Source organism: Chiloscyllium punctatum, chromosome 1 (assembly GCF_047496795.1).
Source record: "Chiloscyllium punctatum isolate Juve2018m chromosome 1, sChiPun1.3, whole genome shotgun sequence".
Classification (NCBI taxonomy): Eukaryota; Metazoa; Chordata; class Chondrichthyes; order Orectolobiformes; family Hemiscylliidae; genus Chiloscyllium; species Chiloscyllium punctatum.
Window position 1 is genome coordinate 69,955,053 of NC_092739.1, and position 576,716 is coordinate 70,531,768.

At 40.2% G+C, this 576,716-nt stretch overlaps 2 protein-coding genes across 4 annotated transcripts; one reads left to right on the top strand and one right to left on the bottom strand.

Moving 5' to 3' along the window:
• Positions 1 to 73,894: 73,894 nt before the first annotated feature.
• Positions 73,895 to 80,345, top strand: shisa3 (shisa family member 3). Its single transcript, XM_072568265.1, has 2 exons — positions 73,895 to 74,834; positions 78,898 to 80,345. The coding sequence occupies exons 1-2, from the start codon at positions 74,564 to 74,566 to the stop codon at positions 79,455 to 79,457; spliced, it is 831 nt and encodes a 276-aa protein (XP_072424366.1). The 5' UTR covers positions 73,895 to 74,563; the 3' UTR covers positions 79,458 to 80,345.
• An 11,105-nt stretch (positions 80,346 to 91,450) lies between these two features.
• On the bottom strand, positions 91,451 to 446,548 carry atp8a1 (ATPase phospholipid transporting 8A1). Of its 3 annotated transcripts, none has more exons than XM_072568277.1 (36): positions 446,353 to 446,548; positions 388,517 to 388,631; positions 384,316 to 384,415; positions 381,131 to 381,229; positions 359,573 to 359,618; positions 352,267 to 352,307; positions 344,607 to 344,680; positions 339,919 to 339,988; positions 332,668 to 332,795; positions 322,738 to 322,849; positions 319,938 to 320,103; positions 298,355 to 298,482; positions 297,445 to 297,522; positions 296,250 to 296,338; positions 289,053 to 289,125; positions 276,002 to 276,107; positions 266,831 to 266,913; positions 261,739 to 261,788; positions 240,763 to 240,832; positions 235,753 to 235,837; positions 231,580 to 231,719; positions 218,012 to 218,150; positions 212,236 to 212,300; positions 195,085 to 195,257; positions 193,033 to 193,216; positions 190,025 to 190,135; positions 173,894 to 173,968; positions 172,500 to 172,622; positions 146,937 to 147,015; positions 145,331 to 145,392; positions 136,467 to 136,523; positions 128,737 to 128,844; positions 107,384 to 107,472; positions 106,639 to 106,731; positions 95,245 to 95,336; positions 91,451 to 94,699 (listed from the first exon to the last, which is right to left on the bottom strand). In XM_072568277.1, exons 1-36 carry the CDS (start codon positions 446,399 to 446,401, stop codon positions 94,602 to 94,604), a joined length of 3,450 nt encoding a protein of 1,149 aa, XP_072424378.1. In that variant the 5' UTR covers positions 446,402 to 446,548; the 3' UTR covers positions 91,451 to 94,601. The 3 variants fall into 3 exon arrangements, with proteins under 3 accessions (XP_072424378.1, XP_072424387.1, XP_072424396.1); XM_072568286.1 differs by lacking the exon at positions 344,607 to 344,680 and adding an exon at positions 347,523 to 347,596; XM_072568295.1 differs by lacking the exons at positions 344,607 to 344,680; positions 381,131 to 381,229; positions 384,316 to 384,415; positions 388,517 to 388,631; positions 446,353 to 446,548.
• Positions 446,549 to 576,716: the final 130,168 nt, after the last annotated feature.

The following is a 576,716-nucleotide window of genomic DNA, read 5'->3' on the forward strand; positions in this document are numbered from 1 at the left end:
ATCAGTGCTTTAGATCTAGTGCAATCAAACCCAGGGTAGTGATAATCAGTTGAAGGCTGCACCAATATCAGTCAGTGGTCTGGTCAATCATCTGTCAGGGCTGTTCTTTCAAGATATATCGCTGGGTATTAGGGAAAAGTAGTAGTGTTGGCTCGCATGTACAATGCTGCCTTTCCTGGTGGATGTGAAGGGTGGAGGAGACAACATAGCAGTAATCGATGCTTCAGAGAAAACAGCCCTAGCCTATTCAGCCTCTCCTTGTAGCTCAAATCCTCCAACCCTGACAACATCCTTATAAATCTTTTCTGAACCCTTTCAACTTTCACAACATCCTTCCGATAGGAATGAGACCAGAATTGCATGCAGTATTCCAAAAGTGGCCTAACCAATGTCTTGTATAGTTCAGCATGATTTAAAGGTATAGATGAGAAAATGCATTGATTAATAGAGACAGTCCATCTGTCTGAAAATTAAAGTGTGCATGCTGATACCAAATCCAAAATCTACATGGACATTTATTTTTGTTGACAAGCTGTATTATGACTGAAAAAGTAGGTTAATTAAAGAAATACTGGGCACTACAGTTGTACCTTTGTTCTCCAATGAATACTGATCTAATAAGCAACTGAAATAATTTATATGCATTCAAAACTAGAGCAATTTGTTTAGGAAATATTTCTGATTATGCAATGAATCACAAAAAAATTGAAGATTATATATTTTAAGGCTAATTTATTCGATGCTTCAAGTGAAGTATCACAATGTGGTATTACCTGTGGGCAAGGAGAATATAGGAAGCAATATATTTAGTAAATCATTGAGTTTGTGCAAACACACAAATCAAACAACAGATCATTATTATTTCAAAACAATTCATTTTTCAACTTTGTTGATATACTGAAAAGATTAAAATCTTGGTCATTTAGAAAAATGTGAGGCTACTTTGCCCAACTTGAAGCAGACATTAACAATGCCAGCAATAGCCTGGTCCTTATGAGTAAAATCAGCAACTAGAACTATTTCATTTCCTAAATGCAGTTCAACCAATCATACTGATCCATAAAGGTGGCCTCCTTCAACTCCACCCCATTCTTCTCCCACCAGTCAAAAATATACACATGAGGTGGTAAGTGACTGTTAAATAGCCACTTAAGAGCTTCAATTGTGACAAGGATGGGCAAGCCATCCACAGCCTCCAAAGTATCAACAAAATAACAGTGAGTTCAATGGCAGAAGGGAAGGTGACAGAAAAGTCTTGTGCAGAATTTAGAAGGTGACCCCTGTCCCTGCAGGAGCACTGTTAACATCTGTCCCTAAGTAATCTGTGTGACCAAGGAATCTCAATATTATCAGATTTAAAGCACCGAATTAAGCTTTGAGGGAATGGTGAAAAAAAAGTAACAAAAATCAATTTATCAAGGCACTGAGAGAAATGTACATGACTGACAGCGAAATACACTTTCCTCCCCCATGCACGAAGGCACAGTAATTACAAAGATTATTTCTGCACTTGTCAGTGTTTTCTCAGACACTTTCTATTGATAATTGTCAAAATAAAGTGATTATATCTGTTGTAAGTTGACATTTTCTGAACACATCACTGACTCTCATTATTTACATTACAACAACAACTAACAACCACTACAATCATATCTATTCACAAAAACTTACCCAGCTCCCATTATTTTAACAACAATGACAAATACTGTCTGAAACAATGATAAAAATAGGAATACATTTGTCAACTGCAATATATCTACAAGATTTCAAGTTCTAACCAATACTGCAAACAGGCATCAAAAAAATTGCAAAACTGTTGTCCTCAATTTCCATGTGGTAGATAGATTTTCCAAGTCTTGAAAAGAATCAGGACGTTGAAAATTTGCAGCAAATGTCGAACAAATGGTATGACATTTAAATAAAATGTAAGATTTTTACCTGAACTGCTCCATTTCACATAATTAGCACAGAGACCCAAATGATATCATATGATCGGTACTCAAATTAACAACAAGATAAATTTTCCAAATTAGTGAACATTTTCACACACTTGCCCCTTATCTTGGTCTCTAAAATCTGAAAACTGAAGGTCTGAAATATTTAGCAACAAATAAATCCTTTTTCAAATGAAAGCAAAAAGCTGCAGATGCTGGAAATCTGAGATAAAAACTAAAAGTACTGTAGAAAATTATTCTCATGCCCTGTTATTATTGATTTGCTGCCATTATCTGGATATTTTGGAGCAATCTCTGTCTTTACTGCATTGCACATCTCAGAACATGATACTCAAGTGGGAGCCATTCCAACAATACTATTGATACCATATAAAATGCACCTCTTTTTCTGATCCTGTACTGCTATTTAATATAATAATTAACTTTGTTTTGCTCCAACATGATACTGTTTTTCAATGGATAATTTCCAACAATAAGAAAGAATAGGAGATTCAAAAATGTTCCATTTTGTACAGTCTACATGAAAGTTTGTTGATCTGAAATCAAAGATCAAATCAAAGCGTAAAGTGAAAATTATTTTCAATTGCTAACATACAGGAAAAGATTCTCATTTGTTTCTGTTACAGCTGTAAATGATTTAGTTTCCTTACATATATTTTTTTCCCGGTTAGATAAAATTGAGTTGGGCCAATGATGATTGCTAAGTGTCCCTTTAAGCGAACTGTTCTGCTAACTGTTACTGTACAAAATCCCTTTTTTGTTAAAAACTGATTTGCATAAGATTGTATCTGCTAGTTTTGAAAGTCCTCTCTGTATCCACCCTGTCAAACCTCCTCAGAATAATCTATAAAATAATCTTGCATTCTTCTAAAGTCATATAAATATAGGACTACCTGCTCAGTCTTTTCTCATATATCGACTTCTACATCCTGTAACTACTGGACATACATAGTTTTTTTTGTTTTGGTAGTAAACAAGCTGAATCTTAATAAGTCTGCTTTGACAGTTGTACAAAACAGCACCATATAATTTGGATTAAACCATTTCTCATGGGATTTGATAGACAGGGATAAAAATAACTGCAGAGTTAGAACAGCAGCAAAGGCATTCAATCCATAGAAATGTAATATAATGCATGTGGAAGTCACACAAGACAAGAGAGTATATGATAAATGGCTGGGTCCAGAAAAGATAAACTTGGAATTTTTGACACAGAACTTTGAAAGTGGTAGGACAGGTAGATGAGGTGACTAAGAAGGCATACGGGACATTTTTCTTTAATAGCTGAAGCTTAGATTGTAAGAGCAGTGATGTTATGCTAGAGCTATATCGAACACTAATTAGACCACAGTTCTAATTACTGTGTCCAATTCAGGGTGCCACATCACAGGAAGGATATGATCATAATAGTGCAGAAAGGAGTCAAAAGGAGGCTGCCAGAAATGAAGGGCTTTAGCTATGTTAAAGGATTGTACAGGTTGTAATTGTTCTCTTTGGAACTGAAGAGGCTGAGGTTATAAAATATTCAGGTTTTTCAGCCAAGATAGGGTGAGTTGGAAGGGCCTATTTCAATTAACAGTTCAGCAATTTTAGATTATTTATGCTTGCTTGTTTGTTTTATTCCCGTGTTTCTTTCTTAATTCCTTTAGATTAGGAGCAGAAGTAGAACATTTGCAACTTCAAATATGCTTCCCTAATCTGTCAAGAAGAAAGGAATCCTGATGAAGAGCTTATGCTTGAAACGTTGACTCTGCTGCTCCTCAGATACTTCCTGGCTGGCTGTCCTTTTCCAGCACCACACTCTTCGACTCTGGTCTCCAGCATCTGCAGTACTCACTTTCTATACAGGGATACATGAGTACCATAAAAATTGTACAAATGCACCATAAGAGTGGTACAGTGGCTCAATGGTTAGCACTGTTGTCTCTCAGTGCCAGGGACCTGGGTTCAGTTCTACTCTTGGGCCATTGTCTGTGTGGAGTTTGTAAGTTCTTCCTCCATCTGTGTAGGTTTTGTCTGGGTATTCCGGTTTCCTCCCATGGTCTGAAGATGTGTAGGTTAGGTGAATGGGCCATGCTAAGTTGCCCATTGTGTCATGGATATGCAGGCCAGGTGGGTTAGCCATGGGGAATTCAGGGATGGGGTGGGTCAAGGTGGGAAATTCTCTGGAGAGTTGGCATGGACTCAATGAACCAAATGGCCTGCTTCCACATTGTAGGGATTCTAGGATTTTTGGCGCCATGTTAGGTGCAAAGGTACCTAGGTACAAAATCTTAGGTATAAGTTAGAAAAATAAAGAAAGAAAATTAAAAGTTCAGCCTAATTGTCCTTCTAAAGCAGAGAAAGAGAGACAAAATATAAAAGCAGAGCAGATCGGTCTGTGCTGGACTTCACCTCAAGACTGGGAGTCCACAGTGGGCTTCACCTCCATATTGGCTCATCTGACCTCCACCGATGCCATCCAAGGATGGGCAGTAAGTGGAAAGGAAAAAAAAACATGAAAACAAAAAAAAACAAGAAAAGAAATGAATTGAGGGGAGGAGCACCGGCTACTATCTTGGATAATTTGCATGGATACTTTACAATGTTCTCTGCAATGTGTAATTTAATCTAATCATTGTCAGATAAGAGCTCATGGGAATTCTGTTCAAGAATGCTACAACTGTGGAAGGTTTAAATCATGTGAGAATGTTGTTGAGGTGGAATGACCAAATGATTCACTCGACACCCAGGGGCTCACTTCCAGCATCAAAGAGTGTCACAAAGCAGGTCCTTTTACAAGGTTACTATGCCCTTGGGTTTTTTTCAAGAGGGGATAATTGGCTGCACTCCAACTAGGCTGCATTTGAAAGTTTTATTGGGGACATTTTGTGTACCCCTAATAGATAATGCCTCCGGCCTAAGGCTTTCATATCTTAAAAAAAAGTATAATCAAAGGGGCATGACCAACTCTCTGTCTGGGCAGGTCAGTTCAGTTCAGGGGTTAGTTGAGTCTGGGTCACAGTTGAAACTGGAAGCTCTCTCCCTTCTTCTTCCATTATAATTTCGTAACCTGTAAGCTTTTAGTGTTATTTTTACTCTTTGTGCTAAGGGATCTGTTTATTGGACTATTGTAAGTATTTTGGAACAGCGTCATTAAGTTGGGATCACCTGTTGGATTCGGATAGGATAAATTATTCGGCTATTCTATTTATGGTTCGTTGTGTTTCATTCCGTAATTTTGTAAATAAATTCTGTTTGTTTAAAACTTGGCAGTCGGACCAACTAATTCACTCCGGGAATATCCACTGTAGACTTACCTGAAACAAATAGCAAAGTTACAGTCTGGGCTACCTGCTTAAAAATGTTTTGAGAAGTTGGGCCTGGTCCACAACAAGAGTTTATTGAAATTACACCAGTGGGAAGAAACCCTCTGAAAATCCAGAAACCAAAGAAAGGAAAACATATATTTTATACATTAATTTCATTACGCCATTAACATTTGCAAACCAATCATATTATTAATTAGTTACATCCATTTCCAATTAAGATAATCGTATGACTGAATGAGATCCTCCATGGTCCCATGATATTTCTCAGACTTTCTTTTCTTCCTTTTTGAGGCTCCTCACAAATGGATACTGTACGTTCCTGCCCCAGACATGGGCCAGCTGCATCATGTTAACTGCCAATTAATTGGATACTTGCCTGTAACTTAAAGACCTTTTCAATCCCTTATTAACCTCATGTCAGGAAATATGAAAGAATATTGAGTTTTACTAATTGTTATAATATTGGTTCAAACAAATTATATGATTATCCTTAATGCTAGAATTCTTTTGCTGAAAATGTATTGCTGGGAAACGCAGCAGGCCAGGCAGCATCCAAGGAGCAGGAGAATCGACGTTTCGGGCATGAGCCCTTCTTCTTTAGCTAACAAGTTGTGAGCAGTTTCTTTCTTACCATATTTACTAGACATCTCTATCTTTATTCTTGAGTGCCTTAGAATATGTTAATTCAACCTAAATTCCAACGTCAGCTTGTTTCTATACCTATCATTCATTTCTCCCTGTAATAATATGGGGCTAATTTTACTGTCTGAGACTAGTTTACTGACATAATTTTATTTGAATAATTTCCCCTCATGTATCTTTTGATTTCTTTTTGAATATAGGTGAATCTATAACTGCTTCAGAAACTATATCTATGATTATTTAAAGGATAGTAACTAAAATCTAATATTAGCATTGTAAGAGATTGATTAAATAATTTGAGAGATGCACTCATTAAATGTAGTGTGATATGTTCTCATTTGTGTCTTATGCATAAACAACTGCAGCAGAATACTTTATCCCAGTTTTGTTACCTTGAGTCTACAGAGCTACTATTGTTCTTTTTGTGAAGACTACATTAATCAAATATTTTCACAAGGTCTCTAACTACTATCAGTCATGTTCTGCTGCATTAACCATGGGCAGCCGATGGCCATTTTGTGCTGCTCTGTCATGGCTGTCATGAGCATCCCTATCAATGGTGATATGGCAGATTGCATAAAGAGGTGCTGTGGTTAGATGTGTAGAAATTTTCCCTTATTCAGTGCCATACGGTCTTAATGGCAACAGCCCATGGGCCATAAAATAAAAATTTAACGAGGCAGTGTTGTCTCAAATACGGCTTCAGAGACCGACCACTGCTTCCCAGGGGGCAACATAGTGCCAGCTACCTTGTATCCACATAATGTTGCAGCAGAAAACACAGGCAGGCCCTTGGAATGGCACAGTGGCTCAGTGTTTAGCACTGTTGCCTCATAGCACCAGGGGCCCAGGTTCAATTCTCTCTGTGTCTGTGTGGGTTTCCTCCCACAATCCAAATAGATGCAGGTCAGGTGAATTGGCTGTGAGAGAAAAATGTCAGGTGTTTGTTGATTTTAACGAATATAGAGGGTCTTTTAAGAAATAAGTTTTAAGCTAAGAAATTACTTTGAGTGTTGTAGCTGACCACAAAAGAAAAAGGAAGCAGGAGGGGCATTTTGAAATAAGCTCGTAGTTTGTAGGTCCACTTTTTGAACTATCAAGATAATAAAGGATGATCTCAGAAGTCAGAAGGTTAAATAAGATAAGAGAAACTGGACAAAATAACAGGAAGGCTGTAACGAACAAGGACAGGAAATAAGGCAGATTTAAAGAAAAATGAGTGAGGTAATTAATAAGTATGATAGGCTTAGGCTTGGTGCAGGGAATTACCAAATGAAGGAATAATGGGCGCAAGTAATAATCATATAAAGGGATAGAATGAAATAGACACTTATGGTTGGTTTATTGCTCAGTGTAGGGGTGCCGAGAGACCCCTCAGAAAAGTATAAAAAAGCTCTGTATTTTACTGTCGGGTGTGTCTCTCCTCTTGGAGCCACCCATCTTTAAAGATGTTCGAATAAATGTGCTGCTTCGGAACTCTTTGATTCGGATTGAAAATTATTGATTAAGTGGGGTTCGTTTCTCACAATTAGATTAGATTACTTACAGTAGGGAAACAGGCCCTTCGGCCCAACAAGTTCACACTGACCCGCCGAAGCACAACCCACCCAGACCCCATTCTCCTACATTTACCCCTTCACCTAACACTACGGACAATTTAGCTCAGCCAATTCACCTAACCTGCACATTTTTGGACTATGGGAGGAAACCAGAGCACCCAGAGGAAACACACGCAGACACGGGGAGAATGTGCAAACTCCACACAGTCAGTTGCCTGAGGTAGGAATTGACCCTGGGTGTCTAGTGCTGTAAGGCAGCAGTGCTAGCCACCGTGCCGCCCACAACTGGGGGCTCGGCAGGGATGAACTTCAGCTCCTGAAAAGGCTCCTGTCATCGATAACTGAGAAGGCGCGCCCTGTTCCTTTAGAACGGTCTCGTGTTTTTCAGCGGTGGGTGGCCTGAATCGAATCCTTTAAGAGTCGTTCCGAACCAGTTGGTAGTGAGTGTGTGTACCTCGAGTTGGACTCAAGGGGACCTTGGGTGGGACCCAAGGGGCAAGGCACAACCGGAAGACGTCTAATAGCCAGGTAACTCTGTACACAGACCAAGGTAAGAAAACTGACTTTTAAGCACTACCTTGGTGGCTGGGGCTTGGGATTTAGTAGTTATGAGAGACTAACAAAAGTAACCTGGGGGTTCGGGAGTACCAAACTCCTACCTCAAGTTGGACTCGAGGTTTCTGGTTCATAGGGGTGGGACCCCTAACTCGATTGCCTTTTGCAATTTACAAGGACACCAGAATCACCTGACAGGGCTCAGGCTAACCCCTAAAAAGTGCCCTACCTTGACTTGGACTCAAGGATTTTCTGGGGGAAAGAATCCCCAGATTCTGTAGGGATTGGATCCCTACTGGGAGAGGTGATTGAGGCCACTGGGTAGTGAACCAGGGTGAAATGGGTTGTGCAACAAGTAGTAAAGGAAAATCCTCCATTGAGAAGGGAGGCGTCCCTGGCAACATTCCTGCAGAATGTCCGTTGAGTAGGATGTTGGGAAATTGGAAACAAAATGAACACACATGACAAAAAGATAGAAAGACGATGATTAAGTATTGTTGTTTTGTATGGACTAAGGAACCTATTCTTCGTCCTGCCATCTTCTGGCCAAAGTATAGGTCGGACGAAGACTGGGTTTGTCGATATTTAAATTTATATGTTAATGAAAAAGAACCCTTCAGTCAGGAGGAGTCTGATTATGCTTCCTGTTGGAAGGGTGAATCTAAAATACGGATGTGCACTGTAAAAATAGATGAAAAGAAAATCCCTTGTGCACCACCTCTATCCCGATGGGAGGTATTACATAATTTACCCCCGCCATGTGGAAGAATCCAACAGCCCGTGGCGGTTTCTGGTACAAGTCAGGGGTAGGCAGTGGGACTGGGGCAGGGGAATGAAGGTCCCACCGCGTCTGAGACAGAACAGGAAATAGATAAAAGTCAGGTCCCGATTGCAAAGTGCACCAGAAACCAAATGGAAAGATTAGAAGAAAGTGAAGGGGAGGCGGAAGAAATGTTGGTCCAAAACATGCTTCCATTAAGAGAGGTCCTGATCGGGGAAAGAGAAATTGGATCAGTTAATGCCCCTTTAACTAGTGGAGAAGTAAGGTCCCTTAAAAAAGAAATGAAAATACTTATAGAAGACCCAGTAGGTTTGTCAGAACAGATTGATCAATTCCTGGGTCCGCATGTATATATTTGGACAGAATTGATGTTCATACTAAATATTTTATTTAGTGGAGAAGAAAGAGGGTTGATAAGGAAAGCAGCATTTGGGGTCTGGGACAGGGAACACCCCATGGGAACTGAAGAAGCAGGTCAGGAAGAGGATAAGTTCCCCTTAAGAGACTCAAATTGGGATCATCAAAAACAAGAAGATAGGGAAAAGATGAAAATTATGAAAAATTTATTAATAAGGGCAATTGGAGAAGCCTCCCCGAAGTCGCAGAATTTAACGAAGGCATTTGAGGTATGTCAAGGAAAGGAAGAAAGTCCTTCGGAGTTTTTACAAAGACTGAAGGACTCTATGCGCAAATATTCTGGGATGGATTTAGAGGGGCCAGTAGGGGAAGGATTGTTGAAAATATACTTTGTGACTAAGTCTTGGCCAGCTATTAGAAGAAAATACAGAAAATAGAGGGATGGAGTGAGAAACCATTAGATGAATTGCTGAGGGAGGCTCAGAGAGTATTTGTAAGGAGAGAGGACAAAAAGCAGAAGCAAAAGGCAAAATTGATGGTAGCTACGGTTGATGAGGTACTTAAGAAAAGAACTGAAATAAAGGAAATAGATAACCGAAGGAATATGTAGCAGAGTGAGAAAAACCAAGGGTATAGTAGAGGAAAGGGGATACCCTAGAAGTAAGGGGAAATAGATTGGAGGATGAGGCAGCTTGGGAGGCGACCATGAGTCCATCAGAAGCAGTAATATGTCCCCTGATACCTTCGCTCCCTGATCCTCTGAGTACTCCGTTATTTAATACTAAGGAGGAGGAGGAACTGAAAGACATAGGTTCAGTTAAAACAGAAGAGGGGAGTTGGGTGCTACCTGATGGAAGGAATATGCTTAATAAAATGATGATGTGAGAAATTATGACCATTTTGCATCAGGGAAGTCATTGGGGGGTGCAGGCAATGTGCGATTTAGTCCTGCGAAGATATGGATGTAAAGGAGTATATACCATTGCCAAACAGATATGTGAAGGATGTATAACATGTAAGAAGATAAACAAAAAGGTTTTAGGAGACAGAGGTGGGAGGGAACTATTCAGCTTTAAAGATACCCGATTTGTGGTGGTACTGTGGCGGAAAGATTCTAAGACCTGCTGTGCCCTCTGACTGGCGAGGCGAGGTGAGATTCCTGAAATGAAGAAAAGGAGGAGGGCACAGTCAGTCTTTGCTACCTCCTTTGATGATGATATTTATTCGGACTTGATAGGGGTTCCCAGAGGGGTGCCTGACAAATTTAAGGCTTGTAACCAGATAGCAGCTGGATTTGAGTCTCTCTTCTGGTGGGTTACAATTAATAAAAATGTCAATTGGATTAATTACGTCTCTTACAACCAACAAAGATTTATAAATTACACCAGAAACGCTGTTAAAGGAATAGCTGAACAGTTAGATGCCACAAGCAGGATGGCCTGGAATGGCCTTAGATATGATGTTGGCAGAAAAAGGGGGAGTTTGTGCTATGTTAGGGGGAAGTTGCTGTACCTTTATTCCGAATAACATGACCCCAGACAGTTCGATTACTCGAGCCTTACAAGGATTGACGACCCTCTCACGTGCATTGGCTGAAAATTCTGAGGTGAAAATGTGTTGCTGGAAAAGCACAGCAGGTCAGGCAGCATCCAAGGAACAGGAGAATCGATGTTTCGGGCATGAGCCCTTCTTCAGGAATGGAAGGGCTCATGCCCGAAACGTCGATTCTCCTGCTCCTTGGATGCTGCCTGACCTGCTGTGCTTTTCCAGCAACACATTTTCAGCTCTGATCTCCAGCATCTGCAGTCCTCACTTTCCCTTTGAAAATTCTGGGGTGGACACTTCAATAACGGGTTGGTTGGAGTCTTGGTTCGGCAAATGGAAAGGAGTTGTGGTTTCTATTCTAACCTCCTTGTCAGTGGTCATTGGGATTCTGGCAGCACTGGGCTGTTGTATTATTCCTTGTATTCGGGGTCTCATTCAGAGAATGATCGAGACAGCCTTGACCAAACAGATGCCCCTGAAGGGTATGCAGGGGGATGGCCTTTACTTGTTAACAACTTCTGATGTTGAAAATATCCCCGAAGGCATTTTCAGAGTAGATGAACTTTCAGGTATGATGCTCTCTAACCTGGAGGCCTCATTGTCCCGGAATCAATACGATCAACATACACTGACGAAAAGAAAAGGAAGGATTGAGAGAGAAAAATTTCAGGTTGTCAGGTGTATGTTGATTTTAGCGAATATAGAGGGTCTTTTAAGAAATAGTTTTAAGCTAAAAAATTACTTTGAGTGTTGTAGCTGACCACAAAAGAAAAAAGAAGCAGGAGGGGCATTTCGAAATAAGCTCGTAGTTTGGAGGTCCGTTTTTTGGACTACCAAGATAATAAAGGATGATCTCAGAAGTCAGAAGGTTAAATAAGATAAGAGAAACTGGACAAAATAACAGGAAGGCTGTAACGAACAAGGACAGGAAATAAGGCAGATTTAAAGAAAAGCGAGTGAGGTAATTAATAAGTATGATAGGCTTAGGCTTGGTGTAGGGAATTACCAAATGAAGGAATAAGGGGCGCAAGTAATAATCATATAAGGGGATAGAATGAAATAGACACTTATGATCGGTTTATTGCTTAGTGTAGGGTGTCGAGAGACCCCTCAGAAAAGTATAAAAAAGCTCTGTATTTTACCTTCGGGTGTGTCTTTCCTCATAGAGCCACCCATCTTTAAAGATGTTCGAATAAATGTGCTGCTTCGGAACTCTTTGACTTGGACTGAAAATTATTGATTAAGTGGGGTTCGTTTCTCACACTGGCCATGCTAAATTGCCCATAGTGTTAGATGCATTACTTAGGGTTAAGTCTAGGGTAGGGCAATAGGTCTGGGTGGTTTACTCTTCGGAGGGTGAGTGTGGACTTTTTGGGCCAGAGGGCATGTTTCCGTACTGTAGGGAATCTAATCTAAAGTTTATGTGCTGAAATACACTGAATTCACACAATTGTGATCCAAAGAGCCAACCAGTGATGCGAGGATAGGATTCAAAATTTTAACCGCTGAGTTCTGTCTTTATATTCACTAATCACTCATTCATAAGGATGCACGTTGGACTCTAGAGGACACAGGACAATTTTGCAGATTCCAGACAAACTGTAACATTTATCAGATATTTACATTACCATTCTTAAAGGATAACACTGAAAAGTATTGCATAGGTCTAGAAGAAAAAGACTGTGGGTATACAGCCCTTTGGGGTGGCACAGTGGCTCAGTGGTTAGCACTGCTGCCTTACAACACCAGGGTCCCAGGTTTGATTCCAGCCTCAGGTGACCATCTGCGTGGAGTTTGCATATTCTCCCTGTGTCTATGTAAGTTTCCTCTGGGTACTCCATTTTCCTCCCACAGTCCAAAGATGTGCAGATCAGGTAAATTGACCATGTTAAATTACCCCATAGTGCTGGGTCAGGTAGTTAGAGGAGAATGGGTCTGGGTGGCATACTCTTTGAAGGGTCGGTGTGGACTAGTTGGGCCGAAGGGCCTGTTTCCAAACTGTAGGGAATCTAATCTAACCTTATACGGGAAGACCATCACCTACAAGTTCCCCTCCAAGCTACTCACTCTCCCGAATTGGAAATATATTGTTGTTCCTTCACTGTCACTGGGTCAAACTCCTGACATTATTGTGAGTCTACTTACAGCATATGGACTGCAGTGGTCCAAGAAGGCAGCTCATCACCAACTTCTCAAGGGTAATAGTGATGGGCAATACACAGAGGCCCAGTAAATGCCCACCCCCCCAAGAGTGAATAAAATAAAATCCAAGGTATTGGGTGCATTTGTTGACCAGACAGACATCCTCATTTCATCATTAAGGAGTGTGGAAGAAGTTGGCATAAAATTAAGCTTTAAAGCGACTTAATAAACAGAGATGGTGCTTTTTCTAGTTTACCTATTGAAGGGATAGACTTTATACTGGGTAAAGACTTAGCAATGAGTTTCGGGAGGGCTGGTTGTGGTGTGAGAAGCTGAGATGTTGTGGCTAAAACATTGCGTATTGTTCCCACATTGTGTGATAATGAGGATTCAGGTTCATAAAGCTCAACAGGATAAAGCAGAATCAATTGAGTAGGAGGATAATTTAGATGTTTAATTAGATTGGAGTTTATTTGGGAATTCAAGTGAGGTTAAAGTGAAATTAGTGCAGCTGAATTATTTAATTGGACTGTCTTATGTAAAGCCTGCAGGCAGTGTGTTTATGGAATAAAAACAGAAATTGCTAAAGAAGCTCAGCAAGCCTGGCAGCCTCTGTGGAGAGAAAGCAGAGCTAACATTTTGGGTCCAGTGGCCCTTCTTCAGAGCTGTGTTTATGGATTCTATCTCAGGCAACATATCAGAAAGAGTCGCTGAATGTTATTATTTAAAAACTGACCTGGAAGAAGTGGCGATCTCAGAGGTCAGCAAATGACAAATGGACAGTATCATGAGCACAGGTCATAACCATGGTTCACCTATGGATATACTGAACTTTTAATTATATCACGTGTGTTTTGTTTAAGGAAAATGATTGTGGATGTAAATTCAGTGGTTGACTGAAGTGATATACCCTAAAATGTCACACCTGAAGAATTGTCAAGGAAGCTTCAAAGGGATGGACTTGAATGGGGAGAACTGACCCACAAACTGAACCATAATCTTCTGGGAATTATCTAAGATTGTGAACATGATGAGAGAAAGACAGAAGTTTGGGCAAAAGACATGTCATACTCATTATGCTTTCAATAATACGTAAGAACAGGAGTTCAATCCTGGTCTGTAAATGCTGGTAGAAGACTTTGTGTTAGTGAGTTGAGACATTCATGTGTCCAAGCCTTGTTCAAGGGTTAGTGTGTTGTGAAGGTCACAGTTGAACAAACACCCACTAGTCATTCTGTGTGGCAGGTAAAGGATGTTATTGCTAACCAACAAACCAGCCAAAAAGAAAAGGACAAAATCATTTCAAACCACCTGCAAAGCAAAGAATTGTGACATTGACCATTCGACTATTCACAGCACATCTGCTCTTCAAACAACCCTGAAACAGAATCATATATCTTATCATTTTCTTTGGACTCACTGCTCAGTTTTAATCAGTGTGCCTTTAGTAACTAATGATCTTACTCTTTCACAAACTCAAAAAAGCCTGATTAAATTGGCTCCTTTTAAAATGTAAGTTCATCTTATCTCAACAAAAAGTTATGCAAAAGCAAGGGGGTTCTTTGTAAATCAACCTTGTTGACTTAACTGCGTGATGTATGAATAAAGAAGGGAGCCATTTCATCCCTCCTCACACTGGAGATTGTGGTATCCCAACTAAAACTGCAATAAATTGTCTGGATAACAATAGCTCAATAAATTGTTTTCCGTCTTAGTTGCCACAGAAGTATTTTAAGAATTTCTCATGATAGTCTTTTGGCCGGTCATTTAGGAAATATGAAAAACTCAGCTGGATGGGCTGCGCTTCGGCGGGTCGGTGTGGACTTGTTGGGCCAAATGGCCTGTTTCCACTCTGTAAGTAATCTAATCTAAGCACTTTTCTTATCCAGGATTACATGAAGGTGTATCTCTCCAAAATATGTCATTCATCTCAAATGGTTTGTGAGTCCCAGCCATTGATCAAACTGCTCCATTATCTCAGTACCCAGTACCTTTGCAATGAACCATTTAATAAAGTTCTATTAGATTGTGTGGGACTTCTGGCTAATACCAAGAAGGTGTACCAATACATTTTTACTATGGTGGATTTGTTTATCTGAGATATGGGGATGGTGATTGATGGGTAAATTCAATTTTCCACCAGATATCAGATTATCCAGAACAGTTCTGACTGATAAGGAATTTCTGAAACATTTCCCACTTAGAAATAGTCTCAGGAATAGAAACAAGCCTCTTTCTTCTTACCAATGTGCATAACCTCCCACTTTCCTACATTGTGTTCCATTGTGTTCCAGAGAGTGGTAGGGGCATGGAATGCGCTGCCCGTGGGAATGGTAGAGTCAGAATCATTGGCGACCTTTAAGCGGCATTTGGATAGGTACATGGATGGGTGCTTAATCTAGGTTAGAAGTTCGGCACAACATCGTGGGCCGAAGGGCCTGTTCTGTGCTGTATTGTTCTATGTTCTATGTTCTGTGGTAGGCAAAGTAATGGAAAGGGTACTGAGGGATAGGATTTACGAGTATCTGGAAAGACACTGCTTGATTAGGGACAGCCAGCACAGATTTGTGAAGGGTAGGTCTTGCCTTACAAGTCTTATTGAATTCTTCGAGGAGGTGACCAAGCATGTGGATGAGGGTAGAGCAGTGGATGTAGTGTACATGGATTTTAGTAAGGCATTTGATAAGGTTCCCCATGGTAGGCTTATGCAGAAAGTCAGGAGGCATGGGATAGAGGGAAATTTGGCCAATTGGATAGAAAACTGGCTAACCGGTCGAAGGCAGAGAGTGGTGGTAGATGGTAAATATTCAGCCTGGAGCCCAGTTACAAGTGGAGTTCCGCAGGGATCAGTTCTGGGTCCTCTGCTGTTTGTAATTTTTATTAATGACTTAGATGAGGGAGTCGAAGGGTGGGTCAGTAAATTTGCAGATGATATGAAGATAGGTGGAGTTGTGGACAGTGAGGAGGGCTGTTGTCGGCTGCAGAGGGACTTAGATATGATGCAGAGCTGGACTGAGGAGTGGCAGATGGAGTTCAACCCTGCCAAGTGTGAGGTTGTCCATTTTGGAAGAACAAATAAGAATGCGGAATGCAGGGTTAATGGTAGGGTTCTTAGTCAGGTGGAGGAACAGAGGGATCTTGGGGTCTATGTACATAGATCTTTGAAGGTTGCCACTCAGGTGGATAGAGTTTGTAAGAAGGCCTATGGAGTATTATCGTTCATTAGCAGAGGGATTGAATTCAAGAGTCGTGAAGTGATGTTGCAGCTGTACAGGACTTTGGTTAGGCCACAGTTGGAGTACTGTGTGCAGTTCTGGTCGCCTCACTTTAGGAAAGATGTGGAAGCTTTGGAGAGGGTGCAGAGAAGATTTACCAGGATGTTGCCTGGAATGGAGAGTAGGTCGTACGAGGATAGGTTGAGAGTTCTCGGCCTTTTCTCGTTGGAACGGCGAAGGATGAGGGGTGACTTGATAGAGGTTTATAAGATGATCAGAGGAATAGATAGAGTAGACAGTCAGAGACTTTTCCCCCGGGTACAACAGAGTGTTACAAGGGGACATAAATTTAAGGTGAAGGGTGGAAGGTATAGGGGAGATGTCAGGGGTGGGTTCTTTACCCAGAGAGTGGTAGGGGCATGGAATGCGCTGCCCGTGGGAGTGGTAGAGTCAGAATCATTGGCGACCTTTAAGCGGCATTTGGATAGGTACATGGATGGGTGCTTAATCTAGGTTAGAAGTTCAGCACAACATCGTGGGCCGAAGGGCCTGTTCTGTGCTGTATTGTTCTATGTTCTATGTTCTGTGTTCTATACTACTTCTTTGCCCACTCTCCTAGCCAGTCCAAATGTTTCTGCAACCTCCCTGCTTCCTCAGCACTACTTGTCCCTCCAACTATTCTTGTGTCGTCTGCAGACTTAACAAAATGCCCTCAGTTCCTTCGTCCAGATTGCTAGTGGATAACATGAATAATTGTGCTCCTAACACTGACTCCAGTGGAAGTCCATTTGTCACCAGATGTCCTCCTGAAAAAGACTCCTTTATCTCTATTGTCTGCCTTCTGCCATCAGCCAATCCTCTATCCACGCCAGTACCTTGGCCCTAACACTATGAACTTTTATCTTATTTAGCAGCCTCCTGTGCAGCAAAACCTTGTCAAAAGCTTTCTAGAAATCCAAAAAGATCATGTCCACTCACTCTCCTTTGTTTAACTTGCTCAATACCTCCTCAAAGAATTCTATCAGATTTGTCATGCATGACCCTGTGTAACCATACAATTCCAAGCATTCCGCAATCTCATCCTTAAGAATGGTCTCTAAAATCTTACCTGACAAATCTTACCAGATTCCTGATGAAGGACTTTTTTCAAAGTATCGATTTTCCTGCTCCTCGGATGCTGCTTGATCTGCTGTGCTTTTCCAACACCACTCTAATCTTGACTCTAATCTCCAGCATCTGCAGTACCCACTTCTGCCTAGTCTAAAATCTTACCAATGACCGAGATCAAACTAACTGGACTATAATTTCCCATCTTCTGCCTCCCTCCCTTCTTAAACAGGGGTGTTACATTAACCATTTTCCAGTCCTCTGGGATCTCAAGAATCAGTGATTCCTGAAAGCTTACAGCGATGCCCTCACAAATTCTTCAGCTATCCCCTTCAGAGATCTGGGATGCAGTCCATCTGAGCTGGGTGATTTATTTACCTTCAGTCCTTTCAACTTCCCCAAAACCCTCTCCTTAGTGATGGCCACTACATTGACTTCTGTCACTGACTCTCTTGAAGTTCTGGTATGCTGCTGGTATCTTCCAGTGTGAAGACGGATGCAAAAAAAAACTATTTGAGTAAGCGATCCAACTGGTTTGAGTAGAATTGACTTCTTCCTTTCTTGACCACACTGGGTTTTTGTCAGAGGGGTTTTTTTTTCAAAGGGAAGTAACTGGCCTTTCTCCCCTTGCTGAGAATAGTGTGCTGATATTTGGCATTTGAGAGCAAAGGCTGTGCAGTACTTATCTGCCTTCGCTTTGAGATATTTTGCTAATTACCAGATCGAGGATGATAGTACACAACTCTTGAGCAGGTGGGACTTGAACCTGGGTCAGAGGTAGGGACACTACCACTGAACCACAACAGCTCTGAAGATTCAAATCTACAATCTTCTGATAGCACCCTGATTAACACTGAAGCCAGATGTCATATACATTATGATATACAACCACCACAAAGGCCAGGATGTGGGGTTTGAGGTCACATTCAGGTAATTATGATCTTATTCAGTGGCCGTGCAGACTAAAGGAACCAAATGGATACACCTGCTTTTAATTTGTATGCATATATAATTGCCTTAAATAAAGACATGGATAATAATATACAGTCTTAAGGAAAGATACAAGCTGTTGGGATTTTTCACCAGGACAGAAATAAGAATGTCAAGATTCGACACAAGCAATGATTCATATCGCATGGGAATATCATAGAATCCCTACAGTGCGGAAGGAGGCCATTAAGCCCACTGAGCCGGCACTGACCCTCCAAAGAGCGTCCTACCCAGATCCAGCCTCCCCACACCCCACTGTATTCTGTAACCCTTGGCTAATCCACCTCATCTACACATTCCTGCACATGATGGAGAATTTCACCATAGCCAACCCTAACCTGCACATCTTTAGATTGTGGGAGAAAACCAGAGCACTTGGAGGAAACCCATGCAGACATGGGGAGAATATATAAACTCCTCACAGACCTGAGGCTAGAATCGAACCTCGATCCCTGGCACAGTGAGGAAACAACACTAATTACTGAGGCCACAGTACTGTTCAAAAAGGGATTTCTTAGCTGACATGTCGACTCTGATTCCTGATGAAGGGCATTTGCCCGAAACGTTGATTTCGCTGCTCGTTGGATGCTGCCTGAACTGCTGTGCTCTTCCAGCACCACTAATCCAGTATTTGGTTTTCAGCATCTGCTGTCATTGTTTTTATCTTTATCAAAGCATTGCCAAGGGGAATATACCAGGGAATTATTTTCTTCCATGCATTTTTCTAGTTCAAAAAAAAACATAATGCCAGGAAATAATTTATTTTCTGAGAGGACAGGGCTTTCCTAGGCAACATCTGGCAAATGTGTGTAAGTCGCATTGATTGATATGATTGATAATCGTAAGTTGATTGTTACGGCAAATCTTAGCACACTTTGAATTATTGAGCAAGTGATGTTCCATGATGGAATCACACCTAACATTAGATGCTATGTTCTATGTTTTGCGAGCACAGGCTCTGGTTGATTACAGCCAGTATTCTTCCTGTTATGGATAGCCAAAGGGACATACTGTTTACTGGAATCTACCAGTCGTAAGGTTGTTCTTTCTCCAAACCTAGCACGACAGCCAACTAAAATTCATATACTACATTGTTCATTTATGCAGACTGATCTTTTGGGCTGACCCTGCATTAATGGAAAGTATCACTTGCGTTGCTGCTGTACAGTCGTAGTGTGGAATGGCTAATTTGGCCTGTTGCTTTAATTTTTGGTGTATTTACCATTCATGAGTGTGCACAATCCATGACAAGTAATAATCTGATCAGTGTAGTCACTAGTCCACAGGTTGGTTTTGATGTGTCCTATTTCAGAGACAACAGAGTCAAGTTTGCACAGTGAGCAAATGGTTTGAGCCCTGTTGTCAATCAAACCAGTGGACAGTGCATGAAGCTGTCGGAATTCCAATGCCTACATTGATCAGTGAATGTAGACTTATAGATGACAGTAGTGGAGAACTTATTAATGGATTTTCCAACTTGCTCATCGAGAAAATGAAGCTCATGACACTGCTCCACCTCAAATGCCAATTTGAGTGTGGGATGGAGCCAATTAAAGTGCATAAGACAATTCTTACATGCAGCTGCATATTCTAGTGGAGCAAAGTTTGCAGATAAAGAGGTGGCTGGAAAATGGGAAGCCTTCAAAAATGAGATAACGAGAGTCCAGAGACAGTATATTCCTGATGGGATGAAAGGAAAGGCTGGTAAGTGTGGGCAATACTGGATGACTAGAGAAATGGAGGGTTTGGTTAGGAAAACGAAGCATGGATAAATCAGGTATAAACAGCAGAGGTTGAGTGAATCCTTAGAAGAGTATAAAGGCAGCAGGAGTATACTTAAGAGGGAAATTAAGAGGACAGAAAGGGGACATGAGATAGATTTGGCAAATAGAATTAATGAGAATCCAAAGAGTTTTTTACAAATACATTAAGGACAAAAGGGTAACTAGGGAGAGAATAGGGCCCCTCAAAGATCAGCAAGGTGGCCTTTATGTGGAACCGCAGAAAATGGGGGAGATACTAAATTAGTATTTTTGCATCAGTATTTACTGTGGAAAAGGATATGGAAGATATAGACTGTAGGGAAATAAATGGTGACATCTTGCAAAATCTCCATATTACAGAGGAGGAAATACTGGATGTCTTGAAACGGGTAAAGGTGGATAAATCCCCAGGACCTGATCAGGTGTACCGAAGAACTCTGTGGGAAGCTAAAGAAGTGATTGCTGGGCCTCTTGCTGAGATATTTGTATCATCGATAGTCACAGGTGAGGTGTCAGAAGACTGGAGGTTGGCGAACATGGTGCCACTGTTTAAGAAGGCCGGTAAAGACAAGCCAGGAAACTATAGACCAGTGAGCCTGACATTGGTGGTAGGCAAGTTGTTGGAGGGAATCCTGAGAGACAGGATGTACATGCATTTGGAAAGGCAAGGACTGATTAGGGATAGTCAACATGGCTTTGTGCGTGGGAGATCATGTCTCACAAACTTGATTGAGTTTTTTGAGGAAGTAACAAAGATGATTGATGAGGGCAGTGCAGTAGATGTGATCTATATGGACTTCAGTAAGGCATTCGACAAGGTTCCCCAGGGAAGACTGATTAGCAAGGTTAGATCTCACGGAATAAAGGGAGAACTAGCCATTTGGATATAGGACTGGCTCAAAGGTAGAAGACAGAGGGTGGTGGTGGAGGATTGTTTTTCAGACCGGAGGCCTGTGACCAGTGGAGTGCCACAAGGATAGGTGCTGGGTCCTCTATGTTTTGTCATTTACATAAATGATTTGGATGTGAGCATAAGAGGTACAGTTAGTAAGTTTGCAGATGACACCAAAATTGGAGGTGTAGTGGACAGCGAAGAGGGTTACCTCAGATTACAACAGGATCTTGACCAGATGGGCCAATGGGCTGAGAATTGGCAGATGGAATTTAATTCAGACAAATGCAAGGTGCTGCATTTTGTGAAAGCAAATCTTAGCAGGACTTATACACTTAATGGTAAGGTCCGAGGGTGTGTTGCTGAAGTAAGACACCTTGGAGTACAGGTTCATAGCTCCTTGAAAGTGGAGTTGCAGGTAGGTAGGATAGTGAAGAAGGTGTTTGGTATGCTTTCCTTTATTGGTCAGAGTACTGAGTACAGGAGTTGGATGGTCATGTTGCGGCTGTACAGGACATTGGTTAAGCCACTATTGGAATATTGCGTGCAATACTGGTCCCTTTCCTATTGGAAAGACGTTGTGAAATTTGAAAGGCTTCAGAAAAGATTTACAAGTTGCCAGGGTTGGAGGATTTGAGCTATAGGGAGAGGCTGAGGCTGTTTTCCCTGGAGTGTCGGAGGCTGAGGGGTGACCTTATAGAGGTTTACAAAATTATGAGGGGCATGGACAGGGTAAATAGGCAAAGTCTTTTCCCTGGGGTTGGGGAGTCCAGAACTAGAGGGCATAGGTTTAGGGTGAGAGGGGAAAGATATAAAAGAGACCTAAGGGGCAACTTTTTCACGCAGAGGGTGATACATGTATGGAATGAGCTGCCAGAGAAAGTGGTGGAGGCTGGTACAATTGCAACATTTAAGAGGCATTTAGATGGGTATATGAATCGGAAGGGTTTGGAGGGATATGGGCCGGGTGCTGGCAAGTGTGACTAGATTGGGTTGGGATATCTGGTCAGCTTGGATGGGTTGGACTGAAGAGTCTGTTTCCATGCTGTACATCTGTATGTCTCTATGACTCTATAAACGTATCACACAAATCTTGGAGACAAATAAGTGTAAGAGATTTGGAGTTATTCCATCAGAAGTGTGACTAAGTGTCACTTGATAGCCTGTCAATGAGATTTTCCATCACTTTGCTGATGACTGAGAGTTGTAGGATTGTGTTCAAATAACAGCTGAAATCGGTGAGCGACAACAATATCCTCTTTATTCATCAACTGCAGTAGCACAAGTTCGAGGCGATAGAATCGCTAAATACATTTCCTGCACTGTCCCATTTGTAGACAGTTCAAACATATATTGAAAATTCTATCACTCTGATGTTATACTGTATTATCTATTGTATACAAAGATTTGTGTACAAAGTTGAAAATAGTCAAACAGATTTATCTGGAATCATTAGCTTTTGGAGCGCTGCTCCTTCAACAGGTGTTTGTCGAGTATAAGATCGTAGGACACAGAATTTCATAACGCCCTTATCTGGGCCAACCAGGCACCTATTGTTAAAGCTCACTTGAGAATGTAACTTTAAGAAAGTTCTGGGATTTGCATATGAAAGAACTGAAACCAGCATGCCCATTCTAAAAGATGAGAGACTTAACAAACAGTCCAGGTCTTTTTCAATATATAATTTCAGTTATATCACACTGTGAGCTTTTGCTGTAAATTCTGTGTCCTATGATCTTATACTCGACAACCACCTGATGAAAGCTAGTGCTCCGAAAGCTAGTGTTTCCAAATAAACCTGTTGGGCTATAATCTGCTGTTGTGTGATTTTTAACTTTGTACACCCCAGTCCAATACCAGTGTCTCCAAATCAAAGATTTGTGGGACTTCTGTCCTGGGGAAACAGGAGATAGTTTAAACACTTGCTGAATGCTAGCTGCTACTATTGATAGGATTAAGAGTGTCTGTCTGGTCTGCTTGCCTAATCAAGAGGTGTCAGTTCTATTATCTTTTAAGTTACTTTCTCCTAGAAGATTTTAACCTCCTGCGAATCCTCTTGCAAGGATGCCTTCCTTGAAAAAGCTCTCTTCCTCCCTCTACAAGGATTTCAGTGAGTCCCTCTCTCACTGCACATCCCAGGTCATCTGCTCTGCCCAGAAGCTCTTCAGCCACGTCCTCAAACAGACTCGCTACCACAGCCACATCTCCTTCCTCAGCACCTGTCAATGGAACCGACTGACCCCACATGGACTCCGGACTACGTTCCGACCAACAAAATTTGGACCCAACCAGGACAACCAGTACCTACAACAAATCCGAAGCCTCCAGCAACAGACCTCCCTCTGGATCCTCCAGTCCACGCTTGCAGCCATGCGCCGCTACCTCCATTCCCTGCAATTAGCCCTACCCCAGCTCAGGACAACACTCTCACAGACTTGCAAAAGACCTCTACTGTTTTTCATCCACAGAAGAATCCATAAACTAAACAAACAGTTCTTCCTAGCCATATCGGAAATTAAAGACAGTAAGTATCTTTTAAGTTAGTAAATTTTAGTAAAGGTATTAAGCCTATATACTCTAATTAAGTTAGATATTATGCATGTACTTAATGAAAGAATAAAGGATATTAAACTGCTTACCACAGCTGTATCATGAGATTGGTTTACTATTGGCCGGTGTGAGTTGTGTTCATTCATTTATTCAGTACAGGGGATAGTGGCCCTGTTAAAAGGTATTCAACAAGTGCATACTAATTGGTCATGATTTGGACTAATTGGTGAAACTGTCTGGTGTTCTGTAATCTATTCAGGTCCAGGGGACAGTTGGAGAGGGCCAATTAATATTATAATCTTTTGTGGAGACTCAATAGTGGGGAGTCATTCTTCTGAATATGTTACTATGTTGAGACTTATTCAGAGGCAGCTTTTGATGTAGAATAGGTCTAATGAGGGTTGAAGGTGTGAGGCAGCACACAGTGATGGTTTGGAAGAAATGCTTTAATTTGTAATATGTAAAATGTATTCCAGAATCGCAGTTTTATGAATGAATGGAGGAAGGACATTAGTAAAGAGTTACAAATGAAAAGGAACACAGTACTCAATAAATATAGAGCACTTGTGAATGGGTTAGGAAGAGAGATATGAATGAATGAATGAATAGAAACACCATATTTAGCAAATATAGCGAATTAGTGAGTGAGTTAGTAAAGATACCTGTAACACAATATCTCACAGAGTGATGATGGGTCGGTGATTGGCTCGGTTGAACTTTTCTCCTGGGTTATATGGATAGGACATACAGGAGTAATTTTTCACATTGTTGGTGGTTGCCAGTGTTGTAGCTTAACTGGTTATCTTGATTAGGTATGTGCCTAGTTATGGAACACCAGTCTTCAGTCCTAATGTCAGAACATATTCAGAGTTCATAGCCTTTGCAGTATTTGGTATCTTCAGCCATTTTTGATATTATGTGGAATGAACTAAACTGACTGAAAGCTGGTACCTGTGTTGCTGGGGACCTCCAGAAGAGGCTAAGAGGAATCACCCGCTGGGCCATGCTGGCTCAAGATTGTCGAAAATGCTTCAGCCTACCACAATGCCACTGTCTCATTCCCCCAAGGTTATTAATCTTCACATGAATTTAATCTGGACAGTATTAGTATGTTATAAATATTCACTGCAAATAGATTTGCCTGAGTCTGGATGAGCAGAGGAGAAGAAACAAGTGAAAAATTTCAAATACTCATGAGAACATGGCCCGGACCTTTCTGACAGACTGCAATTAAGAATAACATACAATTCCATGTTAAAGATCACACAACACCAGGTTATAGTCCAACAGGTTTAATTGGAAGCACAATAGCTTTCAGAGCAACGCTCCTTCATCATGTGATTGTGGAGGGCTCGATCATAACACAGATCGTCATACAATTCCATGGACTGTTAAAAATCCCAAGTGTGCTATTTCGACCGTCTGTCCACAGCGTGCTGTATTCACAAAGACAACACTTCATCCTTTTCATCTGGCTTGAGTAATGTTCAATACTTTGATGTTCATCTCCCTGAATTAAACCCTTGAATATGACACAGTTGAAACAGCCAAGATTGATTTGATTGCTGTGTGCATCAAAAGCATTAACTGAAGTTCAAACTGAGCTACAACTTACACTCAACTAGCTGTAGAGATTGTGGACAACACACATCAGAACTGAAATAAGCATACAAAAAATTAAATAATTGGTACATACAAAATATATGAACTGATTAAAATAATTCAGGATATTATGAAACTAAATTAGGTTCAAATGTTACCTTATATGTAAGAAATATCAACCACGGTTCTGTCAATTTAGCTTAGAATTTCCTTTATGTAGGGTAGCAATGCACAAATCAAGCTTTTTAAAAGATACAAATGAAAATAATGGACATAAAATGCCAAAAGCTACAGCAAATCTACAAAAATAATTAGTGTTTGGTAATTATTTGATTGCTATAAGAATTTTCTTTCAGTGTCGCTGGATTCTTATGGTCAGTCCTCTAAACTTGTTTAGATGAAAAAGAGATTATCATTTTTGGATTATACGTCACATCAGATTATGTTTCACATCTGAATAAATCATTTTAGGAAAAATGAAAATATTTTTCCCTAAATTGATACAAACAGTTCAATTAGAACAATTGTTCCTGACAGCTTCTGTGGTCGAGCACAGCTAAGTGTTATTAAAATTTCCAGGATTGGGTAGCATTCAGTTTATGTTATCTGACTTGCTCTAAATGGCTAGTAATCATAGAAAATTTAATTGGAATGTTCAATAGTATTTTTAGAATAGACATCTCTGACATGATAGTTAGAAATGAAAAGTTAATATGGCATATTTTTGATATATCTTTGCTGTTTTGTTGCTTTTATTCGACTTTCATATGGGGTCATTTGATATCCTTTAATGCAATTTATTCACTTTGTGTCTATACATTCCAAGTAATGGTAACAACGCAAGGCAAACTGTTCCACTCTGCATCTATTAACAGGTACAGGACCATATGAACAGGAAAAGGCTGTTGGAGAGGGATTTTAAAGAGGTGTCTTTAGTGCTGTGTTCAACAGCACAAATCAATCTTTATTTGGAGCTCTTTACCAATGCAGCCAGGAAGAGGCCATTGCCTCAGGCTGCATTGGTGAGAAGCTCTGAATCAAGCTCAATTTGTTCTTGAACATAGGCCTCAAGACTCCTCTTTAAAATTCCTCTCCAACAACTGGTGCAGCAAGCAGTGCACTATATTGACTCATGATCCACGAGGTGGGCCCTAACTGGGTTAGTATGTTTAACATAACCACCTTTCAAAAAACCCTGTAGTCGATCCAGCTGTAAGCTGTGGTACTAAAAAAAGCTAAGGGAGGGAAGGGAGTTGTGCCATGTGCAATGGACAATCAGTGGACTAAATATGCACCGGGGATAGTAAAGGGCTGCACAGTAGGACAGGGACCCGAGTGGATGGTGAAGAGCCCCACTGTTAAACAAGGGAAGTAAAATCAGCCCCAGGACCAGGGAGGATCGCTCCCAATAGCAGAACACTTCGGCCGAAAGCCATGAAAGGGATTGCAAGACAGAATGTAGGAGTGCACACAGGGAGCTATGAAGGGTAAGAAGGGAAGAAATCTTACACCACACTAAAGCTGTTAATGAGTCAGGAGCAGGATCTAAGCAAAATATTCAAGAGGAGGAAGTTAAAAATCACACAACACCAGGTTATTGTGCAACAGGTTTATTTGGAAGTACAAACTTTCAGAGCGCTGCTCCTTCATCAGGTAGCTAGTGGGGCAGGATCATAGGACACAGAATTTATAGTAAAAGATCACATTGTCATGCAACTGATGCGATGTATTGAACAAACCTAGATTTCTGTTAAATCTTTAATCTCTTAGAATGGGGTTGTAGGTTTCAAGTGATTAACATGTGAATCCCAGAACTTTTTTCAAGGCAGTCCTGAGATCACTTAAGGTTTTATTTTTTAAAAAGGTGACGTCACAACTCAGACAATGCATAAAAGGTGTGAGGTTAGAGTCTGTCTGTGTTCCAACATTGAGTCAGACCGGTTCCATTTCCACAGTAGGAATTTATCAAATGTCACATGGACTGACTACCTACAGATTGTGTGCTTTGTGAACAAAATTGAATGTATCTGCAAAGACTGAGGGATGCATTCCCTAACACCTTGGCTGCAGAGCAGGATGCGATGCTCACCACTTTGCTGAGACTGAAACACTCCGTGCCAACAGCGTGTTTATCCTCTAGCTTCACTGAACCAATCCTCATTGTCACGGCTGTATATTTTCTTTATCTACTTGACGAGTGTATCAGAGTTGTAACGGTTTAATTGGCGTTACATTTGGGAAAGTGGGAGAAGCAGCAGTCTTTAATTGAGATTATCATGTCATTGGCATATTAGATAATGCGACTTATAGATAGTTTAATTGAAAATTTAGGATCATCGGTGGCAGGAGCTGTCCTGGAAATTGTAGAAATATGCAACAGTAATTATGTGTGTGTCCTTGATAGACTTTTGAAAGAGATTATGAAAGGAACAACTGAGTCAGAAATAGTCATAATATTTAACCTATAGTGCCCATTTTTGTCCTTTATACAGCAGAGAAAATAGAAAGCTGTGGGAATTGGTAAAAGAGCTGCATGCATAAAAATGATTCCCAACATGAAAGCACTGTATTCAATACAAGGAAAAGGCTTGTTGTGACTGGAAAAATTGGATATTGACATTGAAATGGATGGTGAAATGAAGCATTCCTCTAATATAGAAAAATATCAAAATGTGCCTGACAGAAATCTGTGTACAGACAGCAACTGGGGCTGTGATGTTGCAAGACCTTGAAAATATTGATAGCATTTCTCCCATTGTTTCAACTTGGCAGAGTGAGACAATGCCTGTATGTAATATCACTCATGAGCTAGGAGGAGTGGACAAACGAGTAAGACTTCTACAGTAAGAGATCAGCAAGTCCCTTTCCCCCAATGAAGTTAAAGAATATTGGATTGTATTCACAGTTACCCCATGACAGTTACAAGGAGAGCATTTGTTACATTCAATTGAAATCAATACTAACGCAAGGAGTAGTCTGAAAGCGTCTCCTTGCATTGAAAAATTTTTTAAAAGTCTTTTTAAACTGCTTTAGAAAAGATGTTGTGGAAAAAATAGCTTTAGCTTGTTCCCAAAATATAGATAAGTCTTTTGGGAAGACATTCAATTTGAACTCTGAACTTGGAATGAGAAATGTGTTGTCCATATTTCTTCTTAGAAGTTTTTTTTAAGGCAATAGGAATTTAAAATGCCAGTTTGAGATTACTAAAAGATAGTCTGACAGTTTTTAAAATGAATACAAAAAAGCATGGCAAGATTTTAGGGACATTTAAGCGACTGCTGGGCAAGCACATCGACAGCAGTAAATTGAGGGGTGTGTAGGTTAGATCGATCTTGGATTAAGATCAATGCTCGGCACAACATCATAGGCTGAAGGAGCTGTACTGTGCTGTACTGTTCTATGTTCTATGTCACCTGGTGACTTGGTCTCTGAGACCAGCAGAGTTAACGCTTTCTACTGACAAGTTTAGATCTTCGCACAAACCTTCTGTGGGATGAGATTTGTAATTCCGAGTATTACCACCCCACTCGGCTTCTTCCTGAGCCAGTGGATTTTGCTTTTTTTGTTTCTGAACAGGTTTCAAGAACCTAGCAAGGAGGCTGGAAGTCATGTGGAGGCAGAGTCTTTGAAATCAAGAGAACCCTAAACTGTCTGCAGTCACTGGAACCCCAGTGTAAGAGCGCAGTTTGAAACCATTAATTGTTTCTGAAACTGGGATTGATAAAATAACTTGACACAAGCAGCTAGTACAAACATGCAATGGGAAATTCAATTGAATGTTAAAAGGTAAATAAATTAAAATCTTTAATGTTCAATTTAAAACAATACCTAGATGGCTTTAATTAGTATCAGAAAATATTGGGATAGATTGATTTGGAAGAAATGAATTGAAACTGTTAGCCCAACAACACTGCAGTGGATGTACACAAAAGAACCTCAGTCAGTTGTTGTCAGTTTTGAATTTGAAATAATTTTGAAAGGAGAAAGTCAAGTATAATCTAACAAGGTTACATTTGAGAAAATTGCATATAATTTTTTATAAGAAAGACCAAACGAGTGAAATTTGGTAATGCTTGAAACTAGACAGTAATAATATTTGTTTGTCTCTTTTAAAATATGCTTCCTATTGTTTTATATTCCAGACGGTAAGGTTTTCCCAGACTTCCTCAATCTATGCCAGCCAATCCTCAATCTATGCCAGTAGCTCACCTCGAACACGATGGGCCCTCACCTTACTCAGCAGCCTCCTGTGTGGCACCTTATCAAGGGTTTTTTGTGAGTCTAGATAGATAACATCCACTGGGTTTCCCCAGTCTAACCTACTTGTTACCTCTTCAAAGAACTCTAACAGGTTTGTCAGGCATGACCTCCCCTTACTAAATCCATGCTGACTTGTTCTAATCTGACCCTGCACTTTCAAGAATTTAGAAATCTCATCCTTATCGATGGATTCTAGAAATTTACCAACAACCGAGGTTAGGCTAGTTGGCCTATAATTTGCCATTTTTTGTCTTGATCCTTTCTTGAACAAGAGGGTTACAACAGTGATTTTCCAATCATCTGGGACTTTCCCTGACTCCAGTGATATTTGAAAGATTACAACCAACGCCTCCACTATTTCCTCAGCCACCTCCCTCAGAACTCTAGGATGTAGTCCATCGGGTTCAGGAGATTTATCATATTTTAGATCTTTTGGCTTTTCTAGCACTTTCTTTTTCTCATGGCTACCATATTCAACTCTGCTCCCTGACTCTCCTTAATTGTTGAGATATTACTCATGTCTTCCACTGTGAAGACTGACACAAAGTACTTGTTAAGTTCTTCAGCTATTTCCTTATCTCCCATCACTAGTCTTCCAGCATCAATTTGGAACGGCTAAATTTCTACTTTTGCCTCTTGTTTGTTTCTGATGTATTGAATGAAATGTTTACTATCATTTCTAATAATACTAGCTAGCTTACCTTCATATTTAATCCTCTTCTTCCTTATTTCTCTCTTTGTTATCCTCTGTTTGTTTTTGTAGTCTTCCCAATCTTCTGATTTCCCAGTGCTCTTGGCCACTTTATAGGCTCTCTCTTTTCTTCTGATACATTTCCTGACTTCTTTTGTCAGCTATGGCTGTCTAATTTCCACCTCCCCTCCCCTATATTCCACCCTCCCCCCCGCTCCGGATAATCTTTCATTTCTTTGGGATGTACCTCTGTACTGTGTCCTCAATTACACCCAGAAACTCCTGCCATTGTTGCTCTTCTGTCTTCCCCACTAGGCTCTGCTTCCAGTTGATATAAGCTATTGGTGGAGGCTGAATAGGCTGGGGTTGTTTTCCCTGGAGCATCGGACGCTGAGGGGTGAATTTATAGAGGTTTATTCAATTATGAGGGGCATGGATAGGTTAAATAATCAACGTCTTTTCCCTGGGATGAGGGAGTCCAGAACGAGAGGGCATAGGTTTAAGGTGAGAAGGGAAAGATTTAAAAGGGACCTAACAGGCAACTTATTCACACAGAGGATGATGTGTGTATGGAATGAGTAACCAGAAGAAGTAGTTGAGGCTGGTACAATTATATTTAAAAGGCATCTGGATGGCTATATAAATGGGAAGGGTTGAGAAGGATTATTGGCTAAATATTGGCAAATGGGATTAGATTAGGTTAGGATATCCGGTTGGCATGGACAAGTTGGACCGAGAGGTCTGTTTCTATTCTGTACAACTCTATGACTCTATGACCTGCTTTTGTTCCATATGACTTAATACCTTAAGTCAACAAATATCTATCAGTCTTAGATTTAAAATGGACAATTTAGCTTCCAACAACTGTCCTGGATTTATGGATATGTTAAATGTGTGGGATGGATTTATGGATATGTTGAATATTTCTAAGTCACTCAGAACAATACACTAGCAAAGTGCATTATCTCAAAACTCAGCGAACTCATGATATCTTCATTTCTCATTCTAGACTCCTTTTGTAATTTTGGATTAAATGGATAAATACTATGAAATTATACTGAAGTAAAACTACCTGATTCATGTTACAGAGTTTAATATACAGAGTCAATTTTAGGATTTGGTCCACTCTGGTTTTTGGGCATGGAGTTTCAATTTTTGTCCTGCTAACACCCATTGCTCACACCCTGCTAAATTGCCCATAGTGTTAGGTGCATTGGTCACGGGTAAATGTAGGGAAATGGGTCTGGATGGGTTCCTCTTCGGAGGGTTAGTGTAGAACTTGTTGGGCCAAATGGCCTGCTTCCACACTGCTTTAGTGCCTGGCACAGGATGGCCACAAAGTCTCTGTTGACAAGAGGCAGCTCTATCAGCCTAAAGTACATTACTTGGGTTTTGCACTCTCACAAGGGACAAGAACCCTGGCCCCTGACTGTCTCATTGCCATTAACAGTCTCCCTCCCCCTGTGACACACACTGAACCAATGTCTTTCCTGGGGATGGCGAATGACTGGAGGCACTGGATTCCTGACCTTTGTGAGATCAATGGACCTCTCAGGGAGACGTCTTCCCTGGCAACCGACAGAAGTACAGTGGACAGCTGAATTGACACATACTTTTGAAGAGTTAAAGACAAGACTGAGATCTGTGCCTGCCATGGGCCTTCCAGATTACTCGCAGCCGTTCCAGCTTTATGTTACTGAGAAGGAGGGATATGCTTCTGACATTCTGACACAAGTGCATAGGGATCTCCAGTGCCCTGTTGTCTTTTATTCTGCACAGTTAGCACCTGTTGGGAGGGGAATGCCGGCATGGTTGTAAGCCTCTGTGATGGTTGAAAAGTCTACTCCTCTTGTGGTGGATCATCCATGCACAGTATTTGTTCCACATTCGGTTTCCCTGCTGCTAAATTCCGCAGCAACCCAACATTTTACTGCATCCAGGCATACGGGCTATGAGGTCATCCTACTTTTCCGTTCTAATCTTGCACTGAACTGCGCCCCAGCCTTGAACCCAGCTACCTTACTGCCTGTCACTGACCACTCTCTGACAGCTGATCATGACTGCATGTTGTCCATAAGGTCATCACCCCTCACTCTGATCTTTTTGAGACCCATTTAGATAACCCTGATCTGGTCCTTTTCACCAATGGGTCTTCCTTTTGACCTTCTGATCATCAAACATTAGCTGGAGATGCGATATACACACCCTCTGAAGTCCGTGAGTCTGCTGTGTTTCCCTAATGGTAATTCCCCACAGGCAGCTGAATCCTACCTACTGACAAATCTGTCGATATTTATACAGACATCTGCTAAGCTTTTGGAGTGGTTCACGATATCGGCACCCTCTGGAAGCATACAGGCTTCATCACTCCTTTGGGGAAACCCTTACAACATGGCCAGCTTATTAACAATCCTTTGGAAGCCATCCTTCTCCCATCCGCTATAGTGGTCATCAAATGTACGGCCCATACGGCTGCTGGGGATCCTGTCATCTGTGCTAATGCTTTTGCTGACAGTGCGGACTGCATGGCTACTACAAATCCTACCAAGCAGGCTTTGCATAGCCCTAAGATACATCAATTTCCCATCACTCTTCACGGATTGAGGGCATCTGTGTTGCTCAGCAATCAGCCCCCCCAATCTGAGAAGGATTGGTTGGCCTGTTTGGGCGCCACTGAATCCCGCTCACCGCGTCATTTCACACATCCTGATGGCCGCATCATTTGCCCTAAATGTCCTTGTCCTAGTTTCCCATGGGGTTGGGCATGTTGGGAAGCAGGGCATGCGGCATGCAGTTGCACCTTCCTGGTATGCCCCTGGTTTTACAACGGCTGCTTACACTTTGTTATCATGTTGCCTCATTTGCCTGTGGAACAACCACCTCCCAGCCCCTGCAGGCCCATTTGTTCAATTGCAGGTAGATTTTGCACTCATGCCATCAAGGCAGGGGTTCTACTACCTGCTGGTGATTGTTGACATGTTTTCAAAATGGGTTGAGGCTTTTGCCACCAAGAAAGATGATGCTTGAAAGGTGTTTAAATGCTTCTTAAGAGATGTCATCCCCAGATTTGGTGTCACAGGCTCCATTGTGATAGGGGCACTCATTTCACTGCAGGCATTGTCACAGTGATTAGGAGGGCTCTGGGGATAACCTGGAAACATCATATCCCTTATCAACCACTGTCCTCGGGCATGGTGGAAAGGATGAATGGCACTCTCAAAAATATCCTTACTAAAATCACGGAGGACATAGCCTTGACCTGGCCTGATGCGTTGCCCCGGCTCTAAACACAATCTGTAATCAGGTTAACCAGACTACAGGCCTCACCCTTTTTGAGGTCTTGATGGACAGGCCTATGCCTACTGCAACTAGACCCCTCCCCCACTCCCTGCTGATGTAGCCTTGCACCTGATATTGGAGTCTCTCCTTGATTATACCAAGGCTCTGCCTCAGCTCATCACGCACAACCATGACCGCGTTAAAGCAGCCATTCCTGTCCCTAAGGGTGAACCCATGCATCCTTTCCAACCTGGAGACGATGTTATGATCAAGTCATTGGAAAAGAATTCTCTTCCTCCTGGATGGAAAGGCCCATTTTTAGTCCTTCTGGTGACCCGCACAGCACTCAAGGTCGAGGGGAATCCCAAATGGACGCACATCACATAGTGCAAGAGAGTGCCACCCCCAGAGGAACACCAGAAGAACGTTGCTGAAACACTTGAACAGCCACCGACCGCTAATGACTCAGCAGGATTGCGACGCCCCTCATTATTCTGCTTCTGCTTATTTCTCTGATGTTAACTATGTTTGACTGGGGCCCTGTGGACAGCCTAATGGTCTCTACCAAACGGGAATTACACTTCAACACTTTTCTTTACATGACTTACCCTTATGCACAGAAGGTCAACCAGTCTAGCTGCTGGGTTTGTGCCCACATTCCCATCCACTCCAAGGAGAGGATCCCCTTTAGGCCCAATCCATTTAATGAGTCAGACACTGCTGAATGGTGGCAGGATCAAGGTGATTCTGCTGCAGTTACAACATTTTACATCCTTCCTGGTTTCATTGAGTGGGTGGGCGCCCCAAACTCTTACAGGGATAATACCAGGCAATCAGTGGGATATACAATGGATACATTTAGAGGTTGGTTCCAGTCTCACTACAAACTCTCATGCACATCCACCTCCCCATTCCTCACCAATCTCACGGCCACGACTACACCTCTAGGAAGTATTTGCATCAAGAGCAAGCATCCCTCTGGATGGCATGCTGGCCTAAGTAAGTGCATCCACTCCATACTCCTTATATTGACTGCTTTCCGGTCCACTGCGGACGGGAGCATATTTAACCTCAGAGTTCCCAACAAGACTGCCATCAATTCCATGTTTACTACCTTTTGGACTGGCACCCAATGCAATCATCTGAGGCACTTACTTCATTTGTGACCAAAAGGCCTACCCTTGGCTGCCTGCTTCCTGGACTGGGAGCTGTTATTTAGGTCATGTTGTCCCTTTCCTTTACCACTCCCACTCTTCACCTTTTGAGGCTTCCAAGCCTCTCAGCAAGAGGGCACTCATGACTTTTCAGTGCCTTTTAATTATTTTCTCCCCTCCCTATGCCACTCTCCAACTTGAGGTTGAGGTTAGACAAATTTCTGCCACTCCGGAAGAGATTGCCAGTGCCACGTCTTCAGCTTTCAACCAGCTCAATGTGGAGATGGTTGCTATCCGCACTGTCTCCCTCCAAAATTGCACGGCTCTCGATTACCTATTTGTTGAGAAAGGAGGCGTTGTGCCGTTATCGGTTCTGATTGTTGTACCTACATCCCGGACTCCAGTGAGGACATCACTAACATTGTCGCACACATCCCGTAAGGCAGCCTGCTCCCTCTGTGACACTACTTCCTGATGGCAACTTTGGACTTGGATGGGTGGGTGGTTTGGCTCTTGGGCTAACGCCCTCCACCAGGGTCTTGTGGTTGTCGTAGCTGGTTTTGTTGTGCGGGCACGTATTATCATTTTTCTCAAACAGTGTTGTGCACGTTTTGGATTCCTGCTGCTACCAAATGTCTCAACCTCATCCCAACTTGTTTGGATCCCCATTCCTGACATTCCCCCACTAGTGGATGATTTTCCTGATTATCATTCACTCGAGCCTGATGACCCTGACTCTGACAGTTACCTGGATGACTCTAAGCCATCACCACCTGATAATCCCCCTGGGTCCGGCTATGTACCTCCTGTAGCCGAGTCTTCTGAACTGCCCTCCTGATTTCATGAAAAGAAAAAAAGGAAGGACTTGTGGGAGAATTGTTTGATTCATGGCAGCCATTTTATCACATATTAAAAGACTGGAAACCATTTTGAATCTCATCTTAGTGCCTGCTTGCTAAAAGCCTGTGTTTCCCATGCCCAGCTAAGAAAGTTGGCTTTGCAGCTGTACTGATACCTGATAAATGAACTCTTCCCTGGCATGGGGCTATTCTTCTCTTTGCAAGGACCTATTGTATACTAACACCTGCTTATCAGTTACTAACCGACACTGTCCAGACATTACGTGACCGAAGCTGATGACTGGGCAAGGTGCCTAGTTTGCTCATTATCCTGCAATTAACAGTTTGCTAATTGTTAAATGATTGTAACCTATATAATCACTCAACTCTTCATGTCTTGTGGGAGTGACTTGTGACCATTCGGTCAACTTGTCTCTCCCCCATGAGCTCATGAATAAACCAGTCAATACTCAAGGCTTGTGTGTGGTGCTTCACTTCTAAATTGGACTGCTATGAGTGAGTCACCAACTTAATTCCATCCCCAACAGAAACCAAAGTGGGTTCTTGGAGGATCCAAACCAGTGCTTTCTCCCTGACTAAACCATATACCCAATATTATCACGTAAGACCTTTAACCGCTTGGGAACGGACCAGGGGTGTTGCATGTTCCTGTTTATGGAAGGAAAGTGTTGCTATCAGATAGCTTTCAACTACTCAGGTCGTATCAGCTCTGACTCAATGTTTGAGGAATCCATGGATCTAATACACAGAGACCTGTCAGAATCACCATCAAGAAAAAAACTCATTGTTGCAAGAGAATGAAGCCCTGGTGATGACTGTTACTACCATTAAGGAACAAATGCTGCAGAAGATTCATAAAAGGTCCCTAAATTAGTAAAGTGTCACTGGAGCTAATGATGCCTTGGGGGTTGACGTTGTATGAATTTATACTTTGCTTCTTGTCAGTTACTACAGAGTGAATTAGAATTAGAATTAGAATTAGCTTTATTGTCATGAGTACAGTGGAAAGTTTACAAGTGTCCGGAACCATCTTAGGTACAAAGGTACCAAGATACAGATTCTTAAGTACAAGTTCTTAGGGGAAAAAATAGAAAAATAAGGAAATAAGAAGTCCAGCATTACAGTTTGTAGGAATAAATTAGAAAAGAAATAATATGTTCAGAATACCAATCCTTCCAACCCTGCCCATGATCCATTGATCCTTGCCAGCCCTTGACTCCAGACCATGCTGGGCTTCACTTTGAAGCTCTCGAGACCAGGAGACCGCTCTGGAATCAACTTAAGGCCAGAGGTCCACACTGAGGCCACGACAGGCTGAGAGAGCACCACGCCAGGCTAAGAGACCACCACACCAGGCTAAGAGACTGCCACACCAGGCCAAGAGACTGCCACACCAGGCCAAGAGACTGCCACACAAGACTGGGAGCCTGCCACACCAGGCCGAGAGACTGCCACACCAGGCTGAGAGACCACCACGCTGGGCCAAGAGACTGCCATACCAGACTGGGAGCCTGCCACACCAGGCCAAGATGCTGCCAGGCCAAGTTCAGAGACTGCCACACCGGGCCGAGAGACTGCCACAACGGGCCGAGAGATTGCCACGCCAGGCTGAGAGACCACTACTCTAGGCCGAGAGCCTACCATGCCATGCTGAGAGACCGCTACGCAAGACCAAGGGACTGCCATATCGGGCTGAGAGATTGCCATGCCAGGCCGAGAGTCCGGGCAACCTGTCTGTCGAGAGGTCACCACACCGGGTCTGCGCAGAGGCCTGGAGTCCAAGTCTGCGCTAAGGCAAGGAGTTCAGGACATTCAGGAAGAAAGAAGGAAAGAAAAAACACAAGAGAGAAAAAAACGAAACGGATTGACTGGATGATCTGTGGTTGAGGAGTCTACTCTGCTGCCAGCTTGGAAGAGTTATGGGATGCTCATCCTGAGTGTCCTTAACATGGTGAAACACTGATCATTAACTCACAATGTTTCTAACTTTGTGTGTAATGTAAGAACTGGTCTGGGACTGGGAAATAAAGTAACACTGTAACTGCTGATCAGTGACTTGGTGATGAAAGATGGACTGAATACGCTTACCTTTATGAATCTACAGTAAATAAGTCAAACTGAGTCCACAGTGAAAACACGCAGCCACTGCCTACCCCTTGAAATACTTCCACAAAATAGGGAAATGTGCACCCTCACTTGAGCAGACGCACAGCAGGCACTCCCGGGAAGCAGTGGGATATGGAGCAAGAGGGAGGAAACTGGATCAGAAAATAATTCTCATATCCACACAGGCAGGGGTATGGGAGGTACAGTGAAGGGAAGCCCAGCAATGATGCTACTAGCAATAGGATAACAGATATGCTCCATATTCACACTATTTCTTTTTCTATCTTGCATGATGTAATGAATAGAAAGGATTATGAACTTAACATGTAAAATATTCCCTCATATGTGAAATAATATAATCTTTTATTTATACTCAAATAACATGAAGGTTTGTCTGCTAAAGTTGGAGACGTTCATAGCTCCTTAAAAGTGGAGTTGCAGGTAGACAGGCTAGTGAGGAAGGCATTTGGTATGCTTGCCTTTATTGGTCACTGCATGGAGTATAGGAGTTGGGAGGGCATGTTGCTGCTATACAGTATATTGGATATCACTTTTAGAATACTATGTGCAATTCTGGTCCCCTTGCTATAGGAAGGATGTTGTGAAACGTTTTAGGTTTCAGAAAAGATTTACAAGGATATTGCCAGGTTTGTAGAGTTTGAGCTATAGGGAGAGGCTGAATAGGTTGGGGCTATTTTCCATCAAATGTTGGAGACTGAGGGGTAACCTTATAGGGATTTATGAAGGGTATAGGTAGGGTGAATAGCTAAGGGTAGTGGAGTCCAAAAGTAGAGGGCATAGGTTTAATGTGAGAGGGGAAAGATTTAAAAGGGATCTAAGGAGCAACTTTTTCACAAAAAGGGTGGTGTGTATGTGTGGAATGAGATGCCAGAGGAAGTGGTGGAGCCTGGTAGAAATACAATATTTAAAAGCCATTTGGATAGGTATATGAATAGGAAGAGTTTAGAGAGGTATAAGTCAAATGCTGGCAAATGAGACTAGACTAATTTAGGATATCTGGTCGGCTTGAACGGGTTGGGCATGCTGTGTATCTCTATGACTCCATGTCTCTAAAAGTCAGCCTGAGTGTAAATTAATGGAAATATTCATATTTCACCCCTGAATTAGAGTCACTGCTAACCTCTACTATCAGCCAAAATATGAAGAGTTTGTGCTGCTTGTGTTTGAATAAATCTGATGATAATGTGTTATTAAATGAATCTGTGGTTACAAACTACACTTTTTTTTCTTGCACTATAAATTAAACAGCAAATTTTAATCAGTTCAAGCTAAGCTTCTATCAAGTTTTCCAGAATCTTGCAAAAATTAATTGGAGCCAAGAAAGTGTCAAGTTATGCATCACTTAGCTGAGGAATGTGGGGTAGACTTTCTATATTGATCTTGTCCATCTGGGCTTTCATGGACCTTTGGACACATTTACGGTGAAAAGTTTCAAGAGCCCCACAAAACCTAACAGTGTATGTGTCCTATTTACCATGGAGCAATCTGATTGATTATCAACTTTACTCAGAAAATGTAGCTTCTTTCATTATGTAAATTTATCTCTTGTTGCGATGTTTGAAGCTTGAGGATTCAAATGTCAGTCCACAATTTTAGCACTAAATCTAGTTTGAAGCATCACTCCAGCAATTACGGATACAAGCTTCAAAATGGAAGTTATCATTCCACATATTATTACACTTGGGTTATCACATTCTGTTTCTTTTTAACTGTTAGAATAAATTGTAACTTGATTTCATTGAATTGAAACATCTTGTAGCAAGGTGAAGATCAAATTGTCAGGAAAACTATGAGATGTCTATATTAAGTATCTCAATCTTGTTATTTTGATGTTGATATTTTATTGTTTTGATATAGTGAAATAAGAAGATAATGAAATTAAATGTGTTTTTTGGCTCACCACAGCATTTCCTGCACAGTTAAAATAACTTTGTCCAGCATGAGTTTCACTCAACCCATGTAATTTGCTGAGAGATCAGGGATAAACTAACAACAGATAAACGTTTAGGATGATGAAGCTCAGTGCTTCACTGAGCAATCAAGCATTAGCTCATGTATACTCTGCATGTTTATCTAAGCCTCAATAACAATGTATCATTATTATATAATGCTTTATTCTAATAAAAAGTCCTGAGACATGTTACTCCAGTATATCTGTTAAAAGCCCTCATGTAGAACATCTTTTATGCATGAATTAGTAAATATACAGTACACACAAATATGTGAAGTACAGGCAGTCTTATGAGGATATTAATCACTGTGTAGAACTAAGACCTGTAAGAATGACTTTGTGTTGTATAAGGTAATGTTTCTGAAAGGGCTAATGTTGGAAACTGGATTAAGCTCAACATAATCTATTAATGTAATACAGTCATGGGTGGGGAGGTGAGGAGCCTCACAACTTTCCAATCAATACCTGATGCCATTATTGCCTTATGATTTTGCTTATTATTTCTAATGAACAAATGTAACAGTACATATTGCTATAGCTATATCTTTTTGAGCTAAGTGCCTCTTCTTAAGACCATAAGACATAGGAGTGGAAGTAAGGCCTTTCGGCCCATTGAGTCCACTCCGCCATTCAATCATGGCTGACGGGCATTTCAACTCCACTTACCCGCATTCTCCCCGTAGCCCTTAATTCCTTGTGACATCAAGAATTTATTGATCTCTGCCTTGAAGTCATTTAGCGTCCCGGCCTCCACTGCACTCCGCGGCAATGAATTCCACAGGCCCACCACTCTCTGGCTGAAGAAATGTCTCCGCATTTCTGTTCTGAATTTACCCCCTCTAATTCTAAGGCTGTGTCCACGGGTTCTAGTCTCCTCACCTAACGGAAACAATTTCCTAGCATTCACCCTCTCCAAGCCATGTATTATCTTGTAAGTTTCTATTAGATCTCCCCTTAATCTTCTAAGCTCCAATGAATACAATCCCAGGATCCTCAGCTGTTCCTCGTATGTTAGACCTACCATTCCAGGGATCATCCGTGTGAATCTCCGCTGGACAGTGCCAGTATGTCCCCCCTGAGGTGTGGGGACCAAAACTGGACACAGTACTCCAAATGGGGCCTAACCAGAGCTTTATAAATTTTGGATTAGTGGTGCTGGAAGAGCACAGCAGTTCAGGCAGCATCAGAGAAGAAGCAAAATTTTTACCAGAGCTTTCTAAAGTCTCAGTAGCACAATGGTGCTTTTATATTCCAACCTTCTTGAGATAAATGACAACATTGCATTCGCTTTCTTAATCACGGACTCAACTTGCATGTTTACCTTTAAAGAATCCTCGACTAGCACTCCCAGATCCCTTTTACATTGGCTTTACGAATTTTCTCACCGTTTAGAAAGTAGTCCATGCTGTATTCTTTTTTCCAAAGTGCAAGACCTCGCATTTGCTCACATTGAATTCCATCAGCCACATCCTGCACCACTCTCCCAAACTGTCTAGATCCTTCTGCAGCCTCCCCACTTCCTCAGTACTACCTGCCTGTCCACCTAAGATTGTTAAGACTTTGTTAAAATTGTTAAGACTTACCAGTGCTTCATCCTTTACCACTGTTAACCATAAGGCTTTACACTAAATATAGGATGGAGGATTGGTGACAGAACTATACCCTAACCATTAGCTGGTAATCATTGGTTCTGCAGCACTTAGAGATCAATAAAGTCACCCTCAGATCACTAACTTCAAACAGCAACTATATTCTGCTTTGTACGAGAATCATTATTACAAAAACCGCAACATGACTGTTTCATGAAATTACATTCTATGCTGCCTATTGCTTCATAGAGAGACTTGTTAGTCCCACCCAATGGTAACACAATCATAGGGCGGCACGGTGGCTCAGTTGTTAGCACTGCTGCCTCATGGCACCAGGGATCCGGATTCAATTCCTGCCTTGGGCAACTGTCTGTGTGGAGTTTGCACATTCTCCCTGTGTCTGAGTGAGTTTTCTCCGGGTGCTCTGGTTTCCTCCCACAGTCCAAGGATGTGCAGGTCAGGTGAATTGGCCATGCTAAATTGCCTGTAGTGTTAGGTGGATTAGTCAGAGGTAAATGTAGGGGAATGGGTCTGGGTGTGTTGCTCTATGGAGGGTCGGTGTGGACTTGTTGGGCTGAAGGGCCTGTTTCCACACTGTAAGTAATCTAATTATTCAGATTGAATTGGTTGGTTTTCTCAGTTGCGCCACCTGGTGGTATCTTTGACTATCTAACTCAATCAGAACAGCTGGAGCACTAAGTTAATCCAAAAGCAGACGTGAAAGTATTGCAGGAAACTTTGAGAAAATTAAACTTAAAGTAAGACAAGTATACGTTCATTATATTTATTATACTTATAAGGTAGCACAAATTGAGCAGGCAGTAGATTCCTTCATTGCACTTAATGGCTCCAATAGTAACTTTGAAGTGGGAAGAAAGCTTGAGATGAACTTGAGTATCAGAACCACAGAGGTAGGGATTTTGCACATTGAAATTAATAGTTTTTCCCCATGCATTATCACTGGAAATTTAGAAGCAATCAAGCAACCCATGAATCTTTATTCTGTGTAAGGTTATCTCAAAATTCATCTAAACTAAATTAGCAACCAACAGCAATAATTTCAAACAATATTACCATTAGTACAGAGTAAAATGCACTCCTGACTCTTAAGGGTCTCAGGATGTAGCTGGGTGCTTGTGTTCTGAGAGATGTGAATGAACATCCAAATGTTAACTCCAAGTCATTGCACATGGGTTTCGTTTGCAACCATGACCTCTGCATGAAACTGTATCATGACCTGAAATGTGTCAGATACTGCTGCATTTTCTTTGTTTAAAACAAGCTTCTGCTGGGCCCCCATAATAAATATGTAAATCTCTCCTTTAGTCAGACAAAGCACTGCCTTCTTCTAGGATACATCATGAAAAGGTACCGTGTTGCAAAGGTATGTGAATCAATCATTACACTTCATCCATGAACTCCTCATATATTCATGCACCTCATATGAGCTTTGAATGTGCCTGCAGTCAGGGTATTAGCATCAAGCTTTTAAATTGGTCAAAATGAAGACAGGAGCGACAAATTTACGAGGCCAGAACTGAGAGTCACACACACAAAAGAATGACAGTCAATGGTATCTGTTTCCCACATTCGATCCCTGCATCACCATTACACGGTATTTCCTGAATTTCTGGACAATTTGTAAGGTCCAAGAATTTGTATAAAATATTGCTAAAAATTATGTAAAATATTTTTCTGTGCAAATCACTACTTCTCCAGAATTTTTAAAACTAAAGACTCCGAGAATGGTAATATCCTACAAACACTTGTTTGATGAAGTTTAGCACCACCCTATGGTCAAAGTGTTCAATAACAATTGTGTCCATTGCGATTTTGGAACTTGGTTTCTTTCTGCTGGTTGAATTATTGGTCATTTCATATAAATCTTAAAACCTTTTTTATCTTCTAATTATGAAACAGATATTGTTTAATTAAATTATTGGTTATTAATAAATTGAAGGAAATCTGAGATACTGTGATAAGGCCCCATGGACTTACCAGACCAAAGGGAGGCTAAGGGGTGACTGGTCCATGGACGAATTGGAACGAAGGGTCTGTTTCTGTACTGTACGTCTCTGTGACTCTATGACTGCTCTGCCATTAGTCAGACTGCTGGTGGTTTAACCTAAGGGTCATCATATGTTACCACTGTGTGATTACATTATTATATATTTATAAAGAAGACAAATCTGAACTTTTAAAATAGATATCACATCTAAAATATTAGGTTCTGGAAGCCATATGACTGTTCTTGTAGCCTCATTTCAACAAGAAAGTCAGACAGGCTGACGTGTTATCTTAGTGCCAACCACACAGGGAGACACTTAGAATTTGGTTGACCACAGATATTCTAAAGAAAGGAAAATTCAAAGCATCTGTCAGAGAAAAAAAGTCAGGCAATGAGAAGACTTTTGATATAACTTCAGAGAGACCAGTATCCCACCACCAACTCACCCTTTATTTATACATGAACGGTCCTTGACTCGAGTACCACATCTTCGGAGTGCCAGAATGTCTGACATTCCTCCATTTTATCTGTCAGCCAGGGCTCCCTGTTTTGAGCCAGATTAACAGCCCCAATTGGGGAATTCATTCTCTATTAGGTCCACCTGGCTGACCTCATTATAATCACTCCAATTCCCTGCAGATAGTTCCAACAAAATTTATTTTACTTTGTGGAACAACCCAGAGAAATGTGAGGTAATGTATTTGAGGAGGTCAAACAAAGCAAATGGACACATAATAAACGAGAATGCTGAGAGGTGTGGAAGGAGTTAGGGATCTTGGAATACATGTCCTTAGATCTCTAAAGGTATCAGGGTAGTTAAATGAAATGGCTCAGAAGGCATGCAGAATCCCTTCTTAGCCAAAGTACAGAAAATGAAGAGCAGTTATACTGAAACTTTATAAATCATTATAAAATGTGTGCATCTCCTTTCAGAAAGGTAGCAATGTCAAGAGAGAGGATACAGAAGAGATTTTTGAGGATTTTGCCAAGGCAAGAATTTAGAAAGTTAAAGGGTGATCTGATCAAAGTCTTCAAGATAATAACAGCAAAGACAAGCTAGATAAGGATGTGAATTTGCTCACTGAGCTGGAAGGTTTGGTTTCAAACACTTCGTCACCATACTAGTTAACATCATCAGTGAGCGTCCGGTGAAGCACTAGTGTTATGTCCCACTTTCTATTTATGTGTTTAGGTTTCTTTGGGTTTTTGATGTCATTTCCTGTGTTGGCAATGTCATTTCATGTGGTGATGTCATTTCCAGTTCTTTTTCTCAAAGGATGGTAGATGGGGTCCAAATCAATGTGTTTGTTATTGAGTTCTGGTTGGAATGTCATGCTTCTAGGAATTCTCATGCATGTCTCTGTTTAGGTTGTCGTAGGATGGATGCATTATCCCAGTCAAAGAGGTGTCCTTCCTCATCTGTATGTAAGGATATTAGTGAGAGTGGGTCATGTCTTTTTGTGGCTAATTGATTTTCATGTATCCTGATGGCCAGTTTTCTGCCTGTTTGTCCAATGTAGTGTTTGTTACAGTCCTTGCAAGGTATTTTGTAGATGATGCTTGTTTTGCATGTTATCTGTATAGGGTTGTTTAAGTTCATTAGCTGCTGTTTTAGTGTGTTGGTGGGTTTGTGGGCTACCATGATGCCAAGAGGTCTGAGTAGTCTGGCAGTCATTTCTGAGATGTCTTTGATGTAGGGGAGAGTGGTTAGGGTTTCTGGGCATGTTTTGTCTGCTTGTTTGGGCTTGTTGCTGAGAAATTAGCAGACAATGTTTATTGGGTACCTGTTCTTCCTGAATATGCTGGACAGGCGGTTTTCTTCTGCTCTTCGTAGTTCCTTGGTGCTGCAGTATGTGGTGGCTCATTGAAATAATGCCCTAATGCAGCTTCATTTATGGGTGTTAGGATGGTTGCTTATGTAGTTCAGTATTTGGTCAGTATGTGTTGAAGCTTGCATAAAAATGTATCAGACCAACCCCTAACAGACACTGACAGTGAATGTATCTCTGAAATGGAAATATAAAATTAGGTATTTACATTTATTCAGATCTCAATGTATATGTTTACATTTGAAACTTTCAGAAATGATTCAAAAAACAAGGCTTGATTATAATATCAAGTCAAAATTATATGTCAAGTATAATATATGTACCGCTCATTTAGATTGGGTAGTTACATTTTGAATTTAAAAACAAATAGCACTGATAATGCATAAGAATGCAGCATAATTTATTGAATAAATTAATTATACAAAGATACAATTGTAATCAAAATGTTTTAGAACTGTCAAATTCATTGTCTTCAGCATCTGTTGCAGAATTCATTGAATTCATTCAGTCACATTGGTTACAGCATCATTGATGCATCTCACTTTGGGATTCACTTTCAGTTTCCTCCCTCCACATCCTCTTCCTCTCCATTCCTTGTATTGGATATTCTGCACTTTATGAACAAACTGGTGAAATGGATGAACTAATAGCATCCCAAATTTGATAATAAAGCCACACAAATCATCAGGCATACATATTCCACTCTTTGTGAATGTGCTTTCCTCCGGGAGCTATTTCATTCAACGTGAACATGAATAAATAGCAACAAAATGTGCTAGAAAATTTCAGCTGGTCTGGCAGGATCTATGGAGAGAGAGAAACAGTCAATGTTTCAAGTTGAATATAACTACTCTTCGAAACTAATCCTTGGATGGCTTGTTGAAGTATGCATCTAAAGATTGAATTATGAACATTAAACCTTGTGGTATAACTATAATGCAGCACTTATTTTCTTGCAGACATTCCTTGATCTCATTCGATTACATGGCATCTGAAAATGTCCTTCACTAATAAGCTGCAATCTTTAGTGAGATACTTGTTCCATAGTTCAATAACTTCACTCTATCCTATCCATCCGAATGTTGTTATGGAACATACACAAAACGTCGACAGCGAACTTGATGTTCAACATGGTTTTGCATTTGCACATAACCATTGGCTGTAACTTAATTCTGGTACCATCTTGACTTGTCCCTTATTTTCACTGGAACTGTTTTTGAACATTTTCACTCCATAGTTTGGCTGCTGGACATATCAACATCCGTGTTGCCAATGTGGTGGTGTTGGCTTTTGTGAAAATATGTCAAATTCATTGGTTGGAACTTGAATTAAACTTTTACACGCAAGGATTTTTTTGAACAAAGAGATTGAAGCTGACTTGCGCTCACAGCCAAAACTGGCTGTCCTGATGTGCATTACAGTACATTACACATTCCGATCTATTAGATTACAGACACCATGACTGCAAAACCTATCAAAGAGAATTACTTCAGGGGAATGTGAAGGATCCAAATCTGTCCCATTTTCAAGGCATCAGTATGATCACCTGAAGTATCCAACTATTTTTGATGACCCATTAAAACCTAATGAGATGAGCAATGGTGTTCAGGCAAAAAGAGCTTCCCAGTGATGATCCAATCAAATTACCCTCGGAATACAATGGGAATGGACTTATTTAGATTTCCTTGGACAGTTGGAGAGAGATGTTCTTGTGACGTGCCAACTCCTTGTATGTTTAAACAACCATTTTCTTTGCAGAAATGAGGACAAGCAGCTGAGATGCTGAAGGACAAGGTCTGACAGGGCTCCCTTCCTCCTCCCACTCTGTCCAATACACCTTGCAAGCTTTGAATGCTGTCTGATGACAGTGACCTTTCAGGGTCAGCCCTGCTTCAGACAAAGACTTCTTACAAGAATTCAACACAGAATTACTGTCTCCAGAAGAACAACCCAATCAGTCATCCATCTGGTTAAAATGGGAGCATCAAGAGTACTGAAGGAAAGTCACAAGACCACCATGTTCAGCATGAAGCCAGCCAAATCAATCCGCAAATAAATATTCCTTCTGTTTTTATTGAATACAATTAGATTAACCTATCCTTCACCACTCTGTAATCTATTTATGTGAACATGTGAGCTAAGGGTGTGTAGATGTGGATGTGTGAACATCAGGGGGCATTTTACTTAGATCAGTTTAAGTAAAATAAATCTACACTTTGTCATGTTACATACAAGAAAGCCTGTCCGATTCTCATTAAAATTGGTGAATGTGTCATTTTCAAAATAAATGACTGTTTGCAAACGAATGAGGAAAGTGGGGGGGGGGGGGGGGGGGGGGGGCACGGGGAGGAATGGGGCAGTTTGGTCCACCTTTCCTGATCCGAGCAGGATATTTATGTATTTACTGCTCTCAGATGGTAAAAAGCTGTAAATTTGTAACTTTGCCACTGATGCCTTTTGGTATTCTCTGAATAAACTTGGTCTTCTGCCACAACTGTTCAATGAAACAGTTACATCAAATAGGCGTGGGTGCAAAATCTGAAGCTGGCCTCAGGGTTTGATGTGGTTAACTTAAGTGTGTATATACATATTGTAATTAGAGTCAGAGAGCCCTAGAGCACGGAAACAAACCCTTCGGTCCAAGTCATCTGCACCAACCAGACACCCCAATCTAATCTCGTCCCACCTGCGAGCACCCGGCCCATATCCCTCCAAACCCTTCTTATTCATATACCCAAACAGATGCCTTTTAAATGTTGTAATTGTACCAGCCTCCACCACTTGCTCTGGCAGCTCATTCCATACAAGAAACAACCTAGGTGCGAACATGTTACCCCTTAGGGCTCTTTTATATATTGCACCCCCCCCCCCCCCCACCTCACCTTAAACCTTAAGTTTTGTACTACCCCACCCAAAGAAAAAGATCTTAGCTTTTAACCTTATACCCATGCCCCTCATGATTTTATAACCTCTATAAGGTCACCCCTCAACCTGCAGGGAAAAAAGCCCCAGCCTATTCAGCCTCGACCTAGACTTCAAAGCCTCCAGTCCCAGCATCCTTGTAAATCTTTTCTGCAGGTTTAACAAAATTTCTGGTGACCATGTAACCATTCCACACTTTTCAGCAGTCCCTTCCAGTCCAAGCATCTAAAGATTAGGGAAAGGGCTGATCTTTGCTCTCTTGCCACATTTGTGGTTGGGTATCTTCTGCTGGGCAGCTTCTTTCTTTTTCCATTCCCATGCCAATTTTGTTCACGATAACATGTTGGGAACTGGGGATGCCTTTGAAACTGAACTCTTGTAGTCTTCCATATTCAGTATTTCCATATTTTAGTATTTTGTTATATGAGCCCTTCTTTAATTATGTTGCAGTAGTAATTAGCCTTCTACATACTCAATCAAAATAATTACTGGCTGCCACATTACCTACGATGAATGCAGTGTCTGGGAAAATAAGAAGCTTTTGTTTTTAGAAGGAATGAAAACTTACCTTCAAATGGAGGTGGGCAAGGGGACAATAATCCTTTTGGCATCACGAGAAGCTGCTCGTGCTCAATGACCAGGACAGTTTGGACACATGATTGACATCCTGATGAAGGGCTTATGCCCAAAACATTGACTCTTCTGCTCCTCGGATGCTGCCTGACCTTCTGCGCTTTTCCAGTACCACACTTTTTGACTCTGACTCTCCAGCATCTGCAGTCCTTACTTTCTCACAGCAGAGATTACAAAACCCCATAATAAAGAACACCAAGAAGGCTATGTGGGCAGAAAGACTGAATAAAAGCATCCATGAGAACATGCTATCATCTTCTGGGGATGACCAGGAGTTTCTCTAAATCAGCACGAGGGAAGAACAAAGACTGTTTCTACCAAAGGTTAGCCACCAAAGATTGCAACTCACCAAGGACAAACATGCCACCACTCCAAAAGTGCTATGCTTGTTCCTCCATTCTGCAGAGTGGCCTCATAATCTGTCATGGTTGTGTAGATACATGTCTCATGGTCTGCGGATCTGCATACTCATGAGGTTAACCCCAGACTCCACCTTTTCTTTCCTGACATTGTGTCATCCAGTCTGCCTTAGTAAACCAATTGTGCAATCCTTTACAGTATATAGGAATGGGAGCCACATTTTTGTTATCCGCAGGAAGTCTGTGTCCCAAACCATTGTGTACACCAAGGACCAAGCGCACTTTCGTTGTTGAATTAATTAAAGCATCATATGTAAGCTGTTGCTTCTTGACAATTGCAATGAACAATCAGAAAATTGCTGCAAAATGACCAACCCCAAAAGCAACACACCAAATTCCCTCATGGCCGCAAAAGTTATCTGACAAATTAACAAATGTTATGGCTTTCAGTTTCAAAGAAGCTTTGTGCTTCATTTATTTGGCTGGAGAATGCATTTATGTTCATAACTTTACTGTGCCTTGCGTGGACATATCTTAAACTCCTGAGCATCCAGTAAATGGTTAGTGAAACATACATGGATGAAAAGTTAAAGTCATCTTCAAATGCAAGTAAATAATGCTATTACTGGCAAGATGAATAGACTTCTCTGCCAGTTACAATGAAAGGCAAAAATTTTGACTTAAAAACTGTGGTGGTCTCTTATGCCAGCCCAACTTATATGTTGCAATTCTATGGTATTACGATACTAATGTAAAGTATATTGCTATAGATTATAAGGAAATATGAATTAAATAGTGTATATACTCATCATGTGACACATAATTACAATATGAAATATTTTGCAGTGGAGAAAAAATTAATAAGAGGTCAAAAGGGCAAAGAAAATTTCTTTGAAGCTTAAATAGAACCAGGGCTCAGGGCCAAACCATGGAATAGAAATCTATAAAAAGTGACAAGGAAACTTCAAAAAAATCAGTTTCAGAGCAGCAAGGAAGACCTCAACACAAATTACTGATTGGCTGGGTGGTCAAATGGCCAGGCAAAGCACTGTAGATGGTCAAGGTTTGGAGGTGCCTAAGACTTGTGTCAGGATGAGAGACTGGGTTCCAGGAGAGAAGTGTGTGTGTGTCTGTGTCTGTGTGTGTCCGTATGTAACAAACATCCAAAATACAAACAGGAAGGTGACTGAAATGTTGTCTCTTTTTTTCTGTTACAACACAGGGTAAACCCCTTTGCTAATTTAAACCAGCTAGGAGAATTAAAAGATTCATCTCATGCTGTAATCTGTTAAAATTCAACAGGTTACTATTTAAAGTAAAAATTAACAACTTTATTCTTTAAGTCCAACAGAGGATATTAAAACCAACAACTATTTACATCTCTTTTCTCTTAAACCTATCTTTTACCTCCTACGCTGTAACACTAGTCCGATAAAAAGTCTCAATTAAGATTTACAAAAAAAATTCAACTTTCGAAACCAGTCTGCTGACAAATCTTCTCTTTGTATCTTCCTCTGCAGATTTTCCTGTTATCTTTTTCATGTTGTGCTGCGCAAACCTCTTATGGACAGGTACCTTTCAGAGAGCTGTTCTGCTGGCAGTCTGTACTTGTTGGCGGCTTGGCAATTCTCCCTCTAACTATTCAAAATGTCCGGTTTTATGCTTCAAAACATTGGATCATTTCATTGGTTTTAATTTTATCAAAATACCAAACTCAAATTTGATTGGATTCTGGTATCTTGGGGCATAATTTAAACTGATTGGTTGAATTTGAATTTGTTTTTGTTCCACAGCAACACAGCTGCACTACTGGTTTCAACCAAGGGTTACATTGTTACCTTGTTCAGAATATTTTGTGCTGTGTCAGGCAGTTCTTGCTAGCTTTTCAACTCTCTTAAAGGTACAGTTCCTCTACATCTTCATAACTTTTCAAGTGGCGGGGGGGGGGATGAGGTTGAGGAGTGGTGAAGTCTTATTACAACTGTCCAAAGTGCTGGTGAGACCATATCAAGAGTCCTTTTTAAGGAAGTATATCATTTCACTTGAAGCAGTTCAGAGAAGGTTCACTAGTTTGACCCCTGGTATGGAGGAATTGTCTTGTAAGCAAAGAATACACAGATTGGGACTCTACTGACTGGATTTTAGAGGAATGTGAGGTGATCTCATTGAATATAGAATGCATTAGGGGCAGGGTAAATGCTGATAGAATGTTTCCTGTCATGGGACAATCTAGGACCAGAGGGCATTGTCTCAGAATAAAGGAATATCAGTTTAAAACTGTGATGTGGAGGAATGTCTTTTCTCAGAGGATTATGAGTCTTTGGTACTCCTTGCCACAGAGAGCTGTGGGGGCTGATTCCTTGTATATATTTAAGGCTGAGATAGATAGGTTCTAGGCCAGGAGGAGAATCAAGGGTTTTGCATAAATTGCAGGAAAGTGGACGTGAGGAATGTTGGATTAGCCACAATCCTATTGAATGCTGGAGCAGGCCTGAGGATCCAAACAGCTTACTCCTGTTCCTATTTTTAATGGAACACTCGTATTTATGAAGGAGATCAATACAGGGGCATATAAATATTAATTTCAAAGATCTGACATGGAAACATTTCCTTACGAATGATCTGACTTACGAACGGGACATATTTTATATTGTTTGTACTATGTTCTGATTTGCATACAAATTCACTTACAAATTTACTCAAGAACAGAACCAGATTGCAATGTGAGGACTGCTTCTATAGATTTTAAAAACTATAATTACTATTTGATAAATTATATTTTGTTTTAAAACAGTGTAGTCAGGGAAAGTGTAACATTGTTTTGGTTTCTGGTTGGGAGGCTCTTAAGCAACCTCGATTATGGGTAGGAGACTTTGAGGGTTTCAAGCTCCCTCTAGTGGGAAATACTTACTATTTAACATAAGGCTGGATTGTGAGAATATAGAGTCATAGAGATATACAGCATGGAAACAGACTCTTTGATCCAACTCATCCATGCTGACCACATGTCTTAAAAATCTAGCTCCATTTACCAGCATTTGGTCCATACCCCTCTCAACCCTTTCTATTCATGTACCCATTCAGATGACTTTTAAATGCTGTCATTGTACCAACCTCCACCTCTTCTTCTGGCAGCTCATTCCAGACACACATTGCTCTCTGCCCCTTAGCTCCCTTTTAACTCTTTCCTCTCTCACCTATGCCCTCTATTTTTGGGCTCCCCCACCCCAGGGAAAATTACTTGTTTATTTATCCTATACATGCTCCTCATGATTTTATAAACCTCTATAAGGTCACCCCTCAGCCTCCGATGCTCCAAGGAAGATAGCTCCAGCCTATTCAGCCTCTAACCCTCTAAACCTAGCAACATACTTGTAAATCTTTTCTGAACCCTTCCAAGTTTCACAACATCCTTCCTACAATAGGAAGATCAAAATTGCACGCAGTATTCCAAAAGTGGCCTAACCAATGTCCTGTAAAGCTGCAACATGACCTCCCAAATCCTATATTCAATGCACTGACCAATAAAGGAAAGCATACCAAATGCCTTGTTCCCTACCCTATCTCCCTGCAACTCCACTTTCAAGAAACTATGAACCTGCACTCCAACGTCTCTTTGTTCAGCAACACTCCCAGGACCTTAGCATTAAGTGTATAAGTCCTGCCCTTATTTGCCTTTTCAAAATGTGACACCTCACATTTATTTAAATTAAACTCCTTGGCCCATTGGCCTACCTGATCGAGACCCCATTGTACTCTGAGGTAACCTTCTTCACTGTCCACTACAACTCCAATTTTGGTGTCACCTGCAAACTTACTGACTATACCTCCAATGTTCACATCCAAATCATTTATAGAAATTACTAAAAGCAGTGGACCAGCACCAATCCTTGTGGCACACCACTGGGCACAGGCCTCCAGTCTGAAAAGCTATATTGTGCTGCTTTAGTGTGGAATTGACATTAATACTTATCAGGAAAGACTGAACAAGCTTTTGAGAAGGACAAGAAGAGACCTGAAGAGATAAATAAGATTATCATAGGATAGACCTAGAGAGCAATGGCCAGATTTTCCAAAGAGTGGTAGTCACACTTAGATTGTCTATTCATTCCTTCTGTTTTATGTCATGAAAGACATTCACATTTCTGTCAGGAGATTGCAATCAGGAGTCCTTCAGAAATGCATAACATACTTTAAATCTAATAGATCTGTCATAGTGTATGATAGGGGATGGGAAGGGATGAAGTGTCAGGTAAGTAGGGAATAAGGTGCTAATTGTTGGATGCCAAGGAAGTAGGAAGCAAGGTCGGTACGTTTCCAGAAGAAGGTGTTATGGGGGCCAGGTAAGTGATGCAGTATTTAGTGTAGTGTGCAATTAACAGCTATCCTACATTAAAACCACCCAAACATAGGCCTTTTGCATCCCCTGGAAAGGAAGTGTGCCACCTGGAATATTACTGCCTTAATGGCCATCCCTAGATATGATAGATCGAATATTGCACCATGATCCGAGGTTGAGAACCCTAGCCGCATAAGATTGACATTGCTGCCCTGAGAGAGAGAGAGAGAGACACTGTGGTCAAGTGAAGGCCAGCTCAATGTACAAAAGCAATGGTTACATTTTCTTCTGGAAGATAAATCTAAGCAAGAATGACAACTCTATGGAGTTGGTTTCATAGAAACAAAGAAACCAGCAGCAGAAGTGGGCCAGTCAGTCCTTTGTGCCTGCTCAACCATTCACAATGATCATGGCAGATCATCCAACTCAAAACCTGAGCAGCATAGATAGGATAGATTCCGAAGGAAGTTTCCTCCTGAGTAGAGGGGCTAGTAACCCAGGGCCTGGTTTTAAAGTAAGGACTAGGAGATTTTGAGGGGTTTTCACCTAGAGGGTTGTGGATATCTAGGTCTCACAGCCAGAAAGCGTGGTTGAGGCAGGAATACTCGAGACATTTAAAAACTATTTTGATGAGCCCTTGAAATGTAATAGCATATAAGTATTGTAAAATGGGATTAGAACAGATGGATGTTTGGTGACCATCATGGATACAATGGGCCTTCTGGGATGTAAATCTCTGACATTCTATGAAATTCAGCAACTTGTTGATGACCATGACATGCTGATGGTCAAGACCATCTACAGTATAACGAGCCAAGACTTTATCTCATTGAGAGCTAAGAGCTGAGTAGTGCTCACCAAGTACCAAAATGCAGTCAGCATTTGTTGGAAGGAATAATTCAAGGATCCCCTCAACCCAAACTCAATTCTCAATGTGCATGCCCTTGACTACAGCCCACAGCATGCTCCCACTTTCCTGTCAGCAAAACCCCAGCCCAACATGAACTTGAAAATGCCATCCCAACAGCTGAGAACCAACAAGGCCACCAAGGAAGCACTCTTGGCACAAATAAATGGCCTTCATCTGGAAGGAGAAGAACATGCCAACAGATCTGTGAAATACCAGAATGGAGACCATCTGCAAGGAAGGGTATAAGACTAATTGCAGTAACTACAGATGTGTCTCTACTGTCTGCCACATAGAAGATCATTGCAAAGCTCTTCTCAATCAGTTTCTCCCAGTGGTTGAAGCAATACAACCAGCGTCACAAGGAGATATAAGTGGGCATGATCTCCACAGCAGGACCTTTCCAAGATAAGTGCAGGGAACAACAATAACCTGACCTTCTTCAATCTCCCAAAAATCTTCAACTCTGTCATCTGGGAGGGATTGTGAAGAGTGCTTCTAAAGTTAGGCTGACCATAAGAATTCATCACTGTCCTCACCAATGGATAAACTGCAAACCAACACAAACTGTGATCAAGCAAGGTCATGTCATTACTTCACCTCTCTACTCTAACTTCCACACTACAATATGATGAATATACTTATGTCGATGAAGATTCCTGCTGAGTGCAGATTCTCCAAGAATAAGCAGGAAACTTTTCAACCTGCATCACCTCAAGTCCAGAACCAAGACCACCAAACCTCTGTCATCAAGCTACACTGGATTAGTGGTGCTGGAAGAGCACAGCAGTTCAGGCAACATCCAACGAGCAGCGAAATCGACGTTTCGGGCAAAAGCCTTTCAGATGAAAGGCTTTTGCCTGAAACGTCGATTTCACTGCTCGTTGGATGCTGCCTGAACTGCTGTGTTCTTCCAGCACCACTAATCCAGTATTTGCTTTCCAGCATTTGCAGTTATTGTTTTTACCTCATCAAGCTACACTCCCCAGACACAATTACATGTACACATACACAAAGCTTCACACCGTCATTGATACACTTAGAGAGGTAAAGGAAAGAATGGACCTTCAGTAAATATTCAGAGGACAACAGTCCTCCACCAGTCTACTCCTGCCACACAACACCATCCTTTGACAATCAAAATCAATAGCAAGTCACTGGACAACGTGGATCAATTCTCGTAACTCAGGAAACTCCTTTGAATGAGGCCAGACATGGACAATAAAACTCAACATCACATCCAGCCCATCAGTGCAATTTTTGATTTTCTGAAAAACAGTCTTTGATAACAAAGACCCCAAAACTTTCAGCGTAGCGGGTTATGATGTTAGGCCAGTTGCATGTTCCTCCTGCAGAATGTGGCAGGTGAGAGACACTGCACATGTCTCTGCCAAAGGTTCCCCATGGGAGATTGGTTAGCAAGGCTAGATCTCATGGAATACAGGGAGAACTCACCATTCGGATACAGAACTGGCTCAAAGGTAGAAGACAGAGGGTGGTGGTGGAGGGTGGTTTTTCAGACTGGAGGCCTGGGACCAGTGGAGTGCCACAGGGAATGGTGCAAGCATAAGAGGTATAGTTATTAAGTTTGTAGATGACACCAAAATTGGAGGTGTAGTGGACAGCAAAGAGGGTTACCTCAGGTTACAACAGGATCTTGATCAGATGGGCCAATGGGCTGAGAAGTGGCAGATGGAGTTTAATTCAGATAAATGCGAGGCGCTGCAATTTGGGAAAGCAAATCTTAGCAGGACTTATACACTTAATGGTAAGGTCCTAGGGAGTGTTGCTGAACAAAGAGACCTTGGAGTGCAAGTTCGTAGCTCCTTGAAAGTGGAGTCGCAGGTAGATAGGATAGTGAAGAAGGCATTTGGTATGCTTTCTTTTATTGGTCAGAGTATTGAGTACAGGAGTTGGGAGGTCATGTTGCGACTGTACAGGACATTGTTGGAGTATGGCATGCAATTCTGGTCTCCTTCCTATCAGAAAGATGTTGTGAAACTTGAAAGGGTTCAGAAAAGATATACAAGGATGTTGCCAGGGTTAGAGGATTTGATCTATAGGGAGAGGCTGAACAGGCTGGGGCTGTTTTCACTGGAGTGTTGGAGGCTGAGGGGTGACCTTATAGAGGTTTACAAAATTATGAGGGGCATGGATAGGATAAATAGACTAAGTCTTTTCCCTGGGTTTGGGGAGTCCAGAACTAGAGGGCATAGGTTTAGGGTGAGAGGGGAAAGATATAAAAGGGGCATAAGTGGCAACTTTTTCATGCAGAGGGTGGTACATGTATGGAATGAGCTGCCAGAGGAAGTGGTGGAGGCTGGTACAATTGCAACATTTAAAAGGCATCTGGATGTTATATGAATAGGAAGGGTTTGGAGGGATATGGGCCAGGTGCTGGCAGGTGGGACTAGATTGGGTTGGGATATCTGGTCGGCATGGACGAGTTGGACTGAAGGGTCTGTTTCTGTGCTGTACATCTCTGTGACTCTATGACTCCTCGGAAACCGAGTTAGGGAACTGGAGCTGGAACTGGATGAACTACAGATCATTCGAGACACTGAGGGGGAAATTGAGAAGATGTACAGGGAAGTGGTCACTCTCCTGACACAGGATAAGGATAGCTGGGTTACTGTCAGGGCGAGGAAAGGGAACCGATGCTCAGAGCAGGGATTCACTGTGGCCATTCCCCTCAGAAATAAGTATACTGTTTTGGATACTGCTGGTAGAGAAAGCCTATCAGGGGAAAGCCATAGTTGTCAGATCTCTAGCACTGAGCCTGGCACTGTGGCTCAGAAGGGAAGTGGGGAAAATAGAAAAGGGCTAGTGGTAGGGGACTCAATAGTTAGATGGATTGACAGGAGATTTTGTGGTCAGGAACGGGACTCCCGGAGGTATGTTGCCTCCCCAGTGCCAGAGTCCGGGATGTCGCCGATCGGGTTTACAGGATTCTGAAGGGGGAGGGAGAGCAGCCAGAAATTGTGGTACATATTGGCACAAATGATATAGCCAGGAAAGGGATTGAGGATCTGAAAAGTGACTACAGAGAGTTAGGTTGGAAGCTGAAGAGCAGGACGACTAGAGTAGTGATCTCAGGTTTGCTATCGGTGCCACAAGATAGTGAGATAAGGAACAGTCAGCGAATGCAGCTTAACACATGTCTGCGAGGCTGGTGCAGGAGGGAGGGCTTCAGATACCTAGACCATTGGGATACCTTGATACCTTCTGGGGAAGGTGGGACTTGTACATGAAGGACGGGTTGCACCTGAACTGGAGGGGCACAAATATCCTGGATGGGAGATTTGCTCGTGTGATTCGGGAGGGTTTAAACTAGTTTGGCAGGGGAGTGGGAATCAGAGCCACATATCAGAGAGGAAGACAGTTGCAGATGGGGCAGTGACAGGATATATTGAATCTATCAGGAAGGTTTCTCATGTGATGAAACAAAGGGATCGGTGAAAATGTGTCTGCTTTAATGCAAGGAGTGTCTGAAATAAGAGTGATGAACTTAGAGCGTGGATCAGTACTTGGGGCTATGATGTTGTGGCCATAACGGAGACGTGAGTTTCACAGGGACAGGAATGGTTGCTTGATGTTCCAGGGTTTAAAATGTTTAAAAAGAACAAGGAGGGTGGAAAAAGAGGAGGGGGTGTAGCATTGCTAATCAGAGAGTGCATCACAGCTACAGAAACAAAGGTTGTTGAGGAAGGTCTGTCTACTGAGTCAGTATGGGTGGAAGTTAGGAACAGCAAGGGAATAGCCACCACATTGGGGGTTTTCTACAGACCCCCTAATAGCAGTAGAGAGATTGAAGATCTCATAGGCAGTAGATTCTGGAAAAATGCAGAAGTAGCAGGGTTGTTGTTATGGGTGATTTCAACTTTCCCAATATCGACTGGAACCTCCTAAGTGCAGATGGTTTGGATGGAGCCGTTTTTGTCAGGTGTGTTCAGGAGGGTTTCCTTACTCAGTATGTAGACAGACCGACAAGGGGAGAGGCCATTTTAGATTTGGTGCTCAGCAACGAGCCAGGCACAGGTGTCAGATCTCGTGATGGGAGAACACTTTGGTGACAATGATCACAACTGCCTCACATTTACCATAGCCTTGGAAAGGGAAAGGAGCAGTTACCGAGAGAAGATATTTATTTGGGGAAAAGGAATTATGATGCTATCAAACAGGAGTTGGGAAGTACAGACTGGGAGCAATTGTTCCACAGAAAGGGCACAGCAGACATGTGGAGACTATTTAAGGAGCATTGTTGCGAGTGATGTACGAATTTGTTCCTCTGAGACAGGTAAGAAGGGGTAAGATTAAGGAACCTTGGATGACAAGAACAGAGGAACTTCTCGTCAAAAGGAAGAAGGCAGCTTACGTAAGGTGGAGGGAGCAAGGATCTAGCACATCTTTAGAGGATTACGGCTTGCTAGAAAGGAGCTCAGAACTGGACTGAGGAGAGCCAGGAGGGAGCACAAAAAAGGCTTGGCAAGAAGGATTAGGGAGAACCCAAAGGCGTTTTACTTATATGTGAGGAATAAGAGAATGATCAGGGAGAAGGTAGGGCCAATCAGAGATAGCTGACGGAACTTGTGCGTGGAGTCTGAGCAGATAGGGGAAGCCCTAAATGATTTTTATGCTTCGGTTTTCACCAAGGAAAGGGAACTTGTTGTAAATGAAAACTTTGAGGAACTGGGATACAGGCTTGACCAGATCAAGATTGATGAAGTTGATGTGCTGGAAATTTTGGAAAACATTAAGATTTGTAAGTCTCCAGGGCCAGACCAGATTTATCCTAGGCTGCTCCGGAAGCGAGAAAGAAGGTTGCTAAGCCGCTGGTGAGAATATTTGCCTCCTCACTCTCCACGGGAGTCGTACCGGAGGATTGGAAGGAGGCAAATGTTGTTCCTCTTTTCAAGAAGGGAAATCCCTGGCAATTACATACTAGTCACTCTTACGTCTGTAGTCAGCCAAGTCTTGGAAAGAATTCTGAGGGATAGGATTTATGACTATTTAGCAAAGCATAGTGTGATTAAAGGCAGTTAGCATGGCTTTGTGAGGGGCAGGTCATGCCTCACAAACCTTATTTAGTTCTATGAGGAGGTGTCAAGACAGGTCGATGAAGGTTGAGCAGTGGATGTGGTAATTTGGACTTCAGCAAGGCATTTGGTAAGGTTCCCCATGGTAGGCGCATTCATAAAGTCAGGAAGTATGGGATACAGAGAGATTTGGCTATCTGGATTGAATTGGCTGGCTGACAGAAGGCAGAGAGTGGTTGTAGATGGAAGTATTCTGCCTGGAGGTCAGTGTTGAGTAGGGTCCCACAGAGCTCTGTTCTTGGGCCTCTGCTCTTTGTAGTTTTTATAAATGACTTGGATGAGGAGGTTGAGGGCTGAGTTAGTAAATTTGCAGATGACACAAAGGTCGGAGGTGTTGTCGATAGTATTAAGGGCTATTGCAGGCTGCAGCGTGACATAGACAGGATGCAGAGCTGCGCTGAGAAATGGCAGATGGAGTTCAACTTGGATAAGTGTGATGTGATGCATTTTGGAAGGTCAAACTCGAATGCTGAATATAGGATTAAAGACAGGATTCTTGGCAGTGTGGAGGAATAGAGAAATCTGGGTGTTTAAGTATTAGATTAGATTCCTTACAGTGTGGAAACAGGCCCTTTGGCCCAACAAGTCCACATCAACCCTCCGAAGAGGAGCAACCCACCCAGACACCTTCCCCTACATTTACCCCTGACTAATGCACATAACACTACGGGCAATTTAGGATGGCCAATTCACCTAACCTTCACATCTTTGGACTGTGGGAGGAAACCAGAGCACCCGGAGGAAACCCACGCAGACACGGGGAGAATGTGCAAACTCCACACAGACAGTTGCTCGAGGCAGGAATTGAACCTGGGTCCCTGGCGCTGTGAGGCAGCAGTGCTAACTACTGAGCCACTGTGCCGCCCACAAAGTACATAGATCCCTCAAAGTTGCCACCCAAATGGATAGGGTTGTTAAGAAAGTATATGGTGTTTTGGCTTTCATTAACAGGGGGATCGGGTTTAAGAGTTGTGAGGTTTTGCTTCAGCTCTACAAGTCCCTGGTGAGACCACCCTTGGAATATTGTGTCCAGTTCTTGTCGCCCTACTATAGGAAAGATACAGAGGCTTTGGAGAGGGTGCAAAGAAGGTTTACCAAGATGCTGCCTGGACTGGAGGGCTTGCCTTATGAAGAAAGGTTGAATAAGCTTGGACTTGTCTCTGTGGAGAGAAGGAGGAAGAGAGGAGACCTGATCGAGGTATACAAGATAATCAGAGGAATAGATGGAGTCAATAGCCAGAGACCTTTCCCCAGAGCAGGATTGACTGGTACAAGAAGCCATAATTTGAAGATATTAGGGAAAAGGTATAGAGGAGACTTCAGAGGTAGGTTCTTTACACAGAGAGTTGTGAAAGCATGGAATGAGTTGCCAGCTGTGGTGGTGGAAGCAGAGTCATTAGGGACATTTAAGCGACTGCTGGACATGCACATGGATAGCAGTGAATTGAGGGGTGCGTAGGTTAAGTTACTATATTTTATATTAGGATTAAACCTCGGCACAACATCGTGGGCCAAAGGGCCTGTTCTGTGCTGTACTTTTCTATGTTCCATGTTCTAAAATCAGCACCAAGCTCATAATCTACAAAGCAATGCTGCTACCTGTCCTTTGTATGTGTCAGAGCACGAGCCTCTCAAATTCTGAGAGAAACATCACCAGCAATGACTCTGTAAATCCTGTAAATCCAATGGCAGGAGAAGTTCTCCAATATCAACACCCCTGAGCCTGGAGGCACTGGTCACTGATTTCCACAGCATTATACAGGTCATTTTATCCACATGCCTGATAGAAGACACTCAGAACAAGCTCCCAACCCAACCTTTTACCAGGAGAACAGAGAAAACGCTACAAGAATCTTCTCAATGCAGCCCAAATAAAATGCAACATCCTCACCGATTCATGGGAATTTCTTGGTTTGGACTTCTCAAACCAGAGAAGAATAAATCGCAAAAGTGCCAACCATCTTAGGCATTGCCAAATGGATCAGATGGAGGTCCAGCACAAACAGTGTGAGGAAACAGAGTCTCTCACCAACTGGCCTTTGCAAGCACCCATGGCTGTCTAGCATAATTCTTCAAGGAAGACAGTCATCCTCAGCCCAGAGGGGCTGTATATAAAGAGAGGAAACATTGTTTTTATGTCCTGTGAGCCAGACTCCTTGATGCTCACCAATATTCTACATAGTTTATTTGGCTGGCATGCGATGGTGCAGTTATCAGTTTTCAGGCTGGCCTTATAAAATGAGGCACTAGGTTATGAGTACACTAACTGGCATGTTGTCCTTGCTCGTATACACATGTACTTGGTAACTTTCCAAGGCCAGATCCTTATAGCTGGCTTTGAAATATGTGGCACATTGGTTTTTGTGCTAATCTACACAAGAACAGGATTAAATTACAGTGTGTGCTCAATATTCCCACGCTCATATTCAACCACTGTACCTGATGGACCAAGAAATAGATGAGAGAGGCCTAAGGGCAAGGATTTGCAGATGCAGCTGGGCAAAATATTTGAGGGAGGTATTAGAATATGTGAGGGAAGTATTAGAATTTATGAGGCAAGTATTAGAATATGTGAGGGAGGTGTTAGAATATGTGAGGGAGGTATTAGAATATGTGAGGCAAGTATCAGAATATGTGAGGGAGGTATTCGAATATGTGAGGGAAGTATTAGAATATGTGAGGGAGGTAATAGAATATGTGAGGCAAGTATTAGAATTTGTGAGGGAGGTGTTAGAATATGTAAGGGAGGTATTAGAACTTGTGAGGGAGGTATTAGAATATGTGAGGGAAGTATGAGAACTTGTGAGGGAGGTATTAGAATATGTGAGGGAAGTATTAGAATTTGTGAGGGAGGTATTAGAATATGTGAGGGAGGTATTAGAATTTGTGAGGCAAGTATTAGAATATGTGAGGGAGCTATTAGAATATGTGAGGGTGGTATTAGAATTTGTGAGGGAGGGATTAGAATATGTGAGGCAAGTATTAGAATATGTGAGGCAAGTATTAGAATATGTGAGGGAGCTATTAGAATATAGAACATAGAACATAGAACAGTACAGCACAGAACAGGCCCTTCAGCCCACGATGTTGTGCCGACCACTGATCCTCATGTATGCACCCTCAAATTGCTGTGACCATATGCATGTCCAGGAGTCTCTTAAATGTCCCCAATGACCCTGCCTCCACAACTGCTGCTGGCAACGCATTCCATGCTCTCACAACTCTCTGTGTAAAGAACCCACCTCTGACATCCCCTCTATACTTTCCTCCAACCAGCTTAAAACTATGACCCCTCATGTTAGTCATTTCTGCCCTGGGAAATAGGCTCTGGCTATCGACTCTATCTATGCTTCTCATTATCTTGTATACCTCAATTAGGTCCCCTCTTCTCTTCCTTTTCTCCAATGAAAAAGGTCCGAGCTCAGTCAACCTCTCCTCATAAGATAAGCCCTCCAGTCCAGGCAGCATCCTGGTAAACCTCCTCTGAACCCGTTCCAAAGCATCCGCATCTTTCTTATAAAAGGGCGACCAGAACCGGACGCAGGATTCCAAGTGCGGTCTAACCAAAGTTTTATAGAGCTGCAACAAGATCTCACGACTCTTAAACTCAATCCCCCTGTTAATGAAAGCCAAAACACCATATGCTTTCTTAGCAACCCTGTCCACTTGGGTGGCCATTTTAAGGGATTTATGTACCTGCACCCCAAGATACCTCTGTTCCTCCACACTGCCAAGAATCCTATCCTTAATCCTGTACTCAGCTTTCAAATTCGACCTTCCAAAATGCATCACCTCGCATTTATCCAGGTTGAACTCCATCTGCCACCTCTCAGCCCATCTCTGCATCCTGTCAATGTCCCGCTGCAGCCTACAACAGCCCTCTATACTGTCAACGACACCTCCAACCTTTGTGTCATCTGCAAACTTGCTGACCCATCCTTCAATCCCCTCATCTAAGTCATTAATAAAAATTACAAACAATAGAAGCCCAAGGACAAGAGCCCTGTGGAACACCACTCACCACAGACTTCCAGGCAGAATGTTTTCCTTCTACCACCACTCGCTGTCTTCTGTTGGCCAGCCAATTCTGTATCCAGACAGCTATGTTCCCCTGTATCCCATTCTTCCTGACCTTCTGAATGAGCCTACCATGGGGAACCTTATCAAATGCCTTGCTGAAGTCATATACACCACATCCACAGCTCGACCCTCATCAACCTTTCTAGTCACATCCTCAAAGAACTCGATAAGGTTTGTGAGGCATGACCTGCCCCTCACAAAGCCGTGTTGACTGCATTTAATCAAGCTATGCTCTTCCAGATGGTCATAAATCCTATCCCTCAGAATCCTTTCTAACACTTTGCAAGCGACAGAAGTGAGACTTACTGGTCTGTAATTGCTGGGGATTTCCCTATTTCCTTTCTTGAAGAGAGCAATTACATTTGCCTCTCTCCAGTCCTCAGGTACGACTCCAGTGGAGAGCGAGGATGAAAAGATCTTTGCAAGTGGCGAAGCAATTACATTTCTCCTTTCCCAAAGCAGCCAAGGACAGATCTGGTCCGGGCCTGGCGACTTGTCAATCTTAATGTTTGACAAAATTTTCAGCACATCAGCTTCCTCTATCTCTATCCATTCCAGCACGCACACTTGCTCTTCAAAGGTTTCATTCACTACAAAGTTCATTTCTTTCATAAAGACAGAAGCAAAAAACCCATTTAGGGCTTCCCCTACCTCCTCAGACTCCACACACAAATTCCTTATGCTATCCCTGATCGGCCCTACTCTTTCTTTGACCATTCTCTTACTCCTCACATGGTGTAAAATGCCTTTGTGTTCTCCCTAATCCGTTCTGCCAAGCCTTTCTCGTGCCCCCTCCTGGCTCTCCTCAGACCATTTTTGAGCTCCTTCCTCGCCTGCCTGTAATCCTCTAGAGCTGAGCTAGACCCTAGCTTCCTCCACCTTATGTAAGCTACCTTTTTCCTCTTGATGAGAAGCTCCACCGCTCTCATCATCCAAGGTTCCTTTATCTTACCCCTTCTTGCCAGTCTCACAGGGACATATTTATTCATCACTGGCAACAACTGTCCCTTAAACAGTCTCCACATGTCTATAGTGCCTTTACCATGCAACAATTGCTCCCAGTCCAAGCTTCCTAACTCATGTCTAATCGCATCATAGTTTCCTCTTCCACAATTAAGTATCCTCCCATTATGCCTAATTCTCTCCTTCTCCATAACTATGTAGAATGTGAGGCAGTTGTGGTCACTATCACCAAAATGCTCTCCCACCACAAGATCTGATACCTGCCCTGGCTCGTTTCCGAGCACCAAGTCTAGAATAGCCTCTCCCCTCGTTGGCCTGTCAACGTACTGAGTTAGGAAACCCTCCTGAACACACCTTACAAAAACAGCTCCATTCAAATCTTCTGCTTGAAGGAGGTTCTAATCAATATTGGGAAAGTTAAAGTCCCCCATTACAACAACCCTACTACGTCCACACTTTTCCAAAATCTGCCAACCTATGCTTTCTTCCATCTCCCTGCTGCTATTGGGGGGCCTGTAGTAAACCCCTAAAGAGGTGACTGCTCCCTTGCTGTTCCTAATTTCCACCTATACTGACTCGGTAGGCAGATCTTCCTCGACAATGGAAGCTTCTGGAGCTGTGATACCCTCTTTGATTAGTAGTGGTAGACCCCCTCCTCCTTTCCCCCCCCCTCCCTATTCTTTTTAAATGCTCTAAACCCTGGAACATTCAGCAACCATTCCTGCCCCTGAGAAACCCATGTCTCTGTTATGGCCACAACATCATCGCACCAGGTACTGATCCATGCTCTAAGTTCATCACTATTATTCCTGATACTCCTTGCGTTAAAACAAACACACTTTAACTGATCCCTTGGTTCCTTCCCAGGAAATTCCTTCCCACTAGCTGGTCTACCTCTTGCTACTGCCTCATCTGCATCAACTCTCCCCTCCGATATACAGCTCAGGTTCCCACTCCCCTGCCATACTAGTTTAAACCCTCTCGAACTACTCGTGCAAACCTTCCACCCAGGACATTGGTCCCCTTCCAGTTCAGATGCAACAAGTCCTACTTGTACAGATCCCACCTTCCCCAGAAGGCATCCCAATTATCTACATATCTGAAGCCCTCCCTCCTACACCAGCTGCGCAGCCACGTATTAAGCTGCGCCCGCTCCCTGTTCCTCACCTCGCTATCTCGTGGCACTGGTAGTAAACTAGAGAACACTATTCTGTTCGTCCTGCTTTGCAGCTTCCATCCTAACTCCCTGAAATCACTTTTTATATCCTCGATCCTTTTTCTGGCTATATCATTAGTGCCAATATGTAACAAGATTTCTGGCTGTTCGCCCTCCCCTTTTAGAACCTTATACACCTGATCTGAAGACATCCCGGACCCTGGCACCAGGGAGGCAGCATAGCTTCTGGGAATCCCGATTCTGACCAAAAAATCTCCTGTTGATTCCCCTAACTATCGAGTCCCCTACCACGAGTACTTTTCTATTCTGCCCCCTTCCCTTCTTTGCCACAGTGTCAGGCTCAGTGCCAGAGAACTGACTACTATGGCTTTCCTCTGGTAGGTCATCCCCCCCAGCAGTATCCAAAACGGTATACTTATTGCTGAGGGGAATGTCCATAGGGGATCTCTGCACTGTCTGACTGACCCCTTTCCTCCCCCTAACTGTAACCCATTTATCCTTGTCCTGAGCCTTAGGAATGACCAACTCCCAGTAACTCCTCTCAATTATCCCCTCAGCCTCCTGAATGATCCGTAGTTCATCCAGCTCCAGCTCCAATTCCCGAACACGGTTTCCAAGGAGCTGGAGTTGGGTGCACTTCCCACAGATGTAGCCAGCGGAGACGTGTGCCATGTCTCCCACCTGCCACATTCTGCAGGAGGAGCAAGCAACTGCCCTAGCATCCATACCCGGCTTATCCGAACACCCACTCAGTACTAAAGTAGAAAGCTTAGTTCAAGTTGCTATAAAAATTAATAACAAACTTATGTGAGGGAGGTATTAGAATTTGTGAGGGAGGTATTAGAATATGTGAGGGAGGTATTAGAATATGTGAGGGAAGTATTAGAATATGTGAGGGAGGTATTAGAATATGTGAGGCAAGTATTAGAATATGTGAGGGAAGTATTAGAATATGTGAGGGAAGTATTAGAATATGTGAGGGAGGTATTAGAATATGTGAGGCAAGTATTAGAATTTGTGAGGCAAATATTAGAATATGTGAGGGAGGTATTAGAATTTGTGAGGCAAATATTAGAATATGTGAGGGAGGTATTAGAATTTGTGAGGGAGGTATTAGAATATGAGGAAAGTATTAGAATATGTGAGGGAGGTATTAGAATATGTGAGGGAAGTATTAGAATTTGTGAGGGAGGTATTAGAATATGAGGAAAGTATTAGAATATGTGAGGGAGGTATTAGAATATGTGAGGGAAGTATTAGAATATGTGAGGCAAGTATTAGAATATGTGAGGGAGGTATTAGAATATGTGAGGGAAGTATTAGAATATGTGAGGCAAGTATTAGAATTTGTGAGGCAAATATTAGAATATGTGAGGGAGGTATTAGAATTTATGAGGGAGGTATTAGAATATGAGGAAAGTATTAGAATATGTGGGGGAGGTATTAGAATATGTGAGGGAAGTATTAGAATATGTGAGGGAGGTATTAGAATATGTGAGGGAAGTATTAGAATATGTGAGGCAAGTATTAATATGTGAGGGAGGTATTAGAATATGTGAGGGAGGTATTAGAATTTGTGAGGGAGATGTTAGAATATGTGAGGCAAGTATTAGAATTTGTGAGGGAGGTATTAGAATATGTGAGGCAAGTATTAGAATATGTGAGGGAGGTATTAGAATATGTGAGGGAAGTATTAGAATATGTGAGGCAAGTATTAATATGTGAGGGAGGTATTAGAATATGTGAGGGAGGTATTAGAATTTGTGAGGGAGATGTTAGAATATGTGAGGCAAGTATTAGAATTTGTGAGGGAGGTATTAGAATATGTGAGGCAAGTATTAGAATATGTGAGGGAGGTATTAGAATTTGTGAGGGAGGTATTAGAATATGAGGAAAGTATTAGAATATGTGAGGGAGGTATTAGAATATGTGAGGGAAGTATTAGAATATGTGAGGCAAGTATTAGAATATGTGAGGGAGGTATTAGAATATGTGAGGGAAGTATTAGAATATGTGAGGCAAGTATTAATATGTGAGGGAGGTATTAGAATATGTGAGGGAGATGTTAGAATATGTGAGGCAAGTATTAGAATTTGTGAGGGAGGTATTAGAATATGTCAGGGAGGTATTAGAATATGTGAGGGAAGTATTAGAATATGTGAGGCAAGTATTAGAATATGTGAGGGAGGTATTAGAATATGTGAGGGAGGTATTAGAATATGTGAGGGAGGTATTAGAATTTGTGAGGGAGATGTTAGAATATGTGAGGGAGGTATTAGAATATGTGAGGCAAGTATTAGAATTTGTGAGGGAGGAATTAGAATATGTGAGGCAAGTATTAGAATTTGTGAGGGAGGTAGTAGAATATGTGAGGGAGGTATTAGAATATGTGAGGGAGGTATTAGAATATGTGAGGGAGGTATTAGGCAAGATTATTGGTAGAGGAATTGAGTTCCGGAGTCCTGAGGTTATGCTGCAGTTGTATAAGACTCTGGTGCGGCCGCATCTGGAATATTGTGTGCAGTTTTGGTCGCCATACTATAGGAAGGATGTGGAGGCACTGGAACGGGTGCAGAGGAAGTTTACCAGGATGTTGCCTGGTATGGTAGGAAAATCCTATGAGGAAAGGCTGAGGCACTTGGGGTTGTTTTCATTGGAGAAAAGAAGGTTTAGGGGTGATTTGATAGAGGTGTACAAGATGATTAGGGGGTTAGATCGGGTTGACAGTGAGAACCTTTTTCCACGTATGGAGTCAGCTATTACAAGGGGGCATAGCTTTAAATTAAGGGGGGGTCGATATAGGACTGATGTTAGGGGTAGGTTCTTCACTCAGCGAGTCGTAAGTTCATGGAATGCCCTGCCAGTAGCAGTAGTGGACTCTCCCTCTTTATGGGTATTTAAGCGGGCATTGGATAGGTATATGGAGGATAGTGGGTTAGTGTAGGTTAGGTGGGCTTTGATCGGCGCAACATCGAGGGCTGAAGGGCCTGTACTGCGCTGTATTCTTCTATGTTCTATGTTCTATTACATGTCTATTTCCCAAGGCATTCCTTCCAAACTTGTTATCCAAATTGAACTTGCTCAAATCTCTGGTCTTGGTGGATTGTTCTGTCACTAAATGTGAGCACCCAAACTTTCAAGTCTTTTTGCAACAGTAGAAATAAATCTTTGCCCTACTGCCAGTTTGGGGACAATCAAAACACACTCAGGAGAGGTCATTTGGTTTGACTGTTGGGTTCTATCAAACTGCTGAATTGGTCTGCACTTCAAGGTCATGTGCAAGTGTTACCTTTAGCTTTTAGCACTGCAATCCACTTGTAATGCAATACCAGAAATGATTGGAATATTCTTCTCTCCATCCACAAACTGCTGTTTTGCTATTGTATTCAGGATTTCTACAGAAGCATCAAGTTTGGCTCTGGATTCATAAGATATGCTAATACCATTGTTGTTCACAACCCTACCTGTCCAGTCAAAGAGGTTAAGATGGCAAACATCCTGCAGAATGCATCCTTCAGTTTCACCAGGTGCAACACTCCTGCCTTTGGCTATATTTTTGTTGCCACTTCTAAGTGATAGGATGATTCTCTTTTCTGTGGCAGGTCTGCTTCTGGGTGGATAGTACACCATTGTTCAAAATGAAGAAGGGACAGTGAGGACTGTGTGTTAAAGTGGACTGGTGTGGTGGTGCCTAACAGATGGCACATATGTGAAGAGGTGAAGCAACAAAATATGAGGGCCTTAGCAGGTGCACACAATAGAAAGAGCAGCAGATGGTGGTCTGCTATAGAATGCTGCTGTGATCACAAAGAGTACACGGAAACAGGAGAAGGAAACAGGAGAATAAGGTTCGGAGTACTCCAGAAATTTAAGAGATTCATGTTGGGAGGTCTGATTCAGAGGGTTTTCAGAACCTCCTCTACTTGCCAGTTTCAATGTACTACACTTAATTAAATAAATGGCAATGACATTTCATTTTTAAGATGTGCAAAATGGCACCCTTTATGTCTGGTTTCTCACCTCTCCCCAATAAATAGCAGGACCAGTGGTGGCACATTACCAGTCTTTCTTGAAAATGTTAGCACAATCATTTGACATGTGTCGCTTCTTAATCTGGTTGGGCCCATTATCTTATTGCATCATACATCTTACACAAGCTTCTAGCTGTGCTTATCTCAATTTATTTCCAGATCTGGATTTGTAAAATACATTAATGTGTGTGGTTTTATTCAGAATCTCTTGATGCCAGGGGCACTGATTTCAAACTGAATACCTCATAGTGCTTTAGCAACATTGGTTCTTTTTGACTAGCTTTCATAATGTGACCAATGAATTTTTTTATAAATCTCAAAATTATGTGTGCCTTTCCTGAATCTGGAGCTGTGAAATTGCTCCTGCTGTATATATTTCATGTTTAATATGAAACTCTGTGCAATAAATAAATGGTGGTGGCAGAAAAGGAGCACATTGGCAGGACCACAGGTATGATGTCAGACTAATTAGATTAGATTGATACTAGTTAGATTACTTACCGTGTGGAAACAGGCCCTTCGGCCCAACAAGTCCACACCGACCCGCAACCCACCCAGACCCATTCCCCTACACCTAACACTACAGGCAATTTAGCATGGCCAATTCACCTAATCTGCACATTTTTGGACTGTAGGAGGAAACTGGAGCAAACCCACGCAGACACGGGGAGAATGTGCAAACTCCACACAGAGAGTCGCCTGAGGCAGGAATTGAGGCAAGTCTCTGGCGCTGTGAGGCAGCAGTGCTAACCACCGTGCTGCCCATAAACTGCAGAGACTGGGGGAGCAGAGGGGGTGAAGTTTTACGGAGAGGAAAAGATGAACTTTTTGAAGCTGTTTGAGTTTCAGTAACATCAATTTAATATCAATGTATTCAGTGTTTTAAAATTTATATGATTTATTCAGTAATTTATTCTGTAACCCAAGATGGCACCAGAGCATGGTGACATTGTACACTTTTCACTGTACCCAAGTACAAGTAACAATATTAAACATTTAAATTAAATTGTTTAAATTAAATTGTGTGGAATCTCCTTCTTGAGTTTACTTTTTTTCTAATTAGATTCCTTACAGTATGGAAAAAGGCCATTTAGCCCAACAAGCCCACACCAACCCTCCAAAGAGTAACCCACCCAGACCCATTCTCCTTTCCTATATTTACCCCTGATTAATGCACCTAACACTATGAGCAATTCACCTGACCTGCACATTTTGGATTGTGCGAGGAAACCAGAGCACCTGGAGGGAGCCCATGCAGACACAGAGAGAATGTGCAAACTCCACACAGACAGTCAGCTGAGGCAGGAATTGAACCCAGACGCCTGGAGCTGTGAGCCACCGTGCCACCCTGAGTTTAGATCTACCTTATTAATGACTTCTCCAAAAAGGTTGAGAGTCTGTGGAATTTGTTACCCCAAACTGCGGTGGATGCTGGGTCAGTGAGTAAATTTAAGAAGGAGTTAGATAGATTTTTAATTGGTTGAAGGGATATGGGTTGAAGGCATATGGAGAAAAGGCTGGAAAATGGGGTTGAGGAGCATATCAGCCATGACTGAATGGTGAGGCAGACTCAATGGGCTGAATGGCCTAATTTCTGCTCCCATGTTTTATGGGAGAAAGTGAGGACTGCAGATGCTGGTGATCAGAGTCAAGAATGTGGTGCTGGAAAAACACAGCAGGTAAGGCAGCTTCCAAGGAATGGGAGAATCGACGTTTTGGGCATAAGCCCTTCATCAGGAATGCGGCTTGTGAGAAAATGAAAATGAACTCAGCTTCGACCACCCTGGCCGACCCATTGTCTCAGCCTGCTCCTGCCCCACTGAACTCATCTCTATCTACCTCAACACTGTCCGATCCCCCCTAGTCCAGGAACTCCCCACATACGTTCGAGACACCACCCACACCCTCCACCTCCTCCAAGATTTCCGTTCCCCTGGCCCCCAACACCTCATCTTCACCATGGATATCCAATCCCACTATACCTCCATCCGCCATGACCAGGGCCTCCAAGCCCTCCGTTTTTCCTCTCCAGATGTCCCCAACAGTACCCTTCCACTGACACTCTCATTCGTTTGGCCGAACCGGTCCTCACCCTTAACAATTTCTCCTTTGAATCCTCCCACTTCCCCCAGACCAAAGGGGTAGCCATGGGCACACGTATGGGCCCCAGCTATGCCTGTCTCTTTGTTGGCTAGGTAGAGCAGTTGATCTTCCGTAATTCCACCGGCCCACTCCCCACTTCTTCCTCTGCTACATTGATGACTGCATTGGCGCCACCTCGTGCTCCCGAGAGGAGGTTGAGCAATTCATCAACTTCACCAACACATTCCACCCTGACCTTAAATTTACCTGGACCATCTCTGACACCTCCCTCCCGTTCCTGGACCTCTCCATCTCCATTAATGACGACCGACTTGACACTGACATTTTTTACAAACTCACCGACTCCCACAGCTACCTGGATTACACCTCTTCCTGCCCTACCTCTTGCAAAAATGCCATCCAGTATTCCCAATTCCTCCGCCTCCGCTGGATCTGCTCCCAGGAGGACCAGTTCCACCACAGAACACACCAGATGACCTCCTTCTTTAGAGACCGCAATTTCCCTTCCCACATGGTTAAAGATGCCCTCCAACGCATCTCGTCTACATCCCGCACCTCCGCCCTCAGACCCCACCCCTCCAACCGTAACAAGGACAGAACGCCCCTGGTGCTCACCTTCCACCCTACCAACCTTTGCATAAACCAAATCATCCGCCGACATTTCCGCCACCTCCAAACAGACTCCACTACCAGGGATATATTTCCCTCCCCACTCCTTTCCATCTTCCGCAAAGACCGTTCCCTCCGCGACTATCTGGTCAGGTGCACGCCCCCAAACAACCCACCCTCCCATCCTGGCACTTTCCCCTGCCACTGCAGGAACTGTAAAACCTGCGCCCACACCTCCTCCCTCACCTCTATCCAATGCCCTAAAGGAGCCTTTCACATCCATCAAAGTTTTACTTGCACATCCACTAATATCATTTATTGTATCCGTTGCTCCCGATGCGGTCTCCTCTACAATGGGGAGACTGGGCGCCTCCTATCAGAGCGCTTTAGTGAACATCTCCGGGACACCCGCACCAATCAACCACACCCCCCCGTGGCCCAACATTTCAACTCCCCCTCCCAATCTGCCGAGGACATGGAGGTCCTGGGCCTCCTTCACCACCAGACGCCTGGAGGAAGAACGCCTCATCTTCCGCCTCGGAACACTTCAACCCCAGGGCGTCAATGTGGACTTCAACAGTTTCCCCATTTCCCCTTCCCCCACCTCACCCTAGTTCTAAACTTCCAGCTCAGTAACTGTCCCCATGACTTGTCCGGACTTGTCCTACCTGCCTATCTCCTTTTCCATGTATCCACACCACCCTCTCCTCCTTGACCTATCACCTTCATCCCCTCCCCCACTCACCCATTGTACTCTATGCTACTTTCTCCCCAGCCCCACCCTCCTCCAGCTTATCTCTCCACGCTTCAGGCTCACTGCCTTTACTCCTGATGAAGGGCTTTTGCCCGAAACGTCGATTTTGAAGCTACTTAGAGGCTGCCTGAACTGCTGTGCTCTTCCAGCACCACTAATCCAGATTCATTCCACAAACCTCATTCCTGAAATATCAATTCTCCTGCTCCTTGGATGCTGCCTGACCTGCTGCACTTTTCCAGCACTACACTCTAGTGGTCTTAAATGCTGTAGATCATCATTTACCATATTCTTTGGGACTGGTAAGTTCCAACAAAGTTACAGCAAAACACTGGAAATTCTGCGCAGGCATTGCTTGCTGCAGAGGGCTATAGGGCTGAGTCATTAAGTGCACTCAAAGCTGAGAAGATTATTAATCAGTAATGATTTGGAGGTGCTGGTATTGGACTGGGGTGGGGTAAAATGTTAAAAATCACACACCAGGTTGTAGTCCAACAGGTTTATTTGGAAGCACTAACTTTCCCAGCGCTGCTCCTTCATCCATAAGACCATAAGACCATCCAGTGACAATTGCCTGATGCAGAAGCAGTGCCCCGAAAACTAGTGCTTCCAAATAAACCTGTTGGACTATAACCTGGTGTTGTGTGATTTTTAACGTTAATCAGTAAGAGAATCAAGAGTTCTAGGCAAGAATGGAGTTGAGGATTATCTGATCAGCCATGATCTCATTGAATATGGAGAAGAATTAACCAAACAAACCAGCTACAATTCTACTACATCTTTAGGTCCTATTGCTCTTTGTTTCTGGAGTACATTTACCATATGGACTACAGCGGTTCAAGGAAAAGGCTCCATACCATCTTCTCAACGGCAGCTAGAATTGGAAGGTAGCAGCCAATACCCAATGTATTAAAAAATAATGCAAGCAACCGTCTCTGAGGGACACGGGGAAATCTCCACAAGGTTTTACCATTTGACTGAATCTGACTCAAATATCCCAAATTTGAATTTAAATTACTGCTACAAATTGAAATAGCTCCCAACTGTGCTTCCGCGCGTTTACTGCGCGCACTCAAACTCAAGGAAGCGCACAAACGGGTGCGCGCTCATCAGGGTGTCGGCGCGGGCACGTGCGTCGGAGGCGCGCTCTCCACGGCTGCTCTCGGCTGGGCGGGGCTGGAGCCCCAGAGAGGGAGGTGTCAGAGAGTGTGGAATCCTGGCCAGAGCCTGGGTCCGTCAGCCCCGGGAAGCTCCAGCGTTACTCTGAAGGAACTGCGAAGAATATTTGGATGGGGGAGGGGAGTTTTTTGCAACTGGTTGTCAGCGGTTAATGGTTCAAGGAAAGGTTTTGTCTGTAAAGGGCAGTTCTATGTGCCAAACACCATTAGGCGCTAGGGGAGGAACAGATCAGATTCACAAATGATTTTAACCTCAGCTGAACATTTTTTTTTGCCTTCCATTTGCTAATGCAAACAGGACAAATGCTGAGTCCTCGGGTCGATCTGCATTGACCTGAATCAAGGCACCTGAGGTTTGCTGGGGATCTCTTCCTGATGTTGTGCTGCTAACAATGAGACTTTCAGGATATTCCTGCAGGCTACAATTTTAAAAGAGCTCGCTCATTGTTTAGGAAATGGAAAGCATTGCTTAGAAAAACTTGTCCCGGCAACGGACTACAAAACTTTTATTTGCAAACCTTCTTAAAAAAAGGGGGGGGGTCATCTTGGCCTTGTGATGGCCCTATTATGAAGTTCTACACCCGTGCCGTGAGGACAACTTTCCAAAATAGGATGAGTGTGAACCAGACGGTGCTGAGTGAAACAGTTGCGCTGCAGTGAAGCCGGGCCGAGCGGATCGTCCAGCGGACTCAGGCAGGATGCTGGTTCTGTTACCTTGCCTGGTGCTCGGCCTCTTCGCCTGGAGTGTTGGCATCTGCGGTGCTCAGGGGGAGTTCTGCCACGGCTGGATTGACAATGCGGGCAAATGGCACGAAGGTTTCCAGTGTCCTGAGGATTATGACACAGTGGACGCCACGACCTGTTGCGGCTCTTGTTCTCTGCGTTACTGTTGCGCGGCCCCTGAGGCCAGGCTGGACCAGGGGCTTTGTACCAACGACAGGGAGCAGCAGAACCCCGATTACTCAGCACGTAAGTGTCAGCCCCCCCCACCCACTGCGCCCACCCCCGGGGAGAGCCAGAGCCGAGGTTGCTAGACACTGCACACGGTCTTTCTGAATAACCGATGCTCGGGTGGAATGCAGTGCCGCGAAACGCGATTGAAATACCAACTTGTGTAAGGGGAAACTCGCGGTGATGAGAGCTATTGAAAACATTGAGTTCCCTAAAGTTTATCTTTACGGTTTCCCAGCGGAGATTATACTGCAGACGGGGAACACGCCGGCTTCCCGGGACAGACCGGGGGACACGGCATTTCTGACTCTTGGACAGTGGATCCGTTCACTCTGAATACCAGGAACAGGAAAAAGTAAATCTAATCCTAACAGTGCGATTTTAGTCTAGGTTTGGCATTTATTCTCTCTGAAATATACAGTTTCTTTTCCCCATTAATTATTGCTCTTTAATAAACCCCTGAAATCACATTCCTAGGATGGTCACATTTTGTATTTTTTTCCCACATGCGCAATTTTTTTAACCCCAGCTTTGGGTTTTTTTTTGCAAATCGTTCCGGCAGAAATTTTCCGGCACGATTCTAATAATTTGAATCAAGAATCAAATTATTCTTGGTTAATTTGCGAATGTTATAGTCGTGTGTGACTCTAGACATCGCTGGGAGCATCGCCCGAACACAGCCTGTGTTACTGCAATCATTTGTGTGTTGAATGTGAAGTCTCAGTTTAAAATCTGTTGATTTGAGGAAGGTTACTCGCAAAATCTGGCCAGCGGGTGGTCAGTCTTCAGAATCCTTGATGCAAGATGTTCGCTCTTGGATTCTCCTATGGAGTTAGATTCCCAGAAACGGGGAGAAATGAAATGGTTTTTAATCAACTTGCTGCACTAACTGAGCTCGGAACTCACCATTCTATGGGCAAGAACCTGCAAGGGCGAGGGGTTATCTCTCCAGGGACATTTGGAAGTAGTTTTAGGACTTAAAAATAAATTAAAACAATTAATTGAATTGTTGCCGCCTCCCATTCTTTACAATGTGCACTTTACAGAAAGTTAACAACATATTTGATTCCAAACAGGTATTGAGATTCAAACATCCGTTGCAGACTGTGAAGCGATGTGCGCAAGAGTTGGGGTGTCAAGTTAAATTAGTTTAATTTATGGTGGATCCTATTACAGCAGGAGATGGATGGGTACACGGGAAGGGATAGTGTCTCTTTAAGTGGTGTGCTTATACTGGGATGTGAATTTGTAGTGAATCGGATGAGCATGAAATTGCATTAGCCCCATGTATAAAGGGACAGAAAGCTGAGCCAGTCTAAACCAGTGTCTGTGACAGCTTCTGTATTGATAACCCTGAGAGAGCCAATCTCATTTTACATTCCTTCCTGCTATCAAATACAACCGCATTACCCCAGGACGTGACGCTGATGGATCTCCTGGGATGGATCTCAAACTTTTTCCACTCGCTATTAAATTTGCAGAGTTCCGCTCCCGGTTTACTGCAGGTAGAAATCTAATATCCGACGCTGAGGGGTGGGATTAGCGCCAAGGAATCCACTCTCGCTGGAAAACGTTTTTCAAAATTCACGGCGAATTCTTGGCTTTGGAGCTGCCTGGGTGGCGGTGTCGGGAACATTCACATGTCCCACTCTCAGGCGGCAGGTCCACTGGGGGGGGGGGGGCGGGGGTCAGGCAACTGCAACAAGTAGGGACATCGAGCGAAATCAAAACGCCGCAATTGGCTTAATTCCATTAGGATTACTGTCAGAACTGGTTGGATTTCCACAGAATAATTTCTGGAATGAAATTGTGAACCAACTAGTGCTGGGGCCACGGCCAAATTCCAGGGGGCAGACAGAATGAACCCTAAATGCTGCTGTTTCCCTTAGTTGTGCGACAGGGCCACCATCGATTTCAAATCATTTGCAGGCACAGACACTTGTAAAATTAATTTGAAACAGCATCAGGTCAAACGCATCCTTAAAAAGATGGTATGATAGAAATCACTGCTGACCGACGAATGTACAAACTGGGAAGACCCTGGGACGGGTTTAAAATTGGGATTGAATTTTTTTGTTCGTGTTGCTTCTAAATTGTTATGAGAATATTTCGGGATTATAACGCAAAATATCATTTTGTAACAATCACTTTGACTTCGTTCAAATCCTTCTTGTCTATTGAAAATAATGCATCCTAAACCTGGCATATTGGAGTCGGAGTTACAGACTCGTTTGAAAAGCGTCAGTTTGTTCTGATTTTTTTTTTCTGATTTAGTTATTTCAAGGATTTATATAGCAGGATCGATTAACGTCAGTATCTCGGCATTTTCTGGTTCTTGGGTGAAACAGTTGCAAACAACGGGCGAATCAAACTATCCACACAATTATTGGTGTAAGAGAAAAAACATGAAGAAGGCTGTCCCAATGTCTGCAACAAACTATTTTAATACTAGTGTCCGGCAAAGGTAAACAGTACCTGTCACACAGACATGAATGAATCTGACAATAACACCGATTTCCTGGTTCTTTGGGGATTTCGCTGGAACGACAGGAATTGAGTAATTCCTATCTTGAGTGAACAGTGGGAACCTTTTTAACGGAATTTCTATTTCACTTCGTGCGAAAATGACACACACGTCGCTGCCTGGAAGGTTATTTCTCTCTCTCTCTCCCCCCCCCCCCCCCCCAGTGTATGGCACTGTCTCACATCCCACCCCATCCCCTCACTCAGCGGTATCAGTTTCCAGATCAGTAGAGAACGGCCGTTTTCTAACCCGACATTTAGATGCGAAGATGGTTTGTTTGAAGTTGGTAGAGGGACGAGAGTTGTGCTCACCGGTGATACGTTTCGGCTTTCCATGTTCATTGCCTGGATTGGGGTGAGCAAAGGAGCATCTGGGCCACCCACAAAGTGTGTGTTCGCTCGGTAAGCCGTTCACGCTGTACTGTGTCCTGGCTGATACTGGCCTCTGCACATCACTCAGTCCATACACTGGCACTTAACGTGCTCTGTTTAAAGACAAACTGCCCGTACTGTTGTTTCACTGTGTCTTGTGATCCACAAACTTGATGACACTATAATGTCCAGAACGTCAAGAAAAAATGGGAAAGGTGTAATACCCGAAGCGTTGACTTCTCCACCTCCTGATGGTGCCGGGCTTGCAGTGTTCTCCCAGTTTCCTGCCTGGCTACTTTGGATTCCAGCATTTGCAGTGTTTTTTTGGCTCAAACTTGGGAAAAAGTTGCTTTTCATGTTCTTAGCCAATAGAGAAGAATGTTGGATACGTTTTGAATATTATTTAGAAAATAACTCAGATCATATTTCACAAAAAGCCTTTTATTGATGATAACTTGTTTTTCTAAAGTTATCCATGGTATGTAGGCGTCACATATATTACCCAGCTCTAAATGCCCATAGGGCAGTTCAGAGTCAGCCACATGTTGTGATCTGGAGTCATGTGTAGACGAGACCAGCTAAGGACAACAGTTTTATTAGTCAGACGAAAGTGGGTACTGCAGATGCTGGAGATCAGAGTCAAGATTAGAGTGGTGCTGGAAAAGCACAGCAGGTCACGCAGTAGCCTCGAATGCTGCCTGAACTGCTGTGCTTTTCCAGCACCACTCTAATCTTGACTCTGACTTTTATGAGCGAACCAATCAACAATAGCTTCATGATCATCATTCGGCTCTTACTTCCAGATTTTTAAAAAATTGAATCCAAAAATTCCCTTATCTGCTACATCAGGGTTTGGACCAGGGATCCCGGAACATTAGCTGGGTCACTGGATTAATAGTTTAGCGATAATACCATTGAACCACCACTTCCCCCCGAAATTGTTGACGCCTGCATGAATATATTCTCATGCAATGAGTCAATACATTCTTACTCCATGAGGTGATGTTCACTTTGCTGAGCTCTGGGGGTTAGGGATGTTCTTTTAGAATCTGTCAACGTGTACCAGCACTTTGCAATCTCTCGAAATATAATTTGTATTTGGTTATGAGGATAGTTACCCCTGAGTTTCTATATCTTACTCCCTGAGCTGGTTACTAATTCAATACTCTTCTCTATTTCTCTGCAGAGCCTGTCTATATGCCGTTTCTTATTGTCGGCTCCATATTCATTGCTTTCATCATTCTGGGTTCGCTGGTTGCTGTGTACTGTTGTACTTGCCTCAGACCTAAGCAACCAAATCCTCAGCCAATACGTTTCTCAATGAGGAGCCACCAAACAGAGACCATTCCCATGATCCCAACGTTTACACATTTGAGGACCCCATCCAGACAGTCGAGCACCGCCACTAGCTCCAGCTCAACCGGGGGCTCCATTCACAGATTCTCCAGAACCGAGTCAGGGCTCCCGCCGCCGCCGCCGCCGCCGCCCGGTTACAGCTCCCCCGGGTGCCTGCAGAATGCCCAGCCCTTACACCTCAGCCAGGCCCAGGGCTTTCTGATGCCCCAGCAGTATTTCACCTACACCCTCCAGCCAGAGCCGTTCGCAACAGGAAAAACCTTCACCGACTTCACTCAGAACCGGCTGAAGACTCCCAGCATATCCGCGCAGCCCGCCGAGCAAGTTCTATACAGTAACGCCGGGTTTCTAGGGAGGGAGAGCTTTCCGGAAATCCACCACGCTGTGTGACACCAAGAAGGAACCTCGCCGCCCTTTTGGGAGCACTTGTTCCTCCTTTGCAGATGGAAGATCGCACTTCCCATTTACTCACCTGGGAACAGGACCTAGTGGTAAAAGTGCCTCCGCGCTAAACAGCGGGGTGGATTTTAATTCACCATTCCCAAAACTCCGGATTAACGGGATAAATGGTAAACACGGATGGAACTCCTCATCTGAACCCCGAGCTAATGGCTATTCCCAGCTGGACCTTGAGGAGGATCATTTGGCCCAACTTTTCACATTTTACTTTTCCATATTTGTTGACATGCGTTCCGAGCTAACGAACTTACTTATTTACGGTGCACACAGAAAAGAAAACTTTCTTGAAGCAAACGGATGTCTCGATTCCCATCTGCTACCGCCGAAGTCACCTGGAATATCCCTCCGTGGAAACTGTTATGTTCCCCCGTTCTGGCATCTTGCAGGTGGAATGTCCCGTCCTCAGGCAAACGGAAACCAACAGAGTCCCCGCCACTAGTTTGGCAGTGAGGTTTATCAATCTAATCCCAGTCCCGAAAATCAAACATTTTAAATGCACAAATATAGTTTATATAAGATGAAGAAAACAGGTCTTTAACTTCCGTATAACTGAAGTACCAGAGCTATCTGAGAATATTTGACTAGGAACAAATAATAGAATTTCAAACATACTGAGCACTGGCAATTTAAGAGAAAACAGATATTTTATTTGCTTCCATACTGACATCTTGCCCCTATTGAATGCCTTATCTAAATATTCAATTTTAAAAATAATAATTTATAGACAAAGCCTGTGCTGTTAACTTTTCTTAATTCTGACTCATCCCTTCATATTTACAGTACACCCAAATTACTAATTGTTATAGTCATTATTTTTGCTATTTTAAATGACTAAATGTATAGTGAAAAAATATTGCATAGGAATATTTTATGAAATGTTTATTCCAGAATTATGATTGTTAACTTAAAACAATTTTAATTTCAGATTTTTAATAAATCATATTGTGCAAAATAGAATTGTGAAGCAAGGTGCCTTCTTTTTGCTGTTCTAGTTTAATTTTCTGCATGAAATTAGTGCTGGAGGTACTTCAGATTTTGTTTGGGTAAACTCAGACCTTCTCTGATCTTCAACTTCACATTTACTAAAGAGAAAAAAAAGTCTACTTTCACCCAGTAGAATTGGGGTCATCCACTTGTACAGGAATGAAGAGCTCAGATTACAATAATTCCAAAGCCTGTCTTCTCACTTAAAGGCTTAAGAACTATCTTCTCACTTATGGTAAATTTTATTGAAATGACCTCAGCCTCTTCAAGCTTCCTGTGTCTGAAGTACACTTGTGCCTGATTTACTGGTTCTTCCAGACCGTACCAAGTTACAGATACACAAGCTGATCCATCACTGCTTGGGCCTTGTTAGCACAAAAGACACCTGTTTAAAAAGCAACATTAATAGCAAGGAGGATACCAAAAATGCTGTGGAAACACCTACAGTCTAATGGTTGATCATTCACATACACACTCTTTAAAACCAAAAGTCTTATATTTCTTTATGAAAATGTGCCAGTTCCAAAGAAGTTTAGCTCAGGAGTGTTTCTGAGAAGTATGCTTAAAAGATCAGACAAGTAGTTACAGCTATTTATGCTCTTGTGGTGTCAGACTAAATTGCATCCCATCAGATAACTGTGCAATATTGCCCCTTCACTTGGTGTGATTCTCAGATACCCTATTTGGATTTAAAGAAACAGCACAAATCCAAAATGTGAGAACTTTGGGACATCTGAGATTCATGCTTTTAGTAGTCAAAGCCTTGAATACAAGGGTAGGGAGGTTATAATGGAGCTATGTAAAATATTAGTTAGGCCACAGTTGGAATATTGTGTGCAGTTCTGGACACTCACAGTGGGAATGGTGTAATTGCACTTGAGAGGGTGCATAAGAGACTCACCATATTGTTTTATGGGTTTAAGGTTTGAAGAGAGATGATATAGATTCATGTTATTTTCCTTAGAATGGAGAAGGCTGAGGGAGGACCTGACTGAGGTGCACAAAATGATGTCGGGCATAGAGAGTGTAGATAGAAAATGTTTCCCATTAGCAAACCATTATCCAGGGGAATTGATTTAAGATATAGGGTAGAAGGTTTGGGAGGTAGTATGATTTCTCCCTGAGGAAGGTGAACATTTGGAACTCACTGCCTGAAAGGGTGGTTGAAGCAGGAATCCATCCTACATATTTGGATGTCACAGTATACAAGGCTCAAAGCAAATACTGCAAAATTGGTTTAGGGCAGACAGGAACTGATGCCCAGCATGGTCACAATGGCATTAAAGGCCTCTTTCCATACCCTAAAACCCCTACGGCTCTATTAAGCATGAAGCTTATTAGGACAGCAGCATAAAAGAGTTACCAAAATGGGCTCAAATGTGTCTGCATATTTTAGATTTGATTAAAAATGAATTCAAATCAGTCGCCAAGGAGTTTGAATGGGGTTACATGGTTTTGTTGTCTTTTTTGGAGGCAGGCTGGGGTATGCTAACAAAAATTAATAAATATTTAGTCAGAGGAAAATACCACTCATTCTGTACTGGATATCAAATAAGCAGTTTGACAACTGTGGACAAACAGAGACTGAGTGAAGCAGCAGATAATTAAAACTGGGTATTCTCACTAAAGTATATAAATGAAGTTAGGCATGTTTTCATATGACTTTGCTGAGGGAAACAAGTAGATGAGAAAAAAAGGAAGGGTTAAAGGATAGATCTTTCATTGTGACGGATGCACCACCATTGAATACATTTCAAATGAAGTTAGAAAAATCCTTTTTGTCTCTCTCAGGAACAAGGGATAGGAGGAGCCTGCAGGAAAGTGGAGTTCATAGCCAAGACTAGCCCAGATCACAATAAATGGTGGGACAGGCTTGGTGCATGTTTAAGATCCTTTTTTGCTTCCATGTTCTTAATAGTCATATGTAATGTGCAAAAGATACAAAAGAGGCAGATACAATAAAATGCATAAAATCATAGAACTGCAATTCAGGATGCCCTGCTCCTGCAGAAGCTGCATAATTACAGCATTTTGCAGAGGTATTTGCTACTGAAATTCATGAAGAGTGTGACATTAATGTGCTTACCTGATAGGCACATAGTAAATAGGTGAGAAAATGTTGGTGTTTGTCCATTCAGTGGAAGTACTCTTTTAACAGCTTGGTCAGTCTTAGTTACAGCCAAACAACCACAATGAAATAACTTTAAAAATTAACTGTAATACATTTGGACTCATTTTAAAAATTTTAGTAATTGCTGGAGATTTTAAAAATGCAAATTTAAAAAAAAATGTTCTCATCTCTTTCATTTGTCTCTTAATCAAACTGTGTTACTGATTTTATTTTACTTTCTGTTTCCAGTTGCGATATTTAATTGAAATATCCTAAGATTTCCTGGTCAGACTGTGCTTTGCTAATTAACAATATTTAGTTAGATTGGTGAAGGAAGTACTCAATTGTCTCATTCCTGTAGAGTCCACATGGGTTGTTTGTTCAATTGTTGGTGGATTGAAACTTCCAGTGAAAAATGCTACAAATGGAAAAGCAACAATCAGTTGTCATTTGCTTGCTGGTCACAGAAAACTTCAGTCTTTTATAATCAACAGACAAAGTGGCATTTCAAAACAGGCAGCAGCCCACACTTATGCTTCCATGAGCAAATTGGTAAAGGATGAGTCAGGTTAAAGAGATTAACAAATGACTCAAAGATTAGTATGGAAAAAGTTGGGCACTGGCACTAATATTGAGGAAAGTGGGATCTATACCAATGGGTTAGTCTTCAAAACTTCTCTTGAAGGCAAATATCATAGAGATCTATAAAATCCTAAAAGGACTAGACAGGGTAAATGCAGGAAGGATGTTCCTTGACAGGGGAGTACAAAAACAGGCATCACAGTCTAAGGACATGGGGTAGGCCATCTATGACTGAGCTGAGGAGAAATCCAGGCAGTGGTGAGCCTGTGGAATTCTCCACCACGGCAAGTGTTTGAGGCCATGATTTCAGGGAGGAGTTAAATATAGTTCTTAGGGCCAAAGGTATCAAAGGATATGGGGAGAAAGCAGGAACAGAGTCCTGAATTGGATGATCAGTCATGATCATATTGGATGATGGAGCAGGTTCAAAGGCTGAATGACCTTCTACCGCTCCTGCTTTCTATGGTTGTATGTTTCACCTGGTATTAGACCATAAGGTTTCGGAGCAGAATTAGGTTATTTGGTCCATCCCTCAGAGCAAGACTTAAGTGCTTAATGGTAAGGTCCTTGAGAGTGTTGCTGAACAAAGACACCTTGGAGTGCAGGTTCAAAGTTCCTTGAAAGTGGAGTTGCAGGTAGATAGGATAGTGAAGGAGGTGTTTGGTATGCTTGACTTTATTGCTCAGAGCATCGAATATAGGAGTTGGGAGACCATGTTGCAGCTATACAGAACATTGGTTAGGCCACTTTTGGAATCTTTCTCCTATCGGAAGGATGTTGTGTAACTTGAAAGGGTTCAGAAAAGATTTACAAGGATGTTGCTTGGGTTGGAGGATGAGCTACAGGGAGAGGCTGAATAGGATTGGGCTCTTTTCCCTGGATGCTGAGGGGTGACCTTATAGATGTTTATAAGGGGCATGAATAGGATAAATAGACAAGGTCTTTTTCTGGGTTGGGGGAGTCCAGATCTAGAGGGCATAGGTTTAGAGTGAGAGAGGAGAGATTTAAAAGGATCTAAGGGGCATTTTCTTCACTCAGAGGGTGGAATGAGCTGGCAGAGGAAGTGGTGGAGGCTAGTACAAGTGTAACATTTAAAAGGCATCTGGATGGGTATATGAATAGGAAGGGTTTGGAAGGATATGGGCCGGGTGCTGGCAGGTAGAACGAGATTGGGTTGGGATATATGGTTGGCATGGACGGGTTGGACTGAAGGGTCTGTTTCTATGCTGTACATCTCTATGACTCTATGAGATCAATCATTAATCTTACCTCATTGCATATTACTCTCTGGTTGGGTCCAGAGTGTGTTGTTATAAGAAACTATTCTGTAATCCCTATCCTTCCACCTTCTCCTCACTTCCTGTACTTCCGAAGTGTCCTGTACTCCCCAATTGTCCTGTACTCCTCAGAATTCAGATCCCAATCAATGTCATTCCTGTAGCAATGTCTCTGTAATGGCTGTCTGATATAGTTATAAAACAAAAGGTTTATAATTTATAAGTACTAATATAATTTTTAGAATTTGGATCTCAAAATAGAGGCAGATGGGTGTTGGCTACTTCTGTGAAAGGTTTTCCTTTTTAAAAACAAAGTCAGTGTCCTTTGGGAGGGGTGACCTAAATTCAGTCTTTGTCAGATAGCAAATGACTGAAGACTTGTGGTGTTGATGGAAAGATGTTGCATATACGACAGGTAGATTATTATTTAAGGTCATTAGCTTTGTTTTCAGTTCAGAGTACTTGAAGATTGAACATGTTTTACTTTAATTTAGTTCAGGAAACAGCAGAGTTGTTTAGTTTAGTTTCCCTCCTAAGAAGGGATTACCACCTATCTCAGCAGAAGGCTTTTGTTTGTAATCCTTCCACACCAGGAAAGTTTAGTTAGAAATCTGCAGTTTATTAGATCCCACAAGGATTAAAACTTCTAAGTTGATTAGAGATCTTGTCAAGGACTCATCAAATTATATCCACGGTCCATGACAAAGAAACTGCAGGGTAGAAATGGAAAAAAAATGCAAATGCTATAAATCAGAAGCAAAAACAGAAATTGTTGGAAAAGCTCAGCAGGTCTGGCACATCTGTGGAGAGAAAACAGAGTCAATGTTTCGGGTTGAATTACGCTTCTTCAGAACTGCAGGGTGTCAGTTAAGTAGAAGCTTAAGTAGTTGAGATTGGGATGTGATTTTCTGTACTTGAGTCTCTGTGGCAGATAGATTCAGGGAAAAGTTTGAAACTTCATTTTACTGTCATTTCATAATTTAACCGTTTTCTATATTTAGCTTGTTTAGTTGTTTTTTATTTTGTGCAATAATAATTTGTTCTGTTGTTATAGAAATCTGCAGTTTTGTGAGGATATGTTTCAGTGACAAATCACAATGTTAATTAATTAAACCAAAAAAAATGAAGTCCTATCAGGATATGTTTTATTCTAGAATCTCACTTGTGCAGTAACAGCATCAACTGGAACCAAAATACATACTTTATTTGAGTCCTCAATTTATCTGTTTTGTTTTGAATGCTATGTGCATGGTGGCTCATTGGTTAGCACTGCTGCCTCATAGCACCAGGTAGCCAGGTTCAATTCCAGGCTCAGGCAACTGTTGGCACATTCTCCCAGTGTTTGAGTGTGTTTACTTCAGGTGCTCTGGTTTCCTCCAACAGTCCAAAGGTTTGCAAGCTAGGTGGACTGGCTATGCTAAATTGCCCCTTAGTGTGCAGGCTAGGTGGATTAGCTCTGGGAAATGTGGGGTTACAGGGATGGGGTGGGACACTCTTCAGGGTCACTGTGGACTTGGGGTTAAATGGCCTACTTCAACACTGTAGGGATTCTATGTGCACTAAGATAGGGAGTTATCAGTCTTATTATTTAATTCTTTGTAGAACTTATAATCCTATTTGTTGATTTACTCTTAGAATTGTACTCTCTATCCCTTCCTACCAACGTGCGTTTACCATTTCCTGTAGCAATAACTTTCTCTTTGTCCGTGAGTTTACTTTTTGATCTGCCACATCTTCCCAAGTTTGATCTCTTGCCCCCACTATTTAGTCTAAAGTTCTTTCTACTTCCCTAGTGACAAGACCTGCAAAAACAACACAGACCTAAGTAGATTGTAAGTAAATGGATCAAGGTGACAGTGAGAAAGCAGGAGAATGGGGTTGAGAAATGTATCAGCCATGAAGAAATAGCCGAGCAGACTTAGAATCACAGAGATGTACAGCAAGGAAACAGACCCTTCGGTCAAACTTGTCTATGCCCACCAAATATCCTAACCTAATCTAGTCCCATTCTACATCTTCTACACTGATGCAGCAACCTTCAGGGTACAACGGACCTGCACTCCCAGATCTCTCTGCTCATCAACTTTTCCCAAGGCTCTTCTGTTCACTGTGTAATTTTCTCTGGAATTAAACTTGTCAAAATGCATCGCCTCACATTTGCCTGGATTGAAATCCATCTGCCACTTCTCTGCCCAACTCTTCAGTCTATTTATATCCTCCTGTATTCTTTGACAGTCCCTTATGCTTTCTGCTACTCCACCAATCTTGGTGTCATCTGCAAACTTGATCATACCAACAGTGCCCTCTTCCAGATCTTTTATGTATCACAAGCAACAGTGGCCCCTGTGGAACACCACTGGTTACCTTTCTCCATTTTGAGAAACTCTCTTCAACTACTACACTCTGTCTCCTGTTGCTCAACCAGTTCTTTATCCACCGAGCTAGAACACCCTGCACACTATGTGACTTCACTTTCTCCATCAGTTTACCATGGGGAACCTTATCAAGTGCCTTATTAAATGACTAAAGTCAGTGTATATGACAGCAACAGCCCTTCCTTCGTCTATCAACTTGGTCACTTCCTTAAAGAACTTTATTAAGTTGGTAAGGCATGATCTCCCCCACACAAAACCTTATTGCCTATCACTGATAAGCTCATTCTTTCCTAAATATAAAGAGATCTATCCCTCAGTACCTTCTCCAGCAACTTTCCCATCATTGACGTCATGCTCACTGGTCTGTAGTTACCCAGAATATCCCTACTACCCTTCTTGTACAGGGGGACAACATGAGCAACCCTCCAGTCCTCCAGCACCTCAACTGTATTTAAGGATGTCACAAAGATATCTGTCAGGGCCCCAGCTATTTCCTCTCTCACGTCCCTCAGCAACCTGGGATAGATCCCATCCGGTCCTGGGGATTTGTCCACCTTAATAACCTCCAGCCTACCCAACACATGTTCCCTACTTATATCAACGTGATCCAGACCAATGGAACTTCTATCTCTAATCTTAACATTCATCATGACCCTCTCCTCAGTGAACACTGATGCAGAATCTCACCCATTCTCTCAGGTTCGACACACAGCCTTCCTTCATTATCCTTTAGTGACCTAGTTACTCGCTTCTTATATATGAATAAAAGGTTTTGGGATTCTCCTTAATTCTGCTTGCTAAAGCTATTTCATGACCCCTTTTAGCCTGCTTGATTCCTTGTTTAAGACTCATCCTAATCTTCTGATATTCTTCCAGGGCCCATTCTGTTCTTAGCTGCCTAGACCTTACGTTCACTTCCTTTTTTCTCTTGGCTAGTTGAATGATTTCTCCTGTCATCCACAGTTTGCAAATCTTGCCTTTCCTATCCTTTCCTGTCCTTTGTCTTCAATGAGACATGCCTATCGTGCACTAGCTTTAACCTCTCTTTGAAAGCCTCCCACATATCAAATGTGGACTTCTCTTCAAATAGCTGTGTCCAATCCACAGCTCCTGCCTAATTTTGATATAATTGACCTTGGCCCAGTTTAGCACTCTTCCCTAAGACAAAGATGAGAGTGAACCTATGAGTTTTCATAAAACTTAGAATTGTGCTCACTGTTCTCAAAGAAATCCCCCACTGCAACTTCTCCACTTGGCCTGGCTCATTCCCCAACACCAGGTCCAATATGGCCCCGTCCCTCGTCGGACTATTGACATACTCCTCTAGAAAACTCTCCTGAACGCTTCTTACAAATTTTACCCCATCCAGATCTTGATACTAAGTGCATCTCAGTCAATGTTGGGAAAATTAAAATCTCCCATCACCATCACCCTGTTGCCTCTACATCTTTTCATAATCTGTTCACTTATTTGTTCTTTTTCCTCACACGCACTGTTGGGAGGCCTATAATACAGCCCCAACAATGTAACTGCACCCTTCTTATTTCTCAGCTCCACCCATAATGCCTCACTACTCAAGCCCTCCATAATGTCCTCCTTTAGTACAGCCATGATATCATCCCTGACCAGCAATGCAACTCCACCAGCCTTTTACTTCCCTCCCTATCCTATCTGAAGCATTTATATCCTGGAACATTTAGTTGCCAATCATGCCCTTCCTTCAACCAAGTCTCTGTGATTACAATAATATCATACTCCCAGGCATCAATCCAAGCCCTAAGTTCATCTGCCTTATCCACGATATGCCTTGCATTAAAGTAGATACACTTCAAGCCACCAGTTCTTTTGCGTTCATCTGCTCTCTGCCTACTCTCCCCCTTATTAATGCTATGTTCATGATTCTTACAGTCTCCAGTTTCCACCTTGCTGTCTAGTTGTTTTCTCCTCTGGTTCCCAGCCCCCTGCCACATTAGTTTAAAACTTTCCCAACAGCAGTAGCAAAAACTCCCCCAAGAACATTGGTTCCAGTCCGGTTTAAATGTAGACTGTCCATTTTGTAATAGTCCCACCTTCCCCAGAACCGGTCCCAATATCCAACAAATTTGAACCTCTCCCTTCTTCACTATCCCTCAAGGCACGTGTTCATCCTGCTTATTTTTTCATTTCTATGCTGGCTAGCATGTGGCAGCTGGTATTAATCCGGAGATTACTACCTTTGTTAAAAAGGTCCTCCTTTTTAACTTCTCCTAGCTCCCTGAATTCTGCTTTCAGGACCTCATCTCGCTTTTTACTTACATCGTTGGTGCCTATATGCACCAAGACAACTGGCTGCTTACCCTCCCCTTTTAGAATGCTCTGCAGCCGATCGGTGACATCCCTGATCAGAGTACCTGGGAGGCAACAAACCATCCGGGACTCCCGTTTTCGGCCACAGAACTGCCTATCTACTCCCTTTAGTAGGTAGCCAGAGGATTGGGAGACTTTAAAAAAACAGCAGAGAACAACTAAAAAAGCAATGGCGGGGGTGGGGGGGGGGGGATGAAATAGGAGAGTAAGCCAGCTATGATAAATGAAGACTGCAAGAGTTTTATTAGATATCTAAAAGGTAAGAGAGGCATGAGTGGACATTGCTGTCCTGGAAAATGAAGCTGCAGAAGTAATAATGGAAACAAAAGAAATGGCAGAGGAACTGAATTTGGTTCTTTGCATCAGTCTTCATACTGGAAGACACCAGTAGCATACCAGAACTTCAAGAGTCAGAGGTCAAAGGTAAGTGTAGTGGCCATCACTAAGGAGTAAATGCTGGGGAAGGTGAAAGTTCTGAAGGTGGATAAATAACCTGGATGAGATGGACTGTACCCATGGCTTCTGAAGGACATAAAGGAGATCATAGAGGCATTAGTGATGATCTTTCAGGAATCACTGGAGTCAGGGAGGGTTCCTAAGGACTGAAAAATGGCTAATCTAACACCTCTGTTTAAGAAGGGAGGGAGACAGAAGATGGGAAACTATAGGCTGGTTAGCCTGACCTTGGTCATTGAGGAGATTTGATAATCCAGGATTAAGGATGAAATGGGGAATATGTGCAAGTACATGGCAAAATAGGCCGGAGTCAACACATCTTCACAAAGGGGAGGCCATGCCTGACAAATCTGTTAGAATTCTTTGTGGAGGTAATGAGCAAGTTAGACAAGGGACAACTAGTGGATTTGATCTATTTATCTATATATCCCAGGCTGTTAGGAGCAAGTTATAGCATAGATAGAGGATTGGCTGATTGGCAAGTCAAACAGTGGGAATAAAGGGATCTTTTTCAGGATGGCAGCCAGTAAACTAGTGGAGTTCTGTAGGGGTCAGTGTTGGAACCACAACTATTCACATTTTACATTAATGATCTGGATGAAGGAACTAATAGCATTTTTGCTAAATTTGCAAATGACATAAAAATAGGTGGAGGGACAGGGAGCATTGAGGAAGTGGGGAGGTTGCAGAAGGATTTGGAGAGGTTAGGAGAGTGGGCAAAGAAATGCTAAGTGGAATACAATGTGGGGTAAGTGTGATGTTACACATTTTCATAGGAAGAATAGAGGCTTGGATTATTTTCTAAATGGGGAAAAGGCATTGAAAATCTGAAGCACAAACAGATTTAGGAGTCCTATTTCAAGATTTCCTTAAGATTAACATGCAGGGTCATTTAGGAGTTGGGAAGGCAAATGGCTGTTAACATTGATGTTGAGAGGGATGGAATACAAGTGCAAGGATATAACTCGCAAGCTATATAAGGGTCTGGTCAGACTGTGTTTGGAACATTGAGAGCAGTTTTGGGCCCCGTATCTAAGGAAGGATGTGCTGGCCTTGGAGGGGGTTTACAAGAATGATCCCAGACATGAAGGACTTATCATATGATGAGTGTTTGAAAACTCCTTTAATATAGTCTGTACTTGATGGAGTTTAGAAGTATTGGGGGTGGGGTGGGGGGGGATCTCATTGAAACTTACAGAATACTGAGGAGGCCTGGATAGAGTGGATGTGGAGCAAATATTTCCACTAGTAAGAGAGACTTGGATTGGGGGACAACACTCAGAATGAAGAGATGGTCCTTTAAAACTGAGGTGAAGTCGAACTTCTTCAACCAGAGGGTGGTGAATTTGTGAACGCACTGTCACAGAGAACCGTACAGGCCAAGTTATTGACAGAGATAGAAAGGCTCTTGAATAGTAATGGTATCAAAGGTTACATGGAGAGGGGAGAATGAGACTGAGAAACATTTAAGCCATGATGAAATGGCACAGCAGACTAGAAGGGCCGAATGGCTTAATCCTGCTCCTATATCTTATGGTCTGTTTGTCATTGATAACATCAACTTCCTGCAATCCAAAGGTAGATGGATCTTTGTGTTTCCCTATTCTTGGTGATCGCAATCATTTAGTGTTTGTTTACTTTTTGCCTTTACCTACTTCGCATTTCTTTGTATTGAATTGCTGATGCCACCGACCCCCTCACAGTTAACATAAATTGTTTTTTGTAATTCTTTCCTGGCAGTATGTGAAAATAGCTGTATAAAAGTGCTAAAACAAAACATGAAAACATAAACGGTCAGGGTTTGTAAATTTAGTTTTATTTTGTGATCCTTATGACAACCAAAAGACAAAACATTGAAGGATTGCAACTGCCACCATGCAATTTACAAGAGTCAATGGCAAGTGACAGACTGAAAAAAAAACAGTACTGAAGATTTACAACAAAATATAAAATGGTGCATTTCCATACAGTAACTTAGATACAAACCTGAGATGTACAATGAACATTGATTTTGAAGGTCACCATTCATGCAGTGCAAAACCATACTACAGGGAAATTCAATCAACATTCTGGAAATTTCGACAGAAAAATCCAGATCCAATGTACAGAATATGTTCATCTTTACATGACATTCAAGTCAAATTCCATCATTGAATTAGATTGATTTTAAATACTATGCAAGACTGGCAACAATGGAAAGCAAATTTTGTTACCATATTACTAATGGAGCAAACATGCATTAAATATTTTACTTTGTTGTCACGCTGAACAAGACAATCAAGGCAAATTCTTTTCAAATTTGATTTCTTATTTTGAAATAGTCATATTCAATCATTTAAAAGTATCAAAATCTTCACATCTGTTTTTATTCTGTTGTCTTAAGTCTAGTAAAGCAAAGTACACATTCCATACATAGCCTATTTGGATACAACCTTTCACAGAACCAAATGGACATGGATATGTCAGTGTGAATTACAAACTTACAAAATAATTTAAAGCTGTCATTCATTTATATTAAAGATTTTTATTCCAAAATGCAGGACATACACAATGATTGGTCGGGAAACAATTTTTTTTTGTCCATTGTAAATTGCTGCATGATGTTACCTTTCATTAATCTGTTTCATTTGTCTCTAATCTTGCAGAAGATGTGCTGCAAGATCAGAAAATTAGTCATGCAGTAACAATGTTACATGTAACACTTGATCTCATGCAGTTAGACAAGAATACAGACAGGACAATCAAGTACACCACAGTCAGCCTCACATATCGGAGGAAGACGACAGCTATCATTGATTAAAAGACACCACAAAGTAATCACGTAGTTGGAGCTATGACATTCATTCAAGGATTTTGACAAACACAGAACATGTTGCATATAGAGAAAGCATATGGACACAGCAAGCTGCAAATCAAGAGATGATAGTAACTGGTTTGTGCTCTCAAACACTTGTGGATTTTTATTTGCTACTCTTTTTATGAATTTTAAAATCATAATCTCTAACAATGGTTTGCCTTTTTTTTCTGGTATATATAATGTAAAGGCAAAATTTGCCTTTAAGTTACTGGAGAGGATGGAATATTACAACTGTGCTGATTACACTGTTTTGGTGTTATGTCCTGTTGTTTGCTGAAGTTCAGTTTCATAGCCAATACTCAGCCAAATCTAGATATTCTGTGGCAAATGCTCAATGATAAAAATTAACCATTAAACTATTGTTCACATTAGTTATACAAAGATTTGCATACATAAGGATGCACTAAAGATCAGATTGAATGGAATGTTGACACAATATTTTTAAAATCTGGGTTATGCTTTGCAATCAAGGCAGTTTAATGCATAAAACACACACTACTGTAAAGGATGTTCCTCTATGAAGTAAACACTTAAGGTTCTATAGCGAGTCACATCCAAGTTTCTGTTGTCAGTGCTGCATAAATTGTGACAACCACAGAATTATACACTCAATACAAGGTAAATTTAATTCAACATGTAATAGAAAGGAAATTACTGTACTGATTTTATGAAAATGGCAGTTTTTAAAAAAAGTAATAATGCAAACCAAATTGCTTGGCACAATTCACCAGTATTGCTGACTAAATCATGGAAATTTCATATACAGCAAACAGACAAATTTTAGCTCACATTCACCAGAAAATAGGTTGGAATTAAAATGTTATTCAAATTGGCACATTCACACACATAATTAAATAACCTGAACAAAGTTCACACAAAACAGAACTTGAACTAACCTTTTAAGAGATGGTAGTCAGGAAAGCAAACCTTCATTTTATTATTTAATCACAGCATATTTTAGACCCATGGTAAAATGTGTGCAAAAAATGGTGGAGTGGGGCAAGGAGAACTCTCACATTTGTATTGAAATGTTTGTTGAATGTTAAATCATTTAAAAAAAAATCACTAAATTCACAAGCTTGTACTGTAGGAAATGTAGCCTCTCACAGAAAACACACTACATTGTTTCATTCTGAAAATTAAGTCAAATATTGGGCAATGAGTAAAGCATATCCAAAGTCACGGCCTGTGAAAAACACAAATCATGAAGCAATTGCCAAGAGGGCAGGAGACTTAATTTTGAAAAAGCCAGTGCCAGTGCATGTGCAAAATACACTTCAGAAAAACTGAAGCAGGAAAGTTACAAATGGGACTTGAAATTTGTTTCGGTCCTTTGACAATACTCTGGAGAATTGGGCTATTGTCAAATTCTATCAACTGAAGTTATTAGAAAACTATTGAATAAGGCTCATGCAGAGTTTTAAATTTGGCAAATAGAAGATTTGGCACCCAGAAGGGGAGTATTAGTATCATGTTTAATACTGCATTACTAAGATATATTTTAGCATTTTTAACAGATTCCTATTCAGTGACTTGAACATTAAAATATATTACAGAATTGTTATGCTAGACTTATATAGATACTGTTCACAAATAGGTGCACCACTTCAAATCAGTAGTAATCTATCAAAAAACAGGGTTTAATTGGTAAAAGTCACAGTTTATGATAAACAGGAAAATTTAGGAAGTGGTATTCAATTTTCTACAATGTTCACACTGAGCAGGATTGAAAATCAAAACATTACTCATGTCTATATATTTGTATTTTTAAAACAAACATGTCAAAAAAACAGGTACACCAATGACAAATTTCAAGTTCTGGCAACCTTGTGGTTAGTGTGTATTTTAAGGTGTTGATATTCTAAAAGAGTGAGTTTATGATAACATAGATCTGCACAGTGTTCATGTCTGTTTAATACACAACAAAAGTGATTAGCACTTTCTCCTTCATGAAACATACAAAGACCAACTTATTTGAGTCTTTGCAGATCTCTACAGCTACATATCTAAAACTTAGATCTGTAATGTTTGAAGTCCAATGTCACACTCTTAGTGAAAGCACTTGTTTGCAGTCCATGTATTAAATGTTTACCAATCATCTGGTCTTTGTTTGGTGGTGTCATAGGCCCTGACCACTTCAGACTGGGACACAATACCATTCTCATCTTGGGAAAAGGCATAACCATCTATGAAAATAAGAATAAAGTGGCTCATCACAAAACTCATCAAGTTACAGAAGAATGAATCATGAAACAACTTGTCATTATATTGTCAAAATTAATTAATTTCATTCTTTAAATAAAGTATAATGCAATTAGGTACTAAATGTTCAAGAGGGATCTTCCAGAAATGCAACAATTGTGATGCTGACACCATTTTTTAGAACAATGGATGAATTTCTCAATGGCGGTGAATGGTCCCCCTTATCAATACTTGTGATTAGTCTCATTAGGTTCCAACCAAACTGTTGGCTAAGAACATTTAGAGACACAAAAAAAAGATAGTGTTTTAGCCAAGGACATGTTTCCACACACGTACACCCAGATCAGATATGACAAAGGAGTTGATATGTACTTGTTCTATGAGCAGTTACTGTGAAAGGGCAGGGTGAAAACAGGAGCATAACAGAATCATCTAAAGAGTTAACTGGAAACACAAGGATTTAACCATAATTATTAAACCATGGGAAAAAAAATTGTCAAATGAACACACTTGGGAAAAAGATACTTACGTAATGAACTCTGTTGGAAAGAATCAGAACGGTGTAGATTGAAAGTATTCTTCCGAAAAACATTCTTTAAAAGTTGAGCTCGTTCACTTAAGCTTTTCAGGAAAGAAAGAATTACAATTAATTGAAATGCTTTAGGGAAAAATGTTCATATTATTTTTTGGGCTGATTGTGAAAATAGAATATATTTCATGCATTATGAATTGAAATTTAAATGCAGATCTGACAGTTCTTCACCACACAAGTCAAATTCACACCATTTTATCGACCATTTCCACTCATTCAGTGCAAAGTCTAAAGCCTTTCCAACCAGTACAACTAAAATGTATCCTTTATAAATGTAGTATCTGAAAATATATATAAATTATTATATATAATATGAAAAATAACTTCTACATTTAAACAAAATACCAAGTTACATTTAACCATCCAGAATTTGTTGACATTGAAAAGGTATTCAAAGTTTGAACATTCAAGCTAAAATTTGAATAAAACATAAATTACCATTTATAAAAAAACAAAATTTGTCGCCACTTCTGATCCAAAACCCTCTGCTGGTCCTTGATTCCTGGACTTAGAAACTGGGGACCGCATGTGGTGCAGTTCTAGACACTGCAACTTCTGGGAGTAGAGCGCTGTTGGCCAATCTGATCAGCCCTCCAGCAATTTCATGCTATTAAATTGCTATATGGTTATGGGCTATCATGACCAGCGAGGATGTGTTTTCTGCAAACTCTTGGTTTCACACAGCAGGAAGCCTGCTTCAATACCCTGCCCAAAAATTCTATAAGCACGAAGGGCAAGAGGTACGGAGGAACATGAAATAATTACTCATCACCAGTGAAAAAGAATTGAAGAATAAATGCGACTACGGGTTGATTAGTTCCTTGTTCTGATGATCTATAATACAGAATCTTAAAAGAAGTGATTATAGAAATAGTGAATCCATGGAATATAATCTTTAAAAATTCCCTAGAATCTAGGGAAAGCAGGAAACAACAAGCCAGTTGGCCAATATCTATCACGAAGATAATACCATTACCTTAATAATGAATTCCAGCAAGACACTTTAAAAATCATAAAACATTCAAGCAGAGTCAACATGGCCTTATGAAAGATGTAAGTTACATTTACAGGACATTTAGATATGCTGGAATGAGCGTTACTTTGTTTAGCCTTTAACCCTAATTTTAAACCTTCTGTTCTCAGGGAATGGTGAAAAAGAAAAGGCAACAAATTTTAAATTGAAGATGCAATGTCCTGCATAGAAACATTATATTTGAAGTGCATTCAATCAATTTGCTATAAAGTATGCTGTGAAGATGTGATAAGGCACTATATCGGTGGAAAGTTTATTTGCAAGAATTTGTTTTAGTGACATTGCTTAAGGATAGTGGAATGAAAGGATGTCAATACGCAGATGGGGGATATCTAAGGAAAGAGTTACGCTGGGTTGCCTCTTGTGTTCCCTGGGAATTGATTTCAGCATGCTTGGCACACAGGATTCAGGCCTAGTGCGCTAATAACACCAAGTTCCAATGAAAAATGTAAAAACGTAATGACTTCAAGATTGTATATAATAAAAGCTATATCTGGCAATTCAGATTATTTAGAGTTAGTGATAGCAATGCTCATTCCAACATTAAGGTGCGAGAGCTGAGTAGTTTAAAGAAATGATTCAGATGAGTTAGTGTTGGACTGGGGTAGGCAAAGTTAAAAATCACACAACACCAGGTTATAGTCCAACAGATTTATTTGGAAGCACTAGCTTTCGGAGTGCTGCTTCTTCATCCTGTGGTTGTGGAACAGGACCATAGGACACAGAATTTATAGCAAAAGCTCACAGTGTCATGAAGCTGAAACAATATATTGAACAAACCTCGATTGTTAAGTCTTTCATCTTTTAGAATGGGTTTGCTGGTTTCAGTTCTTTAATATAGAAATATTAAATATTACACATTAACTTAACATCAAGGTTTGTTCAATATATCATTTTAGCTTCATGACACTGTAATCTTTTGTATAAATTCTGTGTCTTATGATCCTGCTCCACAATCACCTGAAGAAGCAGCAGCGCTTCGAAAGCTAGTGCTTCCAAATAAATCTGTTGGACTACAACCTGGTGTTGTGCGATTTTTAAGTTTGAAGATAGCTAGCCTGAAAGGGCTAGGATGCCTGGAGATGAAAAATTTGAGGAGGATCAAATCACTAATTTTTTTTAGACAAATCTATTTTAATTTCTCTGTGGCCTAAACTTATCAGTTTACTATGCTTATAAATCAAATCAAATCAAGCTATTCAATAATGTAAAATTTATCTGATTAATTTTAAGTAGCATGTTTGAATTTGCATCAAAGTAAATGCGTTTTAAATCCATAATATTTAGATAGCTATTTCTGCTATTTATGGTATTAATGGTATAAATGTCATTTCAATGACATCTTAATCTCATGTCTAGTCGCTGAGGTAGAAAATAACCGCATGGGGTTTAGTTTTACAACCGTGTGCTTTAGATTAAATTTTATTGTGTTGACCTAACCTGGTGTAGAAACTCTTGCACGGTTTTAAATACGTATTTAAGCATAAAGTAATGCAACGCAGGAGGAAACCATTCAATCTATATTTTAAAGACCAGTTTGATTACTCCCTGTCTGTGCTCCATTATTTTTAGTTATTTCAAAATGTAAAATGTCAATGGAAGTGTAATAACTCGACTTTTTGTGTTAAATAAAATATAACAGAATTTCCCAAATTAAAATTCTGTGGACATACTGCATGCTATTGATGAAACATGAAAGTTTTGGACAATTGTAGGTAAATAGAATTTTTCCAAATTAGAATCAAAATGACAAATGTATGATGAGCGGAGCTATTGTAGGAGATATTAATTCAACGTTTGGCAATTTGACTTTTAGGTTTCCAACAAATAATTTTTTTCAGAATTCAGGGTGGGAAGGGAATCGGAGGAAGCTTGTTTAATTAAATAGATGTAGGATCTGAAAGAGTTAATTAATTATCTTTCTTACGACTAGGTGTATATTATAGTTCTCCCAGCTTTCTGATCGCTGTTGAAGAATAATCCAACAAGTTCCCAATTCACCATCACTCTTGTCTGTCTGTTCTCACCTTAAGTTAAAAATCACACAACACCAGGTTATAGTCCAACAGGTTTATGTGGAAGTACTAGCTTTCGGAGCGCTGTTCCTTCAACAGGAAGCTAGTGGGGCAGGATTATAGGACAGAGACTTTTCCTATAAATTCTGTCATATGACCCTATCCCACTAGCTATCTGATGAAAGAGCAGCACTCTGAAACCTTGTACTTCAAAATAAACCTGTTGGACTATAAACTGGTGTTGTGAGATTTTTAACTTTGTCCACCTCAGTCCAACACTGGCACCTCCACATGTTCTCACCTTGAGCAACTATTCTCAACTCTACTCATGTGATCTTGAAGAAAGATATTGCTATGGGAACACATGGGTTCTGGTAACATCTAACCTTTTGAAGAATACTTGAAATTTGTTTCATTTCAATGTTACACATTGTTTGAAGGTGTCCTTCTGTCCTTGCCTTCTCTTACAGCAGTGACACAGTGGCGTTCCTGCTTCTTGTTCTCTTACTCCTGGGATTTTCATTGACTACTGTTCCAACCTCTCAGCTATTATTTCAAACACCAACTGAGAGTTTCATCTTTCCTTCCCGGGGTTCTCCTCCTCTTCAGCTCTAATATTGGCTTCGCACTGTCAGTTATTACGATCCCACTGATTCATAACTATCCATCTGAAATACACTTGTTCCCACTTTCTTATAAGGTCGCCAACCCTTTTAGTTTTTGCACCTCATTCTAGTGATCCTAAGAGTCATGGATCATTGCCCACACCACAGCCTCTGAACTACCTTTGCTTTTCCTCAGAATGTTAACCCAGGCTGACCGGATACTAGTTGATGCATCTCATTTTTGTACGATCTACTCTCATTATTTCCTTTTTGTAACAATCACAGGATTCCTTTCATTTCTCAGCCCACCAGCTTTGAATTTTCTGAATTATATTCATTAGTCAATGACATGACTGCCTTCATGTTGTTGATGTCAAGATGCAACACAAGCTTCTTCTTAATTTCATTAGAATAAGCCCACATTTTAGATGGCTATAATTTAACCTAAACAATTGCTTCCAACAAAATGCTGAAACCACATTGAATATTTTCTTTTTTGAATTTTAAAATTTAAATCTGGACTCTTCTAACGATCAGAAAACCCACAAGTTCCACCACCAAGAAGAACAAAGGCAGCAGATGCATGGGTACACAACCACCTACAAGTGCTTATCGAAGTCACAGGTAATCCTGACTTAGAATTGTAATACCAGCCCCTCACTGTTGATGCTTTTAAATTGTGGAACACCCTTCCTAACAGCCAGAACACTGTTCATCACCATCATCTCCAAAACAATTAACCATGGTCAATAAATCTGGGCCTGTCACAAAGACCACATTTCATGAACAAATAAAATAAAATTCACAAATGTCAGGCTTGACAAGTGAGTGACAGGTTCAGATATTTAACATGACTCCTACTGTAAAATTTAATTAAACAAAATTAGTGATATTAAATTTAAAATTATTCAAAAATTGCAATTAAAGAGTGGAGATTACTGCTTTTTATCCTATTATCCCAGAAAATCCATTAACAATGTTGAGACAACACAGTACTGAAGAAACCGAAGCGAGAATATTGATATTTGATAATTGGTGAAGGTGGGGTTGGGTGTGGCTTGAGTGATTATCTCATGGGCAGGATTATTCACATATGTGAATTTTATTTTATTTGTTCATGAAATGTGGGCTTTGTGACAGGGCTAGATTTATTGACCATGGCTAATTGCTTTGGAGATGATGGTGATGAACAGTGTCCTTGCTGTTAGGAAGGGTGTTCCACAATTTAAAAGCAGCAACACTGAGGGGCTGGTGTTACAATTCTAAATCAGGATTACCTGTGACTTCGATAAGATTTACAGGAGGTTGTGTACCCATGCACCTGCTGCCTTTGTTCTTCTTGGTGGTGGAACTTGTGGGTTTTGTGATTTTGAGATGAAAAATTGAGACGACTTTACTCATATTGTAGTAATGTGAGCAACTCACGTATATTCAGAATTCTGAGATCATATAGGACTAATCTGTTTTACTCAGGTTATCAATGTACCTCGGCAGAAATAAGAGAAAATCTCAGGTCATTTTGCTTTTGACTTTCTAATTGTATTGAGTATTCTCCATTCAGTTCACTTGTTTTTAATAGATGCGCATTAATATATTGGGGACTTCAGCATTTCCAACTTTTGATTCAGATCTCCAGTGTGACGATGCTTTGATCTACACATTAGGAATTATTTGTTTATTTTTTCCAATTGTGCTACTCAGAAGAAAGCAAGATGCTATTATCAGGCTGCACAGCTGCTTAAAAATTACATCTAACATTGAGAGTGAAATCACATTCATAGAGTCGTAGAGGTGTACAGCATGAAACAGACCCTTTGGTCCAACCTGTCCATGCTGACCAGATATCCCAACCTAATCTAGTCCCACTTGCCAGCATATCCTTCATATCCCTCCAAACCCTTCCTATTCATATACCCATCCAAATGTCTTTTAAATGTTGCAATTGTGCCAGCCTCCACCACTTCCTCTGGCAGCTCATTCCATACACGTACCACCCTGTGTGTGAAAAAGTTGCCCCTTAGGTCTCTTTTATATCTTTCCCCTCTCACCCTAAAACCTATGCCCTTTAGTTCTGGACTCACCCACCCCAGAGAAATGACTGTCTATTTATCCTATCCATGCCCCTCATGATTTTATGAACCTCTGTAAGGTTCACCCCTCAGCCTCCGACGCTCCAGAGAACACAGCCCCAGCTAATTCAACCTCTCCCCATAGCTCAAATCCTCCATCCCTAGCAACATCCTTGTAAATCTTTTCTGAACCCTTTCAGGTTGCATAACGTCTTTCCGATAGGAAGGAGACCAGAATTGCATGCAATATTCCAACAGTGGCCGAACCTATGTCCTGTATAGCCGCAACATGACCTCCCAACTCCTGTACTCAATACTCTGACCAATAAAGGAAAGCATACCAAACCGCCTTCTTCACTATCCTATGTACCTGCAACTCCACTTTCAAGAAGTTACGAACTTGCACTCCAAGGTCTCTTTGTTCAACAACACTCGCTAGGACCTTACCATTAAGTGTATAAGTCCTGCTAAGATTTGCTTTCCCAAAAGCAGCACCTCGCCTTTACCTAAATTAAACTCCATCTCCCACTCTTCAGCCCAATGGCACAGCTGATCAAGATCCCAATGTAATCTGAGGTAACCTTCTTCGCTGTCCACTACATCTCCAATTTTGGTGTCATCTGCAAACTTACTAATTATACCTCTTATGCTCACATCCAAATCATTTATATAAATGATGAAAAGTAGTGGACCCAGCACTGATCCTTGTGACACTCCACTGGTCACAGGCCTCCTGTCTAAAAAGCAACCTTCCACCCTCTGTCTTCTACCTTTGAGCCAGTTCTGTATCTAATTGGCTAGTTCTCCCTGTGTTCTTTGAGATCTAACCTTGCTAACCAGTCTCTCACTGGGAACCTTGTCAAACGCCTTACTGAAGTCCATATAGATCACATCTGCTGCTCTGCCCTCATCAATCTTCTTTGTTACTTCTTCAAAAAACTCAATCAAGTTTGTGAGACATGATTTCCCATGTACAAAGCCATGTTGACTATCCAGAATCAGCCCTTGCCTTTCCAAATACATGTACATCCTGTCCCTCAGGATTCCCTCCAACAGCCTGCCCACCACCGACGTCAGGCTCACCGGTCTATAGTTCCCTGGCTTATCCTTACCAACTTTCTTAAATAGTGGCACCATGTTAGCCAACCTCCACTTTACCAGCACTTTACCTGTGACTATGAATGATCCAAATATCTCAGCAAGAGGCCCAGCAATCACTTCCCTCGCTTCCCACAGAGTTCTAGGGTACACCTGATCAGCGTCTGGGGATTTATCCACTTTTTTGCATTTCAATACATTCAGCACTTCCTCCTCTATAATATGGACATTTTTCAAGATGTCATCATCTATTTCCCTATATTCTGTGTCTTCCATGTCTTTCTCCACAGTAAACCCTGATGCAAAATATTCATTTAGTATCGCCCCCCGTCTTCTGCGGCTCCACACAAAGGCTGCCTTGCTATCTTTGAGGGGCCCTATTTTCTCCCCAGTTACCCTTTTGTCCTTAATGTATTTGTAAAAATCCTTTTGATTCTCCTTAACCCTATTTGCCAAAGCTATCTCATGTCCCCTTTTTGCTTTCCTGATTCCCCTCTTAAGTATACTCCTACTGCCTTTATACTCTTCTAAGGATTCACTCGATTTATCCTGTCTATGCCTGATATATGCTTCCTTATTTTTCTTCCTCAATTTTTCTCGTCATTCAGCATTCCCTATACCTACTAGCCTTTCCTTTCACCCTAAGAGGAATATACTGTCTCTGGACTCTCGTTATCTCATTTCTGAAGGCTTCCCATTTTCCAGCCGTCCTTTTGCCTGCAAAAATCTGGCCCCTATCAGCTTTTGAAAATTCTTGCCTAATACCATCAAAATTGGCCTTTCTCCAATTTAGTACTTCAACTGTTAGATCTGGTTTATCTTTTTCCATCACTATTTTAAAACTAATAGAATTATGGCCGCTGGCTCCAAAGTGCTCCCTCACTGACACCTCAGTCACCCACTCTGCCTTATTTCCCAAAAGTAGGTCAAGTTTTGCACCTTCTCTAGTAGGTACATCCATATACTGAATCAGAAAATTGTATTGTACACACTTGACAAATTCCTCGCCATCTAAGCCCTTAACACTATGGCAGTCCCAGTCTATGTTTGGAAAGTTAAAATCCCTTACCATAAGTATACTATTCTTCTTATAGATAACAGAAGTATCCTTACTAATTTGTTTCTCAATTTCCTGCTGACTATTAGGGAGTCTATAATACAATCCCAATAAGGTGATCATCCCTTTCTTATTTCTCAGTTCCACCCAAATAACTTCGCTGGATGTATTCCCAGGAATATTGTCCCCAAGTACAACAGTAATACTATCCTTTATCAAAAATACCACATCCCTCCTCTCTTGCCACCCTTTCTGACCTTCTTGTAGCATTTGTATCCCAGAACATTAAGCTGCCAGTCCTGTCCATCCCTGAGCCATGTTTCTGTAACTGCTATGATATCCAGTCTCATGTTCCTAACCATGCCATGAGTTCATCTGCCTTCCCTGTTAGGCCTCTTGCATTGAAATAAATGCAATTTATCAGTCCTACCCTTGTTCTATGCTATGTCCCTGCATGCCCTGATTTTGGACTCACTTTTCTTTTCAATTGTACCAGTCTCAGATTGATCTCTTTCCTCACTATCTCTCTGATTCCCACCGATCCCCCACCTTACTAGTTTAAATCCTCCTGAGCAGCTCTCGCAAATCTCCCTGCTTCTATATTAGTCCCCTTCCAATTCAGGTGCAATCCGTTTTTCTTGTACAGGTCCCTTCTGCTCCAGAAGAGATTCCAATGATGCCAGAAGGTTTCTTATACATCTTGGCAGTGTGGGTGAACAGAGGGATCTGGGTTTGCATATACATCGATCCCTCAAAGTTGCCACCCAAGTGGATAGGGTTGTTAAGAAAGCATATGGTGTTTTGGCTTTCATTAACAGAGGGATCGAGTTTAAGAGCCGCGAGGTTTGGCTACAGCTCTACAAGTCCCTGGTGAGACTACACTTGGAATATTGTGTCCAGTTCTGGTCGCCCTACTATAGGAAAGATACAAAGGCTTTGGAGTGTGTGCAAAGAAGGTTTACTAGGATGCTGCCTGGACTGGAGGGCTTGCCTTATGAAGAAAGGTTGAATAAGCTTGGACTTTTCTCTCTAGAGAGAAGGAGGAAGAGAGGAGACCTGATTGAGGTATACAAGCTAATGAGTGGAATAGATAGAGTCAATAGCCAGAGACTTTTCCCCAGGGCAGGATTGACTGGTACGAGGAGTCATAGTTTTAAGATATTAGGAGAAAGGTATAGAGGAGATGTCAGAGGTGGTTCTTTACGCAGAGAGTTGTGAATGCATGGAATGCGTTGCCAGCTGTGGTGATGGAAGCAGAGTCATTAGGGGCATTTAGGCAACTGCTGGATATGCACATGGATAGCAGTGAGTTGAGGGGCGCATAGGTTAAGTTATTATATTTTACATTAGGATTAAGTCTTGGCACAACATCGTGGGCCAAAGGGCTTGTTCTGTGCTGTACTTTTCTATGTTCTATGTATTTGCTCGGTATACCATTTGAAACAAAAACATAATCCGTCAGGACAATTGTCTATTTAAACATTGGAAAGCATTTGTTTTACTTTTATACACCTGATTGTCAATCATTCTTGTAAATATTGTCCTCACTCACTGCAGACTGCCTCATGTAATGCATGCAATAATGGTTTTATTTGTTTTTTCCACACCTCAGCAATTTGTTGAATTTTACTATCTCAAATGTTCTTGATGCTATAAAGATTTGCCTATTCAAAATTGCACATAAGAACATAAGAAACAGGAACAGGAGTTAGCTATTTAGCCCCTCAAAGCCTATACTTCCATTCATTAAGATCATGTCTAATCTGTTACCTTAATACTATTTTCCTGCACTATCCACATCATCCCTTGATATGTTTAATATGCATTTAATATGTATATCAGTAGAAACACAGTGCAACTGACACCTAGGACATTAGCTGAACTCAGAAAATATTCTACCATCTCTGAAAATAATTGCATTTCTCTAGCTTTTAATCCCAACATCCTGCTACAAGTTGCTGCCTCAGCATCATATTCACACAGTCAGATCTAAGTTCAGGGATCCCAAATTAAGTTTTTGCCCTACACGAGACAGCAAAATGTTGAATTTAGACACAAATGAGATTCTGTGATGGTCCTCAACCTCTCTGTTGAATTTAAGGCTCATACCCACACATGCCCTCTGGTTTATCTCATAGTTCTATTGTTGACTTGAGAGTGCGGTGCTGAAAAAGCACAGGTGGTCAGGCAGCATCTGAGGAGCAGGAGAGAGAAGGTGATGGGTTGGGGGTGTGGCGAGGATAGATGGGAAAGGTGATGGACAGGTCAGGAGGGCAGTGCTGAGTTGGAGGCTTAGGACTGGGTTAATGTGGGGGGGAAGGAAATAGAAAACTGTTGAAATCCACATTGATCCCGTGTGGTTGCAGGGTCACACGGCAGAATATAAGGCATTCTCCCTCCAGGCACTGGGTGTCAATGGTTTGGCGGTGCAGGCTGCCCAGGACCAGCATGTCCATGACTGAGTGGGGTGGGGGGGGGGGTTTAAGTCTTCAGCCACAGAGCGGTGGGGTTGGTGGGTGCAGGTGTCCCAGAGATGTTCTCTGAAATGATCTGCAAGAAGGTGTCTTGTCTCCCCTATGTAGAGGAGACCACATCGGGTACAACGGATACAGTAGATGACATTGTTGGAGGTACAGGTAAATTTCTGTCTTCTATTGTTGACTGCCTCAGTTTAATTATTTGCATACTATCACCCTTGGCAAAATTATTTATTTCAGTGTCCTTGTTGTCAAGTTAGCTAAAGATGATTGGTTCCACCCCTGCTGATCTTACTTTCTCTAACTGGAAACATGCCTGGAGGAGTCCACACTTAACATAGATCATCAGTACTTGTTAAACTGAAATCATCAACTTTAATACTCAAAACATAGTTTCAATTTGGACCTCAAGCAGGTGTGAATATCTGTCCTCTTCACACTTGGCAAACCCAATCAGTTCTCTGCCTCTTGAGGTTTTGGTTTCCAGATACCACTTGTCCTCTGCAAATTCCTCCAAGGTTATGTTCCACACCTGTTCCAAAAACTCCTCCAGCTATCTCTTCATCCTTTGCTTGTTCAACACTGGATTAGTACTCATTTGTCACTCCCTTCTGATTGATATGTGATGATCCTTTCTTCACTCATTATACTGACTTCAACATCTCTGCTTTAATGATTTACCTTTTGATTTTCAAAAGCCCTAAATGATTCTTGCATTTTACCACCCCCTGTTCTTTCCATTATTACTCTTAATGTGTATGCTGTTTAACTGCTATTTTGTCAGTATACATACTGACACAACTGGTCACTGATCATGGGGTATCACTGAAATTGAAGTTCAGCTTCTATAGGTTGCCGTTCAGAAATTTATCATCATAGAGGTTGCTCCTAATTCTTTTTGTTTTACAACAAAGGATATTATCCTTATAAGACAGTACCTTAGAAAAAAAATATCAAGTATAGTATGCAATTCATACCTTTTGCCATACACAGCTGCACCTGGATCCTGGAACTGGGCTTCCAATTCTTGAACCTCTTCGACCAGAGTTTTACATAAAGTTCTCTTAATGCTGAAAATGACCATTAAATTGATTCTTAATGACAGATACATTAGAATTCTCTAGTGGAATTAAAAGTTCAAATTTGGAAAAACAAGTTTCCCTGAATAGTATTTCACAGATTTTGCAGAAAACCATTTACAATTATGCACTAAGGCATAGAAGATCTGCCAAAAAAGTTATACAAAATAGAAATTAAATCAAAAGAGTGCAAAATGAAACATTGACTTATTTAAAAGAACAGCTTCACTGTTTGAATATTCTTTAAAAGTAAGAAGGGATCAAGCCATAAACTAGTACACTGAGCATCAGATTATAAATTCCATTACAGATAAGGTGCAATTAGAACAGGAGGCTTGTACCATCTCAGTTTCATCATTTTCTCCCTAGTACTTCAATTCATGGTTTCTTTTTGCAAAAGCCTACTAAAGCATCAAAAGTTGCCCTGGTTCACAATTTCCTGAAATGAAGTAATGCCCTTTAAAATAATCACTCTGAACAGAAATTCTATCAAACAATTCAAATACTTGATACCACTATCGTAACTTTGAACTGTCACAATATTTCAGCTTGGTATTTCACTTACTTTAAGAAAAATGAATAACTTTTCTTTTAGAACTAAGAGTTTCAAAAAGATTTTTACATTTATTTTTGTCATACATACACTTTGTAAGTCACATCCCAGAGAAGAGAAGTAATTGGGATGAAGAATAGGCCCATCCAAAACACACCAGAGCTGAACAACATTACTGCCTACAGAAGTGAATAAAACATAAATTTTACATTTTAAGCAGTAGCAAATACATTTTCAATACCAAAAATTATTCACACTGTTGTACTAATGGTTCGTTGTCATGAGTCATAGGTAGGAGGAAGATTACCCTCAAATGATTTACCAACAATTACAATAATTTATCAAATACATTTTATTGTTCTGCCTGCATTTTGAGCATACGGATAGAAATTTTGATGCTTTGGAACAACACAAAAAAGTGAAACAATATCTTGAAGAGTATTAAAAAAATACAGAAAATATTAGAAATCTGAAATAAATGCAGAAAATGTTGGAGTAATTCAGCATGTTTGGTTGCAGAATTCTGAACTCAATAACATCATACTGGACTTGAGATATTAACTGTTTCTCTCTCCACAAATGCTGCCAGACTTGCTACTTTGTTACTTGAAAGATACACGTGCATAGAAGGCAGTGCATCAAAGTTTCTCGAGACTGATTTCTAGGAGATGGGATTGTCCTACGAAGAGAGTTTGTGCAGGGTAGGCCCTCTAGCGGTTGGAAGAATGAAAGGTAATTGTCTTGAAACATAAACATCAAGAAGGGCTTGATGGGGTAGATGCTGGAAAGATTTAATGCCCCGATTTAGCAGTAAACAATTGATAAGAGGATACTTTTCTTCACTCAAAGGATCACAGGCCTCTCAAATTCCTGACTTTAGACAGTTGAGAATGCTCAGTTGAGTATATTAAGATAGAGTTTGGATGCTAAGTGAATTAGCTGATGTAGCAACAATGCAGGAGAAGTGCAATTGACGTGGAAATCAGCCATGACCACAGCGAACATTGGTACAACAGTCTAGAAAGGCTAAATGTCTTCTCCGGGTCCTTTTTCTTTGTTCTTATATAAAATCATTGTGCCTCAAACTAATCGGATGAGAAACTAAGCATAACACTCAGCTGGACAAGGATGGAAATGTTTTGGAGGGTAATGTGGTTAACCATATCAAAGATCACAGACAAGTCAAGAAGGACAAGGAAGAATAGTTTACTTTATCAAAGTCATGGAGGATGTCATTTATGACTTTGATAAGAGCTATTTTGATATTTTTATTTACTACTACCAATACTTTAACTTTTTCTTTTGGAGTTCTCCCCTCCTGCTTTCTAATGTCTCCACTCTCAACTTCTCTTATTTTTATATTTTCTCTGCAAATTTCAGAAGTGAGACTTTCGAACAAAGCCTTATTATGCACTTGTTCTCATCACATGAACATGTCTCAGCTTGTGATTCATGAGGTTGAGTTAAAACCCTTGCCAACGATTAGCAAACAAAATCTAGGCTAATACTTCAGGGTAGTGGAGGAGTGCTGATAAGTAAGAGATGTCATGTTTTGGATGAGACATTAAACAGAATTCGCCTTCTTGTTCAGCTGGATGTACAAGATACTGCATCACTTTTTCTTTGAAATGAAGGAAAGTCTGCCATTAACCCACCCAATTATATGTTCCTCAACTATACTGCAAAATTGCAAAAACAGACTAACTGACTATTCATCTCACTTGCTGCTGGAGTATTTTGTAAGCAAATAGACATCACCATTTAATAAGCATTTGTGATTAAATTTTTCAAATTATTTCCAAATCATTTTTCAAGTAAGCTGTCTAGCACTTTGGAACAACCTGAAAACAAGTAAGAATGTAAAATCAATTCAGGTACTTTTGCCTTTCTTTCCGGTTTCTCCCTTCTACCTATGTAATCGGTCATTTTTTCATATTATGCACAGTTTTGACAATTCAAGGCATTTCTGTCTCAGTTGCCTCTTTAATAGGATAGCCCTTTCCTTTACATCTCAAGTACTGGATCCTTCACATCTTCTTTCACTATTCTATCAGCCAGCTGTCACCCTCCTCTGATGTCTAAATGGATTCTTGTCCTCGACAATTTACCTCAACTCCAATCACTGTCCCTGAACAAAGGCATCACTATTGGGATCTGCAACAATCTTTGCTACACCCGTGCTTCTGTAGGACATGTGGTTCATCCGTGTTCCAATCCCTCAATGGCTTCTGACTTCAATGCCACAATCTCTCATATCAGTCCAATTATTGTGCAATTGCTTCTTTCTACAGCTGTTCCAAGGATGGGAATTTCATTAACATTTTTTCCTTCCCACACATCACAAAACATTACTTTTTTCTTGATTTGGAGATGCTGGTGTTGGACTGGGGTATACAAAATTAAAAATCACACAACACCAGGTTATAGTCCAACAGGTTTAATTGGAAGCACACTAGCTTTTGGAGCGACGCTCCTGATCATCTGATGAAATCACCTGATCTACGCCGGGACTGCAATATTTTACCAGATATATTAATCAATTAGATGAAGTAACTAAGAGTTGTATATCTATATCCATAGCTAACATAAAGCTAAGAGGGCACAGTAAGTTGAGAGATGACAGGAAAATTTTCAAAGGATAAAGACTGAGTGACTAAACTTTGATATGTGGAATTCAATGTAGGAAAATAGGAGGCCATCCAATTCAGATCCGAGAAAATATTCCAATTTGGTTTTCTTAGTGGGGAGAGAAGAAACTGATTTAAGTGTCCATATATACAAATCATTAAATACTAGTTTATTTAATCTAGTTTTTCACCAGATTAAATTACCAGATTTTCTAGTAGGTTGCGTTCCTACTTTTCCACTAGCCTTGTCATTCTAGGTTATTTGGTGTTGTCAAAGAAGCCCTGGGGAACTGCTTCAAGATGGTGGAGAGCATGAATGTTAAAGTTGGTGGATGGGGTAGACATCAAGCTTTGTTCTGGATGGTATCAAGCTTCTGGAGTGTTGCTGGAGCTGCATTCATCCAGACAAGTGGTCAGCATTCCATCACACTCCTGACTTGTACCTGAATTTAGGGAGTCCGGAGATGACTTACTTGCAGCAGAATTCCTAAAGTTTAACTTGCTATTGTAGTCACAATATTTAAATAGCTGTCCAGTTCAATTTCTGCTGAATGGTAAACTCCAGAATGTTGATAGTGGGAAATAGAGTGGTTGTAATTTAATTGAATGGGAAAGGGACATAATGGTTAGATTCTCTTTTGTTCGAGGTGGTTATTGCCAGGCACTCGTGTGGTACAAATGGACACAGACACAAGGAAATGTTGGTGGTTAACTCAATGAAGAGACATAATAGAATAGAATTAGAGAAACACTTCCTTTGCTGGAAGAGTTGTGAAAAAGGAGGCACAGTCTTAAAAATTGAATTTCACATTCGGGAAGCAATCAGGAAGCATGTATTCATAAAAAAAGTAGCTGAAATCCAGAACTCCCTTCCCCAAAAGGTTATAAGTCCTAGGCCAATTAAAATTTGACACAAGGATGATAGGTTTTTGTTGGGAATTGAATGGCCGAGAGTGCTTGAGGGATTTGTTCGATGTTAAACCCATTTGCAGTTCTCTGTAATATGTCATTCTATTTGACTCTTATATTTGTTGTTTCCCTGCCCATTTGTTGTATCCCCAAAAGAGGCTAAATATCTTCAACTTTTAATTTGCGACACAGGGTCTGCATTTGAAACATTAACATAGTTTGCTTTTTATCAATGTACATAGTGAGTATTTTCAGCAAATTCCACTTTTATTTTAGATTGCCAGTTTGTTTTTACTATAATATGTGAATTATATATCTGCCACCCTATTACAGAACAGTTTTGTGCAATAGCAATCAACAAGTTTGAAGAATGAAATATATATTTATTTATTCTCTCTTTTGACTAGCTGACAATACCTGTCATCAAGTGCCATGCAATAAAAATAGCTTTCATCTTCCAAATGATGTGACATGCTTCAGCTGCCTGTTAAAACTGCAGTCAAAACAAACCTTTTTCCATCATGTAAGATGCACCATGAGGAGAGTTAGATTACAGATAGCAATCAAGGTAAATGCATCATTTTTATAGCTCACAACGAAGCACCATTCTACTTCTACAAGAAGTGTCTTTCACGTTTTTTTGCAATTACTTGTTAAAGATAGATTAAAAAGAAAGACAATATGTTCATGGTCTATTTTAGCTACACTTCCGTATTTACAGCATCACCAAATGACTTGCAATTTATTAATCTTAATGGTTTAAAATTAACATTGATGATTATAGATCTGCATATTTTCTTTCTCAAAATCTTGAGATTCCTCTGTTAACATTAAAACAGCTGGTATCCTCCCAACTGATATTGTCACCAAATTAATCATTATATGCTCAACTTGACAGTGCCTGTAAATTTTCAGATCTCAGCTGTGGAGTATACCCAAGTGTATCTCTGTTCCAGACAAGCACCAAAACATGTTTGACAGATGTGTCTAGAAAGATATTTGAGCAGGGTGAAAAGTCTTGAGTGAAAATTGTAATTATTTATTTTTTCACATTTGGGTGAACAAATCCACAAGGATAGGATTATAAGTACTTTCATATACTTTCATTGTGGCACAAGAACAAGCTGTAATAAACCTTACAGGCTCTTTCATTGCACGTTTAAGACATGATGGGAAGATTTAAATCATTGCAGCTCATGGATGAGTGATGGGCTTGTTTTTAAAAGGGCCTCTTTAACAGCCACTGATTGACTAGATTTCCTCCCTTTCCTCCCATTAATCTCAATGTTTTCTGAAAATAGTTTCAGTCTTATGTAGATATATGTAATTATTTTGATGAGAGCAGTTTGGAGGTTCAGGGTATTGTCTCACTTTGGCACAATTGACCAAATAAATTGATACCCCAGTTGTCAACTGGTAGGATTGGTACAATGCCCAGTGAACAGCAACTACCACTTAGGGCTTAAAGTGTTTGCCCAGATATACCTCCACATCTCTCATTCATGAATTTAAATTTACATTTATGATGGTGCATCTATAATTGCAGCAAGTCTTGAAGCTTAACACATCACTTCAGATTGGTGCAGTATTTAAACTTAGAATAGTTTATTTTGAGAAGCATTTAATAAACAGTTCTCTTTTTATCCCCTATTTGTACCATTCCTGAAACCATCCATATGTAGGCTTAACTATCTATTGTTTTACTTATTCATTATCCATGTTATGCAGGAAAGGATGACTTGACTTCATAAGACATGACATCTAATAATTAAACTGCCTAATAATGAAAATCTATATACTGTTTCAAACAACATTTGAACAATACATTGAAACAATATTTCAGACAACTTTATTTAAAGACAGTTAAATTTAAAATGAAACAATATCAATTTCACATTTTCATGTTATTAGAAAGCACAACATTCTGTTGAAAGAACATAGAACAACACAGCACAGAATGGACTCTTTAGCTTAATGTCATGCCAAACATGACTCCAAATTAAACTAATCCTTTCTGCTGGCCCTTGGTCCATATCCCTCCATTCCTTACGTATTCACATGTTTATTTGAAAGCCCCTTAAAACGTCCCGATCGCATCTGCCATTTCACTAAAAGTTTTCCATCTGTTACAGAGTTGAAGGCACAGAATAGGCTGTTTTGATCTTTTTTAAATGAGCAATTCAAACTAAAAAGTCACTCACCCAACAAACACCTATTTTTTGTTTAAGAACAGGAAAAATCAGATTGCTTAAAATAGCTTCCAAAGATCAAGCAGTGGCAATAATGTTTTCTCACACATACCATTACAAGTCCCCAAAAATTTATAACACATCAAATTAATAACACAATCAAAATCAATGTTGGGGAAACCCTCCCCTCAAACTTGACTCTCTCCAATACCTAAAATAACTTTGCCCCCTCTTGACTGAAACATCACTTTTATTCCCACTCCAACAGTGACTTGGACCAAAAACAATCATTGAATGTAGAAACAATTTGATGATCAAAGGATAAAAACATTATACAAAGTTTGTCCTTTCTGCTCTGTTACATGAAGATTAAAAACAAGGAACAAGTGTAAATGAGCTTGCTTTGCCATTCAATAAGATCATGGCTGATTTGATTTTACTTCAACTCTACGTTCTTACATACCCCAATAATCTTTCACCCCTTTGTGACCAAGAATATATCTACTGTTTGCTTAAAAATATTTAACGCTTTTGCATCTGTTGCCTTGAGTCCAACAATGCACAACCCTCAAAAATTTCCCTTTTCCTCTCATCTCTGTCTTAAATGGGTGGATCCTTATTTTTACACTATGATCCCTAGTTCTAGATTCTCCCACAAGAAGAAACATCCTTTCCACAGCTACCCGATCAAGTCCGCTTATGATCTTATGCTCCAATTAATTTACTTCTGAGTCTTCTAAACTTCAGACAATAAATGCTTCTCTGCCTAGCCTTTCCTCACAAGACACTTTGCTCATTCTAGGTATTAGTTTAGTAAACCTTGTTTGAACTGCATGGTATGTGGTGAACAGTACTTTCCACAGTACTCCAGATGTCATCGCATCAGTGAACCTCTATAACTGACGCATATCCTTCATAATTTTTCATTGAATTCCCCTCGTAATAAAAATAACATGCCATTTGCTTTCTTGATTACTTGCTATAACTGCAAAGTAACCTTTTGAGACAAAACAGAAATCACTGAAGAAACTTGGGGCAGCATCTGTGGAGAGAAAGCAGAGTTCAATGTTTCAGATCCAGTGCCGACTTCTTCAGAACGGATTGTAGCTAGGAAATGGTGTACATGCTGAAGATGGGGAGGGAGGAGGAGTAAACAATGGGTAGAGAGGGGTCCAGAGAAAAAGAGAATAGCAGTCGGGCAGACAAAGGAATAGGTAATGGTTAGTCTAGGAGAATAAATTACTGCTAATGGGGACCATTAGTAGCGGACCATGGGTTGGTTGTGGTCGCAGCCCATGTGATGAGAGGGCTGGGGAAAGGACAAGGAAGATGATACTCAGGCCCTAAAATTATGGAACTCTATGTGACTTCCTGAACGCTGCAAGATCCCAAGCAGAAAATGAGATTCTGCTCTTCCAGTTTGCACTAAGCTTTGCTGTAGTGCTGCAGCGAACCGGAGCGAGATGTTGACCAGGGAACATGGTGGCAGGCAACCAGAAGCTCAGGGTCATTGTTGCAGCCAAAATGTAGATTTTCCGCAATGTGGTCACCCAGTTTGCATTTTGTCTTCTTACTGTAGAGGAGACCACACTGTGAGCAAAATACAGGAGACTAGATTGAGTGATGTGTAGATAAATTACTGCTTTACCTGGAAGGCGTGTCTGGGGTCTTGGACGATGGAGAAGGAGGAAGTAAAAGGACATGTGTTACATCTTATACATTTGCATGGAAAGGTGTCATGGGAATGTGGGAAGGTACGGAGCGTGGAGGAGGACTGGACCAAGTAGTTGCATATGGAAAGGAAGGCTGACAAGGGAGTGGAGAGAGATGTGTGTCTGGTGGTGACATTTTGCTGGAAGTGGCAAAATTGGCAATTTATTATCTTTTGGATGTTGGTGCTGGTGGGATGAAGTGTAAAGACTGGAGAACCCTAGCTCTGTTGTGGCGGGAACAGAAGGGGTGAGGGCAGAAGTGCAGGAGGTGGGTCAGACATGGTTAAGGACCCTGTCAATCACCGTGGTGGGAATCATCGGTTGAGGAAAAAGGTGGCCATTTCAGTGGTCCCCTTGTGGAAGCTGATATTATCAAAAGGTAACAGAGAGTCAGTGAATTTGCAGTGGATACTGGTGGCCAGCTTATCCCCAGAAATGGAAACAGAGATGTCGAGGAAGGGAAAATAGGAAACAGAAATGGATCAGGTGAAAGTGAGAGCAGGGTGGAAATTGGAGGCAAAATTGCTATTCTGGAAGAGAGGAAAGCACCACGATGTATTGGAGAAAAGAGTTGTGGGATGGATTGGAACAAGGAATGTTTCATGTATCCCACAAGAAACAAGCAAAGCTGGGGCCCATGCAGGTATCCAAGGTCACATGTTTGATCTGAACAAAGCGAGAGGTGTTAAAGGAGACATTGTTCAGAATGAGGACAAGCTCGATGAGGCAGAGGGTGGTGGTGGTGGATGGGGATGGTCCAAAACTTTTTTTTTTCCAGGAAAAAGTGGAGAGTCCTGAGACATTACACTCCTTTTGCTTGATTTTTGCCCGCTCAGAACCTATCTATATGTCTTTGTAGGAACCTATGTCTTCTTCACAACTCATTTTCTTACATATCTTTGCCCCATCAGAAAATTTAGCTTCTATATGCTCAATCCCTTCATCGAAATCATTTATATAAATTGTAAAGAGCACTGACCCCTGTGGCACATCACTTATGACATCTTAGCAGCCTGACAAAGACCCATTTATTCCTACTTGTTGTTTCCTGTTAGTCAGCCAATCTTCTAATATGCTAATATGTTACCTCCAGCACCATGAGTTTTTATTTTCTGCAATAATCTTTGATGTGGAACTTCATCAAATGCCTTCTGGATATCTAAGTATAATGCACCCAGTGGTTCCCTTTTATTTACAGCAAATGTTACTCCTACAATGAACTCCAACAAATTAGTAAACACAATTTTGCTTTGAAAAACCCATGTTGGCTCTGCCTGATTTTGTTGATTTTATGCAAGGGCCCTTTTATAACATCTTTAATAATATGATGTAACATTTTCCCAATGACATATGATAAGCTAACTGACCTGTAGTTTCCATTTGCCTTCTTAATTACCTGTTATACCTGTGGACCGACCTTCTGTGATTCATGCAAAAGGACACCCAGGTCCCTCTGCAAATCTGCATGCTGCAATTTTTTTACAGTTCAAATAATAGTCTTTTTTTACTGTTATTCCTACCAAAATAGATGACTTCACATTTATTAACATTGTACTCAATTTGCTAGACCATTGCCCACTCACTTAAACTATGTCCCTTTGCAAAGTTTCAGAGTGCTCTGCACCTTTTGCTCTACCACTCATCTGAGTGTCATCTGCAAACTTCGACACGCTACACATGGTCCGCAAGTCCAAATCATCTATGTAAATTGTGAACAACTGTGGTCCCAACACTGATCCCTGAGGCACCCCAGGGATTGCCAACCAGAAAAATCACTCATTTATCCCCACACTTTGCTTCCTGTTAGTTAACCAATTCTCTCTCCGTGCTAATACATTGCCTGTAACGCCATGCATCTTTATCTTATGCAGCAAATTTTTTTGTGCAGCACCCTGATGAATGCTTTTTGGAAATCTAAATACACCACATCTACTGGGTTACTGTTGTTCACTGTGCTCATAATGTCTTCATAGAATTCCAGTAGATTAGGTAAACATGACCTGCCCTTCATGAACCCACACTACGTCTGCCCAACGGTACAGTTTCTATCGAGATGTCTTGCTATTTCTTCCTTAATAAATTCAAGCATTTTTCCTACTACAGAAGTTAAGCTAACCGGTCTATAATTCCTCATCTTTTGACTATCTCCTTTCTTAAACAGTGGCATCACATTTGCTGTTTTCCAATCTGCTGGAAATGTCCGAGAACCCAGAGAATTTTAAAAAATTACCACAAATGTGTTTGCTATGTCTCCTGCCGTCTCTTTTAGTACCCTGGGATATATTAGGGCCAGGAAACTTGTTTACCTTGAGTACCATTAGCTTGCCCAACACTACCTCTTTTGTGATAATATTGTTTCTAGGTCCTCACCTACCTTAGTCTCCTTGTCAATTACTGGCATGTTATTCATGCCCTCCACACTGAGGACCGACACAAAATATCTCTTAAATGCCTTGGTCATTTCCTCATATCCTATTACTAAATCCCTCCTCTCATCCTCTGTTTACTGACCAAAGTTTATCTTAGCTACTCTTTTTCATTTTATATTTTTTGTAGGAACATTTGTTATGTCTTTACATTCTGAGCTAGTTTACTTTTATAATCTCTCTCACTTTTCTTTCTAGCATTTTTTGTGTTGACATTTCTGTTGATCTTTAAAGTTTTCCCAATCTGCTAGTTTCCAGCTAGTCTATGCCACGTTGTATGCCTTCTCTTTCACTTTGATAGCCTCCCTTATTTCCTTAGACACCCATGGCAGATTACCCCTTTTCCTACAGTCCTTCCATTTCATTGGTATATGTTTTTGCTGAGCACTTTGAAAAATTGCTTTGAAAGTCCTCCACTGTTCGTCAACTGTCCCACCATAAAGTCTTTGCTTCCAGTCTACTTTAATCAACTCCTCCTTCATCCTATTGTAGTCTTCTTTATTTAAGCACAGGACACGAGTATTGGATTTTATCTTTGCACTTTCCATGTGTATTCTAACTTCAACCATACTGTGATCGCTCCTGCCAAGAGGATCTCTAACTGTGAGATCATTAATTATTCCTGTCTCATTACACAGCAATTTTTCATTTTACACCAAGTCTCATTAGCTATTTCTTTTAAACTGTAGGATGAAATCCATCAGGACCTAGGATATATCAACTCACAGTTCCAATAATTTATTCAGTACTTCTTCTCTGGTAATTGTAATTTTAAGTTTTTTTGCTCTCTTTCAATTTCTAAGTTGCAGCTATTTCTGTGATGTTGCTTGTATTCTTGTTAGCAAAGACCACAGCAAAGTACCTGTTCAATTTGTCTGCTCTCTTTATCCTCAATTACTAATTCCCCAATGTATTTTCTATGGAAGCAACACACTGTTAATTCTTTTTTTTTAATATCTGAAAAAAAACTTTTCTGATCAGATGTTATATTTTTGGCTAGCTTTCTCTTGTAATCTAATTTTTTCTTCCTTAGTAATCTTTGCTGTCTAATCTTCAGATTACTTATGTTTCCACAATTATATGTCTTTTCTTTGAGTTTGATACTACCTTTGACTTTTTTTTAAGTTATCCATGGATAGCATGTCCATCCCTTAGAACTCTTCTTATTTGTTGGAATGCGTCTATTATGTGCTTTCTGAAATATGCCCTTGAATGCTTGCCACTGCGGCTCTATTGACCTATCCATTAACCTAAATTGGTAGTTCATTTTTGCTAACTCCTCTTTCATGCCCTCACAATGCCCTTGTTTAAATTAAAAAAGGAAGTCTTAGACCTTTAAACTGTAGGTAAAATTCAATCATATTATGATCACTGGCACTAGAGTGCTTTCACTATGAGGTCAGTAATTAATCCTATCTTCTTGATCAAAACCAGGTCTAATATAGTCTGTTCTTTAGCTGGTCTCATAACATACTGCTCGATGAAATTATCCTGAAACCATTCAATGAATTCCTCATCCAGACCATTTTTCGAATCTGAATGGAGGTTAAATCATTTCCTATAATAATTATTGCATCCTTTTGACAAGCTCCCATCATCTCTTCCTTGATACATTGTCCTACCATTGTTTTCAGTCATGGGCTTGTACAGCAACTCCCACAAGTGACCTCTGGCCTTTATCATTCCTCATTTCTATCCAGACTGCTTCTATACCTTGGGTCCCTGAATTTAGATCATCCTACTTTTTTATGTTAATTGCATCTTTAATTAAAGAAACACTTCTCATCCTTTTTTTAAGCTTTCTGTCATTGAGTCATACAGCATGGAAACAGACCCTTTGGTCCAACGTGTCCATGCTGACCAGATAGCCCAACCTAATCTAGTCCCATTTGCCAGCATCTGGCCTTTATTCCTCTAAACCCTTCCTATTCATATACCCATCCAAATGCCTTTTAAATGTTGCAATTGTACCAGCCTCCATCGCTTCCTCTGGCAGCTCATTCCATACACGTACCACCCTGTGTGAAAAAGTTGCCCCATGGGTCTCTTTTATATCTTTCCCCTCTCATCCTAAACCTATGCCACCTAGTTCTGGACTCCCCAGCCCCAGGGAAAAGACTTTGTCTATTACCCTATCCATGCCCCTTATGATTTTATAAGCCTCTATGAGGTCACCCCTCAGCCTTTGATGTTCCAGGGAAAACAGCCCCAGCCTCTTCAGCCTCTCCTCTTGCTCAAACCCTCCAACCCTGGCAACATCCTTGTAAATCTATTCTGCACCCTTTCAAGTTTCCCAACATCCTTCCCCGCACAGACACTCTCTCCCATACACAGACACACACTCTGCTTCCAAAATGTTACATACTCTTCAATATTCAGGATTCAATCTAGGTTATCATGCAGCCGTATTCCAGTAATGCCCTTAAAATTGTACTTATTCATCTCAATTTGCTCATCTGTTTTGTTTAGAATGCTACATGCATTCAAATTCAGGTTTTGTCCTTTTGTTAATTGATTTATTATCCCACTGTTCATTTGATCTTAGATCTGTACTCTCTGTCCTTTCCTTTTATTGTCCGTTTATCATTTCCCACTTAATTTTGGACTTATCCCCAACTGACCCACTGCAATTTGCCTATCGGACCAACAGATCCACGTCAGATGCCATATCACTTAACCTTCACTCCTCCCTAGAGCATCTTGACACCAAGAACAGCTATGTAAGAATCCTACTCATTGACTACAGTTCAGCCTTCAACACTATTACCCCCTACAGACTGATTACTAAGCTTAGTGGTCTCCGACTAAGCCCCACTCTCTGCAATTGGATCCTCAGTTTCTTGACCCACAGGCCACAATCAGTGAAGATTGGGGACAATATTTCATCCTCACTAACACTCAACACTAGAGCCCCCCCAGGAGTGTGTACTCAGCTCCCTATTGTATTCACCGTATACCCATGACTGCGTCGCTAAGTACCAGACTAATGCCATTTACAAGTTCACTGATGACACCACCTTGGTCGGTCGAATCTCAGATGGTGATGAAACAGACTTCAGATGGCAAGTGGAAGACATGGAAAAATTGTGCACTGAGAACAACCTAGCTCTCAATGCTAGCAAAACTAAGGAACTCATTATTGACTTTTGGCGGGATGTTACTCATCCCCTCCTACACATTAACAGCACAGAGTTGGAACGAGTGGAGAGTGTCAAGCTCCTGAGAGTGGTCATCCACAAGCTTTCTTGGACTCTTCATGTGGATGCACTGGTTAAAAAGGCCTAATAATGTCTCTTCTTCCTCAGGTAGCAGAGGAAATTTGGCATGACGGCATTCGAGAGTATTCTGTCTGGATGCATCACTACCTGGTATGGCAACTGTACCATTCAAGATCGGAGACAGTTATAGAGAGTAGTGAACTCAGCCCGGACAATTACAAAGGCCAATCTCCCACCTATAGAATCCATCTGTCAGGCCCACTGTCAAGGAAAGGCCGCCAGCATTCTCAAAGATCCATCCCATCGTGGCAGTGTTTGTCTACAACCTCTACCATCGGGGAGAAGGTACAGAAGCCTGAACATGCACCACCCAGTTTCATAACAGTTTCTACCCTACTGTTGTTAGAATACTGCATGGACTTACAAACTCTTAATATTCGCCTGTTACTGTGTTTTTGTTTTTGCCGCTGTTTACCTATTATTTACTTATCTATGCTGCTTAAGTATGTGATCTGCTCACAAGACAAAGCTTTTCACTATGCTTCGGTATACTTGACAATAAACTCAATTCAATTCAAAGTCAACTGAAAGCAGAACAGCATCAGTCCATACTTGAAAATCACAACAAAAACAGAAATTTCTGGAAAATCTCACAACATCTGGCAGCAACTGTGGAGAGAAATCAAAGTTAATGTTTCGGTTCTAGTGACCTTTTTACAGAAGGGTCTGGAAAATGAAAATGTTCTGATTTATGCATCCAGATGCCTTTAAATGTTGAAATTATACCCATAATCTCCATTTCCTTTGGTAGTTTGCTCCATACATGCACTAGCGTCTGCACGAAAAACGTACCCCTCAGGTTCTTTATAAATCTCTCCCCTCTCACTTTAAGCTCGGAGACAGTCATTGTCCGCCACTTGTGTGCCGCAAATGTCATTTCCCACTTGTTAGTCCAAGCCTGGATATTGTCCAAGTCTTGCTGCATTTAAACTTGGACTGCTTCAATGCATGAGTATTTGGAATGGTGCTGCACATTGTGCAATCCCCACTTTTGAGCTCATGATGAAGGGAAGTTCATTGACGAAGCAGCTGAAGATGGTCATCCCTAGGACACTACTCTGAAGAACTCCTGCAGAGATTTTGGTTTCTTGAAAATCACAACTTTACAAACAGCCTTGAGTCATGTGGTTACAGCGTTAAGTCCTACTGTAACACAGTCTGGGTTGACAGTCAAATGGATTTCAGAGGGAGCACTGAAGCTGTTGTTGTTTTAACGAGGCATTTAAATGGAGACCGTTTATTGAACATAACACATACAGTAACAGAGGTAGGCCATTATGACCCTTTAAGTCTGCCTGCGGCTGATTGATTGTGGCCTTAGTTTCAAATTTCTGCCTGCTCCTTATACCCTGGATTCTCTCCTATTAAAACTCTGACTCACTCATTCTTTTCTCCTAAGTCTACATAGATTGTAAATCTACATAGATCGTAAATAGTCAAGGCCTCAGCATTGACCACTGTGTGACTCCATTAGTTACAATTTGCCGATCTGAAACAGCCATCTATTCTGACTGTTTCTTTTTAGCTAGTCAATCCCTTACCTATCTTAATATACCACCCCAACTTGATAATCTCATTTTATGTAGAAGAATCACCATTTCTGTGGCACATTATCAAATGTCTTTTGGAAATCCAAATATACTATATGTACACTCAAAACACCCTACTTATTACATTCTCAAAGTACTTTATCAAACACATCAGAAAAACATGCTGACTTCCTAAGTGCACTAAATTGCTCCGAATGTCCTCTACTTCCTTAATAATGGATCCAAGCATTTTCCCATTAACAGATTTTAGGCTCTTTGACTTGTAACAGCTTTTTGTCTCCGTTCTTTCCTTGAATAAAACTATTATTTTTGTGGATTTTCAATCCTCAGATCAAGGACAGTTTGGAAGATAACAATCAATAGATCCAGTATCTCTCCAGGAGCTTCTTTTAATACCTGAGGATGCAGTCAACAATGATCGGAACTTGTCAGCTTTTAGATTAATTCGTTTTTCAAGAATTCTCTCTCATATAATAGTGATTGTTTCAAGTTCTGCCCTCACTTCTACCCCTTTGTTCTTCAACTATTTTTCCTTAGATGCTTGTTTTCTACTGGAAAGACAGACACAAAATGGTGGCACAAAGTCTCTGTCATTTCCTTATTTCCAAGTTTGATTTTTTAAAGTACCAATAATAAGTTTACCTACTCTTTGCCATTTTATTTACCTGTAGAAGCTCTTAATGGTTGGTTTATATTTCTAGCTATTTTACACTCACATTCTAACCTCTTCATTTTAGTCATCCTTACCTTCCCAATTTTCTGGCTTACCACTAATCTTTGCCTTTCCTTTCTATTTGTGACTGCAGTGTCACTTTCTCATTGAGGCGTTTCTTCCTCAATGAATGCATCCTTCTTGAAAATTAGAACAAATACGCTTAAATGTCTGCTACAACATTTCTACCATTTTAGATTTTGACCTATTTTCTCCAGGAGATTATAGCTTCGTGCTCTTTTCCATTATCTTCAATTAAAAGACTAGCTTCAGGACGACAGAGAGGATTCTAATGCACTATTCAATAAAAATCAGGGAAATTTGCCAATTATATTTTAATATTTCTCAACCAATGGACTGAATTGTATGTCTACTGGGGATGCGATGGCTGAAGGGGTGGGGCATGAAACTGGATGCCATGGCACAGACACCGTACTTGTTGCTTAATTATTTCTGCAGGTATTCTACTTCAATTAATAACTACTTAAGAACTTCGTACTGCCACCACTGTTGTTTCCAATGAAAGAGTCCAACAGTACCAAGTAATCCTCACTCACGTTTTTTAAAAAAATGATTCTTTCATTGGATTTTGGGAGTCACTGACAGGGCCAGGATTTGGTGCCTTGAATTAACTGGATCACAAAGTCATTTTAAAGAGCAGTTAAGAGTCAATCATATTTCTGTGGATTTTGAATTACCTTAAGATCAGGCCAGGCAAGGATGTCAGATTTCTTTCCCTAACCAGATGGATTTTTACAACACCTATAGTTACCATGGTCATAATCACTGAAAGGAACTTCATTTTTCAAATTAACTAATGGGATTTATTTCCAACCAGCTGCCTGGTGGAATTTGAATCTGTATCCTCAGAGTATTTGCATAAATCTCTGGAGGGGGGACACTATCACCCTTCCTTGCATAAAATTCAGACCAACATTTCAAACTGAGTTTCTGACCATTTATCTCATTGCAGCTACAGCCCGTCAATTTTACATATATCAATTCTACCCTTCCACCCTCTCAACATGATTAGACTTTGCGACTAAAACTAATTCAGTTGTTTCTTGTTAGCAGAAAACTGAACTACTCATTCTATTATTAAAAAAGGAAAGAACTACTCAATCCCATGAAATGTATCTTGGATCATTTGTAATGAAATGCCCCACAATAATTATTTTTTTTCCTCTTGGTTGGCAAGCTTTTGATCATGAGGTACGTTCATTAACTTTAAATGAGAGCATTTACCAATACAAAACAGACCAAACTGTTTGGTGACTTTAGCATTACCAGAACAACTTCAAAGTGTTCCCACTTTCGCATGTTAACTTTTCTTTCAATTGCCAGAAACATTTTGAGAACAAAGAATAAAGTTTAGCTTGCATTATCTTATTAAGTTGGGGGAGAAGACTAAACAGAAAACCAGTATGAAAACATTTGCCATAATTTTCTCCTGCAATGTCACTAATTTGAACAGAATTTTTAAACAGGCAACAATACAAAGTACGTAACTGGTGTCAGTTACTAGTAAGTAGTAACTGACACCAGTTTCAATTTTGGAAGAAATGAGATTGCATTTTAAGTTCATTTGATGTAAAATTATTGTGGATTTCCATTGACACCAACTACATATTTAACATTTTCAAAATTGTTAAATAATATTTAAATCTGACAAGAGTCATCCCAATTGTTATCCATAATTCATTTTGCTACATTTTAGTAGGTAAGTGCTAGCGCTCTTTCATTTTCTGAATATGACAATAGTCCTCCGTTTCAGTCATCAGAACTAATTTGTAGTAAAGAAAATCTATATTAACTATTTTTAATACCATTTTGGATGAGAAGGACAAATAATGCAGGAAGCTTTATGTTCATGTAGTCTAATCCAAGTTGGTGATTTTATTCTCTGATTAAGCTGAAGACTGTTGAAGTTGCCTGTGCCGAGTTAATCGTAACTATTCTAATTTCAGTTCTGAAGAGAGGACAATTGGGACCTGCTATTCAAATTTCAGTGCCTTTAGAAATGATCAAAATGAATTAAAAAGACAAAGTTTTTATTTTATATTTGAAAGCCTGTCAGAGTTTGTACTGCAGAGGTAATCCAAAGCTCAAAGATTTAAACCTCACATTCGTATTGAAAACAGAGAGTTTCATTGTATTTTGTACGAAGGGAAAAATAAAATCCCAGAGGTATTTCCTTCCTTTCTGTACAAAAGCTCTCCCCTCAACACCCCCCTACCCCCCAAGCACTGTGTAGAAACCATTTTTGTTTCTAACTTTTCACATCCCTCCACACACAGGCAAATCATCTGGGAAACAGAAAAGTGATCCTTTTCATATAATACTGGTAACAGGGGCAGTCTGTTCTGGGGACAGGTCCCGGCTGCCTCTGTGCATGGTTTACAAATTGTTCCTAATGTGTGAAATTTGTGGCCCATGCCAAACTTCTTCTCTAGGCCTTAGCCCCTTCAAATGGGATTCTGTCACAAAAGTAGCTCCCAGGGGGATTCACAAGGGATCAGAAATCACAGAGTCACAAAGCTTGGTGTTTTGAAGGCCCAATAGGCCCCAGAGGGAAAACAACAAGTCTGCTGTCTATACAACATGACAGCTGCTCAGATTAAGAGTTCAGCTTCAATTTTTTTCCAAGGAGCTTCTTCAAAACACATCCACAACAATTAAAAATAAATTTTATTTCATAATGTAGATATAAAGGATTTAATATTTAATTATTTCAATTTGTAAGTTTTTTTTGGTGTCATACCAACACTATAGTAAGTAAATGAATTTGACACCTCTCCACTTGTCATTCAGAAACATGACATTGAGAAAGAGACAATGTTGGTTTACTAAAATCTCTAATATGAAATGCAAATTTGTCAGTACAAATGTGGGCTATTTCCATCCTCATCCATCAATATTACTTTTTAATAATGACCAGGAAACAAAAGTATAAAGAAGACCAAAGGTGTTCTGCATTGTTAAAAATGCATATATGCTAACCTGCAAGCTGAAAGGAATGAATACCCTAATTATCTATGTGTGCCACATGGAATTACTAAATTCTAATCAGGTAAATTGGTATGTAGCTTTAGAAATTTAAGATATTGCTGCACCTAATTTGGAAGTGAGGTTTAAAACACACATTCAATGAAATATTGATAATATAAAAATGCAGTCATTGCAAAGTTCAGTGGCCCTTGAATTGAAACCTTCACATTCTTTATTTCTATTCAAAAGCAAAGCAAAGCCTAAGTCCTGGCATAAGAAAGGAAGAGTAGAAAAACCATCAAACACATAAATTAATTTGAATAATGTTGAGAATATTTAACTTTAAGTCCAAAAGCTTGCTACCAACAAATTCAGTGAAATCTTCACTCCTATATGGTCAGTCATGAATGCCACACACACTGCTTATGTTACAAAATTTGGTGAAAATACTGACTGTAACATTTCCACATTACTATATATTCTGAAGTAACAAGTACACATAGAGAAAAATAAATGAAACTATCTGAAGTTTTTCAGAATAAAATGCAATTTCAGTGATCTGATTTTTGTCATTAGTATGAGACCGATTCTAAAAACAAATACCAATCATCAGTCAGAGGTTTATAGCTTTACCAGGTCTGAATTCGTTTGGAACAAACATCTTATAAACATTGTTAAAATTTTTAATACATTTCTGACTGCATCACATAATTAAAAAAGAAATCAGGGTCCAGGTGTTGATTCCAGTTTGTAACCATAACAGGGTTGTACATCTATGTCTAAAGTACTACTTTCATAATTGTGTAACTTGAATGAAATATGTGATACTACAAATATTGTACTTGTAGTGTACTTATCAACTAAAGATGATTCAACATACATGGTGCAGATTTTTGAACTGCTCCTGAAATTAATCTTTGATTTTGATAATTCGCTTTCATTTCCTCCCTTGGTGAACAGTTCCCAATTTAGCTAGGGAAGGTAGAATTATCCTCCATAACTGTTACTTAATAATTAGCCTCAAGAGGCATATTTATTAAGTAAGATGGTTAGGTGGGTTACTATTTTTTCCATGCCTATGCATCTAATTCCCTACTCTGATTCACTCGTAGAAAGGAACTAATACTGCAGTTTACAAAATATCCATCATCTCACTCATTGCTGGAATTAACAGGTTTCCAATATAACACTCGCACAATCTGACAGTCTAATCTTCTCAGAGAGGAATTTCTGTAAAATGTAGTTTGATCAGTTTCATTTGCATTTTAAGTAGATTTTAATGCCTAGCATCAGGTTTTCTATCCTTCACAAATGTCTAGTTATGTTGGCTTTATGTCTTTCTTTGGTATTGTTTATTATCATTAGCACAAAATGAAAATACTGTGATAATACAAAATAATTCCCTGTCTATCATATGACACATTGACATACATGAATAAATAAGACTGCATGCACTTTTCAGCACTTCTTGAGACATCAATAATGATCGAGATTGCTGACATTGCACATGGATAATACTTCAGTGGCAATAATGACTTATTTCACTTTAGATGCAGACAAACTTCTAAAATCCTTTCCCCTCTAATATCTCTTTGCATTATCTCTTCCATGCAACTATGCAAAACAAGTCACAGACAGTCATTAGCAAACAGAAGTCAGTAAATATACAGTTAAGCACTTCCTTAAACAAGAGTGAAAAGACAACAAAGAATCTGGTATATGTTACTTAAGAACAATACCATGTCTACTGCTGTCACAAACCTATAAGACAGTCCGAATGCTGACTTTACTGAGCAATTTAGAGCCAAAGTACATAGCAATTTATTTCAACTTCACATCTTTAACAACATATATTACACTTGCATTTCCAGCTGTTTGTTTTTATTAAAGATTTTGTACTAATCTACATCTTGACTTTTGTTTTGTGGTAATAAAATTATAAGTACCACCTTTGGATGTTAGTTACTTATAGATCATTGTGCTTTTCTTAGTTACTTGGAAGTATCAAGATAAAAACTTAGTTAACTTTGCATGGACGCAAGCATCTCAAACCCAATAGGATCTTACAAGGCTAGAGGTACAATCGGAAAGGAGGCAATTTAATTGCTAGAATTTTAGCATAAATTGAAAACAATGCACAAGAATAAAAGGAGGCAAAAATGTTCTACAGAAATTTGGTAACTAAAAGAAATATCTAGGTCACGTCTTAATTATACATGTGCCAGATTTTCTCTGAAAATAACCATTGCCATGTAAGGCACACATGAATAACTGGTTTAGTCCAAGTACAAATTATGTTATAGGAGAAAGTTATGAGATAATCTACAGAATTATTATACTCTTAACAACACACAACTTTTCTGATGCATGCACATGCACTGTTCAGCACAAGTCAGTAAATATAAAAGTAGGGACTCGAATTAATTATTTTTTGAAAACAAATGTTTTTCTTCTTCCCGGACTTGGATGTAAAACCAAACAGTACTACCCTGTTTGTTTAATTTGGCTAAAATGGCACAGAGTAGGGATCTCTGGTCCACACCACACAATACTGCTAACCACCGGGTAATTGTCAAGACTGAAATTAGCTTTTAATGGGAGTCTTGTGTGACCAAAGTAAATGGACTAAAATATTAGAAGATAATCAGTCCAACAAATTAGATGATCTCCAGTGGGTAACTGACAATTTCTTGGTTGTAGCAAAACAAAATATCTTTGGCTATATTCCTTAATACATTTCAACACCCAGTCAAAACTAGTGCAGTTTTATCTTTGACAAAACTTTTAATATTATTTTAATTTATTTTTCAAACTTATCAATTTCTGGTTCTAATGTGACAAACTCTTCAGCGCATCTTGTAGATAGATTATCACAGTTTCCAAATCTATTTGGGAAATTTTTGCAAATGCAAAAGATCTTTCACAGAATGATGATTAAAAACAAATCTGACAATTATTTCAGAAGAAATGACAGCCAATGGGCACTTGGACGTTGTCATATGCCTTTTCTTTCAGCAACATAAATGGTAAATGTAAATATCAAAAAAAGTACCTCTCCAGAAATATCAGGAGCCAGTGGAATTGCAGGCCATAGTGATGAGTAGATTCCAAACAGCACAATCCACATTCCGATACTTCCCCAGATAGCCACATGGCTAAACTAGTTAAAAAAAAGATATCAAGATCACCTTGCCAGATTATAGAGTAAAATTGTCTAATATATTACATTATTAATATTTTGCATTTATGATGTAGACATAACATTAAAAATGTGTTTATTCTCATGCTTTGCTGTTTAGTTGAAATTCAAATTAGCAGCTTTTAGACAACTTAATTTTATTTGCTTGTTTATAGGCAGAAAGGAAAGATTTTATCTGGTCACAATTTGTAGTGAAATTCTAAACAGGAGGTAGTTTCTGCCAGCAATGTTTGTGTAATTGGATGCAATTGGTTGAAACACACAAAAGATTAGAGAGTTTTAAACATGACTGAGTTATGCAAAGCACCTACAATCACATTCAGCGATCTTTTCCATCGCTTAAAGATTAAAATTTGTCATGATCAAGTTACAAACTGAAGTTGAAATTATTGCATTTGTCAACTGCAACAACAAGGTAAGGCTGTGCAAATTGTGTTTACCTCCCTAGGTTTAAAGGCAGTAATTAAGCATGCTTTAAAATATCTCCATATATCAAAGATGACTTGTTCCTAAGAAACCAACTAGTGTACACTAATGTAGTGGCCCACATTGTTCTTGTCTCCAATTTATGAAAAGAATATAGAAGCACTGAGGAAAAAAAAAATATAAGGACGGTATTGGAATTGAGAGATCACAGCTATTGCCAAGATTCTCTAGTCAAGTTTTCATCTTTAAAAAAAAAGAGTAGACTTCAGGGTGACTTATTGGAGATCTTTAACAGCTGAGCAGGGTAAATGGGGAAGCAATGCTTCTACATGTAAGATTATAAACATTGAGGAAACATAGTACAGAAAATACTGGAGATTTTTTTGGGAAAAAATACATATTGACATATCATGTTCATAACCTTTCCTCAGACTTTGATCATCAACCTGAAATACAAATCCTCATATTTTTGTTCACAGATGTTACCAGGCCCAAATATTTCCTTTGTACTCTGTTTTAGATTTCCAGCATCTGCAGTAGTCTAGCTTTGTGTTTCTATAAATACAGGATAATTACTAATAGATTGGAGAAATTTCTTTACTCAAGAGGGGAGGAATGTGGAAATGGTTCATACATTATGATGATAGATGAAGTTGAGAGAGATAAAATGTGAGGAGACTAGTCTGAAGTGTAAATGCCAACATTTATCAGATGGGCAGAAGGTCTGGCTTCAAACCCAACCTGCCCTAGATATGTATCATAACATTTTGAACAGTCTGATTAAAAATATCTACACTGGATGGGCAGAATAGAAGTGTTAAAGAGTTTAAAGTTTTTTAATCACGTTAAATCAGATTACTCACAGGTGGAGGACGCGACAAAATGATTATTATTGGTGAGAAGCCTATTTCTAACTGTGTTAATAAAACTGTATCCTATTATCTCTCACAAATATATCAAGGCATACACACGTTAAAAAAATGAAAACGTTAATGGAATCAATTACATTCTATCAGACTGCACAATTGGACTGGTCCACTGAATATTTTAAGGTTATGATTGTGCAAATTAATTTTATTGAAAATGTGAACTGTAACCTAAACAATGGAAGTTTGGTTACTATCTCCTGATCATGCCCAAAATGGGACTTCTAAGTTGCTACTTAGTGAACAGTTATTTGTTTTATGACTCCTCTTCAGAACATTTCTGAAAAAGGTTTCATTTGAACTCAAAACATTACTTTTGTTTCTCTCTCCATAGATGTTAACAGACCTGCTAAGTTTCTCCAACATTTTGTGTTTATTTCAGATTTCCAGCATCTGCAATATTTGGCTTTTATTTGTGTGGATCAAGCATCTAAATCATAACTGTGGAGTGAAAGTCAGTTCTCTTGAGGGACTGCTCAAGAAGACAACAACAAATGCTGTGTCAATTTTTGAGGTAAAGAATATTTTCTTGTTAATATTGTCTGCAAGAAAGATAATTACTTCATAGAAGGACATGGCACAGAACTAGACTGTTCAGCTCATTGTCCTCAGCTAACTCTTTCAAAGAACCTTAGGAATGCCTGCTCTTTCTTTGTAACCCTGCAACTACTTCCCTTCAAACATTTATGACATTCCTTTAAATGCTATTAAGTATTTTCCACCACGCTTTGCAGCAGTACATTCCAAATCAAAACAAATTTCTGGATGCTTTAACAAAAAGTGTTCCCTCACATTATCACCAGATTCTTTGCCAATCACCTTAAATATACAAGCCATGGCTACTTGACGCTTCTGACACTGGATGTCGTTTCATTCATTTCTCTATCACATTTCCTTTTATCCTTCACAACATCAGCTCTGCAAACTCTTCACATAATGAAATTCCTCATGCTGGTACCATTCCAGTAAACCTCCTCTATACACCTTTCAAAGCCTTTCTGACTTTGGTATCTAGAATTGAGGAAGAGTAAGTGAGGACTGCAGATGCTGGAGATCAACATTGAAAAGTGTGGCACTGGAAAAGCACAGCAGGTCAGGAAGCATCGGAGGAGCAAGAGAATAGACATTTCGGGCATAAGCTCTTCATCAGGAATGTCTAGAATTGACCATATTACTAATCAGTCATTTAACAAGTTGTGAGAGCCACATTACAGAAGGAATGTGAATGCATTAGATAGAATACAGAAGCAATTTACACAAATGGTTCCAGGAATGAGAAACTTCAGTTGAGAATGGACTGAAAAATTTGGAATCGTTCTCCTTGGACAGAAGGCGGCAGAGAGGACGTTCGATAGAGGTTTTCAAAATCATGAGCAGGCTGGATAGATTAGATTGGGAAAAACAGTTCCCACTTGTAAAATAACAAGAGGGCATAGATTTAAAGTGAAGTGAGAAAAACGTTTATTACATAGTGAGTGGTCAGGATATGAAATACACTTCCTGGAAATGTGATGGAGGCAGGTTCAAATGTGTGATTTCTTGGATAAAGTGCACAAGGGAAAGGGGGAATTATACAGGAGAATGGCCAAAGATAATGATACTGGTTTGAGGATCTGATGCAGGCATAATGAGTCTTCCTTTGTACAGTAGCAATTATGTGAAAATACGTTCCCTTTAATGTTTGCTCAATACTTCCCGTGGGACCCAACCCAATCAGATTCTCATTGTACTCTGCGTTTAGGTCTCAAACCACCTGCCATGTTGGATTTCAAAATTTCAGGCCAGCACATCAATTAAAATGGTCTATTCACAAACCAACTTCAAACATGGAACAAAGTGATAACCTTGCCATTAAAACTGGTGTGTGAATTCACCCTTAATAAGCTGCTATCTTCCCTTGTGATTTCACATTACCTGCAAGTTGGTCTCTTTAGCACTGAAATCAAAGTTCTGGCAATTGTCTATAAAGGAGGTTGATATATTGCGAGAGTGTACAAACACGAATGTCAGCTGAGAACATCCTTTTAGCAACTTTTGATTAATAGATTATGATTCTTTTCCTGTTCATACTGTCAATGCATTCTGGTCATACAACTATCAAAGTGAAAGGACCATCTATTTTTATTTTGCATTTTTTAAAAAACTGGGGATTTAAATGAGAAAGAAATTTTTAAAAACTAATGTTCGAAAGAGTGGCTACAGTTTCAGAAGCAAGTAATCTGATACCAATAGCAGGTATTACAAACATCTGTTTGAACTGAACACGCAGTAATTGAAGTTCAGATTGCAAATGATCTAAAGCTAACAGCGTGTACTTGTGCAGCTCTTCCTGAGAACAAGTAATTGATTGGTCAATTGTGGCAATTGGATTGTGGATTGTGACAATTATCAATGGCAGAGACTTTAGCTTGCCAACAACAGTGTGATTGGTTCACGGATGGCTGAGCAACTTGGAGCTGGAAAAAAGTGAGAGAGAAAGCTTGCAGATCTTGTCACAGCTCAGAAGCTGACTGTACTGTGCAGTCAAAAACTCAGTTTAAATTTGGAGAAAACCAGTCACCTTTTCTGCAGCAGTATATCTGTGACCTGTGAACTGACAGATCAGAGACATTTTCCAAGTGAATCAATTACTCTGTACTACTTATAAACCAGTAAAGCATCCCAAGAAAGACATCTGAACAAAGCAGTCTGGGCAGCCAACAGAGGATAATCTCAACATCAAAATCAGGACCGACTTCCCAGTTTTTCAATCTCTACCAATAATCTATTTTTCCCATGTGCGTGCGCATTTGTGTTTGTGTGTGTGAGAAAAAGGGGGAGTTCATAAGGGGATTAGATTTTTAGTTAATAGAAGTATGTGCCAATGGTTGGTATATGTTTATTTCCAGCTATAATCTAATTAATTATAATAAATAATAATTGCTGTTTCATACAGAAACCAAGTCTGAAAGTCAGGTACATCTGGGTACTGTGTGTACTTTTAAGAAAAAACTTTTGGTAAGATGCCAGGGGTTCGATTTACAGTGTGCTACCCCAGTGGGTCATAATAATAGTAACAAGAAAATGCACTCAAACTGTAACAGGAAAGGAGTTCAGATAGCAAAAATCAATGTCACATTAAAGGCTGTTTTAAGTAATTTCCAGAATGAAAATAAAAAGCTAGAAGCACTCATCAGTTCATTCAATACAAGCAGAATTGACATTTCGGTTCTGGATTCACTTTCTGACTTGGAAATATTAAGAATAATAGTAACTTAAAAAATACGTACAGAGAAAAGGAACAGCATGAGGCACTTTGCAGCTTTCGGTCTCAGCATGGACTTTATTATAATATTGGAAAATACTCAGCTTTACGTGGTGTGCTAGTTGAGTAAGAAACAGCATGGTGCATGAGATAGTGATCCTTTGTTACAGTGTGTTGATAGAGCAGTTTGCACTCCTGATGTCAAACCTGCTACTTTATTCTCACCTTCTAGGCCACATCAGCTAGTTCTACCTTGTCATTTTTCATGCTTTCATTTCGAATGCCTTTTCCATCTATCCATGCAGAAAATACATTTAGTTCTTAGTTTCTCATATATGCCTTTAATATATTTGATTTTCCTTATTATGACTCCTGTCTCAAGGAATCACCATTTGGCCATTTATTCACATAATCAGTTCACCCTTATACCTTAAGATATATCTGTCAGTACTTTTCCCTTCACTCTGCTCCTTTTTAATTGCTCATCCATTTGTTATATCTGCCTGTTCTGAGGAAGGGTTTATATGAAATGTTAACTTGCATTCAATCCACAAAATCTGACTGACCCAAGTGCTTCAAGCATTTTGTATTTTTGCTTTTGCTTCCCGGATCTGCATTAATTCCCTCCAAAAAGGCAAGCTGAATCAGCAAGAGTTTTATTTTGAAAGGAGGATGCTCATAATTTATTACAACTATCTACATTTGGCTGAGTAAGTATATCTTTTGAATCTCATAGCAGTTGTAAATCAAAATAATCAAAAGATTACTCTGTTTATTTGTTAAAAAACGTATAATTAATAATAGGGTTTTATTTAGTTCAAACTATTCAAATTTTGTTTGCAACACTACACTTCAGAGCTTTTTTGTAAGTTTGTTCTGAATGCTATATGATAGAAATCACAGGCACTGTGAAACTCCAAAAAGATAATAAAATTCTGATGGGAAAAACAGCTCATGCATAAAAATCTGGTTTCATTATGGTTGACAACATATGTTCCTTTTAATTAAAGCAAAAATAAAACCGGTGAGAACTCTTTCCTAGAATGAGGAGATGGCGCGGTTCATCCAAGAAAAGAGTTTTAGCAATGGACATAAAGGACTGGTGTAATAATTTTTAACACCACAGACCAAAATCCTGTTACATTTTAGTTCCACAGAACATTTCCTGGAGAGTGTGCGTATGAAGTAAAGACAGAAGTTAATTAACCCACACTGGGAGCATATTGTCTTGATCTGGGTGGACAAATTTCTATTTTCCTGAAGAATATTACTCCATTTGGGAAATTGCCAAAAGCTTAGGACTGTGCAGTCTTAGCCAGTATGGGGTATTGGTGTGACCTTTGCTTCTTCACACCAAACACTCTGTAGGGCAGGAGATTAACATAAATGGGAAAAGTCCAGAGAGATAGCTAATTCCAAAATCTGCATTCATGACAGGGATGTTACATTCAAAGGGACATAGATTGAAGTTATAATCTCAAAATTTTAACCTTAATTCCTCAGCCTATGTTCCCTGTGGACGTGATCCTCTGAGATCATGAACTCAACAGAGAGAGCGAGAGTAGCTAACTGGAAATGCCCCTCAAACAGGGTCTGAATCTAAGAAAGTGAGGCAATGCATTTTTGGTGAAGTGATAACAACCGTTGGTTGGTGAACAAGATCCTTGAAACACAAAGTGCTGTAGGATACTGTTCCACACAAGGCAGCAGAAAATTAACCATATTGCCAACTTCGTAACTCCTTTGTTAAATCCAATTCCTCTCATTTCCTCCATATCCTGAATACTCCAGCTTTCTAAATTCTCTTCATTTCTGTAAATTAATTCTTCATCTATGGCTTACGAGACAGCGCAATTCACATTCTTACAAACACTTTTGCATGGCGCAGTATTTTTCTGATTTTCTTTTGGTTGATTTTATTCAACTTACTCTGTACTCGCCTCGACAAGTGCAACTTAAATAACACAATGTTCAATAACAACCATGACAAAGCAGCCCACTATGGTGATTAATTCCATATTCACAAATGCATATTTTCTCCAACACCGATGCTCAGTAGTAGCTGTGCGCGCCATCTCCAGGCACTGCAGAAATTCACCAAGGCTCCTTAGACCGCACATTCCAAGCAGGTGATTGTGTTCCCATGTACTTGCTGCCCTTATCCTTCTGGATGGAAGTGGTCATGGGTTTGGAAGGAGCCTTGGTGAATTTCTACATTTTGTAGATGGTGCATGCTATTGAATATCAGTAAAGGAGAGGCTGAATGCTTGTGGATCAAGTGAGCTGCTTTGTCTGGATTGCTGCAAAGTTGCTTGAACGTTGGTGGCATTGCAAGTGATAAGTAGGTTGAACGAAGTTAGAAACCAGAGGGCTAACATTTCCACGTTATTTGCAAAGGAGTGAAATGCAAAATAAGGAAAGGTATTTCCCATGATGGGATCTAATGGAAGTTCAAAATCAAATCACGCTTCACTGGGAGATCTCATAGTTTTTAGGAACATAAGAGCAGGAGAAATCCATTCAGTCCCTCGAGCCTGCTCTGTCATTTTAGATCTTGGTTTATTAACCAGAGCTCTATCAAACTCAGTCTTGAACTTACGTAATGACTGATTAGCATTGGTCAGTCAGATAGAAAATTTCAAAACTTCATCACGCTATGAGTGAATAGGTTCTTCTTCATTTGAGTTCTAAACAGCGTGCCCTTTATTCTGAGACTGTGTCACAGCCAGATCCTTGCTGGCTAAATTATTATTTGCTCTTAGTCCCTTCATTGATCTGAAAATGTAACGATAAGTACAATTCTTGCTCTGCTTGCTCATTATAATGACAAACTGTGTAAAATGTTATGCCTATTAATACAAGTCTGAAACATGCATAGTTTCTTCTTGATTGTAGTGACAAACAAATCAACAATAACAAAATGATGTGATTTCAAAACTTGTTTGATATTCATTTTTAGGATTAGTTCATGGCTTATCTCTACTTACAAGAGTCCAGGATGAGGTCTCTAAACCAGCTTTTAAGCAAACGGTGATGACCACAAACTGTGGAGAGAACAAAATTCATAAATGTTAATCGACTCTGTACTTTGGTCACATAAAATTCACCAAAATAACGTTGTTAGCATGATAAATATAAAGTGTTGTATTTTTGATTCCTGTGTACAAACAGATCCCAAATCCCTCAGAACTAACATAGACATAGAACAATACAGCACAGAACAGGCCCTTCGGCCCACGATGTTGTGCCGAACTTCTAACCTAGATTAAGCACCCATCCATGTACCTATCCAAATGCCTCTTAAAGGTCGCCAATGATTCTGACTCTACCACTCCCACGGGCAGCGCATTCCATGCCCCCACCACTCTCTGGGTAAAGAACCCACCCCTGACATCTCCCCTATACCTTCCACCCTTCACCTTAAATTTATGTCCCCTTTCTATACTGCCTTTCACTGATAACCCTGCTGCAAGTTATAGGTTTTAGGGAAGGATGCCTGACATGCCTATGAAAGCACTAATATCAGCCAGGTGACCCATAAAAAGTTAACCTGCCAAAGCTCTGACTGTCATATTCCCTTTGGCTCAGTTGTAAGCTAGCCTGCCACATCAGCCACCAGCTCAATACATGGTACACCTGATCTTGTGAATCCCTGCCTCTATCTCCACCCTGAAGAAAAATATCTTGCAATAGGTTGAGAGAGATGGAGCCTTATTTATAAAAAAAAATGGCAGAAATTCAGTTTCATCAGGACCCCGCCCTCTTCTGGTGGGTTCCACCTGCCAACGTCCACCTTAAACTACAGCAAGTGACTTCTGGAACCCCTGCAGATATTCTGTGCATAATTCTGGCAACAGTCAGAAATGTGATGTTTTTTTCCTCTTCTTCTGAACAAATGTTCAAGTTTAAAGCTCTCAAAATTCTTTGAAGTTTAACATTTCAAACAGCAGTGTAATGAAAGTAATGGGTTAAGGTTTCCTGAGCACAATGCTGACTTCTTCCCTCCAGATGTAATTCAGTAATTCTCCTCCCAGTCCCTTGAGGCTACGACAACACTCTTCCTGTGCAATTGTCACCTGTTCACTGTTATTCTCTTCATAGCGCTCAATTGCAGAAAACACAAGGGAGAGATGACTTTTCAGCCAATACATCAGAAGCTTTGTGTCTGATTAAGAAAGGCTGAGAACACTAAAGAAATATTAATTATTACACTCAGTCTAGTTTGTTAGCCCAGAGATCCACTGACTGAAAAAGTGATTTTTTTTTAAAAAGAATCTCTGCTCAAAAGAAATAAAGTTCACTTTGCTTAAACCGAGACATTTCAATCCTGATAAATAAAATTTCAGAATGAAAATTGCACTGCACTATTGACTGTTGATATTAAGATAGCAACCAACAACCTAGGTTTCCTTCATTGTTAATAGTTTGAACATTTGCATTTTTTTTTCAGGAATTGCTGGGTTTTTGTCTCTGTCTACACACTTTGCACAACAGGTTTTGTATCACTGGAGTCATCGTTTGGATAGGTTTTTAAGATGTGTATCTGTGATCACAACTGCTTTAAATTTCTCTGACAGGCAGCACTTTGTGTAACCTTAGAGTGTACTGGCCCTCTGAGCAGCCAGAATAATTCACCTTTGAGGGATGGAGACTTATTATGTTAAGTAATAAATGACTTCAGTGAATCTTGTGGTGGTTAATATTTTTAGCAGTGCTTTTAACAGATTCTTCCAAAATTTTCAGCTGTTTTGTGGTATACTGGACTAAGTGAATGATGGACTTTGACATGTACAATGGCATTTGAAGGTGCTGCAGGGTTACAGCTCTTATCCGCTCATATTTCCCAGCAGTGAGTTGAAATTTCTGAATCATGAACTGCAGCTTCCCGTCACAATTCCCAGTACGTCAATGTCACAAACGTTCCACTTGCTGTATATCCCTTTTGTTTCCTTTTCTGGTTGCGTACCAGAGCTCATATTTTATCTCAGGTCCTTGTCTCAATTTTTGTTATTGTACTAAACTTGCTTGACTCGGGTTTCAGCTGTTCTACCTCTTTGTCTTATCTCAATGATCCGGTATTTTCAATTTGGGTACAGCCGCATGTAAGAATATAGCTATCATACTTTTCCTTCATTCATGTGATCTGGATATTACTATCTAAGCCACCGTTTATTGCCCATTCCTAATTGCCCAGAGGGCAGTTGACAGTAAATCACATTGCTGTAGCTCTGAAGTCCCATGTAGGCCAGACCAGTTGTCTTCCCCAAAGAACAATACTGAACTAGATGGGTATTTTCCCAACAATTGACAATGGTTTCATGGTCATCATTAGACTGTTAATTCCAGAGTTCTACTGAATTCAAGTTCCACTACAAGCCTTGGTCGATTTCAAACTCAGGTCCCCCACATATTACCTGTGTCTCTGGATTTATGGTCTAGCTATAATACCACTAGGCCATCACCTCCCTATTATCGATCCACAGAAATTACTGAACCAAAATTAGGAAATTAAAGTCACGTTCTTGTGGTCATGAGCAAGGCTAGGTGCATTACTGCTGTCCAAGTTCCTTCTGACCTTGCAACACTGCCTATTTCCTCTGATTTGGAGATGCCGGTGTTGGACTGGGGTGTACAAAGTTAACAATCACACAACACCAGGTTATAGTCCAACAGGTTTAATTGGAAGCACACTAGCTTTCGGAGCGTCGCTCCTCACTGTCACCTGATGAAGGAGCGTTGCTCCGAAAGCTAGTGTGCTTCCAATTCAACCTGGTGGACTATAACCTGGTGTTGTGAGATTTTTAACTTCCTCTGGGAGCTTCTGATCCCAGCTGAATCAGAAATGGGCAGCTTAGGCACTCTAGGATAAGTCTTGAGAACACAGGAGAGCTGGGCAAGGAGAGCGCACACCTTCCCCACCTCCTGTTTTGACAGTAGCAGCTGTTTTCTGATAAAACTTTAAAGATTAGATGTTTCACTGAATGAATTAGTGAATAAGTTGATGCAAGGGCAAGTGGGTGAAAAGGCAAGTGAATGAAGGAATGGTCCAGTGGGTCAGTTGGACAAAGGAACCTTCAAGTTGGGTGACCAGTTGTCAAAGGATCAAGTCCAACTGCCCTTCTCAAGGGCAACTGAGACGGAGAACACAAGCTGGCCTTGTCAGACATGTCCATATCTCATGAAAGGTTACATTGAAAAATTCTTGAAAATGAACCTGAGCCTTGATGCCAGAAAGAATGCGATAAAGCAGCATAGCAACAGTTTACACATAATTAAAATTTGCATATTATTGACCAAACAATCTACACATCATATGAGTGCATATTCTTAAAGTACTTTATAAAAAATATTATTTTCTATACTATATGTTTCAGCAAAGGTTTGTACTTTCCTGGTAATAGGTCACTCAGTGAAGCTCCTCCACAACAAACAAAAAGCTTTCTTCCCAAGACCTCATCAAGACTAATATCCTCACATCGGCCTGACCTGCTCAACCCTGCCACTCCACTGACTGGCCAGCAGGACAGTGGAAAACATCCTGAGCCTGCTTCTGGTCATCTTACTGATAGCCATTTCCTCATCTTCCTGAGATATTCTCTCCAGGTTTTGGCAGAGCTGGAGGTGGCAGCTAAGGTGATACAGAAGTTTGGGGAAAAAAATTAAAAAGGTAGAGCTCAATTATCCAGAAACAAAAATTTCAACAGTTTGGAATTTCTCATTCTTGCAGGCAGCTCTGGGATCAGTTCCCTGACAAACCTTGTGTGCATCCCACTACTCTCACAATTGACATGTGTCAATCACATCAGATGAAGTTTTCAGGTAACAAGTTACATTTTCTTCCCCTTTCACTGTCAGCTGGTACCAGATTACAATGCCCATATCCCTAGCTCTGGACCAGGTGACCCAGTTTCAATTCCCATCTGCTCCAGAGGTGTGTTATACCATCTCTGAACATGTTGATTATAAAATATTTACAATGCCTTTGTTAAATAAAATGCTGCTGGTTGTTGGGTGAAAGTAAGCAGACAATATTACTCTTAAAGGTCGACATCTTGACCAGCGTTTTTGTGAGCAGAATCATTATGCAAAATCTTTCTTGGAACTTCATCCAGCTAATGATTCAGCATTATTCTAAATTATGTATATTTACTTTTAAAGACTGCGCATTTCATAAGAATATAGGAACATGAGTAGGCCATTCAGACCCTCAAGCTAGATCTGCCATTCAATGTGATCATAGCTGGTTGTAGCCTAACACCATTTACCTGCCTTTGGCCTATATCTCTTAATCAGATGAAGGGCTTTTGCCCGAAATGTCGATTTTACTGCTCCTCTGATGCTGCCTGAACTGCTGTGCTTTTCCAGCACCACTCTACTCCTATATCTCTTAATATCTTCACTTTAATTTAAAATTTACCTATCTCAGACTTGAAATTAACAAGTGATCTAGCATCATTTGCCATTTGTAGAAGAAAGTTCCAAACCTCTATCACCCTTTGTGTGTAAATGTGCTTCTTAACATCTCTCCTGTACAGTCTGGCCTTAATTTTTAGTCCATGCCCACTTCCCTTCCTTTCTCTTCCTAACCCAAAGACTTTTCACTTGGGTATTGCATGTTATCTCCATTGAAGATAGAAACCTTTGGGTGCAAACTGGTCAGGTTCCACAGTCATTAACTAGCACTCAGCTGTTGGCACTGGCCCACCTGTTTTGACTGTAACTCTGATTCAATCAGGATTAAAGGTCTTTGTCTCAAAGAGCTGTGCCAAATGCATGACACTGGAGATCTGCAGCCCTCCATAAGCAGCACCTGACTTATCAGGACATTCTATGTCATTACGGTAGCAATATTAAAACAGGCATCAACTCCAGCTCAATGAGGAGTGTAGGAGAACATGCTAGGAGCAGTATTAGGCAAACCTCAGAATCAGACATCACATCTGGTGAGGTTTCAGAAGAAACCTACATACATGCTGAAGAGTTGCAGCAGAACTAAGTGGTCTCACAACTAACAGATCATATCAATGCTCTGCTGTGTGATTACATGGTGGTAAATAATTAACTGAGGAATTGATTCCACCACAAGAATGCGAGTGACCCCAGCATGTCACTGAAAAAGGCTAGGCGGAAGCATTTGTAGATATCTTCAGCTACAATGGACGAGTGAATGATTCATTTTGGTGCCCTCCTGAGGTGCCAAATGTCACAGTTATCAGTTTTCAGTCAAATTGATTGACTCAATATGGTATTAAGAAATGATTGAGTGCTCAGTTATGTGAAAGCTATGAGCTCTTAGAGCATCTCAGCTATTGTATTGAAGATCTGTGCTCCAGATTGAGCTATGCTTCAAGCTAAACTGCTCAAATACTACATTAAATGTAGTCTTACAATTTATGCTCTCTATGACATTTGGGAACTAGTGAGATTCTGGTCTTAAAGGAACATGGTTCTGGTTGCTTTCTGCCACATGTGCAGGATACTGCAGGCCACACATGTAGCACTATCCTGCGAGACAGCAATCCAAACAATGGTCCATCCACTAAGAGAAATCAATATTCAACTCATGTGCCTCTGTAGATATGATGTACCCACTAAAGATAAACCATACAGGAAACTTAATGATTTCATATGCTTGAAAAATCAATGTGAATGGCAAGCTCAGTCTTTGACAAACTTTCCGGTTACAAGCTGGTTTATTATAAGCTGTCCCCTCAAAAGATAACTAGATGAATTACTGCATGAACATCATAAGTTTACACAGCAGTTGAAAGCTTAATTATCCTCTGGACCTGAATCTATTAAAAGCAATCTCAGAATTCAAGATGACATGTAGATCAGAGATGGTAGGGAAACTTGTAGAAACAATTATTGGGAATAGAGTTAATAGTCACCTGGAAAAGTGCAGATTGATTCATAAGAGTCAGCATGGATTTGTTTGGGGAAAATTGTGTCTGACTGGAGTTTTTTTGAAGTGGTAACAGAGAGTTAATGAAGGGAAAGCTGTTGATGAGGTGTACATGGACATTAAAAAAGGTATTTGATACAGTGACACATGACAGACGCAAATTATGGAATAAAGAAACAGTAACAGCGTAGATTTTTTTTAGAAAGTCTGAATTTAGGAAACAAAGTGTAATATTTATGGGGATCTTTTGGGCTGAAGGAAGGTTTGCAGTGGAATCCCCTGGGACCCTTGCTTTTCTTGATATATAGCTGAGAGTTTGTGCATTGTTCTGGGCACCACACTTTTGGGAAGGATGTGAATGCATTTAAGAGAATGCAGAAGTTCACAAAAATGAGGGATGAGAAGCTTCAATTATGAGGATAGATTGGAGGAGTTGTGACTGTTTTCTTTGGAGAGAAGCAAGCAAGAAGGGGAAACCTGCTAAAAGGTTTCAAAATCATGAGGTGTCTGCACAAAGTCAGTAAGGCAAGTCTGTTCCTGCTGGTAAAATGAGAGAGTACCAGACAGCACAGTCTTCAAACATTTTGCAAAAGAAACAAATGCGAGCTAAGGAAAAAAAAAACTTTTCATACAGCAAGTGTTTGGAATGCAATGTCTGGAAGTATAGTGGAGGCATGATCAATTGAGGCATTCAAGGCAGTGGATGATTATTTAAATAGAAACAACATGCAGGCTTGGGGGAGAAGGTAAGAGTTTGGCACGAAGTCAAAATGTGCAGAGAGCCGGTGCAAACACAATGGGCCAACAGCGTCCTTCTGCAACGTAACAATTTTTTTTCTTAATCACTTGTGGGATGTGGGTGGCGCTGGCTAGCCAGTGTTTCTTGACTGTCCTGGTTGCACTGTGATTCTGGGTTCATTAAACACGGTTTTCATGTTCCAGAGGATGGATACCTTATCATCTCAATACCACTTCAGATCATGAATTTGTGTGCAAGGTCTGTAGATATTCTTGAAAAGAATGTCTCAAATACATATTTCTCAGCTGATAGGTCAAATTTCATGTGCTCTCTTTGGTGATTCAGTCAACTAGCTGGGATGCTACTTAAATTTTGCATTAAGAGTTGATGTGGTTTTGTGGTATTGGTGGAACATCCAGGTTATGTGTGTTTAGAAAAATAAAATTACATTTTCATATCTTTAGAAAATAACAAAAAAAAAGGTAGTTCATGTGCATTTCCATACATTTGTTAAATTTGGAAACTAGAAAATTATTTATATAACATTTATTTAGAAACTTTAAGCTATTCTCTATGATTTTCAAAATCATTGAAGATTTAAAATACTCATTAGATCTGTACATTTTTGATCTGCAAGTTCAGTAGAAAACAGCTAGGGAACTATCCTTTTTGCTGAAGTTAACACTTTCAGCAACTGTGGTCCTTCAATAGTTAGATGTCTGTTACAGTGCCATTTGACATGTCTTTTCCTAGCACACTGCCAACTGATACCTGCTTTGGAGATTGTTTATAAATGGGGAATTTTATTCAGAATCCATTAGGGCTCCTAAACATGGAAAATATTCTGCCCATTATCATTTTCATTGCCAAAGGTCCCGCACAGAAAATTCTGCATTCTCGAGCACTCTGCATTTTCTTTCCAAAAGTTCTTTACAGAATCGCTGGAAGAACTTTTCCACTGTTGATGTAATTGAGAAACTTGATTGTTTGAAAAGGATTATGTGAATGTCTACCTCATTGCTGTTTGTAGGGTAATGCGGTGTCATCATTGTCATGTTTGTATATTATAAACACTGCATTTCATAATAATGGACTCTATTTGAGATAATTTGAGACATTTGGGATGAGATGGGCTGCAAATGATCACAGTTGAGTTAAAGAAGCAGATCAAAAGGATCAGGGTAAATTCAATACGAAGGTGTATAGAATACTTCAAGTTAGAGCTAACAGAAGATGTAGCTTTGTAGACTTATTTGTTTTATTATTTGGATGTAAAAAGATTCAAGATAAGGCAAAAATATTTATCAGTCTGGAGACAGCAAATACATGATTGTTGTGTTGACAACAGAATTTCTATGGGAAACAAACATTTAAATAAGTACCTTAACTTTAAAAAGTGTCATATGTGATTTAAATAATCTGGCAAAAATCTGGTAGAGATAAAGCAGCCCAAAATACAGTTCAGCTAACAATGTAGATGCGATGAGCTTCAATGCATTAAATAGCCTTTGCCTTTCCTCGGAGAAAATACTGCACTTTTCTTTTTATTGATCGAATAGAGATTAAAAAAAACTTTTTAAATATTAAATTTTAAACCTTAAATTGCAAAAAATCATTCATGGAATGTGTGCCACTGGTTAGGCCAGCATTTATTGTCCAAATCTAATTGCCCAGAGGGCAGGTGAGAATCAACCACATTTGCTGTGGCTCTGGAGTCATATGTAGGCCAACCAGATATAGACAGCAGTTTTCTTTCCTAAAGGACATTAATTAACTGGATAGATTTTCCAACAATCAACAATGGCTCCATGTCATCATTTGACTCTTAGTTACAGATTTGTTTTGAATTTATGGTAGGATTTAAACCTGGGCCCCCCAAACATTACCTGGGTCTCTGGATTAAGAGCCTAGAGATAATACCACTGTGCCATTGCCTTCCCTGTAAACTGGTTCTGTAGGACAATCGAAGAACTTGAACTTGCTGTTTCTTAATTAGAAACTGAGAAAACAACAGTCAGATAGCACCTGTTCTAATATGTTTGAATAGCTCATTAGATTTTGTTTTTAGAAAATCTTCACAAAGAGAGCAAAGCAAAAGCAATCAACTTTTTTAATACCAGAGTTATAAGCATGTGGAAATTCAGCAGGACACATGCAAGAATTAGTCCTTCATTAATAGGTTATGGGGAATAACAAAACTAACTTACTGTATAAACCATATTCCCTAGTAGTAGGCGGCCAGGCGTCTTTCCATTTCCAAATGCTGTGTCTGCAGGAAGCAAAAAATGCTAAAGTGAGTTCAACAGTTCAAATTATTAGTTGTTGAAAGCTCCAAGAAAATAATCCCACATCTGCTAGTCATATCGTAGCAGCAGATTTTTCTTAGTTAATGTGCGATCTGATATTTAGAAGAACCAAGTTATTCTGTGAGGGCATCACAGAAACTGTCCCTCCAGGATTATTATAATAAAGATGTAATAGCTGCAGCAGAATTTCTTTTATCCTTACATATTACTGCACACTGAGGTAGTTTTAGTGAAATGCACAGTGCAATGTTTCTTCAAACTTTTAAACCAAATTGGAAGAATGATTTTGAGAAATTCAGGCTTGCCAGTTTTGTATGTGCTGTCAGTGAGAAAGTGGGAGTAAACTCCGTAAGAAGTGAGCTAAGGACATTTAATGAGAATTTGGACAATAAATCTAATGCAGCAAAGGCTTTTGTATATCCATGGCAAAAACAATGACTGATTTTTTTAATGCTGCAATAAATGAAATATATTACATCAATGTATTTGATATTATTTACCTTAACTTTCAAACGATCCTTAAGGCCACCTTGCTACCTTAGAGGTATCTAAGGAGACCACTGTCACTGAAACATTCACTTTTTTCAATATTTCTTAGGAAGTAAAACAAGCAGCAACCCATATTTACAGGGAGGATGGAAGAAGTTGAATAAATCATTTGCAGATACAAACTTTCAGGAAACAATTCCCAGATAACTGAATGAATTATGTAGAAAATTATGGTGAAATCCACTTTTGAATTTCTACATTAAAAAGAAAAGGTACCAGAAGGCACAGGATATTTGCAACCATTTTATGGGTGCAAAAAAAGGGACCAATTTCAGGATTTAAAGATCCATACTATACCTGTGTTCAGGGTGCACATCTACCAAATGTCAATGAATTGCCAAATGCCTATTTTATAACTTCTTATAGGAAACTAACAAAAAACTGCTTTACTCAAGCTTTCCTAGTGACTGTTGCAGCATAAGCAGTGAATTATCTTTTGGTGGGCTCTGTCAGCTTATCAGTGTCACCCTTGCATTCTTCTCTCCCATTTAAAAAGGAATGCTGTAGAGCTTGAAAGAGGAAACTCAATTTATACTGCTATTGATCTGTCTTATAATGCTGTTTTTACACAGCTTAGTAAAGACCAACTCTGAAGAAATAGTTGAGCAAAATTTGTATGCATGGTAAATTGATTGTTTTAAAAAAATAGAAACCCAAGCATTCAAACTACCCACAGCATTTACTTTTCTGCATTAGTAATTTTACAGTTTTTTTATGTTTTGTTTTGTTTCATTTCACTTTCATGCAAGTGTTGAGAGTTTTATTCCAATAAATGTTGGTGAAACATTAAGCTCTGGACAAACAAGGCTGAAGTTGAACAGTTGATTAAATATTTAATCTCATATTTGTCAGTTAGGAGAAAAAAAACCAACTCAACAAACCATAGATTGTATGCATGAAGAAATAAGATAATCTGAAAAGATCTCACTAAACATTTATGTTTGTCTATGCTGCTCACCGTGCTCGAGGGCTTTCAGTGGGAACCAAAACAGAATAACCGAATGGAACAGGCCGTTCAAACAATGAACCCAGAAAACCTATGGGAAAAGAAAAATCCATGAGAACCATTTACAACAAACCAGCACTGTGAACTTTAACCCTTCTCTTTATCATGGTTTCAAATTCACTAAGTGTGTTTTTTGTCTCACCACCACTATGAGGCGTTTTCCTGACAACCACTTTTAATCTTTTAACAATTTGGGTTTATTTTACAATTTGTCCACAGTGGCATCTTTTGATATGATTGCATTTTAAAATTTGTTTCAGGGACTGTAGCACATGTCACTCACTGCTCAACCAAGAGATTGTAATTACATTTAAGTGATATTTTGACATCAGCACTATCTCGTTCTAAATTTAAGCAATAAACTTCCAGCTTTCATATAAAACAAACACTCCACACGCAAAATAATTTCTATTACCAGTTCTACATCTGTCATTATAACACATTCCAAACTGTTAACCTAAAGCAGAAAATAATTTGAAAAGTAGCCGGTCCAGAAACCTTTGATTCTAAAGGGCAAAGGTATAACAGTATTTAACTATTCCTAAAATGATGTGCTATAAATTCACGAGTGATTTGTCTTTCTACGTTTAATCAGTTTCGTCAAATTATTAGCGATTATGTACTGTCTTATAAGCTTCCTAATATATTAATTGAAAGTAACTGAATTTATTGTCACATGTATTCACATGAGTACAGTGTGAACTTTACAAGTCGCCACTTCTGGTGTGATTTTAGGTACAAATGTACCTAGGTATAGATTCTAACGTACAAAACTTAGGGGAAAAAATAGAAAAATAAAGAAATAAAAAAGTCCATCATTACAAATGATAAGAATAAATTAGAAAAATGGACAGCTAAAATGATCATTAGCTGAGTTGGGCAATATGAATTGATGTTCATATAGCTTAGAAATGATTGCTGTTCCATTCTCTCTGTTCATCTGTTATTTTCAGGTACAACCCAAGTATGAAAAGTGGACCACTCATTTTCAATTAATTATTTATATAATGAAATTGAATGGAAAATGGAAAATTAATGGTCGCACTTACTCCACTATAAGAAAATAGCAATTCTGATTTGTCACAAAATGTTCTCTATATTTATTTGGAAGCTTCTCATTAAAATGTTTGTTGGCATTCTGTTCTTTCTCCTGCCCCTTACATTCATTCTTTCCATCTTGGTCTCCTCTAGTGGTCCCCAGCATCACAGATACCATTGTTCAGCCACTTTGATTCACTTCACATGATACCAACAAATGGTTGGAGGCTCTGGATACTGAAAATACTATGGGCCTTAATAACATTCTGATAATAATACTGAAGGCTTGGGCTCCAGAACTTACCACACCCCTAATCAAGTTGTTCCTGTACAGTTATAACACTAGGATAAAACATAGAACGTTACAGTGCAGTACATGCCCTTCGGCCCTTGATGTTGCACCGACCTGAGAAAATAATCTGATGCCCATCTAACCCACACTGTTCCATTATTATCCATATGCATGTCCAATGCCCATTTAAATGCCCTTAACATCGGCGAGTCTACTACTGTTGTAGGCAGGCCGTTCCACGCTCCTACTACTCTGAGTGAAGAAACTACCTCTAGTATTTGTCCTAAATCTATCACTCCTCAATTTAAAGCTATGTCCTCTCGTGTTAGTCTTCACCATCGGTGGAAAAAGGTTCTCACTATCCACCCTATCTAACCCTCTGATTATCTGCGACGTCTGGATTAAGTCACCTCTCAACCTTCTTCTCTTCCAACAAAAATAGCCTCGGTTCCCTCAGCCTTTCCTTGCAAGGCCTTCCTTCCATTCCAGGCAACATCCTAGTAAATCTCCTCTGAACCTTTCCAAACCTTCCAAATTCTTCCTATAACATAGTGATCAGAACTGCACAAAATCTCCACGTGCAGCCTTACCAGTGTCTTGCAGTGCTGAAACATAACCACGTGGCTCAGAAACTCAATCTCCCTACCAATAAATGCCAACACACCATATGCCTTCTTAACAACACTATCAACCTGGATGGCAACTTTCAGAGATTTATGCACCAGGACACAGACCTCTCTGTTCACCCACACTGCCAAGATTTTACAAATTAACCCAGTACTCTGCATTCCTGTTACTTTTTCCAAAGTGAACTACCTCTCACTCTTCTGCATTAAATTCTATTTGCCACATCTCAGCCCAGCTCTGCATCTTATTGATGCCCCTCTGTAACCCACAACATCCTTTGGCACTATCCACAACTCTGCCTACCTTAGTGTCATCTGCAAATTTACTAACCCATCCTTCTACGCCCACATCCAGATCATTTATAAAAATGACAAACAGCAGTAGCCTCAAAACAGATCCTTGTGGCACACCACTGGTAACTGAGCTCTAGGATGAACATTTCCCATCAATCACAACCCTGTCTTCTTTCAGTCAGCCGATTTCTGGTCCAAACTGCTAAATCGCCTTCAATCCCAAAACTCCATATTTTGTGCAATAGCCCAAGGTGTGCAACCTTATCAAAAGCCTTACTGAAGTCCATAGACACCACATTAACTGCTTTACCTTCATCCACCTGCTTTGTCACCTTCTCTAACTGACAATGAGTTGCTCAGGGAAGTGTCTTAGGTCCAACCATCTTCAGCTGCTTCATCAATGACTTCCCTCCATCATAAGGTCAGAAATGGGAATGTCCACTGATGATTGCACAATGTTCAGCACAATTCACAACTCCTCAGACGCCAAAGCAGTCCATGTTCAAATGTAGTATCAATATCCAAGCTTAGGCTGACAAGTGGCAAGTAACATTCGCGCCACACAAATATTAGGCAACGACCATCTCCAGTACGAGATAATCTAACCATTACCCTTTGACAGTCAATGGTGTTAGCATCAATGAATCCCCCACTATCAACATCCTGATGTTTACCTGGATTAACATCCAGGAAACTCAGTTGGGCTTATCACATAAACACAGAAGCTACAAGAGACTAGGAATACTGCGATGAGTAAGTCACCTCCTGACTTCCCAAAGACTGTCCACCATCGACTATGTGATGGAATATTCCCCATCTACTTGTATGAAGCCTTCACAACACTCGAGAAGCTTGATTCCATCCAGTACTAAGCAGCCCGCTTAATAGCTACGACATCCACAAGCAGCCAGTCCTTCCATCACCGAAGCTACAGGATACACTGCAGAAATTCATCAAAGATCCTTAGACAACATCTTCCAAACCCATGACTACTTCCAACCACAAGGACGGATCAGCAGAATAATGGATACATCATCATCTGCAACAGAAACAGGAGTTCCTGGAAAAGCTCAGCAGGTCTGGCAACATCTGTGAAGGGAAATCAGAGTTAAAGTTTTGGGTCCGGTGACCCTTCCTCAGACCATCTGCAAGTCCCCTTCAACTCATTATCCTGACTTAGCCATGAGAGGATTTAAAAAAGTACCACTCATCACCCTGTAAAATTATTTTGAATCTGAGATACATTAACTTTTACTTTCCCTTATAAAGGGTTTTGTTAGAAAGCATGTACAAAATTTTCACCGACTTAGTTCAGTATACCCAAGTAATTTAGCCTACAGCATGTTACAATCTGTCCTGGGGAACTGAAGACCTGCTCACTGATATGCAAGTAGTCACAAAAAAATGCACTTCAAAATGTTGTTAAGAACTCAATCCTGCAACTTTTAACACTTGGGACTGAATCTTATCCAAAATCAGCTTTGTGTCAATTTTGGCAATTTGTATGGATGGTTTCACTATGAGCCCTACTGAGTTTTCTTGCATTATTTTCCCAAATTCCCCTCATTACATATATGCCAAGCCCATATGGTGCCCTGCTTGTCATATTCTCCCACTTGCCACAAGCTTCTGGCCCCTGCTAGAATCTAGGATTCCTGGCACCAATGCCATCTTTAAAGCCCCACCATGAATAATTTGGCAAATGTTGAACAGAGGCTAGTTGGCACCATTACGGCCACCTGGGAATCTGGGGTTTGGTGGGGGGATGATTGGTGATTCATGCAGTCACTGTTCATGAAGTGTCTCGTTAGGTACAAAACGAGTGAGCGACTGAGGAGCCTGGAGATGCAGTCTGGTCGTATCCATCAGATGGGTATCTGGCTCTGCCAGCAGTGTTCCAATGAAAGGTGTCAGTGTGCTCCAAAGTACTGCACTGAAGTTTAGATCTGCATTGTAAGTGGATTAGAGATGACCAATTGGCCCATTGAGTCCTCTCCATCATTCAATGTGATCTTGACTGATCTGATAATGATCTATCTCAACCTTGAATAAATTTAACGACCCAATGTTGACAGCCATCTTCCACGGATTCACTACCCTGAGAGAAATTTCTCCTCAAGTCTGCTCTAACTGGGCAACCCTTTACTCTGAAATTATGCCCTCTGGTCCCAGACTCTCCCACAAGTGCAAACAACCTTTCTGCATCCACCCTGTTAAGCCCCAAGGAATTAACCCCACAGCCCAAGCTTAAAGGTTCACAGACAGATCTTTGTCTTGCTTGGCCTTTTAACACAAACATAAAGCCAGCAGTTTGCCATAGTGATCACTAGTGATCAGTCAAGGGGGTGGACATGTTGCAATATGTTACTGTGCTAGGCAATCTCACATCTGCACCTTGTGTCAGTAGTTTGCCTGGCAAACATACTGCCATGTCTCAGTTTTTAAGAGAATCAATCCTTAAGGGAGACAGCCTTCAAATAGGGAGTCCTGGCAGAATTAAGCCAACAGCAACTTGTATCGATCACGGGCCAGGAGAAGTCAAGTTCATAGGATCTGTAACGTGAGAGCACATGGAATGGGCCTCAATCAGTCCGTCAGGTCCAGTGCAACCAGTTCAGGGATTCACAGTATGTCAGTCAGGGGAACAGTACTGGTAGTCAGGGGGTCTGATCACCAATCACTCCATCCAAGTTGGTCAAAGAGTGAACGACAGACACTTCTGGGGTCAGCATGATGAAAGTCAATGGGGCTGATCAGGAGTCACTGCCAGGGTAGGAAAGTTGGGGAAGTCAATTCTAGGAATTGGATGTAGTGTAATGGGATGCACAGGGGACAATACTTGTGAAGGGGAAAATTAAATATATGATGATAGGGGAAAGAACCAATAGCACATTGGAAGATGTGGGGTACTGTGTAGAAGTGGTGTGGATGACTGACATTGACAATTCATTAACTTCTGGTAAAATTCAATCCTAAGAATGGTTAGAACCTGGGATGTATTGCCCGAGAGGGTAGTTTCAAAAACGGCACTTTCAAAAGTAAAAATGAATAAAAATGAAGGATATAAACATGCATTGTAAAGGGAAAACTGGTGGGGGAGTGGGACTAGGTTAAGTATTCTTGCAAGAATCCATTGTGGAGCGAATGGGCTGAATGGCATCCCTCTGTGCTGTAACTATTCTATGATTCAACGAATGGCACTGTGATAAATCTATTGCTGCCAAACTAGAGGGGAAACCTTAATTGTAAAGATATAAGGCACTGGAACAGCACACACTCACTGTTTTGAAATAGGCTTAGCCCTGCAAAAATGGTAGTAGCTAGCTGCCACTTTTGAAACCAAACTTAGTTTTGTTGAGAAAAAGAGATTCTGCACAAATTGATAATTAAAATAAAACCTTACCGAGTAAATAATATTTTAGTGCCCTAACTTTAGCTTCTACTTTAGCATTCATTTTTGGAAAGACAAAATTCACACAGCATTAAATATTTAATCTGTTCATGATATTCAACCACCATTATTCACAGCTAGTATCATAAAAAACATAAACCATATAACTTTAAATTCTTTGTGGACTTAGGACTGCCTTTTTGGAAGAGTAAATTGGCAAATGGAGTATAATGTGGGAAAATTCAAAGGTGCTGTTTTGGAAAGAAAAACAAAAGAATAGAGTATAAGTTCAGTGGAGAAAAAGTGCAGAAAGCTGCAACAAACAGGGACTAGGAGATACTTGTCCATTAACCACAGAAAGCTAGCATACAGGTACAGCAGGTTATCAGGAAGGCTAATGGAACATTGGCTCTTATTTCAAGGAGGTTGGAAAGTAGAAGAGTAGAGAAGTACCACTGCAACCGTACAAGATGCTGGTGAGACCACATCTGGAACCCTGTGAATCGTTTTGGTTCCCTTAATTAAGGGAATTGAGAGAGTCTAGGACCAGAAGGCATAATCTCAGAATAAAGGGGTGTCAATTTAGGTCTGAAATGAGGAGGAGTTTCTTATCTCAGAGGATTGAGTGTCTTTGGAACTCTCTGCCACACAAAGTCTTGCATATGCTTCAGCCTGAGATAGATACATTTGTGATCAGTGAGGGGAATTGAGGGTTACATAGAAAATGGACGTGAGGAATTTTAGATCAGCCATAATTCTATCGACTAGCAAAGCAGGTATGCACACCTGGTCAGGTCCACGCCACCCCCCCCCAACAAACTGTCCTAGCACCCTCCCCTGCCACTGCAGGAATTGAAAACCCTGCACCCACACCTCCTCCCTCACCACCATCCAAGGCCCCAAAAAGCCTTCCACATCCATCAAAATTTCACCTGCACATCCACCAATATCGTTTATTGTATCCGTTGCTCCCGATGTGGTCTTCTCTACATTAGGGAGACTGGATGCCTCCTCGCAGAGCGCTTCAGGGAACATCTCCGGGACACCCGCAATAATCAACCACACCGCCCTGTGGCCCAACATTTCAACTTCCCCTCCCACTCTGCCGAGAACATGGAGGTCCTGGGCCTCCTCTGCTGCCGCTCCCTCACCATCCGACGCCTGGAGGAAGAACGCCTCATCTTCCGCCTCAGAACACTTCAACCCCATGGTATCAATATGGACTTCACCAGTTTCCTCATTTCTCCTTCCCCCATCTTACCCCAGTTCCATCCTTCCAGCTCAGCACTGTCCCCATGACCTGTCCTACCTGCCAATCTCCCTTCCCACCTATCCGGTCCAACCTCTCCTCCGACCTATTACCTCCATCCCCACCCCCATTCACCTATTGTTCTCGTTGCTACCTTCTCCCCAGCCCCACCCCCCCATTTATCTCTCTAGCCTGGAGGCTACCTGCCTCTATCCTGATGAAGGGCTTTTGCCCAAAATGTTGATTTTCCTGCTCCTCGGATGCTGCCTGACCTGTTGTGCTTTTCCAGCACCACTCTGATTTAAACCCAGGGCTGAGCAGCCGACTCCTTTTCCTATTTCTTATGGTCTAACACCTTTAAATGACTTCAGAACACATGCATTTTCCAGGCTAAAACAATTCACAATCAATTAATTTTAGTGTAGCACCTGTTATCACAACTCAACAGTTCTTTAAGGTTCCATAAACAGCAAATGAATGATCAGATGATCTGTTTTTGATGTTAGCAAGGAAACACTGGTCAGAGCAGCAGGATAATGCTCTGATTGCTTGGATCTGACAGTGTTGTATATCACTTAAGAGACAGTAAACTTTTCCAAGAATGCAGGTACTTTTCCCTATATTGGAGTGGCAGTCTAGATTATGTGGTCAATCTACTGTGCAGTTTGACTTCATATTCTGCAAAATATAGATATCATATCAACTGATTCACCCTGAGAAAAATCAGTGGGAATTAATTAGATGGAATCAGGTGACCTCATTAACCTAACACAATCATACGGGGTGACACCCTTCGTCCTCTTCAATGGTGCTTTTTTTTATTCCAGAGATTTTTATTGAATTCATATTCATCACTTACCATGGTGGGATTCAAACTTGTGTCCTCAGGCATTAGTCTGGATTCTGAATCATTAGTCCAGTAAACATTACCCTCATCATCTCCTCTCAATCTCTGGAAATTATGATGCTGATATGGGAGGTGGATTATTGAATGAATCCTTACATGTCAAATACCACACACATGGTAGGATTTGAACCTGGTTCCCCAGAAGATTAATTACAAACAGGCCATTTAATTACAAATAGTTGAGGTACAAAAAGTCTTACATATTCCTCTGAATTCCATCACCGTTTATTTTGTTCAATGACCTGTCATAATTAAATTGAGTATTTGATTGACAAAGCATAGAGTAGAGAGAGTTGTAGCTCAGGCTGAGGTTCTGGATCTAAGTTAGCTCACTGAGCTGGAAGGTTCGTTTTCAAATGTTTCGTCACCATACTAGGCAACATCAGTGAGCCTCAGTGAAGCACTGGTGTTATGACCTGCTTTCAATTTGTATGTTTAGGTTTCCTTGGGTTGGTGATGTCATTTCCTGTTCTTTTTCTCATGGGGTGGTAAATAGGGCCCAAGTCAATGTGTTTGTTGATAGAGTTCCAGTTGGAATGCCATGCTTCTAGGAATTCTCGTGTCTCTCTCCATTTGGCTTGTCCTAGGACGGATGTGTTGTCCCAGTCGAAGTGGTGTCCTTCCTCATCTGTATGTGAGGATACATTATTTCAATGAGTCACCACACACCGCAGCACAGAGGAACTACGAAGAGCAGAGGAAAATCACCCATACAGCGTATTCAAAAAGAATGAGTAACCAATGAACACAGTCTGCCGATTTCTCAGCAACAAACCCAAACAAGTAGAAAAAACACAACCACAAACCCTAGCCACTCTCCCCTACATCAAAGACATCTCAGGAATGAGTGTCAGACTACTCAGACCTCTTGGCATCATGGTAGCCCACACCCACCAACATACTAAAATAGCAGTTAATGAACTTGAAAGACCCTATACAGTCAACATACAAAATGAACATCATTTATAAAATACTTTGCAAGAACTGTAACAAACACTACATTGGACAAACAGGCAGAAAACTAGCCACCAGGACACATGAACATCAACTAGCCATAAAAAGACATGACTGATTCTCACTTGTATTCTTACATACAGATGAGGAAGTTCACCACTTCGACCAAGACGACACATTCATCCTCAGAGAAGCCAAACAAGAGACATGCACAAGAATTCCTGGAAGCATGGCAGTCCAACCGGAAGTCTATCAACAAATACTTTGACTTGGACCCCATTTACCACCCTCTGAGAAAAAGAACAGGAAATGACATCACCAACCCAAGGAAACCTAAACACATAAATTAGAAAGCAGATCATAATACCAATGCTTCATCGGAGGCTCACTGATGTTACCTAGTATGGTGATGAAACATCTGAAAATGAACCTTCCAGCTCAGCGAGCAAACTTACATCCAAAAGCATAGGATAAAACTAGTTGCAATAATGCATGGTTTACTTTCCTAGCAAATACTAGTTTTAAACTTCATAAGTGCTATCTTCGCAATCAATTTTTCATTTAGTTTTCGTAGAAAATCAATGCAACAGCTATGTAATGTTTATTGAAGACATTTTTAGGATATTCCTTTAGCTCAATTGATCCTTTTGGCAATCATTGATCCTTTTGGCAAAAATTCTCCTATTTCTCAGTTTGAATTTAATACATTACCTATATTGCAAATTTTGGACTTCATACATCAAAGTAAAAGCATAATATATTTCAATCTTGCAAACCATCTCATCCTCATGTATCACAAACACATACACACTTTTGAATTAATAATCATAAAATTACAGCAGAGTGTAAATTGTTCTAATTAAAGGTACTATCCCCATTAACTATGGTTTTGATTATCCCTGAGCATATTTGATTTACTGTAGTTAAACCATAATGCAATAATTGATACCATACATCAGTATTAGACAATTTAACGTGCTCCAGTCATTGACACAAAAGTGCCACATTCAAAAACAAGGAATCAAGTAGTACTATAACATAATCCAAAATGCCATAAACATAAATTATGTCAGGTAGATCAAGAGTGGTTCAGTTGACTTAATTCAATTGCATTTTATTCATTTTGTATTTTATGTGTAATACAGAGTTTTAATATTCCTTATATCACCAGATAACAGGAAACACGGCATATTTCATAATTTCACCAGTACTGAATTTCACTAAATGAGGAAACTGGTGAAATCAATATTGATTTTGTGTGGTTGGAGAGTCCCAATGAGGAAGATGAGGTAGCCATGTGGTTGAAGGGTCTACACAGACAGCCTTACATATTAATTTCGACTGGCTTCAGGCAGTTTAATCTACAATGCAGCTTTATGTCCAGGTGGCATGGCAGAATCTTCCCTGGTGTACTGGTGAGCCATAAGCAACATTGTTGTCAGTTTGCCCCTCAGTGCAACATGGACATAACCTTTCCATGGTTTCAGTGTCTTAATTAATACAAAATACCCCAAGAATTGGTAAAAGGCTTATGGTTTCTTAAAATTTAGATATGTATTTTCTGATTAAAATATTCTACTGCAGTCAATTTTGTTTTCAAAAGCAGCAGCTTTTTTTCAATAAACCCTGATTTTCTCACTTGTCCATCTATCAGGACCCTAGGTTGTGTGACAAAAACATAAACATTGGCTCCTTCCAGATAAAAATGAATATAACGATTTAAACATTCAAAAGCCGAGAATCTGAATAAACTGCCAGATAGTACAAAGGCAGTACAGTTTGAGAGAAGAGCTATGAACAAATCCTCAGGGATCCCAGACACCTCGAGGACTCCAATGTGCACAGTGATATTTTATTTAATGTTTATTCTACTTGGTGGCTAGCCTCCCAGTATCACCTGTCTGACAGTCTTCTTGATAGATACAAAAATTCCTGCTTAAAAATTCTGGCTGGCAAGTTTCTTTTTAAAACTTTTTGTATAAATTAACTGAATAATAACTAGCTTAGAAAGGAAATATTTATTTGCCCAAGAAGCCATGTTTATTATCCATTTGTGCATCCTCTTAGCTTTTTTCAACTACCTTTGTCAGCATAATCCTCTCCTCCTATCTTGCTCATATGTTTATGTATTCTCTCTTTTAAGTAAATTTTTGAAAATATTTTTATTTTATGGGGCAACAGTAGGTAGGCTAGTATTTATTGCACATTCACAATTATCCAACAGGAGGTGGTGGTGAGCTGCCTCTTGAACCACTGCTTGTTGTTAGGGTGTGAGGATACCCAAAGTGCTACATTAATTGCCAAAACGGAGATTGAAGCAAGTTTTACATTCTCACTGCTCTAATTAAAGAAATTTCCTCTGAATTGCCTATTTAATTTCTAGATATACCCTGTGCTATACAGTTTCTACTTTAGTTCTTCCCTACAAGAGGAAATATTTTGTGTCCACTCCTGCAAAGTATTTTGTAATTTTAAAGACATCCATGAACTTACTGTAGCCTTTTTGCTAAGAGGAAAGAGACCAAGCCTATTCATCCTCTCCTGAGAGTTACATCCTTGTATTTCTAGTATTATTATTGGAATAATCTTTTGCCCCTCACAACAATATACAGCTCCTTTAAAGTATTAGAACACTCTCATAATACTTTGTCAGAGCATTTAAATTTATTATAACATGAACGACATCAGGAAATATTAACTTAGGTGAACAAAAGCATGTTAAAAGAGATAGACTTAAAATGTATCTTAAATAAGGCAGAGAAAACTCGGCTGAAGCTTAGGGCCATATATAAAAGGTTGCATCATTTGAGAAAGCAGTGTACAAATATACATGTCAGTATAAGGAGCAATATGGAAAAATAAGGCCATAAAGAAAAGCAAACCATTTCTATGGTTTAGTTCATGAGGGATAGAATTTAAGCATAAACAACTTGTACTAAACTTGAAAGAAAGGCAGGCTTGTATTTGTACATCACTTTACACAACTTTCAGATGTCTCAAAATGCTTTACAGCCTTACTAGTGATGAAGTAATACTTAAAGTATAGTCTTTATTGCAAGGTAGGATATGCGGCGGCCAACTCATAGATGGCCAACTCCTACAAGCAATAATTTGACAGAGACCAGATACACTTTTTGTGATACTGACTGAGGAATAATTGTTGGCATAGAACACCAGGGATAACCTTCCTGCTGCTCTTCAGAATCTAAATAAACTCTCTGATATTACAAGCATCATACAGTTTGAGAGAAATACTAAGAAGAACTCAACAGAGACTTCAACATCTCCAAGGTGCACAGAGATACCTTATTTAAGTTTAATGCACTCAGTGGCTAGCTTCCCATTGTTACATGTCTGATATTCCTCTTGACAGATAGAAGAATTTCAACTTCAATGCAGATACCAGACAAGGTTGTGGGGCCAGAAGACATAACAGAGATAGAGAGGGGTAAGACCACACATGTTTTTGAAAACAAGGTCAAGAATTTTAAAATCAATATGTTACTTGATCAAGAACTAACAAGTGAAGGGTTGAAAATTTGTTCATCTGTTTATGGTTAGGTCTTTCTAAACTGGTATATAACTTTTTTTTAAATAATGTACTTCTGCTTGCTGGCTAAAGAACATTTCAGCTTCATGTGAATAGGTTTCAGTGATGAGCCAACATGATAACCAACTGAAGGAATTAAACTCGTGATCTATGAAGTCAGCTTCACTCTGGGATCTGACTAGTAGTATTACTCTTAGCTGGGATCATAACACTGGCAGAGATTTTGAAGACCTCAAGTCTATGGTGTGAGACCAGCCAGGAGTATTTTTGCATTATCAAGTGGGGAGGTAAAAAGGACATGAATGAGAATTTCAGCACAAATAGCTGAGACAAACAAAGACAGGAAATGCTACAGAGGTGGAAATAAATAGTGTCCTATAGATACTCTTTACTATTTGCATACTATTTCTACTGTAAGTGGAATTATCAGCAAAATCCAGGGTGTGATATGACCAAAGTTCAGTACAAGGTTTGTAAATGTTGCTCAATTGGTTGCACTCTTGCATCAGTCACAAGGTTCCAGGTCCAAGCATTGATGAACCATTTCAGCAAATTAAGTTAGTTTGAAATTCTAGTACAGTAGTGAGGGAGTGCAGCAAAGTGAACTGTTTTGGATGAGGCCCCTTCTGTCTTCTCAGGTAGACATATTGTAATGAGGATCTAAAATTTGAATTTAGGCAACAAATACATGTAGAGTTTTATTTTCCACAAAATAGTTTCTCGATTTAAAAGAATACTATAAAACGGCCTGAGAACCTGTACTGCTGATTTGTTGAAATTCAAAGATAAGAGGACAATAGAGTTTTCATAAAATGAATATTGACACATTAATTGACCATTTGAACTAACCGTGAACTGATACACGGCATGACAATTTATGTAAATAAGATATCTTTTCCGGAGAATACCACTGGATTAGATTAGATTTCCTTTAGAATGCAAACAGGCTCTTTGACCCAACAAGTCCGACCCTCCAGAGAGCAATCCACCCCCCCGCTACATTTACCTCTGACTAATGTACCTAACATTATGGGCAATTTAGCATGGCCAAATCACCTGACCTGCACATCTTTGGATTGTGGGAGGAAACCGGGGCATCCGGAGGAAACCCACACAGACACGGGGAGAATGTGCAAACTCCACACAGATAGTCGCCCGAGGTGGGAATTGAACCCGGGTCCCTGCCACTGTGAGGCAGCAGCGCTAACCACTGAGTCACCAGTCTAAATTGTTAATATTAACTGAAGTTCAGCACCAAATAATCTTTGTCCCATTATTTCCCAAATTGCTGCCTTTCTAAAAATCTATTAATTACCTCTACTCTCTGCTTTCAGTCTTGGAAGTCAGCTAGCTATCCATTCTTGTCCCTTGATTTTGCTTTATCTGATCTCATTATTATATGGTGCCTTATCAACGGGGAAGTTCAAAAATTTACAGTGGAGTTTAGGATGAGGAAAGTAAAAAATAACATTTCTGTAAGAAAGATCCACACATATATTCTTTCTCTCTTCCCAACCAACATTTGCAGCAGTGGGTTCTGTTTAGTGCACAAGGGAGCAATTGAACAAGAGGAATCAGAATCAGGAAGCTTTGCTGCACCTAATTAAGGATTCAACCACAAAACTTCTGATAGATTTAATAAGAGATAAAAATACAGCATTTCCATCACTACATTGTAATGTGAGAAGTGGGTACTTTTGCTATTTTTCCTTCAATACTACAGCAGTTTATGTCCAAATGGAACAAGAACTGGACAATGTCCAGATGTGGGCTTACAAGTGGCAAGTAACATTCATGCCTCAAATGCCAGGCAATAAGTACCTACAACAGAAGAAGCTAACCATCATCCCTTGTTGCCTTGTCATTTCCCAAGGTTCCAGATGCTCTCTGTTGACCTGCATCTTTAGCAATTTATGCAGCAACCTAACAGAAAACCCTGAAATACTCAATGACAAATTCTGGATCATTCAATGGCAGCATATTTCTAACACATGGGCAGTTTTATAGCCAATTTCACTTTACCATCACACCATACAACATATAACATAGAAGAATACAGCGCAGTACAGGCCCTTTGGCCCTCGATGTTGCGCTGATCCAAGCCCACCTAACCTACACTAGCCCACTATCCTCCATATGCCTATCCAATGCCCGCTTAAATGCCCATAAAGAGGGAGAGTCCACCACTGCTACTGGCAGGGCATTCCATGTACTCACGACTCGCTGAGTAAAGAACCTACCCCTAACATCTGTCCTATACCTATCACCCCTTAATTTAAAGCTATGCCCCCTCATAATAGCTGATTCCATACCTGGAAAAAGGTTCTCACGGTCAACCCTATCTAAACCCCTAATCATCTTGTACACCTCTATCAAGTCACCCCTAAACCTTCTTTTCTCCAATGAAAACAGCCCCAAGTGCCTCAGCCTTTCCTCATACGATCTTCCTACCATATCAGGCAACAACCTGGTAAACCTCCTCTGCATCCGTTCCAGTGCCTCCACATCCTTCCTATATTATGGTGACCAAAACTGCACACAATACTCCAGATGCGGCCGCACCAGAGTCTTATACAACTGCAACATGACCTCAGAACTCCGGAACTCAATTCCTCTACCAACAAAAGCTAGTATGCCATATGACTTCTTCACCGCACTATTTACCTGGGTGGCAACTTTCAAAGATCTGTGTACATGGACACCAAGATCCCTCTGCTCATCCACACTACCAAGTATCCGACCATTAGCCCAGTACCCCATCTTTTTGTTACTCTTACCAAAGTGAATCACCTCATGCTTAGCTACATTGAACTCCATTTGCCACCTTTCTGCCCAGCTCTGCAGCTTATCTATATCCCGCTGTAGCCTGCCACATCCTTCCTCACTGTCAACAGCTCTTTCGACTTTAGTATCATCCGCAAACTTGCTCACCCAACCTTCTAACCCCTCCTCCAGGTCACTTATAAAAATGACAAACAGCAATGGTCCCAAAACAGATCCTTGCGGAACACCGCTAGTAACTGCACTCCAAGATGAACCTTTACCATCAACTACTAACCTCTGTCCTCTTCCAGCCAGCCAATTCCTAATCCAAACCTCCAACTCACCCTCAATGCCATACCTCCGTATTTTTTTGCAGTAGCCTACCATGGGGAACCTTATCAAATGCCTTACTAAAATCCACATACACCACATCTACTGCTTTCCTCTCATCCACCTCCTTAGCCACCTTCTCAACGAATTCAATAAGGTTTGTGAGGCACGACCTGCCCTTCACAAAACCATGCTGACTATCCTTGATCACATTATTCCTATCCAGATGTTCATAAATCCTATCCCTTACAATTCTCTCTAAGACTTTGCCCACAACAGAAGTGAGACTCACCGGCCTATAGTTACTAGAAACTACTGCCTAATCACTTTTAGAAAACAAGTTGTCCAACAATAGCTTATGTTTATTAATACCTCCAACATTATACCATTTCTCAAGGCACTCCAGAGAAGTACTGTAAAATAAACTGTGCTAGTCACAGAAAGAGATTACAGTGACAGGAAGAAGCAAGATCATTGGAAACAAGCATGTTAATTGACAAAGAGCCAATGTGGATTAGTGAGCATAGGGGTGATTGGGGAACAATACTTGCTTCAAGTCAACACGTGGGAGATGCAGCTTTGGATGACCAATTCCAACTACTTTTCCAGTATCACAGCCATGTACATGCAGGATGCATTTTGGATGGGTTGTTAATCTTGCCCTGCATGTGTTTGTGAAGACAAAATCAACTGCAATAGATAAAGCCAATCTCTTTTTAATGCCATTGGACCTCTCTTGTCACTATTTTCTGATGACTTACAGACTTTCACTTTTAAGTAATGCAGTGGAGACTATCACCTGAAAGACATTTACCCAACCTGAGATTCAGCAGTGAAAGTAATTGGTCAATTGCTTTTGAAAACCTTTGGTGGAATAAAACACCTGATCCCAAAATGGATGTCGGTGCGGCAGTAAAGGCTTTTGGGGCTAATAACAGGTAAATACATAGTTAACACCAGTTGTTACAGTGTCTCAGCTATCAGATTGAGTAGCACAATGTAACTGCTATAGCTACAAAAACAATTTTTAAAAATGCCAATTACAAAAGGGAATACAAAAAAAGTTTTCTTTTGCTACCTGAAAGTTTTGGCATAACTACTCAGTTAATACCAGTCACAAGCAACATTGTAAGATAATGACTAATGCCTCAAAATCTTAATTTCTTTTGACCTGAATGGTAAAGACTGTCAGACACAATCAGCACAAACTGAGTAGAAAAGTACAAGGCTCTATAGGGATGTTAAATCACGATGTCAGTCAAACTTGAGAAGGCCTCTGAACTTTTGAATTGGTCGAATAGTCAGCAGATTGATATGAATTGCGAATTACTGGCTGTCTGGATTGCTGAAGTCTTATTCTGTAAGGGGTCATCAACAAAACAAAGATTAATTCTAGTCTGATGGAGTCTATTTATTGAATAAGTCAAATACAAAATTGAAATCATAAAAATATGACGACTATTTACTTCAGCTAAATACATCTGTGTAGATCACATATGATATTCCAATTTCTCTCAAATGTGCAGTGTTCTAGACCACATTTGCTTTAAATGTCAGTCTGAATGGTGCATTTTGTTTGTAATTGCACAGGGTCCGTACACAGAATGTGGACCTGCAATGAGGCGGGTTTGGGGTGGGGTGGTGGTGGAGGTAGTTGGTGGGGGGGGGGGTTGGTGGTGGTCAACTCAAGGTAGAGAGCCCTTTCAATCCTCTTTCTACTGGTCAGAACTGAAGTGTGAACTCACATGAAATCCAGTATGTGATTAGTGGATATTTCTTCCATGTCTCTAGGTTGGCCTAGTGTTTAAATCACCAGATGTCACAGATGAAGAATGCAGTTAATGAGTTCACTTTAAAAATATTGAAACATCTAAATCAATTAATAGAACAGAGATAGTTGGGCAGGCATTGTGTTGTAGCTGTAGTATGTGAGAGCTGGAGAACATATGAACAGCCATTCGGCTCATCAAGCCTGTCACGCCATTCAATACAATCATGGCTGATCAAACACTTTAATACCTTTTGCTCACCCCACCCTCACAATCCTGTATACCACTAGTAATAAGAATTCTGTGACCTTAAACATACTCAAAGACTGAGCTTACGTTGCCATCTGTGGTAGAGAATTCCAAAGACTCATAAACCACTAAATATAAAAGAATTCTCATCTCTAATCTAAATAACACCTTATTCTTTAGTTCAGCCTGCCCCATCTCTCTTCATAGGCCAGTCCTGCCATCCTGGGAACAAACTGGTGAACTTTTGTTACACTCCATTTACAGCATTATCATTTTTCCTGAGATAAGGATATCAAAACTGCACACAGTATTCCAAGTGAAACATAACCAAGCTCCTATACAAGTGAAGCAAGATTTCACTACTGCTGTACTCATATTCTCTTGTGATGAAGGCCAACATTCTAGTTGGTTTCCCAGTAGTTCGCTGCACTGTGCATGTTAGCCTTCAGTGACTCATCAACAAGATCCTGTTGTACGTCGACAGTTACCAACCTCTCACCACTTAAGAAATAATCTGCACATCTGTTTCTCCTATCAAAGTGGAAAGTCTCTACTTTTCCACATTACATTCCTTCTGCCATGCTCTTGCTCATTCACTAAGCCTATCCAAATTCTCTTGAAGCCACTTAACATCTTCCTCACAGCACAGAGTCACACTCATCTTTGCACATTTGCAAATTTGGGAATATTCTATTTGATTCCCAAACCCAAATAAGGAGCCTGATCCTACTGATACTCACAGTACCCACTGATCACAGCGTGCCAAAGTGTGTATGATCCACTGTTTCCTTCTCTCTGTTAGCCAGTCCTTAATCAGTACATTACCTCATACTCCACATTTTTTCATTTTCCTAACAAGACTCTTGTGGGGCCTTTATCAAACACCTCCTGAAAATTATGCTACTTCCATCGGTTCTCCATTATTAGTTTTGTTATTAACATCTCCAATAAGTTTGATAAATACAATTTCCTATTTCTAAATCTATGCTGACTATGCCTGATCAGATTATTATTACTTAAGTGTCCATTTATCACAGCCTTCACAATAGATTTTAGCTTTTCCCTAGTTTTGATATCAGGCTAATAAGTCTACAGGTTTCAGGTGTATTAGGTAACAGATTAGTCATTAAAATAGAACATAGAACATAGAACAATACAGCACAGAACAGGCCCTTCGGCCCACGATGTTGTGCCGAACTTCTAACCTAGATTAAGCACCCATCCATGTACCTATCCAAATGCCGCTTAAAGGTCGCCAATGATTCTGCCTCTACCACTCCCACGGGCAGCGCATTCCATGCCCCCACCACTCTCTGGGTAAAGAACCCACCCCTGACATCTCCCCTATACCTTCCACCCTTCACCTTAAATTTATGCCCCCTTGTAACATTCCGTTGTACCCGGGGAAAAAGTTTCTGACTGTCTACTCTATCTATTCCTCTGATCATCTTATAAACCTCTATCAAGTCACCCCTCATCCTTCGCCGTTCCAACGAGAAAAGGCCGAGAACTCTCAACCTATCCTCGTGCGACCTACTCTCCATTCCAGGCAACATCCTGGTAAATCTTCTCTGCACCCTCTCCAAAGCTTCCACATCTTTCCTAAAGTGAGGCGACCAGAATTGCACACAGTACTCCAACTGTGGCCTAACCAAAGTCCTGTACAGCTGCAACATCACTTCACGACTCTTGAATTCAATCCCTCTGCTAATGAACGATAATACTCCATAGGCCTTCTTACAAACTCTATCCACCTGAGTGGCAACCTTCAAAGATCTATGTACATAGACCCCAAGATCCCTCTGTTCCTCCACCTGACTAAGAACCCTACCATTAACCCTGTATTCCGTATTCTTATTTGTTCTTCCAAAATGGACAACCTCACACTTGGCAGGGTTGAACTCCATCTGCCACTCCTCAGCCCAGCTCTGCATCATATCTAAGTCCCTCTGCAGCCGACAACAGCCCTCCTCACTGTCCACAACTCCACCTATCTTCGTATCATCTGCAAATTTACTGACCCACCCTTCGACTCCCTCATCTAAGTCATTAATAAAAATTACAAACAGCAGAGGACCCAGAACTGAACCCTGCGGAACTCCACTTGTAACTGGGCTCCAAGCTGAATATTTACCATCTACCACCACTCTCTGCCTTCGACCGGTTAGCCAGTTTTCTATCCAATTGGCCAAATTTCCCTCTATCCCATGCCTCCTGACTTTCCGCATAAGCCTACCATGGGGAACCTTATCAAATGCCTTACTAAAATCCATGTACACTACATCCACTGCTCTACCCTCATCCACATGCTTGGTCACCTCCTCGAAGAATTCAATAAGACTTGTAAGGCAAGACCTACCCTTCACAAATCCGTGCTGGCTGACCCTAATCAAGCAGTGTCTTTCCAGATACTCGTAAATCCTATCCCTCAGTACCCTTTCCATTACTTTGCCTACCATAGAAGTAAGACTAACTGGCCTGTAATTCCCGGGGTTATCCCTATTCCCTTTTTTGAACAGGGGCACAACATTCGCTACTCTCCAGTCCCCTGGTACCATCCCCGTTGCCAGTGAAGACGAGAAGATCATTGCCAACGGTAGTGCAATTTCCTCTCTTGCTTCCCACATAATCCTAGGATATATCCCGTCAGGCCCGGGGGACTTGTCTATCCTCAAGTTGTTCAAAATGTCCAACACATCTTCCTTCCTAACAGGTATCTCTTCTAGCTTATCAGTCCGTTTCACACTCTCCTCTTCAACAATACGGTCCCTCTTGTTCGTAAATACTGAAGAGAAGTACTTGTTCAAGACCTCTCCTATCTCTTCCGACTCAATACACAGTCTCCCACTACTGTCCTTGATCGGACCTACCCTCGTTCTCGTCATTCTCAGGTTTCTCACATACGCATAGAATGCCTTGGGGTTATCCTTGATCCTATCCGCCAAGGATTTTTCATGCCCTCTCTTAGCTCTCCTAATCCCTTTCTTCAGTTCCCTTCTGGCTATCCTGTATCCCTCCACTGCTCTGTCTGAACCCTGTTTCCTCAACCTTATGTAAGCCTCCTTCTTCCTCTTTAATAGACATTCAACCTCCCTCATCAACCAAGGCTCCCTCACACGACCATTTCTTTCCTGCCTGATCGGTACATACATATCAAGGACACGTCGTATCTGCTCCTTGAAAAAGTCCCACATTTCCACCACATCCTTCCCTGACAGCCTATGCTCCCAACGTATGCTCCTCAAATCCTGTCTTACAGCATCGTAATTTCCCTTCCCCCAATTGTAAAATCTTCCTTGTTGTGCACACCTATCTCTCTCCATAACCAAGGTGAAAGTCACAGAATTGTGGTCACCATCACCAAAATGTTCACCCACTAACAAGCCCACCACTTGTCCTGGTTCATTACCGAGTACCAAATCCAATATGGCCTCCCCTCTGGTTGGACACTCTACATACTGCGTTAAAAAAGCTTCCTGGACACACTGCACAAACACCGCCCCATCCAATCTACTTGATCTAAAGAGCTTCCAATCAATATTCGGGAAGTTGAAGTCGCCCATGACTACGACCCTGTGGCTTCTGCACCTTTCCAAAATCTGTTTCCCAATCTGTTTCTCCACATCTCTGCTGCTATTGGGGGGCCTATAATAAACACCCAACAAGGTGACTGCACCTTTCCTATTTCTGACTTCAGCCCATACTACCTCCAGAGGCAGATCCCCCTCAAACTTCCTTTCTGCAGCCGTTATACCATTTCTAATTAGCAATGCCACCCCCCCTCCTTTTTTACCACCCTCCCTATTCTTACTGAAACATCTGTAACCAGGAACCTCCAACAGCCATTCCTGTCCCTCATCTATCCATGTTTCTGTGATGGCCACAATATCGTAGTCCCAGGTAGTCCTGTATACCTAAAATATTACTACAAATCTTTTTATCTGCTACTATTAATGTTTCCAGGTTGGAATTCTGAGCCTATCCATCAGCTAACATGCTTCAGCAGCAATGCTTATGGGTAACTTGCAGCAGGAATGCTTCTCTGATCCACTAAGATTACACATGATCAGATGCCCGCAACTATTCACCCCTCCTCTTCACTTTATGATGTCTGCTCCCAATCCCAATGTCCTTTCCCTACGGCTCCACACCCTCTAGACCCACATGACCCTCTTCCTCAAAGTTTTTCAGGTGCTACCTCGAGCTGTAGGCTTTTCCAACTTATAACCAAGACCTCAATCTGTCCAAGAAACAGATCAAAAGCTCTTAACTAGAGGTCCTGTCATTGAATTGGGCTGGATCTCCTTGAAATCTATTCTTTTTTTTTGTCTGTTGTGACAACTCCAACTCTGTCTCCGTCCAAATACTGGAGTTATTGCTTTTCCCCAATGGTCACTTTCCTTTATTGTGTACCGGTGTGGAATATTTATTTTTACACAGCTGTTATTGAACTACCATTAGAAGCAATAATCCTAGAATATATCCTAACTTGAATTTTACACATGTACTAAGGAAACAAGAAAAGCACTCCCAAATTATCACTGGGAGAAGAAAAGGGAAGAAAAGAAGAAAGGAAGGGAAGGAAAGAAGAAAGGAGGGGAAGGAAAAGGAAAAGGAAAAGGAAAAGGAAAAGGAAGGAATCCATACCCCTGATTAATTCTAAACGTTCTCAGTCCAGATTTTGTTGCCAGTAGAAAGAGAACTAAAAACATTGCAAAAGCATAAATATGCAAGATGTGCATGTTAAAACAAAGTAGAAGAGCCACTTATTTCAAACATTAGTACGTAATGGAAATCATTATCTTTTATTGATAGAAACTAACGATGAACAAGTGTACATTGCACTATACTTCAGTAAAATGGATAATATATGCTCCAATTTTTTGAGTTGGGGCATATAAGATATGTCAAAATGGGCAGATTGCTGTCTTCAGACCCATCACTCAGTTCACCTTCTTAATATGGAGATTGAGTTGGCCCCAAAATTGGCAGCTTGCCCACTATACATGAATTAGTAAATAAGGATGAACTGAGGGAGTTTGAAGTTCAATTAATAACAATAAGGTACTGCCTATGCCATCATATATGATATAAGCAGTCGCAGGGAGTGGGCAAGATTCTTTAACGGCCTGTGTAAAAAAAATTGGAAAGGCAAGTGAGGTTCCATCAGTTGGAGGTGCTGTGTGTGCATATGGTGCAAAGCCTGTCCAAAAAGGTGTCACCCCATCCTTCCTATCATGCCGCTTCCCTGACAGAATCTAGCCCACCAGACACCCTCTTAAGTACTTAATAAATGAATTGTGGTTTCATAGAGCTCTTAACTGTCTCTATTGTATCTTCGTCTACGTGTCTCTCACAGAAAGGCAATAGCACCGCTGTGCGAAGCAATGATTCTCTTCAGATCTCATCTTACAGCACCAAACTAAGGTCTGCTACTGCCAGAAATGATGGAGCTATTGGCCAGCAGCCCTTCACAACCATTACTTCCTCCCCAGCGAGCGGCACAAGTGCTACAATAATCCAACATGGTCCGCCCTCATCTTTCTGGTACATTGTCTCACCCTGAAAATGCATCCTCAGGAGAGTGCCTCATTAGAAGACAGTTGGTGAGCTGTCCACCCCACCCTGATGATTTCGGCCCAGTCCGCAACATTATCTCGACAGAGAGAACATTAACACTCCCAAACGTTCTGTTTATTAGTGCTTTGTTGTAATGTTAAGGATTTAGTACCTGTCCCTAATCACCATAAGATGATAAGAAATAGAAGCAGGAGACCATACAGCCCATTGAACCTGCTCCACCATATAATACAATCATGGCTACTCTTCATTACAATTCCACATGAATTCTTCAATTTTACTTTCCTGTCCAAGCCCCAAATCCCTCGATTTCCTGAAAGACCAAAGTTCTGTCCATCTCACTCTTAAGTGTAATCACCAGTACAGCATCCAAAAGTCCCCCTGGGGCAGAGAAAATCAAAACATCACAACTCTTTATCACAGAATCAAAGAATCCCTACCGTGCGGGAAGAAAGCCCATTGAATCTACAGTGACCTTCCAAACAGCATCTCACCCAGACCCACTCTCCACCCAAACCCTGCAACCCCCATTTTACCATAGCTAATCCACCTAACCTGCACATCCCTGAACACTGTGGGACAATTTGGCATGGTCAATCCACCTAACCTGCATATCTTTGGACTGTGGGAGGAAAATGAAGCACCCATAGGAATCCCATGTAGACACAAGGAGAACATGCAAACACTCCACACAATAGCAATGTTGGAATTGAACCCAGGTTCTTGCGATGGCAGCAATGCTGCCACTGTGCTCCACCTTATGTGAAGGATATTCTCCTGATCTCAGTCTTAAACAATTAGCCCTTTATTCTGAAACTGGCCCTCATGCTTTAACTCCCCAACAAGGAAACAAGCTCTCATAGTCCACCCTTGTCAAGTCTGTTCAGAATCTATTATTATTCAATGAGATCACATCAGTTCTTCTTGATTCTGGAGAATGTAAAGACAACTTACTCAGCCTCTGATTATCAGATGGCCCTTTCAACCACTGATTAATCTTTTCAACATTTCTTGGATCACTGTGCATAGTTTCCAGGTGCAATCCCAATGCTATTGTAGTAAAACTTCTTTATTCTTGTATCCAGTCCCCCTGTAGTAATGGACACCATGCCATTTGCCTTCATAATTACTTTCTATACTTGCATGCACAATTGGTTCTTTCAATGTGTTTATGCAGACCCAATTGAACACCAGCATTTTCAAATTTTGGATTTCAGATCTTTCTTATAACCAAAGTGGATACCTCACACATTATAATACCCATCTGCTATCTCAGTGCCCTTTCAATTAGTCTGTCCATATTTTTATGGATTAGGCCAGACCACTCAAAACATTCTTAAGCAGGCAGCCCAGACCATAACTTTGCAATTTGTTTTGGTAAGTGTACAGTGAAAAGTGTAAGTTAGCTAGGTTGACTACCAGGTTTTAAAACAGACAAAATGACACAATGGAACACAAAGAACAGGATAAAGAACCTCTGCAGAACTCAGTCTACCCAAACTAGACTTAATTATGCTATGTCGAACATTCGGTAACAGTCTCAATAAGCAACCCCCCTTTAACAGTAAAAATGGAACAAATGCTTACAGGTTAAAATTAGAAGGGCAGAAAGGGAGAGTGTTTTTGCAGCCTGTTCACACACAGCTGAACTCCTAACTAGTTCTGGACTGAAGTGCTCAGCTAGAGAGCTGACCACTCCCCTTTCATTATACAGGTCACTTCTAGAACATGACCACTTTGGCCTGAAGTCTCATCTGTTTACACATAAACAAAAAGGTCTCTCAATACCATTTAATCTCTCTAACAAACCAATCTAATTGGAACCGGGAGCTGCTTACAACCCTCTGAAAAAAAACCAAGAACACAGTATCCTTGAGAAAAGGAACAGCTTTTAGAAAAAAGGGACCAGCTTTGTGACAATATCAGCTTACTGACTCCCACAACTTCTATTATCAACAAACTCACCATCCCGTAATCTAAATCATTAGTATGGACGGTATACAGATGAGGCCTAGCATCTTGCTTTGGCACAATCTTGCAACTTGAAAATGTCCCATTTTCTCTACTCTCAAAGTCTTGCCCATTAACCAATCCCTATTTACGCTCATACATCAACTTTAACTCCATGAGACCTTATGTGGCATGATACCTTTCTGAATGCTTTCTGAAAATTCAAGTAAAATTCCTCTTCTGCTTCCTATTATCCTAGTTATAATCTCAAAAATTGTTAATAAATTTGTCAAACACATTTACTGTGTGTGATCACGTTGCTTCTTAATGTTCATTAGCTTTCACTCTGTCCTGCCTTTCATCCTCCTCTTTTTGATTCTGCCATCTTTTCTATCCAACTCAACACCTTCATTTTAACATATGAAACTCAACTGGTCAAAGATATTTTTCCACCAAGTTAGTATCCTATTAAGGCAATATGGGATTGGTACCTAATACCATAATATTGGTATTTTGTAAGACTTACTAAATTAGTTAAGGACATATAATTTCAATTGCTGACAAATTAGTTACCTTTGTGTTGAAATTCAGTGCGTTCTGTGATGTCTTGTAAAGCTCTGGATATTTCAACATGTTTTCCTTTCGACATGATCTCTCAAATATTCCCAAAGTGAGGGGAGGCAGAGCTGTGAAAATCTGACATGCACAGGTAAATAAGTTGATTTTCTTAGCTCTGAATAACAATATTAAACTGGCACTGCAAAATATTGATATTGAGAAGACAACTGCTGAACATCATACACGATGTCATGCCATTGATGTAGGAGATAGCCGTACATGTCATGGATATCTTATCAGTTATCTGTAACTGTTATTAGCAGTAATTTGACGTATGTAAAGTACAAATCTAGATAAGTAAAAATTGAGAATTACTAATCATGTCAATTTGAAATGTTCATTTCGACTTATGGAAAGGAATGTACTGTGCTACGTTTTCTGACCAAACTCAGTGAGCACATTAACATTTTGTAACCCCATAAATCGCCGGTGCATTGACTATAAATTGTATCATATAAACCAGAGAGTTATTAGTTGCATTACTCTTAACTGCACATTGAAACATTTTACATCATTTATCTTTGGCAATGGTCAAAATATATATAGATAAGAATACTTGATTTTAGCAGTTAACCTTTATTGAAAGCTCAGTAACAGCAAAGTTTTGGGTCATTGAATTATAAGATATCCACTTTATTGTCTGTGTCAAAATTGTGGGACTATTCCAATTTCACCAAGTGAATGCGAAAATGGTCTGCTTCCTGTAAATCACATCCTAAATGTGTTGCTTATGTACATGGATCAAAATACATGATTTTGTGAAGAAAGTCTACTACAAATCGTAATGATCACTCATGCATCAGAAAGGCACTGATTTTAGATCAGAACTGTGAAGATCATCAGTACAGTACAAAATTCTTTTAATTAGATTTAGATATTCTGCTCATGGTGTTTTGGAATCTATCGGATAGCCGACATATTGCAAATATCTTCATGAGCAGCAGGCGGCCAAGCTTCCTCACCAGCCCTTCAATGTCCATGCTTGAGACTTTGAAATATTAGCCCATGAGCGGGCATCATCTCAAGCACAAATTCCTTCTGTATTTGGGATCTTCCAGCAATGCAAAATGTGAGCAGAATTTACAAATACAGGGATCTTGGCACGAAGCAGGGAATATTCACCAAACTGAGTTATTGACATGTGCCTTTAATACTCTTAGTGACTTTAAATGTTGACAGATGTAAGCAAACTGTTAATAAGGCCTAAGTTCTTGATAATGTCAGGTGGAACAAAGACGGGAACTGAATACTTTTGTCACAAACGGGATGGTGATATATTTGGATGGGGTACACATCCAACCCTGTAAATCATCAACCTGAACTGAATATTCAACTATATGTACACTTACCACATTGTAGAGACCAATGCACCACCGTTCAAAGAGAATCTGACCGGAGAAACCATTCACGAAAGCAAACCAGATCTGAAGATGAAATAAAAATACATTAGGAATGATTTCTTATTAAAACAAAAAGACTCTTCATATGAATGTTAACATTTAAAAATTTAGTTTGTTTCACCAGACTTGGATTGCAAAAAAATTTTACAAAACAGAACAAATGAAGTGGGGATTGGGTTTGAGTCAGGATCTTGCCAGAACAATCCAAATCAAATCCAACTTCCTTATGCTATGCTACTTTGATTGTTATCTGGATCTAAATTCAAGTTATTGAACTATTGAATACTTTTCCACAGGAAAATAACAGACAGAGAACAGGTACATTTCAAAGAGAAAACTGATAAATATTAAATGCAGAGAAAGGTACAGTGACCCAAGTATATAACCAGGTAATAGAATTTACTTAGAAATGCTTGAGCCAGGCAGAGACTTGGTGGGCTGAATGTTTGCTTCCCTGTGGAAATTTACAAGTGTAAGAATGCTCCATAGTTTACGATTTATAGTTATTACCTGTTAAAGAAATTATATAAAGCAATTGTGAGACTATATCTCAAAATACTGAATGCAGTTTTGATCTCCTTATTTAACGAAGAAAGTAAATGCTTTGGAGATGGTTCAATGGAATTCCATCAACGAACACATTGACTTGGACCCCATTTATCACTCTCTGAGAAAAAGAGTAGGCAATGACATCACAGGAAATGACATCACCAACCCAAGGAAACCTAAACACATAAATAGAAAGCGGGTCATAACACTAGTGCTTCACTGCAGACTCACTGATGATCTTACCTAGTCTTGTGACCAAATGTCTGAAAACAAGCCTTCCAACTCAGTGAGCAAACTTACATCCAGAATGTTTATGCGTTTTAAGAAATCCATCCCCTCCTCCTTTATAATATGTACACTTTTGAAGATGTTGAAGTAAAGATATTATTGATGATCACCAGGATACATGAACATCAATGTTGAAAAATGTGGTGCTGGAGATCTGCAGTCCTCACTTTCTCCATTTTTTAAGATATCACCATCTATTTCCCCATATTCTGTATCTTCCATGTCCTTCTCCACAGTAAACACGGATGCAAAATACTTGTTTAGTATCTCCCCTATCTCCTGCAGTTCCAGATATGGCTGCCTTGCTGATCTTTGAAGGGTTTGTTCTCTCCCTAGTTACCTTTTGTCCTTAATGTATTTAGAAACTCCCTTTGGATTCTCCTTAACCCTATTTGCCAAAGCTATTTCAAGTCCCCTTTTTGTCCTCTTTATAAGTATATTCCTACTACCGTTATACCCTAAGGATTCACTTGATCTCTGCTGTCTATACCTGACATATGCTTCCTTCTTGCTTTTGACCAAACCCTCAATTTCTTTCATCATCCAGCATTCCCTACACCTATCAGCCTTGCCTGTCACCCTAACAGGAACATACTGTCTCTGGACTCTCTTATTTTTGAATGCTTCCCATTTTCCAGCAGTCACTTTACCTGTGAACATCTGCACCCAATCAACTTTTGAAAGTTCTTGCTTAATACCGTCAAAATTGGCCTTCCTCAAATTTAGAGCTTTGAGATCCTGTCTATCCTTTTCCATCACTATTTTAAAATTCACAGAATTATAGTTGTTGACCCAAAGCGCTCCCCCACTGACACCTTAGTTACCTGCCCTGCCTTACTTCCCCAGAGTAGGTCAAGTTTTGCACCTTCTTTAGTAGGTAAATCCACATACTAAGTCAGAAAATGTTCTTGTACACACTTAAATTCCTCTCCATCTAAACTCTTCATATTGTGGCAGTCCCAATCTATGTTTGGAAAGTTAAAATCCCATGCCATTGCCACCCTAATATTTGTTCAGATAGATCTACTTACAAATTTGTTTCTCAATTTCCTGCTGACTATTGGTTGGGGAGAGGGGAGGGGGGTCTATAATACAATCCCAATAAGGTCATCATCCCTTTCTTATTTCTCTGTTCCAACCAAATAACTTCCCTGGACATATTCTCGTATTATCCTCCCTAAGTGAAGCCATAATGTTATCCTTTATCAAAAACACCGCTCATCTTTCTCTCTTGCCCTGCTTTCTATCTTTCCTGTAGCATTTGTATCCTGGAACATTAAGCTGCCAGTCCTGTACATCCCTGAGACACGTCTCTGTAATTGCAATGATATCTCAGTCCCATGTTCCTAACCATGCCAGGAATTCATCTGCTTTCCCTATTAGGCCTCTTGCATTGAAATAAATGCAGTTTAATTGACTGAGTTCTCGGTTTTGTTCCTGTCTGCCCTGATTGTTTGACTTGCTCCATTTCCCAAGTGTACCAATCTCAGATTGATCTTTCCTCACGATCTCCCTGGGTACCATCCCCACCTCCACACTATGCACCCCCTCACCTTACCAGATTAAATCCTCCCAAGCAGCTCTCGCAAATCTCCCTGCTATTCATCCCCTTCCAATTCAAGTGCAATCCGTCCTGCTTATACAGGTGACTTCTACCACAAGAAGAGATTCCAATGATCCAAAAATGTGAACCTTTCTCCCCTGCACCAGCTCTTCAGCCACGCATTCAACTGCTCTATCCTTCTATTCCTACCTTTACTAGCTTGTAGCATTTGGAGTATTCCATATTACCATTGAAGACCTCCTCTTTAAATACCTGCCTAATTTCCCATATTCTCCCTTCAGAATCTCATCCTTTTCCCTTGCTATGTCATTAGTTCCAAAGTGTACAATGTCCTCCTGCTGGCCACTCTCCCCTTTGAGAATATCCTGCACTGTCTCGGAGATATCCTTGATCCTGGCACCAGGGAGGCAACACATCATTCAGATTTCTCGCTGTCGGCCGCAGAAATATCTGTGCATGCCTCTGACCAGAGAGTCCTCTATCACAATCAATTGCTTGGAACCTGACGTACGCCTCATGACATTCACGGAAAGACTGAAGCGACTGGGCTTGTATACCCTTGAGTTTAGAAGACTGAGAGGGGATCTGATTGAAACGTATAGGATTATGAAAGGACTGGACACTCTGGCAGGAGGGAACATATTTCCGTTGATGGGGGAGTGCCGAACCAGAGGACACAACTTAAAAATACGGGGTAGGCCATTTAGGACAGAGATGAGGAGAAACTACTTCACCCAGAGAGTGGTGGCTGTGTGGAATGCTCTGCCCCAGAGGGCAGTGGAGGCCCAGTCTCTGGATTCTTTTAAGAAAGAATTGGATAGAGCTCTTAAAGATAGTGGAGTCAAGGGGTATGGAGATAAGGCTGGAACAGGATACTGATTAGGAATGATCAGCCATGATCATATTGAATGGCGGTGCAGGCTCGAAGGGCAGAATGGCCTACTCCTGCATCTATTGTCTATTGTCTATTGTGCTCGTGCCATATTCCCTTGAGAGTCCATCACACCTACGTTTTCTAAAACAGCGGATTTCTTTGAGATGGGGACAGTCACAGGAGACTCCTGCATTACCTGCCTCCCTCTCCAACCTTTCCTGGTGGTAACCTATCTACCTGACCGTATCTGTGGTTTTTCTCCCTTCCTATACCTGCCATCCATTACACTCCCTAGCTCCTGTAAATTCCTTATTGCCTCTAAATGCAACCAACCAATCCATGTGATCTGATAAGATTCGCATCCAAAGTCGCTTCCTGCAGGCATAATCATTAATATCATGGAAATTCTCCCTAAACTCCCACATCTGACAGGAAGAGCACATCAATCTACTAAAGGCCATCATTGTACCTTAACAATCTACAGAAAATAACACAGTCTTACTGCTCTAAAAAGCACTCTCCCGCTAACATAGTATCTATCTTTTATATTTTAAAATTTTAATCAAGAGACAGATCTCAGTATAACATATGACAGATCTTATAACATATAACCTAAAAGAATCCACTCTACTAACAAATAAAAAAAGACAGCAAGGTTACAGGTAAAAACTATGCACTTATCTGCTTCTACGCTTCCTCCAAGGTCAGCTGTGATTTTAGCTGTTTGTTAATTTTTCTGAGAAATACTCCAATAGTCAAGAAATACTTGATCTCAAACAGCAAAGGCAGTAGCTGTGCTGATTCCCTGTTGTGTCAGACAGCATGTAGGTTTCTTTCTATCTCTCTCTCTTTCACTGACCATGTGGTCTCTCCCTTTGTTCTCTTCCTCCTTTTTAACATGCCGTTGTTTTGATCTTTACCCCCATGAGTTCGAAAACACGCAACAGTGTATAAAATAGTGATTACTACTCCTAAATTACTTCCATCACCTAAATTATCTCAAAAAGCAGCAGCTCTTACAGCACAATCTTGGATTATGGAGAATCCTTCTGAGACTCTTACTATCAAGAAAATATTCCAATTAGCCTTTCTCATATTGAAGTGGATGATGTCACATTTCTCCACACTAAACTCCATTTGCTGCAAGCTTACTTGTTCATTTCATCTGTTTATGTTCTTTTGGAACTTTCTCTGCTCACTCAAAACTTATTGAGCCTCGTAACTAGTGCAATTTGGAGTTTATGATCTATAACTAGCTGTTCTTTGGTCTAATTATTTGTCATATCTAGTGAAAAGCTGATACACAAATTCAATTCTCAAATTTTTGAAAGAAAATAAGCTTCCGAACCAAATACCTTTTGGAAGTGCATCAATACACTCCACCATGTTAGTGGCTGCCACACAAAAAAAAGAGATTAGTCATACAGCCATCCTTCAGAACCCCACGCTGACTATTTAATAAGTTCATACTTGTCCTAATGTTCAATCATTCAGAGATTCAATGACTGACTTCATTAACATTCTATAACTGTTAAGAAGGGAGCGTTGCTGAACAGAGACACCTTGGAGTGCAGGTTCAACTCCTTGAAAGTGGAGTCGCAGGCAGATAGGATAGTGAAGGCGGCGTTTGGTATCCTTACCTTTATTGGTCAGATCATTGAGTATAGGAGTTGGAAGGTCATGTAGCGGCCGTACATTGGTTAGGCCACTGTTGGAATATTGCGTGCAACTCTGGTCTCCCTCCAATCGGAAGGATGTTGTGAAACTTGAAAGGGTTCAGAAAAGATTTGCAAGGATGTTACCAGCGTTGGAGGATTTGAGCTATGGGGAGAGGTAAATAGGCGAGGGCTGCTTTTCCTGGAGCGTCAGATGCTGAGGGGTGACTTTATAGAGGTTTATAAAATCATGAGGGGCATGGATAGGATAAATAGATAAAGTCTTTTCCCTGGGGTCAGAGAGTCCAGAACTAGACGGCATAGTTTTAGGGTGAGAGGGGAAAGAAAAAAAAGAGACTTAAGGGGCAACTTTTCCATTTAGAGGGTGGTACATGTATGGAATGAGTTGCCAAAGGAAGTGGTGGAGGCTGGTCCAATTGTTACATTTAAAAGGCATTTGGATGGGTATATAAATAGGAAGGGTTTGGAGGGATATGGGCCGGGTGCTGGCAGGTGGGACTAAATTGGGTTGGGATATCTGGTTGGCATGGACAGGTTGGACTGAAGGGTGTTTCCATGCTGTACATCTCTATGACTAAGCAACTCTTTACTCATGCCCCTTTTAACACTGCGCTGATTATGATTATATACAAGTCATTTGAGATTAGATTGCCTTCTTTAGTCATGTTTTTAAGAATTAATATTTTAAATAATTCATGGAGTGATCTGGAATTGAATAAATCTGAAAACATTTTGTGGCATTCCATTACTGTCTTTATTTTAAAGCAGCGATTAGCTGGTTAAGGTCACAATATGGTTGCAATGCACAGCTGCAGTTTGACCTTCTCTCATTCTTAGTAATGAGAATAAATCAAGCACAACATAGCAAATCAAGTCTACCACAGCCAGAGCTTCTGTTTCCCAAAGACATGCTCAGGAGTTAAACACCTCACCAACTGCTAATTCTCAGGAGTGTGGCACACAAATTACAGGGCCAATTTTAATTCTAATTGGTCAACATGTCATTTTGATTCCATTGCGCATGGTTTCCCAATGCAGTTTTAGCCTTTTGAAATATATTTACTGCTTTCATGGAGAGAAATGTGTGGCTCAGTAGATGTTCTGCTTTTTTACAAAGTACAAATATCAATTTTCAAATAGCTTCTCATAAACATAAACATTTTCATGGCAGAAAAATAAACATTTCACCAAGTTGTATAAAGTTGAAAGATTTTTTATGGTCTGAAGTAACAGGAGGTAAAATAAGACAAGACAAGGCACACACGATGTTAAAGTGCAGAGAAACATTGTAAGAATGTGGTGAAATATAATTTTCAGTCACATTTAAGCCACTGTGTGGAGTCTACAAATTCTTGGAATGTTTGACATCTTGTCCATGTTAAATGCACATTTCTGTCAAAAACATCCCATCTGACAATGCAGTAATCACCAGACTGGCAGCCACGATTATTTTACAACCAAAAAGTGATGTAGTGCAAGGATGTACAAGAACATTATTGTATGCTTTCAAGTATACTCTCAAAACACTTCCTTCTACTTACATAAAAGTCAGAACTAAATTCCTGAACATTCATGCCAAAACATTCTTGGAACTGCCCCATATCACAATGAAACCTTCATTTACTCAAAGAATTACCATACCAAACTGATAGAACTAAATAAGAATATAAGAATGTAAGAACTGGGAGCAGGATTAGGCAATTCAGCCCCTCAGGACTGTTCTGATATTCAATACGATCATGACTGATCTCATCTTGGCCTCAACTCAACTGTCATGCCTGTTCTCCATAACAACTCAACCCATTATCTCTTAAAATCTAACTACCTCCTTAAATGTATTCAGTGTCCTGTGTTCACGCCACCCAGGTTGTGAATTCCATAGTTTCACGACCCTCAGAGAAGTAATTTCTCATCTTCATTTTAAATTTGCCATCCCTTAACCTGAAACTAAAACCTCTCATTCTAGATTGGCCCACTCTTTGTCAATTCCCTTTAGCAACAAACTTAGATTGTGCACATAGTAAAATCTGTGACTTAGCATGAAAGAATCATTAGATTATTTTTAAAAATATATTGTTTGTGTGGATAACAGATAGTAAATACATATATACAAACACACATTTATATGCATAGACATATGTCTTGGTATTTGCAGAATCATTGTGTAATCATTTTCTCTCTAAACAAACATGATAACTAATGAAGAAACAAAAATGTAATAACATGGGTAGAAATTACATTGAAGGAAACTGGAACAGTGACTACAAAATTAATAACTGCATGTTTTGGACAAACGTTTAGGTCTCAAGGAAAAATGTGGTGAGCATAAAAGATCACAATAAGTAGTGCAGTTCAAGATTATTATTTTGGAAAATTTAATAATTTGTGTAGATATTTGAAAATCTCACAATAAAAATTCTTAATGCTCCCAGATCTCAATCAAAGAGTTATTTGTTAGTAAAGAACTTGAGTATTCCTGAAAAAGACACATTTTGTCAAAACTTTCCATCTTGTATTCGTTAAGATAGTTTAGAATCTTAGAATTTTGCAGTTTAGGAGAAGCCTGTTGTGTGTACTAGTTCCCAAAAGAGCCACTCTGCTATTCTCATTCTCTGGCCCTCTCTCTGTAGTCTTCTAAATTCATCATTTTCAAATATACATCCAGCTCTCGTTTGAAACTTCCTGTGCAATAGACCTCCACAACTCTCCCAGGAAGCACATTCCAAAAGCTAACAACACTGAGCAAAGAAGGTTCTTCTCATCTCACTCCCAAGTTTTCTTGCTGAAAATTCTGAAATTGTGATTCCTGGTTACTGACATATCAAAAAGTGGGAACAGAATATCCTTCTTTTTCCTGTCAATATTGTTCATCATTGTACAAGAGGTCAAGTCTAAAACTTCTTTGTTCCAAGGAGAATAAGTTCAATTTCCTTAATTTTGCTTGCCTTTAAAATCCATCCTTCCTGGTATCATTCTAGTAAATCTCGATCGAACTCTCTCCAGGGTTTTAACATCTTTCTTTAAATAAGGTGCCCACAACTCAACACAGTTTTCCAAATATGGTCTGACCAATGATTTGTAGAGGTGTAGCATTACTTACTTGCTTTTATACTCTGCAGCTCCATTTATAAACACAAGGATCCTATAAACGTTCTTAAAAACTGTTTCAACTTGCCTGGCCACTTTTAGAGAATTATGCACTTGAATTTCTGAGGTCCCTCTGTTCCTATACGTCCCTCAAAGTTGTGCCAATGAGTTTGTCTCTCTCTATGTTTCTTCCACTAAAATGCCTTGCCTCATTTCTCATTTGAAATTCAGCTGCCAGGTGTCTGACCATTTGGCCAACGTATCAATGTCCCTGTGAAGTCACACAGCATCATCCTCACAATTCACTATTCTCCTTCGCTTAGTATCATCTGCAAATTTAGAGACCTTGTCCTCAACACCCATCTGCAAATGGTTTATATAAATCAGAAAAAGCAAAGATCCCTACAGCGATTCCTAGAGAACACCACTTTCAATTGGTCTTCAATATGAGAAATGCCCATGTACAGAGGAGCTTCAATTATCTGGCATTCAATTATCTGATTATCCGGCAAGATTGCAAGGTCCCAATGCTCTGCTAAAGTATGTCATCCGGCATTCAATTAACTGAATGAAATACTCCCAGCCCGTGTCCTTCGGATAATTGAGGTTCCTCTATAAGACAACTTCTAATCCATTTTGCCAGTGAATCAATAAGATCCCCCCTTGTCCTTTTAAGCTCAGAATACATACCCAAAGGCCTCAACTGCTCCTCATATGACAAGTCCTTCATCCCCAAGATCTTTCTTGTAAACCTCCTTTGGACCATCTCCAAGGCCAGTACATCTTTCCTTAGGTATAGGGCCCAAGACTACTCAATATTTCAAATGCAGTCTGACCAGAACCTTATACAGCTTCAGCAGTATATCTCTGTTCTTGTATTCTAGCCCTTTTGAAATGAATGCTAGCATTGCATTTCCCTTTCTAAATACCAAATGAAACTGCATATTAATTTAAAGAAAATCTTGAACTATGACTCCTAAGTTCCTTTGTGCTCCAAATTTCTGAAGTCTACTTAGAGAATAGACTACGCCTCTATCCTTCCAACCAAAGTGCACAACCTCACACTTCCTCACATTCCATCTGCTATTTCTTTGCCCACTCTCCTAGCCTGTCCAAGTCCTTCTGCAACCTCCCCGCGGCCTCATCACTACCTGTCCCTCCACCTATCTTTGTGTCATCTGCAAACTTAGCAACAATGCCCTCAGCTCCTTTATCCAGCTTGTTAACGTATAAAATGAATAGTTGTGGTTCCAGCACAGACCCCTGCAGAACACCACTCATCACCGGCAGACCATCCTGAAAATAAAACCTTTTATCCCCACTCTCTGCTTTCTGTCAGTCAGTCAATCCTCTATCCATGGCAGCACCTTGCTCCTAACACCATGGGTTCTTATTTTATTTCGCAGCTTCCTGTGCAGCACTTTGTCAAAGACCTTCTGGAAATCCAAATAGATCACACCTATTGGCTCTCCTTTGTCTAACTTGCTCAAAGACTTCTAACAGGTTTGTCAAGCATGACCTCCTTTTGATGAAGCCACGCTGACTCAGCCCCTTTTTCCCAGGCACTTACAAATACTCTGCAATCACATCCTTAGTCATGAACTCTAAAATCTTTCCAATGACAGAGGACAGGTTAGCTGACCTATAGTTTCCTGTCTTTGGTGTCTCTCCCTTCTTAGATAGGGGCGTTACAATAGCCATTTTCCAATCCTCTGGGACTCTTCCTGACTCCAGTGATTCCTGAAAGATCACCACCAATGCTTCTATAATCGCCTACATCTGGTCTGGGCAATTTATCCACCTTCAGACCTTTCTGTTTCCTCAGCACATTATTCTTAGTGATGGCCACTACGCTCACCTCTATCTCCTGACTCTCTTGAAGTTCTGGTGTGCCGCTAGTGTCTTCCCCTGGAAAAACTGATGCAAAGAATTTGACTGAAACATTCAAAGATTACTGAACAATATTTTGTAGGACCTTTGCAAGCTTAGGAAGAGAGCAGCACAGAAAATGCTAGCTAAAAAAAAGTCAAAGTGCATCCAGCTGATCTTCAATCATCCTGGCAGTTGTATAATATGATCTGACACTGCTGATTAATCATAAAAATAAATTTGCATTTACTCCAACACACACCAAGAAATGAGACAAAGACCACCCTGAGGAGAATGTTTTGGGAACAATAGATCTAAATTCACCTGTTAGCCGCAACTATGGTATACCTACAACACACCACGGCACAAATTGTTTACACTGGTTATGTCAAAATGTTTTTGAAATAAATCTAATTTGCCTTTGACTGAAATAATATTAACTGCATCCACGATACCTTAAGCAATGTGTTCCATCAATTAAGCAGTTACTGAACTAACAGAACTGAGTTTATCTTACTCAAAACCCATCCATTTGCACAAAGTTAAAGTTGGCCCTAATGTTTCTGCAGTTTGGTTCAGAGCACCAATCATCCAATCATCCATCATGTATAATGAAATAGCTTGATGGTGACAGTGCCCTGTAATAATGACTACTCTCTCTAGCCTCGGCAGACAAGCAGAAGAAAAGCATCCCAAGTGGAATAGGCCATTATCAGCCAGTTAAATACTGGAATTGCCTTCTGCAATTCCCCATTTTCAGGTGTCTTACTTTGAAACAAATGGTGCCTGAAACCTTGAAAATATTGAGGAGAAAGATTTATTTTAAAAACTAAACTGATTCATTCAGCTTCAAACAAAATGATGCATTTTCATTGTTCTGTCCATTTAGAGCTCGGAATTATTAATCATTGAATTAAAAATAAGATGTGCCATGAAGTATTGTAAGTGTTGTGAAATTCTAATTGCTTCCTCTTACCAGGATACCTCAGACCTGGTAAATCCAGCACCAGATGAACTGGTAAGTTACTGTGATACAATGTATAAAGTGCTTTAACAAGACAGTGTTTTTAAAAAAATCATGTTATCATGTGCAATTTGCCGATCACTCACTTATTTCACAGACTTGGTCAATTTATCGAAGACAATGTTTGAAAGTCAACACAAAAGCATTCGCAAAATTCTCTAATTTGTTTGAGACTTTTGAAAGACCATTTATACTTAGAATTTTATATATTAAATGAATATGCAGAATATAACTGCATCCAGTTCTCCTGTCAGGTTCTTGAAGAAAATCTGACAAGTTTCACAAAATACATTTAAAAGGTATCCAAGAGCTACCATGTCACAGCAGCTCCATAACACTCCATGGTTCATTCAATCGGATTATAGAAGCATGAATCGCTACAAATTCCCCATTTAGTCATTTGTATCCCAGCTGGCCTCCAGATGAACAGTCCCTGCTCACAAATCAACCAACTTTTATCGCTTGGATGAATATGCAAACATATTTGAAAAACAAATGTCTATAGTTTAAGATAGAAAAAAAAACGAGGTTAACAATTTGGTTCATTTTACTTAAATAGACTTAATAGCGAATCATGAAGTCAAATTATTGAGATGTTGCTCAAGAGACAGTTATCAACAGATTCCTTCTCACAATCTGCTAGACATGTGTGATTCTGATACAGTTTGCAATTCATGATTGACGGAGACAGATGGAATGTGGTTACTGTTTGGGAGGGGGTGGAATAACTTTAAAGAATTTCAAATCAATGCCATTCTGGACAAAATTTCCAAAAGCATTTTCTAAACTTATTTCCAATTTCCTTTTTAGCTCTTCCATGCCACTCCCATTATCCTCAAACTAAGGATACACTTCAGAACTGACTGCTAAGTAATAGGCAATGACAACCCAAAGGTTAACTTATCCATTAAGCTTCTGCCCTTTCCTCTGGGGAATTAACTAGAGCTATAGACAGATTTGGTCTCTTAAAACAGTAGCTAGGTCTGTACTGGAACAATTAGCCCTAGGCTTTAGATTCTCGCAGCCACTGGAGTTCAACATGATGTTGGTAGCAAAATACTCATTATTCTTGGTCATGATATCCTATGCACTAAGACACCAGCTGTGGTCACACTAGGTTTTACAACTTTAAGTTTCCAATTAGGACTTGACTGTAATAAAAGTGCAGTAAATTAGACCATACTGGTGCAATGAAAAAACTACACTGTCAGTCAAAAGAGGCCTACTGTGAGAGTTCACCATAATGGGCTCTGAAATCCATGACTTTTATTAAACATTTGTGAAGTTCTGAAGTCAACAAATGGGAAATTTCATAAGAAGAAAAATAAATTGTGCTGTTAGAAGATGATGAGCATATAATGTCCAAACGAGAGAGATCTACATTTTTACATATACGTCGTTATGCTACAATGCAACAGTTGTGTTCCTCTGCAACCTCGCGCTATAGAAAATCAAGCTATGGAAAACTGCTACAGAAAATTGCACTGTAGAAGATCACTATAGCAAATCGTTACACCCATTCAGCAGAAAATTTATGTCCATATAATTTGTTAACCACTTTACAGCCAATTCACGCTGTACAGCAGAACACCCTTTATACTTTTTCAGTTTAAATTGTTACTTTTATAACATAAATGCTAATCTAACAATTGTGCAGCACATGATAAAAAAATCTAGTAGTTGTGACCATAGCTATCTTCCTAACACATAATTTACCTTATAAGATACAATAAAAATTACTTTCCACATAGCTCAAGACTCTCCAGTTTTCCTGAACTCTGGTGGGAGACTAGTATATGATGTCAGTGTTTGACAATAGCCATTTACTGGATGAGTGTGGTGCTGGAAAAGCACAGCAGTTCAGGCAGCATCCGAGGAGCAGGAAAATCGATGTTTCGGGCAAAAGCCCTTCATCAGGAAACCTATTTTCCTAGGAGTTCTATTAATCTTTTGGAAGAGCTACTAGAAAACCAATACATTATAGTTCCTTTACAGTGTTTACTCTGCATCAATTCTAATTAAAGTTGTATAAGACATACATGATCGTTTTTGGTATTTGGACTTTTAAAAAAAAAAGGCAGATGGTTCTGATTTTAAAAAAAATCACAGCTCAGAAGTCATTTGGACTTGCAGAGACAATTAGTTGGTGACTAAAGTACATCAGTTCCAAGATAACATGTAACAGCAGTCAAGTGCCTGGGAGGAGAACTCCTGTGGTAGTAATGGGTAAAATATTTATATTATTGGGTTTTCTTCCTTTAGGAGTACGAAGAGTTTTTCCATTTCAGTTCAGGGAAACCAGTCATCTCAAGAGAAGCAATTTCTAGTTTGAGAAGTTTCCAAGACAGAAGTGTTTGAAATCTTTGCGTCGTGAGGACTGATAAAGTTTTGGTGATCAGCACTGAGAGAGGTTCATACCAGCAGGATCAAAGAAATTGTAACATTATTTCCACAGGTTCAAGAAAAAGAAACTGGAAAATATCAGTTCAAGGGTGGGGAGTCCAGAACGAGAGAGCATAGGTTAAGGGTGAGAGAGGGAAGATTTAAAAGGGACCTAAGGGGCAACATTTTCATGCAGAGGGTGGTGCATGTATGGAACGAGCTGCCAGAGATGGTGGGTGAGGTTGGTACAATTAAAACATTTAAAAGGCACCTGGATGTGTATACGAATAAGAAAGGTTGAGAGGGATTTGGGCCAAGTGCTGGAAAATGGGACTAGATTAGGTTAGGATATCTGGCCGGCAACGGTCTGTTTCTGTGCTGTACATCTCTATGACTATGACTCTCAGTAAGAATTTTCTTTTTGGAAAAAACCTGAGATAGAAGTGACATTTCTCTGGGATTTAGTCTCTAACAGATTGCAATAGGAAATAGTTTGAACACATGCAGCAACAGGTTCAAGAACAGCTTCTTCCCTGCTGTTATTAGACTGTTGAATGGATCTCTAACTTTAAATGATGATGATCTTGCTAACGTTGATCTCTCTTTGTGAACCTCTTGTGCAGTAACCTTGTATGCCTCGCTGACTAAGTACCCTGATCTGTATGTCCTTGTTTCCTATGATCTGCCTGTACTGTGTGCAAAACAAAACTGTTCACTGTACTTAGGAACCCGTGACAACAATAAATCAACTCAACTCAAATTAACCCGTTCAATATTAAAACATTATGCTGCAATCATACAAAATCCTAGTTAGACCCCCGTTAGAGTATAGTGAGCAGATTTGGGCACCATACCTCAGGATGGATGTTTTGGCCCTGGAGGGAGGTTTACAAGGATGATACCTGCACTTCAGGAATTAAGTTAAAAGGAAAGATTAGACAAATTAGCCCTTTATTCTCTAGAATTTAGAAGATTAAGGGGTGATCTAATCAAGATTTTCAGGATATTAACAGGGAAAGCCAAGCTAGACAAAGATGAACTATTCCCACTGGTTGAAGATTCTACAACCAGGTGTCGTAGTCTAAGCATTAGGTCCAGGCCATTCAGAAGCGATGTTAGAAAACTCAAAACGTAGTGGAGGTTTGGAATGTTTTTCCTTAAATGGCAGTTGATACTAATTTAATTGTCAAACTTAAATCTGAGATTGACATTTTTTAAATATAAAGCAAGACTATCAAGGAATATGGGCCCAAGGCAGGCATATAGAGCTAAGCCACAGATCAGCCATGATCTTGTTGAATGGCAGAGTAGGCTCAAGGGGCTCAATGGCCTACTCCTGATCCTGTGTTCTTGTTCCTATGTGGCTGTATCCTAATGGATCAAGGGGTGTAAATGTAGGGCAGCCACCTCGGTTATGCCCAATAAAGAGTTGTTTGTATGTTGTATACTACATACTTCATAAACTTGCTTTAGAAAGTCTACCTTTAGAGGATACAGGGGAACAGCAGCAGCAAACTTGTTGTTGAAGAAACTTGAAGGGTAATAAGAAATTACAGAGGAGGGCATCACAATGATCTTTGAAAGCAGCAATTTTAACAACCAACTCAAATGATTACTACATCAACCTCCTATACCAAAGTACAACATAAAGCCAAGAGCTAGAAATTATGTACAAGGGAGTGAGCTGCCCAAATCTATCAATGACATTGCAATGGGCCTGGCAGTCAAAATGGGCTAGCCCTTTCACTCAGCTATCCCAATGGGATGTCTGTATGCTCCAAATGCACTGCTAAAGTAGGGATCTCAAGTTCTGTGTAGCCAACTGTGCATACAGGAAGTGTACAGACCTTAGATCTCAGGAGATCCAATCAATGTATGGATTATTTTTCTTTAATCTGCTCCCTTTCATATGCTCTCACTTCACTCCTCTCAGCATTGAGTTGGAACAGTAGGCAAACAGAACTGAAGACTACGCCATAGTTCTGCTCTCAAAGCTTCTTTGTATGTTTCTACAGGGAAGGCATTTCCTGCCATCAGGTGGCAAGCAGGTTTGAACAGTGGCAGTGAGAAACACTGAAAAACTAAATGGCATTGGGAAGGAAGCACCTCTGCACGTAGCCTCTGAACACCCTGCATACTAATCATCTCTTTTAGTTGCTACTTCAGAACTACCTATTATCCAATTTAACTGAGTGTCTGTCATGCAATAACTGCTGAATGCATGATGATAAATTACATTTTACTAAAAACAGACATATATGCAGCTTGTGTAGGCTTACCAATTGATGCAATCACTCTACATTTTAACCAAGAAAAAGAGGAATTGATGAACAGGAGGCTAAATTTTAATCTAATTTGTCCAATGTTCTGGACACCATTTATCTCTTAATGCCACTTAAAAAAAATAAGTTGGTCATCATCTTACTGCAATTCAGGAAGCTTGTGCACCAATCATTTGACATATTTCCCTAGATGCATAATTAGCTATTTGTATTGATAACCTCGTCACCATCAGCAAATGTTTCTTTAATACTAGCAAATTTTAATATTAAATTGGTGAGTGTTTTTTTTAACAGGAATCCAATGCCCTGAGGCTGGTTTCAAGCAGAAGACCAGTACCTTTTCATGAAACACTGTGAACAGCTGAACAAGAGCCCTTGGTAGTACTAAGTATTTTCCCTGGTTGTAATGCTAGACAGTAGGGAAAGAGAATGAAAACAATTGTCAACAAAGGAATGAATGTCAAGAGAGTAATGAAGTAGCTTACCTCAATAATGTACAGGACTATGTTCTTGTAAAAGCAGTACAGGATACATTTTGCAACACGATTATAGTTCCAGGCTCCATGGACTAGCAGCAAGTTCTTCAGATACTTGAACTAGAAACAATATGCTCATTACAGAACAGTGCTTTTCTTTAAAAAAAAGCTAGGCTGAAACATCATCTTTTCATTCCACCATACAACAAAATATATAAGATAACATTGGACAATTGAAAGTAATGATAGTGTTGTGGTTATGGTATTGAATTATTCCATAGTTACTCTTGGCAGTTTGAATTGTCAATCTGAATTCAGTTTAAGGTCTCTGGAAACTAAAAGCTGACATCAATAACCAGGAAGGTTTTAGATTTCTGTAAAAACCTCACTCATCTATTCAGTTCCATCAGTACATTACCTTCACTACTGTACTACTCTTCTGGCACTGTTACATCTAATTAGCAATTCATTCTCAACTTTAATTTCATCACCAACTGTTGATTTTAAACTTTCTCTTACTGCATCCAACATACTAGATTTTTTGCAATTTTAAATTGAATGTGAGAGACTGACTCAAAATAAGGGGAAGTGTTCAGGCAATATCCATTTGTTTCTATTTTGTTTTTGCGGCGTGTATATTTAAATGGCAATTCTTGTTCCAGATCTCAGTCCAGAAGTTCTGGACTAATCTATAATTAGAGATGGCCCAGTCTGACAGATACAAGGAGTAAATATTCAAAAGGTGAGCAAGGAGAACCAAGATTGAACTTGGGAAGGAGAATTTCTGTTTAAATATCATACTGCTGAACAAGCAGAAGGGACCCAAGACAGATTGGAGTGGACTGATAGGGTGCTGCTGGGATCACTGACTTTGGGAGAAATTGCTAGGAAGCTAGCAGGAAGATAACCTGATATGTTCTGTGTAAAAGGTAACAAAAACAATGACAAACAGTTTTGGTTCTGTGTACATTATATTCTTAAAACAACAATTTTTATTTGTAATTTGTTCATAATTTATTTGATCTTAGGATGTGTGTGTCATTGATAAAGTCAGCAGTAATTGCCAGCCTTCTTGCAATCCTGCATTCCACATAGAAAGATCCATAGGGCTATTACAGAGATTACTCCATGATTTTGTGGGCGGCACGGTGGCACAGTGGTTAGCACTGCTGCCTCGCAGCGCTGGAGACCCGGGTTCAATTCCCGCCTCAGGCGACTGACTGTGTGGAGTTTGCACATTCTCCCAGTGTCTGCGTGGGTTTCCTCCGGGTGCTCCAGTTTCCTCCCACAGTCCAAAGATGTGCAGGTCAGGTGAATTGGCCATGCTAAATTGCCCCTAGTGTTAGGTAAGGGGCAGATGTAGATGTAGGGTATGGGTGGGTTACGCTTCGGCGGGGCGGTGTGGACTTGTTGGGCCGAAGGGCCTGTTTCCACACTGTAAGTAATCTAATCTAATCTAATCTAATTTTAACCCAGAGATGAAGGACTAATGGGTCAAAGTCAGGATGGTGAATGACTTGAAAGGAAACTTGCTGTTAAGGGTGTACTCATGTTACTTTGATTAGATTAGATTACTTACAGTATGGAAACAGGCCCTTCAGCCCAACAAGTCCACACCGCCCCGCCGAAGCGTAACCCACCCATACCCCTACATGTACATCTACATCTACCCCTTACCTAACACTACGGGCAATTTAGCATGGCCAATTCACCTGACCTGCACATCTTTGGACTGTGGGAGGAAACCGGAGCACCCGGAGAACGTGCAAACTCCACACAGTCAGTCGCCTGAGGCGGGAATTGAACCCGGGTCTCCGGCGCTGTGAGGCAGCAGTGCTAACCACTGTGCCATCGTGCCGCCCACTAACTGTTGCTCTTGCACTTCTAGGTAGTGGTGGTCACAGGCTTGGAAGGTGCTGCTATAGAAGCATTGGCAGGTTCCTGCAGTGCATCTTGCAGATAGTACACACTGCTGCCACTGGATAAGAGACCGAATGTTTAAGGTGGTGTGCGGCTTTATCCCAAATGTGTTAAGCTTGTATTGCTGAATTTGCACTCATCTAGGTAAGTGGAGAGGATTCCATAACATTTCTGTCTTGTGCTTTGTAGATGAGGACAGGCTTGAAGGAATCACTGCAGAATTTTCAGCTTCTGACATAGTCTTGCACCCACAATATTAGTGATAAACCCCAAGATGCTCATAGTGGGATATGTCTTGAATATAGTGGAGAGATTGTTAGACTCTTGTAGTTGGACATGTGTGTGTTTTGGAAGCCACTGGCCACTTATCAACTCAAGCCTGAACCATCCAAGTGTTGTTACAGACAAGAATAATTGGTTTAGCACCCGAGGTGTAGTAAATGTTGCTTAATCCCATGTAATCATCTGCAAACATTCCAATTCTGGCCTTATGTTGGAGGAAAGGCAACTAAGAAGCTAAATATGCTGGGTGATACTCCTGCAGTGACATCCTAACTGGAGATGACTGGCCTCCAAAACATCATAACCATTTTTAATTGCGCTCTGTATGATTCCAACCAATGGAAAGCTTCCCCCTTATTCCCATTGACTTTAATTTTGCTCTGTCTCTTCGATGCCACACTCATCCAATGCTACCATGATGTCAAGGACAATCTCAACTCCCGTTCATAAATGTTTATAAAGGATGTGTTCAATGTTTCACTTAAAATTGACAGATTAAGGTAACTATCACTAAAGATCCTGGTATATTTATCTTGGGGTTACTTGTGAAATGTCCAACTTATGTGGGTTGAACAGTTTCAGAAAACATTGACAGTTATTGAAATAAGATCACAAGCCTCATATTTTTGGAGTCGATAACCTTTTCAAGTAGGATACTAACATGACAATCAACAGGAAAGGATTACTTCATTCACTATCATCCATAATAATACTGTTTAATGCCAGTGACATTGAAACATATCAAAATTAATTCCACAAACTGAAGGTTATCAAAGTGCCCTTGTATGTCAAATTATTATTTTCTTTTCAGTTACCTGTGCTATAGAATAGTCAGATGAATTTGCTGCTTGCAGACCCTCATTTCCACTTATTCCAACACCAACGTGTGCTGTCTGGATCATGCCCACATCATTTGCTCCATCACCTATCGCTAATGTTATGACTTTCACCTGTTTCTTCACCATGTCAACAATTTCTGACTTCTGAAGAGGAGTAACTCTGAACAAAATGAAATAGAAATATAAATCAGAATGAATCCAGAGTGAAACAGAATTTTGGTAACCTAGAGGAATGCTTTTGATTGTTTCTTATTTCTATCAACATTAGATGTTGTTCCAATGGTGCGTTCGGTGGACACTTTTGTGCAATACTTCTGTGTCACTTAAATTAATTATAGGAGAATTACTTCTGCTCAATCTACTACCAAATTCCCAGACCAAATGCCAGGCTTTTATCTTCATTTTCTCAAAGGCTGCGGCAAGCCACACAGAAAGGACAAATCTATTCAACAGTTTTGTACCAAATATAAAATAATGATTATTCCAGTTAGGATATTGTATAATTTCTATCTCATCACTAGGCTGCTTATTGGTGGGGGGAGATGAAAAGGTTTGTGTGAGGAAGACGGGGGGGGGGGGGAGATGGGAAGATAAAGACAGGGATGGTGGCCAGTGCAGGGAGTGGTGGACGTTGTAGAGAATGATGGGTTAACCTTGCTGTGGGGCCCAGAGAAGCACTCAAGAGTATTAGACTGGCCACTAAACCATAATTCATACCTGGAATTGGCCTCCACTGTCTGGTGCAGGGATCAACCTTCTGACTCAGTGACTGGAATGTTAACGTTAAAGGCAGCAAAGACTCACTCAGACATTTAGGGTAAATAAACAGAATGAATAGGCACAGAAGCAATTCCATACAAGAACAAGCCTGGTTACAGTCTTAGGTTACCTGAAACATCAACGCAGCAGTGTCAAACTTTTTATGCCTTTGCACTGGCACCAGCACCTGAATAATGTTGGATATTTATTCAACCAATTTATAAATAATCTTTCCAATGTGGCCGATACACTGCTAACTTCTGACTTGGATGTTCTACTAAAGGTTTGTTGGCTTTCTAGGGAGATAATCCTATCAGTTTTTTGCTGCTGGAGTGACTGGATACTAATAATACTTATATTGTATACAAGTGAGCATATTGTACAGTTCTTCAAATAATGAAAAATAACAGTTATCTGTGCAGCTGTTATATAACATGAAAGCATCTGAATATTTATGAAATACTTGGCAATTTTATCACATGCTCTCATATTCTGTTTTGGAACAAATTTTAAAGCAATGTTTTAAGGGCAGTACAGACCTTTCTTATCACAGGCTCACAGCAGAAGGTTGCCTCTCATCAGTGAAACAGATAAAATACACAATTCTAGGTAATCGCAAGGTGCCAGGGCCTACTTGTATCAACATGGAAGAATTTGTGCACAACAGAAAATATGTCAGGTTTCTGTCAACTAGAAAATCCAGCCCTCTATACTTAAATATGTTTTGCTTTTTTTTGAATGGGTGCATACATAATGACTTGAAAGGGTAAAGTTTGCAAATGTTGGCTCCACTGCTTTCATGTGCATAATTAGAAAATTCACTTTCACAAATCAGGTCAATCTGTTTTCAAAGAAATCACTAGAGTAAGGCCTTTGTACTTGCACTGATTTGTTCCTGGTTAACAGGAATGAACAGATATTACATAGTATACCTAGTTTTCTTTATGAGTAAATATATGGCTATGCATATGATTACAACAATTACTCTGGTTACATAATTTCCTCTGGATGCTTAAAAATTGTTTTTTGTTATCATAAGATGCCATTTTGTGCTAGGGTGTGACATTATGTTAGACAATTATCTTTTTCATGCTTCTCTACTCTTCAATAGTTGAAAAATAATTAAAATGTTATGTACGTAATTGAATGAATTTCAAAATGAAATTGACAAAGCATTTAGACACTTAGTTTTTGTATAAATCAGCATTTGGTTTTTCTAAACTTACAAAATCAAAACAGCATTTAGCAAATGTGCTTATTCTAGCTTACCGGCAACAGATGACTGCCTTGCAAGACAAAGCAAGATCCAAAAAGGACTGTCGCACTCCAAATGTCAGAGCATATTTGAGAGTTTTGCCATCTATAATTAGTGCAAAGTCATTATCCTTGCGTAAAGCATCACCTAGAGTATTGCAGTGATGAATGAGTGTTTCCCTTGTCATCTGTGAATTAATTTTAACAGGAGTGAATAAGGTTGCACTGAAGCAAAGCATTCACAGAAAACTGGACATATAATGCAATGAACTGAAAACTTATACAAAAGATTGAATTTTCACGTAAGGGATTTGTCAAGAATGGCTGGTTCAATAAATTATTACATTTTAATTCTTCCAACATTAAAAAAAAATAATGTGCCTAAGCCTGAACGTTGCCCAGGTCTTGCTGGATGTAAACATGAACTATTTCAGTATGAATAGTAGGAAGTGGTATTGAATTTTATGCAATTATCATCATTTCTAAACTTAAGATAGAGGGAAAATCATTGTTGAAGCAACTGAGGGTGAATAGGCTGAAGACACTGTCCTCAGCAGCTTCTGCATTAATGTCTTGGATCTGAGATGAATCAACAAGCACCAAGACATTTCTGTGTTAAATTACAAACACGTTTTATAACATATTGTATTAGGACAGTACGTTTAACACAAGGTAAAATGAAGGGGGTCATTTGACCTGTTCTGAAGTCTACCTGATAGCAAGCTGCTTTGAATTTTAAAGATCAAAGAAAGGTTGGGGGGGCGGGGGGGAGGTGAGGGGGTGACACAGACAATTTTACTGGGAAGAAAATACAAGATGTTTACATTTGGAGACAATGCAACATCTGGCATGCTAAAAATGGATAGATGGAGAGTCTCGAAAGAAGTGGTCAAAATGCAGGATTACATACCGTTGTACTTCGATCTGTTCTTATCCTTTCAAGATAACTGAGAGTTGGGTCACCAGAACGCCTAATCATCATTCTAATCTGGAGACAAGTTCCATGGATTTACACTGCTACAGAAATGACTTTGAGAAGGGAAGGGCTTCCAAGATAGTTTTGAAAACACAAAGATAAGGGTCGTCTGACAGCATCTGGGAGGGCTTGAGGGCTGAAAGTTTGTGGTTCACTATATAGGGAGGTAGGTAGTGGTTTGCACTCAAATGGGAAAGACAAATGTTTGAGGAGTTAGAGGAGGCTGGGGATATTGTCAAAAATGGTGCTGCGGTGAATTATAAGCCATGCTCTAGAAAGGCAGGGTAGATTTGATGAGCTGAAAGGCTTCCTGCTCATATTCATAGGGAAGATTTACCTAGTTTTAGTTTGTAGCAAGTATCTTAAAGACAACCTGCACATGGAAGCCAACTCTGGAGTTAGAAGGTTTTAGACTGGGAAAGGAAAAGATCAGAAGTAAACTCTCAGGTGCTAAGAATAACGTTGGACTGATTTTGGGATAATTTAATGTCTACCTAAAATGACAGTGTAACATATACCTGATTGTAGATTTTATCAGCTGTGTTCAATGCTTTGACCTGCAGCTGAAGTAACACAGGCAAAAAAGGTCAAGTTTAGTTTGGGAAACTTGGTTGGCAGGAATGAGATAGACCGAAGTGTCTGTTTCCATGTTAAATGACTCTGTGACTTAATTTCAAAAGTGCGCTGCTGCCACACTCAATCAATTCAGCGGTTAATGGCAGAAATGTTTATTTCACCTTGGAATTCAAATTTTTTTATTCATATTTGGACCAAAGCTGGAGGTCTGAAGCTTTGTAATCCTGGTGAAATCCAATCTGAACATCGCTGAGGTCCTGGGGAATAAGTGCCACTTGATATAATTGCAATGACACTTTCCATTAACTAAAGATTAATTAAGAGTTGACTGATGGGTTAAATTTGGATGGATTGGATTTGTCCTGCTTTTTGTGATCAGGACATATTTTTGCCAGGTAGTTACCAGTGTAGCTCTACATCAATAGTTTGAGGTGAGATGTAGCTAATTCTGGGCTACATGTCTTCAATAAGTTTAATGTTGTCACAGCCAATGCGCTCAAATATTCATTGACATCCCATGGAAGGAAGTGAATTAGTTGAAGTCAGCTTGTTATTGTAGGGACCTCAGGTAGCGAAAATGAATCATTCACTTGGAATTTCTGGCTAAGGATGGTTGCGAAGGCTTCAGCCTTATCTTTTGCAGCGATGAATTGAGCTTTCCCATCATTGAGGTTAGGGATGCCCTTGGAACAGCTTCATCCTGTTCCCTGTTTTGATGTTAGGCAATGGCCTGTATAAGTCATGACTGGATATGGCAGGATTGCAGGGTTTTAATGTTCTGGATTGGTTCGTTAATGCTTAGCTGATCAACACGTATATTCTCCCGCTCTGGAACTTCATCATGTTAACATCTACTTTCTAGGTAAACTTGGTTTTCCTCCTGCCATTTTATTCTATTTTCTTAATTGAACTATTGTTGGTCCCCTGCTTTGCTTGGGTGGGGGGCATGCTGGGCCATTGTGTCACATGCTGGAATACAATTAGGTTGCTGCCCTCATTTTGGCTGAGAAATCTGTTCTAAATTTCTCCCATTTGACACTTTAGCAGTGCAACATATGAAGGAGGGAACCCTCACTGTGAGATGAGACATATCAAACAACTTCTGTGCAATAGGCATTCATATTAATATTGTTCTAGATAGAGGCATTTGCAATGGATATGTTGCTGAAGACAAGTATATTTTCCCTAAGTGTTAATTCTTTCAGAAGTTGGGCCTAGGGGCCTATCCATATAAAACAAAGCAGTAATTCATAAATTTTTCTGCAAACAGTATATCATAGGAAAGTAACATTTGAACATTACAACAGGGAAAGGTAGACTTTATTCAATATACATCAAATGTTACTCTGCAATCTCTCCCAAAGTGACAATAACACATGAAACAGTTTCAGAGACTAGCCAAACTGATATAAAACATTTTAGATTTCTACTCTATTTCTTCAATAATGTAATAACATTGCCCTCAACTCCATAGGTCTGTATCTTTGAAAAGGGCTGAAAAATCTGACTACAACCATATTGTTCACTTCATCTTCACAAAAAAGTAAGGCTATTCTTATAAAATGAAAGTCATATTCAGGGTGAAAAAGAAAACATGAATGATTTAAAAAGTCATTTCCAGGCATCATCGCTATTCTGCTCTCCTTCCCCTTCAAATCCACCCACTTCTCATAAATCATAAAAGATGAACCTGACTTGCAGGTATAGACTAAAGTTACCGTCTGTTGCAGACAATCTATGGGGACTCCTAACTCCTAACTTCAGTAGGTTGCCGTAACAATCTACTGAAATTTTAGCTAAAAGAAATATTTACAATCAAATGCTTCAAATTCTGTAGACCAAGGCACAGTTTCATCACGTTGATCATGAAAGATTACCAGGAAATATACTACAGCTGTTTCTGCAACTAAATTTCAAGTAATTCTGCACTTCTGGTAAATGTCTCAACACAATCAAGAATGGTAGCATATTTTTTGTATTAACATTAAACATTATTTGAGTCTTCATAATTTTCCTGCAAGTCTGTTCAAACATGAGCTGAAAGATGCTTACTGTGTATTTACTGAAGAGTGCAATGAACAATACTCTTCAAGTAACATTGAGCCTAATGGCCTCAGGAAAAGGGCAGACATACTGTTACATGAGATTACTGTAACATTTGTGTCCAAGCTGCACTTCTACGTCATTAATTTTGCAGACTAGCTTACTCACTGTCTAAAAACTGAAATGCAAGGTGAAGTCACCAAATTTGTGTTACAAAGGGGGTTGATATTACTGATAAACAATCTCTCTGGCACTGAAAATGTATTATTACAGATGTAGAGTCTCATCAATTCAAGTTTTAATTGTTGTTGGGAGATTTTAAAAATGCATACTGAACAAGTTTGTTCTGTCTTTATTCGTTCTCGCAATCCAATCTTTCCCCTCTTTAAATTTTTCATTATGTCAACAATATGACATTGAATTCACCTAGTCTAATCTCTCATTCTGTTCAATCCTTGTACTGCTAAATTCATTGATCCTCAATCTTGATTGGTGAAAGAGTTGCTTACTCTGCTCACAAAGCATAAACATACTGTCCCACTTGCTCCAACTTTATCAGTTTGCATCTTCAGAAATTTCCCATGCAATAGATAATATTTCTAAATGTGCTTGCAGAAGCAAGACTTATTAATAGCAGACACAGACAAATGTCCTGCTATGGCAAAACCTGGCCCAAGACAGTGATGTTGCATTAACTAAGATATTAATATCCTATTCCTAGGGAATGCTACAGACTCAACAGTAAAGAACAGATAGCAGTTGTTTTGTGTGCATGAAATGTCACAAAGGAAGCTTAGAAATAAGTGTGCAAAAGGGAGTGATTACAAATTACCTCTTTACCATTGTTGACAGTTACAAAGTATCAGGACTGACATTTATGGCACACGAGTGTGACACAAAATGCAGAACTATCCATTCAAATATTCACAGCTGTGTATTTTTAAACATTATTGTATAAAAGGTCATTTTGTCGTACAGAACTGGAATATTGTTGAAAAACATTTTGTGCAATTCAAAAAGCTTCAACAAAATGTGTACTTTTATGGTGTTACATGAATGCATTTCAAAAGTAGGATACATTTTTAAAGTGAGTGATTGGCAGTCAGGAAGCTACACTTGGTTATCTTATTCAGCGAACTTCAAGCATTTTCAACATAGTTACTTCAAATACAGCAGCATGTGAAAACTAAAATGGGAAATGATAGGAGGTTGATGCACCTTCTTTTGGAAAGTCAAACCAAAAGAATGCCATTGCTACAGAGTCAGCTTTGTAATAAGAAATGACCAGGTCAAACACATCAATGAATTGCCTGTGGAGTAACTGAATAAGTTATGACTCTATGGTTCACCACAGCCTGGAAGCAGCACATCACAATCATTGGTGGCTACACCGCTACCTTAGAGTCACGGAGACCTCAAGCATGGAGACAGATCCTTTGGCCCAAACTGGTCCATGCCGACCAAAACGTCTGTCCACACTAACCCCATTTCGCTGCACTTGGCCAATATCCTTCTAAACCTTTCCTATCCATGTATTTGTCCAAATGCCTTTTAAATGTTGTTAATGTAACTTCCTCGACCACTTCCACTGACAGCTCATTCCATATGTGTACCACCCTCTGTAAAAATGTTGTCCCTCAGGTTCCCTTTTATTCTTTCCGCTCCAACTTTAAGCTGATGCCCTCTTGTCCTCGATTCCCCAACCCGCGGGAAAAAGACTGAGTATATTCACCCTATCCATACCTCTCATGATCTTATACACTTCTATAATATGCCCCCTCAGTCTCCTATGCTCTGAAAAAAAAATCATAGCTTGTCCAACCTCTCCCTATAACTCAGATTGGTGAGTCCTGGCAACATCCTTGTAAATTACTTCTGCACTCTTTCCAGTTTAATAACATTCTTCCTATAGCAAGATGATCAAAACTGAACACAATACTCCAAATGCAGCCTCACCAATGTTCTGTACAACTGCAACATAACTTCCCAATTTCTATACTCAACGCCCTGACTGATGAGGCCTGTGTGTCAAAAGCCTTCTTCACTGCCCTGTCTACCTGTGACTCCCCACCTTCAGAGAACTGTGAACCTGAACTCCAAGATTCCCTCTACTCCACTACACTCCTTAGGGCCTTACATTCACCATGAAATTCCTATCTTGATTGACTTTTCAAATTGCAAAACTTCACACGTATCTATATTAAACAACATTTGCCATTTCTCAGCCCACTTCCCTAACTGATCAAGGTCCTGCTATAATTTCTGAGAACCTTCTTCACTGTCCATGATACCATCTATTTCAGTGTCATCTGACAACTTACTAATCATGCCTTGGATATTCTCATCGAAATCATTGATATAGATAACAAACAGCAAGGAGCCCAGCACTGACCCCTGAGGCACTGCACCAGTCACAGGCCTCCAGTCTGACAAGCATCCTTTACCCTTTATTTCGTACCATCAAGCCAATTGTGTATCTAATTTGCCAGCTCACCCTGGATTCCACACGATTTAACCTTCCAGAGCAGCCTACCATGTGGAACTTTATCAAAGGCCTTACTGACATCCATTTCGAATATGTCAACTGCCCTGCCCTCATCAACTTCCTGGTCACTTCATCAAAGAATTGTAACAAATTTGTGAGGCAAGATCTCCCACATACAAAGCCATGCTGACTATTCCTAATCAAATCTTGTCTTATCTCTTAGAATCTTCTCAAATAACTTACCTCCCACAGATTAGATTAGACTAGACTCGACTAGACTACCTGTAGTGTGGAAACAGGTCCTTCAGCCCAACCAGTCCACACCAACCCTCCGAAGAGTAACCCACCCAGACCCATTCCCCCTGACTAATGCACCTAACACTATAGGCATTCACCTGTTAAGCTATAGTTCCCAGGTTTTTCTTTGCAGCCCTTCTTGAATAAGGATACAACATTTGCCACACTCTAGTCTTCCAGGGCGTCACTCATGGCCAGCGATGATGCACAAATATCGGCCAGGACCCCTGCAATTTCTTCTCTGGCCTCTTGTAGTGTTCTTAGATATTCCTAGTCAGGACCAGGAAATTTATCCAGCTTCTTTCATTCTAATACATCCAACATCATCTCTACTGTGATATGGATTGTCCCCAAGATATGACCACTAACTTCCCTTTAGATACAATAGAGCAGACAAAATTCTATACCAGCCTCAACCAATCCCAAGGGTGACAGGTTGATTCTCCTCAGCAACTTCAGTGCCAGAGTCATTAGATACACGTTTTGAAAGGTTTGTATTAGGCAATGAAGGTGTAGAGAAAACAAAATCCAGCAGAGTCTTTCATTTGACGAACTTGTCTAGAACTTGATCTCATTCTATTAAACACCCTGTTCTGCCAGAGGGACAAGCACAAAATCTCATGTCAACACCCCTCACTCCAAGTATTGACATCTACATCACTGCTCAAGTTAGGGACCAGAAAGACATCCACATCATGGCCAGAAATAATAACTGCTAGACTGACCACCAACTAATATGTTCTTCCATCTCCATTCATCTGATCCCAAACTAAGAGGCAGAAAAACTCAAAGAATCAATGTTGCTGGACTCAAAAAACCCCTGAGAAGAAAGTCTGACTCAGGCAGTGCCTCACTGCCAACCTGATGACAACCAATGTGCCAGAGCTACAGGGTGCCACAAGTATCATGTCCACCCTAAAAAACAACATTGTCAGCATTAATGAGTGCATATACCACATTTCCCAATTTGATATAAAAATGTCTGTGCTCAGATAAATATCCAACATGTGGTTGGATTGCAGTTTGGGCTGACAATAATGCATTTTGCTAAAATTTAATACTGTTACTTTGGTCAGCAGGTGGAACACCAGAAGCTATCTGAATTATAATTGAGAGTTTAAGATGAATACTAGCAGTAGATATTAATTTTCATTTGATTGGAAGAATAACCACAAACCATTTTCCATAGCTAAGCTGTTTCTCCATCAAATTATATTGGGAATAAAGATTTGCATTTTCAGTGTTTTATTTGACAGTAACATTTCATGAACAGTAACTGTACTGCCAAGTTTCAGCTAGTTTCCACTTACCACCTAGAATGACTTTGCATCTCCTGGGTTAAGTGTATTAGACTGCTTTTACTTAAATATAATTTATTTATAAAGTTCATGAAAAAAAATTGTGAAGATGCATAATTCTTGCTTCTTAAACTCTTGAAAATGCAGGCGTCAAATACCACTGCAACCTTTTTTCATCAAAATAAGGAGATACTGCTTTGCTTGTACATGGGAAAGAATGCCAGATTTGGCTCTCTCCAGTATAAGGTCAGTTATGTGGGAGTTCACTGATGAGTGCACAATATTCAGCACCATTCATGACTCAGGTACAAAAACAGTCTGGGTCTATGTGCAGCAAGACCTGTACAACATTCAAGTTTGAGCTGAGAAGTGGCAAGTAATATTTGTAACATGTAAGTCTTAGACAATGGTTATCCATATGCTACAGAATGTAAGTGTTGTCCTTCCAGATTCAGTGACATTACCATCGCTGAATCTCCCACAATCAACATTCTTGGGGCTACCACTGTTGAGAAACTGAACTGGATGAGCCATACAAATACTGGTTACAAAAAATGGCAAGATTCTGGGATTTCCACAACCAGTAAAACCTGACTCTCTAAAACCTGTCCACCACCTACAAGGAGAAAGTGAGGACTGCAGATGCTGGAGATCAGAGCTTAAAAATGTGTTGCTGGAAAAGCGCAGCAGGTCAGGCGCATCAAAAGAGCAGGAGAATCAAAGTTTCGGGCACAAGCCCTTCTTCAGGAATCACCTACAAGGCACAAGAGTGTGATGGAATACTCCCTACTTTCCTGGATGCATGAAGCTCCATCAACACTAAAATAGCTTTGCATCATCCAGGTTAAAGTAGACCACTTTGGTACCACATTCATCCCTTGGGTACAACAGTAGCTGTACATATCATCTGCAAACACATGCTATACCTCATGGCCCCTACTGTGCAAAGACATCAGATGCATGAAAGAAACACCATTGCAAAATTTCAATACAAGCAGCATGCCATTCTAACTTGTAACTAAATCATGGTTCTTTATTGTCTGGGTCACTATTTTAAAACTCCCCCATAATAGTACACGATCTGCAAAGTTTCAAGACTGCTCAAACAATAAGGAATTGGCAATAACCACTGGTCTAACCAGTGACATTCATCTCTATCAAGAAACAAATATAAATGGGGATTAACATGCGCGGATCAATTTTACATGCAAAAATAATTTTGCCCATCTCTATCAGATGTTAAACCATATTCATTAAACAAAGCAAAGATTTTTAAACAGCAGCTACTACATCATTACATTATTTGTACTTGAAATTGGGCAGCTTAACTTTTTTGAAAAATCCAAGTATTTCTCTATCACAGTTTTAATATCACACAACATCAATCAAAACAAGCAATCCAAGACTTGCTCCAACACATTTATTTAAACCCACTGAAGCAGTTCACATCAGGATTTACTGAAAGAGTGTCAGTGTAATCATTAGTACTTGATGCAATATCTACAAAACCACACTTTGCAAAAACTGCTTTTTTCCTCCTTCCAATGTCTCCCACTGAGTTGAAGCACGCATTTAGAAGAGTTCTCTCTAATCCAATGTTATTCTGGAACTATGCAAGGTGGTGTGAAGGTGAATTTCATATCCATTTTCTCATTGTGTGTTTTTGAAAAAAAAAGAGAATTCCCAGGACATGAGCTTCCCAAGAAATGTTCGCATTTATTGCCCATTCCTAGTTGATTGAAAGGTTGGTAGTCAGTTGCCTTTTTGTACTGCTGCAGCGCACATGATAAAGTGCTTCACCAAGGCAATAAAGGAGTGGATGTACATTTCAGTCAGGATGGCATGCAATTTCGAGGGCAACTTGGAGACAACTGTACTAATACACCTACTGCCCTCGAATTTCAGGACTTTAAAAACTCCTTGGCTAGTTGCAACGATGCACCTTATTCACAATAAAAACTTCAGTGACACTATACTGGAGGAGAAGGGATTTAGTGGTTGAGGTGCCAATCAAGCAGACTCCTGGATGGTGTCAAGCCTTTTGCATGTTGTCGTGGCTGCACCCATCTTCCGTCAGACTCCCGACTTTACTTTGAAAGTGGAGGAGAGGTTTAGAGAATCAGGACTGAACTACTTGCTGCTTTTCAAGTATCAAAACTGAAAGCAGCTAGGGGGAAATCAGCATGAGCTCAACGCCAGTTGTACAATGTAGCATGTGTGATCATTTTAATTAGTCTTCACCAATAAAATGTAAGCCAATGTAGGCTCTTGTCGGTTGCTTATTAAAATAATGAACTCAACATATCACAGAAGTAAAGGTGACAAACATGATCTCAGAGTATATAACAAAAATCATCTTCAAGTCCAAGGGTTATAGTAAATATGTAAAGAGCAGTGGCTCTGGCTAAATCGGACTACGCTTCATCCACAACAACAGGAACATTCAGCTTTTTCTGCATAGGTGGGTAATTCAAGTGATACGAATAAATAAATGGTTTACACACTAAGACTGCCTAAACTGGATATGGTTAAAAGAAAAAGGAAACATAAGGAATTTTTCAGCATTCTTAGTTTAAAAATCTTCCTCTCAGGTCATTTCTACACATTATGGCAATTTCAGCTGGTTGAGTACCTTCTTGCCATTTTAGTTACAGAGGAATAGTTTGGGGACACCAAAGGGAGTGACATAAGAAAATATTTCAAAGAATGATGGAGTATCATCATTGAGAAGTCCAATACTTGGAATTGTGATTTTTATTAAAGAAAATGCATTCTCACCACATTTTCCCTCTTCCCCCCTCATCACTATTTCTTCTTTGAAAGGAGGCCTGAAAAGTCTCCATCACCATCACCCTCAGCTGCCTGGCTGAGCCTGTTCTCAATGGAATAATTTTCAGTTTATCTCATCTCACTTTTTCCAAGTAAAAAGTGTGACTATGGGGAAACCTACATGAGACTCAGCTTTGCTGGTTTCTCTGCGCAGTATGTGATACATTCTACTGGTCTCCTCCTACTAAGGAAGGATCATCCTCTGCCATTTGTGAAAGCTCCAGCAGGATGCCACAATCAAACAGCAACCAATCCTCCATCACTTCAGTTTCCCACGTCACCTTCTCATGCAATCACAGAAGTTTAACGCTGGCCCTTTTTTTCCTCCCTCCTTCCCTCATCATTTAAGGAGCAGAACACACATTTCAGGTCAAGCAGCATTTTACTTATATATCTTTTATAGCTAGTCTACTGTATTTGCTGCTAATAATGACTTCTCTACTTTATACAAGACAAAGACTGGGTGACTGCTTTGCTGATAACCTCCATTCTGTCTCGGAGAATGATACCGATCTTCTGTTTCCTTGCCATTTCAATACAACACCTTGCTCCCATGCTAGCATCTCTGTTTTGGGCCTGCAGCAGTGTTTCAACTAAATCAGTGCAAACTGGAGGAACAGTGCTTCATTTTCTGCTTAGGGTTGTTTCCTTATCAACGTGTTCAAAGATATTATTCCCCATCATTAGACCAGGCAGGTCTTGAACCTGGGCCTCATGGTACACAGTTAGATACCACAAGAGGCGGCACGGTGGCACAGTGGTTAGCACTGCTGCCTCACAGCGCCAGAGACCCGGGTTCAATTCCTGCCTCAGGCGACTCTCTGTGTGGAGTTTGCACATTCTCCCCGTGTCTGCGTGGGTTTCCTCCGGGTGCTCCGGTTTCCTCCCACATTCCAAAGATGTGCAGGTCAGGTGAATTGGCCATGCTAAATTGCCCGTAGTGTTAGGTTAGGGGTATGGGTGGGTTGCGCTTCGGCGGGGCGGTGTGGACTTGTTGGGCCGAAGGGCCTGTTTCCACACTGTAAGTAATCTAATCTAATCTAATCTAATCTAAGAGCTTAGACACTTCAGACTTCAGGACTGAATTTTTCTCTTAATAGAGCTTACACATTTTCTGATAATAATGCCTATTCTTGTTCTATTCCTCTTCGCTATGACTACTGCATTTCTTTTGCCTTTTGCTCTGGGCACATTTCCCAGCTATGCCACTTGCTCATCCTCTCACCTTTGTCAACCCCTTCAGCACCAAAGAGGAGCCATATTGGACTTGAAATGTTAACTCTGTTCCTCTCTTCACAGATGCCACTAGACCTGATGAATTTTGCCAGCACTTTGTGTTATGTTACCAAAATATACAATAATGCGCTTAAAAACACTGCCACATATGCTCACATAGATTTAGTCAATTCAAGGATGAAACCAATGTTTATTTTCCTGATGGTGAGATTACACTGATTTACTGCTGACTCAAGTTCTTGTGTTATATTGCCATTTATAGTGTGCTTGTTTCCCTGAAGTGTGTGTTTCCAAATACAGTTGGTCAGTTATTCTCCCTATTTTGGAATGATCCAGATGGTCAGAATCAGTGGCTAATGTAAAAAGGAAGTCAGAGTTGAGAAAAAAGGCATAAAGGCAACAATTCAAACCAGAGAAATATGCACATCATGGCACACATTAGTTTCATTTTGATTCAGGCTGAAACTGATTTAACACAAGAACATTGAGATTCTGCAGTTGTAGTTTTCCTTTCCTCATTGAAACACAGTGGGGAGCAATGTTACACCAGGATACATCTAGATTCACAAAATGCATATGGCGCAGAGACCAATCCACCCATCTGCAAATGTTCTATCCTTTGCTAATTTCCTTTTGAAAACTCCAATTATGTTTGCCTCCACCACATTCTCAGATAGTACGTCTTAAATCCTAACTACTTACTGCACAATTAGAAAGTTCTCTCTTAGGTTACTATTGGTTCTTGTTATCAGGCACATAAAATTAGTCCTTTGATTCTTAATCCTAATATCAACCCAGACTATCTGCTCATCAAGGAAACAGTTTCTGCCCATCTACTGTCTATATTCGTCATGGTTTTGAGCCCTTCTATCATGTCTCCCATCAACTGTTTCTTCTGAGAACAAGCCTTGAATAGATTCTCCTATCTATTCACTTAACCGATTCCCTCAAACTTGCCACCATTTGCTACATCCAAAAGCCTTCACAACTTTCCTAAATTATGGTGCTTAGGATTGAGGGTGAATCAAAGGTTTATAAAGGATCATCACAACTTTTGTAATTCCAGGAATCCATATGACTTTTTGTTCACTCTCAACTCAAACCATTAGCTTCAATTCTTTAACTTGCACAATCTCCCCTCATACTTTCTACCAAAAAATGGATACCTTTTCTCTGCAATAAATTAAGTGTGTCACATGCTCACCAGCTTATGCTCTCTTAAAGTATATCAAGTCTTCAAAGTTCAAAATATTTCTAATATTCATTCCATTTGCAAATTCTGAAATTGCAACTGGCATTCTCAAGGCTAGATCATTATATGCTTTGTCAATTTTGAAACAACCATTCACCACAATGCTGTTTTCTGTCACTGAGTCATTTTCGTATGCATGGTATCATACTCCTTTTATTCCAGAACTTCACCATCATTGGCAAGTCAATTACTTTGCGCTTTATCAATGCCCCTTTTGGAAATCTGCACATACCACATCATCTATCACCGATACCTTAACTAGATTTTTGATAAGCATGATTAGCCTTTAATAAATCTATGTTGGGGGCTTTTCCCAACAGAATCTATAATGTCTAAGTTTTAAACAGACTGTCTTGTAATTATTGTGCTTATCCTAGCACCTGTTTTGAACAAACGTGTAACATTTATTATGGATGTAGGTTTGTTCGTGGACTTGGAAGGTTCATTTCCAGACGTTTCGTCACCCTACTAGGTGACATCTTCAGTGGGCCTTCACCCAGAGGCTCACTGAAGATGTTACCTAGTTATGGTGATGAAATGTCTGGAAATGAACCTTCTAGCTCAGCGAGCAAACCTACATTCAGAACCTCAACCTGAGCTAAAAATCTCCTCTAAAAACTTGCTAACATTTATTATTTCCAAATTTTCAGGGGCCACCCATTTATCAGAGAAGATTATAACCAGTGTCTTTGCACTTTCTACTTTAAATTAATTTAGTTTCTTGGATGCACCTCATGCGGTCCTGGCAACTTATTTATTGAAATACAGCCAGCTATTCTAATACACCTTGTTGGCAACTTTTAGCCCATTAACCAGCTTAATTACCTTCTATTTCAGAATAATTTTTACATCTTCTTCCTTGATAAAGACAGCCTGTCCACCAACTAGAAGGCACAAGCGGGTAGTGTGATGGAATACTCTCCACTTGTCCAGATGAGTATAGCCAACAACACACAAGACGTTTTACACCATCCAAGACAAATCAGCTTGCTTAATTTGCATTGCATCCTCAAAGATCCACATTCTCCACCAGTCCTGAGACAGCACCTTCCAGATTTATGACCACTGCCATCAGATAGGACAAAAGTTGTACATACATGGGAACATCACAATCTACACATTCCATTTGTTATGGACCTGGCCAGAGCTCTCAAAACATTTCAAGAAGATAGCCCAGACCTTAACTTTGCTAGCTGTTTTAAGCAAGTGTAAAGTGGGTATTCCAGGAGAGAATCATCTGGTCGAACCACTTAGTTTTAAACAAAACTGAATTTATTTACAAGATTATGAATGAAACACAAACAAAAGGAAACAGAATAACTTAATCTATCCAAAAACCCAAGAGATCATCTCAACTTAATGATACTGTTCCAAATACTTGCCACAATCCCTATAAGCACCCCTTGGCACAAAAGGTAAAATCCAACACAAGTTCTTACAGGATAGAAGTCAGAAAGAGAGTGTACCAGCCTGGACCTGCTTCTTTGGGTCTAGCAGACTTTCTCCACACCCCTCCTAAAAGAAAACCAAGTCAGAGAAAAGCTGAGCTGGGAGAACTGTTCACACTCCTTTCATTGTACAGTTTTTTTCAAGCCTCTGCATGAGGCAGTATCTGTTAGCTATTATCAAGTTGGCCCTAAAACCCTACACCCCAGACTTTTCAGAGTCTATATCATTTACAAACTCTCAAAAAAAAAACTAAGGACTGCATAACCTTATTAAAGGAGCAGCTTCATCCAAGTAACTCACCATCCCGACTGGGAAAAATATCACATTTCCTTCAGCATCACTGAGTCAATATCATCCTAGAACTCTTTCCCTATCAGTATTGAGAATCTACCTACACCTACGGCAGTTCACTACTACCTTCTCAAGGCAACTAGGATTGGTCAAAAAAAGTGCTGCCTCAGACACTGATATCCACATCCCGTGAATAACAATCAGATGTAAGATATCTATTTAGTTGTTCAATCTTGCCCTCTGCTACCATTTTATGCTCAATAACCTTTTCTTATTATTGTTTTACTATTTGTACACCTGTAAATGATTTTGGGATTCCATCATATGTTGACTGCTAGTCTGTCTTTGCCTCTCTTCTTCCTACATTCACCCTGATTCTCACTTGTTATCAACCTGAAATTCATCACATGCTCGTTTTTCTAAGGTTCTTCCAACACCCAAGGAGTCCGATCATTCTACTTCATTTTTATATACCTATATGTTCTCTTTTGGAAAGGAAGTCTCCTGTTCCATGATAATTTTGCCTGCTAATTTTAGGTTCCAATTGATCTGTGGCAGATCAGCTGTCATCCACTGAAACTGATCCTCTTGTAATTAATTACTTTTATTTGAGATCATTCCATATCTATGGTTAACCTAAAATCTATGGTACATTGATTATGCTTCCTTAAAATGTTTTGAATTAACATTTGATTTATTTGAACCATCTTATTCCTTAGAACCAGGTCTAGTAATGCCCCCAGCTTCATGAAGGAAACATTAATTGCATATCCATGAACAATGATGTATACATAGCATTAAAAACCTCATATCTAATAAAATGCAAGAAATGTCAGCATCTAGCTGTATATCACAATACTTGATGGTGGAATGCAAGGAAAGAAAGCTCCTCTAAGCAATGTGAATTTTAACTATTATGACAAAATTTGACACTTAGTAACCAAATATCATTTTCAGATTATGAAAACTTTGCTCTAAAACAATTATGTAGTGTAAAGGAGGAATTAAGACATAACACCATGACATTAAGATTGGAAATTAAGTTCATTAAGTCTACAGTTTGGGACTTTGTCAGTACAAAGTGGCTTTATCCAGCAAACTGCCAAGTCATAGAACAGGAAGTTCCCAAGTTCAACTCTGATTGGCTGAGATCAGGGAATTCAGCATCAGTGAGGTAGTGTGAGATGGAAGTGGCCTCAACATTACCAAACAGAGGCTTAGATTTTCTTAATTAATCCAATATTCCTGATTGAAGTGTGCCAGTTGTAAACTTAAGTACAATACAGAGGAACCTTGATAATCCTTATGACACGGGTGGGGAGTATTTTGTCAGAAAACTGAATGGTCGGATAACACAGTTTAGCCAAGCATTGGAATGTTGCAATTTCATTCGGAGAATCCAAAATTCGGATAATTGAATGCCGAATAATTAAACTTCCTCTGTCTTGGGTTTGGTTTTGATACACCTGGTGAATGAATTGCTTGCTGATCGTCATTCCAACATGTATTCTATTATTTAGGGACTAGGAGGTGATAAGTATTACATTCATCCAAACGTGCAAAATCTTTGGAAGAGGAGACAGTAATTAGAAAGAAAAAAATGCTTATTTAATTTAAAGTAAAAATGTTGGAGTTCTTCACATATTCATATTTTAACAGATAGCCACACAAGGCTGTTCACAATACAAAGATGTTCTTATTCACTAAAAAGTAAAATATTTAAAAACAAAAATCAGATTAGCCTTTAGGTTATTAACAAACAGTTGACAGCAAAGACAAAAGTTTTCTTTTTCAGAGAAACAGTTGATCACAGAAAACCTTTTGACATTTGACAAACATGTTATAGACACAGATTAATGTTTAGGGACTGCCTCAAATAAATAGATGTTGAAGACAAATGCTTATCTCAAGTCTGTTTTTCACTCTGCTCCAAAATGTTACGTTGGATGGTCAGAAACATGAATCTTACAATATGACCTGAAGCTTCTCTCAATATTGGAGAAGAAAATCAAGTAAAGTGTGAATCATAGAAACACACAACACTGGAGCAGGAGAGTATGCCATTTGGCCGTTCAAGCCTACTCTGCCATACAGATTGATCATGACTGATCATTGAACTCAGTATCCTGTTTCTGCTTTCTCAAACTGAATGGTGAAGCAAGCTCAAGCACCGAAAGACTTATTCCTGCTGTTATATTTCTATAATTCACTCTTTTCTCAATGTTCTTCTCCATTACTGTGAGTAGTGATACTATAAGAATCAGGTTGCCAATTTTAACAAAAAGGAAATTGTGCCCTTAAATTTTATTTTCTAAAATTATAATTGGTAATTGATCCCATTACTTACTCATACATTTAATGAAGATTAAATATGTACAAGCCAGTATGTTTTCAATTTACTTGACACATTATCTTAGAAACATCAAATACTTACATCAAGTGTGTGTGCATTCAGTACCAGAAGACCCATGTTTTTGGTCAGAAGTTTACATGCATGTCCTGTTTAGAACAAAGTCAAATCAAAAATTTTTATTCAATGGAAATACAAACTGTACAAATCTATTTTATGATTTCCACTTTATAGTTAAACCTTGGGCTGAGACTTATAATTTTCTTTATGTCCTCCTTCATTAAATTTCAGGTACATCATGTGAATGTAATTATTCTTGTTTTTGTAATCCTATTAGTATAGTCCATTGATCAATATTAAGAAAGATACTGCTCTGCTACTTGTTTGAAATGGCCAATTAAAATTTTTTTACAGAGCTGAGAATTTCAAGTGACAAATAGTCATAATGTTCATCAATTTCTAAACCATTGTTGTCTGATAGTTTGTTCAAACTAGAATTATGTGCAATGTTCATAACTCTAATACAAACCGATAACTCTGGATTTTCTGCTGGGAAAGACAATTGATAACAATGCTTGGAAAACAAGGCAAAATAAAAGTCCTAAACATCAAATAACATTTCATCAAAAGGGAGGAGTCAATCTTTACAAAGAGCAAAGTTTAACTTTCACTTTCTATAAGGGTAACCATTTTGCAAAATACTAGCACCATCTGTAGCACATCATTCGAGAAAATTAGTTATGTGACAGAATATTAAAACAATGCATTATGGGGAGGAAGGATGTGGGAAACCTGTTTAGAAACAATTTCAATTAGTTATTATTTGAATTTTAGATATAGCATATGGATCTAATCATGCAACATTACTTTGATAGCATCACTGCCACCATCACAAGCCTTTACACCAGAACAATTTCTTGAACTGTAACAAGTTTTAAATGAAAATAAAAGTCAACAGGCAGATTTTACAATGCCCAGGTATTCATGCTTCCAGCATAGATAGGAATTATGCAAGAGGACTCTGCAGAGTCATAGCAGTCTCCAAAATAGCTATCCATGCAACTGAAGATTCCATTTGGCAAACCTTCCACATGTGGAACCCTCTGACATTATTCGTTGAAATTGTAAATTTCAGAGGGTTCCAATGGAATAACATAAATAGCTACTCCCCTCCAAACTCTGTAGTTGACCTCTAACTCTGCCAAATGGGGACCAGATTCCCCCTTTCCCTACTGCCAAACCTGATCCCTCCCACCAACTAAATCCTCTCCTCCTGTCTCACTATGCTGAATATCTCCCAACCACTCTGACTTACCCTAAACACTCCACTTACCTGGCTTCTAACTAACTTGTCCCCTGCAATCCAAATCTCTTACCCTATGTACCTGGCATCTTACCCATTTGGCATATCACTCACCCGTCACTCTACCCTCCTGGCATCCTAACCTCATTCTTACCTTTTGACAGCAGTGATCAAAGTGGCTGTCAGTGATTCTGCACCTTTGCATTTCAGAATATGACAGCTCATTGCTTTGAAAAAGACATGATGGTTTGCCTTCTTCTGATAGCTCCACACCACAATGGACCTGTCAGAATGGAAGTATGGCTCTTCATTTCTGACTAAGCCCTGACAGAAATACAGAACTTTTGTTGCATTAAAAAAAAAGTGGAGTGTAAATCTACATGAGATTGTTACTTCACAGAAAATCCACTCAGTGTTCTTAATAATCATACATATGTACATTTCTGAATTGCATAGTTCAACTAGCTTAGATGAGAAGCCAAGATCGATATTGCAAAGCAGAGCACAAGGTAAATCAAGTGCTGCCAATAGAGAACTTTAAGATATTGTAGACCATTGGAGGATGAAAATACCGAAGGAGCTGAAGAGGTAATTTGAACTTTTGGTTTAGGTTTCATGCAAATTAGAAAGAAGCTCTTTCTTTATAGTTTAACATAATTCAAAATGTAATCAATATGCATCTTGTACACAGAGCCATAGAGATGTAGAGATGCACAGCATGGAAACAAACCCTTTGGTCCAACTCGCCCCTGCCGACCAGATATCCCAACTCAATCTAGTCCCATCTGCCAGTACCTGGCCCATATCTCTCCAAACTCTTTCTATTCATATACCCATCCAGATGCCTTTTAAATGTTGCAATCGTACTAGCCTTTACCACTTCCTCTGGCAGCTCAATCCATACATGTACCACTCTCTATGTGAACAAGTTGCCCCTTAGCTCTCTTTCATATCTTTCCCCTCTCATCTAAAGCTATGCCCTTGAGTTCTGGACTCCCCCACCCCAGGCAAGAGATTTTGTCCATTTATTCTGTCCATGCCCCTCATGATTTTATAAACTTCTTTAAGGTCAACCCTCAGCCTCCGACACTCCAGAGAAAACCTCTCCCTATAGCTCAAATCCTCCAACCCTGGCAACATCCTTGTAAATCTTTTCTGAACCCTTTCCAGTTTCACAACATCATTCCAATAGGAAGGAGACCAGATTTGCATGCAATATTGTAAAAGTGGCCTAACCAACGTCCTGTACAGCCATAGCATGACCTCCCAACTCCTGTACTCAGTACTCTGACCAATAAAGGAAAGCATACTAAATGCCCTCTTCACTATCTTATCTACCTGTGACTCCACTTTCAAGGAGCTATGAACCTGCACTACAAGGTGTCTTTGTTCAGCAACGCTCCCTAGAACCTTATCATTAAGGTATATTAATCCTACTAAGGTTTGCTTTCCCTAAATGCAACACCTCACATTTATCTAAATTAAATTCCATCTGCCACTTCAACTAAGTTACTCTAGCCAATTAAAATAAGTGCATTATTAAACCTAGCATAACAATCTAAAAGGTCTTAAAATTAGCAAGTTAAAAGGGTAATCAGTCCTGTTTTTGTAATTTAATTTTATAAGGGAAAAGCTCATTCCTTCTGTATAAAGCTGTCCAGGAAAAATGAAAGTAATCATAGCCGGAGTCCAGTGAAACACCAGAGGCTTTTCAAACCTTTAGAGTGAGTTGAACCATAAGCAACATTTAAGCCAAGAGATGGCGTAGAGGTTGTTACAAATAATCAACTGAATAAAGTGAGGAAAGGCAAAAAAAAGCTTACATTTCTCCAGTCTTGAAAAGAGGTGAATTGCTAATGATTTACAATATCCTTCGTAATTTGGAAAATATAAGTCAATAAATTTATTTTAAATTGCAAGAATAGAACAAAAATATGGAAGTTCAAAATATTAAAATTGCAATTTTAGGTCAAATACTAAGATATATGTCATACAGATCAATAAATATTTAAACGGTCACCGTAAATTTGGAATTACTTAAGAACTAGTGCAATGTTAGAATGGACAATGTAGAATATTCAGCTCACCTTGGATGGACTGAATGAGATTGGGTTGAGAATAATCTTCATCCACAAGTTTTTTTGATTAATATGTTGTATGAATTTTTGTTTTTAGTTTTCTCCTTTTAATGGGAGTTAATGAGCAGACACAATAAGTGATTAGGAAGGCGACAGAATATAAATGTAGAGATGATTTGCTACAGCAAGGCAAATGGGAATATATCTAGAGTACAGGCATAGGTTGGGTAAGAAAGGATATGAATGTATTAAAAGCAGTGCAAAGAAGATTCACTTAATTAATTCTTGGGATGAAGGGTCATCCCACAAAGGGCTCTTATACAATCTAGATTTGAATTCATTTGAGTTTACAAGAATGAGAGGTGATCTCATTGAAATACAAGATTCTGAGGGAGACTTACAGGGTGAATGCTGCAAGAATATCGCTCCTTGTAGGACAGAAGAGAACTTTGAGTACACAGTTTAAAACTAATTCCATTTAAGTCTGAGATGAGAAATTTTTTCATTGAGAGTGATGTGTTGGTGGAATTCCCTTCCATAAATACAAGTGGAGACAGAGTCATTGAATATCTTAAGGCACATTGATAAGGTAGATAAGATTCTTGACTTACAGGGGTCTCAAAGAGTATCAGGGCTAGGTAAGAAAGTGATGTTATGTATTCGCAGAAGGAAAAATGACTGTAAAATCTGCGAGCAATACATATTTGTCCAACCAGTCTTTTATACTCAAAATGGAACTCCACTATGACCAATACATTAGTTTCTATGTCCTGTTTGTTCGCTGGGTTTTCCCCCTTTGGCCACAATCAAATCAGATCAGATCAGTGAGTTCTGACTTTATCAAACGGTGGAGCCGGCTCGAGAAGCCAAATGGTTGACACCTGCTTCGAAATTCAAATGTCCACATGTGTGTTTGAGTTCATTACTGTTACTTTTAAAAACCTCAAGGGAGATGTGAGAGACTTAATTGTTGTTGCATTCCTTTGAAAATGGAATGGATCAACTCTACCCATGTCTGTGGACTGAACCTCTTGGTGCCCTCTCCCAAACAGTTTCAGTGATATTGGCAGAAAATGTTTAGAGCCAAAGAAAACGGGAGGCAGTGTTTATACTGTATGTGAGTTATTCAAAGTCTGGACAGAAAGAGAACTCTTGCAATGTTCAGATGATATTAAACTTGAAGAGATTGAAACAGTAGGAAATATTCCATTCTAATACATCAAGATAGATTAGGCTTATGAATAATAAATGCCAGCTACTGCTGAGAGAAGATAACGAGCAGTGAAAATTTAAGTTAAGTTAGAATGTGATATTATTCTACTAAAATATTTGCAACAGAAAGTTTTGGGAGAACATACAGATCAATAAAAACAATGAGTACAGTGTAGCGCAAAGTGAAATGAGCAATTTGGATCATCTGTTGATTAGCAAGAGCACAAATTCAGCAAACTTTACAGATTTTTAGGGGTTGGCGTGATCTCAAAGTTCTGCATCAATAGTAGAGAATAGATAAGCAACAACAGACACAACATTGCTAGAGTTGGAGAGCACATAACAAAATTTCTGTGCAAAGGGGAGCAGGAATTAAGAGTTTTAAATAGAACTCATAAACATTACCTAGATTTATAAAGGGCATATAAAGGGCATATAAAGTCTAAAAAATGTAATTGAGTTTTCTGACTAATTTGGGAAGACATTGCAGGGTTGAAAAAGGATACTCTTAAGGCGTCGAGGACACAGTTCATTTGGTTAGAGTTGAGAAGCTAAAAAGGTTAAATTATAGATTTTGGGATACTCTACAAGCCTTAAAACAGTGTTTATGAATGACAAACAGGTAAATGAACAAATCTCCACAGGAATCGTAGATGTACAAGAATTACATTGCAGTGATGCTGGGGAAGTTTTAATGACCAAAACACCAAGGAGGAATTTCAGTATAATGTTGGAAGAGTGCATCATCCTTATACATAATGCACAAAGTAAGAAAGATAATGTGAAGAGATTACAGCATTATATAATTTTTGCTTTAAAAAGCAGTGAAAACCTCTGCTTAACAACTTTACATAAACTGTTGTGCACTTCTGGAAAATTTTGAAGGTTGCATGGAAATATATTAAACAGTTGTTGCTTCCTCACAAAATAAAGTGAACAGGATACTATTTTACCACATTGTATAGCTTTGCCAAATACTTTCTTTAAAAAAATCTGACAGCATCTTCATACAGGAAGGAAAATCCTTGAGATGGGTAAAAATCCAACATCAGCTGGAGCTATGACGATGCTACTGATGAGAAGTTGGACGTGACCTTCAATCGTCATTGTTTTGATGGAAAGGTTTGGAGATAATTTATATTTGACAAAATAAAATGCATAGCACTTTGTTACAAAGTTTATCCAGAACTTTATGCTATAAGGACATGTGCCTACAAATTGAACACAGTCTTTAATAAAATACTATTAACTGTAACTCCAGCTGTACCTATATTAACAGCGGTTTCCTGCTTGTCTCCTGTCAGGATCCAAATTTTGATGTCTGCTTTGGATAATGTTTCTATGGTTTCAGGGACGTTGTCTTGTAGTCTATCTTCAATTGCTGTAGCTCCAAGCAACTGCAGATTCTATTAAAGTGACATGAAAAGTAATTAGTACCAGGATAAACAGATAAGCTTGTCAAAGGATTTATCTCAGAATACTGCACTAAGTGCAACCATATGGATGAGGTTTTCATTTTTCAGCAAATTTGAACTTCATTGTTGAACTGGTCTCAAAAACCATTCAGTTTTAACCACACTTGACAATACTGCTTTGTATGGTTCTACTAAACTTTGAAGATACATTCTTCCAGCTGTTGTGACCTACAAATACAACACTATAATTGGAAAAAGAATCAGAGGCAACATAAGCAAATTAAAATTCAGTGAATTACAATTATCTAGAATTCGCTATCTACAAGGTTGGTGAATGCTGATTTGAGAATAACTCAAAATGAAACTGGGCAAATACTTGAAAAGGCAACATTTTCATGGCCATGGACAAAGAACAGGAAATTGGGGCTAAATTGAATAACTCTTTCAAAGAGGTGACACAAGCATGTTACGTTGAACAGCCTCTTTCTGTGACTTTGCTTATTTCATACCACGATTCCCTGTAATTATTGCTACAGTTCATAACCTTCCCAAAGTTGTATTCTACTGAACACCAACAGGTAAACAAACCACTTTCAAGTTTTTGTCTAGTGCTTGACCTGTCTAACAAAAAATAGGTAAGATTGATTTAAGAGAACTTTCCCCTATTTTTAATAAAGAAAAATGGGTATTTAAGTAAAACAAAACACAAGCAAAAATGTGAATGACGATGAATTCTAACCAAGATTTTAAACCCCCTTTATGCATTATAAATGCAATGGGACTGCATCTAGTAGTTTAATATTTTCCAAAAAATTTGCAACTACTCCAAGTTTCATCTTGTTAGTATCCTACATCATCATGTAACTCCATGGCTAACAGGTTTCCTTCACTGAAATTCCAGTATTACAATGCATACTCATCTTAAATGTACATTTTGATTGAATTTAGTCAAACTAGTGGTAAAATGAGTTAGCTTTATTTAGAGTTGTTTTCTCTGAAAGTACAGAATCTCAAACAACTCAGATTTACGAACCATTCCAATCATTATCTCATTTAAAACCAGACAATTCTGCAAATGCATTCATTGAGCCATTTAATGTTGGAGGTACAGAAGTCCTATATGACTTTTGCACTGGTGCCAACTCTTAAAGAACTATTCATCACTTCATCCTATTTACCTCTAATGACTTATATTTTAACCTTCGCTAGATAATTGTTTTTCTTTCAGTGTTAAAAATCTATTATTAATGCTTTATCCACTATTAATTCCTGTAGGATATTTTATATCCTAACAATCATCTGCAAAGAAGCTTTAAATTTAATTTCTTTTTAAATTTCTTCCTCATTAACAAATATTTAACAAGTGGATATAGTTTTACTCTCCTTAGTTCAGTTTATTGAAATTTTTCATAATTTTGAACACTTCCATCTTAACCATTCCTGGTTTAAGTGGAAGAAAACCTGTTTCTTTAGTCTTTGCTCATTGCTAAAAACTTCTCATATTTGATATCATTCTGGATGAATTTCTTGCTCACACTCATTGTGATCTTGACATTCTTCTTAAAACTTTTTAAAATGTGTGATCTAACAAATGACTATATTAGCGCTGCCTTTAAAATAAATGGATCTATTTATACATCATATCCTGCCTTTTTAAACGATATATCTAAACCCTTGTAACACTCTGCTCCTTTAATCTATCATTTAATGTACATCTCGTTTGCATCCTTCCTCTCAAATTGTATCACCTGGCAGTTTTCTTCCATCTATTCCATGCCATTTCTCTTCCCTTTCTTATCAATGTCCTCTTTACTTTCCATACAGTTCATGCTAATCAGTTCAGGTTAATCAACAGGTTTTAATATTATGCCCTCACACCTAATTCTAGTGTACTTGTGGATATAGGCTTAACAATTAACTCTGGGGAATACCTTTGGTTACTATTTTTTCAAATGCTAAAGTTTCCTGAAACAATTCCTATAGAAAATTTCCCATTTGTGCTTTAACAAATTCCTTTACTAACATGTCCTCTAAATGAATCAACATGGCTCCTATGCTGCCCTGATCAAACATCTTTGAAACTCCAAAAGTACATCATCTGATGGATGCTTGGTGCCAGCACACGTCACTGGGACGCTCTGTGCCAGCACACGTCACTGGGACGCTCTGTGCCAGCACACGTCACTGGGACGCTCTGTGCCAGCACACGTCACTGGGACGCTCTGTGCCAGCACACGTCACTGGGACGCTCAGTGCCAGCACACGTCACTGGGACGCTCAGTGCCAGCACACTGCAGTAGGACGTTCTGTACTAGCAGGCTCATTAGGATGTTCTGTCTTAAAAAAATGTTTTGGTCTTAAAAAATCATGTAATGATTCCTTATTAAATCCAGGTCTTTCTCGATTATCCTTTCTCTTATCTGGTACTATCTCTGTTGACCTAATAATAATGTTATCAAAAGTCTGAATGTTTCATAAACATTTAATGCAATTCATTCTCAGTTGAAGTTGTATATTTGAGGTAAACATCTTTATCTTTGAAGACCGAAGTTACATTAACTTAGCTTGCAATAACACGTAAAACTACAAAACACTAGGCTTTTAACCTTTAATTGTGATGGACCTGACTTATATGTAACCATTTTTTACTTTAATTTTTATTGATGACATTGCATACATGTGGGAAACAGTTCTTTTTTAATTCAAATATAAAAATAGGTGTTCAGTGGGCAAATAGTGCAAAATAGTTACAAAATAAATCTAAATCTGATTTAAGCCAGATATCATTACATTATATTTGTTTTATACAATAATCAGAAGGCATGAAATTCAATGATAACCTGTGACAAATCTTTTGATCAAAGTAATCAGTTAATAAAGCACTAAACACATGTATTCATCAGTTATAATCTAATTGATAAAAGATCATATAAATATTTATACCCTCATGTGAAAATTAACTCATTTGGTTAAAAAAGATTAATTACTAATGCAATATTATCAAAACTGCACAATATTTCATGTAGATGCATAGACAAATTTGCAGTTAATTGGGTCAAAATTACTCAATTGTGGATGTGTACACCTGGTGTTTTGAAAAATTGCTTCTTATCCAAACTCAAGTTTTCTTCAGTAACAGCCCTTCATCCTGCCATACAACCTAAAACTTTGGACAAGGTTCTAAATGGGAGGCTGATAAAGAAGGTCAAAGCAAATGGGATCCAGGGTAACTTGGCAAGTTGGATCCAAAATTGGTTGAGTGGTAGGAGAAGGAAGGTGATGGTAGAAGACTGTTTGTGTGACCTGTAGGCTGGTGCCAGTGACATTCCACAGGGATCAGGGCTGGGTCCCTTACTGTATTTGATATATATGAATGATAGAAAATAAAACATGAGGGGGGTGGGGGAGGAGGAGATAAGTAAGTTTGCAGATGACACGAAGATTAGCCGAGTGGTTAGTAGTGAGAAAAAAGGTCTCAGTTGACAGGAGGATATGTATGGGCAGTCCAGTGGAAGATAGAATTTAAACTTAAGTATGGGCAGTGTACTTTGGTAGGCATCATCTGGTTTGGCAGTAAAAGTGGAAAACCTCAAATAAAAACCACATGTTAAAAACGTGGATGGATTTGAAATGCCATAACAGCGAAAGCTATTGGTGAGGTGCAGGAAAGTGGGATTAGTACAAATTCGATGGGTTGAAGGACCTCTCTTATGCAACATGACTGTGTGGCTCAAAAGGTGCAAGAAAATTTGGCAAAAACAGTGGAGGTGTAGCTTATAAGTATATCTGTGAAAAATAAAAATTCATATGAAAAATAAAACCTAAAAATGTATGAACATATACTTAAAAGGTGTTAAAAAAAACTAATTTCATTTACTGTGCATGCAAAGGTATGCTACAGTTTTATCGATACACAGATACTTATTTTCTGTTTAAAAAGAAAACTTTTACTATGGTACTAAATTAATCCAATTCACCTCCAGGAAAGTATTTTATTTGGAAGTCAGTAAGTGGAATTTTGCACTGCCAATTGGAGGTGACAATGCTGAGAGGTTGGGAAAATATGGCAAAAATGGAAAAATCAGCTTCTCAACATTGAGAAATGTACTTTTCCAATCTCCCCCTTTACTTTAATTAACTGAATCTCACATATGATGGTACTAATCTTATTTCGATGCGCTTACACCTCATTTCTCTACAGCCCCTAATTTTTCTCTCCTTCTCTGAGAAACAAAATTGTACTGAGTCAGAGCAGATATTTGGCTGCAGCAGCTCACCACTTGGTTTTCCGGGCTTCAGCCAACTCAGTCTTCCCCACCATTTGCCTGTTTGCTCCACAGGGACTCCACCTCCACCCTTCAAGCGGGCATCAACAATCCACATTATCATCATTACTTTCAGGTCAATGCTCACATCACCCCAGCCCTTTATGCTTGCACTTTGGAGTTCAAGGATATTTGACTTACTTGCTTCTGCAGATTGCTTTGTGCTCAGGAGCATAGATGTATCTCATGCATCTACATAGGTCCCTTCTTATAGCTATTTGCTTACTTTCATAGCACTCACTTGGAGGTTGACAGATTCTCCGCAATGCTTTTTGGTGCATCTGCTTTTCAGCTTCTGTGGATTGTATTGCTTTTCAGTACAGATGGAGAGTTAGGCAGCTGGTCACCATTCAGAGGACTGAACAGTCAATGGGACAAGCATATTGTTGTGCGACACTGTGCTATGTCAACGTCATACACGCAGCATGTGCCACCAACCTACATGGCAAACGCACTGCATATGCTTCAACAAACTGGGCAGGTGTAAAAGTCAAAGATGACCTGTCATTACTGGATTGATGCATGAACAAAAGCAGAGAAGGGAATTTGAAACATGTGAGCAGTTATCAGGTCTGAGAACATTCTCAAAGTCATAGAATCCCTACAGTGTGGAAACAGGCCTTTCGGCACAAGTCATCCACACCAACTCTCTGAGGAGTAACCCACCCAGACCCACTTCCCTACCCTACTACTCTACAATCCCCTGACTAATGCACCCTAATCTACATTTCCCTGGGCACTATGGGCAATTTAGCATCGCCAATTCACCGAACCTGCATATCTTTGTACTGTGGGAGGAAGCCGGAGCACCCGGAGGAAACCTATGCAGACACAAGGAGAATATGCAAACTGCACACAGACAGTCGCCAGAGGTTGGAATCAAACCTGGGTTCCTGTCACTGTGAGGCAGCAATGCTAACCACGGAGCCACCATGCCACCTGCCTTCTCCACATTTACACATGCCTTTCCCACCAATAATTGAAAGGCCTTAACTATAGCCAAAGTGTTAGCGCATGATTGCTTTGTCCATTTCATACCATATTCACTGTGATCGGGGTCAGCAAGGGTAGCTTTGATAACAACACCCTTCAAGAGTTTAGTGAGACCGATGGCACTGTCCAGAGCCACACTCTTCCCTGTCTGGATAACGCAGTGCCAATAATTCAACCATAATCTGCAAGACTGTCTACACACTTTGCCTCTTGACAGTAAACACAAGTGGCCTGAGTACCATCGAGAGCCGTTGCTTACAACAGCACTCCAGACTGATCCAATGGTTATTCACTGCACTTTCTCTTTGAATGGGACCTTGTCCTTTGAGGACCATCACGCTGGGTTCCTGACATCCCCTGATGGAGATAGCCAAGGTCAATTAATGGATAGCTGAGCATCATGTGATACTAAGCAAGGTGTTTGAGATGGTATCTTAGAAAGCAAAGACAGAAGAACTGAGATGGGAGACCATGACTGATAGCAAGGCTGACAGGGCTGACCTTGCATTCATCAGAAGACTATTTCTCTGAAATCTGAACATAAGATATTGACATAAAATACAGAATGTGGTAGACTCTGAAACTTAGAGTAATCCAGCAGCTAAAGATCTTAAATTGTTGAACCAGCTACGTTGTTGCTGGAGGTCAGCTTCAGAAAACAGTTCATATAGGGGAACTGCTTGAAACCTGGTGGGTGATATGGGGTCAAGCAGCTCACCCAGCGATGCTGTAGAATCTGAGATGTCGGTGCATGATGATTTAAGTAAAATGGAGTCAGACAGCGATGTGTAAACCTGGAGTGATCTGCGTGTTATGGATGAGAGAATGCATCAGATACAGGGAGGTCTATCCTTGCCCCGGAAACAGTGCAGGGAGCACCTGGCAGGAGGCAGGAACTGAACAAACAAGTGTTGCCAGATGTACGCTTTCTGGTGCCCTGTCTGATCTGGATCGTGGGTGATTGCCACATAGCCTAGATCCCTTGGAAGGCATCTGTATAGATAACAGGTCAAGAAAGTCCCCTTACACAAATGCTGACATCACCCCCAAACCAGATCAGTGGTGCAAGAAGAGAATGCCGCCATTAATGTGTGGACTTAAACAAATATTCCAACCATCACGGCACAACTGAACCTGCTAATCACTCAACTGCTTTGCGTATGGTCATTGTGTGTATGTGTGGTTTCTAGGACAGCAAATTTCAAGCAAGGAGCTGTGTAACAGGAGTCGATGGTGACACAGGGCACTGAACAAGAGAGCTGAGCAGCTCATCATAACCTCCATCGGAAGGTGGCAATATTGAGGCATGGCAGCTGCAGCAGTCAAATGGACTCTCGCTGGTGGTGGTGCGGGGTGGAGGGGGGTGGGGGGGTGGTTGGGGGGGGGCGGCAGTATCTTTGGTGGAAGAAAGGCTGATGGGAAGGGGGAAGAGATGGATGCAAGATTCCTCAGCGCAGTGTAACACACATGCTTTGTTTTATTTACATTACTAAATAGTTCCATTGTCATTTGTAATAACCTGATGCTAGTGGAATAACGTATCTGTGGTTCATGATATCTGGGATGTCACAAATCTCACATTACATTTCTGGTGTAGTTAACAGGATTTAACAATATATGCATGGCATCATGGCTGATGACATTGAAAGGCACCTGGTTGAGATGAAATAGATAGGGGAGGAGTTGAAATATTAGGAGTACTGCCCAGTATTTGCTGATGGGCTTTTGTCACAAACACTATCTGCTCACTTGTACGGAGGGTCCATAATTAAATGTGTGTCCTTCATTCAGTCTGATTGGGAATTAGAATATCCAAGAATACCACTTCTATTCTCAATTGCACCATGGGAATGCCACTGGAAGCTTCTGCGTGGGTTGGTCTGTAGGTCTTATTTGTCTGCCTCATCCATGAGTCTTGGTGAGACGTGTGTACAGCAGTAGATTTAGTTGAGGTAGCCCTGAGTGCGAGATAGCCCAGAAAAATTATTTACACTTATTCTTGCGGTGCACATAGGTTAATTTATTGCACTGCTGTTTTTTTTTCCATCACAGGTCACTGTACTGATGTAGGGTACAATCTCCATCTAGGTTGGGTGTGTCTGATGCTTTGGTTCCTCGGCCATTCAGTTGGGAAAGGCAGTGCCTTTCTTTCAACCGCCCCATCCACATCCTGGCCCTTGTCAGCAAAATGAGGAGCTAACTTACTTTTCTGGACCATTTCTTTGGAGTGTAGAAGGACAACATAAAGGGCAGCTAATAACTTGCAGTACCTGAAGCATTGTGGAGCTGGGGTTTAAATATGGCACCAATGGTGTGAACTTGAAAAATTCCTGGCTGAGGCAACCACTTCTGCAATTCCTGCTGCACAATTCTATGAACTGGGTGCTGCAGAGGCTGGTTGTACAATTAGTGAACTGAAGAATGGAAGATTTCTTAAGGACCATGGACACAGTTTGCCTAGACTCTCATGAAGAAAAATATTCAGCCAAAAATATGGGAAAACTCAGCACAATTAACTTTATTTTCTATGTTGAAGCCTGCCATCTTCTGGTGACTTGGCCAATCACTCAAAGTATAATTTTAATAGTAATCAATTGAAGTATAAAAACACAGAATAGACTTTTTTTTTTAAAAGCAGAGGATGAAATCATTCCAAAATCCTCAAAACAGATACGAAGTATCGTCCTAAATACTTGGATTATCTTTACATTCCATAAAACAAAATCTTAATCAACACTGATTACATGTTCTATTTTTAAGTTGCTAGCTACAGTCAAACTAGATATATCTGCAATATAATGTGGAGAGGTAATACCCATTCATGAAATCCAGTTCCAATAATTTTATGAAGAAAACTATATCGTCATTTGAATGACAAGCTTCATCTTTTTATATTGTGTCCCCATTAGAACACAATAGAGTACAACTATTATATCCAAATCAATGTAAGGACCATAAACGACGTGCAAATTATTAGATCTGCACTTTAATATGAACAACCGATCAAGGAGCTGGATGGCTGACCTGTTTGTAACCTCAAATTCACATTTCCACCTACCTCTGATGATTAGAGGTCATCTAGTTTCCTAGAAGTCTCTGCACCTCTGCTTTATAAATATTCAGTCTATTTCAAGAAGGGTTCCAAAGGACTCACCATCCTCTGAAAAAAAAACTAACCTCATCTCTATTTTAAACTTCTATTTTGTGATTCCTCGGTCTAGATTCTTGCTAAAGAGAAAACAATCTTTCCAGACCTACCCTGTCAAGACTCATTAAATCTTACATCTTTCCACCAAGTCACCTCTTTCTCTTTTGAACTCCAGTGAATAAAAGTATCAACTTTTCCTCGAAGGACAATTTACCCATTCCAAGTATTAGTCTGGTTAACCTTTACTGAACTATTTCCAATGTGTTTAGGTCCTTCCTAAATAAGCCAACCAATACTATACGCCCAATAGTTATATTGGCATGGTCTCACGAGTGGCCTTCATAGCTGAAAGATAAACATCCTACTTTTGTATTTCACTCCCCTCACAATAAGTTATAACATCCACTAGCTTTCCATTTACTTGCTGTAACTGCAAACTGGACTTTGCAATTCAGACATGACAAAACTCAGATTCCTTTGTATCTCAAGAATTTTGCAATCCCTTACTTAGATAATCTCTCAGATAATTTTTATTTATTCTTCCTGCCAAAATGGACTTCATGTGTCCGGTTTTTGCCTACACATGCAACTTTTTATAGTCTCCTTCTGTTCTGTTCAAGACTTACATTTCTACATATCTTATTGTTACTAGCAAACTTGAAAGCCATAGCTTTGCATGTAGGGATAAAAAGTATTTATATAAACCGCACACATTTGAGGTCCCAGCACTGATCCGTGCGGCACATCATCAGAAAAAGATCCAGTTACACTTTCACTCTGCTTCCTGTTAGCCAGCTAATTTTTTATCCATGTCAATATGCAATCCTATATACCAAGTGCTTCTATTTTCTGTAATTACTCACTGCTCATGAGATTGGTCATTGTAATTTGGACGATGCAATATTTTGTATCAGGAGTGCCTCTCCCTGTGGTATACAATGTATTCTTCATTAGGCAATTAGAGTGCGGTGTATGATAAATACTTTCCAAAACCTCATGTTGATGCTGTTACCTTGATTGACCAAGATGATTAGTTCCATCTCATATACAGTATTATCAACATTTTCAACATATCGAAGCCCAGCATTTTCAACAAAGTTACACACCATTTTAAAGAACAGCCAGTAACAGCCATGGGTGGCACAGTGGCTCAGTGGTTAGCACTGCTGCCTCACAGCACCAGGGTCCCAGGTTCAATTCCAACCTTGGACAACTGTGTGTGGAGTTTTCACATTCTCCCCGTGTCTGCGTGGGTTTCCTCTGGGTGCTCCGGTTTCCTCCCCCAATCCAAAGATGTGCAGGTCAGGTGAATTGGCCATGCTAAATTGCCCACAGTGTTAGGTGCAATAGTTAGAGGGAGGTGGGTCTGGGTGAGATATTCTTCAGAGGGTCAGTGTGGACTAGTTGGGCCGAAGGGCCTGTTTCCATACTGTAAGAAATCTAATCTAAATAAAACTCCAAAAATGTGGAGCATGAATGACCAGGTTTTTACTGGCATATTCCCCCAAGCCTGATTTTAGGATGACCTACAGTTTGGAGGGGTGAGTGGGCAGTGCCAGTTTGGATCAGCTCTTCACTGTGATCCCAATTACTGGGTCAATTCACTCCATGGATGTGGCAGGGAATTATCATAATTCAAGACCTGCTTGCTGTTACTTGTCAATGCTGTCGTCATTTGGTCAATGGTGGATCAACCACCCATGCTCCCTCCCAGCTGCATTCAGATTGAGACAGATAGTGGAGCTAAGAAGGAGCTGCTGACTGGGGGAATTACAATGCTGCCATTGTTTTCCATGATTTGATTTTAATCTCCAATGTTCCTAAGGATCCTGCGTTCCTCTTCTGTGGGTGCTGCTGAGGATTCAGAGCTTTCTGTCTATGGTTCCTAATTGGAAGCCAAGTCCACAGGCAGCCAATTAGAAGGCTGTGTGTGGTAGAACTGCCGAGTGGATGCTGGGTAGTTTGGGCTTAAAATGCGTTATGCACCCTGATATCAGCAACACTCAATTTGTGCAGAGCAAGGTTCTGCATACAGCAGAGAGATAATGACCAGATCATTGGTTTCAGTGAAATTGATTGCGGGATAAACATTGGCTAGGTCTCTTAGGTAAAAGTGCTCATTCAACAAGGTTTAACTTTTTTGCAGGGTTTTTAGAATTAGATTAACAATGGAGGTCAATGTTGGCTTCTGATTGCAAGTGAGGTTACAGTCTGTGTGGATTATGGCAAACCTTCAGATAGCAAAGTTTGAAATTTCACTTTATCCTACACGTCCAAACTCCAGAAACTGTAACTTGATTTAGTGGAGTAATGACAGCAAACACAACACAAACTTGGCCCCTGCTTCCCACAATGATGAGCAATGCAATTTCAAAGTATGGCTCTTGAGCATCAAAGTGGAAAATGAATGTTGGCTTTTGCAAATAGAACTGTCACATCAGATCAGTGCAGGACCTACACTGACAAATGCGTTAAAGCCCATCACAACCAGAAAAATGAGAAGGTGGTACAAATTACAGTGGTTAGCACTGCTGCCTCACAGCACCAGAGACCTGGGTTCAATTCCCGCCTCAGGCGACTGACTGTGTGGAGTTTGCACATTCTCCCCGTGTCTGCGTGGGTTTCCTCCGGGTGCTCCGGTTTCCTCCCACAGTCCAAAGATGTGCAGATCAGGTGAATTGGCCATACTAAATTGCCCGTAGTGTTAGGTAAGGGGTAGATGTAGGGGTATGGGTGGGTTGCGCTTCGGCGGGGCGGTGTGGACTTGTTGGGCCGAAGGGCCTGTTTCCACACTGTAAGTAATCTAATCTAATCTAATCTCAGCATCCAAATTTACAGAGAGGTGCTCAGAATCTGAAAGGTTGCAATAATGCATGACATCTTACAGGCTCATCAGAAACCGCTTCAAATTATTTGGTGAGCTGCCATGGTGCTGTGTGTCGAAAATCGATTCTCACTTGGGTCTCTTACAGTACATTCTGAGGGTCTTAAAATAATTTCCAATATTCTCCACAATATTTCTCAGCAGGATTCTTTGACAAACTAAATGTTCATCCATAGATAGAAATGCACACATTGCTGCGCATTAGGATTGAAACGTAGCTCACAATCTTGGCAGCAGGATTGCTTTGTGCTGACAATTCAGTCACCAACGTGCAAAAATATGTCAATACAGATGTCTTTGAAGTTCTCCACAACTATCAACTTTATACAACATTTACTTATTATAATATAGAAAGACCATTTGTAAGTAATTTGTTGAGATGATTAATGTGCAATAGTCCTGATTTTTGAAAACTACAACATACCAGTAATGGGAAAGATTTCAGTAATATATTGCTAATTCAGGTATATTGCTATTTTTTACCCTCTGAAATCAGGAAGTAAACAAATGTAAATCCTGAAGAATGTTAGACATCAAATTGAAGCTGAACTAGCCTATCCAAAGATAGCCTGCACCCACACCTCCTCCCTCACCTCCATCCAAGGCCCCAAAGGAGCCTTCCACATCAAAGTTTCACCTGCACATCCACCAATATCATTTATTGTATCCGTTGCTCCTGATGCGGTCTCCTCTACATTTGGGAGACTGGACGGCTCCTAGCAGAGCGCTTTAGGGAACATCTCTGGGATACCCGCACCAATCAACCCCACCGCCCTGTGGCCCAACATTTCAACTCCCCCTCCCACTCAGCTGAGGACATGCAGGTCCTGGGCCTCCTCCACCACCGTTCCCTCACCACCCGACGCCTAGAAGAAGAACACCTCATCTTCCGCCTCAGAACACTTCAACCCATGGCATCAATGTGGATTTCACCAGTTTCCTAAATTCCTCTTCCCCCACCTAACCCCAGCTCCAACCTTCCAGCTCAGCACCGCCGTCATGACCTGTCCTACCTGCCTACCTTCCTTTCCACCTATTGTCTCCACCTTCCTCTCTGACCTATCACCTCCATCCCCATTCACCTATTGTACTCTATGCTACTTTCTCCCCACCCCCACCTCATTTATCTCTCCACTCTGCAGGCACCCTGCCTCAATTCCTGATGAAGGGATTTTGCCTGAAACGTTGATATTCCTGCTCCTCGGATGCTGCCTGACTGGCTGTGCTTTACCAGCACCATTCTAATCCAGACTCTGGTTTCCAGCATCTGGAGTTCTTGTTTTTACCTATCCAAAGATACTAGTCATGCCTGTAGTACAACATCCTGCCTGGTGTTAGCTTTTTTGATGCCAGTTGATCATTCTGAACTTAGTTTTGAAAGCTAGCTAGTCAACAGGCCAAACCATGTTATTAATATGAGGGTATCCACTGCAGTAATGGGATAGTCCCATGGTAAACATGGGAGAGCATTCCTGAACAGCTGTCTTATTAGATGCATAGCATCAATCTGGGAAACACCTCAGTGACCTCCAGGGATACAGTTGTAGATTCTTAAAAAAAACAATGAAGTCTGTAAGGAAGTTATAAATAATATCCTAATATATACTTGATTGAACTGTAACCATGTTCTACCTAGCGCAGTATTCAGTTTATCATTTGTGAAGGATAAAAATTGATACATGGAGGATCTTTTCAGTGATTTGGCCCACAGTGATATGGATTGCCAAAAACATTACATTCTACAGATTAGAATTTGATGCAAGTGCAGGACAAACTACAATTAATACAGGAGATGAACAGAACTTGAAGGATTTATATTTTTAATGAAAATGTTATAAATAAAGCATGTTCAAAGCTTGAACTTTTGTTGTATAACTCGTGCACTGACTTTTTACAATACTGTCTGTATTGAAACAATTAGTTTTGCACTGAATGAAATCTGATAATGCGTTATTAGTCCCTAACTATAATATTGTAATGCAAATACTCTTTGCTAGTGATCGTCTTATTAGCTAAAAAGAAAAGTTTCTTCATAATTGGGTCAAAACAGGAGGTATCAGAAACACTTACTTTTTCAATCAGTTCATAACTCTCTTCAAGCTTCAGTGATCTGTTCTGCAGTGCAGTAGAAGCACGTTGATATACTTCCAACCAATCTTGGTACATGGTCTCTGAAATCTCAGCAACAGTAAAACACAAGGTTCTCAAACCTGAAACGGTAACATTCAGTGTATTACAATTCAACCAAAACAATTCAAAGCAATGAAATGTAAAGAAAGGCTGTCAACAAAATTGTTTAGGAGACTGTGGAAATTGAAAGTCTGTTTTAATGTCGAAATTTGGGTATTGATAAAACATTCCTCTCTAAGAAGTCTTCAGAAATAGTTACTTTTCTCGCCAAGCTTTCCTATTTGTTTTTTATTCTACTGCCTAGTTGCATTTAAATAGATGATTTTAAGCAAAAATCTGTTTGCTATGAAGTTAATTGCATCACATGGCAACAATATCTCTTCTCAGGCTTGGCGACACCATTCAGTTGGACTAATGTTGGCTTTTAGTAATGAGCAGGCACTATAAGAAACATTATGGGCCTTCAGTCCATTAGGTAAAAATAATGACTGCCAATGCTGGAAATCAGATTCTGGATTAGTGGTGCTGGAAGAGCACAGCAGTTCAGGCAGCATCCAAGGAGCAGCATGCTAATAGGTAGAACCAGATAAAAAAAATGCAAGCATATAGATGAGACTATAGCATGAATAAACAAGTCTGTTATCTCACATGTCACTAGATAAGCAGAGTTAATTTCTAACCTATCTTCACACTGTCTTAAGGCAGTTTGATCGTTTCCCATTGACAGCTGTAATTTGGTGATATTATGGGCATCTTAGACACAGTAAAAGTAGCATTGGTGTCAGACAAGATAAGACTGACTGACAGATTTCAAATCAGCCTTTTGTTCTTGACCAAATGCAAAACGATAACAAATCACAGAATCATAGAATTCCTATAGTGCAGAAAGAGGCCATTCAGCCTGAGTCTACATCGACCCTGTGAAGAGCATCCACCCAGACGTGGCCCTCGATCCAATCCCCATGGCCTTGCATTTACCTTGACTAATTCACCTGACTGTACATCTCTGGCAGACGTACGCCCTTACCTAGTAATGTTGCTCGGGCTCCAGGAAAAGCTACAAAGTCAAGGTAAGGTGGACTGATCAACAAAATGAAGACAACTTAGCCCTCAAAGTACATCACCCCCAAGGAGAGGTAAAGGGTAATGAAACAGAGCTTCCTTGGACAAGCAAATTTGCTGAAGGTAGAGCAGTTCACAAGATTTGCAGATCGTACAATGTCAATTTGTAGATTGGGTTGGCCCCATCTTTATTTGAGATTGCCCAAAGCTCTTCCAATAAAGTAACAAATCATCAGCAAGAACACCCAGCTCCCTAACTGCATCTTTGTATTGTGAATCCATTAAAAGGTGCATCAGTGATGTAAGACATCCCCACCATCATTGTGAAGAATGCTTAAAACTTCCACAAATCTCTTCCTCACCCCCAAAATAAATTTTCCAAAGATTCAACATAAAAGATATGGACAAACATTTTCAATGCTGTAAGACAAAAACAGGTTTATTTCTACTGGTATTGTCAGTTGTCTAGGAAGCTGTGCCTTATTTATATAGTGACAGATAGCCCAGGACTCCTTAAAGACAACCAACCCATTAATCTGCCATGTGGGAAAGGGGCAGGGGCAAACCTAAGGACCATCAACATGGGCCAGAAGCTTCAGGCAAACAGAACATGGGCTTAAAAATGTCTCATCAACATTTACAAGGTTTTAAATGGTTTTGAGTTACCATTACATTTAAAATTTTGCATTATTGATGCTAATATACAGGTGACAGAGAACAATAATTTGAATATTAGCCATCTCATCAATTATTCAGTCTGTAGATGATTTATTAATAAATGCACAGGCCAATTACACCTGGCTTAATGTTAATAAACCCTTATTTTGATAATCCAATATTCTTTTGCTTCTAGTAGCAACAACTTGTTTGAAGTAATGCATACTATGTTTTAATGTTTTCTCTGTGCAAGGTAATCACTTTAACTCCAATACTTAATTGCTGCAAATTGCATTTCATAATTAGTAATTCACAGTATTAGTTATTATTAAAGCTAAAACACTTCTGCTCGGACATGAAACAGCAACAGCATAGTTATTTAATCTGTTTGCAGTTCTCTTGGAGTCTTACTTTAATGAATCTTTTCAACAGTTGCTTGAAGATCTGAGAGCAAATTAGTGTGGCTTTTATGCGGTGGAACAAATGGTTACAATTCAGCTATTAATATACTTGAACCATGCATCACAATTTCTATACCGCTTCACATTTTAAAGTAGAACTGGGTCACGGTGTTGTGCATGTGGAATGCTTTCCAATACAAATTCTATATTTCTGGTCATAATACTAAGTGTTTCAGGTCCTACAATTAGTATTATCATTGAAAACCGAAGGTCTAATTACACACTGTATAATTGTAACTTTCATGTGAATGCAGCTAGAATCCAGAGTTAGGATCTGACCGCTCTGTTCTCTGGTGCATGTCAGATCCTCTGGAGGAGTCAGTCTTACTCCACTTTGTTTCATATCCTATTTAGGCCTTATACTCCAAAATACTGTTGCATGAACACTAAATGCTATATTACATATGCATTTATTATGAAGGCCAGAAAAACAGAAGAGGGGGCACTGAAATAAAATAGATACCTTCAAAATTTAAAAAAAATTACACTTATCATAGAATTATAGAGTTCCCTAGTGTGAAAGCAAGCCATTTAGCCTATTAACACCACACTGACCCACCGAACAACATCTCACCTAGACCCATCCGCCTACCCTATAGCCCTGCATTTCCTCCTAGCCGACACAACTCTGTACACAATAGGCAATTTAGCATGGCCAATCCACCTAAACTACAGTCTTTGGACGGTGGGAGCAAACCAGAGAATGCAGAGGAAACCTATGCAGACACGGAGGGGTGGTGGGGGTGGGGAGAAGATGTGTGAACTCCACACAGATAGTTGTCTGAAGGTGTAATCAAACCTGGGTCCCTGGCACTGCTAACCACTGAGCCACCATGTCATTGTTCAGCATATTGGCGTGGAGTTTCTGCTGGGGGCATAATCAATGTATCCAATGTATCCAGCATGCTCTGAAAATGGTCTCAGTCAGGCTGAGTTAGAGTTGCATCCAAGTTTTCACTTAAATTTAATGGCACAAATTTAAACCATTCAATGGTTTGAGGATTACCATTTCCAACTAATGACTGATGGAAAACTTGGAAAAAAGGGCCTCGAGATTAACAAAATTAAAAGTCTGGACTCAATTTATTTTTAATAAGCTTGCTCAGGATATGGACACCACTTATCAGTATTTATCATTCATCTGTAGTCACCCTTGAGAATATGCCTTTTTAAGCTGCTGCTGTCCATGTGGTGTAAGTACTCAGCATACAGGAGTGAGTTTTAGGATTCTGACCAAGTGTCAGGGAAGGAATGACGATGGTGTATGATTGGAATGAACCTTGCAGGTGGAGGCATTCCAATACAATTGCTGATCTTGTTCTTCCATGTGATAAAGATGACAGATTTCGAAGGTGGAGCTGTTGCAGATTAAGGAGAAGGCCAGACAAGCATTTCAGCTGAATACTGGTGACATGTCGAATTGTTTTGTTATTTTTAATGAACTTGTTCAGATATGTTATGACATGCCTCCAGGCCAGGTCAGACCTCTTGGCTCAGACGTAGAGATGTTACCACTGCACAAAAAGCCTGTAGGTTTTATCTATCAAGGATAGGTCAACTAACTGAATTTGAAGTGCTTACTTGTGACAAAAGTGTGAAGAACAGAGATGGGTGAGGTTGTAAAGTAAAGCTAGTCATTAGCACGCTAACATCTGGGTGCAATGCAGTGAGCCGTGTTGACTGAGGGGCTACCTAGGATTGTGCACTCAATCTGCTTTGAGTGAATTGACTTTTGAATACGTATGTAAAGTCAGTACTTAAAAATAATGGTTATGGGTGTAATTCCCTTGCTTTTTAAATTCTGCAATCTTTCGTGCTGCTTTATTCTTGCCACTTGGATTGTGCTGACACTTGAGTGGAAAACAATTGGAAACTCCACATTATTAATTAAAATTACTTAGAAATACTCAGATTTACACTTAAAAGTACAAACCTTCTGTAGCAAACTGCTCTAAATGCTTCAAAGTAATGTCCTTGTATCTTGAACTCTCAGACAGCCGCTCATAAATAACTGTATCCTGTAAAATAAGATCATGTTTTCAAATACAGCTGTTTTAAAATCACTGAACTTGCACGATAATTACTTCAGATCATATCTTGCATTATATAAAACTCTATGCCCATTACCAGGAATTAGTGTAATTTCCAAGACCAGGCTCACTTTATGAGGTAGAGAATTGAGGCTGATGTTTCAAGCCTGATGATGGAGCCTGTTTGTCTGCTGCAGGAATTGCTCCAAGGGCGTACAGACTCTTGTTGAGTTGTTCTGTTGAAAATCCTCAGCTGTATGTGTCCACATTCAACAAAACATGGTATACTGAAATGAACCCTTGTTACAAAGGTAATTAGAGTCATAAACATACTAGATTATGACAATGTGGGATGGAGGTTCCATGAACCATTAGCCACCAAGGTGGCATGCAGTTACACTGTGCTCCAACCAATGCCACTTAGTGACTAAAATCAATGCCAAGATCTGACTCACAAGGCAAGGAAATGAATGTGAGTGGAGAAATTCTATGTCTAGTCTTAATCTCTTTCACATATGGCTGGACATTGGCACAAGGCCTTATAGCCTTTGCCTGAAACCGCTGACTTATAGCTTAGATCTTGCCTTGAAATGGCCACACATTAGTGGATGCCGCATAGAAAGTTTTCCTCTATTAAGTGCTATTTAAGGTTCTACACTTTCATCATAGTTTTTCACATCAGGGCAATATCAGAGTTATAACTTTGATGCACCATACGTAATTGTCTAAAGGACAACATTGCTGTGGATCTGGAGTCTCATGTAGACCAGATTAAAGTAAACTTGGGAGATTGTCTTCCTTAAAGCACAAAGTGATCCAAATGGGTGTCTACAACAATGGTCAGTCATTAAAAGATCAACACTAAACCAGCTTTTTTATTCCTGATGTTATTGAAATTACCACCATCTACCATGGAGGAATTCAAACACATATCCCCAGAATATTAGTCTGGTTTCTGGACTATGAGTTCAGTGACATTACCATGATGCCACAACTCCCTAGCATCCTTGTAAAACTGCAGTATATGCTCTCCAGGTTTTTGAAATCTTCCCTGAAGTCTGGTGCCAAGAATTGCACTCGATTCTGTAAAGTGAGGGGTAGCCAATAATATTCAAAGTTAGAGTACAGCAACAGGCCTCAAGTTGTCCTGTACCTTGTCATTTTAGTTCTGTATCTCACTGCTACTTCAATGTCTCTGAGCAAGGTCTGCTCCAGCAAAGCTGAATACAAACTCAAGGAAAAGGCACCAAATCTTTTGTTTTGGCTCTGTACAAGCTTCTGAACTGAATGCGGAGTTCAACAACTCTAGTCCATAACCTCTGCCTCTACTTTGTTCTGTGTTGATAAACGTTTTGCAGGCTTGTTCATTTATTGCTTTAGTATCTTCAGATGGCTGCTGTATATCCATTTCTGTCTCTTATGAACACAATCTTTTGTTTCTTTACAGAATCACAGATTGATACAACACAGGTGATGGCCATTTGGTCTATCACATCTGTGCTAGCTGTTTAAAGAAGCATTTGACCTACCACTAGTCTCTTGCCTTCTTCCTTGCATATGGAATGACAGGCATGACCATCTCGAATAAGAGTGATCTAACCATCGCCCCTTGATGTTCAATGGTATTACCATCACTGAATACCTCACTAGCAACATTGAAAGCAGTTTACCACTAACCAGAAATTGAACTGGACTAGCCATAGAAATCCTGAGGCTAGAAGAGCAGGTCAGAGGCTAGGAATACTACAGAGAGTCACTCACCTCCTGACTCCTCTGAGCCTGTCCACTATATACAAAGCACAAGTCAGGAGTGTGATGGAATACTCCACACTTGCCTGGATGGATGTAATTTCAACAAAACTCCAAAAGCTCAAAACCATTCAAGACCAAGCAATACAATTATAGGAATACGGGAAAGGAGGCCATTTAGCCCTTTGAGCCTGTTCCACAATTCAATGAGGATCCTCGCCGATATGTGGCCGAACTCCATACACCTGTCTTGGTTCCACATCCCTTAATACCTTTGGTTTTTTAGCACAATATCCACAGACAGTCATTTCCTCCACCTTCAAAGTTCAGCAGCAGCAGCAGTGAGTACCATGTACAAGATGCACTGCAGAAATTCATCAAAATTCCTTAAACAGCAGCTTCCACACCCATGGTTACTTCTATTTAGAAGGAAAAGGGCAGTAAATACATGGGAATGCTATCCCCTGCAAATTCCCCTCCAAGCCACTGACCATCATGATTTGGAAACAGATCACCATTCTTTCACTGTTGCTGGGTCAACATCTTGGAATTCCCATCACAAGGGCATTGTGAGTCAACTTACAGCATGTGGACTGCAGCTCACCATCACCTTCTCAAGGGCAACTAGGGACAGGCAATAAGTACTGGCTCAGATAGTGAAGTCTATATTTCATAAGAGAATAAAAGAAAAAGAAATGGCCTCTTCCACACACTCATGTTGCTCATTCCAGAACCTAAATTCTCATCACATGAAAACATGTTTCTTCAATCCAATGTCCTTTTTGAAAATTTTTTAATTACTTTAAATCTGTGCCCTCTCGTTCTCGATCCATTTGTGAGAGAACACTTCCTCCCTATTTATTCTGTCCAGATTTCTCATGATTTTAGATATTTTAGTCTGATCTCCTTTCAGCCTTCTCCTCTCCAGGGAAGACAGATTGGAGAAGTTGGCACTATCTTCATAATTGAAATGTTTCATCCTGGAACCATTTCTCATAAATCTGTCCTGCATGTCCTCCAATAGTCTCAGCTCCTTCTGCACATGAAAAACCAGAGCTATAAGGCCATAAGAGATAGCAGCAGAATGGTGTCATTTGGCCCATCAATTCTGCTCTGCCATTCAATCATGGTTGATATATTTCTTAATCCGATTCTCCCCAAAATTTTGAACCCCTTACTAATAAAGAACCTATCTCTACCTAAAGTGAATGCATTATTCCAACTGAGGTCAAACAAGTGCCTGAATTAAGAGTACTCTCACTTTTGTACTCAATGCCCTAATAAAACCTAGAATACTGTGTGCGCTTCACTAACAGTTCTCTCAACATGCCCTGTTACATTCAATGACAAGTGTACATATGTACCTAGGTCCGTCTGCTTTTGCACCTCTATTAGAGTTGTGCTTTTTTTAATCTTGATCTTCCTACCAAAATGTATCACCTCACATTTCTCTACATTAAAGTTATTCTGATGCTCACCACCAACTCCTCCAACTTGTCTTTGTCTTTTTGAAGGTCTGCACTGCTCCCTCACATTTACATGGCTTCCAAGTTTTGAGTCATCTACAAATTTTGAAGTTGTCTAGATCATTAATATGGATCAGGAAAAGCAAGGGTGCCAGCACTGCTCTGAGGGAACTCCACATCAGATTTCTTTTTAGCCAGAAGAACATCCATTAACCAAATTAATGATACTTATCACTCAGCAAATCCTATATCTACACTGCCACCGTCCAGTTATTCCATGACTACACCTATTAGCAGTCTCTTTGGCTTTTGTATTATTAAATAGTTTGTCATTTAATTTCTTCTACTCTCTGCTTATCACAGAGCTTCTTTTTGGTTCTTCCTCTACACTTTCATCAAAAAAGTTTTGTTGTTCTTCAGTTGAGGAAAATTCATTGACCCAAAATTTACCTTAAGTTTCTTTCCACAGATCTTGCCCGACTAACTCTGCAGTTCCAATTTTATTTTTACTTCTATATCTTTATAGTAGAGTTATTTTGTGATGAACTACAGTTGAAATACAACATTTTATCTTGATTTAAATGACTAGAATTCCACTTCTGATTAATAGTCAAGAAAGGAAAGTCATTAACACACAAGAGCCCGGTTGCTGGAGATCTGAAATAAAAACAAAATGCTGGAGAAACTCAGCAGGTCTGGTAGCATCTACGGAGAAAGAAACAGAGTTCATGTTTCGCATCCAGTAACCTTGGTCAGAATTGAGAGCAGCTGAGAAATGATGGTATTTATACTAATGATGGGGGTAATGGGGGGAAAAGGAGTGAGTTGAATGAACGGTGACGGTGCTCAGAGGGTGGGAGAGAGAGTGAGGGAGGGAGCAGGGAGGGAGAAGGGAGGGAGCAGGGAGGGAGCAGGGAGGGAGCCAAATGGTTTTCTGATAGCAAGCCAAGAGAGAAAGAAATGCTGACTTGATGATAGCAGGAAGTGTGAATAGTTGAAAATGGATTGGCTGTGATAGGATAAAACATTACAGAACAGGATCTGGGGGCATGGTGGTGGGAAACAAACATTGAGGTGGTGTTAACGCTGTGAAAGTGTTAAATTCATCATTTAGTCCTGATGGCTGCAAGGCACCTAGGTGAAAGATGTGATCTTGTTCCACCTTGTATTGAGTTTTGCTGCAGCATCACAGCAGACCTGAGACAGAAACATGAACCTGGGAACACACAGTGGTGTGCTGAAGTGGTAGACAACGGAAAGATGAGGATCATTTTTGCAGACAGAACAGTGGTGTTCCGCAAAGTGGTCCCCCAGTCTGTGTTTTCTTTCCCAATGTAGACGAGGTCAATTTCTGAACAGTAAAGAGAAATCAGAGTTAACATTTCGAGTCAAGTGATGATTCCTTAGAACTGAACTCAACCTGAAACATTAACTTTGATTTCTCTGCACAGGTACTGCCAGACCTGCTGAGCTTTTCCAGCAACCTCTAGTTTTGTCTCTGATTCACAGTTCTTTCAGTTTTTATTGTGAACTGTGAATACAATAGACTAGCTTCAATGAAGTATAGGTAATTGTTTGCTTCGATCTGAAAGTGAATGAAAACCATTTTATATGTGTATATTATATATATATATAAAAAGAAAGAACAACTTTATGAAAATACTGTTAAATTAGAATGAATTTTAGTGGAAGACTTACTGCTCCTTTACAGTAAAGTCGCAGCTTTCCTGATGGCATACGGACAATCACAGACATCCGCTTTCTATTGCTGTAAGAAACCAGATCACAGTCACACATGCCCCTTTTGTAGATTTTACAAAATTGACAGAAATAAGCTTTTACTAGTTCAGTTACAGGTCACCAAGAGTTTGAGTACTTGCACATAATTAACAATTGATACATCAATGGAAGAAGAAATTACAAATTATAACTGGAGTACAATTTTTTTTTGACAATTTCAAGGTATGTTTAACATCTAACCGTGTTGTACTGAGTCTTTATTTCACATTATGACTGTATTCTTGAGAATCACCACTTTATGTGAATCAATTTTAAGTGAATTAGAAATTCCTATTCAATAGTAACCAAACATGGGCAGAATTGTGCATGCCTTGCTGAAATAAATTGCAACATAAAATGCATTATTAAATATACAGTAAAAGAAAAACTGTAAGGTCCAGTATAATTAAAAACATTAATCATATAGTCATGCACTTTTGATTGACAACGCTCCATCTAATGCAGACCTTGGTAGGTGCAGGTACCAGCTTTTGACCTTGAAGTCACCAGCTCCAGCCACAAGGTGGAGCCCAAGAACAGAAGAAGCCACCAGCAAAGCTAGGAGCCAGGAGATGAATTCCTCGCAGCCAGATTAAGTAGTGGAGGTGTTAGGGCACGGGAGGTAAGATTGCACAGAAATGGGAGGGTGGTGGCCAGGGAGAAAGAATGCGAAATAACACCAGGGTTAGGATAAAGGCAAGGTCAGATGGAATAGTGAATAGAGAAGCAAGGCACATGGAGTAAGTTTGGGTCAGGTGGAGACCAGATGACCATAAGCTGTATGGAGCAGGAGTGGTGTTTGGAGTATGGGGCTGGGTGGGGAGGATGTGTGTCGCTCAGTTGGCAATGCAGAGTGATGTCAACAGAACAATAACTCTGATCAATTAAAAAACCGCAGCAAAACATAGTAAGTGTAGTACAACACAATCAGATTCTTCCAAGTTAAGAAAATGATCAACAACTTCTATTACCTATCAACAATATCTCAGTGCAACAATATTCACCTATGTCAGTGCTTCAATCAGAAAGGCTTTCAAATCTAGATCCTAGAATCCCTAGTGTGGAAACAGGCCTTTCGGCCTAACAAGTCCACACTGACCCTCTGAAGAGTAACCCACCTAGACCCATTCCACTGCCCTTTTATCCTATAGTTTTCCTCTGACTAATGTACCCAACCTACACATCCCTGAACACTATGGGCAATTTAGCATGGCCAATTCACCTAACCTGTACATCTTTGGATTGTGAGGAAACCAGAGCTCCTGGAGGAAACCCAGACAGACACGGGGAACAAACTCCAGACACACAGTCAGCTGAGGCTGGAATTAAAGCCGGGTCCCTGGCGTTCTGAGGCAGCAGTGCTAACCGCTGAGCCACCATCCCGCACTAACAACGTGATAGATCAATCTATTGGCAAGCATGAAATATTCAATTCTTAAGATTTTAAACAGCTTTTGGATTTGACACCAAATCAAATTAACTTGGAGAAAGTGAGGGCTGCAGATGCTGGAGATCAGAGTCGAGAGTGTGGTGCTGGAAAAGCACAGGTCAGACAGCATCCGAGAAGGAGAATTGACATTTTGGGCAAAAACCCTTCATCAGGAATGGGGAAGGGCTTATGCCTGAAACGTCAATTCTCCTGCACCTTGGATACTTTCTGACCTGCTGTCTTTTTCAGCACCACACTCTTGAACCAAATCAAATCAGCAACATACATTCATGCCTTGAAACAGAACCTTGAAGAACAAGTTAATATTGCAAGAAAAGAAATTTTACATGAGAAACAACAACATATGGTGGACTACTTTGTTTCTTTTTAGGGGAACTAACACTAGTATCCAACACTAACAATAGTCCAGAAGAGGAACAACCACTTCATAAATCTCAAACACATAAATCACAGCCAGATCAATTTGATTGCTGATATTGTGGAAGCCAGCAAGGAGAAAACAAAATGACCAACTGCACCGCAAGCGCCTTACATTTGAAAATAGACTTTTCTAATTTACTAAAAAAAACCCCAGAAGATTCAAGTGAAAGATTTGGGGAGGGCTAGGACAGCTAAGGGAAAACTGCACAGTAAATACTGTAAGAGGTAGCAATCCAGGCCCCACATTAAAAAGATCATTGTTAACAATGTTTAAGACAAGGGGAACAAAGCAAGGGGAGGGAGGGATGCTGATTTTAGAACCCTTGAGCAAACTTGCAACGATGTTGCAGAGCTGCACATCACTGGATATAAATATCACAGTGTGGGTAGTGTAAGGACATTTTACAACAAGAACATCTTGAGATCACTTGGAGATGAACATACAAAAAATACAGAATAACCCTCAGCTAAAGTAATTATATATCTGCATATATCTATGATTAACACTGAATACCGGAATGTATGGTAATGTATCATAAATAGTGTTTCTTCAAAGTTTGAAGATGATTCTTAACTTTGCCTTCCTCTTGACTAATCTGTCTTGAACTCAGTGTATACGAAGAAGAAATCCTCACACTGATATATTAACAATATTAAAATGAAACAACGCTAAGTGAGTTGACGTTAAACGAGACATATTGTAGCATCAATAGAGTGAATTAGAAACTCAGCTTCACCTATGTTGTTGAAAAGTAATGATCAGCCCTCCCAGAGTTCAGTTAAAGTATTCAGTAAAAGGCTGAGCTGTAACCTCGCTCAGGTTTGATGCAGTCTGTGCTGAGTTATCAAAAAGTGTTAAGGAAGCAGGAGCACTACAGCTGTCATAACACTCTTGGCTTAGGGAGGGGCAAATTGCATTGCTTTCCATTCTCAATCACCATTAATCATGCTTTTCAGTATTAGCTGCAAACAGGATTCAATTTGATTGTAATGTTCAATTCCTGCACACTTTGTCATGCATGATTAGGGCTCTGGGGCCGATGGATCTGTACACAGGAAAATTACAGCCCACCAAGCTTGGTTTTAAAACACAGTCATTGCTTCCATTTTCACTTGTGCATTTTTTAACCAACTACACTTCCTCTGGACACATTTTCTTCTTATAGTTGTCACTCGTACTGCTTGACACGATCATGCCTTTAGCCATTTAATCACTCCTTGATCACAAGATCTTGAATTTGTTCTTTCTCTGAATTCCCCCCCACCCTCACCCACCTAACTCTGTAGTTGATATTAAAAAATGCCTGTTTCATGATAGCTCACAAAATCTTACAGTGCTCACAGCTGTCAAACTGCAACATTAGTTCATGGTTTGATTTGGCAGGTCACCTAATGGTTTCTTGTCCTAAGTCAGGCCTGCCCCTATTCAAATCAAGAATGCCTTGCTCAACAAGTTGCTGAAGGCAGCATGATGATGGAAAGGGGACAAGTCAGATTGCACAGGGCCAATGAGACACATAGTTTGCAAATTAACACTGGATGACTTAAAAAGGAGGGCAAATTAAAGTGAGCATGTTGAATGACAAATTAGGTGAGAGCAAGATAGAGGGAAAACAACATTGAATTGAGCCAGCATTAAAAGCACAGAAAAAAAATCTTTAAAATTGAATTTTTAATGTCATTTTAAAACAGTTGTGGTAGGTTTGGCTTGCACCTACTATGCAAATGTAGCCACCTCAAATGATTCAATGTATACCTCTGTTGAGGTAGACAGAGGGGATGCGATTTGGCAACAAGGACAGAGCTGTGAACCAGTGAGTCCCTTAACAAGAATACACATACAGGTGACAGTTCAGTGAAGGTCACTTGGTGCCTGCAAGAGGTGTCTTTGGGTAGCAGCTTCTTGGACTGAGCAGTCCCCTTCAGAATCCCCTCAGCTCACACCAAACAGGGAGAGGCTGGAACTGATGGCCTACCATCAGCCTGTCCCTCCGTCATCTGGCCGGGGATACACCCACACGCGCACATAGTCTTTACCGTTAAAGGAATAAAACTAAGTTTTGCGACTCGGAATGTTAGAACATAGATCGATAATCTCAAGAGGAACCATCCAGAGAAAAGAACTGCAAAAAACATCTCATTAACAATTGGCACTGCTGCTTTCAGTACAATCTGCCCCCCTGTGAAGGGCACCTTCAGGTACAAGCAGGGAATACACCTTTTACTGGAAAGAAAGATTTGATACAACTTTCCTGACCATTGATTTGCCTTTGTCATCTGGAACTGGGTACTGGATATATTACCAGAACTCACCAATTGTATGAATGATAAACTTGCAACACTTTAACAATTTAGCACACTATCAACTGAGTTGACATGGACCTAGATTTTGCCACAAAATTTTACATTTTGCTACATGACTCCACTTTGCTCGCATCAGACCTTAAAATAAGGTAACAATGTTGAAATGGCGAGAAAAATGAACTACTTAAACTTGTATTGTGTTATTAGAAAAAAGTGATTTTAATGGCAAGCACAAAATACTAATTTTTATGTAGGCCACAAACATTATAAATGGGCCCTTGTGAAGAATAAGCATATAAAAAGATCAAAATAAGACTGTATTTTTCTTGTAGATGAAAAACAATGGAAATAATTTTCTCTGGTAGAACTTCCAATATTAGTGATTAATATACATTTGTATAGAAATGGGAGATGGGTTCAGAATAACATTATAGGTGCACGAGTGAAAATTGAGGTGGGCCACTGCTAAATACTCAGTCTGTAATTATATGGCCCTAAACAAAAAAAATGAACTAAAATTAGTCATAAATTAAACCAACTTCCAGTAGTGGTCAAGTAACTCAGCATTGATGTAATTTATAAAAGGTTCTTTAATAGAGCACATAGCATTGACAACAACAATCTGCTGCTCTCACCCAGTTCAATCACTGCTATGTGCAAGCAGCTACTTGAAGCCACTATTGAGAAACAATGCTGTAAATTGCCCCAATTGTGGGGTGGTGGACACCTGTGACAGATTAACTACTTCACAGGCACTGCATACATCCCCAGTGGCATATTATATATTGTTTATGACTTCCTTACAAATGTAAAAACATTGTAAAACATCTCCAAAGACACTTCAGTCAGAGTTTTAAAGATGGTTTTGTAATGGGCTATATTAAAAATCATTCCTCAAATCAGACCATTGGGGAATGGAGTTGTCAATAATCGGACAGATTTTTGAAGGAACAGTGTTTGTTGTTCTGATGAAAGGTCACTAACTTGAAATTATCTAATTTTCTGCCTGACCAAACTTTTGTTTAGCATTTTTTCTTCTTGTAACATATTACTTTTTACCTTGCTGACAGCTGTCCATAAAGATGCCATAGCATTCACAACACAGACTTGTTCTAATCTGTCATCTGACACATGTAAAATTCTCTAAATATTAAATGTGAGTAATGAAAGAAGGACAACCTACAGCTGAGCTTATGATGGAAGGTTATTGATGAAACAGCTGAAGATGACAGAGTCTGGGACACTACCCTGAGAAACTGCTGCAGAGATACTCTGGAGCTGAGATAATTTACCTCTAACAACCATAATCATCTTCCTATGTGCCAGGCATGGCTCCAATGGAGAGTTTAATCCTGATTCCTATTGATTCCAGTTTTGTTAGGGCTCCTTGATGCCACACACTATCAAAGTGTCCTTGATATCAAGGGCTGTCACTCTCACATCACCTCTAGAATTCTGCTCATTTGGCCAAGTTTGAACCAAGGCTGCATTGAGGTCAGGGGCTGAGTATCCCTGGCAGAATCCAAACTGGCCATTAGTGAGCAGATTATTGCTGAGCAAATGCTGCTGGATAGCACTGCTACTGATACCTTTCATCACTTTATTGATGTTTGAGAGCAGACTGACTGAATGTAGTGGTAATTGGCTGGGTTGAGCTTGCCCTGCTTTTTCTGTATAGAACACAGCTGGGCAATTTTTCACATTGTCAGGTAGAAGCCAGTGTTGTAACTATACTGGAACAGCGTGGCTAGGGGGGGGTGACAAGTTCAGGAGCACACACCTTCAGTACTATTGCCAGAATGTTGTCAGGATGCACAGCCTTTGCCATATCCAGCGCCTCCACCATTTCTTGATGTTGCGTGCAGTGAACCTGGAATGCTTGGACCTCCAGAGGAAGCCAAGATGGCTCATTCACTTGGCACATCTGGCTGTGCTGGGCTCTTCTATCATTCAGGATGGACATATTTGTGGAACCTCCACCTCTAATAAGGTGTTAAACTTCTCATCACTACTAAATCCTTTAGCTGTATCGATCACTTGCAGCTTATACTTTTTGACATGCAAGTATCCTGCTGTTGTAGCATTAACAGGTTGGCATCTTTTTTTAAATTTATGATGCTTCTCCAGGAATGCCCTCCTGTCCAGATTGAAGCATGATTCATCCCTTGGCTTGATTGTTTTAGTAGAAATGGGGATATACTGAGTTATGAAGTTTCTGTGATTGAGGACAATTCTGCAGCTGCTGCTGGCTCAGAACATTGCATGATGCCCATGGGTCCTTACGTGGTGATTTCAGAATGCACAGAACACATTCCAAACTGTAAGGAAAATTCAAAGAAACACACCCCCGTTTGTGGTTAAAGAGAAAAGTTAAAAACTGCCATCAAACTTAAAGAAAGAACATATAACTGTGCAAAGGTGGGTGGCAGATTAGAGGATTCATCAGAATATCTAATAAGAAGTGACGAATGATAAATAAAAAAAAGTGGGAAGTATTAGAGTAAAGGAGAAAGCTAGCCAGAAACATAAAAACAGATGGGAACCATTTCTGTAAGTATGTAAAAAGTAAACAAAGTGAGCATTGGTCCTACATAAAGCGAATTTGGAGAATTAAGAGATGGAGGTAAATTAAATAGATATCTTGCATTCAGTCTCCACTTTCAAGGATACAAGTAACATCCAAGAAGCAGCAATACAGTTGGAAATTGAGAGAGAGAGGGAAGAACTCAGGAAAAATCACAATCACCAGAGAAGTGGTCTGAGTAAATTGTTGGAGGATTGGATAATTGAATGCCTGGGTCCTTATCGACTTCATTCTAGGGTCTTAAAACAAGTGGATAGTGAGTTACTTCACTCATTGATTTAAATTTTCCCAAATTGGGGAATGTCCAATGGATTGGATAATAGCAAATGTAACATTTTTATTCAAAAAGGGATGGAGACAGAAAACAAGAAACTATGGGGCAAGTTGGCTTAACGTCTGTCTGTATTAAAGTTATAGTAGGAGACATGGATAAGTTCAAGATGATCATGCAAAGTCAACATAGTCTTGTCAAAGGGAAATCAATCTATCGAAATTCTTTGAGGAACAATATATTGCGGATAAAGGGGAAGCAGTGGATCTTCTGTACTTAGATTTCCAGAATGTCTTTGACAGCATGCTATATCAAATGTCGCTGTAGAAAGCTTAAAGTCTATAAGTTGTGGTATGATAGATGATTAACTGACTAACAGGAAGTGGAGAGTAGGAACAAATGGTTATATTAAACAGCATGGAAACAGACCCTTCAGTTCAACTTGTCCACGCTGACCAGACATCCCAATCTGACCTCGTCCCAGCATCTGGCTCATATCCCTCAATTTCCTGAAGAAGGGCTTATGCCTGAAACGTCGATTCTCCTGCTCCGTGGATGCTGCCAGGCCTACTGTGTTTTTCCAGCACCACATTTTTCAACTCTGGTCTCCAGCGTCTGCAGTCCTCACTTTGTCCTACATATCCCTCTAAACCCTTCCTATTCATATACCCATCCAGATGCCTTTTAAATTTTATAACTGTCTCTGCCTCCACCACTTCCTCTGGCAGCTCATTCCATACACGCACCACACTCTGCGTGGAAAGGTTATCCCTCAGATCCTTTTCAAATTCTTCCCCTCTCACCTTAAACCGAAACCCTCTAGTTTTGGATACCTCCAACCTCGGAAAAAGGCTTTTGTTATTTACCCTATCCATACCCCTCATGATTTTACAAACCTCTGTAAGGTCATCCCTCAGCCTCCAACACTCTAGGGAAAAATGGCCCAGCCTATTCAGCCACTCCCTACAACTCAAACCCTCCAGTCCTGGCAAAACCTTTGTAAATCTTTTCTGCATCCTCTCAAGTTTAACAATATTTTTCCTACAGAAGGGTGACAAGAATTGAACGCGGTGTTCTAAAAGTGGCCTCACCAATCTCCTGTACAGCCACAACACGACATCCCAACTCCTATTCTCAGTACTCTGACCAATGAAGGTAAGCATGCCAAATGACTTCTTCACCACCCTGTCTACCTGTGACTCCATTTTCAAGGAACTATGCACTTTCATCCTAGGTCTCTTTGTTTGCCATCACTTTGCTTGGCTCTACCGTTAACTACATAAGTCCTGTCCTGGTTTGCCTTACCAAAATGCAACACCTCACATTTATCTAAATTAAACTCCATCTGCCACTCCTTAGCCCACTGGCCCACCTGATGTTATGTTCAGGACGGCAACTTGTAATGAGTGGTATGCCACAGGGATCAGTGTTAGGATCTCAACTGTTTGCAATTTATTTAAATGAATTTAATGAAGAAATGGAAAGTATGATTGCCAAATTTACAGATGATACAAAGATAAATAGAAAAGTTGCGAAGAGGACATAAGGTGGCTATAAAACGATAGAGATAGATTAAAATATTGGGCACAGGTTTTAGAAATAGAGTAAAATGTAGGAAATTGTGAAATTGTCTATTTTGGCAGAATATAGAATAGAAGACACCCATCATTTAAGTGGAGAGAGATTGCAGAGCTCTGGGATGCAGAGTAATTTGGATTTCAAAGAACAAAGAAAACTACAGCACAGGAACAGGCCTTTCAGCCCTCAAAGCCTGCACCAATCAGATCCTCTAACTAAACCTACCATGTATTTTCTGTATCCCTTTGCTCCCTGCCCATTCATGTAACTGTCTAGACACATCTTAAATGACGCTATTGTGCCCACCCCAACCACGTCTGCTAGCAACGTGTTCCAGGCACCTACCACCCTCTGCGTAAAGGACTTCCCATGCATATCTCCCTTAAACTTTTCCCCTCTCACCTTGAACTTGTGACCCCTAGTAATTGTGTCACCCATTCTGGGAAAAAACTTCTTGCTATCCACCCTGTCTATACCTCTCATGATTCTCATGACAATTTCCTAGTACATGAATCACAAAGGATTAGCATGCAGGTATGACTGAATGAGTGAATGAGCAGGTACAGCAAGTAAACAGGAAAGCTAGTAGAATGGTATAATTTCTTGAGAGTGGAAATGAATACAAAAGTTGAGAGGGGCATACAGAGATCACATCTGGAATACTATGAACAGTATTGGTCACCTTGTTTAAGGAAAGATGTTAACACATGGAAAATATTTCAGTGAACGTTTACCAGGCTAATAACAGAAATGATCGGGTTGTCTTCTTAAGGAACATTGGACAGGCGAGGCTTCTATGAACTGGAGTTTTGAACAGTAAGAAGCAACTTGACTGAAAAATACACTATCGAGGGGACTTGACAGGGTTGATGTAGAAAACATCCTCTTATTGTAAAATCAAGAAACAGGGGTCATTGATTAAAAATAAAGGGGTCACCTGCATAAAACAGAGATTAAGGGAAAATTTTCCTTCAGAAGTTTGAGGACCTTTCAAGCTGTAAGAACCGTGCATTTTTATTTTGTGCTTTTAAAAACTGCAGACTTAAATGAGAAAGCTATGCAAGGTTTGTAGCTCAGGTTGAGGTTTAGGGTGTAGGTTTGCTCGCTGAGCTGTAGGTTTGATATCCAGACATTTCATTACCTGGCTAGGTAACATCATCAGTGGCAACCTCCAAGTGAAGAGAAGCTGTTGTCTCCTGCTTTCTATTTATAGGTTTGTCCTGGATGGGGTTCCTGGGGTTTCTGGTGATGTCATTTCCTGTTTGTTTTCTGAGGGGTTGATAGGTGGTATCTAGATCTGTGTGTTTGTTTATGGCGTTGTGGTTGGAGTGCCAGGCAACTAGGAATTCTCTGGCATGTCTTTGCTTAGCCGGTCCCAGGATAGATGGGACTGAAGAAGGACTCATGCCCGAAACGTCGATTCTCCTGCTCCTTGGATGCTGCCTGATCTGCTGCGCTTTTCCAGCAACACATTTTTAAGCTCTGATCTCCAGCATCTGCAGTCCTCACTTTCCCCCAGGATAGATGTGTTGTCCCAGTTGAAATGGTGTTTTTTTTTGTGGCACTCCAACCACAACGCCATAAACAAAAACATAGATCTAGATACCATCTATCAACCCCTCAGAAAACGAACAGGAAATCACATCACCACAAACCCCAGGAACCCCATCCAGGAGAAAGATATAAATAGAAAGCAGGAGACAACAGCATCGCTTCACTTGGAGGTTGCCACTGATGATGTTACCTAGCCAGGTAATGAAACGTCTGGATATCAAACCTACAGCTCAGCAAGCAAACCTACACCTACCCCTGAGAAAGCTATTTCAAAACTGATATTTGAAAGAAAGGATGCAGTTTTAAAAGCAAATAACCTGATACGTGGCAAGCATTGTATGAACAGCTGTTTGAATAAACAGTAATTGCGAACAATTTGTAACTGAGCTGGTGTAGAAATGCAGCTTTTGCTGGCAACATAATGTTGATTGGTCTGTGGACTAATGTCCAGTTATCAGCGATAGAATAGCAAGGCTTTGATTTCCGATGTGCCTCCTCAATGAAGCAAAACAGAGCTCTCATTCTGAAAAGCTGGTGGAAGGAAATTCCTTGAACATTGCTAAGGAAGAGGTGGATAGATTCTTGATATGCAAGGGGTGAAATATTTCCTGGGTAGATGGGATATGGATTTGAGGCTACAATCAGTTGGATTTAGTAAATGTCTGGGGAGGCTCAAGTGACCAATGACCTACTTCTTGTTTGTATATTTGTAACAGTTAGGAATGCTACAGGAGAAATTCTATATTGGAGAAGTAGAAGCTTTTCATCTTTCACATCATATTTTCTTGATTCTTTACCATGGTGCTTAGTATAGTTTTGCTCTTTGTAATCTCCAAAACTGTGTTTCAGTTATACATTTGTCCTCCTTGTTCATGTTTCTAATTGGGACGTACTGCATGTTCTTCTGTTCCAAGTTATTCTTTCCAAGTACCTCAACAAATGACAGCTTATTGTTTTCTGATCTTTCTTTATCTCTACAAAACATTGCATATCAATGTCCATCATGTCTTCTAACTGACCCTCACTTTGGTTTCTTAATTTAAATAGTAATTGCATCAAAATCAGAAGTGTCAATTGAAAAGGTACCTTATCAATATTAGAAGATATGAATCACTCTTATCAAAGACTCAGGCTGATTGCATTGTCAGATATATCTCTGAACACAAGTAATTCTTTTGAGAAGCCAAAAGAAATTTAAAAAGATAAGAACTGCGCAAACACCAAAGTAATATATTTAATCAACTGAAGCTCAACAAGGAATCTGGGAGAAACTGTTGAATAAGAAGAGTGAGAAACAAGCACATCTACCAACAGTAGAATGTACAATGTATAACAGAAGTTACATAAATCTTTATTTTCATAAAGAAAGGAATGGAAATATGTGTATACATGACAAAGAATATTCGTGTACAGAACATATGGATTACAATTTCCCCAAGCAGCAAAACATGACTGGGTGATAAATCATTGTTTTCTACTTTAAAGCAGCATTTTCAGGTCCTTTTTTAAGGCTAATACTGAGGCTAAGCATACATATGAAATGATTCTAATTCAGCCATAAAGACAGAGGTTTTATTTATGATTGGAAGATGGGGCACATGAAACTTTAGGGATTGGCAATGAGTTGAAGCAGAGCTTCAGTAAGGCAAAGTCGTGGAAGGATGTTTAACTGAGGATAAGAATTTGTATTTTGTTGTTAAGAGGAAGAGAGCAACATATTAGAGGCCAGTTGCAACAGTGATGGTTGTAAGACTTACTGTTTTATCAGATGCTGGTGACTGAATTTTGGGAAGACTGAAGTCAGAGGAACTGGTAGGGTATTACAGAAAATGAATAGAAGCAATCAAAGCAAAAATAGTAATTGTGAGGTAATTGTTAGTGAAAATATGCCTAGATAGTACAGGTAACGTTGATTGAAGCTTGACTCCAGGTTGTACTGAACACTGTAAGACATACACTATTTTACTACTTCTTGAGTCTACGACTGTGTAATAACTTGCAAAACTAAATGCTTCACAACTAATTGCAATAACGAAACGCAATAAGCAGAAATTGATTCAACAGCAAACGTTATCCGTGGGTTGGGTCAAGATTTGAAAAAGAGAAATATTTTAACTTTAGTAAGTTTCAACAAAAGACAAACCAAAGCATACTGACTACAGTGGTTCAAGTCTGCAGCTCACTACCACCTTCTCATGGGACAGGCAATAAATCCTGGCCAGCCAGTGATGCCCATAACCCAACAATAAAAAAAATCCTGAACTTTTGTTTTACTTTCTTCTTCTACAAGGCAAATCCCTTTTCACATTTTTAGATAATTTACGTGAAGATATATTTGACAAAGAAGTTAAAACCTCTCTGCAATTAGGCTCTCATGTGGCTATGTAATTTTCTATTTCATAAGTATCACATGGCTTGCTGCAGAGATTTGCTTTTGCAGATCTTTTCCCACAATGAGCCCCCTTCATGTTAATTTGGTCCTTTCTTCCCTAACTAGGTTTTGTGCCACCCTGGTGAACATCTTTTCTTCAAAGCTTCGCCATGCCCCATCAAAACAGCTTGTTAGGTAATGTGAAGGGCTTGACCCTAGGATTTTCTTTCCTTCCGTGTGAACACCCCTATAGTTTATCCCACAATGACATTTCTGTCTAGCTCTGATAACTTTTGTTTATTAAGAATCTATGTAGCTCTCCCTTAAAATATTCAAAGACTCTGCTTCCACCACCTTTAGGAAGAGAGTTCCGAAGATTCACAACTGACAGAGAAAAGATTTCTCCTAATCTTGGTTATATACGGGAGAAGCCTTATGTGTAAACAGTGAACATTAGTTTTACATTCTCCCAGTAAGAAAAACATTCTTTCCATTTCCACACATCAAGAGCCTTCAGGATATTCTTTGTTTCAATCAAATCACTTTCATTTTTCTAAACTCTGCCGGATATAAGCCTCGTCGGTCCAAGCTCTCCTCATAACATGACCCTCCCATTCCATACATTATTTGGGTAAACTTTCTCTGAACTGTTTCCAATGCAAGCATTTCCTTCCTTAAACAAGGTGACCAGTACTGTATACTTTCCTCCAGATGTGATCCTATTAATGCCTTGTAAGACTGAAGCACAACCTCTCTTTTTCTGTGTTCAATTCCCCTTGAAATAAATTATAACATTCTGTTAGCTTTCCTAATCACTTGCTGCACATCCACACTAAACTTTTGTGATTCATGATGGATATTTGCAATAGTTATTACTTTATTCATGTAAGATTAGAGAAGCAAGGACTTTAATCCTTGTATTTGCTTCCTCTTAGTTTTGACCCTACAGACAATGCAGCCTGAACAACTTGATATCTGGAAGAAACAATGCTTTTAATTGCCATATTACTATTCTGAAACCATCAGCTGTAAACAAGGTAGTGCAGCATGGTTACCTCCAAATGCTGGAAGCATTTACTGAGAAAGACAGAAGCTAACGACAGACCTGGAAACCAAAGTCATAGTAAAAACTTTATGCTCTTAGTTTTCATACTTATAACAGGAATGTGAGGAAGTATTACACCATGGGACGACTCAACCTCAGATGTACAGCAAGACAGGCTGGAGTAGAGGGAGAGAGAGGCAAGATACGTAAAGTATCAATTAGATATAGTAAATAGCAAGTCATTGTTTAAAGCTAATCATCACCTGCAATTGTCTTATTGAAATTTGTATCTAATTTAGTCCACATACCTGGTAAATATTTCTACCCTAAGAACTGTGGCTGGACTGGCTGATGGATTTAGAAAAAACGGACAATAAATGAGGCAGGCTGGAAAATTGAGACAAGCCTCGACCAAAGTGACCGTGCTAATCAACATGCTGCAGAATCCAGACAGTATGTAATTGACCCAGCAGCTGTAGACAATACAATATACATTCAAATTTAAATTGAATAGAATCAATCTGAATGCCATCCTCAGGACAATTGGAACCTTGAGTTGTTCACCAGACACAGGGGCACCTCACAGTCTTATTTGGAGAGGACTACCTGACCTATGTGAACCTAACAGCTCCAGAAATGGATGCCCAAGGGCCACCTTGCCATCGATATGTCAAAACCTGTTTGGGTCTGATTGATCAGGATAATAAAGCCCTGATCGATCTATTGGAAGACACTAGAGAACACAACAAGTATAAGAACACAACACCATCCTCAGGGGCAGTAACCACTGTGAAGAGAAGACACCCTAGGAGTCATTGGGAGAAGACAACTATGCGATTGTTGCCACATGGATCAAGCCAAGATCTAGTCTGGTGGTAGATGATCATCCAGAGTTAAGTTAAAGCACAAGGTAGTTGATAAAAATTTATGGTATAAATTGTTAGTTTATGGTGTATTTTGTTGTTATAGTATTAACTGTGGTAAATAAATAAATATTGTTTATTATTAAGACTTGACTCGCAGTTTCTTTGCTAGATATAAGAATTAAACACACTGTATGGCAGGACCAACAAAACGTTCTCATATACTTGTGACTTATAAAATATCCACATCACATTTCCAATAAGAGAAGTTAAGTTTAAACAACAGAGCCTGCGAATTCAACTATACGGCAGCAGCATCAAATCTCTATTTGTAAAGGATTTGGAGCAGCTGGAGGATCAGAAAAAAATTAAAAGGCCGTGACCAGAACATGACCATGACAGTGTTGCCCAGTGCAACAATCAGAACTACATGTATTTTATGCCCCATCATCACAGCAAGGTGCAATGGGCATACAGGACATCATCCAGAGATTTGTTTTTGGAACCATAAGCTCCTGGAACCAATGCTGCAGCCAAAGCACCATTGGGAGGAGGCAGTGGCATTGTGGTAGTGTCAATGGACTGATAATCCAGTGGCCAGGTGAAAGTTCTGTGGACATGGGTTCAAATTCCAACATGGTGAATGGTAAAATGTGAACAAAAGCTAGTCCAATGGAGCCCAGTAATAATTCTCAATTGTTGAAAAGCAAAATCACACCTGGTTCATTCATGGCCTTGAGGGAAAGAAATCTACTTCCATTACCTGGTCTGGCCTGCATTGAACTCCAGACTCACTCCTAAATGTCCTTTGAAATAGCCTCAGTAAGCCAGTCAGATTTTCTGTTCCCTCTGCCTCCAAACAAAGCCAATGTAAATTTGCTGACTAGCTTTAAATGTGGGATCAGTTTTGGCTCTTAGTGTTTCACTCATAGTTGCACCAAGACTGCATAGAATCCTCGGTCCTATGGTACCCATGGGAAGTTGAGGTTTCGAAACAGACTCATTGGAACACAGGAAATAGAAGCAAGAGTAAGCCATTCACCATATAAAGCCTACTCTGTTATTCAACAGATTATGGCTTCTTATCGACTGGCATGCCATTCGGACCCATTATCTCCATATCCCTTGATATCAATAGTGTCTCGAAATCTACTAATTCTGTCTTGAATATCCTCAATGATTGAACTCGCACAACTCTTGCGCTAGAAAATTCCAGAGATTCACCACCCTGAGTGAAGAAACTTTTCTCATCCCAACCTTAAATAGGCTGTCCCCAATGCAGAGCCTGTGTTCAAAAAGGATGTGAAAAGGACACATTAATCTTAATTAAATCCTGAGTAAATGATGGAGTTCATTACCAGAATAGAGTATCTATACAGCAATAACCCAGCAAATATCAGACATGTTGGAGACAAAAATGAATAAACCATTTAAACAGTTGTGTAAATGTCAAAAAGATTAATGTCCTAATGGACAGTTGTAAGCCTCACCACATGGTGTACCTAAACTCTGAATACACATTTGATAGATGCTCCATATGCAAGATTGTTGTTCAAATTGAAAATGGTCAAAATTAGGAAAACAAAACTGATTTAAAGACTGCAGGGTATTTCATTAAAAGAGTTATCCTTAGGTAGCAGTGATGGGACAAGGGTGCTGACTAGTTGATGAATTGATTGATTGGCCAATACATTAAATGGAAAAAGCAACTGACATCTGTAAGTTCCAAAGTTGCTGGGTAATTCAGAAAAGGTACAAGGTATGAACACATATTCCCTTTGCTTGCACATTATAAATGTACGTCATTCCAGCAAGTGCAAATGATTAATGCTATAATTATTTTAAATTGGTTGCTAATGTAGCTATTAGTGCACACAGGATTAGTCACAACTGCTGCCTGATCAAAGAATCATATTACCAGCAGATATTTTGTTTTGGGTTTTGCAAAACACAACCTGATTGAACATGGCCTATATTTTGCCTTTTACAACAGCCAAAAGAATATTTATTTGATTGGACCAGCCAATCACTGGGACCCCTTGGATGATGAGGGTTTTAGAAAATCTGATGAAATTAAACTGAAGATATTAACATCACGTAAATTCCTCAATCATGAACCTGGTCAAATACCATCATCTAAGGGCGGAAGTGAGGAGGAAGAAAGAAGAGGAGAATTGAATGTCACTTTAGATAAATGAGAATCTAAAGATCTTCTGCCAGTGTGTAAACAGTACACAGGTAGTAAGAGAGAAATAGGCGTTATTAGAGGCAAAAATATGCTCAGAGCCACCGGGCAAGGCTCGAATACTGAATGAGAGACTTCTATTTGTGTTTATTGATCAAGTGGATGCTAACAATGTGGACATTGAGATGTAACTGGTACCGAATGGTCTATACATTGATAGAACAGATGTACTGAAAAAACTGGCTTTGAGTGTGCATCGGTCACCTGAGCCAGCTGGTTTGAAATCTAAATTCCTGAGGAAGTGGGGTGAATATGGTGGAAAACCTGGTCACAATCTTCCAATCTAATAGATAGTTAGGAAGTGCCAGTATATTGCAGAGCAGCAAATGTGATAAGGCAGAGTAGAGTGCAAGTACATTCCTAGAATCCAGCATTGTTAAATCCAGTGACCCAGGTAATGTATTAGGCTCCTGGGTTTGAATCCTGCCATGTGGATGGTGGAATTTGAATTCAATAAAAATCTGGAATTGAGAATCTAGTGATGACCATTGTTGATTGTTGAAAATACCCATCTGGTACACTAATGTTCTTTAAGGGAGGAAACTGCCATCTTTAACTGATCTGGCCTACATGTGACTCCAGACTCACAGCAATGTGGTTGACTCTTAATTGACCTCTGGGCACATAAGGATGGGCATTTATGCTGGCCTAGCCAGTTACGCCCTCATCCTGTGAATTTATCAGTTTAACAACAGGTTAGTGGTGAATGAGGTGTTAGAGAAAAAAAATCACCAAGACATTGGAGGGACATATTTGTAAAAGGGAAGCGTGAAGGAGGAAAAGCATTGGAGTTTGTTTACATGGATTTTAAGAAAACATTTGATTATGTACTGCATGAAAAGCCAATTAACAAAACTGAAGTTCACCACAGAGGGTGAGATCAGATTGGATTTACAAGTTAGCATTAAGATGGAAAAGAGCATGTCATGGTGACTCGAGTCATACAGCACAGAAACAGGCCAGCCCTTCAGCCCAATTCGTCCAAGCCACCCAAGTTTCTGATACTGAACTAGTTCTATTTGCCTATGTTTGGCCATAAACAGGTCCAGGCAGCGGGCTGTGGAGGGGGTCGTTAGGGCCGACAGCTTGCCCCTCTTCCGCGGTTACGTTAGGGACCGGGTGTCCTTGGAGAAGGAGCACGCGGTCTCCACCAACACTCTGGAGTTGTTCAGAGAGAGGTGGGCGCCGCAGGGAGTGGGGTGTATTATTTCCCCCTCCAACTCTATTTTGATTTAATCCCTGCCCTCCCCTTCACTGTTTGATCACACAACATTGCCTTTTGTGTAGGGCACTGCTTGTCACTGGCTACTCGGGTGTTTCCTTTCTTCCTGGTGGTGGGAATTGAATAAAGATTCGCACACCTTGTGTCTCTCACAGTGTCTCACACCTGCACAGTGGGGGTAAGAAAGAAAAAAAAAAGAAAAAAAAAACTGGAGTGTCAGACATCCTATTCCCTCCGAGAGCTGGCTCTTGAGGGAGCTGGATCAGTGTGTGTGGAAAAAAAAAGAAAAAACAAAAAGGAACAGTGTGATTGGCTCCCAGCTAGCTGAACAGCTTGCGGATGTGAATGTGAGGGTCAGAAACTTCAGATCTCTGTAGAGGGGAGGGCTGTTCTTTATCCTTGTTGTAAAAATAAAATGCCTGAAGCCTGAAGAAATTTATGTTCTCTCACCAGCTGCTGTAAGTTGTCACTTTCAACTAATAATTCAGAGGCTTTGTAAGTTGTGAACCAGCCAAGCAAGGGAAATGACCTAAAGAGAGATCAAGGAGCAGCAAGTTCTAGCAAGCCAAAATGTCGTCTCAGTGAACCTTGTGCACAGGGATCACTGAACTGCCTTTCCTGTTGTCCTTCCACTCTTATCACAATGTTTATTTCTGTATCTGTTTGTTTGTGTGTACAGGGGGAGTTTTATAACTGTTAGAGCTTTAAAAAATATATACAATGGTACAAGTTAATCAATCCATTCAGAGATGATATAACACAATCCTGGAGCAGGTGGGATTTTAACCTGGGACTCCAGGCACAGAGGTAGGGACTCTACCACTGAGTCATAAGGACCCTAAAAATAGTAGACTAGTATGATGTGGCTGATGGTCATTTTACCTGTAGCTCGAATCTATTTATTTGGAACAATTGTTATGTGCAGAAATCTGGTCTGTGCTTTCTGTCAATCTAGATCTAAAACGACAGCTAAATTGGAGGAGAATTGTTATGTTTAGAAAATCTTTTGTGATGACCACGGGAATAGTGGGGGTTGATTTCCAGCACGCTACCCCTGCAAGATGTAATAATCTCACTTCAGTTTGTATGGCTTTGATGTGAACAAAGCCTGGACTAAATTTCTCTCCTTAGCAGTGACCACACTTCAAAAGTTCTGCATTAACTGCAAATAGAAGTCACAAAAAATATTATTCAATGCAATGATAGTGTAAATCTTTTGCTTTCTAGTAGTCTTTTGTTACTTCTAGCAAATAAGCTTAAAATTTGTGTTAACCTTACTCTAATGCAAGTATTCAGGGAAACAAGTTTAATGTATGAATGTCTATGATTTTTGTAGTTAAGGTAACAGACTGGTATACTCACATGTACACTAACTGTTCACTTAAATACCTCATCTTTAGTCAATCATCCCTGAAGTAATGCAAGCTTCTTATACCTGCCCATGAAGCACTATCTGATCATTATCCTCTCCACACTTAACATTACCTTCTGTTACTCTTATAGGTGCCACTGTTCTCAATACCAAATATTGCTACACATATTTTCAGTTATTTCATAGTTGAAACGCCACATTTATTGCTTATCTCTAATTACCTCAGGGCATTAAGAGTTGACTGTAGGTGCATATAAAACAGGCTGCACAATTGTGGTAGCTCTTATCCCCAAATGATGCATGTAAACAAATCTGTTTTTGTGACAAATCAGCAACTTTCATGATAGTTTTTGTCAGATGCTTTTTAGTTCCTTCAGTTAACCACCTAACTTGGTGTGATAGAAAACTTCCAAAAGCTTGAACATTTGAGTTGATATTTTTGCCCAGAGATGTGATTCTGAGCTGAATTTAGATTGTGCAGTCAGAACAGCAGCAGCACATTCAATTTTCCAAGAGTTTGTTCAACCAGCTGTACTCATAGGATATTTTCCCTTCCCTTCTAGTAGTTTCTGTTGAATAACTTTTCAAATATTTCAGAAAAAAAGGACAAATTTCAAAAGCTTTACTGTGGGCACTTGGATGAGTGTTCTTAGTAGGTGAAAGGCTTCAATGTAATAGATAGGATTGTGAGTGAGACAGAAACACACAAAATTTTCTGATATATATTAGAAACCTTTGATGTGTACTTAATGAAATATTAAACTCTTTTGAGCCACTGGGTAGTCCGAAAGAGCGAGCACATGCACATCATCCATTTAATTATACTTACATTTTCAGTCATGCACAAGTAAAAATTTATAGAACATAGAACATAGAAGAATACAGCGCAGTACAGGCCCTTCGGCCCTCGATGTTGCGCCGATCAAAGCCCACCTAACCTACACTAACCCACTATCCTCCATATACCTATCCAATGCCCGCTTAAATACCCATAAAGAAGGAGAGTCCACCACTGCTACTGGCAGGGCATTCCATGAACTTACGACTCGCTGAGTGAAGAACCTACCCCTAACATCAGTCCTATATCTACCCCCCCTTAATTTAAAGCTATGCCCCCTTGTTATGACTGACTAATTATCCATTCACTGTTAAAATAAAAAGGCCAAGATTAATCATGTCTCAGTGCAGTTTTAATTTAGAAAATAAAATTAAGAGAGCTGTGTGAAATAAAAGAGAAAGAACATCTGTAAAGGAAAAGGTAAGAGTAACAAAACATCACAAAATAGAGACAAAGAATGCAAAGTTATTAGGAGAGTTCATTCATAGAATTCATAGCTCATAGAATCCCTACAGTGTGGAAAAAGGCCATTAGGCCCAACAAGTCCACACCAAATGTCCAAATGTATCCTATCCAGATCCATTCCCCTACCCTAGTACTAACTAGGTACTAGTACTTAGTACTAACTGCTCAAGAGAAAGTGGAAGAAAGTCTGGAGAAACAGCAACAACAAAGAGAGAGAGAGTCAGGTATGAGTGACCACATTCTCTGAATTAGCATGTGTAATGCAACGGGAGATCAACTGGTTTAATTTTACAATTATCTAAGGAAACATTACCTTGTAAATTCAAGAACGTTGAGCAATTCATATTTTTCTTCTTGACCAAGCTGCAACAGAAGAAAAGATTTATTAAATCAAAGTAAAACACATGGATTTGTGTTTTTCTCTGAATCTCAAACCTTAACAATAAAAAAAAAGACAGATAGAGGCAGTGACTCAGTTAATGACAAAAATAAAAGCCAAGTGTTTTTCACTGATTTTATTTCACTGTCATTCTAGTACATATTGGAATGAACAGACAGTTCCTTTCAAAGCTGTCATTCAAAATCTATAATATTGTGTGGTATTGCTCTTGGAACCAGTACACATCCAATGAGACAACGTGCCACAAAGTAAATTAATGAAAATCATAATCCCATTGGTAATAAACTTTTGATTGCAGCAAGTGTGAATATGTTAGATTACCTAAATTATGAATGGATTTCCTAGTTCCTTGAAATGCACTAATCTGTTTTAGCAAATACTGCTGTTGTCTGTGCCTGCATGGTTTGAAAACCAGAAATAAATCATCAATGAATTATATTTTAATTCTGGCTCAGATAAAGAAAATCCTCTGCTCTTCTTACAATGGTTTAAGGAGAACTTGAAAGTTTACCATACACCCAGAAGAAATTTTTGAATTTGTGCCAGTGGCTGGCAAACTAATTCAACTGCCACCAATACAACAGATGGAAAATCACTAGGAACACAGATGCCTTTTACCAAATGTGTGGGTGACTGGAGATTGCTCAACAACAGAAAGGATCCAGAATATAGCTCTTCTAATATGTTCTGTAATAACACCTTCAACATCGTCATAATTTATCACTCAAACCTCCAAAGGCCTTCTCACATCCAGTCTGAGTGGGTGGCTACATTTTAGTGGGCAGTGACAACAATGTGACAGAAGTGGTATATCAAAGGGAAACAATGAGATGATTGAGAATGGTAGCAACTTGACGAATGAGAACTGGATTGTGAAAGGGACAGAATGTACAAAAACAAGAATGCACTTGCAGATGTGTCCAGAGATAGCAACAATAGTTTAAAGACAGAGTTAAGCTTTTGTATCTGAATGCAATGAATTGATAGAACAGATTGGAATAAATATTAAAACCTAATAGGCAATAGAGAGACATGATTGCAAGGTGACCAAGGTGGGACCTGAATATTAAAAGATATGACATTTCAAAAAGACAGGACGGTTGGAAAATGTGGTGGGGTAGTTTTGTTACTTAAAAGGTGACATTTGAATGATGGAGAATGAAACGTTAGCTTGAATGGGCAAGATGTAGAGTTTGTAGAAATACAAAATAGGAATGATAAGAGGTAACTTTTGGGACTTTTATAATCTGTAGACAAGCTAATAGGAGATACAGTGTATGTCTGAGTGTATAGAAATAAATGCGTTAAGAAAGGTACTGAAATAATCATGGGTATCTGTAATTTACATATACACTGGACATTATCAATTTGGTAAAGGTAGCTTGGAAAATATGAGTTGAGACAGTATTCAGGTCAAATTCTCAGACTAGTATTTTCTGGGGTTAAAGAGAGACCAGGCTATTATGGACTTGGTAATATTCAGTGAGACAGGGTTAATCAATAACATTGCTGCTTGCATAAAGGATACATCTACAAACACGCACCCTCTCTGTTACCAACGTACAGCTATGAGTACCATCTGCAAAATGTACTGCAGAAATTCACCAAGCTTCCTTGGAGCCCCTTTAAAACCCATAGCCATTACCATCCAGAAGGACAAGGGCAGCAGATACATGGTAGCTGCAAGTTCTTTTCCAAGCCGTTCACCACTGGACATGGAAATGTACTACCATTCCTTCAGCATCTCGGAGTCAAAATCCAAGAACTCCCTCTCTGTCAGTGTTATGGGTATATCTTCATAAAATGAAATATAGTGGACGAACAGCAGCTTCTCAAGGGAAAGTCTGGATGGATAATTAATGCTGTCTCAGCCAGAAAAGCTTACATTTCATGAATTAACTTAAGAGAAATACTTTCATAATAATGGAATCTCTAGACAAAAGCAATCATTACATTGTAAAATGTCACACTAACTTCAAAGGGCAGCAATGTCTGTCTAAGATCAGTGTTTCAAACCCAAATAAAACTAACCATGAGGACATGAAGGTCAAGCTGACCATAGTGAAATGGCAACCTAGGAGGAAAAGCAGGACAGAAAAGCTGTGCTATGTTTAAGGAGGTATTTAATAACTGTCAGCACAGGTTTATTCCTCGGAGGGAAAAAAATCTCTGAGAAAGGTGTAAGGAATAAGGAAGTTGAAGATTTCATCAAATTGAAAGAAATAGGTCAGAAGGCTGGTTAGATTCCAGAAACCAGAAAAAAAATTGAAAAAGAAAGCAGAAATTGGAATAAGAGTGAGAGATAGTTAGGAATATTAAAATAGCTAATTATTTCTCCAATTAATTAAATAGGAAAATGGTAACTAAAGCTATATTAAATGCCTTGAGAAATGATTAATAAATGATTTTAAAAAAAGGATATGTTGGGGAAAATTAACAGATAATTTGTGCCTGCCTGTTCTCATGGTGACAAACTTGGAAAACTGTCCATACACTTCAAAAAGTGTAAGAGATGGAGGAGCCAAAAACAATCACGATCACCAGGGGAAAGCTGCTGGGTAAACCAATCGGCCTAAAAGCTGGTAAGTCCTCAGGACCAGATGGCCAACACTCCTGGGTTCTGCAGAATTAATAAATGATTCATATAGTAGATGGTTATGATCTTCCAAAAGTCCTTACACTCTGAAAGGAAACTACTTAGGCCTGTTAGCTTAACATCTGTCAGAGAAACTGCCAGAATCCATTTTTAGTTTTATAACAGGATACTTAGAAAATCCTATTAGGATCAGGGAGAGTCAGTATGGTTTTGTGAAAAGTAAATGGTGTTTAACTAATATATTAGAATTTTTTGAGGAATCATGGAGAGCCTGAGAATATGATGCACATGGACTTCCAAAAGGCATTTGTTAAGGTACCACATCTAAGAGTTCTACACAAGAATGCACAGTGTAGGGAATAACATATTAGCATTGATAGAGGATTGGTTAGCTAATAGGAAACAGAGGGTAAGGATTAAAAAGATCTTTCTCAGTTGACAAGCTGTAATTGGTGGAATGACACAGAGATCAGTGATTAGACGAGAGTGGTGCTGGAAAAGCACAGGTCAGGCAGCATCAGAGGAGCAGGAAAATCGACGTTTCGGGCAAAAGTCCTTCATCAGGAATAGAAGCTTTTGCCCGAAACGTCGATTTTCCTGCTCCTCGGATGCTGCCTGACCTGCTATGCTTTTCCAGCACCACTCTAATCTAGACTCTGGTTTCCAGCATCTGCAGTCCTTGTTTTTACCCAAAGAGATCAGTGAATCATTGATCATTAGAATCAGTGAAAAGTAAAAGCCATCTGAAGTATGAAATCAACTTGATTCTTTTGTTAAGTACGTTCTTTTGTTACTTAATAAATTGTCCTGATATGACATTCAATTTCTCCTTTTACAAAATGTATGGTTTTAACTGGGCACTGGACTTTCTACTGTCTTTTGCTACACTGCTCCAAAAATTAAATATCTTAGTCTCATTCTTGCTTGAACAGACAGTAGAAAGAAGTCTCAAATTTATAAACTTATCTGAATATCTCTTTTACCAAGTTCATTGTTAATGTTCACTGTAAATTAGAAAGTATTTTTATCTGCTCATCAGTATGCTGTGTTCTCATCATTCCTTTTAGCTTTCTAATCTCTAATCTTCCTATTACAAATTAACCAAGGTGAGTTATTTTATCAGTGATATTTTGAAATGACGTGAAGACAGAAGCTATCCAGTTACCAGGAGGCTAGATGAGTCTGGCTCAAGATCACATCATATGACACATCTCACTGCCGTCCATGTGAACCACTGGCTACATAAACACTTCCTCTTGCTCTGTAAATACAAGTGAAAGAATGCGGAATGGGACGATTGGGAGCATCCGTTTGGGTGCCGGTGTTTTGGCACTGCCGTTTGGGCACCAGCTGACTTAGCGCCAGCCCATTTGGCGACAGACGTTTTGGCGCTAGGAAAAAAATGTTGATCGATTCATCATTCAAAGATAGAACTTAAAATGTTTTAAACTGTAACTTTATTGAAAAATAAAAATATTAATTCATCATTCAAAGGAAGAACTTTAAAAAGTTTTAAAACTGTAAAGAAATGTTCTTAGCGCCGAAACGTCCATCGTCAAAATAGGCTTGGCGCCCAAACAGCTTTGCCAAAATGCCGGCGCCCAAATAGCTGCGCCAAAACGTACCAAACTGGAAAGAATGGTGGCTGAACAGTGTAAGTTTCTTTGAATTTCTCCACTAGTTCCCTTCTGCCAACATCACACTGCAATTTCATGCCTCCTTCCAACTTTACAAAAAACTCTTAAATGCAATTTATGCATTCAATCGAGATCCTGGTCACTCAGGATACCCATTTTTTTCTTGTAGATATCTAGATGAAGCAATGTTAAGCATTTACAAACATTAGGAAATTATTCTAATAAATAAATCAGATAATTAGGACAAAGATATATTTAAATGAAGCACATTATAGCTTTAGGTAAAGACTTCCTCGAACTATCAAATGCCCCTATTAAACATGCAATAAATGGGTAATTATCCTATATTATGCATCTCCATACTTCACCATACAAAAAACTAAATGTAACAGTTTAGAACACATGACATATTAAGTAGATACCAGACAATCTTACTCTGATTATTTAGGAGATCAGTAGGAAAGGTGAGCGAGCTATTTCTCCTTTGAACCAATAACTTTTACTATTTACTGTTATGCTTCTCCAAAAAGAAAATTTTTTTCTTTAAAAGAACAGAGCTGATGGAAGACCATAAGGATCTAACTAAAATTTCACAGGAATTGAAAATATAGGCATTTTACAACAGGAGGAATGATGATGAAATATTGGCTTTCCTTATTGTGTATTTTTAAAATTAATCACATGATTCCTTCAAGGAGATGAGAACTGCTTTCAGTTAATGAAAATGTGTTTAAACCTAAAAGATTGTTACACAAATGTCTGAGATACTTACAGCTTCTATAATAACTGAATTTGGGGTTCGCCCACTGAAGACAAAGCCCAACTGCTTTGCTGCTCTCACCAATGCTCCTTCATCTGTTTTTTAAAAAAAAATTCTATTATTCAGGTCATTTTGTCAGAAAGCAATGATGAAATAATAAAAAGTAACAGCAGTTTAAAGTGCACTATGTTCCGTAACTGTAGGTTAACATATTCTCCTCAGTTTCCAAAAACGTTAAATGAGTTATGTGTACCGATTCAGTGTCTTATCAACCATAAAATATAGCCTTTGAAAGGCACAGAAGGGCCTTTGTGTAAAATATGTGAGAAAGATAATCTAATTGAAGATTTTTCCTTCATTTCTCTTCCTGTACTGGACAAATCTTTCAAAAACCTACTGCTCCAGAATACTTGACCAGTTCACTTGGGATCTTGAATGGAATAAGAATTCTGAACTATACTTTGAATCAAAATTAAGGAATTCATAACAAGAATCGACCTAAACATTGCATGGAACTCACTTATCAATTCCTTCAAAAAAACTGTTTAATTTTATCAAAGAAATTTTGAAATGTTTTAGAAAATCTCTGCATTTTTCAGCCTTCATCTACTGATTTCTCAAATATGTGCGATAATATTCTTCTGAACCAGAGAGATTGAGCTGAAATGTTAGATCTGTCTGTCGTTTCATCTCTTGACTTGCTGAATATTTTCTGTTTTTTTTTCTGGATTCTTGGTGTATTAATGAATAGAAATTGAATGAAGCACAACAAATTGTTGAATAATGAATACATCCAATGCATTTATGTAGTAACCTTTGTTACAGAATGCTGGCATGCACGTTTTCTTTTATTCATTCATGGGGTGTGGACATAGGGATGGGCATTTACTGCCCATCCCTCGTTGCCCTCAAGGTGATGGTATTAAGTTGTCTTCTTGAATTGCTACATTCCATGTGCTGTATGTGGACCATTAAGGAGAGAATTCCACGAGTTTAACCCAACAATACTAAAGAAAAGGTGATATAATTCCAAAGTAGCTTCCAAAAGTTCTTTATTCACACCCCTTGAAAACAATACACATTCTCAATATCAACACAGTAAATAATCCAACAGTAAAAAAAAAGGGAGCCTCTGTTACCTTAAGAAAATTATCTGCAAATCAGAGGGAACAGTGAATATACTGTATTCAATTGCTTTCACATTGGATGAAATGATTTTGGACCTACTAAATAGAATCAGAGTCATAGAGATGTACAGCACGGAAACAGAATCTACGGTTCAACTTGTCCATGCCGATTGATTCAAAGTTATTGGTTCAAAGATATCCCAACCCAATCTAGTCCCATCTCCAGCACCCGGCCCATATCCCTCCAAACCCTTCCTGTTCATATACCCTCCCAGATGCCTTTTAAATGTTCAACCTCAGTTGGCAAAGGAGCATAAAGTAAAATATTCAATGTTACATTCTTCAATGCGCACACACTTCATAAGAAGGGCCTTTTTCTATCTTCTAGACATAGAACATAGAACATAGAACATAGAACAATACAGCACAGAACAGGCCCTTCGGCCCACGATGTTGTGCCGAACTTCTATCCTAGATTAAGCACCCATCCATGTACCTATCCAAATGCCGCTTAAAGGTCGCCAATGAATCTGACTCTACCACTCCCTCGGGCAGTGCATTCCATGCCCCCACCACTCTCTGGGTAAAGAACCCACCCCTGACATCTCCCCTATACCTTCCACCCTTCACCTTAAATTTATGTCCCCTTGTAACACTCTGTTGTACCCGGGGAAAAAGTTTCTGACTGTCTAACACTCTGTTGTACCCGGGGAAAAAGTTTCTGACTGTCAGGAGTTGATTAAAACTAATTGATTAATATTATTTGCTTAAAAATGACATGGATCACATATGTTACACAGGTGGAAAAAACAGTAAATCCAAAAATTACGGAAAACTAATTTGAAAAATATGATCAAAAGAAAGATATTTGAGGGGGCAAGTGCATGGAAAGGGGGAAAAGACAAAACCAAAAATCTAGTTCTTTTTGGTTATTTAAAAGAAGAGAATTGAAACATATACTTTACAGGAAGTTTAGTTCAATTTGAAAGAGTTATCCAACCCACTCAGCAGTTTTCCGCAATAGTGGCGCATTCTTTTTCCTTCTCATGGCTATATCCAAATCCCTTTTAACAAGAAAAGCTAAAAATCTGGTAAACTGTAACCTTGATCAAAAAGAAAAAGAATGAAACAAAATGAAAAATAGTTAATTTTGGAGTTAGACATTTTGTTTGTTTTTGAAAAAAATGTTGATGTATTGAAAAGATAAGGATTAGCAATGTAGTCATGATTACAAACTTTTGTATTCAAACAGTTCATGATCGAATATATCAAGATTACTTCAGGTAATTAGAGCAGAATTAAATTACCTGAAAACTGATCATAATTAATCAGAAAATTTAAATATAACTTTTCTAATACTTTGCAGGTTGAAATAAAATGTATTGTTGCCATTTATGGACATGTTTGTGTCCTGAACGTGCCAAACACGTCAATTAAAGCACCCTTTTCAATAATTCTAGACAAGCTTGAGAAAATATGCTTTTCTCTTTAACTTAATAAAGAAACTTAAAATTCAGAATTGGTAACTGATATTAAATTTTGAGCATAAATTAGTGAGATAATATGGAATCAAAGTGGTAAACTGCAATAAATCGCACTAGGTAGTTGCAATGAATAGAATAGTAACAGCACTGAATCTGGTGACTTCTCCCGATGTGATTAATGAATAATTTTGTGAAAAGTATTCATGCAACATGTTCATGCTTCTAGCTAATGCAATTGCAGGATGTTCCGAAAAAGTCTGTTATTATTCAAATTCACAACTGAGCAGATGGTTGATAATTCATCGAATCCCTACAGCATGGAAACAGGATAAATTGAAACTGATTGAAATATTTAGACGAGACTGTGTTAAAAACAACAAATAAAGTGCTTGTTGCTCAAATTCAATGTTTGTATATAAGATGATAGTTGCAAATGTAATGGTGGTACAGAAGCAAAATACTGCAGATGTTAGACCTTGGAATGAAACAAGAAGTGCTGTAAATACTCAACAGATCAGCCAACATCAATTGATAAAATCAGAATTCATATTTTAGGTTGATGACTTTTCATCAAAAGATGATAGCAATTGATTTCAAGAGGACAGGAGCAGGCTGTTGGAAGGGAAATGGAAAGGAGAGGGCATATGGCAAATTAAATTCCATCCAGAGAAGTGGGAGGTGATACATTTTGGTAGGAGGAATGAAGAGAGAAACATATTCTAAATGCTCCAACGTTAATTGGAAATGAGAGGCATGTACTTGCCCACAAACGTCTGACGACGACAAGACATGTTAGCAATGCAGTCAAATGATCATGTTGGCTTGTGGGCTTTTCAAATAGTGTGTAGAGTACGAAAGCCAGGAAGTTATCTTAAGCCCACATTAAAAGTACTGCTTAGCTCCGACTGACTGTTTCCAACTCTGTGCATCATACAGGACAACAAGGATTTATAAGGGATACAGAAAAGTCTTAATAGAATGATTCCAAGAATAAAGGACCACAGTCGTGTATGAATGAATTATTTTATCTCATATACTTTACAGTAAGAATACAATAAAATACAATGAAAAGGTTTAATTTTTCAAATGTGGATAGAATGGAAAAGCAGCCACAATGTTTTGTTAACTATCACATCTGAATTACAAGCTTCAAGTCTCCTTTAGAATCACAATACTACAGAACAGGAGGCCATTCAGCCCAATGAGGGCATAATTTCCTTTACTTATCCACATACTAGTAGATATAAGAATTGTAGGATAAAATAACTTTAATGACATGCATGTGTGATTTATTATCAATCATGGCGTTCTATAGTGCCCAATATGTTAGGTAAAAACAGTGACTGCAGACGCTGGAAACCAGATTCTGGATTAGTGGTGCTGGAAAAGCACAGCAGTTCAGGCAGCATCTGAGGAGCAGTAAAATCAACATTTCGGGCAAAAGCCCTTCATCAGGAATACAGGCAGAGAGCCTGAAAGGTGGAGAGATAAGTGAGAGGAGGGTGGCCCAATATGTCCCTAGAGTTGAGCTAAACGCTGGCGTTCATTATCATCTTTGCTGAAGTAACAGTTGTAATGTCAATGCACAAATGCCAACGAGACAGGAAAATACCATCTGTTACATCTATCCTGTCTCACAATCAGAAGACATACATCCTAATCTCACTCCAAATCATGCGAAACAGTAATAAAAAATTAAAACTGAGGGCAATTTGGTGGAAACAATGTGGAAAAGTCATGCTTAAACTCCAGGTGATCAAAACTAGTCCACCCCACCAGGCTTTGGTAATTCCTTCCATTATTTACTTTCTGTAAGAGGCGATCTTCATTCAAGACAGAAACAAGTCTAGCTGCCACTTGAAAGAATTCAAAGGAACAGCATGAACAGTATAAGCTGGCAGTCTGCTCAGACAGCCACTAATTTCTGGAAAACACATTTAATCCAGTTCTGGTGTAAAATAACTTAAAAATCATAACTCCTGGTCCTCACTATTTAATTGAAACAATTAATTATTAAATTCACAAACTATTTCCTTCACTGTATCATTAACAAATCAGATTATTGCTACGCATTATTACGTATAAAAATGCAGCTAACTTTATAACTAAGGTGTTTCAAAGTAACATAGTCCAGAGCCCTCCCCTTTCCAATGAATCAATACACCCCAGTGAGATGACCTAAACCAGGCAGAGTATTTCACATATTCTAGTCAGTGTCTTGTACATGGACAAAATAGTGTACCTCATCTTATACTCATCCGTCTTATAAATACATCCATCCACCCTACTGACTTTAAGATCACATGATATTGTTTGTTTTCCTTTTGGAGATCTATGCCCAAGAGCCCGATTCTTTACCTTTTCTAATTTTCTTTAGCTTTATTCCTGAAGGATTTACATGTTTACACTGTATACATCTTTCCAAGCTAACAATTTCTCAAGATCAATTCACCAGAATCAGTTGAGCATCATCTACAGCCTTGAAAATTATACAGAATGTATAGATGGTGCCAATTACTATATCTAGATAATTAATAAAAAGTAAAACACACGCCATGCAAAGTACCATTGCTCACAGTCATTACAAAAATCCAAACATATCTGCAGTTATTTTCTGCTGGAATTTTGAGTCAGCTGTCATCCAGCTCAATGAATAGCGATATTACCCGTAGAGAGACATCTTGTCCAGTAATATCAAAACCCTTTTGGAAATCCAGGCAGATAATGCCTTCCATTATCCACCATCCTTACTAAGTCTTCAAAAGATACAATACAAATTCTAAAGCATAACCTAATTTTACAGAGGTCATACTGGATGTTCCTAATATGTTCTCCTGTATGCAAGTCACCACATTCAGTATCCCAATAATTCTCTCAAGCATATTTCTGATTAATGCTAAACTAACTGATCTGTAGGTATCTGGATTCTGCAAAATTATTTACAATTTGCTCAAAAATTCTGTTACTCAGAAATTAGCAATTAGATGGAAGCTTTTCATGTGGAGGTCAGATTTTTCAAACTAAATGTTGAAGCAGTTCTGGAGAGCTGTCAGGGCCAAACCACACAGCCAAAAGCATACAGATTGATTCAGACTATCAGATAGATGCTATTACACCAGGTGGTAGCTAAGGTACAGTTGAAAATAAATTTCTTGCTACCCCACCTCTGCTGAAACCTGAACAAAGACATTTTATTTAAGCTTTCATCCTGCTCAAGCTCATCCAAAGTCCAGTTTTTTTTCACAAAAGGCAAAATACTGACAATATTCAAGCAGCCTGTGCTTATATAATTCAAAAACAATGCCTAATGTTAGATGTGATTCCATGATTGGACAACATTTGCTAAACAATCCTGAGTGTTAGGAATTATGTTGAGACTAACTGAAGATCATCAGATCAGGTTTGCAATGTGGCACACATTTGTATAATTGAAGCTACAAATGCACAGGACTTGGTCAGACAGAAGGAACAGTGCAGACGACGAGTCTGTTTCAACTTAATATATATGGTTAACATTGATCTTGGCCATTCTTCAGAGAAACATCTTGACTGATCAGAATAAACCTGTTCATTTTAAATTGAAATGTAGATTGGCAGTTAATTGTCAGATATCACCTAAATGCCACATTCCTTATGCAACACGTCTACCAGAGACCACTTGCCAACCAATCCGCACTCACTCCTCATACATTAAAAATGATGTTCTACTTTATAATTAGCATTTTTCCTGACACAAAACACTTTAGTAAAGTATGTCTGTTCTCTGCAAAACTGAGATGATATACTATCAATTGAATATCCTCTGAAGATGCTGACTCCTTGCCAGAGTATAGTTTCACAAGTGCAATCTGCACTCTGCTACTTTGCAACTGATCATTAATTCAAATTGAACTGTTACATTGAGCTTCGACCACCTATGTAGATCAAAGCAGCATCATAGGCATCCTCTCATTAAGCATACCCTAATAAATACAGGGGCTGCTGGTTTGTAATCAGGAGTGAAAAGTCGGAACAGCCTTCCTTAATCTTGAGGGAACTTGTAAGAATATATTGCTTTAGTTGCAATAAACTAACATTGTAAAATCATGGATCAAAATTGGATCTGACAAACTGTATGTGACCTCAGTTATATATCAGATGAACGTGAGGCATTGGAGAGCAGTCACATGTTGTGCATTAAATAAAATCATGTGAAGACACAGAGTTTTGTTCACTTCTATGCAAGAATAGTGTAACAAGTTTAGCAGTTTTCACTACTGAGTAATTTAAGATCACGGGGAACAAAACGTTGCACAGAAAGAGAAGATTTATTGGTCCTTGGAGTACTACATGTCATTTACAGCTTCTGAAACTTGCACTTTTATTTTGATTGTGTTTTTTGCCAAAGAAAATAGACTCTTGTAGACAAGCCCTTGCATCAAAAAAAAGGAATAAAGAATCTGCTCATAATTATTTTGTCAAAAATTGGCCAAATTTCAACCAAACTAGTTACTTAACCCAGCATTTAAAACAAAAACTAGAGTTTCCCATAAATAAGTAAAGGATTTTAAAAATAAATATTTCTGTTACATATTCTTTTTAGCTAAAAATATGTAAACCAAGTGGCTATTTCATACAAAGCAGTGGTAACCATTTGCAGAGATTTTAAATGTTCAGATTTCATGCCTTGTCCAGACTTCGTTCTTAGTGCATTTTAGTAATCCAGTATTGATCAATGCAAGATTCAAATCCCACGAAAACAATAGCTCCTGGACAATAGGCTTTAAAGAGAGAATCACCTCGGATATTGAAGATGTTATTCTTTCCTGAAAAGCAGCATTGCTGGCTAGCCTCTCCCTAAAGCCTTTCCTAATATTTAGGGGTAGGAAGTGGCACAATGGTAATGTCACTTAACAAGTAATCCAGAATGCTATGCTAATGTTCTGTGTAATTGGGTTCAAAACCCATCATGGCAGATGGTGAAATTTGAATTCAACAAAAATCTCAAATTGAAAGTTGTCATCTGATTCGCTAATGCCCTTTAGGGAAGAAGATCTGTCTCCTTACCGGACCTGTGATTTCATATCCACAGCAATGTGGTTGATTCTTAACTATTCTCTGAAGTGGTCCTAACAAGCCTCTCAAATCAAGGGCAATGAAGTGCTGTCTTTTCCAGACTTGCTAGAAGCAATTCCCAGGTACTGATCTTGTTAACAGATAACTTGTGCTCTCTGTTTAACATGATGCTCTTCCCCAATGTCCAGTGTCTGCAGAACATTTTGATTAGTAACCAGACCTGGACTCTCAAATAAACCAAAGCTTGTTTGGTTGGTTTTCCTTTCAACAAAAACTGCTACCCATAGCTCAAAAATCATCTTTAACTCTTTAATTCCAAAGCAAATTTAATAAAAGAATAAATAGAAACAATGAAAAACCAGCAAGTGCTCTAACACTTATATACTTACTGTTTATGAATATGAACCAGTCAATTTATTAACAAGGGAATTTGTATGAATATTTTGTTCGATACGAAGCAAACCTCACATTCATAGCCAACTTTTCTCACTCATCTGCAACGGCTGCCAAGCAGATCTATTCACAGTGATAACACTACGCAAGACTATTTCAGCTCAAAGCAGGTAAATCATTCAAACTTACTAGCAAAATATGACAATTAAGAAATTAATACTGGCTTCCTCCTAAAGTATGCTGGAGTCTCCTCTTGCAATATTTTCCCTACTTTGTCAAAAATCTAATTCATAATTTATTTCTAGATATTGTACGTGGACTAGAAGTCTGTAAATACTTGTACATTCTAAATTGTGGCATAGACTAATGTGGCATAAACTTAAATGACTTAATTGGAACTTTTCTATACTTGTAGAAAGGTGAGACAGACCATGGCATTGTTCACAATATAGTTTTAAATATCTACCTCCAGCTCAATGCAATATCCACCAAAAAATCTGAGCATACAAATTATTGGGACAGATTTGTGCACACCTTGTACTTCGGTCCATCTGCTCTTCAACAATGCAAAGACACAATACTCCATGTTGAGCAATCCCATAAACAGTTTACAATGATACAGAACATTTAACATGAATGATCCAAGGCATTCAAGAGATAAATGGATAAACGCTAATTCTATTTGTTGTGTTGGTACAGTGCTGATCCATGATCCAACTATCTATACTTGGGGCTCATAGGTATTTTCATGTGTAAAAATATCTAATGTTAGTTTAATAGAGACAGAATTTATTAATGTTTAAAAAAAAAAGCCAGTTCACAAATGTCAGAATCCAAACTAGAAGAATTCAAAATGGCCTTATTGAAACGCAATACAATAGTACTAAAGTTTTAACTTGATTTACACCATAACATCTATAAATTTAATTTTATTATCGAACAAAATGAGTATGATTTTTTGACTTTGTATTTATACACATTTCCATGCACAAATATAAAAATGAATGTTTTAGTTACTTACACTAGTACACTATTTTAGACAAAAACATGCTTTTAAAAACAAGCTTATTTAGCATACAAATACGCAGCACAAGTAAATTAACCTTTTAGCTATTATCTCTTACCTGGAGATGACGCTTGATAGATTATCTTGTCAACTTCCCTTTCAGGCACTGCTGTATGGCAAATTGCCATCATTGTCAGGAACTCACAAATGACTGGTGCTGTGGGCTAAAATGTTGAGTAAAAATCAACAAACTTCAAAAAAGGAATGCTGTAAAGGATTTGCAAAAAAAGACATAGTTTACTTTAAAAATTAAACTGGATTATTATTGCAGAATTATCACCTACACGTCTTTGACAGCTCTTAAACATGCCATTCAGCCAATTATATTCAATACTTGCCTCCTGCCGCCTGACTTCATCCATACCCATATCCTCTATTCCTTTCTCCCTAAAATGCATTCATATACTATTTGCTCAAATCACTCCATTTGGTGGTCACTTTTACATGCTAATCACGGAGTAAAAAGAAAGAAATTGCTGAATTCTCCATGTGCATTTATCTCTACATCTACTCCACTAATCTACTTAATTCTCTTAATCCCTTTTAGATTACCAGTCAACTTTCTCCTTTCTAGAGAGAAGAGTCCCAAGTCTGTTCAGTATTCCAGATAGTTGTAACCTCAGTTCTGGTATCCTTCTTTAAATTACTTTTTGCTCTTGCCGTATAGAAATCAGATCTATGCATAATAAATTGGACGCAATCTAACAAAGGTAATTTTTTCATAGCTTTCCTACTTTTCAGTTCAAAATATTTTCTCATCATGGAAATTATCATACACCTCTGGAGCTAAAAGTTCAACTCTGGGAGTTGAATACATACCTCCTGGCTCAACGTTAGGGTGCTGCCACTGCACAAGACACCTTTTCAGTTCTATTAATTGCAGAAATCTACCGCAGTGCTTTGTTTACATTTATAATGACCCAATTGACCTGCAGAAGAGTATCGGTTAGCTCAGTAATTAGATGATTAATAATTATAAAAAGATGAAAATATAGATTGATTGCATGATCGCATTTGTTTTCATCTTTATTAAATCAACTTGGATTTTTGTCATGTTTACAGACAAAGTTTTGGCAGGGTACATCTGATTTCTACTTTTTGTGATTGAACATTTAGAGCTAAGGGAATGATATTCTCAACAACGAAATAAAATCTATGTAATCAAGATGCCTAAAACAAGGGAATCAGTTGATCATTTAACTTGACAGTTTAGAATTAAATTCAGTTCAAATGCCAGACACCACAACATGTATAGCTATCCAATGGTTATGGATCAGCAGCTTTAGGTGAATGGAGAAAATCCTGTGCTACATGTTTTCGTTTCACTTTCAGGGGCTTTACAGGAAATGACATTTAACAATGCGCATTGTTTTACAAAATGAAATGAGATCATAATTAAATTACACATACTTCATTGTTTCCAATATGGCTTAAAAATTAATTTAATTAAATCATGAGGATATTGAAATTAGGCTGTGATTGTATATTGAAGCATGCAGGGAAAATGAAATCTGGAGTTTTAGAGCTATTGAAAAACTAGGCATTAACTTAGAAAAAGTTATAAAATAAAACAAAACTAATTTGAACTAGCACGTAGGATTCTCCTCCTTTCTTCTTACATCACAGCCCCAACTATAGCCTATGTTATAGCAGTGGATGTAGTGTACATGGATTTTAGTAAGGCATTTGATAAGGTTCCCCATGGTAGGCTTATGCGGAAAGTCAGGAGGCATGGGATAGAGGGAAATTTGGCCAATTGGATAGAAAACTGGCTAACCGGTCGAAGGCAGAGAGTGGTGGTAGATGGTAAATATTCAGCCTGGAGCCCAGTTACAAGTGGAGTTCCGCAGGGATCAGTTCTGGGTCCTCTGCTGTTTGTAATTTTTATTAATGACTTAGATGAGGGAGTCGAAGGGTGGGTCAGTAAATTTGCAGATGATACGAAGATAGGTGGAGTTGTGGACAGTGAGGAGGGCTGTTGTCGGCTGCAGAGGGACTCAGATATGATGCAGAGCTGGGCTGAGGAGTGGCAGATGGAGTTCAACCCTGCCAAGTGTGAGGTTGTCCATTTTGGAAGAACAAATAAGAATGCGGAATACAGGGTTAATGGTAGGGTTCTTAGTCAGGCGGAGGAACAGAGGGATCTTGGGGTCTATGTACATAGATCTTTGAAGGTTGCCACTCAGGTGGATAGAGTTTGTAAGAAGGCCTATGGAGTATTATCGTTCATTAGCAGAGGGATTGAATTCAAGAGTCGTGAAGTGATGTTGCAGCTGTACAGGACTTTGGTTAGGCCACAGTTGGAGTACTGTGTGCAGTTCTGGTCGCCTCACTTTAGGAAAGATGTGGAAGCTTTGGAGAGGGTGCAGAGAAGATTTACCAGGATGTTGCCTGGAATGGAGAGTAGGTCGTACGAGGATAGGTTGAGAGTTCTCGGCCTTTTCTCGTTGGAACGGCGAAGGATGAGGGGTGACTTGATAGAGGTTTATAAGATGATCAGAGGAATAGATAGAGTAGACAGTCAGAAACTTTTTCCCCGGGTACAACAGAGTGTTACAAGGGGACATAAATTTAAGGTGAAGGGTGGAAGGTATAGGGGAGATGTCAGGGGTGGGTTCTTTACCCAGAGAGTGGTGGGGGCATGGAATGCGCTGCCCGTGGGAGTGGTAGAGTCAGAATCATTGGCGACCTTTAAGCGGCATTTGGATAGGTACATGGATGGGTGCTTAATCTAGGATAGAAGTTCGGCACAACATCGTGGGCCAAAGGGCCTGTTCTGTGCTGTATTGTTCTATGTTCTATGTTCTATGTCAATGCTCCAGGTGACTGGCCAGAACTGACCGGTACAAATTTCTCTAATTCCACCACCTTTATAACAACTATAAAGTACAAAATCTGTATGCTGCTGTCTGATCTGCCTTTCTCCTCCAAAAGCTGCACAAAAGTGGATATCAGATTTCATTGAATGGTGGAGCAGATTTGTTGGGCCAAATGGTCTACATCTGCTCCTACATTTTACGGTCTAAGAGAGTAATTTTGTCATCCGACACCCATTCAAATTGAACAGTGGAGTACCTTGCAGCTAAACTTGCAAAGAAAAATCATACACAAAAAGGGAGCTTTATTTTAATACATTTGATATTTCAAAAGTACACCCTTAAACATGCTGTTCCTGTAGTCAAATGCTCGCAGCTGAATCTGCATTTGCATTAAATCTTCAATCTGGGAATCTCATTAATCTAAATAAAACCAAGCTAATAACAAGTCATTGGACCAGAGTCATTAACTCTGATTTCTCTTCACAGATGCTGCCAGACCTGCTGAGATTTTTCAGAACTGCTTTTGTATCTCAAATGTTTTGCACAACTTGAATTCTGAAATAAACAGCAAAGATGCCAATCTTCTTACTTGCATGTTATTTTATTTAGGTGTCATGTTTGCCTTGAGTTGGAAGGTTATGCACTGGAATTTTAGGAGCACAAGTCTCACTACAGAAACTTGAATACATTGTCTTGGTCGACGCAGTCCAAGGGCATGCTCCACCATCCGGGATACCATGTTTCAGATGGCAATATTAAAACAAAGCTCCATCTACCTTGTCAGTTAGGCGTAAAAGATTCCATTGCATGATTTGAAGGCAGAGAATAAACTTGTAAATAGTTGACCCATTTTTAGCCATGTTGAATGGAGGATGTATGGTCATTGCTGTCTGTAGAACCTTTCTAGGCACAAACTAACTTGTTTTCCTACAATATAACAAAGTGTACACACTTCAAAAATATTTTATGACAGTGCTTTTAAATCTTTAAGACAAAGTGCTTTGTAATGTATCTAGGTTGTGAAAGGCTGTACATAATTATTTTTTTCTTTAATGTTGCTGTAAACAGTATCAAACAAAAAAAAATCTGGATATTTGCCAATCAGACTTTTGGCAGGATGTGCAATGCAGTACATTTGAAAGCCAGGTGATGGCAGATTGGAATGAAAATAATTTTGAAACATTGGAGCGCAGAAGTGTTTGTCAGATTGGATGGCTGTGCTTAATGATCCTCAAGCTGTCCGAGCAATGGTGCATTGACAGTATTTGTGAACAGCAAATATTTTTATTGCTTCAATGCTTGCACATATGCAATGCACATGCATAATGCAGAGTGATAGACATTTAAATAAACTCACGTGCTTGCATTGGCACATTTAATTTTTACATTTTTCCATAAAAATAAAGTTTCATAAACACACAGTTTAAGCTTCTGTTTATATTGGGAATCTGTGTAAAGACCACAAATTTTTCTTCTTCCTTTGCATTTTCAGAAATCAAGATTAAAGAGGTATTTTCTTGTCTTCACAACAGAACATTTTAGTTTAAAGGTTTCCGTATAGTGTTACATAAAAATAAATACAAAACTATGAAAAGCAACAAGCCATTTGATATAATAAAACAAGTATGCTCAAGATGGAATCAGCAATGGATCAGATAGATATCTGATTAAAATCATGTTTAACTCATTATAATATTTTTAATGATAATTATAAAAGTGATTATCTTTTCAACTTTTGTAACAGCCCTAACATCTTTTGAATGAGACATAACAATGTCGAAGTAATTTCAATTTTCAGCAGTTTGCTTGTTTACCGACATTTTAAAATTTTGCCGCAGGGAAAGGCAGTTAAAACAAATGCACAATCTACAGGAATTGTCTTTTTTGGGTTCCAAACATTTCTCATCATCTCTGCTCCCTTCTGAAAGGTACGAGAAATGTAGCGCCTAGTATCTAATTAATTTTTCTGTATTTTTTTCATGGTTTTAATTGAACACTTTTGGTCTGGAGCTTTTAAACTAAACTCCTATCGTGACATAAACGTTTGCTTAACAGATCTAAAACGATCTTCATTTCTCAGGACCTATTGATCTACCCATCCATCTTCAGCCAAGATTTCAGTCCTAAACTGAAACAAAACAAACCTTCTCTGGACTGCCTCCAATGCCAGTATATCTTTCCTTAGATAATGAACTCAACAGTATTCACAAAATGCTGAAAAATGCGTTGCTGGAAATGCGCAGCAGGTCAGGCAGCATCCAAGGAGCAGGAGAATCAACGTTTCGGGCATAAGCCCTTCTGATCTCCAGCATCTGCAGTCCTCGCTTTCTCCTACTATTCACAATATTCCAACTGTGGTATGACTAATATCTTGTATCATTTTAGCAAAACCTCCCTACATTTATATTCCATTCTCTTTGAAATAAAGGTCTGCATTGCAACTGCTTTTCCTATTACCCAGTATGTTTGAATGCCAGTTTTCTGTGATTCATGGACAAAGACTCCCAAGATTTTCTGTTCTACAGCTTTGTACAGTCTTTTTTTATTTAAATAATATTCAGCTTTTCTTTTCTTCCTACCAAAGTACAAAACCTCACACGTCCTTAACTTATACTCTCTCGGCACAGCTTTTATCCACTCAATGTGTCTATATCCCTTTGCAGATTCGGTCTTATCCTCAGATGTTGTTTTCCCACCCATTTGTGTCTTCTGCAAACTTGGCTATAGTATACATTCACTTTCCTTATATACTGTAAATAATTCTTGCCCCAGCACTGATCTCTATGGCACACAACAGCTTTTTTATCCCAAAGCTATGGGCGTTTTCCCTAAACACAAACGAAAACAACTCCAGAACTTTATATCTGAAAGCTTAATACTCTACACTGTTTACTTTGTTCATCAACTCTGCCAATATAAATAAATCTCCATTACACTCCAGGAAGTCTCTCTCTAATACTGTGTTGTTTGAAAAAAATCCATACAGCTACAGAAATACTTATAAGTTAATTATTAAACCCCTTCAGACAGACAGAAAACTCATACGCCAGTAGATCAATTTTCAAAAATCCACAACTAAATGATATGAAAATACATAGAAAATATCAATACCTGTATAACATCACAGAACTTAATGAACAACACATCAAAATAACCCAGAGTGCTGGTTCAAAATAAGCCATAAAAAATATAGCCAAGTCTATGAACTTAAAATACAGTAAGCTTCCTACACTAGTAAATATTGAATGATTCACTAACTAAAATTAAGCGACTGATATAACTTTGCCTAAAATTGTTTATAAAGCTCTAAAAATCATTGGCAGTTATTTGAATCAGGAATGCAAAAACTGAAAATACATTTAAGCCAGATGCAAGAACTTAGGAAAGTACAGATAAAAACATCACAGTTAGCTCATACAGTTGAATGTTATGCTGGGAAGTTAACACACGAAAGGTAATCAGCATCACTGACGTAATAGATTTCATTTAATTGTACTTTCCTCAGAGATCAGATTCTTCCCAAATTAAGTTTTATTACTTGTGACCTTGTTACTAATAACCATTAAAGATCTTCCAATCAGGTATGGTCCCAACAAGAGGATAGTGAGTAAAATGTACCGACCATAATGAGTGCAAACCTTAGAATAATTTTAAGAATTAGGCTAATTTAAAATATGAGATGAGCTGCAGGCTCTACAAAGCATCCCACTGCCTTCATTATACAGTGTTTATTTGATGACTCACAGGGGTTAGCATTAACATGCGATAGCATTTGAAGTATATTTTGCATGTTCATATTCATATTTCATCAAATCACAGTTCTGAGAAAAGATTTTATGTTCCATCATGCTCTGATGCAAACTCGCTTAGTAGTCCTATGGCAATGGCACTGGACAAGCAATTCTGACTCAAGTTCAAAATCCAGCAGACAAATTCAACCCTGTCCAAATTTTCTGATGTCCAGATAGTCATTTCTCTTGAGGGAATACCTTGGAATCCCCGAATCCGAGAAATTGAAGATTCTGCTGGGCAATTCCCCTCTGGTTGGAACCTTCCAAAAGTATCCATTTAAATCAGATAATTTGGAGGGTTCCAGCTGTAGAAGAATTTAAGCAAATAGTGACTTAGGAAAAGTTAAACTATCAAATACCTAGTCTCACTCAAGTTACTATTAAACTGATCCCCAAAATAACTACACTCCCTGGTCTCTCCAACCCTCATACCTAATTGCCAACCCCACCACACCCCATCTCATCTTGCACCCTGGTATCTATCCCCTAGGCACGATAACATACATACTTAGCCACCATGGCCACACCTCTGAAACGGTATCTGTGATGCTGCACATTTAACTCTGACTATGGCACCTACTACTATGTAAAATAGGTCTGACGTCAGGTCCACACTTGCCACCATCCTCATCTCCACACCTGGCACCTTTCCCTGCAATCGCAGGAAGTGTAACACTTGGCCGTACACCTCCCCTCTATCTCCATTCAAGGCTCCAAACAATCATTCCAAATCTGACAGAGATTCACCTGCACTACTTCTAACCTGGTCATTTGCAGATGAGGGGGATAGCTAATTAAAACTTACAGAATACTGTCAGTTGGCCTAGACAAAGTAGATGTTGGGAAGGTGTTTCCATTAGTATGAGAGACGAGGACCCGAGGGCACAGCCTTGACGTAGTCTTCTGTACATCGGACAGACCAAGCACGGACTCGGGGATTGGTTTACGGAGTATTTGTGCTCTGTACACTCCAATCAAAACCACCTTCCGGTTGCCAGGCACTTCAACACCTCCTACCATTCTCTTGGTGACATGTCCATCCTGGGCCTCCTCCGCTGCCAAAATGAAGCCACACGGAAACTGGAGGAACAACACCTCTTATTCCACTCTGGGAGCTTACAGCTCAAATGACCTCAACAGAGTTCACCAGCTTCAAAATCTCCCCACAACCAACCTCATTCCATGGCCTGCCCTCCCTTTCCACTGCGCCTCACTGACCTGACCAAACCAGTCCATCTTCTGTCTCACCTATTCACTCCACCCTTGCAACTGACCACAATAACTCCCACCTGCATCCACCCATAACTATCCCCCTGCCCCACCCTCTCCCTCTCCCTCTATTTATGTCTGAGCTTCCTACCCCTTCCCGAGTCCTGATAAAGGGTCCTGACCTGAAATGTCAACTTTCCTACTCCTCTGATGCTGTCTGACTTGTTTTTCTAGCCCCACATTTTATCGACTCTCACTTCCATTATCTGCAGTTTTTAACGACTTCTAATATAGGACATTGTTTTGAGTCCCCCAAATATCCTGCACTGCAAAGGATCTGAGAAATTTGAAGTACACTCCGCTTTTCTAAAGAAGCCCATAAGACCACAAGACAGAGGAGCAAAAATTAGGTCAATTAGCTCAGTCATTCAATCATGGCTGATAAATTTCTCAATCACATGCTCCTGCTTTCCTGCTGTCCTGGATACTCAAGGACCTACCTATCTCAGTTTTAAATATACTAATGACCTGGCCTCCACAGCCTTCTGTGGCAATAAATTCCATAGATTCACCACTCTCTGGCTGAAGAAGTTTCTCCTTATCTTCATTCTGAAAGGTCTTACCTTTACTCTAATGCTATGCCCTCGGATCCTAGTCTCTCCTCCCAATGGAGACAGCTTCCCTACATCTACTTTGTCCAGGCCATTCAGTATTCTGCAAGTTTCAATTAGATCCCCCCTCATCCTTCTAAACTCCATCGAGTATAGACCCAGAGTCTTCAAACGTTCCTCGTATGTTTGGCTTTTCATTCCTGGGACCATTCTTGTGAACCTCCTCTGTACATGGTCCAGGGCCACTACATCCTTCCTGAGATAAGGGGCCCAAAACCACAAACAATACTACAAATGTCGTCTGACTAGAGCCTTATAAAGCCTCAAAGAAGTACATCGCTGCTTTTATATTCAAATCCTCTCAAAATAAATGCCATCATTGCATTTTTCCTTCCTAACTACTGATTTACCCTGCAGGTTTACCTCGAGAGAACGCTGAACCAGGACTCCCAACTCTCTCTGCACTTCAGACTTAGACTATTTTCTAAATGGGGAGAAAATTCTGATGTCTCCATTCTTTCTACCAAAGTGCACGATCTTTCATTTTCCCATCTACCACTTCATTGCCCACTCTCCTAACCTGTCCAAATGCTTCTGCAGCCTCCCTGTCTCCTCAATGCTACCTATCCCTCTACCTATCTTTGTAGTGTCTGCAAACCTAATCAGAATGCCCTCAGTTCCTTCATCTATATTGTTAATGTGTAAAGTGAAAAGTAGTCATCTCCACTTGACACCAGGTATAATCCTGAGAAGGACACCTTTATCCTCATTTTCTGCTTCCTGCTAGACAGCCAAGTTTCTATCCATGCTAACACCTTGCCTCTGACACCATGGACCCTCTTCTTATTCAGTACCCTCCTGTGCAGCACCTTATCAAAGGCCTTCTTTAGTCCAGGTAGCTAACATTCATCGGCTCTCCTTGGTCCAACCTGCTCAATACTTCCTCAAAGATTTCTAGCAGATATGTCAGGCACGACCTTCCCTTGACCAAACCATGCTGACTTTCCCCTATTTTACCATATACTTCCAAGCATTCAGAAATCTAATCCTTCACTATGGATTCCAGGATCTTACCCACAACGGAGGTTAGGCTAATGGGTCTGTAATTTTCCATCTTTTGCCTTACTTGCTTTTTAAACAGAGGTGTCATGTTAGTGACTTTCCAGTCCTCTGGGGCCCACCCTAATTCTAGCAATTCCTGAAAGATCACCACTAACGCCTCCACTATCTCTTCAGCTATCTTTGTTAGAACTCCTGGGTGTAATCCATCTGGTTCAGGTGATTTATACATCTTCAGATCTTTTAGTTTTTCTAGCACCTTCACCTTGGTGATGGCCACCACACAGCTGTGCCCCTTCACTCTCTTGAATTTTTGGGATATTATTTGTGTCTTCCACCGTGAAGATTGACATGAAGTAATTATTCAGTTCCTCAGCCATTTCCTTGTTCCCCACTACTATCTCTCCAGTGTCATTTTCCAATGGCCCAATATCCACTTTTGCCTCTCTTTTGCCCTTTATATATCTAAAGAGACTCTTAGTTCTCCTTAATATTACTGGCCACCTTTTCCCTCCTTATTTCGTTTTTTGTCGTCCTCTGTTGGTCTTTATAAGCTTCCCACTGCCCTCTGCCACATTAGGTGCTTTCTCTTTTGCTTTGAAGCTATCCCTGACTTCCCTAGTCAGTCATGGTTGCCTCATCCTCCCTGCACCATGCTTCTTTTACCACGGGATGAATGTCTGCTGCATCTCCTGAATTACTCCCAGAAACTCCTTCCATTGCTGTTCCACTGTCTTTCCTTTTAGGCTCCTCTCCCAGTCAATTCTACCCAGCTCCTCCCTCATATCTCTGCCATTGCCTTTATTCAGCTGTAGTACAACAACTTCTGATTCTATCTTCTCCCTCTCAAATTGCAGAATAAATTCAATCATATTATGATTACTGTTTCTTAAGACAGTAATTAACTTAAGCTCCCTTATTAAGTCTGCCTCATTGCACACCACTAAATCCAATGTTGCTTGTTCCCTTGTGGGCGCCACCACAAAACCACTCCAAAAAGCCATCTCATAGACACTCCATGGATTCCTTTACTTGCAATCCACTACCAACCTGATTTTTCCCAGTCCACCTGCATATTGAAATCCCCCATGATCACTGTAACTTTGGTATTTCTTGCACCCCAGCTCCTGGCTACTATTTGGAGGCCTAAACATAACTCCAATTATGGTTTTTATTTTAAACTTTGTGGTTCCTCAATTCTACCCACACAGACTCTACACCATCTGATCTTACTTTGTTTCTTACTCTTGATTTAATTTCATTTCATACTAATCAGGCAACTCCACTCCCTCTGTCCACCTGCCCACCTTTTTGATAGGAAGTAGATCCTGGAATATTCAGCTCCCAATCCTGATCCCCTTGCAGCCACGTCTCGGTGTTGCCCACCACATCATATTTGCCAATTTCGATCTGCACCACAAGCTCATTTATCTTATTCCTTATACTGCATTCAGGTATAATGCCTTTAGTTCTGTCACAAGCATTGAGCTCTACCTTAATATTAGAAAAGAGGAACGGGATGGCCTTCTGTAAATCCGACCCCATATTTTGTCTACACTCCGACTCTAGTTCTGTGATATAGGCAGTGCTGTGATTATATATTAGAATACCGATAATCAAAGGTCTTGTCTAATAACTTATGAATTTGAATAAAATGATAGAAAGACAAAAAAACAGCGGTGAATCTGCTGAATTACTATAAAACCGCAACTGGATCAAATTCTGGTCTCTTTCCTGGTCTATGTATTACTCCTTTGCAGGGCCACTGTTGTAGGATTAAGATTGTGGACCTCATTTACAAACGGTCCTGTGGGTGTCCCTATCCTACATGGACTGCAGTGGTTCAGGAAGATGGCTTATTACCATTGTTTCAAGGAGAATTAGCAATGAACAATAAATGCCTAGCCAGCAATGCTTACATCCTTTGAAACAATAAAAACAACTATATATGTTTAACATACCACAGTATTTTCCTGAACAGAGTACTGAAAGCCAATGTTCCAAACCTAATCTCCACAAAAAGCTATACAGGTAAATTACTTTTATTTTCAAATGCCCTTGAAATACATCCCTTTATATTTGCCTCTAGTTATATTTGAGATAAAAGGCCATTATTCAAAGATTAGGTAACCTAGCAGTATTATAACGCCTGAGCTGCTTAGATGTGCAGCAATCTTGAAGTTCTCATGCAGACCAGGCACAAGTTATTTGCTATAAAAATTGCTTGTGCATGGCCACATAACAAAGCTTAAAGCGCTTACATACTTTAATGCATCAGTTGTACACTATAAAGAATACACAGGGGTTACTTTGCTTACAATCTAATGCACTGTATCACAGACAAGAAAATAACTGTCTATCTAGAACATGGGGGCAGAGTCTAGAAATTAGGGCAGACCATCCAGGAACGATATTAGGAATTGCTTTTACACACAAAGGGTTGAGGTGTTTATAACTCTCTTCCACAAATGGTAGATGATGCCAGATCAGTTGTGAATTTTAAATCTGAGAAAGATCAATTTTTGTTAAGTAAAGGTATTAAGGGATTTGCGCCAAAGGCAGGAAAAGGAGCTAGGCCACAGATCAACCATGATCTCATCTGATGACAGAACAGACTAGGGGGAGGAGGTTGAATAGCCTTAATCCTGCACTCATGTTCCACTGGATACCAGACAAAGAAAAGGTGAAAATAAGTGGGGCGGCATTTTGGGTCAGAGGTTAGCACTGCTGCCTCACGGTATTAGGGACCCGGGTTCGATTCCACACTCGGGTGACTGTCTTTGTGGAGTTTGCACATTCTCCTAGTGTTTGTGCGGGTTTCCTCTGGGTATTCTAGCTTTCTCCTATAGTCCAAACATGTGCAAATTAGGTGGGTTGGCCATGCTAATTTGCCAATAGTATCTAGGGATATGCAGGCTAGGTGGATTAGCCATGGGTTACAGGGATAGTGTGGGGACTGTAGGGATTGGATGAAGTACTCCCAGGTAGCCTGTTTCCCTCCCATGTTTATTGCAACATTGTAGTTCACATAATCAAGTTTACATTTTAATTTGTAGCCAAACTCGTTCTGCATTCATTGCCATTAGAATGTCCAACAGCAACCATAAGGTTAGAGCACTGAGCTCAAGGCAACACATTTACCAAAACTAAAGTTAATAATGTCTCAGTCTTGGCTGACTGGTTTGGTTGGCGACCTGAATTAGATGGATGAATCAAAATCTAGTCTCTCTATCTTTTTTTATCACCAGGGAGAATAAATAGGAAGGATGTTATCATGTATTGAGATAGTAAGGAGTTAATCAAGTACACCTTTTCAAGCAAGAATTAGGAAGACGTTGCTCATCCCTGCTAAGGGGTAACGAGATTCTTTCATAATAGATGATATGGAGCAGACATTAAACTATTACTTTGCTCCTTTTTTTTAGAATCCCAACAGTGTGGACTCAGGCCATTCTGCCCATCAGGTCCACACCAACCCTCCAAAGAACATCCATCCAGACCCATCCCTTAACCCTGCTTTTATTAAACTCACTTCATTATATGCTTAAGTATACATAAAATATAGATTAGGATGATAATCTTTCAAGAAAAAACCCCAAAAACAATAGTACATTACTTACATGATTGCCTTGAAGATTTTCCAGTAGAGAAGGATCGTGAAATGCATTTTCGCCATTTGATGATTCACCTTTCCTTGAGTGAAAAAGAATAAAATGAAAAATCTATTGGAGATGTTTCACTAGTTCACAGTCTATCTTTACGATGATACAAATCATTTGCTGTAAAAGTACTTTGAATAGCAAGGCACAATATCATGAGGTATCAGTGTTAGACAAAAGAAAATCCATTGCCAGGAAGCACAAAATGCAATTTCAAGATTTTACTATCTGAATATCTATTCCAATGACTACAATAATTCAACTTTCGCAAAAAATCAATACTCTGTAATGAACTATAAACTAAGTCTGAAAGTGTTTTTTTTAAAAGGACTGCAACTCTAGACTGAAAACAAATTTCTGAAAAACAATTTGAAGTGTGGATGCACCATTGACAGAGTGTTTCTTTAAAAAAATAAGACAGATCATATTTACTTCAAAGTTCTATAAACATTGAGAGTTTTGTGTCTAGTGCACTTGAGATGCAGAAAATTCTAGCTAATTAACTGGCAACTCTCTTTCTTGAAGAAAAGTTGTATACTTCTGGGTACAGTTTCCCTTCAACTTTCTACAGGAATAATTCTCAACCTATCTTTCAACATTATCTTGAATCCAACAACAGAAATGAGAGCCATACAAATTCCCCTATTGGTTTTGATCCTAAATTCTTTCACTTCAAAAGCTTCACCACATATGTGGGAGGGGGATTCCAACAAGAAATTAATGCTGAAACACTCAGAACTCAGAGGAACTCAAGAACAAGAACTATGTACTTCAAGAATAAATACCATGGAAAGGATGAGAAAGACTAGATATAAACGAAAGTAATTTAGCACTCTTTCATTTATTTACCCATCATATACATCTTGATTTTGTGGGCATCAGTCACACCAGAAAATAGAACTGGACAGCACAGTCAGCTTGACACGCTAGAATCCTTAGCGAATGTTTCTGAACGTTATACTTAAAGAAAGCATGGGGTCTGTTGTACCTTTTTTTTAAAAAAAAAGGTGAAATTATTTTGATGGCTCTAGCAAAACCAAAATGTACTTTTAATCCATAATTCCTGACTCACTGCAGTAAAGCAAACCATTTATTTACACTTCTGAAAACTGTCACCTCCTTGGTGATATCCATAGAACAAAAATGTGTTCCAAACATAAGGATGGCAAACATTTTCTTCCACTTCTGAGGAATCACTAACAGGGAAATGTTTTGGCATTTTAAAATTTTAGCAATCCAGAGGCCTGGACTCAAAACCAAAGAATGAGAAATTCAGTGTTACATATCTGGAGAAAAGTTAGTATTCAATACAACATGACTAAAAAGAATGTCTGCTACTGTTCACACATTTACTTTGTTCTAACCAGTAGAAACAAAGCAAATACCAGAGTTTTAATAATATTTGTTCTTGGATATGGACAGCACTGGAAAAGCTACATTTACTGTCCTTCACCAGTCCTCTGAGCTCCTTGCTTGAATTATTGCTGTCATTATGGTGAGGTTCTCATTATGACCTTTAGTAGCTGATTTTATGACTTCGACCCTGCAACAAAGGTTCAATATATAGCCAAGGCAGAGTAGCACGTTACTCAGAGATGATAGTGCTCCCATGACTTATCTTCTGTCTCTCATTGCTAGAGGCTATAAATGAGCGCAGAGAGGCGGAAATAAACTTGTGATTTGCTGGAATGCATCCTAAAGATTATAGTTGCTGTAGCCATCATACCCAACAGCTGAGATGGGATACGTTTTAAAATCAATCATTCCAAGTATAAAACTACACCCAAACGATTGAAAGAATAGCAGAAGAACATATTCATCATTATACAGTCTTTACATTTTCAAGGCTCAAAGTTTAACTGTCATTACAGTTTGTTAATTTTGGTGGTGATATATGGTATTAGACTATTCTCAAATCTTGTGTGACATTTTTATTTCTTTTCAGTTCCATAGCAGTTAGCCATTGAGAGCTGAGAGTAACAAATAGTGATGTTTGGCAGTGATCCTGCTAAAGAATGGCAGAGATGATAGTCTCTCTTCTGGTGTTCCTACCTATTTTAGGTTTGTCAGGTATCTGAGTAAATCTGGTCACGAGGACCAAGAATTAATCACAGGTTCTCCACAGCTGAATGTTGCCTTTATATAGAGATGCCACCTCTTTATTTCTCAGCAAGGAAATGCAAAAGATGAGAGCTGGAGGAAATACTTTTAAATTTGCATACTTTAAATGCATCAGAAATCTTGACTCACTGACAAACATTAATCCAAGGACTGAATCAAAAGTTCAACTTAAAATAACTTATTCAATCTTAGGGGGAAGTAGTCCAGCCCCCTGATCTTGGAATTCTGTGAATTAATGACATATTTCTCAGAAGTCTATGATGTTTTAACAATTTGTCAATAACTGCAAAAGAAATGAACAGTCCATTTCTGCAAGATTCCACGTGGCCCAATAAAGCATCCTGCATGGATGAGGTAACTCCATTGAGCCTAAATGACAGGAAGCATTTCACAGCGTATTCATGTCACAAAATCCTTCTACCTGTCCTTCAAACCAAGCTGACCAGAAACATTGGGTAACCAGAGAAAGATTTGTTCAGGGTTTGGAATATTTCTGCAGCACTCATTTTCTTTAGTGCCTGTAATATTAGCTTGAATAAGTTCCAAACAAAAATAGCTTTGAGAGCTAAAGTTCGAGACATAACATCCCCATTATATTCATGTACGGGTCTGCCCGTGGCTTCAATGTCAATCCCAGAATATTAAACATAAGATAAAAGAAGCCTGTAACAAAGGAAATTCAAGAATTGTGGGGGCATCTTGCTCATGTAGACTGGACAAACTGAATCAGCAAAATTGCTTAAAGGTTGAATTAATGGAATCCATTTTAAGAATACTATATTCAGGAAATCAGGAAAGATGCTATTTGAGGCTATGTTTTGTGAACAAGACAGGTTTTATTAGTAACCTGAAAGTAATCAATACTCTGGGAAGGGGTGATCATAATATGGTAATTTCATATTACATCTGGCAGCTACATTCAAACGTTTGAGTAAGCTATTTAAAAAAAAATAACTACATAGATACAAGGGTCAACCTAGGCAAGTAGATTGGGAGACTAGATTAAAAGCAATAATTGTGGATCACCCTTGGTGATTAGTTAAATACATTTTCACAAGTGCAAACTGATTCACATTATGGTAATATTAATAATAGCTCTAGATGGGAGTGAAGGAAGTGATTCATTCATGACTAGCTGGAATGGTTAAGGACGGATTAAAGTTGAGGCTTAAAGTATTAGCAGGAGTAATAAGGCTGAGGATTAGGAGGGTTTAAGATACCAAAGGATGAACAAAAACTGGATAGAGGGAGAAAACAGAATACAAGATTTTTATGAGCTTCTGTAAACACGTAAGAAAAGGAAAAATAGCACAAGCCGGGATGCAAAGGAATCTGAGATTCCACCAAATTTGTCAACCATTCTGAAAGATAATGGAAACATTTCAGAACAGTTATGCAAATTGACATGCTCTTCAAAAAAGGAAAGGATGAGTATGACTACCTATGCATATATTGAAGAAGCTTCTGCTGGTGTGGTTCGAGGCAGCCAAAGCAGAGAGCATTCTCTTCTCCAGTCCAATCCTGCAGGAAAGGTAGTCACACTGGCAAAGAGGCTGGGACACAAGAAACTCACTTGCCATGATGGATGAATTGATTTAATACAAAACACAGCATCATCTTGCATGTGACAAGTGGTAAAGGTACAGAAGTTATGGCAGTAAAGGCAGCTGTTTGGCTTCAAAATGATCTCGCCCATGTCCAGAATAAGTATCCACCAAGACATACTTAACACAGATGAAACCTGATTGTTTTTACTGTTTTTTGCCAGGTCACACTTGTATATTAAGTGTGAATTATATAATAGTGGACAGTGAAGCAGGGAATGTATCACTGCAATGGCCTGTACCAATGAAAAGCTGATAGGAAATTCCAAGAAGCCACATTGTTTTGCAAATATCAAAGCACCGTCCAAACAGTAGGGGCTAACAAAACCAACTGGATGCCCTCCAGCACTTTTTTGAATTGTGGAATAGAGAAGGAAGGTCAGCATCATTACAGTTAACTGCCCCACCACCTCAACCACAGAGGCCTCAACAGCATCAAACTGATGCTCTTGCCTCCAATAACTCAGTCAAGGACCAGCCAACGGATCAGAACATGAAACCCCACTACAAACAGCAACTGATCTCTCAGGTTATCAAAGCTATTGATAAGAAGCAAGAGTACAACTCAACTCTTCCAAAGGCCTTGTTCGTGATGGAGGAGGCAAGTAAAATGGTGATGAAAGCACAAATTGTTTCCACTACATTGGGTTCAAGTGAGCTATGACTGTGAAAGATGTTGCAAATGAAGAGGAGCAGGATAAGGCTAACCAATCCAATTATGAGTTGCTATATGCTCTCTTGCAGTTAGTTGGCACAGAAATTTCATTAAACTGAACTGTGTAAATTTAGGCAGAAAGTTCATCAACTGAGGAGGTACATGACGCTAAAGCACCCAAAGAATGTTGCAGCTTCCCTCCTGGTCTCCCTAGCTGAAGCTACAATGGTGGTCTGGGAAAATGCCCTGAAATTATGTTCGATTGCACTGACAACATGGATGATATCTGTTTGAAGACAGAATGCTAAATGGAAGAAGATTACTGAGTTTATCCAGAGCCAACTACTGACATTTTTCAATGCTTTTTACAAGGTCACATCATTGCAAGCTGTGAACAAACGGAATAAATTGTTCATATATCAACAGCTTCACTCTCTTTTCATTTGGCATTTTTCTGACATGGATCATAATTGAGGCAAATCACATTACAAAAGGAACTCCTTGGTTATTGTAACGCTCCATTTCGGGAGGCGATGGCCGAGCAGTATTATTGCTAGATCATTAATCAAGAGACCCAGGTAATATTCTGGGGACCCAGGTTTAAATCACATAATGGCAGATGGTGGAATTTGAACTCAATAAAAATCTGGAATGAACAGCTTAATGATAGCCATAAATCATTGTCAACTGCAGGAGAAACCCATTTTATTCACTAATATCCTTTAGGGAAGGACACTCCCATCCTTACCTGGTCTGGCCTACATGTGACTGCAGACTTTAGACCCACAGCAATGTGGTTGCCTCTGGGTAATTAAGGATGAGCAATAAATGCTGACCTAGCCAGCGATTCCTCATTCCGTGAATTAATTTTTTTTTGAAAAAAATTACTTTTGTGACTTCGCCTTTGGTTTTCAACTGGATTTACTGTAAATAATATTAATTAATACCAACATGTAATTGAGAGAAGTCGCCCAGAGCACTGGGTTTATATCGATGACACCACCTACACCACCAAATCAAATATCTTGAGTAGAAGATCTGAAACATACTTTCAAAATCCAAATCAGTGTCAAATAAAAGGTACATACATACTAATCAGAAGCAGGAGGCCATTCAGTATCTCATGCCTACTATGTCATTCAGTAAGACCATGGCTGATCTATCTGTGCCTCAAATTCACATTCTGACCTACCCCTTGTCTTAAGGAGGATCTACATATCTCTGCCTTAAAATTATTCAAAGGTTCCGCTTCTATCACATTTTTAGGAAGGGAGTTCCAAAGACACTCAACCCTTCAAGAAAAACATTTTGGCTCATGTCCATTTTAAATGGGCAACCCTTTATTTTTAAAGTGGTCCCCAGTACTAGATTCTCTCATAAGTGGAAAGATCTGCTCGGTTCCGCTCAGCATCTACCCTGTCACGACCCCATGGGATCTTATCAAGGCTTTGGGATGGCCCTATGAAATTTACAGTCTGGTTGAAAGTCGTAATTAATGCCAAAGGTTAACTCCTGTGTGATGCAAGTATTCAATACTGGCTAGATAGAAAACTCTTTAATCTCAATCACTTCCAAACCAAACATGAACCAGCTCACTATAGATATCCTGATAGATTTACGAACGGTGCTAAATTATTTGGACTGCAGCAGCACCATCATCTTTTCAAAAGTAATTATAGATGCACAACAAATACAATGCTCACATTCTGGGAAATAATTTAAAAATCTGCAGACAATCCAAAATTTGCAGATGATGGCAGTGCTGTTTTAGCTCTGAACCAGACTTATAGCCAGTTGTGATTCTTAAATTTTGCAATCAAAAAACTCATCCTGATCTGGACATTTGCTAAAAACAAATTGGCACATAAATCCAGACCTGGTCAGGCAAATATTCTGCCTTCCATATTTGTTGAAGGAAAAACTGTGGAATATGTTGACCACTTCACAATCATCTCCCTCAAAAGGAAGAGGCCCAAAACTGAATCAATCATGCCACTTCAGCCTTTTAAAACGATGGCAGTATGTTTGGTAACAACTTCCGTAAATCAGCAAAGGTAATTGTGTATAGAACAGTTTTCGTCACCATGTTCCTGTATTGCAACAAGACATGGGACTGTGTACCAGTGACACATAAAAGCACTAAAAATTGCCTCTGCTGCATCCTTCACATTGAAGGAGAAGACACTGAGCAAATGTTAAACAAATTAAAGCAAAGAACTGTGGATGCTTAAAATTAGAAATAAAAACAAATTGCTGGAAAAATACTCAGCAGGTTTGGCAGAATCAATGGAAAGTAGAGTTAAATATTTCAGATCCAGTAATCCTTCGTCAGATGGTCTTTTTGAATCTAGCTCCACAAGTATTCAGGCAGACTCAACTTTGACAGACACTACATTTCTGGATGGCTGAAAAACACACCTGTGCAGTATTCTACTTTGTCAACACTCAAAGTGACCAGTGTTCCAGCAGAAGACAAAAACACTCTTTAAAGATAAAAATCACACAACATCAGTTTGTAGCCTAATAGGTTATGGACTATAAACTGATGTTGTGTGACTTTTAACTTTGTCCACCCCAGTCCAATACCGGCACCTCCACATTACCCTTCAAAGACACTCTGAAGCTCTTCTTGAAACACAGCAGCATCAACTTTAATGACTGGGAGGAGCTTGCTGCCAGGTAAAACAATATTTAAAATTACTGAGGAGTCAAAATTAGTTATGTTAAAGTTTATATGTTATTCAGAAAAATCTACAAAACAAAGATAAAGACACTTACCCGTAAGCAATCCCTGCAACTGTACACTTCTTAAACTCCATAATATTGCAGGTTAAAGTTCCAGTCTTATCTGAGAATACATATTTCACCTGTTAAAACATGAATCAATGTTTTATTGATGAAGTAAAACTATGCGAGTTATTATCAATACAGTAAAAGTTAATGGTTGGTACTGAATAGAGACTTCAATTACTTGATGAGACAGTCCCAAGTGCTCAGAAATGAGATGGTAAATATATCTTTCAAAATGAAGTAATTTCTATAAAGTTCAGGACCCCAGAACATCCAATTCACACCTGCATTATTTTGTGACAAACTTGAAAGAAAGTTGAGATTCAACTGTTAACGTTTCGGGTCAAGTGACCCTTCCTCAGAACAACAGTTCTGAGGAAGGATCACCAGTTACGAAGTGTTAATTCTGATTTCTCTCCACAGATGCTGGCAGATCTGCTGAGCTTTTCCAGCAATTTTGGTTTTTGTTTCTGATTTATAGGATCTGCAGTTCTTTTGGTTTTGAAATTCAACTATTTGTTTTCATCTGTCTAGCATCAAAACTTGCATTTCCATAATTGGTTAAAGAAAGTCCCAGAGTACTTCATGCAAGTGTGATTGTATGAAATTGGTCAATAACCCACAGAAGATATTAAGAAGGGATATTGAAATGAGCCAATGTAGGTCAGAGAGCCAGGAAGTCATTGGAAAAGTAGAATCTGAAAACATGATTGATGGCATATACAGTATATGGAAGACAGGAAACAGTTCAGGAAGTGTTATGATGATGGAATTATGTCACCTTTATGTTGGAAATAATATGGAGCTGAAACACAGCTCAGGTAGAGATGAGTTACCAATGCTGGGAAAGCTTGGTTCAGTCTGAGGTAGCATTTGGGGAAAAGGATTTGATTAGTGGCAACAAAATGCATGGATGACATGCAAAGGGCTGTAGTAGAACTTGCAAAGACTACAGCTTCAACCTTTTCAATGTCAAACTGGAAGAAATTGTATTTCATCCAGTACTGGACAAGTAGGCTACCACAAAGGCAACGATGGGGTTCATTGTGATAGTAGTGGGGTCAAACTGGGCATCACCAGCATACTTGGAGAACAAGAAATTCAGTCAGTTTTAACTATGTGCCTCGGATAAGACATAGTTGAATAGTTTCAAAAGTACATAGTTTTTCAAGTGTACAATTACCTGTCCTAGTTCTTCATTTAGGTTGGATGTTCGGGCCATGGCAGGAGTATTTGTTGGTTGATATATCATGTCCATATCCTGGTTAGGAGAAGTAAAACACATACTGTTCTGATCATTTGCAATCATTTGTGAATTGCCACAATTAAATTGTCCTTAGCTGCTGTCAGGGATTCCTAATGTCATTTTAAATCACACGTTTACAATGAGAAGGAAAGGCAAAAGATTACAATTATATAAAGTCTCTCATGTCACAACAATGCACAACAGCTCTTCAATTTACTGCTTAGAGTTTATAAATGTTTTGGAGGACTTTTTGTTTTCTATAAGACCTAACAAAATCTAAGGAAACTATGAACAGTTCAAACCAGAAGTGAATGCTGACGAATATTACCTCTCTCCATATTTTACACTCATCACATCATTATGCACATCTTGGTACTCTACTCACACCACTCTTCATGTGCATGACCATTAGTTACCATATGCAATCTGTAGTATGATTTTTGCTTTTAAAACTAATAATTAAAAAAAAATACTTAAAATATTGCAATGTAGCAAAAATCTAATTAGGTAACCACACAAATAATGATTTTCCCCAAAACATTCAGTGGATGCAAATAAAGCCAAGACCAGAATGGGGTCAATTTCAAAGCATGGGAGCACTGCAAACATGTCACAATGCCGAAAATCTCAAGAGTTGGAAACTGAAGGACTCAAGCAGAAGCAAACCAACAAAATCAGTGGACATATTTTATCTTATCACAAAATATGCTGGATAAAGTCTGAGGGAAACATGCAGGAGTTACATTAAGTATAACTTGGAGAAAATGCATGCAGCTGCAAAGCTTTTGACATAGATAGATCTTTTCTCAGTCTCAAATTTTAAAGAAAAAGTAAACCTTATACCTACCCAGTTAATGAAAAATGCTTGGATAAACTTTACAACCTCTAATGTAACTAGTAGACTGATTGGAATGAGGTTATTGAAGAGGATGATGAAGGTTAAGAAATTCAATCCAAAGTAGGAGATTCCACTACCTGTGAAGAAAATGATGTTTTTTAAAAATAGTGATAGGGATTGCAATTTGCAGTGAAGGAGGTTGCTTAGGAAATTAATAAAGGCATTCAATGGCACAGATTTTGCTGTAATAATAATGGCGAGGTGAATGGCACTTATCATTATGACAGAATAAATATGATGGCAACTTCTGGGATCCATGCATGTGCAATAATGTGGCTATTCAATCACAGGGTGCTCTGTTGCAGACCTTGCCTGTAGGGTTGGCATTGAAAACATACTAATTATCCATTAGGTCTGCATTAAAAGCTGTTGAAAATGTTAGGGTTGTGTATTCAGAACTGAATTTTTAAAAGGATAATAATTACAAACAACAGCTCTTGCCTCTATGTAATGTTTTAGTCCTTCTTTCACAGGATGATGCTGCTCATTTTTGTTAAATAATTTTAATGAAAATTATTTTTAGTTTGTCTGTTATTTATCTCTTTTAGTCCCATTTGGATGTTTCAATGATTATTGTATTTCCTGTGCAATTAACAAAAAGGTAATTTATACTCGCTAATGCCTCAGTTGCAGTCCATGTCTCTGAGAATCTTTGAATCTGATTAAGAGCCTCATTGCAATATGCCCTGTGCGGAATTCCTGGATATCCTGTTGGGGGTACTGCATGGATCCAGATATGGGACTAGTACAGAACCTCGGCTGATAAACCTGGGAAATGCCCCGAGATGCTATAGAAGTGAATCAAACTGTGAAAGCCATTTCTTTGCCTTTGACAGAAAATCCGGCCATTGTTTGAACGTTGACATTCTAAGTTCACATAGTCTTGCAAAACTGATAAATTGCTTAATTTTTTTTTACACACTGTATTGAAGCAATTGAACACTATTAAGAAATTTCAATAGTTACAACATCACAGGTCGATCCTTTACTCTTAACAAATGTATCACGCTTACAGGTTTTACTATATACATTGTTCAATCTGCAGCTTTCTGCAAATGTCACTGATTACAGCACATGAATAGGGATCCAGCAATATTTTCCACTTAAGCCAACTGCAACATTTAACACACATTTACTTAAAAAGCCAGAATTCTTACAAAAGTAGGGCAATTTAACAGGTGAGCTTTTCTTCCCAACAATCTAACCGTGACTCAATTTCCTCAGTTGGCATATTGGCTACACAAGACAGCCACTCATGTATCAACAGACAGCTCACTGTGACCAAAGAGCAAGTTGTGGAGGCATTGCAGCAGATATCATTGCAGCAACAAGAAAGATGGCAGAAGGCTTTAAAAAAGGGAATAAGAACACTGATGCATGGAGAAACCGGAGTTTCGTAGGCTTTAGCAGAGATCAATTTCTATAAAAATTAATGGATGAAGTCAAGTTTTGAAGGAGTGGAAGCCTCTGCTTGCTCCTCTCATTGCGTTTCTGTTTACCAGGTCATTGGCGCAGCTAAACTAAACCAATGTTTGTGAGAAGATTTGTAGCTCGGGTGCTCGTTGTTGTGATTCTGTTCGCCGAGCTGGGACTTTGTGTTGCAGACGTTTCGCCCCCTGTCTAGGTGACATCCTCAGTGCTTGGGAGCCTCCTGTGAAGCGCTTCTGTGATGTTTCCTCCGGCATTTGTAGTGGTTTGAATCTGCCGCTTCCGGTTGTCAGTTCCAGCTGTCCGCTGCAGTGGCCAGTATATTGGGTCCAGGTCGATGTGTTTGTTGATAGAATCTGTGGATGAGTGCCATGCCTTTAGGAATTCCCTGGCTGTTCTCTGTTTGGCTTGTCCTATAATAGTAGTGTTGTCCCAGTCGAACTCATGTTGCTCGTCATCTGCGTGCGTGGCTACTAAAGGATAGCTGGTCGTGTCGTTTTGTGACTAGTTGGCGTTCATGGATACGGATCGTTAGCTGGGGTCTTCCTGTTTGTCCTATGTAGTGTTTTGTGCAGTCCTTGCATGGGATTTTGTACACTACATTGGTTTTTCTCATGCTGAGTATCGGGTCCTTTGTCCTGGTGAGTTGTTGTCTGAGAGTGGCTGTTGGTTTGTATGACGTTAAGAGTCCTAGTGGTTGAAGTAGTCTGGGTGTCAGTTCAGAAATGTTCTTGATGTACCATACCAGACTACTACAACCACCAGGACTCATAACAGCACACAAACCAACAGCCACTCTCAGACAACAACTTACCAGGACAAAGGACCCGATACCCAGCATGAGCAAAACCAACGTAGTGTACAAAATCCCATGCAAGGACTGCACAAAACACTACATAGGACAAACAGGAAGACAGCTAACGATCCGTATCCATGACGAGCATGACAAAACGACACGACCAGCTATCCTTTAGTAGCCACGCACGCAGATGACGAGCAACATGAGTTCGACTGGGACAACACTACTATTATAGGACAAGCCAAACAGAGAACAGCCAGGGAATTCCTAAAGGCATGGCACTCATCCACAGATTCAATCAACAAACACATCGACCTGGACCCAATATACCGGCCACTGCAGCGGACAGCTGGAATTGACAACCGGAAGCAGCAGAGACAAATCACTATAAATGCTGGAGGAAACATCACAGAAGCGCTTCACAGGAGGCTCCCAAGCACTGAGGATGTCACCTAGACAGGGGACGAAACGTCTGCAACACAAATTCCCAGCTCGGCGAACAGAACCACAACAAACTAAACCAATTGCTACTGCATATCAAATGGTTCCATGGAGAGATAGAAATAAGGATTGATATAAAGGTGAATCTCTACCTTGCTGTAATTTGCATATGTTTGGTGGAAAGGGCTCCAGTTGACAATAGACCGAAATGGGTAAAATGAAGTTTGATTTGAGGAGACAAAACTGTATCTGACACTCCCATTTTCCTATCTCTTCTGTCACTGCCTGTCCAATTTCAAGCAAGAATTGTTGTACTTCAAGTAACAAAATGTTCAATTGAAATTGGAATAATGGTAACAGGAGTTTGCCTGTTCTAAGTGCAGACTTGGCAAATCTACCCCAAGGCCCCATAAGAGCAACACAACACAACTGAAATTATTTCAGATAAACCAACTTGCTTCCCAGAACCTTGCACATCGAGGATGGAACATTAAATTTTTGGGAAAATGGTAATTTTCAGCTTTACAAAAGTAGTGTACACAAAAAGTTACAGCATTATGAAGACCTAGCCAAAATGGAAACTTGAGTTTCGGTGTATTATTCCATTTAACTATACAGGAAGAAATGTGATTTGCCACATTACCTCTTCCCAAATAATTCAACTGACATTTTTAGTTTATTGCCAGCAAATCTGTAATATATATGATGTAGCTTGTGTAGTGTGTAAAGTTAGACTTGGAATTTCAGAGCAGCTGTTAATATATCACAAAGTTAGTGACACCAGAGCTGGTCATCTCCATCGGTGATAAATTGATACAGGAACTAGTGGCAGCCAAGAATTTTGTTTACCTTGCTTCTCAAAGGTATCATGAAGAAAGATGGATATTTAAGTTTGAGGCCAGGACAAACATACTTCAGCAGGAAAACACACAAGTGCATGATGTATAATCCTTTTAAACATCTGCTGTCCCTTAACTGGTAATGCTTATAGTTGAGTTGGCAGGCAAAAGAGATCACTTGTAGCTGACCCAGATAGCAAAGTGCTTTCAAAATGAATGAAAATATAGGGGACATTATTTTCTGCCCTTTTTGAAAATTGTGCAAAGTCATGTGAAACAACCAGTAAAATTTAGAAATGTTGACAATTTAAAAAATATGGCAACACAAACAGACAAAAAAAAGCTGTTAATTTGTAAGAACTGAAATAAAAGGCTATGACATCAAAATCAGTTCTTCATGGCAATTCAATAAGTTCAATTTATTTCTATTTTACTGAATTCAACAAATTTTCTAGCATGCTGAATTCTATTCCATCATTCAGTTTTTGTTTTGTCAAATATCACGTTCAATGGTCTCAAGGGGGATATTACACCTGGAAGTAGAAGTTGGCCATTTAGTCTCTTGAGCATGCTGTGCCATTCAACAAGATCATAGTTGATCGAATCTTGATTCACACTCCACATTCCTGTTTACTCTCACTAACCTTTAATTCCTCTAACAAATGTCAACTTATCAATAACTTAAAATACTCAATGTCCCTGCTTCCATCACTTTCTGAGGCAGAGTTTCTCAATACTGTGAGGGGGAAAAAAAAAACTCATCTCTGTTTTAGGGATCATCTTTTTAATTTTAAAACAGTGACTCCTCCAAAAGAGTTTCCACAATCTTGGGAACAGCAGACAAGATCTTATTAAATTTAATCAAGACACCCCTTTCTCTTCCAAACTCCAGAGAAAACAAGCCTAGGCTGTACAAAATTTCCTCAGAAGGCAACCTGCTCTTTCTAATAAACCTCCTCTGAACTACCTCCAATGTGTTTACATCCTTCCTTAAAGAAATCAAAACTGTTGATGTGGCAGACATGGCTCAACACCTTAGAAATGTGAAGTATAACATTCTTACTTATATTTTTAGTTTGTTTCAAATTAATGTATAGAATTCCATTAGCCTTCTAAACTTCTTGCCTCAATAAATAATTTTTGTGAACCACACTTCAGAATATCCAGATCCATCTACCCTTGGAAATTTACAATCATAGAAAGTACTCAAAAAAACTGGTTACATCATTTCCCTTTCACAAAAACATGCTGACTTTCCCTCAACATAACCACCTTAATGATGGATACTAAAACCTTCCTCCTGACAGATAAAGTAGTCTGCAAGTTTCCGGTTATCTGCCTCTTTCCCTCCTTGAAATGAAGGATTATATTTGCTATTTTCCAGTCTGACGGAATCTTCCTTGAATCTATCAAATTTTGAACAACCAACAAATCTCCTACCTCAAAGCAACCTCTGGTAAGACTACAGGATGAATTCCATTTGAACCTAGTGACTTGTCAGTTTCCAGCTCCACCACTGTTTCCCCGGTGATTGTAATTCCTCTATCACTTCCACTACTTTTCTTAGGATTTTTTTTCCATCCTCCATAGTATAGCAAACCATTTGCTGATTTCATCTGCCATTTCCATTTTATTTCCTATCACCTTTCCATTCTCACTCTCTCTTGACAACGTGAGAGGCAGAATGATCTAGATCAGCTTGCAGCCTTTTGGAAGTCTAAGAATCACTATTCTTGTCTTTCAGTTTTATGGCAACTTGCTACATAAAACCAATCCAAAATCTATTTGTTTCCAACCAAAAGGCACCTAGTACCAGATGGTCCCACAAAAATACCAAATCCAATTTCTCCAAACGTTACATGCTCTTTTTAACCAACCAGTAATCACTTTTGCTTCAATATATTAAAAAATGACATCAATTAATTCCCTAAAACACAGCAGTCCAAAAATCCATTACATATTTTTAATTTCAAATAAAATATGTAATTTTTGCAATGTTTTAATTGATAGTTCGATGGGGTTGCAGCCAATTAGAGACTAAAAAAAATCTTGTTGACACAGAGAGCATCGCTGAATCATTGAGGAGTACTCTGCACTTTTTTTCACTAGTGTAGAGAATGCAAGTAACATAAGAGGTGATAGTAGCATATGGTGGTTGCATTAAAAACAGAGGATGTACTTAAAAGGTTGAGAGGCCACTAAGCAGAAACGTTGCTGAGTTGAATTGCTGTGTATCTTAGACCACTGATGGAATCAAGGGTGGAAGGTAGAGAGGCTGTGGCTGCAATCTACTAATCTTCCTTGCATCGGGGAATAGTGTTAGTGGGTTGGAAAACTGCAAATATTACATATTCTTTAAAAGAAAGAGAGGTGTAAACCCAATAACTACAATGCAGTCAAGCTAATACCGGGGCCAATAATCTCCTACAAAATTAATACACATTTGGACAAGTATGGACTAATATATGAAAGGCAGCATGGATTTGTTGAAAGGAAATCATGTCTGATAACTTGATAAAATTCTTTCATGTAATATGATTTAGGGTGGCGAGGTTGAAGTGACGGATGTGTACTTCCAAACGATGTTTGATGGAGTAATGCATGATAGTTTCAGTACAGAAAATTACAGCTTGCTGAATTAATGGACAGTGACAGCACGGACTTCAAATTACTGAATAGAAAGCAAGGCAGTGGTGAACAGTTGCTTTCTAGAAGGTGGGAAGTATTCCCCAGGGGTTAACATAATAAGCCATAGCAGCAGAAATTGGGTCATTCAGATCTGCAGGTCCACTTCACTATTCAATGAGATCATGGCTGATCTGATAATCCTCAACTCCACTTCACTGTCTTTTAGCTGTAAACTTTGATACCTTTAACTACTAGAAATCTGTCTATCTCAGCTTTGAGTATACTTAATGGTCTAGTCTCTACATCCCTCTTTGATAAAGAATCCTACAAATTGACTACCCACAGAGAAAGAACTCTTCCTTATTTCTGTCTTAAAGGGGAAACTCAGTACTGAAATTATGTCCTCTTGTCCTGGACTCACCCACAAAGGGAAACAATCTCTCTGCATGAGCCTTTTCAAGCCCCCCAAAAGAATTTTGTATAATTCAATAAGGGCTCCTCTTGTTCCTTTAAATCCCAATCTAATCAACACTCCTCAGAAGAAAATCTCTATATCTGGGCTCCAACCAGTGAATCCTCACTGATTGCCCCCAGTATCAGTCTAATTTGCCTTTAATGAGGGGACCAAACTACACTCAGCACCCCAGCTGTGGTCTGACTAGTGTTTTGTATAGTTTTAACAAGACTTCCTTACTTTTAATACTCCAATCCCTTTGGAATAAAAAGGACAACATTCCACTTGCCTTCTCTATTACACACTGAACATGGATGTTGGCTTTTTGTGGTTCGTGCACAAGGAACCCACGTCCCTTTGACCTGCAACTTTTTACAGTCTGTCCACTTTTAATTAATATTCAGCTCTTCTATTTTTACAGCCGAAGTGCATAATCTCATATTTTGCCACATTACATTCGATCTGCCAGGTTTTTTCTCCCCACTCACTGAACCTGTCTGTGTCCCTCTGCAGACTCCACTTGTCTCCACACCTGATTTTCTGCCAGCTGCAAACTTACCCTATAGTATATCCACTTTCCTGACCCAGGTCACATATTTATTGAATAAATATGACCCCAGCACAGACCCCTATGTGGCACTTCATTAGTTACAAGGTGACATCCTGGGGGATGTCTTCTTTATCCCAAATCTGTCTTCTATTAATTAGCCAATCTTCTATCTATTTCCCCCAACACAATGGGCTTTCATCTTATTAAGACTGTATTTAACCAAAATTATGTTATCATACAAACAGAATACCCCACTATCAACATCCTGGGGCTACCATCCACCAGAAACTGAACCAGACAAGTACTGCAGCAAATGAGAAGCTAGGGTTCTCGCAGTGAGTAACTTATCTTGTGATTCCCCAAGATCTGTCCACTATCTACAGGATACAAGTCAGAAGTGTGACAAAATACTCCCCACTTGCCTGGAAGAGTGCAGCTCCAACAACACTAGAGAAGCTTGACACCATTTAGGACAAAGCAGATTGATTAATTGCCACCACATCCACATATTTTCAGTCCCTCCAGCAATGATGCTCAGTAACAGTAGTGTACACCATCTACAAGATGCATTGCAAAAATTCGCCAAGGTTCCTAGAGTAGCACCTGCCAAACGCAAGACCACCACCATCGAGAAGGATGAGGGCAACAGATACTTTCACCTGAAAGTTCCCCTCCAAGCAACTCACTATCTTAACTTGGAAATATATCATTTTTCCTTCAGAGTTACTCCGTCAAATTCCTGGAACATCCTCCCCAATGGCATTGAGAGTCTGTCTATATGAAATGGACTGCACTGGTTCAAGAAGGCAGTTCACCAACACCTTCTCAAAGGCAACTAGAGATCAGTGATAAATACTGGCCCAGCCAGCAATACCCACATCCTGAGAGTTTAAAAAAAAATAGCCTTATATGCAGCACCTCACTGAATAAATAAGTAATAATTAGTAGGAATAGTAACATCAGAAGATAATAGATAAACGAAACAGGCAGACATGCACCCGAATGAAATTTGGGTGAGGAAATAGGTTTTTATAGAAAACACAGTGAGACAGATCTCAAACTAAGGGGAACTTTAAATGCAATACTTAATAGAAAAGATTCCATTTGTGGTCAAAACCACCAGTAGGTGGAGCACCACACACTTGCGCACAAAGTCACATTGTCACATCAGAATACTGTATTTCTATGGCTGATAGAGTACATTATTGCCAGCAGAACTTCATCCAGAGCACTTCCAGTGATCTCACTTACATGAAGCAATTAGACAGAAAGTTTGGCACTCAATGGGAATATTAAACCTTATGGCATCAGTATGTTACTACTACTACAGTCTCTAAACCATTTCTATGGCACATTCAATCAATAAGCACATCGACCTGGACCCAATATACCGGCCACTGCAGTGGACAGCTGGAAATGACAACCGGAAGCGGCAGATATAAATCACTATAAATGCTGGAGGAAACATCACAGAAGCGCTTCACAGGAGGCTCCCAAGCACTGAGGATGTCACCTAGACAGGGGACGAAACATCTGCAACACAAATTCCCAGCTCGGCAAACAGAACCACAACAACGAACACCCGAGCTACAAATCTTCTCACAAACTTTGAACATTTATTTAAACAATATTTCACGCAGCAAACAATTACAGAGGATTCCTTGCCCATACTTCAAACCAACGATTCACCTTTTTTAAAAAAAACAGTTTTATGATTAAATCATTTAAATAGATGTCTATAGTGAACAATATTCGAAAAGGATATTAACCTGGATCAGCTTTCTGTGCTGTGGATGCTAAACGGGCAGGTGGATATTTCAAGCGCTGTTAACCACTGTAAATTTGTAAATTCAGTGAATAAGTAGATGAGTATGCATGCAGATACATAGTCTCGAAAGTTGTAATTCCTAATGAGATCGTGCCTCAAATGACATCACAGAAGTAACTTGCACATGTATCAAACCATCTACATGCAGATGGTTCTAGGCCACCATTCTTGTGTTGGGAATATAGACTCCAAATAGAGAAAGAGAACAAAAGCAAGAGAGTCATGCTGACATTTAAAAAAAAACTAATTCGGTCTCAACTGGAGCATTCTGAGTAGCGTACTTGAGAAGGAATGTTAGGTCCCAAAAGAAGGTGCAGATGAGATTTGCTGGATTGGCACAAGGGATGAAGGACTTCAGTCACATGGAGAGACTAGAGAAACCATCATTGATTTCCTTGGAGCAGTGGAGCTAAGAAAATATTTGGCAGACCTATTCAAAATCATGAATGTTTTGATAGAGTAACTAAGGAGGAACTGCATTCAGTGGCAGAAAGGTCAGTCATCAGAGAACACAAGTTTTTGATGATAAGCAAAAAGAAACATGAGAAAACAGGTTTTTATAAAGTGTGCTGTATCTACAGAATGCATTGTTTGAAAGAGGGTCTAAGTAGATTCAATAGTAATATTCAAAGTGGAACTGGGTATTCTCTAAGGGAAACAAATTTCCAAGACTATAGGGAAGAGTGTGGGATTAATAGATAACTTCATCAAAGTGCTATCACAGGCACAATGAAGAGAGTGGCTAGGCAAAAGTGAGGACTGCAGATGCTGGAAACTAGAGTTTAGATCAGAGTGGTGCTGGAAAAGCATAGCAGGTCAGGCAGCATCAGAGGAGCAGGAAAATTGATGTTTCGGATAAAAGCCCTGATGAAGGCCTTTTGCCTGAAACATTGATTTTCCTGCTCCTCGGATGCTGCCTGACCTGCTGTGCTTTTCCAGCACCACTCTGATCTAAACAATGAAGCGAATGGCTTTGTTTTCTCCTGTATGATTCTATACCGTTACTTTTTACCGCACACTTTATTCATCACATTATTGCAAATTTGTTCCAGTCACCCACAAGATTCAATTATTTTTCTCTTCATGTACTACACCAATCATCTATTAGCTATTTCACATTATTGACCATAAACACAGAAGCAGCATGCTGTTCAATTAATTGATTCTGCTCCAGCAATGAAATCATTCAAATAAAGTAAAGTACTGAATGCTAAACATCTGAAAGCAGCGTTTTGCCTGTACTACTTCCAATCTAGTCTACTGTATTCACTGCTCACAATGCAGTCGCGTTTACATTGCTAAGATTAAATGCTGATCAGGTGACCGCTTTGTGGAATACCTCTACTCTGCCTGGTTTACCTTGGGATTGTTTGCCATTTCAATATATCACATTGCTCCCATGCTAACATTTCCATTTTTGGTTTGATAGTGTTCCAATAAAGCTTAACAGAAGTTGTAAGAACAACAAAAGAAAAAGAACTGTGGATGCTGGAAATCAGAAACAAATACAGAAAATGCTGGAAAAAAAATTCAGCCGATCTAGCAGCATCTGTGGAGAGAAAGCAGAGTTAACATTTGGGGGCCAGTGACCCTTCTTCAGAACTGGAGAAACAGCACTGTTTCGACATTTCACAGCCTCTACGTCAACTGTTGTGCACTATTTTTCATACATCCTCACAGCACAGCAGACTCATTTTCTTCATTTCACAGCTAACATTTGTATCTATTTTACACAGCTAACAATCCTTTACTATTATTATCACTGCCTTTGTCTTTTGCTCTGAGTACACTCACCATTTGTTCAACTAGCTGTTCCTGCCCCATTATCACTTAAATAAAAACCATAATTTTCTAGTTTCTTTCAGATCCACAGAAGAGTCATACTGAATTTGCAACATTAACTGTTTCTTTCTCCACTCTTGTTGCTACAACTGCTGAGCTTCTTCTGTGCATAAGCAAGGAGCAAGAGTAGGTTACTCAGCCCTTTGAGCCTGCTCCACCATTTACTACAATCATGACCGATCTAATTTTAACCTCAACTCTACATTATTTTATATCCCCAATAATTCTTCATCCCCTATTATTTTAATAAGATCATGGCTGATCTGATAATTCTCAATTCCATTTTCTGCATTTTTCCCATTCATAATTAAACATGTGTACATCTCATCTTTGAAGATATGTGATGATCCACATCCACAGCCCTCTGCAATAAAGAATTCCACACATTCACAATCCTCAGAAAATAAATTCCTCCTCATCTGAGATGATGCCATGTGGCCCTCAACTCCCCCATAAAGGGAAGCAACCTTTCCACTTACACCCTGTCAATCCCCTAAGAATTCAATGAGGATAAGCTTAACATTTTCAACTTTGCCTCATAAGAACATTCTTCTCTCGATTATCTCCACTGTCAGCACACTTTCTGTGCCTATGGGAACCAAAACTGCTCATGGTACTCCAGCTGCGTCTGACTAGTGCTGTACATAATTTTAGCAAGGCTGCCCTATTTTTATAGTCTATTCACATTGAAATAAAGGAAACATTCCATTTGTGTCACAAATACCCAATGAACATGGATGCTAGCTTTTTGAGATTCATGGACGAGGACCCCATATCGCTCTATGCTGCAGATTTCTTCAGTCATTCGTCATTTAAATAATATTCAGCTCCTCTATTCTTCCCACATTGTGTGTATGATCTTGACATCTGCCAAGTTTTTGCCCACTCACAGAACGTCTATATCCCTCAAATGACACTTTGTCATTCTCACTACTTGCTTTCCTATTTTTGTGTCACCTTGTTCAAGAAAGGATCAAAGCAAAAGATGGAAAATTATAGGCCAATCAGCTTAACCTCGGTTGTTGGTAAAATTCTAGAATCCATCATTGAGGATGAGGTTTCTAAATTCTTGGAAGAGCAGAGTCTGATTAGAACAAGTCAACATGGATTTAGTAAAGGGAGGTCATGCCTGACAAACCTGTTGGAATTTTTTGAAGAGGTAACAAGTAGGTTAGACCAGGGAAACCCAGTGGATGTGGTCTATCTAGACTTTCAAAAGGCCTTTGATAAGGTGCCACACAGGAGGCTGCTGAGCAAGGTGAGGGCCCATGGTGTTCGAGGTGAGCTACTGGGATGGATTGAGGATTGGCTGTCTAACAGAAGGCAGAGAGTTGGGATAAAAGATTCTTTTTCAGAATGGCAGCCGGTGGCGAGCGGTGTCCCGCAGGGTTCGGTGCTGGGGCCACAGCTGTTCGCATTATATATTAATGATTTGGATGAGGGAACCGGGGGCATTCTAGTGAAGTTTGCCGATGATATGAAGTTAGGTGGACAGGCAGGTAGTACTGAGGAAGTGGGGAGGCTACAGAAGGATCTAGACAGGTTGGGAGAGTGGTCCAGGAAATGGCTGATGGAATTTAACGTGAGCAAGTGCGAGGTCTTGCACTTTGGCAAAAAGAATAAAAGCATGGACTACTTTCTAAATGGTGAGAAAATTAATAAAGCCAAAGCACAAAGGGATCTGGGAGTGCTAGTCGAGGATTCTCTAAAGGTAAACATGCAGGTTGAGTCCGTGATTAAGAAAGCGAATGCAATGCTGTCTCTTATCTCAAGAGGGTTGGAATATAAAAGCAGAGATGTACTACTAAGACTTTATAAAGCTCTGGTTAGGCCCCATTTGGAGTACTGTGTCCAGTTTTGGTCCCCACACCTCAGGAAGGATATACTGGCACTGGAACGTATCCAGCGGAGATTCACACGGATGATCCCTGGAATGACAGGTCTAGCATATGAGGAACGGCTGAGGATACTGGGATTGTATTCGTTGGAGTTTAGAAGATTAAGGGAAGACTTAACAGAGACGTACAAAATAATACATGGCTTGGAAAAGGTGGATGCTAGGAAATTGTTTCCGTTAGACGAGGAGACTAGGACCCGTGGACACAGCCTTAGAATTAGAGGGGGTCATTTCAGAACAGAAATGCGGAGACATTTCTTCAGCCAGAGAGTGGTGGGCCTGTGGAATTCATTGCCACGGAGTGCAGTGGAAGCCGGGACGCTAAATGTCTTCAAGGCCGAGATTGATAGATTCTTGTTGTCTAGAGGAATTAAGGGCTACGGGGAGAACGCTGGTAAGTGGAGCTGAAATGCGCATCAGCCATGATTGAATGGCGGAGTGGACTCGATGGGCCGAATGGCCTTACTTCCACTCCTATGTCTTATGGTCTTATGGTCTTAAACTTAGTTACAATACATTCACATTCCAAATCATGTATATTGCAGCTAACGTTTGCCCCAGCACTGATTCAGTGTGTCACACTACTGTTTACAGGTTGTCATCCTTAAAAAGCCTGCTATACCCCAATTCTCTGGCTTCTTTTAGTTAGACAACACTATTGCCATAGTAATTTAATATTCCCCAAACCATGGGCTCTTACTTCATAGTCTTACATGCGTTACCTTATCAAACACCTATTGGAAATCTAAATATATTATACATACTGGTTTCCCTTCCTCTATCCTGCTTCTTGCAATCTGAAATAATGAATATATTTGTCAAGCATGAATTCCCCTTCATTCGGCAATGTTGATTTTTGCTGACTGTTTTGTGTTGCTAAATGCTGTGATATAACATCCTTTATAATAGCCTCTAACACTTTCCCAATTAACGATGTTCAGCCAACTGGCCTGTTTATTTAGTCTCATTTCATTTTGAATAAGGATGTTGTAGTTTTTCAATCCTCTGGGATATTTCCCAAATCTAAGGGATTTTGGAAGTTTAATCCCAGTGTGTTCACTATCTTTGCAGCTACTCTCATTAAACCTTACGTACAATCATTAGGGACCAAAGTAATTAATATCCTGTAGTCCCATTAGTTTCACTGGTACTTTTTTCTTGAAAGATAGTTATTGGTTTATCTCTTCCCCACTGTGAGCCCTTAATCTGAGTTCTTTTAGAATGTGGTTAATGCGCTTTATTGCAAACTGTTTATTCAACTCGTCTGCTATTTTCAGGTTCCTCATTATTATTTTCTCAGCCTCACTCTCTAAGAGTCCTATGCTCATTTTGACCTCTCCCTTTTCATGAAGGAGCACTGCTTTTGTATTACTTGCTCAGTTGTCCTCATTGTTGATTTCATCCTTCCTTTAGCCTTTTTGGTCAGAATTTGTTGGTATTTAAGACTTGTCAATCTTCTAATTTACCATTAATCTTTACCATATTGCATAGAGTCATACAGATATATAGCACGGAACAGACCCTTTGGTCCAATATGTGCATGCCAACCAGGTATCCTAAATTAATCTAGTCCCATTTGCCAGCATTTGGTCCATATCCCACTAAACCCTTCCAATTCATATACTCATTCAGATGCCTTTTTAAATGTTCTAATTGTACAGGCCTCCATCACTTCCTCTGGCAGCTCACTGTACACGCACCACCCTTTATGTGAAAAGGTTGCCCCTTAGGTCCCTTTTAAATCTTTCCCCTCTCGTCTTAAATCAAGCTTTTACTTCTGGACTCCTCCACTCAAGATCTATTCACCCTAACCATGCTATAAATTTCAATACGTTATTTTCTTTCAATTTGATCATTTCCTTCACCTTCTTGATTAACCAAAGGGTGTTTAACCTTTTCCTCGAGTCCTTCTTCCTCACCAAAGCATATCCTACCTGTAAGTTATGAACAATTTACATAACAATCTTCCATTTTTCCTCAACTACCCTTTTTGCTAAACTTATTTCTTGTCCACACTAGTTAACCCAGTCTTGATCCCTGTGTAATGAGCCTTATTAAAGTTGAGCACAGTTGCTTCTGACCAAGTGTCTCACTCTCAAACTGAATGCAAAATGTTACAATATTATGGTCAGTGTTCCCTCGGATACCTGTTAGTCTGAGATCATTTATTAAATCTGCCTCATTTTATACTATCAGATCCAAGACAGCTTGACTCCTGGTTGGATCCAAAACCTTCCTCGTGGCTACTTTTGCCAATTCGATTTTCCCAACTACACGAAATGGAAGTCATCCATAACAAGTTTGCTGCCTTTTTTAAAAAAAAACATGCCCTCACTATCTAGTGGTTTATTCTCTGTCCTGCAAAATAATCAATGTTTTCTTCCTCTTATTATTTCTTATCCTCACCTGTATGAATTCTACAACGTCTGATACAAGGTCATTGTACATCTTGTTCAAAGAAAGTAATTCTATCACCCTTCCATTCTCACCTGTGCTTTTGAAAATTTACGTATCTCTAATATTTAGTTTTTAACTTTGAACATTTTGTAAGCATATCTCTGAAATGGTGGTCTGAACACTTCCTACTGTCACTCCAAATTTTCTTTCCTGTCATCAATCTGTGCTGTATTCGACTCTACTGAGAAACATTTTTCCACCGTTACCTCAGTGGTTTAGGCTGGACAGATGTAATCAATGAGGTGCACTGAGGGTGAAAAAGGATTTAGAATTGATGACAGATCAGGACTGCCATGCACCATGAGGGACTGGTATTCATGCATGCTTAGAAGATGGAAACAACATTAAACTAACATCTTTCACTCAGGATAAAGAGACTACTGTACAAATGAGAATTGAAAGAGTTCTTTTTTTGTCCTGAATGTAGATGTTTGGCAACTATTCAAAAATTTGATCGGGTCTTCAATAATGATTCTGATAATTATAACTTCAACTGGATTACGGTTTCTCTCTTTATAGCCTAGCATGGCTTGGTTCATGACAGCAACAGTTTTGCAAGTGAGAGGGTTTTGTCTCAAAACGAATGAAAACTAACCTTCAAATGAGGGGGGGGGGGGGGTGGTGGTGGTGCTAGGGCCCAACAGTCACCTGATGTCATGGTCATTGATTAGCAAGGAGATCAAAGGTTACGGAAACGAGGCAGGAAAATGGGGTGGAGAAACATATCAACCATGACTGAATGGTGGAGCAGACTTGATGTGCCAAATGGCCTAACTGTGCACCCATCTGATCTTATGAGCTAAGAGGCATTTGGATAGGTATATGAATAGGAAGGGTTTGCAGGGATATGGGCTGGGTGCTGGCAAGTGGGACTAGATTGGGTTGGGATATCTGGTCGGCATGGACAGGTTGGACCAAAGGGTCTGTTTCCATGCTGTACATCTCTATGACTCTATAAGTTACTTCTAAGAAAATTATATATTGTTTAGAGAAAGAAAAAACATGTTGAAACGAAACAGAAGCTGCTGGAAAAGCTCAGCAGATCTGGCAGCATCTGTGAAGAGAAATCAAAGTTAACTTTCCGGGTCTGGTGATCCTTCCAGCAACTTCTGTTTTTCTTTGAGTTACAACATCTGCAGTTCTTCCTATTTCTTTTTATTTTACTAACAAACATGCTGAATTTGATACCACTTGAAACAGTACAGTAACGTTGGATTTTGTTCTAAAGATATTTAAAAAAGTGTTTCTGATTTCAAACTGGATAGTTCTCCAGAGCTTCTGATCAGATAGAAGAGCACTTCAAACAAAAGCAGAAATGGCTGGTGAAACTCAGCAGTTCTGGCAGCATCAGTGGAGAGAAAGCAGAGTTAATGTTTTGAGCTCAATGATTCTTCTTCACAACTGTTTCTGGTCTTTTTTTAGATCTCCTGCATCCACAGTTTGTAATTTAATTACAATTTGCTTGGCCCCACTAATTCTCTTGAGCTTTTTAACTGGATGATAAGTAAGTGATGAAAAGGGATAGGTATATATTGCAGGGCAAGAGTTATAACTGAGGGAAAGGCAATTATGATGTGATTAGGCAAGATTTAGGATGCAAAGTATGGGGAAGGAAACTGCAGGGGATGTGCGCAATTGAAATGTGGAACTTACTCAAGGAACAGTTACTGCGTGTCCTTGATAAGTATGTACCTGTCAGGCAGGGAGGAAGTTGTCGAATGAGGGAGCCATGGTTTACTAAGCAAGTTGAATCTCCTGTCAAGAAGAAGGCGGCGGCTTATGTTAGGATAAGATGTGAACGTTCAGTTAGGGGACTTGAGAGTTACAAGTTAGCCAGGAAAGACCTTTCGTCAGTATTCACACTAGAAAAAGACAATGTTGACGAGGAGAATAGTGTGATACAGGACTACTAGACTAGTAGAATGGAGGTTCGCAAGGAGGAGGTGTTAGCAATTCTGGAAAGTGTAAAAATAGATACGTCCCCTGGGCCAGATGGGATTTATCCTAGGATTCTCTGGGAAACCAGGGAGGAGATTGCAGAGCCTTTGGCTTTGATCTTTATGTCATCATTGTCTACAGGAATAGTGCCAGAAGACTGGAGGATAGCAAATGTTGTTCCTTGTTCAAGAAGGGGAGTAGAGACAACCCTGGTAATTATAGACCAATCAGCTTTACTTCGGTTATGGATAATGCATTGGAAAAGATTATAAGAGATAAAATTTATAATCATCATCTCAAAAGGAATAAGTTGATTAGGGATAATCAACATGGTTTTGTGAAGAGTAGGTCTCCTTCGCATCCTCCCACTTCCTCCAGGCCAAAGGGGTAGCCATGGGCACCCATATGGGTCCCAGCTATGCCAGTCTCTTTGTTGGCTACGTAGAACAGTCCATCTTCTGTAATTGTACTGGCACCATTCCCTACCTCTTCCTCCGCTACATTGATGACTCCATTGGTGTCGGCTCGTGCTCCCGCGAGGAGGTTGAGCAATTCATCAACTTCACCAACACATTCCACCCTGACCTTAAATTCACCTGGACCATCTCTGACACCTCCCTCCCCTTCCTGGACCTCTCCATCTCCATTAATGACGACCGACGTGACACCGACATTTTTTACAAACCCGATTCCCCCAGCTACCTAGACTACACCTCTTCCCACCCCACCTCCTGCAAAAATGCCATCCCGTATTCCCAATTCCTCTGCCTCCGCCGTATCTGCTCCCAGGAGGACCAGTTCCACCACAGAACACACCAGATGGCCTCCTTCTTTAGAGACCGCAATTTCCCTTCCCACGTGGTTACAGATGCCCTCCAACGCATCTCGGCCACATCCCGCACCTCCGCCCTCAGACCCCAACCGTAACAAGGACAGAACGCCCCTGGTGCTCACCTTCCACCCTACCAACCTTCGCATAAACCAAATCATCCGCCAACATTTCTGCCACCTGCAAAAAGACTCCACCACCAGGGATATATTTCCCTCCCCACCACTTTCTACCTTCAGCAAAGACCGTTCCCTCCGTGACTACCTGGTCAGGTCCACGATCCCCTACAATCCACCCTCCCGCCCTGGCACCTTCCTCTGCCACCGCAGGAATTGCAAAACCTGCGGCCACACCTCCTCCCTCACCTCCATCCAAGGCCCTAAAGGAGCCTTCCACATCCAAAGTTTTATCTGCACATCCACCAATATCACTTATTGCATCTGTTGCTCCCGACGCGGTCTCCTCTTCATTGGGGAGCTGGATGCCTCCTCGCAGAGCGCTTTAGGGAACATCTCTGGGACACCCACATAAATCGACCACACCGCCCTGTGGCCCAATATTTCAACTCCCCCTCCCACTCTGCCGAGAACATGGAGGTCCTGGGCCTCCTTCACTGCCGCTCCTTACCACCCGACGCCTGGAGGAAGAATGCCTCATCTTCCGCCTCAGAACACTTCAACCCCAGGGCATCAATGTGGACTTCAACAATTTCCTCATTTCCCTTTCCCCCAACTCACCCCAGTCCCAAACTTCCAGCTCAGCACTGTCCCCATGACTTGTCCTACCTGCCTATCTTCTTTTCCACCTATCCACTCCACCCTCCTCCCTTACCTATCACCTTCATCTCCTCCCTCACTCACCTATTGTACTCTATGCTACTTTCTCCCCACCCCCACCCTCCTCTCATTTATCTCCCCATCCTTCAGACATTCTGCCTGTATTCCTGATGAAGGGCTTTCGCCCAAAACGTCAATTTTACTTCTCCTCGGATGCTACCTGACCTGCTGTGCTTTTCTTGCACCACTAATCTAGAATCTGGTTTCCAGCATTTGCAGTCATTGTTTTTATCTTGAAGAGTAAGTCGTGCCTCACAAACCTTATTGAGTTCTTTGAGAAGGTGGCCAAACAGTGGATGAGTGTAAATAATTTGGTGTATATGGATTTCAGTAAGGCATTTGATAAGGTTCTCCACGGTAGGCTATTGCACAAAATACAGTAGCATGGAATTGAAGGTGATTTAGCAATTTGGCTCAGAAATTGGCTAGCTGAAAGAAGACAGAGGGTGGTGGTTGATGGGAAATATTCATCCTGGAGTTCACTTACTAGTGGTGTATTGTAAGGATCTGTTTGGGGTCCACTGTTGTTTGCAATTTTTATAAACAACCTGGATGAGGGTGTAGAAGGATGGGCCAGTAAATTTGTGGATGACACTAAGGTAGAGCTGTGGATAGTGCAGAAGGATGTTGTAGGCTACAGAGAGACACAGATAAGTTGCAGAGCTGGGCTGAGAGGTGGCAAATGGAGTTTAATGTGAGAAAGTGTGAGGTGATTCACCTTGGAAGGAGCAACAGCATTAAAGAGTACTGGACTAATGGTAAGATTCTTGGTGGTGTAGACAAGCGGAGAGATCTCTGCGTCAATGTACACAGATCCATGAAAGTTAACAACTCTATCAACCTGGGTGGCAAGAAGGCATATGGTGTGTTAGCTTTTATTGGCAGAGAGATTGAGTTTCGGAGCCACGATGTCATGCTGCAGCTGTTCAAAACTCTGGTGTGACCACACTTGGAGTATTATGTATAGTTCCGGTAAACACATTATAGAAGGATGTGGAAACTTTAAAAGGGTTCAGAGGAGATTTACTAGGATGTTGCCTGGTATGGAGGAAAGGTCTTACGAGAAAAAGCTGAGGGACTTGAGGCTGTTTTCATTAGAGAGAAGCAAGTTGAGAGGTGACTTAATTGGGACATATTAAATAATCAGAGGGTGAGATAAGATTGACAGCGAGAGCCTTTTTCCTCAGATGGTGATGGCTAGCACAAGGGGACATAGCTTTACATTGAGTGGTGATAGATATAGTACAGATGTCAGAGGTAGTTTCGTTATTTGGAGTGTAGTAGGGATGTGGAATGCACTGCCTGCAACAGTAGCAGACTTGCCAACTTTAAATGCATTTAAATAGTCATAGAATAGTCTAATGTATGAAAATGAAATAGTGTAGGTTAGATGGGCTTCAGATTAGTTTCACAGGTTGGCGCAACATTGAGGCCCTTTGGGCCTGTATTGCGCTATAATGTTCCATGTTCTAATCCTTCCCACCTTAGAATGAACAACTGGCTGGTTGGAACTGCCAACCAAAACTGTTTTGGGTCAGTCTCCTGATTGTTGTTTCCCAGCAGGTTCAAGTGAACAAGTGTAATTTCCGTTGGAAAGGAATGGACTAGATATTTGTTCAACAAAGTCCTGTTACATACTTAGTGTGATTCCCAGCTACTGCATCCAATATGCATTCCCTTATAACTTGGACATTTGCTTAACAGGTTACGTCAGTCCAATTTAATGAAACAATGACATCTGGGTATAAATTAACATTAAATGTATCTCAGCAAAGTCAAGAACCAGATTTGGAATGAAATCAGTTGTTCTTTTAAAAAAAAAACTTGCATTGGGTGATATTTTTCTTCATTTTCTGAATCTTTTCCCATTTTCGCTAGTTTGTGAACCTACCTCAAAACTGAACTATACATTTTTTTCTGGTTTACATTTTTTCTACATAATTCTCCTTACATAATTCTCCTCACCGCCTCACATAAAATTTACATACAATTGCAAAATTGTAAATTTAACTACAATCAATCCATAACTTTAAACATTTTTAAACCACATGTAATTGACCCACATTTCACATCCGTGATTTCAAAAGCAGGTCCTCAAAGCACCAAATTACAGGAGTCAGATTTCACTGATTTACACTGTTTATCTGAATTTCTCCATGACACTATTGCCTTGAAATCACGTAGTTTTTTTTGTATTTACAGGGTGCATACAGTTTAACATCACATGGGTGTTTCATTAAGAATGTATTTAAGCAATAATGTATCACGTGAAAAATCATTTTGGTTTATATCAATACTGGAAGTTGATTTTTTCCAGATTCAAACATAGTCCAGAAATTAAATGGAATGTGGTGTTCTATGGAAGGAGGAGTCTCACTTTTCTACATTTCAAGGCTCCACAAAAATAAAATCACAAAAACAATCAAACTCACACATCACAATAATGCTACACTGGTATTGCAAATGTCCCAATTGTCCTGCAGTTTTGGCACAAAGACTCACTGTGGTCTAAACAGTGGTTTATGAAGACATTTGCAGATGAAAATTATCTAATGGCAGAGTGATCAAAAAAGATTTTCAGAAAATTATGAACAGCTGATTAAGAAATTCTATATCCACATAATTTAATCTCAAGACGGACAAACAAATCACTAATGTAATCAGTAATCTAACTAACGTGTCTGAAGAAAGAAACACATCATTGCTCAACAGCATTGCACCACTCACAGTTAATAGGCAGTTTTGTATTTTTCTTTAAATTCTTACCACTGAAATCGAGGTACCAGTCTCCTGCAGCATGCCTGCTAGTCCATATCGTTGAACCAATGGCACACACCAAAGACATGAAGAGAAGAACACCAAATAATAAGAGGATTTGCAAATTTGTGATTCGTTCCACATTTGATAATTTTAGCGGAGCCTGTGTGGTATTCTGCAAAGTAATTCATGTGAAATTACAGAAAGAAACTTTTTATTTATTGCACTGCAGTATTTTTAAAAAACAATCATAACCCTTGTTAAGAATATATCATAAAGCTTCATTAGTCCAAGAAAAAAACAAACAAAAAGCAAATAAACACCCCCTCTTTATGAGAGATTTCACTTGTGACTAATTTCATTTTTCATAAACTTTGAACTGCTATATTTTTGTTCAATTTTGTTAAAAACTATGTTATTGGCACAAGAAAGGTGAAATTTCAAAATGTTCAGTGTAGCTTAAAATGAATCTTTCTGGACTTGTTTGAAAGTGCTGCACTAGAAACAGGGCATATCTCAAAAAGCTGGTGAAATCTCCAGGATGTATTAATCATGACTATGTGCTGCAAGTAATTGTGCTGAATCTAAGCTTTTGAGAAAGTTGCACAAATAAATCTGATCTTTTGGATACATGAACACATATGAAAGAGCTTTAAAACAGTTGCTTGGTAGTACAAAATGCGAATACAGCTGATTAAGATATAGGACTAATTTCATGAGTTGAATCCGATACTGACTTGATGTATTGGATACATGTAGATCACTCAACTGACAACAAAAGCAGTGAATTACCAGTGGTGTTTTTTTAGCACTGAAGTAGATTTTTAGCACTGAAATTGAATTATTAATTTGCAACGCATATTCCCCTTCTTCCCTATGCAAACAATTTTCTAATAAATACAGAAATGGGATATTTACAAAAGGGATATCAAAAGCTCAAAGCATTGAACACTTTTCTTTTGGAATATGGCTTGCCTGAAGTTCTGCCAATTTTAATTTTAGGGCTGAATTGTTTCAAGAAAAGTTATGATGTGAAGATGCTGATGTTGGACTGGGGTAGATAAAGTTACAAGTCTCAACACCAGGTTATACTACAACAGGTTTATTAGAAAGTACTAGCTTTTGGAGCGCTGCTTCTTCATTGAGTGTGATGAAGGAACAACGCTCCGAAAGCTAGTACTTCCAAGTAAACCTGTTGGACTATAACCTGGTGTTGTATGATTTTTAACTTTGTCCAAGAAAAGTTAGACAGTTCTCCTCTCAATGTTCTCCAGTACAAAAGCTTAACACTTGCACTACTAAGTTTATTACCAACTGAAAGTGATTACTAGAGGAATAGGCAGCACACAAGAACAGTAATATTTTCTGGGTTTTAAAAAAAAATACAGCACAATGACAGCTGAAGCTTGACTGCAGTTCATGAGGCAGAAGGAATTCTCAATTATATGTGAACTACTCTCTGCTTTGATCTTTTCAATGTTGGTAATAAACAGAACAACGTCAGTTCAAAAGCAGTCTGATGAAAAAAATCCTGAAAGCAGTATCCTTTCATGTAAAAAATAAGAGTATCGCGACGGGGGGAGCAAATTTTAACAATTATTTACAATACTTCAAGACATCATTACATTTACTTACATCTTCATTATTACAAAAGGTCAAGTTTCATCATGAGGTATGAGTTAGCTTTTTGTGATATTTAGGCCTTGTACTTGCTTACCCATGGTCATTTTGAAATAATTTGGAAATAGAATTGTAAACTAAATGATATATTTCTCTCCACCATGTTATACAATGTAAAGCTAGGAACACAATTGTTTGAATCCATGCTTCCAAAGTAGAAGCAAGAGGCTTCGTACTGCTGTTGCAAATAGAAAAAATCTCAAATCTTCACAGAAAAGGGACTTTGTTTTAGAAACTTAGCATAGTTTAAGCACCACTGTACATATGTTCATTAAAATGGGTATACGTAAATAAGCTGAAATTTTGACTGGATTATATTTATTCATTCAAATGTTGTGAGCATTGTTGACAAGACCAGCATTTGTTGTCCATGAAAAATTCCTCAAGAAGGTAGTAGTCAGCTGTTTTCTCAATGAAGTACAAAACCTTACAGGCCAGTGCTATTTGCCATTACACTCTGTAAGAATTGATTTGCAATTAAACACAAATAATCGATAATTAGAGATCTTGAAATAGTTTAATTTTTTTTACCCAAGATATCAACTATGTCTTTCACTCCATAGATGCTGCCTGATTTGTGCATTTCTATTATATCTGAATTTTACTTGAAATGGTTTGATTTATTGGTTTAATATGTTATTAGTAATTTAACTGCCAATTAAACAGTACGGAAACTTCAGCAACCAGTAAAATGGGTTTACAATCAAGAAACATGTCATTACCAACCAAGAATTCTACAAACATATTAAACATGGCATGACAACATCATTGCTGTTCCACTACACAATTAAAAATGGTTTGTTATCTTGGAAATTGCAAGGTAGAACCAACAGTCAGGTAAAATCAATCTTACTATTTTATTCATTGCTCCTGCCCATTTACCCCACCATCCCTCCATGTTTTTACATCTGCCTTATCAGCACTACATAGTAATGGCCACTTCATTGTCCACAGGTACCCAATCCACCATATTGGACATAGTGTATCCGCAGTACAAAGAGATTCCAGAAAAGAAAATGTCTTTATCATGATTACATATGCTCTCATCCCACCCCCAAACACTTCACTGGCACAATTCAAAACCTAAATTCACAAATTATATTTTTGGCAACATGCTGTTCAAACGTACCTGCATAAGTTTTGTGTCATGTCCTGTATAAACGACTATTCCAATAACCCACTGGGTGTTTCTCAGTTGGGCACCTCGCAAAAGGATTTGATCTTGTCCCAAGGGAAAAGTGCTACAAAACAGATTAATTTAAAATGCAAGTCTGAGCTCAGAGTAATCTAAAAATATAAATAACCAAACAGCATTAGAGCTCTGGTTAACTTCCTCATTGAAGTCTGCATGGAAACAAAATAGTCTGAAGTCTATGGCTTAAGTTAAAACTCTAGCAGATTTCATGTCAACGTAAAGCTTGCATTACCCTAGACAAATAAAATTAATATGGAATCTTCATAAACATTTTCTGATATTTTGCATCACATGAAAAATAAAAGAAAATGCAACTGCTGTTGCTCAACGGTAAATCTATTTTATTGATTTGGTATAGCTGGAAGATCACTCACTATGCAACAATTCTGCAACATTTGAATCAAAAATGACGACTGATGGTTTCAGGTCATAATAAGTCTGCTCAGCACAATGTCACTTACATTATTATATATATGTGTGCCTACTTTAATTCTCTTTATATTAAACATCAAAGCCACTGAATTCCATGTTAGTCTTGTATGTAAAGAAAAACTGAGTACAGGTATTAGTGATTCCAAGTATCTCAACAGGAGTGTGTGGGAAACAGAAGTGCGAGGAGAAAGGGGGAGGAGGTGTGGAAGAAAATACCTGAAATGTAGTCAGGGAAAGAAAACAAAAAATCGAGTAAGTGAAGAAGCAATGACAGATTTAATTCTGAAGAATGCTTCAGTAGGAAACCGTTTGGGAAACAGTTATCATAATTTCGTTAGGTTTAGAGTAGTTACGGAAATTAACAAGGTATAACCAAATATGTAAATATCGAACTGGAAGAGGTCTCTCATTTTATTGAGTTGAGCAGATGTGACCTGGGAAGAATAGAATCTAAGATCAGCAAGCAAAATTTGAACAATAAAATGCCTTCAAAGAGAACATTGTTTAAGTAGAAAGTAGACAGTAGACATATTTACAATAAGGGGATTCAAATCTAGAGCTGGATAATTAAAGATAAACTATGAGAATTGGTGGCTTCATAATGCAGCACAGGATGAATAGAATCCAAGTGTGCAGAAGAGAATTGAGAATGACAGCAACAGGAAAACAGAGTGTATGAGAAAACATCCATTTTATAAACCATAGTAACATTACTGGACTGGTAATCCAGAGACCTGGAATAAAGGTGCAGAGATAGGAATTCAAATCTCAACATCGCAATGTAGGAATTTAAACTTAAAGCATAAATCTGAAATTAAAGGCCAGATTCATTAAAAACAATCATAAAACTACCGGACTGTCCTCAAAACTCATTTGGTTAAGTGATCTTTCTTGGGGGGAGGAAAATCTGACATCCTTTTCCACTCTATTCTATGCATGGGTTTCCAACCCATAGCGAGGTAGCAACTCTAGTCATCCTCTGAAGTAGACCAACACACCACTCAGTTGTAGGCAGCTCACTACCAGTTGGTCAAGAACAGTTATAAACAGATAGTAAATATTAGCTTAGCCAGCAATGCCCAAATCTCACAAAATGAAAGAATAGCTGAACAAACAGTGGGTCTGAATAGAGGGCCAAATATTTGCTGGCAGGGGACAGAACTGCTGTGATAAATGAGCACTTTGCATCCCACTCTATAAAAGAAGAATTTAACAATACTGGAACAAAAGAAATAATCAGGTTATGCCTGAAAGGTCAGTAGTGCTCAAAGTCACTTGGTCCAGATGGGATGCCTCCAAGGTTGCTCTGGAAAATAAGTTGGCAAACAGCAGGGGCCCTGCCCACAACCAAAACAGCTTCTTTTTCATAAGATTATGCATACCATGTCAGGGGATCAAATGATTGCAAATATTATATTCCTATTCAACAAAGATAACCCAGTAACTGCTACAGGCTTATCATCGAAACATCAGTAGTGGGCAAAAGTCCAGAAAATAAAACCTCTGACACAATGTACTGTCTCGGATAGATTTCTTAAGGCAATTTCTAGCTGGTATATGTGATTGCACTCTTTGATAAAATACTGGATAAATTTGAGAGAGTAGTACCACTGTTGCATATATAGATTTTCAAAAAGCATTTGATAAAGTTCCGTACAAAAGACATACTAGCAAAACTGAAGACTGACGATAGTGTGTCAGCGGCAGAATAGATAGAAAAATCAGCTAAGAGGCAAAAATGCTTGTTTTACAGACTGGAAAGAAAGAAAAAGAAATAACTTGCAACTACACAGTACCTTTGCAACCTCAGGGTCTCCCAAAGCATGTTAGAACAAACAAATACAATGGTGCCTATATTTCAAAGTAAGTAGGAAATACAACAGTTGAATTATGTATAGCAAGGTAATCTAGACAGCAATTTGATAATGACTAGTTGAATTTTTAAATGAAAGGAAAATATTGCAGATGTTGGGAATCTGAAATGAAACAGAAAATGCTGGAAATTCAATTCCAAAGATGATTCTCTGGACTCAACTCTGTTACAGATGCTGTCAGATCTGCTGAGTTTGTTTAGCAATTTTGGTTTTTATTTCACTATTTAAATTATGTTGGCTGAGGAATAAACTATGGCCAAGACAGACTCCCTTGCTCTTTTCTGAATAGTATGACAATATCTTTTACGTGCACCAAAAGGAGTAGATGAGACTTTGGTTTCAGGTATAATCTGGAAGACAGCACTCATGACAGTGTGGTACTGTCCTAGGGCTGCATTCAAGTGGCAACCTGGACTACACGCTCAAATCTTGTGGATATGATTTAAATCTATAATCTACGTCAGAGGTGATTGCGCTCCCAGAGTCACAGCTGACGCTAAAATGTACAATGGCATCCTTGGGGACAGTAACAGGACCCCATTCTCTTTTCAGTGTAGAATAAATTGGATTTACCGATAAAACGTATAATATCAAATTAGTAATTGACATATCATTTGGAAATTAAGCAGGCAATGAGGAAACAGAGACTAGTGGAAAGGGTAGATACATAACTGATGAAAGTTAGTGCAGAGATATGAAAGTGGATGCACTTGAGAAAGCAGAAAGCAGAGTCAATGTAAACTAAATGATCAGTTGGTAGGTCAGATCAACGTGAAATTTCAGGGATAAAGACATACTGTTGAAGCTTTTTGTCTTATAATAATTAGGACAACTTGCAAGAATACAACTTCATGAGAAAAATAGACATTTCTACTGCATGAGAGGTGAATGCTGAGTGGGTTGGTAATTGGAGTCTGATTGGTAGAGGCACAACGACTGAGGTCAGGCAGTATCCGAGGAGCAGGAGAGTTGACATTTTGGGCAAAAGCCCTTCTTCAGGAATCAGCACCACACTCTTGACTCTAATCTCCAGCATCTGCAGTCCTCACTTTCGCATAACCACTGAGGATGCATTCAATTCATTCTGACTGACCGTTAACTGCCAGGCTTTGTTTAACTTTTAAACCAAGCAGGTTGACTCTGATTGATCAGAGCATAGGCATGAGAACTAAACCAGCAAATAGCTGTGACCCATTTTAAGTTGAAAAAGGTACAGTATGTTCTTTCTGTCTGCAATGAAAACAGCCCTATGCAAGAATATGTGTGGCTCCTAGTACTAAACAAGATGCCAACAATCTTATGCTCACAAGAGTGTCTAACATGAGGTGCGATTCTGCAAATGGGCGACATTTGCTCTATAACCCAGACTGTGAGGAATTGTGCCGACAACCAATTTAGGACAGTCAGTCCAGCTGGCAATGATGTGCAGTTGTACGTACTGGAAGCTGCATAAAAACACAGAAAATAGGAGCAGGAGTAGGCCATTCAACCCACTGAGCCTACAACATGATCCCGACTGATCCTCTATCTCAAATCCATATTCCTCTTATCTCCCTATGGCCCTCAGTATCTAACTTCCAGAATTTGGAGATGCCGGTGTTGGACTGGGGTGTACAAAGTTAAAAATCACAAAACACCAGGTTATAGTCCAACAGATTTAATTGGAAGCACACTAGCTTTCGGAGCAACGCTCCTTCATCAGGTAACTTCCAGAAAACCACCTACTTCTTTCCTAAGTATATTCAGTGACTTGGTTTCCACGGCCTTCTATGGTAAAGAATTCTACAGATTTAACAGCCTCTTTTTTTTTCTTTTTCGGTATTTTTTTTCTTTTTCGGTATTTTTTTTCTTTCTCATTTTTTTCTTTTTCAGTATTTATTTTTCTTTTTCGCTTTTTTTTTCTTTTTCGGGTTTTTTTCTTTTATTAAATTTTGGCTATTGCATATTTGATTTAATTGTATATCAATGTTTGCATATGAGAGTTTTGTTTATTTTTGTACACTTGTAAAAATGTTAAATTTCTAATATAAATATCTATTTTTAAAAAAAACAGCCTCTGATTGAAGGCATTTTTCCTCATCTTAGTCCAAAATAGCCTATCTCATATCCCAAGACCAGGGGGGTCTGGGGTATCATCATTCCTGAATCCCACCTAACCAGCTTTGTCAGAGTTTTTATATTTCAATAAGATCGCCTCTCATTATTCCAAACTCCAGTGCATGCAGTCAACCCTATCTTTCTTCAAACAATAAACTCACCATCTCAGAAATCAGACCAGTGAAGATTTGTTGCACTCCTCTATGGCAAAGTCCCGCACCGCCACCCTCAGACCCCACCCCGCCAACCGTAACAAGGACAGAACGCCCCTGGTGCTCACCTTCCACCCTACCAACCTCTGCATAAACCAAATCATCTGCCGACATTTCCGCCACCTCCAAACGGACCCCACCACCAGGGATATATTTCCCTCCCCACCCCTTTCCACCTTCCACAAAGACCGTTCCCTCTGTGACTACCTGGTCAGGTCCATGCCCCCCCTACAACCCACCCTCCCATCCTGGCACCTTCCCCTGCCACCGCAGGAACTGTAAAACCTGTGCCCACACTTCCTCCCTCTATCCAAGGCCCTAAAGGAGCCTTCCACATCCAAAGTTTTACCTGCACATCCACTAATATCATTTATTGTATCCGTTGCTCTCAATGCGGTCTCCTTTACATTGGGGAGACTGGGCGCCTACTAGCAGAGCGCTTTAGGAAACATCTCCGGGACACCCGCACCAATCAACCACATCACCCCGTGGCCCAACATTTCAACTCCCCCTCCCACTCCCACTCTGCCGAGGACATGGTGGTCCTGGGCCTCCTTAACCGCCGCTCCCTCACCATCATGTGCCTGGAGGAATATCGCCTCATCTTCCGCCTCGGAACACTTCAACCCCAGGGCATCAATGTGGACTTCAACAGTTTCCTCATTTCCCCTTCCCCCACCTCCCCCTAGTTCCAAACTTCCAGCTCAGCACTGTCCCCATGACTTGTCCGGACTTGTCCTACCTGCCTATCTCCTTTTCCACCTATCCACTCCACCCTCTCCTCCCTGACCTATCACCTTCATCCCCTCCCCCACTCCCCCATTGTACTCTATGCTACTCTCTCCCCACCCCCACCCTCCTCTAGCTTATCTTTCCACGCTTCAGGCTCACTGCCTTTATTCCTGATGAAGGCCTTTTGCCTGAAACGTCGATTCCGCTGCTCCTTGGATGCTGCCTGAACTAGTGTGCTCTTCCAGCACCACTAATCCAGAATCTGCAGTCATTGTTTTTACCTCTATGGCAAATATATCTTTACTTAGGCAAAGAGAGCAAAATTGCACAAGATACATGTGATCTCACCAAGCCTCTGTACAGCTGTACTCAAACTTTAGTGCAATGCAGGTCAACACCATATGTTTTCTCAATGCTTGTTACATAATTGCTTTCAATGATTGATGTACAAAGACATCAAAGTCGCTTTCGACATCAATTTTTCCCAATCTATCAGGATTTATGACTCTTCTGAAGAAGGGCCATACCGGATAAACTGTTTTTCTCTCTCCAGTGATGCTATCAGACCTGTTTAGCTTATCTAGCACTAATTTTATAATGTTGGACGAATACCCTTATGCCACACCTTTTGGAATGGATGGGTACCTGGTTTTCAAGATTTGTAGCTCGGGTTGCGGTTCACGTTTTAAGTTTGTTCACTGGGCTAGAAGGTTTGGTTTCAGACGTTTCGTCACCATACTAGGTAACATCACTAGTGAGCCTCAAGTGAAATGCTTTCTATTAGTTTGCCTTGGTCTCTTCAGGTGGGTGATATCAATTTTGGTTATTTTTCTCAGGGGATGGTAGATGGGATACAAATCTGTGTGTTTATTGAGAGTGTTCTGGCTAGAGTGCCAGGCGTCTAGGAATTCCCATGCGTGTGCCTGTTTAGCCTGTCCTAGGATGGATGTGTTGTCCCAGTCGAAGTGGTATCCTTCTTCATCTGTGTGTAAGCTCGTCATGTCTTTTGATGGCTAGTTGGTGTTCACGTATCCTGATGCCTCATTTTGCCTGTCTGTCCGATGTAGTGTTTGTTACAGTCCTTACACAGTATTTTGCAAATTATATTCGTTTTGCTGGTTGTTTGTAAAGTGTTACGACATGGGGTAAACCTTCCTACTTAATTTAAACTACCACACAGAAAAGATTTATCCTGTGCAGTAATCTGAAAATTTGAGAGACCAAGAACTATTTAAAGTAAAAATTAATAACTTTATTTCTTAAAGTATAACAGAGAATAATTAGCCTAACAACTATTTACAACTCTTTCCTCTAACCTATCTTTTACCTTCCTTCTATAATACTAGTCTGATAAAACTCTGCCAATTAAGATTTACCAAAAATACAATTTTTCAAAACCAGCCAGCTGTCGAATCTTCTATTTGGATCTTCCTGTGCCTTCTTTTCTTATTAGGGATTATGCTACACAGGTCACTGATTGATAAAGGTACATTTAAAACAGCTATTTTTTTGTACAGTCTCTCCATGCTGGTGGCGTGGCAGTTCTCCTGCCAACTATTCAATTTTCCCTGCTCTTGTACCCCCACAGCATCGGATTGTGTCATTGGCTTTTAAGTTTGCCAATATACTAAATTCAAACTTGATTGACGTTTGGTATTTTTTGGGGTATAATTTAAACTGATTGGCTTAGTTCAAATCTGTTTTTCTTTCCAAACAACCAGCTACACTAACTGCTAGACCACATGCTACATTGCGTCTTGTTGAGAACATTTGATACTGTCAGATAGTTCTACTAGCTTTTAACTTTCTTAAAAGGTACCCACATCTTCATAACAATAGGTTCATCAGCCACTGTTTAAGTGTGTTGGTAGTTTTGTGAGCTACCACTTTCGCCTACCCAAAAACACAGTCTGTAGATTTCACAACAACAAACCCAAAAAGACAGACAATGCACCCGGAAACCCTAGCCACAATACCATATATCAAAGACATCTCTGCAATGACTTCCAGACTACTCAGACCCTTTGGCATCGTGGTAGCTCACAAAACTACCAACAGACTTAAATAGAGGCTAATGAACCTAAAGGACCCAATACAAACAACCAGCAAAACGAATGTCATTTATAAAATACCATTCAAGGACTGTAACGAACACTACGTCAGATAGATGGGTAGACAACTAGCCACCAGGATATGTGAACACCAACTAGCCACAAAAACGTGACCCACTATCACTCGTATCCTTATGTATTAATGAAGGAGGACACCACTTTGACTGGGATAACACAATCATCCTAGGGTAAGCTAAACAGAGACAAACACGGGAATTCCTAGAGGCCTGACATTCTAACCAGAACTTCATTAATAAATACATTGAATTGGACACCATTTACCATCCTCTGAGAAAAAGAACCGGAAATAATATCATCCACCTTAAGCGACCAAGACACATAAATAGAAAGTGAGACATAACACCAGCTCTTCACCAGAGTCTCACTGATGATGTTACCTCATATGGTGACAAAAATGTCTGAAAATAAATCTTCCAGCTCAGCGAGCACACTTTCAACCCAGATGGGTACCCCTTTGGATCTAGTCCTGGGATATTTTTGGTGGAGAATAAATATGCTTTGGGAGAGGTAAGACAGCCTTTGGGACTGAAAGGTCATGCCTGTATGCAACAAGTGAATAAACTCATTGAGACTAGCAAAGTTGTCAAGAAACTGTCTAAAAAAGAAATTTATTCAGTTGAAAAAGAGTGTTGCTAATTATTTGACAGTGCCCATCTACATAAAATTATCGTCAGGTTTATATTGCATGACTGATCATTCAGGGATGTATTAATAGCTAGTGACAGCTGCTTAATGAACACAAATATTTACTGATTTAAGCCTTTTAACTAGCTGAGAGAAACATTTCTTGACATAAGGTAGTAATTATAACAGACTCTTTTCAGGATAAGTCACGGAAACTAAAGTGCCATGTTTGTTTTCATCAGGAATTTGTTGTCTCAACTTGGCTGATGATTTGATTTGTGTCAATAGAAACCTGTTTTGCTTCAAAAGTGACATCCTTAATAAACTGGTAATTTTACTTCAGTCAAGACCTCTTTTGATTAATGCCCAGGCTGGGCAACAAAAGTAACAGTATTGAGAAAGAAGGGCTTAGGGTACTGGGTAGGAGGTGCATTGTGCTGAGTTGGCATGGAGCAATGAAATGCCAGAGATCGCTGGGGACATATGCAGTATAAAGGGCCACGAGAGATGGGCATAAGATGACACGACGATCTGAAGGGTCATGCAGGATTGGATATAGTGTCATAGGAGTGCGAGAGGCCATGCAGGATTGGCTAAATGGACATGGCACAAGTAGTTTAAGGAGCTATGGGGGTGACTGCAGAGGCATGGTTATTATAGATGGGGGGGGGGGGGGGGGGGGGGGGGGGGCGAGGGGGTGAGGGTGGGGAGAGAGGGAATGGGGGTTTCTTTTTGTAATCTCAACGTTATTTACAATGCTGGAGTCCCAAGACGGGCGTTTCAGGAACCAGGTAGATCTCTAGGTCTCACTCGGAATCCAGCCTGCATACCCAGACCAAAAACCTGAAGTGTGGGTGGCCATCGTTAAAGGTCAGTTTTTGAAAACAGCAGAACTCCTGCCTCTACCCTTTATCCGGGGTGAAAATGAAAATAAAGCCGAGTGTTTTTGTATCCCCAAGGAATTGGTACCTACGTGAAGCCCTTTGGAGAAAATGCACCAAAGAACGTAATGAAAATATTAATTGCAAATGTAACCTGTAATAGCAAGGTCAGTAAGACATTTCATGTGCTGTAATTAAAGAAATTGATGCATATTGCACTTTTTGTCATGTCAACTTTGAATTATTCTGTCATGTAATTTGACAAATTTTATATCACGTATTTTTGAAAATAAGGTATTTTATCTTTGCCTGTGTTCTGAAAGGGGCTGCTGGATAAACAGAACACGATGGCAATGGTGCCACAGAAGGTGCAATGGAAGGAGCTACAACTCTACCAACTGATTCAGTCAATTAACATCTCCTTCAGCAAGTGATCTTAGGGATTTGATCCTCAGACTATCTACAAATGAACAGTGGCAGCTGAACAACAATACTTTAAGGGTATTATAATAGCCTATCAAACCTAGTGCAAGAAAAATGGAAAAAACAACTTGATTCACCAAGGAAATAAAATACCAATGACAAAAGATAAATTAGCAGAAGGTAACATGAGGTCATGCTCAAAAATATTTAAGATAATTGCAAAAACAATGCATTGCTTTAAGAAAGGAACAATATATTAACAGTACTAATTTTTGCAGAACTCTAGAAAAGATAAGGATTACAGCATTGGCTGCTTGTAAATGAGAATACAGAAAGTTCTCCTCTCAAGATTTAAACACTGATGAAAGCAGCTTTTATTCCTTTTAATCAGTAGCTACATTTGCAGATACCATGCTGAGCAGAAAATGAGTGCATCTTTTCCTTCAGTTTACTTTACCTTTTTCCATCAAAGCGAATATTGCCCACAAAGTCATACAAGTGCCGATTAGGACTTTCACACTCAAGTTTCCCGGATAAATTCATCAAACTATCAATATCTTTTAGCTCGGCTGTCTGAGGTAGACCCTTGAGAAGAAAAGAAAACCAGAAATTTACTTATCATTAAAATCTTATTATTGATTACAATTATCTTTCAATTTTTTGTTATTAATATATGATGTGTTAATCTTAACATTAGTTTAGTTAGGTAGCTAAATGATGTTGGTCCAGGGAGTGCCAAAAATAAAATTGTTATTGAATTCCCATAGAACCATGTAACATGCCAGTCAAATCCAGTGTTTTTTAGTGCAACACAAAGCAGAATAATATATTTTTTCAGTCTGTTATACTTGATGATTTCTTTTAGAACTTTCTGTGGCTTTAAAATGTAGAACTGATTGCTCATTATGTTGATTCTTCATGTTCAAACAGTAAAACATGAAAAACTTTACATCACAGAAGATGACCTTTCAAATCTTCAGTGCCTATCACAAAGAGATATCCAATCTAATCCCATGTCCCAGCATATCCCTGTAGGCTACAGCACTTCAAACAGGAGAAGGCTATAGTATGGTCCGAGCATCATGATCGACTACTTTATTCCTCAGTGACAGTATACAAAACAAGCATTCAGCCAAAGTTTCAAGTGCTCATAATTTCAAAAGTTAATTTTGATCCAAAAACCTGTGTTTTCCAACAAACCATACAGAACAGATCGACATTTGCCACTAATCCACCAGAAAAAAAAAGAGTATGTTCTCTCTTGTTCCCATGCCACTCCGTATCTTAGAATGCAAGATATATATATAAACATATATATTCTTCCACTTACAACTACATCTTTGTCTGAAGGTACCAATGTAGCCTGGGATAGTACCATTTGCAAATATATTCCTTGTTCAAGTGCCTCTTCTTCAGTTCCTAGCCCAGACAGTGAATATCAGCAAACAATCAAACTTACCCCGAAACACTTCTCTTCCACCTGAGAACCTCAGCAGATTTTACAATTCTTAGACATGTCGATCAATAATAATATAATTAATACTACCCTAGATGAATGGTGAAAGGTAGAAATCAAATCTGGCCATTTCCTAATTTGTATGGCACAGTTCAAAACTAAACAGAGGATATTATGCTATACCACCAAGAGATATTAGTTGAAAACAGTCTTCTAATTTATCCATTTATGAGGCAAAACATTTTGGTAGCAAGAATTAAGAAGTTGCATGTTATTTAAACAAAGAAAAACTCCAAAATGTGGTGCATAGAGATATCTTGCCAGGGGTTGGGGAGCATATTTACAGAATAAAGGGGCACACATTTAAAATTGTTGTGGAAAAGACCAAACCCCCTCAAAATATAGTAAGATATCCTAGACCCCAATTTTGTTTTAAGGAAAATGTAAAGCATTATGTTCCAGGTGCAATTCAATTATTCAAACTACCAAGCTTGAAGTAAAACAGACTTTGTTCTTACACTACAGTTAAAATAGAAACAAAACAAAGAAAATGAATAACTCAACTGGAAATCTTAATAGAATAACAGATTAACTACTCAGCCGCCATCCCAAAACTGTAACATCCCATAAACACACAATTGGCAAAGGCAAATTCAGTAAAATAGATTGTGTCTCATCCAAATCTCCAGTCCAAGAAGAACAAACATTAAGAGAAAATTCAGAAAGTGAGAGAGGTCAGACATTTTGCTGTAGCAGGGAGGGATGTATAACAGCTTCCAAACCTCAACAGCTACTGAAACTGAAAACAAAAATCCTGGTTCTGTGGGAACTTGACCCCATTCCTTCATGCTGCTTCTATTGTTCCAACTTTAAAAAAAACTTAATGCCTCACAATTATAGAGTCATAGTCGTAGAGATGTACAGCAGTGAAACAGACCCTTTGGTCCAAATCGTCCATGTTGAACAGATATCCTAACAGAATCTAGTCCTACCTGCCAGCACCCACCCCATATCCCTCCAAACCTTTCCTATTCATATACCCATCCAAATGCCTTTTAAATGTTGCAATTGTATTAGCCTCCACCTCTTCCTCTGGCAGCTCATTCCATATATGCAGAGGGTGGTACATGAAAAGGTTGCCCCTTAAGTCTCTTTTATATCTTTCCCCTCTCACCCTGAACCTATGCCCTCTAGTTCTGGACTCCCCCACCCAGTGAAAAGACTTTGTCCATTTATCCTATCCATGCCCCCCCATGATTTTATAAACCTCTATAAGGTCACCCCTCAGCCTCAGCCTCAGCCTCAGCCTCCGACACTCCAGGGAAAACAGCCCCAGCCGATTCAACCTCTCCCTATAGCTCAAATCCTCCAACCCTGGCAACTTCCTTGAAAATCTCTTCTGAACCCTTTCAAGTTTTATAACATCTTTCCAATAGGAAGGACACTAGAACTGCACACAATATTCCAACCGTGGCCTAACTAATGTCCTGTATAGCTGCAATATGACCTCCCAACTCCTGTACTCAATACTATGTCTCAACCCCTCCATTAAAAAAGGGATAAAACATACTTCTTAAAGCCATAGCATCATCACAAAACATAGACTCAGTCAAATGTCTTCTTCCAGAGGGCAGTGAATGCTGAAATTCTCCACTCCACAGTGCTGAGAAGGCTAAATCATTAGAGCTATTTAAATAGGAGGTAGACAGTGTTTTGAAATACCAGCGAGATGATGACAATGCTGAAACAAATACAGAAGTTGCTGGAAAAGCTCAGCAGATCTGGCAGCATCAGAACTGAGTTCTGAGGAAGGGTGCCCAGACCCAAAATGTTAAGTCTAATTTCTTTTCACAGATGCTGCCAGATCTGCTGAGCTTTTACAGTAACTTCTGTTTTTGTTTCTGAATTACAGCATCTACAGTTCTTTGAGTTTTTAATTTGATGACAATGCTGGTTTGACAAGATGGAGGAGTTGAGGCCTGAAGCAAATTGGCCATGACCTTGTTGAATAGCAGGGCAAGCTTGAGAGGTCATATGATCTACTGTTGCTTGAAGTTCTTACATTCTTATGTCAATGTCAACAGCAGTGACATTTGGGTTTTCAGCTTTTGTCCATATCTGGACCAAGCCTATAGTGAATTCTATTAGTGACAAAACTCAAATGAATAATCAGTGAATGGTTATCATTGATTAAGTGTTGCTTGATAGCACCGAGTCGACGCTAATGAATTAGTGATTGGTCTGATTGGATTTAATCAGAACTTTGAAGATATGACAGACTGTTTCCATGTTGTCAAGCTGTATACTTGTATAAAAGCAGCTGCAAAATGGTGGAAGGCAAGGAGGATTAAATACAAAATGCTTCATTGCCAAACTCCAAGTTTCTCTCATCATAATTCATGGATATGTTCTGTCCTAACAGCTTAACAGAGACATGGTAAGCTTTGGAACTACACATGGTGGGAGGTTCTCTCAGTTCTCAGTAGTGACTGTGTACCATCTACAAGATAACACTACAGATTCATCAAGATTCCTCAAACTGCACCTTCCAAACCCACAACCACTACCATCTCGAAGGACAAAGGTATGAAGAAAATAATTGGGCTATTATGATCTATTGGCTGGGTGAGCATTTATTGCTCTTCCCAGTTGCCCTTGAAAAGGTTGTAGTGAGCTGCCTCCTTGAATTGCTGCAGCTATATGGCAGAGGTATACACACAATGGTGTCAAGGAGGGAGTTCCATGGTTTTGACCTGGAAACAATGAAGGAACAGTGACATATTTCCATGGATTGGTGAGTGGCTTCGAGGGAAACATGATGATGGTGATGCTGCCATGTGTCTGCTGCTTTTATCCTTCTAGATGATAATGGTCAAGAATTAGAATAGGACTGTCTATGGAGCTTTGGTGAATTTCTGCAGTCAATCTTGTCGACTGCAAACACTGCTGCCAAGGTGTATCAGTATCAGAGGCATAGAGCACAGAAACAGACCCTTCAGTCTAAACAATCTATGTCAAAAATAATCCCAAATTAAACTAGTTCCACCTTGCCTGCTCCTGCCCCGTAACCCTCCAAATGTTTCCTTTTATGCATCGATCCAAATATCTTTTAAATGTTGTAATTGTACCTGCACCCATCACTTCCCAAGGAAGTTCATAACACACATGAACCACCCTGTGTAAAAACTTTGCCTCATGTCTTTATTAAATCCCTCTCCTCTCATGGGTAATCCAAGGTGGATGATGGGACAAAACTATGGCTCTAAGAGCTCTCTCTTTTTTGAGGTATTTTAGGTGTTGGAGCTGATTTCCTCAATTCCATGAGCAGTAATTACTGTTTTATAATCGGTTGCATTGTTTTCAAACATTGAGGAGAAATAAACAACAGCACTTTAAAAAGGAGGAAGAGACACCACATGGTCAGTGAGAGAGAGAGAGGGGGGGATCGAGGAAGATAAGATGATCAGAGGAATAGATAGAGTAGACAGTCAGAAACTTTTTCCCCGGGTACAACAGAGTGTTACAAGGGGACATAAATTTAAGGCGAAGGGTGGAAGGTATAGGGGAGATGTCAGGGGTGGGTTCTTTACCCAGAGTGTGGTGGGGGCATGGAATGCGCTGCCCGTGGGAGTGGTAGAGTCAGAATCATTGGCGACCTTTAAGCGGCATTTGGATAGGTACATGGATGGGTGCTTAATCTAGGTTAGAAGTTCGGCACAACATCGTGGGCCGAAGGGCCTGTTCTGTGCTGTATTGTTCTATGTTCTATGTTCTATAACTACACTGCTGTCTGACACAGCAGTGAACCTGCACAACTACTGCCTTTGCTGTTTGAGTTCAAGTATTTCTGGACATCAGAGTGCATCTAAGAAAAATGAACAATTAACAAAATTCTCAGTTGACCTTGGAGAAATGTATGTGGGAGAGCCCATGATACAGGAGCAGGTAAGTGCATGATTTTAAATATAACCTTGCTGTCTTCTTTTAATAGTGAGTAGAGTGGGTGCTTTTTGGTTATGTGTTATACAGATCTGTCTCCTGATTAAAATTTAAAAATATAAAACATAGGTACTAAGTTAGCCTGAAGCTTTTTTTTTAAAGAGCAGTAAGAATGTGCTATCTTCGGGTCTATAGATTGTTAAAGTGCACAAATGGTCTTTCGTAGATGACATGCTTTTCCTGAGAGAGATTAGGGAGAGTTTCCATGTTATGGATCATTATGTCTACACTAAGTATAATGTGGCGAATCCTATCAGATTGCATGGATTGGTTGGAGTGACATTCAGAGGCAATGAGGAATTTACAGGAGCTGGGGGAGTGATGGATGGCATTTATAGAAAAGCTGCAGATACAGTCAGGTAGATGGGTTACTGTCAGGAAAGGTAGGGGAAGGAAGGTGATAGTGCAGGAGTCTCCTGTGGCTATCCCCAACTTAAAGTAGTATACTATTTTGGAAAACGTAAGGGTGATGGACTCTCAGGTGAACGTAGCACAAACAGCTAAGTTTCTGGTACCGACATCGGCTCTAAAGTAATGAGGGGTACACCAGGTTCCGAGTGATTGATTGCGATAGGGGACTCTTTAGTCAGAGGCACAAGAGAGATATTTCTGCAGCCAATAGCAAGAAACCACAATTGTGTGTTGCCTCTCTGGTGCCAGGATCAAGGATATCTCAGAGAGTGTGCAGGATATTCTCAAAGGGAAGTGAGACCAGCAGGAAATCGTTGCACACATTGGAACTAACGACATAGGAAGGGAAAAGGATGAGATTCTGAAGGGAGAATATAGGAGGTAAGGCAGGAACTTAAAAAGGAAATCCTTGAGGGTAGTAATATCTGGATTACTCCCAATACTGCGAGCTAATGAGAGTAGGAATTGGAGGTTAAAGTAGATGAATGCATGTCAAAATGATTTCTTGCAGAAATCCAGCTGCTACTACTTACCATTTAAAGGGTATCTGGATGCATATATAGGAAGGGTTTAGAGGGATATGGGCCAAGTGCTGGCAATGGGACTAGATTAGGTTAGTATATCTGGTCGGCATAGACGAGTTGGACTGAAGGGTCTGTTTCTGTGCTGTACAATTCTGACTCTGTGTGCCCCCTAGTCTTGAAATCCCCATCTTATGGGGAAGATAACTACCATTAACTCTAGCTATATCTCTCATTATTTTATTAATTGCTATCAGGTCATCTCTGAACTTCCTACACTCCAGTGAAACAAGTCCCAGGTTATCTAGCCTTTCTTTACCTTCCATACACAGCAACATCCTGGTAAATCTCTTCTGAACCCTCTGCAGCTTGATAATATCCTTCCTACAATTGTGTCACCAGAAGTGGACACGATATTTCGGAAAAGGCCTCATCAATGACCTGTACAACCTCAATGTGATTTCCCAAAGGAGGAGTGTATGTTTCTGGATATGGTTTAATGTAGTCAGATGCTTTGTCCTGAATGGTGTCAATGTTTCAGAGTTATTGAATTGCATTCATTCAGGCAAGTAAGGATTATTCCATCATACTCCTGGCTTGAGCCTTGTAGGTGGTGGACAGGCTTTGGGGATCAGGAGGTTAATTGCTCACTGCAGAATTCTTGGCCTCTACCTTATCTTGTAGCCTCAATGCTTATGTGGCTAGTCCATTCTTTAAGGGCTCAATAGTGGTGGTACCAAATCACATTTAGCAATGGACATTGAAATCCAAAGTACTTCCTGTAACTTTGCTACCCTTAGTGTCTCTTCCAAAGGTGTTCAATGTGGAACAAAATGATTCTTTAGGTTACAGAATGCAACATTTAATAATCTGTAGGTTGTATAGCTGACTGTATACCACTGTGTCATCACAGAAGACCAGTCTGTCCTGCTGGTAGGGTAAGACAAACCCATGAATGCTAATGGAAAAATTGGAGGCAATGGGCTGCAAGGTTATTCAATATTCAATCCGCCATCCACTATATCACTATATCTTTCCTGACGGTTGCCTTCCAGATTCATTGCTTCTGTACTTGCTTCTACCTGGTCCATTTCCAGTTTTTTTCTAGTTTTGATAACAGATCATCAACATGAGACTTCAAATCTTTTTCTCTTACAACAGATGCTCAAGCTATATTCAACATTTTCAAAGTTTTAGTTATTTTATTTACTCATAAATAAACCAAATTGAGACCAAGAAATGGCTTTCCTACAACTTGATTTAATTTGAAACCGTTCGGATAGTTATGTTTCTCAAATACTAACATAGACGAAAATCTTACCTGACGGATCTTAAGATTTGTTTCTCCATCTAAGTTGGAAGTTTCAATGTAGCACATTGCCTGTGGTTCACTGACATGAAAGAGAATGACAAGTTTATTAACATTTGAACAGTTTAAAATATTTCAGAAAATGTGCAAAGTTGAAGCATTTATTTACTGACAGAAATGAACTCCAACAGAACAAGTGCTGTTTTTCATTCCTTATATTAATACAGTATTTTTCATTCAAAAGACATCTTTAGTTTCTCACCAAACTCATGGCTAACCATTATAACTTTGTTTGTAAATGTTGCAGTAAATTTGTTGCAGTATAATGTATTTAAGATTGCAGAAACTTGAAGAGGAAGTATTCAAAAATAAACTGAACATGTAAACAAGTGTCTGTGGAATACTGGATCACTTCTTGAAATCATATAACTTTATTGATTAAATTATGCACAAAATTAGTTAATGGTTATACAAAAGTCGGTGGAATGAACCAAAGATGTTTTAAACAGTTTTGCACCACAAATAATAAAATACTTCATAATGTTTTGCACTTATTCCTTTAAACACATCTTGCTGATTCTACTCCTATGGATACTTAAGGTGGAGGAGGAAATAACTCATTATTTCATTAAACTAATGAAAACTGCCAATTATATTGAAGGATCAGTTCTTTGATTGTTCAGAAAGATGTGCCTTGGGAACTTGTGCATACGGCAATAAGGGTAATAGCTCATGCATATAATACATGTGCAAGAAAAGATTTTATGTACCTGTTAACCAGAAGGGAGTGGGACAGGGAAAGCAACATCCAAAAGGCAAAATTGTATATATAAAACAATCAGAAAAACATTTCATAAAAGCACATCAGTTAACACAGCAATGAAGCTACACAACAGTTAACAGATACAAGTCAGAAATATAGAACTGTGCAGCAAGCTTCCTGATTAGTATGTTACAACACCCTGAAGTGCAATTGCAGTATAGTAGTAGTTATATTTGCCACAGCAACATGCAGCTTGTCACATAATACAGAAACTGAGAAGTTATAGATTCAATAACATGCAAAAGAGAACATTCAGAAAAGTACAGTGGGTCCTCCAGTGGGATTATAAAGCCCACTAGGAAATATGTTATTTAACAGGGTATCTCCAAACACAGCTAAGATTGATTAATTTAACTTTTTTAGAAAAGCAAACTTTGCTTTAGCTTTAAATTACAAGATGTAAACAGCCTTAAAATATTTTAAGACGTTTTGCTTTAAATGGTAAGTAGTAGCAGCTGGATTTCTGCAAGAAATCATTTTGACATGGTTTATTTAATTTCTAGAATTTTTTTCATGATTTCACTATCAGTTAATGTATTACTTTCTCAATGCATAATTTCCTGTACATTTAGCAATAATTAAACATAAATAAACATACATACTGCAGGGAAAGAAGTATAACTGGAGAAAAGGCAATTATGATGCGTTTAGGCAAGACTTAGGAGGTAAGATGGTGAAGGAAACTGCAGGGGATGGACATAGTTGAAATGTTGAGCTCATTCAAGAAACAGAAACAGCTGGTCCTTGGTAAGTATGTACCTGTCAGGCAGGTAGGAAGTTGAGGAGGACGAGGCATGGTTTACTAAAGAGGTTGAAACTCATGTCAAGAAGAAGGAGGAGGCTTATGTAAGGATGAGGTGTGAAGGCTCAGATAGGGGGCTTCAGTGTTATAAGTTAGCCAGAAAAGATCTAAAGAGAGGGTGAAGAGGAGCCGGGGGGGGGGGGAACATGAGAAATTGTTGGCAGATAGGATCAAGGAAAACCCTATGGCCTTCTATAGGTATATCAGCAATAGAAGAATGACTAGAGTAAGATTAGGGCCAATCAGAGGTAGCAGTGGAAAGCTGTGTGTAGAATCTAAGAAAATAGGGGAAGCACTTAATGAGTACATTTCATCAGTATTCACATTGGAAAAAGGGCAATAAGGGCAGCACGGTGGCTCAGTGGTTAGCACTGCTGCCTCACAACGCCAGGTTCAATTACTGCCTCGGGCAACCGCCTGTGTGGAGTTTGCACATTCTCCCCATGTTCTGCGTGGGTTTCCTCCGGGTGTTCCAGTTTCCTCCCACAATCCAAAGATGTGCAGGTTAGGTGAGTTGGCCATTCTAAATTGCCCATAGTGTTAGGTGGATTAGTCAGGGGTAAATGTAGGGGAATGAGTCTGGGTGGGTTGCTCTTTGGAGGGTCGGTGTGGACTTGTTGGGCCGAAGGGCCTGTTTCCACACTGTAGGGAATCTAATCTAGTGAGAATATGAGAATACAGGCTACAAGATTAGATGAGATTGAGGTTGACAAAGAGGAGGTTTTAGCAATTTTGGAAGATCTGAAAATAGATGACTGGTCTGGATAGGATTTATCCTCAGATTCTCTGGGAAGCCAGGGAGGAGATTGCAGAGCCTTTGGCTTCAATCTTTATGTCATCATTGTCAACAGGAGTAGCGCCAGAAAACTGTGGGATAGCAAATGTTGTTCCCTTGTTTAAGGAGGGGAGTCTGGGCAACCCTGGTAATTATAGGCCAGTAAGTGTTACTGCGGTTGTCGAGAAAGTGTTGGAAAAGGTTAAAAATCACACAACACCAGGTTATAGTCCAACAGGTTTAATTGGAAGCACACTAGCTTTCGGAGCGCCGCTGCTTCACCGGCATCTCCAAATTTTGGAAAAGGTTGTAAGAGATAGGATTTATAATCATCTGGAAAGGAATAATTTGATTAGGGATAGTCAATATGGTTTTGTGAAGGGTGGGTCGTATCTCACAAACCTTATTGAGTTCTTTGAGGTGATGACTAAACAGGTGGATGAAGGGGAAAGTGATTGATGTGGTGAATATGGATTTCAGTAAAGCTTTTGAAAACCTTCCACACCGTAGACTATTGCACAAAATATGGAGTTTTTGAACTGAAGATGATTTAGCGGTTTGGACCAGAAGTTGGCTAGCTCAAAGACAGAGGGTGGTGGTTGATAGGAAATGTTCATCCTGGAGCTCAGTTACCAGTGGTGTGCTGCAGGATCTGTTTTGGGGCCACTGTGGTTTGTCATTTTTATAAATGATCTGGATGCGGGTGTGGAAGGATGGGTTAGTAAATTTGCAGTTGACACTAAGGTAGGCAGAGTTGTGGATAATGCCAAAGAATGTTGTGAGTTATAGCGGGATATAGATTAGATGCAGAGTTGGGCTGAGAAGTGGCAAATGGAGTTTAATGCGGAAAAGTGTGAGTAGTTCTCTTCAGAAGAAATAACAGGAATGCAGAGTACTGGGCTAATTGTGAAATTCTTGGCATTGTAGATGAACAGAGATCTGTGTGTCCAGGTGCATAAATCCCTGAAAGCTGCCACCTGGGCTGTTAAGAACGCATAAGGTGTGTTGGTGTTTATTGGTTTCAGAACAACAAGGTCATGCTTCAGCTATACAAGACACTGGTAAGGCTGCACTTGGAGTATTGCGTGCAGTTCTGGTTACCGTATTATAGGAAGCTTGTGGAAGCTTTGGAAAGGGTTCAGAGGAGATTTACCAAGATGTTGCCTGGTATTGAAGGGACGTCTTACAAGGAAAGGCTGAGGGAACTGAGGCAGTTGGAGAGAAGGTGGTCAAGAGGTGACTTAATCGAGACGTATAAGATAATCAGAAGGTTAGATAGGGTGGACAGTGAGAGCCTTTTTCCTTGGATGGTGAAGGCTAACATAAGGGGACATAGATTTAAATTGAGGGGTGATAGATTTATGACCGATATTAGAGGTAATTTCTTCACTCCGTAGTAGGGGCGTGGAATGGCTTGCCTGCAACAGTAGTAGACTTGCTGACATTAAGGGCATTTAAAATGAGTATTGGACATATACATGGGTAATAACGGAACAGTAGGTTAGATGGGCATCAGAATAATTTCACAGGTTGGTGCAAAATCGAGGGCTGGAGGGCCTGTACTGTGTTGTAATGCTCCATGTTCATAGCTATATACAGCTTTGATGTAACAAAATTAAAGCACTATAGAGTATTATTATCAAAAAGGGATGATTTCTGAACTTCAATCTTAGACAAAAAGAACTTTAGACATTTTGATATTTATATTTAATAAAACTCAAGTTGGAGAATACATTCATGTTAAATTTTGACCGTTATGTATCAAGGAATAGATTATTGTGACATCTTAGTGCAATGAAGATTACTTGGGTGTACAATTATCTATTGCAACTGCAATTTACCACACTACAGAATTACAGAACAGAAACAATGAGAAAAGTTCTTAGTCTCAACTGTGCTGCCCCAGAGAGGCAAATGAGATTAGATACTTTCCAGAAGCAGAAACCATTGAAAGCCTGAGGGCTTGCCTTTGTGCACTTTAGAATTTTGTAGACAAAAGCAATGGAGGAAATCTAAGAACAAACTCATCCCATCTCAGCAGTGAAAAAGCTACATTGCATTAGAGACAAGGAGCAAAATTTCTTTGTTTTTTTTTTAAAAAAATCTATCCCTGGCCCTTTTTACACCACCACCAGACAAGGTCATTTCTATCAGTAATCAAAATTTATGCAAGAATCTGATACACAATGTGAATTGAAATACATTTGAAATAGAATTACAAATAGCCACTTTGGGCTGCTTTTGAGGACCCACTGCTGCTTTAAATGCTACAGTATTATGTTCCCTAAATCAAATCTGACCTTGACGACAGAATGACGAGGTCAGCTGGGAGATGTTCCCCATTGGTCACCTTCACAATCTCCCCTACTGCCACCTATATTAATCCCAGCAGATAGAGGGTTAGGACGTACACACAAAGACAAAATTAATAGGAAGGGATAAGGTAATGATGGAAAATGTGATGGGAGAAAGTCAAAAAGCAAATTGATTGGTTATACAGAAAATAAAAGAAACAATTAAAATTTCTTTGCTATATAATTTTTCAAAATCCATTTTATTCATGTCAGATGCAACCATAACATCCAAGAATTAATTGGATTGTTTTAAAAGTACCATGTGCAGAAGGATCTGTACACAATGAATTTAATAGGAACATTTTTAAATAACTAAATTTTACAAAAATTAATGTCTCCTTATCAATTCCACCAAATTTGTTTTGTAAAGTATAGAAAATGGACTTAGGACAGTAATTTAAACAAGCGAAAACACTTAAATTATCTACAATTCCAGATAGTCAAGAAAACATTAATTTGACGGCTTCTGGTGACTTTTAAAGTTCTGGTTTTTAAGAATTGGCAATATTCGATAGTAGTTAGCCAAACAAATTCCACAATTGGACACATGGTACATGAAAAAATGTTGAAATTAATTTCAAACTTACTGTTTATAAAAATCTATATCTGGATGTCATATTGGTAACAAATATCAACACATTGGCAACAAAATTATGATTTTAAGGCAAAATAGTGTTTGAGAACAAGTGTTGTGCACAAGTGAAGCTCTTTTACTGCTAAATAAAAATGCATATTTTTATTTTGTATAAATCTTTGAATGAAAATTAGGACTTTTTAGTTTTTAACTTATAAAGGAAACATAGGTCTTATGTGACTTGAACAGAAAATGGATTTTGCAAAACAAAATATCTAAAAAGGTTTCAAAGAAAGAGTCTCCAAGAAAATGGTTCTGCAAAAAACTATGGACACGAAGTTGAATTTTGGGAAAACTCAATTTTTGAGTTCCATATTCTTCATTATAAATAGTCGTGCTTTTTCAAAAAAAAACCTTCAAAATTCGTGCTGAATTTAGTTTAAGCTGACTGTATAAACAACCATATCCTTAAAAGATCCCCTGAAAAAAAAGCCAATGGTAATGAGAAATCTTAAATATAAAACTATTTCAAAATAATATAAATATGACATATCGTGGCAACACTTTTCAAGCAATTAAAAACTATTTTAAACTGCAAGAGTAATTTTGGCTGCTAAATAAATGAAGTAATCTTATGGGAGGGTACATTTTCTAATGGTAGAGGGGACAATAAGCAGGGGACATAGATTTAAGCGAAATGGTAGAAGATTAGCAGGCAAGTTGAGAAGGTTTTTCACCTGGAAAGGGGTCTCTGGAACTCATTGTCTGAAAGGACAGTTAAGTCAGAAACGCTCAGAACATTTAATTAATATTTAACATGCACTTGCATTGCCACAGGCTCTATGGTTTTGGCCAAGAGCTGGAAAATAGAATTAGTGTAGTCAGATCTTTGTTGACTGGCACAGACAGAATGTGCCAAATGGACTCTTTCTGCGATGTAAATATTTATGACTCTGTGCACTGAGCAAAAATATTACTTGCAAGGATTTGGTGAGCACCTCAGCAAATATTAGAGCAGTTCAGCACCTATTGGCTGGAAATTCTGCACTTTCCAAAAGAATGTTTATGCTCCTTCTGCTTGGGAACTGCTAATAAAACTTTACACTTTGCGGGCTTACTTAGTCTGCACCAGATTTTCCTCTCCTTTTCTGAAATCTGTTTCTAATCCTATGGCACAGAAAGAGGCCATTCTGCCATTTTGTGCTTGTCCCAGATCTTTGATTCAATTTGGCCTATTCTCCTTTCTTTGTTAGCACAAAACATCTTCCTTTGCAAATATTTCTCCAATTTCTTTTTGAAAATTATTAACACTGCTTCAACTTTCTTTTTGAGAAAATATTTAAGATTATAAATTTTTAAGAACATATTAAGAAACTGTCCCCTTTTATTTTTCAGCAAATTAACTTAAAATCTGTGTTCATGGGCAATCAATACTTTGGCTTTCCTTAACTACTACATTAAAACTCTTAATTGTGAAGACTCCCATTAAATCTCTGTTGAGCCTTAACTTTATATTCTCTCATGTCTCAATATAACGAAGTTCCTCATCACTGATATTTTACTCGTAAAATTCTTCTATGCCTTCTCTAAAGCTTTTGTGAAGGGTTCTCAAGTGATTTGCCTAGAATTGAACAAAATGCTACAGTAAGGCGTAACTAATGAGTTATAAAGGTTTTGCAAAATATCCTTGCAACTTCTAACGGACGATCTATTTCATCCCACAGGCATCCATACTTAAGTTCCCATTATGGATGTGAAAGTGGAATCATACAGCATACGGAATGCTTGTTCCCTCTGACACTAGGGATAAAATGTGGAGCCCAGGCAAGGCCTGATGAATCACCAGAAGCTAGTGCATTTCTTGGACAATCCTATCAAAAGTCTCTAGGAATACCATGGATGTTCATAACTAACACATAAAAACATAGTTTTAAGATTAAACACTACTGTGTTTTCATGTTAAATTCAGGATTTGGTAATGCTGAGAAAAATACATGATAGTTTAAATCCATTGAGGACATTGTGATTGTGAAAATAATTTAAAATGTGGTTATGTATCGTACAGTACAACTTCCACTTTACATAGTTATTTATATGAATTGTCCTTTCTGACTCAAAAGTCAGAAACCTGACATTCATTATTAGGAAGAGACATTCTAAACAATAAATGAGAAATGCTTGCTCTCATTCCATTTTGCCTTTGATCCCATTTTCTTGGAGCAGCACCAGGACAGTGCAGGAGGTAGAGGGGGGCCATCCTCTACACAAGCATCAGCAGGCATCTCTACCTTGATGAGAGTAGTACAGTATCAGCAGGTATGAATTCTGTGCAATTTATTTTAACTATATCGCCAACCTCTACCTGCAAGAAAGAAACTATTAAGTGGTTAAAACTAGTATCTTTGAATGGTGTAGTAAACTGAATGAGATTTCATTAAGTTCAACAATACCTCATTATGGTTCTACTAAAGTTTTATTCATAAATTTTAGGGACTAGGATATATTAACAGAGGAGTTCTGAAATATTTTAAAATGCATACCACATGAATCACCTTAAAAACAGTTAAAATGATGGAATTGTCCAGGTTAAAATTTGATTGTGCTTTCTTCTTCATTTACGTTATATTGTGTATACATGAGAAATTGGCCACTTGATCCAACTCATCTATGCTGACATTTCTGGCCCATAATTGCTTTCTCTTGATCATGAAAGTCTTCCATATATCAATAGTGAATATTTCACTTAATTATAAGTGACATCAATCCTGTCCACACCAGAAATGCAAACAAAAGAATTATCCAGAAGGAATCAGTAGGTATGCATTCTCTGCCAATCTACTAGTTCATTTTGAGGAGGAAATGCACGGAGGTTGTGCTGTACACGAAGTCACTAACATAGCAAACAGAGGGGCTGAGGTCTGGGGGTAGTCAGAGATTCAGGAGCTTGGGAATGAAGTGAAGAAAAGGAGAACCCCATAAAAATTCAGCAGTAAACACAGTACCAATAACAAACTTGTCATCATGCAATGGACACTAGGTAACATTAGGCTGAAGAAATGTGCATGAGGGAAAATCAGGTTCATGAGGCACTGGAATTAATACTTGGGCAGAAGGTTATCTTTTCAAGGTATGCTGAACAGAGTTGGGACTAATACTGGGAGAATAACTAGTGTTGTGGAAGGTAGGCTTAAACAAATATGACAATATTGGGAAATCAATAGAGTTTTTTTTAAACAAATTGATTTATCTGGTCAGAGTTTCATAACAAGAACATCATTTACTGTTCCTCTCTAATCATCCATAAAAGTGGTGATGTTGAACCATTGCAGCCCAAATGGTGGAAGTACTTTTACAATGCTGTTAAGGAGGGACATCCAAGATTTTGACCCAATGAAGGAGGATACCTCCAGCTATGTCATGTGGCAAGCCACAATGCTGATTGGGGCAGCTTTCAAACAGATCTAGCAAGCTAAAAACATTAACCCATGAGGTTCTGTAGGCTATTGTTCGTGCAAGCACAGACCACTTCATTATCTGAAAAGTTGCAAATGGAATTGAAGTGTATTTCTGACCTTAATGAAGTAATAGTTGAGCTTATGACACTAACCTGTACTGATGTCCTGTTGAGGAGATAGTTGGCTGCCAACAACCAAAACCAAAACCATTCTCTTTTTGCAAGATATGGTGGCAACCAATAGAGATGCTTTTAATCCCCAATTGCCACTGTTTTCAGTTTTATCAGGACTCCTTAATGTTATTTCTTTTCTGCCAAATATTGCTTCATGTCAAGAATAGTCACTTTCACCTCATGACTGAGAACAATCACTTCTGTCTTCGTTGGCTCCAGATCTCATTACGTCCTTGGTCCAACGAAGACAGAAGTGATTGTTCTCAGTCATCCAAAGTGAATACCAATAAGCATGAATAAGTGACCTTTGATAGCACTGTTGACTATACCTTCAATTATTCTACAAATTATTAAATATAAGTTGATGAGGTAGTGGTTGTCTGAATTGAATTTGTATACTTTTCAGACAACATATATCTTGAAGATTTCCACCCATTCAGGAGATTCTGAGAGTGTATCTGTACTGAAACAGCCTGGCCAGAGAATTAGCTGGTTGTGGAGCACAATACCAATAAGAACAGAGATATTTGTTTTGATTAAAATGTTCTGGTGGGGTTCTTAAGTTAAGGTGCTAAATGGTCACCGAAATAGACTTTTACAATCTTAGTTCATCAGTCTGAAATTAATTACATTTGTTGTTAATTATAAAGACAGCTCACAAAAGCAGTGCTTGGGCATAAAAACAAATAGATTATTCCTATAAATGAAATCATAGAAAAGCAAACAACTGAGTAAAAGAAGGCTTACTGAATTTAAAAATGTTTTATTTTCTTTAGGTATATGATATTAAACTATTGAATCAATTTGGCTTTACCGACAACCTTTTAAGCCTGTGCCCAGTCACGTCTTTGGTGTAATAAATTTATAAGAAAGTGAGCAGCTAACTGGGCTGGGAGTTGAGGGTCAGAGCCAGGCTACATTATCTCAGTAAGTTAGTACTATAATTGACTGTGCCATGAAATCCTCTGCAGCAAGGCAGAAAGCATATTTTTTCCCTCAAAGGTGAAGCAGTAACAATATTACAATGCACATTAAATGTAGCTAATTCAAATCTAAGAATGTGGGACCCCACAAACGTAACTCTCCTGGCCCACCAAATGGACTACCCCCTGGCCAAAAACAAAAAAGTGCTTCTTCTTCACATGCAGGTTAAATATTTTTCTCACTGATATATGACTGAAACCATATATTCCCATGCTGGAAATGTCAAATCTCCTGCTCCTTGGTTGCTGCCTGACTGGCTATGCTTTTCCAGCACCACACCCTTCAACACCCATCAAATTCCCAAGAATGAAATTTCATGCATTACCATGATCCAAATCATGCCACGGCAATGACACATACTGTCATTATTCAACTGAAAATGATACGAACTTTGAGTGTTTGAACATGCATAGAATAATGTGGAAATCTAGAAGTTGCCTTCCATAGTATGGCATTGTCTGTTTGAATCATTATCTCCCTTCAAATCACAAATTTACGAGAACTTTCATTCTAATACTGTTTACTTCATTGCAAAGGCTCTGCAGAAAAGTACTTGTGCAACGTATCACGAGGTTTTAATGACATACTAACTTCATAATTACTGCTAAGCATACTTGCTGGCCCTGAGAAGCTTGTTTTTCTTTACAAGGTGTCAAATTTCTCTCAGAGACTTAAATTTCCATTTTTAAAAAGCATTTTTGAAAGTTTTTAATCTTACCTTTACTTTCGCTTCCACCATGAAAGAGTCATACATTTGTCAACATCCAAATTAAAATTTAAGAAAATTAGATGTGTTTAATTTCCTGGATTTCTGTCAGTGATTTATTTTTTCTACTGAAATTGATTGCTTATTCACTTGTGGACATCAGTGTTGCTGCACAAAAGGACATGCTGCCAGACTTAAACGGTTGTCAGGAAAGGAGAAAGTCATGCCATAAAAAGTGCTAGATCTTTGCAAGCAGGTTTCTTTGAGTCAGCGACAAATGCACTTTCTTCATTGTTGACTGCAAGATACAGGCCATCCATTGTCTAATCTACAATTTTATAATTATACATTTCAATGTGGAAAGAGGTTTGTGGTATTTTTGAAAATTAACTAAAACAAAGCCTACCCCAGAACCTGAAATACAGAATTTCTGGAACCATTAAATTCAGAATTATTCTGAGTTATTCTTTTTGATCATAGAAATTCACAGACAGCAAAAAATATTTCAGAACTCTCCCATTGACATATCAATAAAATTTAATTGTGCCTGCAGTCTGGTGCAGTGATATGTGCAGCCTCAGAACAGATTTTAAAACATCGCTGAGCTTAAAAATAGCACCAATATAAAGCTAGAGACTTATGCAGTGGTGCCACATAAGCATGTAATTCTTTCAAAAACACATTGCTCTATAATAAGTAAGCAAACAGACAATTCCGGTTCTGACCATATATAGGCATAGTGTAGTAGTTTTGGAAAGGCACTTTTCCATTTATAATTTAAGAGGATCAGAATCCAAGATTTTCCTGCTTTACTGTATAAAATTTTAAATCCAACGGCTCTCATTAAACATTATTTCAGGCATCTTTCTAATTTACTCAGGAAAACTGGAATGAGGACAAATTAGGAAACAAAGTCAATTCTTTTTTGCCCCAAACACACAAACATAGATGAACATATCCTCTGTTGGAAGATTAGGGCAATTTTAAGTCTATGTTCTCAAAAAAAACAGTAGATCATGTTCAATATTAAGGGTCTAACTGACTCAGGAAAATTTTAAAACATAAAAACGTTATCACCTCAATACAAACAAAATGAAGTGGTATTCATTTGTACATGATAAAAGAACCATTACACAACTGCAGTTACGGCCCACCTTCAACCAGCAGAAATTCTTTTCTGCTTTGGTCATCAGCCATGTTCAACTTATATCTCATTTACCATACTCAAACTAGCTAAGGTAGTAGTAATTTCATCAGCTAAACAGAATTTAACTGATGTCAATTATACTGCTTTGCAGGTTCTCAAGAAACACCAGGAATAGAAGGGGAGTCAGATATTTTTCAGTATTTTTTTTTCCTTGTCTCACTTCACGTGTAATTTTCATTTCATGCTTTTTGGTTAGGCAAACTAGGAGACAGCAGGAATGGATTTTGGATTTTCCTTTATTCTGTTCTCATAAACTGATCAAAGGAACATAAATATAAGCTGGATACATATTTGAACCAAACCATTCAACTGCTGTACTTTGAATATTTTGATAGGTCTCCAGCGAGTATTACTCACATCATCACTCATCAGCTTCGAATGCATTTTGTATTCTTGTTAGACAAATGAACAGCATGATAGTCCCCTCAGATTGCACAGCAGGTAAATATTCCTATTTATTTTATAGAATTTTTTTAAATTTGACTACGATGGAACAATATTTCATACCTTTTCCCAGTGGACAATTTCCCAAGCACGATTTCTCAGCACTACGGATAAAATACATTATAGAATTAAATATAGGCATTGACTCTTCACCAAAGTTGAAATAAGTCAAAAACAAATGGTATAAAAATTAAGAAGTTACTTATAAATTTTAACTGTGCTTAATCAATTGAAGTCCAGTTGCAATCACCATTGTGAAATACTGTACCTAGATTATAGTAGAACAGCTAAATATGCAGTAAGCTCACAATATTGTTAAGTATATCATTCTATAATTTTACTTTTAATGCTAAAATACATAATCAAACTTCCCTAAAATTATACAAGTCTATTAAGAATGGAATGCTTTGGGACAAAAAAAGAATTCTACACTGTAAAGCCTTTACAGTAAGATCAATGAATTTAGTTCTAAGGGGAGATATTAAACCTTATAATGAGGCTGCAGTGAGTGCTTTTATTTTGTTTCAGCAGAGATATCGATGCAAAAGCACAGAGGAGATGATTCTTCATATTAGGAAGTATAGCAAAAATAAAAGGACTTCTCAACTGAATTACAAAGAAGACAGCTGAAACAGATCAAATAAAGGATCATTTGATATGAGGTAACAATACATGAGATGCTTCAGTAATTCAGTGCTGCAACCACTGATATTTACAAAATCAGCAGCGATTTGGAAAAAAACAAAGTCGTCCACATTTGTAGCTGATATTAAAGTTGGGGGGCAAGACTGCAAATAAATGAAAAACAATCATACAGAATTAAATAAACTGAAGTACTAATCAATGCATATTATTGACAATGTAAACAATTTGTGATAATTTGGCAGAATGTAACTAAAGGAACAGAAAACTGGTGAATACAATTTCAAGCCATCAATGAAGGGTTGAAACAGCAGTTGACTGAGCAAAAGGAGAACAGGTATAAATCTCAGGAACCGATATAGATTGCTACCCAGACCTATTCGTGCAGTTCTGGTTCCCATATAATAAAAATGACAGGTGTATGAAACACATCTAAATTGAGAGCTGGAATTAGGCACCTCCATTTTGGGAAGTGACTTTTAATGTAGAAAACATTTACAATGATGAAAAACAGGAGAATTTAAAAAAAACTTGCATCCCATAAAGCGCCTTTAATCTCCCGAGACATTCCAGGGTAATTCACATTCATGGAAGTGTTTTTGAAATGCAATCATGATGACAGCACACATTTAAGTAAATAGTGCAGTGAAGAAGGCACCCAGGTAAATAGTGCAGTGAAGGCGGCATATGGCGTACTGGCTTTTATTGGTAGAGGAATTGAGTTCCGGAGTCCTGAGGTCATGCTGCAGTTGTATAAGACTCTGGTGCGGCCGCACCTGGAATATTGTGTGCAGTTTTGGTCGCCATACTATAGGAAGGATGTGGAGGCACTGGAACGGGTGCAGAGGAAGTTTACCAGGATGTTGCCTGGTATGGTAGGAAAATCCTATGAGGAAAGGCTGAGGCACTTGGGGTTGTTTTCATTGGAGAAAAGAAGGTTTAGGGGTGATTTGATAGAGGTGTACAAGATGATTAGGGGGTTAGATCGGGTTGACAGTGAGAACCTTTTTCCACGTATGGAGTCAGCTATTACAAGGGGGCATAGCTTTAAATTAAGGGGGGGTAGATATAGGACTGATGTTAGGGGTAGGTTCTTCACTCAGCGAGTCGTAAGTTCATGGAATGCCCTGCCAGTAGCAGTAGTGGACTCTCCCTCTTTATGGGTATTTAAGCGGGCATTGGATAGGTATATGCAGGATAGTGGCTTAGTGTAGGTTAGGGGTGCTTTGATCGGCGCAACATCGAGGGCCGAAGGGCCTGTACTGCGCTGTAATGTTCTATGTTCTATTAAGTGCAGCAACCATTTAAAGATAATTAAATCACACAAACAAATTAGATCAACAAGTTGATCATTTCTAAAAAAAAATTGTGATATCGGTTGAGGGACAGACATGAGAAAAAAAATCCCCCTGCTTTTCTTCAAGTCATGCTGTGGCTTTTTAAAAAATGTCCATTCAGGAGCTTGCAGGGCCGCCTACCAAATGAAACAGAACCTCTGATACTGCAGCATTTGCTCAGTAATAAACAGTAATGTATAACATACAATTTGTGACTGTTGTTGCAAAGCTAGAAAAAAAAGAGGGTGGAATGTTAGAGAAATGTCAGAGGCTGGTAGAAAAGGAGTACTAAGGGAGGCATTGAAATTTGAGAGGAATTGGATAAAGCACAGAGGCAGATTACTGCCATCATGGGATGTTATTTCCTAGACACTAGGAGCGTCCAGATGGACTTTTACAGTCTTTACTAGTCCTAAAGTTGGCACATTTTGAAGGTGACTCTACTTGTCATATCAGTTGTTGGTTCAAATCCAGCCCAGAATATCTGGATGACTGTATACTCACTCTCATTATCTGGAATTTAGTAATATAGAACTACATAACCAAAACAGGAGAAAAATTTTGTTTTAAAAAATAGCTGTGCGACAGCAATAAACTCTGATCATCCAAGTAGAAGTTGGGTTCTGTCCCCATCAGTGAATGTATTTGTTTTCTTAAACATTACAACAAATGAATACTGGAAAATTGCATTTCTAAATCTATCCAGTTCAATTAACAGGTGTCTGTCAACATTTGAGTGAATCAAGGTTTGAGCAGTCATAAGCCTGCTCCTAAAGGACATGGAATTGCAACATGAACTGCTTCTAATTCAGAATACTTGTCACAATTTTGAAGTACATTTACAGACAAAGAGCAGTTGTTGTTCTTCCAAGGTAAATGCAAAGCCACAATGAATAAAGGAAAGAGATTCATTGTGTCATACAGCATGGCCAACAGGCCCTTCAGTCCACCATGTGACTCCCGATCAACAAACACTAAACTACACTAAACATGCTTACTTGTACTCAGTCCATAGCCTACAATGCCATGGCATTTTGAGTGCTCATCCAGATGCTTCTTAAATGTAGCAAGAGAACCTGCCTTCACCACCCTCTCAGACAGCGCATTCCATATCTCTAAAATGCCCAGGATGAAAAATATTTTCCTCAGATTCCCTCTAAACCACTTATTCCTCACATACAACTTATGCTCATGGTCTTAGATATGTCTGTTGTGGGAAAAATTCTCATAATTTTGTATATCAATCAGATTCTCCATCAGCCTCCTCTGCTCCAAGGGAAACAAAACCAGCCTAACCAGTCACTCCTGATAACAGAGTTTCCATCCGAGTCAACATTGCAGTGAATCTCCTCTAGAACCTGGCCAATGCAATCACACCTTCTGATACTGCCATAACCAGAAGTGCACACAGTATTCCATATGTGATGTAACCAATGCACCTTAAATTTCAATAATACTTCCCTGCTCCTATATTCTACATCCTGCCTAATGAAGGCAAGCATCACTATCATCAACACCAGCAATTTTTTTTGTTCTTTTCAGCAAACTTACTAATGATACCTCCTACATTTGCATCAATGTCATTAACATACATTAAAGCAGCAACAATCCCACCACTGTTCCTTGTGGTACACTGCTGGTCACAGGCTTCCAGTCAAAAACAAACCCTCCACCATCATTCTTTGCCTTCCCCTCGTGATCCAATTTTGGATCCAGTTTGCTAACTTGTCTTGGATCCCATGAGCTCTTATAATTTGGACCAGCCTTCCATGTGGGACCATATAAACCATATTAACTGCACTAACCTCATCAATATTTCTTGTCAACCTTTCAAAGTATGCGATTAGATTTGTCAAACACGTCCAACAGATGTCCAACAATCCATGCTGACTTTCCCTGATTAATTCCTGCCTTTCCAAGAGGTGATTAATCCTGTCACTCAGAATTTTTTCCAATAATTTTACAACCACTGATGTCAGGCTAACTGGTCTGAAATTAGCTGGCCTATCCCTGCTGCCCTCCTTGAACAAAGGAACAATCTGTATTTGACAGTTCAACACATGGCCTCATGGTTCTCAAGAAGAACACTGAATGCTTGGATCAGAAATACCTTCATTCTGCAGGACTAATTTCCATCATTTGGATGAGCACAAATGTCAAATGCAAGAGGTAACCCATCATATAGAACAAAGATACTTCATTTGAATAGCCGCAACTTTTTAATTAAAAAGATGACTTGTGCTTTTACAACCTTTCAGTAAAGTTCATCTTAACATCAGATCCATTTGCTCTTCTTTCTTACCCCCACCCCCCAACCTTATCCCTCTTCCCTTAGGGATCAGAAAAAAAAACATTGACATAAATGACACTTCTTTTCAGATTTTGCACTCTTGCTCCATTCATCAATCCAACACAAGTTACATCTCTAAGATGTGGAGCCGAGAGAACAGGAACTGAATCTGTATTTGTCATTCTTCATGCTATTGAGAATGAGTTGCATTATGTAAAGGAAAGGAAATGCTGATGAAGTGTACATTTCCTTAAAAAATGTGTAGTGGAGCAGCTCATAATTAGGCCAAAGGGGTTGGGGGCTTGGGTAGTGGCGACGGATGGTATGTCTGAGCAAACCTGAAGGGTTAGGGGGCCAGTGCCGCCGACACAACACACCACCTCAAGCCAACTCCTCTGCTCTTTGCAGCAATGCTTCAAACTACTTCTCCAAAGTTCACATTCCTTACCACTAGGGACAGTCATATGGTAAATTAACCTCAGCAAAGGATACATTCTTGTCTCCCATCGATGTGAACACTCATTTCCTCACACGATTCTTATTTACGAAGTTCTCCCTTAAAGTTGTGATTGCATTTCTAAAAGTCATGACTTTAAATGAAACAACTTTAAGTGAAGGATTGTCTCCAGTAGGAATCAATATTAAAGCCATTTTGGTTACTATTTGCTCTGAAAAAGCAATGGACAGGTTGAAATGTTTGTGCATTACAGCTGAAATACCACTCAAAATAAAATTAAATAGCTAAATATAAAAGAAACAATTCTTTGTTTTCTTCTAAGTGCTGAGAAACCCAAGTTAAAATTTTCAGTTCAAACAATGAACATTCCTAAATGCCTTCACTGATAATTAACATTACCTTTAAAACAAAATAAATCAAAATATCCCCCAAAAATGTAATTTCCCCACCCTGTACCCAACACCTAACTCAGCAGATTGCCATTGACTTCAATTTCATCAGGGTAGCTTCATGAGAAGATCTGTCAAAGGCAACCTTGATTTTCAGGTAGTGACTCTGAATTCGCCTTTGGAGTTCAGCTATCTGGTCCATTTTGTATCACGGATGTAAACATTCAGGAGGCAAGTCACCCTAGTTTAATATATTCTGTACAATAAAATTTTATGATTCTACGATTACAAAATGTGCCTTTAAGAAGGATTTATTCTGTCATGTTTCCTTTGAAAGCAAGTATTGTAAACTTGGAGCTGAACTGTCTGCTCTGAGCCAACCAACCAGTCTTTTCTTTAAAAGGTTGGAACAACAGAAACAGCATGAAGGGGTGGGGTCAAGCTCTCATTTTCTCACTCACACACAGTTTTCTTTTGATATTCTTTCTCCTTGGACTGGAGACCTGCATGTAAGACCATCAATTTTACTAAATTTGCCTTTGCCAAGGGTGCATTTATGGGATGCTATTACATTGGGACAGTTGCTGTTCAGTAGTTAATAATCTATTATTCTGTTAAAATGTCCAATAGGAGGTAAGATATTTTAACTACAGTGTAAGAATAAAGTGTGTTTTGCTTCAAGCCTGGTAGTTTGACCAATGGAATTGCACCCAGAATTCAACAATTTACACTTGCCATTGAAAATAAGAGAAGTTGGTGACAAGGCTCTCTTCTTAATATATTTTGAGGGGGTTTGGTCTGGTCCATAAAGAATAAAAAACTGAGCAAGTTTATGTGACATGAATGTGCTGATTGGTAGTACTGTCAACACTACTTTCTCTCATCTGTGATGATGGGGCAGTAACTGGCAGGACTTACTTTGATCTATTTTTGTGAGCAGGGCATACCTGGACAATTTTCCATGCAGCTAGTCAGACACCAATGTAGTAGCTGTACTAAAACAGACTACCTGATTGTGTGACTAGTTCTGGAGCACAAAAAGTACTGCCAGAATGTTGTCAGGGCCCATAGCCTTTGCAATATCCAGTGTCTTCTGATGCTCCTTGATGTCACATGGAGTGAACTGAATTGGCTAAAGATAATCATCTCTGATGCAGGAATGTCAAGAGGGTAAGACAGATTGTTCACTTGGCATTCTGGCTGAAGATTGTTGCCAATACTTCAACTTAGTATTTTGCACTGATGTGCGGGACTCTCCAGTAGAGGATGAAGATATTTGTGTTAATTATTTAATTGTCCATCAACAGTTGGACTGCAGAACTTGGATCCATTTATTCTTACAAATATCTGCCCATCACATTTTGCTTTGGCTGTTTGTCATGTAAATAGTCTTGTGCTATAACTTCACTCTGCTAACAGTACATTTTTATGTTTGTCCTGATGTTACTCCTGACATGTCCTCTTGCACTCTTTACTGAAAAAGGTTGGATCACTGGGCTTTACACTAAAAGTAGAGTGAGATGAGAAGGTTACAGATTGTGGTCGAAGACAATTCTGCTGCTGTTGCTGTTAGCACCTACGTATTTATCCTCCGGTTGTCCTCGACAAAAAAGTGAAATAGTTAGTCTAGATTTATCTAGGTCCTGTCGCATTTTATAAGTAGTCGCATCATCCTTCAACCTTCTCCTGAGCCTAATATTGTGTCATCCCATGTTAAGCCATAGGAGACCATGTATTCAGCTCAGTTGTGGAGCATTTTCAGCCCAACCTCAAGTTCCGACAAAGGTCACTGTTAATGAAGCAGTACAAGGTTGGATAAAAATCTAACATCTCTATATTCAGTCAGTAAAGCAGTGTGACATTGAGAGATGGTAACTTCAATGAAAAGATAAACAAAATATTGTAATACAGTCCTGAAAGTCTCAAGTAAGCATAGCAAAAAGTTGGAAACATACATACAGGGCAGTAGCATTGGAAAACGAAAAATAGTTTGCATCAGTTTGTGATTTGATGGAAGGTTCTATCTAGATTCTTATGAAAGGCCACAATCTGAAACAAATTCTGTTTCTCCCCACATGGATACTGATGGATTGGATTATCTTAAGAAAATATAACTCTATTTTCATATGAAAGCAAACATAGGTCAAACTGAGGAACTCTGCACAATTTCAAAAAAATGGCATATATTTGGATAACTATTTATTTTCTCCTGTTTTACATGTAGATAACAAATAATTTCAAAGCATGCTCCTACCTTGTGCTTTTTTCTTGTTCACTCCACTATCAGCATTATGTCTTTTCTGTATAAAAACACAAATACATTAGACAAATTCATGCATATTATTTCAGAAAACCATAAGACCTCTTTTCTCTGCCAATTTTAACTTCACTCCTTCTCAGATGGTAATGGATTCCTGTTGGATTACAGTGCCATAATTCCCAGTTATTCTCCAGTACGTTGTTCAAGTCACACCTCATCAGTCAGATTGCTGTGGGCAAGTGCCACATTTGACCTAGATTTGAATTTTCCTAGAATTTGCTAAGTTATCAGGGTAAAATGAATTCAGCATCTTGCAAATGTTAACGTTGGGGTAGGGGGCAAAATTAGCAGGTGAAAGTCAGAATTATTGCAGCACAGAAAGAACTATTTAGCAATTGAGTCTATACCAATTCTGCAGAGTGATATCGTAAGAACTCCTCATCTCTGGTCATAGAGGATCTTTCATCCTTCTCTCCTATACTTTATAGCCTTCAGGATTCAACACTGAGTTCAACAACTTCAGAGCTTTACTGTCCTCAATTTTGATTATATTCCTGTTGACCTCTGCAGTGACTTGCTTCTATATACTCTCAGCAGAACTGACCTATTTTCTACTAAACCTCTCCTCTCTCATTAACATTCCCTTTGCCTTTTCTCTGGGTACACTCTATCTGTTCCACTCACTCTTCCTATCCTTTTGTCAACAGCATCACTTTCCAGCCATCTGTTCTTAAGAAGAGTAATGTGGATTCAAAACACTGACTCCGTTTCTCTTCACACATTGCCAGAAGGGCACTTTTTTTAAAAATTTCAAGCCCTTCTCTCTCCAGCACCCACAAATTTCCCTCGAAACCACTCACTATCCTAGCTTGGAACGATACACATTTCTTCACTATCACACAGGGACAAACTCTTAGAACTGTCTCACAAACATCACTGTTAATGTAGCTGCACCATCACCCTGAAGGGCTACTAGAGGAGAGCAATAAATGCTGGACAACATCCACTAAATGAATAAAGAAAATGTAAGAAGGCTGCATGCTCCAGAGGAAGCATGACACAGAAATGGCTTTATCAACAATGAGACACTCTGCATCATGGGAAAAGTTCATGTCTCATGTGCAAAAGAACTTGCTGCCAGTAATGCGTACATGATGTATTCTGAAAGATTAAACTACTGTGGATGCCAAAAGACTGCAATGGCAACTGTGAGAGTTTGAAGAGAAGCTGCTGCTACAAATAACTATATCTGCAAGTTAAGTGAAAACTAAGAGAACTTATTGGGGTGACACAGTGGCTCAGTGGTTAGCACTGCTGCCTCACAGTGCCAGAGACCGAGGTTTGATTCCAGCCTTTGGTGACTGTCCGTGTGGAGTTTGCACATTCTCCCAGTGTCGCCTGGGTTTCCTCTGGGTGCTCCAGTTTCCTCCCACAGACCAAAGATATGCCGTTTAGGTGAATTGGTCATGCTAAATTGCCCACAGAGTTAGGTGCATTAGTCAGAGGGAAATGGGTCTGGGTGGGTTACTCTTCGGAGGGTCGGTGTGGATTGGTTGGACCGAAGGACTTGTTTCCACACTGTAGGGAATCGAATCTAATCTTATGAGCAAAGCATTGGGGCAAAACTTCAAAAAACAGAAATGATAAATTTCACTGTAAAAACAGCCTTTCGGTCCAACCAGTCTGTATTTGTATTTTCTCTCAGATCCAGCAAATGATCCCAATCACTATACATACTTTTTTCTCATATCCCTTCATCCATCTATCATTTATTTATTTAAACTAAAACTAGTTCCTGCCTCAAATACTGACTCCAAATTTCACAGGCTCACAACACAGCATAAACAGCATTCTCCTCCCTATTTGAAATTTCAAATTTACTTAAACGCTAGAGTCCTCACGTTCTAAGGTCCTCAACTACTAAAAACTGTCAGCTCCCTTCTACCTATTCTATCGTTAAACTATTTTAAATATCTGTATCCTGTAATTCATTAGAAGCAAACAAACTGAATAAGCAAATTATCAAATAATTTATTTATTGTTTATCAGAAGACGGTGGGGAAAAGTAAAGTTCCAAGGAGGAACAATCAAGTAACTTTCACCTAAGTATGGACCTTGCATATTTAAATGTCACTCCAAGGATTTATTCAAACTAAGTTAACACTTTCAGTTAAGTATTGAGGGATACTGTGTTGTTAAGGTGCTGACTCTTAGCAAAGGTGTTCAATCTGAACCATTCATGTAAAACAAAATCTCGGGGCATCATTTAGAACATAAAAACTAGGAGTTGGAATAGGCCATCTGGCCCTTTGAGCCCACTCTGCCATTCAATAAGATCATAGTTGATCTTTTTGTAGCCTCAGCTCCACTTACCCATGCTCTCACTATAACACTTAATTCCTTTACTGTTCAAAATATTATTTATCTTAGCTTTAAAAACATTCAATGAGAAAGCCTCAATTACTTCACTGGGCAGGGAATTCTATAGATTCACAACCCTATGGGTAAAGAAGTCCTTTCTCAATTCATTCTTAAATCTGCTTCCCATAATTTTGAGTCTATGCTCTTTTGACCTAGTTTCACCTGTCAGTGGAAACATCCTCTCTGCTTCTATCTTATAAAATTATGAAGGGAATGGATATGTTTCTATATGCCCCCTCATTTTTCTAAATTCTAATGAATATAATCCCAGTCTACTCAGTCTCTCCTCATAAGCCAAACCCCTCAACTCCAGAATCAACCTGGTGAACTTCCTCTGCACTCCCTCTAGTGCCTACATCCATTCTCAAGCAAGGAGACCAAAGCTGCACACAATACTCCAGGTGTGGTCTCACCAGCACCCTAAATAACTGCAACATGACCGACCTCCCGCTTTTAAAATCAATCCCTTTAGCAATGAAGGGCAAAATTCCATTTGCCTTCTTAATTACCTGTTGTACCTGCAGACCAACCTTGTGATTCATGCAAAAGGACACCCAGGTTCCTCTGCACACTTCAATTTTTTTTTTACCATTCAAATAATCGTTCTTTTTAGTGTTACTCCTTTCAAAACAGATGACTTCACATTTATTAATATTGTACTCTACCTGCCAGACATTTGTCCACTCATTTAAACTATCTATTGTCCCCTGCAAAGTTCCTCTGTACACTTTGCTCTACCATTCATCTTAGTGACATCCGCAAACTTAGACATTCTACACGTGGTCCCCAACTCCAAATCATCCATGTAAATTGTGAATAATTGCAGTCCCGACACTAATCCCTGAGGCACACCACTAGTCAATGATCACCAACCAGAAAAACACTTATTTATCTGCACTTTTTGCTTCCTGTTTGTTAACCAATCCTCTATCCATGCTAATACATTGCCTGTAACGCCACGAATCTTCATCTAATGCAGCAGCCTTTTGCGCGACACCTTGTTGAAAGCCTTTTGGAAATCTAGATACATCACAGCCACTGGGTCCCTGTTGTCCACTGTGTTTGAAATGGCATCATAGAATTCCAGTAGATTAGTTAGTCATGACCTACCTTTCATGAACCCATGCTGTTATCTGTCCAACAGGACAATTTTTATTTAGATGTCTTGCTATTTCTTCCTTGATAAAAATTCAAGCATTTTCCCCACTACAGAAGTTAAGCTAACCGGTCTATAAACTCCCATCTTTTGTCTAGCCCCTTTTTTAAACAGTGGTGTCACAGTTGCTATTTTCCAATCTGCTGATCTGCCCCAAAGTTCAGTGAATTTTGGAAAATTACCACAAGTGGGTGGGTTTGCTATTTCTCCCACCTCTTTTAGTAGCCTGGGATGGATTCTAGCAGGAACAGGAGACTTGTCTACTTTTAGCTCCATTAGCTTGCAAAACACTACCTCTTTCTTGATAATGATCGTTTCTAGGTCCCCACCCACTTTAGGCAAAAGTGAGGACTGCAGATGCTTGAAACCAGAGTTTAGATTAGAGTGGTGCTGGAAAAGCACAGGTCAGGCAGCATCCGAGGAGCAGGAATATCGACGTTTTGGGCAAAGGCCCTTCATCAGGAATGGCCACTGTTTAAAGGGCCATTCCAGCACCACTCTAATCTAAACCCCAACCACCTTAGTCTCCTTGTCAATTACTGGCATGTTATTCACATCCTCCACTGTGAAGTTTGACACAAAATACCTGTTCAATGCCTTGGTCATTTCCTCATATCCCGTTACTAAATCCCCCTTCTCATCCTCTAAAGGACCATCATTTATCTTAGCCACTCTTTCTTCATTTTATATGTTTGTAGAAACATTTGCTATCTGTCTTTATATTCTGAGTGACCTCAATAAGTACTGTCTACGCCTTACTCAATCTTCATCCTTCAAATAACATCACTCACGTAGATTAAATGATGATTCATTCCATTGCCATGTGGGACATGGCTATGTACAAATGGACTGCAAGGTGATATATAAAACACTGAGTAAACTTCAAAACAAATTCCTTAGTTGGTACTTTGTTACACCCTTAGGACACGAAGGTGATATAAATGCTAATGATTTTCTAATTGATTATTATTTTAATTTTATTCACTGTGAAAATGATTATTCATGAATGATGGAATGCAATATAATAGTCATGGCTAAATTGTTTATTGCTCTCTTCTATTATAGGAAACAATATACTATATATTTTTATTAGCAACTTATGCCCATCAATATTGTAACAATTTCTAATCCCAGCAGCAACAGGCTGTCTTTATTCCTCTAAATTGCAGAATCGCTACATAGAATGCAAACACATGATTCAGAGGAAAATGTCTGAACTTCATTAATTGTTCACCAGCTAATTGCTTGTCAATCCAAATTATTTCGCTATTTCTTCAAGCTTGCATAGTTACCTACTGTACTGTCTCACCACAGAGAAGATATAACTGACTAACAACTTGTTCACCTGATTGCTGCAAGAGTCTTGACTTCCTTTAAAAAAAACATGCCTAAATTAAGGTGGGAAATCTTAACCATGGTGTGGGATGGGTATGTCTATATGGCAATTCAAACACCTGAGGTTTTTTTTTGGGTGCCACAAACTGGATGTATTTCCTCGATTCATATCACTTCTATCATATTGCTCCACAAGATAAAGAAACTAAGACAAAGAAATTTAGTAAAGATTTATTTTTTGTTAGCAGTGTTCTTTCCCCAGCATTTGCTGACACAGAAAATAGTTTATTTGATAGCGTACTCCATTCCAGTATCTAATCAGTGTCTTCACTGGCAAATTGAACAAAACACCTTTTGGGAAGACTATTTTGACTGTTACCATTTTTGCAAAGCTGTCGTCGAACTCAGTATCAGGGAGGCACTAGGCCTCATCAGACACAAAGAATTGAGGTTTAAAAAAAAAGTCATTGTACCTTTAATCAAAGCTTGTTCCTGGTCTGATAAATGCATGCATGGGTCAGTGCTCATTTGAATGTTTGAGCTCAAAATTTACCAGTTACCTAAGTAACATTTGGAATGATCAAAGGAATTTTAGTTGATTTAATGAGCCAGTCACGATTGAGACAATGCTATTAGCACATGCTACTGGCAAGTAAGTTGGGCGGCACAGTGGTTAGCACTGCTGCCTCACAGCGCCAGAGACCCGGGTTCAATTCTCGCCTCAGGCGACTCTGTGTGTGGAGTTTGCACATTCTCCCCGTGTCTGCGTGGGTTTCCTCCGGGTGCTCCGGTTTCCTCCCACAGTCCAAAGATGTGCAGGTCAGGTGAATTGGCCATGCTAAATTGCCCGTAGTGTTAGGTAAGGGGTAGATGTAGGGGTATGGGTAGGTTGCGCTTCGGTGGGGCGGTGTGGACTTGTTGGGCCGAAGGGCCTGTTTCCACACTGTAAGTAATCTAATGTAAGTAATCTAATCTAATCTAAAGTGAATCACACATCAATCTGTGGGTCAGTTGGTTATACACTCACCTCCAAGTTAACAATCACACAACACCAGGTTATAGTCCAACAGGTTTATTTGGAAACACTAGCTTTTGGAGCGCTGCTCCTTTATCAGGTGGCTGTGGAGCATAAGACCATAAAACACAGAATTTATAGCAAAAGATTAGTGTCATGCAACTGAAATGATGTTTTGAACAAACCCGCCTTGTTGTTAAGTCTTTCATCTTTTAGAATGGGTTGCAGATCTTGGTTCACTATTATGTCAATCCCATAAATCCTAATTCTGCAAATACAAATTCACCCCATACACTTATGTGTGTTATGCGTGCAAGTGAGAGCGAGCGCAAGAGAGTGAGAATCGGAGTGCATACGGGAGAATGAGTGTGTGTATTTACGTGTGTGAAAGCATGGTAATGTGTGTGTGGGTGGGTGTGATGGAGTACAAGCCTGAGAGAGGTGTGTGTGTGCACTCTCTCTCTCATGCATGCACGCACGCACACACGAGTTTATGGGGTGAATTTGCATTTGCACAATTATATTTGCAGATACATTCTATTTTGCTCAAAAAATGCACAGTCTGCAGGCAGTCAATACATGTAATATTTTGTAAATTCCACTTTGGAAATAGAACCAGTCTGACTCAAGATTGAGATACAGACAGACTCTAACCTCACACCTTTAATGCATTGTCTGAGCTGAGATTACACCTTTTGTTATAAAATCTTAAATTGATCTCGAGAAGGTGACTTAAAGGAAGTTCTGGGATTTACATATTAATGAACCAAGATCTGTAACCCATTCTTGAAGATGAAAGACTTAACAACAATGCAGGTTTGTTCAAAACATCATTTCAGTTGCATGACATTGTAACCTTTTGCTATAAATCCTGTGTCTTATGGTCTTACACTGCACAACCACATGATAAAGGAGCAGCTAGTGCTTCTAAATAAACCTGTTGGACTATAACCTGGTGTTATGCGATTTTTTAAAACTTTGTCCACCCCAGTCCAACAGCAGCTCCTCCCTCTTGCTCTCCTCCAAGTCAGATCGGTCCGGGTTCAATCCAGGGCTTGAGCACAAAACCAAGACTAACACTAAATCGCTGAACTGACAGAATGGTGTATGGTAGGAGCTACTTCTTTCAGATAAGATGTTGAAGTCAGAAAGCTGTTTAGCATTTCAGGCACATATAAACACTATTTTGAAGAAAAATATGGAAGCATTCCTGGAAAACATTAGAGTGTCAAGTATACAGGGAAGTTCAAAAGAGAGAGGAATGAGGGGGAAGAGAGAAATAAACCTAAAAGGAAATGTCTGGTCCGATAGGCTGGAAGGCAGAAGTGAATTAAATCAAAAGAAGATGATCATGTTGCAAAGTGCAAAGAGTTGGCAATGGGAGAAGATAAGAAACAAAAGGTGGGGCTAAGCAGACTTAAATGGCATTAGCAGAATTAACACTGATGGAAAATAAGAGCAGTACTTATGATCCAAATTTGTTGAACTCAAATGTTCCATTAAGTTTCATTAGAACAATTAGGACATTGGACAAAGGGATCATAATGGAAATAGAACAGAAAATTAAAGTGGCAAGCATCTGATGGGTCACATTAGTTGACTGAACAGAAGTGATTAGCAAAACAATCAGCCGATCTACATATAATCTTCACAATGTTAAGTATACTCTTCATGAGCTACAATACAGCACACTAATTTGAAAGAAGTACAAGTCAACACCTATCATGACAGGAGCACTTGGATGACCTAGATGATGTCATGTGAAATAATTGCAGAGGCCAGTATCCACTGGTGCACGGTACACTGGGTGTGGCCAGCCAGTTTGGAGTCAGTCCTCTGAACTGAGGCGATTCTAATCTCCTGGCTTTTCTATACAGAATCAGTCATCCCTTTTACTGAGAAATAATTCAAAACTTCAAGACCATTCTTATTTGCCTCCTTTTCCATATTGCCTTTGTACCATGGTTGTTGAATGTGGCACTCAGTGACTGGAAGGACTGGCTGAATTGTGTATTGCAGAGAGACTACTGCTTGATATGACTACTTCTTGAAGCATCTTCAAGTTTCTCCAGGCATTTTTTTTTCGCAGATACTGAAAACCAGAGTGCCACAAAATCAATATAGCCCTTTCTCACAATAAAACAAAAAAAGAGTAACACACGGGTTGCTACCAGCCAGTGAAACAATGGTTCCCCAATGAGAACTGGCAGGCCAGGGCTTTCCTGATTGGCCCAGGTTAATAATGCCAATCAGGTACCTTGGTCAACAAGGTCCATCTGGTTCCAATTACTACAGCATGGGGAGAATATGGGCTCGTATATGAAAGGATCATGGGAAGGGAAATCAGTGATAGGACCAATGAAAAGTGGATGAGGTTGTCAGACAGAATTTGGAAATACTGAGAGAGAAAGATAACTTTGATGTGGCAAAACATTGGGAGTGGAGGAGATGATAGGATTACCTGTTTAAAACCCCTTTTATAGAATAGAACCATATGGCATTGGATGCGATAAACATCCAAACCATCTCTAACACGGTCAACCTCTGCCTTATTTTGCAGTTTCTTCAACCATTGTCACCAATCAAGGCTATGCCAACCAGAAATCTTAGCTCAGACCCAAAAATTCTGATAGAGGATTCATGTCAGTAATAACCTCTATTTATGTACAGTCTTTAAAAAAAGTCTTAAGACATTTTGTAGTAATATTCTAAAGCAAAAATTTGTAATCGAACCACAAAAGCCAATATTAAAGCAGATGACCAAATTCTTTAAGGGAAAGGTTTTAAGGAGCATCTAAAATGAGGAAATAGCTAGTGAGAAGAAGTTTTAAAGAAGGAATTCCAAGGCTTTGCAAGTATTCAAAATATATAATAACCAATCAGGGGGCAATTCAAATTAAGAATGGCCAAGATGTCAGAATGAGAAGGAAAATGGACAGGAGCTAATTGATACTCCAAAAATGGTGCTGGCTGAAATGCTCATATTTGTACAGTAGACACAATGGATATGGATCATAGTCAGGTAAATGCATCCTCATACCAGTATACTAACATATCAACTGATAAAGTACCATCAGTTTAAAGCAAAATTAAAAAAGGCAGGAGCTCTTCAGAATGTAGAGTTAACAAACATATGCTCATGATAATAGAACTCCCCCATACCATCTGGCTCTTAAGCACTCCTATTGTTCTTGATTCCAGTACAGATTAAGTACCCATTAAAAACTTAAATTTTAGGTAGCAACCTCCAATGGTCCTATAAAAGCCACTTGTTTAGAAGATCTCATTTACACACAATCATCCTGAATGTAGCAGACCTGGCATCAACTATGCTCAGAGTAGTCTAATTCCATGAAGGAATCTCAAACAGAAATTGAGCATTCTAATCACATACACAGAGAGTATAATTTCTGTTTCAGACACTGCCATATAGCTGTCAATTCCTGAACTTAAATCAAAAAGTCTCAAAATTCACCCCACCTGCTTTGGAACCTGTTTGACACCTACCCCTTGCTTGCTTCTTACACATTAGCCACCAAAGGAGGTTGAGGGGTGACCTTATAGAAGTTTATAAGGTCATGAGGGACATAGATAAGATGAAGACAAAGGCCTTTTCTCGGAGGGGAGTTCAAAACTAAGGTGCATTTTTTTTAGGTGAGAGGAGAAAATTTTAACAAGGATTGGAGGGAAAATTTTTCACACAGAGGATGGTTTATATGTGGAATGAAGTGCCAGAGGAAGTGGTAGACACAGGAACAGTTACAACATTTAAAAGACATTTGGACAGGTACTGAATAGGAGAAAGTGAGGACTGCAGATGCTGGAGACCAGAGTTGAAAAATGTGATGCTGGAAAAACACAGCAGGCCAGGCAGCATCCGAGGAGCAAGAGAATCGACGTTTCGGGTAAAAGCCCTTCTTCAGGAATGAGGCTGGTGTGACAGGCGGGCTGAGATAAAAGGTAGGGGGGAGGGGATTAGGGAGAGGGGTGCTGGGAATACGATAGGTGGAAGGAGGTGAGGGTGAGGGTGATAGGCCGGAGAGGGGGTGGGGGCAGAGGGGTCGGGAAGAAGATTGCAGGTCAAGAGGGCAGTACTGAGTCGGGGGGTTGGGACTGAGATAAAGTGGGGGGAGGAGAAATGAGGAAGCTGGAGAAATCTACATTCATCCCATGTGGTTGGAGGGTTCCTCGGCGGAAGATGAGCCGCTCTTCCTCCAGGTGTCGTGTGGTCAGGGTCTGGCGATGGAGGAAGCCAAGGACCTGCATGTTCTTGGCGGAGTGGGAGGGGGAGTTAAAGTGTTCAGCCATGGGACGGTTGGGTTGGTTGGTGCGGGTGTCCCAGAGGTGTTCCCTGAAACTTTCCGCAAGTCGGCGGCCTGTCTCCCCAGTGTAGAGGAGACCACATCGGGTGCATCAGATACAGTAAATGATGCGTGTGGAGGTGCAGGTGAATTTGCGACGGATATGGAAGAATCCTTTGGGGCCTTGGAGGGAGGTGAGGGCACAAGTTTTGTACTTCTTGCGGTTACAGGGGAAGGTGCCGGGAGTGGAGGTTGGGTCGGTGGGGGGTGTGGACCTGATGAGGGAGTCGCGGAGGGAATGGTCTCTCCGGAACGCTGATAGGGGTGGGGAGGGGAATATATCCCTGGTGGTGGGGTCTGTTTGGAAATGACAGAGGATGATCCTCGAATCAAAGTTAAAGGCTTAGCTGAACAGAGTATTTGACTGAACTGGCTTTATGCAACTTATTCGTTGAATCTTAACACAAAAGGCAGCGAATTAGCCCAACAACAAATGCTGAAAAGCTGAAATAAAAAAACAGAAAATGCCTGAAAATGATCAAGTCTGGCAGCATCTATAGAGAGGGAAATAGAATTAACACTTCAATTCTGTTATGACGTCTTAAGAAACATTTGACCCATTGTGACTTTCCACTGAACCTGCCCTGCCTCTGTCCATTTCACCATTTGTCCATGATATCCTGAAGCCTATACATGATTCATACCTTGCTTATTCTTTGCCAAGTTTTGTACCATCTGCAAATGTTAAAATACTGCACCCTGGACCAGCAACTAACAGCAGCAGCTGTTGGTTACAGCGGCAAACTACTGCATCACCCTCTTGAAAAACATCCATCCAAGATTATCCTTTGCTCCCAGTTACTGAGTCAACTTTGTATTCATGCCTCCATTTTTTCCTTAATTTCACAGGCTTTCACCTTTAAAAGCTGTGTGGCATCTTCTCGAATGCCTTCTGAAAGATCATATTTCAAGAAATGTGGTAAGGAAAACCAGGGAACTATAGACTGGTGAGCCTGACATCAGTGGTGGATATGTTATTGGAGCAATTCTGGTCTCCTTCCTATCGGAAAGATGTTGTGAAACTTGAAAGGGTTCAGAAAAGATTTACAAGGATGTTGGAGGATTTGAGCTAAAGGGAGAGGCTGAACAGGCTGGGGCTGTTTTCCCTGGAGCATTGGAGGCTGAGGGGTGACCATATAGAGGTTTACAAAATCATGAGGGGCATGGACAGGATAAATAGACAAAGTCTTTTCCGTGGGGTCGAGGAGTCTAGAACTAGAGGGCATAGGTTTAGGGTGAGAGGGGAAAGATATAAAAGAGACTTAAGGGACAACGTTTTCATTCAGAGGGTGGTACGTGTATGGAATGAGTTGCCAGAGGAAGTGATGGAGGCTAGTACAATTGCAACATTTAAAAGGCATCTGGATGGTTAAATGAACAAGAAGGGTTTGGAGGGATATGGGCTGGGTGCTGGCAGGTGGGACTAGATTGGATTGGGATATCTGGTCAGCATGGACAGGTTGGACCGAAGGGTCTGTTTCCATGCTGTACATCTCGATGACTCTATGACAGGATTTACGCTTTGTGTGTGGCAAATCATGTCTCACTAACTTGATTGAGTTTTTTGAAGCAACAACAGGATTAATGAGGGCAGAGCGGTGGACATGATCTATATGGAATTCAGTAAGGCTTTCGACAAGGTACTGCTTGGTAGTCTGGTTAGCAAGGTTAGATCACATAGAATACAGGGAGTGTAGCCATTTGGATACAAAACTGGGTCAAAGATAGGAGACAGAGAGTGGTGGTAAAGGGTTGCTTTTCAGACTGGAGGCCTATGACCAATGGTGTGCCATAAGGATTAGTGCTGGGTCCACTGACATTTGTCATATATATGACAAATATATAAATGATGTGGATGTGAACATAGGAGGTATAGTTAATAGGTTTGCAGATGACACCAAAATTGGTGATGCAATGGACAACCAAGAAGGTTGACTCAAAGTACAATGGAATATTGAGCAGATGGGCCGGTGCACCGAGGAGTGGCAGATGGAGTTTAATTTCGATAAATGTGAAGAGCTGCATTTTGGAAAAGCAAAGCGGGGCAGGACTTATAGACTTCATGGTAAGGTCTTGGTCGAGTGTTGCTGAAAACAAAAAGAGGTCTTAGAGTGAAGATTCATAGTTCCTTTAAAGTAGAGTCGCAGTTAGGTAGAATAGTGAAAAAGGCATTTGGTATGCTTGCCTTTATTCGTCAGTGCATTAAGCATAGGAGTTAGAAGGTCATGTTGCAACTGCACAGGACTTCAGTTAGGTGACTTTTGGAATACTGCGTTCAATTTTGGTCTCTGCTAATCGGAAGGATGTTGTGAAACTTGAAATTATTCAGAAAGATTTATAAAGATGTTGTCAGGGTTGGAGTGTTTAAGCTATAGGGAAAAGCTGAATGGGCTATTTTCCCTGGAGCATTGGAGGTTGAGGGGTGACTGTATAGATGTTTACATAATCATGAGGGGCATTGATAGGGTAAATAGCCAAGGTATTTTTCCCAGGTAGGCGAGTACAAAACTAGATGGCATAGGTTTAAAGTGAAAGGGAAAGACATAAAAGGGTCCTAAGGGCAACCTTTCCACCCAGACGGTGGTGTGTGCATGGAATGAGTTGCCAGAGGAAGTGGTGGAGGCTGGTACTAGTACAACATTTAAAAGGCATCTGGATGGGTATATGAAGAGGAAGGATTTAGAGGGAGAGAGGCCAAAGCTGGCAAATAGGACTACATTAATTCAGGATATCTGGTTGGCCTGGACCAATTTCCATGCTGTACAGCTCTATGACTATGTGCACATTGCCAAACTTTTCTGTTACCTTAAGTTAGTTATATCTCATTTGACTTTACAAATCCACTTTAACAAACCTCTGTGATTAACATATGCTTTTTCAAATGGAAATCTATCTTTATTCCTGAAAACTGTCTCACCATTGATATCGGACCAACTAACCGGTGGCTTCTTCCTTTATTCCTTTCCCTCTTCTGGAATAATCTGAAATTTAGTAAGCATCAGTCATCTGGCACAACATGTATTTTCAACGAGCTGAAAAGGTATGGCCAATACCACTGCTATTTCTAACATTCCCTTTTTCAGTAATCAATATATTTGATCTGGACCAAGTGATACCAGCCTTCAATAATACTCATATTTTTTAGTATTTCTTTGCTATCGCATCCACAACTCTTCTAACCTTCATTGAAGTAATCATTTAATACTTTATCTATGCCCTCTGTCTCTGCATAAAGATTTCACTTTGGGATTTTAAAAGATCCAATATTTTCCTTAGCTGGCTACTTACACAATGCCTATATGATATTTTAGTGAACAGTTTAAGGATGTCCTGTGAACTTTTGAGGTATTGAGAAGGTTTATTTAATTCATTATCATGACTGAATCAAGGAGGAATCCAAATTCAGGCGGTGTAGTATCATCTCACAAGGATTCACACATTGTAGACAATGTTGAAATGTGTGGCCGTTTACTATGGATGCTGAAATAAACCCTGACAAGTATTAATGTTCTTAGATATCACAAATTTGAAACTCAAACAGCTGTTCTGTAGCCACTGGGTTACACTTTTGAGGGGGCATATTTGCATCAGAGGGCATAGTGGACCACATGGAGAGGGGCTATTAAATAGCTATTCATGATCTGCAGTAAACTCTTCTCCAGGTCAGTGTAAACGATGAACTGCAGCCAATGGCAGTGGACCTGATTTTTTCCCTCTAGTTCGTCAACATCAGTGACATCAAATACCACTTCAACCATGAAGCCAGAAAGCCTTCAGGGATTGTCAAGGCCTGGCAGCAATAAAGCTATGTCATTTGCAGCCAGGCTTGAGATCCCAAATGAGATTGGCCACAAGCTTTTCAAGGGTCCCTACATGATCTAAAGAAGTCTTTGTTCACCTCTTGAATAGACTGACAGAGAATACCTTACTGTCAGCCAATTTAGTAAACGGTTTGTGTTCTGAATTCCACATTCTCACCTAGCCTCAATTATCTTCGATTCTCTTGTCTAACGACAATAAATCTACTTGTGCCTTAAAATATTCACTTTATTCAATATTCATTATGCAGAGATTATTACACTTCATGGATCTGCTTTTTAGTGTGCTGACCACCCCACACGCCCTCTCCCTCGCTTCTCGTCCTGCTCATGTCATTGCTTACATGGCCCTGAACAACAGGATCCTTTCCCTCCTATTTGACTTTCCTGTCCAGACCTGAGTAGATGTCCTGAAGCCTGGCTGCAGATAAGCAACATAACATTCTGGACTCACTTTATCTTTATAACCACTACATTCCTTGTTCATGTAATCAAGGAGAAACCTTGAACTGTTGGAGATTACGATAGCTCCTTTATCTGCCTCATTCTGTCACAATGTCCTTTCCCTAATGACTGATCAAATTAGAAGACTTGATCATAATCCCTGGAATACAGACTCTCAGTAACTTCCCCTCCCTAATCTGTTGCAGTGTCTGTAGTTCAGACTTCAGCTGATAATCTCTGAACTGAAGTTACACAAATTGTAAATACTGCAAATGCAAGAGCTCCCACATGCTGTAACTGTGTCATAGCACCCATCCTGTTACGTGTTTAACATGTTTTTTTTAGTTAAATTACTTTTACATCTATTTTATTAACCCTGGCACCACAGTTAGATCTGTAGTTAATGCTAACCAATAATAACTCGTCAAAAGATTTCATTAGGCAAAATTAGGTATTACTGTAAACCATTTCTTATAGAATACATGAAGACTGTACATTTATCCTGAATTGGCTTTTAAAAATTCATCTTCCCACCCTACTCATTCCATAAAATGAAACAAAAAACATGCCACTTTGCTGTGTATCAAATCTCATTTTCAATATACTTGTTAAGCTATCTATCTGTGCATAGTCTCAAAAGGTTATATTGTTTTTAAAATTTCCTATTCAGATGTTGACTGCACAATAGCAAGACAATTATAATTATGTTTCTTACCCCACCCATCAACATTATAACGTGGATTCACTGATACAGAAGGCTGTGAAGGCCAGGTCATCGAGTATATTTAAGACGGAGATAGATAGGCTCTTGATTGTAAAGGCGATCAAAGGTTATGGAAAGAAAGTGGGAGAATAGGGCCGAGAAACTTAGCAGCCACAATTGGATGGCAGAGGAGACTGAATGGCCTAATTTCTGCTCCTATTGTCTTATGGATTACATGTCTCCACTTTAATATAAATGTTTGGAACACCTGCATGTCATCTGTTAAGCTTTGCCAGGTGCAGTTAATGAAATCTATTCTCTGTTATTCGAACGCTATAAATAGATTATTCCATCACAGTAGCAAAAGCAGCTTAAAATTAAAGCCAACATCTATTGACAATTACAAGCTATTAGTGAGTTTTGAGAATATTTGTAGCTCAGGCTGAGGTTCTGGATGTAGGTTTGCTCACTGAGCTGAAAGGTTTGTTTTCAGATGTTTCATCACCATACTACGTAACATCAGTGAGCCTCCTATACAGTATATTCAAATAAATACATATAAATAAAAAGTGGGCCATGCCACCAGTGCTTCACCAGAGGCTCTGTGATAATATTACCTGGTATGGTGACAAAACGTCTGAAAACAAACCTTCCAGCTCAGCGAGCAAACTTACATTCAAAATTACAAGCTATATTGACATGCAAAATTCATGACAGTTCAGTCAATGTGGATAGTTCATTAGGAACTAATGCTGCAATGAAAAATGCATTTCCCTGGAAATTAACTCATTATAAAAAGAATGTAACATTACAAGAAAAAAGGGAAATTGTTGTAAAAAATAGTTGAGACCATTCAAGTGGAAGGCATCAAAGCTACAGTTCTCTTGAGCCTGAAGGAATTTTAGCTAGTTCATAAAACAAATCTCTTGGCAAAAGAACAACTCAGTGGGAATGTGGGTCAGAATGGATTGTATTTGCTACTTACTGTGTGCTGTGGCGTATTAAATTACAGTCTATTATTCATATTTACACATTCAATCTGGGTGTTAGAATACACATTTCACGTATGCAGTATAGGTCGGATAAATGACAGGTCATGTGTCACAAATCCATATTCCAGTTTGTAGCATGGAGAAATTGCATCATGACAGCTTACAATTGGACAAGAGTCAGTATAATACCAACTTGGAAACAAATTTCAGAAGTTCACATCTTACTCAAATGTCAACATTCTTGTTTTATTTTTCAGATCCTGGGTGTCTTATCTGGCACTCTCAGCACTGCTTTTATTACAGGTATTTGAGAATGATCTGTTCATCCCATTAGAAATTCATGGCTGAGGGAAAAGATAGGTGATTCAAACATATTTAGTACATCTAGCCACACAGTCATAGAAAGATACAGCACAGAAACTGATCCTTTGGTCCAACTCATCCATGCCGACCAGATATCTGAACCTAATCTAGTCCCATTTACTACCACTTGACCCATTATCCCTCTAAACCCTTCCTATTCATAAACCCATCCAGATACCTTTCAAATGTTGTAAATTGTACCAGCCTCGACCACAGACTGTGGCAGCTCATTCCATACATGCACCACCTTTTGAAAAAGTAGTCCCTAATGTCTGTTCAATTTTTTTTCCTTCTCACCCTAAACCTATGCCCTCCATGACTCCCCCATCCCAGGGAAAAGACCTTGTCTATTTATCCTATCTATGCCCCTCATAATTGTGTAAACCTCTATTAAGGGTTCCCCCTCAGCATCTGACACTCCATGGAAAACAACCTCAGCCTATTTAGCCTCTCCCTATAGCTCAAACCCTTCAACCCTGGCAACATCCTTGTAAATCATTTCTGAACCCTTTCAATTTTCACAACATCCTTCCAATAGGAGAGATACCAGAATTGCACACAATATTCTAAAAGTAGCCGAACCAATGTCCTGTACAGCCACAACATGACTTCCCTACTCCTATACACAATACTCTGATCAATAAAGGAATGCATACCAAACACCGTCTTCACTATCCTATCTACCTGTGAATCAACTTTCAAGGAACTAAGAACCTGACTCCAAGATTTCTTTGCTCAGCAACACTCTCCAGCACCATCCCATTAAGTGTATAAGTCCTGCTCGGATTTACTTTTACAAAATGGAGCACCTCACCTTTATCTAAATTAAACTGTATCTTGAACTCCTCAGTCCATTGGCCTTTCTGATCAAGATACTGTTGTACTCTAAGACAACCTTCTTCACTGTCCACTTCACCTCCAATTTCGACATTACCAGCAAACTTACTAACTATACCTCCAACGTTCACATTTAAATCATTTATATAAATTACGAAAAGCAGTGGATCCAGCACCAATCTTTGTGGCTCAACACTGGTCACAGGCCTCTAGTCTGAAAGACAACCCTCCACCATCACCCACTGGCTTCTACCTCCCAGCCAGTTGGCGAGCATCCAAGTGGTGAGTTCTCCCTGTATACCATGAGATAATAGACAATAGGTGCAGGAGTAGGCCATTCTGCCATTCGAGCCTGCACCACCATTCATTATGATCATGGCTGATCATCCTCAATCAGTATCCTGTTTCTGCCTTATCTCCATAACCCTTGATTCCACTATCCTTGAGAGCTATATCCAACTCTTTCTTCAACGAATCCAGAGACTGGGCCTCCACTGCCTCCTGGGGCAGAGCATTCCACACACCCAGATCTAATCTTGCTAACTAGTCTACCATGAAGAAACTTATCGAAACCCTTGCTTAAGTTCATATAGATCACATCCACAGCTCTACCCTCATCAGTCCTCTTCATTACTTCCCAAAATAAATCAATTTCATGACACATGATTTTCCAAACACAACGCCATTTTGACTATCCCTAATCAGTCCTTGCCTTTCCAAATACATGTAAATCCTGTCCTTCAGGATTTCCTTGAACAACTTCCTCCTCCCCTCTCCCCCCACCCCCCACCAATGTCAGGCTCACTGGTCTATAGTTGCCTGGCTTTTCCTTACCACCTTTCTTAAATAGTAGCACTACGTTAGCCACCCTTCAGTGTTCCAGTACCTTACCCAACTATCAATGATCCAAATATCTCAGCAAGGGGCTTAGCAGTCACTTCCCTAGCTTCCCAGAGAGTTCGGGGGCACACCTGATCATGTCCTGGGGACATCCAGCACCATCTCTTCTGTAATAAGGACATTTTTCAAGATGTCGTCATCTACTTCCCCACATTCTGTATCTCCCATATTCTTCTCCACAGAGAACACTGATACAAAATACTAATTTAGTGTCTCTCCCATCTCCTGTGGTTCTACACATGGGCTGCCTTACTAAGCCTTTGAGCACCCCCATTCTCTCTCTAGTTACTCTTTTGTTCTTAATGTATTTATACAATCCCTTTGGATTCTCCTTAACCCTATTTGCGAAAGCTATCTCATGTCTCCTTTTGCCCTCCTGATTTTCCTCAAGTATACTCATACTGCCTTTATACTCAAAGGATTCACTCAATCTCTGCTGTCTATAGCTGACATATACTTCCTTCTTTTTCTTAATCAAAACCTCAATCTCTCTAGTCATCCAGCATTCCCTACTCCTACCAGCCTTGCCTCTCACCTTAACAAGAACATACTGTCTCTGGACTCTCATTATTTCACTTTTGAAGGCTTCCCACTTTCCAGCGATCCATTTACCTGCTAACATCTACCCCAATCAACTTTTGAAAGTTCTTTCCTGATACCGTCAAAATTGGCCTTCCTTTAACTTTGAACTTCAACTTTTAGATCCAGTCTATTCTTTTCCATCACTATTTTAAAACTAAGGAAATTACGGTCACTGACTCCAAAGTACACCCTCCTGACACCTCAGTCATCTGCCCTGTCTTATTTCCCACGAATAGGTCAATTTTTGTACCTTCTCTAGAAGAAACATTCACATACTGAGTCAGAACATTTTCTTGTACACACTTAACTAATTCCTCTCTATCTAAACCCTTAACACTATTGCAATATCAGTCTATATTTGGAAAGTTAAAATCCCCTATCACATCCACTGGTTCATCTTGTACAGGTCATTCTACCCCAGAAGTGAATCCAATGATCCAAAAATGTGAATCCATCATCCCTGCACCAGCTCCTCAGCCACACGTTCATCTGCTTTATTCTCCTATTCCTACCCTCACTAGCTTGAAGCACACTGAGTAACCTTGATATTACTACCCTCAAGGACCTCTTTTTAAAATTCCTGCCTAACTTTCTATTTTGTCCCCTTCAGAATCTCATCCTTTTGCCTTCTTATGTCGTTAGCTCCAATGTGTACAAAGGCCTCCTGCTGGTTCCTCTCCCCTTTCAAAACATTCTGCACCCACTTCATGATATCCTAGATTCTGTCTCCAGGGAGGCAACATTCCATTCTGATTTCTCGCTGCCGGCCACAGAAACATCTGTGTGTACCTCTGATTATAGAGTCCCCTATCACAATCAGTCACTTGGAACCTGACGTACCCCTCTTGACATTGAGCCATTTTCAGTACCAGAAACCAGGTTATCTGTGCTATGGTCCCCTGACAGTCCATCACCTCTACATTTTCCAAAACAGTATATTTCTTTGAGATGAGGACAGCCACAAGAGACTCCTGCATTACCTGCCTTCCCCTCCTACCTTTCCTGGAGTTTACCCATTACCTAGCTGTATCTGTGGCTTTCCTCCCTTCCTATACCTGTCATCCATCAAACCTCCAGCTCCTGTAAATTCCTTATTGCCTTCAACTGTCGATCCAACTGATCCATGTGATCTGAGAGGATTCGCAACCAAAGGCACTTCCTGTTGACATAATTATCAGTAAAATGGAAACTCTCCCTAAACTTCCACATCTGACAGGAAGAGCACATCACTCTACTAAAGGCCATCTTTGGTCCTTCACAATCTTCAAACCCAGAAAATAGCAATGTCTTACTACTCTTTAAAAAAAAACACTGCTCCAGTCTAAGTCAGTACTTATTGTTGGTATGTTTAAAATTTAATCAAGAGACCAATCTCAACATAACATGCAATCAAAAAGAATCCACTCTACTCACTACGGTAGATTTACAGCAAGGTTATACTTAAAAACTATGCACAGACCTGCTCCTGTGCTGAGAGTTCTCCCACACAGGTTCCTCCAAGGTTAGCTGTGAATTTCCCTGTTTGTTCATTTTTCCTATACACACACTGACGTCGAGAGATATTTGAACTCAAACAGCAAAGGCAGCAACTGTGCAGATTCACTGCTCTGTCAGACAGCTGTGCAGGTTTCTTTCTCTGACCATGTAGTCATTGTCTTTGTCTGTCTTCCTCTTTTTTAAAATGCCGCTGTTTTGATATTTTCGCTCCCCAAAGTTCGAAAACAATGCAACAGCATATAAAACAGTAATTGTTGCTCTTGGAATTCTAGGAAATCACCCCCAACACCTAAAGTAACTCAAAAAAAAGGAACAGCTCTTACAGTGTTTATCTCGTCCTCCATCTTTGATTAGTTAGAATGCTGTCCTAACATTTCAGTTGGTGCTCAAGAATATTGTACTTTGTATTATTTACACCTAGAATGTTCTGATGTCTTCCACGATGCCTCCAGCTGAACAGAAGCTAGGAAGAGAAGCAGCCCATCATCAAATCCAGATACGGCCAATCCCCCAAGTTCTGAAATGATTGGAGACATACAAATTGATAAAAAAAAAGCAAGCAGAGGTACCTGCTCTCCTGACTGGTTCCACTTTCCACTGCTATGCAACATACTTCATGCAGTCATTGCACTTATTTTCCAACATTGCATGATAACGATGCTTGATCGGGTCGCTGGATTTATTTCCCAACATTTCCACATACTTTGAAATGAATTTGTTTAGCAGATGCTGAAGCAGCCTTCCATCCTTGAGATGGTTCATGCTTTGATGGTCACTTCTGTATTAGACTAGACCTGGCATAGCTCAGGAATCACACTGTGGCCTGGCAGTTTCTGCTGTACTTGCTGCAGTTACAGGCAGTGGTTTAAGGAGGATTCATTGGCCTCTGTTTTGTTGGAGTCTGTTTCTCGGCCCAGCTGAATTCGCAGCTTCTCCTCACCATTACTTCACAACTTAGCAATCCAGGATCATACTAACTCAGTAGATTAGGTCATTCCAATTAAACATTTTAACAAGACTCTTCTTCCTCAATATTAACTATCTCCAACCAAAGTCTCTTTTCTGAACAAGCTCCAAACATACAGAAAAATAATTGCTTTAAGATTATTTAAATGGGTGATTGCTTACAATATCTTCTATGATTTCTTTAATGGCAGCCACAAGAAGAATGAACAACAGCGGAACCAGTGTCGTGTAGCGGCCAGTTGGAGAAACATCAGGGATTTGCTAAACAAGAGAGGAAGACAGGATATTAAATACAAAATACCATCCTGCTAAATGTTAGTTGTTTCTATCTGTACACGTAATGTTACAAAACACTGGGCCTGGACATTTAGTTTACTTTACATTCAGGGATTAACTCCAGAAATCAGGCACAGTAGAGGCATCAAGAGTGGTGAGACAGAGCTGGGCACTGTCAATCCATATGGATAAACAGATCTCGTGTTTCTGAATAACGCCAACACACAGCAACACTTAGAAAAAGTACAGATTGAGACAAGGAGAGGTCTGTGATGATAATCAGAGGGAATGATGTAAGAGTTGGGAGGGTGATGAGGTGGATATGGCAGCTTGGTGTAATTGTAGGAAGTTGTTAAACACTGGGGCCTCAATTTTCCAATGACTAGACACTAATTTTTCCAGCAGGAACTGTTCATGGGGACCCTGCAAAATTGCCATCACAGCAAACTCTGTAGAAATTGTCTGGGAAATTGAAGATTCCGTAGTACAATTCCTCTGTACCTGGAACACGTGAGTTTCCATTTAAATTAGAAGCTTCAGATGGTTCCAAAAACATTAAGTAAAATATTTACTCTGAAAAAGTTAAATTATAACTTCCACAGTGCAACTCCTGAGTACCAATTTAACAGACCTATCTTTTTTACTTCAGATATTTATCCCCCACCTCCCACCCCAACTACACCTCCCCCAGACTGATTAAATACCCATCCTCTCCCCAAATCCCCTGGACCTGACAACCCCACTCTGCTTCACATGTAAACCTAAACCCTGATAACCTCATCTCCTACCACGGAGTCGAAACTCCAATCTATTCCCTTCTACCTGGACTGGAAGGACATGGATGTGTGTGTGCACAGTTCCGCAGGACCTAATGTCTCCAACCCACCTTAAAAACTGCATTACTTAATTGGCTCTTAGATCCTACCAACTAGCATCTAACCCCCTTCCAATTGGTAACCTACTTACTTGGTCCTATAGTATAATATCCCTCAGAATCCTCTTTCCTCCCAGCTGGCATCCAGGCACCCACCTGCCACCCAATCCTCCAAGAATCCAAACATCACAATTACCAAGCAATTACCTTTTTGACCAAAGGTGTCAAAGCAGCTGTCTACATCTTTAAATATCAGATTGTGAAAATAGGCATGGTTTGCCTTCTTCTGACAGCTCTATACTGCCAAAGAACTGTCAGAGTAGAAACACAGTTCCCTATTTCTGAAGGAGTGCTGATCAGAATTTCCTTTCAATAGCGCTATCTCCCTATTTCACAAAAAAAAGGATGGAATGGCATCCTCCTGAGTTTGTAAATCTTCAGAATACTTGGCAAAGTGATGGAACTGTGTAACACCAACTCCACTCAGCTGACAACATTGGACAAGCATAGGAGGAGAATTGTGCTGTCAACTGCAACAAAGATTGCAGATGGAGTAAGAAGGATGAGGAGGGAGATTACAGCAAGATGATCATTTGGAACCACAAAAAGGGCTCTTTCAGTTCTTTGGCAGGACGGAAACCTAATTAGAGGGGTTCACAAATGGAATCACAGAGGTGAGCATGGATTTTATTTTAAGAGGCAATCACGTGTTCAAGTACTTAAGGTGACAAAGGGACTGGATTTGGGAGGAAGAAAGGTTGCATTCATATTTCTTTTTAAAAGAACTGGGTGACACTGACAAATTAAAAAGAAGGGCACTATACCCCAACAAAAGGAACCATTAACAATATCACTCAGTTATCCAGGAAAAGAAGGAATTTTCAAATAATTTGAAGTAGGGGAACCTCACAAATCATGTATAACTTATTTATAGTTGTACCAAAATGGAAGTACGCCATTGCTCACCTTGGAAAGTAACACTGAATCTTTCATGTCCAACTGGACATGACAGACAGATGCAAGTGTTGGTTAACACCTCATCCAAAAGATGACATCTCTGATAATGTGGCAAATGGGAATATTAGCCTAAGATGTGCTTACAGGAGCTAAATGCCACAGAGGCACCTGTCTATCAAAAAAGGAGGAAAATAATTGTATTTATTTTTTAAAATTAACATGTGTTTTTGAGTTTATATATATTTAGTTCTAATTTTAGTTTATGAATTGAGTTGTACTCTTGATGTTATCAAATTATTATTAGTAGTAAATTATTAATGTTATGTTTAAATATTCAAAATTGGGGAGTAAAATCTAAATTATAAGCTTACAAATTATGTCTGGTGTTAGTGGAACTTCAGTTTACTGATTTATTAGTTTGCTATTGCTGCTGTTGTATATTTGGAAACTGGCACTGACTTTAAATGTTATGACAGAGAAAGCAGCTCTATTTCTTCAATACTTCTTCATATGTTGAAGATTTCACTTCCATTAAAATTACTTCTAGAGAGCGAATTATTATATAGACAAATTCAACAGGCATTTTGATGGTTTGCACATTGCAGACAAAAGATAACTTGCATTGATCAAGGTCATAACCCCCCTTAACTTCTGGTTGGAGTGATACGTAGAAATACTTACTAACAGCATCAATTCATTGGATAAATAATTCCTCTTCCAATCTCAATTACCTTACGTTTATATGTAACGAGACACATCAGCCTTTCTCTTGTCTGTTTCTTTAATTTATCAGTGTCACTCTGAATGATATACGTTTGCACATGCTGGATCTATGTTATATTATGAACAATTACATAAATTCTTTATTTTTGTATATTCTTGTCATCTAGCAGTTGAAGTGCTTAAGCACGATGCCAACAACAAATTCAAATTATTTGACTACCTACTGTTCTCAAGAATTAGTTTCAGGCTACATATTAGAAGAATTAAGAGGAAAAGAAAAAAGCACACCTCTGTTCTGGAAAAGGATAACAATATAAGACATACTACATCCAGTCAACACAATCACAAAATCAGGAAAACACCATTGCTACAGTTTAAATTTTTGAATGCAAGGGTGTGGGGAAGGTGAAGAGTGAGGATTTTATCTAGAATGTTTGACTGAAAAACATATTTTTCATCGAATCAAAAAGTGGGAAAAAAATATTTTGATTTATGCATGATCATTATGCAAGCTTACCTGGAGAAGGGCTATGAAAAGGAAAAATGAGTTGGCTGCTCTCCTGAACTGAGAGTATAAGAATCTTGGTAAGAATGTAAGTGGATTGTATTTTGCAGTGCTAAAAAGAAACAAGATAGAACAAATTAATTCACAGATTTTAGGCCAACATCTGCTAAATAGAATGAATTTAGATGGCATGTATAAATAGATAGATAGATATGTTATATACATATATTTTCATAGGGGAACATTTGTGTCATCATAAGCTTTATTTGCATACAAATGCAACTGGACATACCAGTTATCAAACCATGTATTTGTAGGAGTATGTAAATATGAGCTACAAGAGGATAGAGAATAAGCAAATATTATTTTACTGCTTTTTTCAATAGGAGAATTTAATCAATCTGCAAGTCACTTCAGTCAATAATAGTCAAGCTTCAACTCATAATCTGATGAGTCATAAAGCACAGTGCACTAATCCAAACTCTTTTCATAATTCATTAACTATACCTGCTGTATGGAATATTTTGCACACTTCATTATGCAGTGTGTATCTGAATACATTAAATTCAAACTGTTCTCATCAACGGTTCACACAATTATTTGAGCAGGAACTTGGCATTGTAAACACATTGCTACTATTTCACAATTATTATTACTGAAATTAGACAATATTACAACAGGCACAACATTTTATTTTGAGGTTTCTGCCAGATGCTAGTCAACTCCTTTAGATCTGGTTAGGTTGCAAATTCTAACTAGTGATACTAGATTAAACAGAGGATAAGACATGCTCCATGATGAACTGGTCTGATCTAAGCTCTTGCAGTCCTGTCATATGCAGTCATGAAAGGCAGTAGTCGATTAAATGACTCAAAGAAATATAAACCTTCCAAATATCCTCATTCTCATTGATGAGGGAACCCAGCACTGTAGTGTGAAAAATCATATTGAAGCATCTGCAGGTCTATGGAGTAATTTAGCATGACCAATCTACCTAACCTGCATGTCTTTGAATTGTGGGAGGAAACCCAAGCGCTCGGAGGAATCCCACACAGACTTGGGGATAACATGCAAACTTCACATAGACACAGTCACCTGAGAGTAGAATTGAACCCGCGTCCCTGACACTGAGAGACACTGTACCACCCATAATGTGGTCTTCTCTACACTGGGGAGACAAAATGCAGACTGGGTGACCACTTTACAGAGCACTACATTCGGTCTGTTAAAAAATAACCCCAAGCTTCCAGTTGCCTGCCACTCCAACATATTGCCCCGTTCTTGTCTCAGGCTTGCTGCAGTGCTCCAGCGAGGCTCAGCACCACCTGGAAAAACAGCACCTCATTTTCTGCTTGGGGACTATGAAGCCTTCAGAACTCAATATCAATTTCAATAATTTTAGGGCCTTAACACCTCCTTTTATCTCCTGCTCTGCAGATGCTACTTGATCAGCTGTGCTTTTCCAGCACCTGCACTCCTCACTTTCTCCTTGTTGATCATTCACTCTTTTCCTTGCCCATCTCTTGTCATCAGTGTAAATACCGCCATTTCTTGTCATATAAATACTGTGAGAACAGGTAGGAAAGTAGGAATTCTGCAGTGACTCCTCAAAGCACAAATCAGATTGTGTGATGGAATACTCTCCATTTGCCTGGATGGGCGTAATTCTAACAACACAAAAAACTTGACACAGTTCAGCACAGAGCAGCCAGTTTGATTGACACCCCATCTAGCACCTTTAATATTCACTCCATTCATCACTGATACAAGGTGGCAACAGTCCATATTATTTACAAGATATGCTGTAATAACTCCACTTCCAAGCCTGCAAGCTCTACTATCTAAATGGACAAGGTAGCAAGTACATGAAAACACCAACATTTACAAGCCCCATATCATCCCAACATGAACTAGATAGTCAAAACTTCGTTGTCAAAAAAAATGCTCACATCCCAAGAATGAATTTAAAAAGTAGCCCAGCTAGACTGCTGAACTTCTTTTCTCTCAGGAGGTAGTGAAATAGATATTTCTCCACCTAGTACTGAATTAATTGTTTACTCTATTATAATTATTATAACTGCTGGTGGATATTGTGAATCCCATGAACAATTTTAATCTAATTGCATATCAAAAATAGCAACTAGTGTTGCAAGTTTCCCAAGTTAAACATCAAGATAATGTGATTTCTTAATTTGTAAAAAAATTACTGTTGATTATTACTAACACAGAAAAGACCTGCATTTAAAGTTCTTCCAAAAGGTTAAAAGTCACCTTGAATTCATCTAAGCTGTCATGTGGTGAAGCAATAAACTGTGACCAGTACTATAGGCAGCTTCTTTCTTTAAAATTGCACAGTGAAAAGGAAATGGCAAGAAACAATATGTGTCCCCTGCAAATTGATAACAGTAGTGCTGCAAATTTAAGCGAATAAATGACAGACATACAGAATTACTTTGAATGAATAACAACAATAGGGGAAAGGTTCACGCGCCAGACCTACCAAGGGAAATATTAATCATTGAGGCAGGAACTGAACAAAGTAATTGTGAGCAGATAAAGTAATGAAGGAATCAATGGCAAGGAGCGAAATCCCCAGGTTCAGATTGTTCTCATCCCAGTTTAAAAGAAGTAGGTGTGAATACTTTCTGACCTACATTGTCTTCCAAATTTCTCTCTCAGGATGATTATTTTAGATTGGAAAATTACATGCCACTATTAAGAAAGGGAAGAAGGGGAAAACCAGAATTTTAAAAAAAAGTTCGCAGGATGTGGACTTTGCTGGTGAGGCCAGAATTTATTGGCTATCCTTAACTACTCCTGATAGTAGTGAGCTGTTTCTTGAAGTGCTGCAGTCAATTTCACGAAAACAATGCTGTTTTAGAAAGGAATTCCAGGATTTTGACTGAGGGACACCAATTTAGCTCTAAGTCGGGGTGGTGTGGGGCTTGGAACAGAACTTGCAGGTGGTGGTGCTGTCATGTATCAGCTGCCCTTGCTGCCATTAGGTCAGGTCTTTCTTGCAGCTTTTTATTAAGTTCAAATTTGACCATCTGTCATGGTGGGATTTGAACCCATTTTCCCAGTAAAATATGGTCCTTATTATCACTACACTCCCCCCTCCTCTTGGGCAAAGAAATGTCTATAGATCTTACTGACTAAATTCCTTATAAGAGACTTTGTATGAAGTTCTAGAAGAGACTGTTACCTATTGTTTCAACTTAAGGAACTGAAAACAAACTCCTGACCCGTTAGATTATTTAGCCAGACGACACTTGAGATAGGGGAAAATACTTCAATTGGTAGAATGCAATGAGTAGTGTACCAAAATAGTCTGTGTTGTGGTCTTAAATATTCAGGGTATGTGTGAATACCATAGATGATAGGATAGAGAATTACATATTACAAATGACCCAAAGCAGCATTTTAAGCAGTGTAGATTAAAGTGTATAATTCAAGATCAAAAGTAATAGATAGAAAATAGGTGTAACTGGGGAAAACTGAGATTCTAATACAGAGAAGAGCAAGGGTGTTCCTAATGGGTACTAAAAGGTACTTTCTAAATAGTGAAAAACAATATATAGAAAAAAGATAGCAATCGAGAAACGAGAGAACCTTTGAGGGGAAGTAGGACTAATTGACTAGTCCTGCTAAATATGGTCAGCTAGTTTCGATCTCCACTACCGTTTCTTTAAAAATAAATTCACGCATCCAATTTCTCCCTCAATAATTTCATTTCCTATATTATGAATTGATTAGTTAATAAAACTTTGGTAGATCTCTTATGATTCTCATGCCCAAAAATTTGATGTTAACGTTTGTGCCATTTTCCTGGAGTTATATGACAAATTTATGTCAGACAAATGGGATTGTCCACATAGAAATTCTCAATTTCATTTCTCCACTTCTCAATGAGTAAGAAAAGGCATTAAACATATTTTCAACATTGCACTATGCTTCAACTCATATATAGACCATCATTAACTTGTGGGAAATATATTGGGACAGATTTTCACTTGTATTAATTATTTATAAACAACATTAGTAGCTAACTGTGGACATGGAAATCTTTACCTAGATGGGATAATGCAATCAATGTGACACTTGACATAATATACCACAAGAAGAACAAATGTATGCTCAGATGCAGTCTAAATAGGAGAAAATCAAAAAGTTACAGACTTGCAACAAAAAGTTAAATTAAGATTATTCTTACCTGACATGGTTACTACAAAATTTTATAAGCTGAGGTCGATTAATAAATATTATTCTCATATCCTCTTGATCAGCCAGTGAAGTTTTTTCAGAAGCATCCTCCGTTTTCTCATAGCCTAGAAGACCAAGTCAAGTTTAAATGACAAATTCATGGATAAAGCAACTAATTTGGAGTTAATTAGCAGTTTCAAAACAAACAAGAAACTGAATCAATTCAGATGGTGACACAAGGACAAAGAGTATAGCGAGATGGAGAACTAGGTCATCATTCCCTAAAAATGCTTCACAGGTAGTAAAGGAAGAAGTCCACAAAATTAAAATGGGACTCTTGACGGAATAGGTTCTCAAGTCGGATAACCTTCCACATTCTCAATTTTCATACATTCGTAAAAAAAATTTTATCACTTGGACATTAGTTCCAAAGTGATAATTAAGTTCCTTTAGGATAGGATACGCTCACCATGAAGGGTCATAAATCTGAAACATCAACTGTTTCTCTCCATAGATGCCAGTCTAGTTGAGTATTCCCAACATCTGTTTTTCATAAGAACCAAAAGAAACAAAACAGAAACTGCTGGAAAATCTCAACTCACCTCACCCCATCTTTTGCTCAGTTCTGAGGAAGAGTCACCAGATAAGAAATGTTAACCCTAATTTCTTTCCACATATGCTGCCAGATCTGCTGAGCTTTTCCAGCAATTTCAGTTCTTGTATCTGTTCTTCTTACTTTAACTAGCATCGGTGATATTTTACTTGCGTGTTAGTAAGCCATTAAGTGTGAACATTGATTTCCAATCATTTAATGTTTCTGATATTTCTGATCATAGAACAGCCGGAAAAGCCATCATTTATTGGCAATGAACTTCTCCTGCTTCTAATTTGAAAATTTAGTTTCAAAGAGAGGTCAATGAAATTCATTATGTCTGTGTTTGTAAAAAATCAAGAGCTAAAATTGAATAACTGGGCAGCATGCAGTTCTAAACTCAAAGGAAATAACAGATAAATATTTGAAATAGAATAAGTAAAATACACTGAATACATTCTAAAGTGAACTTTGTTTCGCTAGATATTATTTGTGCCTGAAGCTGCAGATTTCTTTTAAAGTAAAACCTACCATTATGCATACCAAGAATCAAAACTAAGACAAAAACAAAGCGATAGCTTATATTATAAAAAAATGGAAAGCAGAAAAGAAGTAAAATGTATAATTTCACAGAGCACAATAGCCAAGTATTTACATCTTTAGACTGATCACACCAGTTCCTATTGGTCTTCAAACAAACTAGCCTTTAATTATGTGCTTATCCATAAGACTATAAAAGGAAAGGGTAGAAGTAGACCATTCAGCCCATTGGGTCTGTTCTGTCATTCAGTGAGATCAGGAATGGTATGGTACTCCCTATCTCCACTTTCCTGTCTTTTCTCCGTAACCCTGGATTCCCTTGCTGATTAAAAATCAGTTTACCTCAGGCTGTAATATACTTAATGATCCTACCTGAAAAGCCCTCTATGGTAAAGATTTTCCCAGATTCACTACCCTTAGAAAAGAAATGCCTCTTCACCTTTATCTTAAATGTAAAATCACTTATTCTGACATAATGCCCTCTGGTCCTAGACTTTCCCACAAGGGGAAACACCTTTCCACATATACTCTGTCAAATTCCCCAAGAATCATGTATGTTTCAATGAAGTTGTCTCTCACTCTTCTAAAGTCCGATGAGTACAGGCTCAACCTACTCAACCTGTCCTCCTAAGATGTAGTCCAACTACACCTAGCATCAGTCGAGTGAACTTTCTCTGGACAACTAGTAAATCTTTCCTTAGATAAGAGCCTCAAATCTGTTCACAGTATTCTGACAAGTGCCTTCTATATGTTGTTTTACTGTGATAGAAACAAAATACTGTGAGATGCTGTAAATATGAAACAAACAAGGGGAAATGTTGGAGAAACTCAGCAGATATGTCAGTATTTGTGGAGAGAAACAGAAAGTTAACATTTTGAGTCTGGTATGACTCGTCTTCTGAACTCTTACTCAGATCGACTTCGCCTTAAACTATATCTTTTCAACTTCTCTTACTCTGAAACTATCAAAATGGTGCCGGATTATAGGGATAAATGAAAGCTTTTCACTGTAGTTTATTGTATTTCACTGTAAAATACAACCAACAATAAATCATTTACTCATTCAACTTTTATACACTATTCCCTTTGACGTATAGACCAACATTCCATTCATGTCCTCCTTACCTCCTGCCAAAGAACAACATTCTCCACACCGTTCAAAATAACTGTGAGACATTTTCAATTATAGTTCACTTTGTCAGGACCCTGATTAGGTTGTATAACAGATTTTTTTTGATATCTTCTGAAAAGAAAGTAAACCAACTTAAACAGGTGATCCATTGCATCAGAGAAACAAAGTTTTGTTTAGAGCCAAATGACCCAGCTCTAATTTTACACACTTCCTTACAGCACATTTAGGAGTGACACTGATATTTGACCTAAATTCGTCTGTCTCTTAGGAGAAACTTTTCTTAGTTTTACCATTGTTTTACAAAGTACTTATTTCCATTTATAGATCGTGTTCATTTGAACCACATACACTTTAATGATCATTAGCACAAAAACGTTTCAGATCCCCATAAAATCTTCATACAACTAATTTAATTACCATTATTTCTATCATGGGAATGTCTCCCTTCTGTGTTTGACAGACTATCCTTTTCAGAATGATTTAACAATTATGGCTTGAAACCCTAATGTAAAGTGTTTTGCAGCTAAGTTATCAAGAAATAAGTAAGGAGAGAAAGAGAATCAGTCCATTACCCCCACTTCTTACTTACTAAAATATCATTATTGGTTCTATCGAGAGTTTTACACATCTAACTTGAAAGTTTTGGGCCATTTACACCCAACCCCTACTCCTTAAAAATAATTAAGTCAGAGCTAAATTCTGCCCTTATGCCTTATTACTCAGTCCTTGCTGTCTGCTGCACTACACACTTGGATACATTTAACAATTCTGTTCATAATTATATTTAAAGTGTTGAATAAATTCCAACATACTCATCTGTCTTTTTCGATCAAGTAAGGATTTACTAAGTTACACAACAGCGTAAGCTTGAAATAAATACTCATCTTCCTAGAGGTTTTACGATTATTCTTCAATTTTAAAATCAGAGCTACAGTCAAGGAGCCCAGAATCACCCATGATTCAAAGCATTTTAATTGTATGGTATGACAGAACAAAACTAAATCAGTTTCAAATAATAATTTGATGTTATTTTTCTTTTCTATGAACATATAGTGAGGCCAAGATTGCTAAAATATAAAAGGCAATGTGGAAGATCAAGACAAGTTCCATTCTTTGATCTCCCTTGCCTTTGACAAATCTGCTCAGTGATTGCATATATGCAAAATGGATGAAAAACTTAGAGTCAAATTTAATTTAGTTTATGTTAGTATTGAAATGAGAAAAGATGGACATATCAATTCACAGTAGTATCCATTATTGAATCAGCTTTATGTAAACCTGTCTGGAGAGGACAAGACAACAATTTGTTTAGATCTTGCAATATACTATTTGCCTACCCTATTTTAAAGAATTTACAAAGTGAAATGTCACAGGTACATCATTCCCAGTATAAAATGACTAAATCAACAATGAAAATTTAACAGGTTGACTTGCATACCTGTTTAAATTACATTTTAAACCCAAATATACAACCCAAGCCTGAAAGTCTCTGGATAGTCAGAGATTGAATGTATCCTGGAAAGTGTGCATCACGGCAGTAGGGAAGTCCTAACACTTTGACCACATCCAAATTGTCCACAAAGTTGAAATTAGCCAGTGTCTGGAATCTTTCAGAAAGTCCGCAACTCTAAATTACAGTCAGACAGTTCATGACAGACTTGCTTGAACAGTTAAACAGTAAACGTTTGGGGAATTAAAACTGGCAAAAATTTCTGGCTATTTAGAAGCTTGACACCCAATCACTTACACTGACATCTGATTCACTCACTGAGCCCGAACGCCTCTTGTCTGCTCTTGTAGAAATAGTATTTATATGGGTAGCCCAGTTTAATTTCTGGTCAATGACAATCCCACACTGTTGACTGTGGGCAATTCAGTGATGGTAATGTCACTGAATTGGTTAAAGAGGCAATAGTTGGATTTTCTCTCGGTCATTAGCTCGCATTTGTGTGGCACAAATGTGGAATTCTTAGAAATTCATTAATGGGGTCATTGCTGTCTAGGTCAGCATTTATTGCCCATCCTAAATTGCCCAGAGAACAGTTAAGAGTCAACTACGTTGCTGAGAGTAGGGAGTCTTATACAGCCGAATCGGGTAAGGATGGCAGATTTCCTTCCCTAAAGGACATGAGTGAACCCAGTGACGATAGTTCCCTGGTTAACATTAGAACCTTAATCCCAGATTTTTATGAATTTAAAATCCACCATCTGCCATGATGGGTCTCAGAATATTACCTGCATCTCTGAATTGATAGTTTAATGATAAACCATTAGGCCATCTCCCCATCCAGATCTTTTTAAATTTGGACATGAATAGCTTCAGTATCTGAGTCGTCGTAATGGTGCTGAGCATTGTGCAATCATCAAAAACACCCCCACATTTGAACTTACAAATGAGGGAAAGTCATTGGTGAAGCAGCTGATGATGTTTGGGCTTCTGATATCTGCCATAATCTGGTCCTCATAATTGTCTAACTTCTGTGCAAGTGAAATACATGGTGCCTCAACACATTATACAATCGAAGATACTATAAAGATGAATTGGTGACAATTAACTTTAGGAATGCACACTAAATGTTTGGTTGCCATGCTGTAAAATTACTATTTTATTATCATTATAACCTTGCCAATACCTATTCAGTCTTTCTCCCCTTCTCATTCCACTTCGCCTGGATTAAAATTCATTTCTGATGGCTTTGAGGACATAAGAGTTTCAATTTCATCATATAGATGACGCAATTTGAATTCAATTAATAAACCTGGAATTAAAAGTGCGAAACATTGCCAATTATCTCACAAAAAAAAACACTTGGTTCACTCATATCCTTTCATGAAGGAAAATCTGCCATCCTTGAATGGTTATTCCCCACTCCTTAATTCATGAACATCCAACAACATTTAAGGACAATTAAACAAGTGCAATTAATGCTCAGCCAGAATCATTCACATCCCACAAATAAATCAAACAAGTTTAACTGGAGGCAGCCATTATTGAATCAACATTTACCTCCCAAACAGAGGGGGGCAGTATAACAAAATGCTACATTGTTGGGGCACACTTAGTATCCCCACTTCTGAGCTACGAGACCCAGGTTCAAACACCATCTGCTCCAGAAATGCATAATAATATAACTGAACGGGGTTGTTAAAAATCTTTTCTAATTAAATTTTATCACAAAATGTGCTATATTTAGTACATATTGAAAACAATGTATCATTTGCTTCTCCAGCCAGCAAGACAAAGGAGATAATGACTGCTGTGAAAATACTTAGTCGAGAGCCATTCATGTTCATTAACCATTTTGCCAACCAGAAAAAAAAATGAGTTTGCACATGGAATTCAATCAACTGAAAAATGAATAACATTGCCCTGGCAATGCTGTTGGCAGATTGGGAGGGCATATTTGCTTTCTGTTCACGTTAATGCAGCTTTAAACAATGCCACCATTGTATCAGCTCAAATTTTGTTTCCATACTAAACTGCCAATGATTAGAATAGTAACTGGAGCTGCAACACTTTATCACCAAGAAACTGTTTTCTGAATTGAAAATACAATCCAAGGTTTTGGTCCACAAGCAGATAATTTTTGTATTGAATCTGAAAACGTGGCTCTTAGTTCAAATATTCCTATCATGCTCTAGACAAAGATTTAATAATGATCTTGTTCACGTTGAGCTATGTGGAGTAAAAGAAAGTTTCTGTGCTGTTGAGTTCACATCCAGTTAAGATGGCGGCAGAGTACACTCCAGCTGGAGCTCCTCTGCTCACCACCCACTTTTCCTTTCTTTTCCTTTTTCCTCTTGCTGCAGTTTTTCTTCCCTCCACCTCACCCCCACCCCCAAACGTTTAAGTTCTTAACGTATCCCAACTGGAAGGAACGAAGAATAGAATCCGAGACCAGCCTGACACAGAAGACGAGTCGCGGCTGGATCAGGAGCAGACCGTGTGCAGGCAGAGTCCCAGAAGCAAGTTGTGACCGGAGCCCAGAGCGGCAACAGAATGAGCGCAAGCCCAGCTGGAAGCCAAGTTACAGCTGGAGCTGGGATGGAGCAGCGCGAGCTGAGGCCGGCCTGGGAGATGAGTACTGGACAGAGGCCAGCGCAAGGAGACAGCAAGGCCTCGTGTTCTGAAGCCTGGCAGGCGTGGACTTCAGTGAAAAAGGACTATAACTTGAGCACTTTAAAGATACTTTTTATTCTCATTCTGGACTTTTTAAACTCTGTATTCCCATGCTCGCCTAAGTTTTATTTTACTATTTCAATTCTGTAACAACACAATGCATCTGTACCTAGCTACCCTGTACCTAAGATGGCATCAAGAGACAACATTACAAACTTTTCACTGCATACACTCGAGTGCACGTGATAATAAAGGCTATTCTATTCAATGCTAAATGGCGACTACATCATTTTTGTTTTTCCCATATCTGATCTACCTTTAAATGAAAAAATAGCCTTAGTAATACTTCTAGAGAGAACTGTAGACAATACCAAGATTAACATTCCAAACTTTAATTCTTTGCGCTACGCAAAATCTTAACCAGAAGGGATTTATCAAGTTAATTCATCTCTGGAATTATTCGTCAGAGATGGAGGATTTTTCTTTTTAAATAGTGGAAATTAGACCAAATGCTGCCAGATGGTGGGTAAGAGTGTTTTAATATTTTTGTAAAATTCTAATTTTGTTTGAAATGGGCTTAGTTACCATTGAACTGAATTCTGCAGTTTAAGTTCTGAAGTTCCCAGTCTTAGGAAGCGATCTTACAAAGTGATCACTGGAAAACCAGTTTGAGTTTGTTAAGAAGCAGCTTAAATCAGTTCCTCTATCACTGGGTCAGATAGGCCTCGTGCATTAGAAACATATAAAGCCTTGTACTCATTGCCGAATGGTGAAGATGATGGATTTGAAAGCCCCTGGGGTCTTCCTATGCAGGTTCAAACTCTGCAAAATGTGTTTCTCATTTCTCCAGATTCCTCACTTATCGGTTTCTGTGGTGTAGTGGTCTTTTTGTACCACCAGGAAAAACCCCATATGACTAATGAAACATTAACAAGCAACACCTGTTCAGGGCAATGCTATCATCTAAAAAACTCTGCAAATGAATGGGCACTGGTTCGTAGCTAGCAGAAACATTTTGGGTACCATGGAGGATACAGTACTTTATTTCTCCCTCTAACTACATTTCAATTTAGTCTCCTCTTTCCCCTCACTTTTTCGATGATAGCATTGCCCTTAACAGACATTGCTTGTCAATGTTTCATTAGCTACATGGGGGTTTCCTGGTGGTGGAAAAAGTGCATAATAAAGTCTTTGCACAACAGTGTCACTGTATAAAACATAACACACACAATCATGGATAATTTGGGAAACAGGAAAATAAAACATTCCTCCCTTTCGAGGGCCTTCTTTAAAAAAAATAGAAAGATATAAAACTAACCAAAAGGGGGGGGGGCGCTCTCTGGCACAGTAGTAGTGTCCCTACCTCTGAACTAGGAGACCCAGGTTCAAGTCCCAACTGCTCCAGCGGTGTGTAGGAACATCTCTGAACAGGTTGACTAGAAAAATTATTAAAAATAGCCAACCCCAGTATGACTTAGAGTTTTGGGTGTTAGGCAATAGAGGAATCTAGGAGAAGATGGGAAATGGGAGGTGCTCTGCTTTTGTTTGTCACTTTTAGGCTTAAGGAATGATTTTTTTTTCCCCCTCTACAGAAGCAGCTAATTATTTTGTGAGTAACTGCAAGGTACTTTATTACTCAGGCTCAAGATAGTATAGCAACCTTTATTAATTCAACATATAATAAAAGCAATGCACAATTGAGTAAAATAATATAGTAATTAATAAGAACACAACTTATCTCCTTGATGCCAGTTTGGTCCAGGACAAACATCTGTAGTAAATACTTAAAGTATTGCTTAAGGGTACAAACCATATTCTAGGTGGGAGCTTTCAATGTGCACCAAGAGCTGTGCAGCAGCAACACACTGAGTTGGTCGGGTCCTAAAGGACGTAGCTGCTAAACTGGGTCTGCAACAGGTGACAAGGGAGCCAATAAGAGGGAAAAACATACTTGACCTCATCCTTACCAAATTGCCGGCTTGTTATGGACCAGCCAGACCTCCTCAAAACAATTTAAGACGCTAGACCAGAACCTATCCTTTCTATTTGTTTTAAGCAGATGTAGCGTGAATATTCCAGGAGCGATACAGCTGGTCAAACCACTCCATTTTAAACAAAACAGAATTTGTTTACACACAAACAAAAGAAATTAGAATAACATGACTATTTGAAAACCCAACGGACATGAAAATGCAACTTAACAAAGAGCTATTTCCCGCAACATCCCATAAACACACCCCTTGGCAAAAAATGTAAATTCAAACAGGTTCTTACAGGAGAGAAATATCAGAGAGAGAGAGAGAGAGAGAGCACGCGAGAGCGAGCGAGCATGGAGCTATTTTTTTGGGTCCCCAGCTAAAATTAACCCAAACCAAGAAAAAACCCTGAACTGGGAAAACTGACCACTCCCCTTTAATTGTACAAGTGTTTTAAACAAAAAAAAACCTGAAAGCCTTTTCTGATTGCTGACTAAGGCAGAATCTGTTCGCCATTATTAGAGTAACCGATCCAGACATTTTGGGACCTCTGCCCTTATGATCGTCTCAAACAAAAAACAAGGACAGAATAAAAGGAGCAGCATTGTCACAGGCTGCAGAGGTATCTATCCATATATGAGTGACCACTGTCCCACCGTCACATTGAGAATACCCTCCATCATGTTGTGTGGCACTGTCTCTGTGCTAGTGGGACAGACTTCAAACAGGTCCAACAACTCAAGACCGAGCATTCATGAGGCACTGTCGGCTATCAACAACAGCTGAATTGTACTCCAGCACAATGTGAAACCTCAAGGCCCACTCAATCATTACCATTAAGACAGGAGATTACGCCTGGTTCAATGGAGATTGCAGGAGTAGCATCAGGCATACCTGAAAATGAGGTGTCAACCTCACGAAGCTACCAAATAGGACCAATTGCATGCCAAACAGCAATAGACAGAGCTAAGCGATCCTGCAACCAATGGATCAGATCAAAGCTCTGCAGTCCTCCCACATCCAGGTATGAATGGTGGTGGACAATTAAACAACTCACTAGAGGAGGAGGAGGTTCCACAAATATTCCATCCTCAATAATGAAAGAGCCCAGCACATCAGTACAAAAGATAAGATTGAAGCATTTACACCAATCTTTAGCCAGTAGTGAATGATCTGTGTCCTCCAGCATCACAGATTCCAGTCTTCACCAATTCAATTCATATCACATGACAGCAAGAAATGGTTGGAGACACTGGAAACTACAAAATTTTGTGTCCTAAAAACATTCTGGCATTACTACTTCGGCACCTGAACTTGCCATTCTCCTAACTAAGCTCTTCAAGTGCAATTACAACACTGGTATCTACCCGGCAATGTAAAAATTGCCCAGGTAGAAAAAGCAGGATAAATTCAACCTGGTCAATTACTGCTGAATTAGTCCACTCTCGATCATCAGTAAAGTGATGGAAGATGTCATCAACAGTTGCTATCAAGCAGCACCTGCTCAGCGACACCCAGTTTGGGTTCTGCCAGGGCCACTCAGCTTCAGGTCTCATTTCAGCTTTGATTCAAACATGGACAGAACAGTTGAATTCCAGAGGTGAGGTGAGATTGACTGCCCTTGACATGAAGGCCACATTCAACTGAGTGTGGCATCAAGGAGCAAAGCAAAATTTTGAATAATGGGAATGAGGAGGCAAACCTTGCTGGTTGAAGTCATACCCAGCACATAAGGAAATGGTCATGGTTGTTGTTGGTCAGTCATCTCAGCTTCAGGACTTCCTCAGGGGAGTCTCCTCGGCCCAAACATCTTCAGCTGCCCAAATACCTTCCCTCCATAAAGGTCAGAAGAGATGATGCTTGCAAATTATTGTATAGTATTCAGTGCCATTCGGGACTCCTCAGATACTGAAGCAGTCCATATCCGAATGCAACAAGATCTGGACAATACGTACAAGTGGCAAGTAGAATTTGCGCCACACAAATGCTAGGCTATCTCACCACCTTCTCTTGACATTAAATGGGTACTATCACTAACTCCCCCACTATCATCCTGGCAGTTACTATTGACCAGAAATTCAACTGACTCACCACAGAAACAATGGCTACAAGAGCAGGTCAGAGGCTCGGAATATTGCAGTGAATAACTCACCTCCTGAATGTCCATAACTTAATTTTGTTCTCCTTTCAATTTATATTCTGGATTTACTATTCTTCCTGATATACTCTATCTCTCAGATTTTTGCCACTCACAACCAATGTATATCAAACTGCTCCATTTTCTTCACATCATACTTTCCTACCTATCTTTGCATCATTTGCAAATTTAGCCACTATGTTTTCATTCCCCTCATTTAAGCCATTGACGTAAATTAGAAAAAGGTTGAGTTCCCAGCATATGTTGCTGTACAACTCCGCATGTCATAGAGTCAACGCATCATAGAGGTGTACAGCATGGAAGCAGACCCTTCAGTCCAACTTGTCCATGCCGACCAGATATCCCAACCCAATCTAGTCCCACCTGCCAGCACCCAGCCCATACCCTTCCAAACCCTTCCTATTCATATACCCGTTCAGATGCCTTTTAAATGTTGCAATCGTACCAGCATCCATCATTTCCTCTGGCAGCTCATTCCATACATGTATAACCCTCTGTGTGAAAAAGTTGCCCCTTAGGTCTCTTATATCTTTCCCCTCTCACCCAAAACCTATGCCTTCTAGTTCTGGACTCCCAGACCCCAGGGAAAAGACTTTGTCTATCTATCCTATCCATGATTTTATAAACCTCTAGAAGGTCACCCCTCAGCCTCTGACACTCCAGGGAAAACAGCCCTAGTCTATTTAACCTCTCCCTATAGCTCAAATCCTCCATCACTGGCAAAATCCTTGTAAATCTTTTCTGAATCCTTTCAAGTTTCGCAATATCTTTCTGATAGGAAGACGACCAGAATTGCACACAGTATTCCAATAGTGGTCTAACGAATGTCCTGTACAGCCGCAACATGACCTCCCAACTCCTGCACTCAATATTGTGACCAATAAAGGAAAATGTACCAAACGCCTTCTTCACCATCCTATCTTGAGGCAACTCCACATTCAAGGAGCTATGAACCTGCACTCCAAGGTCTCTTTGTTCAACACTCCCTAGGACCTTACCATTAAGTGTATAAGTCCTGCTAAGATTTGCTTTCCCAAAATGCAGCACCTCACATTGATCTAAATTAACTCCATCTGCCACTTCTCAGCCCATTGGCCCATCTGATCAAGATCCTGTTGTAAGCTGAGGTAACCCTCTTCGCAGTCCACTACACCTCCAATTTTGGTGTCATTTGCAAACTTACTAACTATACTCTTATGCTCACATCCAAATCATTTATGTAAATGAAGGAAAGTAGTGGTCCCAGCACTGATCCTTGTGGCAATCCACTGGTCACAGGCTTCCAGTCTGAAAAACAACCTTCCAGTTTGAGTCAGTTCTGTAATTGCTATGATATCCCAGTACCATGTTCCTAACCATGCCTTGGGTTCATCTGCCTTCCCTGTTCGGCCCCTTGCATTGAAATAAATGCAGTTTAAATTTACCAGTCCCACCTTGCTCTCTGCTTTGTCCCTGCCTGCCCTGACTGTTTGACTTGCCTTTGTTCTCAACTGTACCAGTCTCAGATTGACCTCTTTCCTCACTATCCCCCTGGGTCCCACATTCTGCCAATTAGACAAGGGCACATTTAAGTATTTACTGCTTTCTGCCAGCCAGCCAGCCAGCCAGCCAGCCAATCTTCTACCCAAGCTGCTATGTTACACCATGAACTTCTATTTTCTGCAATAACTTTGATTTGTCAGAGTCAAATGCCGTCTGGAAATCCGAAAACAGTCTACAACTCCCCATTATTTTCAGCACACATTACTTTTTCAAAGTAACCTAATAAATTAGGTAGACATGATTTCACAAAATCATGCTGGCTTTTCTCGATTGTTTCCAATTTTTCTAAGCACACAACTCTAGCCTCCTGCATACCTAATTCCAAAACCTTCCTTGCAATATGTATCAAGCTAAGGAGCCTAAAGTTTCCGGTTTTCTGACTATCAACCTAGTTGAATGGAGCAGTCATACTTGCTACTTTCCAGTCTGATGGAACCTTTCCTTCACTGAACTTTGAAACACCACCAACACATTTACTACCTCATTAACAACCCTTTTTAAGAGCCAAGAATGAAGTCTACCTGGACCTAGTAACTGGTAAGCTCACAGCGCCAATAGTTTATTTAAAACCACTTTCAAAGTGATTAAAATTTCACTAAAGTTGTCATTTCCTTCCACCTTTTGATTTAAACTGTGGAGAAATGTTTTTTGTATCCTTTATGGTGAAGACAGAAGCAAAATATTTGTTCATTTCAGCTGTCATTTTAATTATTTTAAATTAACCCTCCATTCTCACCCTCCAACTTTAGTTAACACAGATGGTGTATCCTCCATTTTGAATTATTTTGTTTTTCACTTCCCTTAGCTTATTCTCACATAATTGCCCGAATTTGAGTTCCAAGTACTGGTTTTAGACTCAATCTTTTCCTGTCAAACTGGATGCAAAGTTCAAACTTTGTGGTTGCCTTTACAATGAGGCTTTTGATTAATCCTATCACATTACACAATACCAATTTAAACATAACCTGCCCTCTAGTCAGTTCCAAAACTTGCTGTCCTATGAAACAATCTCAGTATCATTGTATAAACTCAACTAGGCTGCTACTATCAATTTCATTTTTCAAGTTTGTATATTCCCTTTAAGAGGAATCTAACTCAAAATAATGTCATCACAATTTAGAACATGATCCAAAGTAAGATACAGCATGTGTTTTCCAATTACATTAATATCAATATAGTTCATCCAGAATCTGAAGTATAAATATCCACTTTTTTTTTAAAAAAGGGAAATTCAATTTTTACAAACAAACTAAGGGGCCTTTTTTCAGATTCTACAATCTGATCAGTATTTCAGTTTTCATTCATGGTTGGATTGCATGCATTAGGAATTTCCCATTCTTCTTCTGCCACTTAATGGAAACAAGAAACTACAAGCTGGATGTTGTTGCCTGTCTCGGATATCAGTATACTGCATCACAGAACTTGCACTTACCACATTCTGTAGATCTCCTTTTAAACTAGTCCATCTTCTTTTGAATAATTCTTCAAAAATAGTTAGAATACTAAACATACATGTCAACAAACAGCTCTGGGTCAAATATCTGATGCAATCACATAGGTCTAAAAATAACTTACCCAAAAGTCTTTCTGTCTATTTGTAAGCCTTTTTGAAGGCACATAGATTTTCCATGACATTAAAATGTAAAGATAGTTTCAAAATTTAACTTGAGGCAAAGTCAAGATCATGAAATATGGAACTCAATATTAACTAAAAATGTTTCTGTACAAAGCATTCTGAAGTTTAGTCTTCCCAATCTACAGCACAACTAAGCAAATAACTAATGAACATTAATAGGTCCAAGATGCCATGATTTGCTTGTAAAGTTTGCATGCCAATTTGAATACTATTACTTTAATGTAATGGTCACAGTGCAATAAGAACAGTGAAGTAATATTGAGAAAACAATTTGACATTTTCTATGACTGAAATTTTATGTTTTATGTTTTACAGTTTAAATATTTTCCACTTCCATCAGATCCATGCATTTTACTCCAGTTATGCATAATGGCAAATACAGAAATTGTTCTACAACTGCTAAGTTGAATCACCATATCAAATCTTGGACAAAAGTACCAAAGAATATTTTTGACGTGCCATGACAATGCCTTTGAATGGTAAGGAAATGGAATTTGTTACTTTTCACCAATACAACTACATTTACTCATCTCAACTCTTGAAACACTCCTATTTCCCATTGTTTGGACTGAACTCAGTTTCCCAGTTGTTTCTCTTTCTGTATGGTCCCTGTTTCCTGAGTTGTGCGTCTGCATTTATCTCACTTTGAGATCATTCATCCTTCTCTGCTCCATGGGTCTGATTCTGAGAACATTTATCATAGTATAGCTGTGGACATGGCCTTCCATTTTTGTGTCATGAACATTACTTGCCACTTATCAGCCCAAGCTTGAATACTGTCCAGGTCTTCCACCATACTGACACTGAACACTGGAACAAGAAACATTTTGTCAAAAGCTTGAATGTTTCAAAATCTGAACATTACGGTGCAGAGAATGTCACTGAATCAGTTGAAGATGGTTGGACCTAGAACACTGTCCTGAAAACCTCTGGCAGCAATATTCTGGGACTGAAATGATGGGCTTCCAACAATCACAATCATTTTCTTTTATGGTAGATAGGGCTTCAACCTGTGGAGAGTTTTATTTTTGATTTGCACTGACTTGAATTTGGCTCCTTGATGCCATATTAGGTCAAATGTTGGCTTGACATCAAGGCCCGTCACTCTCACCTCTTGTTCACATTTGGAAATAGACTAAGAAATGTTGGGAGCCGAGGGGCCCTGGTAAAATTCAAAATGAATATCATTGACCAAGCTCTTGCTGTGCAAATGCCCTCGTACATTCCTTACCATCCAGGATGACATTTGGGGAACTATTCTAATTTGGCTCTCATTGGATGTTAAATGATATCATTGTCTGGCCAATTTATCTCAAAAGGTATTGAAATGACCTTTTCTGTGCAGATATTCTACCATAAACCAATTTTAGAGTCCAGATGCAAAAATCATTAATAGATTTTAAAACCCTCCTTTGATTAATGCCTCTGTTGCCTACATCTTCCATCACTCTGACGATCAACAGCAAGCTGATGCAATGGTAATTGGCCAGATCAGGTGGTCCTTTTTGTGGGCAAAACACACTGAGGCAAAGTTCCAAATTGTCAGGTTGATGTCACTACTTTAGCTGTACCAGAACAACTTGACTGGGGTGTGGCACATGTTTTCCATACAATTACTAGAATTTATTTTTTTTAAGGCCAATAGCTTTTTTCTGAATCTACTTTATTCAGCCTATTTTATGTCACACTGAATAAATCAAATTTGTCAAAGATGTGTGGTGCTAGGACCTCAGGAGGAAGCTGGGATGCATTATGCACTCAGTACCTTAGGTTGAAGATAGTTGCAAATGTTTCGGGATTCTCTTTTCCACTAGGATATGGGCTTTTGTATCATTAAGGATAAGGATAAGGATATTTCTACAGCCTGCCCCGATGGTTAGTTTTTAATTGTCCAATCACATTTATGAATTCATCAAATGCAATATCCTTTGATATACAAAAACCTAATGTGTCTTCACTGTATGCCACGAATATGATTCCCTACCTAAATGATCATTAATTTTTTGGACTCTAACCTTTACTGGACTATAAAGTCTACCCAATCCTCCGGTTTATTAATTTCTTAGCAAAACATGTTGGCTATGGTGGTCAAATTACCTCAGGATTTTAGTTCTGAATGTTTATTCACTACAAATCATGAACATTTCAATACAAAGAAGATTTGTCACATGTAATCCACTTAATCCAATTTTCTAATCTAACTTGGCCAATTTGCTTCGCCTATCTATGTAGTTTGCTTTGTTCAGATTTTTTAAATTCAACTAAAACATTTTCAGCATTTATCATTTCATATCATGTTTCAAACAGTTCTTCCCTAAAGGTCCCTTGACCAGATGATTATTAATTGCACAAATTCATATCTAAAACAAGCTGTTCCCTAGTTGGTTCCACAAGATACCAATCTAGAAAATCATCTTGAATGCATTCCAAGAATTATTCATCCACAATGGAGCTGCAAATTTTGTTTTTGCAGCCTATAAGTTTAAATTCACTAGGCTTACTGTATTACTCTTATTATATGTGCCCCTAATTTCCCAATGTAATCTCTGCCTAACAAAACAACTAGGGCACCTATAAGTATTTCCATTAGTGTTTTCTACCCCAAATCGTTTCTTATCTACACCAAAATGTATTCTGTTGGAATAATTAGTTCTATACCTTTGTCAGTCTGTAACCATGTATTGATAATAGCTGTATAATAGATCAAAGACATTTATTTCTGTGCAATTAATTCAACTATTTTGCTACAAATGCTTTGTGCAGATATAGTGTCTTTAGCTCAAATGTTACTATTCTCCTTGATACCACCTCAGACACTTATGCCCAACTGCTTTTCTTAAGTTCTGTCCCAATTTGACCAAATCTGACCAAATCTTATGTTTACTCATCACTATTCTATTCCACAGAATTGACGTTTCTCTCATTGCCTTTGAAATTACCTTTCTTGGAATCCTTTTCTAATCAAAACAAAGATAAGATTATAATGGTGGCTTTAAAATTCAACTGGTGTTTTCCTTTTGAAAGCTGAAATTAACACGCAACATGCTCAACAGATAAGGGATACTCTCAAGACTAGCTTTCAAAAAGGATCCAGATGCATAATTGAAAAAGAAAATTTTGCAAGTCTCTAGAAAAAAAAACAAGGGAGTAGGAATATGAATTAAATGAATAGGTTTCTCAAAGACCGTGCACAGACATATTGGTTTGAACAGCTTCCTTCCATGCTGTAAGATTCTATGAATTCTAAGCATCATAGCTGAATTGAATTATAGAATCTTACAGCATGGAAGCAGACCCTTCAATCCAGCTAGTCTATACTAATGTTTCCAAATCAAACGAGCCCCACTTTTCTGCATTGGCCCACCGCCCTCCAAACGTTTCATCTTCATGTTCATATCCAAATATCTTTTACATGTTGTAACTGTACCTGCATCCATCACTTACTCTGGCAGTTCATTCCACACAGAAACCAATCTGTGCAAAGAAAATTGCCCCTCATGTACTTTTTAAAACTTATTCCTCTCACCTTAAAAGTATGCACCTTAGTATTGAACTCCCCCCAAACTAGGGGAAGGACAGTTGTTATTAACCTTATCTATGTCATTCATGATTTTATAAACCTCTAGGTGGTCATTTCTCAACCTCCTACACTCCAGTGAAAGAAGTCCCAGTCTATCCAGCTTATTTATTTAACTCAAACCCTCCATTCCTTATAAATTCCTGGCAAATCTCTTCTGAACCATCACCAATTTAATAATATCCTTCCCATAACAGGGAAAACAGAATGGCACATAGTATTGCAGAAGAGGTCTCACCAATGTCATGTACAATCTCAACATGACATCCCAACTCTCATACATAATGGCCTGAGCAATGAAGGCAAGCGTATTAAATGCCTTCTTAGCCACACTGTCTACCTGCAATGCAAATTTCAAAGAATTATGTATTTAAATACACCAGATGTCTGAACATCACAGCATTCCAGGGATAGTGAATTCTAAACATTCATAATCCTGAGTGAAGAAATTCTCCATTTTAATTCTTATTTAAATTCCTTCTTGGAAAGCAAGCTCAACTGGGAAAACAAGCATTTAATACCATCCTTTATTCTAAGGAGGATGGAGTTTAAAAGAAGGAAAGCCTTGCCACAATTACATATGGAATTTGGGAGACCATACATGCCGTACCGTGTACAATTTGTTCTCTTACTTGAGGTGCATGGCATTCAGAAAACACTGGCTAGGTTGATTTCTGGAATATATTGTTGACTGCTGGAGAAAAGTTGAGCAGGTTGGAATTAAGAAGGAAAAAAGTGATCATATTGAAAGATGAAAAATTCCAAGTATGGTCAGAGTACATTACCCCTTGTTGTGGAATCAGGGGGCATAATTTCAGAATAAGGGTCTCTCATTTAATGTAGAGATCAGGAGGAATTTCTTCTCTTAGAAGTTTGTCAGTGCTTGGAATTTTCTGCCGCAGCGAGCACTGGAGGCTAGATCATTCAATGTATGCAAGGCTAAGCTAGGTAGATTTCCGATTTACAGATCAGGCAGGATGTAGAGTGAAAGCCACAGTTAGCAAGGCACTTAGACAACACCTTCTAAATCCATGACTTTTAACATCTAGAATGACAACAGATACACAGGAACACAACCATCTGCAGGTTTCCTGCTAAGCCATATACCACACAAATTTGGAAATATAATTGTTATTGCTTCACTGTCACTGGATCAAAATTTGAGTTCAAATAGACTCAAATCAGGGGTGTAACAAAAAGACTTCAGCTAAAAAGTCTAATCAGATGGGTTGGACCAAGGAGCAGATCTTCTTGAGAGAGGAAAAGGTGATGAGGTGAAGACAGGAAGGTGTATTCAACATAGCAGAGAGGTTCCATATGGTAACCAACATGCAGATGCAGCTGACTGTAAGGAGAAAAGTTAGATTGTATAAAGTAGTAGTAAATTAGGCACAGCTATACAGAAAAAGCTAAAGATAACTGATCTAGTCTCCAGTCAAGTAGGTAAGAACAGTTCAAAGATTAGAACCAACATGGGGCATAACATTATCCAAGCAGTTTGAGCAAGATTGAGGAAATTTAAAACATGCATGATCTCTACATCTCCTCTTCAAGACAGTTCAAACCACATTTTCGTAGCAAATACAACAGCAGTTCTTTCAAATCCTTGTTATATCAACATTTTTAAGGAAAATAACACTAATGGAACATTTATATCTCTTTGTTCTGAGGATTTAACATCTTTCATCAATTTGGTGCTATTGTACTAAACTAATTCAGAAGCTAGATGAGTGTTCAGTTTTGTATTCTGTCTCAAATGATCTTGTTATTGCATTGGTGTATTAATTTCTCACCATAAGTAATCAAAAATTGTCCATTGACTACCCTAGACACTCCTAGCACAACTTGGTAAACACCATGTCCTATAAACACTAATGATCTAATTCTGGGAGCCCCAATTTTACATGGATAGAAAACATAATATATTGACATGTTCAAATCTCTCATGTCACTATAATAATTGTAACTTTAATGATCTTGACAGCATGCAGAAGGTGGAAGTTATGTTGTCCTTAAGAGATTGAAACCAAATAAATCATGTTAGAGTTGATCTGAAATTCTAACACCGAACACTAGAGAATTTTTTAAAGGGAATATTTCAAAGAAATTACAGTCCATTTTAAAAGGAATGGTAGACAAAAAATACATAACCCCATGTATGCTCAATAATATACAGGTGATCAGTGAGTAAAGAAAAAATAACTGACTTCCAGGTGCATACAAAAGAACCATCTATGTACTATTCTGGTCACCCTTCTTTGGAAGAACATTGTTAAACTTGAAAGAGTGCAGAAATATAAATTCTTGTAAATGTCACCAGGGTGGGATGGTTCGAGTTATGGGGAGAGGCTGAATAGGCTGGGGCTTTTTTTTTGAATGCCGGAGGGGTGACCTTATAGAGGTTTATAAAATCATGAGGAGCATGGATAGGGTAAATAGACAAGGTCTCTTTCCCAGGGAGGGGGAGTCCAGAACTAGAGGGCATAGGTTTAAAGTGAGAGGGGAAATTTAACAAGGACCTGAGGAGTAACCTTCTCATGCAGAGGATGTTGCAAGAATGGAATGAGCTGCCAAAGGAAGTAGTGGAGGCTGGTACAAGTGCAACATTTAGAAGGCATGTGGATGGGTACAAGAATAGGAAGGGTTTAGAGGGAGATGGGCCAGGTGCAAATGGGACTAGATCAGATTGGGATGTCTGTTTGGCGGAATGAATTGGACCAAAGGTTTTGCGCTATAGGACTGTGTGCAAATAATGTATGCAGAAAGGTGAGCAGATTTTTGAATTGAGATAGAAGCCGACAAGTAACAACGTTAGGTTATCAGCTATGCAAAGTGACATGAAAAAATACATAATTGCTGATGCTACACATGAGGATTTTATTTTTTAAAAAAGTGTTCACCTGGAGACAGGTGGGAATAGTTTAGTTTGGGATCACGTTCAGCACAAACTGGTTGAACCGGAGGGTCTGTTTCCGTGCTGTATGACTCAGAGGAGGAGAGGTGGCTGTACTGAATGCATATTTCCTCTGTGTTTACAAAGTTAGAAATGAGCAACACAACCCTGCTGAATGCTGATACACTCAGTAAAAATAATGAATTACTCCAATTAAACACAGGTTATGAGGGACTAAAACAAAATGTGCAGGATACCCGATTCCATTTTCAAAACTACAGAGCAGGCACAGAACTACAGACCCATTAACATACTTTAGTAACAGCTAAATTGACAGAATTGATTACAAAAAGAGTAAAGTTGAGAATATTTAATTAACATCTGGTAAAGAAATTGTTATATCTTCTGTTTGCCTGTTGAATTAAAATTTGGAATAAAGGCTCTTTGCCTTTAATAAAACTGCCATGTTGTCAGATCCGAAGATTGCTTATGCTGATGGCACATTAGTAAAAACCTGACTCTTTAGTGCAGCTGTGAATGTTGCTCACAGGGACACTTACACAATACAACTGGTTCCTGGCTAATTAGATCATAATTCTTTACAGACAGTACAACATGTGACTGAGATGGCTGCAAAAATGCTAAGGGGAAGAATTTTATTGGACTAATCATTTTAAATTTTAGGAATTGATATCCTTTACAGTGTAAAAGTTTAGAAATTGCTGTACATGAATTTCAGGAATGGCTTATGTTGTAAAAGAAGCCACTTAAATTCAGAAATTTCAATAATGGACAAGAAATGGATTGGAAACTGGAAATATAAACTGGAGTTGGGGTGACAGTGCTGAACAATTTGCTTCAAAATCAGTCTGGTCAGGAACACTACTTCAAACTTGCAACAAGGTTCAGTAGCAGCTCACTTAACATGATCAGATCTCCTGATTATACTACAAGCATTAGTTGATTGTGAGGAATACAAAATCATTTGCACTAAACACACAAGGGAAAAATAGTGGATGGTGAAACTCTGTATCTTTAGTGTAACCTGTCACACAAGGGACAAATAAGTATACTTGTCTACTGCCACCATACTGAAAATGAAGATGACATTCAAATTCAACATGTTCGTAAAGTGCTTGAAAATAAAAGTTACCTGAATACTCAACTATACCGGATAAACAGTAAAGGTATGCCATGCTTCAATGGTACAAAACTGAAAGAACATAACTTTGAAATATGGTACCCAGTTCTATCTCAAGATCACAATCAACTGCTGGAGATTATTCAGAACCCCTCCAGGCATTCTGCAGAGCTAGTGCACCAAAACAATAGAAAACACTGAGGGATATTTTCACCATCTTCACACCTAGATTGTGTATGTTTCCTTACTGCCTGTGATCAGCATGTAGAACAATGAAAGAACAGAGGACCCTGTGATCCTTAGATCTTTCTATCATCACAACATAGAAACAAATTTAATAATTCCAACAGTAAGCTTCTGCAAATTTTAAAAATAAAGGAGATCTATTCACATGCAGTGGCAGTATTGTAACTGAGGAGTTGTAACAGAGGAGTGATTATTGCGAATTAAAAAACACTTTTCCTGAATTAAACCAGATGTCTCACCAACACACCTGGACATACAAAGGTTAGGTACAGATGTAAATGATATACAGTACTGTTAAAGATTATAATTATCTTAGTCAGTGATTTGTGATCTTTGGTCTCCTTCTTAGCAGTTCTGCAGTTCATTAGATGCTTTTGACCATTAAGGTTCAAGTGAGTATCTTGTAAAACAAAAATGTTCTGTACAAATTGCAAGATAGCGAAATTTCCAGGAGGTTGGTTCTCATATGAACTTGAAGTTGGGACAGGTTGGGGCGATCCTCTGTTTTGTTTTTCTTTATTTGTTCATTCTTTCATTCATAGGAAATGGGAGTCAGTGGCTAAGCCAGCATTCATTGCCCATCTCTAATTGTCCTTGAGAGTAATGAGGTGCTGCCATCTTGAACCACTGTATTCCTTGTGGTTTGGGTACACACACAGTGCTATTAGGAAGGGAGCTCCAGGATTGAGTCTAACATGGTACAAAATGTTGCTTCTGTGCAGTGGTGAAGACTGAGAATGTTGAAGGGGAGTTGAAGAAGAGTATTGTTCTGAAGAAGTCATACTGGACTCAAAATATTAACTGCTTTTGTCTATCCACAAATGCTGCCAAAACTTGCTGAGTTTCTCCGGCATTTTGTATCTTTGTTTCAGATTTCCAGCATCTGCAGTATTTTGCCTTTATTTGATGGATTGTGTTAAGCTTCTTTACTGTTGTTGGAACTGCACTCATCCAGGTAGGTGGACAAAATACAATTACACTCTTGACTTTTGCTTTGTAAATTCTAATTCTTTACAGACAGTAAAATAATATGTGACGGAGATGTTTGACTAATTTTAAATTTTAGGAACTGACATCTTTTACTGTGTAAAATCTTAGAAACTGCAGTACATGAGTTTCAGGAAGCATCTATGTTGTAAAAGAAGCCAGTTAAGTTTAGAAATTTCAGTAATGGAGAAGAAATGAATTGGAACTGGAAATATAAACTGGAGTTAGGGTGACAGTGCTGAATAATTTGCTTCAAACACAGTCTGGTCAGGAACACTACTTCAAACTTGCGTCAAGGTTCAGATCTCCTGATTATACTACAAGCATTAGTTGATTGTGAGAAATACAAAATCATTTGCACTAAACACACAGGGGAAAAATAGCGGATGGTGAAATTCTGTATCTTTAGTGTAACCTGCCACACAAGTAGACTTGGCTACTGCCACCATTCGGAAAATGATGATGATATTCAAATTCAACATGTTCTAAAAGTGCTTGAACAATAAACTATAACTATTGAAACTCTGACTGAATGACAGTAACAACTTTTATTTTATTATCGTTCACAGGATGTGGGGGTCAGTGGCTAGGTTAACATTTATTACTCATCCCTCATTGCCCAGAGTGAGGTTAAGAGTCAACCACATCACCATGAGAGTCACATGTGGCCCAGTCACCATAAGGAGAGGAGTTTGCTCCCCCAAAGGACATTAATGAACCAAGTGGGTTTTTCTAGACTCTTAATTCCAGATTTTTATTGAATTCCATTCCACTATCTGACATGGTGGGATTTGAATCCAGGCCCCTGGATCCTCATTTAGGTCTCCGGATTACTAGCCCAGTCACAGCAACACTCAACCAAGAAAGGACATTGATTCAGCACCAATCTAGAGTGTTCTGTTTGTTCCCGGTTGAGAAAAAGGAGTGGTTTCCATCGATAAATTAAGTGAGATGATTCTTAGGCTGCCATCTTCTCCAGCCTTTTATCTAGTTTTCAAATACAAACACAAATACTGAATTCCTAATATACGAGGGAATGAAACCCTTTCGAGAAAAAAAACTTGTAAAATGATATTGAGATTTTTAAAAATCAAGATTTGGAATGGTACTTCAAACTGAGCACGAAGTGTAGAACAAACATTCGCTGATTCAAGTAAAAGGCAAGGTTAGGATAAATTTCACAGAGTTGTTCTTCAGACATGCAATAAATAATATACAGAATAGTATTTTTTCTGCAGTGCCTCCAGCACTTGAATGTCTCCCTTGCATTTTTAGCTTGTGAATACTGTGCTGAAAATGAGCTTGACCAGTGCCCTGAGAAGACTATTCTACTGTTTTCCTACATTGGTTAAATGAGCTGAAAATATCCAAGATGTCAAGATAGCCAGAGTAATGTGAAAGGCTAGATAAATGACGATTTAAATTGTTTCAAAATGATCTTCAAAGATGACAAGAAGGATGATTCAAAGCAAAATTGCACAAAGTTACAAATTTTGTATTTTAAACATAAGGAAACTCAAATGTACAGGGTAGAAGTTATAAGTAGCATTGATGATTTGAACTTTGTTTACTCTTTACTTAAAACACTACGCTTCATCTTTTTTGGAGACAATAAAAGAAACACCACTCATTCAGTATACCAAGAGGTATACTGAAACAAGTATCACTGTATCTTACCTTACAAATGCCGCAAAATAAATGTTAAGACACAAAGACAGATAAATGTCAATAATAATTGCCAGGAAAGACCATTAACTGGAATTCTGAATAAGTTCCATGTTCGCAGAATATACAAATCTTTCATCAGAGTGTCAACTGCAACTCAGATGATTGTCCTCTTTATTTAACAACACTTTTCTTCAGAACATAGGAACAGGAGTAGGCCATTCAGCACATCAAGCCTGTCTTGCCATTCAAATGGTCATGGGTGATCGAATACTTCAATCTTTTACCCACCCCACCTACATAACCTTTACATCTCTGGTAGTCAGAAAGCAATCAATCAATCTTAAACATACTCAAAGCCCAAAGATCCAAAGGCCTCCATACAGTAAGCCCTCAAATAGAGTATTTCAAATTTTTACAACCTTCTGAGTAATTTATCCTAGGAACATCTGTTGCATTCCCTCTATTGCAATAATATTCTTCCTATGATAAGGAGATGAAAACTGTACACAGTACTCCAGGTGTGGCCTAACCAACTCCAAATCAATTCAAGCAAAGCTTCACAACTCCTGTACTCAAATCCTCTTGCAACAAAGGCTAAGGTTCCGTTAGCTTTCCTAATAGCTTGCTGCACCTGCATGTTAGCTATCAGGGACTTATTGGCAAGGGCATATATATCTTTATATACCTGCACTCCCCAACCACTTACTATTTAACTGGATAAGCTCTCATTTTTCCACTTTGCATTCCATCTGACATGTTTTTGCCCATTAAGTAAGCCTGTCTAAATCTTCCTGAAGCAGTTTTACATCTTCCTCACAACACACATTCCCACTTAGCTTGGCACCATTCACATATTTTGGAATATTACATTTGATGACCACCTCCAAGTTACTGGTAAATATTGTGAACAGGTGGGGCCCAACTACTATCCTTGCAATACCCACCAATCACAGCCTGCCAATGTGTGAATGACCTATTTATTTCTACTCTTTGTTTCTGTCTGTTAGCCAGTCCTTAAACCATGCCTGTATATTACCTCCTACTCAATGTGCTTTAATTTTTTGAACAAGCTCCCATTCCAGTCTTTGTTAAAAACTTTCTGAAAATCTAAGTACATCTCTTAGTTCTCCATCACAAATTTTGTTTATACCGTCTTCAACAATCTTCAATAATTTCAAACACAAATGCCTATGTATTTACAATAGAAAGCTAACAGGTCTATAGATTTTTTCTCTCTCTTGCTCTATTCTTAAATAGTGCGGTGACATTTGCTACCTTCCAATCTGCAGGAATCATTCCATAATCTAAGGAAGACTAGAAGATAATCACCAGTGGATTGACTATGTCTATAGCCACCTCTTTCAACACAAGAATGAAGACGATCAGGTTTTAAGGATTTATCAACTTTCAGTTCCATTAATTTCTCCAATACAATCCAATCCAATACAATACAAATGCTCATTTCCTTTAACTCTTCATTTACTCTAGCCACTTGGATCTCCAGTTCCAGGAGACTTATTTCATCTTCCTTAGCAAAAACAGATCAAAGTAATGATTTATCTTCTCTAAGATCTCTCTATGCTCCATTGTAAATTCTCCTGACAATGCCTGTAATGAAACCACATTCATTTTAGCCAAATTCACAACCTCTACCACCTTGAAGAATAATGGCAACAGATACATGAGAACTTCATTTTATAAGTTCCCCTCAAAACTACACACTGCCCTGTCTTGGAACGGCATTGCTGTTCCTTTATCGTCATTGCGTAAAAATCGTGGAAGCTCACTCCTAAGAGAATCGAAAATAGGATTTAGGAGCAGGCCATTCAGTTTTTTTCAGACTAATCCACCATTCAATGAGATCTCTTCCTTTTTTCATTTTTTTGCTCTACCCCCATATCCCTTCATATTTTTAAAGTGCACAAATCAAATATTAATCAATAACATATTTAAATGAACGTCCACATTCCATATGGGACAAGATTCAACTCCTGATGTCCTGCCTATCTCATATTCTGAAGCTCAACCCTGTGGTTTGTGAACCCCAGCCAGGAGTGCCATCCTTCCTGCAAATACCCTGTCAATCCCTGTAAGAATTTTGTATGTTTGAATTAGATCATTCCTTATTCTTCCAAACACTGGGGAAATAAGCCCTGTCAACATAACATCCCCTTGATATTGAGTCCAGAAAGCTGCAGGGTTGCCAATTGGAAAATAAGATAGTATTATTCCAGCTTGTGCTGAGCTTCACTGGAGCACTGCAACAAGCTTGAGACAGAGGTGCTTGCCAGGGAACATGCTGGTACATTGTAGTGGCAGGCAACCAGAAGCTCCAGGTCATTCTTATGGATGGAGTCGGAGTCATACAGCACGGAAACAGACCTTCCAGTCCAACGTGTCCATGATGACCAAGTTTCCCAAACTAAATTAGTCTCAATTGCCTGCATTTGGCCCATATCCCTCTAAATCTTTCCTGCCCAAGTGTCCTTTAAATATTTTAACTGTACGTGTATCTACCACTCCCCCCTGTATGAAAGAGTTGCCCCTCAGGTCAGTTTTAAATCTTTCACCACCCACTTTAAAATTGTGCCTTCCAGCTTTGAACTCGCCCATCCTAGGGAAAGACCTTTGCTATCCACCTTATCTCTGCTCCTCAATGATTTTATAAACCTCAATAAGGTCACCTGTCAACCTCTGACACGCCAATGAAAAATTTCCCAACTTATGCAGCCTCTCATGTTTACTCAAAGTCTCCACGTCCCATTAACATCCTTGTTAATCTAGTCTGCATCTTCTCTAATTTAGTAATATCCTTCCTATAACCTCTTCTCCAAAAGCTGGTGGATGTTGGATCAATAAGAATTTTAGATTTAGGTTAATAGATGTTTGATGTGCAAGGAACCTGCATCAAAAGTTAGCAAATAGAATTGAGGTTCATATTTAGCTATAATCCAAATGAATGGAAGAATAAAGTTCTGATAAAATGCAGTTTTAAGTACAGATCCAAAAGAACCTCAGACACTGGAGATTATGCAACATAAAACATTTGATTTGGATTCAAAACAAATGTAAAGCAAATGATACTGATCATAAAGAAAGAAAATATGTTAAATAAAATTTGGTCTTAAAAGCTTGCATTTGAGCATATATGTGAAGTAACAGTCCAATTAAATTTTAACTATTTTATGTGAGAATAAATCATAATGCAAGATAATTGGAAAAGGTATTTAACAATGTTTCTCCAGAAGTGTGTGGGGTGACTTGGGTGTGGTGAAGCATGGCAATCAGTAATGGACTTGGAAGGTAGTCAGAGGAGTACAGCATTGGGAGGTGGCAGCAGGGAGATCCATCTAAAGGTGGTTAATTAAAAACACAGCACAAGAGGAAGACATAATTTCACCACAAATTTGAGTGTTTTAAATTGAACACACTGGGAGTCTGACAGATTAATGGAAAAAGGACTAGCAATTTACAGAATGGGATACTTCTAAGGAGAGCATCCTGGTTGAGAGAGTATAGGATTAATTTTTTTAATATTATAACCTAATTTTCCTAATTAACCTGTTCAGAGAGAGGTTATTACACACCTCTGGAACAGGTGGGACTTTAACCCTGGCTCCGGGGTAGGGACACCATCACCACACCTTAAGCAAGCCCCATAAATTTTGCAATTTGCCTTGGTGGGATTTGAATCCACATCCCCAGAAGTATGGGTTTCTGGTTCAGTTACATTACCAATACACCACTACCTCGAGCATTTGTTCTAAATTGTTACTGCACAGCTCTGGAGCAGGTCTGGGACTTGAACCTGGGTCGCCTGGTTCAGAGACAGGATACTACCACTGTCCCCACAAGACCACAACGGGACACATGTGCTTTCTTAATTAAGTGACATAAAGACACTTTTGGTAGTTAATTTCTGCAATGCTCATGCAGCCAGATATTTACATTAAACATGTAGATACAAATCTTGAAATAAAGTGCTGGGTTTTAATCTTAGGCAATACTATTTTAGTTATCAGAGGTGGCTAACTATAAGCTTGATACATTAGCCATTCTGTAATATCCAGAACATGGCCCTTACTGTTTTGCAATAAACTGACTGGATTCCTTTGCAATCGCATAGTTCACACCAACAGTAAAACAAAACAGGATGTCAAAGACAGAACAACCCTGCATGATTCTAATTGGGTCGCGGTGTCAATCACACAAAAAACAACAAAAAAAGGCTCATTTCAGAGACTGTTAAAGTTCCAGATGAAATTCTGTTGTCCTGATTAGAATGAAACTCACCAGCATACAGGGTAGTTGAAGTGAGTATTATCAATGCCTTTAAGACATGACTCGATTACGACATGAGTGTGATGGAGAAAGAAATAGAAGTATATGATGTGGTTAGATGAAGTAAGGTAGAAGGAGGCGCAAGCAAAACGTAACCAGCAATAAGTACCCTTTATATACCCTTTAGGTCAAATCTTTTTTTTTCTATATTATACTGTGACTGCAATACGTACCATCTACAAAATGTTTTGCAGCAACCTCAAGGTTCCTTCAAAGGGCAGTTTAAAAACCTATAACCTCTACTACTGAGAAAGACAGGGGCTATAGGTGTATGAAACATCATAGCGTCATACAGTCATGAGATATACTGCACGGAAACAGACCCTTTGGTCCAACGCGTCCATGACGACCAGATATCCCGACCCCAATCTACTCCCACCTGCCAGCAACTGGCCCATATGCTTCCAAACCCTTCCTATTCATATACCCATCCAAATGCCTTTAAAATGTTGCAATTGTACTAGCTTCCAACAATTCCTCTGGCAGCTTATTCCACATACCTACCACCCTCTGCGTGAAAAAGTTGCCCCTTAGGTCTCTTTTATATCTTTCCCATCTCACCTAAACCTACGCCCTCTAGTTCTGGACTCCCATACCCCAGGGAAAAGACTATCCTATCCATGCCCCTCATGATTTTATAAATGTCTATAAGGTCACCCCTCAGCCTCCGACATTTTAGGGAATACAGCACCAGCCTATTCAACCTCTCCCTACAGCTCAAATCCTCCAACCTTGACAACATCCTTGTAAATCTTTTCTGAACCCTTTCATCATGACTGGAAATATTTTCTCCAAGTCACATAATGTATTCCCAAGACATACTCTTATCATTTATTCAGTCTTAAATTCTAGGAACCCGACATGACAATATAGTGGGATTCACCCAATCAACTGCAGTAGCTCACGATCAAAGATAATTAAGGATAGTTAATAAATATATTTCCAATCAAAGTGTTCAGACATTTTATGACACACCTTGGGGGTAAGTGGACTCAATAATACTGGACACTTACATGACACATTGTATTTTTTCATTGATACAATCCAATTTTTAAAAAATTTATCTTTTGCTACTCAAGGGGTGACTATAATGCATGATACTATACTTGAATGCAAATCAATAGTCTCTTAAAGAATAAAGACTAAACACTACATTACCTTCTTCCTGCTTAAGCAGCCCCCGAGAATGACTTGCTTGCATTCTGGTTTGGTGAGTTTGGAGATGGCTGAGATCTACTGCATAATCTGAAGACACTGCCACTGCATGTGCTGCTTGAAAGGCTTGGTAGATGGGGTGATTGCAACTTTATCCATGCCCTCTACTACCCTGAATTTGCCCTGATATGCCTGAAGTTTCTGGATGTTCAATGTCTTTCTGGATGAGCCTTCTTCATTTTTCCATTGCCATAATCCAGGGATTTGCATACGTTGCCATAGCTGATCTCTTCAGGGATGCTTTAAGGATACGTCAAAAACATTCCCACTGTCCTACCAGGAGTCCCTGTCACAACCAAGTTTAAAGATAAAGCCTTTGCTCAAGAGTTTTGGTGTAAGATAGATAAATGGAACATCCTGCCCAGTGGGGCTGATTTTGAGTGATTAGCACCTTGACACAGAGCAGTTGGTTGGGGAGATGACAGTGCCGTTGCTCTGCTTTTCTTGCCACCGGGTTCAAATGACTTCATGAAGGTATTGCTAATTTTATTTCCTCAGTGCTTTGAAGTGCCTGCTATGGATCACTAAATCACATTACAGCATACAATTACTTCAAAGTTTGGTAGAAGATTTGTAGCTCGGGTGCTCGTTGTTGTGGTTCTGTTCACCGAGCTGGGAATTTGTCTTGCAAACGTTTCGTCCCCTGTCTAGGTGACATCGTCAGTGCTTGGGAGCCTCCTATGAAGTGCTTCTGTGCTGTTTCCTCCGGTATTTATAGTGGCCTGTCTCTGCTGCTTCCGGTTGTCAGTTCGAGCTGTCCACTGTAGTGGCCGGTATATTGGGTCCAGGTCGATGTGTTTGTTGATAGAGTCTGTGGATGAGTGCCATGCCTCTGGGAATTCCCTGGCTGTTCTCTGTTTGGCTTGCCCTATAATGGTAGTGTTGTCCCAGTCGAATTCATGTTGCTTGTCATCTGTGTGTGTGGCTACTAAGGATAGCTGGTCGTGTCGTTTCGTGGCTAGTTGGTGTTCGTGTATACGGATCGTTAACTGTCTTCCTGTTTGTCCGATGTAGTGTTTTGTGCAGTCCTTGCATGGGATTTTGTACACTACATTAGTTTTGCTCATGCTGGGTATCGGGTCCTTTGTTCTGGTGAGTTGTTGTCTGAGCGTGGCTGTTGGCTTGTGTGCTGTTATAATATTACTGCTGCTCAGTAAATCACGACTATAGTCGCAATCTTGAGATGCTTGTCCTCAAATGTTCTTCTTCTCAGTTGGCCGATTTTCAAGCAGCGATAAATTTTATCGACCTTTGTGAAGAGAATGCTCCCAAGATAAAGAAAATGGTCTCATTTTCCAGAATCTCCCCATTGCTCTTAATTGAAGTAGAGCAGTATTGTGCTGTGGAGCTGGTTGAAGAGTAGCTTAATTTTCCAAGTATCTAATGAAGGGACCATTTTCTCATAAGCTTGAGCTCACTATTCACTCATCTCTAAAGATTAGTTTCTGAGTGAGTGGACACAAGCATTATCTATATACTGAATTTATGTGACTGAGGTTGCAGCAGTTTTAGAAATATGATTTTCAAAGAGTGCCCTCACCCTGAGCTCAACATATAAGGATCAACTCCTCAAGAGTCACTCCCACACACCAAGAATGCACTACAAACTTCAACAGCATAACAATGTTACCCTGGTACTATAGATACAAAAAATTCTGTTTTGTCTGGACTGAATGGGAATTCCTGTTAATACTAATCAAGTGAATAATATTGATTGGCATCATGCCCAGGGAAGGCAATCAATATTTTATACAATAATCCCACATACACTGAGTATTGTGATGACCCCGGCTCCTCCTCCACCAGCCCCCTTCCCCCCCCCAAAAAAGGGGGGAAACAGAGATAGATTTCTCTTCCGGTTTAGAGAGCTCCTGTCAGACACACCAACAATAACAGGATCCCAAACACAAAATATTATGAATAAGTGAGACATTCAACTCTATGCATTAGCTACACATCACACTTATTTGGATTTGTATCACAGTTGCTTTGCTGTCACCAAGTCAAAAATCCCGAAGCAACCTTTGTATCATCACTGTCGGTGTGTCGACACCACTTGGACTGCAGCAGCTTCTCTTCACCACTTTCTTAATCACAACTGGAAGCAGTTAATAAATGCTGGTCTAGACAGCAATGCCCATATCCCAAGAATAAATAATATTTCATTAACACCCTCCAACATATCAAACCACAAAAATCCCTATGATTCTTTCTTTTTGGGTGAATTGGCAATTTTAAATACACAGCACCAGAGGGGATTTTTCAATTCTGAAGATCAACCATGCTACATATTTTATTCATATCAAAATCATCAGACACAGTAGTCAGAAATGATATACATTGTTAGAACTAATTAAATTTTACCTTCAGGTTATCAATGTGATCCAGTTGATTAGAGGTAATATGTCAGCTTTTTTTAAACAAAGGGAAGTGGCTTGTTATTAACAGAGCTAGCACCTCTAGGTGTATTCATACATGCATTGTAGAGGTTGCCGGAACACCTGAACTGGAAACCAAGTATATTTACAGCATCAGACACGTTGAGCTGAATTTTTTTTTTGGCTAAGTCCAACTTGCACCATATTTTTGGAGTGATGAGCTCCTCAAGGCCGAACAGAGTTTCTCATTGTATCTTATCAAACTCACCACTGTTAATCACTAAGTACACGTATGTCATGTTTCACATCCATCTTCTGCAAAAGCATACGACATGCTTTTTCCTGGAACGACTCACCACTCAGCAGATATCCTGGAATTCACTGGCATCCCTTGCACTCAAGCACCACTGTCCATCTGGACAAGCTCTGTCAGTCTGGAGCTTCTCTGTGTGGTTCCTGGCATATTCCCTGGATATTGCAGACCAGAGAAAAGCCGCACCCTGCATTGTAGGAGTTGCTGTTGGTCAGGGTGACACGCAGGCAGGATACTGTCTTCCAGCAGGACCAGCCGTGGAGGATGCCGCACTAAAATCACATCTGGAACAAAGCCTTCCAAAGGTCAATGTCCTTCGCCATGCCAAAGTAAATGCCACCATCATCTTTCAGTACCTCACTGCTCTCTCTCTCTCTACTATTGTACCATCTCCAAGCAAGGCTCATGCTTTACCACTCTCACAATTGCCTGCAACCTTTTTCTTCCACTTACCCTCACCAATCTCACCCCCTGACCCACCCCCAGGATTCCTGATGAAGGGCTCCTGCCTGAAATGTTGATCTTACTGCTCCTCAGATGCTGCCTGACCTGCTGTGCTTTTCCAGCACCATTCAATCTTGACTCTGATCTCCAGCATCTGCAGTCCTCACTTTCCCCACCCCCTGACAGCACTGCTTGACCTCTGCATTGCCTACTAATTCACATGGGGACTTCACCACTTGCATGAACAGGAGATGCCACTTTTGACATCTGCAATACCTATCTTTCTCTATTCCAGGAGGAAAATAGCCCACACAAGACAAAAGCACTTAAGATGCATTTTAGGGTGCTCATAATTTTGCTCCTTGTATCTCATGAGGAAAAGATCCTTCCTCTGATGAACCAACTAGGGCCTGGACTGGTATCAGAGGCTGGAGGAGAAAGTGAGGACTGCAGATGCTGGAGATCAGAGCTGAAAATGTGTTGCTGGAAAAGCGCAGGTCAGGCAGCATCCAAGGAGCAGGAGAATCGACGTTTCGGACATGAGCCCTTCTTCAGGAATGAGGAAAGTGTGTCCAGCAGGCTCAGATAAAAGGTAGGGAGGAGGGACTTGGGGGAGGGGCGTTGGAAATGCGATAGGTTGAGGGAGGTCAAGGTGAGGGTGATAGGCCGGAGTGGGGTGGGGGCAGAGAGGTCAGGAAGAAGATTGCAGGTTAGGAAGGCGGTGCTGTGTTCGAGGGATTTGACCGAGACAAGGTGGGGGGAGGGGAAATGAGGAAACTGGAGAAATCTGAGTTCATCCTTTGTGGTTGGAGGGTTCCTAGGCGGAAGATGAGGCGTTCTTCCTCCAACCGTCGTGTTGCTATGGTCTGGCGATGGAGGAGTCCAAGGACCTGCAAGTATTTGGTCGAGTGGCTACCCATTTCTACCTCCTGCCCAAAATCCACAAACCTGACTGCCCCGGCCGACCCATTGTCTCAGCCTGCTCCTGCCCCACCGAACTCATCTCTGCATACCTCGACACGGTCCTGTCCCCCTTAGTCCAAGAACTCCCCACCTACGTTCAGGACACCACCCACGCCCTCCACCTCCTCCATGATTTTTGCTTCCCCGGTCCCCAACGCCTTATCTTCACCATGGACATCCAGTCCCTGTACACCTCCATCGCCCATCACAAAGGACTCAAAGCCCTCCGCTTCTTCCTTTCCCGCCGTACCAACCAGTACCCTTCCACTGACACCCTCCTTCGACTGACTGAACTGGTCCTCACCCTCAACAACTTCTCTTTCCAATCCTCCCACTTCCTCCAAACCAAAGGAGTAGCCACGGGCACCTGCATGGGCCCCAGCTATGCCTGCCGCTTCGTAGGATATGTGGAACAGTCCATCTTCCGCAGCTACATTGGCATCACCCCCCACCTTTTCCTCTGCTACATCGATGATCGGCACGGCCTCGTGCTCCCACGAGGAGATTGAACAGTTCATCCACTTTACCAACACCTTCCACCCCGACCTCAAATTCACCTGGATCGTCTTAGACTCCTCCCTCCCCTTCCTTGACCTTTCCATTTCTATCTCGGGCGACCGAATCAACACGGACATTTAGTATAAACCGACCGACTCCCACAGCTACCTAGACTACACCACCTCCCGCCCTGCCCCTGTAAAAATACCATCCCATATTCCCAATTCCTTCGTCGCCGCCGCATCTGCTCCCAGGAGGACCAGTTCCAATACCGTACAACCCAGATGGCCTCCTTCTTCAAAGACCGCAACTTCCCCCCGAGACCTGATCGACGATGCCCTCCACCGCATCTCCTCCACTTCCCGCTCCTCTGCCCTTGAGCCCTGCCCCTCCAACCGCCACCAGGACAGAACCCCACTGGTCCTCACTTACCACCCCACCAACCTCCATATACAGCATATCATCCGCCGTCATTTCCGCCACCTCCAAACGGACCCCATCACCAGGGATATATTTCCCTCCCCTCCCCTATCAGCGTTCCGAAAAGACCACTCCCTCCATGACTCCCTCGTCAGGTCCACACCCCCCACCAACCCAACCTCCACTCCCGGCACCTTCCCCTGCAACCGCAAGAAATGCAAAACTTGCGCCCACACCTCCCCCCTTACTTCCCTCCAAGGCCCCAAGGGATCCTTCCACATTTGCCACAAATTCACCTGCATCTCTACACACATCATTTATTGCATCCACTGCACCCCATGTGACCTCCTCTATGTTGGGGAGACAGGCCGCCTACTTGCGGAACGTTGGACACCCGGACCAACCAACCCAACCACCCCATGGCTCAACACTTCAACTCCCCCTCCCACTCCACCAAGGACATGCAGGTCCTTGGACTCCTCCATCGCCAGACCATAGCAACACGACGGTTGGAGGAAGAACGCCTCATCTTCTGCCTAGGAACCCTCCAACCACAAGGGATGAACTCAGATTTCTCCAGTTTCCTCAATTCCCCTCCCCCCACCTTGTCTCAGTCAAATCCCTCGAACTCAGCACCGCCTTCCTAACCTGCAATCTTCTTCCTGACCTCTCCGCCCCCACCCCCACTCCGGCCTATCACTCCCACCTTGACCTCCTTCCACCTATTGCATTTCTAAAGCCCCTCCCCCAAGTCCCTACCTTTTATCTTAGCCTGCTGGACACACTTTCCTCATTCCTGAAGAAGGGCTCATGCCCGAAACGTCGATTCTCCTGCTCCTTGGATGCTGCCTCACCTGCTGAGCTTTTCCAGCAACACATTTTCAGCACTGGTATCAGAGGCTGCCTATGACTTACAATGCAGGGATCCCTGAGGAAAAGCTGCACCCTTTGAATTGAAAGAGGCTTACTAGCAATCACAACAAGGTTCTTTACTTTGCAGCAGGCTTTGGCTCCATGCTAAACTGCATGTCAGACGACAGTAAAATCAGCCAGTTTCCCTGGCTAAGTGGGGAATGCATGGTTGCAAGGCAAGGCAGGGATGACGTAAGCACCAGATAGGGTCAAAGTGAGTGAATGGTATGGCAGTGACCGAAGAGCCAGAGATAAAGCCTGGTCCAGTACATCAGCTTGGTGTATCTTCTTGCAGCTGCATTACAATGACACTGTTGATGCAGTCTGAGGGGCTGCACTGAAGTACAGAAACATCCTGTGAGTGGATCAGAGATGTGCCATGAGTGTTCTTGGAGGCTGGCACATTTTGGATGCCAATGTCCTTGGACATATGATATGTGTGGACAATACCCATGAAGTTACCCAAAATGTTAATGCTCAGTTTCCAACATGGAGGTTGATTGGATCAAGCAGCAAGGTAAATCCACTAGGTGCCACACTGGAATCCTTGTTGAATTTTACTGATGTCTTGCTCATTTGGAGCATTTGGTAAGATGGGAGGCTGAATATAACGAAGGTAAATTGTGCTGTTAACAAGACACTTAACAGCAAAGGCATCTCATTGCTGTGCAGCAAGCATCATGTTACACTGCTTGTGAAAAGCATAAAAGACAGTGTGACTTTCTCCTGATGCCAAGATGATTCTTCCCTCATGTTGTCTGATTCTGTCACACATCTTGTTATAGTCCAAGTTACTCGAGCTCCTACATGATTCTACCCGTTGCATCGCATATACCATACTTAATTCCATCAACACCACGGCTTCACTTGTACAGAAGTGCCTGTGAGAATGGCTGCACGAGAAAGAAATATTCATATATCACTGTACATTACACTTGAATGTTTTCTTGCAACAGTTGTATATTATAGAACATATTAAATATTTACAGATCTGGTTCGGAGAATTACTTTTCTGTCCTCCGGGTCAGTTTCCTGTCAGACAATTTATTTCTGTAATCAGGCTCGTTACAGTTTACTGTATTTTTGAAGCATGTAAAGAAGTAGGCAAATAAAACAACAAAATTAGCAATGTTCAAAGTAATATGGATTTATTATTAAACAATACTACAAGTAATACTGATTTTATCAACACTGGGCACAACCAAGGAATCTTGCAGTTTTGAGGTGGTGTTGTCTAGTGGCATGTAATGGAAAGTGGCGTTTTTGGATCTGGAAGCAAAGGAGGGGAGCACCAGCATTAGAGTGAGAAAGGTCTTGAGATCTGGAAGCACTGGGAAAGAAAGGTTTTTGATGAAAACATTTTAATTTGAAGTTAACTTGCCAAATTGGCACTTTACATTTTAGTTTTCACCCTTTGAATGGTTGAAACAGGCTAATATTCTACTTACACTCAAGTGCACAGACCTTAAATTACGAACAGAACAGGAATGAATTGGATTAAGGGAGACAATGTCCAAGCGTTCACACAAGATGTGCCAAGTACAAAAGAAAACTTGCATTTTCCTGGGCCAGTGAATTAATTGATTTATACAGTGTTCAATAAACATCCATAAGACAAATCACTTATATCCCTAGCTTCTGATGGGTCTCAGAAGAGGTAGTCCATGATATAGTTGACTTGTTGGTTTTAATTTTGCAAAACCCATTAGATTCAGGAAAGGTTCTTTTAGATTGGAAAACGGCTAATGTAACTTTTTTATTCAGTCATCAAGGGAGGTAGAAAGCAGGATTCTACAAGCCACTTACTTTAACATCTGTCTTAGGAAAATGTTAGAAGTTATTAGTAAATACATTAGTAAATACAGGGCACTTGGATATGTTCAAGGTGATCAGGCAGAGCCAACAGATCTTTTGTCAAAGAGAAATCATGTTGAACTAACTTATCGGAGTTCTTTGAAGAAGGAACTTACACTGTGGATAAAGGGGAAATCAGTGAATGTATTATACTTAGATTTCAACAAGACATTTGGTAATGCGCACTTGTCAAAAGCTATTGCGGAAAATAAAAGCTCATGGTGTTGGGATAACATTGACATTGGATAGAAGGGAGATTGGCTAACAGGAAACGGAAAGGAGGAATAAATTGGCTTTTTTCAGGCTGGCAGGATGTCATGAAGAATGTGCCACAGGAATTGGTGCTGGAGCCTCAACTCTTTACAATTGATACAAATGGTTTAGATAAAGGTATGGTAGCTGAATATGATGATGACCCAAAAATAGTTAGGAAAGTGAGGGGGAAACAAGGAGTATAGATATGTTAAGTGAGTATGCAAAGATCTGGCAAATGGAGTAATGTGGGAAAATGTGAAATTGTTCATTTTGGCAGAAAGAATAAAAAAAGCATACTATCTAAATAGTTAAAAATCACACAAAACCAGATTATAGCCCAGATTTATTTGGAAGCACTAGCTTTCGGAGTGTTGCTCCTTCATCAGGTGGCTGGTCCTTCATCAGCTAGTACTTCCAAATAAACCTGTTGGACTATAACCTGGTGCTGTAAGATTATTAACTTTATACACCCCAGTCCAACACTGGCACTTCCACATCATCTAAATAGCTGTTTGCAGAGCTCATGGAAGCACAGAGATCTGGCTGTACTAGTGCATGACTTGTCGAGGGTAGTGTGCAGATATAGCAAGAAATCGGGAAAGCTAATAGAATGTTTTGTTTTATTATGGAGAGGAATAATTACAAGAGTAGGGAGATTATTTGTCCATTATAGAGGAAATTGGCGAGATCCCACAAATGCAGTACTGGTCACCATATATACAGAAGGATGCATGTGGGAAGCAGCTCAGAGGTTTACTAGACCAATACCTAGAACAAACAGATAGCTTTATCAGAAAAGGCCAGACCAGCCAGGCCCATCTGCTCTGGAGTTCAGAAGGGTCATAAGTGACTGAATTGAAACACACCAGATTCTGAGGGGACTTCAGACTTGTCTGAAATCACACAAGGGATTCAATCTATAGTTTTCTTTTTTCTATTGACTTGAGAACAAATAAACTCTGAAGTCCAGGAGCACCCCAGTACAAGTAGACTCCATCCAGAATGCCAAAAGAGAGTAATATCAGACTCAAAACGTTAACTTTATTTCATGATCTAAAAGATGCCACCAGATCTGCTGAGTTTCTCCAGCACTGCTTTTATTTCAGATCTTCAGCATTCACAATATTTTGCTTTTACCTATCTCATTCTCTTTTACTAATACTGCTAAATACCAAGAGATTAAAAACATGTCCTTCAAAAGGTAAACATGATCATGACATTACCATAGTTATATCCATAAATAACGTGGAGGAGCCAATGTTGGACCAGGGTGGACAAAGTTAAAAATCACAACACCAGGTTGGAGTCTAACAGGTTTATTTGGAAGCACTGGCTTTCGGAATGCTGCTCCTTCATCAGCTGGTTGCGGAGCACAACACAACCATCTGATGAAGGAGTAGCACTCTGAATGCTAGTGCTTCTGAATAAGCTGTTGGTCTATAACCTGGTGTTGCGTGATTTTTAAATATATCCAGAAATGATGCTTTTATTTGTGTACAATAAAATTTCATAACAAAAGGTTACAAATATTTAGGTGGAAGATAGGCTGTAATTCATAAGAACATGGGGTTTTCAGCGTTTTATCAGGGTTGGTTCTACCAGATAAAACCATTATTTGGGTGGAACTCTGGCACACACTAACATATCAGCAGCACAGAACACCATTCAGACATTATGTGCTATTACACTGAACCAAACCAAAACCAAAATTATCAAGAAACTGGACATTAAGAAAAATGCTGGAAATGGCAAGTCTCACAGTATTTGCAGCAGGAAATCCAGTTTGTATGAATAATTTGCTAATTGTCACTAATATATTGAGTATACAAGGAAAAAAGTGTTTGTCACCACAATCCAGCGCCATTTTGAGGTTCAATGAGGACAAAAAGAAATTACTTAAATAAGATTTCTGTTCAATTGAGAGTCAAGCACAGTTTCTGCAAGAATTCAGGCTCTGGGCTTACTGCCGCTGGGGGTCCAGGCTCCAGGCTTACGGCTGCTGGGCACAATGCTGCCACTGCCAGGAGTCCTGTTAAACGCCACCAACACTGCAGTCATGCCCTGCCAACACCGCTCCGACCTCGAAGATGAAGAAAAAAGGAAGAAGAGAAAAGACGAAAAATACATTGAGAAAATGATGTCACCAGTCTGGAGCGAATGGACACCGGTGTATCTGAACACTACTTAGTGTACTGGTGCCTCAGGTTGATGACTATTCGTCCAAATGATTTTGATTAAACGCCAGCAGCCAGAAACGCCAGTACTTCTCTCTTCGTGAATGCTGCCAGATTTGCCAAATATATCCAGAATTTTTAGTGGTTTTAGAAAATCACCAAGAGCAAGTGACATAAAGCTGGTCCTTTTTCTAAAAGCTGTCCCTTTTCTCAAGGATATGGCGTCCTTGGTCTTTTTCACAGGGGTCGTAAACCACTTAGGCTCCAGATCAACTGGTTTGGTATAGTGATAAAAGGGTATTGAGAGGCATTTTGGTTTATGTGAAAACAAATGAATCTTCAGACTTTTATGTTTTAGAAGCAACCTGAATAGTCAAGGGGATGTGGCCAGCTCTCTAGCTGTGGAGTTCAGTTCAGAACTTTAGTTAGGTGTTCAACAGTGGGCTGTGTGGAAACAGGCTGCTAGACTCTCTCTCTTTCTACCCTTCTAACTTTAACCTGCAAGCCTCTGTTTCATTTGTTCTCTGTGTTTAAGAGGTTTGTTTAATGGGACTGTTGTGTATATTCGGAACAGTATAATCAAGTCAAGTTTGTGATTGTCTGTGTTCTGTGGGTATTCTATATTCTGTTCTTTGTGTTTCATTCTGTAATTTTGTGAATAAATCTTCCTCTGTTTTAAAACCTGGTAGTCAACCTAGCTAACTTACACTTACAGAAACAAATTGCAAAGTTATGGTCTGGGTTGCTCGAGAATGTTCTGAGTGGTCTGGCCTAGTCCATAACACAAAAGTTTATCAATTCAATTTTTCTACCCTTTCCTGTTCATTTCATACTCTAGATATTAAATTATTTCCCTTTTTGTTTTGTAGTGTGGGGGTCAGTTTAAATTATTGATTCCAATAGTCCTGCAATTATTCCCTGAGAAGCCAATGAATCACTAACTCTTCATGAGCAAATCATCAACAGTTCACTTCTCTGATTAAGTCTTGATGGTGAAATCAACTAGTTAAACTGATTTACACCACTAGTTGCATCTTATGCATCTTCAATTAGAATTTTAGCAAGTAACTGAGTTATTTAACTCCTTCTTGCCTTATCTTTAAGGATGAAATAAATCAAGTGTATGATGCAGTAACCATTTATTGATTGCAAATACAAACCTTTGACATTTCACTAGATGTAAAGAGTTGCAGTCAGATTTGCTTAGTGGTTTGAACAACAATTAACAGACTGCCAATTAAAATAAAGAGCACAGGTTGTGAATACAATTCAGTGGTGTATCTTAAATAAGGACTCTGTTTGTGCTTGGTTATTACTTATTATTCATTCACAGGCTGTGGGCATTATTGGTTAAGCCAGCATTCATTGTTCATTCCTGGCTGTCCTTGAGAAGGTGGTGGCTAGTTGAATTGATGTACTCCATTTGCTGTAGGTAGACTCATAATGCTGTCTGAGGGACTCTTGGATTTTGACCTATTGACACTGAAGGAACAGTGATATATTTCCAAGCCAATAGTGTGATGGCTTGGAGATGAACTTTCAGGTGGTTTTCCCATCTATTTGCTGCCCTTGTCTTTCTATGTGGTCGTGGTCATGGGTTAAAAGATTAGTGAGATTAAATCTTTGGAAAGTTCAGAACTTAACAGTATAAAGTAGCCAATGTTTGGATAGATCTATGGTGTAACTTAACGATTCTTTTGGGCAACATCTGTTCCAGGTGGATCCACTGTTGCTGATACCAAAAGGCTCAACTTTCACCATCCTTGTTGTCTAACATTTCCCAAGTCATGTGCCACTCAACTCATCAGTACCCAAAAGGGTCAGACAGTTTAATTTCTTTAATCTCATGTCTGCCCCGAATGTGCTTGTATTTATAAAGGATACCATTCCATATCTCTTCACTAACTACTGTAGAGAACAAAAAGAGGGAAAAGGTAGAATCATCATAGTCTTACTAGAGGACAGTGCTACTCTCTCAGCCACACGACTGGTGGTGATTTAACCTGAGTGTCATGATGCCTCAGGTGAGGGACAAGGTTGAGAAGGAGAGTTCTTTGTAGTAAACTCGGCCGGTCAGGAATTAAACCCACACTGTTAGGATTCTTGCAAACCCAGCCATCCAGCCAACTGAGCTAACCGATCCTCTAACAAAAAAGAAAATCTGCGTCCAACAGAGAAACTACAGCCTGTCTAAGGGAGTCTACGAAAGGAAAAAAATCTCCAAAATGATTAAGGGTTTCAACAACAAACTAGGTCGTTAATTTCCACTTGGGGAAACGTCCCAAATTAGTGGTGTTAAATTGAAATAGTAATTCATAAATCAAGTAAGGAAATGGAGAAATACTTCCCCCAGTTGTGAGCATGTGGAACTCATTGCCATTGGGTGTGATTCAGGCAGGGATTCCCGTGCTAAGGGTTGCAACCTGCAGTGTGGTCAAGCAACTGGGCTCACGTGCTCCCCCTTCTTTAGGCAGAAACGGCACCTGTGGTCGGTTCACTGTAATGAGACAGCTCTGACATTTGCTCAAATGCAAATGACATAAGGTGCACACAATTTGTTTTTCTTGGTGGACAAGGCCAAATTAAATGAGATTTAAGGTCTGATTGCTGCATGCATAACCTGCAAAATACTCAAGAGAAAAAAATATCTTTTGTCTCTAATGAGAGCCATTCTCCATGACCTCTAGCTCATATATACAAATGTACACATCAACTCTATAGTAAAAATAGTACAATACAATTGTAGACTATCCACTTATTCTACATTATAAAGCATTTGTGGGTTATGCAGTTTCCCCTATATCTGGAAAATTACCTCTCAGTGTTCCGAACTACACACAAGTACTGTAGACAGAAAACTAATCGTGGATCACCAAATGTTATATTTTCTCTAACAATTTTTGAAGAGCTTTACCTTGACTAAAATGGGTGCGGCTGCCACATAATTCTTCAAAGTGAACTTCAAAGTAGATAGAGCTTTTAAAGTTTTATTTGCACAATCGTACTTTACACCAATTGGTTCAAAAGCTTAGCAAGATGACAGAAATAGGAAAATATAGTGTTGTGAATATAATTTGAAATTTTGCTGTGAGGAATAAGCTGGAGGTAAGATCCACATGACATTAATCAGAAGGAAGAGTGGGCCATCAGTAAGATCATGGCTGGTCTAATTACTCCACATTCCCATCTGCCTGGGATAAAATTTCATCCCTTTGCTGATCAAGAGTGCATATATACATTTAACTCCATCTTAAAAATATATAGACTTTCCTTCCAACATCTTTTGATGTTGTCCCCCACAATCAGGAAGAAATACTTCTGGATATGAAACAAAGCTCTTGCAAAGTAGTCAGGAATGAGAAACAATGTGAGCTGAGAAATTAACTGGACTTACTGTCGATTAAAAAGAAAAAAGCAAATCTTATAATTAGCATGAAATCACTTGAAAAAACAATATCTGAGCGATACATGAAATTGGGCAGCAATTCATGGCAAGAAAGATAACAAGAATTGCATGCCACTGGACAATTTGCATGATACTGCAGTTAGCTTTGCAACAGCACCATCACTCCTAATACTTCCTCATACCACATGACATATTCCTATGCAATTACAAGTGTAACATTTGCCCATTCAGCTTCTCTCTCACTGTCCAAGGCCCTATTTACACCTTTCCAGGTGAAGCAGCATTTTACCTGCACTTCTTTCTACCTAGTCTACCATATTTGTTGCTCACAATATGGTATCCTCTACACTGGCAAGACCAAATGCAGACTGGGTGACCACTTGATTGGATTGGCATATTTGGTCAGCATGGACAAGTTGGACTGAAGGGTCTGATTCTTTACTGTACATCTCTAGTACTCTATGACTTTGCCGAACACCTCTGCTTGTTCCGTAGGAATAACCCTGACCCTCCAGTTGTTTGCCATTTTAAGGAGCTACCTTTCTCTTATGCGAACATTTCTGTCCTAGGCTGCTTACAGCGTTCCAAAGTGCAATGTGGGTTTGAGGGTCAACACCTAATTTTTTATTTAGACACTTTATTTTAGGACTCCAAAATCGAATTCCACAATGTCAGAGGCTGACCACACCAAGGCTGATCCAACATCATGACCTTTGCCACCCTGAAGGACAAAGGCAGTAGATAAATAGGAAAACTGCTACCATAAACTTCCACTCCAAGTCACTCATCATCCTGATTTGGAAATATCACCATTCCTTCATTCTTGCTGGATCAAAATCTTGGAACTCACCAATACTACTGTGTACCTAAACCAAATGGACTGCAATGGTTTAAGAAGGTAGCTCACCACTTTCTCAAGGACAATTATTGATAAGCAATAAATACTGGGCTAGCCAGCAGTGCCCACAACCCCATGAAGGGATAAAAACATTGCCATACTAAAATTATTAAAATCTTTGTTATTGGGGCTGCTACCACAGGTGCAGGAGAGAAACAGCTTTGCAGCATGCTGTGGGACTATTTTGAAACAGCTGAACTTTAGGAAATCATATTTGGATACTGTTCCCAAATATTTAATACCACATCAAATGAACATTTTGTTGGTGTATTGCTATGTGCTATTTTGATGTTCTGGTTTTCAAATACATGCAGACCTTGCTCTGAGGACCATATGCCTCTTTTATAGAATTAAAGCATCCTGAATATTGAGCAAATAACTATAACTCACTTCAAAACTAGTAGGGATCTTGTGGCATAACAGTAGAACGCCTAGCTCTGTCACAAAGAACTGTCATAACATACACCTCTCGCAGATCCATTGAAAAAAAACACTTGAGCTGCCATTACTTCATGCAAATCACTTCAAGATGGGTGCAGATCAGAAACCATGTGCAAGGGTGTTCAACCTTCCACTATTTAATAGCCTTAAATGGTCAACTAGCATTCTGGGACCTGTAACATGAGACAGGTATTCAATTAACTTCCTCCAGGCTAATTAGATTCACGTTAATGAACTGCAGACTGAATCTATTTGATCAGACAAGATTTTAAATTAGTGTACGCATATACGTAATTCATCATTTTAGCATATCATTTCACTAAGCAAATTTAAGATCCTACAGTTAATACCAAGCAAACAATCTAAGACAGTGGCAAGTCCCTTTTCTGAATATGCAGCTTCCCATTGAATTTCCTGGCACGCAGTTGCCATGGAAACATTTGAACTGCATTATAGTCAATGATTTGAAATGTTCCTGCAAATTGGGTTTACAGCAGGTGTTCTGAATTTGTATGGCAAAATACATTTTCATTATTGAGGTTTACAGAGCATCGGAATCAAAGATTCTTTTGTTTTTTTTGACATTTAGGACTGAAAGTATGACAGTACATTTTCTCTAACATGAGATTATAAGGATGATCTGACTAAAGCATGGATAATTAGGGAATATTTGATGCTTTAGGTTCTTGCTGTGAAATTGCTAATTTTATATGTAAGAAAATACAAATAACAAATCAGTGATAATATTGCTGTAAATCATCACAACAGTATATTGAAACAGAGACTTAAGCTGTTTTGTAAAACATGGTAATTGTGAAAAATATTGAAACTCAAGAGTTGAAAATCCAATATTAATTTCTTGGAATGGAATGATGTTTGATTTCTACTTTTTTGTATCAATCAGCTGTCATCTGCCCATCCCACCCACCCAATGGAAGGTGTTGCAGAACTAAAGAATATTGAAATGATTTGAGTGAAGCATTTTGCCTGGAGACCTACTAGTAAGGTTTGATTTTAAATTTTCATATCTCCCTGCTTGATTTGGACAACAAACTATCATAAACAAAAGATATACAAATGCATCACTATCACAGGTTATCATATTCATTACTTTAAATGCTGCATTAACTGGAGCTTCATTTCTTGTCACCAGTTGATTAAAGCATTCTGGTGTGTAAAGTTAATATCCGATCAGAACCCTTAAACTGTAAATTAACTTCAATTACCAAGCTTGCCTTGTTGGTGGTGACCACTCGGTCTTCACAACAGTTAAACACATCATGGATGAAGTTGTTATCTTTATCACTGAACTACAATACCAATATTGTTAATTATAAAAGGATCACTGAGAACGGCAGAACCTGCACGAATCTTCCACATTGGTTGGAATCACCTTCCTCAGCAAAACAAGTTCCAACATTGTGCTTCATCTTGCTCGCTCAACTACTCCAATACCTCCACTGTTAATGAAAGGACAAGACAAGAACAGAAGAGTAAAGGAAAAGAAGTGATATACAGATTCTGGAGGAGAAACAGAAATAACAAAAGAAGGGAAATGTGAAAGGGTGAAATAAATAATAATAGCTCGATTATTACAAAATAGGTTTGTAAATGCTCACTGCAAAGGCCAAATTTCTTTATTTTTGATTGTGGACTGAAATGGGTTTAGGTTTGATTTTAAAAAAGCAAGCTTGTGGAAAGGATGACACTTTGTAAAAGCAAGTCACTGACACTTCTTATAAGTGCCATTTACACTAATATTTGTTTGGAGGAGTGTCTGCAAATAGGTACACTGTTGAAGTGTACAAAGGGAGATTTGGCTGGTAACAAATTGCCTGATTAATGTTGTGGAATGGCAGATAATTCTCAATGCCAAAGGCCTTCTACTTGCCAACTACAAGGTGATTGGCCCTTAGGTATCTGAAGTGCTTGTGGGTGTGAACAAGATGTAGTAAAGAAATAGTTCAGACCTGAGGAAAGCCAGTTTATTTCCCTTGGCAAAAGTGAAGATTGGAGATCAGAGTCGAGAGTGTGTTGCTGGAAAAGTACAGCAGGTCAGGCAGCATCCAAGGAGCAGGAAAATGGACATTTCAGGCAGGAGCCCTTCATCAGGAATCCTGATGAAGAGTTCCTGCCCGAAATGTTGATATTTCTGCTCCTCTGATTTTGCCTGACCTGCTGGGCTTTTCCAGCACTACTCTAATCTTGAGTTTATTTCCCTCATCACCTACTCTAACTGGAGGCTTTTAACCAACAAGTCAGAGCTTTCATAAATGTGAACGAGTCGCCCTTTGCCACCTGCACACAGGTGCAAAAAAATTAAGTAAGTGAACCCTGTGGACAGGGATTATGAACTGCCTTCCCAGTCTTTGCCTCCACCCATAGCACCTATTTTACTTGTGTCTGTCCTCATGTGTGTACATGGGGGGGATTTTAAAAGGATGTTAGAAATTTAACCAGTAGAGTTATACATTGACAGTTTATAATTGATTAACTGTAGTTAAAATCTATTTATTTGCTATATGTAGTCATTTTTGTTAAGAAAGAAGCCCAGTCCCTGCTTTCTCAAACTGTGTCTAAAAAGATAGGTAAGTTGGAGAATTTTGTAAAACTTTGTAAAATCTTTAAATCTTACGTTGACTTCAAGAGGTGATTTCCAGTGCACTATCCCAGTGAGTTTCCCCAAAAATGTAATTGGTGCATCATAATTTCATCAAGATGGTGGCACAGTGGTTAGCACTGCTGCCTCACAGCGCCAGAGACCTGGGTTCAATTCCCGCCTCAGGCGACTGACTGTGTGGAGTTTGCACATTCTCCCCGTGTCTGCGTGGGTTTCCTCCGGGTGCTCCGGTTTCCTCCCACAGTCCAAAGATGTGCAGGTCAGGTGAATTGGCCATGCTAAATTGCCCATAGTGTTAGGTAAGGGGTAGATGTAGGGGTATGGGTAGGTTGCGCTTCGGCGGGGCGGTGTGGACTTGTTGGGCCGAAGGGCCTGTTTCCACACTGTAAGTAATCTAATCTAATCTAATCTAATTTCTGCAGAAATTATGCTCCTTCTTACATTAATTAGGTGCAATATTTCTAAACTTCATGACTTGCATTTCTTTTTGCATGTTTTGCATGGTATTATTCTGGTAAATATTTGCTTTATGGTTGCCAAGTATATCTTTTCTGAGGACTGTTGTCTAATGCTGAATACAATGCAGCAAATGGGACCATTTCCTAACTTTTGTACAACAACTCCCTCAACATCAAGATCAACATTCATTTTGCCCTTTGATTAAATTTTGTCCCTAAATAGTTTTTTTTCGTGATTTCTGTCCATCAAGATCCAGGTACCTTTGCTTCGCCACAGTTCAGTCACTTATTCAGATCTAAAGTGGATGGCCTCACAATTTTTTATTCATGTCCATCTGACAACTTTGCTGACTCACTTCTCCTGTCTAGATTGTTTTTGCAACTTCCTACTCTCATTCACATATTTTAATGCACTGCTTCAGTGTAATCTAAAAACCTGAACGCATGGTGTGAACTTCCATTCCTTCAAAGCCAATCACATATAAGATGCTCCTGTACAGATCATTTGTCATAATGTGTCAATTAAGTCTTTTACTCTCATTTTTCTCCATTCCTAACAGCTCATATTCACAAACCTACCTTCAATTCAATGTGGTTTCATTTTTGTGGGACTCTTGTGCATGTTGAACAACACCTGCAATCCACATAAACAGACACACCCCTCTCCAACATATTTGGCACCTTCACTAAACACAATTCAAATATTCAACTATGATCTCCCCTTCAAAAATCTATGATGACATCCTTTCATGAGAGTCCAAGAAATCTGTCAGGTAGCACTGTACCACTGTGATTATGTTATTAAACTAATAATCTAAAGATCTTGACTATGATCCAGAGATAAGAAAATCAATCCCAGCATGGAACCTAGAAATTTGAAGTCAATCAGTGAAAGAATATATGAAATAAAAAGCTACTATCAGGAACAGTGACCACAAAACTAAATCTATTGCAATAATCCATTTAACTCATCAATGTCTCTTAGGGAAGGAAACATGCTGTCCTTACCAGGTCTGAACTCATTGCGATTCCAGCCCCCATAAACAGCTTCAATAGAATAGAATCCCTACAGTGTGGAAACAGGCGATCCAGTGCAAAAAGTCCACTCGATCCTTCGAAGAGTAACCCACCTAGACCCTTGCCCTATTACTCTACATTTAACCCTGACTAATGCATCTATTCAACACACCCCTGAATACTATGGGCAATTTAGCATGGCAAATTCACCTAACGTGCACACCTTTGGATTGTGGGAGGAAGCCGGAGCACCTGGAGGAAACCCATGCAAACATGGGGAGAATGTGCAAACTCCACACAGACAGACAGTCACCGAAATCGAATGCAGAAATTGAACCCAGGTCCCTGGCACTGTGAGACAGTAGTGCTAACCACTGAGCCACCATGCCGCCCCAGCTTGGCCGACTCTTACCTGCTCTCTGAAATGACCAAGAGAGCCACTCAGTTGCACTTAAGATGATGAATCACCATCACCTCAAATGGATATTAGGGTTGGGCAATAAATGCTGGTGTTTCCAGAGATGCCCAAATAGAGTCAGAGATGTCCAGCACTGAAACAGACCCTTCGATCCAACTCGTCCATGCCAACCAGATATCCCAACCCAATCTAGTCTCACCTACCAGTACTCAGCCTATATCCCTCCAAACCCTTCCTATTCATATACCCATCCAGATGCCTTTTAAATGTTGCAATCACACTAGCCTCCGGCAGCTCATTCCATACACGTACCACCCTCTGCGTGAAAAAGTTGCCCGTTAGGTCTCTTTTATATCTTTCCCCTCTCACCCTAAATCTATGCCCTCTGGTTCTGGACTCCCCCATCCCAGTAAAGAGACTTCATCTATTTATCCTATCCATGCCCCTCATAATTTTGTAAACCTCTATAAGGTCACCTCTCAGCCTTCGATGCTCCAGGGAAAACAGCCCCAGCCTATTCAACCTCTCCCTACAGCTCAAGTCCTCCAACCCTGACAACATCCTTGTAAATCTTTTCTGAACCCTTTCAAGTTTTGCAACATCCTTCTGATAGGAAGGAGACCAGAATTGCACACAATATTCCAAAAGTGGCCTAACCAGTGTCTTGTACAGCCCAACATGACCTCCCAACTCCTGTACTCAATGCTCTGACCAATTAAGGAAAGCATACCAAATGCCTTCTTCACTTTCCTATTCACCTGTGATTCCACTTTCAAGGAGCTATGAACCTGCACTCCAAGGTCTCTTTGTTCAGCAACACTTTCTAGGACCTTACCATTAAGTGTATATCCTGTGACTTAAATAAGTCACTGTCTGCCTTACAATTGATCGGGAACTAACATATCTGCAATTATCTTGTTTCTCATTCTCGCCAAAATAACCTATAAATTTGCAACTTTCCAAACAAATTAGATTTGTTTTTTCAAATCAATCTGATCAGAAATGTTATGACACAAGTCTAGAGCAGGTGAGACTTGAACTTGGACCTCTTGGTTCAGAGGTCAGGACATTACTAGTACAACACAATTTACTAAGGTAAATTTAAAATCAGCAATAAAAATTACATATACCTAAAGGTTTGATGATTAGATAATCAAACATAATCTAATTCAGACAAAAGGAAAATTGTACTGAAATTGTTTATTCCGTACAAGTTTGGCGACATTAGAGTGAACAAAATCCACTTTGTTCTCGGTCTTCTATGCACAGACATTCAAACTAAATACAAATGATAAATTTTCACTTTGGTAACAAAGTCCAAATACTTCACTATGTAATGCACCACAGTGAGATGGAACACAGAACATCATCTTAAAGCCCTTTGTTTTGATCTGGGGGTGTTGCCATACATCCCCATGGTAATTTTGAACGAATCAAGGAGTGAGGGAAATAGACAGATAGTCTGGCAGTTCAGTACCTTACAGCTCCAGCAATACGCATATTCATTATTCTCATCAATATATTCATTGCATCAGTGGAATTGGGTAAGAAGCAAACAGCAGAAACTCTGCTGCAGGATAGGCAGCAAGTAATTCAAGGCACAGTAAGGTCTGTAAGAAGGCAACATGCTCACCACATAAATTCTTCTCCTTATATCCTACTCAATTTAAGGCAAAGGTGCACGACACAGAGTTATATAATGGTAACAGCACAAAAAGAGGCCTTCGATCAGTCATATCGGTATAGGCTGTCTGAAAGAGCTTTCATTTAATGCCACTCCCCTGTGCCTTCCCCCAATCCTGTACATTTTCTATTTTCAGATACTGATGTAGCTCTCAACTAGCTCTCAACAAAGTCATGACTGAATTTGTCTCCGCTTACTAATTGAAAAGCAAATTGTAAACAACTAATTTGTAGAAACAAGTGTTGACAAGCTAGTTTAGATGGTTAAATATTCCGTGACCAACTAATTTACTACTACATGAAACTGCAGCCAACAAGTGGTTGGTGAATCCTCCAAGAAGAAAATATCAGCAAAAGGTCAAGTACAGACAAGGAATTCACCTCATCCATGGCAAAAGCTGAAGATATGAACTTACAGGGTAAGAAGCATACTACCAGGAAAGTGAAAGACTTTTTTTTTCTTTTAACTTTTTCTTCTCAGGACAATGTCTCCAAGGCTACTGTAATTCACATGCCCAGCTCCCTGGAAAGTGATGCATGTCTTCCTTCCTTAACAACTGTAGTGCTTACATTTACTTTTATTGGTAGAAGAATTGAGTTCTGGAGTCCTTAGGTCATGTTGCAGTTGTATAAGACTCTGGTGCGGCCGCATCTGGAGTACTGTGTGCAGTTTTGATCGCCATACTATAGGAAGGATGTGGAGGCACTGGAACGGGTGCAGAGGAGGTTTACCAGGATGTTGCCTGGTATGGTAGGAAGATCGTATGAGGAAAGGCTGAGGCACTTGGGGCTGTTTTCATTGGAGAAAAGAAGGTTTAGGGGTGACTTGATAGAGGTGTACAAGATGATTAGGGGTTTAGATAGGGTTGACCATGAGAACCTTTTTCCACATATGGAGTCAGCTATTACGAGGGGCATAGCTTTAAATTGAGGGGTGGTAGGTATAGGACAGATGTTAGGGGTAGGTTCTTTACTCAGCGAGTCGTGAGTTCATGGAATGCCCTGCCAGTAGCAGTGGTGGACTCTCCCTCTTTATGGGCATTTAAACAGGCATTGGATAGGCATATGGAAGATAGTGGGCTAGTGTAGGTTAGGGGCTTGGATCGGCGCAACATCGAGGGCCAAAGGGCCTGCACTGCGCTGTATTCTTCTATGTTCTATTTACAGTCTTTCAATGACAGTGTTCAGCAGGAGATACAAAAGAAAAGGCTCTAGCAAAAGTAATGCAACATGTGTCCAAATTAAGGACATACATGATTTACAGGGGAATTTGGAGGTGACTGTGTTCCTCTGACATTGCTGTTTTTGCCCTCAATTGTAGAGGTCACAGGGAAGGAAGTGCTGTTAAGTAATTTTGATGATTCAGTATTCTGAAGATTGCATATATTGTGGTGAGAATAGCCAACAATAGAGAGGTAGATATTTAAATGTGAATCAAGTGAGCTTCTCCAGCCTGAATAGGAAATTGCTTGATTACAGCTGTCAAGCATTGAATATTCCATCACACTCCTGATTTAAACCTTGTAGGTTTTAACTCTCTAACCTTTCCTGGGTAACTATTAACCTTAAGGAAGTCAGAACCCTACAAAATCAGTGGCTCAAACTCCGGATTATGAACGGTTTTGGAGGGTTCCAGATGCCAGGCAATTGTCTCCAAGGGAATATTACTTGGTAATATAGAACTTAAACATTGCTTAAAAAAAAGACAAGAATTGAAGGCCTTCGTTTTGCATTCATCAGAATCAAAATACAAGCAACAGACATGGAAATAGGAGATTAGTTTATACAGCATGGAAAGTGTGCTGATTAATCAGGCCATGATTACCTTGGAGATGTAACAAGAACAGTTAACTGTCAATCTTACTTCTCAGATCAGTCAGATAAATTCTGATGGTTAAGTGTTTCCAGGGATATTACAGAGATTTGTGGCTTCATGACCCCCTTTTTCAGAAAATAGTGCAATAAACATGCACCGCATTCATCTACGTAAAAGAGGGTGCTGCATATTTATGTGTAGCTTCTCAAGCACATGAATGCATCACCCTGAAAGCCCGACTGATGATCTTAGATTGGTTTCCAGAGAAACTAGTAGCACAGTCTGGATTATTTAATAAGTTATTTCTGATAACAAAAACACTTCTAATGGGGATACCTCTCTGAAGCTGGCAAGCATGGGTTGGTTGAGCACAATTGGCAGACTTCCTGCTGCAAATGGTTAACAGGGCATTTGTTGATATGCTCTGCCAATTGTTGGGATGCAAGTTCTAGATACCTGGCATCATGACAGCACTGAAACTCAATCAAATTACGCATTTGTGTGGTAGGCAAAACATTTTCTTGGCTTGACAGAAATAGCCTGTTTTGGCGGAGAAGTATCTCCTGTGGATTTGCTGCAGAGTAACAGCATTTACCTTCTTCACGTCTTCAAATTTTCAAAAATGCACCGCTATTCAGTGCACAAACAAAACATACTGTTACTTGCATTCCAGCTAAAATGAGCAAGAATAAAAATTTCAACAAATTGCCTCTTTTTAGCAATGTTTAAATGTCAATTACCTGGGTAATTCCCTTGGAGTCAGCAGAAAGGTTTTCTCTGTGGTTCTGACACAATCAAATCTACTCCATTGCAGCAAATTATTCCCAATCAAAAATCCTGGGCCATTGTAATGTATTGTAAATTTTAAAAATTAACCTTGAAACATAAACAATACTTGCAAAATTGTAAGAAATAATTTATTCTCTCATGATAACCATTAGGCAACTTCCGTTACTGTACAACTTTCTATGCCTCATGGATGAGAAGCCATCATTAATTGCTACTAGAAATAATGACTCAAATGTAGCCAAAACAAGGTAAAGTTTCTGGGAGCCACTTTGGTTCCATCATCTATTGCCCATATTAACAAGGTTACCACCAAACTCCCAACAATTAAAGCTTGCACTTACACCATGTCTTTAACATAATAGAATGCCCACAAGTGCTTCACAGTGACACTATAAAACAACACGTGACACCACATAATGGGGACATCAGGACATAGAAATAAATAGCTTCATCAACAAGATGGACATAAAGGTGAGTTTAAAGAGCCATCAAGCCAAGATGATGTTTTGCCTCCCACACAAATGAGTAATTTGGTTATGAATTTCAGTGCTGGTGAGATGCCAGATATATAGGACTTGCATCGTAAGAACTGGCAAACCATATCAACAATGCACCAAAGCAAGATGGAAAGATGAAGAGCTTTAGGGAGGGAATTCCAGAGCAGAGTTCCAGACAATCAAAGAACTGACTACCAATTAAGATGCAATTAAAAGCAGAAAACACAAATAAGACAGAATTAGACAATAGACAATAGGTGCAGGAGTAGGCCATTCTGCCCTTTGAGCCTGCACCGCCATTCAATATGATCATGGCTGATCATCCTTAATCAGTATCCTGTTCCTGCCTGATCTCCATAACCCTTGATTCCACTATCCTTGAGAGCTCTATCCAACTCTTTCTTAAATGAATCCAGAGACTGGGCCTCCACTGCCCCCTGGGACAGAGCATTCCACACAGCCACCACTCTCTGGGTGAAGAAGTTTCTCCTCATCTCTGTCCTAAATGGTCTACCCCATATTTTTAAGCTTTGTCCTCTGGTTCGGCACTCACCCATCAGCGGAAACATATTTCCTGCTGCCAGAGTGTCCAATCCTTTCATAATCTTATATGTCTCAATCAGATCCCCTCTCAGCCTTCTAAACTCAAGGGTATACAAGCCCAGTCACTTCAGTCTTTCAGTGTAAGTGGCACAGTGTAGGTGGCACAAATATGGGAGGGTTGTGGGTCTGGTGGAGATTATTGAAATTGGGAAGAACAAAGGAGGGATTTGAAAAAAGACAGAATTTTAAAATCAAGACATTGCCTAACTGGAAGTCCACAAGGTCAGTGAGCACAGGACTAATAATAGTGAACTTGGTGTAAGAAAGTACATGAGCAATTGGGTTTTGGATGATCTTAAATTGATACAGGGTAGAAAATGAGGTGAGGTAGTGTCTTGGGATAGTCAATTCCTGAGTTTACAAAGGCACAGAAAAGTTTGAACAAGAGATGAGCTGGGATAAAAGGCACAATAGAGCAATGTTACTAAACTGGATTATGTCATAGTGATCATGCATAGTAGCAAGCTAAAACATGACACCAGAGTTGTGACCAGTTGATTCACCCTTATTCAGCTGCTAGGGAAAGGGATGAGCTTTGTGGCCAGCACCAAAGACATAGGCTTTGGTCTTGTCATTTTTAAAACATTATGATGGAAGAAGCAGAGAAAATTCATCTGCACATGCAAGAAATAAATTTGTTTAAAAAAATTCAAATGCATTGATTAATTTTGGACAATATTACTGCTACAATGAAAACTCTGACAGAAACACATCCTCCCCATGTCTGCATGAATTTCCTCTGGGTTCTCCAGTTTCCTCCCACAGTCCAAAGGATGTACAGGTCAGGTGAATTGGCCATGCTAAACTGTCCATAGTGTTAGGTGCATTAGTCAGACGGAAATGGGTCTAGGTGGGTTACGCTTCAGAGGGTGCATGTGGACTTGTTCGGCCAAATGGCCTGTTTCTACACTGTAGCGAATCTAATCTAAAAGAAATGCAATCTTCAGCTTGTTACTTTTTGATTTATGTTTAAAACCAGCTTAAGATCTAAGTGCCATGAACAGATGTTCCACCTTCAATTTACAGAAGAAAAATTTACAGAGCATGCTTCTGCAACATCCTGCTGACATTTCACTTATTCATTTCATCAAACCACAAAAAAGCTTATTTGTCAAACATTATACTGCCTGTACTTTCATAAAAGTGAAAGTAGATATTGGTCTTATACTGCACAGAAATAGAACTCTACAAAATAGGATGAAGCTTGTCATAGTGAAACATGTCAATACAGACTATGCGAACACAGACTATGAACCAGAACTCCCATATTAAAGTCTAGATACACTTCAGAACAAATTATAGTTAAGGACAATTTTCAAGGGCTATTGCAGATGGACAGTAAATGCTGGCCCTGCCATCGATGTTCATATCTTAAGGCCAATTAAAAAGAAATCAATGAATCAATGAATGCCTGTTGGTATTCTTCATTGTCAAGTTAGGAATGTTAGCGCAAAGAAATGTTTGTAACTAGGGCACCCTGTTTCAGCACACAATTAACTCTGTCTTCTATTCTTCACAGCAATAGGCCTGAATCACATTCCTAAAAAGGTGCTAGTCATTGCTGTGCATTTTCCCCTTTGCAAACATTTAAATACTTATGAAATCACAGTTTGTTCATTTTGTCAAATTGTGTTCCTAATTTTGCAATGCATAAGAAATTTGTAAAAAAAAGTAAGCATTTGAAATGCTGTCATACAGTATGAAAATATTTTGGATTGGTACAGAATGAGGTGCATTACAATGCCTGTCATGTTCCTCACATACCAAAGATATTTCACTTCAGTACAAAGAGCTCTTCTGGTGCCATTCTAATCACGTTGTTGGGTATCAGCCCATAATGGAAAAGATGGATTTGGCCATAGAATAGGGCATCATAACTAATTCACCAATATATTTTCAGGCAGTATTCTGTCCAATAAAAAGATTTCCAAAAGTCCCTATGACAGCACAAGATGCAGATACAAGTGTTGAACAACATAAAAGTTATTGACAGCAGTAATTCCTTTCAAGTTAATTATTAGAATTACAAAATTGAGGATCACGTTTATTTTCAAACTGTTGCAGAATCTCCACCATTAAGTCATTTTCTAAAATTGAATGAACAGCACCCTGCTTGCTAGTTTCACAATTCATTGTCTTGACAGTGCGCCTCTACTCCCAATATAATACATGTAATTTACTGAGTAAACATGTTGGCTTCAGATTGTGCATGCGTTTCAAACAGATGTTACATTGACATTTTGACAAGTTTCTTTTCTCTGTATTGCAGTACACAGTGTTACACTCAATTTTAAATTACCAATCTGGATCAGTCCAGATTGAGACATTCTTGAGACATTCAAATCCATAATGTATTGGGATCATCATGTGTACAAATCAAGCCATTTGGTACATTCAGTCCTCTGAACAGTGAAAGGAACTGAGTAGCTTCCGTACTTCATTAGTCAATTAGCTGCAAAACCATAAGCTCACCGTTTTTAGTTTTACATTGGACTGCCTTGCACATCAGTAATAATGAAAATTATGTACAGAAACAGCTACTTTAAAAATAATAAACACGTCAGCCAAATGTTCGGCTCGCCCCCTCAGCCCAAGATAATTTACTTCAGTGTCTGCACAGTTTATTCACAAACGGTGCCCCATTTATAATGCTGAGTTACACTTTAACATGTTAATCACTGTTGTCAATGAAAAACATTTTTAAAAAACTTCAGCTTGTGTAGATCCCCGCAATTGAGAGCCGAGAAAGAACTAGCAATAAAGTCAACTGATGCAGTGGGGCTTCAGCAGCTCGGGTCGGCGTTATTAATTTCCACGGTGCGACTCTTATCATAAGGGGTTCCCTGAACCAAAAAAATGAAAATACAAGGGGATTAATTCTAGACTGAAGCAAAATTGTGCCTCAGTTCGCAGATTTACTGCGGGGCTGATTCAATCCAACCTACAATGATATTGGCTCCAAAATAAGGTGCAGCAAAACCTGACAGATTTCCTTTCAGCTATTACTTTGCCAGTGTGAATTGATGAAAGCTATTTTTTTTTAAAAAAAAGGAAGCCGCAAAGCGTTTCAACTGGGCTTCCTTGAAATCTTGGCGATATTTCAATACGAGAAATGGCAGCGAAGTTTGAACACTGCGGAGTGTAAGGGTGTCCGGGAGGTCACATATGGACAGGTGTGATTAAACCCTCTGCTGGGTGGTCTGGGGGGCAAAGAGTCCCTCTTACCTTCCGCTCGAGAGCGGAGCTCTGCCACTGTCTTTCGAACCGGCGGCATCTTCCCGGAATAAGTCAGTGCATCGCAACGCGGAACTGAAACTCCGTGCAGTAAAGGACGGCAGGGGGTTCAGTCTCAGCAAAGCGGCCGCTTGCTTCACCAACCCGGCTCGCTGCCGAGGTCTCTGACTGACAGGTCCCCAGAGGACGCGCAGCCGCACAACGCCCCAGCCCAGCCCAGCGCCGACACCAGCTCCTCCCCCACCCCACACACACACACACTCCCGGGGCTGGAGCGTTCCACCTCTGCGCGCGGCCCGGGCAACGTTCCATAGCGCAGCCACTGTCACTCAAAAGACAATGCAACTTCTCGGACGTACTGTGCAAAACCCACTATTGTATTCGGACAATGGAGAATGAGCTCGACAGTGCGACATTATTTTCAGGGCTGTCCCCTCCCACCCCGATGTGCCCTCAATGGAGGAGTCTGCAGGGACACCCTCCGCCTGTTGGAAGCTTCTCGCTCTAGGCACGAATTTGAGAGCGTGTGAATTTCCAATTAATGTTTGCAAACAGAGCAATAGCGCTTCATTGAAAGGTGTGTTTGATATTAACTGCATGAAATACAATACTTACAGTCGTATTATTAATTACTGAAAATAAATATCCCCGTGGAATTTTTAATGAGGTTCTGTAGTTACATACTAAACCGCAAGAGATTAAATGGAAAGCACATCCGATCAGGAATAAACCCTATATCCTTCCGAGTTTGTCCGACCCATTTAATGAGATCAGGGATGATATGTTTCCTAATTCAAATTCTAATTCCGTATCTCTTAATAGCCTTAACAAAAATAATGAATTAGTATAAACCTTTTTTTGTGGAGGGGAGTTTCTCTCACTCATGCCATAACTAGCATCATCCCGAATTCCTCTTGAGAGGGTGATGGTGAGGTGCCTCCCTGAAGGTACAACTGCAGTGCTGTCTGGCATGGCTTTCCCAAGTTGTCCCAAGTCACATAGAAGCATAGAAGATAGGAACAGAAGGAGCCCATTCAACACCTCAAACCTGCTCTATCATTCAAAAATATCAAGGTTATATCATCTACTAATCATGCCCTCCACATATCCCTTGATTCCTTAATCCCTTTAGCTACAAGAACTATATCTAACTACTTCTTGAAAATCTATAATGTTTTACCCTCAGCCACTTTCTGTGATAGTGAATTTCACAAGTTCACCACTCTGTGGTTGAAAAATTTTTTTCTCATTTCAGTTATAAAAGGTTTTCCCCCCTATCCTTAAACTATGACCCCTGCTTCTGGACTCAATCAGGAACATCCTTCATGCATCTAACCTCTCCAGTCCTGTTAGAATTTTATAGATTTCTCTGAAATTCTGCTCAGTCTTTTAAACTCCAGTGAATACAATCCTAACCATCATATATCAATCCTGCCATCCCAGAATCTGCTACACTCCCTCTATAGAAAGAACACTCTTCCTCAGATGAGGAGACCAAAACAGACACAATATTCCAGGTCTGACCTCACCAATATCTTATATAATTGTGGCAAGACATCTTTCCTCCTTACTTGATTCCTCTCGCTATCAAGTCCAACATAGAGTTTACCTTCTTTAATGTCTCTGTACCTGCCCAAAGACACCCAGGACTCATTGAACATTCTCTTCTCACAATTTATTCATTGAGGGATTTGACATCTGTAAAGAAATTTACTGCAAGTTATCACCTACCATTGCTGATAAACCCTAAGCCCCCATTCCCTGTGTCCTGCTCCCAGTTAATGGACCACTTCCTATCGTCACATTGGAGTCCAGAGATCCAACAAAAAGCCAGGCTTGAGATGGGTGTCTTTCCTGCAGCAGTCACCACCCTAATGATGACACTGCCAAGTGAAAGAGCTGCTGGCTGCTGATCGGAGGGAATCTCTGGGACTTCTGCCCCAAGATCATTGACCCACTGCTAGAATTTGCTAGAAAATTCTTGAATCCCACTGTCACTATTTTTAACAACAGTCATGCAAAAGTAAATATGCAAAGCCCTTAGAAAAAAAATTGAGTTATAGAGACGTCAGACTCGGAGACACTCCAATCCTCTAGTTTATAAAACTAATGAATGGTATGTGAATTATTGAGATTTTAATTAACTCACCCTAATAATACATTATGTATGGACTTTAATACAAAATAAAGTTTAGTGGATCTTCCATTTTTATTCTGTAAATGAGCTGAATTCTGCAAAGCATTGTAATTGCTTGTATTCTTAAATATATGTACATGTACTGTCCTTTTGTTATATTTTCCTTTTTTATTTTAATAATTGTCAATAACTTTGAATTATGAATACTTGGTTTACTTGTATAGTCATCAAAATTTGGCACCTACCACTATGATTTTTCAATTTATAGCACAGTTTCCTTTTCCATAAAATACTTGTGCGCCTTCCCCCTAGTTACTTCCTTGAATCACTCTCACTGGCACTGGGTTTCACATTCATACTGCTTTTTAGCTGAAGTAGTTTTTTTCAATTTCGCTGTATTTTTTTATGAATGGCCTCTATTTAGGCACTGCTCACAAGGCAACATCTTCTCTGTGTCCAGTCTATTAAACATTACGTAATTTTAAAGATCCCTATTAGATTACCTTCAGGCTTTTTCAAGAGAAATGTGACCCAATATGTAATCTCTTTTTTGATATATATGCACACACACTTCGGGTATCATCTTTTTTAATGCATCTTCCCAGTACCTCAGTAATAAAACAGAAAATGTTGCCAAGTATCTAAGGAAAAAGAAACAGAGTTAACATTTCAACAAAGTCTCTTGTCTTGAAATGTTAACCCTGTTTCTTTCTCCACTGATGCTGTCAAACTGGTTAAGTATTTTCAGTATTTTCAGTTTTATTCCCAATTTCTGCTGTACTGTATTTTGATTTTGTTTCAGTATTTCTATATCCTTTTTTTTCTAGTAATGTCATTACAATGTGCTTTATCAAATATTATATTGTCAATTCAGTTTGTTTTACAATAGACTTTTCACTGAATGAAACACGACAAGGACATTAACTTAAATAGCTTTAAATTCCATTCTGTGGACATGCAACTTTTATGGAGACCCCAACACTACAGAGACAATAGCACATTGGAAGGTTTGAACAACTTCTTCCCATCTCATCAAGGTAGAGGATAGATATTTTAGAAGTCAATTGTTCGGATTTTTAAAATAATCACCTCGGCTATCACTCAGTGGCCAAAGAGAAGCTTTATGAGGCACTCTACTTACTTTAGAACATACAACTGCCATGTAAAAATGGCCTTCTATATCTGTGACATTGCCGTCTGTGTGAATGCTGTGTCTGGATTTGCACAAAGAACACACAAGTAGCTGGAGTGACCACCTTTCTCTCTATGGCGTACTCTGAAGCTTTTCTTGCAAATGAACATTACACCTTCTGTGAGGGTCAATAGGCAGAATTGCATCTTCTCTGAGATGCAATGCAGCATCATCTTTGATGTTTCCTTTAGTGTTGAATCTGTTTACATTCATTTGTTGTAAGTCTTGCATTGACTCAGTTCAAGTATTTTTGGTCTCTTCCTTTGCGTTTGGAACATTGGTAATCTCGTGAATAGTCACAGTGTTGAAATCCATGCACACTTGAGATCCTACTATTGCTGGTCCACTTGGGTCTACCAGGTAGAATACATGTGGTTTCAGGCATAATTGCTGGACCTGTGTTTTATTGTTAAGGATTGATATCCTATGATATGCAGTTAATTTTGGGGTTGTAATTTGTATCCTTAACTTTCGGTATGTATCCTTTGGGTTTTTTCCCTGGTGGTATTTTCACATTGGCTTCTATGTCAATTTTAGTTTTGAGCATTTTTTGCCACTTGTATTTGGGTGTATGTTGTTAGTAGTGGCAACATCTTCTAATTGTTTGGCTTCAATCATACAATGAGTCACATTCAGAATGTAGAATGCTTGTTCACCTTCTGGTTGAAGGTTCTTCCATTCTGAATATTCACCGTGGTCAGTCTTGCTGCTAAACCATATATGTGCTTGCTGGATCCTTGTGCCCTCCATGTTATAGCTATTAGCGTAATACAGTTACTTTCAGTTTGGTTGAATTCTGTTGTACTATCTGATTGTATCCATGGAATCAGATTTCTTGACATAGGTGAAGCTAGTGTCCTTTTGCAGCAAATCACTTGCAAAAATCTTGGAACACACAATAGATTCACAAGCATACAATAGATTGCATTTCCCATACAGATTCCTTGCTTTCTAAATTCTGGCTACTTTGTCAAGACTGGTAATTGCACTTAATCCTTGCAGGTCTTGTTGTCCAGTGACAATGGCTTCAGGTTTCTGCCATCTTTAAGAAATGTGTTAATGCCATGACTTTTCTTTTTCTCCATCTGTACTGTTTGGAAAGCATTGATAGACATTGAAGTCATAGCCAGCTGCATTATTTGCTAAGACAGCTCAGCTTCTGAAAAATAACAATGCTTGTCCTGGCACCCACTGACAAACTGGTCAATCAATTCTTGTGGTTGCTGCCTGTAAGAAATCAGTTCTATATGGTAAATTATGAAGCTTACTTTTACAAAAAGTTTATTTTTTGCAGCACGTGGTTACTTGGTGCAACTTATTTTAAATGGCTAAATCTAAACAAAGGGTTATAATTCCATTATTTTTTCAAAAAGACATATGTTTAGATAGGATGTCTATGGCCTTCCCATTCAAGTTAGGGAATTTGATAATCATCTTTCCGATATTCTCTTTTCTTGTTCAAATGCTATTGATCTGTAGGTGATTTATAGTTGTCCTGCTGCAATAAGATTACTCTGTGTGCAAATTGAGCAATGCAGCCGTTGCGTTTCTTTCACTTTTAAATTTTTCCCTGTGTGGTTTTCAGCTGCAACTCAAGCTTTTTAATTTTTTTTTTCAAAACTCACTGTTCCTTTCATAGTTCTATTTTAGTGGGATCATGGTGTAGCTGTATAGTTACAGCTTCAAGTTTTGTCTGAGGCATTCCTTTGTTGGTTTTATGTTTGGTTCACTCACTTGCTTTTAAGCAAATACATTGCTGAACACCATGGTTTATTCCTTGTGTTATTGCTGAGTAACACAGATTAAATAAGTAACATGGATTCAGTTCACTTGAAAATTTTATAAAGGTGGAGTCAACAGCTCAGACTACATGTGACAGTTCCAGATAAGTATATGCATCTGGACTCGAGATTACTTCTGCTGAATTGCACATGGCAATTGATTATGTAGTTTCATCCTGGTCTTTATTAACATAGGCAGTTCTTAAAGCAATGTAGCCTTAAAAGCAACGGAAGTGGCTGCAGCCTTTTAATGCCAGGATGATAAATGTTGATGGATCATGTGTGAGGAGTGCTTATGATCGTTAGTTTTCTCCATGTGAGTGTTCAATTGTTAGGTGTCTCTCGCTATTTTTTGTGTTAAAATAGCAGGGGACAGACAGAAATTGAGATCCATGGAATCAATCTTCTGTGTGGCAGATGAATAAGCACCGTTTCAGTCATTTATTCCTTGAACCAAAGCATCACTTATGGCATAAACTTATAAAATTCATGGGCAGAAAAGTGGTATTAGGTCTGTCAAGCCTACCCCATGTCATGACTAAAATTTTCTTCCCACTATCATCACCACTGCCTCCTTCTCATCTTGCAACCTCTCCCATAACTACGACACCCACCTAGCCACTCCCCACCATTGTAAACATGTAATCTCCTGGGAGAGGCAAAAAAACAAAAACTCATGGCCAATAAGTGATAAAAATACTCTTCTTCAAATACCTCAGGTGATCAAAAACAGTACAAGAAATCAAGGAGATCAAATGTTAGCTATAATGATATTTACCTCCTGTTCAATGTGATCTCTGCTCCAATCATTAAATGGTCCATCACCCCCTAAAAGTCATGCAAAGCGATATCTCACCAGAGCATTCAGGGTTCCTTGAAGTTTTCTACTCTCTGCAACAAGAAGCACTATCTAACATCATGTCTGTTTCTATGCTTTTATTGTTTAAAGTTATGTTTTCTGACTTCTGAAATTTTTTTTACCTGGAATAGTCCATCTCTAAGCATGCTGGATAGTTTCCAATTATGTTGTGCAATCACTTTGACATTTATACAACTCTAAAATAAATAGATCAAGTTTCTTGATCCTCTCTGAGTAACTGAGATACTTCCAGCTGGCACACAGCACATCAACAGCAAGTCCTGCCAAGGTTGCTTTTTATTTTATATTTCACTGAGGAAACTGTTTCTCGTAATATTCCCACTATGTTGGATTCTCTGCACTTATTTGGTGAGACTTAGAGTCACAGAACATAGAACATTACAACGTAGTACAGGCCCTTCGGCCCTTGATGTCGCACCAACCTGTCATACCAATCTGAAGCCCATCTAATCTACACTATTCCATGTACGTCCATATGCTTCCATGACAACTTAAATGTACTTAAGTTGGCAAATCTAGTACCATTGCACGCATAGCATTTCATACCCTTACTACTCTCTGAGTAAAGAAACTACCTCTGATATCTGTCCTATATCTATCACCCCTCAATTTAAAGCTATGCCCCGTCGTGCTAGCCATCACCATTCTTGGAAAAAGGCTCTCCCTGTCCACCCTACCTAACCCTCTGACTATCTTATATGTCTCTATTAAGTCACCTCTCAACCTTCTTCTCTCTAACAAAAACAACCTCAAGTCCCTCAGCCTTTCCTCGTAAGACCTTCCCTCCATATCAAGCAACATCCCAGTAAATCTCCTCTGCACCCTTTCCAAAGCTTCCACATCCTTCTTATAATGCGGTGACCAGAACTGTACACAGTGCGGCCGTACTAGAGTTTTGTACAGCTGTAGCATAACCTCATGGTTCTGGAACTCGATCCTTCCATTAATAAAAACGAAAACATTGTATGCCTTCTTAACAACCCTGTCAACCTGGGTGGCAACTTTCAAGGATCTGTGTACATGGACACCGAGATCTCTCTGCTCATCTATACTTCCAAGAATCTTACCATTAGCCCAGTACTTTGTATTCCGGTTACTCCGACCAAAGTGAATCACCTCACACTTGTCCACATTAAACTCCATTTGCCACCTCTCAGCCCAGCTCTGCAGCTTAACTATGTCTCTCTGTAACCTATCCACAACTCCACCGACCTTAGTGTCGTCTGCAAATTTACTAACCCACCCTTTACACCCTTATCCAGGTCGTTTATAAAAATGATGAACAGCAGTGGACCCAACACCGAACCTTGCAGCACACCACTGATAACTGGACTCCAGCATGAACATTTCCCATCAACCACCACCCTCTGTCTGATTTCAGCAAGCCAATTACTGATCCAAACTGCTATATCTCCCACAATCCCATTCCTCCGCATGTTGTACAATAGCCTACTGTGGGAAACCTTATCAAACGCCTTGCTGAAATCCATATACACCACATCAACCGGTTTACTCTCATCTAACTGTTTGGTCACCTTCTCAAAGAACTCAATAAGGTTTGTGAGGCACGACCTATCCTTCACAAAGCCATGTTGACTATCCCTAATCAAACTATTCTTTTCTAGATGATTATAAATCCTACCTCTTATAACCTTTTCCAACACTTTACCAACAACTGCAGTAAGGCTCACTGGTCTATAATTACCAGGATTGTCTCTACTCTCCTTCTTGAACAGGGGAACCACATTTGCTATCCTCCCGTCTTCTGGCACTATTCCTGTAGACAATGATGATTTAAAGTTCAATGCCAAAGGCTCGGCAATCTCCTCCCTGGCTTCCCAGAGGATCCTAGGATAAATCCCATCCGATCCAGGACACTTATCTATTTTCACACTCTGCAGGATTTCTAATACCTCCTCCTTGTGAACCGCAATCACACCTAGTCTAGTAGCCTGTATCTCAGTATTCTTCTCGACAACATTGTCGTTTTCTAGAGTGAATACTGTTGAACAGTATTCATTTAGTGCTTCCCCTATCTCCTCTGACTCCACACACAACTTCCCACTACTATCCTTGATTGGCCCTAATCTTACTCTTGTCATTCTTTTATTCCTTAAATACCTATAGAAAGCCTTAGGGCTTACCCTGATCCTATCCACCAACAACTTCTCATGTCTCCTTCTGGCTCTTCTGAGCTCTCTCTTTTGGTCTTTCCTGGCTACTTTGTAACCCTCAAGCGCCCTAACTGAGCCTTCACATCTCATCCTAACATAAGCCTTCTTCTTCCTCTTGACCAGAGATTCCACTTCCTTCATAAACCACGGCTCCCGCGCTCTCCAGCTTCCTCCCTGCCTGACAGGTACATACTTATCTAGAACACACAGTAGCTTTTCCTTGAATAAGCTCCATATTTCTAATGTGCCTATTCCCTGCAGTTTCCTTCTCCATCCTATGCTTCCTAAATCTTGCCTAGTCGCATCATAATTGCCTTTCCCCCAGCTGTAACTCTTGCCCAGTGATATACACATATCCCTTTCTATCACTAAAGTAAACATAACAGAATTGTGATCGCTATCACCAAAGTGCTCACCTACTTCCAAGTCTAACACCTGGCCGGGCTCATTACCCAGTACCAAATCTAATGTAGCCTCGCTCCTCGTTGGCCTGTCTACATACTGTGTCAGGAAGCCCTCCTGCACACACTGGACAAAAACTGATCCATCTATAGTATGCGTATTATAGTGTTCCCAGTCAATATTTGGAAAATTGAAGTCCCCCATGACAACTACCCTGTCTCTCTCTCTCACTCCTGTCGAGAATCATCTTTGCTATCCTTTCCTCTACATCTCTGGAACTATTCAGAGGCCTATAGAAAACTCCCAACAGGGTGACTTTTCCTTTCCTGTTTCTAACCTCAGCCCATACTACCTCAGTTGATGAGCCCCCAAACATCCTTTCTGCAACTGTACGACTGTCCTTGACCAACAATGCCACACCTCCCCCGCTTTTACCATCTTCTCTGTTCTTACTGAAACATCTAAATTCTGGAACCTGCAACAACCATTCCTGTCTCTGGTCTAACCATGTCTCCGAAATGTCCACAACATCGAAGTTCCAGGTACCAACCCATGCTGCAAGTTCACCCACCTTATTCCGGATGCTCCTGATGTTGAAGTAGACACACTTCAAACCAACTTCTTGCTTGTCGGTGCCATCTTGCGTCCCTGGAACTTGATTTTGGACCTCCCTACTCTCAACCTTTTCTATATTTGAACTACAATTTTGGTTCCCATCCCCCATCATAGAGATGTATACTATGGAAACAGACGCTTTGATCCAACTCGTCCATGCCAACCAGATATCACAACCTAATCTAGTCTAATTTGCCAGCACTTGGCTCATATCGCTCCAAACCCTTCCTATTCATATACCCATCCAGATGCCTTGTAAATGCTGTATTAAAACCAGCCTCCACCACTTCTTCTGGCAGCTCATTCCATACATGCACCACTCTCTGTGTGAAAACATTGCCCCTAAGATCCTTTGATATCTTTCCCATCTCACCTTAAACCTATGCCCATTAGTTCTGGACTCCCCCACACCATGAAAAGACCTTGTCGATTTATCCTAACCATGCACCTCATGATTTAGAAACCTCGATAAGGTTACCCCTCAGCCACCAACGCTCCAGGGAAAACAACCCCAGCCTATTCAACCTCTCCCTATAGCTCAAATCTTCCAACCCTGGTAGCATTCTTGTAAAGCTTTTCTGAACCTTTTCAAGTTTCACAACATCCTTCCGATAGGAAGGAGACCAGAATTGCATGCAATATTCCAAAAGTAGCCTGACCATTGTTCTGTATAGCCGCAACATGACCTCCCAACTCCTGTACTCAATACTCTGACCAATAAAGGAAAACATACCAAACATCTTCTTCGTTATCCTATCTACCTGTGATTCCACTTTCAAGGAGTTATGAACCTGCACTCCAAGGTCTCTTCAGCAACACTCCCTAGGACCTTACCATTAAGTGTATAATGGTAAGATTATACTTTCTATATCCTGCTATGATTTGCTTTCCCAAAATGCAGCACCTCGCATTTATCTGAATTAAACTCCATCTGCCACCTCTCAGCCCATTGGCCCATCTGATCAAGATCCTGTTGTAATCTGAGGTAACCCTCCTCGCTGTCCACTACACCTCCAATTTTGGTGTAATCTGCAAACTGACTAATTATACCTCCTATGTTCCCATCCAAATTGTTTATATAAATGATGAAAAGCAGTGGACCCAGCACTAATCCTTGTGGTACACCACTGGTCACATGCCTCCAATCTGAAAAGCAACCCTCCACCACCATCTTCTGTCTTCTACCTTTGAGCCTGTTCTCTATCCAAATGGCTAGTTCTCCTAGTATTCCATAAGATCTAACCTTGCTAACCAATCTCCCATGAGGAACCTTGTTGAATGCCTTACTGAAATTCAAATAGATCACGTTTATTGCCCTGTCCTCATTAATCCTCTTTATTACTTCTTCAAAAAACTGAACCAAGTTGGTGAGACATGATTTCCTATACACAATGTCATGCTGACTATCCCTAATCAGTCCTTGCCTTTCCAAATACACGTACATCCTGTCCCTCAGGATTCCCTCCAACAACTTGCCCATCACCAAGGTCAGCATCACTGGTCTATAGTTCCCTGGCTTGTCCTTACCACCCTTCTTAAATAGTGGTAACACGTTAGCCAACCTCTAGTCTTCCGGCACCTCAACTGTGACTATTGATGATACAAGTATTTCAGCAAGGGGCCCAGCAATCACTTCCCTTGCCTCCCACAGAGTTCTAGGGTGCACCTGATCAGATCTGGGGATTTATCCACTTTTATACTTTCATCCAGCACCTCCTCCTCTGTAATATGGACATTTTTCAAGATGTCACCATCTATTTCCCCACATTCTATACCTCCCATGTCCTTCTCCACTGGAAACACTGATGCAAAATACTTTTTTAGTATCTGCCCCATCTCCTGCAGCTCCACACATAGGCTGCCTTGCTGATTTTTGAGGGGCACTATTCTTTTCCAAGTTACCCTTTTGTCCTTAATGTATTTATAGAATCCCTTTGGATTCTCCTTAACCCTATTTGCCAAAGCTATGTCATGTCCCCTTTTTGCCCTCCTGATTTCCCTCTTAAGTGTACTCCCACTGCGTTTATGCTCTTCTAAGGATTCACTCAATCTCTCCCGTCTATACCCATCATATGCTTCCTTTGTTTTCTTAACCAAAACCTCAATTTCTCTAATTATCCAGCACTCCATACACTGACCAGCCTTTCCTTTCACCTTAACGCGAATATACTTTCTCTGGATTCTCATTATCTCATTTTTAAAGGTTTCCCCTTTTCCAGCCATCCCTTTACCTGCGAATATCTGCACATAATCAGCTTTTGAAAGTTCTTGCCTAATACCATCAAAACTAGCCTTCCTCCAATTTAGAACTTCAACTTTTAGATCCATCTATCCTTTTCTGTTACTGTTTTAAAACTAATAGAATTACGGTCAGTGGCCCCAAAGTGTTCCTCAGTCATCTGCCTGCCTTATTTCCCAAAAGTAGGTCAGGTTTTGCACCTTGTCTAGTAGGTAGAGTCTTAGAGATGTACAGCATGGAAACAGGCCCTTCCATGCCGACCAGATATCCCAACACAATCTAGTCCCACCTGGCAACACCTGGTCCATATCCCTCCAAACCCTTCCTATTCATATACCCATCCAAATGCCTCTTAAATGTTGCAATTGTACCAGCCTCCACCACTTCCTCTGGCAGCTCATTCCATACACGTACCATCCTCTGTGTGAAAAGATTGCCCGTTAGGTCTCTTTTATATCTTTCCCCTCTCACCCTAAACCTATGCCCTCTAGTTCTGGACTCCCCGACCCCAGAGAAAAGACTTTGCCTATTTACCCTATCCATGCCCCTCATAATTTTGTAAACCTCTATAAGGTCATCCCTCAGGCTCCGACGCTCCAGAGAAAACAGCCCCAGCCTGTTCAGCCTCTCCCTGTAGCTCAGATCCTCCAACCCTGGCAACATCCTTGTAAATCTTTTCTGAACCCTTTCAAGTTTCAGAACATCTTTCCGATAGGAAGGAAACCAGAATTGCACGCAATATTCCAACAGTAGTCTAACCAATGTCCTGGACAGCCACAACATGAACTCCCAACTCCTGTACTCAGTACTCTGACCAATAAAGGAAAGCATGCCAAACGCATTCTTCACTATCCTATCTACCTGCGACTCCATTTTCAAGGAGCTATGAACCTGCACTCCAAGGTCTTTTTGTTCAGCAACACTCCCTAGGACCTTACCATTAAGTGTATAAGTCCTGCTAAGATTTGCTTTCCCAAAATACAGCACCTCGCATTTATCTGAATTAAACTCCATCTGCCACCTCTCAGCCCATTGGCCCATCTGATCAAGATCCTGTTGTAATCTGAGGTAACCCTCTTCGCTGTCCACTACACCTCCAATTTTGGTGTCATCTGCAAACTTACTAACTATACCTCTTATGCTCGCATCCAAATTATTTATGTAAATGACCAAAAGTAGAGGGCCCAGCACCAATCCTTGTGGCACTCCACTGGTCACAGGCCTCCAGTCTGAAAAACAACTCTCCACCACCACCCTCTGTCTTGTACCTTTGAGCCAGTTCTGTATCCAAATGGCTAGTTCTCCCTGTATTCCATGAGATCTAACTTGCTAATCAGTCTCCCATGGGGAACTTTGTCGGACGCCTTACTGAAGTCCATATAGATGACATCTACTGCTCTGCCCTCATCAGTCCTCTTTGTTTCTTCTTCAAAAAACTCAATCAAGTTTGTGAGACATGTTTTCCCACGCACAAAGCCATGTTGACTATCCCTAATCAGTCCTTGCCTTTCTAAATACATGTACATCCTCTCCCTCAGGATTACCTCTAACAACTTGCCCACCACCGAGGTCAGGCTCACCAGTCTATAGTTCCCTGGCTTGTCCTTACTGCTCTTCCTAAACAGGTACATCCACACACTGAATCAGCAAGTTTTCTTGTGCACATTTGACAAATTCCTCTCCATCTAAACACTATGGGAGTTCCACTCTATGTTTGGAAATTTAAAAGCTCCTCCCATAACCACCCTATTATTTTTACAGATAACTGAAATCTCCTCACAAATTTGTTTCTCTATTTCCTGCCGACTGTTAAGGGTCTATATTACAATCCCAATAAGTTGATCGTCCCTTTCTTATTTCTCAGTTACACCCAAATAATTTCTGTCAGAGAAATTAGCTCAATGAAGCAGAGACCACACAAACCAGATCGGGTGAAATTGACAAGCTGTTTATTGTGAATGATGTGGCTGGAAGAGAAATTGACCAGGCTGACATAGAACTGACAGTCTGTATAGGTAGATTAAGGATGCTCTTCCTCGAGCTGAGGATGAAGCCAGGTTTCATAGGAATCTTACACAATAGGATTAATTAAAATGGGGAAAGATACAATATATTTGGAAATGGAGTAATCTAGTTACAATGATGAAAATTGGAAAACAGTTATTGGATGAATGTCCTGATTCTCGATACAATACATCCTGACAGTGCTGAAAAATGTGTTGCTGGAAAAGCGCAGCAGGTCAGGCAGCATCCAAGGAGCAGGAGAATCGATGGGTCAGGGGATTGCAGTTTTCTTTGCAGGAAGATGAAAATGTCTCTTTTGAAACAGTAAGGTGCTTCCATTCTTCCTGTCCTGGGAGCGAGGTCCTTGGTGGTGTCTTCTCCATCTGACCTGTCCTTTGTGTGACTTAGGTATTGCTGTGTTATCAGACTGCCCTCGGGGCTTTGGGACAGCTGTGTTGACTGGGTATTGTTAGTGTGTTTTGGGAAGTGTATTCCCTTGTCTGCGAGTGCTGCCTGTTTTCACTTGTCAGCCTGTTTGGTCCTCACTCCTGTTCCTAGGATGCTGCCTGAACTGCTGTGTTTTTCCAGCACCACACTGCTCCAGAATCTGGTTTCCAGCATATTCATTGTTTTTATCCTACTGAAGCATTCTGGGAGTTTTTGGTATAGATTAGATTAGATTCCCTACAGTGTGGAATCAGGCCCTTTGGCCCAACAAGTCCACACCGACCCTTCAAAGAGCCTCCAATTTCACATGGCCAATTCACCTAACCTGCACAGCTTTGGACTGTGGGAAGAAACCAGAGCACCCGGAGGAACCCCACGCAGACTTGGAGAGAATGTCGGGTGGGGCTCGGTGTCAGACAAATGGCTCTTGGTGTCTGAGTCTGGTTCAGCAGAGGTTATCTCAGGGGCAGGGACGTTCTCCCTTGGATCTGTGCTAGCTGAGTGGTCGGAGGGCAGAGGGTAGTAGTTTTACACACAGACATGCAAATGTTTTGCCTCTTGTCCCTGTTCACCATCAAGCCACAGTATGGTGGTCAGACAGGTCAGGCGCAGCAACTAGATCCATCCTCGGTGATCGGAGTGGTGTCTTCTTGTGTCTGGTCCCTGTCCATCGGAAATGGAGCTCTCTTGCAGCAGGTGGCATGTGTCCATTGGGGCCGTCCTTCCACTTTCACAGTTGTCCGGGTCGTCATCAAGATCAGGCATGGGCCTTTCCACCTCGGGGAGAGAGAGTCCTTTTCCAGTGATTTTGTTATGACATAGTCCCGGGTCGGAACGGATGAATGGGCACTGATTGGGGTATGGGCAATGCCTGACGTGGTCGTGTGTAACACTAATGCTCCTGCTAAGGGCCTGGACATAACCTAGCAGAGCCTCTTGTGTCTGGAGAAGGGCTATATCTGTGGAGAGTTTCGGGGGTCTGGTAGCAATGGGCATAGGTCGCCACATAAGCACTTCAAAAGGAGTGAGCCTGGTCATGTGGTTTGCCTGAGCACGTTTAGTATAGAGGGCAAGTGGCAAGGCGTCTGGCCAGGTCAGTCCTGTTTCCTGGGTGATCTTGGTCAGTGTGATCTTAAGGGTGCCATTCATCCGTTTGACCATGCCTGATGACTGGGGTTGGTAGGGGATGTGGTGTCACTATGGTATTCCTAGTGCCTCGCTAATGCCAGTCATGAGCCTCACAGTGAAGTGAGTCCCTCTGTCCATCTCAATGCTACTGGGGACCCCAGACCTGGGGATGACATCCTTTAGGAGGCTTTTTACGACTGTGCGGGCGTCATCCTTTCTTGTGGGAAATGCTTCCACCCATTTAGAGAACATGTTAACGATAACCAGAACGTACTTGTAGCCCTGTGTTTGGAGCATGTGTGCGAAGTCAATCTGTAAGTGGCTGAAAGGTCCTTCAGGAGCTGGCAGGTGGTCATATTTGGCAACAGGCTTTCCTGCATTATTCTGCAGGCAGATGAGGCACTGTGACAGAAGGGCTTGGACAGCGGCAGCGAATCCTGGTGCATACCAGGACCACCTTACAGTGTGTATCATGCCCCTCTTGCCCGTGTGGCCAATGCTGCTGCTAGGGCCAGTGTGTGTCAGTGGGCTCTTGGGCAAATGATGCGGCCATTGGAGTGTACTAGCAGGTTGAGGGAGGGAGACTGTGTGGCCCCAATGCGGGCCCAACTGTTCTTTGCCTGCTGTGGAGCATCCTGTTGGGCGACTCACACTGCCTCCATAGGGTCAGGTAATACGGTAGCTCAGTGGTTAGCACTGCTGCCTCACCGCACCAGGGTCCCAGGTTCGATTCCAGTCTCGGGCGGTTGCCAGTATGGAGTTTGCACATTCTCCCTGTATCAGCGTGGGTTTCCTCCGGGTGCTTCGGCTTCCTCCCACAGTCACAAGGATGTGCAGGTCAGGTGAATTGGCCTTGGTAAATTGCCCATAGTGTTAGGTGCATTAATCAGGGGGAAATGGGTCTGGGTAGGTTACTTTTCAGAGGGTCGGTGTGGACTGGTTGGGCTGAAGGGCCTGCTTCCACACTGTTTCCAATCTAATGTAATACTGGGGTCTTTGCTATTTTGGGGGTCTGCAGGACACAGGTAGTGGGGTGCAGTGAGGCTTCCTGGGCTGCTGTGTCAGCTGAGGCATTCCCGAGGGTGACAGGGTCAGTGGCAGAGATTATGAGCAGTGCATTTGAACATTGCTAGGGCTGAGGGTAACAGGACTGCTTCCAGGAGGTTAGAGATCAACACAGCATGTTGCAGTGGCCCACCTGCTGACATGATGAAGCCTGTCTGTTTCCAGGATGTACAAAAATCATGGACAACCTCAAAGGCATATCTGGAGTCAGTATAAATGTTTGCTGTGTGACCTTTGGCAATGATACAAGCCCTAGTGACTGCAACAGCTCTGCAGCCTGTGCGGATGTGCCTTCTGGCAGCACAGCTGATTCTCGGACTGTGAAAGGAGAGCAGGTGACATACCCTGCTAGTGTGCAATGGTCTGAGAGCCTGAAGGAGCAGCCATCTGTACAGAGTATGAGGTCAGGGTTGTCTAAACGTGTTTCAGAGAGGTCAGGGTGCGTGGTGACGACCTGCTGAACAAGGTCTAAACAGTCATGGTCGTCCGTAATGGCTGTCTGAGTGAGTGGGAGCAGGGTGGCGGGGTTCAGGGCCGGGGCACGTTGGAGGAACAGGTTGGCTTTGGACAGTAAAGCGACCTTGTGACTAGTTCTCTGGGTGGCAGTGAAATGTTGGGTTACTGCAGATTTGAGCAGCAGGGAGACTGAATGGGGGAACAAACAGTGCATGGGTGATCCAACACAATAGGAGTGGCCTTTTCTAATGTTACCGCGGCTGCTGCCACAGCTCTCAAACATGCCGTCATTCCCCTTACAACAGGCGGTAACTGTACAGAGTAAAAAGCAACAGGGTGCCAGAGATCCCCATGGAGCTGTGTTAAGATGCCGGATGCAAACCCCTTGGATTCGTTGATGTATAAGTAGAAAGACAGTGTAGTCTGGAACCCCCAGGGCAGGAGCAAAGACCAGTCACTGTTTTAATTCAGTGAATACCTGTTCCATCTTTGGTGTCCAGGTCACTTTCACGGGCTGCTTTGGTGAGGATGCCTCCCTTAAGGGCTGGTCAATGGCACGGTGGTCTGGGATCCAGTGCCTGCAATAATTCACCATCCCCAGGAAATCCTGCAGCTGAGTTCTTGTGGCTGGGCTGAGGGAAGCTGAATGATGGTTACGACTCTCCCTCTAGGTAGTGCCCTGAGGCCATGTGAGAGTTCGTACCCCAAGAATTGTACTTTGTACTGGCAGAGTTGCACTTTCTCCATGGAGACTCTGTGTCCATCTATTGCCAGTCAGCAGAGCAATGTGGCAGTGTCCTGCATACATGATTCAGCGGAGGTGGAGGCCAGTAACAAATCATCCCTGTATTGCAGAAGGGTGCTGTTGTGTGGCAGGTGTAATGTAGAGACAGTACGGTATACTGCAGCGACATAGACTGTGGGGCTGACCCTGGGGAAGCCTGGTCCATGTGCCCTGGCAGCCCCTATATGTAAAAGTGAATAAATTGTCTCTCAGGGGACAATTTGATAGAGAAAAAAGCAGAGCAGAGGTTGATTGGGAGGTGGCAGAAGCAGGGATACTACTGAGCATAGCATTAGTGTCCGGGACCACTGGGGAGCAGGGAATCATAATTGTGTTTACAGCCCTCAGATCTTGGACAAAACACCACTTTCCTGGCCTTCTGGGTTTCGGGATGGGTAGGATGAGTGTACTACAGGGACTGGTTGTTGGCACTAGGACACCCTGCTGTAGGAGGGAGTCAGTCACCGGCTTGATGCCTTCTGCGACTGCTGGGGACAGTAGATATTGCCATATAGTCGGCAGGATGGCTCCCTACCTAAGTGTCACTTTGTGTGGTGGGGCAGACATCACTTGGCTTGCATGGTTGGGGTGCTGTGCCTAAAGTGATGCTGGAAGGTCTGTCAGCAACAGGGGGTTTCATAGGAGGGGGCAGTGCCTGGGGCTTGTGTGGTAAAAATGACCTGGAGTGTTGCAGGAGGGCAGCGTACACAAAATCATCCTGCCCAAGTCGGGCAACCTGTATTGGGCGACAGGGCCTGACTAAGGGATGCAAAGTGGAGGGGTTACACTTATGAAAGAGAAAGCTCAACACCAGTTCAACTGAGGGGACTCTAAGTGTGTGCGAGCATGACCAGGCGCAGCTGGAGCTGGTAGGGTCGGAGATTCCAGGGCTGCGGGAAATCGCTGCCCGTAGCATGGAGTAGTGTGTGTCTGGGATTTCCAGCATGGAAACCCTGAGGGGAACAGTGGATGCTGGCATCCAACTTGCACAATGTCTGCTGACCTAGGAGGGCCACTGGGCATGAAGCAGAAATTATTGTACTATTAGGGACAGTGATGGGTCCTATCCTGAAGTTGACAGGGTCAGATAGTAGCTCTATCACGGGTACTCTGTACTCCCTGATGAGATGCAGCAGTCTTAAAATTTAATTATGCTATCATTATTTTCTGAAAGCCTATTAGTGGTTTGAGAGACTTAGAACTGTCTTTAGACTCAGTTTTACAACTGTTTTTTGTATTTTAATTAAGCCATATAATGTTCACGTGTATTCTTGTCCAGAATCATTCTGTACCTCAGTCTAGGATGCCAAAGTGTTAGTTACACTGTATTAGGAGAAAGTGAGGACTGCTAGAGATCAGAGCTAAAAATGTGTTGCTGGAAAAGCGCAGCAGGTCAGGCAGCATCCAAGGAGCAGGAGATTCCTGAAGAAGGGCTCATGCCCGAAACGTTGATTCTGCTGCTCCTTGGATGCTGAATGACCTGCTGCGCTTTTCCAGCAACACATTTTCAGCTCTTACAACATCATTGTTTATTTTACATTAAAATTCATATGTACAGTCTGATGCCAATTTAGTTATAGTGCAAGTGCTTTGATCTACTTTAGTTAATTCTTTGACGAGTTAGAGTGCCATTAGGGCAGTCATGGTGTCTAAGAAGGGTGAGAGCGTAAAACCTTATTAATAAAACTTAAGCAGAACTTTCATTTTATAAGCACCAATGGTTCCTTAAAAGAAACACCATCGTAGATCACCAAATGCAAAATAAATCAAGTCATCTCTGGATCTTGAGCTGCAGGGTTTGAAACAGACATTCAATCCCCAGCAAGCAAATGTGCATGCAAGGCCAAACACAAAGAGGCAAAGTTTCTCCCTGGTTCAGTGGATAAGTGCATCTGGGCACGAGGACCCTGTTGAGCACTAGCATGAATTGTGACAGGCACTGTCTCTGTTTTCTCTTTTTCTCTCTCTCTCCACCTGCCCCCCCCCCAACTCTCTGTCTCTGCTGCCCTGTGCAGCTGTGAAGCCAGTAACACAGCTACCTTAACTCACTACCCCCCGCCCCCCCCCCCCCCCCAGATCAAGTTCCTCAGCAACAAGGTAAGTATGGGGTGCTGAGGGAAGGGGGACTGGGAGGGGTCCTTTTTCCCAAAGAGTTTTCGGGACTCTGTGATTTTAAGTCAAGGGGTGGTGCTGACCACTTCCTTAAACTTTTCTAAACTCAGGCCACGAAGGGTTGCCGTACCTATCTTCCCTATTCTGCTCCCAAACAATATTGGCTGGTGACCTGTATAAACAGGATATTCCCTATTTTACTCTCCAAGCGTAAGTGGTTACCCTGGTGCTTGTTACTTCCTTGGGAGAGTCGGTGACCACGGACTGCTACCTCAGCAGAACAAGTTAGACTTGTCCCCAGGGCTGTCCTTCTCCTGAGGATTGGGGTCCCACACCCTCATGAACCTCTGGTTCGAGCTTAGAATAGAGAAAAGATTGCGGCACTGATAAACACAGAAACAATCAGGACAAACGGACAAGACAAGTACAGGACAAACAGACAAGTACAGGACAAACAGACAAGAGAAGTACAGGACAAACAGACAAGACAAGTACAGAACAAACAGACAAGACAGATAAACAAAACAGCAGGGCCCCTGTCAATTTCCCACGGTCTGTGGTTTTCTTAGTACAGGTACACAATCCTTCAACCAAAATTCTGAAATCCAAAAAGCTCTGAAATCAGAAGATTTTCTTATGAAGTTTTTTCTTCATAACAAGATTGTTTGGCGTGCAAATAATTGACCCAACTCTACACCCACTCGACCCATGCCACTCAGATGTGACATGGCAGTGTATCACAGCACAAGCAGGTGAAAGATGTGTCTCAGTGCTTGTTCTAGTCACACCTGGGTCTGCTGTTCGGTAAGATTTTTTTATTTCCTGTGAAAATATAATTTATTCTGAAATCTGAACATTTCCGAAATCTGAAAAACAACTGGCCACAAAGATTTTGGATAAAGGATTATGTACCTGTTTGAAAACAAAAATTTAATCGGTGATTTCTCCATCTGTCTTGCCATACTTTCTCTGCCCGATCATCTTTCCCCTGGCTGGATCAGGATCGTGACACAAGTCCTGGCTCAAGTTGGGTCACGCGTGTGCCAAAGGATAGATGGGTTAGGGGGAGGAAAGGGGACAGACAGTGCAGAGATCCCCAGTGGACATTCCCCTCAGCAATAAGTATACCGTTTTGGATACTTCTTGGGGGGGGCGGGGGGGGGTGGGGAATGACCTGCCAGAGGAAAGCCATAGTAGTCAGTTCTCTGGCACTAAGCCTGACACTCTGGCAAAGAAGGGAAGGGGGCAGAATAGAAAAGTACTCGTGGTAGGGGACTCGATAGTTAGGGGAATTAACAGGAGATTTTGTGGTCATGATCGGGATTCCCGGAAGCTATGCTGCCTCCCTGGTGCCAGGGTCCGGGATGTCTTCAGATCAGGTGTATAAGGTTCTAAAAGGGGAGGGCGAACAGCCAGAAATCATGTTACATATTGGCACTAATGTTATAGCCAGGAAAAGGATCGAGGATATAAAAAGTGATTACATGGAGTTAGGATGGAAGCTGCAAAGCAGGACGAACAGAGTAGTGTTCTCTAGTTTACTACCGGTGCCACGAGATAGCGAGGCGAGGAACAGGGAGCGGGCGCAGCTTAATACGTGGTTGCGCAGCTGGTGTAGGAGGGAGGGCTTCAGATATGTAGATAATTGGGATACCTTCTGGGGAAGGTGAGACCTGTACAAGAAGGACGGGTTGCACCTGAACTGGAAGGGGACCAATGTCCTGGGTGGAAGGTTTGCTTGAGTAGTTCGAGAGGGTTTAAACTAGTATGGCAGGGGAGTGGGAACCTGAGCTGTATATCCGAGGGGAGAGTTGATGCAGATGAGGCAGTAGCAAGAGGTAGACCAGCTAGTGGGAAGGAATTTCCTGGGAAGGAACCAAGGGATCAGTTAAAGTGTGTTTGCTTTAATGCAAGGAGTATCAGGAATAAAAGTGATGAACTTAGAGCATGGATCAGTACCTGGTGCTGTGATGTTGTGGTCATAACGGAGACATGGGTTTCTCAGGGGCAGGAATGGTTGCTGGATGTTCCAGGGTTTAGAGCATTTAAAAAGAATAGGGAGGGGGGAAAAAGAGGAGGGGGTGTAGCACTACGAATTAAAGAGGGTATCACAGCTACAGAGGCTTCCATTGTCGAGGAAGATCTGCCTACCGAGTCAGTATGGGTGGAAATTAGGAACAGCAAGGGAGCAGTCACCTCTTTAGGGGTTTACTACAGGCCCCCCAATAGCAGCAGGGAGATGGAAGAAAGCATTGGTCGGCAGATTTTGGAAAAGTGTGGACGTAGTAGGGTTGTTGTAATGGGTGACTTTAACTTTCCCCATATAGATTGGAATCTTCTTCGAGCAGAAGATTTGAATGGAGTTGTTTTTGTAAGGTGTGTTCAGGAGGGTTTCCTAACTCAGTACGCTGACAGGCCGACGAGGGGAGAGGCCATTCTAGACTTGGTGCTCAGAAACGAGCCGGGGCAGGTATCAGAGCTTGTGGTGGGAGAGCATTTTGGTGATAGTGACCACAACTGCCTCACATTCTACATAGTTATGGAGAAGGAGAGAATTAGGCATAATGGGAGGATATTTAATTGTGGAAGAGGAAACTATGATGCGATTAGACATGAGTTAGGAAGCATGGATTGGGAGCAATTGTTGCATGGTAAAGGCACTATAGACATTTGGAGACTGTTTAAGGAACAGTTGTTGCGAGTGATGAATAAATATGTCCCTCTAAGACAGGCAAGAAGGGGTAAGATAAAGGAACCTTGGATGACGAGAGCGGTGGAGCTTCTCGTCAAAAGGAAGAAGGTAGCTTACATAAGGTGGAGGAAGCTAGGGTCAAGCTCAACTTGAGAGGATTACAGGCAGGCAAGGAAGGAGCTTAAAAATGGTCTGAGGAGAGCCAGGAGGAGGCACGAGAAAGGCTTGGCAGAACGGATTAGGGAGAACACAAAGGCATTTTACACTTATGTGAGGAATAAGAGAATGGTCAAAGAAAGAGTAGGGCTGATCAGGGATAGCATAGGGAACTTGTGTGTGGAGTCTAAGGAGGTAGGGGAAGCCCTAAATGAGTTTTTTGCTTCTGTCTTTACGAAAGAAATAAACTCTGTAGTGAATGAATCCTTTGAAGAGCAGGTGTGCATGCTGGAATGGATAGAGATAGAGGAAGCTGATGTGCTGAAAATTTTGTCAAACATTAAGATTGACAAGTCGCCAGGCCCAGACCAGATTTGTCCTCGGCTGCTTTGGGAAACGAGAAATGCAATTGCTTTGCCACTTGCGAAAATCTTTGCAGCCTCGCTCTCCACTGGAGTCGTACCTGAGGACTGGAGAGAGGCAAATGTAATCCCTCTCTTCAAGAAAGGAAATAGGGAAATCCCCGGCAATTACAGACCAGTAAGTCTCCCGTCTGTCATCTGCAAGGTGTTAGAAAGGATTCTGATGGATAGGATTTATGACCATCTGGAAGAGCATGGTTTAATTAAATGCAGTCAACACGGCTTTGTGAGGGGTAGGTCATGCCTCACAAACCTTATCGAGTTCTTTGAGGATGTGACTAGAAAAGTTGATGAGGGTCGAGCTGTGGATGTGGTGTATATGGACTTCAGCAAGGCTTTTGATAAGGTTCCCCATGGTAGGCTCATTCAGAAGGTCAGGAGGAATGGGATACAGGGGAACGTAGCTGTCTGGATACAGAATTGGCTGGCCAACAGAAGACAGTGAGTGGTAGGAGAAGGAAAATATTCTGCCTGGAGGTCTGTGGTGAGTGGTTTTCCAAAGGGCTCTGTCCTTGGGCTTCTACTGTTTGTAATTTTTATTAATGACTTGGATGAGGGGATTGAAGGATGGGTAAGCAAGTTTGCAGATGACACAAAGGTTGGAGGTGTCGTTGACAGTATAGAGGGCTGTTGTAGGCTGCAGCAGGACATTGACAGGATGCAGAGATGGGCTGAGAGGTGGCAGATGGAGTTCAACCTGGATAAATGCAAGGTGATGCATTTTGGAAGGTCGAATTTGAAAGCTGAGTACAGGATTAAGGATAGGATTCTTGGCAGTGTGGAGGAACAGAGGGATCTTGGTATGCAGGTACATAGATCCCTTAAAATGGCCACCCAAGTGGACAGGGTTGTTAAGAAAGCATATGGTGTTTTGGCTTCATTAATGGGGATTGAGTTGAAGAGTCGTGAGATCTTGTTGCAGCTCTATAAAACTTTGGTTAGAACGCACTTGGAATACTGCATCCAGTTCTGGTCGTCCTATTATAGGAAAGATGTGGATGCTTTGGAGGGGGTTCAGAGGAGGTTTACCAGGATGCTGCCTGGACTGGAGGGCTTATCTTATGAAGAGAGGTTGACTGAGCTCGGACTTTTTTCATTGGAGAAAAGGAGGAGGAGAGGGGACCTATTTGAGGTGTACAAATAATGAGAGGCATAGATAGAGTCGATAGCCAGAGACTATTTCCCAGGGCAGAAATGACTAACACAAGGGGTCATAGTTTTAAGCTGGTTGGAGGAAAGTATAGAGGGGATGTCAGAGGCGGGTTCTTTACACAGAGAGTTGTGAGAGCATGGAATGCGTTGCCAGCAGCAGTTGTGGAAGCAAGGTCATTGGGGACATTTAAGAGACTCTTGGACATGCATATGGTCACAGAAATTTGCGGGTGCATACATGAGGATCAGTGGTCGGCACAACATCGTGGACTGAAGGGCCTGTTCTGTGCTCTACTGTTCTATGTTCTATGTTTTCAAAATTTAGTTAGTAAATTTAGGAGCCTACTCAACTACCTCATCAGGCCGAGTCTGTGATTGCTCAATTCCAAATTGCCGCAGTGGCTGGCTGCCAATTAGTTAAAGTTTTGGTAATTAATTTATATGCTTACCAGACCAGCTCCCCAGGCCAAGTCAGTGGTAGTTGAAGCCAATTTGCTTCAGTTGCTTGCTCAGAATTGTGGCCACCCTCCGCAGTCATTCAGCCTTTCTCTGGTCTGACCTGCTGGGGCAGGGCTGGCCGCCAGGTCCTAATTGGGCTAAATTTAAAATATCATGTTCGCTTACCGTGTTGAGAGAAAAAAAGGGGCTGCTGACTAATGCCAAACTATTGGAGAAATTAGCCCAATAAAGCAGAGACCACCCAAACTAAATCGGGTGAAATTGACAAGCTGTTTATTGTAGACAATATGGCTGGAAGAGAAATTGACCAGGCTGACACAGAACTGACAGTCTGTACAGGTAGGTCAAGAGTTCTCTTCCTCGAGCTGAGGATGAAGCCAGCTTTCATAGGCATCTTGTACAATAGGGTTAATTAAAATGGGGAAAGATACAATATATTTGGAAATGGAGTAATCTAGTTACAATGATGATAATTGGAAAACAGTTATTGGATGAATGTCCTGATTCTCGATACAATGCAACATTCTGACAGTATCAATGGGTCAGGAGATTGCAGTTCTCTTTGCAGGAAGATGAAAATATCACTTTTGAAACAGTAAGGTGCTTCCATTCTTCCTGTCCTGGGAGCGAGGTCCTTGGTGGTGTCTCTTCATCTGACCTGTCCTTTGTGTGACTTAGGTATTGCTGTGTTATCAGACTGCCCTCGGGGCTTTGGGACAGCTGTGTTGACTGGGTATTGTTAGTATGTTTTGGGAAGCGTGTTCCCTTGTCTGCGAGTGCTGTCTGGTTTCACTTGTCAGCATGTTTGTTCCCTGCTGAAGCATTCTGGGTGTTTTTGGTATAGTTTGGCCAAGTTTGCTTTCCTATATTCTGTGTGGGCCTATTATGGGTAGCAGGGTGGTAGATCTTTTCCCACAATTCTCCTCGATGTATTACCAGGAATATCCTCTCTAAGTACAGCAGTAATGCTATTCCTTATCAAAAACATCTCTCCCCCTCCTCTCTTGCACCCCTTTCTCTCCTTTCTGTTGCATTTGTATTCTGCAACATTAAGCTTCCAGTCCTGTCCAGCCCTGAGCCACATTTCACAGCACATTTTGATAATTGCTATGACATCCCAGTCCCATGTTCCTAACCATGCCCTGAGCTCATTTGTCTTCCCTGTTCAGCCTCTTGCATTGAAATAAATGCAGTTTAGTTTATCAGTCCTGCGTTGTACTGTGCTTTGTTCTTGCCTTCTTTGGCTGTTTGACTTGCTCCTTTTCCCAACTGTACCAGTCTCAGATTGATTTCTTTCCTCACTGTCTCCCTGAGTCCCACCCCCCACACCCTGAGTCCCCATCCTACTAGTTTAAATACTCCTGAACTGCTCTAGCAAATCTCCCTGCCAGTATATTAGTCCCCTTCCAATTCAGGTGCAATCTGTCCTCTTGTACAGGTCACTTCTGCCCCAGAAGAGATTCCAGTGATCCAAAAATCCAAGAACTTTTCTCTCCTGCATCAGCTCCTCCGCAATGCATTAATCTGCTGTATCCTCCTATTCCCATCCTTAGTGGCTCATGGCATCGGGAGTAAACCAGATATTACTACCCTCGAGTACCTCCTTTTTAAATTCCTGCCTAACGTTCTCTCTTCTACCTTCAGAATCTTATCCTATTCCCTTCCTATGTTGTTAGTTCTAATGTGTACAATGACCTCCTGCTGGTCTCTCTCCCCTTTGAGAACATTCTGCACCCTCTCTGAGACATCCTTGACCAGGGAAGCAACACACCTGCTTTTTCACTGCTGGCTGCAGAAATGTCTGTCTGTCCCTTGGACTAGAGAGTCCCCTAAGACAATTGATCACTTGGAACCCGACGTACCCCTCATTACATTACAGCCAGTCTTGATAATAGAAACTTGGCTGTTCATGGTACATTCCCCTAAGAGTCCATCACCCCCTACATTTTCCAAAACTGCATACTTGTTTGAAATAGGAATAGCCACAGGAGACCCCTGCACTATCTGTCTACCTCTGCAACCTTTCCTGGAGTTAACCCCATCTGTTTGGCTATAACACCAGTTTCATGGAAACTCTCCCTAAACTCAGACAGAAGAGCTTACCACTCTATTAAAGGCCATCTTTGCTCCTTCACAATCTACAGACCCAAAAAGTCGCACTGTCTTATTGCTCAAAAAAAAGTGCTCCAGGCTAACTTAATACTTACAGTTTATATTTTTAAAATTTAATCAAGAGACAGATTTCAATAAAACATATAATGAAGAAAGAACACACTCTACTCACTACTGTGGACTTATAGCAAGATTACACGTTAAAACCTAACACTTATCTGTTCTTGTGCTGAGCTCTCCCATACAGGTTCCTCCAAGATCAGCTGTGGATTTCACAGTTTGTTAATTTTTCCGAGATGCACTCCGAGGTCAGAGATACATGAACTCAAACAGCCAAGGCAGTAACTGTGCAAATTCAATGCTGTCAGTTAGCTGTGTAGGTTTCTTTCTGTCTCTCCCTCACTGACCTGTAATCCTGTAATGCCCAGCCACAACTGCTTTATAAACTGCCGTTTCATTTCTGCCAAGAAAAGCAATGACCTAGTTGAAGTTGAGGACTTTGTTAAAGTAATTCCCATTGGTCTTAATGAGTTCTAATTTGTTGCTTTGGTGAATGTAGACCTTAATATCAGTGCTGGGTTGAATGATACACAAACCAGTTACTTGAATGAAGCTGCAGAACATGTAAATAAAGACATGACAGTGCTGGAAATACCAACAGTTGGAGGTGTTGATCTGGAAATGCTTTTTGTGTTAATTCATCCAAATAAAAACATCATGAAGTGTTTGATGAATATTATGTTGAAAGGGAACATGCAGCATTTAACAATCTCTGATTTCCAATAATAATGAATCACAGAATTTATTACAACACAATCTTTCAAGAAGTAAACAACTTCCCTTATTTTTTCAAGGCTTAATGATTTTTTTAAGTTGTTTTAATTTTTAAGACTTACATTGCAGTCATATTGAAGGATATACACAACTTGGATAAAGTAATGTTGCTATGCGCTCAACCAACTTTAAATGTTTTTGCTTTTGGTGCTTACTTCATACTTCATTAAAATCTATGCTCATAGTATGATTTTTCTGAGTGGTAGCAAATGTGTAGGTTTATATTTATATTCTAATTATAATGGCTGAGGCCGTTTCAAGTTCTTTTTCAACTCCAGAGGTCTTTTGTAACTCAATCCATGTAAATACAGAGTTGAGGCACTCAACAGGGGAAATATGTGTTGCTAGATCTTCCCTTATAAGACAATTGTCAACAAACCTGCATTAGGTAACCTGAAACTCATAAAATATTACAAAAACGATGCTCAGAATTATGTAGGGAGCAGATATGAGAAAATGCTCTTGTCAAAAAAATTTAAACTGCAATTAAATTGATGCTTACATTAAAATAAATGAGAATAAAATCAAGAATAGTATTAAAGTAACCTTTAACTTTCTTTTATATAATCATGAACAGATGCCAAGGAAGGTTTTACATCTCTGACACACTATGGATACATAATGAGGAGAAAATATAATTAACTTCGTAGACCATTTTTAATTTATCAGTACTTGAATTAGAAAATGTGGTGAGCTGTCCACTAGTTATTTTAGAGGTCCACTTGCTGTTATTTTAGAGGCAAATACAACATCCTGTTTGTACAGAGCATAATACTACAAACAACTAAGATGATTGAACTGTTAATCCCTTCTCCATGGAAATAGTTGAGACATGAATCTTGGTCAGAGATTTGAGAGAACTCACTACTCTTCCAAAAAGAAGTGCAAATGGGGTGTTTTATTGAGTTTTGAGAGGATTTGTAGCTCAGGTTGAGGTTCTGGATGTAAGTTTGCTCGCTGAGCTGGAAGGTTCATTTTCAGATGTTTCATTACCATACTAGGTAACATCTTCAGTGAGCCTCTGGTGAAACACTGGTGTTAGTGACCTGCTTTCTGTTTATGTTTTTCGGTTTCCTTGGATTGGTGATATCATTTCCTGTGGTGATGTCATTTCTTGTCCTTCTTCTCAGAGAGTGGTAAATAAGTTTTTACTACAAACCCACCAACACACTAAAACAGCAGCTAATGAACTTTAAAGACCCCCATACAGACAACAAGCAAAACTAATGCTATTTACAAAATACCTTTTAAGAACTGTAACAAACACTACTTTGGACGAACAGGCAGAAAAATAGCCACCAGGATATATGAAAATCAACTAGCCACAAAAAGACATGACCCACTATTACTAGTATCCTTACATACAGATGAGGAAGGACACCACTTCAACTGGGTTAACACATCCATCCTAGGACAAGCCAAACAGAGACACACACGAGAATTCCTAGAAGCATGGCATTCCAACTAGAACTCTTATCAACAAACGTATTGACTTGAACCCGGTTTACCAACCTCTGAGAAAAAGAACAGGATATGACATCACCACAGGAAATGGCATCAACCCAAGGAAACCTAAACACATAAATAGAAAGTGGGACATAACACTGGTGCTCCACTGGAAGCTCACTGATAATGTTACCTCATATGATGAAGAAATGTCTGAAAGTGAACCTCCTAGCTCAGTGAGCAAACTTACATCCAGGGGTGTTTTATATTTATCTAAACAGTCAGCCCACTGTTTTAAAATCTCACCTGAAAAACAGTTTGTAATGCAGAACTGCTTCATGACTGAGAAAGAGTCATATGGTCATACAGCATGGAAACAGACCCTTTGGTCTGACTCGTCCATGCTGACCAAGTTTCCCAAACTAAACCAGTTCAATTTGTCTGAGTTTGGCCAATATTCCTCCAAACCTTTGCTATGCACATACCTGCCCAAATGTCTTTTAAATGCTGTAAACTGTCCCTGCATCTATTACTTCCTCTGGCAGTTCGTTCCACATATAAACTACCCAAGATGTGAAAACATTGCCCCTCAGGTCCCTTTTAAATCTTTCTCCTCTCATCTTAAAAATATGCTCACTATTTTTGAACTTACCCACCTTAGGGAAAAGACCTTTGCTATTCACCTCATCCATGCCCCTCTATAAGGTCCCCCTCAACCTCCTATGGTCCAATGAAAAAAGTCCCAGCCTATCCAAATATCCTTCGAACTCAAACCCACCAATTCTGGAAAAATCCTGGCAAATCTTTTCTGAACCTTCTCTATCCTTCCTCTAACTGGGTAACCAGAACTGCACACAATATTCTAAAAGTGGCCTCACTAATATTCCCAACTCCTCAATGGTTTGAGCAATGAAGGCAAGTATGCTAAATGCCTTCTTAACCACTCTGTCTATCTGTGATGCAACTTTCAAAGAACTATGTATTTGAATCCTTAGGTCTCTCTATTCAACAACATTGCCTAAGGCTCTGTTATTTGATGTATAAGTCCTGCCCTTGTTTGTTTTACCAAAATGCAATACCTCGCATTTATCCAAATTGAACTCCACCTACCACTCCTCAGCCCTTTGGCCCAATTGTCAATATCCCTTTGTAATCTTCTTCACTGTTGAATATGCCATAAATTTGGTATCATCCACAAACTTACTAACCATGCTTCCTTATATGCTGAAGTCCTCGGCTTAAGCTAGGACTTGAATCTATAACTTGTGATTCAGTAACAAGAATGTTACCATAGAGTCAGACAAAGAGATCATATCAATTTACAAGGGATAACATTATATTTCACACCAGCTAGAAAAGACTTAATTATGGTTTATCAGATGGCCTAAGATTGATTTCTAAGGATTTTTCTAAGGTTTCTAACTTTAGTTCTTCCTTGAAAAATACATCAGTATTGACTTTATTATTTGTGGATTATGAGTGCTTATTCCTTCTCCTTTTAAGTTCACTAATGTATTTTGACATGCATGTAAATAAGCTGGCTTTTGAAAGAGGAATTTAATATGTATTTTCCATTCTTTTGACAAGTATGTATTTCTCCTTCCAGCATCTTAATGAAGGAGAGTAAACATAGTTGTTCAATGAAGAACAGAAGAATACGGGCAGTACCATTTATTATCTCTGAAGGCTACTATGAAGAATGTCTGAAATACTCATGTACTTAAACAAGTTTCAGTACTGTCTGATTGGCAACAGGGGATTTAGAACTGCACCTTAACTTCTCCAGCACATCATTTAAAGTTTGAAATGTAATTGTATTACTTGTTTTTGGATCTTTCAGGTGGAAAGAAATTGAAATAGATCAATCAGATGACAATTAAATGAGTTCTGCTGCTTGACCCACTTCATAAGAACATTATATAGGAGCAGAATTAGCCCGTTTGTCCCATTGAATCTGCTCCATCATTTGGTCATGGCTAATATGCTTCTCAAGCTCATTCTCCTCCCTTTCTCTTTAGCCTTTGATCCCTTTACCAATCAAGCACCTATTTATTTCTGTCTTAAATACACTCAATAACCTGGCCTCCACAGCCTTCTGTGGCAATGAGTTCCACAGATTCACCACTCTCTAGCTGAAGAAATTCCTCCTCATCTCAACTCTAAAGCATCATCCTTACACTCTGAGGATGTGCCCTTGGGTCCGAGTCTCTCCTATTAATGGAAATATCTTCTCCACATCTACTGCATCCAGGCTTCTTAGTACTCTGGAAGTTTCTGTGAGATCCGGCTCATCCTTAAAAGCTCCATCGAGTATAGACTCAGAGTCCTCAACTGCTCCTCGTATGACAAGCGCTTCAACCCTGGGACCATCCTCTGAGCCCCTGTAAGGTCAGCACATAATCCTTTCAATATGGTGACAAAAACGGCTCAAAATATTCCAAATGCAGTCTAACCAGAGCTGAATACAGCCTCAGGAATAGATCCATGCTGTTGTATTCTAGCTCTCTTGAAATGAATGTTAGCATTGCATTCTTAACTGCCAACTGAACTTGCATGTTTAGATTAGGAATCCTAGTTCATGATTGTCTTCAATCCCTTTGTGCTTCAGATTTCCAAAGCCTTCCCCCATTTAGAAAATCGTCAATGCTTTTATTTTTCATAACAAAGTGTAGAACCTTCCCTTGGCTGTCCAAGTCCGTCTGCAACCTCCCCACCTCCTCAACCCTACCTATCCCTACATCTTTGTGTCAACTGCAAACTTAGCAGCAATGCCTTCAGTTCCTTCATCCAGATTGTTAATGTATAACATGAGTAATTGTGGTCATAACAGTGATCCCTACAGAACTCCACTAGTCACCAGCTGCCATCCTCAAAAAGACTGGTTTTACCCCCACTTTTTGCCTTCTGCCAGTCCGTGAATCCTCTATCCATGCCAATACTATCCATGCTCGTATATTGCCATCCAAGAGTTGAAGCTGAACATGACTGATATGTTTTAATTTCAATTTAAACAATGTATTAGAGGTGTGAGTAAATTTGGTCAATATGAGACAATGTTTTGAAAGAGTTTATAAGTCGCATAGAAAAAAGGAGCAGGGGAACCTGGTCCATAATTCAATATGATCATGGCTGATCTTCAATCACAATGCCATATTCCTGCTTTCTCCCCACACTCCTTGATTCCAATCAAAAATCTCTTTTTTATTTATGAGGATTCTGGATAATCCAAGATGGAGGACAGGAAAAATTTCTGGCTGTAACAGCTGTTCCTTTTTTTGAGGTACTTTAGTTGCTGGAGGTGATTTCCTCAAATTGCAGGAGCAGTAATTACTGTTTTATATGCCGTTGCATTGTTCTGGAACTTTGGAAAGAAAAAAATCAAAACAACAGCAGTTTTAGAAGGGAGAAGAGCGGATAAAGGAAGCACATGGTGAGATCATTGCAGGGAGAGAGAGAGAGAGAAACTGCACAGTTACTGCCTTTGCTGGTTGAATTTGTGTATCACTGGGCATCGGAGTGCATCTGGGAAAATTATCAAACAGTGAAATTCACAACGGATCTTGGAGGAACTGTTGGGCAAAGTTCACAGCACAAAATCTGATAAGTTAATTTTTGTTTTAAGCGTGGCCTTCAGAGAATCTGCAGTAGTGAGTAGAGTAGGTTCTTTCTTGATTATATGTTTTTGGAGATATGTCTCTTGATTAAACTTAAAATATAAGCCATAACTATTAACTTAACCTGGGGCAGTGTTTGTAGAGGAATAAGACGGTGTTATTTTCTGGATGTGTAGAAGGAGTAAAAATGGCCTTTGATAGAGTGATATGTATCTCTTGTCAGATGTGGGAGTTTAAAGAGAGTTTAAGGGTTACTGCTGATTATATCTGCCATAAATGCTGCTGACTGTGAATCTTATCAGATCGAATGGATTTGTCGGAGAGACAGTTAGAAGCAATGAGGAATTTGCAACAGCAACAGTATGCGATGGATGGCAGTTATAGGAATGGTGGAAAGTCTCAGATACAGTCACATAGATGGGTTAACCCCCGGAAAGGTAAGAGAGGTAGGCAGCTAGTGCAGCAGTCTTGTTTGGATATACCTTTTCCAAACAGATATGCTGTTTTGGAAAATGTAGGGGGTGATGGATTCTCAGGGGAACGTAGCATGAAGAGCCAAGTTTCTGATATTGAGACTGGCTCTACTGCAACGAGGGGAACGTTAGGTTCCAAGAGATCAATTGTGTTAGGGGATTCTCTAGTCCGAGGTACGGACAGACATTTCTGTGGCCAGCAGCAAAAAATCAGAATGGTGTGTTGCTTCCCTGGTGCCAGGATCAAGGATGTCTCAGAAGGTGCAGAATGTTCTCACAGGGGTGAGGGGCCAGCAAGAGGTTATGTCCACATTGGAACCAATGACATAGGAAGGGAAAAGGTTGAGATTCTGAAGGGAGATTACAGGGAGTTAGGCAGAAATTTAAAAAAAGAGGTCCTCAAGAGTAGTAATATCAGGATTACTCCCGGTGCTACGAGCTAGTGAGGGCAGGAATAGGAGGATAGAGCAGATGAATGCATGGCTTCACTTTTCTGGATCATTGGAATCTCTCTTGGGGTAAATGTGACCTGTACAAGAAGGACGAATTACACCTAAATTGGAAGGGGTCTAATATACTGGCAGGGAGATTTGCTAGAGCTGCTCGGGAGGACTTAAACCAGTAAATTGGGGGGGGATTATTGGGATTGTATTATAGACCCCCTAATAGTCAAAGGGAGATGTCAGCTATCTGTAAGAATAATAGGGTAGTTATGGTAGGGGATTTTAACTTTCCAAACATAAGACTGGGTTGCCATAGTATTAAGGGTTTAGATGGAGAGGAATTTGTTAAGTGTGTACGAGACAATTTTCTAATTCAGTATGTGGATGTACCTACTAGAGAAGGTGCAAAACTTGACATACTCTTGAGAAATAAGGTAAAAACAAGGACTGCAGATGCTAGAAACCAGATTTTAGATTAGAGTGGTGCTGGAAAAGCACAGCAGTTCAGGCAGCATCCGAGGAGTAGGAAAATCGACATTTCGGGCAAAAGCCCTTCATCAATGTCGATTTTCCTGCTCCTTAGATGCTGCCTGAACTGCTGTGCTTTTCCAGCACCACTCTAATCTACTCTTGGGAAATAAGGCAGGGCAGGTGACTGAGGTGTCAGTGGGAGAGCACTTTGGGGCCAGCGACCACAATTCTATTAGATTTAAATAATGATGGAAAAGGATAGACCAGATCTAAAAGTTGAAGTTCTAAATTGGAGAAAGGCCAATTTTGACGGTATTAGGCAAGAACTTCCGAAAGCTGATTGGGGGCAGATGTTCACAGGTAAAGGGATGGCTGGGAAATGGGAAGCCTTCAGAAATGAGAATCCAGAGAAAGTATATTCCTGTTAGGGTGAAAGGAAAGGCAGGTGGGTATAGGGAATGCTGGATGACTAAAGAAATTGAGGGTTTGGTTAAGAAAAAGAAGGAAGCATATGTAAGATATAGACAGGATAGATCGAGTGAATCCTTAGAAAAGTATAAAGGAAGTAGGAGTATACTTAAAAGGGAAATGAGGAGAGCAAAAAGGGGATATGAGATAGCTTTGGCAAATAGAATTAAGGAGAATCCAAAGGGTTTTTACAAATACATTAAGGACAAAAGGGTAACTAGGGAGAGAATAGGGCCCCTCAAAGATCAGCAAAGCAGCCTTTGTGTGGAGCCACAGAAAATCGGGGAGATAAGAAATTAGTATTTTGCATCAGTATTTACTGTGGAAAAGGATATGGAAGATATAGACTGTAAGGAAATAGATGGTGACACCTTGCAAAAGGTCCATATTACAGAGGAGAAAATGCTGGATGTCTTGAAATGCATAAAAGTGGATAAATCCCCAGCACCTGATCAGGTGTATCCTAGAACTTCTGAGATATTTGTATCATTGATAGTCACAGGTGAGGTGCCGGAAGACTGGAGGTTGGCTAACGTGGTGCCATTGTTTAAGAAGGCTGGTAAGGACAAGCCAGGGAACTATAGACCAATTAGCCTGATGTCGGTGGTGGGCAAGTTGTTGGAGGGAACCCTGAGTGACAGCGTGTACATGTATTTGGAAAGGCAAGGACTGATTAGGGATCGTCAATATGGTTTTGTGTGTGGGAAATCATGTCTCACAAACTTAATTGGGTTTTTTGAGGAAGTAATAAAAAGGGTTGATGAGGGCAGAGCGGTAGATATGATCTATTTGGATTTCTATAAGCCGTTTGACAGGGTTCCCCATGGGAGACTGATTAGCAAGGTTACATCTCACGGCATACAGGGAGAACTGGCTCAAAGGTAGAAGACAGAGGGTGGTGGTGGAGGGTTGGTTTTCTGATTGGAGGCCTGTGACCAGTGGAGTGCCACAAGGATTGGTGCTGGGTCTTCTACTTTTTGTCATTTACATAAATGATTTGGATGCGAGGATAAGAGGTACAGTTAGTAAGTTTGCAGATGACACCAAAATTGGAGGCGTAGTGGACATTGAAGACAATTATCTCAGATTACAACAGAATCTTGACCAGATGGGCCAATGGGCTGAGAAGTGGCAGATGGAGTTTCATTTAGATAAATGCGAGGTGCTGCATTTTGGGAAAGCAAATCTTAGCAGGACTTATATACTTAATGGAAAGGAGACCAGCAATGGTTCTCATAGTACAGACTACAGATTCAAAAACACCAGCAATGGTTCTCACTCAGTGCCTGCCTCTGTAACCAACTCATACCACAGGGACTCCTGACCCCCTTTAAACCAGCAGAGTTTGGAACCCAGCAGGACAATCAGTACAGACTACTGATTCAAAAACACCAGCAACGGTTCTCAGTATTCCCAATTCCTCCGCCTCCGCCTCCACCGTATCTGCTCTCAGGAGGACCAGTTCCACCACAAAACACACCAGATGGCCTCCTTCTTTAGAGACCACAATTTCCCTTCCCACGTGGTTAAAGATGCCCTCCAATGCATCTCGTCCACATCGTGCCCCTCCGCCCTCAAACCCCACGTCTCCAACTGTAACAAGGACAGAACTTTCCTGGTGCTTACCTTCCAGCCAACCAACCTTCGCATAAACCACCTCATCTGAAGACATTTCCGTCACCTCCAAACGGACCCCACCACCAGGGATATATTTCCCTCTCTACCCATTTCCACCTTCCGCAAAGACCGTTCCCTCCGTGACTACCTGGTCAGGTCCATGCAACCCCTTCAACCCACCCTCCCATCCTGGCACCTTCCCCTGCCACAGCAGGAATTGCAAAACCTGTGGCCACACCTCCTCCCTCACGTCCATCCAAGGCCCCAAAGGAGCCTTCCACGTCCATCAAAGTTTTATTTGCACATCCACTAATATCATTTATTGTATCCGTTGCTCCCGATGCGGTTGGGGAGACTGGGCGCCTCCTAGCAAAGCGCTTTAGGGAACATCTCCGGGACACCTGCACTAATCAACCCCACCGCCCTGTGGCCCAACATTTCAACTCCCCCTCCCACTCTGCCGAGGACATGCGGGTCCTGGGCCTCCTCCACCACTGCTCCCTCACCACCCGATGCCTGGAGGAAGAATGCCTCATCTTCCACCTCGGAACACTTCAACCCCGTGGCATCAATGTGGACTTCAACAGTTTCCTCATTTCCCCTTCCCCCACCACACCCCAGCTTCAAACTTCCAGCTCAGCACTGTCCCCATGACTTGTCCTACCTGCCTACCCTTTCCATCTATCCACTTACCCTCCTCTCTGACCTATCACCTTCATCCCCACCCCCATTCACCCATTGTACTCTTTGCTACCTTCTCCCACGCTCCTCTCTGACCTATCAACTCCATCCCCACCCCCATTCACCTATTGTACTCTATGATACTTTCTCCCCACACCCACCCCCCTCTCATTTATCTCTCCACTTTGCAGGCACCCTGCCTCTATTCCTGATGAAGGGCTTTTGCCCGAAATGTCGATTTTCCTGCTCCTCGGATGCTGCCTGACCTGCTGTGCTTTTCCATCACCACTCTAATCTAGACTCTGGTTTCCGGCATCTGCAGTCCTTGCTTTTACCTAGTTAATGGTAAGGTTCTCGGGAGTGTTGCTGAACAAAGAAACCTTGGAGTGCAGATTCATAGCTCCTTGAAAGTGGAGTCGCAGATAGGTAGGATAGTGAAGAAGGCAATTGGTATGTTTTCCTTTATTGGTCAAAATATTGAGTACAGGAGTTGGGAGTCATGTTTGGCCACTGTTGGAATATCGCATGCAATTCTGGTCTCTTTCCTATCAGAAAGATGTTGTAAAACTTGAAAGGGTTCATAAAAGATTTACAAGGAAGTTGGCAGGGTTGGAGGATTTGAGCTATAGGGAGAGGCTGAACAGGCTGGGGCTGTTTTCCCTGGAGCATCGGAGGCTGAGGGGAGAACTTATAGAGGTTATGAGGGACATGGATAGGATAAATAGGCAAAGTTGTTTCTCTGGGGTCTGGGAGTCCATAACTAGAGGGCAGAGGGTGAAAAGGGAAAGATATAAAAGAGACCTACGGGGCAACATTTTCACACAGAGGGTGGTACGTGTATGGAATGAGCTGCCAGAGGAAGTGGTGGAGGCTGGTACAATTGCAACATTTAAGAGGGATTTGGATGGGTATGTGAATAGGAAGGATTTGGAGGAATATGGATCGGGTGCTGGCAGGTGGGACTAGATTGGGTTGGGATATCTGGTCGGCATGGATGGGTTGGACTGAAGGGTCTGTTTCCATGCTGTACATCTCTATGATTCTATGACTCTATATTCAGTAACCTGGTGTCCACAACCTTCTATCATAGAGAAAACCAACAGTTTCATGACCCTTTCAGTGAAGAAATCTTTCCTCACCTCAGTTCTATATGGTGCATCCCATATCTTGAGATTGTGACACCCGTTTCTAGACTCTTCAACCAAGGAAATCACCTTGTCTGCATCTAGTTTGTTCAGCCCTGTTGATATTTTGTATTTTCTGATCAGATTCCTCCCATCCTTCTCAATTTTTGTGAATACAGGGTTCGACTGAATCAATCTTTCCTGATAGGACAGTCCTTTTATCATTGGTATCAGCCTAATGACCCTTTGCTGCCTGGCCTCGATGGCAATTGTATCGTTTCATCGGTAGGAAGACCAAAACTGCACCTGGTATTCAAGGTGTAGTTTCACTGAAACCCTACATGACAGAAGTACGATATCCCTACTTCTGAACTCAAGTCCTCTTGGATTGGTTTCCTCACATAAGTCATTTATATGTATTGTTAATAGGGTGAAATCAATGGCTAGGGACTGAAGTTTATGGTGGGTGCAGAGCAAATAGCTTTGATATTTCCATTGTTGCGTTGGATAAAATTGAGATTCAAAACTGTATGTTAACAAATATCTTAATGATACTGAGACAACAGAGTGGTCAACAAGATCTTGGAGGTGTCGAGTTGTCCATCATCAAGATAGATGTGAAAGTTGACACTGGCCTTCGGGATAATACAATTGAGGGATATTAGAGTATACAAGTAGACAAATCAGAGAATGGAGTCAAGGATTGCCAGCAACTGGTGAATTGTTTTATAGGTGAAGCATACATTATAAATGTTTTCCTAAAATAGCTTGACACCTTGGGAATGGATCCTATGTACTTTATGCATTTTATTTTCTTGTAAATAGCAGTCTTTCTTGACATGACCAATGAAGGAGATAAAAGTAATAGGAACCAAAAACATGGGAAGAGTAGATAACAATATTCACTTTGACAAAACAGCTCAATTCCTTTAATCTTATCCTCCCAAGATTGTCATAACAGAGACCTATCTTTATATAGACACTTATTATTGACCAGGCCAGACCCCCTCAAAATATTTCAAGAAGGTAGCCAGACCCGAAAGTTTTCTTATTTTAAAGGCAGGTGGGAAGTGGATATTCCAGGTGTGAGCTGGCCAAACAACTGGGCTTTCAGCAAAATAGAATTTATTTAAACATTACAGTTGAAAGACAAGCAAAAGAAAATAGAATTTAGAATAACTTAGCTATTTGAAAACTCAATCGACTCAACCGCAACTTAACTAAGGAGCTGTTCCAATTCCTGTAACATCCCATAAATACACCCTTTGTCAGAAGGTAAATTCAAACGTGAGTTCTTAAAGGCAGGAGAGACTTCAGAGAGAGAAGCCAATCAAGAGTTATCTAGATAAAAACAATGATTGCAGATGCTGGAAACCAGATTCTGGATTATTGGTGCTGGAAAAGCACAGCAGTTCAGGCAGCATCTGAGGAGCAGTAAAATCAACGTTTTGGGCAAAAGCCCTTCATCAGGAATACAGCCTTCAGGGCAGAGGAAATGATCTGGGAGTTGCAGTGGGAGAGGGACTCCCTGAGATTCTTTTAGAGAGAGAAGGAAAAGAAGGGCTTTTGCCCGAAACGTCGAATTTCCTGCTCCTCAGATGCTGCCTGAACTGCTGTGCTTTTCCAGCACCACTAATCCAGAATCAAGAGTTATCTGCTGAAGCATGGAATGTTATTACACTGTAGGAACTTCTCTGCTACAATTAAACCAAACTGAACTCGGAGAACTGACCACTCTCCTGCCACAGTTAAACTCAATTCCTTCTGAGACATTTCGGCACCTCTGCATTTACAACCTCTTTTAAAAAAACCTCAAAGACAAATAACCTTGTTAAAGTGACAGCATCATCACACACATAATATAAGCAAGAAAAAATATTGATAACATAACACAGTAACCGATTTGATTATGCAAATTCTTACTCAATTGAAAAGGAGATGGCAAATCTATAATCCAGCCAACGGGGAAACTCATACACTCTAATAAGTCTCAGTGAAGTAATGCCTCTTTTGCTGTAAATCTGGAATAGATTCAAGAGAATGGAAATGAGACAGTACCACACCTATTGAAAGAAAATATCATTTATAACTTTGGTTAGGTTCTCTTGTTACTGGACAAGAAACGAAACAAAATTGGAGGCATTCAAGCAGGAAGTTACAGTAGCAATAGCTATGGAGCTAAAATACACTGACACATTCAGGACCTTAGAGAGGTAAGGGAGGTTAGAGATAAAGCCGAAAATGCCAATGACAGAAAGATAAAGTGCTCTTTTCTGGGGGAAAGATTTAAGAGAGAGATTGTGTGTGTTAGATGATCCTATTACATAGCTCATCTGCTTTTCAAAAATTTGGAGAGACAGGTGAATTGATGTAATTGATTTCACATGATTGGTCAAGTCAAAATGACTCTTATCTGCTCTGGTCACCCTGCCAATTAAATTTACCATTGTGTTTACTGACTTTCCTCTTGATAAGCACCTTTGGTTCAATTTTCCAGTTTGCAGTAAAATACTTGGCACCCAGTCTGTTCTGTTCCAGCTCAATTACAACACTGGCATCTCCCTCACAATGTGGAAAATTTCCCAAGTATGTCCAGTCGACAAAAAGCAGGGCAAATCCAATCTGGCCACTTACTTCTCCATCAGTCTACTCTCAATCATCAGTAACATGATGGAAGTTCTCACCGACAGGGCTATCAAGCAGCACCTGCTCAGCAATAACCTGCTCAGTGACGCCCAGTTTGGGTTTCACCAAGACCACACAGCTCCTGACCTCATTACAGCCTTGGTTCAAACATGGACAAAAGGTTGAATTCCAGAGGTGAGGTGAACATGACAGCCTTTGACACCAAAGCTGCACTCAACTGAGTGTGGCATCAAGGAGCCCTAGCAAAACTGGAATCAATGGGAATCGGGGGCAAACTTGACAGGTTGGAGTCATACCTGGCACATAGAAAGCTGATAGTGGTTGTTGGATGTCAGGCATCTCACCTCCAGAACATCACTATAGGAGTTTCTCAGGCTAGCGTCCTCGGCCTAACCATCTTCAGTTGCTTCGTCAATGACTTTCATTCTACCATAAGGTCAGAAGTGGGAATGTTTCCCAATGATTTTACAATGTTCAGCACCATCTATAACTCCTCAGATACTGAAGCAGCCTATGTTCAAATGCAACAAGGCATGGACAACAGGCTTGAGCTGACAAGAGCAAGTAACATTTGTGGCATACAAATGCCAGACAATGACCATATCTAATAAGAGATAATCTACCTACTGCCCTTTGGCATTCAATGGCATTACCATCACTGAATATCCCACTATTAGAATTGTTGGGGCTACCATTGATCAGAAACTAAATTGTACTTGCCATATGAATATAATAGTTACAAGAGCAGGTCAGAGACCAGGAATACTGTGGTGAGCAATTCACCTCCTGACTCCCCAAAGCCTGTCCCATCTACAAGACACAAGCCAAGTGTATGATCTTTTCCTAGACGGGTGCAGCTCCAGCAACATTCAAGAAGCTTGACACCATCCAGGACTAAGCAGCCCACTTGATTGGCACCAATCCACAAACATCCATTCCCTCCACCACTGATACTCAGTAGCAGCAGTCTGTACTATGTACAAGATGGACTGCAGAAATTCACCAAAGATCCCTGGATAGCATCTTCCAAACTCATGACCGCTTCCATCTAGACCAACAAGGCAGCAGATAAATGAAAACACCACCACCTGCAAATTTACCTCCAAGCCACTCACCGTCCTGACTTAGAAATATATCACTGTTCCTTGACTATTACTGGATGAAAATCCTGAAATTTGCTTTTTAATCGCATTATGGATCTACCTACAGTAAATAGACTGCAGCAGTTCAAGAAAGCTGCCTCACCACTACCTTCTCAAGGGCTGTTAGGGATGGGCAATATGTGTTGGCCAGCCACTGATGCCCACATCCCATGAATAAATAAATGAAAATTTCCACGTCTCTGATCCATTTTCATATTTTGCTACACACTGCTTCAGATGCTTCAAGCCAGGAGGTAATCCTCATTCTGTGATGTTTGGCCATTGTTATATGTAGTTCAAGAGGAAGAAAAACTCACCTGTCCCCTTGACTTGTCCGGACTTGTCCGACCTGCCTATCTCCTTTTCCACCTATCCACTCCACCCTCTCCTCCTTGACCTATCACCTTCATCCCCTCCCCCACTCACCCATTGTACTCTCTGCTACTTTCTCCCCACCCCCACCCTCCTCTAGCTTATTTCTCCACGCTTCAGGCTCACTGCCTTTATTCCTGATGAAGGGCTTTTGCCCGAAACGTCGATTTCGCTGCTTGTTGGATGCTGCCTGAACTGCTGTGCTCTTCCACCACCACTAATCCAGAATCAGTGTAGAGGGATCAGAGTGTCCTGGTGTATGAGCTGGAGAAAGCTAGTGTTCAGATAGAATTAGGTTTTTATGTCACACATACTCAAGTACAGAGATACAAGAGTACAATGAAAAGTGTAGGAAGTCACAATTCCTGGTGCTATCTTAAGTACAAACCTATCTAGGTACAAAGTAAAAAAAAAGAAATAAAGTTAAAAGTTCAACCTTACAGTCCTTCAGTGCTTAGTTATGCTGGCCTTGCAATCCCCAAAAGTGCTCGATATCTTCTGCACTGTGCTCCGTTGCTGCAATAGGCTTCCTCTCCCTGTATTCCTGATGAAGGGCTTTTGCCCGAAACATCGATTTTCCTGCTCCTTGGATGCTGCCTGAACTGCTGTGCTTTTCCAACACCACTCTAATCCAGAATTCCTCTCCCTGCGCTGGATTCTTCTCCCTGCACTGGCCTAATCTTCCCCATACTCGATGTCTCTTCAGGTACTGAGAGACCTGGAGCTACCTGTTCTTGTCGCTGCCACAGATGCCAGGTACCTGCTCGCCGCCACACTGTCTCAATTTCCTCCATGCTACATACACCCACTATCCACAGAAGTTAAGTAGATTAAAGTAAGGTGAAAAGAGCAGTGGAAGAAGAAAGAAAAGCACAAGCAGAGAGAACAGATTAGCTCCATGCAGGATCCCGCACGCTGCGTTGCTGTTCTGCTGCCATCTTCAATTAGAAATCCTGGAATTAGATTCAGTAAGTGATAAGGAGGACAATTATTTGTTGATATTAATATGTACAGTCATGTGCCTTGTTCAGTTTTAGTTACTACTAACGGTAGAGCCAATATCTTACAGTTGCTAAGCAAAATGCTGCCTTCTCATTACCATGTGTTTTTGGAAATATTTATAGCTTGTTTTTGGCTGATTATTAATCACTCCCCTGGCATCCAGAATCATGAATAGCTTTCCGCATTTATTCCCTGCTACTTCCAATAAACAAATTGTGGTCTTGTTTAGCGTTTAAAAATTTAAACAAAGCAAATACTATCACACTTGTGATTTACTGATTGGGTAGGTGTTAAATGATGACCTGCTTTGTTACATAGTGTTATGAGGCTGATATTCATCTCACTGTCATTCTCATTTTATGCAAAATATCATAGTCAGACCAAAATGATTCAAGAGTATCAACTGCATACAACCGACTGAGGTTCACTCATTTGGCGTTTATGAGAAAAATGATGTAAGTAAGATTCTTGCATAGTTTTTGTCCCGACCTTCATTGCTGTGGCATGTTTCAAGTTCCCTTAAAAACAACATGCAAAACAAGCTCTTTTTTAGAATTATTCATACATGGGAAGTGAACAATGCTGGTTGGCCCATTATGTAAACTTGACAAGGCGGTGGTTAGCTGCTATCTTGCACTTCCAGTACCTCCAGCAGAAATTAGCATGATCTTTACCTGTTCTGAGATAAAATGCTTCAAAAGCTTGGCAGATATTTTTCTTGTTTTAATTTAGACAATTTTAAAAGGCTTGCCAGAGTAGCTTAACCCACTTCAAATGATCCCACTGTGTACAAGGATCACAAGGATTTCTACTCTATTAATGTGCAATTAGTGATATACAGCAGTATATCGAGCAGGTTACCTTTTTTTGGCAGCTCTAATGATAACTTTATTCTGCACTAATCCTACACTTCTCCACTCTGCTCCTCTGGATGGCTAATTATGGACAATGCCTACTTCTGGTATTCTTCTTAATGTCTCCTGAGAGAAACCTACCTTTTGCAGTCAAGCTGTGCTACTGTGAGATCTATGGCTAAAATGGACTGCTCAAACAAGAGCTCTCAGAACTCAAGTTTAAAATGGTCTAATTGAATCGGACAACAATTTGTAAATTGGCAACCAGTTTGATCTAATTAGCTTTCTCACACAAAGCTGGGCATAGGTTGAAGGGATGGCAAATATTCAGAATCTTAGATTCATCCTGAGAGAAAGCAACTCATTTTATTCTCATGCACAATTTTCCATTTGGTTTCACAACGCACTTAAAGTAGAGATGTTGGAACGCATAGCCTGCCTGGTGCCCATATGAGCATCTATGGGATACTTCCACAGATTCCCAAAGAGAAGACCCAGCCACAGTTTAAACTGCATGGTGAAATACACAGTGCTTCACTGGTACAATCTCAATACCATCCACCAGAAGCATATAAATTCATAATTGACTCCCCCACATCAGAAATATTGCAGAAACTTCCTGACAGAATTCCTAATATATCCAGCAATTGTTATTTCCAGCAAATGTGTTATAGACTTCCTCAATTCTGCATTCTTTTTCACCACCGCTAAGATTCAAGTTACTGCTCCAGCTGTTTCATGGGCCAAATTTCCCATGGGCACCTACCCATGCTCACATATTCTTGGTAAAGCACAGTTCCCATTTCTCTCCCTCCATGCCTATACGATTCCTGTATGTTTTTGCAATTATTGCAAGAACTGATTCAGAGTTATAAGTGTGGTTAAAAGAGTAAGCAGGATAGAAAAGAATAGAAAGCTGATCAAGCATTCTGATTTGTCTCTCTCCATCTTCAATGCTATATCCCTTATTCCTGCTCCTGGTGACAATGGTTCCCTCATTAATGTCAATGTTTGTAGTCTAGTGTGATTCTCTCTTGTCCTTGAAATCTTCATCATTTGATTACCATCTTCTCCTGCATTAAAACAGAGTGGAAGTGCTTATTGTGTTCTTTGTTGAAGGTGTTTGAAGATCTTTGCTGCAAGCTTACATTGTGTGCATACTTGTGGTTTATTACGGTCATAACTCCGTACCTGGAGACAGCAAAATCAACCACCTGCTGAACTCAATTTAACTTCACTGAGCAGAAGCCTGCGCCAATGACATCTAATATATGCTGTTTGATCCAACCTACCTCCACTTAAGTGAAGAAAGCTAGACAGCAGCTTTCCCTTCTTCATTGCCAGTCTAAACTCCAATTAGTTTTTAGCAAGATTGTAATTTTATTGAACACTGTAAGGATTTGAGTGAAACAACTCATGAAATATTCTTCCACCAAAATGGCTTAGATTTTTGTTCACTGAGTATTTTGATCCAAAATATAAGACACCAGAGTCCAGAAGGACTGTAGGACTGCTCTTCAAGCTGAGGGGTGAGGCTGAGAAGCTGGGACCTTCAAGGGAACCTCAGCTAGTGTGGGAAGACAAGGAACAGAAGACTAAATAAGATGTTTTGTGTCTTAAGCACATACGTTTATTGCGATGAAAAATATATGTTTCTTGGTGGTTACATGAAAAGCATGAATTGTAAAACTAAGGAAATTCTGAAAAAACCCAGCTAGTTCTTATTTCTATGAAAGAATCCAAAGTTTAAATTTTACTTGTTACAGATATGAAATATTACAAGTCAAAATAGCTATTGAACTAAGTCACTGAGTGTGTGGCACTTGTTAAGTTCAAAATGAAACAAATCTAACCAAATTTGAAATCATTAATGCTATATTGAGAAATTTGTAATGAATTTTGGATTTGTGTAATTCATGATAATGTAGAAGATGTTCATCTGATCAATAATGCATGATCTCTAATCATTATTCCACATTTGGTGAAAGGACTATCTCTTGTAATGACAGTGCACATTCAACTTCTAAGAAATATTAATGAATTTATTCGTGAAAACTAGAGTTTAGTAGCAGTCATGTTGGTGAAGAGGGACAAGTAACGAGGGAGAACGATTGGCTATGATAGTGTTGGCAAAAGGGGTTATAATGAAAGTTGCCATTGTGTTTGAAGGGAAATGTGGAGGTAGGGCAGAAAGGGTTGATGTTGCTGGCCTAAAGTGAGTTTGTACATTGGGAGTGAGAGAAATGTTAAAACTAGATATTACGACGCAGGAAATAGGAGCTGGTGTTGGCCATTCAGCCTTTGAGCCTTCTCCAACATTTAATAAAATTGTGGCTAATCTCCAACCTCACCGCTATCTTGCTGCTCTGTCCCTATAATTGTTCATTTGAAACATAAGTGGTTAAAGCTTAAAAGAATAAATTAGATTACTTTGACTGCATTAATAAAATTAGTTATACAGTTGTAATCTGGTAAATCGTAGCCAGAAGTTTTATGCTTAGATTGGGTTCCCTATGTTCTAAAGATGCAAAAAGTATCACATTTAATCAATATTTCGATTAATTTAGACAAAAAATGGACAAAGCACTTAAACCTCCTTACATAATTAGAAGTCTTGTATTTGAAATGCTCCCGTCAGATTCATAGGACTGTTGCTAAACCTGCACACTTCACAGAAATTCATGGTTAAGTTGAAAGTAATGTGCATCCTGTTGTGTTGCTGTATTCTTGGCTCGTGCCAGTTTTAAACAAATGTTGAACACAATTTTCTTTGACATGTTGGAGAGTGTCTCTGTGACAACAGAAATGCTGGAATTTGAGAGTACTCACAAGTCCCACCCAAAATCCAAGGCTCTCACTTTTGCAGGGGTGAAATTGGAGGCTGGCCATGGTTCATGCACATGTGGCTCCCAGAGATGGCTGGTTAATTTATTTATCAGTTGGCTTCACTGCAATGGAATTTTGGAATCCCTGGAGTACGGACCTCAGGGCATGGTGATTAGACCAGATAAGATCAGGTCTGTTTTCTGTGCACTACTTTTGGAAGAATAACTACACCTTTGGAGAACTGACATACCCCCATAGATATGGTTTTAAGACTCCTTGGCAATAAGTAGAATAGATCCTTTGTGAGAAAGTGTCTGGTATCCTTTGGGGGTCAGGCCAGGGTTCTTTATAACTGCAGAAAAGGCTTTGGGACAATTAAATGTGGAGAAGATTGTTCAAAAATGGCACACAAACCCTTTGGAACTGTCCAACTTGTCAAATCCTGTCAACAAGTATTAACAAGTTTCACCTTGTCAACAAGTATCAAGAAATGTTAACCTGCCAAGAAGTGTGTAGAAATTTCAAAATGCAGGGGTTTCCATTGATTGGAGACTGAACTGGACCAGCCATGTAAATACTGTGGCTAAAGGATTTCGAAGAGAGCAATTCACAATCCGATTCCTCAAAATGTGTCCGCCTTTTATAAGACAGAATTATGATGGAATAATCTCCACTTGCCTGGATGAGTGCAGTCCAACCACACTCAAGAAGCTCAATGTTAATTCAGGATATAGCAACCTGCTTGACAGTAGCATTAACCATGTAGATGGACTAGGGCAGCAGATACATGGGAACACTGTCCATGTTCACCTTAAAGTTCCCCCTCAAGCCACACGCCATCCTAATTGTATAGATCATATATATGATATGCCACATCCTTTGAATGAATAAAAGGCATTATGACTGACAGTACTTTTCACAATGCAGTGTAGTCTGCATTGTGGAAATAAGTAATATATATCTTCTCTTCTGTACACAGGTACTTGTGGATTTTAAGAAGAAAATCATTTTTGTGATCTGGGTATGATTGGATACACCAACGTTTATTAACCATCCATAAATGTCCTTGATAGACTGATGATGATCTGCCTCTTGAACTGCTGCACTTGTTGGGTTGTAGGGTCATCCACAGTGTGTTAAGAAGGAACTTCCACAATTTTAATTCTTCAAATATAGTTCTAAGTCAGGATGGTATGTGATTTGAAGGGGAACTGGCATGCTGAAGTATTCCTGTGCATCTATTACCTTTGTCCTTCTAGGTGGTACAGTTATGGATTTAGAAAAAATGTTTTAAAAACCCCTGGTGAGTTGTTGCAGTGCATCCTGCAGATGGTATTCCCTGCTGCTACTGAGCATTGCTGGTAAATGGAATGAACATTGAAAGTTTTAGATGAGCAGCCAATCAAGCAGACTACTTTACCCTGGATGGTGTTGAGCTCACTGTGTTTTGCTGAAGCTATGAATTTTCAGAACACTCAATAAGTTGGTATGGTCAGTGAACGGGAAAGTTTGTGTAGTGAAGTAGGTGCTGAATTGGCAAAGCAATATGAGGAACCATAGGCTTGAGCAGAGGACGTTATGTTGCATAGACTGCCATGAGGCATGTGTGAAAATGAAGAGGAGTAGAAATTGTGACAGATGGGCAAGAGAGGAATCTCTTATATGTATACCTTTAGTACTGGGGCACCATTTAGAGCCTTTGGGATTATGAAAAAGCTAGTGTATCAAAAAATGCATATATGCTTTAAGATTTAAAAAGTTGTCAAGAAACTATCCAAAAATGAAAAGTTGAAAAAGCACACTGCAAGATATGAAGTGGTACAGTGGTCATTTAGCACTGCTGCCTCACAGCACTGGAAACCTGCATTCAATTCCACTCTCAGATGACTGTCTGCGTGGAGTTTGCGCATTGCTCTTGTCTGTGTGGGTTTCCTCTGGGTGCTCTAGTTTCCTCGCACAGTCCAGGGAGGTGCAAGGTAGGTAAATTAGCAATGGGATGAGTGCAGGGTTACAGAGATAGGACAGGGGATTAGGTCAGGGTGGGGTGCTCTTCAGAGGGTTGATTTGGATTTGATGGGCTGAATAGCTTGCTTCCACAATGTAGGAATTCTATATTTGGGAGTATCTGCTTATCCGTTATAGAATTTGTGTGACATGATGGATTCCCCAAAATATTATTTTTACGACTAGTTGCCTATCAATGCTCCACACACATATTGAGTGGAAATGCTTATTGACATAACGTTTTCAATTTTTAAAAAAATTTACTCATGTGATTTGCATGTTGGTGGTTGGCCAGCATTTAATGCATGACCTTAGTTGCCCTTGAGAAGGAAATGGTTATTGACATAAGGTGTTAACTGCAAACAAAATGTTTGCTTACATTGAATACTTTAGGGAAATGTTTTCTTCATAAGGGATTTGTTCTTCCAATTTCACTACATTAGAGAGATTTGTGTCAATCATTGATACCTTAACTAATGGGTTGGAAACTTTATTTTCTTGATCAATATCCATTTGGATCATAACAAAGTTGGTATTGAGAGGGAAGGATTTAAAGGATTTTCTTCTCTTTTATTCAGTCATGACTGGTGGGCATCGGTGGTTAGATCAGCATCTATTGAACATCCCTAGTTGCTCTTGAGAAAGTGGCAGTGATCATGAGATGATTGGGGGCATTTGACTCATGAGGGACCACGAGGCATGAGTATAGGGTGATGCAGGAATTATGATGGGCCTTGGGTGTTCATGGCAGATGCATAGAGTAACATTGGGTATGTGAGGTGTGGGAAATGGATTAGGTTCGCGTTGGATGTATGAGGGGATATGGGGCAGCTACAGCTTCATAGTTTGGTGTAAGGGGTTTGAGAATGCATGGAGTGCCTGGGAGATTGATGTTGGGGACTCAGGAAATGTGAGGGACTACAAGGATGGCTGGAGAGGCATAGTTTAGCATAGAGAGTGAGTGGGAGAAAGGGGTGAGAGAAGAAGGGATGTTCCTCTTTAAACCATTATTTGTAACCATTATCTACTGTGGCAGAAACCCCAGGCAGGTTTTCTGTCCTGCCCTCCTTCGAAACTGGGCAGTCTCTTAGCATCCTCCACGATCATCTGGCCTGACGGCGCGCCAGACTTAAAATCCAAAATGCGGGTGGCCATTTTTAAAAATCAGGGTTGCTGTTTCAGGATTTAGCCTGACTCTATGCTCTCAAACTGGGAATAAAAACTGGGGCTGATATTTAATTTCAGGAAACTTTAGTCAAGATCTTCAGACAAATTTATGTCCCATTATGAACCTTTAGACTGTGCTGCAAAAATATTGAAGACTAAGACCTAAAGCAGACACCTCAGAATTGAATACAGAAGATCATGGTCCTTATGCTCATTCCATGCCAGATGCTTATATGATCCATATTAAGACCATAAGTAACAGGAGGAGAAGTAGATCTTTCAGCCCACCAAGCCTGCTCTGCCACTCAATGAGATCATGACTGATCTGGTTTCCGGCCTTTTCTCCATAACGCTTGATTCCCTTATGGATTAAAGATCTGTCTTTCTCAGCCTTAAGTATACTTAATTACCCAGCCTCTACAGCACTGTTTGGTAAACTATTCCACAGATTCACTGTTGTTTTAGAGATGAACTCCCTGCTTATCAGCTCTTAACTGTGCAATCCCTTATGATTAAACTGCACTGTTGACATTCAGGGAGTGTGCCAAAAATATAAAAGTCTTTAAAATCAACTGATTCCTGGCTTCTGCTAGGAACCTTTTGCAGCTGCTTTTTTTCTGTCTTCAAAACATTTTCACCACAATCATAGCTCTTTTTGGGGCTGGGCTTAAGGGAAGGCAGTGCAGGAAGCTGGAGTTGCTGTGAATCAATGGAGGAGGGAAGCACTGTGAAAGAGATTATACACAAAATATAAGCACTTTACCTGTTTTAATTTCACTGAGAATCAATGGCCTTCACCAAGGGGGTAACCTGTTTACTTTCTGTACTAATGGTAACATTGAGTTCCTTCACTATCACTTCCCATTTAAACAGCTAAATATTGATATTAGTTAATACACTAGATTAGTGAATATAGTCCTAGATTTTTCAAGGTGCTGTCATATTCCTTCATTATTACCCTAGTGAGCCTATTTCACAACTTTTCATTGTTAACATATCTTATTGTATCCTTCTCAAAAATGTATGCAACATTCTAATTAAAACCCAATTAGTTTCCTGTATAGATTCAGATTATTATGGGGTGATCTTCCTCTCTTCTGTCCTAATTTTAGAGAAAGATTCATGGCACTTATCCTATTTTCCCAGGATTTCTACAGTTTCCACCGAAATGAGCCAGAGAGGAAATTCACTACGTTGGAACCATGGACACATTCACATTATGGTCTTACACTCGCACAGACAAGAACAACCAACATCACGTCATGCAAGATCTCAGTTGCCAAAAGTGATTTTGATTTGGATGACAGAATATTTTTCACAGAGTAGTCAAATTGCAATATTGTAATCATTCAGATTTCAAATTCTCTCATCCATATTATATCTATTTTGGAAGTCAGGATTATTCTTTTGCTTATCTACAATTTTTAAAAAAATGTTCTTGAGACTATGCCGACATTGTTGCCCAGCCTGAATTGTCTTCAAGAAGGTGGCAGAGAATCAATTATTTATGTGTACATATTAGAGACTCCTATTTCATACTATAAATACCATCAGTTCTTTTTGCACCTAACTTCATGCAAAACTAAATGCACCAGTATTCAAGACAACATCACATAGGCAATGTTTGTAACAATATTCAAAACACATTTATGATGTATGTTCTGCTTTTATTTCAAGTGAGATTATATATGTATTCTTTTAGAACATATTTCTGCTTTTGCAAATGGAAGTGGTCATTGCTATACAGCTTATGATGTTCTACATGATAATTAGAAAAAAATTAATCTAATGTGCATCAGGGATGTAAAATTCCTCTGGCTTAAAAAATTTAACATTTCTTGCAATAATTAACCTTTTGTTGATGGCAAAACATTATGAAAGCACCTGAATAAAAATTTATGTAAGTGACAAATACTTAAATATAGCTTAATCTGACAATGGTCTGCTTGACGTACAATAAGTAAACGGGTAGAGACTATCAAATATGGTGGATAGCATGCCCAGTGACTTTCCATAAGGCCTCTGTGTAGACAAATAAGAAACTCAAGATATGTTTCCAGATCTTTTGGTTGTCTTGCAAGCAACTGGCCCTGAAGGGCTTTTGCCCGAAACGTCGATTTCGCTGCTTGTTGGATGCTGCCTGAACTGCTGTGCTCTTCCAGCACCACTAATCCAGTATTTGCTTTCCAGCATCTGCAGTCATTGTTTTTACCCAATAAAATGTGGTCTATAATAGAAATTTATGCTTCTCTCCACTCCACTACAGTTTCAAGGACAATGGTCACATTCCACACAACCCCCTTCTGAATTTGTTTTCTCTTCTAACTGCTGCGTCTTTCATCGTCGCTGGATAGCTGCTTTTCTCTCTTGTCAGTGCTGCAGTCTTTCTGTTTTGAGCTCTAACCTATCCATTGTGCAATTTTCATCTCCTTCTCCTCCCTATACTGATTCCTCCCTCTTCTATTTTCTGTCACCTTCCTAGCCCTGTCACTGACTCTGGCTCTTCTATTCATTGCCCCTTTTGTTATCCAATCACGAGTGCCGTATTCTCCAATTGCTGAGTCCTCCTACTGTTCTCTGCTTGCCCTCCCTTCCTACTACTACACATTCCCTCCGGATCATTACCTATTTCCTCGATTTATCCTCTCTTGCTCAGTCACCAAAACCCCACTCCTCCCTATTCCATTCTGTTTGCCATCCATCTCTTTCTATCATTCCTCTTCTACCAGGACCTATTTGAGATCCACTACCACTGATGCAAATGCCCAAAATCAAAACCCCAATGACAGTCAGGCTTCCTGGAGGCATCCAGCAAATACCTGTAGTTTGCGACTGTTGTATATATGAGATCTGAAGGGCTCTTGTTGCACAGTGGTAGTGTCCCTACTTTTGAGCCAGGAGACTGGAATTCAAGTCCCATCAGCTTTACAGATGTGTAATAACATCTTTGAACAAGACAATAATGAAAATATATAAATGAGGCCCGAGGCCTGATATTAGCTGAGCCTGAAGTGCAGGAGGACATGTTTCTGTTCCTATGCAGGGAAAGTTCCCCAGATTTAGCTCAGGCTGATTCTTTTTTAAATGCTATTGTTAGTTTTCTCATGACTTTAAATTTTATAAGCTATTAGCTGTAGAATGGCATCATACCTTCTCAACTTGCACGCAAGTATAGAATGATCAGAACCAATTTATTTCAAAATTTGATGCAGATGCAGGAGTAAGTAATGCCCAAACAATAATGCAAGTCACTCCCAAAATAGAATTATGCACCAGAATAAAGAAAATGTACTGGTACAAATAACATTGAAACTAAAGGAATGTGATCGTGGATGATAGATGAGCAACAACCACAGCAATTAACCTTGAAGACTTGAAATGCGATGCCTCATTCATGATGAATCATATCTTTAATGACCAGATTAAGAAAAATGAAGAATTCTATTATCACAATTTACAGCAGTCAAAAAGACTCCAACAAATCTTCAATTACTCATCAGTCTGCTCAGAGATCTTTTAACTTTGCTTTATATTTGTTGCTAGAATCAACTGTTGGTTATCATTTTTCTGTCAGTTGTTCTATCACAAAACTATTCGAAGATGATTATACCAAAGCTGTGTAAAGGAAAGATTCATTTTAGAAGAAAGTGAGGACTGCAGACACTGAAGATCAGAGCTGAAAATATGTTGCTGGAAAAGCGCAGCAGGTCAGGCAACATCCAAGGAGCAGGAGAATCAACGTTTCGGGAATGAGCCACCCTTCAGATTCCTGAAGAAGGGCTCATGCCCAAAAAAGATTCACTTTAGTCAGCTTCTCTTCACAATTTTCAGACTGAGAAGGAACTGAAATATTTTGACAACCCAGTTATAATATGCATCAATATAAAAACAAAATCTGGAAACCTGGACCATTAAAACCTGGTCAGTAATATAGATGCACAGAAACTCTTCTGGTGAAGTGAATTTCTCTCTGCTTCCAGGCCAAAAGCTCCAGGATGCAGGACTTAACAACAAGAAAGATGCATTCATAAAATGGCCAAACTGGTTGAGTTTCAACATACAATAACATCCTAAATATACCAAAGGTGAGTTGTAAGAATGGGAGCAAATTCTGGCAAGCCATGTGATGAAAAGCCTTCATAATCCCATATACCACTCCTGACAACATGTATTTAAAAGTGTACACTACCTTAACATCTCAGACTTCCTGAGTGAAGGGGAAACAGATCATCATCAATACAGTTACACAAAAAAGCACATACAGTGGATTAATCCATCAGGAAGGCTGCTTGGCTGGAGTGTTGCTATTGTCTTTAAATATTCTCTTGTGCAACTGGAAATTTCAACATCTAAGATTTTATTCTAGAAATCCAATTGAAAATTCAAATACTATTAGGAGACTGTTGCAGTTCTCACCTATGGTATTTCTGGATCCAGCACAAGATGTGCTGAGATGACTCCTAGGGTACAGTTTTTTGGGCTAGTCCACGCTTTAGGAAGGGTGATCAGGAGGCAAGGATTCAGATGCCCCATGGTGTGCTACCATTTTAGATTCAATAGCATGTCATGAATAAACATTAACACTGAGCTCAACAAGAATCACATTCACTTACAAAATTTGGTTATAAGTGGGAAGCCCCTGCATTCACAACCTCGACTATAAATGTACATATGAGACTTGTATCTGGTAGGGAATAGCAGGAATTCTTTATTCCACTGATATCTAGGCAGTACAGACTTGAAGGAAATTAAGGTTAAATAAGAAGATGCAGTATTTACATGGAATTAAGCCTGTGGTTTATATCTGTTGGAAGAAATATTTTGTCTGATCCTTTTCCCCACCAGACTTCTTCTGACAAAAACACCCTCTCCTTCAACTGCTCCAGCTGCCCTTCTTAGTTGTCTCCCTCAGCGTGACTCCCTGTTCCTGGAGGTTCAGTTACACCAGTAACTTGGTTTCTTTCAAACCAAAACCAATGCAAACACAATGGAAAGGAAGCCTGATCGGGTCAACAAGATTGCCTCAATGAGATAGCCATACTGGCTGACACTAGAAAACCTGAATGGGACAGGCAAAATGGGGCTTAACTCAAAAGAGGGGGCCAAACTCCAAACATTCAGACAAAGCTTTATTTTTAATTTATTTATTCATTCACAGATGTGGGCATCACTGGTAGTGCCAACATTTATTACCCAGAGGGTAGTTAAAAGTTAACCACATTGTTGTGGATCTGGACTTACATTTAGGCCAGATCAGGAGAGGATGCCAGTTTCTTCTCCCAAATGACATTAGTGAATCAGATGAGTTTTTTCTGACGATCAACAATGGCTTCATGGTCATCAGCAGATTCTTAATTTTTTAAGAAATTAAATTCAAATTCTGTCATCTACTGTGGCAGTATTTGAACTCTGGTCCCCAGGACATGGGCTGAGTTTCTGGATTAACAGTCAAGATTAGAGAGATGCTGGAAAAGCACAGCAGGTCAGGCAGCATCCGAGGAGCAGGAAAATCAATGTTTCGGGCAGGAGCCCTTCATCAGGAGCCCTTCAGGATGAAGGGCTCCTGCCCGAAATATCGTTTTTTCCTGCTCCTCAGATGCTGCCTAACCTACTGTGCTAATCTTGACTCTAATCTCCAGCATCTGCAGTCCTCACTTTCGCCTTTCTGCATTAATAATCTAGCGATAATACAACTAGGCCATTGCCTCCCCATTTATTTGGTAGAAAACAACAGTGGAGGCTGTTGTGGCACAGTGGTCATATCCCTACCTCTGATTTAGGAGGTTTGGGTTCAAGTCCCATCTGATCCACCAGTGTGTAATAACATCTCTTTGCACAGGTGACTAGGAAAAGTAATTAGAAAGGAACAGTAGGGAATGGAACCTAAATAACATTCTTATCAGGAAGGCTTGAATATTACCGGGGAGTGGGGAAAGCAGACTAGGATGCAGAGGGGAGAATCACAGTGATAAAGGCAAAGGGCACATTGAGGCTTGGGGGCTATATACTTAGAGTGGGAAGACAAGCTGGGCTGGGGAAGGAGAAACAGTGGGTGAATGGAGTGAAAGGTGGAGTAACGCTGAGGCTGGAAACATTGATCAGGATGGGAGAGGAAAGGGCTGGAATATCAAGGGAAATAATTAAAAGACAAAACATGGAGAGATTGAAGAAGGACAGAGGATGCCAAGGAAACATGTGAACATATGAATCAGAAGCAGGAAAGGCCAATCAGCCCTTTGTCCACAATCCAGTAAGACCATCTGACTGGAACCTCAGCCTATATTTCTGTCCACCCCGATAACCTTTGAACCCCTTGCTTAATAGGAACCTATCTACTTTTGCCTTAAAAATATTTAAGGAGTCTGCTACCTCTACCTTACCAGGAAGAATATTTCAAAGACTCATTGAACTCTGAGAGAGAAGAGAGCCTCATCATGTCTTAAATTCTCATTTGTTTTTGTAGAAGAATGTCCCATGTCTCAGAATGGTTGGTCATTAAGTTACTGGGCAAGATCATTCATGCTTAGTTTGTGAGCATGAGTTGTACTGGGGATGGTAATCCTTTCCTTCATTGGTGTTGCATGAAAATAGAGAAATGGACCACGATCCTTTTAGTTTGTTGCTGAACAATTAATTGCTATTAATTTGATAGCACTTACCATCTAAGACTTTCTAGATGATATGTGTAACTCCCAACTTCATACACATGGCATGAACCACTGGCCAGTGAACTATCATCTGTCGTCAAACAAAAACAGCCATACTAGACTGAAAACATCCAATCTCAAAAAACTAAGCAGACTGAGGCCTGGTTAGTACTTGGATTGGAGACTGCCTGGGAATACCAAGTACAATAGGAAAAGAGCTCTTGTAGCACAGTGGAAGTTTCCATACTTTTGAGCCAGGAGGCCAGGTTCTGGTCCCACCTGCTCCTGAGGTGTGTAATAACATTTCTGAATGGGTTAATTTATAAAACAGGTTAAATTTTTTTTAAAAACTGAAAATTGGAGTCATCGTGCCAGTAATGGTTGTCATGTTTGTTGTGTTGTTAAATCTCTGAGCAAAGGGAGATTTGGGGAAGTGACAGTTGCAAGGATGTAATCTTTTCCATACTGAAAATAGAACTGTTGGTAGTTTTGTCCAAGAAACTGATGGAACATTGTGTAGATATTATCAAGGATAATAGTGGGAGGTTGTGTGTGGAGTCAGAGGAGATAGGGGAAGCACTAAATAAATATTTTTCAACAGTGTTCACTATAGAAAATGAAAATGTTGGCGAGGAAGATACAGAGATACTTGCATCTAGACTAGAAGAGATTGAGGTTCACAAGGAAGTGGTATTAGAAATAATGCAGAGTGTGAAAATAGACAAGTCCCCTGGGCCAAATGGGATCTATCCTAGGATCCTCTGGGAAGCAAGGGAAGAGATTGCCGAGCCTTTGGCATTGATCTTCAAATCATCATTGTCTACAGGGATAGTGCCTGAGGACTGGAGGATAGCAAATGTGGTTCCCTTGTTCAAAAAGGGTAGTAGAGACAACCCTGGTAATTACAGACCAGTGAGTCTCACTTCAGTTGTTGGTGAAGTGTTGGAAAAAGTTATAAGAGATAGGATTTATAACCATCTAGAAAAGAATAATCTGATCTGGGACAGTCAGCACGGTTTTGTGAAGGGTAGGTTGTGCCTAACGAATCTTATTGACTTTTTTGACAAAGTGACCAAACAGGTAGATGAGAGTAACCTGGTTGATGTGGTGTATACAGATTTCAGCAAGGCATTCGATAAGGTTCCCCACAGTAGGCTATTATACAAAATGCGGAGGAATGGGATTGTGGGAGACATAGCAGTTTGGATCAGTAATTGTCTTGCTGAAAGAAAACAGAGGGTTGTAGTTGATGGAACATGTTCATCTTGGTGTCCAGTTACTAGCAGCGTACCACAAGGGTCGGTGTTGGGTCCACTGCTGTTCATCATTTTTATAAATGACCTGGATGAGGGCGTAGAAGGGTGGGTTAGTAAATTTGTGGACGTCACTAAGGTCGGTGGAGTTGTGGATAGTGACAAAGGATGTAGTAGGTTGCAGAGAGACATAGATAGGATGCAGAGCTGGGCTGAGAGGTGGCAAATGGAGTTTAATGTGGACAAGTGTGAGGTGATACACTTTGGAGGGAGTAATCAGAATGCAAAGTACTGGGCTAATGGTAGGATTCTTGGGAGTGTAGATGAGCAGAGAGATCTCGGTGTCCATGTCCACAGATCCCTGAAAGTTGCCACCCAGATTTACAGGGTTGTTAAGAAGGCATACAGTGTTTTGGCCTTTATTAATAGAGGGATCGAATTCCGGAACCGTTAGGTTATGCTGCAGCTGTACAAAGCTCTGGTATGGCCACACTTGGAGTATTGTGTACAGTTCTGGTCACCGCATTATAAGAAGAATGTGGAAGCTTTGAAAAGGGTACAGAGGAGATTTACTAGGATGTTGCCTGGTATGGAAGGAATGTCTTACGAGGAAAGGTTGAGGGCCTTGAGGCTGTTCTCGTTAGAGAGAAGAAGGTTGAGAGGTGACTTAATAGAGACATACAAGATAATCAGAGGGTTAGATAGGGTGGACAGGGAGAGTCTTTTTCCAAGTATGGGGACAGCAAACACGAGGTGACACAACTTTAAAGTGAGGGGAGATAGGTATAAGACAGATGTCAGAGGTAGTTTCTTTACTCCAAGAGTAGTAAGGGTATGGAATGCTTTGCCTGCATCGGTAGTAGATTCGCCAAGTTTAAGTGCATTTAAGTTGTCATTGGACAGGCATACGGACGTACATGGAATAGTGTAGGTGGGATAGGTTTCAGATTAGTATGACAGGGCGGTGCAACATCGAGGGCCGAAGGGCCTGTACTGCGCTGTAATGTTCTATGTTCTATGTGAAGGTTCTGCCTACTGCTGAGGTCGTTACATTTGATGTGCTTCATGTGCATTCATGAGTCATTGAATATTCCTGATTCACCTTAGTATATAAATTCATATGCTAGCTGGTTGTTAATTAAAAACCATGTATCCTGGGCATAACAGGTGTAATGAAGTTTATATCAGGACTTGTTTGCCCTTGAAATAACTTGCTATGATGTCATATGTTAATTTCTCTATAACCAAATGAACAAATCTTCTCAGATACTTCTGTCATACTGTTAGGCTTATCCTGGATAATGATATTTTGCAATTCTGGTAGTTAATCATTTCTGGATGTTTGTGCTTTTAATCATTAACTCTCTTTGTAGCAGATTTACCTTGAGACATCCTTATCTTCATAGCCAAGAACATTAATGTGTAGCTCAAAAATGTGTAGATCAAAGATGTATAGATCTGTGTGTGAGTTGGGCGATCTGCTTGGTGATTGGGTATAATCATCCTGGTATCTGGCTGGTATCTGAAAGTCATCTCCTTGGAGGTTGTTGACCAATCAGATTGTCCCACATGTGGTCAGTTGCACCAGCAGACTCTGCTGATTGTCCAAATCCTTTGAGGTCTAGGGGTGTTATTCTCGAACTTTCTTTTTGGCTAATGTTGCTAACTGTAATATGGGTTTTGCTTCCAGCAAGGTATCCTTACCTTATTGCAATAATAAACTAAACGTAAATTACATGCTATTGAAAGATCCAATGATATTTATTGCAGCTGGCTATTCTAATCAATTATTATATTCATTGACACAAATGGAACAGAGGAGAAGACCATGCTTCTAGAAGCATGTTATGTTTCAAATAATGATTCTAAGGTAGATTCCGAGATCTGTATACCATCAGGTAATATATAATGATAATGTACATTGATGATATCATGAGCTGTACTGATTGGGAGACATACACAACACTGCCATCACCAGACCTGGCCCTCTGGTTGATCCAAATGAATCCTTGGTTTTCCTGGCAGGAGAGCTAGGGTCCACAGTTATAGACTACAACTCATTGTCAGTATTTAAAATGCCTCATTATGCTAGGGCCTCAGGCAAACCCATAAGCGAATAGAAATGGAATTGAAGAGAGATGTTGTTAATTTAATTATAGATGTAGTTGTGACACACATCTGGAACAGGTGGGATTTGAACCGAGGCCTCCAGGCTCAGACACAGGGATATTACCCTGAACTGCCAAGACCCCTTGGTGAGGTATTTATTTTTATATTTTTTCTCATAAAATCTCTGCCATGTCACCCATGTTTCTAATGAAAGGAGCAGTTAACAAGCATCATCCACCAAGGCCAGTGAAAAGAGAATGGAAGGGAAGGATATGGAAAAAGTAAGAGGATAACATCAAAATGGAGTAAGAGGGAGAAATAATGCACTGCAAGCTCCATTGTCTCCTACTGTCTCTAAAACTCCAAGAATGTTGGTGGACACCATGAGCTTCCTTGCTAAAGGAGACCCAGGTGTGTACGTAGCCATGAACGAGAGGCAGGAAGTCAGGAACTATAACCCTCTCCACAATCTGCTGTCTGGAGTTGTTGATGGACACATTAGACAGGTCCAGAGGAAAAGATATTTTCTGATCAACCTGTTCATAGATGTTATGGTACACCTCTGGACTAGGCAAGACTTGAACCCAGGTATTTCATTTTCACATTTACTCTTCAATTGTTTTTTAGCAGACACAATTCCATCAAATTGTCATTAAATTCATAATAAATCAAACATAGGATCAACTTCTTAACAATTTGAGTTGAGCCCAGGTATTCTTTCCTCTAATCAACCTGTTATGACACATCTCAGGAGCAGGTGGGACTTGAATCCTGATCTTCTGGCCGAGAGATAGGGACATTGGCACTGCATCACAAGATTCCATTGAACCCAGGGAAATATTTTCTAATCAACATGTTGAGAGACATTATGACACACCTTTGGATTAGGTAGGACCTGAACTCATTCTTTTTGGCTGAGAGGTAGGAGATCAAACAGTGCACCATGAGGACCCTCTGGGTAATATTGGAGGTATTTTCAATCAACCTGTTCAGAGACGTTGTGGCACACCTCTGGAGCAGGTGGGACTTGGACCTGGGTCTCTTGGCTCAGACTTAGAGGTGCTACCACTGCACTAGAAGAGCCTTTTGAACCTAGGTAGTGTTGCTTTAAGCTTTTGCTATTATGTTATTCTGATCATACGGTAACTCAGAGTAAAGATACTTCCTAATAAACCCGTTCAGAGATATTATCATACACCTGTGGAGTAGGTGGGATTTGAAGCTGGGCCTTCTAGCTCAGAGGTAGAGACACTATCACTGCATTACAACAGCCCCTCCTGAACATGGGTATGATTTTCTAATAAATCTGTTCAGAGGTGTCATTACAACCTCTGGAGCAGGTAGGACTTGAACCTCGGCCTCCCAGTTGAGAGGTAGGGAAACCTCCACGATGCCACAAAAAGGCTACCCTGAATCTGGGTAGTATGAGTACCTGAATTGATATCACCTGTTTATAATATTAACAACCTGCTTTTCCTATATTTGTCCGCAAAGTTTTTTAAAATTCTCTGATGCTTTCCTTCAAACCAAGACCATACTTAGGTTCCTTTTTTTGCTTATTATTTGTACTTTGCTATCAGAGTAGTCGAAAATCTCAGTGTAAATATATGTAAACATATTACAGTCACATAAATTAACAAAAATGCAATACTAACTTTAACACAGCAAGTTTACACTTGTAGTGTCATGGGACTGAAAGGCCTCAGTCTTATTTTGGCAATTTAGTTTATAGAGTTAGAACATAGAACATGTGTTGCAAACGTTTCGTCCCCTGTCTAGGTGACATCCTCAGTGCTTGGGAGCCTCCTGTGAAGCGCTTCTGTGATGTTTCCTCCGGCATTTATAGTGGTTTGTCTCTGCCGCTTCCGGTTGTCAGTTCCAGCTGTCCGCTGCAGTGGCCGGTATATTGGGTCCAGGTCGATGTGTTTGTTGATAGAATCTGTGGATGAGTGCCATGTCTCTAGGAATTCCCTGGCTGTTCTCTGTTTGACTTGTCCTATAATAGTAGTGTTGTCCCGGTCAAACTCATGTTGCTTGTCATCCATGTGTGTGGCTACGAAGGATAGCTGGTCGTGTCGTTTTGTGGCTAGTTGGTGTTCATGGATACGGATCGTTAGCTGTCTTCCTGTTTGTCCTATGTAGTGTTTTGTGCAGTCCTTGCATAGGATTTTGTATACTACGTTGGTTTTGCTCATGCTGAGTATCGGGTCCTTCGTTCTAGTGAGTAGTTGTCTGAGAGTGGCTGTTGGTTTGTGTGCTGTTATGAGTCCTAGTGGTCGTAGTAGTCTGGCTGTCAGTTCAGAAATGTTCTTGATGTATGGTAACATGGCTAGTCCTTTGGGTTGCGGCATGTCCTCATTCCGTTATCTTTCCCTTAGGCATCTGTTGATGAAATTGCGGGGGTATCCGTTTTGGCGAATATATTGTAGAGGTGTTCTTCTTCCTCTGATGTGATCTGGTGTGTTGCAGTATGTTGTGGCCCTTTTGAACAGTGTCTTGATGCAACTTCTTTTGTGTGTGTTGGGGTGGTTGCTTTCGTAGTTCAGGACTTGGTCTGTGTGTGTGGCTTTCCTGTAAACCTTTGTGGTGAATTCTCTGTTCGGTGTTCTCTGTACCATCACGTCAAGGAATAGGATTTGGTTGTCCTTTTCTTCCTCTCTAGTGAATCGGATTCCTGTGAGTATGGCGTTGATAATCCAGTGTGTGTTTTCTATTTTTGTGTTTTTGATGATTACAAAGGTGTCATCAACATATCTGACCCAGAGTTTGGGTTGAATTTGCGGTAAGACTGTTTGTTCTAATCTTTGCATGTCAGCTTCTGCTATGAGTCCAGAGATGGGTGAGCCCATGGGTGTGCCGTTGATTTGTTCATATATTTGGTTTTGAATGTGAAGTGTGTTGTGAGGCACAGGTCCAGTAGTTTGAGTATGCCGTCTTTGTTGATAGGTTCCCTGTCTTGTTGTCTGTTCTGTATGTCCAGCAGGTTGGTTAATGTTTCTCTGGTTAGGGTTTTGTCGATAGAGGTGAACAGTGCTGTTACATCGAATGAGACCATAGTTTCTTCCTTGTCGATGTGTATATTTCTGATGATGTCCAAGAATTCCTGTGTTGATTGTATAGAGTGTCTGGATCCGCTGATCAGGTGTTTCAGTTTCTGCTGTAGTTCTTTAGCCAGTTTGTGTGATGGTGTCCCTGGTAGTGATACAATGGGTCTGAGTGGGATGTCTGGTTTGTGCACTTTAGGTAGTCCATAAAATCTGGGGGTGTTGTTGCTTTCAGGTTTCATTCTCTGTAGGTCAAACCTGGTTATCTGATGGCCAGCAACATGAGTTTGACTGGGACAACACTACTATTATGGGACAAGCCAAACAGAAAACAGCCAGGGAATTCCTAGAGGCATGGCACTCATCCACAGATTCAATCAATAAGTACATCGACCTGGACCCAATATACTGGCCACTGCAGCGGACAGCTGGAACTGACAACCGGAAGCGGCAGAGACAAACCGCTATAAATGCCGGAGGAAACATCACAGAAGCGCTTCACAGGAGGCTCCCAAGCACTGAGAATGTCATCTAGACAGGGGATGAAATGTCTGCAACACAAATTCCCAGCTCGGCAAACAGAACCACAACAATGAGCACCCGAGCTACAAATCTTCTCACAAACTTTGAACATAGAACATAGAACATAGAACAGTACAGCACAGAACAGGTCGACCATATTGTGCTGACCATTGATCCTCATGTAAGGTAAACCTAATGTACGAACTCTCAAATTTCTGTGACCATATGCATGTCCAGCAGTCTCTTAAATATCCCCAATGACCTCGCTTCCACAACTGCTGCTGGAAAAGCATTCCATGCTCTCACAACTCTCTGCGTAAAGAACCCGCCTCTGACATCCCCTCTATACTTTCCGCCAAACAGCTTAAAACTATGACCCCTCGTGTTAACAGCTCTGCCCTGGGAAAAGGTCTCTGGCTATCAACTCTATCTATGCCTCTCATTATTTGTACACCTCAATTAGGTCCCCTCTCTTCCTTCTTTTTTCCAATGCGAAAAGTCTGAGCTCAGTCAACCTCACTTCATAAGATAAGCCCTCCGTTCCAGGCAGCATCCTGGTAAACCTCCTCTGAACCCTCTCCAAAGCATCCATATCTTTCCTAAAATAGGGCGACCAGAACTGGACGCAGTATTCCAAGTGTGGTCTAACCAAATTTTTATCGAGCTGCAACAAGATCTCACGACTCTTAAACTCAATCTCCCTGTTAAGGAAAGCCAAAACACCATATGCTTTCTTAACAACCCTGTCCACTTGGGTGGCCATTTTAAGGGATCTATGTACCTGCACCCCAAGATCCTGCTGTTCCTCCACACTGCCAAGAATCCTGTCTTTAATCCTGTACTCAACTTTCAAGTTCGACCTTCCAAAATGCATCACCTCACATTTATCCAGGTTGAACTCCATCTGCCACCTCTCAGCCCATGTCTGCATCCTGTCAATGTCACACTGCAGCCTACAACAGCCCTCTATACTGTCAACCACACCTCTAACCTTTGTGTCATCTGCAAACTTGCTAACCCATCCTTCAATCTCCTCATCCAAGTCATTAATAAAAATTACAAAGAGTAGAGGCCCAAGGACAGAGCCCTGTGGAACACCACTCACCACTGACTTCCAGGCAGAATACTTTCCTTCCACTACCACTTGCTGTCTTCTGTCGACCAGCCAATTCTGTATCCAGACAGTTAAATTTCCCTGTATCCCATTCCTCCTGACCTTCTGAACGAGCCTACCATGGGGAACCTTATCAAATGCCTTGCTGAAGTCCATACACACCACATCCACTGCTCGACCCTCATCAACTTATGTAGTAACATCCTCAAAGAACTCAATAAGATTTGTGAGGCATGACCTGCCCCTCACAAAGCTGTGTTGACTGCATTTAATCAAGCCATGTTCTTCCAGATGGTCATAAATCCTATCCCTCAGAATTCTTTCTAACACCTTGCAGACGACAGACATGAGACTGACTGGTTTGTAATTGCCGGGGATTTCCCTATTTCCTTTCTTGAAGAGAGGAATTACATTTGCCTCCCTCTAGTCCTCAGGTATGACTCCGGTGGACAGCGAGGATGCAAAGATCTTCGTAAGCGGCGAAGCAATCACATTTCTCGCTTCCCAAAGCAGCCGAGGACAAATCTGATCTGGCCCTGGCGATTTGTCAATCTTAATGTCTGTCACAAGTTTCAGCACATCAGCTTCCTCAGTCTCTATCTGTTCCAGCCTGCTTACCTGCTCCTCAATGGTTTCATTCATTATAAGGTCCTTTTCTTTAGTAAAGACAGAAGCAAAAAACTCATTTCGGGCTTCCCACATCTCCTCAGACTCTATACATAAGTTCCCTAAGCTATCTCTGATCGACCCTACTCTTTCTTTGATCTTTCTCTTATTCCTCACATACGTGTAAAATGCCTTTGGATTCTCCCTAATCCTTCCTGCCAAGCCTTTTTTGTGCCCCCTCCTGGCTCTCCTCATACCATTTTTGAGCTACTTCCTCACCTGCCTGTAATCCTGTAGAGCTGAGCTTGACCCTAGCTTCCTCCACCTTATGTAAGCTGCCTTCTTTCTTTTGACGAGAAGCTCCTCCGCTCTCGTCATCCAAGGTTCCTTTATCTTATCCCTTCTTGCCTGTCTCAGAGGAGCACATTTATGCATCACTCGCAACAACTGTTCCTTAAACAGTCTCCACATGTCTATTGTGCCCTTTCCATGGAACAATTGCTCCCAGTCCATGCTTCCCAACTCATGTCTGATAGCATCATAGTTTCCTTTTCCCCAATTAAATATCCTCCCATTGTGCCTGTTTCTCTCCTTCTCCATAGCTATGTAGATTGTGAGGCAGTTGTGGTCACTATCACCAAAATGCTCTCCCACTGCAAGATCTGACATCTGCCCCGGCTCATTGCCGAGCACCAAATCCAAAATGGTCTCTCCCCTCGTCGGCCTGTCAACGTACTGAGTTAGGAAACACACCTTACAAAAACAGCTCCTTCCAAACCATCTGCTCGAAGGAGGTTCCAATCAGTATTGGGAAAGTTAAAGTCACCCATTACATCAACCCTACTACATTCACACTTTTCCAAAATCTGCTGACCTGTGCTTTCTTCCATCTCCCTGCTGCTAATGGGGGGGCCTGTAGTAAACCCCTAATGAGGTGACTGCTCCCTTACTGTTCTTACTTTCCACCCATACTGACTCAGTAGGCAGACCCTCCTCGACAATGGTAGCTTCTGTACCTTTGATACCCTCTCTGATTAGTAGTGCTACACCCCCTCCTCTATTTCCCCCCTCCCTATTCTTTTTAAATGTTCTAAACCCTGGAACATCCAGCAACCATTCCTGCCCCTGAGAAACCCATGTCTCCGTTATGGCCACAACATCCTGGCACCAGATACTGATCCATGCTCTAAGCTCATCACGTTTATTCCTGATACTCCTTGCATTAAAGCAAACACACTTTATCCGATCCCTTTTGGTTCTTTCCCAGGAAATTCCTTCCCAGTGGCTGGTCTACCTCTTGCTATTGCCTCATCTCCATCAACTCTCACTATCAGTATACAGCTCAGGTTCCCACCCCCCTGCCATACTACTTTAAACCCTCCTGAACCATTCGAGCAAACCTTCCACTCAGGACATTGGTCCCCTTCCAGTTCAGGTGTAACCCGTCCTTCATGTATAGGTCCCACCTTCCCAAGAAGGCATCCCAATTATCTACATATCTGAAGCCCTCCCTCCTACACCAGCTGCGTGGCCACGTGTTAAGCTGCACCCGCTCCCTGTTCCTTGCCTCGCTATCTCGTGGCACTGGTAATATATATGGTTACTTACTTTCCTTCCCAGCAGCCCCTCTGGTCCGCGTCACTTCTGCCACTGCTCCTGTTCCTTCTGTGAAGGAAAAACACCGCTGGCCACTACCAGTAAGTAATTTTTAAAAATCTCCCTTACCTTAGCTGTAGCCTTCCTGGTTCGCCTTACCTCCGTTGCTGCTCCCACTCAAAAAGATCGCTGGCGTCGAAGGGTAAGTTCTTGGTGTCAAACGTGATTATCACATTTTTAAAAAAAAATTACTCTAAGGGGAGTGGTGCGAGGTGCTGCGATTGATATCTGCTTTTGGAGAATCTGGCACTAATTACTGAAGAATATAAACTAGCATGTGGAAATTAGCTTTCTTTGAGGGCTGGATTGCTGTTGGCTTTAGTTTACCAGGGTGACTCAGGACTGAGGACCTGAAACCGCCTGAGAGGCCCACTTGTACTTTATATGGATTACAGAATTCTTATCAATGCTGCCATTTTACCTCCTCTTGCTCAGATGTCCACCCCAAAAACAAACTCCCCATATGGTGTTTCTGGGACATTTTTCCACATTCCATCTGATTTCTCGTGCTTGCTTAACTGCTCTTGCTCCTTTTTCTTGATATGTTGCTTGTTAAAAGAAATAATCTGGAGCATGACTTCTGCTTTATTTCCCAACCTGTATACAACTTTTTTACCTCAGTTATAAATATTTATGTCGCAGATGAATGGCAATGAGGAGGATCAGGGAAACAGTTGCATTGTGGCAATGCTATTGGACTAAGTAACTCAGACGTGCAGATTAAATGCTTTGTTGATGTCGTGATATAACAAGGTCAGCTCGGTGGGTTTCATTGAATATGAGTTCCCTGATAAGGGTTGTTATCCTGGTCCAATCAGGGAGCTCTGACTGAGAGATACAAACAGGAATGTCAGAGGTTCTGTTCACTCCGAGAGCTGGCTCTGAGGAAGCTGGACAAGTGTCAAGTTCTGTGCACGTGTAAATAAAGGGTGACTTGGTGATGGGATACCAGCCTCTGTGGGGTTATTTCAGGTGACATAGGTTTAAATCCTTCCAAAGCACCTGGTGAAATTTCAGATAATAAATTTGAAATATAAAGTTAGTCTCAGTAATGAAACAATGAAACTGCCATTAATAATTTCACCAAATACTATTGTCAAAACTTAGTTGGTTCAGTAATGTCCTTCCAGGAGGGATATCTGCTGTCCTCACACATAGGATTCTTAGGGTGCTGACAGGGTAAATGCTGAGAGGATGATTCCCCTCATGGGAGAGTCTAGGACCAGAGGTCACAGTCTCAGATTTAAGGGGCACTATTTCAGACAGATAGGAAATTTCTGATGAGGAATTTCTTCTCTCAGAAAACTGTGAAACTTTGGAATTACTTGCCATAGAGAGCTGTGGGAACAGAGTCCTTGTGTGTATATGCAAGTTTGAGATAGATAGATTTTTTCATCAGTATGTGAATCAAAAGTTATGGAAAAAATTCAGGAAAGTGGATGTGAGGAATATTGAAGCAGTCATGATTCTATTGAATGATGGAGCAGGCTGGAGGGGCTGAATGCCTTACTCCTGTTCCTATTTCCCATAGTTTTACCTGATCTGGCCTACATGTGATTCCAGACACCTTGTAATGTGGTTGACTCTAAACTGCCCTCTAAAATGGATGGGCAAACTACTCAGTTCAAAGGCTGTTGAAACTAACAAATGCTGGCCTTTTTAGTGATGCCTGTATACCATGAAAACATTTAAAAAGTAATTTGTTTTTGAAGAATATTAATGCTAAAGATGTAAAGCTTATCAGTTTAAAAGTGTGAACAATATAGAGACCATGTTAATCTTCAGTGTGATAATTCGTACCAAATGTCAAAATTGTGCTGTATTAGAAATAATTTAAAACTAAGATAAGTGGACTTTTTAAGCATTGGGCGATAGGTTATAAGTCAATATTCTTTGTAAAAAGGAAACAAATTTCAGATATTAATTATGCAGTAATTTTATATAACACCAATGTTATATCATAAGCTTAAATAGAAATGATTTCATTCTTCTCAAAATACAGTACTATTCTCAGACATAAATATTTTTTACTTAATAAGCAAAATATGAAGAATTATGTATGTGGCCAGTTCAGCAACCGCAATGGATCAACTGTAGAAACAGGTTGAGATAGTAATTTTTTTGTCTCTAATAATATGTAACCTTGTAAATAAGATGTCAATCCAGAATCTCAGATACGTGGAATAGAATTAAATATCAGATCTCTCTATCACATACATCTGTCAAATGCGTACAGTAATCTATGAATATCACACCAATTGTGCTTTTTTGATATAACACTAGACCTAAGCAATAAATTCAGTCAATGCAGTAGCCATTAGCTTCAATTGAAGTTACCTTACTGAAAGGGATGTAAAGAAATACTGAATAACCAATGTTCTGTAGAGCCATCACTTTATGACAGTTCCAACTTTAAACAATAATGCAAGAATTTTCAAGATCAGCTAAGTGAGTACTAAGTTTGCAAGACCCCATTTTGCATTAACAAGTTGAGACTGATACAGCCCTTAAATTTTTTTCCATGCTAAATATCTCTAAAGGTTAATTACAGTAATCAGACTAGGTGAAGTCCCTGATCTACATATGACTCATAGCTGCATGATACCAGTAAATCAAATCATATCTCATTGCCTATTGTGCAAGCTCATGAAAGGATATGTGGCCATTACCTATGGCTCCAAATAGCACCCAGTCTACCACAGATTACACTGGGGAAGGTGTCTGAAAAACACAAACAACTAGTAAACTTGGTGGTCTCTCAGTGTTACTTTGCCATAACCCATGAGTGTTTTTCTCCAATAACAAAATGCTGCTGTGCTGTGTTACAGACTAAACCAGTAACACTACTAGGCATTCCACAAAATACACTTTATTCTTACCCTATAGTTAAAATACAAAACAGAAGAAAGAAGAATTGGTATAATTTTAACTCTATTGGAAAACTTAACAAAATAATTGATGATTTAACTAGTACACAGCCACTGTTCCAATATAGTAACATCCCATAAACACACACTTGGCAAAGGCAAAATAAAATAGATTGTCTCACAAGCGGTGTTTCTCCAGTCCAGGAGAAAAGAACACCAAGAGAAAATTCTGGTAAAGAGACATGTATAGCAATTTCCACAATCAACTTCCAAACCCCAATAACTACTGAAAGCTAAACTAAAAATCCTGGTTCTGCTGGAGCCCAACATGACCCATTTATGCTCTTATATTGTTCCAACTTTAGAAAAAAAGACAAGGCCTCACAAGCTGTTTACTTTATTGGCTTGGAAGAGACAGCACCCTACCTATAGCTCAAAACCTCACTTCAAAACAAAAAGGACAAAATATACCTCTAAAAGCCATAATATTGTCACACAGGCCAAAAAGACAGAATGCCTGCCACACAAATGAGTAATATGATGTGGGTTTCAGTGCTAATTTGATGTCAGGTATATAGGCCTACATCCTAATGATTGATGGACAATATCTATCAACTGCCCCATTCATCATTTGCAGTGGGAAACTGAATTATACTCAACCTGTCCATGCTGCTTTGTCCAACATTAGATTTGATTCTGCTATTGAACAACATTTATTAAGTAATCTGGTTTGTGTTAAGAATTACATCTGAAACCAACTTAAAATGATCAGATCACGGTTGATGCATTTTTACATATCAGAAGCCATATATATCACAACAATATCCTTATTTTTTGTAGGTAAAGGAATTCACACATGCATTGTTTGCTTGTCATTAGGAAGCAATGGGAACATGACAATTGTCAACCTCTGCCATATTCCCATGATAATATCCTGACCAATTTAAATCTATCTGCTTGGTCTGAGAACTATGATTGTCAGTTAACAGTTCTTGCTGAATCTCCAGGTGAAGGATAGCTCAACCAATCAGCATCCTGTTCTTGTTGTGAACTTGACAATTGGATGTAAAATTGGCTTTAAGGTAGGAAATACAGGGTGGTGCTGGAACGTTGTGTTTTTTGGACTGGAGGCCTGTGACCAGTGTTGTCCCATAGGGATTGGTACTAGGCCCTTTTTATTTTGTCATTTACATAAATAGTTTGGATGAACATATAGGAGACATGGTTAGTAAGTTTTGAACGATATCAAAATTGGTGGAACAGTCGACAGTGAAGAGGATTGTCTGAGGTTACAAAGGATCAATTGAGTCAACAGGCTGAGGAGTGACAGATGGAGTTTAATTTAGATAAATGCAAGGCATTGCATTTAGGTAAAACTAACAAAAGCAGGACTTACACAATTAAAAGTAGGCCTCCTGTAGAGTTGTAGAACAGAGAGACCTAAAGATTCAGGTACGTAACTCTTTGAAATTAGCCTTACAGATAGACAGGGTGGTTAAGAATGCAGTTAGCACGCTTGCCTTCATTGCTTAGACCTTTGAGTAGAGGAGTTGGGGTGTCATGTTGAGGTTGTACAGGACATTAGTGAGGCCTGTACTAGTGTGCTGTGTACATTTCTGATTACCCTGTTATAGGAAGGATATTATTAAGCTGGAGAGGGTTCAGAGAAGATTTACCAGGATGCTGCTGGGAATGGATAAGTTGGGACTTCTTTCAATGGAGTGTAGCAAGTTGACGGCTGACCTTATTGACGTTTATAAAATTGTGAAGGATGTGGATAAGGTGAATGGCAAATGTCTTTTCCCTCAGGTGTGAGATTTCAAATTATGGAGTATATTTTTAAGGTGAGAGGAGAAGCATTTCAAAAGGACATGGGGCAACTTTTTTACACAAAATGTGTGGAATGAATTGCCAGAGGAAGTGATGGATTCTGGTACTGTTACAATGTTTAAAAACCATTTGGGATAAGCACATAATATGAAAGGTTTGAAGGGATATGGGCCAAATGCAGGCAAGTGGGATTGATTTAATTTGGGAACATGGTTGGCATGGTGGACCGAAGGGTCTGTTTCCATGCTACATGACTCTATAATTCTATACGTCAGTGCTCCTTTTTTTTGTATCCTTGTTCTGATGAGTGTGAGAAATAACTTAGTTGAAATAAAAGAAACTTTGTGGCTCCTATTAGCCGTGCTTATATTCTGTACTGTGAGCTGGTTTACAAATTGAATAATGGTTTCTTACTAAGGAATCAAAATTGGCATTGCATTTCTTCAATGGGTTGTCCATTATTAAATGAATTATTTTCACTCTTGTCAACAACTCTTGTCAACAACCACACATAGAATCACTACAGTGTGGAAGCAGGCCATTCAGCCCATCGACCATCTGAAGAGCATCCCACTCAGATTCAGCCCCTTAACCCTATCTCTGTAACTCTGCATTTCCCACAGCCCATCCACCTAGTCTGCGCATCCCTGGACACTATGGGCAATTTAGCACTGCCGATCCACCTAACTTGCACATCTTTGGATGGCAGGAGGAAACTGGAGCACCTGAAGGAAACCCACACTGACGCAGGGAGAATGTGAAAACTCCACACAGTCGCCCAAGGGTGGAATTGAAGCCAGGTCTCTGGTGTTGTGAGGCAGCAGTGCCAAAACTGTGCCACACCTACATTGAAGTGCATTCTGAAACATTGTATTCTAATCTAATCTTTTTATACTTGAACTAGTTACTGGCAAATAATCAATTCTACTTTGAACCTGTTACCTTGCAACAATCAAAACACTATAATTGTAGTGTTAACTGAGGCTGGGTGTTTTGCTATAAAGTCTTATTGAGTAGTTGTGTGGAAGAGTACTTATAGATATAACAAATCCTTAAACTAGTCGAGACTAACAGAGTGCTTAATTGGCTGCATATGTTGTGAAGACAGCACTGCAGCAAGATACTACGGCCGAGGGACATAGCAGCAAAAACTTCTGCCAGTCACAAATATCTGGAGTGGCACAGTGGCTTCGTGGTTAGCACTACTGCCTCACAGCACCAGGGAACCAGTGTTTGGTTATAGCCTTGGGTGACTGTCTATGTGGAGTTTACACGCTATCCCCATGCCTACATATGTTTCCTCCAGGCGCTCCAGTTTCTTCCCACAGTTGAAAGGTGTGCAGGTTAGGTGGATTGGTTGTGCTACATTGCCCATTGTGTCCGGGGATTTGCAGGTTAGGTGGGATAGTCATTGTAAAAGCCCCATGCAGGGTTGTGGGGTATGGGTCTGTATAGGATGCTCTTTGGAGGGTCTATGCAGATTTAATGGGCTGAATGGCCTCTTTCTATACTGTTGGAATTTCATGATGACTTTTTAAACATTCACTCATTGGATGTGGATGTTGCTAGCTGGACCTAGCTGCCCCAGAGGTGCCTTCTTAAACTGCTGCAGTCCCTGTGCTCCTTGGAAATCTATAGTGGCATTAGGGAGGGAGTTTCAGTTTTTTTCCCTAGTGACACTGGAGGAACAATGATATCTTTCCATGGTGAGGATGGTGAGTGGCTTTGAGGAGAACGTGCAGGTGGTCATGATCCTATATATCTGTTGCCCTTGTCCTTCTAGATTGAAGTGGCCAAATGTTTGGAAGGTGATGTCTAAGGAGCCTCAGTGAATGTCTGCAGTGCATCTTGTGGGTGGTATGTGGTACTGCTACTGAGTGTTGGTGGTGGAGGAGGTGAATGTGGTGCATAAGAAGTGGACTGTTCTGGATAATGATATTCTGATTGAATATATTGCTTCTGAAGTATAAGTTTCTGTTTTGCCATTTGAGTTTATGTTTATTTTCAATTTGGTAGCCTGGGGCGAACTGTTTTATTTTCCCTTTTTTATGATTTCGGACCCCTTGGAGGAGACAGGGAGTCTTCATTTTAGCTCCGTGTTGTCCCTGTCTCAAACACACTTGATGGGGGTCAGTGTGAAGGAAATTTTGTTTTCAGTGGAAATAAGCAATGGCACTTCCTCTGGATTTTAAACCATTGTTGTTCCTGTACCAGGAGTATTCACTGGGAATGCAGCAGAGGGGATTTATTTGTTTAGTTCTTTATTTGTTTGTTTTCTTTGATTTTACTTAAGTTTATTTTTACTTGGGCCCCTTGTGGTCCCTGCCTGGTGCGGAACAAAGTTAAGGGAGAGCCAATGTTTTGTTTGTTTATTTGTTTTTGGTTTTCCCCAGAGTAATAGGGTCTTTATTTTTGTTCAACAAAGTCAAGGCAGCTCTATTTTCTGTTTTGAAATGCAGAGTGGGCTTTGCTCTGAGTTTCACCTGGTGCTGACCCTGTCCTCAGAGTATCTGATGGGGGCACTGTCAGGGGGTCTTGTTTTTTTTCTGTTTATACCTTTCATTTAAAAAAACGTGGAGGTTTGCTTATTGAACTAGAAGCCTGTGACCAGTGGTGTGCCATAGGAATTGATGTTGGGTCCACTGTTGTTAATCATTTATATAAATGATTTGCAAGAGAATTTAGGAGGGGTGGTTAGTTAGTTTGTGGATGGCACCAAATTGGTAGTACATCCAACAGTGAAGAAGATTAACTAAAGTTGCAAAGGGACTTTGATTAATTGGGTCAATGGGCCGAGGAGTGGCAGATGGTGTTTAATTTGGATAAATGCAAGGCATTACATTTTGGTAAAACAAACAAGAGCAGAACTTATATAGATAATGGTAGGGTTCTAGGTAGTGGTGTTGAACAGAGAGACCATAGGTACATAATTCAGGTACATAATTCTTTGAAATTTGCATCACAGGTAAGCAGGGTGCTTAAGAAGGCATTTAGCACACTTGTCTTCATTGTGCAGAACCATTGAGTACAGGAATTGGGATGTCATGTTGAGGTTTAATCAGATGTTGGTAAGGCCACTTTTGGAGTACTGTGTATAGTTCTGGTCACTCTGGTATAGGAAGGATATTATTAAATTGGAGAAGTTTCAGAAAAGACCTACCAGGAATTTGCCAGTATTGAAGCGTTTGAGTTATGAGAAGAGGCTGGATGGGCTAGAGCATAGGAGATTGAGGTATGACGTGATAGAGGTTTATAAAATCACTAGGGGCTGAGATTAGTTGAATAGCAAAGGTCTTTCCTCCAGGGTGGGGGAATTCAAAACCAGAATGTATATCTTTAAGGTGAGAAGAGAAAGATTTAAAAAGGTTCTGAGGGGCAACTTTTTCACGTAGTGGGTGTTTCGGATATGAAATGAACTGCCAGAAGGAATTATAGATGCAGATAGTTACAACATTCAAAAGACATTTGGCTTGATGTATGAAGAGGAAAAGTTTTAGAGGGATATGAGCCAAACATAAGTAAGTGGGACTTGTTTGGTTTAAGAAACTTGGTCGGCATGGACAAGTTGTACTGAAGGGTCTGTTTCCGTGCTGTATGTCTCTAAGACTCTAAGTGGGAATAGTTGGTGATGTTTGCACAATATTCAGCACCATTTGCAACTTCTCAGTTAATGAAGCAGTCCTTTTCATTTGCAACAAGACCTGGACAATATCAGACTTGAGCTGACAACTGGCAAGTAACATTTGTATCTCACAAGTACCAGATAATGGCCATCTTCAATAAGAGCTGAAAATGTGTTGCTGGAAAAGCGCAGCAGGTCAGGCAGCATCCAAGGAGCAGGAGAATCGATGTTTCGGGCATCAGCCCTTCTTCAGAAATGAGGAAAGTGTGTCCAGCAGGTCTCTCCTCCCTACCTTTTATCTTAGCCTGCTGGACACTTTCCTCATTCCTGAAGAAGGGCTGATGCCCAAAACATCAATTCTCCTGTTCCTTGGATGCTGCCTGACCTGCTGCGCTTTTCCAGCAACACATTTTCAGCTCTGATCTCCAGCATCTGCAGTCCTCACTTTCTCCTCGAACATCTTCAATAAGAGACAACCTGATCATCATGCTTTGATGTTCAATGGCATTACCATCAATAGTAAAAGGTAAAATTGGCATAGTCTTACTGAACCATAGGACTGCTTTCTCAATAGAGAGAGAGAGTTGACTGATGGTGGTTTAATCTGAACCAAACCTCAAGAGAGGGGAGGTTGAGAAGAACTGTCTGTCATATTAACCTCGGTCGGTACAGGAATTGAGCCCATGCTGTTGGCATTACTCTGTATTGCATGTCAGTCATCTGGCCAACTGAGCTGAATCCCCCACTATTACATTCAGGTGGTTAACATTGACAAGAAACTGAAATGGACCAACCATATTTGCAGTTATAAGTGCAGATCAAAGGCTAGGAATTCTGCCATAAATAACTCCTTGTCTCCCCAGTGCCTGCCCATCATCCACAAGGCACAAATCAGGAATGTGATGAAATAATCCCCACTTGACTGAATATGTGTAGCTCCAACAACACTCAAGGATTTCGGCAGCATCCAGGACAAAGCAGTCCACGTGCTTGGCACCATATCTACAAACACTCACTCTCTCCATCACCAATACTCAGGGTACTTCATCTTCAAAATTTTCCTTGGACAGCACCTTCTAAATAGACAATAGACAATAGGTGCAGGAGTAGGCCATTCTGCCCTTCGAGCCTGCACCACCATTCAATATGGTCATGGCTGATCATCCTTAATCAGTATCCTGTTCCTGCCTTATCTCCATAACCCTGATTCCACAATCCTTGAGAGCTCTATCCAACTCTTTCTTAAATGAATCCAGAGACTGGGCCTCCACTGGCCTCTGGGGTAGAGCATTCCACACAGCCACCACTCTCTGGGTAAAGAAGTTTCTCCTCATCTCTGTCCTAAATGGTCTACCCCGTATTTTAAGCTGTGTCCTCTGGTTCGGCACTCACCCATCAGCGGAAACATATTTCCTGCCTCCAGAGTGTCCAATCCTTTAATAATCTTATATGTCTCAATCAGATCCCCTCTCAAGAGTATACAAGTCCAGTTGCTCCAGTCTTTCAGTGTAAGGTAATCCCGCCATTCCAGGAATTGACCTCGTGAACCTATGCTGCACTCCCTCAATAGCCAGAATGTCTTTCCTCAAACTTGGAGACCAGAACTGCACACAATAGTCCAGGTGTGGTCTCACCAGGGCCCAGACAGCTGCAGAAGAACCTCTTCGCTTCTATACTCAATCCCTCTTGTTATGAAGGCCAGCATGCTATTAGCCTTCTTCACTACCTGCTGTACCTGCATGCTTACCTTCATTGACTGGTGTACAAGAACACCTAGATCTCTCTGTACTGCCCCTTTACCTAAATTGATTCCATTTAGGTAGTAATCTGCCTTCCTGTTCTTGTCACCAAAGTGGATAACCATACATTTATCCACATTAAACTGCATCGGCCATGCATCTGACCACTCACCTAACTTGTCCAAGTCACCTTGTAATCTCCTAACATCCTCATCACATTTCACCCAGCCACCCAGCTTAGTATCATCAGCAAATGTGCTAATGTTATTACTAATACCATCTTCTATATCATTAACATATATTGTAAAAAGCTGCGGTCCCAGTACTGATCCCTGCAATACCCCACTGGTCATTGCCTGCCATTCCGAAATGGAGCTGTTTATCACTACTCTTTGTTTCCTATCAGCCAACCAACTTTCAATCCAAGTTAGTACTTTGCCCCCAATACCATGCGCCCTAATTTTGCTCACTAATCTCCGATGTGGGACTTCATCAAAAGCTTTCTGAAAGTCCAGGTAGACTACATCTACTGGATCTCCCTCGTCCATCTTCAGAGTTACATCCTCAAAAAATTCCAGAAGATTAGTCAAGCATGATTTCCCCTTCATAAATCCATGCTGACTCTGACCTATCCTGTTACTACTATCCAGATGTGTCCTAATTTCATCCTTTATAATAGACTCCAGCATCTTTCTCACCACTGAGGTCAGACTAATTGGTCTATAATTTCCTGCTTTCTCTCTCCCACCTTTCTTAAAAAGTGGTACAACATTAGCCACCCTCCAATCCGCAGGAACTGATCCCAAATCTATCGAACTCTGGAAAATAATCACCAACGCATCCACGATTTCTCGAGCAACCTCTTTCAGTACCCTGGGATTTCGACCATCAGGCCCCGGAGACTTATCAACCTTCAGACCTAACAGTCTCTCCAACACCAATTCCTGGCAAATATAAATTCCCTTAAGTTCAGGTCTTTCAGCCACTGTTACCTCAGGGAGATTGCTTGTGTCTTCCCCAGTGAACACAGATCTGAAGTACCAATTCAATTCTTCTGCCATTTCTTTGTTCCCTGTAATATATTCCCCTGTTTCTGTCTTCAAGGGCCCAATTTTAGTCTTAACCATTTTTTTGCCTTTCATATACCTAAAAAACTTTTACTATCCTCTTTTATATTATTGGCCAGTTTACCTTCATACCTCATTTTTTATCTGCGTATTTCCTTCTTAGTAATGCTCTGTTGTTCTTTAAAAGCTCCCCAGTCCTCCGTTTTCCCACTTATCTTTGCTATATCATACTTTTTCTCTTTTAACTTTATATGTTTCTTAACTTCCCTCGTCAGCCATAGCCACCCATGCCTCCTCCTAGGATCTTTCTTCCTTTTTGGAATGAACTGATCCTGCAACTTCTGCATTATACATAGAAATATCCGCCATTGTTCCTCCACTGTCATCCCTGCTAAGGATTGAACTTTGGCCAGCTCCTCCCTCATAGCTCCATAGTTCCCTTTATTCAACAGAAATATTGTCACTTCTGATTGTACCCTCTCCCTCTCAAATTGCAGATTGAAGCTTATTGTATTATGGTCACTACTTCCCAATGGCTCCTTCACTTTGAGGTCCCTGATCAATTCTGGTTCGTTGCACAATGCCAGATCCAGAATTGCCTTCTCCCTAGTCGGCTCCAGCACCAGCTACTCTAAGAATCCATCTCTGAGGCACTCCACAAAGTCTCTTTCTTGAGGTCCAATACCATCCTGATTCTCTCAGTCTACCTGCATGTTGAAATCCCCCATAACAACTGTAGTAACATCTTTGCGACAGGCCAATTTCAGCTCCTGATTTAACTTACATCTGACATCCAGACTACTGTTTGGGGGCCTGAAGATAACTCCCAAGAGGGTCTTTTTACCCTTAGTATTTCTCAGCTCTATCCACACCGACTCTGCATCCCCTGATTCTAGGTCCCCCCGCGCAAGGGACTGAATATCATCCCTTACCAGCATGGCCACCCCACCCCCTCTGCCCGTCAGTCTGTCCTTACGATAGCATGTGTAGCCTTGAATATTCATTTCCCAGGCCCTGTCCACTTGAAGCCACGTCTCAGTTATCCCCACAATATTGTATCTGCCAATTTCCAAAAGAGCCTCAAGCTAATCCATCTTATTTCTAATACTTCGTGCATTCATGTATAGTATTTTTAATTTGTTACTGTCCTCACCCTTCCCACCAACTCCTATTTCACTCAACCTTACAGCATGATTCCTTTCTGAGTTTTCTGCCTCATTGATACAGTTGTCTTTCTTGACTTCCCTTGCTCTAACTTTCCCTCCAATTTCCTTCTTAAACATCCAGTTTGTCCCCTCCGCCAAGCTACTTAGTTTAAACATAGCTGTGTTGCAGTAGCAAACCTGCCTGCCAGAATACTGGTCCCTAACCTATTAAGGTGCAAACCGTCTCTCTTTAGACTTTATGCTTACCACAAAACAAGATCTACAAGCACTACCATCTTGATGGACAAGGCAATAGGTGGTGGGAACACCACCACCTCCAAATTCCCCTTCATGCCACAATCCATTATGATTTGGAAATTTATTGCTATTGTTGCTGGGTCAAAATTCTCAAATTCCATTCTTAATGGCGTTGTGGGTGTCCCTGCAATCAAAGGACTTCAGCAGTTTATGACCAGCTCAGTGCTAGTTTCTCAGTGGCAATTAGGCATGGGTTAATGCCATACTACTCGACAAAACCCACATCAAGTAAATAAATTTTTAAAAACCCTGACATAGCCATATCCAGGAACCCTTTGGATTAAGACCAGTTAAACAGGCTGCTGGCTACCATTGAGGTTCCATGAATCTAATGTTCCAAAAGATTCCTTGTGTTGTCTATGTCCTGCCTCTGAGAGCCAACAACCAATCAGAGATTGGTAGGCCCTTCAGCACTGACAGTGCCACTGAAAACAGATTCACTTTGATCTGTAAGATGCAAAACACTGAGCTTAAATATAATTCATGTAAAGTAAATCTTCACAAGGCAATGAGAAGAAAGTCACATCTATATCATCATTGAGAATAAAGCATTCTTAGCCATTCAATTGTGTTTATTTTAATTGCTGTTGTGTGAGCTGTTTAAGTGACAAAGTTTTATAGACATTCAAATTCTGCATTCAATGGCGAATGAGAAGCATTAGCCTTATATCGCGCTCACACTTGCCCACAGACTTCCGATAAGTGTTTGTACTATAACTTGTGGTATGACAGATCCACCTTGATACAGCAAACTCTACAAGGGAAACTGTATTCAGAACAAACAGAACAAATATTGAAAAGTGTGGTACTGGAAAAACACAGCAGGCCAGACAGCATCGGAGGAGCAGGAGAATCGACGTTTCGGGCATAAGCCCTTCTTCAGGATTATGCCCGAAATAAAAGCTCAAGATATAGGGCATCGAATATTGGCAGGATACAGAAAGTAGCCATAAATTGATCATTTTTGCTGGTTGGAAAGTTATGATGAATGTTGTGCCACAGGGATTCAACAGTTGGGATGTCAAAAGTTTACAATTTATAAATAGGGATGCAAGTTCTGGTTGCTAAATTTGCTGATAGCACAAAGATGGGTGGAAAAATAAGTTGTAAAGAAGAAGGTTGAAAATCACACAACACCAGGCTATAGTCCAACAGGTTTAATTGGAAGTACTAGCTTTCGGAGCGGCACTCCTTCATCAGGTGGTTGTGGAGGACACAATTGTAAGACACAGAATTTATAGCAAAACGTTTACAGTGTGGTGTAACTGAAATTATACATTGAAAAATACTTTGATTGTTTGTTGAGTCTTTCATCTGTTAGAATGACCATGATAGTTTCACTTCTTTCATTTGTAAATCACAACTTTTTAAAAAGTTACATTCTCAGGTTAACTGTAACAAATGGTGTCAGCCAGATAATATGTTGAAGATATTAGCCCCCTGTGTGTTCTGTCTGTGCCATAATGCTTAGACTCATTGTAATCAAAAGGTGAGTTAACAGAGTCTAGCATGGATTCATGCAGTTTTTGAGCAAAGTAACTCTGCAAGTACAAATTCACCCCACAAACATTTATGTATATGTGTGCATGTGGATTTATGTGGTGTGTGTGTGTGTGTGTGTGTCTGGGGTGGGGGTTTGTGAGTGTGAGAGAGAGTGTATCTGTGTGTATAAGAGTGTAAAGTGTCTAAGTCTGTGAGAGGGTGCATGTGTGAGTGTGTGAGTGCCTGTGTCAGTGTATACGTGTGTCTGTGTGTGTGTGTGTGTGTGTGTGTGTTTGTGTGTGTAGGAGTGTCTTGTGTGTGTTTATAGTGCAATAGTGGTCACCTGTAGTGTGACACGAACCCAAGGTCCCAGTTGAGGCCCTTGCTATGTGTACCGAACTTAGCTATCAGTCTCTGCTCGGCCACTTTTCTCTGCTGCCTGTCCCGAAATCCACCTTGGAGGATGGTCACCCGAAGGTCCGAAGTCGAAGGTCCTGGATCGCTGAAGTGTTCCCCCACTGGGAGGGAACACTCCTGTCTATTGATTGTTGTGTGGTGCCCATTCATCTATTGTTGTAGCCTTTGCTCAATTTCACCAATGTACCATGCCTCAGGGCATCCTTGCTTGCAGCATATAAGATAGACAATGTTGGCTGAGTGACATGAGTACCTGCCATGTACATGGTGGGAGGTGTCCCCATGCATAATGGTGGTGACCATGCCCACAATTTGTACTTGCAGGTGACATTGTACTTTGCTCAGAAACTGCATGAATCCATGTAAGACTCTGTTAACTCACTTTTTAAATTAGAATCAGTCTAAACGTTATGGCACAGACAGGGAATAGGGGGCTAACACCTTCAACATATTATCTGGCTGACACCAATTGTTACAGTTAACCTGAGAATGTAACTTTTAAAAAGTTTTGTGATTTACACATGAAAGAAGTGAAACTATCATGGTCATTCTAACAGATGAAAGACTCAACAAACAATCAAGGTATTATTCAATGTATAATTTCAGTTACATCACACTGTAAACTTTTGCTATAAATTCTGTGTATGACAATTGTGCACTCCACAACCTGATGGAGGAGCAGTGCTCCGAAAGCTAGTGCTTCCAATTAAACCTGTTGGACTATAACCTGGTGTTGTGTGATTTTTAATTTTGTACAACCCAGTCCAACACCGGCATCTCCAAATCTTGTAAAGAAGACATAACGTGACTACAAAAAGATATAGGTGGATTAATGAGTGGACAAAGATGGTACAAATGGAATATCATGTTGAAAAACATGAAGTTGTCCTTTTCAGCAGGAAGATAAGACAAGAATAATATTACTTAAATGATAAGAAAATACAGAATTCTGAGATGCAGCTGGATCTGTGTGTCATAGTGCATGAACCACAAAAAGATAGTATGCAGGTACAGCAAGTCTTTAAGAGTGCTAATATAGTTTTAACATTTATTGTGAAGGTAATTGAATGAAAAAGTCAGATTAAAGAGGTTATGCTTTAGTTAAAATGGACATTGGTGATTCTACATACACAGTATTGGTCACCTTATCCAAGGAAGTATAGAAATATATTGGAAGCAGTTCAGAGAACCTTTACCAGACTAATACTTGGAAAAAGTGGGTTGTCTTTTGAAGAAAGGTTGAATTTGTATCTACTAGATTTAGAGGAGAAAAAGATGGCTTGATTGAAACATAAGATCCTGAGAGGTAATGATAGGGTAGATGTGAAGAAGAAAGTACCTTTTGTTGTGGAATATAGAATTATTGGTCACAGTTTAACGATCAGGGACCACCCATTTAAAACAATGATGAGGTAATTCCTTTCTCTTGTGGAGTTGTGAGTGTATGGAATTCTCTTCTTGAGAATGAGATAGAAGCAGAATCTTTGAAGATATTTAAGGCAGAAGTATATAGTTCTTGTTAAGCGGGGGAAAAGTCATCAGAGGTAGGTAGGAATGTCAATTAGAGGTTATAATTAGATCAACTGTGATCTCATAGAATGGCAGAGAAGGAGTGAGGTGATGAATGGCTTATTCATGCAGCTAACTCATGTTTTTGTTCAACACATCCCTTGTAACAATCTATTTTTTAATTATTCATGGGATGTGAGCTGGCTAAACCAATTCTTTATTGCCTATCCTTGAAAACAATTTCTCCCCAAAGTACGTAGCAGACTTAACAGTATCATAATGAAGATTAAAATGGCATTGTGAGCACCATACAAATGATGAGTGATTATACAATTGAGATAGCGTAGCTTTCATAAATAATTGGAATTCATTCATGAATAGAGATTAATTCTTCTTGCTTCTTCTGTAGCATCACTGCATTGAAGTTCTGTATCCTTCCAAATGGAAGAATTAAAATTTGTCAATATTTCATCAGGTCAACTAATAACATGAACAACACCATCAATGTATCAATTCCATCATTGGGTGTTTATTTATATCCAACTCTTAAAATACATATTATAATTCCAGTAAGGACTTAGTGATCAAATCTATTGTCAGAAGACTTCTATGTAGAATGTCTTTAATCCTGGAGATTTTAAAATACTGTTTCGAGTATTGAAGGCCCTTGGAACAAGGATGTTGGTTGGTCAGGGCAAGTATCTGGACAGCAAGTCTTTTAACATAGGGAGACTGTGGCTTTGCAGCTGCCACAAAGTTCTGGCTGACCAGAAAACTCTCCCATTGGGTATCAGATGGTTTTGCATCCTGTTTTGCTGCAACATGACACAGATTACTTTGTCATAAGACCAAAAGATGCAGTCGCAGAATTAGGTAATTCAGTCCATCAAGTCTGTTCAGCCACTTGCTCAAGGCTGAAAGGTTTCTCAACCACATTATCCTGCTTCCACCTTATAACTCTTGATCCCCTTACCAATCAAGTCAAGGATTTGGCCTTCGCTGTCTTCTGTGGGAATGAAGAAATGCTTCTTCATCTCAGTTCCAAAGGGTTGTCACTCTGAGCTTGTTCCCTTGGGTCCCAGTCTCTCCTATCAGTAGAAACAACTTCTCCATTCCCACTCCACCCAGGCCTCTCATGTATTTTGTACATTTCAATGAGATTCCCTCTCATCCTTTTAAACTCCACCCAGTACAGACCCATAGTCCTCAACTGCTCTTCATTTTTCAAGCCCTTCGTCCTTGAAATTGTTCTTGGAAGCCTCTCTTGGACTCCTTACAAGGCCAGCATATCCTTCCTTGAATGTACGATGGCTCAGTGGTGAGCTCTGCTGCCTCACAGCAACAGGGACCCAGGTTTGATTCCAGCCTCGGGCAACTGTCTGTGTGGAGTTTGCACATTCTCCCCATGTCTGCGTGGGTTTCCTCCGGGTGCTCCAGTTTCCTCCCACAGTCCAAAGGTGCGCAGCCCAGGTGAATCGGCCATGCTAAATTACCCGTAGTGTGAGGTGCATTAGTCAGAGGGAAATGGGTCTGGGTGGCTTACTCTTCGGAGGGTTGGTGTGGACTGGTTGGGATGAACGGCCTGTTTCCACACTGTAGGGAATCTAATCTGATCTAAAAAAAATGAAATACTTTAGATTGGAGTTTCTGGCCTGGAGGTAGAAGCCTTATCTCTGTGACTCCTTTTTATTCAGGACATTGCAATTCAAGAATTGGCTCTTTTACATGTTTTCTTAACTTTGGATTCCATCAATTTGTAAACACTTCAATCTTTTTCACAACCTGGCCTACCAATCAATATCTCTTTGTCTAATGTGATGTGGAAAAATAGTACGATTATCTGTTTTGGCAAATAGATAATATAGTAGACGTTGTGGAAAGCATAACTCAGTACAATTTCTTCCAGTTTATTTTTGTTTAGGCAGATTTATTTTGATTTTTCAAACATACAAGGCAAAATATACTGATTCTTTTTTGTTGCAGTGAAATAGTTCTGCTTCTCGAGTCCAGAATTTCGGCATAACTTAGATAAGCTGGAGTAATATCAGGTTTTAAAAAAAGCACACTATGTTTTGATAGAATCGGTTGCTGGCAATTGATGCACTCCACAGCGACCAGGTGGCTAAAGAAATGAGCAAGGAAATGTATCTAAATCTACAGTATCAAAATTACTATCATTTACAAAAATACTCCCAACTTTACCGTAGAATGGAAAAGACTCTCCTCTGAAACTTTGGAGGCCTTGGAGTCCTATTTTGAACTCTCTCTTAATGTTATTTATGAACGCTATGTGTTCAACAATAGACCTCAAGAAGAGAGCAACATATTGATTGATATATGATGGTACTTTGATGTCTTGCTGAATCTAGTGGGTTTGTTAACAGAAGGATGATCTCCTCAGAGATAGGATTGTCTTAGAAACAAAATACTCACCCGTGTAAACATGCCTGCCAAGGGACAAGAAACTTACTGCCAACAAAAGTTGTTAGCTTGCACAGCCGCTCTGAGGTGGGGTTTTTTTAACCAGCTGAAGTCTATTGTTATGAGAATTGACAATGTTAAGTAACACTTTAGGTCTTCCAGATTTTCCTAGTACAGGTCAATGAAGACAAGGAGGTGGAATTTACAGAGGGGTCAAGAGAAAAATCAGAGCAAGAATAACAGATGCAAATATTGTTAAAGATGCCACAAAAGATGAGAGAAAGCATGTGGGGAAATCAATACTCTATCTGGAAGCAGCTGAGGCAGGGTAAAGCTAATGTGGTAGGGGAGATATGCATGCTGCAGTCTGGGCAAGTCATGCCTGGGACTGTCTGTCTGGTTATGCCTGTCGAAGAAGGGGGTCACAGAACCTAAGCAGGAAAGGGAGGTAGTGCAAGTGCAGTTGTGAAGGGAGCAACAGGATTTGTAAAAGGCCAATAAAGTGAAATATTCCTGGGAAGGGGTTAATGCAGGAGGGTGTGCCATTCATGGTCAGGAATACCCTGGCTTCAGAATGTATGGGGAAGCAGTGGCGGGGGCAGTTCTTCTATGGTCACCACGTATTCCAGGGACTGGATGGAAAGGTGGGCAGGCGTAGGTGCCCATAGCTTTGCTCTGTGGGCATTGGGGTTTAAGGTGGTGGGTTGCTAAGAGAGGAATGTGAATGTCTGGGGGAGGGGGTCACCAGTACATTCATGCTGAAGCTGGAAGCGTGGAGGAACTGGGGGTAGAGAAACTGGTGGAAGAACGTTTACTGTCAGCTTCTACTGTGCTAAATTGGGAAGAAAGTGGCTGCAATCACACGTTGAATTGGCAGGTAAGTGACTGGACCTGTGAGGGATGGTGGCTGTAACAGACATTGATCATGGAGCAGGTATTGTTCACAGGTTCACAGAGACAACACATGCACACTTGCATGTAGGCAGCCGACTCACTAGCAATCCAATGCACTGACCCCTCTACATTTTGTCCCTCCCTGGCACAGCCATTGGTGAACAATTCTTTGGTATCTACACCTTTGCCCACACAGATAGCCAAGCGTTAACAATGTTGAAAGAGGAGGGACAAGGTGTCATCCTGAGACTTTGCCATGGATATGCATTGACCCCCCCCACCTTGCTTCCAAATGGTGCTATATGCTCTCAATGCAGATAAGGGAGGCTCAGGGACAAATGTAATGGCTGCAGGAGTGTGGCAAGGATGTTTAACAATAAATAGCCAATGGAGAGGGACTGTGTGTTACAAATGAAGAACTGGCCGCCCTCCATGTGGCATAAACTTGGTGCATGAAAGTGGAGGAACTGTAAACCATTTTGGCAGACCGGAGACAAATGACCAGGGTCACAGAGAATCCAATGTCATTCCAGGATCTTTGTATTACATTAATGCATTTATCAAATGGATCAGAGCAATCAAGTGAACCTAACAGATCCATTAGTCTTTCCTTGTGGTGTCTTTATACGTCTGACTTTCTTTTCTTCATCGTCTTCATAATGTTGTGTGACTAATAGATGAGGGTGTTGGAAGTAAATCACTGGGCACTCAGATCTGGGAAACTGCCAAGTGATGTGACTAAAACTCAGCTTCATTGTGCCACACTCTCTAATAGTGCCTTTTCACGTGACATTTTGAACCATGACCCTCTGTCCAGGTTGGCTTCAAGATGTTGGAGCATTCTAATGGAGAGGTAATACAACCTACTGCGGGCTCTTCCCACAATTCCACAGTTCTGACAAAAAGGTTATCATAGTAACAAGAAAGGCCTTGACATTTCCACACATTGTCACTGGTGTCCCAGTTGGTTGGTCATGTATGATACAATAGCTTCATTTTCGATTTCAGAGGACAAAAGCACACATGCTGGTCTGCTTCCTGCACTCTCCACCAGCCTGATACTCTCTCACTCGGGCAGTGGGGGTCGGGAATCAGAGACAGAGTGTGGGAACCCTAATCTGGTGAGCACCTCACTGTGACAGCTGTTTGAGTTAGCTGTCGCTCGGGTACTGCTGGGGATACCTGCTCCAGCCCAATCAGGAAGTGACCCTGTAGCTTCAATCATCAGGGACGTCATCCAAATGTATAGTGAGGTGCAGCAGTGGCAGTAGCAGACAGGCATATGGGATGTAATAGCCCACTTGCCAGGCCAGTGCCACTTCAGAACCTATCTTTTGTCCTCCACTATCTTACATCACCACCCAATGTGACTGAGACTTTGCAGAATGTGCTTGGACAGTAGGCATATTTCATCATTTTTAAATGAGATAATCTTCGTCCCATTCTAATTTATAAGATTATGATGTAAAAATGGATGAATATCCCATTCTGTTTCATTCCTGATGATGAAATAGTTCCATCAAAATGTCACAGTAAAGTACAAAGAATGTTTTGTACATTTCCAGGTTGTTCACTATAAATATTAAATTCTGTCATATTAAGTTATGCTGGGTTTGGCTGGCAAAGTGCCATTGCAGAATGCAGTTGCAAGATAAAGGGTCAGCCTCCCTGAATGCATTACGTTAAATGTAGTCTACATGGAATTTAATTTACTTGAAACACATCTCAGCCTGATTGATTCCAACAGTTGTGCTTGCCAGAATATCAATGAGATTACCAGTCTGAGCCATCGTAAATGATTTCTGTATCGATAACAATTCTCCTCATGAAAGTTATCTGAAGCATAGTTGGTTTCCACATTATAAATTGTGAAGTTCTCGCCCTAAAGCAGTAGCTTAGAAAGTTGTATCCACCATCATTATGGCTGGGATATCCTGAGTGTCAGGGGGTTGTCGGAGCAATGCAGACTGAAGCTGGGAGTCTGCTTGCATCACCCTGTCTCCCTGAGAGGAAGGGGCATCTCAACTGAGGTCAAAGTCCCTCTCCCCATCTCACCTTGCTATTTATGCTGAGCACCCATGACTGAAGAGAACTCATCCAGATTTAAGAATAGATTTGGCAGTTACTGAGCATTCTCTTGGAACGGTTCTCCAAGGCAGCTGCCATCCTTACCATGGAAACAGCTCACATGCTGGAGCTACCACTGCAAAAGGAAAACAAGTGGACTCCTCCCTTTGCTGCAGGTAATTAAGGGCTTCCAGCATTCCTATCTGCTATCCCCCTGCCCATTTCTGCATGTTGACCATCTCAGTTGTGAATATGTACGTCTTCTGCATAGGACTGAGCAGATATCTGGTCTCCAATGGTCCTTTGAATATTGGAGTCCTCAGGTGTTTCCTTCTGCATTGCTGTGGACATATGTCAGTGATATACTCCTCTGATTGTGTCCCTGATAATACTCTAGTGAGAGTACCCACTGAGGTGGCTGTCTCTGAGCTGGTGGAGGATGTGGGTGACCTCCTTGCCATTGCAGTTTTCACGGGCTCCATCTTCAAAGGTCCTGGTGCTAGGCAGCCTCAGTGGTCTCTTACATTGAGCTGCTTGTTGACTGCATAAACCAATGGAAAAGAAGAGAGAAATAATTGAAGAAAGAAAAACCATGATGGAGAGTGGCTGCACTGTGGAGAAGAGCAGACTGCCATGTTAATCAGTGGCTTCTGCTGTGCTGATCTCTCCATTGGTGTAGGACCCACCTTGATTCTCACCCACCAGCTGTACTGCAAAAAGTGAGGATGCAGAGATGGGGAACCTTCCCATTAATCTGAGCCCTCTTCTTTTCATTGTGCACCAGCTGGTCCAGAAATGAGAGAAAGTGATGTATTGAGTGTGATGGAGAGTGTGTTCATGAGCACGTACCCAGCTCGTCTCACCTTGATAGGTGGTAAATCCTCCGAAGGAAAGCACAGTGCCCGGGAAGTGTAAGAAGACTGGTGGCATAAGGCGGGTGTGAACTGTTCAGGGCACATCATGCATGTGCTGGTCAGGTTGGCATGCTTATGTAACATGGCAGCAGAGTGGCAGAGTTAGTCTGAGTGAAGGCTTTCTGAGAGTGCAGCTGCAGGGAAAGGATGGTGGTACTTACCCTCCTCTTGCACTGGGTGATGCTTCTTTTGTTCCTGTTTGAAGTATGGACCTCCTGAGTGATGTTTTGTTTAGATTAGAATGGTGCTGGAAAAGCACAGCAGGTCAGGCAGCATCCGAGGAGCAGGAAAATCGACGTTTCGGGCAAAAGCCCTTCATCAGGAAGCCTCCAGGGTGGAGAGATAATGGGAGGGGTGGGGCTGGGTAGAAGGTAGCAAAGAGTACAAAAGTTCTGAGCGACTTTGACCAAGGCTGCATTGGGTCTGATGGGAGGGTGACTGTTGTCCTTCGTTGGAGAATAAGACCTTTTTACTCCAGACTGCCTGAGCCAGTAGAATGTGCAGTGAGGAATCTGGCGGTGGTGAGTCACCTACAAGTGCCTGGCAGACATCTTTAGGGAGTGAGGACAATGTTTGCTCTAAGTTGTTTTTGGTGCATAGTCCTTCAAAGGTCCAAGAGTGGCATTGACTTTTGAAATTGGAAATCAATGCATTGGTGTAGCAATCAGCATGCACAGAACCTCAAGGGAACCTTGCAGCAGCTGTGCAACCTGGAGTGAATGTTTGGGTGGGTAGGGTGGGTGATGAGGTGATAATGTGGTGTGGGGAGGAGTGGAGAGAGGGAAATCCACCTTCAGACTTAGATCAAGTGAAGTGGTGCCTGAGGGGGCTTTAAACATGACAGCAAAACCTTTAACATCAGAAGGCACTGACAGGGGTGAATACTTCCAACCATCAGCCCCACATCTGATTACCTCCCCAGCAAATTCGCTCGCATGCAAAATGAGCTCAGAAACTGATGACCACTGCAGAAAACTTGCCACAGGCTGCGTTGGAAATGAGCCAAAGCTCATACCTCTAAAGCCCCTCCTTCCTTTGGCCATGTGTTTTTCTTCTTACTTGCCCATCTCATTCTTTCCATAGGTGTTTGTGGCTGTCTCATATCAATCAGCCATTCCATTATGTCTCCCATTCAATAATGTAATTACCAGATGATGGGTACTCAAGGTTGGCCTCTCCTTTCCCAACCTGCCCTTGATCCTCATGTCACTAAATTTCTAATCTCTGGTTCACTGTAGATCTCTTCTTCATTTATTTGGATAATTGGACATGAAGCTCCTTCTTATCAGTCCAAGAATATCTACATGAAGGCTTATGCCTGAAAGAAGCTATCTGACCTAGATAATGACCTCCTGAAGAATAATAGACAAGTGATCATTCTGTGCCTGTTTTTATCTTTGGCAGGGACTGGAGAGTTCCTTGAACTTGGGAGAAAATGAGAGAGAGAGATATAGAAAGTAACTAATCGTTAAAAATAAGAGCTACCATTTTTATTATTTCTAGAATTCTTTAATATTCTCAGAACTAGTATTTCTTGTTTCACTGTTTTTCGAACTAACATTTCATTACATACTGCACACAATCCTCAGGGTTGTCTTGAGAATAATAGGACAGTGAGGGACATGCTAGGCTATGAAGTTCTATATTGCGCTTGGAAGCAGTATGTACTGATTTCACATTCATCCCTGATTTTCTGCTTATACTTTTACCAAACTATTGTTTGAGTGTACAACATATTTCCGACAGTATTTTCTGTCCCTTTTTGTTCCTTACTCCTCACCAAAATTCATTCTACGTATAATTTTCAAGCTAAGATTGCTTCTTGCTACTGTTGTTTTTCCTTTCCTTAATTATCAGGTATACTCACATCAACACCTTCTTTACTACTTTGCCTCTCAGCCTGACTCATGGTCACACCCTCCTGTCGCTGACCACTGTGAGTGAAATTGTCCCAATAACTCTCTTTCTCCTTGGTGCCTCGCAAATCCACACCTCAGACTAAAGTACAGCAACACGATAAGATGCAAATGCTTTGTGTAGGTGTTTTCAGGAATGATGATGATCGCAATAAACTCCCACATTCTACAGTTACAGCACATCATTTGTACAATGTGTAATAACACACATTATTACAGTGTGTTAGCAGTGAGATGTGAGTTTGAGGCCTGAATCAATGCTAAGGGAAGATGAAGTGAAACAAATGAAGGTTAGGTATGAGTCCCAATTGTTGCAGAATGTTGGCATGTGAGTTATGAAGGTGTGATGAGTTGAAGACTGTTTGAGGTGCCTGGTAAAAATGGTAGAATGTAGCATTTGGCCAGTAGGAGGTCATCGTACACATTGGGACCAATGACATAGGAAGGGAAAAGGTTGAGATTTGGAAGGGAGATTACAGAGATAGGCAGCAATTTAAAAAGGAGGTCCTCGAGAGTAGTAATATCTGGATTACCTTCGCTGCTACTAGCTAATAAGGGCAGGATAGAGCAGATGAATGCATGGCTGAGGAGCTGGTGTTCTGGAGAAGGATTTTCATTTGTGGATCATTGGAAGCTCTTTTGGGGGAGAAGTGACTTGTATAATAAGGATGGATTGCACCTGAATTGGAAGGGCACTAATATACTGGCAGGGAGATTAGCGAGAGTTGCTTGGGAGGATTTAAACTAGTAAGGAGGGATTTGGGATCCATGGTTGAGAACAGAAGTGAGTCGAACAGTCAGGGCAGGCAGGGACAAAGCAGAGAACAAAGTAGGACTAATAAATTAAACTGCATTTATGTCAATGCAAGGGGCCGAACAGGACAGGCAGATGAGCTCAGGGCATGGTTCGGAACATGGGACTAGGATATTATAGCAATTACAGAAACATGGCTCATGGATGGGCAGGATGGTAGCTTAATGTTCCAAGATACAAATGCTACAGGAAGGATAGAAAGGGAGACAAGAGAGGAGGGGCATTTTTGACAAGTATTAGCATTACAGCTGTGCTGAGGGAGGATATTCCTGGTAATACATCCAGGGAAGTTATTTGGGTGGAACTGAGAAATAAGAAAGGGATGATCACCTTATTGGGATTGTATTATAGACCCCCCAATAGTCAGAGGGAAATTGAGAAACAAATTTGTAAGGAGATCTCAGTTATCTGTAAGAATAATAGGGATGTTCTGGTATGGGAATTTTTACTTTCCAAACATAGACTGGGACTGCCATTGTGTTAATGGTTTAGATGGAGAAGAAGTTGTTAAGCGCATACAAGAAAGTTTTCTGATTCAGTATGTGGATTTGCCTACTCAAGAAGGTGCAAAACGTGATCTACCCTTGGGAAATAAGGCAGGGCAGGTGACTGAGGTGTCAGTGGGGGAGCAGTTTGGGGCCAGCACCATAATTCTATTCGTTTTAAAATTGTGATGGAAAAGGGTAGACCAGATCTAAAAGTTGAAGTTCTAAATTGGAGAAAGGCCAATTTTGACAGTATTAGGCAAGAATTTTCAAAAGCTGATTGGGGGCAGATATTCGCAGGTAAAGGGACGGGTGGAAAATGGGAAGCCTTCTGAAATGAGATAATGAGAGTCCAGAGGAAGTATGTTCCTGTCAGGGTGAAAGGAAAGGCTGGTAGGTATATGGAATGCTGGATGATGAAAGAAATTGAGGGTTTGGTTAAGAAAAAGAAGGAAGCATTTGTCAGGTATAGACAGATCAAGGGAATCCTTAGAAGAATATAAAGCAAGTAGGGGAAATGAGGAGGGTAAAAAGGGGACATGAGATAGATTTGGCAAATAGATAAGGAGAATCCAAATGGTTTTTACAGATACATTAAGGGCAAAAAGGTAACTAGGGGGAGAATAGGGCCCCTCAAATTCAGCAAGGCAGCCTTTGTGTTGAGCCACAGGAGATGGGCAAGATACTAAATGAGGTCTTTGCATCAGTGTTTACTGTGGAAAAGGATATGGAAGATATAGACTGTAGGGAAATAGATGGTGACATCTTTAAAAATGTCCATGTTACAGAAGGGAAAGTGCTGGATGTCTTGAAATGCATAAAGGCAGATAAATCCCCAGGACCTGATTAGGTGTACCCTAGAACTCTGTGAGAAGCTGGAGAAGTGATTGCTGGGCCTCTTTTGAGATATTTGTATCATCGATAGTCACAGGTGAGGTGCCAATAGACTGGAGGTTGGCTAACGTGGTCTCACTGTTTAAGAAGAGTGGTAAGGACAAGCCAGGGAACTATAGAGCAGTGAGCTTGACATCAGTGGTGGGCAAGTTGTTGGAGGGAATCCTGAGGGACAGAATGTACATATATTTTGAAAGGCAAGGACTGATTAGGAGTAGTCAACATGGCTTTGTGTGTGGGAAATCATATCTCACAAACTTGATTGAGCTTTTTGAAGAAGTAACAAAGAGGATTGATGAGGGCAGAGCAGTAGATGTGATCTATATGGACTTCAGTAAGGCGTTCGACAAGCTTCCCCATAGGAGACCGATTAGTAAGGTTAGATCTCATGGAATACAGGGAGAACTAGCCATTTGAATAGAGAACTGGCTCAAAGGTAGAAGACAGAGGGTGGTGGTGGAGGGTTATTTTTCAGACTGGAGGCCTGTGACCAGTGGAGTGCCACAAGGATCGGTGCTGGGTCCACTATGGGTCCACTACTTCTTGCCATTTATATAAATAATTTGCATATGAGTATAAAAGTATACAATGGTAAGTAATTTTACAGATGACACCAAAATTGGAGCTGTAGTGGACAGTGAAGAAAGTTACCTCTAATTGCAATAGAATCTTGATCAGATGGGCCAATGGGCTGAGAAGTGGCAGATGGAGTTTAATTTAGATAAAAGTGTGGGGCTGCATTTTGGGAAAGCAAACTTTAGCAGGACTTATACACTTAATGGTAAAGTCCTTGGGAGTGTTGCTGAACAAAGAGACCTTGGAGTACAGGTTCATAGCTCCTTGAAAGTGGAGTCGCAGGTAGATGGGATAGTGAAGAAGGTGTTTGGTATGCTTTCCTTTATTGGTCAGAGTATTGAGTACAGGAGTTGGGAGATCATGTTGCAGCTGTACAGGACATTGGTTAGAATATTGCGTGCAATTCTGGTCTCTTTCTTATCGGAGAGATGTTGTGAACATGAAAGGGTTCAGAAAAGATTTACAAGGATGTTGCCAGGGTTGGAGGATTTGAGCTATAGGGAGAGGTTGAATCGGCTGGGGCTGTTTCCCCTGGAGGGTCGGAGGCTGAGGGGTCACCTTATAGATGTTTATAAAATCATGAGGGACATGGATAGGATAAATAAACAAAGTCTTTTCCCTGGTGTGGGCGAGTCCAGAACTAGAGGGCATAGTTTAGAGTGAGAGAGGAAGGTTTAAAAGAGACCTAAGGGGCAACTTTTTCATGCAGAGGGTGGAACTTGTATGGAATGAGCTGCCAGAAGAAGTTGTGGAGGCTGGTACAATTGCAACATTTAAAAGGCATCTGGATAGGTATATGAACAGGAAGGGCTTGGAGGGATATGGGCCGGGTGCTGGCAGGTGGGACTAGATTGGGTTGGGATATCTTGTCGGCATGGACGAGTTGGACCGATAGGTTTGTTTCTGTGCTGTACATCTCTATGACTCTATTTAAAGATCATAGAACCCCTACAGCTACTCAGCCCATTGAGTCCACATCGCCCCTCCAAAAGCATCCCACCCATACTCACCCCTCTACCAAATCCTGTAACCCTGCATTTCCCATGGTTAATCGATCTAGCCTGCACAACCCTGGACACTGCAGGGCAATTTAGCACTGCAAATGCAACAACCCGCTTGGATTGTGAGGAAACACACTGATCCAAAAGAAATCCACGCAGACTTGGGGAGAATGTGAAAACTCCATATAGGCAGTTGCCCAAGGCTGGAATCAAACCTGGATCCCTGGCACTGTGAGGCAGCAGTGCTAATGACTGAGCCACCTTGTCACCCAAATTCACTGACCTTAAACGTTTGTTTGAGATCATTGAACTTCTTATGCCAATGCTTTCAGTTTCACTTCTTTACTAGTATATCCCCCTGCCTTTTGACTACAGTGTGGAGGACTTCCTGATACACTGCAGATACAGGATGTTTCATCTCCTTTGCATCTCCTCTACCAAGGTCCCCACTGCATCATCACAAGCCTGTCATCTCCCACGCTGTGCTATTTTTCACTGTTTTCCAGGTCACTTCCTGCATGACTGTCAGCACCTCAGGTTATCTTACTTTTAAAAAGTGCAAGCTAACTAAGTAGTGCTTGAATATTATGATTTGGAACTCTCCGCTGATGTGTGCACCATTGAACCGTATGGTGAATGTTAACTGCTTGAAGGAACTATGTTAATTAATAAGCCACATAAAGAGGGCATTATGATCGCATTTCAAACAATGGGGTGTGGGTTAATCGCTTGTTATGATTTCTATGCCTGTTTACATGGCTATGTAATTCAGTACCCCTGATTTTTATAGATAGCTTTGGATGAAGAAAACCGCTTAATCCATTTGAGTTAAACCTTCCAGAATACCAATTTTGTTATTTTTCCAGTAATGTCAACCTGAGCAGGCTAAATAACCCTAGGTTTTGTCTTATTACCAATGGCAATCTAACAACCCCTCTGGGCTAAATTACAATGTCAGATTAGATTATGCATTTATATTCTGATGTACAGTTTGAACCTTCAACTTTTAACCCCGAGGCAAGGGCATCGCCAATTGAGTCAAACACGAACTTAATCACATTGTAGCTTGTTGAAATGCAACAGAAGTTGTTTGCTCTCTGCTAATTATCAATGGTTTGAAAAAAAGCCTAGCTAAAATGCTGATGCTTACAAGTGCTGCAGGGCTTCTGCTTGATGTTGATAAATCTGAAAATACTGCCCTTTTTGAAAACTGATTTAACATTAGTCTTATATTTCTATAGATATGCCTCTCACATTGATTAGCTTCCAAGAACGAACAACATCAAGAATTTAACCATTAACATGTCTCAGAAAAATCACTGATTTTTGAAACAGTTTCTCAGAAACCTTGGCTAATACCCGTTAAATATGTAGACACCTCATTAGGAAGCTAATTGTTGGAAAATGGGATTAGAATAATTAGATTTTGACCAGCATAGACTCGATGGGCTGATGGTCCTTTTTCTGGGCATCTCTTTGACTCTATAATTTTCTGTAACATATCTACTTTATGCTCATGGACCAGTAACTTTAATGAAATAGTGCATTCAAACTAACTACAATAAAACCAAATTTGCTAGTTTGATATGGCTCGCAAGTTTACTTGCAATTCTTAAAAAAATAAAACACACCAAGAATCTCTATATCTGTACACTGTTGGTATAGCTTGTTTAAAGGGCTCAAAATAACCATTTCCAAAGCAAGGCTCGGTTATTAAATATGGATTCCAATAGAAGCCAATGAATTATCTAAACTGGATCAGAAAGAGAGGTTAGAAAATAATCAGGATAAGAGACCCTCGGTCCAGTCACTCTCAAACTATTTAGACTAGAAGTTGCAGAGTTCACGGTCAAGTTGCCATATATGTGGGGTTCATGATGTGGGATGGATAAGTTTTACAACCTGCCTGAGAGGATGTTGCTATTTTTATATAAACATATCCCTTCTATGATCCAGCAGGAAAACTGCTGCTAAGTTTCCACTGAGTATTCAGCCAAAACAACTGTGAGCAGGAATTTACTCCTGGCCAAGTAATGAGCTTTCTGATTCTACACCTTCCTGTTTGAAGGGAGGGGTCCTGCATTATGATTTTAACATCTAACATGTTGATTTTTTTTGTATGAACTTTGTTGGTCAAACGTGGGTTGGTATTTCTTGTACATTGTACCCCTCAAAATACTATGTTGGAATTTGAAGCTCTCATTCTCTAGCCTAATTACAATACCATTGAAATGCTATGTATGCCATGTCCTATTGTGCTACCAATATAAAGATTGCAACAAAATAAGATATGAATATTTTTGTGACATACAGACAGTGCTATTTTTAGTCAATATGCTATTCTCTGTGTACTTTTTTTATATCAATCTTTAATTTACTAATTTATTTTAGATTAGATTACTTACAGTGTGGAAACAGGCCCTTCGGCCCAACAAGTCCACACCGACCCGCCGAAGCACAACCCCCCCATACCCCTACATTTACCCCTTACCTAACACTACAGGCAATTTAGCATGACCAATTCACCTGACCTGCACATCTTTTGGACTGTGGGAGGAAACCAGAGCACCCAGAGGAAACCCACGCAGACACAGGGAGAACGTGCAAACTCCACACAGTCAGTCGCCTGAGGTGGGAATTGAACCCGGGTCTCTGGCACTGTGAGGCAGCAGTGCTAACCACTGTGCCACCGTGCCGCCCAATCTATTTATCTTTAATGTCTCTAAAATAGGTATCTTATCGTATGGTAATTTTTTAAACTTTTGAGTTTAAAAACTCTCCAACTTTCTGTGAAATAAATGAGACTGAGTTAGATTTTGTGATGTAGCTTCAGAACCTCAAAAATTGCTCTGATTTGAGAACTGAGCAAAGTTGGTGATTCAGGAGAAGTTGTTGTAGCAGGTCTAAATAACCTTCTTGCACACTGTGCCCTTGGGATTAAAGAGGAAAGAGGTTTGCAGTGAGAGTTATAACCCAACTTCCGTAATACAAAGGCTAAAAATATGCTGGAATTCAGCATGAATATTTTCTGGACATTCTTGCAATAAAAGACAGAAGACTGTGGAGGCCATATCATTGAGTATATTTAAGACAAAGATAGATTCTTGATTGTCAAAGGGATCAAAGATTACAGGGAGAAAGTGGGAGAAACTTATCAGCCATGATTGAATGATATAGCAGACTCGCTGGGCTGAATGGCCTAATTTCTGCTCCTATGTCTTATTGTCTAAAACAAATGATGAAAGTACTCAGCAAATCTAATGAACAATCTTTGAATTGAAAAGTAAACTCAAGACTGCTGGAAATAAACAGATATCTCAGTCGTTATTTCAGATTTCCAGCTTTGACAGGATTTTTGTTTTTTTTTTGTCTAAAGATGGTTCAAATTAGGAGAATTTTGGGTTTCCTATCAATTCCTAGGAATTGAAAAACATATAAAATGATAGAAAAAATGCTCCGGGTAGTTTTTTCGATTCTTTCAATGGTTATTAGCCTTGCTACCAAAGTCAACCTTTTGTTATTCATGTCTGGTTTCCCTTAACAGGGTGGCAGTGAGCTGTGTTCTTGAACCACTGTGGAACGTCTGATGCAAGTATATGCACAGTGCTGTTAGGAAGGGAGATCCAGGATTTTGACCCAGATACAATGAAGGAATGGTGATGTGGTCAAAAAACAAAGAAGAATATAGCTTAGGAACAGGCCTTTGGGTCCTCCAAGCCTGCGCCGACACATTTTGCCCTTCCTTATTAAAACTGTTTTCAGTTACAAGATCCAAATCTCTCTCTTCCCTTCCTATTCATGTATTCACCCAGGTGCTTCTCGAATGCTGCTGTTTTGCCTGCTTCCATCACCTCCTGTAGCAGCACATTCCATGCACTCACTGCCCTTTGTGTGAAAAACATGCCTTGCACGTCTCTTTTAAAACTTCCCCCCTCACACCTTCAACTGGTGTCCCCTACTAATTGACCCCTTCACCCTGAGAAAAGACTCATACTTTCTATTCTATTCATGCCAATCATAACCTTTTAAACTTCTCCCAGGTTGCCCCTCAACCTTCCGTGTTCCAGTGAAAATAAACCCAGTCTATCCAACCTTTCTTGGAAGTTTTTAGATTAGATTAGATTCCCTACAATGTGGAAACAGGCCCTTCAGCCCAACCAGTCCAGACCCATTTCCCTCTGACGAATGCACCTAACACTATGGGCAATTTAGCATGGCCAATTCATCTGACCCGCACATCTTTGGACTGTGGGAGGAAACCGAAGTACCCGGAGGAAACCCACACAGACACGGGGAGAATGTGCAAAATCCACACAGACAGGAGTTGAACCTAGGACCCTGGTGCTGTGAGGCAGATTGCTAAATACTGAGCCACCATGCCACCCTTTCTTCATAGCTAAAATCCCCCCAACCAGGCGGCAAGGTTTTTCATATCCTCTCCAAAGCATCCACATCCTTCTGTCAGTGTGGTGACCAGAACTATTTGTAATTTTCCAAGTGTGGCCTAACTAAAGTTCTATATAGCCGCAACATAATTTGCCTATCATTATACTCAATATCCCTTCCAATGAAGGCAAGCATGCCATAGGCCTTTTTTAATTACCTTATCTATCTGCCCTGCCACCTTCAGTGATCTGTGGATCTGCAAGTCCAGATCCCTCTGCATATTCAATACTCCTAAGGGTTCTGCCATTCACTGTATAATTTTCATTTGTACTTGACCCTCCAAAATGCATCACCTCACATTTGTTGGGATTAAAGTCCCTCTGCCATTTTTCTTCCCATGGCTCCAATTGTCTATGTCCTATGGTATCCTTTGTCAATCCTCCTCACAATTCGCAACTCCTCCAATCTTTGTATTGTCTTCAAATGTACTAATTGGACTAGCTACGTTTTCCACCAAATCATTTGTGTCGATCACAAACAGCAGAGGTCCCAGCATGATCCCTATAGAACACCACTAGTCACAACTGTCTATTCCGAAAGGTATCCCTCCACCGCTACCCTCTGTCTCCTATGACTAAGATGTGAAGGTGCCGCTGTTGGAGTAGGGTGGACAAAGCTAAAAATCACGCAACACCCGGTTATAGTCCAACAGGTTTATTTGGAAGTACAAGCTTTTGGAGCATTGCTCCTTTGTCAGGTAGTTAGTGGGGCAGGATCATAGGACACAGAATTTATAGTAAAAGATCAAACTGAGCAGATAGGAGAAGTCCTGATTGAGTATTTTGCTTCAGTTTTCTCTAATGAGAGGGACCTTGTTGTGAATGAGAACTTTGAGGAACTGGGTTGACCAGATCAAGATTGATGAAGTTGATGTGCTGGAAATTTTGGAAAACATTAAGATTGATAAGTCCCCAGGGCCAGACCAGATTTATCCTAGGCTGCACCAGGAAATGAGAAAGGAGGTTGCTAAGCCGCTGGTGAAGATCTTTGCCTCCTAACTCTCCATGGGAGTCGTACCGGAGGATTGGAAGGAGGTGAATGTTGTTTCTCTTTTCAAGAAGGGTAATAGGGAAATCCCTGGCAATTACAGACCAGTCAGTCTTACATCTGTGGTCAGCAAAGTTTTGGAAAGAATTCTGAGGGATAGGATCTATGACTATTTGGCAAAGCATAGCGTGATTAAAGGCAGTCAGCATGGCTTTGTGAGGGGCAGGTCATGCCTCACAAATCTTATTGAGTTCTTCGAGGAGCTGACAAGACAGGTCGATGAAGGTCAAGCAGTGGATGTGGTAATTTGGACTTCAGCAAGGCATTTGGTAAGGTTCTCCATGGTAGACACAGTCATAAAGTCAGGAAGTATGGGATACAGAGAGATTTGGCTATCTGGATTCAGAATTGGCTGGCTGACCGAAGGCAGAGAGTGGTTGTAGATGGAAAGTATTCTGCCTGGAGGTCAGTGTTGAGTAGGGTCCCGCAGAGCTCTGTTCTTGGGCCTCTGCTCTTTGTAGTTTTTATAAATGACTTGGATGAGGAGGTTGAGGGCTGGGTTAGTAAATTTGCAGATGACACAAAGGTTGGAGGTGTCGTCGATAGTATAGAGGGCTACTGCAGGCTGCAGCGTGACATAGACAGGATGCAGAGCTGGGCTGAGAAATGGCAGATGGAGTTCAACCTGGATAAATGCGAAGTGATGCATTTTGGAAAGTCGAACTCGAATGCTGAATATAGGATTAAACAGGATTCTTGACAGTGTGGAGGAACAAAGGGATCTGGGTGTGCAAGTACATAGATCCCTCAAAATTTGCACCCAAGTGGATAGGGTTATTTAGAAAGCATATGGTGTTTTGGCTTTCATTAACAGGGGGATCGAGTTTAAGAGTTGTGAGGTTTTGCTACAGCTCTACAAGTCCCTAGTGAGGCCACACTTGGACTATAGTGTCCAGTTCTGGTCGCCCTACTATAGGAAAGATACAGAGGCTTTGGAGAGTGTGCAAAGAAGGTTTACTAGGATGCTGCCTGGACTGGAGGGCTTGCCTTATGAAGAAAGGTTGAATAGGCTCGGACTTTTCTCTCTGGAGAGAAGGAGGAAGAGAGGAGATCTGATTGAGGTGTACAAAATAATGAGAGGAATAGATAGAATCAATAGCCAGAGACTTTTCCCCAGGGCAGGATTGACTGGTACAAGAAGTCATAGTTTGAAGATATTAGGGAAAAGGTATAGAGGAGACTTCAGAGGTAGGTTCTTTACGCAGAGAGTTGTGAATGCATAGAATGCTTTGCCAGTGGTGGTGGTGGAAGCAGAGTCATTAGGGACATTTAAGCGACTGCTGGACATGCACATGGATAGCAGTGAGCTGAGGGGTGCGTAGGTTAAGTTATTATATTTTACATTAGGATTAAACCTCGGCACAACATCGTGGGCCAAAGGGCCTGTTTTGTGGTGTACTTTTCTATGTTCTATGTCATACAACTGACGTGATGTATTGGACAAACCTAGATTCACTTAGAATGGGTTGCAGGTTTTGATTGATTAATATGTAAATCCCAGAACTTCTTTCAAGTCACATTCCGGAGATAACTTAAGGTTTTAGAAAAAATGGGTGACATCTCAGCCCAAACAATGCATTAAAGGTGTGTGGTTAGTGTCTGTCTGTATTCCAACCTTGAGTCAGACTGGTTCTACTTCCAAAGTAGGAATTTATAAAATGTCACATGGATTGACTGCCTACAAAATCTGTACAGGCAGATCTAACCTGGCACCTTTAATGCATTGTTTGAGCTGAGATGTCACTTTATTTTTATAAAATCTTAAGTTATCATGGGGATGTGACTTGAAAGAAGTTCTGAGATTTACACATTAATGAGTTGAAACCTGCAACCCATTCTAAGTCTTAAAGACTTAACAGCAATCTAGATTTGTTCAATACATGACATCAGTTGTATGACACTTTGAGCTTTTACTATAAATTCTGTGTCCCATGATCCTGCTCCACTGATGAAGGAGCAGAACTCAGAAACCTTGTACTTCCAAATAAATCTGTTGAAGTGTGTTTTTTAATTTTGTCCTATAACTAAGCCAATTCTGTATCCAGTTTGCCAGTTTAGCCCTGATACCATGTGACTTTACCTTTTGTACCAGTCTGCCATGAGGGACCTTGTCAAAGGCTTTACTGAAGTCCATGTAGACAACATCAACCACCTTTCCCTCATCAATCGTCTTCATCACCTCCTCAAGAAAACTCGATTAATTTAATGAGGTACGATGTCCCTCACACAAAACCATACTGTTTACTACTAATCAGTGTTAATCACTGTTTATCAGTAAGTGTGTATAGATCTTGTCCCTGAGAATCTTTTCCAATAATTTCCATACCACTAATGTGAGGCTCACAGCTTATGATTCTCTGGATTATCCCTGTTACCCTTTTTAAATAATGGGGCAACATTAACTATTCTCCAGTCCTCTGGGACCTCACCTATGGCCAAAGAAGATACAAAGATACCTGTCAATGCTCCAGCAATTTGTTCTCTTGCTTCCCTCAATATCCTGGGATAGATCCCATCAAGATCCGGGGACTTATCCATCATAATACTTTTTAAGACATACAACACCTCTTCCTTTTTAGTAGCAACTTGGTGTAGAAATTCAACACTCCCTTCCCTGAGATCATCCTCCACCAATTCCTTCTCTTTGATGAATACTAACACATAGTATTCTTTTAAGTCCTCACCTACCTCTTCTGGCTCAACACACAGATTCCCTCTTTTGTCCTTGAGTGGGTCAATCCATTCCCTGCTACTCTCTTCCTTTTTATGTATATATCAAAAGCCTTGGGATTCTCATTAATCCTGTTTATTAATGATTTGTTATGACCCCTTATAGCCATCCTAATTCTCATTCATCTCCTGCCCTTGTCCTTCTAGGCAATAGTGGTTGCAATTTTGGAAGATACTGTCAGAGGAGCCTTGGTGAGGAACTGCATGGTATCATTGGTAACTATTGTTGCTGTGCTATATCAATGGTAGAGTGAATGAATGAGGATAAATGGAATGCTGAGCAAGCGACTTGTTTTATTGTGGATGCTATTAAGCTTCTTGACTGTGGTTGGACTGTACCACCAGGCAATTGGACTATAAGACATTGCACTCCTGACTTTTGTCTTACAGATTGTAGACAGCTTTGGAGAGGTGGGAGGTGAATTGCTTGCCATAGAATGTCCAGCCTCTGATTTTTGTAGCCATTGACATTTTGACACCAAGAACAGCTTTGTAAGAATCCTACTCATTGACTACAGTTCAGCCTTCAACACTATTATACCCTTAAGACTGATTACTTACTTGGTGATCTCAGACTAAACCCCACTCTCTGCAACTGGATCTTCAGTTTTCTGACTCACAGGCCACAGTCAGTGAAGATTGGGGACAATATTTCATCGTCACTAACACTCAACACTGGAGCCCCCCTAGGGTGTGTACTCAGCCCCTTACTGTACTCACTGTATACCCATGACTGTGTTGCCAAATACCAGACTAATGCCATTTACAAGTTCACTGATGACACCAACGTAGTCGGTTGAATCTTAGATGACAACGAAACAGACTACAGACTGGAGGTGGAAGACCTGGAAAATTGGTGCACTGAGAACATCCTAGCTCTCAATGCTAGCAAAACCAAAGAACTCATTATTGACTTTCAGTGGGATGTTTCTCACACCACCCCCCGCCCCACCAAACATTAACAGTACAGAGGTGGAACGAGTGGAGAGTGTCAAGCTCCTGGGAGTGGTCATCCACACCAAGCTTTCTTGGACTCTTCATGTGGATGCACTGGATACGGAGGCCCAACAGTATCTCTTCTTCCTCAGGCAGCTGAGGAAATTTGGCATGACGATGAATACCCTTGCCAACTTTTTTAGGTGTGCCATCAAGAGCATTCTGTCTGGATGTATCACTACCTGGTATGGCAACTGTACCATTCAAGATTGGAGACAGTTACAGAGAGTGGTGAACTTAGCCCGGACAATCACAAAGGCCAACCTCCCATCTATAGAATCCATCTACCAGGCCCGCTGTCAATCAAAGGCTGCCAGCATTCTCAAAGATCCATCCCATCATGGCAATGTTTTTCTACAACCTCCACCATTGGGGAGAAGGTACAGAGGCCTGAACACACACACCAGCTGGTTTCGCAACAGTTTCTACCCTACTGTTGTTAGAATACTGAATGGACTCACAAACTCTTAAAATTCGCCTGTTCCTGTGTCTTTGTTTTTGCTGCTGTTTACTTATTATTTACTCTGTGATTCGACTGTATTGCTCGCAAGACAAAGCTTTTCACTGTGCTTTGGTACACGTGACAATAAATTCAATTCAATTCAATTCAATTCAATATTTACATGGCTAATCCAGTCCAGTTTCTGGTCAATATCCCCTTCACCTCCACGTCCACCCAACTTTGTCTTCAACATAAATACTATGTTGTGCTAACTGCCGACAGTTCTGATGAAGAGTCGCCAGACTTGAAACATCTACTCTGATTTCTTCCCACAGATGCTGTCAGATCTGTTTGGTTTTGCCAGCAATTTCTGATTTTGTTTCGAATTTCCAGCGTTCATGTTCTTTGTTTCATTTTATATTACCAAAAAGAGTTAACTGACATCGTGTGCAAGCTCCACTCATTTGGATCAAGAGGATGTTCCTAACAGGAGCCAACTGGCTTCAGTTTCAAATCGGTATTTCAGTGATTGTACTTTGTGTTCACAGCATGTAGCTAAATTAATAATATGTATTTACTCTGAAGATGAGCCTGATGCCTCACAAAAGATAATCGTGTGTTTCAGATATCATGAAAGTAGCTGCCAAGTAATGTGCAATCAACTAGTTCATCAAATCAGAGTCAAACTTCTGCCAAAAGTATTCTCTAGACTTCCTTCCTGAAATGGCACCACAAACGTGACTGAAACTGGCATGAAGAATCCATGAGGAGAAAGTGAGGACTGCAGATGCTGGAGATCAGAGCTGAAAATGTGTTGCTGGAAAAGTGCAGCAGGTCAGGCAGCATCCAAGTAGCAGGGGAATCGACATTTCAGGCATAAGCCCTTCTTCAGGAATGAGGAAGGTGTGCCAAGCAGGCTAAGATAAAAGGTAGGGAGGAAGGATTTGGGGGAGGGGTGTTGGGAATGCGATAGGTGGAAGGAGGTTAATGCGAGGGTGATAGGTCAGAGAGGGGGTGGGGGCGGAGAGGTCGGGAAGAAGATTGCAGGTCAAGAAGGCAGTGCTGAGTCTGAGGGTTGGGACTGAGATAAGGTGGGGAGGGGAAATGAAGCTGGGGTTTGGGTTGGTGGGGGGTGTGGACCTGACGAGGGAGTCATGGAGGGAATGGTCTTTCTGGAACACTGATAGGGGAGGGGAGGGAAAGATATCCTTGGTGGTGGGGTCTCTCTGGAGATGGCGGAAATGACGAAGGATGATACGATGTATCTGGAGGTTGGTGGGGTGGTAGGTGAGGCCCAGTGGGGTTTTGTCCTGGTAGTGATTGGAGGGACAAGGTTCAAGGGCGGAGATGCGGGAAGTGGAGGAGATGTGGTGGAGAGCATCATCAACCAGGTCTGAGGGGAAATTGCGGTCTTTGAAGGAGGAGGCCATCTGGGTTGTTCGGTATTGGAATTAGTCCTCCTGCAAGCAGATGCGGCGGAGGCGAAGGAATTGGGAATATGGGATGGTGTTTTTACACAGGGCAGGGTGGGAGGAGGTATAATCTAGGTAGCTGTGGGAGTAGGTCGATTTATATTAAATGTCCGTGTTGAGTCGGTCGTCCGAGATAGAAATGGAGAGGTCGAGGAAGGGGAGGGAGGAGTCTGAGACGGTCCAGGTACATTTGAGGTCGGGATAAAAGGTGTTAGTAAAGTGGATGAACTGTTCAACCTCTCGGCACCTTCCCCTGCAACCGCAAGAAATGCAAAACTTGTGCCCAGACCTCCCCCCTCACTTCCCTCCAAGGCTCCAGTGGATCCTTCCATATCCATCACAAATTCACCTGCACCTCCACACACATCATTTACTGTATCCGCTGTACCCAATGTGGCCTCCTCTACATTGGAGAGACAGGCCGCCTACTTACGGAACGTTTCAGAGAACACCTCTGGGACACCCGGACCAACCAACCCAACCGCCCCGTGGCTGAACACTTTAACTCCCCCTCCCACTCCGCCAAGGACATGCAGGTCCTTGGCCTCCTCCATTACTATGGCAACACGACGCCTGGAGGAAGAGCGCCTCATCTTCCGCCTAGGAACCCTCCAACCACAAGGGATGAACTCAGATTTCTCCACCTTCCTCATTTCCCCTCCCCCCACCTTATCTCAGTCCCAACCCTCGGACTCAGCACCGCCTTCTTGACCTGCAATCTTCTTCCCGACCTCTCCGGCCTATCACCCTCAGCTTAATCTCCTTCCACCTATCGCATTCCCAATGCCCCTCCTCCAAGTCCCTCCTCCCTACCTTTTATCTTAGCCTGCTTGGCACACCTTCCCCATTCCTGAAGAAGGGCTTATGCCCGAAACGTCGATTCTCCTGCTCCTTGGATGCTGCACTTTTCCAGCAACACATTTTTCAGCTATGAAGAATTCAAGATAATGAATTTACCCGAGATATCCTAGATGGTTCTGGTAGAAGCCAAAATTTACAATATACCGGCACCACTGGTATACAATGTTAAAGATCCATTGGAATACTTATAATTTAAGAAATCTGCAAATGCATTTAACACAGCACATGCCAACATGGTCAAGTTCCTTTCTTAGTTACAAATAGTTCCAGTCCACTGCTCTCTCTGTCTTTCTTTCTCTCTATAGGTCTACACAGTTTTCATCTTAAAGAATATGTTCATTAATGCACAGGATATACTACTCCAATTCATGCAAATATTCACATTTTTGGTCAGCTTATTGGTCATTTGTCTTTGCTAAATAAATCCGTATCATTAATCACTGTATTAAAAACATATTTAATTTGTAAGCCTTTAGATTATGTCATGTGAAGTTGTTAACATCTTTTGAAGTTAACTGTCTTAAGGTTTCTTCCTTCTAACATAGACTTCCATATGATTCACAATTCCCCTGAGGTACAGTGAACTATATTGCTTAACAAAATAGGCTGCACTCAATGGAAGGAGCTCAGAGACAACGTGAAACTGGAAGTCTAGGGCAGGATTCCAGAGAATAGGCTCAACATTGCCCTGTTTATACCTCTACACTCCCAGAGTAGGGGAGAAAGTGAGGTCTGCAGATACTGGAGATCAGAGTCGAGAGTGTGGTGTTAGAAAAGCATAGCTGATCAGGCAGCGTCCGGGGAGCAGGAGGATCGATGCTTCAAGCATAAGCCCTTCATCAGGAATTTGATGAAACACCACATTCTTGACTCCCTGGATTGAGTCTGTTGTCATTCTTCATCCTGTCTGGCTCCATTTCAACATGGACAGAGGCATGAAACAATGGCCCTGTGTCATTTCTTTATGTTTATCTTCTAAAAAAGAGGCTGTACTTACAGAAAGATTTTTGTGCTTTATGGCTTTTTTTATATTTTTGTGATACAGAAATCAACATGAGTGATGCCTGTGCTGAGGGACTTGACATTTTATACTCAGCATGAAAAATTCACAACTTCTTTTTCAGCAACTGCCTAAATCCCAATGTAGTGGCATAGTCCAAAATGCATCAATATGACAGTTCCACATTTTACCATCATGTCTTTATAGTCTTTAAAATGATTCTGTGTTTGTGAAGATTGATGGGCAGTTATGCACTTTTAAGAGCAAATGGACATCTGATTTCATCTAAAATATCTATGGGGAGCAAACTAAGGAACTTTTATGCTGGGCTGCACTTGAACATAAATGGCAAATGGTAAAACCGGTGTGTAAATCCAGTATTTGTTGCGGTTCTGTTCGCCGAGCTGGGAATTTGTGTTGCAGACGTTTCGTCCCCTGTCTAGGTGACATCCTCAGTGCTTGGGAGTCTCCTGTGAAGCGCTTCTGTGATCTTTCCTCCGGCATTTATAGTGGTTTGAATCTGCCGCTTCCGGTTGTCAGTTCCAGCTGTCCGCTGCAGTGGTCGGTATATTGGGTCCAGGTCGATGTGTTTGTTGATAGAATCTGTGGATGAGTGCCATGCCTCTAGGAATTCCCTGGCTGTTCTCTGTTTGGCTTGTCCTATAATAGTAGTGTTGTCCCAGTCAAATTCATGTTGCTTGTCATCTGCGTGTGTGGCTACTAAGGATAGCTGGTCGTGTCATTTCGTGGCTAGTTGGTGTTCATGGTTGTGGATCGTTAGCTGTCTTCCTGTTTGTCCTATGTAGTGTTTTGTGCAGTCCTTGCATCATGAACACCAACTAGCCACGAAATGACACAACCAGCTATCCGTAGTAGCCACACACGCAGATGACAAGCAACATGAATTTGACTGGGTCAACACTACTATTATAGGACAAGCCAAACAGAGAACAGCTTGGGAATTCCTAGAGGCATGTACCCATCCACAGATTTAATCAATAAGCACAACGACCTGGACCCAATACACCGGCTACTGTAGTGGACAGCTGGAACTGACAACCGGAAGCGGCAGATTCAAACCACTACAAATGCCGGAGGAAAGATCACAGAAGCGCTTCACAGGAGGCTCCCAAGCACTGAGGATGTCACCTAGACAGGGGACGAAACGTCTGCAACACAAATTCCCAGCTCGGAGAACAGAACCACAACAACGAGCACCCGAGCTACAAATCTTCTCACAAACTTTGAATCCAGTATTTCATCTAAGTAACAACCAAGCAGATATGGATTCCTCCATTACACGATGGGGAATTGAATTCAGTAAATGCTTTCTTTAGGGTTAATTAACAGAAAAATGATCAGGAATGGAACAAAAGTGCAAAATAATCATAAAGATGCATATGGATCTCTAAAATCCTTCAATTTTATTAACAATACCTGCTGCTACATTTATGCAGTTCTTTTGTCAATATATGCTTTAGTACATTTTAATGAAAATTGTAGCAATAATTGCTGTAAATAATGGGAGAAATTGGGCTCTGTAGTGTATGTATTTAGATAATATGTGTCCTCTGAGAGAAAGAAAATTGCTCAAAGTTAAATGTGCACAATTCTGGTGAAACTGTATTGGAGATCATCTTGGTGAAGGGGAGGTTTACAGGCACATAACATATGGAAGCAGCATGGAAAGCAGATAGGTCAGACCCCACATAGTGCAATGATGAGTAGACCCTGGCACTGCCATTTTCAACTATTTAATTCTCTGATTTAATCTAACAAACTGTTAAGTGGTGTGAGGAATTCCCTAGCAGCATGACTTAAAGCGATCAGGAACTAGTGACAGGTTAATTGCTGGATTATTTCTTTTTGTCACTGATGCAATTGTACTTAATTTTGGTACTTTCCTATTCTTGCTTAAAGTTTCAATAGTCTACAGGGAGTAATTTGTCTGGAGTTGAAATACTTTTTGTTCCGTTCAAATCAGTTGCTGAAACAAATTGTTTTTACACATGGACAGCCTTTCTTTGACAATGATCATGACCGAGAAATGAAGTAAGACAGGATAGAAAACAGGATAGAGGAACGGCTGCTATCACCAGGATATCGTTATCACTGTCGGTCTTTTGCAAGCAATTCAGTTACCACAATGTCATGGATGACCAAATACATTAGATGACTTGACTTTACTAAAGAGATTGTGACTGAAACCTGTCAGTATTTGCAATCAAACTCAAAGAAAGTCAAGGACAGTATTACTCCTGGAAGTCAATATGGCTGTGGTTCTACACTTTCATCCATCTTGCTCCTTTCAGCTATGTTTGGAGATCTAACAAACATCTCACAGTTTGTAGTATCTTGTTAACCAAGGGATATGACAGCATCTCAACACAAACAGAAAATTGGATGTGCAAGCAGAGTATGCATGAGCAGATTTTGGGCTTGCTTGGGGTGAAGAGTGCCATTGATAATGCATGCATTGTTTTTCAGGTGTATCATCTGAAATCAGTTATTTTCATGAATCAAAAATGATTCTTCTCCCTCAATACGCAGCTGCTCACACGGTTTATCGTGCAGCTGAATACCTTCTATACTGGCAAGAGTCACAATTCCTTCATTTTGAGGCAGCCTTCTGTACCAGCAAAACTTAATGCAATGCAGCAAGGCAATGGCTGGTCACAAGGTGACAAGATTATCCACTCAAGACATGAATTATTATTCCACTCAGGAGCTGTGCACACATGAACCTTAGACCTGCAATAAGAGAAATGCAATTTTTTTCTGATCACAGCTGATAATATTGCTGAACAGGTCAGATCCCAGATTGAAACTTTGCCTAATAGTTCATATTTTGATTTGTTTTGGTTTAACGAATTGATCTCTTGCTGAAACATAAGCATACAATGCTGCAGATTTTGCTTTAACAATGAAACAGCAGATTATTCAGGGATTAACTAAAGATAAAATTGAATAAACCAAACTATCTAATTACAGAACAAATTCAAAGAATTTAAAACACTTAGTAAGAGTATTAAAAAAAACAAGAAAAATTACAGATGCTGGAAATCAGAAACAAAATTGGAACTTGCTGGAAAGTCTCAGCAAGTCTGGCAGTCAATAGTTTTATCCATTCTGAAGGACCATTGGACCGAAATGATAACTCTGCTTTCTCTCTGCAGATGCTGACATACTGCACCTGAGATAATCTAATCATTGTCCTTTGAAATTCAGTGGTTGTACTATCACTGAAAACTCCACTATCAAAATCTTGGGGATTACCATTGACCAGAAATGAATCTGGACTTGCCATATAAATACTGTGGCTACAAGAGCAGGTCAGAAGTTATGAATTCTGCAGTGAGTAACTTACTTCCTAACTCCTCAGAGTACATCTATCATGTACAAGTCAGGAATGTGATGGAATAGTGCCGACTTGCCTGGATGAGTGCTGCTCCAATGATAATTAAGAAACCTGACATAACTGAGGGCAAAGGACTCTAATTGACTGGCACACATTCACTACCTTCAATATTCACTCTCTTCTCCACAGACACGCAGTAGTGACAGTGTGTAGTATTCAGACAATGCACTGAAGTAATTCACTATGACTCTTCTGACAGTATCTTCCAAACCATAATACATATCATCTGAAAGGACAAATGTACTGGATTCATCTGTAAGTTCGCCTCTAAGTCACTCACCAGCCAGATCTGGAAATGCATTGACATTCCTTCACTGTCAATGGATGAAAATCCTCAAAGTCTCTTCCTAATGATATTGTAGGTGCAACTACACCAAATGGCTTCCATGGCTCAAGGAGGCAGCTCACCACCACTTTGCAGGGTATTTAGGGATGAGCAATAAAAATGCTGACTTGCTAGTGATGCTCACATCTCATACAGTTATAGAGTCAGAAAGCCATGGAGCATGGAAGCAGACCATTCGGTTTAACTAGTCCATGCCGACCATGTTCCCAAATGAAACTTGTCCCACTTACCTGTGTTTGGCCCATATCCCTCCAACCCTTTCCTATTCATGTAATTATCCAAATGTCTTTTAAATATTGTAACTGTACCTGCATCCACTACTTCCTCTGGCAGTGCATTCCACATACAAACACTCTCTGTATAAAACGGTTGCCCCTCATGACCTTTTTAAATCTTTCACCACTCATCTTGAAAATATGTCCCCTCGTTTTGAACTCCCTCACCTTAGGGAAAAAAGCCTTGATAGGCTCTTTATGATTTTATAAAGCTCTATAAACCTGCTGTGCTCCAGCCTATTCAGCCTCTCCTTATAATTCAAACCGCCAATTCCCAGGAACATCCTGGTAAATCTTTTCTGAGCCCTTTCCACTTTAATAATGTCCTTCCTATAGCAAGGCAATCAGAATTGTACACAGTACTCCAGAAGAGGCCTCACCAATGTCCTGCACCACCTCAACATGATGTCCCAACCTCAATACACAAAGGTCTGAGTAATGAAGGTAAACATGCTAAACACTTACTTAACCATCCTGTCTACATGCGACACAAAGTTCAAAGTATTTTTTTGTTAAATATTGGATCGTCAAGCATGCAATTTTACAGGAGATTAGTTGGATTAATCGAATTGCTGGCTAGCTGTATTATTCTGTGGATATAGACTGCTCATTTTCTTGCACTTAGCTTCCCTTGGCTTAAGTACTTGACTTATTTTCAGCTGTGCCCTGCTAAATTAAGATGTTGCATTAGATATTCCATAATGCATGTTATTATGATTAAAGGCATTTCTAATCATTTTGGCAGCCATCTCTGCATATATAAAGTGTTTACACATGGGAACCTCCACGGCTATCAAAAGAACAAACGTTTCTTGTGGTTTCGTGTGAATGAAAAGCATAAAATGTACAATTCCTTTCCACATTGCAATTTTCCTAAGATACGTAATAAAATGTCAATAAGCACAATTTCAATAAGGGCTCAGCACAACCATATGAGATAGATCATATGAAACCCAAATTACAGTGGGAGCAGAAGAATTTATGGATCAGTATCTATGTGTATTACACAGAAAAAAAATCTATTCAAGCTCCCTTATTCCAAACTTGATAAATTCAGTTGTAAATTTAACCTTGCAAGAAGCTGTTTTTCAAATAAAAACAGTAAGTTAAAATCTAAGGTTTGACATTTTTGAATATTTCGTTAAAAATGAGTAAAAAATATCAGCATCTCACCACCGAATGCCACTTTGAACAGAATACTGGAATTGGATGAGTGAGGGAAACCAGGATAGAGATGAAATCTGTGTGGAAATGAGATGTGATAAAGATAGAAAGTTGCCTTGGTAGTGGTGTACAGGCTCCCTAATAGTAACCAAAAGGTAGTTTGGAGAAAAGGGATAATGTCAGAAAGGCATGGCAATAGCATAAGGGAATTTTAATAAACATATTGTTACGACACGGGGCAAACCCTCCTGCTTCATTTAAACCAGCAACACAGAAAAGATTTATCCCACACAGTAATCTGTGAAAATTCGAGAGGTCAAGAACTATTTAAAGTAAAAATTAACAATTTTATTTCTTAAAGTATGACAGAGAATAATTAACTAACAACTATTTACAACTCTTTCCTTTAACCTATCATTTACCTTCTCTTTTATAACATTCTCTACATGCTGGTGGTGTGGCAGTTCTCCTCCCAACTGTTCAATTTTCCTTGGTCTTATACCCCCCCCAAAGCATCGGATTGTGTTATTGGCATACTAACTTCAAGCTTAATTGGAATTTGGTGTATTTGGGGTATAATTTAAACTGATTGACCTAGTTCAAACCTGTTTTTGCCTCCAGGCAACCAGCTACCCTAGCTTTTGATCAAGTGTTACATTGTTACCTTTTTGAGAACACTTGGTGCTGTCAGGTAGTTCTGTTAACTTTTAACTTTCTTAAAGATACAGTACACCCACATCTGCATAACATTATAAACTGAAAGAGTAAAAATAAAATGCTGTGGATTGTAGAAATCTGAAACAAACACAGAGAATGCTGGAGAAACTCAACAGGTTTGGCAGTATCTGAGAAATAGAATTTACGTTTTAAGACTTTCAGTTCTGAAGAAGTGTCATAGTCAAATTGTATAGTGCTTCATCTAGTCCACAGGCTAAATGTTGTAACCAAGAGAAAGAGTTAAATACTAAAAACAATGCAGAGGACAAGCATAAAGCTAGGTCTTCACATCAGAGGTCTGAAGAATGCTTTCGATCGTTTAGTGTGCCATACCAGGGCTAATGAGTCTAAAAGAAATTGTAGGCAAGGATATAAAGGCACAGCCTCACTGCATCATTGGGGTCATACAACATTAACTGAACATAAGGAGGAATCTTCAGCTGCCTCGTGGCAGATCCACTGCTAGCTGGGAGTGGGGGAAGCTATACAATTAAGGTATAAATGAAAGATCTGATTCTTTTATCAAGCATATTTTTCCACACTTCTGAATAGGTCTTTGAGCCTTTTAAGCTTACTGGAGCTCTATTACAATCACAGATTTCCTTTCACGGGCTTCATGGGCTTCTTTTCACAGATCTTCAGCTCAGCCGCCCACTGCTGTCAGGCATGAATCTATTTGAGTGATGTCCTGCCATTAAAATCACAAGTCAGCATGGACAGGTTGGAATGAAGGGTCTGTTTTCATGCTGTATGACTCTATAGCTCTGAGAAGAAGGAACTTAACAATGGAGTAAAGAATACTTAAACCCTCGGTCAAAAATGTTAAAATGCTGTTTAACAATAGGTTTGGAGAATGTTATTTCATTTTGTGAATTGTAAACAATTAAATGATAAATCTGCACTAGTCTTTGGGGTGGAACGGTGGCTCAGTGGTTAGCACTGCTGCCTCATAGCACCAGGGTCCCAGGTTTGATTCCAGCCTCGGGTGACTGTCTGTGTGGAGTTTGTACACTCTCCCAGTGTCTTTGTGGGTTTGTTCCTGTTTCCACCCACAGTTCAAAGATGTGCAGGTCAGGTGAATTGGCCATGCTAAATTGCCCATAGCGATAGGTGCATTAGTCAGAGAGAAATAGGTCTGGGTGGGTTACTCTTCAGAGGGTTGGTGTGGACTGGTTGAGCCGAAGGACTTGTTTTCATACTGTAGGGAATCTAATCTATGACTTCCCCTAACTTGAGCGCTACTGTAATGGAAAATTGTCCATTTACTGTGAAATTAATTATCCATTTACTGTGAAATTTGAAAGAGAATGCTTTTCTTTAACTTAATGCTGTACAAGTTAAACATTACTTTGATGAAGGCCTGTCGTCAGCTTATCTCTGTTTGAATTCTGTAAACATTCAACTCGACCTTGCGAATTGAACTCAGCGAAAGTTAAAGAGCTGTTATGTCTAAGATTAGGGGATTTGCCCTTGAGAGCGTGATAAGAAACAGAATAAAGCAAGTGTATGTACCATGTTAAGGGTCACCTTTATATGAAGGCATCTAGCATTTGTATACTGGAGTCACTTCTGCAGAGGTATCAATAAAGCTCCTTTGTTTGCTCTTGTTAATAGTTGAGTCAAGTCGATTTAATTTCCACAAGAGTAAACTTGGGGGCTCGTCTGGGATCCCGTGACTGGGTGAGATTCTGAAGATTCCTAGGAGGCGCAGGAACCAGCGCCTTGAAGGTCTTTCACTTCATCTCGAATGCTGAATTGGCCTTTTTGGCCTTGGTGTTTAGGAGACAGCAATGTTAAGGGTGGTTTTAGACTTGGAACCACCACTGGCTGAGTTGGACTCGCCTTAGACGTACCGGGTACGTGGTTTCTTGGTTTACGAAAACTAAGGCATTGAGCTGGATGCGCCCAATGTGAGAGGGGAGCTCTGGAGGTAAAAGTAATTCAAAGGGAAAAGATAACGGTACCACGAGAGTGAAAGAGAGAGTTGAACACTTTTCCAGTTACACTAAAAATGGGCTCCGGCAAGAGCAAACAAAGGGAGAGTCCACACAGGACTTGGAATGGCCAACCAAAAATACAATACCTGCTAAATAATCATGGCCCAGGTATGCTGTAGTGACTACCCACGAGGTAGCAAAAGCGAGATCATTCCCTTTTCACATATCAGCGTAAGCAGTTGAGCTGATTGCCTTGACTGAAAATTGGCTGAGGGAAAGACAGTGAATATTTACACCGATAGCAGATATGCATTTAGGGTTGTACATGATTTTGGAACCCTGTGGAAACACAGGGGCTTCTTGACTTCCACCAGAAAGCCCATCACACACCGTGGCCTGATTTCTGACCTCCTGGAAGCAGTCATATTGCCTAAATCAATCGTTGTGTGTAAATGTGAAGCCCACACGAAAAATAATGGTTTTGTTTCCCAAGGCAATGCAAGGGCAGACTCAGCAGCAAGAACAGCAGCCGAGCAGCTGCCAAGTGATCAATTTGACATGTATATGACAAAGATTTGTACCGCAACAGCAGGTGTATGGGAGTTACAGTCACAGGCCACACTGGGAGAAAAACGTGAGTGGATGAAAGCAGGTTGCAGTGTGCGGGAAGGAGTATGGTGTAGTCCCAATGGTAAACCCTGTCTACCACGATCATTATTTCCATTCTATGCCAAACTGACACACGATAAGGACCACGTGTCAAAAGGGAGGATGTATGACCGTATTTCAGCACACTGGTACACTAAGGGATTTACTCATTAATCCCAGAAATATTGTGAGCGTTGTTTTATATGTGCCACTAATAATGTGGGGAGGGGAATACAGATGAGTCAGGCAGCATGCTCCCAACCCCAAAAAACCTTTTGAACATTTACAGATGGATTTCATTGAACTAACGCCCAGCGAAGGGAAAAGGTACTGTCTGGTAATAGTTGACATGTTTCCCAAATGGGTGGAAGCGTTCCCCACATCTAAACAAGATGCTAGTGCAGTAGCCAAGGCTTTGCTAAATGAGATAATTCCGAGTTGGGGCATCCCTGAAAGGCTTAGTACCGACAATGGGACACCATTTGTCAATAATGCCTAACAGCAGATCAGCGATTATTTGGGAATAAACATGAGACAACACTGTGCCTACTACCCAGCTAGTGGTGGGACAGTGGAAAGAGAAAATGCTACCTTAAAAAATAAATTTACAAGATGTTGTGCTACTGTATAAAACTCTCTACACTTTTGTCTCAACTACAGAATCAAGTGAAAGCAGCACTACCCCAACCAGCAGAAGGGAAGCTGCATGATCTAGAACCTGGAGACTGGATAGTGGTGAAAGACTTCAGGAGGAAAAACTGGAAGGTGAAGAGGTGGCTGGGACCGTGTCAAGTGCTCCTCACAACACAGACAGCAGTTCAGATCGCAGAAAGAGCCATGTGGATACACGCCAGCCATTGCAAGCCTGTAGCTGGGCTTGGGGAGACATCAGACAGCACTGGAACCAATTAAGTGCAAGTAGTGATTAGAAGCCTCATACGAAAATGGGGTTGCCACACTTTTAGCAGGCGCCCTGGTAGGACTATTCATAAGGGCAGGGGCATTGCGTGGACCCCACCCTACCATGGCTTTGACGAGTGTGACATGGGAACATGGGCTGTATACAGGGCACACCAGAGCAAGTAACGATACCACCACAAAGCTGTGTTTCAGGGAGATGCTATCTGAGGAAAGGCCTGGTGTTTCCTAAACATTTTCTGATGTATAGCTATTCTGGCTCTGTATTTCTTTTATTGTTGCTGTAGTTGTCCTTGTTGTCATAAATGACAAAAAGGGGGAAAATGTAATGGAAAATTATCCATTTACTGTGAAATTGATTATCCATTTACTGTGAAATTTGAAAGAGAATGCTTTTCTTTAATTTAATGCTGTACAAGTTAAATAATACTTTGATGAAGGCCTGTAGTCAGCTTATCTCTGTTTGAATTCTGTAAACATTCAACTCAACCTTGCGACAGTTGAATTCAGTGAAAGCTAAAGAGCTGTTATGTCTAAGACTAGGGGATTTGCCCTTGAGAGCGTGATAAGAAACAGAATAAAGCAAGTGTCTGTACCATGTTAAGACACACCTTTACATGAAGGCATCTAGCATTTGTATACTGGAGTCACTTCTGCAGAGGTAACAATAAAGCTTCTTTCTTTGCTCTTGCTAATAGTTGTGTCAAGTCGATTTAATTTCCATGACAGCTACATAGTTCAAGATTTGTTTATCTGTCCTCTACAACATTATTTTAATTCATTGACGAGTAAGTTGACTAATTCTTTTCCAACTTCATCCCAAGATTTTGCAACACAATTGATTAAATAGACATATCACTTACTTTATGTTCCAATGTGAAATACATAATTTTCCTTTGCTCCTCTTCTGCTTTGCAGCCTATTTGCATATTTGTCCATGTACTTGCATGTTTCCAATTTACCCCCTCAGCTTTTCCTGATTCGGTATTAACTATAAATTGGAACAAGTTTCCAAATCTAAGCAATGGTACTTCCACGCAAAAGTTTGAGAAATCTAGCTAAACTAAAAGTGGGGTTTCTACAGTCTATTTTAGATAAGGATAGGATAGAATGTTGCTGCAATGCTAGCTACTGTTCAATAGCCTCCTTGTAGACATTACTTAGACTTGCATATGAAAGCAAATTACTTAAGCAAATTAGCAAAGAAAAGCAAAGTTGTCATTTTATGGAAAATCCACCCATTGCAATTAATGTTTGGATAATTTCACTTGTTTTACTGAAAAGAAAATGTCATTATTGAACAAAAGTGGATCCATTAAGCTTCTAATGGTGTTTAATGGAAGAGCTTAAGGATCACATGTTCAGATAATTCGTCATGTGGTTGTGTTATTAAAGAATTTCAGTGGGGATGAAAACGCAGCTATGCAGCTACTTAATCTCTCAGTGTTTCCATCTACATGTAAAATTCAGGTGGTGAAACCCTTTCTCATTTTAAAAGTTTACATATAATAATTATCATGATTAAAAGCACTGGAGATTATAAAATAAAAAATAAAAAGAATGTCAAAGTTTGTGAATGAAATCCACAATCAACTAGAAAATGTTAATGAGACACATGAGTTTATAAGATTAGAAGTTTGATTAGGTAAGACATTTGAAGGCAGTTGGCAAAGAACCTGTAGATTTTATTCTGCCATAATTTAGTAGAGATCAAACTGAGGTTGAATCTGGAAGATCAGATCTCCCAGAATGATCATCAGGTATTAAGCAATAATTTTTTTTAACCTAACATATGATATTTATATTTAGATTACCTACAGTATGGAAACAGGCCCTTCAGCTCAATAAGTCCACACCAAGCCTCTGAAAAGTAACCCCCCAGACCGATTCCCCTATCCTATATTCTTCCCTATGGGACACTATGGCCAATTCACCTGAATTGGAGGAAACTCACACAGACACAGGGAAAACGTGCAAGCTCCACAGAGACAATGGCCTGAGGCAGGAATTGAACCCAGGTCCCTGGTACTGTGAGGCAGCAGTGCTAACCACTGTGCCGCCCATTGTTTATTTTGTTTAAACTAAACTCTTAGACGATCACAACAAAATGTTGGAATTATATATTGGTCAACTGCTTCCTAAAACTGCTGTTCTACCTTGTTTGGGTACCAAGAATAATGTAAAGATTGAAAAACTGAGTTAGGCAACTGCACAACCTTGAGACAACAGTAGTTGCTTAGTGCCTAATGGTTAGGGAAGATCTGCAGCTGAATAAGTTAAGTGCTCCAGTCCATTGTCTGACTGTGCTGATGATGGTAGTAATTTACACTGAAGATGAAGTCGTGATTTGGAGGTGCCACTGCCAGACTGGGGTGTACAAAGTTATAAATCACATAACACTAGGTTATAGTCCAACAGGTTTATTTGGAAGCACTAGCTTTCGGAGCACTGCTCCTTCATCAGGTGGTTGTGGACCACATCATCGGGTGATTTTTAACATTGAAGATAAAGGCAGTGCTGCCCTCTGAATTGCAATTTAAACTCACTTACTTTGAAAGTGCAGAGCTTGAATGGTCAGACTTAATGGTTCACATTTGTGATTTGCTGGCAGCTATGCTGTCAATGAAAAACTGTCAACAAGCCAGACATAAAACACATTTCTTAATTTCAAAACTTCAAAAAAATGTACAAAATCTGCTTGAGGCATGGATACTAAGCTGAGCCCAGAGCTGAGTTTCATGATTCTGTATGTCAATAAATCAGGAGAGGTTTTATTTGCATAAAAATCTTTGCACTATCTGGGGGGAGGTGCAAGGCTTACCAGCTTCACACTGAAATTAAAGTTTGAATTATTCTATGATTGATAACCAATCATATGATGTAGCTGTAGTCATTGGTGATAAAGTTTAGTGTGGTAATTACTGATAATACCTGATCCTTTTGCCTAACCAGAATACATCTAAAATATGTATTGCACATGCAAATGTGAATCTCATTGGAATAAATAAGTAATATTTTCTGATTTTATTAAACTTGTACTGAGTGTAACATTTAACGTTGCCATTTGGTTATAGTGATTAAGCAAATCCCTCATCTTATGAATGTGTATACACTTCATTATCTTTGCCAATTCTGCAAAATATGAAGCATTTTATGCAATCAGCTTGTGATGTACTAGAACTCAGTGTTTTGATTAGCCATATTTTAATAAAGCTCTAACAAATTTCACAAAAATAAATCTTGCATTTAAACAGATGGAAATAAGGAGTTTCTTTGCTGAGCACTACAGAGAATATGACTGTGATTTTTGCCAGAGGAAACATTTTTTCGTAGTTTTATGCCAATGCTTTTTATGATCTATTCCCTGATAGTCTCATAGTGCCTGTTACATTCACTAGTCTGTGGTATTCTGGGGAGGAAGGCCAGACACCAGGTCAGTGTTGATTTCCTGGGAGATTCCAGTATCAGGCAAGTCAAATCCAAATGCTATCATGTCACTTGGCCATAGGTTGTGTCCCTAAGGGATGGAGAGTCTAAGGTAGGCAGGAGACCCCAAAATCCCCACAAATAATGATATACATCTCAGTCAATATAGTCTGGAAGCCAATACCAATTGGTATCTGTTACTTCCCCTCTTGCTGGCAGGGGTCAAGGTTCTCTCTGGATCCTGCCAACCTGGCCTCCATTAGTGGGGAGATAAAGAGTTTCGGGGCTGGGTTTAAATGGCTGGAGAGAAGATCTAAGTTCTTGTGGGGGATGCCTTTGATTGGCCAGGGATTAAAAGGAGGACTCATGGACTATTTCACTGACAGCAGGTACACAGCTAAAACTGCTAACTCCTTGCATCATTTGCACTTAGCTCCACCCCTCACAAAATATCAACAATGTAGCAAAATGCCTTTAAAGTAACTATTAATTAGTTACTTAAGAGCTTCAATTTATCAAAGGGTACATAGTCAGGTTTCCTGATGTTTCTCCCACCCCTACATAATTTCAGACAAGTAAGGAGTAGGCAAGTATGTGGTGGCAAAGCTGTTTCACATAATGGATTCATGTAACTGCCTGCATCCATATTCATTAACAAGGACAATTAAAATCCAACCTGTTGTGTACTTTGGATTACTTATTCCCCAAACTTGGTTGCATGTTACCATGACTCTGCAATAGTAATTAGGTGTAAACCATTTTCATCTAGTTGTGCTATTAGTTCATCTATATTATTGCAGATGCTTTATGCATTCAGATAATGTGAAAGTAGTTTCATTTTTGGCAATACTCCCTCCTCACTGACGCATTATTTCTGTTAAACTCCCTGTCCGTTTAGGTCTCCCATTGCGAATCTTTACCTGCATTGCTGTAAACTTGAATTTTCTCTGTCAATTTCTAATTCTCCCTCCACCTGACCTATAGCCCACCTCTGTTAGTTTACAGCCCTATCCACTGCTTTAGTTATACAGTCGGTCACATATCCAAGCATGGTTTAAGTGGAGGCTCTTTCCTTCTCGAGAACATCCAAAGATGTGCAGGTTAGGTGGATTGGTCATGCTAAATTGTCCATAGTGTTAGGTACATTAGTCAGGGGTAAATGTAGGGTAATAGGTCTGGGTGGGTTGCTCTTCAGAGGGTCGGTGTGGACTAGTTGGGCCAAAGGGCCTGTTTCCAAACTGTAGGAAACCTAATCTAATCTAAAGTTTGTGGGGTGGCACGGTGGCTCAGTGGTTAGCACTGCTATCTCACAGTGCCAGGGATCTGGGCTTGATTCTGGCCTCAGGTGACTGTCTATGTGGAGGTTATACATTCTCCCTGTCTCTGTGTGGGTTTCCTTTGAGCATTTTGGTTTCTTCCCACATTCCAAAAAATGTGCAGGTCAGGTGAATTGGCCATGGTAAATTGCCCAGAGTGTTCAGGGATATAGAACATAGAACATAGAACATTACAGTGCTGTACAGGCCCTTCGCCCCTCGATGTTGCGCTGCCCTGTCATACTAATCTGAAGTCTATCCCACCTACACTATTCCATGTACATCCATATGCCTGTCCAATGACAGCTTAAATGCACTTAAACTTGGCCAATTTACTACCATTGCAGGCAAAGCATTCCATACCCTTACTACTCTTGGAGTAAAGAAACTATCTCTGACATCTGTCTTATACCTATCTCCCCTCACTTTAAAGTTGTGTCCCCTTGTGTTTGCCATCCCCATACTTGGAAAAAGACTCTCCCTGTCCACCTTATCTAACCCTCTGATTATCTTGTATGTCTCTATTAAGTCACCTCTCAATTAGATTAGATTAGATTAGATTACTTACAGTGTGGAAACAGGCCCATTGGCCCAACAAGTCCACACCGCCCCGCCGAAGCGCAACTCACCCATACCCCTATATTTACCCCTTACGTAACACTATGGGCAATTTAGCATGGCCAATTCACCTGACGTGCACATCTTCGGACTGTGGGAGGAAACCGGAGCACCCGGAGGAAACCCACGCAGACACGGGGAGGACGTGCAAACTCCACACAGTTAGTCGCCTGAGGTGGGAAATGAGCCCGGGTCTCTGGCGCTGTGAGGCAGCAGTGCTAACCACTGTGCCACTGTGCCGCCCAATCTTCTTCTCTCTAACGAGAACAGCCTCAAGGCCCTCAGCCTTTCCTCGTAAGACATTCCTTCCATACCAGGCAACATCCTAGTAAATCTCTGCACCCTTTCCAAAGCTTCCACATTCTTCTTATAATGTGGTGACCAGAACTGTACACAATACTCCAAGTGTGGCCATACCAGAGCTTTGTACAGCTGCAGCATAACCTCCTGGTTCCAGAACTCAATCCCTCTATTAATAAAGGCCATAACACTGTATGCCTTCTTAACAACCCTGTCAATCTGGGTGGCAACTTTCAGGGAAGTGTGTACATGGACACCGAGATCTCTCTGCTCATCTGCACTCCCAAGAATCTTAGCCCAGTACTTTGCATTCCGATTATTCCGACCAAAGTGTATCACCTCACACTTGTCCACATTAAACTCCATTTGCCACCTCTCAGCCCAGCTCTGCATCCTATCTATGTCTCTCTGCAACCTACTACATCCTTCATCACTATCCACAACTCCACCGACCTTAGTGTCATCCACAAATTTACTAACCCACCCTTCTATGCCCTCATCCAGGTCATTTATGAAAATGATGAACAGCAGTGGACCCAACACCGACCCTTGCGGTACGCCGCTAGTAACTGGACACCAAGATGAACATGTTCCATCGACTACAACCCTCTGTTTTCTTTCAGCAAGCCAATTACTGATCCAAATTGCTATGTCTCCCACAATCCCATTCCTCCGCATTTTGTATAATAGCCTACTGTGGGGAGCCTTATCGAATGCCTTGCTGAAATAATGATGTGTAGGTTAGATGTATTAGTCAAGGTGGGTTACTCTTCAGAGGGTTGGTGTAGACTTTTTCAGCCAAAGGGCCTGTTTCATGCTGTAGGGAATCTAATCTACATTGGTATGAGTGCTTCCATAAATCAGAACTCCTTTATTCCACATTATACTTTAAGTGACACATTTATGTCCCTAATCTGCTTGACCCTATGCTAATTGTCATTTAGCTCAGATAGCAATTTAGAGATTATTTATTTTGGTGTTTTGCGTTTAAAGTTGGACCCTAACTTCTCAAGCAGAACTTCATTCTTAGTTATCTGTCACTTTAAGTTCATCTCTAGTTGCAATGAGGTATTCTTAATTCTGGCAACAGACAGGCAACACAATTCCCATTGGTGACTGTAGGAAACTATATATATATATATATATATATATATATAGGACTATATTGTCTCCTAACATACCATATTCTTTCTTGCTCAACCCATTTGAATATCATCCTGTACTACGGTGTCACAGGTGGGTTGCTCATCCTACCTTTAGTCCTTGTCTTGATCCATTCAGTAAACACCTTATACCCATTGGTCAAGATCTGGATTGAGGCTCCTCCATCATTACCTGCAGGATCTCGAGATTTGCCTTGGTGCTCATCAACCTTCTGTCCCTGACTATTGATCAGCTTGATTTTTCACTAATGTAGGGAGTGCATTGCTTTGGAACAAAGTGTCAAGTTCCTCTTCTCTCTCTGATATCCCACAAGATATGTAGCTCAAGCTCCAGTTTCAGGATCTCTAAGCTGAAGTTACTCAAGTTGCAGACACTCACTATGGATGTGCCTGTCTGGAATGCTAGTGCATTGCGCAGATACCCATGTATTGTATTTGTGGCACACCACTATCCTTGCCCTGTCTAACTCACCGTGTTTATTTAATTAGTCAATTAGTTATTAATTTAAACAGCTCAGGTAACAACAAGTCACCAGTCTACCATAGCCCCAAGAATAACAATGAGAAGGCATGGCAAAAAGCTCTGAAGAGGAAAGGTGAATGGACAGGTCTATAGGACAGGTCTAATATAATTAGTTCACACAAAGTGTGGCGCACATTTGGAATGGAATACTCAAGGAAGCAATCAAATGATGACGTCAATAGCTCTAAGAGGGAACTGAATGTGTTTTTAATGAGAAAATCAATGAGTACAAGTAAAGACTGTGGTTATTCTGTTTGAAATAGATGGATACCAATGCATAATTCTACACTGACAATATTCTACCCACAATGCAAGTGAATAATTTTCATTAAACTGCTAGCTTCTGTTTTACGGGTAAGAAACACTCTGGCATTCCTTTTCAAGTGCTGTTTCTCATGTCCTCCCACCAGGCATAGCAATGCAAGTACTTCCTTTCTGACTCCAATATTCTGTAGCATTCGCACCTGTTGGACATGACTATGCCTAAATAAATCCATCATTCAGCAGAAAATTGTTCATTATAGCAATCAAACAAAAAAAAATTATCTCATAAAAAAGTAGTGGAATGTAATTGCCCCAAAATTCATTTGAAAAAAATCTTCCTTGATTAATGCAGATTTTACATGTTTCTCATGTGAGCACAAATAATCTCAAGTAATTGGAATATCTTGATGGAGTGAATAATGGAAAATGACCCACTAGGGAAGACAATTTTTTAAAAAAGCAACACAGCATTGTAATATTCAAGAAAGGAAGGAGTTAAAACATGGGATATGAATAGGGCAGTTAGCCAAATAACTGATATCAGAAAAATGCTGATGTCCGTAATAAGTAGCAGCCAGGCATTTAGGAAATTATGTTATGTTCAAATGTAACAAGATCCTGACACAATGCAGGCTTGGTTGACAAGGAGCAAGTAACATTCACTCTACACAAAAGCCGAACAATACCCATCACTAATAGAATCTTACCATCTTCCTTTGACATGTGATGGAGTTGCCATCACTAAATCCCCTGATATCAACATTCTGGGAGTTAGTATGGACTTAAAACCTCAACTGGACTTGGCGTATAAATACAGTGGCTGCAAGAACAGGCTAGAAGCTCGGAATATTGCAGTGAGTAACTCACCTCCTAACTTTCAAAACCTGTCCATCATCTACAAGGCACAAGTCAGGAGTGTGATGGATTACTCCCCACTTGCCTTAATGAGTGCAGCTCCAACAACATTGAAGAAGCTTGGTATCATCCAGGACAGAGCAATCTGTTTGATTGGCACCACATCCACAAGCATCTTCCACCACAGATGCTCAGTGGCAAGTGTGTACTATCTGCAAGATGCAGTTTAGAAGTTCATTAAAGATCCTTAGCCAGTATCTTCCAAACCCATGACCATTTCCAGCAGATACATAGGAACACCGCCATCTGCAAGTTCATCTCCAAGCTGCTGTCTATCCTGACTTGGAAATATATCACCATTCCTTCAATGATATCATAAACCCTGGAATTCCCTCCTGAACAGCGTCTGGATCTACCTGCAGCAGCTGGACTTTAGTAGTTCAAGAAGGTAGCTCACCATCACTGCCTCGAGGGCAATGAAGGAACAGCAATAAATGCTGGCCCAGTCAGCTAAGCTCATGTCCCATGGAATTATAAAAAGCTAAAGTCAACCTGGTTTTGTTAAAGGGAAATTGTGTTTGACAATTTGATTACAGTTCCTGAAGGGTGTGACAAGCAGGTTCAATAAAGGTTTACATAGTGTATTTAGATTTCCAAAAGACATTTAATTAAGTGTCACATAAAAGATTACCCAGACGAAGGGAAATCACAACGTTTAGGTAATAAATTAGTGTGGAACAGAGGATTAGCTAACTATCAGGAAACAGAGAGTGGGTCCTTAGAGTGTGGTTAAATGATTAATTTTCAGGTTTGGAAACAGTAACTAGCAAGTATTACAGAGATCAGTGTGGGGCCTCAACTATTTGATTATGAATTGCATGAAGGGACCGAGTGTATTGTAACTAAATTTACTGTCATTATAATAATAGAGAAGCAAGTTTTGCAGAGGAAACAATGAGTCAGCAAAGGAAATCGGTTAAATGAGCAGGGAACATTTGGCAGTTGGAGTATACTGTGGTAAAATGTAAAGTTCTCCACTTTGGTTGGCACAATAGAAAAATATAATATAATTTAAATGGAAAGACAGAGTTCAGAATGCTGTGATACAAAGAGGTCTGGGTATGTTTGGACAGGCATCTTAACAATGTATTCCAACAGGTTTCAATTCCCCATACTTTTATGGGGAAATTATTAAGATTAACAAGCCAGAAGCATCTAACTCACAGGTAGTGACTTTTTTGGACACTGTCAGATGTCTGGTGATTGCACGTCAGAAGTTTCAACTTTCTGGGTAATTCCCATGAAGTCAGCTGTGTTGCGACTTCCACACAGTTCTAATGTACTGATTTTTTAAATTCATTCATGGGCAGTGTTGCTTCACTCAGCATTTATTACTCATCTGTGATTGCCCTTGAGAAGGCAGTGGTGAACTAAATGGCATCTTCTCATTGGTACCGACTGCTGCCACTGAGCATCAGTGGTGGAGGGAGTGAATGTGAGGTAAGGTGCCAATCAATCAGGCTGCATTGTCCTGGATGGTGCTGACTGTCTTCAATTGCTTTGAGTGACTCCTGTTTCAGTTGTTGAAATTAGTATCTTCTTATCAGAGGATCTGAGTCAATATAAACCAAAGAATACAAATCTGAAGTTGTTGCAGAAACAGAGAAGCTCTGAGGTATTTGCATACGTAAGTTGTTGTAAATGGCAGGCAGGTTGAATATTAGGTTCCAAAGGTATGTGAGATTCTGGCCTTTAAATACAACCATTGAATAAAATAAACCAGGACACTATGATAAACCTTTCTGAATCACTAATTTGGCTTCAATTAGTCCAATTCTTGGCTCAACGCTATAGGAAGGAGCTACACTCTTTAGAAAGGGCACAGACAAGATTTCTGAGCGTGTTTCTGGTGATGAAGGAGTTCAGTTACATCGATAGACTGGAAAGATTGAAATCGTTCTGCTTTACCTTGCGTTTTAAGCTCATGCTCTTACCTGCAACTGAGATATTGGTCTGGAGAATGTCAGGCTGTGACACAGTCACTGAGGCTGCTTACTCCCTTCTCTAAGTAAGGCTTTTCAACTCTTTATGTACTGTAATGCTCTGTTATTTACATCTACGCATAGTAGATAATCCAATACAGCTCACTAGTGTAGAGCCTCTTTACACACTCATTTAGACTGGAGTATTTTCACTTGTCGAGATCAGAACCATATGGTTGGTTACATCATCATGATTTACATGAATCCCGTTGCTGTATCTCCTCATCTCAAGTTTAGTCTACATATTTTGTCTTTGTAATATGCAATGTCATTATTAACATAATTTTTTACCATTATCACAGTTATCACCATTATCTCCATCTACCCACCCTGCCCTCCTACAAAATCTGAATCTCTAAAGTTGATATAATCTAGAGCTCTGACAGGAAGTCCTCATCTGGTTGTGTTCAATACTAAGTGTTGTGGTATATCTGGAATAGTTGCAATACCCTGTACACTATTGGATGTAGTGTGAGTATGGCTGTTACACATCTGATTATAGAGGAGAAAGTGAGGACTGCAGATGCTGGAGATCAGAGCTGAAAATGTGTTGCTGGAAAAGTGCAGCAGGTCAGGCAGCATCCAAGGAGCAGGAGAATCGACGTTTCGGGCATGAGCCCTTCTTCAGGAATGAGGAAAGTGTGTCCAGCAGGCTAAGATAAAAGGTAGGGAGGAGGGACTTGGGGAAGGGGCGTTGGAAATGCGATAGGTGGAAGGAGGTCAAGGTGAGGGTGATAGGCCAGAGTGGGGGTGGGGGCGGAGAGGTCAGCAAGAAGATTGCAGGTTAGGAAGGCAATGCTGAGTTCGAGGGATTTGACTGAGACAAGATGGGGGGAGGGAAAATGAGGAAACTGGAGAAATCTGAGTTCATCCCTTGTGGTTGGAGGGTTCCTAGGCGAAAGATGAGGCACTCTTCCTCCAATCGTCATGTTGCTATGGTCTGGCGATGGAGGAGTCCAAGAACCTGCATGTCCTTGGTGGAGTTGGAGGGGGAGTTGAAGTGTTGAGCCACGGGGTGGTTGGGTTGGTTGGTCCGGGTGTCCCAGAGGTGTTCTCTGAAACATTCCGCAAGTAGGTGGACTGTCTCCCCAATATAGAGGAGGCCACATCGGATGCAATAAACGATGTGCAGCGGATGCAATAAATGATGTGTGTGGAGGTGCAGGTGAATTTGTGGCAGATATGGAAGGATCCCTTGGGGCCTTGGAGGGAAGTAAGGGGGGAGGTGTGGGCACAGGTTTTGCATTTCTTGCGGTTGCAGGGGAAGGTGCCGGGAGTGGAGGCTGGGTTGGTGGGGGATGTGGACCTGACGAGGGAGTCACGGAGGGAGTGGTCTTTTTGGAACGCTGATAGGGGAGGGGAGGGAAATATATCCCTGGTGGTGGGGTCTGTTTGGAGGTGGCAGAAATGACGATGGATGATATGCTGTATATGGAGGTTGGTGGGGTGGTAGGTGAGGACCAGTGGGGCTCTGTCCTGGTGGTGATTGGAGGGGCGGGGCTCAAGGGTAGAGGAGCGGGAAGTGGAGGAGATGCGGTGGAGAGCATCATCGATCACGTCTGGGGGGAAATTGTGGTCTTTGAAGAAGGAGGCCATCTGGGTTGTACGGTATTGGAAGTGGTCCTCCTGGGAGCAGACCCTTACTTCCCTCCCTTGGGGCCTGCTGTCGTGATTGTAACGAAGTCAGCCAGTTGGACATCATAGAATATGAGTTCCCTAACTGGCGCTGTAACCTGGTCCAATCAGGGAGTCCTAGCTGACAGATATAAACAGGAGTGTCTTTGATTTTATTCCCTGCACTCCCCTTTGATGTGAAGGGCTCTGCTTGTCACTGGCCACTTGGGCATTTCTTTTTTTCCCAGTGGTGGAAATTGAATAAAGATTTATACACCTTGTATCTTTCACTGTCTCGCACCTGCACACACACAACATGGGTACTGGGGATAAATAAGCACTACCGCAGTTAGGCAGTAGTGTGGGGGTAAAGAAAAAAGTGTGAGAGGTTCTGTTCACTCTGAGAGTTTGGCTCTGTGGGAAGGACTCTCTGTGTGTAAAAAATAATAAACAGGATGGTCAAAGGTTCTGAAAAATAAAGTAAACAGGAGTGTCAGGGGTTCTGCTCACTCTAGGAGCTGGTTCTGAGCTAGCTGGGTCAGTGTATTCTCCCATGCACATGTAAATAAGGGGTGACTTGGGGACAGAATACTGACCTTCATGGAGTAATTTGACCTGTAACTTCAAACTATAATGAATAATAGTCAGCATGGACTAAATTCATCTTCCTTTTGAAATTGAACAATTCTGAACAAATTTGTCTTCCTTCTCCTCAGTTGTCAGAATGTTAATTCATGCTGGAAAATAAGTCTTTTTTTTAACAATAATTGTTTTCCCCTTTTTGACCCCTTGCTGTTCCTGAGAATGAATCAGTTACTTATGTTTTGTCTGGAAAGTAAACTATTCAGCTGTCATATCTAACCAGCAAAAGCCTGAATCTTTGTACACACGGAGGCAATTTTTGAGATTTCTTTAACTCCTAAATGTTACCTAAGTCTTGTTGTTCACTTCAACGTAAAATTTCAGTCTGTAATATTTCTTCTTCTTTCTCTGTAACAGTCCATGTTCTTTGCCAAAGCAATCATTGTAAAATACACTTGTTTTCATGTTCTATCAGTTTGTACTTAAATATAAATTGCTTCTGGTTGTCTGGATGATGGCTACTGTAATGAATAAGACTGAGTTGTAATGTGCTAAAACCTCAGTAGAAAGTACCTTCTCTTTAAACCTTTCAAAAGTCTCTTCTTTACTTAGCTGCCTGTTTGAGCTTTTTTCAAAGTTTTTTTATCAATTCGCTAAGATTGGTTAAACAAGGATAAACCTCCCACTTGATTCACCACGTCCAAAAATCGCTC

Bases quoted from the DNA above. Each gene is read 5' to 3' on its own strand.
- shisa3 (XM_072568265.1), top strand. From the start codon at position 74,564: ATGCTGGTTCTGTTACCTTGCCTGGTGCTCGGCCTCTTCGCCTGGAGT. The intron at 74,835-78,897 runs GTAAGTGTCAGC...ATTTCTCTGCAG, and splicing joins GAACCCCGATTACTCAGCAC to AGCCTGTCTATATGCCGTTT.
- atp8a1 (XM_072568277.1), bottom strand. From the start codon at position 446,401: ATGCCGCCGGTTCGAAAGACAGTGGCAGAGCTCCGCTCTCGAGCGGAA. The intron at 106,732-107,383 runs GTATGTATGACA...GGTCATTTTCAG, and splicing joins TGGGATGTGACTTACAAAGT to CATTAAGAGAACTTTATGTA. The intron at 94,700-95,244 runs GTAAGTATCTTT...TTATTTTCATAG, and splicing joins TTTCCAACAGAGTTCATTAC to ATGGTTATGCCTTTTCCCAA.